At 49.9% G+C, this 410,841-nt stretch overlaps 2 protein-coding genes across 20 annotated transcripts; one reads left to right on the forward strand and one right to left on the reverse strand.

Moving 5' to 3' along the window:
* The first annotated feature begins 119,750 nt into the window (after positions 1 to 119,750).
* On the forward strand, positions 119,751 to 139,370 carry RFLNA (refilin A). The gene is made up of 3 exons (XM_052797574.1): positions 119,751 to 120,383; positions 131,562 to 131,671; positions 133,872 to 139,370. The coding sequence occupies exons 1-3, from the start codon at positions 120,174 to 120,176 to the stop codon at positions 134,203 to 134,205; spliced, it is 654 nt and encodes a 217-aa protein (XP_052653534.1). The 5' UTR covers positions 119,751 to 120,173; the 3' UTR covers positions 134,206 to 139,370.
* Positions 139,371 to 149,691: 10,321 nt separating this feature from the next.
* Positions 149,692 to 410,156, reverse strand: NCOR2 (nuclear receptor corepressor 2). 19 transcript variants are annotated; one of them, XM_052798060.1, is made up of 47 exons: positions 409,810 to 410,156; positions 333,632 to 333,843; positions 318,880 to 319,007; positions 308,997 to 309,177; positions 286,186 to 286,365; positions 279,673 to 279,786; positions 266,677 to 266,733; positions 260,559 to 260,611; positions 248,616 to 248,682; positions 242,997 to 243,184; positions 241,550 to 241,646; positions 238,935 to 239,113; positions 235,148 to 235,202; positions 232,842 to 232,940; positions 217,771 to 217,892; positions 216,703 to 216,875; positions 213,609 to 213,671; positions 203,755 to 203,897; positions 198,034 to 198,181; positions 194,763 to 195,318; positions 189,375 to 189,495; positions 188,162 to 188,399; positions 183,279 to 183,434; positions 182,549 to 182,688; positions 182,364 to 182,469; positions 181,554 to 181,658; positions 180,510 to 180,613; positions 177,892 to 178,042; positions 173,939 to 174,091; positions 173,457 to 173,543; positions 172,720 to 172,997; positions 171,547 to 171,910; positions 169,240 to 169,467; positions 168,882 to 169,127; positions 168,051 to 168,200; positions 167,470 to 167,604; positions 167,197 to 167,359; positions 166,089 to 166,636; positions 163,712 to 163,855; positions 163,387 to 163,535; positions 162,855 to 163,048; positions 160,944 to 161,093; positions 160,489 to 160,634; positions 159,179 to 159,232; positions 156,088 to 156,315; positions 154,253 to 154,432; positions 149,692 to 154,136 (listed from the first exon to the last, which is right to left on the reverse strand). In XM_052798060.1, exons 2-47 carry the CDS (start codon positions 333,734 to 333,736, stop codon positions 153,961 to 153,963), a joined length of 7,602 nt encoding a protein of 2,533 aa, XP_052654020.1. In that variant the 5' UTR covers positions 333,737 to 333,843; positions 409,810 to 410,156; the 3' UTR covers positions 149,692 to 153,960. The 19 variants fall into 19 exon arrangements, with proteins under 19 accessions (XP_052654020.1, XP_052654027.1, XP_052654022.1 ...); XM_052798067.1 differs by having other exon boundaries at positions 156,229 to 156,315; positions 217,771 to 217,895; XM_052798062.1 differs by having other exon boundaries at positions 217,771 to 217,895; positions 241,550 to 241,643; positions 243,012 to 243,184; positions 409,810 to 410,155.
* Between the last annotated feature and the right edge of the window lie 685 nt (positions 410,157 to 410,841).

Consider the following 410,841-nt stretch of genomic DNA (forward strand, 5'->3'; position numbering starts at 1 on the left):
AGTCAAAGCTAAACCCAAAGTCAAAGCTAAACCCAAAGACGACCAGTTTTAAATGGGCAGTTAGAAGTGAAAAGACTGGTACAGGAGGAGATTTAAGTGTTAGTAGTGACGGAGCAGTGGGAAGGAGCAGGTTGCTGTGTCCCACCAGCATGGGGTGGGCGTGAGCAGTGTCCCCAGGGCACGTCCCCAGCCTGGGACACAGCTGGTGGCTCCTGCCCCCCCCCCCGCCCGAATCCCTCCTTCGAGGCATCTCTGTGCAGCAGCTGCGCAAAGCGAGGCTGAACTCCAGTGCCCGTTTGCAATGTCAGGCAGACATAGACCCAGAGAACAAGCCCTCTCCTGTTCATGCTTTTCCTTCCATTTTATCTCAGATCCATCCAGCTTTTTATATAAAATGTAGACTCTTAATTTAGGAACCCGTTAGGTGATGAACTAGTCTGAGAAGCTGATTCAGTTAGGACCTGTGCCAAGAGAGAAACGCATTTGCCATTTGAATCATCCTGGCAGGAAGGACAGAAGGATGTTAAATTCAATATGGATCCCTAATAACCTAACACAGATGAAGGAAAAACCCCTAGCTGTGTTGCTGGAAAGAAAGTGCTTTTTATTAACGGGCCTTAAGATGTGACATTCATAGAACAGAAACATACCCCTGTACCCCACGTAAGGGAAACGTGTTGGAAACCAAGGGATGAAAATACATTCATTGAAATAGTCCCTAAGCATTTTTTCCATGTCCCCCTGGTTTTTCTGAAGTTTTCAGTTCTGTGAAGTTTCAGCCTGGAAACGTCACCCCAATTTGTAATCTTTTAAAAGGCTGCTCTGTTTCAGCAGCAGCATCTGCTGCCCCTTGCCAGGTGAGCGGCCCACTGAGCTGCCCCAGTTTCTTCATGTTCAAAACGGGAATATCGTTGTCTTGCAGGTTGCTGTGAGCATGGTAATTATGTGTCATTAATATCTGCAAAGCTCTTTAAAAATCCTGAAAAGGAGAGTGCTGTGTAATACAGTTAATTATAGCTCGGTGACTCCTCTTTGCAGTTGGGCTGGAGGAAGCTCTGGTCCCGATCACAACTCCTGAGCTTTGGAGATGGCCAAGGGTTTTTCTCCAGAAATTCAAATCCCCAATCCATCAAAGTGCAAATGCAGGGCTCTGAGATATGAGCATCTTACAGTAAAATCTCACATTGTTTATGCTCCACCAAAACCAGAGATCACAAAAAGCTACGATACAATGTGCAGCAGTCCTTAAAGCCCTATGTTCCCTGTGGGTTGTACCTCTACTGTAATTATCAGTGCCTCATGCAGTTACAGCTTTCTGTGAAAACTGCAGGCATCCTTTCAAAGCCTGGCTCTAAGCAAGCAACCACCCCAGGGTCAGACAGAAAATCCATGGGGAAACTGAGTTAAAATACAGACTTCCTGACTCCCATGATTTGACAGGATGGGGCAGAAAATCCAGCAAGCAGACTCCAGATCTGAGGACCTCTGAGTCCTGAACTTCAGTTCAAAGACCTCTGTCTCTTCATAGCTTATTCTTCAGCCATACGGTCAAGCTCTGCAGAGCAGGGAACTCCTTGCATGGGTGGATTTGCCCGGATTTGACGGGATGCAATCATCTGCACGGATTGCCAGGACCTTGTTGCTAAGCAGAGTTGCAGGTTGGCCAGTCTGTCTCAGGACCAGCTGAAAAATTGCTCTGATCCCCTGTCACGTAGCCCTGCATGCCCTCTGCGGGCTGGCTTGGCTGCATTGGAAATATGCCACATCGCTTGCATGAAGCATCTCCGAAGTTTATATATAGAAATAAATCAAGTGGCTGCAAAGCCTGGGCGGACAGTGTAACGCCTGTGGAGGAAGGAGGGCTCCCAGCAGCACCGACAGCAGCAGCAGCAGCAGCAGCATCTGCCTGCCAGTGCCAGCTCTGGGCTCTTCTCCTCCTTTCCGTGCTGTCTGGGAACAGAGAGAGGGACCAGGTAACAGGATGAGTGGAAATTGGTGTGTACTTGGTGGAGGGGCCATGCGTACTTTAAAAGGCCCATGCTAATTAGTTAACGGGAGATGAGTGCAGGAAGATATTAGGGAGAGGTTAGGGCAAGGCTGATCCTGTCCTGTGTCTGTCTCGGATGATCTGCCTCCTACCCTGTGCTTTCTGTGGTCTTGGGTTTGCTCTCCAGGCTGTACTAGGAGCAGGGACAGAGAATTTCCAGGACATCAGAGGCAGGGCATCTTCTTATTCTTGCTGGCTCTTTGCTTTTAAGGTGCCTCTATCTCCTTTTCTTTTGCTTGCCTTGTTTTTTGAAGAGCACAGATTACAGGGACAGGAGAGAGCAGCAGGCTGCAGAGCTGGAAGCAGAAAAGTTTAATCACCTCTCTCGTGTCACTGCACACAGATGTTTTTTCTCTTTGCCCTGCATCTGTAACATCAACATGCACAGCTGGCCACATTTTGTTTCCGGTAATGCAGATCTAAATCCAGACACCCTCCACCCTACAAAGCTAAAAGAGTTACTATTAATTAGATCAGTGTGGCTGAGATAAGAATCTGGGATTAGCTTCACATTCACCCCGTCTGGAAGGAGGCTGTGCTGGAGTGGCCGTCTCTCCTTGCAAGCAGGCAGCCCGCAGGTTGTTGTGCAAGTCCTCTGCTCTCCACAGAGGTGTGCTGGGGGTAGGACAAGGGCAAGTTATTGTGCAGTCTTTCCCAGAGCTTGATGCAGAGTGCGGAACAACAACCAGCATGAAATTCAACCAAAATGTTAATATCTGAAGGGTGATGTGATCCCTCCCCATTCCAAAAGGGAAGATTTTAAAAATCAGAACCAAATGTGCGTAAGTGTGTATGTATACAGGGAGACTTCTATACTAATCCTTATTTAGTACCTTTGCTATCAGACATCCTATTGGAGAAACATCAGTTAAAATACTCGAGGCCTAATTCTGCTCAGTGACACTGGCCAAGCCAGCATTCCTCCCGCAGGGCTGTTCTTGAGTGCTCTCTGTGGTCCCTTCACTGCATCTTACCAACAGCCTCTAAGATAATTAGCAGTCATCAGATGAGATCTAATTTTTAACAAACTTCTCCCTGCATGGGAGAGGGAGGGGAAAGCTTAGTGAATGGCAGGAAAAGTCAGTGTTAGGGAGTGACGACAGGTCCTTTTATCATCCTCTGAAAAACAGCAAAATTACCAAGGATTTATTTACAGAAGCTGGGAGAAATAAGGGAGATGCTGTCAGCTCCTTAAGGCAGAGACTGGTTTCAGTTATTGTTTTTCCTTTGTTTGCACAACACTTACGCCAGTGGGGTTCCTGGTACAAGAGGAAGCCTCCTGCTACAGAACAAGTAACATCTGATGACAAGTGCTGAAACTGAGGCTCAGACATCTATTGAGGAGCAGAACTGGAGAAAGCGGGTCAGGATCCAGGAGACGCCTAATCCAGCCTGATGTCCAGGGTTGGAGGAGCAGAAGGTGGGAGCAGGCTGCTGTGAGCTGCACACGCGTCTCTGCGCGTGGAGGGCGTTACAACACAGAGATCCTTCTTGCAACTCTGCTGCAGCGTGGCTTACCACTAATGAAACAGTGCCGAGCAGAGCATGGTCAGCCATATCCCAAAGGTGGCACATTGGCCTGCATTGCCTTAGCGGTCATTTGCTTTATAGCGGGATGCTCAGGAGCATCAGCGTTTGTTTTTAGTACAAGAGAGCATCATCTGCAAATCGATCTGCCAGGCCTTGCTCTGGAAGCGCATGCAGGCAGCTCCCTGCAGCAGTGGGCAGACAGGATTTTGCATCCCTGGTATCATACATTGCCCAGAAAGCTCATTTAGTGCAAGCTGGCCTTACCTCATCTATTAAATGTGCAAGTGAATTGACCTATTCCGTGAATGTAAAACATTGCTACAATTGCTGGCTGGGAGAAGGCATCAGCCCCTTACTCAGCTCCCTTATCTCCACTTTACCAACCAGACTCTTAGAAAATCCATTATTTTTCAGCATTAATTCATGAGATGGCTGTTAGCCAGAATTCTGTGATTGTACTAACAAGGGCAAAAGCAGTTCCCACCTTTAGGTGACATAATGGGCCTTTCCCAGGAACCCGGGGAGTAAGCGTTCTCATTTCAATCAGAAAGGGTGTGATTAAGGCCCAGAACAGCTTTCAAAAAAACTCTTCAACTAGGCAGCTAAACTTAGACAATCAGTCCACAAAGGAAAAAGGCCAAGTTGTGAATAGCTGAAAAATAAGAGAAGAACAAACATTTTTTTCTGGGGCAAAAGAAGACCTGTGACATCTGCTTTTTGTTTTGTTTTTTTAAGGCTTTTACAAAAAAAAAAAAATCTAGTCTCAAGTATATAAGTAATCACTGACAGGTTTATATATGTATGCCCAGGCTCTGCCTACTGTATTCTATCAAAGATCATCAGGAAAAAGGCCAGTGACCTCTATGTTCAGGGAGCAAAATACACATACAGAACCTTGTCTGTTTTGTCAGACCTGCCAGATGTGCTGTAGCTATTACCATGCATTAGCTCTCGTCACATACATTTACACACAAGCCATGATTGCTTCCTTTCAGGTCAGTGATAAAGCGGCTTTGGAGAAGCAGATTCGCAGTGGGAGATGTACCCTTGGGCCAAAGAATTGTTGAATTATCAGCATCAAGTAAACCTACTCCAATGTGACTTGACAGTTGTACAGTACTAGGTTGAGGCAGTGTTTACTCTGGACTTTTTAAACCTGGCCTACATTGAACTTTTTTTTTCTCTGAGTAATTTCCCATCATTGCTACCTCATGGGTTCATTTCCATGGCAGACAGAGGAAAAGACAAGTCATTGCAGTTATCAATAGCTGAATCAGTACCATCATCTCAGCAAGCTGATGCCTGCCTACCCCAGCAATACAGGCAAACAGGTGGGCAATTCAAAATTCTGGCTGTACCCAAGAGTAAAGTCAAGGGCATAAGAAAGTACGAGGCTAAACGATTGCAGGGGGACCAGAACGTCCTCCACCAACAGTGCTCTGTGCTTTATAATCCTGCTCTATACTCAGGTGAGTCTGATCACCTCGCATGCAGCTAGCCCTCTGCTGCCACAGTCCTCCATTGCCTCCTAATAATAAGCAGTGCCCACGTGAAGAGCTTTAAACTTTGTTGGACAAAGAGTGGAAGAACTACAGGATTCCTTTTGCTGATGGGAGATTCAAGGCATGGAAATATTAAATAATGTGCCAGAGCACACTGGGAAGCTGAGCTACATTGCCTGAGGGCCTGCCTCACATGTTAAGAGAGATTATCTCTATTCCCATGGAACAGAACACGTTTACTGTTAGCTTGGGAAGTACCGATGCCTATAATCTGGTTTGCAAAGAAAAGGGCTTTAAATGACCCGGAAACAGCACAAAGATCTGAGCTTGCTTTATGAACCTAAACCACGTACTTGCCTGTAAGTGTAGCATTCCACCTCTGTACAACTCAGCTGCTCCATGGTCTCTAGGTGAGGAAAAATGAAGGGATTTTATTTCATCTTCCCTGATGGTGACTGGTAATGACCTGTGAATTGGTGTCATGTGTGGCTTTTTTTTTTTGCAGGCTGTAAAACAATTAGGCCTGTTCCCCAGTTATAGGTTTGCTCCTTGCATCTGGGAGGGTTTTTGTGCTTGCTGCCGGGGAGCACTGTGTATCTGGGAGTTGTAAAGATGTCTGTGGTTTTATTGCTAGATTTTTACAAACCTCAGGTTTGTATTTTTATTATGATTGCTGCTGTGAGGACATTTTAAAAAACATTGTGTTTCTCTTTGAGATTACGTTTCACTCTGTTGATCTTTCTCTTGACATTTCAGGGAGTTGGGGGATACTGGCAAAACATGCAGAGTAAGCAAAGGAGATCTCCTTCACCCCAAATCCTACCTTTGCCAAACTGGGGATGCACAGGATGTTTTCATTTATTAAATTAACATAGGCTTGGGCTTGTGTGAAGCAGTGTCTGAACAGAGCAGGGCAGATGCTCAAGACAGTGCCATTTCCTCTCTCCTATCAGAGCTGCTGAATCTTTTCCCAGCCTTCCTTTTTGCTCATCCAAACCTTATATAAATACCCTGTTCTTGGGGTAATGGACAAATTGCACAGGTGTTTAACTGTCACTGTTTCAAACCTGTTTTCAGACTGGCAGGGTTGTGTTTCAGATTGATCAAGGAAATGATATGCAAAGAGGAAATCTCTCCCTTCCCTCCTTTACCTGAGACTAATGGTACAGTTGAAATGTAGAGATGCACTGGCATTTGGCTGCTGTAGAGCTGTACCAATTCTCTGTTGTTACTAGTCAGGGGAACTCTAAAAGCTCATCATCTTGCCTTGAAGATACAGAATTGGTTTCCATTAGCTTGCTGAAAAGACCAAAAAAGGCACGTAGGAACCTGCAGACATAAAACTTGTGGTCAGTCTCGGCTCATATCTTTTTATTGTGTTCACTTTCAAAGGGCTCCAAAGAACCTGGCAACTATTAAGGAGTTGGTGATAGAGCTGTAAATTACATGGCAGTGTCCTGAAAAGAGCCAGTTTCAGTATTTGGAAAGAAGAAAGTTAAAGTCCATTTGCTGTATGAGCTGTTGCAAACACTCAGACCTTCTGATCGATAGGATGAGGATGGGAACAGCTTAGGATAGAATAATTTTAGATGTTGGGAGTTATCCTGTATTATTTATTATCAGAGATGGTTCGGTCCAGGCACTGATAATGACAATGCTGTAGTCGCTGAGTGTCAGCCTTAAATACAGTATTCATGGGTACCATTAAAATGCTGTTGCTCATGTCCTCAATAGATTTTGCAGGTATGAACTCTGAGATAACACTGGGATGAGAGGTTGCTTGACCAATTGACTGGAGCCTTTGGGGGGGTTCAGGATCCTGGTTTTTCTTCTGGCCCTATCTATCTGCTCTGTGATGTTTAGCAAGGCAGTTCCCTTCTCTCTGCCCACCTCCTGCCTGGCCAGGACTATCTCTGGCTGGACAAGTCTGCAGCGCCTGGAACCACAGGACTGAGATGTTGGTAGAGGCTTCTCAGCAGCCGAGGGATGCCAGCAGCAGATAATGACCAACCTGAGCCATGGGGTTTGCATAAACACAAAGCTGCTCCTTCAGGTACAGTCTGTGCCCTGCCCTCCCGTTCTCTGGGCCTTGCTGTGAAAACCCTGCTGACAGCGGATCTGTCCCTCGTGCAGGTTCCTCCCCGGGCCTCCACACATGCCTGGGGCATGAACAGAGCCAGGCTCTGGGGAACGTTTCTGAATAAAACCAGAGGAGATATAAGGCTTTGTATTTTGTTTTGTGTTTTTCCATACGGGGTATAGTGGTTTGGCATCTGTCAAGCGAACAGATTAAGAACAGATGGGGAAAGATGTGAAACCCTGTTGATCTCCGAGGGATTATTTCAGAAACACAGAGAACAAACGCATGCTGGATTCTGGCCCCTGCTCTTACATCCTTTCCGCAGGCACTGCCCAAAATGTGCTTCGTGCTGGTGAAGAGTTCTTCTGCTCTTGTGCCTTGGGCACCTCCGATCTCCTGCCCCTCTTGCACAGCTGCCCCCCTTGTAGCCTCCACCAACTCAGGCCTTACCTGGGCTGTACTGGGGACCCACTTGGGGTTCCCCCGCAGCAATGGGGCTGTGAGGGAGAAGGGCTGCACCCTGCCCTGCACCTGCAGCCCAAAGGCACAGAGACCCCGATCCCCATCCTTTGTCCATGCTGCATGCTGCCAGCAGCCAGCTTGTAGCTCCATTTCACGGTTGGTTTATTGTCCATCTTTAAAAAAAATCCGGTCACAAACTCCACAGAACACATCCCTGCTCCAGTGCTGTCCCTAGCTAGGGTATCACCACATGCATTTTTTGCTTGCAGCCAGCAGAGGACACTTGCTTTCTTTGCAAAGAGTGCCCTGCACTTGGATGCAACAAAGCAAAAGAGGAGAAGATTCAGGGCTTGGCCACACGTGGGCACTGGAACAGCAAGAGATGGGCCTGTCCCAGGCTGCTTTCTAACCCCAGGGCTCTGGTGGTGCCTTTTTCCTTAGCCTTTCATGAGAAGTTTGAGATGTGCCTGCAACACGCTGTAAACTGTGCAGGCTGGCTGCGCCGGGGTCCCTGGGACATGTAAGCGGCTGTCCTCGCTGGGGTTTGTAACCCCCCCGGATGCGGTACTACCAGGCTTCATGGGTGGCAGGAGGACACGTGGTCTGACTTGGCATCGTGGGTGATGGTAGCAGCATAGATCTCAGTGCAAAATGCAAAACCTTGGCAAACATCAAGTTACCAAGCTTGAACTGAGCTCTCTGTTGCAAGGCTGTGCAAGCAAACGAGCTTCAATCTGGATCAGATACATAACTGCAGACACGGCGCATTTGAGATTCAGATAGCGCTCAAGAGAGCATATCGAAGCCAAGGCAGGACTAATCCCTGACCTCCGCAGCCTGTTTGGCTGTTCTGATGGCCTGGAGGAACATTAAAGTTCCCCTAGTATTTGGCCGTGCAGCCCTGGGGGGCTAAGCCATGCAGAACAAGCCAGGGTTGGAGCCCACATCCCCGCTGTTGCTAATACATAGGTTGCGAGCAGTTTTGTCGCAGTGGATCGGTGGGGTGAGAGGCACCCTGGGCTCTTGGGTGCCCAGCGCAGCTTAGCCCTCTGGGAGGGAGCCTCTCTGCCACACACGGCCCACAACCCTGTGCCAATCTTTATACTGCAAGGCTTGAATGCAGGACAGCAAAATAAGGTCCTCATCCTGCAAATGGCTAAGCCTATAAACTACCCCACTTCCTTCAGGGGCTGGACTTGCCTGTGCTGTTAAGCAAGGGCATGGATGTTTGCAGGACGAGATCTGATTGTACTACGTTTTGCACTGACTTGAGCAGCTACCTGTAAATGTGCTGCTCCCACTTTTCTTTTTCAGGCCAGCCCTGTTCATTAGTGTTTGCAGTGCATGCCTCTGGGGAGAAGGGCACTTGAAAAGGCTGGTTTTGTTTACACTAACATTTTTTAATCGTGGGTTACTTTTTATTTAAGGGTTGCTACTGGCTTTCGTCACCTCATGTGGAACATCCACATGTTTTCCTTCTGGTGATTTATGGGAAGGGAACCAACAAAAGGAGAAAGAATAGAAGTTAAACCTCTGTGGAGAGCCCAAGAAGTGTGCAGGTCACCTTTGAAAACACTACACCCACTGCGCAGTTACATCTGAACAGTAAGCACTTACCTCTTTAAATCATCTTCTTTAGGGTCTTGGGGACCCATACAGAGAAAATGAAGTCAGAAGAGTTTAAAGCTATGTACAGCCTGTCTGTGCTTCAAGAAATAAATACATACCTCAGGTCCTGAAGGATGCAGTGAGAGGTGCCCATGGTGCCCAGATGAATCTGGGTTTTGGTCAACTGTGTATTCCTTCCCCTTCTGGCTGTCCTCTGTATTGGAGGGAAATACGGATTTTACTCCTGGCTTACAAAGGAAATCTTGGTCTTAAAAGAGCCATCAAGCACGATACCTGGAGCTGTAAAGACAACACAGACAAGTGTGCAGAAAAACATACAGAAGTCATGGAGAAAGTACTCCTGCCTTTTACCACAAATGGGCCTCAATATAGCTCTCCCAAAGAATACATGAAAAACGTGGAGCCTTCCAGGCATGGAAGCAGCACTTTGTGGGCTGCGTGGTGCTGGAGCTGAGCCTGAACATGGCCTGTGGACTCTGCACCTCACCTGGGGCTCCCACGTCCACCCCAGCTCTTGCTAACATTGCAGGAATAACCAGAGCTACAAGCCACCAGGCTCCTTCACCTCCCATTGATCCCAGGCTGCCTGTAACTGGGACCAGCTGTAGGAGAGGACCCAGGAGGTCCCACCCGGCTCTACAATAAAAACTTTCTCCATCCAGAACCAGCACAAGCCAAATCTCTGGCGCAACAACTTGAAGCATCCATTTCCAGTACAGTGGAGCCAGTGCTTGTGGTAGCTGAAGTGCCCTGCTCATCAGCAGAAGGATGAGGTACAGCAGACATACAGGCAGACCTTGGGTCCATAACATAGGCCAGACCCTGCTCCGGCCATAAAAGTCCCACATTAGGCTTTAAAGATTTGTTAGCTGGAATTAAGCAGCTTTCTGGTCCCTTTCTGGTCACATCAGCTAGATGTAACAATCCCTCCTAGCCCATTAACAAAAAGAGCTGGCAAGCCTTGATTTGATGACTGTCTAAACAATATGAAGAGGTGGTGATTTGCTGGCAATGTGTAAAAACAGGCAACAAATCAGCTGGCAACATGCACTGGACTGAAATTAAATCAAAGCAAAAGGGAGATGACTTTGAATGGGCTCCAAAGGTCACAGAGAAACAAGCAAAAACTGATAAAAGTTCACAGGAAAACAGAGCAAGCAGAAGGAGCACTGCATCTTCTTGGCACTGGGAGCTGTTGGCATCTGACTTGCAATAAATGTATTTCTGTGTTAAAAAAAAAAAATTATCTGGAGGGAGGCTGGAGGCGTAAAAAAGAAAATTAACTGGTGCATATAAGCACATGTTATATCACTGGGGGGAGTGTGCAGAAACCATGGTACTGGGAAAGGCTGAGCTGCAGTGGAGCTTCGATGCCGTGGGGATGGTGACACTGGAGGTAGGCTCCAACGGTGGCTGTCCCCCACGGTGAGTGCAACGGGTTACAGCTGCAGGACTGTAACTGTGCCCCATCAGTGCTTCACGCTGTCCCAACTATTCTTTAGTCACGGGAAAGGACCTACTTCACACCATATAGCCTGCTCAAGAGGATGGCTATTGTGTAAGAGTTTAACACGGAAGAGACAGCTCCGGCATTAGAGCTCAGAGGCCAATGGTCCTTACATGAGGCAAGATATAACCACTAATAAGAAGGAAGCAAAAAAGAGCCTTTGCATTGAGGACACAAAATAGTGGCGCACCAAAGTCAGTGGAAAAAGCACTCTCAGCCCAGTGCAAGGAACTCAGAAGCCACGAACAGCAGGGCAACCTACCCATGGTGGGATGCCTAAGCAGGAGGAGGATATGAGTGTAAGTTGGTACTTTCCTAATTACAGGATCTGCTTAGCTATGTTATGTTCCATGCAATATCATTGAAAAATGCAAGTTTTCATCTTTTGGCAGCTTGGTTGGTACAGCATTTAATTATCTCTGCAGCTTGGGGCTGGTAGCAAATGCTTTTCAGACACCTAACAGGGATAAAATAGGCAGGAAAAGTGCAAGTATCCCCTTCTCGCTTAGCCTGTAGCAAGGGCAGAATCCAACCCCCATAGTACCTCCTACGCATTTTCCTTAGTATTGCATTAGGAAGCAGCTGTAGCAGGCTTGGAGCAACCAAGCCCAGAGAAATGGGAAACAAATAAGAGAATGGTTTACACCAGTTCCTCCCAGGGCTGTGACATGAATAGTTCAAATCAGCGTGTGGGTCACAAGCTCCCATTGGTCCCTTAGGGGTTTGAGCTCTGGTGGGCATCAACTTCCCGCAACCAGCAATCCTCAACCTGGACATCAGAAATACACCAGCCCGCATGGCAAATCAAGAGCTTCTGATTGCCCCCAGCTAATGGCACTGGGTTTTTGGGACACATGGGAGAGACCTTAATGAAGATCCCAGCCTCAGGCCTGTTAGAAATGGCTTGCTTTTGTAATGCCCCCAAAATCCTGCATCCTCCAAGCCCCTGCATGCCCCCTGCCATGGGGTTGTGGGGGATACACAAGCTTCATGTGAGGGAGGGATTGTATCAGTGCTGTCTGGTTTGGGTGGAGGAGTGGGTGGCGGGTGATGCCACTTCCAATTCCTAGCAGGAATCTGGATGCGTCTGTGCTGGGAAATTGCAAAATAGTACTTTTTGCTAATTAATGCCAAACAGGAGGGCTTTGAATATACATCATCAGAATAACCTTTAGCAACCACTAGATGCCTTCCATCCATGAGTATCTCATAAAGAGCATTTATATTTATTACGTGGCAATGGAAATACATCTCAAGAGCAAACTGCCCAGTGCAACCATAATGCCGAGTTAGGATTAAATTGTCTAATGTGCACAGAATGAAACACCACTCCATTCATTCATACTCTGGGAGTGCTATTTTCACCACTGGCAGCTCCTGCTGCACTAACTAAAATACTTCTAATCCAGTCCAACAAATTTTTTTCCAGGTTTGCTTCTCCACAGTGAAACCACAGACTGTGCTATATGGAAAGCTCTGGCCTTGAAAAGTCTAGAGTTACTGTAGGTTGCAGCAGTTGGATTTGATCCTAAAACAATGAAACCAAATGTGAAAAAGACACAGATGGCTGTCGCCTCTGTGCCATTTGGAGTGGTTTTTGGTTTCTAGCCAGTCAGCCCCATGCCACAGTTATGCAAATAAAGGCAGCAAAGTTTGATGCAGTGGTATACACATCTCTAACAGACTGTGGCATGAGGGATAAAATAGCTGAGTGTTTTTGAAGAGGGCAAAAAGATCACCACATCAGCTTGAAGGACAGAGGATTTAAGGGCACAGGGTGAAACCTTGTCTTCACTTAAGGCAAAGGAGGCTTTGCTATGGCTTTTGATGCACCTGGATACCTGTGTGCCCATGGGCATGTAGAAGCCTAAAAGGCTGATAAAGCCTGAAAGTCCTCCTCTGTGCTCCTTGGCCCTGGGGGAGCTGGCTGCTTGTCCTGTCTATGTAACATCAGCTTCTTGGGATGCAGGCACTCACGTGGAGTTCAGCCCTGCTAGGCTAACAACTAACAGCAATGAGAGGCAGAAAAGGGAAAAGCCTGATGAGAAGAAGAATGAGAAGAAGCCATGGGAAAATAGTTCAAATTGCCTTGACTGAGGGTGGACCGCCAAGGTCTAGACCTTGAATTCAGCATGGTGTAAGGGGATGTAAACAAAACTGCATTCTCTTACTCCAGGGCTGGATTTAGCCCTGTGGTGAACTTCAAGAAGAAACAAATGGATAAGACTGGGCTGCAGTCCTATGTTAAAAATGCTGTTCTCCAGTGAGACACCAGTAACAGAGCAGATTTTGATCTCTGATAATTAAACTCCTAATCAACCCCCTTTTAAAAATGCCCGATGGTTCTCTTTTCAGTCTCTTGTGAGGATGGGGAGGCTTAGAGATGTAATACAATTCTGTGGTTGAGTTAAACATCAGGCAGGTTTCAGACTATGCTTTACTAGAACCAGATGAATTTCTAAGCTCAAAATCCAGCATACAGAATGGTGATTAAGTTTGATCTGGTGACCATCTGTCCTTGTGTTTGTAGTAGGAGTAGCTAAATGAAGTTCTGGAAAAAAAGGGTTATCTTAAATAAACACAGGATAAAGCAAATTGAAGAAAGCCCCATTCACTGTTGCTATGTGAATCTTCTCAGCAAGAGGGGAAGATTAGGTTTGTCTCTGAAGTTACATATGCTCAAGTTCACTTTTTTTGACTCTTAGAAGCTGAAACATCAATCTCTAAGTTTTGCTTTAATTGCATCTTGTGAATTTTCCTTTAACTGCACACTAAACCCAAGTGGACAATAGATTGAGTTCTGGTAGTGAGAAATGTTTCAGTGTCAGAGCAAGTCAGTATCTTGGAAGGTGTAAATTGGGGCAGCTTGATGCAATTTCCCACCCCTTCCAACTCAACTTAGACCAGTAATTACCACAAATTGCTCCCCCCCTTCATCCTTATATCTGTCTCTGTATCTATCCATCTTTTTACTTAGATAGAGCAAGTGAAGACAATTAAATTATGACTAATAGCTCGATAACCAACCAAAGTTCATCTAAGAGCAGAGGTGATGGCTGCCAGACTTTCTTCCAATCATAATGGAAATTCACTAGAGAAAAGAACAGTATGAGAAGTGATGGCATAACATAATGCCCTCCTTTGAAGAGAGCCAGCTAAGAGGCTGGGCCCATCAGCAGGCTGAATAGGGAAGAAGAGAAAGTATTGGGAAAGGCAGAAAAATAGCACTGTGGGGATCACTAATACAGCAACAGAGACGGTGCTTGTAAGGCTTGCTAACGGAAATGGTTTCTAACATGCAAAGGCACCGACTTCTGGTCCCCAAGCCCCATCTCATGCCACTAGCTTCTTCGTGTGAAGAACCACAGGGAGTGCAAAGCAAAAACAAATTCAGTCTGTGTCCTTTGCCAGTTTTCCCCAGCTGCCCGAGGGACTTTGCTCTTTGAAACGGAGGGTATCTGTTCTTTAAAAGGAGTTGTTCACATGTCAGCAAGTCAGTCTGTGTACCAAGGGAAAGATGCCGAGGATGGCTGCAGGGCTTGGGCTGGGGTGCAGGACAGCTACACAAGAGGAGGCAGCTCAGCAATAACCACAACAAAACCGACTGGCTGAGATTGGGGAGCGCCTTGGGTGTGGGAAGCTCTCTGCTACTAAGGGAGCTGCCTGCTCCAGGCTTTCCCACTGCTTACCCCGAGCCCAACTGCTTGATCTCCTGGTAAGAGGGAAAAGTCTGCAACTGTGATACTGTTCTGGGAGAAGAGAGAGTCACAAGAAGTCCCTTGGCGGGGCATGAAAGGATTCTGGCATGAAGAGCCAAGCAGATGCGTTTGAAACTCCATGTGTATTGGCTTGTCTGCTCTGGTGACTCCCTGCTTCCACAGGCACATGCTCCTGCCTGCATTACCTGCATTAATACTCACATTAGTTGCTCATTTCCAATGGCTGGGAGGGAAGTCGTATAGACAGTACCTGTGCAAATGCATCTCGTTTTGATAAAATCCTGCCATTAGTGTTCAAAGTCTCCAGCTGACACAAGAAAAACCAATCATTAGACTCCTTTCTACCTCAAACAACCCTAGGAAAAGAACACATCGTTTGGACGTCACTGGGCTACATCTATGCTTTTTACATGGCCTTTTTCTTTGCATTTTCGTTTTCTTTCTGAAGTTTAGAGATGCTTGTTTTTCTTGCTAATTCTTTCCTCCCGGGTGCTGATAGGGATCTCTGTAACATGAGGCCAGCTGGAAGAAATTCAAACTGCTTTCTAAATGTTGTTATGATAGAGTGTGGGGGATGTGTCTTTGAAGCTGCTGGGCTCAAGAGATGTCCCTGATTCAGGAGAAGCAAGAGGCAATTAAGCTCTTTTTCTGGAACAAGATTGGAGCCCCTACCTGTGAAAACACAAGCCACTTGCTCGTGTCACCCCCTACCAACCTCTAGGGAAAAGAAAACTTAGGTAGATGTTATTCAGTTGATGTTTCTGCCTCCTAGGAGGACAAGGGCCTTGGGCAGAGCCACCTCCTGGTACAAGAGAGACTGCAGTCTGACTGTTCAAGCTAAATAGTCCAGTTCAAGTGGAGGTGTGAAGGTGCCCTGATTTGTGCTTCACATCTCAAATTAAGTCCTCTGTTAAACCTGGAGAAGGAACAAGGGAGCCCTCTCTCTCTGCCTTCTCGCTTCAGAAAATGATCAATATTTTAAAGTCACTCATTGAAAGCAGAATCTGCTGCTGGCAAATGTGTGAGGCAAGTCAAGGCTATAACCCTGTGGCAGGACACAGGAATTGGGAAGGTTTTCATGGGGGAGACAATTTTTAGTTCCTTTGCTTCTGTTTGTTCTTTTTCACTGCACTGATCCTGCTGTACCTGCATGGATCCCTGCACCCATGGGAACAGCCTCCATGACACTGCTGTGGTCAGTCGAACAGGGACTGTCCCACGATTAACACAAGTCCTGTGTGGGACAGAAAGGAGGTGATGGGCACCATGGCCCTACCTGGCATCTCTCCTATCCTGTCTGCTCCTGCCCTGGTCCCTCTCTGGTGGGTGCTCCTTGGCTGCCATCATTCAAAGTTGATTCAAAAGAGGCTGTGGAAAGACAGCAGGGGCAAGTCCCACTCACTCCCTGCTCACACAGGTAGCTCTCCTTATATTTGGTGAGCTGATACACTTTACTCTGTCTCCCTGACTGGGTCAAAACCACGCCTGTTTAAGGGGAAGTCGAAATCCTGGCCTCATGCCTGGAAGCTTCAGGTGTTTAGGCACAAAGCAGGGGCTTGCACTGCTAAATACAGTCCTGCCTGCTGGAAGAACTGTTTGATTGCTCCATCTCTTTCTCTGCCAGGGAAGGCTTGTTTCCAACTCTCTTCTTCCCAGCCCTTTCTGCTGCCTAGGTTGAAAATCCCCATGGAACGGGGCTCTGTCTATCCCGCGGGAGATGGTTCCATGAGGCACACATTGGTTATCAGCACCTTGGCAGAGATAAAGAATGCAGACAAAGAGAGAAGTCCTCTAGGGAAGAGATGTTCAGCCTATTCAGCCTAATGTTTATATTACTGATTCAGTCCTAGTTCAACTCCAATGTGTAGGGGAAAAAAAAAAATAAGGGCTTTCCTCAGAGCCAGACTTTCAGAAAAGCCCAGCGGTTTATTGAGTGCTGGCCCCATTTGAAAATCTGGCTTCAGTCATGGCTACTGAGCCCTTACGAGTTTCTTCTTCAGAAGAGAACAGACTTGATGGGACTCTGGCATGGTGGGAGGCTGACAAGCCCTCATGAAAGACATTTGTAATGTGTGGGGCCTGGGAAGCAAAATGAAGAGACAGCCAACAGCCCCGAGGAACTGGAGAGGAAGAAGCTGCACATGGTCTTGAAGAATCCAGGTCTGTTGGGCTTCGCCTCCTTCCCCCATCTTGCCTTTGTAGATGTTTCCTGTGCAGACAGTTTCTATAGGCATTTCCTGGGAAGGTTGCACAGCCAAAGTTGCGTTTTTAATTTTTTTTTTTTTTTAAACCGCACTTTGCAAAGTTAGAGGGTGTGTGTGTGGGGAGCACAGAAGTATAATATGAAGGCAACTTTATCTGCACAGACAAAGTGTAAGCAAGTTACCAGCCAACTCTAACAGACTCTACATCAAATCATACAATCTCTTAAAACATGCAGTGGCAAAAGCATCACACTGCCTGTCTGGAGCCAGCCTCACTCAAGCTTTCCAGGGCTCTGCTCCCTCAGGTCCATCATGCCCTGCTTCCCTCCACGTGTGAAGCAAAACCCAGAGTAAAGAAAAGCAGGTGCCTCTGGCAACCTCCTGGCCCTGGGTGCTGTGACAGTGCCACTGCTCTCATCACCCTGTGCTTCCACATCCCTCCTCTCTCTGCTCACCTGCTTGCTCTTGCCTTTTTCATGATGCTAGGAGCATTTTGGAGCAGGAATGGTCTGTTTTACATGACCTTGTGGCAGTTTTTGTAAAGGGGCCCTGTTTCCTGGCTGAGGGCTCTGAGCACTCCCATTATCTACATCTGTGTTGGACATTACAATTCTCTGCCTTGGGAAGAGATAGCATGTGGCCATTTTCCCTCCTCTTAGGCTACAGGGAGGCTAGGCAATTGCCTCCAATGTGGATGTATTCACGTTGCCACGGCTGCACTGCCTGGGGAGGGCTCCCTTAGTTGGATGATTTTAGGGTGGACATACAGCTCTGAGGAATGAGGAATCCCTGCCCTTGCCTTGCAGGAAGGGGAGGCACTGGGGCACCATGACCAGGGACATCTAATTGCTATAAATAATAGCAACTGCAAGTAGAGAAATCAGACAAACAGCTTTGGCTCAAGTAGAGACATCAGAAAAACAGCTTTGGCTCTTCCCCGTTTCTCTTGGCTCCACAGACGAACAAAACTAGGGTGATTTTTGACAAATCTAGTGCCAAAGCAAGGCAGACAGGTTTGTAAAAGAAAAAGACCCTTCTTGACCATCCAGTCTCCCATATGCATACTGCTTTACAAGGGTCAAGCACAGTGAAAGTGCTTCAGAGGATTTCAAGTCCGTGAGGACCCCACATAAGAACTGGTGCCAGGCTGGCCCAAAGGATGCAGTTGAGATCTGCCAGCTAATTATTTCGTTAGTTATTTTAATCAACTGACTCAGCCAAGGATGATCCCACCCAACTGTGGCACCTGTAACTGTTATGATGCACAGAACAGGATGAATATCTCCAGCTAAGATCCAGGGATGGCACTCACGCTGCTCTCCCTGATTGAGCCTCCTGAGACAAGTAAAAACACAGAGCAGCAGCCCAGGTTGAGATGCCCATGGGTAAATCAAATGGAGGGAGCGTTCTGGCAAGAACATTAGCAGATGAACATGTCCTAAGAACACCCAGGAACCACCGTGGACAGGAACTGCCCTGTCCTGAGCTATCCTTAGCGTCCATCTCCCCTGAAATCACAGTGTGCTGAGTGGTCCTCAGCCCCACGTGGGGTGTAGTCCAGCAGCTGTAACCCTTCCTCCCCATCCCAGAGCAAGTGAGTGCCCAGCGAGTCTCATTCCTCTTAACTCTGGCAAATGTCGGCACCAGGAACACGGAGCAGCCTCCAGAGTTGCCACCCTCAAAACCCAAAGTACAGAATGTGTTTCAGAATAAAAGCAGTTCAAGTGGTGTCAGCTCTGCTTGTGTTTGTTTCTATGGAAAGTTGTTACTTTAATGTGAGTCATGGGAGTAATTAAGGGATAAATAGCAGCACTGCAGTTCGTCAACACGCTGGTGCCATTGCAAAAGCAAAGGGAAGTGTACGCATTCCTATGGAGACACAAATCCAGCCAGGGTGCTGGCAAAATAACTGTTCCCATCTTTTGGGCTTTGGCAGTCTCCTCTGGTCTTAGTCAGGCTGGTGTCGATCTGGAATAGCCCTGCTGACGTGATTTACCAGAGAATCAGTGAGGTTGGTTCAATTTAAGTCAGGACACACAAGACAGAGGGACTAGTGCAGGAACCCAACATCACAAAATGGTGGAAGCTCAGATGGCTGTTGTTTGTTAAACTTGACAGTAAAGAAAAACATACTGCACCTTTGCTGATTTTTGTCTTTTTTTTCCTTTAGGATGTGCTGAACAAAAAGAAGAGCTTGCAGATGTTCCTTGTAAAAGCACTGAGCTGAATGGCAACTGTGACAGTATTGGTTTACCCCTGCATGATCACCAGGGTTGTGCTAGAGCAGGGAGAGACAACACAGGAGCAGGGAGCTGAGCTGTGCTTGAGCAGGAGGTCTGCGGCCTGAGAGAGCTGAATCTGATGCAGAAAGCAAGAGCAAGAGGAGGAAGAGGGACTCGCTGGTTAGGGACCGCTGATACTTTTGAGACAGGCTTTTATGCCTGAACCGCTCTGCCATGCTGTAACACGATGCTTCTTTGAAGGCAAAGAAAACAACGCAGCAAGGCAGGAGCATGGAGATGAGCGGGGAGCTAGACAGTGATGGCAGTACTGTGTTGCTGCAAAACAGGCCAGCGTGGATGGAGTTTGGAGGTGGAATGGCTCCTGGACAGAGCATTGGCACTTGCCAGGTGTAAGAGGGAGCCTCTATCCTGGCCATTTGGCTAGAATAGCAACTTTCCAGCCTCGCCCAAAGGCTGTAGCAAGTGGGTTCCTGTTTTCCAAGTCAGACGTCCTGCCAATTAATCAAGTTTGGAAAACATTTAATAGAACTCCCTTGGTGCTTCTGGACAGACCTCCCTGGCACAAAGGAGCACCATTTGGGCATGGCCATTTAACATGGCTCCAGGGCTCCAGACTGCTGGTGCTCAGCGGCCTGTACTGTCCTGCAAGAGATGCTTGCAGCCTCCATTCCTTCTGCTCAGCAAGATATGGCACCACCAGCCCCTCAGGGTTGCTGGGGGGGGGGGGGGGGGGCACTGGCCCAGCAGCTTTGGAGGGGTATCTGAGGAAAGACTTGAAAAGTAGTTTGTGCCAGGAGTGCTCCATATTTGCACCTGTCCATGTGGAAAGACTGTTTCTCAGCTGAAATCCATACTGTGGCCCCTTCCTTTATATTCCTTTCTCCTTAGTCTTTGCAGATGATTTCAAGCAACGCAGTTTTCCACTTTCTAATAAGCAATTCAAATGCTAAAGGGCAGCTCCTCTGCTGAAGGCAACTGAAGCCAAGGGAGCTGTGACAGTTTATGCCAGCTGAAGTTTTGCCTTTAAGTAAATGTTTTAAACTTTCCACTAAGGAGACTAAAATAAGCCATAGCATGAAACATTAAGAGCAAAGAATGAACTCTGGAGACCAGAGGGATTTGGGAAATGAAATGAGATCCATCTTGCTGGCACATTTTTTCCCCTTGTCTATTTTTGGAATTTAAAAAATTCCCCCGGATTTGTCTTTTACAGACCAGCCTTTTGTTCAGCGACCAGCATTGAGCAGCCTCCCATTTCACACGGAGCAGGTGAGCTTTGGCAAGCCAACACGCAAAATACAGAGCTGGAAACTATTAATATCTTTTACCGCTGGAGTATGGCAGGGCTTGGCACAGGTGCTATTTGTTTTGTTTAACAGGCTTTTCAGCTATGCAACTTGCAACCGAATACTACATGAACAAGAAGATTTCTAGTAGTGAGCAAGTTGTGATCAACTCGACTCTTCTCCAGAATGCTGTGATGCCTGCCATGACCGAATAGGTTTTACTTGGGCAGTAGCATAGGTTTGACCACGTGGCTTGCACTAGGTGTGTTTATATGATGGAGTGGGAGGCAGCCTGGTTCTGCTCATCAGACTCTAGACAGACTCAGGAAACCTGGGCTCTAACGCCTGGCTGTGGTATTTAACTTTCGAGGGGACCTCAGCATGTCACTTAAAGCCCAATTCTCCAGTTGGCTTGCAACCTACATTTTCCACTGACTTTAAATGGAGCAGGGGATCTTTGTTGCCTATGAAAATTCAGCCTCCAAACACTCCAGTCTCCCCATGTTTAAAACAAGGAGGAGAATATTTTGAGATCAATGGATAAGAACACCTGCGAGCGCTAATACCTATGTACCCTGCCAAGATACTGGGAGATTAAGCAAATATTTTGAAGGGCTGTAAGATCTTATAAGGCAGGTATGGGGCTGTTTAGTATGCCCAGGATATGTTTTTCTCCCTCCTTTTATTTTTTTTTCCACAAATGGGAGAACTCAGACTGAGAGAGGGACTAAGACACATGTCCTTTTTTGTTTTGGTTTCAGTCACGCTCATTTGCTTTGTGAAAACTAAACTAAGAGCACCTGCACTACCCCTTACTGAGACTTAGTGCAGGGACTCTTAACTGAAGACAAAGAGCACACCTAATGGTGCCCTAAGATTTGGCCTGAATATCACCAAAGAAGACATAGCTGAAAAAGTAAATAATTTTGGGAATGCTTTGTCTGGCTGCATAGGCTACAATTCCAAACAGGATGTCATGAAGTTGATAAGGCTTTAGAAATGATTTGCCCTGTAGTAGGAGACTCCATCCACTCAGTTTGGGGTAGTACATTTTAAGGAAGATAACAGACTAACTGGAGTGTGTGCAAAGAGAATAAAATGAATGATAAAGAGGTTTTGAAAACATGACCTGTAAGGAAAGGTGGAAGGAAGTGAATTTGTTTAGTTTAGAAGAGAGAAGAATGAGGGGAACACGATAATGATTTTCCAATATTTGCAAAAGGGATAGCAACTGTTCTCCAGAACCTTGGGAAGGGCAAGAAGAAACAAGCTTAATTTATAGCAAGGAAGCTTTAGAGAGGACTATAGGAAAAGCCAAGTAAATAGAAGGCTCTGGGATGGGCTACATAGGGCAATGTCCATCATGGGAAGTTTTTAAGTACAGACTGTAGCAATTCAGATGCAAACTCAGGTACTTTACAAAACAATGATGTTTGCAGAGGCAAAGATACTAGACTGTGTTGAGTGTGGGCAGACAGCTGCTTACACAAAACTGTTTTGAAAGTCACCCAGGTGTGACAGCACTGAATACCAGTTGATTTATTCCAAATTAAATATAACTGGTGTGGGGGTAACAAAACAGCATTTCTGTCTCCAAAATTGCTTTCAGACCCCACCTCTAAAGGGTAACACATTTCTTGAAAACCACTAATGACAAAGGAAATTACAAAGAAAGGTGACTATGGTACTGACCGCAACAATAGAGTGCTACAGCACCTGGAAGGCTTTCAAAACTGGCAGATCACAGTATAAATAATCTAATACATTGTGTGACTTAAGTAATGCAGCCTTAAGAGGATGCACCTTTATCTCTGTCTATTCTTCCTCTCACCTTCTGTGCCTGAAGAGTAAAAATAGCAACTTTATATATATTTTTACACTCCTAATCACTAGCTCAAGTCACTGTTCTCACAGCCCTGTCTCCGTGCAGCATGGGAAACTGATCCTGCTGCACTGCATGATGGAGAAGGTTCAAGTGTGTCACCTCACATTCCCATCCACTCCCCTGTAAAGCACAGCCTCCTCCCAGACTGAATGTGGAAATGCTAGAATGGCAGAAATGCAGCATGGACAGTGAATGTGTCTGCAGACACACGGATGATGCAGGCAATGGAGGCTATTCACTTACCAGCCCATGCAGAAATCTGCAGGCATCTCCTAACAAACACTCCAGTCCCAACTCCTCCTTTTGCAACACCTGATCTCTTAGTAAATGCAAGACACCCTTGCCCAAAGAGCTGAGCCCTGAATCTTGTGAGTGCTGTTGGCGCAGTTGTTTTGAAGTGAGAAGAGGATTTACTGGAAGTGCTGTTCTTCTCTGATTCTGTCCAAAGGGAAGTTCCAGGCTCCCGATAGGAAGAGGCAGCACCATATTGGCTAAGAGAAGACTGCAGGTTGCTGATAATATTTGGGTGAAAACCCACACCCAGTTACGTTATTCCTCCCTCACTAGTCCTCCAAAATCTCCTTCTCCAGGGTTGTTTTTTGAACAGCACCTGGAGAAATTCTGCTAGAGGATGGTAGCACAGGCCAAAGAATGAGTCAAAAACACCTACTCATTTTAAGGAATTAAATAGTCTGAAAGGATTGGATGCTTTTAAGATGAGAGCTGATTGTGTGACACTGCTGTGTAACAAACGTTTTGATACCTCTAGATAAGAACAATGACAATAATTCCAGTCTTGTAGGCACAGCCTTGCTCTCTTCCTGGAGCAAGGGCAAGGTCTGTGCACAGCCAGCTTCTCTGTGGGAACAGGGATCTGTTCTACACTGATGTGAATTAGGATATTCCCAGGATGGGGTTCACAGATGCATGACAGCAACACAGCAGTATGAGGCTGGGGGAACTCGATGCAAGCACTAGCCTGCTTAGCTCACTGGAGATTGCCTGGCTGTTCTTGTCTGCTTGCTAGAAGGGCTCTTGTGTCTGAGTCTCGCTGCAGGGATGCCCTGTGTTAGTTCCTCTTCCATTTTTCACTTCTTTTTTTTTGCCTAGGAAACCTCTTGTTAGACAGGACTGAACGTCCTTGAAAGCACCAGTTATAACAAACAACCAGGGGCAGATCTCAGGCGAACGCTGCACGAGTCAGAGGTCACAGCTGGAAGTGGTTTTAGGGGAAATTCAAAATTACTGTCAAAAGCAGTTCTCTCTCATTTTAATTGTAATTGGTTAATCTCATTTTATTTGCCTTGCGGCTACGGCTGTGAAGCTTAGGAAACTCGCGGGGCCCCTGCTTTGCTCTCAGTTACCCTGGGAGCAATTCTGAAGACTTCAGCAAAGTTGCTTTGGATTTATCCCTTGTGCCACCGGGACCAGAGGCCGTTGCTTGGAGAAGCCCTCAGCAAGGGAGGGAATGAATGTGGCAGATGGCTGTTCCCTTTTCAGAAATGAACACAGACAACCCACATTCACTGATTTAACCTTCCTTACCACCCCTCTGCTGAGAGTTGCCAATGGCCAGTGCAGGGAGCTAAGGGACAGGACAGTTTTGTGCATATCACTCCTTTCATCCTTCCTGCATCTGGAGGAGGGAAGGGATGGGCAGGGCTACGGCTGGTACAACTGTTCTGGGAAGGGGTGAATATGGTGCCAGGATAGCATCAGTTAAGGATATGCCCTGTTCTATTTGGGAAACAGAAAGTCAGTGGGAGCAGTCTGCTTCTATACACATGTAATGCACCATGCACAGAGCTACTGGCAAATTCTCCACTAACAGATTAAACCTATCTCTGCAGTATACCTGCAACATGAGGGCAGCTTTTGTCCAGTGGTATCTCATGAAATTGCAGAGTGCACAGTCAACACTCAGGATTAGCACAGCAAGACACTGCTGCAAAACCGGGCAATGCACTAACAAGCTACGCTGTGCCTGGTCAGAGTTTGGCGAAGACTTGATCGAACACATCAAGCAGCTTGTCTGTGGCCCCTGTCTCTCCACCCTCTCCTCGGCACACATGTGCAGTCACATGGAATTTGCTGCTTTGACTTGCAGGAAAGTCAAAAAGCTGTCGAACAGCGATCACATCTAACACCACTCATCATCACCATCAATTGTTCTCCAAATGAAACAGGCCACATTGCCAAGCAAAATGCTTGGGAAGATATTTTTCCACTGGACATGCATCCAAAACAAATACAGGAAAATCTCTTTCTCCAAGCTCTTCTCCTGATTACCTTTCATTTGAATCATTAGTAAACCCGAGATACACGCACACAATAGCACAAGACTGATGAAAACCCACTTCAACATAGTGCCCCAGTTTTTTTTCAGAGATTAATCCTCTTTGTTACTCTCAGCCTATGAGAAAAACATCCCTCCAGCCTATCCAAAGCCAAAATAATGTGCACATCTTCACATATGCATCCCTTGCTAGATGGATGCTTTTTGCAGCTGGTCATTTCAGCCTTGAAGAATGCTCTGATGGGAGCTTGCCATGGTTTGTATAATCCCGCATTTACTGTTAGGTCTCTGTCTGCCCTGACATGCCAGTTCTGATGAGACCCTGTTGCTGCAGCTCCGGGATTTTGCTTCAAGGTAACGCCATGCTCCACCCTTGTGAATAAATCCTGTCCCATACAGAAACCCAAGTTTGCTGCCTTGGTATACAATGAGTAGAAGGAAATTATTCCCTCTCTAGGGGCTGGGAAGGAGCCCCATGTCTCTGAGGATCAAGAATAACCCCACATCTCTGTGGATGACTACCTGTGCCTGTGAAGAGTTGAGATCTGCAACCAGGGCAGAAGCACAGGGAGAGGAGAACTCTGAACAACAGCGATGGCTTTCCCTCACTGACCAAGCCCAGGAGCTGCTGTTCTTAGCACCCATCCTTTCACTGTATTACTTAGTGTGGCTTCAGGAAGGGTCTTCCAGGCTCATGGAGTAAGACATGCTCTTCAAGGTCGGAGCTTAATTTTGCCAAGATTTGAATCCAAACCACACACAGCCTGTTAGCTTCAGTGGGTCCCACCCAAATGGCCCAGGTTCACTCAAACCTCAACCCAAGACCCAGCCCAGGCTCTACAAACAAGAGCTTCTCTCTTTTTCCCTTTGCCCGAATCCCTGCCTGCAGCAGATGTCCTGGAGGACCTGGCTTGCAGTTTGAGACCATAATGAAACTTATGAAATATTCACTCATCTCCAGTAACCCAGAGATGGCAAAGGCAAATTACAGGCCTCTAGTTCCTGGCTTTTGTGTGCTGGCGTTGCCTTTGAATGTGCTAAATGCTGTGGGCAAGAAATGTTCTGGTTTGCAAGAAAGCAGGCTTCCAGTCAATTGCTTTTACTTGGTGGATTTTCTAATAAATCAGTACCCATTTCTGCACTTATCCCCATTTCAGTGTGACAAGACAAATCACAAGAACTGGATGCACTGAGCTATGGTGCAAGGAGGTGGGACTCCAAAGAATTCACCAGGCTCCCTCCCAGACCTGGCATACCAGATACCAGGCTGGTTACTTATTTCTATGCAAAGTACTGGGCAGCCCAGGGCCCCTTCTGGAGGTGACTGCACTTAAATGGAGGCCATTTCTTTCAGTCTACCCTGACCTGGGCATGCAGTAGAACCCCGCTGCTTTTTGCAGTTCGGGTGGGAGCGTTTAGATGTGAAACATGCCAGAAGCTGAAGCTAGGATTGTGCCACTGCTTAGAGAATCAGTATTTCCAGCATCTCCGGTCTTAATTCTTCATGTAATTCACTTTCCCCTGCCTTAGATTGCTTCCTTTGCAAGAATGCTCAGCTTATTTCTAACAAGCCCTCTGTGTAGCTGTGAAAGCAGCCTATGGCTCCAGGCCCTCCCTCAGCTCGCTACTATGCTCATCCCTGGGACGCTCTCTGCAAGTGGCTTGGAGCTGGTGGCCTGGCAGGCACGTGTGCTGCAGTGTCACAGCCCCGGCAGCACCAGGGAGGTACCAAACCAGAGTCCTGTGCCAAAGGGGCCATGCTGTCCTGAGCTGCTCTGTGTGTGCTGGAAGTGCCCGGAGCAAACAGGGCTCCATCCCCTGTGAAGGCAGAGTGACAATTGCTGCCTGAAAAGAAAAGCCCTTTCTTCTGGCCATCTGGATGCCTGTCCTGATGAGCAGGCCCTCAGCAACGAGAAGCCTGGCAGAGCTCTGCTTTACGCAGCACATCTGGCTCAGGAGTGTGCCAAGCCTGTGCCCCTGCTTACCCTGACCAGCAAAAGCTTTGGAGATCTCTGGCCTCACTTACTCCTCCTACTCCTTTTCTCTTCTGTGGTTATACACTGTAAACTCTCCCCCCAGATGAGCCACCAGTGACATCCATCCCTGATTTTCCTCAACCACACCAGCAAGGTGGTGGTGCTCCCCAGAGCTGCTGGTGACTACAGGCCTTCAGGGAAGACACTATATCTGGCATGGCTCTGCCTGTCCCTCCTGCTCTGCTGGTACCAGCCTGCAGTGTAAGCCAGTGTTCCCAGTCAGGTGATGGTGTAGCAGCCCCTTGCCCAACCTAGCACTGCCTTGGGTGAGCTGTCCCTTGGCGGGAGGCCTCAGGGTCCATGGTGCAAGATGACAGCGACCTGCTAGAGAACTGAGATGCTTTCAGAGAAAGGCCACCCCTCAGCAAACCTCCCAGCCCCAAGACTTTCTTCTGTGCAAATACCTGACATCTACTAGCATAGCCTGAATTTTGGGCGAGGTTCCCCCCCCTGCCCCTCTTCTTGCTCCACAGTTCACTGTTGACATTTTCAGAGCAGTGATCCTGATCTCACATGATAAGCTAAATCCAAACCTCCTGAGGCTGCAGCCCAGAGAGCAAACAGCTCTGTCTTTCACCACTTGGAAACTGGGGCTCTGAAAGCAGCCTTCTGGGTGCACAAGAGCTGTGCTGAACTATGCAACAGCTACAGCACAACCAAGAGTCTTCCCATAACTAGCAGCCACCAGCCGGAATGAACGCATTGTTCAGACTGCTGTCTCACAAGCAGGGCTTACAGTGATGGATTATGTTTCCGTAAAAAGCTGAGGGAGGAGGTAGGAACCGTGACAGTGACTGTGGTTGGTAGGAACTGGTTGTAGCTGCAAAGCAGGAGATGGAGGGAGGAGGGGGCTGGAGCTACATTGTACTGCTTCGTTAGGGCTGACACCCCTACAAACCAGAGCTTTGGAAGAAATTCGACTTTGTGTTTTCCCCCGCTTCCCACCCTCAACCCACCACATTTCTCACAGAACAAAAATTCTGCCTTTTGCCCAGCTCTACCGCTGGAGCACTAACCCTTCGGCTGTGGTGGTGGATTAAGTCTCAGGCCCTGAGAAAGCTCTTCCAAAGCACAGTGAAGATTTTGTTTGTCGGGGTCTAACCCATGTGCAGCTCACAGCTGCCATGGTTGTGAAATTGTGCTTTTTCTTTTTTTCTTTTTTTTTTTAAAGCAGCCCATATGAAGCAAGGAAAGCAGGGCTGTTCCGAGACACTATTCCTAGCAGTCTGAAAATAAACCCAATATTTTTCTTGGCTTGTAGAGGAAAATGGTTACCTTGATTGAAACTTGGTTCTAACACACATTTCAGACAGTAATGAAGACTGCAGATAGGAGACCTGTACAGGCTCTGTTACACAAAGCTTCATAGAGGTTTTTTTTTCCTCCTTCTTTCCCTTCGCAACCCAAAATTCTGCCTGGTATAGCTAAAGACCTCCAATAGCTTGTTGGGAAAAGGAGCTTTATCTCAGGTGCTAATATTGTGAGCTTCCTTTTATTCTTTGCCATACTGACAAAAGGTTCATGAAACACAGCTGGCATTTCATCAAGGCCAGCACTGAAAATTAGGGACAGAGCTGCCATTAAAAATAACCAGATGCATGTGCTTCTATCCCTGACACACCGGTCTTGAAATATCTCCCTCTCGGGCTGTACAGCTTCCAAGGAATAGCAGGAAATTGCAATTGTTACACTGGCCAGAGAATGGATTTAATTTGTACTGTTTTATCCTCCCTGTTGGAAACTATCCTCTCTTTTCTTTCATGCCAGCTAAAAAGAAAAGAAAAAAGAAAGAATCCAAGAAAACCAACACATTTCTCTATAAAGCCTTCCATGCAGTTGGATCACAGCCTACCATAAAGCATGCATGCTTCCTCTATCAAAGGTATGGATTGCTTGCCTTCTGCAGGGTTTCTTGCAACACACCTACATAGGTCATTCTACATGCAAATTTACAGCAGTTTAATTAAAGTTAGTTTGAAAGCCACTGCTTGGTTAGTTCAACTGGTATATAAAGCTGATGCTAGGCCTGTAGGTATATATTGCTACAAAAAGAGCTGTTTCTTGGGATGAGAAAGGACTGGTTAAAGGAGTTGATTGCATGCTCTCTGACCATGCCAGGGCAAAGCCAGGTGATTACAGTTAAACAGTCTGCAAGAGGGGAATTAAACTGACTTTCTGGATACCGAGCAGGAAAGAAGCTGCAGTACAAGTAACACGTCAAACTGCCCAGCAGCAATTGTCCAAGCAGAGGCTCAGGAGCCCTAGCTGGTTTAGATTAGTTCAGCAGGCATCAGTTTCTTACTAAGGCTATCCCATTGCGTAAGTTAAGTGAAGGAGCTGGGCAAGTTACGAGCATGTACACAATGGTGATGTTGCTTCAGCCGAAGGGCAATTACTTGTTGAGCAACCATAATTCAATTGCATTTGATCACATGTCTGTACAAGAGAAAGGTTTGCATTCATCTAAGTCACCTGTTTTCCTTAAGTAGGTACAACTCTGGGCTATGCAGGTGGAACCAGCCTTTGGAAGGACAGGTTGCTGGCCTGGATACGTGACAAAGAGCTGAAGCTTTATCAGGGCTGAGCAACAATAGACAATTTTTTTTTTTAAAGAGGAATTTTGTACTCTTGTGACATCACAGTGGGAATATATTTGGCCCTGTTAAGACTGGAAAGATGATTGCAGTGATTGAGTTACAGAGGCTTAATGAATTACTGCTTGTCAGCTGAGCTGTGGTAACTGACTCTGCCTGTTGGACACACAATGTACAATACGTTAGCTCAAGGCTAATTTCAAGCACAGTGAGGCATAATGTGGTTACCCAGAGCAGAAGCTGGCCTGAACCCACAGGCTAAAACCCCTTTGGTTTTGGAAAAGTACCTCATTGTGTTAATTGGCTCCAGCAGGGTGGCTTTAACAGCTTATCTGGCTCCAGAGCACAGTGATCCCCAAACTCACATGAGGACTGAGGGTGGTTCCTCACTTAGAGATGTGCGGTCCTGTTCCAGCCAAGCTCTGAACCCATATCGACAGCACAGTCCCTAGATCTGCACCAGAAGTGGTTTATTACTGACTCAGGAGGGAAGAATCGTAAGAATGCAGTGAATCGTTAACAGCACAAACCTGGCAGGTCTAAAGGAGGTCAGTGAGGAGGACAGCAGCTCTGCAGCGAGGCCATGGGAAAGCACCGGAGCTGCTCTGCTCCAGTACTCCAACCCCGAGGTGATCTGACTGGAAGCAGATTAAAGGAGGCTGGTGAGGCATGGTGAATCACTCCTGTTGGGAGCCATTCCCTCTTTCAGCAGTGACTGTAGCCAAGGGCTGAAGTGACTCACAATAACAGCATCAGCTGATGGTGGGAGACAGACAGAGGATGGCACAGCCCTAATCAATGCCTGTCATGGGGCTAGGCCACATCAGGTCCGATAGCACCCCCAGGGCAGGAGAACTGCAGGCAGCAGCATTCTTGCTGGGGCTGCCATCGCCAACGTTGTTGGCTCATTACTTAAACAGTCTTTCTGGCTATCTCTTCTGCCTCCTAAAGCTTTATTTTCTCTTCCCTAGAGAGGAACAGGAGTTTCAAGAAAACTTGCCTCTCCAGCTGCCTTCAGCCCTACCCTGCCAATGCAGAGTGTTGGAAGAGGGACGATGTGGAAGGGAGAGGGGAGCAGAGAGCAGGAGTGAGAAAGTGAAGCAAAGGAGGGAGCAGGACTTACAGGGGAGAGAGCAATCTGGCAGTGGGGCAGGCTGCAATGTTGGGGTCTGTGGCACTGTCACTCTGCGCTGAAGTCAGGTGAGGATGCAGAAAGGAGTGAGAGGATGAGTGGGAAGAGAGAGGAGAGCAGAAGTCCAGCAGCAGGGATGAGCAGAGAGATGGCTGTGGCTATGGCGTACTCAAGCCTGATCAGCTCTCCCTCCTCCTAGTGCCACACACAAAGGCTGTGGCTTAGAGCTTAGAGGACGGCCACAAGGGGATGCAAGCACAGATGGGGGCTCTGGCTGCTATTTGTGTGATCTCTCCTGTGGGGCTCCTGGCTTGACACAGCCTGCAAAAATCCTCAGAAATCCTGGGCACCTTTATAATGGTCTGGACAAAATTTCCAGCAAGGAAAAAAGGCCCAGGAAAACCTGGTTGCATGGTAGCTCCACACAAAGAACAGTTAATCCTGGGCTTTGCTAGCTGTCACAATGCATTACACTCCCCTGCAGCTGACCCCCACCATGGAGCAGAGCCACTTTCCCCAGCAGCAGGACTGCAGTCGACAGATCTGTGTTTGTGTTCAAGAGGGCTCTTACCAAGACATCAGACAAATGGGGAGCTCTGGGAGGTAGGGTGGAGAGTAGGCAACTATCAAACCCTTTTATAGCAGGTCCCACAGGAATTTGTTTTCCTCCTATTTTTAAGTTGAAAAGGATCGAGTTTCACTGCAGGAAATAGTTCTTCTCCTCCTCTCTCCCACCCACCTTTTTTCTACAGCACATTGGAAGAGCAGTCTGCTGTCTGCTTCAGGTTTCCAAGAATCAGGCAGTCAAACTGGAACAAGCAACAAAGCACTTGTTATCTGCAGCCAGGGAAGCAAAGGGAGAGAGGCTGGAGAAGAGGTGCTCTGTCTGCAAATGCTCAAAACTTTAGGGTGTATGTATTGGTGAGATACACCCTTCCCCATCCCTTTCGATCAGGTTGAGATTGTAATTGGGGTCTCAGAAAAGGTTTCTGTGAAGGCCCTCGAGACAGGATATTCATATCCATGGAAGCTGCCCTGCCATCCTCCCCAGTAGAGCAATGTCACAGAAAGATCTCAGGGAGGGAGTGCAGTGACTTGCCCTCAAGGAATCTCTTCTGCATTATATCACTTGCAGAGTTAGACATTTGCAGTGGCACTCAAATACAGGCCTAACTTTGCATTCCTGTTGGAAACACACACATTCAGTCAGTGCAATGCTCTTAAAATCTCCACATGCCTGGGCTGTGCTAACATCATGACACAGATTCCTGCACATGGATAAATCTATACCTTATTGCAGATGCAAAATGGACAGTCAGCAATCATGCGCTGGGGCTCTAGGCAAGATGCACTTAAGCCAGATGACTCAAACCTGCAGTTCAATTCCCAGCCTATCACCTAGGATTTAGAACAGAGGTCTGGCTAATGAACAACAGCCTGTTGGACGCTTAGCTACAATACACTACCTTTTGATCCTCAGAACTCACAGCCCAGTGATTTCTCACCCTCTCCTTCCCCATTCTGCTGATCCTGATCAATTTTGTTCACCAGACACAAACCCGTCCTTCCTGCACTGGGCTCGAGACAAGGCACAACTCCTTTCTCCCATTTCCCTTGCAGTGACAGTAGAGACAATGCCTCTTTTGTAGGTGCTTCTACATGCCTGGTGGAAAACCTATCAGAGACTAGCACAGTTATATGAATAATCTCCTGTTTATTATTCCTCCTGGCATGAGATTTGCCATTACCTCTCTAGCACAGGCAATGTTTTCCATTCATCTTTTCTCAGCCAGGTGTTTGCTCATTTGCAGCAGGGGGCTTCAAAAGAGACAAAGCTACAATTGATGGGAAACAGAAGGCCAGGCTGCTGCCAAAATAGGTTTTCCTCAGGGATATTCATAGTCTTAGAAATGGTTATTACAATGTCTTTCAACAGTGGTTCTACACACCTGTTAAAAAAACCTTGCCTTTGCTTTCATTGGACCTGTCTTTCTGATGACCTTTGTTGGGCACCTGTTAGTCAAACACTTTCAGGTTCACATCCTTCCAATGCAACCAGCCTTGGGTAAATAACTCCTTCCCACTCCACCAAAGCCAAAGGCACAGCTCTTCTAGAGCGTGCAGGAGGGCTGTCACTAGAGCAGGACAACCCCCTCAAATATCAGGGCCTGATACTGCATTTCTGGCCTACAGAGTGATACTAGCGTGGTTTCAAGTAGATTCAAGCATGGGGTTAAAGTGCAATAGCTCTTTCTTAGCAGCTCTATGCACAGAGTTCCTTGTCTAGTAAGGGTGCCCAAAGGCATGGAGACCTACTTGGGAATGACTTCGCATAGACTAAAGCACATCTGTGCTCAGATGTGTCCATCTGAAGGTGGTAGCGCTATCGAGTATACAGTCTAAAGCAAGTGCCTATTGATAAACTCACAACACAGAACTGCAGAACAAAGTCCATCAGACTCATGTACAGAGACCTGCTTCAAGAAAATTTAAGTAGATATCCACTCTCATTAGTTCTATTAGAAGAGCACAAAATAACTAAGTACATGCATTTCCTAGGCACGACAGATTTAAGGATTAAGTTAGGTAAATTTATTGTAACTGACTTCAGATAACTTTCTGTACATCTGCGTTGTGTGATTAGAAAGACTGAATAGCTGAGCACATACATGATTCAAAGCATGAATTCACTTTGCCTGTGTCTGTATCCTTTCTACATTGGCTTACCCTAGAAGGGTCCTATATTTCAGTCAGTGTAAGGAATCACATGCCGTTAGTTTCCAGGGGCCTTTATTTTCTTATCTCCAGTCCCACTACCTTCTGGGTTACTAACTCTGTGAGTTAGTGAAGATGAACCCAGAGTTAACATTTAAGCAAAATATGAAAGGGCATATAAAATCTAACCAAGTTCTTAGTTTTTGCTCTGGTGTAGAGCTTCAGAAACACCCTCTCCTTTCATGTTACACACTGTTCTGGCAGACATGGCCAGCTCCTTAGAGCTGGGTATGTTTCACAGACATAAAACTTGAATGGGGCTGAATCTTTCAGTTTTCATTAAGTCAAATCTCACAATGAGAGTTGCAGCAGTAAAGTTGCCGATGTGGCCAGCGTTCTGCAAAATACTTCGGACTAGAAGACTTCTTGGGACTGTCTGCAACTATTAGAGCCACAGTACTTCCTCTTTTCAGTTACAGGAGGGCAAGTAGGATGCTTTGCTGTAAAGTTTAGATGGTGAAAACTTGGGAGTCCTGAAAACTGAGCAGGACACACAGGACAAACTAAGGAGATCAGATCTGAGTTTGCAAAACAAACCTAGCTGGTAGAGGGAAGATGTGGATTAGAGCAGACAGAGTGAGAGTCCAGCTGCGGAACAGACCACAGCTATCTTGGAGGAAGAGAGAACTTTTCCAGCCCTTGCTTCCCAGCACTTTCACTACAAAGCCTCACAGATTTTGAACTGGAACTGCCCTCTTCCTCCTCCTCTCACGCATGGACTGGCTGTCTGGGACATTATCTCAGCTCTGCTCAGGTCCCACTAGGTTCTCTCTGCCCGCAGCTCCCAGGCTCTGGTAACAGATATCTCTGAGGCTGAAGATGAACCCACCACATTGCAGTTGTTTCAGTTTCTTCCCTTTTGTTCAACTTCAGGAGCCAGTAGGGGCTCCAGGAAACAGATCACCCAGCTTGGCTGGGGTCCTCACCAGGGAAAGACCAAAGTCATTGCTGTTTAGACACTACAAGTCGTGGACTCTCATTAGTAGAACAATATTGCTGCCCCAGTCACAGGGAGTCACTCTGGTAATCCCACACACAATCAAGAGCTGCTTGGCAGGATTCACATCCCATGAGCACAGGCACAGTTCCTTCCCCACTCCCTGTAACCTCCAAAAAAGCTAGAAGGGAGCTGCAGTCAAGCCCTTCATATTTCATCTGGATCACTCTTTGCTCTGCCTTCCAAAGGCACAGAGCCCAGGCTGCTGGTACAGCCCAGCAAGCCAGGGGCTACCCTCAGTTCAGTGGGCCAGGAAAGCCATGCACATATGGAAAGAGGCCCTGGGAAGAAAGTGAAAGACTGCAAGTTAGAGAAGAGAAAGGAGGGGAAATGCTGCTGCTGGCTGAGTATCTTCATTCACAAGTTATTACTTTGTAAATACAGTTCCTGCTCCTACTTTATTTTTGCCTCTTGGCATCACAGAGGAGCTATCAATATAGATACCAATTATGCCAAAGTCTGGGGAAGGTGCTACAGCCTGCCTTAAAATGTGGGCTGGCACCCCTGATGTGCAGAATAAGAATATGCTGTTCCTCTACACAGGTTTTAACATTTCAAGCCAGAGAGAGGGAACAAATGCCCACAGACCATTTTATCACCCGGAGAGACTAGCAGGACCTCATCTACATGCCTACAGCCCCAGAATGTCTTTCCATGAACATTTCCAGCATGCAAACCGCAGAAGAACATTTTCATCCTTGGAACACCACTGTGGCAGGAGACTGTCCTGAGGATGGACATCCAGGCTTGGCTCGCAGCACTGTCCAACCCTGAGCACAGTTTGTTTTCCTTCTGGGTGCAGGAGAAGGTAGGTGGCGAGGGGCTAGATCCTCCAGTTAAACCTTCAGATCATCTACACAGTTCAGTGTTCCTTGAATCAAATGCCAGCCCTGCTGGGGAATGGGGACCCCAAGAGATTTGTACAGGCACTTTGGAGCAATTCAGAAGTTTACCACTAGGCAGCTTATGGGTAAGAACGTACCTGTAAATACCATGGGCAGAAAAATGGGCTTTTGTGTGTATATGTATGTGCACTAGGTTCATACTGATAATGCTGTCTGGATTTGCAACTGTCTAGACAATGGGAAAATTAGCATCATGAAACTGGATAGTTTTGCAAGATGCCCAGCCAAATATCTGGGAAATATTTTTGTAATGGCTCTCCTCAGAGGGAGATATGAGCCTGAGCCATCCATTAGAGATGCAGCTCTTTTGTCTTGCATTCTGGTGAGGGATAGAGGGGTTTTACTGAGCCCGCTGGGCCTCATCTGCCATGCTTTTCAGCCAGATGCCGGGTGCTACCGTGGAGGAAAATAAGCCCACAGCACAAGCATGGCAAATGAGCTTTCTGTAAGCTGGAGCTGCTGCAATTCTGGCATGGAAAAAGAATTTCATCCCAAGAACTAGAGGCTAGGACTGCATGAACAGTGGTTTACCTCTGGAGACAAACAACTAGAGGCCAGTGTATCCCCAGCCTGTTTTACAGCCTACAGTAAAGTCCAAAGGATTTCTATGCTGCAGGGTTTAACTGCTGCTCTCTGTGGGGTAAAAGCTCACAGAGAGCAAGCAATACTCATTCTGAGCCTCTTGCCTGGAGCCCTGGGAGCACAAGGCTTAGAGATGCACAGGGATCTTTCCTCCTCTCACACAGGACAAGAAGATGCAGCAACCAGGATTGTGCTTATGGCGGAGGCTGGGGAGTGCTTTGTCTCCATGGCCTCTGAGAAAGTCCCTCCTCAGAGCTGTAAGGCCAAGTTCTACCATGGTGGTACTTACTCCTGTAACAACCCTAGAAGCACTGGTCCAGCTGAGCACAGTTAGTGCCAGTGGGAAGACAGAGGGAGGCAGGACCTACCTTTCCTCAGATGACAGGTAAATAAGGTTCTTGTAGCATCTCCATCCTGCGAGGAAATTAGAACAAGCTCAGACCTCAGTGGGCCTTGGGAGTCCCTGCACAAAGGTAACAAGCCTGCTGCTGCTGAGCCTCTCAGAAGGGCACCAGTGTCCACGAGAGAATACCAGATCCAGACTCAGAGGTATGCTTGCCCTGACTGAGGTTTTGTTTCAGTTTTGCTGGTACCTTTTTTTTTTTTATTCTTAAAAACCAAACAACACACTCAACAACGTCCCCTTCACATGAACCAAAACACCAAAAACTGCTTTGTACTGCTCTTAGAGCTAGTGACCAGCTGCAAAGATCAAGTTGGGTCTAAGTTCTAGTTTTGGCCCCCAAAAAGCTTTCTCTCTAGTTCTGCACCCAAGCAAACACAACGGTTGTAGGATGATGACATCTAAATGCAAGAAGATTGAAAGGAACAATATAAAATTGATAAAAAAAAAAAAAAGCAGCAGCTCCAAAGCACACACTCTATTAATGACTCAGGACAATACATCAACACCTTCCATTACTTCTCTGAAAAACGTCAAAAAAAGGCAGAGGAGACCAGACAATAGGCACCTCATCTTTTTAGAGCAAAGATGTTATCTTCTCTTGGAAGGAAAAAGCTGTCAATTCATCTAAGGACAGCAGAGTTTAAGTAGCAGCTCAATATTATTGATGATTGTCAGCCAGGGAACCTTTGGCTTGGGTTAGCTTGTGGGAAGCCTTGATAAACTGCTCTGAGCTTTCAGTGGATGTGTTAGAGAAATAAATAGAATAATATTTACAAGCCCTGTGTAGATTCCAGGAAAATGTGGTGCTCAGACTGGGGGCTTCTCCCCATCATGAACATTGGGAGTGTGTCAACAATGACAACCAATGGTCTGGATGCAAAACACAGAGGGACTTTTAATGCAGAAGCTGAAGTTGCCAAGGGTCACTTTTACAGAGAACTTGCACTCTCTTCTGTGAGGGACTGTCTGATGTTTCAGGATACTATTCAGCAACAGTTCCAAGAGTCCTCTGGAACAAGACTGTGTTGTGGCATGGGGTTTTCAAAATAACAAACCTGGCTAATCCAAGGAAGGAGATGTCCAGTGAGGGACAATTTGCTGTGGGAGGTGGTTCTGGTAACACAGAGACATTCTGATGCTAACAGGAAAGTGCCAGAAGAACCAGTGCTTGCTTGGTTATGGGCAGCCTGGCTGGCTAGGGCTTGAAGCTGATGCACTTCTGCAGAGCACTCACAAGAGGAAGCTTAAAAGAGAAGCCAGAGCAGAGCAGCACCTTTTCTGTGCAGAGAAGAGACCCGTGCATGGGGCCACTGCTGATCCACAGCTGAAGAGCAAAGCCTTCAAAATACAGTGCAGCATGCACAAAATAACTGACATGCATTTGTTTTCAACCAGGTCTCCATGTGCCTAGTAGGTGTATGGCAAAAACCAGATGAGACACTGGGGATAGAAATAGGTCTCCCTCTCTGGCAGGGCACAGCTAAGGCAGTCAAAAAAGCTGAAAGAGGTTGTGGGATGTACCAAACATCAGAAGCTTCTTTCACTGATCCCACCATGACTTCTGGCAGTCTGGAAGGTAGAAATCAATACCTGCTTAATAGAGTTTATTACAGTTATGCTGGCCGAGCTGAACTTGTTCTGCCTCTGAGACGGCAGAGGCATAGGACAGAGAATATTGGGTCCTTTGAATAGCTGTCATGAAAACTGGATTCCAGATCACTCTTCTGAAGTCAACAGAAAAAGACTGACTATGATGAAACCAGTCATCAAGGGGCTCAAAATGGGTGCACTGAGCTGGTACATTTTAAGGAGATGGTGAGTATTTGGTGTGTGTGCTTAAATGCCTCAAAAATCAATAGCCACTTTGGGGAAAAAGCTCTTAGCTCCTTGACTAGCCCTGATTTTTGATGAGGTACCCCCAATACAGCGACACACATGATGCAGAGCAACACCATAAGAAACACAACCTGGATGCAGAAGCTAGGCCAGAAGCAAAAGATAAATACAATCTAGTGCTGAACTGGTTTGCAATATTTGGGGTTATCTCAATGGTCCAAATTGTTATACTTTGCCAATATTGACCGAAGCGAAACATTTTATTTGTGTTTTCTTGACAGAAAAATAAAAAAGTTACTACAACAACAAAAAGTCCCAGGGAAAGGGGAGACAAAGGTTAGCCCTATATGCTCAGGATTTTAAACAGGAGGGCAATTTTGCTCCAGAGATGAGCGCAGAAGCAGTTCAGAGAAATAAAAGCCTTTGTCCCCCCATTTCATGTCAGATGAAGATAGTCATTAATACCCTTCAGATACTACTGAAAGAATTTCCTACCTATGACAAAATAACAGCACCAGAAAGTTAACTTTTTTGTGCTGCAGGTTCTGTTGTTGTTTGCCTTTCCTGAGCTATTTCCTTGCTCCCATCCATCACAACACTGACTGGATAATTTTTTGCCCCCCTCCAGTTTTTCTAGAACTAATCTTTTGAGTTTTGTGAAGTTGATCTTGGCTCATGGCACACACCCCACATCTGTTTTCCTAGGCTTTACCATTTGACTCAGAAGGACTGCATTTTAACTTCCTCCCCCCACTGCTACCGTCAAGTTTAAAAACAAAACTAAACACTCCCACCACCACCAAGGCGTACCTGATGTCTGGGAAGGCACATGTCCCCTCACCTCCTGGTACTGAATAGTGAAAGGTTACTGTAAGAATGTTGATTGCTTATTTATTATTCTTTAAGATGATATGGTATGAACTGACAGCATAGGTTAAATACAATTATTCTGTATGAATGAATTTTCAAAGCTCTCCTTTTGGTTCTTATCCAAGATCCTTTGAAAGCACATCGTTAAGATAAGCACGCACACAGACCAGTGAAATATGACATATTCTTAAGCCGGTCATGTTGGTTTTGCTACCTTTTGAAATCAAGGCCTGAGAAACTGCCCGTCTTTGTTCTTGGGCAAACTGCCACACACTTCCAGGAGAGCCTGACTTTGGACTGAAGACCTTACTACTGCATGTCCCAAAGTGACCAGTGACTTGGCAGAACCATCCCCAGACACTGCAAGAGACACCAAACTTTCAGGTGGAAGGTACTTGCTGAAAAGTTTGGTCTCTCAAGATTCAGACTTTCCCAAATCGAAACTTTTAAAACTATTAACCCTCTTTGAAAACATAAGCTCATAGTTTCTTAGCACCTTGCTGAATTTCAGGTGGGGCGATTGGAAGGGAAAAATGCTGAGTTCAGTAAGGCAACATCTACATTAGAGATAGGATACGCTCAAGCAAGAGCACGTCTGTTGGGCATGTAGTCAGAAAAGCTCTGTTGGACCTCTGCAGATTCATGACCTTCAGTTAAATTTGGCTAGATATATCTGGGCTGGATATGCTTTCTACCATTCTGCATCTGGTAAGACAGTTAATAAATACTTCTTTCAGCATCATCTTTCCTGTGGTATTTTGCTCAGTCTAATTCTGCTGCTAGGCAGAACTCAGAAATGCAGGAATGTGAAAGTTGGGGGGGAAGGTTTTGTCCCAAGTGCAAAACACTAAATCTGGACTCCCGTACACATTTCCTTGGCTGTGGGAGTCAAAGCCCAGATACCAACAGAAAAGATGAAGGCCAGGGGTTAAAGGCAACTCCATGCCAGGGTAACCCCCTTTCCCTGACCCAACTCTGAGCATGGCAGAGTTCTGACCATCTCTGCTTGGTTAACCCAAGAGCAGGATGGCTACAGAGATGAAATGGTGACATACCTCAAAGAAGAAAAAAAAAAAAAAAAAAAAAGAAAAAAGAGGAAGTGAAGAGAAATTTTAAATGCTGCTAGTTGATAATTATTCTGAAGAATGAACAATGAGGGAAATAGCTTTCACAGGGGCAAACCACTTTGATTTGGAAAAAAGGTAAAGTTTCTAAACTCTTACACAGAGTAAGCTCTCTGGTTGCAATTAGAAAACGTTAGCTCAGTCAGGCATGGAGAGTGCTTCCTTGCCAATGTCCAAGTCTTGTTTTGTCTCTGATAATTCCACATTCTGCTTTTAAGAGACAGCTCATGTTTGATGTTAGTGCATCACTATATAAGGCTAAATGCTGTCCTGGCATATTCTGACCCTTAAAAAAAAAAAAAAAGGAGGGGGGCAATTTTTTTTTTTTATTTTACTGGGAGATTTATTGAAGATGATAATTATTGGGTTTGGGCTGCACACTTGAAGCTGTGTGACTTTTGCCATCATAATTCATAGAGATGCACCCAAAATGCTACTCTGGAAACAAAGTTTGAAAGCTGGACTAGGAGCAAGGGTCCATCTTTCTTGCTTTTGTCCTTGCACTCCTTCTCTGGGCTGCTGGGCTTGCCCTGAGTTCTCCAGCCCATTGCAAGGTGTAATGGTAGTGTAAGGAACTATATTAGTTCCTTATAGCTTCTCTCTGTATAAGAAGGCCTGGGGTAAAGATCAATCCATTCCTTAGAGTTATTCCTGAAAGGGGCTGTGTCAAAACAAGGAAAACTGTCAGGCAGAACAGCTGCATTTGAACATCTCCCTCTAGATACATTCTTGGCCACTGCAAGGAATAATTTGGAGACATGGCTGTTGGACTGACTTTTGGATGTATTTTAGTGAAGCATAACACATCAGGCCTCCTTGGAAGTGAGCCCTCCTCACTTTACCTGGTCTAGAGTTCCTTGTGTCTCCTTGCAGCAGGTGGCCCTTGAAGTCAGGAGAGCTCCAAGCCACACTGCTACTTGTATAGACTGTTGTGCTCTACCTTACTCATTTCCCTTGAACATCTCATATTCACTCTTTCTCCCCACACCCAAAATAAAGACCCTTGAGAAAGTAGGTGCATCTTGGAACAACTAAGAGACTCCAAAGCTCCAGACTTTGGAAAAATCAGGTGCAAAGTGAGAGCAACACATTTACAATGGTCACCTGAGTGTAGCATTACACAAAATACCAAAAGCAAGAGAGTTGAACATTGCTTTTTTAAAACTACAGATGGGCTGCATTAACCACAAAGGAAACTCAAGAAGAGCTCGTGTCTGGAAGTAATAAAATACATTTGCATAACATGCATGGTGTATTCAGTGCTAGCAGTAGGTGCTGGATGAAGAGTCCAACAGGCTGGGGAACTCCTTTGTCAATGGGCGTGCAAACCCAGAAACCCTCTCCCAAAAGTGGCTTGGAAACACCTCCTCAGGGCAGAAGGTAGGTCAGTCTCCCAAGCACAGGTACTGTTTCACCTTTCAAAGAGTCAACCCTGTTTCCAGGCGACCTCTGCAATGCATGACAACCATTTTTGAGACACCAGAAGTAGATACACAGAGGAAATTCATATGATCTAAGCAACTATGAAAAGTTTACCTTCTAAACCTGTGCTGGAATTAGGGCACACAGGTGCCCTAAGTGATGGTACAACAACCTAGTACAGAGCAACATCACGGGCTGAAAGCTGCATAACTGCAATGATAGAAATATGCTCGTGTAGCAAAACCAGTCCTGCTCTCTGCACTAGCATGGAGGTTGCCAGCAGTTTCTCTCCACCACTGTACAGTGTATCCCTCACACTTGCTGAGGTTGCAATAAGTCCCAACTATTCTCCCATGCAGGCATCAGTCAACTGCTGATGGCTATAGTCAAGAGAACTTAAACAAAGTCATCCCATAAGTCATCTTCATTTATCTACTTTCACCCCTTTTTTTCTTCAGAGGATTACAGGACTAAGAATGGATACATCAGTGCAGTAACAGATAGGTTCATCCAAAGCCACGTCCTCACACACTGTTGCCACGTGTAACATCAGAGCACAAACCTTCTCCTTGAACATAAGTAATAAGGGCCTGTGTTTTTTGGAGCAAGGAGAGTGTGGCTGAGGTTCTTCCCTTGCTGACACACCACACTGCTAAGCTGCTGTGGCAGGCACCAGAAGCAACAAATGTAAAGTCAAAAGCATTATAATCTAAGGAAGGGCTGGAGAAACCCAAACTGAGATGTCATAATAACATAAGCCAGAATTCATTACCCTTGTAACCAAAAAGAAACTATTGATATGCCAGTTTCCACCCATAAATAGCTATAGTTGAGGGTCTGAGTTTATAAAATGTTGAATGACTTACCATATGTTGCACTGGATGGTTTTGGTCGGAAGTCCACAAAGGATCAGTTAGACAGCAATTTCTCCTGTTGAGACAAAAACTAAAAGGTAAAAACTGCCTTGCCAAACCCAGAAGATAAGCACAAAGACACATTGTTTTAAATCACAGGGGAGCAGCACGTGCTGGAACACATAAGGAACAAAGCAAATACAGACTCTTGGGGTGTTTAGACTACAGCCTGCCTGCCTTTTTCCAAGTTCAGTTCAATGAAAAAGCAATTTACAGTGAGTTCAGGATTATTGCAGACATGCCAGAGAGTCCCAGCTGCACAGCAAGTTGTTTAACCTGGGAAAGCCAGCTCATTTACAGGTAAAGGTTCCAGGTGTTTACAAGGCAATGAGGAGACATAGCTTGAACAGTGCAGTAGTGAGGAGTTGGCTCACAACAGCTAGCCCTTGTCCCTGTTTCCCCCCCCATCTCATGTGCTGATGCCCAGGCCTCTTGGCAAATGGGTCCCACTGCATTTTCTGCCTTTATCTGGGATAGCTTTATCCCTGAAGACATGGCGGGGAAGGGCATGGTCAGCAGGAGACATCCCAGATTTTCCCTGGCCCTGTTTCTCTGCCAGGGATTTGCTTAGTTCCTGTGCCCTGAGCACCTCATTTACCACCAGAAATAGGTCTAATATCCAGGTTTTAAAGTTGTAATTCCCTGGACTAGAATCAATAAGCAGAGATGTGTAAGGGGCATGGAGAAACAGTTGTGACACTACAGATTCTTCACACTGGTTGCCAAATAGATTAATCCTCTTGCCCTCCATGGGACAGGCAGGTTGTCTTAGTCACAGAGGACTCTGAAGTGGGTCTGATTTGGAGAAGGGGAGAGCCAAGGGTGGACATGAAGCTGGGAAAATGGACTGTGGCACAGGCTTTCTCACTGCACAGCGATGGATGGCAGTGAGCAGAGGCTCTCAGGAAAAAAACGCTGAAGTTCTCCTTTCCCAAGAAGGCACCAGCATTTTGATTTCACTTTAGTTGGGCCATTGCAGACCACCAACCCACAGCCCCGCATACCCTCCACACTGAGAGGGCTGCAGTTGTTGTGATACACTATTTATCTGTATGAAATGCACACATACACATATTGAGTGCTATCCACTTGGTACATATGCAAGTAAGATACAGCCATCAGCCTGGAGGGGAATTATCATTGTGGGTTACCAGCTGAGACAAATTCATTTTACAGGCGAGAGTGGAAAATGCTGCTTAAAGATCACATGAACCAAAGAGAACAAACAGCAGGGCCTGAAGCAGTGGTGCAGAGAGGTCTGTTATGTGCTCCAAATTGCTGCGTAGCTCTGAGCATGGCCATCATCAGTTCTGTCAACAGACCTTCCTTCCAGAGAAGTGAACTAGACTTTAATGCCCCACTCTTACCTCAGGATCTAGGCATCTTCCATACCCACCCATCACCTCCACACACAGTCAGCATCCCTAATTTAGCAGTGGGGCTGCGCTAGGGCAGCACCATACAGGGGGTAGGTAGAGGTGGTCTCTACCGGTGATTGATGCCTGCTGTAGTGGTATCAGAGACTCAAGTACCTTTTACCTTCACTTCTTTACCCCTCTGCCTGCACAGATTGCAGGATCTCTGGGGGATGGCTTATCTTTTATCTTCTGCACTCGCAGACAGCATTGTAACACTTACACTATGGGTGCCAGTATCAGCCAGCAGAGCAATAGGAGGAGACTTTCCCTTACAGTAGTTACTCCCAATTTATCCCAGCAATAGATCACTCTGGGACATACCCTTGGTATATTTGCCAAGCTTGTTAAAATAAACATGAGGAAGCTCCTTGAGGCAGGTCCCCCAGCTTCCCAGCTCTCAGACAGCTCTGCCTCACCAGCTCCTGAAGGTCTCAACCCACTGCTTAAAAGGCAGGAGGGGAGCAAACAGCATTTGCTTTGTGTGACACGGAGGGCTGAGAAAATTTGGAAGACAAATTATTCAGAATAAAAAGCAGTGCAAAAACAGATTAGGAAACTACTGTGCTGTGACTATTAATGAAGCGATAGAAAATATCAATCACTCCCCAGCCTCTGAAGCTTGCTGTGAGAGAAGAATTAGGAGATTTTATGTTCCAAGTACCAGGAAACCACAGGGCCCTGGTGCCTAGTTCTCAAAAGAACACTGTTTGAATCACAGGGAGGAAAGCAGAGTGCTGCAAAAAGAGCCAAAGGCAGAGTTTAAAAATAGCAGCTTTCAGTTTTGTTTCTTTTTTCTTCTGAAGTGCCTGGATATAGGATCATGTCAGAGGGTGGATAAAGAGAGCACACCAGCCCCTCTGGAGACAGACATCTTCCTGAATACAGTACTGCTATTTGGGGGTTGAGGGCTTTTCATTTTGCCCTCCAGCCCCCCAACAAAGGAACTAGTCTCTCCTGATCCTACTGTCCCCCCAGCCCAAGAGAAGGGCACTAGGGAAGTGGGAACTGGGCAGCTTAACTGGCCCATCAGCACATGCAGAAGCCAGCACAAATGAGCAAAGCCAAGGGCTGAATGTGTGATCAAGCCTGAACCATTCCCTTCTGGACACATGCAGGGCATGTTTCCCATAGCATTAAGAACAATTTTGAAATGCAGTGCAAGGAACGAGATTTACTGACGTGTTTGTGCTAACGCTTTGGGTCTGGGTGCAGGGAGAAATCATGTCTGGCTGCTGTACACTGGCAAATGCACTAAACCAAGAGAAAGGGTATCTGAGTTCTGATGCTGTTCAAATTTCTCCAGCCTCTCAGACTCCGCACTATGCACCGTTTGAAAGACCACCAGGCCAGATTCACAGCACCTACCAAAGCAACCAAATGTAGAAGTTGGATGTTGGTATCTTAGACAGGCAAAGGAGACAAAGCAGTATCTCCTGAAATGGACAGTAAAGCTTTAGGTCATGCAGTGGAGTACCAGTGATGGTTTTAAGGCAGAAACAGGGCAGAGTCTGCAGAAAGAAATGAGATTTTTCTCCTCCAAATAGATTGAAAACCAGATATGTCTTTAGGTAGCTGATCTTAGAAGGCAAAGCTCCTTCCTTGCAGAGAGGCAGGATGCCCCCTTGGGCCTTTGCTTAGTCTGTGGAAAGAGAAGAAAGGCACACCTGATGCTCTGGATAAGGCTGTCTGAATCTGACTCCCCAGGGAAGTCTCATGTGTGTTATGACTCATTGCTCAGAGGATGCTCTCAAATCTAGAGAGGAATAATCCATGTAATAAGGACAGCAAGTGCAGGGAGCCACATAAAATACCTTTTCCCAATTAGCAAACATACACACAAACTCTTTTTCGCAGCCAGCTCAGGGACAAAACAGTCAAATTTTTCACTGTTATAAGCTATGATTCAAATGGAGGGCAGGGGGAAGAGAAATACTGGCTCTGTTGCTTGGTTAATAGTAGTACACAAATCACTTAAACTGCTACCAACGTATTGACTTGTTACAAGTTCAGTTTCTCCCATCACTGGCAAGGGCTTCTGGGGTCTAATGTAGAGAATAACCAACTAGCACACAAGTTACACAGCATTCACAAAAATTCAAATATGGTTTAAAAGCAAAAAGCTAGTGCTGATAGTTATGCTGACCAAGTCCTAAAGGAACATTTTAACTTTACAAATACACAGAAAAATCCCAAACATCTGGAATCTGAAGTATTTCCTCGTAAAGAAGTTTCCACTGGAATGTCATCTGTTCTTGCTGTTATTTGAGATAGGTGGCTGACACAACTGGACTCCAGTGACCTGTATGGCACAAAGCTTTTCTTTCATTCTTGTGGCTCATAAGATGGCCTAGGAACCCAGTAGTGCCACGGGCCAATGTAATTGCCTTGTCATATACAGAGACTGTTAAGCGGCAAACTTCAAAAAAGCTGCTTGCATGAAGTTAGAGCCACACATGTCCTAGAGCTGGTCTGAGAGAGACCCTAAGTAACATGCTGTTGCTGTCCTTCAAAAGGACCATGCCAGAATGTACTAGTGGTGCAGCATCCTGCCCTCCAAGTAGGCCTGAAGCTTTTATTATGCGAGAAAGACTTTAAAGCACAACCTCAGTTCCAGTTCATCCAGTGCTTTCCTCCCTCCTGTTTAGCCTTGCAGGTACAAAAAGCTCCTTCAGCCCAGCTAGCCCGGGATTTTCCCTTGCTCAGCTTTTGGTGGAGATTACTATGACTGCTGACAAAAGCAGCATACAAATGCCTTATAATGCAACCCTAATGGTAGAAGAGCTCTCACCAAATTGTCACTCCAGGGACTTTCTTGTAGTTTCTGCACAAATAAAAGACATGAGCTGTTTGGGACACGGCAAAACTGGCATCGCGATACAGGGAGGCAATTCAGAACAGGAGCAGGACTTCATACAGTGTTCCCCTCTCTTAAATGTAGACATAGCAGATTGGAAAAACAGGTGTTTTTTCCTCTGAGAAGAATATATACTAGGGAGCATTAAAAAAAGCCAGGGCCAAGGTGAGTTAACGTGACCAACTACCGTGTAATTACTATGAAGTACAGGCAATATGAAGCAGTGCATTTTCTCATTTGTGGCTGGGAGGACAAATTTACCATCAAGCTTCTTTTGGAGAACAGTAGGGGAGGGCTCAAAGCAACATGCTGCTGTGTGTTCATCTACTATTGCACCCTCCTAGCACAGATCCCAGGACTTTCTTGCACTTTTTAGCCCTCAGCAGTTGTGAAGTACCAACAGATACACACACTCAAGCCTGGGGAGCTTTCTGTTTTTCAGCTGGAAGACTTCAAAAGGTTTCACAAAGGCTGAAATGAAAAGGCATTTGGATGTTTCTTAGACAAAACCTTGTTGTTTCCATTCTGCAGGAAGTGCTGATGCTTTGAAAACAACCAACCGCACTCATTGAGAAATGGCACAAGACATCTTTGAGCTTGTCTCTGCCAATGCTTTGACCTTGCCGCAGCAACCAGCCAGAACTTGCTGGAAAGCTCTCAGTACTTGGGAAAATAGTGGCACCATTCTACCATCTCTCATCCAGAGCAATACACAAACACATTGTACTTCTGGAACAATTCTGTACCTGGCTGCAATTTGGGGCTATAAATGCAGACAGCAGTGGAGAGGGGCACATGAGAAGAGTAGTAGAAAGCTGGCAGTAATGATGGATGCTATTTTTTCCAGAGTTCAATATAGCTTCTGCAAGGAACAAGCCACGCACAAGGAACACTGCATCATGCTCACACTTCCCAGGTATGCCCTGGATTGAAATCCTGATGGATTTCTGTACCGCTTAGTGCTGGCTGCAGAGTAGGTTTTCTTGGAGTTTTAGAGACCAGCAATACAAAGCTACTTCTGAGAGAATGACGCTGTTAAGATATATTGTGATACAGCAGTGGAAAACAGAGTCTCTGGCACAACTAGAAACATAACAGTTTTCCAAGAACTATTTCATTTTATGGAAAGGATGCGTTGTGAACACGTATTTTGTTATGATAGCAAAAAAAAAAGGCACCAACACCATCTCCTAACACATCCAGTGCAAGCATTTGTGTAACCCAATAGTTTGTAAGCCCAGGGCAAGATATTGCACATTTAGAAATCCTGAAGCAGAAAGGAAAAAGGCCTTTCAAGGAAGTGGCACTTAAGTTTTCCTTGCAACTTCTCTGTGTATCTGAATTACAATCAAGGGTTAGTCTGAAGTAGCCTTATGTATTCTGATCAGAGATCCTCCATAAACAATCCTACTGAAGCTACAGATTTTTCTAGGAGTTCAGGTTTGATCAGACTCCTGCTACCAAACTGCCAGCTTTCTAGTATCTTCTGTGACAAATATAAGGCAATATGGAAGAACTACACATCTCAAATTTCCTTTCTCCGCATAAAGAATCTTACTTAGGACATTTAAAATACCCTTATCAAAGAATAAAGCTCCAGCAGAACCATGTTAAGAACAAATTTGCATTGAGAGCAGAGACATGAGTGTCCAGCAGAGAAAAGCAGTTCAGTTATGTTTTGACACACAAGAATTCACACATCACAGCCTGGTCCCAGGATAACTGGTGGCAAAATCCTTTTTGCAATAGGCCCAGTGGTTTGGATCCTACTAATGCCAGCAGACACTTGACTTGGCTGTCTTGCCAGCTCCCAGGTTCACGCTTTCCTTCTTTGTTCATCAGATATTTGAAGAAACAATCTCTCATTCCTCTCCTGTTTAAAAAAAAAAAAAAAAAAAAAAAAAAAATCCCCTTGAGAAGCCTTCTCTGTTCTCTTCCCACTTACACTTCCAGCTGTTTTTTGCCTTTGCATTACCAGTTCTGTGCAAATCCACGTCAACTCTGAAAATAACTTCCAGGCATTTTTAAAAACCTTTCACTCTGATTTTAGATGGAATTTTGAACCTTTCCAATAAAATGCTTGTGATTGGCCAGCAAGATCATACAAATCATCCTGTTTCTAGCCCCGGACTGGATGAGAAGTTTGAGCATAAATTTGCCAGGTGATGTAAACTGTTTTCCACATATACATGCATTCAGATTAGTTGTCTGCTAACAGCAACTCACCAGCAGTAAAATTGGCTATAAAACTCCATCATCAGGTGCTTTGTAAGCCAAATCTCTGAAACCTTACACAAGATGACTGCCCATTGCCCAGGCCTACAGAACAAGACAAAACTACTGCAAAGAGCTCATTTCATTATCACTGCACTGAATGGGTTGTATCAACATTAAGGCCCCAGTGTCAGGCATTGCAAGGCAGCCCCTGTCCTCAGGAGTTAAAGATCTAAACCAGACAAAGCAGGGAAAAATCCTGAATTGCCTTTTCTTATGCTGGAATATTTTAGATGAATAAAGCTGCAGGTTTTGGCACACAGTAGCCAGCTCTGAACAATTTGCTTTGTATCCAGACTGCTTAAAAGATATCAGGGTGAATTCATCCCATTGATTTTCATTTGGGAAGAATCCCAGGTCTCTGATTTAACTCCACTTTTCGATTGCACGTTATAACTGTGCCAGACAAATATCCATCCAAAGCAACAGCATTACCTCTAGCAGATCCTGTGGGAGTTTATGTTAACAGAGTTCAGGCACCTTTTGTCCTTGTTTTTCAAGAAACTCTGGACCATGTGGCCACCATAAACCAAATGAGCCACAAAACTTTACATGCACTCAGGAGCAAGCCTGGGCTACCACAGTTATGACACGACATCAACGTGGTCCACATCTGTAGCCCTAACATGGTCTGGAGTCCCGTGAGCCTCCCCTGGGAAGCCAAAACAGTTGCTCATGTCTAATCTCTGCCACAGTTTTAGTGGGGAATTTCCTCTCTGCACTTCAGGTGGAACAATATTTTACACAAAGCTATTGCCACCTGATGACTGAAGAGGCAAATTAAGGGAAGGCATCCAGTAGCTGGAAATAAAGCTCCATTACATTATATTAAATATTAAATATCAGTGTAGTAAGCCAGACAATTGCATACTGAATTAATAATGTTATTTATTCCATTTAGTGGAGTATGGAGGACACTTAATCATCACAGCATTTTAGATCAGAGCTGGCATCAACAGCTCCGCTCTAAGAGTATTTTACGGAAAACATAGAGGTGGATTGAATAGCTGGAAGTGAAGAGAGTGTGAATGTGTGAAATACAGCAGATTTGGTAATAATAAAGTATATGGCCTTGATTGTTCATTTGGATACTACTGCTCCAGCAACACTTTGTCTAAAGAAAGCACAAGCAAGTCCCCAAAGATAAGCTTGGGTTGGAGCTTGCGTAGGATCTGGAGGCACTTAACTTCTTTTCTTTTTGTAAAACATTTATTATTTTTAAAGCAAAAAAAGTATCTGCTCAACCAACACAAGAAAATGTCATGGAGAATTCTGAAGCTTTTTTTTTTCCCCCAAAATGTAAATAAAATAATAAACAATCTGAAGATGAAAAAAATATGCTGATACAACTGTCTGAAAATGGTTTTTAATTTTTTTAAAATTTTTTTTTTAAACTTAGAGTGGTCAACTATTTTTCCAGACTTCAATACTGAAAATTAAAGACATTTTTGCAGGAAGGTTTGGCAGAAGGAACCCTACCTTTTGAAATACAGGGATTAAAATATTAAAGAGCTACAATAGGACACCCAAGGTATCTCCCCTCTCATTATTCTTTCATTTTTCTACTTCCTAATTTTGGGCTCTCTAATTGCCATCTTTTACAGCCATATGAAGAAATGGCTCCCCAGGCATCATGCAAGAATCAGCACTTTTCTCCATCACTCAGCAGGAACACCCTATCACTACTTAGGTACATTTCTCAACCCTAATCACTACCAATTGCTGTGTGTTCTAAAATTCAATCTACTGGAGAAAGAAATAACTGATCTGCCATTTCCTGCAACTCTGATTTCCATGCCTCTCATGAAGCAATTTCATTGACTTCACAGGAGCCTATCAGGATTTACACCTGTGTAAAAACGAGGCAAGAAAACCTGACCCTTGGTGTGGAATATCAAGTTCATAAATGTGTTTTGTATCTCAAGAATCTCCCCGTCTACAAAGGTGAACAGCTGTTGCTATAAATCAGACAGTCTTAACCAGCCATTAGAACTTTATCCAGATGATCCGTTAAAAATATACAAAAGCAACGTTTTGGAAATAAAAATCTACCCTCATGTCCTCAGGGACACCTTCTGTTGGAGAAAAATCTCATAATTCAAAGCTAAAATTAGCTCACTTTAATGCTTTTTCAGGTGAGCCATGATACTCAAGAGTAACATCGCCTTGAAAAGGCCTGTTAGATGACTTAAGGGATCCTAAACATCTGGCAGTTTGGTACGTACAGCATTGGAGACATCTAGTGTCTTTTTCAACTTCTCTGTGGGCATAACTCTTAGCTAGAATGGCTGTATCTGGTTCAGTTCCCATCAACCATTTTCTCTATTTGAGTAGGAAACACTTGCTAAAGTGTGGAAACAGCTGGCAGAGATGGCTGCAGCTTGTATTAACAAAACATGCTCTTATTTCTGACCACAGACTGGCCTTTAAGTTCCGACTGTGATTGCCAAGGGCTCTTCTTGGCTTTTCAGATGAGACTATGTCACCCAAGATGTACAAGTTGGCTGTGTTAAGGGTTGATTCTTGGACCATAATGCTCGCTGTCAGGAGGGCTAAAGCTTTGTGTAAGTAGAGGGGAGCAGGATGAGCAGCCCAATTTTATTAGCTGGGAAAATGAGACACAGGAAGATTAAATTATTGGCCTCCAGTCATTTCCCAGTGAGAGAGAGACACCCATATATTCCCTTCTGAGGGAAATGCCCTAATTAAGGCAGGCCAACATGCAAGTCTTAGCTACACACCACTCACCAGCAGTGTAAGTCCAGCCAGGGCAGGGCTGCTGGACTGAACCTCCTGCTGTTGGGGATGGTGATCATACAGACACTTGTGCTCTAGGGTCACTTTGGCACCCAGCTTCCCTGGGACACTAGGCAGCCCACATCATCTCCTGCTTATTAGTAACTCCCAGCTCCTTGAGTACATAGCACATGTCTTTTGCTCTCATTCATACCAAGAGCATAAAATGCAGCTCAAAGGGGCAAGATGGTTGGTCAGCCCTGCACTGACCACTGAATGATCACCTATTCCCAAAGTGGCAGTTTCCTCTACCTTCATCAAGGTCACTGCTTAGTCCTGAAAGGTAAGGCCAAGTAATATATCACTGTTCTGTTAGGCTTTGTCATTTGTCTTTCTAAGGGTACTGGAGTGTCAGACATAACATGAACATGGAAAAACCAATGAAACACAGACAGAGCTCTACCTTGAACCTCCAGACAGTCACAGAGAGTAACAAGCTCAGCTCCTTTCACTCAGTTCCTTATGTTCTTCTGAGACCATGAAAAGGAACTTTATAATATGCTGGAAGGGATGAAGTATTAACTATCAAAAACTAGACTGAAGTAACCAAGAGCCTGGATTATTTTCTCTTTGATGTATGCTTATGTAAATTCAAATAAATACATTTAAATGCAACCTTTCTTCAATTCTAGCAGAGCTTATTAAACCTATTTAAGTGAGACAAGCTAGGCTCCACGTAACATCAGGAACTCCCCCGACAGTTTGCCTTCCTACTTAATGTGATACTCTACGATTACACATACCAGAGCCTTTCATTCAAGCATTTTAATTTACAAATACTTTTTACATTTTTTAACACCCCTGTGGGCAAGCATTAAGAGTCCACTTTATTCAAGAGTAATCAATCGAAGTGCAGAGAGGCAGCCTCTTTTGCTCCAGATCACGCACTGAAATACTAGTGGAGTTTGGAAAACTTCCTTGTCCCTCCTTAGTAGTCACCCAGAGACATGATTTCCATTAACAGCAGATACATTCTCTTAATGCTGGGCCACATGCTCCAAGTAGAGATGCAGAGAGCAAACTCGGTAGCAAACAGGCCATAGGAAGCAGACAGAGACTAACCTTCTTCAGGACCAGCCATGATGAGGTCGCTCATCACTCTTTCTTTGCTAAATTCACTTACAAGCAAGCACCGCTCTCTATCATGTAAACCTGTCAGATATTTCCTTCATGCGTCTTCCCAGAGCTAAGTATCTTCTATGGGAGAAAAAGGTATTACTAAATGACATCAACTCAGTCTCATGTTTTCTCAGACACCACACAAACTGCACACTTGCATACAATCCTTCAGAAGGACCAGCAACCCATTGCTCAGGCTCACCTTTTCTTTTTTAAATTGTTAGATCCATTTTAATGCCATTTAATAACACAATTTGCCCCTCTCACAGCACAGAGTCTGGTTAAGTCCAGTCTTTAGGACTGGTGAAGCTGAGAGAAGGCAGGCCAGCCTGATTAGTACCAAGAAACACAGGTTCCAGTAGGACTCTTACCAGAGCCAGCCGCAGGGCACCAGCTCCTCTTCTGCTGCACCTCCTGATAGTCTCTGTCACCCCCTAAACACTCAGAAGCACTTCAGCTATTGAACCTAGGCCTTAAAAGCAACACCTAAGCAGAGACTCCCCTTCAAACCCAAGTTTTTAAACAAACAACACATAACCAAGTACCTTCCACACAGGAACCCAACTCCCACTGACACCTTTGCTTCACACCTGAAGGACATGAGCCCTCGGGGTGGAGCACAGCTGCCTCCAGCACGCAGGTAACACTTTCTTTGCTGGGCTGCTTTCAGGTGACACAAACTTTAAATGAAGTGTAAGCCAAAAGCTATTTGTGGCAGACACTAGAGACATCACTGCATGTCCAAACCAACTTGTGTCTGTATTTCTTCATGTGCTCTTCATAAGTGGAGTGTAATTATATGCAAGGAAGTCCCGTTCCTCTCTGGGTGTGGAGAGCACCTACAGCTTTGCACTACAATTAGCCATGAGAGACTATTAAGAGGCTTCTCTGGAGAGGTCAAATTAGCTAAATGAGGCCCAGCTGTGCTGGTTTCAGGCCACAGAGCACCAACAGCCCCTAGGCATTGGGAAAAAAAAATCCACCTGCCTTGTCTTTGCTTGGGTTTTACAGTGACAGTGACCTGGCTGCAGCAAGGACACAAAATAAAACTGAAGGTGCAGGTTGCATCTGTAGAAAGTGATCCAGGCTGCAGCAGTGAAAGCTGGGAGAGAAACAGCTCTGGGGATGTCTTGGAGCGAACCTTGCACCAGCATTTATGTTTGCTGGCTGTTCCTGAAATGTTTTAGTGGGATAAACCAAGAACTGCTATCCCTCCATGTAAATAAAGGGATTTGTCATAAAGCTAACAGATCCCTCTCTTAAGTAGTTCCCAAGAATATGAAGTGACAATGAGGTGCCTAAGAAAATAACTTTCCCACTGCCTGGGAAAAACCACTTCTAGGACAATAACTTCACAGCTGTGGTCGATACAGGCTTTGAAAGAAAACAGGGGCCTGAAAGACTCTGTATAGTCTGAACAAGGAGAACAAAGACAATAAATACAAATGAGGTATTTTTAAAGGTCTGTGTCTTACCTTCAATTATCAGCTTAAAGATAGGTTGCTGGAATGGTTACAGCCAGCCAGTTGCTCTGTGGGAATCTCATACACACATGTGGCAAACACATAGAGCAGTTAACTGGTGCTTGTAGCCTTTTGCCCACCCAGGGGATCATCCTGGCAGGTCAAATCCATCGTGCATTCCCACAAACTCTTCAGGTGCCACTCTCTGGCTGCCCCATCGCTGCAAAAGGTGATTGGAACTTTTTTTCACATGTCCCCACAGAGAATTTTTACAGTTGTATTGTGCCCAAAAGGTTGGAGCAGAGAAACATGAGCCTGTGACCTTCAAAACCCCAGGGCTCCACAGGAGTTTTGCAGTTCATTTACACTGAGGCAGGATTTGCCGCCAGGTTTGAACCCCAAACACCTCCCACTGCTACCCTTTTGGACACACAGCTTTCTCGTACCATTTCCCCCATCCTTTCTGCTGGGCTTGTGAGAACAGAGAAGCTCATGTTTGACAATTGCTCCACACGGAATCATCAGGTGCGACTGTGGAGTCCAGTGATGGAAATGATTCACCCAATGGGTCAGTCCCATTTTTCTGCAGAGGGCCCAGCCTCCCAGCTTTCTCTGTTCCTGACTGTGGTGAGTCAGGCAGAAAATGGTTGCCGCTTTTTAAGAGCTATGTTCTCACAAAACCAAAGTTACAATGGACAGAGAACAAGCAAGCTCAGTTCATGAAGAAATACACTGACTGCTCTTCCCCCCCCCGTGTCATTCCAGTGACTCCAAGGCAATTGCAACAGCACTGAAGGTGGACTCATCCATTCTAGGGGAAAACAAGGCTTCCTTCAAATCCTCTTTTATTTACTCCAGTCAGCTGTGTTGAGTGTATTGATTCAGTCAGCTATTTCCTTAACCATAAAACCAGATGTGCACCGTCATGGCTCATCTACAGAGACTGAATCCATGCCATTTAGAAAATGCAGAATAAAAATAAAAAATCCCAAGAAAGTTGAGATATGCTGATGTTTGGACCTCTCAGAGTTTCCTAGGTAAATTGCTTTTCTTTTGAGTCCCATTTATTTTTGTTACCTCCAAAGAAATGCTGTTTTAGCCACATTTCTTGGAAACAGTGTTGAGATCTAATGGGTTGTTACTGATGCGAATTCTCAGGGGAGAGGCTGGAGAACAGAGCAAATGTAGTATTATCTTTGCTTCTGGGCATCAGCAACTTCTGCAAGCAATGTGGTGCAGTACATGTCATTCTTTGCTGAGGCAATTAATTACCTTGGTCCCTAATGAGAAGAACTATTCAGCTTAAAAAACCACTGCAGCCCTTTGGACTTAGGTTAGCTTCTGGGCATCTGAGTAGATGTGTGAATTAGGGAGGCTGTATTGCTCAATTTTCCTGTTTCTTCTCAGCCCATGTTCTGTTGTTTTCCACTGTACTTCTTATGGACGCTGCCACCTGAGGCTATTCAGTGCACCAGTTCCTCTTTGCAAAGAGTCACCTAGGAAATGTGGCCTGGCTTCATCTCAGCTTTGAGTACCAGCTACCAGGTCTCCAGGTCACCTATTTCCCAAGTGAGCCTGAGAAACAGAGGAAAGGAAGGATCCCCATGGAGGACTGTGATGAGTTCTCCATCTGCTGGGTTTTTCCTCCACCACAAAGAATGCTGCAGGTGATGCAGGTGGAGTCCACACGTCCACAGTCTGACAACATGCAGATCCTGCTCTTGCTGGGGTGAAGATGCAGGGTGAGCAAGTATCTGCACTATGACCCATCTGAGCCTGCAGCTACAGAGAGGAGTCTTTGTACAGGAATGGTGTGGGATTTGCCGGCTGAAGGGTGCTTTAAGCAACATGGCTGTAATATGCTATATGCCAGATTGTACATATTCCTGGGGCAGCTTTCCAGAATGTGAATAAACTTGGGATGTATGTATAAAACACCATACAACATGGGCCCTGAGTGGCCTGGAGATTGCATGGCATTGCCTTTGTACACAGATAGCCTGAAGGGATTTCTCCAAGCCCAGGTGTCCCCTTCAATTCCAGTATCCACATGTGCTGATCAATTCTTGCTCTATATTGGAGAAATTATCCCATAATGTCATACCTCTCCAATGCACAAAGACTCATTTCTGATTTCATTGTCCCTTGATTGCCACCACAAGATAATATAGCTGTGAAATACCACAAATATCATGAATAGGAAGGCAATGAGAACATGAGACTAAGCTGTGTTACTTAGGAAGGCCTGAGTAGGCTGCAGAGTCTTTGAGTTGGTCCATCCTGAGGTCCCAATTGCAAGGGTAGAGTCACAAGTGATTAACTGCATAGAGAAGTATTCTTTTAGAAAATGAATGATTCAAATTCAGGAATTACTGAATAGCACTCAGGCAAGCCATATCCTAATGCCTACCCAAACGGTATCTGTCCAATGTACGTATCAGCTCTATGTCCAGTCCTGTGCCATTTTAACATTGCCTGGAAAAAAACCATAGAGGGGAAATAAGGCATCACAGACAACAAATACTCAAGAGAGACGAAGTGTAAACCCATCTCTAACAGCTGAGTACTCTCAGTCTCCAGGGAAAGATTGCTGCCATATAGATGTGGTTTCCTCTGCTGCAAGGTGATACTCCAGACCTCACAAGTCAGTGGGGCCCTTTCTGTTGACACAACGATAATGCCTTCATGTAATTGAGCACCACTAATTAAAACCAAAAGTAAGAGAATATTTTCCAAAGATGACTTGCTATTTTCCCCCCCTTAGATGTCAGATGTCTGACAGACAGCAGAGCTCTGTGTGGGTATGGGCACAGACATAACTTAGTCTGGAGGTAGCTTGTGCCCCTGTCATAACTGTCATAGCTGCAGAGAGAAATAAGTCAACAGCAACAACAAACTCTGGAAACACATACAGCCAAAGGTTGGGTTTAAAAGAAGGAAAATGACACATGTACTCTTCTGCTCCTGACCTGTACTGTACACTGTACTATTTTGCGTGTTGTTCTTTCTCTTCCCCAGAGCAGACAGAAACCAGATCTTAAAACATTCGCAATGAATTCTCAAATCAATAACATGTGAGACTTTGTCTAAAAGGTAAAGTTGTTGTAAAAATCAATGTCAGAGAGAACACTTTGCCAATTCAATTATACTTGTTCCTCTCAAAATGAAAAAAAAAAAAAAGAGAAAAGAAAAAAGATGTAGGCTTATTTCAAGCCCAATAAATGTTTCTTGGACTAACATCCCAATTTTGTAAATATTCTCAGGGCTTCTTATGCCAGCTCCCCTCAAGGGGTCATAATTAACTCTAAATACGGTTACCTTGTTTCAGAATCAGTCTTATGTCAAGCAGTGTTTCTGCCTGCATCCACAATTTTAAAATTATGTTGTGTCCATTAGATGGCATGAAAGCTTCCCAGAAATGGGAACCATACATCAAAATTTAAACACAAAAAAGTGTGATTAGACATGGCAGCTGTCTAGAAAATATTCAGCTATTTCACTGAGTTTTGGGCAAAATATGAATGATTGTACCCATTCCAGTAAGTGCAGACCCAGAAAGGCTCCCACATTACCCTCTGCCTCTCAAGGCAAGTTTCATTTTAAGAGTGACCCCAAAGAAAAAGAAAACAGCAAGATAAGAGTATAAACAGCTGTACTCCTGCTGGCTTAGCTGGAGACTTCAAGGAGTTTGCGAATCACTCACTCAAAGACATACAGTATACAGCACCTGGCCAAACTGCTGAATCCAGGACACTGTGAGAAGGGCTGAACGGCACAGCAAAATCCTCGTACAGCTGTGGTACCACAAAGGTGCATGGGCCATAAGATTTCCTCACTGGACATAATGTCTCTCTCTCCCATAATACCTGGTAGGCACCAACCTCTCTCAAGCTGCACAATGGAGTGAAAGTTTTTCTGGGGCAATAATAATCTTTTTGATCTGCATTTGTAGAGGATAGTTCTGAACTGTGAATCACATTGCTGGAAGCTGCTTCAGTGCAATAACACAGACAGAAATCACAAGAGTTCCAGTCTCTGATCTGGACTTGCATTTCTGGCCTTGGCATGGACATGTCACCTCTGTGCCTTATGGACTGGAAACACATGCCTGCCTGGCAGGGCTGATGTGAGAGTCTTTCTGTGGTGCTAAGCTTGGAAATCCTTTAACTGCAAAGGGGCAAGACGCCCAAACATACTAGATAATGCTGTCGTACACTAATGCACACCCTAATGTATGCTACATGCAGTTTAATTCCAGACCCGCCCTCTCTAACAGAACCAAGACATGCGAATGTCCTTGTATCCAGGTATAATGCTTGTCATGTCCCAGTCCTTGTCAGCAGACTGTCAATAATCTTCCCATACCTGAAAGAAAATGACTAGGAAGTAAATACCAACACCAGTAATTCAGGTGCAAAGCCAAACTCTGAATGACCCTGTCTTCTCTCATATGACAGAAATCTCCTGTAAATATACACCAAATACAAAATCAGTTGCAGATACACCCTGGAAATCTGTACTTGGTTATCTTGAAACTAAACCATGCCAGGAATTTGGGTAAGTTTTTGCTTAAAGACTATCATTATTGGCACTCGATCAGATACAGATAAGTTAGGTTTCCAGCTTGTAAAGAGAATAATGCAAAAGGAATTGGAATAGATTAATTTCACATGTTTCATTTCACGACAGGTAGTTTTTTTAAGCACTAAAGAAACATTAATATAAATCTGTGTTATAATAGTGCTGTAATTTATAAGAAAGTTTTAAAGCTTCCAGTCCATGAGTTTTTGCAATATTTAGAAGGTTTTTTTCAATATGGTATCAAGTGAATAAGATTCAGAAGTTGTTGAGCATGCATTTACTACTGTTTCTACCAAATACTTGATTACATTCCTTGGTTTGTCCCTCAGCAGGAGAAGAATGGAGTTCAAAGGTGTATTTTGTGACTTTTTAAGACTCACATTTATAATTATGTTTTCAATAAATGCTAGTGTAATACCAATCCCAAACACAACTGGGGCTTGTCTGTGCCTCTCCATCGAATGCTTATACTGAAGTGTTTACTGTTCCTACAGACAAAAGGACTAAACACAGAAGCACTCCTTGCATTTCACAAGGTGAAGTGTGACAGGGAGGTTCAATGCTTTATCCAAGATCCTGTGGGTACCTTTTGCAGAGTGGAATGTAAGCTTGGAATCCCTTCAGCCTTGATCCACATCCTTAAACATGTCATCTGTTGCACAAGAATGATATAGATGGGTGTATTGGCTTTGTGTGGCAAGGTTTTGGTAGCGGGGGGGGTTACAGGGGTGGCTTCTGTAAGAAGCTGCTGGAAGCTTCCCCTGTGTTCGAGAGAGCCAATACCAGCCGGCTCTAAGACGGACCTGCCGCCGCCCATCAGCGATAGTGGTAACGCCTCTGTGATAACATTTTTAAGAAGGGAAAAAAAGTTGGGACAGAGGGAAATGGCAGCCAGAGAGAGGAGTGAGAACATGTAAGAGAAACCACCCTGCAGACCCCAAGGTCAGTGAAGAAGGAGGGGGAGGAGATGCTCCAGGTGCCGGAGCAGACATTCCCCTGCAGCCCGTGGTGAAGACCATGGTGAGGCAGGCTGTCCCCCTGCAGTCCATGGAGGTCCATGGTGGAGCGGATATCCACCTGCAGCCCGTGGAGGACCCCACGCCGGAGCAGGTGGGTTCCCGAAGGAGGCTGTGACCCCATGGGAAGCCTGCACTGGAGCAAGCTCCTGGCAGGACCTGCGGATCTGTGGAGAGGAGCCCACAGAGCAGGTTTTCTGGCAGGACTTGTGACCCCGTGGGGGACCCACGCTGGAGCAGTGTGCTCCTGAAGGACTGCACGCCGTGGAAAGGACCTATGCTGGAGCAGTTCGTGAAGAACTGCAGCCCATGGGAAGGACCCACGTTGGAGAAGTTCATGCAGGACTGTCTCCCGTGGGAGGGACCCCACGTTGGAGCAGGGGAAGAGTGTGATGAGTCCTCCCCCTGAGGAGGATGAAGCGGCACAAAATAACATGTGATGAACTGACTGTAAACCCCATCCCCGTCCCCGTGTGCCGCTGGGGGGGGTTGGTAGAGAATCTGGGAGTGAAGTTGTGCCTGGGAAGAAGGGAGGTGTGGAGGGAAGGCGTTCTGAGATTTGGTTTTATTTCTCATTACCCTACTCTGGTTGATTTGTAATAAATTGAGTTAATTTTCCCCAAGCCGAGTCTGTTTTGCCCCTGACGGTAATTGGTGAGTGATCTCTCCTGTCCTTATCTCGACCCACAAGCTCTTTGTTATATTTTCTCTCCCCTGTCCAGCTGAGGAGGGGGAGTGATAGAACGGCTTTGGTGGGCACCTGGCGTCCAGCCACGGTCAACCCTCCACAATGGGCCTCCTTGGAGGAAGAGTGCCTGTTCTCTGCAGATGTTCCTGACAGGACAGCAGCTATCCTATCTCTGTACAGTTCCATGGCTGTCTAGCAGGTGATGTATATGAAGTATGAAGCTGCTGGTCATTTTCCTGCTGTGGAAGAGGACAGCAGCTGTGAGCAAGAAGTAGAAATCGGGAAGTGGATAATTGCATATGACCATGAAAAACAGCAGTTGAACACAGTGGTTTCCAGAGGAGGGTATGAACAGCATAGGAGCATGTTTTGAAAGGATGTGGCTATTTGGAGTAATGTAATAGATTCTGAAGGAAAAACAGCTTTGCTTTTTGGAATAGATGTCAAAAACCAGCTCAGGCAGTAACAATTGTTACTGGCACAGCTCATCACATAGGACTTTGAATTTCTCCAGATCTTCAGCTCATCTTAGACACCATAGAAAGAATAACAGGACAAAGTTGGCCTCGAGACTGTGAATGATGCAGTTTGTAAAATGCAAGGAATGGTCAGATCTGTAAAGTGAGGGGCTTGCCAAGATAAGAGATCATGGAGCAGGGGGAGCAGAGGTGTGCTACAGATGTTGGTGTTCTACAGGGGTGCATGCCAAATCTCCTAACTTACAAGTGTATTGTAGAGGAGGGTGGGACCATCACTGCAAGTCTACTGCCTGGGGAAAAAAGGTGGAACATCCTGGAAAACAGAGTGTGCTGCAAAAGAAAAAAACAGCATCTAAGATGCTAGAACCAACCCATTTGTGATTGCTTCTTGCTGGAGGAATCACTTCAGGGAAATCTGTGTTCATTACTGATGCCTTACAGACTGCGTGCTAGACAGCCTCCCTCCAGCACCTCATTTTTCCCATGCTGAAACTGCCATGTTAATACACTTCTCATTGGGATACTGAAGACAACTGATGTTAGTAAAAAACTTTGGAATCTGCAGTACAATATTTCTAGGGAATGGAATTATATCACCAGGATTTTTGACAAAAACCTCAGTAGGCAGAGCACATTGCAGGACATAACCCTCAAAACACCTCCATCAAGCCTCCTTTTCTCCAAAGATCTCTGCTTATGCTGTAGAAGCAATAAAATACTTTAAAAATACTGCATGGACAATAAATGAAGCCACTTGACAAAGTACAGACCAACAGATCAGCTGCAAACACTCCAAAAAATATCACAGTGCTTTTAAGCTATTGTCTTTTCTGTTAAAAAGGTTATCATAACTGGTTCTTTACCTAAAACGTTGCTAGACAAGAGGGAAGAGACATTAAAACTCTTTCAGACATTAAAGTATTAGAACACTCTGTAGTTTTATTAGGGAAGAAATACGCAATGGGGAGAGAATATCCTTGCAGTATCTTTTCACAAATTAACTGGCAGCCCTGAAAGCTGTTTCCTTCCAAAAGCCTGGACTGATGTTACATCTGATCTCATGAAAACAGCCATAAAGTCTGACTTAACAAGATGACTCCACTGGCTTTAAGCCTCAATGAATAACATAACCCTAAAAATAGTGTTAGAGTCTATAAAATCAGAACAAAGTTTGATGTAAATACAGTTTTGCAAGTAAAAATGAAAATATTGAGTTCTCCATTAGGAAAACACATATAGTAGACCAGCTTGGGAAAATCTGTTTGAACACCATGAACTTTGTGGATATCAGTATGAAAGGCAAGCTTTTTTAAGAATATAATCTCATTTTTAATGATTGTCAGAAAACTGAAAAGTTCCTTCCACAAGGTGACAGAAAAATCCTGTTGGGACCTGGCTGTGGATACTGGGATTGATTTGCTTTTGTGACTTAACTGAGCTACTCCTGCATGGTGGTGATATTTCTCTCCTTGGATACCCCTGTGAGCAGAAATGCTGCCATTTCTATTTTACAGATGGGGAACAAAGGCAGACAGGAGCAAAGGGCCAGATTTCTAACTGCACTTGTTTATGGAAATTAAAGGATTTGTGGAAACACAGCTCAAACATGCCTAGACAGGGCTTGATTTCCTTCCAGCCCACTCCAATGGGAGGCTCCCAAATAGTATAAAATACAACACCTGTATGTTATGATGAATCTGCTGGCTACTGTGATCCCAATGGCTTTCCTGTAGTCATCCTCACTATGACCATCTGGAGTCATCAGCAAACCGCATGGAATGGCTGCAATTCATTCTGGCCTTGAGACTGTGAAGGATGCAGCTTGTAAAATGCAACAATAAGGATGCCATCAACACCTGTTCCAGTCCATTCACATGTCAACAACCATACCACATGGGAAGGTGTCTTGAAAGCCTAGCAAATGGTTTCTGTGTAATTTTGGGGAGGAATCTAGCCTTTCAGGTTAGTCCCTGTGAACTCTGAAGATGACTTAATAGATCAGGGTGTTTCTGCCAAAGGAGCTCTGCCTCTGCTCTGTACGAACCTTGCTGAAAATTTTAGACATTTCCCTTGATGACTTTCTGAACTGCCTCTTTTAAAAAAAAACAAACCCACTGCTTAGAGCCCTTAAGAGAGACTGTCCAGAGGTGCAATTACTCTAGGCAAATCTGGACTGCTTCTTAGTTGCACATTTCTGTCTTAGTTTATGCTTGAACACAGACTTGGGATCAGTCCAAGAGCTCCCTCAGTCATCCTGTGCTGTAGTCTTAGACACAAACTTAAGAGGTGCAGAGCATCCACACACTGGTTGTATTCCTACATGGCAGATCCCCGAGTGAGACTGCAAGCTCCCAGCAGATGGGGGTTTGCGGGTATACATGCTGCCAACAAAGTGAGCAGCCTTTAAAAATACAGGCTTTCAAATATGATAAAAGGCCAGGTAGTCTCTAAGTCAGGAGTGAATAATCCCTCTGTCTCTGTGAAATCCCTTCCTTTCCAGCGGCTGTACTGGCTGTTGTGGCCAAGCCAGAATGAAAGATGCTTCGCATGACTTTCAGTATTTACTCTCACAGGAAGCACAGTATCCTGTCTGGCTGTTGGTATGCCCACCACCTGACTCCAGCATGCTGCAAACAGCGAAGTCTTTTTACCCAACTGGAATGTGCTGCAGTTCAAATGCTGGGAATAATATAAGCAAGAAGGGCCACTCTATTAACTGGGAGGTCAACACACTATTTGCTTAAGGGTTAGCATTGAATTGGGCTCTTTCTGTTGTAGCTGGGCAGAGAGGCGTGCCACTGTATGTCTGCGCCCTTAGTGACTAACACAACGGGGACTCCTAGAGACCTTGTAGTACTGCTGATCTTCCATGCTACAGCCTTCAGCCATTCATGAAGGTGGCTAATAAAGAAAGGAGCCAGGTCCAGATTGTCAAAGGGAGTTAAGATCTGCCTTCCTCTGTAAGGCAACAGATGGTGATCTTGTCTCCAAAAATTGTCCTTCCAATTGACATTTCTGTGATTCTGTGGTGTAACATCATCAGTAACAAAAAGCCATTCCACCACCCTTGCATTCGGTACTGATGCATTTGGCAGTATACAGTGCCTGGGCCTGGGCCAACCATCCACAGTATGTTAATAGACTGGAAAAGGTTCAGACAAGAGCCACAAGTTGAATTAAAAGGTTACAAAATAGGTTTCAGGCAGAAGCATCCAATACTGCAATTTATTCTTCTTGTTACAGAGTGATCTTGCATTCTGTTGAAGCAGCAATATGGGCAACAAAACTGACCTTAAACTTTTCATTCTGGCAGGCAAAAGATATAATGAGATTTGGTGGCTGGGGATTGAAGTGAGAATTTAGAGTAGCAGTAAAGTGAAAATTTCTAACAACTGGATCAATTTACTAAGGTAGCAATCAACTCTTCACTACTGGCAACCTCTGAAGCAAGACTGGACTCCTTTCTCAAACACATATTCAGTTCAAAAAACATTGATCTGGAATTGATTTTGATTACTACAGTCTGCATTATATGGAAGATCAGAATTGATGAACTCATGGATTCCCTCTTTATGCTTCTAGAATGCTATGAATCTTACTAGAAATGTGGGAAACCTCTGATTACCCTTTTTACAGATATTCATTGACTTTAAGATACATGTTACTAGCTCTGCCCAACTGACCTGAAACTTACTGCTTGATCACAAGTAATGCCTCCCAAGGAGGTGGCTCATTGCTGACCCCATGCAATTTTTTCCTCTTTAACTCAACTTGCATTTTTGGAGTTGAATAAACTTAGGGAAAGTTCACAGGGAACATGTGATCTGTAATTTCATACAATAGCTAGCTGTAAACCCTCTGTCTGTGTTGATTCAGAAACCAAGAAACCCCCAAGATACATTTCTTACAAACCAATTAAAAACTCGTCCTAACAGCACACAAATGTACAATCTCAGGTTGCACATAACACAAAACCAACCCAGCATTTTACTTCCTAATAAGCATAGCAATGTAAACACAACTACAGACATTGTTTTCTAATTAGGAGAATGTACCACAGGATGTTTACAGACCCCTATGGAAATGTATGGACGTATGGTTGCCTAGCAAATGAAGGAAATGGAAAGCACACTCAGCTAGGACATTCATAATTAGGCTGGCAGAGGTGGAAATAAAAGCTCTAGGAGCAAACATAGGGAACAATCCCACATTGACCCAGGAAAGGCCAAGACAGTGCTAAGGGGAGGTACGTAGAGGTATGCCTTACCAATGCTTTTTATTTGAATATTAGCTTACCACAGCTCTCTGTGTGTGAAGAACTGAACTCGGACTGCCTGTAGGAAGGACTCAGTGGGAGTGCCCACACATGCAAACTGCTGTGTGGCCTTGTCTCCATGGGACGTGTTCTCAGTGTTTGATACTTGGCAGGGCCTAGGAACTTCTCTCCTTCAGGGCAGGATATTGCTGGGCAGACACTGCATTTATGAGAGACTAGAGTCTAGTCTGCTCCAGTGCGAGGCAGCAGCTCCTGTATGTGCAAAAAATCAGCAAGAGAGGCTCATTTGACATGTGGAGGTGAGACCAAAGAGATATGCACGTGCCACAGCACCTACAAAATGTGTTTCCTGATGGCTGAATAGCAAAATGCTTTGGCCAGCTGGATTTACAAGGCTGCACCATTTGAGACTGTGGGCTGGGTCTCCGAGAGGAGAACCTCCTAGGGTCTAAGGCGCAGCTGCGTCTAAGAACCAGTTCATACCAATCCTTCAACCCTGCCTTTGCTGCACCCATGGAAAGCAAGTTCCTACACTTCTGCCTTTTGTGTTTCAATAAACAAAAGAATCTAAATGGACAATTTAATTTTTACTGCCACTGTGGCTAGCTCCAAACTATAAACTTTGTAGTTTTGATTTTGTTGGTGTCACAAAGAAACCATCCTCCTTCGCACACAGTAAGCAGTTCTGCTACCAAATTCTCACACCTTCGTGCTGATGTTGGCCTCATCCTCTTGGAAAGGGGAAATAACAAAGCCTGGTGCAAAGAAACAACATGTTTTCCTTTGGGTTAAATGGTCAAATAGATGTGGGAAAAGGTATCATGCACTTGCTTGTGAAAGAAACAGTTTTCTCCAGCATCATCCCCCAGTGTGGTATTGGTTACCATAGAACAAACTTTTTCCATCCCAAATACTACCTATAGTTACATCAGACAAAGCTACCAGCAGACAAAGTTGTCTTCATACAACATTCCTTCTCCCTGGAAAAGCAGGAGGAAACCTGCCTATACAGCAAGAGTCAATCATACAGCACCACTGCAAGCATTTCCTGGCCTACTAGTTTTTCCTTCCATGCTCCTACAACTCAAGGGTTTCACCTCATAGTGCCTGTGTTTGGAAGGGGAGAGGAGTATAAGGTTGCTTTGATTTGGCTTAACCAAGTACATGAATCCTGGATATAACTTGATGAGAATTTGTTTTTAATCTGAAACCTTGAGTTTTGTTTATGTAAAAAAGCCAAGCATTTTCAGGTTCTTTTTTATGATGGGATGGTAGGTGTAATTAACTCCATAATAATCAGCCAGTTCTACTCTTGGCCAAACAATTTCTACACCTAGTAAATGGTGTTTGCAGCACTTTTAATCCCTGTTTCAGAGATACTTTAGATCAGCAGTTTTCAACCCATCTAAAGTTTATTTTCCAGTGCAAATGCAAGGCTTTAAATTGTGAACTTTAACCTGCTGATACTATCCTTCTTACTCCTCATGGACCCTCAGCAACAGTCCATCACCCTCGATGCTTCTACAGAGCACAGGGATACAGCCACTCATCAGATAACTGGCTATACTTGTGTCACTCAGCACCAGGTTTTCTGCACAACTAGATATTTTGCCTGCCTTTAACACACAGGAATACAAGGTGTGGTGGAGCAGGGGGGAAGGGATGTTTGCAATGGCGCTAATCTGCAAAGATGGTTTCCAGCTGCATTTCACATATGATTTGGGGTTTGGATGAAGTTTTGACAGAATTTCTCCATGAATTATGCAAGAGGCTGCTGGAACGCTGCAAGTACACAGAGGCACAAAAGAGACTTGTTCAGGCAGCCCTCAGACAACACACTACCATCTGACACACGAACCAAATCAAAGCCCACTCCAAAAGGCAGATAGTCTTACACTGCGGAGAGAAAGTGAGCAGTGGACCCCCAGTGCTGTGAGGTGCCGAGCTGGGGACGTGTGGGCTGCGTGCAGTGAGGTGCTGCAATGCAGCACTAGATGGTGCTGTATTTTAGAAATAACTTTGCCTTGTGGGTCCCTTTATATTTCATGCGGGCTCAAAGATGTGGCAAACACACACAGATGCTCCTTTTAAGACACGTTGCTGCTCTCTCCAAGGAAAGTATGGATTTTCCTTTCTGTCTGTTTACAGCATAGGAGTTAATATGGATTATGACTTTGTAACTGGTGAGTTGCCAGTTAAGGTCTCCAAGTGCTGCTGGTTTCCTTTGTGTGTGTGATGGGAACTTCAGGGCACTGTAGAAAGAGTATCAGGAACAATGCCATGTCCATGTTTACCCTTCTCTGACTTACCCTCTTCCTCCTGATTTAGGCTGGTGGCAGCCTCCAAAAGCCCAGCAGCAAAACGGTACTCCCTCAATAAAAGCTCAGAGCCTCAGAGTGTTCAACTCTGCCAGCAAAGCTCTGGTCTGCATAGGAATACTGTCACTCTGGGAAAGTGGGTGGCATTGGGCATGTGACTGGTGCCAGGAAAGTCTTCAGTGGTGCTTTTAGAGCAGTATCCATCCACAGATTGTCACACTGCCACCGGCTGCATGATGTGAGGTGCTGGGACTGCACACCTCCCTGCTGGAAGCAATATCACTTGCTGGGGTAGGGCTGTTCAGAGATGACAGGGATGCGGGAGGTCATGGGCACCCAGGTGAAATGAAGGCAGAAACCTTTGAAATTAGTGGCCTAAAAAGTCACATGTGAAAGGACACGGGCTGTTTCCAGGGTTTACTCCTACTGCTGTTTCTAACTGTGCTTGTGCTGGGTCTGCTTGGTGCATTTCTGAAGATGCTGGGCACAGATTCAAAGCTGGACGACTACCCTCACTCTCAGCCACTCCAGAAGGCATAGCAGGTGTTCAGCAGTTGGACGGATCCAGCCTAGGCTGCAATGGGCAAAGCCTTCTAGGAGCTTTCCCTAGGGTAGGAAGGGCTCAGACACACCTGCTTATTCCAGTCGTCCATCCAAGGAAGGAGACGCCCTCTCTTCCCTCCTAACTCCAGAGCTTGCTTTGATTCCAGGCACAAGCAAGTTTGGTTTCCTGGCCACAAACGGGGCAGTCAGAGCCAGGAAAGGGTAATTAATGTCAGAAAAGATCAGGGATGTAGTGCAGCAGAGCTCACTTGGCAGGAACGCAAAGGAGGGAGGGGGAGATGTCTTTTAGAGAGTGTGCAAGAGGCCAAACCAGCCAAATGAGCTCTACAATGGGCTGGGCCAGGTTGTTTACCTAGCAGCCAGTCTCTTCAAGGGGTCATTCAACTTTCTCTATAGGTCATCAGCAGTCCAGACACAGCTTTTTGGAAGGGAAGCATGGGGCAAACATGGGATTGCCTCTTCTTATAGGGAGAGGGTGTGGATGAAAGGATGAGGTAGGTCTAGAGGGGAAATATGAGCCTGTATGGAAGTCTGTGTAGGATGGAGTTTGGCATAACCAGTGTGTCTGCAGGGATGCTCAACAGCTGAGTGCGAATAGGCCCATCTCTGGCTGTGTGCTGAGCAACCTGTCCCATCATACAGCATGGCAAGGTTTAGCTTGGCAACAGAGGTGGTGTCTGGCCGCCAGAGCCTTGGAGGGGAGTCAGGATCCGAGGAAGCATTGTTCCAATGGGCTAATGCATTCATGCTCAGGAGGTTGGCATTGCTAAGAGTCAGCGGTTGAACAGAGGAGGAAGGTTCATGATCACATCTGCTTCATAGTCTGCACAAATTCACCATTTTCAGTGGGCCTAAAAGGATGGGGTCTCCCACCTCAGGTAAAACCTAGCTATGGGATGTGCTGTGCTCCAATGCTGAAGAAAGTTTGGTAGCTAAATGAAATTAAGGCAGTCCAGGATTTTCCTAGGAGCCCTCCAAGATGCATCCTAGGGCTGTGGGATTTAGGACTCTATAGCAGACTCCAGAGCTTTCAGCAAGAGTTGCCTCCTCCTATCCCCAGGTCACTGTGACATCTCTAATATGACAAAGGATGCCAGTCTGAAGGGCTATGTATAAATTGGAGCAGGGATATGCAGAAAGAAAGAGGAGACTGTCTGCAGCAGACAGCAGGGCAACAGAATATGTCATGTTGTACCTGAGGATGCTATTTTGAGAGCTCAAGTCAGGTTGAAGGAAGTAGAGTTATTCAGCTCACTGGGGAAAGGCATTGGAAGGGGCTGGCACCTCTCCCAGACTAGAGAGAGAGGCACTGCAGACAGCCCAGGAAAACCAAAACATGCCTTCCCTTTTGTAAGGAAGAGTAGCCAAACTGGGACTCAGCCTTGGCTCAGAGTCCACCTGCAAAGTATCTACAGAGCCTACCTGCAAAATCTGCTACAGCCTGTTCTCACTGCCGTGAGTCGTGTGGGCAGAAGGACACTGTCGGTCAGAGCTTATGGCAATAGGACCAAATTCTTAAAACCTCTCCCTACCCTGTTCACAACTAATTCTGACAGGTGATAGGAATCAGAACCCTAAGCTCTCCAGTCTTTGTCCTCCCCTTACTCATCTGTCAAACGGGTAAACTGAGGTACATTGTGCCACAGTCTCTCTCAGTCTCTTCATCCCAGGCTCACGCCATTCTGCCTAGTTCACCCAGCTCTCAGAATTTTGTCAGCTCAAGTTTTGTCTCCTTAGAGTTACTTTGGCTGTATCAGGCATAATATTTTCACATGGGATTCACTGCATTTCAGCACATTCGCTCTAGAAAAGGCCTGACTCTCTTCTATCTCTAATTTTGATTAATTCTGTGGCAAGGAGAGCAGATTCATAGAAATTCTCAACAGAAAATCTGTCGTGAGAAGGCACTAGGAGCCTCTCCCACTGCAGATTACTGTGAGGAAAAAATGTTTGTTTGCTACTGCAAGCTTCAATTCTGGATGAAAAAACTCCTGATGCTATTGATTGAGGCTAGGACTGCCACACTGGGGTACCTGATGTCTTGCTGGATTATCCCCTTAGAAAGTCAAGCTGATACAGCCACTGGCTGTCTGCACAGTGACTTTTAGATCTCATAGCAGGAGAGCCTGATGGCCAGGGGATACTTTTAAGCAGAAGAGAGAGGTAAAAATCCTGCTTTCAATTAATTGCATCACCAGGGAACTGGAGGGCAATTTGGATTAAACTATTAAGGGTCTTTCAATCAGTTCCCAGGGGATGATCCGGCAGGAGTGGAGGATTCAGCTAGAAATGGCAAATAGGGGAGTGAGAGAAACATGGGGAGCGTTATACTTCTGCCCTGCATAAAATTCTGGTTTCACACTCATCCAGACCCCACCACTCCCAGCAGTGGGGGGATGTGGGGAGTTTGAGGCAGCTGACATGAAACCTGTTGTGTACAGACAGGGGGTCATTGTAGGCTGATCTATTGCTTGCTGGGGCAGAGGCGTGTATGGCCCAGGCTGACCTGCCTGGAGATCCCTCAGCAAAAGAAATAGAGCAGTGCCCTGCTAGCCTCACATACCCAGTTTGTGTGTGGCCCAGTTTCTGACTACTCATAAAGTAGCCTCTGTTTTAGAGGATCCAACTTCTCAGTCTCTCCATGGGCAAAGCCAGGATTTTTTTGGGTTTGCGCCTGATGCTGTCTATGGGATCTGCCTTGCTGCTCCTTCTTGAATTAGAAAGTATGCACTACTGGCAGCTAGAAGCACAGTCTCCTCTCCCCACATAATGCCAAAGACTCATTTATTCTCTTCAAGTTCAAATAAAGCTCTACTGTTTTGAAGTGTTAGAAAGGGCTGGCTTTTGTTCTATAACTACTGATTAGATGGGATTGCTTGAGCTGTCTCACAGTTCCAGGCTATCAGGGCACCACTCAGCTCCTCTGCACCACATGGCCAGGCCAGCTCCAGGGAAGCATCTCTCTCTCTCCTACCTGTATGCCTAGATAATCAGACCAAGTTATTCTCTGGAACCTCTGTTGTAAATCAGCCTAGAAATTGGGGGTGAGGTGAGTGCTTTTTCTGTCCCCAGCTCAAGTTCGCCCAGGTACGGCGTACATACCTGGCTCTGGATGTGATACAACAGCTTTTTCTGGCAGAAACGTGGAAGCTGGTGACTCAGGGGATGGCTCTGGAAGTGTCTTCAGGCCTTCAAGCAGCCATCCTGTGCAGAGAAAACAAAGGCAGATGAATAGAGACAAAAAAAAAATTATCTATTTTATGAAGCAAAGCTAGTTTGTTACTGGTATATAATTAAACAAGCTCTGGATATAGTCTGGACTGGGCCACTATGGCTAGAAGCAAGTAGAACAAATCTATCTGAGTTCAATTTACTAAAATAACACCCCCCCCCCCCCAGGTAGCTGGAAATCCTCTGTATCTGCATTTTAGTTGTGTCATTTCTCTGCCTTTAAAAGTCAATGAATGCCAGATGTCCCTGATTTTGCTTTCCAGCAAACAGGTGTCTTGCCCAAACCATCCCTTTTAAATTAAACACAATTCACTCCAACGTTAGTTTTGTAAAAGTGAGAAGGGGCAGGGAGGAAGGGACAAGAAAAACCCAAGAACTGCCAGCATCTATCATGTGCAAAATGAGTCTGAAGGAAATGGGGGACATGCATCTGTCATGGCAAACAGCAACAGATTGAGGCCATGGCATGAAGGAGCATGGAACTCTAATGAGCAGGAAGAGAAAAGCCAGAGCCACAATTTTATCCTGTGTTGATATTCTACAAGAAAAATTATCACAGAGAACATTTATTGCCCCCCTAACAAGATCAAGCTTAATAACAAAGCTACACATGTTATTTACTACAATGTTTGCCTATTGCATAAGCAGAAGCGCCTGTTGGCTGGATCCTCGCTGCCTGCTGAGGTCCTTTCTCTCAGGCTGGCTGTGTACTAGGGAAGTAGGTCTGGAAGACCCCAGATCAGTGTGCATGGATGTGAGAAAGATACAGATGCTGGGGGATGGCACACATACGTGGATTGCACTGGGCACATACTTAATTACAACAATATGGTCAGACATGTTAAACAAACCCAAGTCCATCGTGTTGCTCCCTCCCTTTGCCCACAGCCCCTGCACAGCTCATATACCCTATTAAACACAGGTCTATAATTTGCATAAGGCAGCTTAACCGAAGTGGGCTGCCATGCCCAGCAGGCTCAGTTTCATACTGGAGTGACTGTCTAGTATGTCCTCTTGAAGTCCCCTAAGGATTAATGTCTGTAGGGCCTTTTGCATAGAGGCTGAATCCCATCCCCGTAAATAGTAAGCCTGGATGGAAGAATATGTGCTTATAATGCAGAGAAATAGAGGATACTGAGAAGAATGCCGAAAGATGTGAGAAGCACAAAGAATGGCAGAGAGGACAGGGAGTATTTGGGTTGATAATGAGATTCCAGAACTGCAGGGGAGTAGTAGTCTGAAGTTGTCAGCTCAGACAGAAGAGATGCGCATAAAGGACCAGTCACTGCTCCTATACTTAGAGGTTTCCTGCCCCCAGCACTTGAAGCAGCAGCATGTGCTCTTGTTATATGAGTTTCCCCGAGTGCTCCACTGCAGCACAAGGACACTCATGGGAAGTGGGACCTGTTTAGCAGTCTTGCTGTAGAGAGCACTCTCAAATGGGCTGGTTGTTGTCTGCTTGCTCACACCACCTGTGCCCAGCAACACGTGGCCTGAACCACTTCAGCTTAGGCCCTGCTAGAACAAGTGTGCTATGAGCCATTTCTCTCCCACCCTTCTTCCATGTTTATGAGTTTCTGTTGACTTTGGCTACCGCCTTGCTCCAAAGAGGAACAGCAAGGACAAAGAAGATCCTAATACGTAATTTTTATAAGACGTATAGCATCTGCTTTTATCATATCCACTAGAATATGCCTGGGGGTCCAGGTGGGGAAACTGGCCCTGACACAGCAAAAGCAGGAGTTCCAAAAAATCCCCAAAACAGCACAATAGAAAAGGAGATACATCTTTATCTGTCATGCACTGTTTTACAGTTACACCCTGTGGGTGCACAAGATTAATTGTCTGGGTATGTTTGCCACATGTGAAAGCATCCCAGAACAGTCAAGCAGGAAGATGAAACTATTGTATTTTTATACTGATATAATTTCCTGCCTTTCCTTTTTACCTCTGAAAGACATTAAAAACCTGCAAGGAAACAGGGTGCAGGGTACCTGGGCAAAGTGATAGAGGACACATGGGCCAACTAACAGGAGAGGCCTCAGCAAACAGGAAAGGAGGAGAGTCCAGCAGGTACCAGCAGAAAGCAGGGATAGGAGGGTGCCAGGGGACATGGAAGCCTCCTGAGGTGGCTTGGTGGGGAAAGCAATAGTGGATATTGCATCTGCTCCTGAGGTAATACCAGCTGTCCTCCAGGGATGAGAAAGGAAGCAACACTTGTGAGAAGAAGCAAAAAGAGAAGGAGAACAGGAGACCATGGTTTGGAAGGATGAGGGGCTGAACTGTGCCCTCAGCAAACACAGCTGTGGAGGGGCTGTGGACAAGAGGCTCAGGGTTTTCTAGGAAATGTTGAGCCCTTTCAGTACTGCTGAGATGCACAGAAAAGGGAGACAAAAGCCAAGCAAGTGTCTTACTCTGCTCTATTGGCCCTCGCAGCAATCTGCATAGCTGTCCCTGCTCCTTCACTGGTGCAAAAGCTTTCTGCTCCCTCTTACCTGGCTGGTGGCACTGGCTGGGCTGGGAGACTTGCAGCCTGGGCAGGGTTTGGGTCTAGATGCTGTCAGGTTAGTGTACCAGTATGTTGCAGGGTCCAGCTCCAGCAGATGAGTCCACACCATGAAAAAAAAGCCAAATCTCCCTGAGCTGTTGAAAAGAGAAAAGAGCTGGAAGAAAGAGAATTTCTTCAGCTTGAAAACAAAGCGTCTAGGCAATTTCATCATGCTGTTTCAGGTCATGCTGCTGCCATGCGACATCAGGCAACATGCCTTGCAACACTGCTGATGCAATGCAGGAGGAAGCAGGAGGAAATGGATTTCTGATATGCCAATTACCCACCAAAGACCTGGAGCATCAAACAGGCTGTCAGCAGCCGTTTCACAGGGAGAAATGTTTGCATGGCTCTTGTATTGCTTGAGCTCGTGAAATTCTGTTGAACCACACTGTTAATGTGCTTCCAGTGTTGGAGCCACCAGGAAAAGGTGGATGGGTAATGCCACACAGACGCAGCTAGCACTTACCTGCCCTTGTTATCAGTTGGGTCAGGTTTTGGTGTTAACTCTGTGCCTGAAGAAAGTCATATGCATTACAACAGGGGTTACTTCTGGCTGGGAGGTCTTTGGAACAAATGCATTCATCTCATCCTTCAATAGTGCTGTTGTACCAGCAGGTCTAGCTGCTATTGAGTTCAACAAGATAGATTCCCAGACCTGTTGCAGCCCTGAATTCAGTTCCTTTAATTCCAGGGTTCAAGCATGACTCTGGGATTCTGAGCCTGCTCAGTCAACGTGTAATCCCCATCCAATAAATCCCACAGTATTTCAAGGTACTGGTGCTGCTATGCAGTATGTGTAGTGATGACCTACATTTACAGATAAAACTGTTCTTGTAGTGATGAAGTTAAAGTCTGTAAACCTCATTGTACAGCACAGATCTACTGTTTCCCTTCTCTCAAACAGTGGCTGATAGAAATGCTTCAGCTCTTATCTCCCGTGACAGAGTTTATCAACTCACAGTGCACTTGAACTTCCATAGAAAAAGAGGCATTTTGGTCTCTGCAGCCACATCAGAACCTTCACCCACAGCACCCCTGTCCAGGTAGAAGATCCACAGGAAAAATATTGGTAACATGTGTTGCTGCGTGGCAGAAATGAGGTGGAATCACCCCTGTTCCCAGGCTCAAAATGCAAAATCTCCCCATTTGCAGAGACTAAAGCAGCACAACTGATCTTTCATGTAGAAGGAGTCCTCCCCCTCAACTTTCTCCCAGGTCACCACTATAAGGCAAATGAGAGATGCTGGTTTCCTCCCCAAGGAGTGAAAAACCAGGGAATAGGCACGACAGAAAGAATTTGTTAAATACTACATTAAAGAGCCAGTTCTGTTCCTCACTGACCTATGTGCTCTTACAGCCAGCTGGGACACATACATGAAACTAAGGAAAGAATTTGGCATTTGGGCTTTGAAAAACATCTGAGAAAGCTCCACCCTACTAGCATTATTTTTTTAAACCCATTGTGTTTTCCCTGGGGCAGTAAATTACACTATCTTAATTTAACAGATGGAGGGAAGGGAGAACTCAGAGCCCCAGGGTAACCCCACTTCAGTGGTGGAGCTGGGAAAAGACCTGCATCCCCCCACCATTCAGAAAAGTTTTCATTGCCAAACTATTTTGCTTCAGCCTGATGTCCTGAATGCTTTCTCTACTGTCCCTTAGCTCTTTTTACTTCTTTTTACTTCTCCAGAAGCAGAGCTGTGAGTGTACCAGCCACAGCATCTCCATTTCAAATGGTTTGGCTCTCCTTTCCACAACACTATTTCCTGACTCTTTTTCCAGCCTGGAGCTTGCTGAGCAGAGGATTAGGATAAACTGAATCAGGCAGAAAAAGGTTTTCTCCAGGCTGGCCTGCAAATACTACCTTTTCCCTCTAAGCTCAGGTACCCAACAGCTCCCTGCTTGTACTGGATACACAGAAACCTCCCTAAATTATGTGCATGTGCGCAAAGGGATTGTTTTGAAATCAAACCTTCTGAAGTGTGTCTTGAGCCCAGCTCAACTTTGGACACACTGTTGAAATTTGGATTTAATTAATTCCACTTGAGTTTTGAAATGGTGCGATACATTTTTCAGAGGTTCCCCCCCCCCATTTCCTGGATCAGAGCCTCAACCACATTCATGGAAACACTGAAGGGAAAAAAATCCCTAGCAATAATTCACCAAGTGGGAACTGAAAACATTTGCTGAAGAAGAAGGAACCTCTTGGTCTTTGGATGCTGGGAATAATTCAACCTCTCCTCCCAATTCCCTGAGGCTCAAACAGCCCTTTTTCCGGCAGAGCTGTGGTTATTTGAGCAAGCTGCCCTGGGGACAAGTGCATGTTACTTGTAGGATTTGGGCTGGAAAGATCAAGCACACGGATTTGTAGGCAAGAAGGGTTTTGTGTTTTAATAACTGCCAACAGCCCCACAGAAGAGCCCAAGCTTGCAGGATGAAAAGTCCTCCTTGGCAGAATTCAACTCAAATATCCGGGAAGCATGCAGGGAACTGCAGACATCTCTGTCGGCATCATCTCCTTCAACAGTACAACATCTTGCACGCAACAAATGTAACAATCCAGGACTCGTAGAACCTTCACTTCATTCTCTCCTACACCGCTGTTTTTCTGGAGATCTTTCCCAGTGTACCACATGCCTAATCAACAAAGTTAATATTGCTTAATAAGAGTAAGCTGCCCTGCATGTGCCATTTGCAGCTGTGCAAACAGTACCATGAAACATGGTATACTAGAGTACTGCTGCCTCCAGAGACATTGTAGATTTCCAGGGCAGTGAGGTGCCTGAATCTTTGGGAAGAGGTGCCAAGATAAAATGCAAACAAGGATGCTGCCATGGTGTCCCTGCAGGTGCAGTGACTCTATAAGACCTACCTCAATTGCGATGAAAACCTCATGCTGGGGCACTAGAGGGTTCTAGTGTTACCCTTCAACTTCTCTCCTCTCCTTAAAAGATGGTGTCAATTTTCTGGAAATTACTTTCTTCCTCTGCCTCCCAGAACAGAATCCCAGCCACATCGCAGGGGCCTGGAAGGAGGCTGAAGAAGGCAGGAGGTCTCAACAGGGAAATTGTACAAAATCTATGTCATTCTGCACTTCTCTGCTCTCAGAGAGCTGAATCCTCTCAAAGCATCCAATGACCTACGGCCACTGTGGATGGAGAGGAGTCCCTCTTCATTTATCCTCAGCTGTAATAGCCCGTCTCTGTTGGGGCAATGGAGGTTCTACTCATTCCCAGGCAGAGGCCAGACACATCCTCTAGGGCTACAAGAGTAAGTGGTTCCAGTTCCTGATGTTCAGCTATGCCAGCAACACACAATAACCATTGCTTGAATTCTCCCTGACAAACACCAGACACACTCAGAACCTGAACTTCCTAGACTATTCTCATGTTGTTGACCAAGAATCAAAACCCAACCCTATTTACAAACAGAGCAGGAGAGCTTGTATGTACAAACGTGGCAGAAACTGGGTCTTGGTCAGCAATGAGCATGTTTGCAAATGGTCTGCAGGGTGAAAATAGGTGACCAAAACTAATCTGAACTAGGAGTTAGATTCTGAATACTAGCCTGACTGCTAGGAAAGCAGATTTTGAAGTAATTGCTCCCTTCTCGAAAAGCACTCGGAGCAGCAGAAAGTGTTAATGCCTGGTCATCACTCAGCCTCCATTATTTAAGCTGCTAGCAGGTAAAAACCTGCCAACCTGCATGGAAAAACCCATCCATTTCCCATCTGTCATGTTTTCTCAAATCCATTCCACATAAATCTAGAATACACACGAGACAAACTATATACCATTGGCCTCAATTCCTCTTCAAAAATATACAGCATGACCAAAGACAAACCACAATCCCACAACTAAGCATACATTTCAGGACAGACGCACTATACAACTATACTTTCCTTTACTGCTAAAAAGAAATAATTTCCCCAGTTCTGTACTCCTGTGTTTAGTGATAGCTAACCGGGTCTCACTGCAAGATTCTCATCACCTTTAACGACTGCTGACCCTAAAGCAAACCAGCAAAGACTGGATTGGATCCAAATTTACTGGACTGCAGACCAATAGTGTCCAGTCTACAGACTATGGTGTCTGTAGATTTTAGCACTCTGAGTGCCACTTGGTGATGCAGACAGGAGACAGCAGTGAAGTCTGATACCTCTCTTGAATGGCCACTGTCTCCCTCCAACCACTGCTAACCCAGGCATTAGGTAGTGGAGGGAGGTCTGTCTTACTCAGCAATTGAACTCAGTAGTTTAAGAGTTGCCAGCTTTAATTCCTGTGAATTACTAGGGATGGGTAGAAACTTTAACAAAACATTTTGCCATCAGTAATATTCTTATCCATTGACAGAGAAAATATTTAGGTGAAAATTAGCAGCTTGAAATGTAAGTGGAAGACAAATTACCTTCATTTTGATCACCTGGAAACAGAAATGATCAATAACTCCACAGTTAAAAAACAAAGTAAAAAAAAAAATTAAAATGGAAATGAGTTGAGGCTTTTACTTGAACCAAGATGCCTCTTAAATGTCTTGGCATGAACAATGAATTTCCCAAATCTCTTGACACTGTTTATTTCTAAATACCGGATGTCTGGTTTGCTCAGAGTGTGTGTGTGTGTGAAGTATTTGCCTGGCTTGTCTGCCCCAATGTCACAATCACAGCACAGACTTCAAGAACTCCTGGCACAGGGAGAAAACACGGCAGACAAACAAAGGTCAGGATAGAGCATAGATTATATTTGGAACTGGTTTTCCAGTAATATGGACTAGGGTTCTCCTCCATAGCAATTTTGGGGAGTCTAAGTCACTTGCTATGGTGGTGTCACCTGGCACAGAGCAGCAGAAGGGAATCAGCATGGGGCATACAAGTGAAGACTCAGTTTTGGTCCTTAGAGAAGTCAATCGTTTTGCATACATCCAGCTGGGTTTCTTCAGAAACTGTTCCTGTATTTCCGGGGAGAGGCTTTGTAACTCAGAATAAAAGCTTACTTTCTGTGTATAAGCCCTGTGGGACAAGACACTGACTTCTCACAAAGGGTTTGCCCAGCACACTCCCTAGCAGGGCAAGGCTTGTAATAGCTAACTAACATTGTGTAGCCATGTGTGGCATCACGAGGCATATTATTCCATCTTGGTCCTTCCAGCACCCTGACTGAAGAATCTATGCTAATTACTGGTAATCAATTCCAGACTTCATTTACAAGGATCCAGTCTTCAGCTTCATAGCAAAAACACTGCACCTAAGCTCAACTAGAGAAAGATGCTGGTCATCTGCCATTGAAAAGGCAAGAGTTGGCTGGGCAGGGAACACCAAGCCTTTGTCTCCTTTCACATTTAAGAGAAAAGCGATGTTCTTGCTGTTGGGCTGCTGCCAGGGCTATTTCTATCAAGTGAACCTACCGTGGACAGCAGACCTGTGCAGTCAAGAATTTAACAAGCCAAAACGTCTCCCATGATATTTGGGCTACTAAAGACACACAGCCCAGCACAGTGGGTTTCCTCCAGCAGCTGAGCTGTCAGCCATGGATGCCCGTTGCTGTCTGTGCATACAGGCTGGGAGCACAAAGGGCCAGGCATGCTCTTGGACTTAACAAACCACAGAAAGACCAAGCCAGCATGACAGCAGACACAAACAAGAATGTAATTAGAGGTGGATTATAAATTTCTGGCTAGGTACCTGCAAACACTTGCATTGTGAGAGAAAGCAAGAGCCTTGCTGATGGCATTTGGGCTTAATTTAGGTCACGATTACAGACAGGGTGCTCTGAGCTGGCAGGGGTCAGATGGCAAATCAAAAACAGGCTCCTATTTGTCTTGACTCCTACTGCTAGCCTCACCTTTCCAGCCCCGCAGCCCAGACAGAAGCAAGCACTGTTCTCCCCTGGCCAGCTGGTGAGCAGCAAGTGTGGTGCAATTCATGCTTACTCTGCTTGCACTGTGTCTGTCCACAGAACAGGAAAAAAGACAACATAGTTGGGTTCTTTTACTCTAAAAAGCATTTTAAAATAAAGAAAGCAGAGATCTCCAAACCCAGTAAGGGGAATGTGCACGTCAGTTGCTGTGTGGGGAATCTAAGTTGAAGGCACAGGCCATGCATACCCTGATGTTCAGAGAACCCAGAGACAGACTTTTGGAAAGATCTCAGCGCAGCTCTGCACCTACAGCTCACAGCCCAGGATGTTTCTTGTCAGACAGGGTAACACCCCAGAGCATGGCAGATCCAAGACCTTTACTGGCTCTCGGACATATGCCAGCAAGTAGGAACTAGCAGTGGAGCACTGTGAATTTAGAAACTCTCTGCCAGTCTCAGAACCACACCATGCCAGTTGTATCTACAGCCAACAAGGGGCAGGCATGTGTGTCTGAGCAGTCTCCCAGCCTTGACAGAGAGAAGAAGGAGCCATGACTCACCCAAAACCAGAGAGCACATACCCAGCAGAGGGGGTGAGAGACTCCAGACCTGTGCATCCCACCACTGGATCCTGCTGTCTCTCCTAAAGCATTTCAGTACTGTTTTTCATCCTTGCTTGCATAGGATTGAGAAGCCAAGGTCTGACCAATCCAGGAGGCAATCCTGTGAACAGTGTATGGAAGGGACATTAACAGGAACATTAATAAATGAACTGACTTTTCAAAGGGCTGGACGGTGTTTGAAGTGTTAATGGCTGAAGGCTACCGTATGATTTAAAAGCTAGCTGGTGTGGACACTGGCTAGCTTTGTTTGAGGTCGTTTGCATTTCAGGCCCGCCAGCTCTCATTCATCTCCAGAGAGGCATATTTAGCTGTCACTTGAACTGAACCCTGACTGACACTTCATGCTGATTTTCTCAGGAGTTTGGTGGCTGGTCAGTAAGTCCTGGCAGGAAAGCAATACAAAAGTAGCTGCAAAAGTTGGGATCTGACCTAAAATCCCTCTGAGTCCCTGCAAAACATTCCTCTGGTATCAGTAGGCTTTGGATGGGGGCCATCACAAACAATACACATGCTAGAGTACATCACAGTTATTTCTATCCAGGAGAGCAAAACAGGTTTCTGAGGGAAAACTAGCAGCTGGAGAAGGAAGTGGGGGTCCGGTCCCCTGGGTTTTACCCCTAGCAATAGCTCGTGCCCCAGTAAGTGCTTTCCTGGGGAACCCTGCTCACTCTGCTGACAGGGAGATCCTTAAAACAATTAGTTTTACTAGTAAAGATTCACATCATAGACTTCTCCCAGCCCCTTTCCCTGCTATCAGGCCACAGTGAAGCACTGCTACTCAGACCAAATACACATGATCATCTCTACTAGTCAGAACCACTCTGTCTCTGGCAGACACGACTGCTGCAGAGCCGTGCAGAGGCCATTTGATGCCTGTGAGTTCACAGTTCCCTAAATAAATCACTGGTGCCAGAGGGCACATCTGCTTTATATGCACTCGACCAGCAGACAGGTGAATTTTGGTACTGTCTGAATAATCCAAAGAATTTTTTTTGCTTGCTTTTGGGTTTTTTTTCCTATAGTTCAATTTTCTGTGCTTGCCTGAAAGACATCAGGGCAGTGTCTGGAGCTGCAGAGCCTCTGAACATGGGAGGAAGAAAAAGATGACCTTTGGAGAAGTAAAGAACCAGGGAGAAAATGAGAGGATCAATGCACACTGCATTGTGGGGTGAGCATCTATGTGTGTGGTCATTCATTTGTTGTTCCTTCCCAAATACAGAACAGCCCTGTTATCTTGCAGGTCAGCTGCCCACACAAGCAAGTGTGTCTGTCCCTACCTCAAAGTATCCCTTCCTTCCATGTGGCTATGTACTTTGCTGGAGCCATGTTGGCCAAGGAAGGACAATGGTCCCAGCTCTGCTATCTGAAGTTAACTCCTGGCCTCTTGGGCACATTTGGCATTCTGCCAATATGCCTGGAGATTTTTAAGTGCATAGAGCAATGGGTCTCCAGTTTCTCCTACCAGTTTGCAGATATCCTACCACCTGTAGCATTTTACTCCTTAACACCACAGTATTCTGAATAGGTCTGTAAACTACAACAAGCAGCACATCAGAAAGCAAGCAGGCCAGGTTTTCCTCCAGCAAAGCAAGGCAAAGAAAAGTTAATCAACTCTGCTCTTTGAAGCTCAAGATAACTTCTCAAGAACTGGCAGCTCAAAATACAAGAAACCTCCATCAGAGCCGACACTTGCAACCCTTGAGAGACAGATGACTACTACTACAACTAAAGCTGTCCTGGGGCAGAGTGGGTCAAGCACAGCCATCTCAAAGCTCGTCCCCTGCCAGAGTGCAGTGTCAGATGCTTGAGGAAGAGTAGAAGACCTTGCTAGAGGGATCTGTGTATCCTTTCAGGAATTAACAGTTGGGGATCAAAGCTCTTTGTGCATACAGGCTGCAGGAAAGGATTTGTTTCTTAGTGCTGTTCTTCATAGCTCCGTTCCCCATGGCTTTATACTCAGCCAATTTGAAAAAGATGCTTCCTAAACCCAGTTACATCAGCACTCATGCCCCACAGCCAATTATTTCTCTGTCAAGTGGTGCCTAATTACAGTCAGTCACTTATTTAGTGCACAAGCCTTCCTGCTTGGCAAGGTAGGAGGCATACCTTGCCTCAGTGCTCTCAGTTCTTTCTATGCCCAAGCAATGTGGGGTTGCAGGGAGGGGTCACAGACAAGAGATTACACTGGAATCACAAGGGGATAGTACAAGTTGTTGGGCAGAAGGCCAGCACACAAGCACATAATCCACCAAACATGGTCAATGGTGAGACCAAGAGCATGTGTGAGCATACCCTTCAGTGTACCCTGGATTTCAAAGAAACCTGGTTTAATCTGGATGGGGCCATGACAATGCTGAGGCTGAAATCCAGTGTGCTATGCTGGACTAGATTAAAAATATCCCTCTTTTCTGCCATGTTCTGCTGTCTCAGAAGATGTGGCAGAACAACTCCACAGGTAGGACTTCACCTGGACAGTTCAATTTACACCTGCAGTTAGCTGACTTGAGGCTAACCTGGAACAGATCCCCCCCTAGATCAGACAGGGTTAGAGAGCGACCATACAGGTCATACTGGTCAGTCCAGTAGGTGGGACATAGCTGGGAATCTCCTCATTTCATTTAGCATGGATGATGACAGCCTGACTATAGCCTTGGGTCTTCTTACAGAGAGAACTCTAGATAGTTTGTGAAAAATAGACTCATGACAGTAAATACCAGATGTTTTTTTGGAAGGACGACACATTTGGGAGGATGACCCGCTGATTAGTTATGAACAGAATACGACCATACGCTCTTCCTGTCTGCAGCCACTCAGACCTTGTGGCAGCAGGCATGTTTTCAGCAAATGCAGCTTAAAGTATAATTTTAAGTTATTTAAAAGCTGACAAGCCTCAGTTTTTATCTGCCAAGCAATCTCTGAACAACAAATTCAGGATAATCCTAAATTTTATTCACCCAGTAATGATCAGTCTGCAGATCACTTACAAGCAATTGCATGGGTTTTGGGTATTCAAGTCCCAGGTGTTTTGCTGTGGGCATGTAAAGCACATCAGTTAGGTTTCTGAGAGAATTTTTGTGCTGTGATGACTTACAAACCTACTCTCAAATATACAGAAAAGGTATTATTTTAGCCAATCTAGAAATGCACTAAAAGTACACGAGTAATCCAGTTACAGGAAGGAACAGGGCAGATGCCAAGCCTGTCAGGGGAACAGGAGGAAAACAGAGATAAATGCAACTTATGTGCTTTAAAAATAAATCAATAAATACAATCCTTGTTTTACTGTTTTTTCCCCCAACCTGGTAAAATACGCAATTAGCTCATTTACAAATCAAGCACTGATGGCTTGCAGGCAAATTGCTCCTTGTTTGCTTCCCTTCACTTCTGAAGATTGAAGTTAATGGAAAAATTACTAAGAAGTTTCTAGTTTGGTGTGCCTTCCAAAGTTACGTGAATTTCGGTAAAACCAAAATGTTTTCTGAGAAGTTTTCAATCCCCTCCAGCCCCTGTCAGCTCCCCACACCTCCCAAACAAATCTGTGAAAAAGGATATTCGTGGTAAAATTTCCATTTGGATGAAGAATGTTTCATTAAGGAACAGAACGAGACACTGAATAAAAAGTTCAGACCAATTCTAGTCGAAACAGTGGCTAGATATATTTTCACAAATTGCATTTCTTCGTCTACTTTCATATTATTTTTCTGCATTTTTTTAATGGAAAAAGATATTCTGATAAAAAGGACTTAGAGGGTCCCAGTTTGAACCATACAGAGGTTTTATAACTCCTGGGCGCTTAGCAGATTTGGGCTCTGTTTGTTTTAAATATGCACTACATTTATTCCAAATAAACTCCATAGATCAATCTGTGTAATAGAAACCAGAAACGTTTATGCAAAACAAATATAGAAAGTCATAAATACTGTGTTTAAGATGTCATTTTTGTGGCTGGTATATTTCTACGGTATGTTTTTACTGTTCGTGGGATAAATTTTTCAGAAACATTAAAATCTTTCCTCCCCTCCATTCTCTATAGGTTTATCCCAAAGAAATAATGAGGCTAGCTCTATAAACCAGCATTTATTAAATCCAAATGGGCACTTCATCTTACAGTAGCTTTCAATATAATCTATTTGATCTTTCAAAGTAGTTGGAAAATGATTTCAAGGGGAACTTTCACAGAACAAATTAACTTGAAAGAAGAGAACATTTTATACCCCAAAGAGGGAGGAAAGCAATTTCCTCAGTTTTTCTCTTTCTGGATTCCCCTTAGCCTGACTGCAGATACGCATATTTGAAGTGGCACTCTCTGTGGCTGCTATTGCATGAACTTAGCAGAGATGCCAGAAGCTCATGGAAAGCAGGGTCACAGGCTCATGGGCCCATAAGGTTACAACTGTGACAAGTTCATCTTTGGTGAAACTCCAGATTACAGAGGAGATGGGAAGGAGCAGACTCATGGAAACTAAAAACAGTTTGTTCAAGCTGCAATTAAAAATCTACCTCTTAAAAGTCACCTTTCTGTATTTTTGGAGGGACTTTATTTCCTGCCTGCTACAGCTCTTCAGACTGCTTGCAGACTGCTTGTTAAATAAGTAGATAAAAATAGCACTGGGGCCATAACCTGGTCAGCAGATCCAGGCACCAACCAATTTTAAGAATCGAAAGGTTAAGGCATTAAAGGGACACACTGAGAGGTTGAAGACCCAGTGCAGATGGGGTGCCAGTTGTTGGGGTGTTCCACAAAGTATGAAATCCATCAGCTGGGGAACATGGTGTTCCCATTGTCTCTCCAACAGCCCACTGTTTCTGTTTGTATTCATTCAATTCCTGCATGGATTGAAAAGCCTTTCTGAGCAAGTTTCTCAAATAACCAGCAGGACATTAGGAATCTCCATCCAGTCTGAAAGCTCTGTATGAATCGTCTTCATCAGTCCAATTTATAAATACTCATTTTCTGTCTCCACGCATGTGAAGGCTGCAGGAACCAAGCAGAGAATGAAGTTGAGAAGCACTAGACATTTTGGGACATGGGGGTGAGACAGAGCCAAAGGAAGAAAAGACAGAAGTTTTCACTGAATGCCAGAAGATTCGGAAGCAGCCTGGCTAAAGCATTTCATCCTAGGCCTGGATTCTGCCATTCCCTACAGCACACTGAGCTGAAGGTTTCCATCTCCAATGTCTGCTGTTCTACATTCCCTTGAAGGTTAACAAGTTTACCTGAGGAATGCTGGCTTCACCTTCCCAAGAAGTATAAACTCCCATGAGGAAAACCCTAAGATTTTGAAAGGCTTTAGAAAAAGAAGATTTTGTTAATGTGTTCTTTCAGAGACCAGGTATTTTTGTTTCATCCTTTTGGTGAGGTTATAAATGATACAATCTTAAAGCTTTCCTATAAGTTGGTTTCTTCTATTGGGCTGAATTACTGCTAAAGGCATACAGTACTGGGAGTTACAATGCAAGATCTAAACCAGTATCCACCAGGTTTTCTTCCATAGCTGTATGGTGTGGTAGAGAAGGGCTGAGGAACACTTTGTCCTTATTTTAGAGGTGGGGAACCTGTGGCACAATGTGAGGACACATATGTGATTTGGACAACATCAGAAAATAGCCAAAGTCCCCAAAGCCTCATTTTAGTACCCAAGCAAAAAATATCTATCCCACTTTACTAATGATAGGGTTGCCTTTGAGATCTCTGCCCTTTCAGTGATGGATGAGGCTGTCTCTGCAGGCAAGCCTTTCTCTGCTCCTGATGAAAGCTTTATACGCTGCTTAGCAATACAGAAACCCTTCTGGCAGATGCACATGCTGAAGACATTGCCAGCACCCAGGCACAAATGTAGGATCTGCCAAGAGTGCAAACTTTATCACTTCTCGTTGGGTACCTACTTCCTCCAGCACCCAAAAACCTACCCAGAGCCAGCAACAACCAACCTCCAGACAGGGGCTACCCACTGGCTCAGGGCTGTGTGAAACCTCAGTTTACCTTTAACCACCTATCTCAGCACAAGCAATCTTTGTCCAAGCTAAGAGCCATGGCCTGGCACTTCCCTCTGGGCCAGCTACAAACCTTCCCTGTACTCTCTGTAATCTTCCAAGAGGGACAAAATCATCTGCTGCTCCATGTTTAACCCAGGCAGGTGGTTTTACCACACGCTGCTCAGTGGATGCTGTGTTCCACCCCAGAGGTGGCTGGATTTCACTCATTTAAAATGGGAGTGGGGGACAGAGACTAGGGAAGGAAGCAATCCTTTTATGATGTGTTTCCTGAAGGGGTGTTGTGAAGCCTAACTCACATTAGAGAGTCTCTTGTTCTCCTCTCACAATTAATAATTCCCCCCTTCTTTGGAGATCTTTGACTAGTCTTTCCTAGGGGAAGCATAAGGAGGTTGCAGAACTAACAAGTATACGAGAAGACCCATTCCAGGAGAAGGGACCCTCTGAAGAGGCTGCAGGCCACGTTATGAAGTTATAAAACTAGATAGCTGGAGCAGGCATGGCTCTTCAGAACATCAGACAGCCCTGCCCCAGCCAGGGAGCTGCAGTCATGCTACATCAGGTGCTCTGGGCATTCTCAAAGGGAGCTGTGCAATGACAGGCTCCCAAAGCTTTTGCTACAGCCAACTTTGAGAAAGGCTGTTGACAAGGAAGAGAACTATAATAAATGGGTAACTCCCATGACAAGGCAGAAAACTATTTATAGCAACCTTGAAATCCACCACTGGCTAAACCTACTGTGTTACTCTGCAGATGAAGAGAAACAAACCAAGACACCCCTCCTCTTCAGGTTGCTGGATAAATCAGGCAGAGCAGAAAGCATCCACAGGGTGCTTGACACTCCTGTATGTTGACCCAGGAAAGGGACAGTACAGCATCAAGCCCAGCAGAGCTTGGGGAAAGTCTCCCCTAAGAGCATCTCTAAATATTTGCCCTTTCCCATTCCAATAAGGAAAAACAAGTGGAAGAAAAGCCATTTGGAGAGTCTTAGATGGATCTCTCAAAATGTCTGTATGTGGGCCAAGGTTTTGTAGAAAAGGCTGAATATGTTTGGGGATGGGAATGCAGAGAGGTAGGGGTATATGTGATACACCGGAGATATGGGGCCAGGGTAACTGGCCAGCAGGCTGGGTGTAGATGTGGAGCAGGTCTGCTGTGCTGTTCAGCGAGTTGCCATGGAAGCAGAATTGCCATGTTACAGAGCACAGGCGAGATGTGTAGGAGCAGGGTCTCCCTTGTGTAGCCTTTGGCAAGCTGCTGGAGGGAGGAAGCATGCTCTTGCAGATGCAGAGGAGCTGTCGGGGGACAGAACACTCCTCCCAGCTCTGGCAGAGACTTTGCAGATGCTCTAGCCAAGTCACGTTTTAACAGCCCCATGCCTCAGTTTCCCCAGCTGTAAACTATTATAGGGATGTTTTGTGGCTGAATACAGCCCCATACCCACAAAGCAAGCAGAGCTCTTTGGACAGATGATCCCAAGGAGTATAAAGCATTTACTTGAGATTTTTTTCCTGTGCTTCTCTCTGATCTTTGATGCTGTCACCTAAATAATTTACAATGTGAAGAAGGAAAGAAAAGACCAGAAGCAATCACACCAAAGCATCCAGCCTCCTCCAGGCATGGCCCAGGAGTTTTGGGGAAGGAAGGAATGTGCTCCCACCCCACCCCCTCATCAGACCTTCTGCATGATGACATGCAAGTGCTTGTTGATCAGTTTATGGATCTGGGGACTGACAGACTTTGAAGTCAGAGCTTGGCATTCCCAGTTATATGCTAGGACTTGAAAGGATCAAAGCTGCCAGCATTTTTTGAGGCCTCATGAATGAGCTGGGTTGGTAATGGGAGCTCAGAATTTGGGATTGGCTCCTAATCTCCCCAACAGCGTCATAAGCATGAGCATACATTCTGTGGGCAAACTGGTGGCCTTTCCTTGTCTGCTTAACATGCTGTGAGCTGCAGATGGAGGGCACGCTACAGCACTGTCACACATTGTGTTACTTATTTCTGTTTCCTAGCATGAAGGATATATTCTGCAAGCAATTCTAGTGCAGGATTTCCTATGTGAGATCCAGACCTTCAACAAAGAGGCACTAATGACAACAAAAATGTTAGTTCAGCTTTTAGATCCCAGCTGGAGCTTGCAGATGTGGCAGACAGGGATAAATACCCCCTGCTTTTTTCACGGGAGTGACTCTTAGGTTTAGGGACTGCACTCTCTTTTGTTACAGGGTCAGATCCTGGACAAGGGTTGTTTGGTGTCCTAGTCCTTATTAAGTGAACAGATTTGGGCTGGAGAAGAGGAGGAAGAAGAAGAGGCAGAGCAGCTCTGAGTTCGCAACCACCTCTCAACAGGCTGAGTGACCCTCTTTCATGCGAGGCATCTGGGCCACAGACATGAGCTGCTTCCAGGCTAATATGGCTGGAAGGGGCAGAGGGCAGAATCCATGTAAGAAGTTTTACAACCTGTAGCCTGAGCGTCAATCTACCAGCCTACATGATCTGTGTCTAGCGCACAGGTATAAATCAAACTCCTGAATATGCGTTTTCTTTGATTAACATGTCCAACAACTTCCTTACATTCCTTGCAATGCTCTTTGAAATCTGAACAAGCAAAGCTCTGTCCCAGCACCCCCATTAACTGTTGTACAAGCAAATGCTTGGTGGAGAAAGAAGCAGCAGGAATGCAGGCTGGTCAAATAGCCTTTTGATAGGCCAGACCTGCTCAGCTCAGAAATGCTGTCTGAGTCTGAGTTCCAGCTATGAGCCCAGACTGCTCCAGTCTGCCCTCATCCTGAGGTCCTCTTTGGGAGGACTGCTCAATGCGACAGCAGACCAGACCCTGGCCCTTCACTGACTGAGTGGTTGCCCTTCAAAGTCCAGTCTTGCAGTTTTGTAGCATTTCATGCATACAGAGCCCCCAAGATCACACCATCATCCACCACCAGGAAGATATTTGCCTGTCAAGAGCCCAGTTCTGCACCATGACAGTCTGTGTTACCCTCGTGACCAGAACAGTCATGCGGTTTTTCTGGATTAATACATGTTAACCAACAGCCGTGAATTCCCAGACTCCCTAAGCACTAATACAGCCTGTAAATGAGCCAGGTGGTATTCACTGCATTGCAAGGGACCACTGAGACATTACCAAGAATGCCTTTGGAGTTCACGGTACACCTCATGAGTATAGCTTATCAGTATCTGTCTTAACTAGGAAGCAGTTATAGGCTGTAAAATTCGCATCACATATCCTGTTACTGAGATATTGTTCTTGGCCCAGAGGTTCAGTTCAAAGATATTCAAGTCTCATGCTTGAAATTCAAGACCACCTCTCTGTTTTCCCTCCACCCCATGGTGAGGGGATCAAATTCACCCCTTGCAGTGACTTACTTTTTTTTGACTGGAAAACCATTAAAGACTGACATGCTGTTCACAGACATGTCACAGCTCTGAACTCAGTCTGGTCTTGTTGCAAAGATGCCTAATACTTTACACTGCCCAACACAAGTCCAAAGTAGTCTGCTTGAGAAAACTGATTATAGTAAGTCAGACAATATTAAAACCAGGAAGACTGTATTAGTCCAAATAAAAAGGTCTTCTGAGAGCACTCAAAGATCACATTTAGTATGAAAGCAGAGAAAATACCAGAAGCAGAATTTGCTCAGTCAGCTATAGGGCTTAATACCTGGACACAGCAAATGGGAGAAGGACCTACCCATTTGAGAGGGCCCTCAGTTTGACCCTGATATTATGAGAGCTGTGGATGAGTCTCCATCAGGCTGTTGTTACCCCATCATGCAACGTATCCAAAGAACTCAGATGCGTTCACAATTCCCTAGCTTTAGCCAATAGCAGTCAGACAAAAAACTTATGTTCGCACTGCATTTGCCTCCTTTCTTCCCCATCTCACCCCCCTTCTCTCTTCTCCCCCTTTACACTAAGTACTCTGGCTTTACCGTCAACGTTCACATTTGTTTGGCCTTAAGCCTTCAAGGAAACACAGTCAAATTGCAGCACCATCACCCCAGCCCTTCTTGATAGCTTCTTTTCTCTAAAACATCATTGTCTTGAAAGCCATCTAAAGAACCCTTCAAATGCTCTCTACAACTAGAATGGCATTAATGCTACATTAAGAACTTTAACCTTCTCCATTTCACACTTCAGCTGCTTTGCATACCTCTTCTGCTTCCTCAGATTAAAAAAGAAATGACAAATCCTCTCAGCTAGAGTCCCCTCAGGAGCACAGAGACACACTTGCTGTGGAGCTCATCGTTGTTGCTTCCCCGGATGCCTCAGGCCCATAGAAACTGTGAGAAATCCCCACAGGCTCTAATGTACTCAGATCTAGACCTATCCTAGCTCTCAGTCAGCAAGTCTGCTGGTTTTTGAAATTGCAGCAACTTGCATGGTTTTGCACTGCAGGCCCTCAGTTCAATGCCTTGAGCGCCAATGGAGACACAGGTGCACATGTATATCTCCAGTTCACTCATTCATGGACCTCCAGTGCTTCTGATTGGGGCACTGAGTGATAGTTTTACACCTTTTAAGAGTTCAGTGAGGTACCAATAATCCAATAGTCACATGCCCAACTGGCACATATGTGGACTTGGGGACATAAGCATTTACGCTGATGTGCAACATAGCTCCTCTCCCTTTCATCTGAGAGCTCCTTTAATACACAGTTTGACTGGCAAAACCTTGAAGAATGCCAGATTTTTGAGTCAGAACTGAAATCAGAACTGCTTTCATCAGGCACCATCAAATGAACAAGGTCATTCAGAAGTCTTGTGTGATTTAATAAATATATGTAATTTAACTGCTTGGGTTTCTTATTAGTGAACTTAATTGCTGTATTTTAGTTTACTTGCCATTTCTTAACTAAAAGCATTCTTGTTCTTTATGAGGCAGTCAGCAGGTGTACACATAACTATGTCAACATCTGATTACTACTTATTGCTCATTTAACTCAGCAAAAAATAAAAATTGGACCATGTCTCAAGAAAAATAAATAAAAGGAGAATGCTGTAGAGTTAGAGCAGAGAAGTTTTTTTAAAAATCAAAACAGGAGAGGTTTTCTTGAATATTTTTTCCAAGCGCTGTTGTTATAGGTGTTTCCTGAGGAAGTGACAGACTTTTCCCCTCCACCCCATGACTCGCACCCTCTAGTTTTTATTTTATTTTTCTCTTTCAGCACAGAGTCCAAGAGGTGCAAGCAAGCCAGCACAGTGGACAGTTATTTCACTTTGCTGTTTGAATAAACTGATAGGAAGAGAACCAGACTTCTTTTTACTCCAATTCAGTAAAGCAAAGCAGGGCATAGAGGTAGTAGTGTGCTTAATTTTAGCAGGTGCCTTGCTAAGGTATGGCCTCTACAAGCCACACAAAACCATCAGTGAAATTAAATGCCATCTAGTTTTTTTATGACTATGCTTCAGTGCAGTGCTCTTGCAACTGGAAGCCATCTGGCTGGGGATGATTTTTATGTTCTGCATTTTCACACCTCCCTGCCCAGCAGCATCAGGGCCTACTCCACAGTGAGGACTCCTAGGACCTCTGCTCCTGCTTCACAGGAGCTGCTCCAGCAGCATGATCCTACCAGGGCACTGCTGAGGGCCCGGTTTCAGTCCTTCATTGCCACGAACAGCCAACACACCAGTCCTGTGGTGAGCAGACCTCTGCGCATGAGGTGAAACGTGGGTCCTCAGGCATGTACAACGGCCAGCTAAGGGTAACTCTTTATAAATTGGCCACTGCCTATGGCCAGTAATAGACCTGATCCTTGCTTCCTCCACCCCAAGCTGGAGATCCCAACAACTTCACATCACCCTTAATAGGAGAAGGTGACAAGTTCTGCACCTGACCCACAAATCCCCCAGTTCAGGGTAGAGGGAACTGGGTTCATACTGTTGCTTTAGCTCTTTTACAGAGAGGAGCAGCTTATAAAGGCAGAGCTTCAGGCATATTGAAAGTTTTAGAGAAAGGCAGGTTCAGGTCAGCAGTCAGCTCTAACCCATGCATGCAGATTTGTAGATTATCCTCTAAAATTAATAGCTAGCATGGTGCTGGTAGAAATGTAAAGAAAAAAAGGAGAGAAGCCTTGGGTAGCTGTGCTGATGCAGCTATTGGTATTTAATCACTAAAAAAGAAGTTATTTGACCTCTCCTTTCATACCTGGATTCAACTCCACAGTACAGCACCTTCTCAGTGGAGCATGTGAGCTCAGAGACTCCACTGCATCTTACGTGTTCAGCCAACAATAGCTTCTTTAGGAGCACAGGCTGATCCAGGGGACAAGCAAAATGCTTCCTTTAGGACTTTGTTGCTGTGACATGCTCAGTAGTCATTGTAAATCTTTTGCTGTTTCCTTCCCCTCATCCTCTTGCTCTTCAAAAAAGTGTGGCCAATTATCCCCTGCCTTCACAAACACCTCTCCTAGCCATTTAAAGTGCAATATTTAGCAATGGGACGTTGCTTCTCTGACTGACAAGTTTCCAAGCTGCTAAACGAGAATTGCTTCAGGAAGACAATGTTTTCTGCACTGGGTTAACACCCTTCCACTCAACTGTGCACAGAGGGTCTGAAGCCAAATCTTGATTCTTGGATTCTTGGATACCCTGAGTACTGAGAACACAGAAAAAAGATATTGCAAGGCTCAAACTTTGGTTTTCATGCACAGAAGAGTCCAGTTAAGCTCAATGCAGAGTATGTCCAGGCTGGATCCTGCAGGATACAGGCCTTGGTGCCAGCTTTATGCATCTTTAGAGAGCAGCCACCCATGGAACTGACCAAAGGAAAGTGCCAACAGTGCACAGAAGCACTAAGCTGTAAATCAGGGTAGAAAGCAAAACTCAGATCTTAACTTTTTGTGCAGGCACATAAGTGGTTAGCAAAGTCGTCCTCTGGTTTTACATTGACACACCTGCTTTCAGTTCAGCATAGTGACTCCAGATTTGCACCCACACTGCTGAAAAAAGTCAAGCCAGCAACCCTGCTAGTTAATGAGAACAGGGGCAGCACATTTTGGGCAACAGACTTCCATGGGCTTTTGCCATTGTTCCTTAGCCAGCATTGATCAGAGAACTAAAAAGGGTTGCCAAGTCCTCAAAAGATTTTAGTGTGAGCGATGCAGACCACATGTGCTGAATGGTAAACAGCTCTTGAGGATCAGAATAAAAAGGTCTTTATAGTCCGAGCAAACAAAAGTAAATGCCAGAATCTAAATGAAATAGAGCTTTCCAAGAGCCTGAGGCTACCAAGATTTCAGAGCTGAAAGTGTAGCCTTGTTTGTTTCTTAGAAAGTCCTAAAGAACATCACGTTATCAAGAGAGGTGACCCTGTCCTGTTCCCAGCAAAGCAGCAGTGTCCTTTGATTCTCTTCTCATTTCAACACACCCCATCTGAGAAAAGTCGGTTCCCATCAGATTGCTTGAGCTTCCTATTAAAGCTAAGTGTAGTTGATTACTTTGTAAGTGGGTAGCCAGCAGAGAGAGGAATATTGCCAATGAAGCAAGTACCATTTATTACTGAACAGAGTTATATGGAATACAGCAATCCAGCCTAAGCCACACCACCAGAAAGTCAGTCCTAACACAGAGAACTTTGAAATACTTTGCTTTTCTCTTTTAAAGACATGTATGCAAAAACAGAGCTGAAAGAAGGAGCGTTGTTACATTTGGGGACCACAAATCTGAGGGCCAAGTAAAAGCACATGGGTTGGAAAGGACTCCAATTTAGCTGCTATAAAAGGACTGGTGCTGCTGTGTCCATAGAACTGTTCCACACAGATCCTTGGTCCTGCTTCAAGCAGCCTCTGAAGCAGATACCTTCAGATCAGTGAGGCTTTGTGCAGAAGACTGCCTAGAATTTTAACCCAGTTGGGAACCAAGGGCTCCCGCAGGAATAAATTCTTAGGCAGAGGTCCCAGTTGGCCCCAGGACACATTGCCTCTGTGAAGGCTGATGAATGCCTGCAGCTTTGAGGTTAGACAGATTTGGTTTGTTTAAACTAAAGTTTTGGCTGCTGCAGCATAAACCTACTACTGCTCATGCAGTCTTCATAGACTGTGCAGGGCTGCTTTCCCCACTTCAGCACAACTGGTGTTGTGGCTGCCAGCAGCTGCTGCTCTAATTCCTCCAAGTGCTTTTACTCTCTGCAGCTCTGCCGATGGCTCTACAGCACCACTGGCATGGAGCAGGATGAAATGCAGTCTCCCTGCCTCCTCTCAGCCCAAGTCCCTCCTTCTCTGGCCCACTGCTCTCAGTCTTTCCGCACCTCAGTTGTTTTCCCAATGCATTAACCAGCACTACCTTACTGATTTCAGTGACACTGCTCTCAGTTTACCCCAGTATGAAAGCACGCATCCAATCTGTGCAGCAAACCTCTACAGTCCTGGCAAAACAGGCCTCCACCTGCAGTGTCCATCTTTGCTGCCTTCATCTCTGGAGGAGCAGAGAAGTGACAATAAACTGGTGCAAAGGAGAACCAAAGGCCATCTGAATATCACCCCTTCTAGCTACCACAAGGGTTGGGTCAGTGGCCAACATGTACGCCCTGAGGCACTGGCTTGTGTTTTTCTTTAGGTCATTCAGGAAATTCTCTGAGGAAGCATGTCCAGTCTCTACAAAAAACTTGCTTTATGCAGGCAGGGACAGCCCAAATCAGGTGCAGGACAGGGGCACAGGACATGGAAAAATGCAATGTCACTAGAGAGGCTGGAACAGACAAGATGGTTCTCACAAGGGGAGAGATTTTAGGTCCTCTATCAGGGCTGGGGAGGTGTTTTGAGATTAGAGATGCTTTGACACTTGAAGCTCATCCCACCTCATACAAACCACACTGGTACCATTTTGAGAATGCAGACAGAAGGCCCATGTCACATCCTCTGTCCCTTTCTCCCCAGATTCTTACCCAATACACAAACCAACTATGGCAGAGTCTACAAGCTCAGAAAACTTGTAAAGCAGCACCAACCCTTTAGTTCTTTTATGGCCCTATGGCTGAACAGAAAAAGAAGTATGGTTCACCTTGGGCCTCTTTTTTCCAAAGAAATTCTTTCCAGTGCTGTTTTACAGGTTTGCACAGCCTTGCAATGAACAGAAACCAATAGCAAAACAGGCATTTAAAGAACATGCTAAGCTACCGTGAAGTAAATTACTGACTTAACAGCCAGGCACCTACAGGTATAATTGGGTTTCATTTGAAGAACAAATTAAAGCAATGTGCATATTAGCCTCTAAGTCTGCAAGGGGCAGAAAAAGACAGAGTCTGGAAACTTTCCAAAGTGCACAAGATTAAAGAAGCCCTGCCAAATAGCTCACAGGAGACAGCAGTCACACCAAAGAAGGACCAGCCCCCAGGGAGAGCCAGACCCACACCTAGCTGCATCTGCATGCAGGCTTCCATCAGAGGGGCAGGATGAAGGCTGCATTTGAACCATAAACTGCAAAGCAGGGGAAGAGATGGGTCAACAGGAACATCGATGGAGACACAAAAGGACAGGGCAGGGTGAGCAGTTAGATGGATATTGCAATTATTGGCTCATAATGCTTCATACTCCACTGAACTGTGAAGTTAAGTGCTCTTTTTCTAAAGCCCAGAGGCAGCCATACAGACTTCCCTCTCCTCTCCCAGTATCAAGTCTAACACTTCAGTATGTCTTAGGGCTTTACCAGCACCTATAACTTCTGTCAAATCACAGTTCATGTGCTACCAAAGACTAAGGTGGGATAATACCCCTGAAAAACTGAAAAAAAACCCTCACCAAAAGCTTCTCCCAGCAAGGTACCCCACCACAGTGACAGCATGTCACAGGCCATAGTTTCCTCAGATATAGAGCACTTGCCATTGCAGGAGTGTTTGACTAGAGGAAAAGTCTCTTCAGGATGTCTCCACAAAAGGATGGTACCAGTTTCCTTACTGGCTTAGCCTCCTCCATCCATACCTCTTCTCCTGCTTGGCATCTCCTTCTCTTTGCTCCTGCCAAAAAGGAGAGCAAGGGATGAAAACAATTAACCAGCTGAAAGGGAAAATAAGTAACAGCCACTGAGGGCTTCAAAGTTAAGCAAGGAAGTAATTAGTGGAACAGCTGAAAGAGGAAGGCATCAAGAAAAGGCAAAATGGTAAAAAAGTCAGATGAAAGAAGTAGGGAGAGATAATGAACAGTCTATTAGCACTTCAAGGCTGGTCTTGGATGTTATCCTCCAGTTATTTCTTCCCACCCTGTCCCTGGAGGAGTGGCTTTCCTTCAAACCTGTTTAATTTCAGAACTCTGTGCTGCTACCTGTCCATGGACAGGGCCCAGATCGAACTGTTGCTTTCTCTCTTCTGACTGAGAAGGCCACTGAAAGTCTCAGCACTCGCCTTCCCCAGACAAAGCATCTGGATTTCAGCTGTGCAACCCAGTCCTAGTTAGGCAGGCAGTGACTGCAAGTCTATGTTTTTCTCTTGACAGCACTGTTCACAGTCCTGCCCTGCAAAGTCAAAGGACTCGGATGACTGTGCTGAAGAAGGACCCAGTCAGACCTCTGGAGAGGGGGAATAACTTGACATGAAATCCTGCTAGAGCAGTGCAGAGGGAGGCTTGGCTGGTGTCTATACAGAACATGAGACTGTAATAATATTTGCCCTCAGTTCAACCTCATATACTGCATACAAAAGCCTCTGTTCGAATAAAGGAATGGCCAGGGAGACATGAACTGAGAAGAGCCAAGAAACTCAAAGCAAAGTCCCAATTCTCTTTGTCCGGAAATCTAACTGTTTTGGAAAGAAACAAAAACACACTGAAGGAAGACAAGGGAAGTGCAGGACAGATTTCTTGCTGAATTTTCTCAGTTTTCCTTGACATTTTGTAAGGAGAGAGCAAGCACATGTGTGTTCCACAGAAAGGGTTCAAAATATACATTCTTTTTTTTCCTCATTCAGGGAACCAGTTTGGCTGTCAGAGCAGCCTTGGTTTCCTGGATAAATAAAATCATAGTGTTTTTTCATAGCCTGCAGGGTGGGAAGGAAAGAACCAGCAGTCAGGCAATCTAGGCCTCACCCTGCCCCAATTTTGACCTAGGACAAGCCACTTGCTCACATGGCTTGGGAACAGTCATGAGGGGACACATGCCACTGCTCTTGTAGTCACCCAAACCAGAATACCTTCAACATCTCCCTGACCTACCTCTGCCCCATAAGTTTCGAGGGTTGCTGTGCAGCACATTGAATGACAGGGCCTTTAATGATACCGGATCCTGGCACTCCAGAAAAAAAATAAAAGCTGATTGTCAAGAGAAGGGTAAACCTGGTCCAAGGCCAGAGGGGTGTCAGGATATAGTAAAGTATTTCTCCATCCCTCACCTAGACCATGTTACTTTCAGCACTGCATTCAGACAACTGCCTTGGCAGAAGTTGTTTTTGTAGCTGATGAGACAGACTGGTCCCTTGAGAGACATTTGAGTCTGTACACACCACTAAATATATTAGGCACACAGTTTGGTCATATGAATGCTGGTAACCAAGCTTTCTGGGCAACAAAGACCAGTGCAGAGTGTTGAGGCACCAATAGTTAGGATATTCCAGTTGACTGTGTTTTTCCAAACATGTTTGAGAAGGTCCAGGCAGGCTTACCTGCCCCAGACACTACCTCTTTCTCCTTGAGGTGTGTTTAGCCAGATGGCAGGTGTTTTATATTTAGAAAAACATTCACTGAGTAGGAAAACATTTGTACAGGCAGGTTCACCTCAGAGGACTTATTTTCTTTCTCCCTCTTTTGTGGGAACAGAGCGCCTTGCACCAGACCCTGGAGCTACTCACTAGCTAACACTGTCTACATGTGAGACCACGTGGGGTGAGACCCGGGCTGTACAGCCAAGGTACTGATGGAGGACAGCTGTACAGCCAGCTCCAAGGAGGCAGCATGCTGGTGCACTTGGCACTGGTAGGCTGAGGCAGGAGGGTGAGATTATGGATACCTTGCCTAACAATCCAGATGTGACTTGGATATGCACACAAGAAGCAGCTCCATACTGTTATAGCTGCTTGTATGATTTTTTTTTTTTTTTGAATGCTAAAAGATAGGTCCTCAGCCCTCTGGCCTCCTAATGGGCTGGAGAGGACAGTTAAATCCAGGTCAAATGCAGCAGTCTAACAAACTCAGCAGTGTATCACTAACAGCCCCATGAAGCACTAGCTCTGCCAGACTCTTCCAGACACCTGCTGCTCCATTCAAATAGCAGCAAGAAAGGGCCAGTCTTGAAACAGGCAGAGGCTTAAGCAGATCTGGCCAGGAAAGCAAGTAAAGCCCGAGGGTGCTACAACCTAAAAAGCTAGTTATTCAAGATAGTTCCCTTGCTAATGGGGCATCTTCTGCATAAAGATTTGTCAGGGAGCATCCAAGACCAGCTGCTCCCTCCAGGTCAGGGAGCCAAACATCAAGCATGGTAACAAGGCCAGCAGTGCCAGGCCCTTGCCAGCCAGCACCCAGCCCTACAATACCTGAGTGAAGCAAGCAGGGCAGACATGGAGATGGCAGCCAACTTCAGCTGATCAGCTGAATCCACACCATCAGGCAAGTCCATGCTGATGGGGCAGGTCTGAAGTCAAGCTGGGAAGTCAGGTCAGGGTCAGACACAGTCCAATCATCACCAAGCAAGTCCACAGTGACAAGGCACATCCAAGGTCAAGACAAGAACAGAGTCAACAGGTCAGGGACCACAACAGCAAGGTCCATAGCCAGGCACGGGCATGGCTTGTTGGAGGTACTGGCATGCATTCCTACAACATAGCTCAAGGAGAGAACGAAAGCTTAGGTCTGAACTTAAATGGAGTCACGGGCCCATAGGCAGAGAGTGTGGGTGGAGGTGAGGCTGGTCAGGGCCATTAAGGCGTATTAATGCACTCAGGGCCAACTGACTCCCTGAAGCATGGCTGCATTGGGTAGAAGCAGGGACAGCAGCTATACAAGAGAAAAAACACATGGGGACAGATTTCAGCCCTCATGATTGTAGTTTATGCTATAACCAACTGAAGAGGATTTTCTTATGTGAGAACCTCAGCAGGCTGAAACTCAGTAACTGGTTTTGCCATAATATCTCAATAACAGGTACTGCTAACAGCATCTGCTATTGCTTCTGTCAGATCCTGTGTTGTTCCTGCTCCTAAAACTGTAGATATAGATCCCAAATCTTTCTGAATCCCAGTCCTAGCTCACAGTCACATCACTGTCCTTGGGCACTTAAATTCCAGGCTAATCAACACTTTTATTGACTAGTGAGAGTTCATTTACTTCCATTTAATGCCAGCTCCTTAGCAAAGCCTGATTACTACTGCCTGCAGCCTTTCCTTCCACTAGATGCAGTTCCTCATTTGGCAGTTGCAAGGCGATCTGTTACTGATGATCCAGAGTGTCTTCAATTCAACAGGCGATCTTTTCCATGGTTACCAGCCATTGTGTTAGAAAACTCAACAGAAAAGTGCTTATCTTTCCTTCCAAGTTAGAGACCACCCTGCAGGTGTAGTGTTAACTGACCCCAAAACCCAAGAGACAGCAGTGATAATGATACCATGAACTTTCTCATCAAAGCATCATTTGCAAGTGAACTTGGATTTTGCTGTTCACTACTGACACATACCACTACATATACAGATAACACTGCAATGTACCTCACTGCTGGGCACATGAATTTCTGTGGTGTCAGCAGGGTTTTAGACTGGATGATGATCTAATGGTCTTTTCTGATCTTAAAAATCTATGGATTGTTTAACAGATGCTTCAGAAATTAATGCGTTACGCATTTATGCAAAGAGAAGTGAACCTCTATCCAGATCAGTTTGATCTGGCAGTATGGGAATGTGCCTTTAGGAGTAGTCAGTAGTCAGTAGTCACAGCTACAGAAGTGCATGAAGATTTGCACTGTTTATGCAAGAAAGCCAGGTGTTGTGACTGAGCCAGACAATTACAGAGTGGAACAGACACTGTTTGAATTCACGTGGGCTCAAAACAAGGCTTTCCCTTGCGGAAGGATGTTACTGGCCTATCCTACAGTTTTGCATCTATTTTCTTGGTAAGTCTCATTGGTACCTACCATCCCGGCACATGTGCTTTTCTTCCATTATGCCATGCAACAGCCTATAACTTTCTGTATATGTCCCTGCAAATTACTGGCCAATTATATGCAACAGGTACAAAACCAAACTTCATGTAACTTGCCCTTGCTTTGAAAAAATAAATTATTTTTAAGGTTACTACAGAGTGTCCAGGATTGATTTAATGCTGTTGATGATAATGTTGCAAGTGAGATCTTAATTAATCTGTACTGACCTTACTGTTTGGATCAAAAATTGGATCTACATGGGACTGCTTCAGTGGTCAAAAGTGGTTGGCTCTGGTCTTGCTGTTCTTACATGTGTGTTTATCGACTCACTGGGCACTTCCTCATTCTGCTTTAACACAGAAAGTGTAGAAGTCAAACAGTGTTATCACCTTAATCTCCAGCTTGGCAGAAGTGTCTCGGCACAACCTCTCATATGAAGAGGAGGGACAGGGAAAATTAGGATGCAGGCGCTTTAACTGAATTTAGGTAAGCCACCACAGATCTAAAGACCAGCTTACCTAGTCTCAACTCTGGCAGGCTGCATCCATTCACTAAAGAGAGAAAGTGAATTAATGCTGCTCACTGCTAAAATGTGCTGCAAAAGAGTAGTATGTCCTCTATTATACAACTGGAAAAAATGAGGCACAGAGAAGTTCCAGTGACCCAGCTAGTCCAGCCACCTGAGGGATCCCAGACTAGTGCTCTGCTACATCATGTTGCCTTTAATTTTATTTACACACTGCTCTCCATTCTCATAAGTCAAGATCTGGGACCTAAAATTGTCCCCCATGTTTGCTGGAGTTTGAAAACTGGATGCAAGCCCTGTCACTGCAGCCTATTTCTAAATAGCCTATTAATTTGTCTTGTCTGTAGCTTTTTTCTTTTGATCTCCACAGCTATTCACAGTTCAATTGCTTTCCAGAGATGACTTGTTGCAGTTTGCTTTGGTTTGAACTGGGCTTTGAAACTAGTGACCAGGATGCATCACACTTCTGCACAAGATCTTGAGGAAACAGCAGGGTAATTTATGAGACAAGCTACTAGTCTTCAAAGGATAACATCTTTTCAGCAGAAGTCTCTTTTTTTTCAAAGGAAAATTTGCCTTTGCCTTGTGAACTTGGATTTTTATATATATACATATACATATAACAAATATTTATTTTACCCCCACCATGTCTGTGGCACAATGTGTGTGTGTATAAAGGCCAAATGAAAGCAATTGCCCTCAAAGTGTTGGAAGAGATGTTGTCTGAAGATGACTGCTCCCAACCCCTCTGCAATTTAAAGAGGGACTGTAACGTGCTCTATGGAAGCAACCAACAAGGGCTGGCCTCCCACAGGCCAGCATTCGAGCAGGAGCAGGCAGCATACCAGCATCTGACAGAGGAATGGAACCTGTGGGGATGACTCTGGCAGCAAGGAGTCTCCAGGGAAAACAAGCTCAAGCAGGTAATTAGAAAGGCAGGACTGTAGTGCTGGCCTGGGAAAGTTGTGGCTCTGCCCTGATGGCTGATGCTGGACAACTCATTTCACTGGCCCTCTTTTGCAAATGGAGCTATCTGGAAAATACCAAAATGACCCTAATTTGCCCCCCACAAAACACTTCAATGCTGTCCCCTACTGTTAAACAGAGGGTTGAGGAATGGCCTTGGATACAGTCTCCAGGCTGATCTGTCTGCCTCCTTCCCATAGCAAGGCTTTCCAGGCAGCAAACTGCCTGCCTGAGCAGGCCAGACGGCGTACAGAAGAGCCTGCTAACATTGTGTGGTCTGGGCTTGCTTGGGCATTGCAGTATGCTGAAGAGTAGCCTCCAGCTGTCCCACAGCTGTGCTTCTGGTTCACAGCCTCAATGGGCAAGGAACCTGGTCTTGGAGGCAGCCAAGAGGTGTCTCATAAACAATGGCTGATACTGTCCTGACCCAACGAACTCTAAACCCTGCCCCCACCAAATAACAGGACATAATTCTCAGAGGATGGAGTAAATGGATGTAGTCAATGTGAGGCAAATGGTGCTTTCGCTACACCAGGTGAAGATCAGGAATGCATCTGCCCTGACCTCTACATGCCGAAGGACATGAACAGCCTGAGAATGGCCTGGATGTGCACTGCAATGATCCCAGCCCCATCTTTCCTTCCACATGTTCCCTGGAACAACTCCCTCTTTGCCTAAGGAAAGCAGCATCCCTACACCAAGTGCCTTCTTCTGAGTGCTAGGACAATGAAAATGGATCACAGGTCTTGCTGGAATTAGTCCTAAGGTGGGGACTCAGCCATTCTGGAGCACAGATGGGGTCAGGTCAGGTTTTTCCCTACAAACAGGAGAAGCCATGTGGTTTTCGTATAATTTGGAACGTTTTCTTACAGAATGAAGATTGATTAGATGCCTGGAGTTCCCCAGAAACAATGTTGATAGTGTTAGCAGCCTGCACACCACAAGAACCCATTCATTAAAAAAAAAAAATCCTCATTTTTAAATTTATTTTTTTTAAGTTTATGTTCTTGGAAAAAGAAGCTTATTGGGTAACTATCAGAGTTCCTCTTTCATCACCTTGTCATAAATCCCACAGGCTCTGAATTCCTTTAACAATCTCTCAGTTAAATTGTGACCTGCCTATTCTAATAAATAACCACCCCCTCCTGCCCCGCCAAAAGCTGGAAATAGCCAAGAAGTTGCTCCCCCTTGCCCTTGCTCTGAGTTCTGCTAATTGAGACATCAAAGCAGATGGAAAAACCAAGGTTGTGCCCGTACAATCCCTGGTCATTAACCTCTCTCTCTCTAGACAATTTTCAAACAGGGCAATTAAATTCTGCCAACACAGATCCCCCTCTGAAGTTTCAGCTATACATTATATTCTTACATGACTATTTATGTGAATGATGAAACAGCTCTGTCTTTCACCCTGAGGTGGCTGTACCTTGGGGGCAGGTGATGTGTTCCTGGGTATATCTCGTGCAAACTCTGACAGTCAGGCAACCCAGTTCCCAACCAAAACCATGCTGTTGCTACAAGGAGTGAAGGCTTTTCCATCTTCACAAGAGCACTGACAAGTAAATCTGATACTGCAAGCTGTCAAAGACACTCTAGAACCAGGTTGGAGATGTTACTGCTGTAAAGGTTAAATTAATGAAGAAACTGCCTAAAAGTCATAGACCATGAGGGTGCACTTGAAAAATGACCCCTGGGCAGATAGGAAGCAGTGTCACCTTAACTACATCAGATCAGTGCTTTGCTCCCTTATGGAGACCTGCAACGTTAAACAATTGCAGGACTGCTTTATGCAAAGACACCAAGATACTAGTCCAGGTCACCAGCTCAGCCTTCCAGGCCTTGTTACCTCTTCATGTTAGCTGCTGGGCTGCCAGGCCTCCACAACTAATGTCCCCTGGGCTAGCTAAATCCCCTACAACCAGCATGCTTGTCTTCTACAGCAGCAACATACCCCAACACATCCAGGCAAAAATGGTCACGACAGCAGCCATTGTAGTTGCTTTGACCAAAGTGAGACCACCATGTAGCTGATCCCTGTGGGCTCAGAAAATGGATGGGAAGAGCTGCACTGTAGGTTTAGCTGCCTTCTTCACTTGGATCTGTCCACAGGAGGTTTGGTTTAGGAGGTGAGAGAGGTGTGCAGTTTCAGTAGGGAAAGAATGTTGCGTATTCTTCCCCACACTGCCAAAATTGGCAGGGAAACAATTACACGGGTTTCCCTGCCCCAAAGGCAGAAACAGATCTGCCATGGTGGAGAGAAGGAAGAAGGGAAGGAGTGAATGATCTCCCGTCCTTCGTACTGTCTGTTGTGACAGGCATGCCATGGATTACAATATGACGGATAGCCATGGGGGCACCCCCTCCCCATTACTCCCCCAATATCAGTGATGCAGCTGCTCCCCAGATTTACCCAGGTCATTTAAACACTGCAAAGAACACAGGAACATCTGCATGATGGCTGTTCTGTGCTCTGCATTTGCCCCGTCCTAAACAGAAAGCTCCACCATGGAGCAATGTCTAATTCACACTGAGATCCATGGATACAAACATTTCACTTACATCCCAAGAAAAGATAGTGCCAGGCCTCCCGGGGGCCACAAAGGGTCCGCAGCATTTTTGTAGCTGGTTGGACAGGGTAACATAAGTGTACCCATGTTATACACAGCAAACAGGATGCATAAATTAATGTTGCCCTTGGGCAAGAACAGATCAGGTGGTGCTTGTTTTCTCCCTAATTTGCTGGCATAGTTGTTCTGCTGGTGAATAACCCCAGTGAACCGCCCTGGCACATTTTCACTCATATTTAGCCCAGGTCTCTGAACACTGAACATTCAGGAGAGAGACTGAAATGGGAACAAGCTTCAGTGAAAAGTTGGCCCCTACACACACATTTAACTGCTCTGTGCACTGAACACAGGATTGTGCTTAGGACAATATGCTGCTCCTAAAAAGGGTTTGTAGGTTTCCTTGTAGAGGGGATGGTGGCAAAGCGCCAGTGACAGACACGGCTCATAAGCCCCATTTCTCCACAGCTTCTGCCTCCCCCTGTCAGGTAGGACAGCCCCACTAAGGCAGACACAAAACACAGCCTTAGAATAACTGCATGTAACCTGTCCCTGATTTAGAGTATCTTGGTTGAACACTGTAGGTTCAGCAAATATCAGTGGTAAAAGGCAGAAATCTGCAGCTTTCCCTCTTGAGATATCTGTACGAGTTAGTTACTTCACATCCCTGGACAATGCAGAGTGGAGGTGTGACATGCTGCCAGCTCTGAATGTGTCCCTGCTGCCCTTCAGCAGTGGTAATTCACAGTAAGCCACAGGACTATTGAGCAGAGGTCCCGATTCAGCCAAGCACATTTGATGTGTCCTTTGGTTCTTCAGCAATGGGGTACCAATGTGTAATGTTCCCTGCAACGTATGACAACACGAGCATCTGACACCCTGGCTCCTACTGTTAGAATTAGCCTGTTTGTCCAATGGATGATTAAAAGCAACCCTCACTTCTGGCAGGAGTTGTCCCTCAAAAATACACACTGGCACAACCCCATTTCTTCTCCTTCTCCACCCCAGGTGCTGGGGGGGTTGGCTCACCTTCAACCTACAGTGGCCCTCACCTACTGCTGACACCCAGCAAAGTTTGCTGGGTGTCCAAGTCCTGGAGAAAGAGCCCAGCCATCATACTCAGCTTGGGAGGCACAGACAAGCACCAGAGCTTCTCTCCAAAGCTTCCTGGCAGGCTCTGACTTGGAGGAGAGGGAGGGAAAGAAGAAATTTTAAAACAACCTTTCCCCTTTCAGAGAAGCGTGCTGGAAATAGGTCTGCCTGCCAGCTCTTGCGGTGTAGTTGCCAGGCAGTAGTACTGCTTTGCAGTCCAGGATCAACAAACTACACATTTGTATTCTCACCAGGGCCAGCATTATTACTGCCACAACTTAACACCCTTAAATAGAGACTGCAGCAGCTGTGAGAGCTGCCTTGGGAATCAGGACAATCACAGCAACCAGTTGATGAAGGACCCACAGAAAAGAGTGGCTCCTATAAACCTCATGGATAAGGCAAACTCCTTCCTGTTGCAGGTAGAAAACAAAATATCTGTACCCAGATGCATGGAAAAAGATGTGTAGAAGGAAGTGGACCAACCAGAAGATGGAGCCCATTGGATGGAATGCCTGGTGGCTTGATCACAGCCAACAACATTGCTCCAGCAGGACGCTCTCACTAGCACTGTGGGAATTAGGACTGGCATCCACCACAATCTGTAGGCATGCATAAGCAAGCCCACTGCCACCTGACCAAGAGCCTCTAACTTTCTCCGTCTCTCCTCATCACCTTGTCTCTCTCTCTCTGCCTTCATATCCTGACATGGTACAACCACCTGTTCTTCACTGTATCCTCCCAGATCTCGTATGTCAACCATGCTCCTCCATTGCAATTGCCTTTTTCAGACGAGCAACCCCACAGAGACTTAGTGACCCTGGGAAGGGTCCATAAAGCCAAAATCCCTGTAATTTTCTGCACACCCATTTTCCCAATTGTCAAAGATGCATTAGACTATGAAAATTAGCATAAATTTGACTACATCTACTACATCTAGACTACTAAATATACATTGTGCAAATGAGAATTATTGTTTTGAATCTAAACAATGTTGCAGAGAATGTGGCCTATCATACAACCTCAGCAACAGCAACTGACCAGTTTCTTGTGTTCAGCCAGTGATTCATCAGCCAGCAAGCAGTAACAGACACAATTAAACTCTTGTGACAGTAGAAATAAAATTGAGATGCTGGAAACGCTTTGCTTTTTCCGCGCACAGATCAGACTCAGGTCATTGCAGAGAGTTGGAACAGGTTCCAGGTGAAAGGGTTTAGGCATGGTGATTACAGCATGAGATTGCTGTCAGTATTTGCAGAGCAATCCCTTCACAGTGCACAGCAATGGACAGGGTGAATAAGAGGATAACAATTCATTGTGACCAAGGGCTTTCTTCTCACTCTTGATTCCTGTGAACCTCTCAGAACAGACAGGATACAAATAAGGAAAAGTACAAATTCTGTGCTTTGACCAGTTCTTATTCTCTTCTGGGACAGCACCTTTTGCTGGCCACCAAAACTACTGTTGCAGACAAACTGCATCACAGAGGGACCTCTCAACTTCCTAGGACGGAGGATGAGTGTTACATATTCCAGGAGCTATTACTGCTGCAAAACTTCTTGAAGAGAAAATCAGATCATCTCTTGAGACAATATCTTCCATCTGAAGCTTCTGGGGTTGATGCTTCACAGGGAAATTCTTCATCAAGAACTCTTAACATTGAGCTTGTAGAATGCTCTCCTTCCCCTTGTTTATTTGAACAAACAGCTAAAGATACTCTGGCCACAGAGGTGGCCAAATCACCTCATCACCTTCTCTCTGACAAGCTCATACCTATGTCCCATCATGGTTGCTGAAAAGCTGTGGATGGCTCCAAATCAGGATTTATTTTTAGGTTTCCAGACTGTGTATGCTCCTGCCAAAACAGCCTGGTCCAAAGTTTATTCAAGTCCATGATAAAAATGTCTAATGGCGTGAATGACCTTTGGATCAGCTCCAAAGACTGTGCACTGATATTAGCACTGGGGCTGGCTGGGGATTCCCTTTGGGAAGGCTGCCCAGTAAAGAGGCAGTTTTCAAAAAATTGAAATTTTCAGGGAGAAAAACATCCTGATTTTGAACCCTCTTTCGTTTCAGAATAAAGAAATAAAAATACACTTTTTTTTTTTTTCAGTTAAGAAAAGTCAAGAAGCAGTATTTTCTTCAGGGCCAGTTGGAACAAAATCAGAAAACTATGTTTTGGTTTGAATGTGTTCAATAAACCATTAAAACCTCATTTCCCTATAAGTACACTGCCTCACTGGGGCTGTGGTTTAGATGTCTCATCTTTCCTGCAGGCTGTTTCCTAGAGGACTACATCTGCCATGATGCAGACTCTAAGGGCTGTGAGACATGACAGCAGCCGCACACTGTCCCCTGAAAAACATGGGTATTAAGTTCCTGGATGAGAGCTGCCAGGAGGAAATACAATTCAAGGCTGATGTTCAGGGCTGAACAGAGTTAAAGCAAAGCTTTTTGGGTTAATTGAACAAACTAAAGTGAAGCACGTCAATTTGGAGCACGCCAAAACATTTATTTTTGATCAAAAAATGTCAGAGTAAAACTTATTTCCCTCTGCAAACCAAGATGTTTTGAAATTTTATTCCATGAAAAATTTGGAAACATCGGTGTTTCTTCACAGCCAGAGAGAAAAACAAAGATTTCAAGAGAACAAACCTCCCTTTCACAGCACTGCTATTAGTAAGAAAGCAAGGAAGGTGAGGAAGAAAGGAGATGTGAGAATCTTCCTGCTCTGTAGCTGAAAAGCCCTGCAGAAATGAGCACATCCACCCTCTCCCAGCAGCTGCCTGCCTCGTATTTCCAGGATCCTTTCCCAGGATAACAGGCAATCCCCCAGGCTGGAGAGATTAAAGAATTGCCAGCTGATGAGAGAGAGCTTTGAGTAACCACTTCCCTGGATGCCCAGCTCACCATGGCAAGAACACATCTCTAGGGCTTTGTAGGCTCTCTCAGATCAAATTTGACCTTCATTGAACCATTGTCTTCCCTGGAATTATTCATGGTTCAACTAAGGGAGGTCAGAATTCATTCCTGTCTCACATACTCGCCACCCAGTTGACAAGCAGTGTGAAAGTAAAGTGGCATGTGGAGCAAGCACTGGGAAAAATCACCTTTTGATCTCACTGAAGGTGGTCCTCAAACCAGGTCATGCTTGAGAGAACTGGCAGGCAGAATGAGGAGAGGCTGGGCTGCAGCTGTCTGTGTTGGGGCGGTCTCCAGTTCAGAAGAATATTTGCCTTTCTTTCACTGCCAATTATGGAGCCTTTATAAATACCACACCTAAATAAAATGGAATAAAATAAACGATCCTCTTCAGGCACCCCACGCCCTTCCATCACCCTCCCTAAGAACATCTCAACATCCAAGGGCTGCAGGGATGCATGGGGGGGGGATTATTGTTAAAAATAACGAGTCTAGGGAGGAAAACAATTTATGTTGGGTCTGGAGCAAGGATAAGGTTCCGTTTACTTCTGAGAATCAAGTGAACAGTGTCACCCTAGAGCCTGCTGTGCAGCCATCAGTGACTCCCGCAGCACAGCTTGTAACCTGCAGCAGCATAGATGGTTAGGACATGGTGCAGGGGAGCAGCCAGCCCCTTCCCTGTCACTTATCCAGTGACAATACTTCACAAACATCCTGTCCCATCCTCACCGGTAAGTCTATCCCTTGATGTGCAAGGTTCTGCTTTGCCGTGAAGCAGAAAACTTAATTTGCTAACTATTTGGCAAGATGCCTTTGTCCTGTGAATGCTCCTGGGCCCCAGCACAGATCAAGGGCTATTCCCTGGGGGTCTTATGCTCACAGACAGATATTCGCCAATTGCCAGCAGGTAATAAGAGCTCTAGATATTCAGCCACCTTTTCTGAATAAGGTGCTTGACCAGAGATGAGATGGAAGATAGATGCAGCACTAATCAGCTCTGAATCAAATGTGGTTCAAAACACAGCTCTTAGGAGAGGATAATGCCACTCACCTTTGAACTGGACCATGCGATCTGTAAATGTCAGCTCTGGAATATACACTACAGTGTGGTATTTACAGTGCCCTTTTATTATTGCTATTATTATTGTTATTATTTTCCTTTTTTACCTGGGGACTGAATGTTTGGGGACTGTGGCAGGAGAGGTCTGTACATCTGGAAAGCGTCAGATTTAACGCCCGAAGTCATCAGCCCAGGTCAGCTAAAAGTACATGTTTGCTTCCAGCAGCAGCTGTGCAAACTCCTGTTGCCTCGGTTGTGCAGGGCTTATGTAAAGATTCCTCAAAGACAGTGCCCTCTTTGTGAGCCCGTAGCTCTGCTGATCCCTGGCAATTCCAACCCCAGTTTCAAAAGAAACGGGCCTAAAATGGCACTCCCACCGCAAACAGATGTATTTCAGCCTCTGTCTAAGGCAGCATTCATTTCATCATGAAAAGGAAAACATCATAATTTAGGGTCACACGTCTCCTGCCTGTCAGTCAGGCACTGCCAGCTATTTTTACAGCATCCCAGGGTGTTGTGGCAGTCTAGAGAACAAGTGACACACCTTTCCAAAGGCTGTTCAGAACGATACCACTCAGTGAGAAGCTCTGAGCTCCAGGCTTTGGTTTTGTCCCTGATTGCTTTTTTTCGAGCGGGCTTGAAATAAAATATCTCTGTGTATATTGCACATTTTTTTCTACTGCACATTGATTTTCTTTGCTTCCAATCGCTTCAAGGACTTGCCCTACCCACTGCAAAAACTGTATTGCAGGTTCAGTGCTAAAACTTTTCGCATGGTGCTGTGGCATGTGGGTGGACCAGATGTACCATGAGAACAATCTCTCGCACCAGCAGCCAACAGCTGAACAAAACTATACATATTGTAAGAGAAGCCAAATTTCACTCACTGACTTCAGTAGCTTTCAGTTGCTTCTGTTTTACATTGAGATTGAATCTGGCCAATTTATTTAACCTAATAAACAAAACTATAATTATAAACAATCCAGTAAAACTACTGGACATCTGAAAGAGGCACAGAGACCATACCGAAAACAATCCCAAGCACCTCTGCCTTATAGCCAAATATTATATCTGCATTGCAAACAAAACACCTCCATATTTACAGTTTGGTGGGAGTTTTGATCATGTAATAGCTTTAGGGTTCAAACCACTGCTCATTAAAGTCAACAAGAGCCTTTGCATTGACTTTAATGAGCTCTGAGTCAAGACTGGAACATACAGCATTTTACCAAGAATTCAAAGTGGAAAAAACCCAACTCTGGTAAAGCTTTTACCTTGGTCTTTCTGAAAGTTGAATGCCTGAAGGGACCATGCTCCTCTTGCTGTGCAGTTTCAGCCTCCATGGGTAAAAAGCCCTGCTGAGCCCCTCCTGACAGTGCCAGAGTTCCTCACACTGAAAAGTCCACTAGCAGATTTCATTGCAATAATTGTGTGACAGTTAATAATACATTGTAGAGAAAGTGGGCAAGAAAAGGCAAGGGAGCAAAATCCAGATGATCAATCATCCTTTTCACTGACACTGTCTTTATGTGGGTTGTTTTCACCGGAAATATACACCTAATAATTGCCCAGATTCCTTGTTTTTTCAACATCATTTCTATGGCAAATGCCATTAGTTACTGTGCCATGGTGATTTAAAGCTGAAAACCTACTGTGACCTGAACCAAAAGATAGATTAACTTATCTGCTTTAACAAGGAGTTGCTTAAAGTCTTATAGGAAATACTGTATGAACTTACATTTCATATGGCCAGTAATTGCTTTTCCTGTTATTTTTCTATTAAAGAAATACAAAAGGAAATGGGAGCTGTGTGCATAATGGGGACTGAGTTGTAGCACTTTAAATCTGCAGGTCATCAATTAAAGGTAATTTAGCTGATGACTCTAACTGTCTCAGCCCAGCTGTCAGAGGACAGGTGACCACACTTGGCCATCCACCAATGCTAAAACCTTGATGGCAATTCAGTAAATGCAGAGAGCTTTGACTGACCAGCCTGGCCCAAGCTTGAATACCATGCCTGGGGGTATTGTTTCAGACCCATCTGTTAAGCAGCTGGATACAGCACGGTCAGACATTGACGAGAGGTACCTAGGTCAGTCCCTCTGAGCACCACATATAGAGTGGTCAGTCTCTCTCTGCCTCTGATTATTACAGAAATGAGAAAAGACAGAGTAGATTCCCAGTGATACAGGGTTATTCCTGGATAGCCATGGGGGAGGGCTGTGTGTGAGGGATCTGCTAAGAGCCTGCTGATAAGAATAAACAAGAAGGATACTTTCCAGCAAAATGACCTCTAACAACAAATTTACTGAGTTCCAGCATCTATGGACTGATATCCTTCAAGAAGGTTCAATTCTCAGCTCCCCTTCTTTCATTAGGAATGATGCTGAGATCATGAAGCAACTGGTTTTCAGTGGGATATTAACTTAGACATGGGAACCAAAGACTTTTAACTTGAAAAGGTCCCTAGGACAGTGAGTTCTGACTGTTTTTTTTTTCCACTTGTGGACTCTAAGCAGTGATGCAGCTCCTGTACAGTGAATTTAAGCTGACTAGAATTGCTTTTCTTGGTTTCCTTCCACAACTGACAGGTTGACAGCTACTGCTCTTGGAAGAAGATGGCCTTCCAATCCTCAGGTCACCATATGGTGCACAAATAATTTCTTTCATGTCATACCTGATTTAGAGCTGTAGGAAATAGAGCTAAGAGACCAGTGAAGCCATCTCCCCCATTGTCCATCACGTGTCACCGTGTCATGCTGTGTTTTCAACATGCCACATCTCAACAGGCAATTTGAGAGCTGTGGTTGTCCTTCCAAGCTTTGTAAATGTGCTAAATGGGGTGGATACCTGGAGAAGAAATGTGCCATTGACTGTTAGGCATTACAGGAAGGAATAATGTGTCATAAATCAAAGAGACACAACACTATCACAACAGGCTAGCCAAGAATATGAACTATGAGAGTCCTTATAATCACACCTGTTGAGCCAAGAATTTCATCTGTAAGCTGTTCATTGACGCTCTACAGCTCCTTTCTGGTCCTGCATTCTAAATGATCACTTAAAAAAAAAAGTCTGAAAAAAAGGTGTTGTTTTTTTCTTGGGGAGAGTTATCTTCACTGTTATCCATGCTTCTTCCATTTTTTAAAAAACCCCAGACAATCTTAAGCTGTGAAACATTTGCTTTGTTGAAAGATTTTTTAATTCTTCAGAGCAGTTTTTGGTGTGCTCTTGTTTTTCTTTAACGACGCTTAGAACAGAAGCAGTATTTTCCCTTGCTTGTCACAAAACTAAGCAGTCTAGAAAAACAGAAGTAGGAGACACAGTCTATGTCTAGAAAAACAGAAGGAGGAGACACAGTGTATGACTAGAAATCAGGGGGAGTAAACATACCGGCAGAGAGCCATCTAGTTCCCACTCCCAATGGAAGAGTAACTGAAGGAAAGCACATTAGATGACTTAGCAGATTGTATTCCTCCACATGGCGTTTCTTCTGCTCCCATTGCATCTTCTTCAGGCTTTCATTCCTCCAACTCTGCTCCTTTGCAGGCTTTATGATTTATATTTTCTCATAGTAAGGGGTGATGCTTCCTTTGCAAACAAAAAATCAAATCCTTCCATGAAGGAGGATTTGATTTTGATATTTTTTTCTTCAATTAAAAAAATGGTTCTTTCAGACTCCACAACCTCAGGTAGCTTAACTGAGCTAACTAATCTGCTGGTTTTAATTTAATAAGCCAGTTTTAAATACATGCAGTTACCAGAAAGTGAGAATGCCTCAGGCAAGGTTGGCATTAAATCATCTACAGGTCAGAAGTTACATCCCTCCAGTTTTCAAGCTCTTCATGGTTCAAGTTACCTGTTACCACAGTGGCATCAGTGCTACGCACCTTTGGAAGCCTAACCACTAGACTCATAGTGCTAAGCAAGCCAAAGCTGTCCACCAGTCATTCTGAACATGGTTGGATCTGAGCAAGTGAATTCATCTTTGACCAGTAATGTCATTATTAGCTCTTCTCCTCTGCGCTGTGGATGGAAATGGAGACAGCTACAGTCAGACCTTACTCTGAGTAATTATTCAAATAGAACTTGTTAGCATTAGCAGGAAACCATGCTGTAAACGTTTGTTATCCCAGAGTTGCATTGGACAGGCAGAGTCCATTTCCAGCTGGGCTGTTTGGGAACAACCATGAGCATAAGTCTGGAGCCTGTCTGGGACTTGCTCTTCTCAACCTGAAGACAAATGCTGTGAGTACTACTGGTCGTCATCCACAGCAGGCAGGGCAAGAACTATGCAGAGGCACTCTCCCTCCTTTCTTCCTAGTATAGCACTTAGTCCAAATGAACAAAGTGAGACAAGACTCTGTTTGGATCAGAGAGAGATCGATCACCTACCCTCCAGGTGGGGTGTTAATCCAGCCCTGCATTCACTTTTTGGCAATAGACTTCACAGTACCCTTACAGCGTTAAACACCATGAGGTGCAAGTACGGATAATCTCCGAATGCTTTACTTGCACCATAAAACAAGGCACCGGTCTTATTCCCATTCTGCAGTTGGACCCAGAGGCATGGTGGATTTGAGCCAAGAGGGGTCTGGTTCTCTGGAACGTTCTGCCACTGCCTCCCAAACAGGCAGCCCATTTGGCCTCCGCTAGCACCAGGCAAAGCTTTAGTTCTTTGGTTTTGATGCCTTATTCAAATCCCGCCGCAGTCCCTCCACACGCCAGTTCAGTGCGAGAACAGGCCCATTGGGGTTGCAGAGCATTCCCTGCAAGCAGGCAGAAGGGCCATGTAAAAATCAAATCCACATGACTGTATTTACAGGCAACCAAAGAGAGGGTTGCTCTTCCAAGAAAAACTTTTCCATGTAAAAGAATTCTTAATCTCCCCTTTGACTGTCATTGTTGAAATGATGGCTTCACAGGCTTGAAATTTAAGACCCTATCGGCATCTGTTCTGTTAGCTGTGATTTATGAATGGTTTCGCTGTTGATTATCCTCCAAGATTACAGCACAGGAGCCCTGACAGACAAGCAGAGGAAATTTCACTGGATAACGGGCAGGTCCTTCTCCACGGCAGGGAGGTGTGTTTTGACTCAAGTATGTAACAGTATCAGCAAATGCCAACTGGACTCCACAAGTAATCGAATACTCTGCATGTAGCACCCTACTCAAAGGCAAGCAGAGTCAGCAGAAGTCTTTATGATGACTACTCTGTGCTTCAGATCCTTTCCTCGTTCTGTAATACAGCATTCAGGGTTTTTTTTGCCTTGACTGTGGCACAAACTGTGCAAACTGCAGTCAAATGTGAGAAGGCAACATTTGCGTATAACCCTATGCATGTTCTTCAAAGATCATCCTTTACTGCAGTTGCAAAGTCTACTGTCTTGCCTGGGAGATGCACTGTCTTTATGTCAAGCCCAGGATATTCAAAGGAAATTTGCTTCCTTTGATTTATTGCCAAGAAAAGGCACTCCTGACCCCAGAAAAGGAGATTTTGTGGTTTTCATTCTCATTTCCTGCTAGACAGTTTGTTCCAAGTCACTGCTAGGAGGGACTGTTTATCTGGTGAGGGTAACAGGGCCAGGGCAGGTGCAGCCATGACGTGAGAGAGCTGCATAGCATTCCAGTTGCTCCCATAGTGCAAGACTAACACAGTGCTAACAGGAGACAGGAACAAGCTACAAGGCCTTGTAGTGACTTGGCAAAGCCATACCTGAGGATGCTGCAAGGAGACCAGGTATCTCCTGAGAGAAGCTCTCAGAAGCAACTGCCTATGTTTGTTTCCTTCTGGGCTGTGGCCTTCACTGGACCAGACAGCCAAGACTCAGACTCCCGGTGGAAAAAAATTTCTGATGTGGGGGCTGCCTAAAAATAAATGAGTAGACCTCTCAGGAGGTGATTTATCTCTTGATAAATGACCTCTGCTTTTCAGGCAGAAAGGTTCTGTTGATTTGAACTCTGCCATGTCTGCCCTGCAAAATGAATCATTATTGGCATGTGGTTTCCAGGTCCAGCACTATGGATGTGCTTCCTGCTCTTTGTATCATCATCAGGACCTGTGCAGTGAGCAGTGGTATGCCACCCTCATGCTTTGGATCATACTGGGCTGAGGTGAACAACTCTGTGAGGTGCCAGGCAAGGGTGATCTGGGCCTGACGTACCTGGGTCCTGCTTTGTGGTCATATTCCTCTCAGTGATGCTGCTGCTTCGGTGCCTTTCAACACTATTGTCAGGAACACACTGCAGAGAGGAAAGGCTGCACCTCTTTGGAGGGAACCAAAGAGCATAGTTACATCCAAGTGTGGCCCAAGCCATTCTTACTTGGACTAGTTATGCTGTGGGTGTTCTGAAGGATCAGGTTCAACAGTGAACCAGAATGGACATGCCTAGCATTCTTCCCATTTTGCCACCCAGCCTGCTTCAGAAGAAGTCCTGATGTAGGTGTTTGTATCCTGTCTCTTTCTTCCCTCACTGTATTTGTCTTTCAAGCCTGGCAGCAGTGGAAGGAAACTTAGCACGTGATGCTGACATTCTGCCATGTCTGTGGGACGGCAGATTCCTAAAGTACTCAAATCTAGCTAAGAGAATAGCTAGGAAAACAGGAGGCAGAGGACTCATCAAAGCATGGAGAGGCTTGAATCCCAGTGGATTCAAGGAGGGATACCGGCTTTTATCCAGAAGCAGGGCTGCTCACACCAGGAAGGCTGTCTGGGTTCCTGCCCCCACTGCCCACACAGTCCCTCTCTCATGACTTCCCACCTGTGCTGCATCATTTTGTGCATTTTGATCCAACCATTCATGATATATCTTACTAGTGTGATATTCATTGCCATAAAGGGCTGCTGGATGTTGTAGCACAGTTGTGCTGGATACATGAGCCCAGCTAGAACCTGGACATAGGGAAGGAGGGCAGAGAAAAGGTCAGGGTTGTAGAGAGGCTGCAAGGGGATCCCAGGAGTACCACCAGTGAGAGGAGTGCAGACATGAGTCCCATGGTACTTGACAAGGCAGGCAGTAGCAAAGAGGAACAAACATCCAAGCATGCGGACGAAGTCACAGCACTTAACTGAGGGATCTCTGAAGACCACATAGCCCTCAGCAGATTTTGGTTTGTAAAGGCTCACCTGGAAACCTCAGACACAATGAGCTGAATGGAGCTTGGTGGCCCAGGGTGCAGATCACATTGCATCCCTGATGCTCTGCTCATTACCTGAGAAGAGCTGTCAATGCCACATGCGGTATCACCAGCCTGGCACACAGCGAGTCTCTGGTTCTGAGCAGCACCAAGCCCCTGCAGCTCCCAGCAAAGCACAGGGGTTTCTTCACATGCATTTCTTTACCTGTTTCAGGACTGGGCCTGGGGATTGCATTTTATAACAAAATAGACCAATGAAAAAAAGTTGGAGAAGCTCTGAGAAATGTGTACTTCATAAAGCCCTCTTTAACTGATGTCGTCAGAATTACACCTCTGCCTGAGAGTGAATCTTAACAGGTATAGTGCTGCTGGAATTTTCCGTAGTTTTCTGCTGCTTGACTCCCCACTCATTTATTGTTGTTTTACACTCAAATTCCCAGCTAGGCAGGGTTATTCCTTCAGAGTTAGTGCTGGTAGTGGAGGCTACTGTCCCACAGCCTATGCCTTCACACACTGCTGCCCTTGTACCACTGTGTTTGCACCTGTTTGTCTACACTCAGCTGCTTCAGAAAACTTCCCTCCAGACTTTTCCTTCCTCCTTGTCCCACCATACACACAAGGGCCCAGTTTCCCTGTTCCCAAGCCAAGACACAGGAATGTACCAGCCCCTAGTGATTCCTTCCAGCAAATTAAGAACTGCTGATCTAAGGAGGGTTTCAGTAGAGCAACACGGCCTCAACTGAAAGTCCCGCACTTCTTGTTTTCCTCCTTTGGTAGGGCACTGTGCAATATTTACGTCCTGTTTCAGCAGGTCTAATTCTACTACCTCATATGTACATCTGTGTCTGCACACTGTATCGTTCACTGAGTTTCCATTTAGGCAAATTTTCACTGGCCAAGATCCAGATACTGTGGCTCCAGGAGGACTTCTGACCAAAGAACAAGTCGTTTCCATCACAGCTGTCAGGACAGGAGCATTTCTTACCACCTGCCCACCCTGTGCTTTACACAAGAAAGCTCCATCTTGGGTGAGCAACCCACTACTAACTTTAAACAGAATAATAACAACAACAACAACAATAATAATACCACCATAATATGTGTACATACATGCCCTGCAGAACAAAAACAACAATCACAACAATACCACCATAATATGTGCACATACATGCCCTGCAGAACCCAGCAGCAGTTTTGCCAGTCATAAGTGAAGTCAATACCCCTACAAATTCTTGGGGATACTCAACAGTGCCTAGCGTTTCAACTGTTTAGAACCCAGCAAACCCTAAAGCATGAACACCCACTTCTGTGCTGAACACATGTATTGTACTGAAATTTACCTTTAAAAATATGCGTTATTTAGCTTCAGGAAAAATTGGATTGTAGTTTCTCAAAACAAGAATCAGAAAAAACACAGCCTCCCCCCAACTGCTCCCCAAGCTAAAATATACCTCTCTAGGAGTAAAGGATAGCGCACTCACCCCTGTCCAGTGTCTCTTTGTCCTGCTCTTTTTTTCTCCTTGGAGGAAAGCAGCTCTGAAGACACTCCTTCCCCTTGCACATACGGACTCGCCAGTTCAGGAGAGGGGCAGGGGAACAGGGCTGCAGGGGAACTGCTGGGCTGAATGCTTGAGTTCACAGTTTTAACTGGCTGGAGAATCCTATTTTGTGACAGGTAGCAAGCCAGGGCCTAATTTATGGAAATTTTGACCTTCGGTCCCCTTTGACATTTTCAGATTAGCTGTAGCCTGTGTGAGACATTAGAGCCCTTACAGTAAGGGGCTCTAAATCAGCCTGTGCGGCTGCTGGAGCTGACGAGCGGGTCAGAGGTAAGAATTCACTGAGGTTTGTGTGTGGGCTGCTCGGTGCCTGTTTGACATTTATAAATCAGCGACATTCCTCTGCACAGCTCAGTGCATACAGATCACTTCAGTCACTCTGAAGAGGGCCCCTCCTTTCAGTCAAGGGTGGGTTTGGGCATCCTTGGCCTTTCCTTTTGACTTGAGCAAGAATACGTCTAAACAAATCCAGCTTTACTAGCTGGCGAGTTCACCTACCACCATATGGTGTGACCTGCTCCCTCAGGAGGATTGAGGCCCTTTTAGGATCAACCTATTGCACTGATAGGTGTAATACCAGACCCTTACATTTTCATCAGCCACCACAACAAACATCGTGTTTGTCGGTTTTGTAGCACGAACAGCCACAGTCCCATTCTGCTGGGTGCTGGGCCAACAACTTGGACCAAGAGGAGGCAGCCAGTTGGATTTCAACAGTTTCCCATGGAAACCTATTTGCCACAAATAAAGCTCCACTGAGCTGAGCCGTATGAGTGGGCCTGCCCCAGATTTCTCACAGTCTAGACTCTATGTAGAAAGAAAACATGATGAGAAAAACACAACCAGGGCTGTGGACAAGGTAACGTTAACATCAGCCAGTTATTGTGCAATAAATGTCCGTATCGGCTTCAGCAAGCCTGACGTGTTTAACCGCTGCTTGCTTCTCTGAACCCTGAGGGTCAATATGGACTCTCCGTTTCCCTCAGTGCCGGCACTGCCTCTGGCACACGCTGCTCCTCCCGGCTAGCGGCTGTGCTGGGATTTGGAATACTCTCCCATTGCATTTATGGTGGAACACACAACGGCTGGGATGGGGAGGCCAGCTCCTCGGTGGTTGTGGACCAGCAGCTGTGGAGCCAGTCAAAGAAAGAGACTGTGGTTTGGGCTGCACTAAGCGGGAGGTGTTAAGGACTGCCATGAGGGTATGGCTGGCACAGGGGCTGGCACATGGGCTATGGCAGGCTTGTACACCCCGGTAGCCAACACTGCCACAGTCATCTGCTGCCTTGGTGAAGCCACCCTCAGCCACCTCAAAGTGAAGAGGGATGATGGTTTTTGAGAAGAGTTCTTCCCTCATGCCCACTCGCCTTGACACTGAGGGGAAAAGCTGCGTTGGGAGGTGTGGGGGTGGAAGAGGGATGAAAATCAGAACTGAGGAAAAAATCTGACAGAGCTGAGGGAAAACTCGGACAGAAGGGAGGGAAATCAGCGGAGGGAAACCGCAGCTCTGTGATGGCGGGTGGGTGGGGAGGCCCCTTTCCCGAAGGCCGGGGGTACCGCCGTGTGCGGGGCTTGCCTCGGGTCTCCTCGGGGGGCGACGCCCGGAGGGGCGGGAGAGGGCGGGCGGGCGGCGCCAAATCTGCTCCCCGCCTGCGAAGTGCCTGAAAATGTGCGGCCGGGGCAGAGCTGGGGGGCCGGGGGAAGGGGAGGGCGCTCCCCGGCTCCCCTCCCACCCTCTCCGGATAAATGGGCCGCCGGGAGGCGGCGGACGGGCGGGCGGACGGCGGCAGCCTGTGGACGAGCGCGGCCCGCCCGGCCCCGTCCCCCGCCGCGCCCAGCGCTCCCTGCCGGCGGGGCCGCCCCGGGCTCCGCCGCACGTAAACGGCCGCATCCCCCGCGGGCCTGGGGCGGGGGGATCGGGCCTTTCTTCCCTTCCCCGGGGGCCGCCTGACGGGCGGGGGGCGGCGGGCGGGCAGGGCGCGGGGGCCGGGTGGAGGGAAGGCGGCCGGGGTAGCCCCGGTCCGGTTGGTGCCGGCTCTCCTCCCCGCAGCAGGCTCAGCCCGGCCTCCGGCAGGCTGGTGGCGGCGATCGGGACTCAGGGGGGGGCCCCCGGGCTCCTTTCCCCTTCCCTCCCTCCGCGGCGGGCGGCGCTGGAGCATTTTCTCCCGCTGCGCCCCCCTCGCTGCCCCCCAGACATGGTAGGTCACCTACAGCTGCAAGGGATGGACGAGAGCCTGAAGGAGAAGAGCCGGGAAGGCTTGCTGGACAGCCCGGACTCGGGGCTGCCCCCCAGCCCCAGCCCCCCTTTCTACTCCCTCTCGCCCGGTGAGGGCCGAGCTGGGGGCAGCGGCGGTGCGGACCCCCCGGCCCCGGGGCACCGGCGAGAGGCCAAGGACGGCAAAGTGGTAAGAGCCAAACCCTGGGCGCTGGGCTCTGTCCTCTCCGGGCCCCGGGGGGGAGAAAGTCTGGCTGAGCCCCGGAGTGGGGGGCAGTGAGGAAGGGGCCTGTGCCCACTGACTGGGGCACCCCATGGCACCCCGGCTGCATCCCTCCTCAGTGCCCATCCACCTGTACTGGTGGACGAGGGCTTTCCCAGGCTGCTTGTGCCCCATGGTGGCACTGCCGCTGGTGTGCCCAGGCAGGGGGTTGGCCCAGTGCCGGCCGGGGGTTTTCTGATCCGCTCGCAGAAGTGTTGGCAGTTTGGCTGGGTAAACTCTAATAACGGTGTGGGAGTGGAACCCAGGTCTGAAACAGGCTCCCCTGCCTACCTTAAGAATAGGAAAGTGTAACTGCTTCTCGGTGACACTGTCCTGCCTGGTACATACAGGTTGGAGCTGCGTCCGTCTGGACCGTGGCAGGGGAGTCGCGCTCTCCACCGTCCTTACGTTCTGGCATCCCACGTTTGTTTTGTCAGGAGCGTGGAGCCACGTTTGCTGGAGCCCTGGCTGCAAGAAAGACAAAACTGTCCGTTAACTCGGGGCAGGGTACAGATGTCTGTCCGGGGAGTTGGTATGGAGACACGGTCTGGGGAACGTTGTGTGCTGCTGCCCTTTGCAGGAGTGGGGTTTTGTGGCATGAGTCTGCGTGCAAGGTTTGTGCGCTGCATGGCCGAGTGGTGCAGGGGTAGTGGTTTGTAAGCTCAGACAGCTGGCAGTAGCGCTGTAGATTTCGGTTAGCCTGACGCAGTGCCAGTGAAGCGGTTGACTGTGGAGTAGGATTTGGGTAGATTTATTATGACTGTTATTCTGCTTTATTTTGTTTATTTCTATCCCTTAGCTATAAAAACTGTTTTTAAAACAAAGTTCAGAGCATAAGCTATGGTGGTGGAGGTTTTTAAAGGATGATGAAAGTTATCCCCCAGGGATCTTTAAATTTTTTTTTTCAACATATATAAAAGACATTTGTAGGTGTATTCAACACAGTTAATTGGCTTCTATGCAGAATAAAAACTGCAGCACAAATATTTCCATGGGAAAAATTTATCTACCTATGGATTAGTGACAATTCAAAACTTCTTCCTGGCAGAGACATTTTGCAATGACTTCTTAACACCCTCATTTACTTTTTCAAGTTCTAAGGTTGTTTTAGCATATTATTGAAAACTGCCTTTTACTCCCGAACATGCCAAAGCCTTCCCCATGAACAATGACTCCTTCTTACCAGACTACAGTGGGTAGGGTGTGAGGTGTTAATTATGAAAATCAAATCTCAAACCCGCTAACGCTGCAGTTCCAAATATGGAGCCTTACCTGCAGATGTCTGGGCATGTGTGCCATCTTGATGGGACTGTTTATGTACAAAGAGTTACTTACCCACATGCCTCTGATTTGGCAGGATCAGGCTGCTGCTATGTATTTGAAAAATAAAATGTGGGAGGAAGATGAATGAAGGCTTGCTGGACCAGAAGACAGCTGGGGTGGAGGTGTCTGCAAAGCTCTTTAATGGGGATATGACAGCCTCCGTTCCAGTAATATGACAGTTGGTCACCACTCCTCCCAAGAAAGCCCTTAGATATTGAAGATGAAAGAGCATGAAAAAAACCTGTTTCAGCTCTTGGGCTGTTAGGACTGAGAGTTTTAGTGCTTGACTCCTACAGAAAAGAAGTTATTCCTGTGATCTGTATAAGGCAAAATTAAGTTTTCCAGTTATTTTTTAATTTTGATCATAAATGAACATTTTACACTTTTCAGAGGAACTCACACTATAGATTTCCAAATTTTATATCACATTGCAACAGCATGGGTAGCCCTGAGCTCCTGCTGTTGTTTGGGTATGGGTTTTATACATTGTGCATATTTCCATGCCCTTAGTAGATACAGAAGATTGCAGAGATCCTAACACTGAAAACAATTTGACTGTATTATTTGGAGTGGTGCAGGACTGTGTTCTTTAACTGTGACTGTTTGGTACACTGCAAAATAATGAAGTAAATAGGAACTTTCCCTCTATTTGACTGTACAGAGAGTTTCACTTCTTATTTCCACCCTTGCAAATACTGTACTTGCAGCTGTTACTAAGAAAGCAGGAAAAATATGGAGAGCATTGCTTGCTTCATACTTCTAAATTTCAATGTCTAATTAGCTTTAATCTTGCCATTTAACAAGGACTTGCAGATCTATGAGCAATTATGCAATCCATGAATGTGCTTCTGTTTAACTCTACTACTCTGCTGTTCATCAGAGCATGCAGAATTGGCAAATCAGTAATTGCAGCTATTTGCACACCAAGGCATGCTTTTTTTAATCGCCTGTTATATTAGTGTTTGTTTTGCTTATAAACGTGACAGAGCCAGGAATGCAGCCTGCACTCTTTGTGTTATAATACTATAAAACCATATATAAGCTCAGTCACTAACGGCCAACATTCTAGTATGTACGGTTACAATAAATTGCTGTCAGGTGAAGAAAACAACATTCCAGGTCTGTGGGAAGTATTTCATACTATTCCTTGCTGCAGACCTATCAAAACTACCGGTCTGAACCCAGTTGCGTTCTTTTGCAGTCAGCTATTTTGCTCCAGCTTCACAAATATGTTGAAGAATTTTTCTGCCCTAGGACAGCTCTTCTCATACAGACTAAAATGAGATGCATGCCCTTATCGAAGACTTTCTTGTGTGTAAAATCTGTGCTCTCTCTGCTTTGTGTTATTAACTGTGCCTCTGAAAAAGTAAACTGTCTTCTCTTTAATAAGCATGACTTTGTTTCAAAGACAATGCACCATTTATTCACATTTAACCAGCCAATTTGGCTACAGCTTTGGGATCCAAGAAAATATGAAAGGCAATTTAGGGCCAGAGTCATAAATACCACAAGTTCAACACCATTTAGGGACTTTTTTTTGTTGCATTTTACTTGCAGTGCAGGAGAAATTGGCTTTTATTTCTTCACATAAAGTCCATGTAGGGAGTTTGTCAATTGTTTTGTGCTTAAGTGCAAATATCCTAATGAAAATAGAAGGTGACTTTTACCTAGTTCTGCCTTTTAAATCTGAAATGTGATTAAATTGATTCTCAGGACTTGGGTTACTGAATTCTCTAGGCTTTGCATGTAATGCTGGGCCAAAATGAACATAAATACAGTGAAATAAATCTCTAATAATATGCACAAAGAAGCAGGTAGGGAATGAAATGACATCAAAGTAGCCAGATCTGCTTAGAGTTCTCCCTGTTGTTGTTGTGCTGGGATATAGTTTTAGGCTAGAAGAGCTGCTTTTGGGCTGTACTGAAATAAGTGCTTTGCATTCAATAGCATAACTCCTAATGGTTATCGGGGCAGATCAGGATCACGTTCATCTGCAGAACTATCAGTTGTGCCTTCTTGAAGCAGCAGACTTCTTGTCCCCTCCGAATGCTGTTGCCACTGCAATGAGTTCCTTTTTATTTTAAAGTATTTGTGCATTCAACCTGCTTCACTGAGCACTGACTTCTGTAGGACAGTGGATCAGCTGTCATATGAATGCTCCCATGTAGGGAATTTCTACTTACATTCAGGAGCTGTGTTGGACAACAGTGCAATGCCAGAATCAGTCTCATGTGGTGGGAGGAGATTCCAGCTTCATCTCAAGTACAGAGGAGGAGCATACCTTCCCCCTTGGCACAGCCTTCACAGGCATGGTCCCAACAATGGGGTCCAGGTCAGCATGTGTGCCAACCCTGTTGGATTTGTGGCTGATATTAAAAAAAAAAAAACAAAACCAAAAAAACACCTCTTCCTGACATGCTTCATTTTGAAGAGCCCTTGGGCCAGAGAGCCAGCATCTCATCCTACACTGAAAGCGCTCCAGGAAGGGGGACTGTCTTTTTGGGTCTGAGTGGGGAACATGGCCATCAAAGTGTTTCCAGGCAATATGTAACTTCCAGACCTGCCAACACCTACAGTGAAAGCACATGGGAGAGAAACGCCCAGCACCCCCAACATGAGCCAGCTTGCAGCCCTCACACGAAGCAAGTGACATGACTCTCCAAGCCCACGTGGGTCCCAGCAGCTCTGGGGAAAGCCCCAGGCTTGTGCGGGGAGCGAGGCACCCATCTGGTACAGCGGCAGGGCTTGCCTCAGGGGTTGGCGTTGGTGGCCTGAAGTCCTGACCCACTTCTGAACCGCTCCCACGGGGCGGGATCCTGCAGGAATTCCCCTGGCAGGGGTTGGTGGTGGTTTCAGTTTCATGCCTGCGTCCGCTGCCTGGTAAAGGGTAACCCCACCTGGCTGTGCCTTGGCCCCGTCCAGTTCCGAACACACACCTGCTCCTCTTCCTCCTTGGTCCAACGCCAGCAGTGAAGGAGGGGGAATGGCTCTGGGCCTCACCTAATCTGCAAACCGTGGCAGATGTCCGTTCTGGGCAGATCAGGGAAACAGTTATAGGGGTCTCATCATCTACTCTGAAAAATGTGTCTGTATCTAGGGTGGTGTCTTCTAGCTGTTTAATTTCCATTGCGTCCCTGTGTAACGTTGTGGACAATAAGCAAAGCAGCACACATTTCCCACTTAAAATAGAAGAGGGAGAGGCAGGAAGGATGTAATTCTTTGAAATAATAAAGCCCTGCTTTCTACCTGAGGTCTGCATTTACTGTTATCACCTCCAAATATAATCTCATCCGGCTCTAATATAAATTACTCGTAACGTGCAATACGCGAAGATATTGGGAAAATAAATGGGCTGTTAAACAAATAACTGCTTATCAGCTAGACCGGAGAATGTAGATGTGTGTCAAATAACTCAGCCAGATCTTTCATTATAGCTGTAAATAACAGCTGAGTAAAGTGACATTTTCATGGACCTGACATGTTACCATAGTGGGAAAATGTGGTGACAGATTTGCTTATGCCCTAGCTGAGTTAGGAGCTGGGAATTTGGGAAGCTGTATCCTGTTTGTAGCCCTGATGTTTGGAAAGCCGTTTCCCCTTACAGTCCCTAGAGATCTAATGCTGCATCTTAGTGCCTTCCACGTAATGACCATAGCAAGAGGAGTCGGTCAGTTCTGGTCCTTCGTGGTCTCTGGGGAAAGGTGTTTTGGGGGGTTTATTTATTTCAAGCCACGTTAATTTACTTCCCTTTTTGTTGCTTTGCTGCCTGGGATTTGGAAGCTAAAGAATAGTCAGTATATTTCAGGCCAGTTTCATGGCACTTTTTTTCCTCATCTTTGTTTACTCTTTGATAACTCTGCTTCCATTCTTCTAAGTTACCCCAAATGAAAAGTATCTTAACAGACCCCACTGACTCTACATAATTATTAGGGGTAAAATAGCATTATTCTGCCCACTACACTATTTTTGCTGTTGTTCAGAACTCTGCCATCTAAATACCCCCAGGAACCAGTCACTGAGATGGCACTCGTGGCAGGTACAAAGCAATGACATGGAGCTGAAGATTGTGTGTCTGTCCTAAAGCAAGAGCCCCCCATAATACTTATGCCACCATAAAGGAAGTACTGTTAGTAAGCTGTAGATTGAATTCCGTTCAGCAACCAATTTTATCTGTGTTTATCTATGTGCTACTTGAAAAAAGCAGAGTTTAGCTGCCCAGGCCATTACATGCCTGAAAGGCATCAGAGTTAAGACAGAAGGAAAAATGCAGCCAAACAAGAAAGCACTTCAACTTTTTAATAATACTGTAACTCTTTGCTGGTTGAAACAAATTATGTACTGGAAAGGAAATAAAAATGATAGCACATTTACTGCTTAATTTTAACCTTGGCTCTGTTTTGAGGCCATAACATGTACGCATGGGGCTCACTGTTTGATCTCTCCAGTATCTTCCCGTTCGCCTCCTCAACCTTCCTGGACTACCAGACTCCTCCTCTCCCTGCATAAAGATTACAGGGTTGTGGTGGCTTTTGCAGAGCTGCATCTGATAAGTAGCAGCACAGCTCCAATTACTGGGAACAGATTAATCAAGTCCCAGCTGTAACCTTCCAGCACAACAACCCTAGGGTTTGTTCTTTGGATAGACAGACCTCGACTGTGGATCACTTGTGGACAGCGTCGTCTAAAGACATGTGGGTTTCTCCTCTTCACCATCAGTGACCCCCAGTATGCAACAAGCTCTGCTCTCTGCCAGCCCATCTGTGGTGCAGGGCAATAAAGAAACTCACCTTATTTGTCAAGTGACCGGAGATCGCTGAGTGGTTGCTAGAAATGAGCCAAGGATCATAATTTTCTCAAGGGAGCTCAGCAGTCCAGTGTTCCTCTTCTTTCAACCATTCCTGTGCAGAAGGCAAAAGAATTGAGTCAGTATTTTTCTGACAGGCAGAACATTTTTGGTTTGTTTTTACCTTAAAACAGATTGGAAGGAGCTGGTGTCAAACTCTTGCCAAAAGCCGGCTTTTGACACGTGCCAAGCATATAACATTTCAGCCCCAAAGACAAATCTTTTGGAAAGCTCATATCCTCTGTTCCTTGCTTCCCAACTCCAGGTAAGATGCAGAAGCAGACATTTCAGAACATCTCTGGAGGTGAAACAAAATTTCGTCTGAAGTGCCTTTCAGTTGCTGCTGTGTAAAACCTGTGCTTACTGTTTAGTGACCCTTTCACTCGGTGCAAGCAATTCATTTGCTTGTTTGGTGAGCAGACTGCAGGGTCTTACAGGTGATCTCTATTTTTGGACCCTGCTTTGTAAGTTATTTACATCTTCCATTTGCGGACTTCCAGGTGACTTCAAGGTTTCTGACCTGCAGCAACTCATGGTGGTAGATAAGCGCAAATCTGTAATGGTCTCTGATGGGTGGTGGAAGTTGCTGACTTTGGCTTGCTGATGTTCATAATTGTTCCAGCTTTCTAAATTAATCAAGCCAAGCCTGCAGGTCTGAAGTTGATGCTCATTTACAGCATGTGAAATGCATTACGAAATGCCTTTTGTCACCCTTCCCTGCCCAGAGCAAGGTAAACTATAACCCACAATGGAAATAGTCTTATCACCACTTGGTCCAGAACTAACCTGCAGAAGACTGAATCCTGCTCTCACCAAATTCAGTGGCAACTTTTTGACTCTGATTGATTTCAGTCATGCATGACAGAGCCTCTGTTTCTCCATGCACACTGGTATTGTTTCTGCAGCATGTTCTTGTTTCCTGTTCCCTGCTGTGGGACTTGTGATTTCAACAGACAATGTTTGCCTCTGGGGTCATGCTTTGACTGAGCGGCACCCCCGGCACACAGTGGGCTGTGAAGCCCGTTCCTGTACAAATGCTGGGGACCAGATGCCCCAGCAACATTCCTGCTAAGCCACAGGAAGGACCTTGCCTCCTGCATCTTCGTCTCTGGGGATATTCAGAGCATACTTAGTGTCAGCATATGTTAGCAAGAAGCGTGAAGGTTTGTTTGCCTGGAAGCACTGAAATGGCTTCTTTAAAACTGCACTTTACAGATGCCTGTTAAGAGATCTGGATTTCTCCTGCATTAATCTAGCAAAGAAGCTCATAGTTACCATCCATCCGAATTTGTTATTTGGCATTTTAACAAGCTAGTCTGCATCTGAAAAGCAGCTTAATTCACAACAGTTCCATTTTACCCAATCTTCAGTTGTCCCTGGCCAGATGATACTCCCATAGGCTAAACTCACAGTAAGACAATATTGGGGTGCCTGTGCAGCTCAGATCAGTGCTTCCCAACCTTTTTTCTGGTTATCTAAGTTTGCGGTCAGTTTTGGCAGCATGGCCTGAAAACATCTGTCGTTTAGAAGCTGGGACAGAAGAGCTTTCCCAGTTCTGTTCTGCCTCTCCACTTTTTGGGCAATTGGTACCAGAGTGTGAAACTGTCTTTGGTGGTTGTGACTTATTTTACCTGTTACGGGAAACAGCAAACCACCAACTTGCTGATTACACTCAAAGAGAACTATTGCCCCTCCCCAGCTGAGGTGAGCATTGCAAAGGCCCCCCAAAGGCAGTGCATGAAGAGCGCAGCGTGTGCAGAGCACTCCAGATGCACTTTCTTAGGCTGTAGGATCACACGAAGGAGGGTGGGGCTGGGCATGGACTTGGGTGGATGTCCTCTGAAAACCGTCTGGGTGATGCTGGAAGAGGCAGTGGTAGTTCAAGGGCAGGGGCTTTCCCTTCAGAGCCTGTTGCAAACCTGCACCCTGGTCAGCACTGGTCAGCAGTGTTGTCTTCAGGATGGCATATAAAAGCCCAAACTGCTTATAAGTCAGCATTGTTTTGTGCTGAGAGTCATGGTTCATGGTAAAAATAGGACATTCAATTATTTTTCAGTAAGAGGTATTCATACCTTTAGGTCTGCTCTTCATGATACAGGACAAGGCCCACCTTTCTGCCTTGTGCAGATTCAGTGGGAAGTTGGATACACCTTTTGCTGAGCTGAGCTTTTCAAAGGAAGGATCAGAGATGATAATTTTCTCACCTCATCTGCAAGGTTTGGGATGAGACCAGTTTGGGGCCTTTTGGACAAGACCTCTCCTTAAGTGGGCACAGTGTAAAAAGAGGACAAGTTCTCAGCTGGAGTTTTGCCAATGTCAGGTATGGCCACAGGAGTATAAAGAGAAAGAGAACCGTGTCCTGAAGGAGGGACATGTATCCCCAGCCTTTCTTCCTTCACCAGTTAAAGCAATCTGCATCTCTTTGCAGGTGAACCCCCAAATGGCCAACTTACCTGCTGTTCGCAGAGCCCATGGTGCACATGGTGTTTGACTCCTGCACCCAAATGAACCTCTCCTTGTGTACGAGATGTCTTTAGAAAGAGCTTTGGCCATGTGCAGACTGTTAAAAGCTGGAGATCTGCACCCTTGTGAACTAAGGCTTGTCTGATCTAAACAATTCACATTTCAGAAGCAAAGAGGTTTATTTACGACCAGAGAGGCTGCCCTTGCCCTCCCCTGTCAAGAGTGTTGAAAGCAATCCAGGAATGAACTTTGCCTTTTGGCCAGTGTTTGGTAGTGAGGGTGAACATACCTTTTTTTTTTCTTTTTTTCCTCCCCATACCTATGCAAGTACTGTCCTTTTTTGGCAATGGAACAGAAATACTCAATCAAAAAGAGGGATTGGCCATTTTACTTTACAGTTTAACACAGTAGTAAAGTGCAGGGATATTTCAGTATGGAAAGAGTAAACAGTTTTGTGGCTTTGGGACACAGAATTTTAGGGCTTGGCGAATTCAGATGAAGCAATGACGTTTTTTGCCTTAGCCTAAAGCAGAAAGCCCAAGCCGCTAGAGAAAACCAGACCTCAGGTAGTAGGAGCTGATGCTGTTGAGTGGACTCAGCAGAGCTTTGCCAGTTAACACCAACTTGAGGGATAACCTGGCGAGCATTTAGGGACCTGCATGTTGTACAGGGTAGGGCACAAGCTGCAGTACCTCTTACACAGTGCTGCCAGTAGGAGCTGGGTCACAGCTCTGCTGTTCCCTCCTGTACCACCCAACCAGAAGATGCTGGGGAAGGTGGATCGGAGTGGCATGGGAAGAGCAAGCCAATACAAGAGCTGTATCCTCAGCTACATCAGTGGATTCTGTGAGTCCTGAGATGATCTTACTGACTTACAGTGATAAAATATGGCTGTGATTCTAGCACATATGGCCTATGCATGGTGGAAAGTGGAAAAACTCCATGAGCTTTTCAGCCATCTAGAGACCTTTCAACCCTGCACACAGGCAGCCAGCCATCTCCTTTAAAGAGATGCTGTGTCCCTGTATGTCATAAATTGCTGCCAACAGAAAAGTGGTGGCAGAGACCAAAACCTGCAATGACATTTTTCCAGGAGGTCAGGATTAGGCTTAATTAGCTGCTGGGCTTGGTCCAGACACCAGACACAGGACCCCTATATGTGGGAACTGATGTTTAAGAGCACTCCAGTAAAGAGAAGTGGGATTTCTCATTTTTGTGGTGGGCAGAGTAGCCTAGGCTGGACTGTGACAATTTGTCAGAGTAAGTAACTTCAGGGTGTAATTAGTCTTAAAAATCCAGTTTTTGGTGTCATGAATTGGAGCAGCTCCATTCATTAAAAAGTTCTGGCTTGAAACTGTTTTCCTGCATTGCAGAGGCCACAAGGTGCCCCAGTGTCTCACCCCATACTCAGTTGTGCATGGTTAACTAGAATGTCCCTTGGAGCATGACAGCCGTTTTTGGCACAGAGACTTCAGCGACAGCAAGTCTATCACTTCGCCTGCTGGATTGTTGAAAGGGATACATTATTTGCAGCATAGAGAGAGGTATACATATATATAAAAATACGTATACACATCTCACTTAAGTAGACTTACATCTTTTAAGTCAGCAGACTTAGGCCTTACCTCTGTGTTACATCAGACTAAGAGCACTTCTCCGTGCTGGTGTACTTTGAGTCTTTGTAAGATTTGTTAATTCATAACAGTGAAGGCAACATCAGGGCTAAAGAAACCCCCCAAACAATTGCAATTCCTGTGAGAAACAAGAAAGGAAGAAGGAAAGGAAGGGCTAAATTTCAACAGATACTGCAGCATGGAGTGCCAGAGATCCGGGCAGAGTCGCTTGCCTGGGTGATGTGCTGGGCGGAGGGAGGTGGAGAGGGTGGTATTGGTGGGTGGAGGGCAGCCTGCTGTGTCGCATCAGCCCTGGGAGCTGGAAGTGAGCCTGTAAATTGATAACAGCCACAGGTGGCAGATCAGAAGGTCAAGGCATCTTAAATACAAGGCGTGTACGAGGCTTGTCTGTGCGAGGATGGGGTCCTGTTCTCTGCTGACCACCTTAGGGCTGTTTTTTGGCAACTCGACAATGGTCCTCCCCTTTGAGCAAAGAGTGCCTTCCTCAGTGTGATCAACGCTCCGCTAACCTGGGGCCCTGCTACAAACCTGGAAAAGACGGGGACTGCAAGGGCGAGCTGAATGATGCTGAGAGTGCAAGCAAGGTGAGCTTAGCTTGCATGAAACAAAGTTGGTCCTGATGCTGCCACAGTCACCTGTTCTCATTGCCAAGGAGCCTGTCACCTGCAGTGTCTCCCACGGGACTCTGAGGAGATAGAGTTCATCTCTGAGGAGATGGTGTCTCCTCCTGCCAGTGCTGAACATGCTGCTGCTGGCTGCTCAACTCCCAGCCACAGCACATAATGAACCGTGCCAGCCTCATCTCTTGTGTCCCAACACTTGCTGTGCTTTTCTTTCCTGCAGATGCCTTACCTGCTTCTGAACCCGTCCATGCCGGAGATGAGGCCTCGAATGTACCCTGTGTTTTTTGGAGAAAGCATTGAGGTCAGCCCTGAGCCCATGCAGGAAATCAGGTACAGATGGGATAGGGTGGGTAGGTGGGGATTTCTGTCTTTTTCCTGGTGCTTTTCCCTTTGCAAAAAATTAAAATGTGTTTACAAATGGGAGTCATGGTTATTTTGATGGGAAGGGAGGGACAGGTGGGAGGGTAATGCCTGAATTAAAAAGGCACTGACAGCAGCAGAAGCGGAGGGGAGGAGGCAAGAACTGGAGGGAGGTTGTAAGAGAAGGTGGCTTTCCTTCCAAGGCCAGCTCAAATCCAAGGCTATGAGAGAAAACCATTACCATCTGTAGGCTTGGTGGCCCCCACTAAGTACCCTGATGGTCTTTATCTTGTTCCCTGCTGACGTGTATCCTCAGAAGAAGCAACACCCTATAATTGGCACCTGGTTTTGTTAGCCCTTGCAGCAAAGAACCAACATTAGACTAGCCCAGAGACAGAATGATCTCCTCCTCATGAGGAGATGGTCCCTCAAGCCAGTGATGGAGGTGTTCTGACCTCCTGTGGGGCTGGTGCTGTGGCCTGTGGATAAACGTATGTCTCTGCTCTTCTTTCACTCTTTTGCTGGTCTGGAATGTACTGTGCAAACAGCATGGAGCAGTCACACACAGCTTGGGGCAGGGACAGTGGGAGGACTGTAAACCCAATTCCCACCCCCCTCAACCTATGCAAATGTCTTTCTGGAAATGTACCCCAGTAAATCTCTGCTTGCTGAGGAACTGCTGGCGGGCATGTTTTTATGGTGATTACATCGGAGTCTTGTTTTATGTGTGCAGAATGACTTGCTTACACCCTAGCTGTGCAAAATACATTACAGCAGCTCAGATTACATGCAGAGCACAATCAGTCAACCCCCCTCCGGGTGGAGGTAATGACAAGCACACACCCAGCTTTTAATCTTTTTTACGTGGAGCTGCACATTCCTTGGCTGCTGATTGCCGGAGGAGCATTTGAGGAGCGGGGAAACAAGTGAAAGTCCTGCTGCTCCCCATGGCCAGGGGTTCTAGGAAAAGCCCTTTACGTGGCCTGGCATCCATACATCCCTTCTGGATGCCTGCAGAAAACAGGCAGGGCAGTGACATCCCACGTTTTGTGGATTCTTCATCTGACGGCTGTTAACATGGCCACTTCCTTTGAGACCAATGGCTTGGATATTGGACAGCCATAGCCCACAGCATCTCTTTGTTTTACCTGCTATTTGACCATTGCTTGGATTTTCGGGAGGCCCCAACAAGCAACCTCACCCCTCATCTCCCGGCACTCTGATTTTAGCTAGTTTGGACATCTTTGTGTTCTGATGGCAAGGCAATATAAAGATAAAAAACCAAACATACAGCCTTGACAGCTCAACAAGTGTCCATTACACCATGCTTCTGCTGTCTATGAAAACCTTATTTATGGCATTATTTTTGTGCCAAGCCAGAGCTTGCATGGACGACAGGGCCTGTGAAAGCAGCAGCAGGCATGAGTAGGTTCCTCCTGACCCCAACGTGACATCCCATGCCCATGGCCCACCAGCAGCATCTATTCAGCCTGGTCACTGGGGCAGTGACACCCTCCAAGCCTAGCACTAGCAGCAGGGAGTGTGGTGAGACCTGCCGTGAGTCAATGATCAGGGGACCTTTGTTCCTCAGGGACCTTCAGCATTTCAAGTTGATGCTGCGTGGCTGTGCTTGTTAAAAATGCTCAGGAAAAGGCTGGATCAAGAATTTTTCTGGGATTTCAAGCTTTTCCTGCACAGTCCGTGGATGAATGTCCATTCCTCAGTCTCTGAGCTACCACAGGTGAGGGGTGTCACCACCTCTTGATGGCCTTTGCTAATAGGGTGTTTGCCTCCAGTGTAGCTCTCAGGGCTGAGCTGAGGCCCCAGTGGGGCCCATGGAGGAAACCAGAGGAGGAAGCGGGTTGCTTGGAGCTGGTGCAACAAGGTCTTTTCTCTCCTAGCATGACCAGGCAGGCTTGGTCTTCTGTGCACATGCACAGCAGAAATGCTGAGATGGATTCACAGCAAGGTGGGATTCCACCAAGATTCACCAGCAGGAAGGAGTCCTCTTGGCCCTCCGCTTTGGGTTGTAGGGTTGGCAGCTGCCCTGGTGTCTGTGCAGTAAGAGGTCATAAATGTTGCCAGCTCCAAAGGGTTACAGAAGAGTCCTGCCTATCTTCTCTCCTTTGCTGCCTGGGCTGTGTTACTGATACCTTGCTGTCCTCTGTAGGTGCAATTCTGAGGTGAAGTACGACTCCGAGAAGCATTATCGGGATGACATCTTCTATGGCCCTATCCCCACTGTCACCACCTACAGCGAGACAGTCATTGCTGCTCCCAATTGCACCTGGCGGAACTACAAGTCCCAGCTGATCTTTGAGCCTCGCCAGAAGCCACTGAGGTTTCAGAGCACGACCATCATTTTTCCTAAGCGTGCCAAGAACATTTACCGGACCACCCTCAACTACAGCTTGGGTTGTGCCAAGCGTTGGTTTGCTTCCAGTGTGCAGCTGGAACTCTGCGAGGAAACCAGCCCGTGCGTCATCTACAGCGAGACCCTCTGATCTGCCACTGGCAACCTTGTGACCTCAAGGAGGCTGTGGCCTTTACTGGGTCTCTGGCTGGGCCTTCATTGATGGTGACTGAATATTAATGGCTGGAGAACACGTTGTCTTGGGTGAGGCTGAACTGCCTGGGAGGAGGCTTGCAGGGCATGGGATGGTTTTGATCAGTGAGAGGCTGGCTTGTATTTCGTGACGTTCCTGACATTCATGATCTGGATTTTATTTTTTTTTTTTTCCAAGCATATCTATTTTTGACTTGTGTCTAGATGAAATCAAGATGACTAAGGACCCTATCACCCATAGCAGAATGCTGCCTCCTGAGCTCTGTAGGTCTCGTCTAGCACATATAGGTGAGACTCACTGTAACCTTCAGAGCTATTTTGATCTCTGCAAAGGGAAGACCAACTGCAGAGTCAGTGTCCAGTCTGCCCAGCATACACCAAGCCAGGTCTCTTAGAGTTTAATTGCAGAGGAGGTGCTTATTTGTATCAATACATCACAGCTTGCTCCAATAGCTCATCTGGGAGATAGCTGCAATATTACACCACTGCAGTAACCTCAGGCCTAACTTACTGGGAGGAGTGGGGACTGTCACCGAGAAAAAAACAAAGAAAACAGGCATGCACTGCTCTTGCTAGCAGCTAGATGTTTATATACCATAGCAAGGCACAGCACAACCAGGAGATGGGAGACAGGCCTACCCCAACGTATGGCCACCTCTTCTGTGAGCCCAGCCAAGAGTATGCAGGGGAGATTGAGGAAACTGAATAGCTGAAGGGCTATTTTCTAAAACTGTCCAAGTGATTTAGGAGCCCAGTGCCCTTTTTCACAAGTTCTGTCAGTCCAAGTGTGCTGTTTGTTGCCTCAAACACCCAATTTACAGGGATCTTTACGCACTTGCAGCCCTTCTGAGTTTCAGGGTATGGCTGTATTGCAGAGAGGAGTGTAGTACAGGAAGATTCTATCTAGCTTCAAAGAAGCCCATGCAGGGTTAACTCGTAAGCAAGGTTGCTCACCCTCTCAGTAGTTTCCATACCTGTGGCATGGACAGCTTCGCTGACTGGAGGAACAGCCAAACTTTCTCAGTGTAGAGCTTGAAGTATTGAAGAGCCCAAATCCGTCCAGGTTTTCCTTAATCAGCCAGGCTGTAGCAATTCAACAGGTACTTCACAAACAGCTGAGCTGTCTCTGCAAAAGGATCAAGAAACACTGAGAGAACAGGAGTCACTACAGCCATCGTAAGGTAAACCATTCCCCACTCAGGAATCACATCTCCTGGTATCTCTTCACTTTGGTAGCTCACTGAAAATCTGCAAGAACCTGGATTCCCACAAATAGATAACCTTTGAAAATAGCATGGAATTGTCTCCAAAAATCTTACCAAGAATTTTTGCATGCCGCTTAGGAGAGTCCAGACTTAGAAAATAACCGCACAGCTCCAGAAATTAATTTCCAGCTTTCCCTCTTCTAAACTTTCCATTTTGTTCCTGACTTGCTGCGAGTCTGATTATTTCAGAACACAACTGAGCAGCCAAGTCAGAAAACCTGTTAACAATGTCAACAAGATGTAGCTGATTGCCCAGAAAGAGTTGACGCCCAAACCCACAGAGATTAAAGAAAATATATCTGAAAAACTTAAAAAAAAAAAATTAAAAGACTTACAGAGATACTTTTTCCATCAGTTTCAAAAGGCAATTGGTAAATGTGACCAGAACTGTGACCTTTATGAAACAGAGTTCTCGTATTTAAAATGAAGCACAATTTTCCCACCAGAAGTAAATATAAGGTCTTTATATACAAACTTAAATCCTGACAGCTGAAGCATCATTAGTACTGAAAGATGCGTGCTATGGCAGTGATGAACTCTGCCTCTCTGTTCGGGAGTTAGGACTTGGTAGGGAGAAATCTCTCAAAGGATTTCCAAGGCTTCCACCTACTGTTGAATTCTTTTCAGCAACACAGAAACAAGGATTATATTTGTTATTGGTCAGATTTTGCTGTCACTGACTGTCAGCATCAAAGCCTGGAAAAGCAACATCTGCCTCCAAAGGGATTATTGTACCTGAAGCAACCCTTCTCCCCAGAGCTCCAGCAAACGTGAGTGCTGTGGAGCTAGCTTAGGCAGCAGGGCAGTTGAAGCTAGGATGAATGTGGTCCCAGGCGCAATGCAAGTTAGTGATGCACTTACTTGCTAGCTCATCTTGAGGTCTATCCTGTTTCGCCAAGTGCTGGTGAGCCTTGTGACCAGTGGAAATATTCATCTGCTGTCCTGGGCACATCGTGAAGGCTCTGGAGGGCTCTTTCTGTGCACCTGTGAGAGTCTCTAGCAAAGAGGGCAGGTATCCAAGCTGAGCAACAGTGTAATCCAGGTTCAAAAGCAGGGCCAATACTCATACCCAGGAGATCCCTGCATGATGACAGATTAGGTTGCAGGCACCTCCACTGAGCAAGCATGGAGACAGGCTGACCTCCAAGCTGAAGGGATGCCAGAGACTCCCTAGTCTGACCATACATCAGGTTTTTCTCCTGTTAACAGTTGGATTATCCCCCTGCTGCAAGCACAAAGCTGCAGTTTTTGATCACGCTGGTCTTTGAGCCGGACAGGTTTTCCCCAGAAAATCTCTTTTATCATAGCCACCTGCAGGCTTCTGCCCACTTTGTCCACTGTTAGTTCTGCTTCCTAAACATTGGCCGCAACAGAAAAAGAGAATTCAAAGAAGGCCAAAACACTTGTGTGCAAATACTAATCCAGTGGAGAGACCTGAACCGCAGCCTGGTCTTTCACCATGCAGGGACAGGGGCTGCTAAGGCAAAGTCTCAGAGGTGGATGTGACCCCCAGGAGGGTGCAATGGAGGGCTGCATCCTTGGCACTGCAGGGTCCCCACACATCCAGGCCAGGCCTCTTCAAAGCTTCGTGCTTTGTTTTCTCTGCAAATAGACTAGAAGTGACCTAACATGCTCCTGCCCCTTTGAGCTTAAGCAGCTTTTCTGGTTTTGCCATGTCAGGAAAAAAAAGACAGAGAGCAGCTCAGGTTTCTAGGCTGCAGAGCACACTTTGAGCTGTGTAGCCATGGACAGGCCATGGTGGGCTACCACCCTGGACCACATCCAAACTGTGGCATTGCCAAGTGCCTAAGATCTGTAGAAGTGGTTGAAAAATACCTTTTTATATGGTGTCTCCCATGGGCCCATCACAAGCTGCTTTTCTTCTCAGTGAAAGCTGGCACTGGAAAGAGACTTTGTTTTTCCTGAAAACAAGAAAATCACAGAGGGTCAGATCTTCACCCTTGGCTGGGCACAGATCCCACCCTGTCCACCCACCCTCTGTGCCTATTGCTTCTATCCCTGTGGCTGGGTTAGATGGTGGTAGAAGAGCCGAAGTTCATCTTGCTCATGACTGGGAAAAGTGATGACATTTTTTGTTTTGCTTAAACACCAGAAACTGAATTTTTTGTGTGTGTTGCCAATTAAGAATTGCTCTGAGCAGTCAAGAAGTGCCGTACCTGTAGTATGTTTGTACATCTAAAAGGAACGGTTAGTCCCACTAGAGAGGCATTTTTCTTTTAAATGGAGCATTATTAATCTCAACCAACAGATCTTTGTTCATGTATACTTTCTCAAAGATACAAATGATAAATTTAGACCATGGAAATGCATGCTTCTTAGAAAGGTGAGTTTCCTTGAGCAGCTGGGTCTGTAGCTACACAATTTCTCCCCAAGATCCTAATGTGCATGTTGCCCACAGTCCTGTAAGCCTGATGGGTAAAGTCAGACTCTGCCTTTAGAAATTATTTTCCATCAATAGTTATTTTTGATCAGAAACTTTCCCAGAAGGCATCTGTTTTTTGGGGGGGAAGGTTATTTTTTTCAATGTGGAAAGTCACTATCTCAAAGGTGCAGGGTTTGCCTTTCATCCCCTTCATTCCTGTGATTGTTTTGTCCCTGAATGCAACAGAGCATGCTTGTGTCTGGTCTGCCTGCATTGCTGTCTTTGCATTTGGGGCCAAAAAGAGGGAACCCGAAGTAAACGTTGAACTTCCAGAATCTGCAGAATACTTTGCACAAACCGCAGAGAACAGCTTTGACCAAAACAGTTTACTGCTTCTTTTGTCTTTATTTTTTTCTTTTTCTTTTTTTTTTTTTTTTTTTATCTAAGCCAGCTCTACTTTTCTCAATGTGAAATACAGAGAGATTCGCACCCTGGGTGCCTACTTTCTGGAAATGACGAAATGAGGTTTGGGTGTTGATAGCAGTGTTTGAGTGAGCTGCTGGTCAGAGAAGTGAATGCTATTTACTATTTATGTTGAGTGTGTCTTAAAAAAAATGGGAAAGGTCACTAGAAGGCTAATGAGCAGAAGACTTTGTAGAGCAAACTGAAAACTAAAGGCTGGGTGAATCTGATCTAGAGGCGAATGGTTCTGTGTGTGAACACTGTGAGCTAGGATATTTAGCCATTGTAGTTTTAACCTGCTTTTTTTCCTGTAGGGAGGGGCATCCTTGCCTTCTTTAGAGCTGAAACAAAATCAGATCCATCCTCTGTCACGGTCATTCAGTCCACTGAAGTCTGTCAGCATAAGCGTCCCCAGGCTTGTGGGGGACTGTGTGTATCAAGCACTCATCCACAGAGCTGTGCCTCTCTGGAGATGGGGGAACACTTTATAGGGAATGATGGATCTTGTTGTGGGATATTCATGTTTCTACTGCCAGATAAACTCTGCTCCCTGAGTATCACCCCATCACTCACAAATTGATCTGTTCTGAACATGTCCCCTAAAGCTCTCCTATAATCATTGTATTTTGTAAGTCTTGGGAGGCACTAATTCTTTTTCAGATACTGTGATGGCCATCAAAATGAGCAGAGTGTCCTACCATGTGAATTGTGACCTGAAGATGGGGTTGGAAGGTGTTTGAAGGTTAGAGAAAGAAGAGAACATACAACTGGTGGAAATGCATAAGGATGTGTCATATTTTTATTTTTGTAAGTAAGTCTGATTCTCTAAGTGCTTGTAAAGTACTTTACTGTTGTATATGTGGTGATGCAGTAGTTCGCGATATCCTTTTATTTTTGTATATTCCCTCCACAATAATCCCTTTCTGTTCAACTCATAGAGAGTAATTTAAGAAGACAAAATGTATATATCGTAATAAAATGCTCAAACTGTCATGCTGATGTATCCAGAGTTTCCTTCCTCTTCCTTATCCATTCACTTGATGCCTAATGCCCCTTTCCTATCCAGAGGGAATGTTTTTGGTGTGTCCCTCCCTTGCCCGTGGATTTCAGCCCAGCTCCCCGTGGTTGGGAGGCTGTGGTCTCAGACAGTCAATGCTGTGATGTATAAAACCTGCTCTGTCACGTATGCCTAGGGAAAGTTGAAATATCAGAGGGCACAAAACTCATGCTTCCTGCAGAGGCAGTTTTACCTTTCAAGATTTCACTAGTCGGCAGTTTCACCATTTCTTCACTTGAAATTTTCCTCTTCCTGCTTGATCTTGTTCTACCCAGCTATGAAGCCCTGGTTGTCAATCTAGGTAATTCCTCTCCCAGCTTTTCCATGGCCTTTGAGGGCAGGAAGAACCAACATAGTACTTATTTATTTCATATCCAGGTATCCACATCCTAGTACAGTATCAGGACCCCTGCTACATTCTGGCTTTCCAAATTACGAAGGCAGATGGGTTGCATCAGGGCTAAACCCCTGCCTAGCCATGAAGTGCATTTTAAAGCCATTGCTGTAAATGCCTCAGGCTTGCCAGCCAGCTATTAGCAGAGTGCTCAGCTGTCTTCCAAGACCTAATGTCTGCAGGGAGAATCTGACACTAATCCTTATGGAAAAAATCATATTGGATTTATAGGGATGAAGTCAATAGGCTTGGATGAAAATGGTTGTTAAACTCTAAGGAATGGAAAGGAGGAGGAAAGCTATGTTATGCAAGAGGCTTGCTTCAGGTGCACGGGAAGTGCCCATGTCCTCATTCCAAGTTTTCTGACACAAATCATAGCTGAACTGCTCCTAGGATGAAGGATGGGAGACATGCTCATGCTCAAGCACCTGAGGAAACACAACAACGTGGAGAAGGCAGGGGATGTACAGACTGGGCGAGGTCAATGGTTGAAACCCAAATGCCAGATGAAGGACATGTGTATCCACTCCTGTTATTTAAATAAAACCATAAAACGTGAATGCCTTCCAGTGAAGATTCCTGAGGTGGCAGCTAAATCCTCAGCAGCAAAAGCAGTATTAGATGCAGGATATGTGTTTTGGCAAGTGCGCTTAGATGAGCTAACCCCTAAGCTAGTGGCTTTTACTGTGCCATTTGGATGTTGTAAATTTAAGCAGATGATGCTTGGTATTAGGTTTGCTCCTGGGATATTTCAGAGAGTAATTGCACATATCTCTGAAGGATTACAAGGTGCTGAAGTTATAATGGATGGACTTTGAATTTAGACTAGACGCCTTTATGAACAGAAGGAAAGGTTTAGGCTGGTTTTACAGACAGCAAGAATGCTGAGTGTAAAATGCCAAAAGCCTCGCCTAAAAGAAGTTGCTGATAATGGGCAGCTACAAATTAAATAATAATAAAACCCCACATGCTGGGATCCCCATTCCACTCAACAAAGCAGAGCTGTAAGGGAACAACAGATGCCTTCATTGAATGTCATTCCACAGCTGTGTACAGTCAACAAACAACAGAGAGATTTGCCAGAGAAAGAACCTTACCTGATACTGGAGCTGTAAAAACTTTCCCCTGCTGCCAAGCCATCAGCTTGGAACCACCATGTGCAAGACCTTGGGCTCAGTCTCTGCTCCTTGTGCTCAGCAGATGGCAATGTCACAGCCTGGACCTGCAGAAGTGTCTTTGGAAGATCTAGGCAATGTCAAGCAGCAGGAAAGTTGTCTTGTCCTCAAAAATGTCACAAATCTTTGCCCATGTGAGGGAACCACCAGCAGCACATCATGACCACCTGCACAAACTGCATCTCCTCTGGCACTGGATGCTGAACTGTCACTTAGGCCATCTCTGTGGGGAACAGACATGGGATGGGAGTCTGTCAAAGCAGATATGCCTTGAGGTCCCTCTGTCTCCAGAGCAGCTGACCCTGTGCTCCACAACTACCTCCCAAAGCAGCCATCCCAGGAGGACCAAACCCATCTGAGATGCTCTAGATGCAGCTCTGTGACCTCCTCTTGTCCCATGATGCAGGTTCAGTGCCTCAGGGGGCACCTTAGCTTCAGCAGTTGAGACCCCAGGGTGGCTGCATGGGCCTCTGGATGCTTGGTCTGGTGTTGGGATGGTGGCTTCCCTGGCTGGCACTTCCAACTGCTCTCTGCAGTATCTGCTCAGCCATGGTAAGAAGCGTATCATCTAGTGCTGATTTTCAGCCTGTTGCTTGGGGGAGCGATTCCCACTGCAGATGCAGCATCTGTGGTTACCCTGTGGGCTGGAAGGAATGTGGCTTGGCCACGCAGGTTTGCCACCACATTAACCATTCCCAGTTCTCCTGCCTGTTTCTAAATCCCCATGTCTGGTTCTGCAGGAGAGGAGCAAGGACCTGCCCCAGGGCTGCACAGCTTCTGCTGAAGCACTGAGTCCCCTTCCCCTGGCAACGTGCCCAGCCACAGCGGGGAAATTAATGCAGGAATGGCTTGTTCGCGAGTAGGATAGAGGGTCCTGAAACTGTTTTTTGGGGGCGTAAGGAGGGAGTTTTATGAGCTCTATTTTCTGCTTCTAATAATGATACTGGATCTAAACAGTTCCACGCCTTGGAGTCCAAGACAGATGGGAAGTTCACATCTACAAGGATGAAAATGCTCATCCTGCCAAGCCTTTGATTTTCATCGTATCCTTCCTACCCTGCAAACAGGCGGACAGCACATTTCTAGCATAAAAATATCCTCTTCTCCAGCTAACCACCTCCAGATTCCCTTCCTGAGCCTGTTCTAAGCCCAGTGATTAGACATTTCTATATACATAAACATTCAAGTCATCTCCCCAGGGCTCTTCCTGTCTCACAAGCAAATCCTGAGACCAGTGGCTATTTGCAGCTCCTTGAAACACAAATGGGATCAGGGCTTCTTCCAAGCTGACTGCTGCCATTGGGGCCCTTCGTGCACCTCCCCAGAGCACCTGGCTTGCACCCCGGCCATGCAGCCTCCCATCATGGGCCACCGAGACGCCTGTCACCTCCTGCATTGGAGAGCAACCTGCTCCAAACACCCCGTGCATGGCTGCGGGTGACAATGCCAAGGGGCTGCACGGACCGGGAAACCCACGTTGGCACTGGGATGTGCCGTGGGAGTATGTGGGGATATGCACGCTTGCAGAGGCAGGGTGCAAAAACATGCCAAGTGCAAAGCAATGGAGGAATGAGCAACACACATGCATGAGTGCAAACTGCATTCTCTTTGATGGAGGACTGTAGAAACATTACCTTCCCCTGGGGCTTTACAGTGAAATAACCTGATTATTCATAAACCAGCTAGAACCATCAATCCCTCATTTATCATTTTCAACATAAATAATAAGGGCAGGAGAGGAACACGCCAGCAATAAACTAGTTATAGATGTAGTGTTGAAATCTGCCCATTTCCTTTCAATATGCCCCACTTACTGATAATAAACAGTGATCCAACCGATTCCTTGTCTGAGTCCTCGAGCATTGGATTACAAAGGACACAAGCCCATGCCCTGCTTTATGCTAATGAAAGTCCATTTGGCTTTTGCGTGGGAGGCCAGCTAGGAAAACACAGCAAATTTTGAAAACCCACATTTGTCTCACTGACAAATGCCTCAGGAAATAAAAGCCTTTGTATTCTTCTTTGACCTCTTCCACTCACAGATGGGTTTTTGCTGTGCTTCCGACAAGGTTGGGTTTTTTTTTTAGCGCCTGCGCTTCCAGGACATTCATTTTAGCTGCTGAAGAGCACAGCTCGGCCACTGAACGCAGGGCACGGTTTTAAGCACAGGCGTCCCCAGCGCCTGTGGCTGCTAGGCGATGATGCACATCATGTTATGGACCTACTGACCTGTTGTGGCCAAGTAGGATGGCCTTGGAGGTGCAGAGCTGGGGTTTTAGCTTCAGGTCCAGCTTCTAGTGAGGCATTATGGGATGGCAGCATCTCGGGCCTCTTAGAGCCTCCTTAGCTGGTTGAGCACGGGCTTTACCCTGGAATATAGATCGAACCAGAGGAGATAGCACCCAGAGCCATGCAGATCCCTAACTATACCTGGGAGAGGAGCTGAGCCTCCTTACGGCTCTAGCCTGAGCCTGTTATGAAAGTGAAGTGAGGGTGGAGGGGAGCAGGGAACGGCAGAGCAGCACTTGAGGCTTGGGGTACTTTGCTAAGCACGGCACTGCTCTGCCTCCAGGTCTGCCCTTGAACTTTGCAGCTTGGGCCCTTTCCGAGTCCTCCGGGACTTGTAAACATTTTGGCAGCACCAGCCCTCTGTACGAACCCCAGCCGTAGCTGAAGTGCACTGTTAATGAGCCACGTGTTTCGAAGGCCTCCAGGCTTGGCACTGAATCACGGGGACCTGTTGGAGCCCAGCTCCGTTAGCTGGCCGTGCTACGCTGTGCCGCAGCCCAGTAGAACCGGCTGCAAAGTGCCCAGCTCAGCACTTTCTGGAAAAGCTTCATTTGCAGAGGGAGCAGCTGATTCGGGGGAAGGTCCTGCTGCCCTCCCCCACCCAGCCCCTCCCCTGCCGCTCACCCCTCCAAAAGTCTCTCCTTTATATGCACTCAGAAAGGAGGGGAAAAAAAAAAAAATCACATATATTTTTAAACACTGCCTAATGGTGAAAAATAACATCTGGAGAGCAGCCTTGCCCCTCACACAGAGTCCTCCATCTCCACACCTCAATGTGAAACCCAACAGGGAATTGGTCCAGAAGGGACCCGTCAGCTCAGCGATGGGGCCGACTCTCCCTGCGGGTGCCATCAGCGCGGGGACAGCAGGTACCCAAGAGCCCTGGAGAAGCGGGTGGCTGGCTAAAGCCATACTCACTGTTGGGAGATTTTTGGAGAGCAAAGGGAAGAGGGCTGCTCAGCAGCAGGGCAATCCCTCGCCTGTGCCTGTGCCTCCCATGCTGGCCCATGTCCCCCAGGCCCCCAGGAAACAGGGGCGCAGGAGAAACCCCGCTTCCTTCGAGCCTGTTTCCAAAGACGCTCTTCCAGCCAACATTAACACACTTTGCTTTACTTCCCAGCATGGCCTGGGGCAGAAAGCAACATCTGGACCTAATAAAAAGGCTGCCCTCCCCCACAAAGAGACCCAAGAGCAACCTCTGCTATTTGGTTTCCAACCTCTGCTATTTGGTTTCCAACTTCTGCTGTTTGGTTTCTCCTTCACCAGTGGACAGAGGAGGCAGCTCCAGCTCAGGGCTTGCTGCTGGTCTGAAGGGGAGCAGGATGCTCCAGCAGTCCGGGGGGACTGGTAGCTTAAAAATGGGTCCAGCAGGGTGAAGTTAGGTGGGTTTCACTGCTAAAGAGCCAGCAATGCTTGAACTGGTTGTGACTTCTCATTGGGGTATAGAGTTGGGGTATAAGGATTTGTTCTTCCCCTGAACAGAATGGTACACTTTTTCAGTTCCAAAATCATGAAAACTGGAGATGGCTCTAAGCCAAGGCCCAGGATTAACATCCCCACGGGGAAAAGCTCTGCTTTGGTCCAACTGGAATGCAGATCCAGACCTGGCACCCATCTTTAGGCCTGCACCGACCAGGGTCCCTGCGTCTGACCTCTGGCAGCTGCTTCGCTTTCTGGAAAGGGCTCAGGACGAAACAGCAGCAAAAAATACTCCTGAATCCTGGGCAGAGCTGGATCAGAATTGCATAGCTAAAGTTCGGCCTTTTGCAAACAAACATCCAAGTCAATGGAGTCCAAACCTCTTCAGAGTCCACGTCTCACCAGAGCCGATTCAGGGCCCATCATGCCGCACCTGCTGACAGCTGCTCTGAGCAGAGTTTGAGGAATGTGTTGAATGAGGATGTAGTGTCTTCGAGAGCAACCTTCTGGATGGTGTTGCTCTGCATTTCACTCTTCATGAAACCTTCTCTTCTCCCTCTGCCACCGAAGGCAGGAGAGGAGCTCCCAGCAGCCCACGGAGGTGCCCCTCTCTTGCAGGCACAGCGTTTTCTGCAAATACTGACCTGCAACATGTGGAGCAATTGATTTTGCCTGGCTCAAGTGGGGCTGCATGCCCGTGGGTGAGACCTCAGACCATCCCCCCAGGGATTCTGCTTCTTCCATGGGTTTCCTCAGCCTCTGCTTGGGAGCACTGGGGGCTGCCGTGGCAATTAATAATGACAACTCAATATACACCATCATTAGCACGGCTGGACCTCGCAGCTAGTACAATCAGTGTTCCCTATCCCCTGGCATCGCCTCGGTAAATACCACAACAGAGTTTTCTCCGAGCTGAACACGCATCTAGTCATCAAAGAGATTGCAAATGACTAATAAATATGAAAAGAAGTCAGGGGGGCAGCAAAAATTTCTGGACCAAGATCAATCTTCACTGACAACTGCTGCTTTTTCTAAGCAAAAGTACCCTGCAGAGTTTAAAACGGCATCCAACTTCAAAGCAGAGAGCTCTCCAGATGGAGTTTACCACCATTGCTAACACCCTGTGCTTTGTCAGGTTACATGCATTTACAGAGAGAGGCATTCAGATCATTCCCAAAGAAGGGAAATACACTGAGCTCTTCAGAAATACAGACTCAAAACGATGTGTGACTGCTGCTCTCTCCATGATGTAGGCGGCAAAGTTGATCTCTGGGCCGGCCTCCTGAGCGCCGCAGGCAGTTATTTCTGCCTATTCTCCTTTTACGAGGGTCAACAAGAGGAAAACCTCACCTGTCAGTGGTTACGCTGGGGTTGCCGTGTTTGCAGCTGAGATGAACGTGTTCCCTCCTCGGGTGGGATCTGGAAACCCTCCCGCAACCCCCGGCACGGCATCACTGCCGCACCGGCAGGAGCGAGCCCATGAGGCCAGCAAGGCCAGGAGGGGAGAGCCAGCCGAAGCCCAATTTGCACTGGAGCACCGTGCTGGAAAGCCAGACCCAGAAAGCGGCGTGTTTGCAGCACAAGGATTTTTGCCTTTCAACCCAGCTTCCACAAGTTTTCAGTCCAGGGCACGCAGGCAGACGCCCTCCCCGCTGTGTGTTTCGGAGCGGTGTTTTCGGACACCCGGGTGCCACCCCAGGAAGGGACCTGCAGCCCCCCAGGGTCTGGCAGCATCCCACACGCTGGGGGCTGCCGAGGCTTTCCCTGCCCCGAGCCCCCCCTGCATCCCCGTTAGGTGATTCCTTCTCCCAGTGGCTGAGACAACCATGGCTCCAGGCTGAAAAACTGTCCAGGGGTTTTATTTCAGGAGCATTTCTGCAAAGCTCTTTTTAGGGGTCGGTTTGTTTGTTTGTTTGTTTGTTTGTTTGTGCACCAGCCCACCAGCTCCTCTGAGAGCACTTGCACTCACTACAGCCAGCACTGATCTCGCCTCGCTCAGACACAACTGCTCCAACTTCCCATCGGTGGTGAGTGATTTATTACTGCTCCACTGCCTGGAGTCCTCACAAATACTCATTTTGGTAATTACAGGAGGCGAAAAATGAGAGGATAAGTAAACCTGACAATTAATTCAGCTGTTACCCCCCCCCCCCCAGTGACACTTGTTCCCAAGTTTCTTGTGAACCCGACTCTTCCCAGACAGGCACACAAGGCAGGTAGAGCTCAGCCAGCCAGAACACCCCTGCCCAACGCCCTTCAGTGTCCCAACACTGATAAGAGCCAGGCATCCCATCAAAAGCTGCTCTATTTTCCTTTCAAGTTACTCACCAGCCTAAAACGTCTCATCTCCTGCCAAGATCAGCTCTTTAGCCCTCTGCATCATTATCAGAGAGCATATATAATTTCATGGCAAATCACAAGAACTGATGAATGATTATTTGGATTGCAATTGTCAGAAGAGTATAAAAAGCTTCCTGCCGTAAGGAGCCCAGGAATGGTTACCAGCTTTGCTGGCCAAAGGCACGTCTGACCCATTCAGCCGCTCAGCTGAAGAGCCCCTGCTCTGCACAGGGTTGGGTGCTACCAGCACATGGGTTTTGTATTCTGGTGTGGTTTGTACCCTTTGTTTTTTTAATCCTACCCTGCTCATCGCTGGGTACCACAACTACATCCCTCTCCCCTCCCTGTCACCCACAGGGCACACGCAGCCTGTGGGGAGGGTGCTGAAGCCCAATGCTCGTGCAGCAAGGACAACCTCGGTCTCATGCCCTTTCCTCCCCTGTTCTTGTAACTCAGCCTGGCCTAGCAAAAAAAAAAATCTTCCTCTTGCTTTAATTCTTTACAAAAGAAAAAAAAATAATCCCCATAATCCTAACTAAGCACCAATTCATTACCAGGAGAAGGTCGCAATGCTCCTGCGTCTTCTCACAGCGTCTGTCCAGGGCAAAGATATTGGGGACCATCTTTTATCTTCCCTTTTCCCTTCAAAAACCCTTGTCTGCCACCCAGTCTAAATATGAGCCTGGATTTCTGACTTTTATTGCTGGTTTTTGAAGCCATCTGCTTTTGTCCCATTTCATTTTCATCTCCTTATGTAAGAGCTTTTCAAGTAGACCTAAAGTTTTCCATCATTAAATCGTAAGTGTTGGCCTTGAATTTAGAGTTTTCCCACCTTCTGTTTCTTCAGCATCAGTGTGAATTTTTGACCAGGCCTACTGCTGTCAGCCCTCGTCAGCGTTTAAACCCTGATGCGAGAGGCTGAACAACTTGGCTTCTCTTTGTACTATTTATCAACTTAGTCTAATTGCCTTCAGGGCAGCAAAAGCCTTTCCAAGAAGGATTTCAACAAAATCTCTGGTCTCGGAGATCTTCAGGCTGATCTTTAAGAGGCAGCAGGTATCTACCTAGTGCATCGCCACGGGAGCTGGTCACTGGAGGAGCTTGTGGAGACCGGAGGAGGCAGGTTTGGTCAGTGTGGGTACATACCTGGAGGGATTTCAGATGGTGTCTGGGTGATCCAGAAGACCTAGGGTGATCTTTCACCAGCACAGAGACAGAAGCCTTTTGGCCACCCCCCTGGACAGACAAACCAGTCACGCAGCACTGGGGAGCCTTCCTCCAAGGACCTGCAGCAGCTCAGATCGGAGTGACCACCCAAAACGCTCAGCTGGCAGAAGGTAGGGGTATGCCCTGGCTGAAATGCTCGTTGCTGCTCTCAGGAAAACATCTTTTGTGTAAAATCCATTTCTGAGCCCCAGGAAAGGCAGCAGAAGGCCCCCAAGTGCAAAACCAACTAAGAGCCCTTCAATGGATTAAATTCCATGTAGCCATCCAATTTGTCCTCACGCAGAGCCATACCCCTCGGCTCGCCGTCCCCCCATTCATCACTTGCCCTGTAAAACGCCACTGCACGCACACCCACGGCAGCGGGAAGAGCTCCCGACCCCCGCAGCACCGGCCCCGCAGGTGCAGACGCAGGAGGGGGACTTGGGGACCGACAGCTCCCATCCCCAACCCAAGTCAACTGCACCCCATCGGACAGATGTCAGAGGTAAAGCAATTTAGACCTGCAAATACATACCAAGGCTTCTGTTTCGGTTCTTAATTAGGTAGCAGCTAATTAGCTTCGCCAATACTTTCCTACAAGGCTTGTGAGGGATTATCCATCACCAGAATATATATTTTTTTAAAAATTAAATTCAACTTTTAAATTAAATCACAGTTGAACAATGTTTTCCTTGGCTGCTGGTTAAAGAGCAACGAAGCCAAGGTGTCCTCCAGCATCACCCCTGCTCAATGCCGACGGAGACGCGGGTATCTCTTGTTTGGGGGCATTTAGCTAAGGGGTGCGTGGTCCCACAGCTGTCCTTGGGTGCCACTAGCATCCTTGGTGGTCACCCTTGGTGACCACAGTCAATAAAAACATCGTGCTTAAGCTTTTGGCCATCTGTTGGTTAAAAAGCAGCGCAGGGGTGCGAGCCCTACCTGCAGATGGGGGAACCGAGGCAAGGAGCGAGGCTGCAACGTGGCCAGAGCACCGATCCCCCGAGCTTTAGGGTGCGATGTCCCATCACGCTTCGGCCAGCAAACTCGTCCCTTGCCGAGGTCCTTCCAGCAGCACCGTCCCCATCGCCGGTGGTGCCACAGGAGGGTCACGGCGCAGCCGGTGGGTGCGCAGACCCTCCCACCTAGACCAGCCCGGCAGCGACGCCGGGGACTGTATCGGCCAGCCCCAATGCGAGCGAGCCGCACACCTTCGGGCACTGCTGCCACCGACCCTTCTCCCCCCCAGCCCATTTTGCCACAGACACCCCCACCAGTGCCCTGCCACTGCAGGGGTCCCCAATGCACCCCCCCCCCCCCCCGCCATCCCGCTCCCGATTCGGCTGCCCTGCGAGCAGCTTGCCCTGCCTGGGCTCACGCACACAAACAGGTAGGAGCGCGCTGTATTTTGCTGCCAAATAAGCTTTTTTGTTTGGGTTGGTTTGTTTGCTTTTTTATTATTTAACCAGTAAGGCAGTGTTCGGACACTGCTACCCACACCGCTTGCTGGTGGGCACGCCGAGCAAAATAACAGTGAACAAACCCCTTCACCTTTAGTAGAAGACCCCCACCCCTCTAGAGCAAGCTGCGGAAATATTTACACCTGGTGGTTTCTCTGTACAGCCCCGGCTATCATACAATTCACTTCAAAACAGCTATGCACAGGTTGTTGTACAAAAGATAGATATTTCCCCCGGTACAGTTCAAGCAATAAATTGTCCAATAATTTGTTTGCCTGTTTGTACAAGTTACAAAGTTGGCGAACATTAACCTTAAACTTGGTTTTTTTTTCATAGTTTAACGTGACTTTCTCCTGGATTGCACAACCACAGCCAGCAGCACAGGGAGGTGCCAGTCGGACCCTGCCGCGAGGTTTTGGGGTGCTTGGGGATGCCTCAGTCCCCCAGCTGGGGGGGTGGGCAGGGGGGAGCACGAGGGCCAGAGCAGGGCAGGATGGGGGGGAGCACCATGACCTGCAGGAGCAGCAGCTCCCCCTTTCCCAAAACCACGCTCCCCCCAGCCCACATGTGAGCAATGGGGGGGGCCATCCCACAGCAGACCCCCAGGGCCGGGCACATCCCCACCGAGCGGCTGCGGGCCTCCCGCCTGGCACGCTGGCAACTCGTTGATTTGACCCAACTTAATTAATCTGCAGCGGGAGGATGCTCCCTGCTCCAGCACCCTGGCAAGGGTGCTGCAGAGCTCCCCGACAGGAGCTGCCGCTCCCCCATGTCCCCCCGTGCCCTGTCCCTGTCCCCGCTGCTGCGGGGATGCGCTGCGGGACAGGCGGCTGCAGAAGGGTCTGTGTGGGGACGGAGCATGCACGGGGAGACCGACGATGGAGATGCAGCAAGACAAAGCACCAAAGAAGAGCTGTGCCATGGCCAGCTGTGGGGCTGAGCTCTCTGCAGGGGGGTTCCCCAAGTGTAAGACCCTGCCGGAGCAAAATCCACGTGTGCCCCTGCCTCAGCCGGTCTCATGCACAGTTGGGCTGCTCCCCTCCTGCGGCTCCCAGCCCAGGGCAGGCTGTCCTGGTGTGATGGGGACGCACGGCACAGCCGGGGCCTGAGCTCTTTCACAGAGCTGGGAACATCAGCGACGTGTCCTGCTCCCCGCTCCAGAAACGATCCCGAAGGATCCCACTGAGCAGGGCCGTGAGGCTGCCGGAGCTCCGCAATGGCTGGCGGTCACCGCCGTCTGCCCGACACCTCCACGTCCTCCCAGCCCCGCAGCACTGTCCCCTCCTGCAAACACCGCCCTGCCCAGAAGACAGTGGATAACATCTGCCCAACCACCCATCCACCAGCACTGAGCCGCAAATCCCAAAAGGACTAAAACAACCTTACAAACATCTGAAAACTCTTCTGACACCCTCACAGCACAGGGCTGGGCATCAGCTGTGCTGCGGGGCTCCTGGCCAGACCCGACTCCTCGCCCCACGCACGCGAAAGACATGGTAGAAACGAGACGAAAAGAGAAACACGGCTACGCGGTTAGCACCGAAGGGTGGGACAAGCTCTTCACCCTCCAGCCCGTGGCTTTAGGTGCTGGCTATGGCACGGGCAAATGCTGCCTGGGGATAACGGGGAGGACAACCCAACCCCGCTCTGGCCGGAAAAGCAAGAAAGCAGCTCTGCAGCTCCTGGCTGGAGTCCGTGGCCCTTCCCGATGTCCTGACACCTGGCCGTGCTCAGCCCACGGGGTCGGCACGGGATGCCCACACGGTGAGGAACCCAAATGCTGCCCCAGCGCCTCGATCCCCAGCACGCCGCGGGGCTGCGGCTACCAGCGGCGAGAGCCAGCTGCAGCAAAAGCCAAGGCTCCGTGCGGCCGCCCCGCAGGCAGGAGCTCAGCTCAGGCGTTTCTCTCGCCCCTCTCGCCACGTCTCAACCCACGCTGGGGTCTCTGCTGGCGAGAGCCGCTGGTGGCAGGGTCTGCGATGCCGGTCAGCGGGGCTGCGAGCTCCGCAGCCGCCTTCCCCCAGCAACCAGCACCTTCCTGGACTTGTGGAGACACCAAAGCAGCACACAGTATTGCTACTGTGCCAAGTGGGAACTTTATTCTTTGTTGTGGGTTTTGTTTTGTTTTTTTTTTTTTTCTATTTTTTTCCAAATAGGTTAAGGAGGCGGCTTTGAAGATGGGTTGGATTTGGATTTTTTTTTTTTTCCCCAGCAAAATCTGCAACACTTTAATAGCATTACGCCCAGATATCAGCTCTGTTAGTTTTCACATCTCAGAGCCACGGAGACACCAGCAGCAATAACCTGGGAACGGAAAGACTTCCACATTGCTTGTGCATTGTCTCAGTTTTTTTTTCTTTAAAAAAAAAAAAAAAAGCACAACAGAAAAGACACAAACATTGATGAACATTAAAAACCTGTACATTGTAAAAAAACAAAAAAAACCCAACAAAAAAAAAAACAAACCCCAAACAAACAACAAACACCATCATTCTCTTCCTTTGAAATCAGAATCAACCTAGGAACGTTGCAGGGGGGAAAAGAAAGATCCATTGGGAAGGTGATGGCGCTGGCCTCACCGCTGGACCCGCGCATTGGATGCGAGGGCTGCCGGGAGGCTGCGGGGGCTGGCTGCCCACCCAGCAGACGGAGAGGCAGAAAGTCTGTGCCGTGCTCTGGGTTCCTCTAGCGTATAGAATGCAAAGCATTTAATACATATTTTTTTTTGCCATTTTTTTCCCCCAGAGCGAGAAAGCAGAAGTGAATGAAAAAAAGTCTAATATTTTGTTCTTTAACCATGTAACTGCAGATATGAGCCAACATCATGGAATGAAAAAAATAATGTAAAGTAGAGCATTCGTGTGTATCACAAAAATACAATAAAAACTTTTTTTCCTTTTTTTTCTTGTGTTTTTTTTTTTTTTTTTTTTAAAGTTTCCTGTGAACTCCCTGCCACGCCAGCCTCCTGCCCGCTCTGCCCCTGCACCCGGCCAGCTCGGAGGGCTCTGGAGAATCAACATCTACAACCAGCAAACGATTTCTGCTGAGTCAGCAAAGGTGTGTGTAATGGGGGGCCCTACAACCATGGCAAGATTTTGTTTTTTTTTTTTTTTTAAACTAAGTTCATACATTCTCCTGCCTTACAGATAGCTTTGATGGATCATTGTTACCTTCTGTCTTTTTTTTTAAACCCTTCCACACAATGGACAAACGCATCAAAGCCTGCATGTAAGAACAGAACCTCTTTTACAGCATGTAATACTGTGTTTTGTTTAAGTCCTTCCTTGCGTAAAATATTGACATAATTCACCGAAGGTATCAAAAATATACCCTGTAGACCAATACAATTTACAATTGCCTTTTCTCACCATTCAGAAAACAATGCACTTAAAGCAACCGAGCCCCTCCATGGGCAGCGCGCGAGCCAGCCCGGGGACAACCCTGCCCGCTCCGATTTAAGCCCGGGATCGCTTCCACCGAAGGGACCAGGATTTTTTGTTTTTTTTTTTTGTTTGTTTTTTGTTTTTTTTTTTTTTTAAGAAATAGCTCTTCACTCCCTCCCCTGCCCGCTCATCCCAACCACGTTCGAGACCACTGCGGAGCTGATATGTCTTGCAACGTGGGTATGATGGGCAACCAGCCCTCAGATCAGCTGGGGGGAACCAAACCAGGGCGTTCCATCCTATTTCACTTCTTCAACTTTTTTTTTTCTTTAACCCGCTCAAGGTTTTGCATTTCTGTGGCACAGCCCCGTGGGTGGGATGCGGGGCAGCATCCCACAGCCCCTCACTTGACTCCGCGGGAGCGCGCCAGCAGAGTGTCCGAGCGTGCGCGGCCCTGGGACGTGCGCGCTTCGGGCATGCGGCTGCTCATATAGTCCCTCTTGAGTGCAGGGGTCACCACCCAGCAAGGCTGCCAAGATCGAAGATGGGTTCCTTGGGTTTTGTCTCATTAAGGCTTTTTTCTTTTCTTTTTTTCAGACTGAATAGGATGCAGAAATTTCCAGATGTTGAGAAAGAAAAAAAAACAACAACAAAAATTACCCCCCCCCCCCATCCCCCAAAATTGGCTGGTTGGGAACGGAGGGGAAAAAAAAAAAAAGGGAAAGGAAAAAATAAAATAGCTCTGCTCCTGCATCTTCACTCGTGAGAGCTGGCGGGGCCGGGGCGGTGGGCGCTCGCCCCGGGAGTCCCACTCGCTCCCCACGCCCTGGGTTTGGTCGCCGTCTCCCTGCCCCTGGTTGGCTTCATTCACTGTCCGAAAGGGTTTCGTACTGGGAGCAGAGCAGGGGCTTGGGCTCCTCGTCCCAAGCATGGTGCTGGCTGCCGGGGGTCCCCTGCGGCAGGGGGGCGGCGGGGGCTGCCGTCACCACCCCGCTGGGGAGCCGCATGGTGAGCGGGTTGTAAGGGAACGGCGTCGAACCTGCGAGGGGAGGAGGAAGCAGAGAGTCAGCGCCGGGGCCGGGGTGGCTGCCCCCCTGCAGCCCCCCGGCGAGGGTGGCACGGCCCCTTTGGGGACACGTCCCCGCCGAGCCCTACCTGCGGACGATGGCCTGTCCTCCCAGACGCGGTTGGTGAGGGGCGTCCTCCGGTTGCAGTCCCCCTCCGAGTGCACCGAGGAGACGGAGGGCGGCCGCTCGCCCGAGGACAGACCCGGCGCCGGGGACTTGGCCTTGCGGCTGTTGGGTCTGGCAGCGATCTTTGGCTTCCCCCCTCCTCCTGCAAAGAGAAGAGCCCGCTCGTCACCCGGCTCGTCGTGATGGGGCTCGGGGGGTCGGGGAGGGGGCGCGGGTACCCAGTGCTTCCCTTTTAAGAGCTTGGAAAAATAGCTCGTGGCAGGAGAAAAGCTCACCCCGCGTGCCGCTGGCACCACGGTGGGGAAGGGTGATGGGGTGAGCTCTCCGCAGAGGGGCGGGCGGGCGGGCGGGCAGGCGGCTGCGGTGGCTCGAGGAGGTTTCTGTCCCCTCCTGTGCCGCTCTCCACTTTGTGGGTTGTTGCCACGTGGCTTTGGCTGGGCTGTTTCTGTGCAGGGTCTGCTTCCAAGCCGGCTCACGGCTCAGCCCACAAACACGGGTCGTGGCACAGGAGCTCCACGTGCCGCTGCGCAGCCAGTTGGCAGGGACACCCCAGGAGCTACGTGGGTACTGGAGCCCTGAGCACATTCCCCATTCCCGTGGTCTACATGGCCAGGATGGTCTTTAATCCGTTCTTACAGCAAAATCCCTGGTGATGTTTAGCCAGTTTTTAAAAGGTTTAAAGCCAAAACAGCCTCTGCCATGTAGGTTAACCCGGCTAAACTGGGGGGAGCTCCCAAAGGGGGAGGGATGGATGGGCTCTGCATCCCACCCTGCCAGCCCAGGCAGCCTCTGCCGGGCATGGGGAAGCGTGGCTGGAAGAAGCTGCTGGTTTCATGCAGGAGCCAGAAAAGCTTTTCTGCAACAAGCTGAAGAGCGCCGGGTCCGAGCTGACCCGGAGGAAGGCGCAATGTGTGCCCCCAGGGCCCTGCTCCTCAGCTTAGGGGTTCTGCGCCCAGATCGCCACGGGTGACCCCCGGCACGAGCCGCCGTGCTCTGCGCAGGGTGCTTGCAAGAGGCTATCTGCCCTTTGCAGGCACACGGGGGACAAACGCTCTCCCCCATCCGTCCCTGGTCCCCCTCTTCTCTTCCTTAACTGGAGATCCGCAGAACAACCCTCCTGGCTCTGCTCAGGTCTCCCCCGAAGCTGGGCAGACCCCATCGTGGCACCCAGCCGGCTTTGCAAGCCCTGCCGGGGCCCATGGGGCAGCTCAGCCCCAGCCCTGTTCTCTGAAGTCGTCCCCCATCTACCACTTTAGCTCCCTTAAGCTCTCCCTCTTGCTCCAGGCACCCCCAGGTCCCATCCAACCCTCTGTCCCAGGCCAGAGCCTGACCCAACACCCCTGAGCCCGGGGTGGGGAGGGACAGGCTCCTTCCCTTATTTTGGGAGCAGTGACGCTGCCTGGGGTTTATAGACAGTTTGGGATGGCTATTTAGGTTTATGGCTTCGGTCTTTTGGGTGTGGATTTTTTTTCCCCCCATAAACCTTTCCATTGTGTAAAAAAAAAAAAAAAAAAAGGAAAAGGAGATATTAAAAACCAACAAACGGGGAAAGGCACACAGTCAGTGGTTTAGAGAAAGCAACAGCACCTTCTGAGACTATTAAATTAACATCAAACAAGACCAGGATTAATCAGCGGATTCACAAAGCTTGAAGCTGGGGGAGGGAGGGGAGAAAAGAAAACCAAAATGAACAAAAATGGGGCAGGGTGGGCGGGAATAAATCCACCCACAAAAGGGGAAAAATAAAGGCTGAGAATTAATAACACAGAGAGAGCGAAGGTGGAGAGGGCTGCAGACCTGGCAAGGAGCGCACGTCCTCGTTTCGTCCATCAGCAGGAGTTATGGGCATAGCAGCGGGCAGGCTTGCACTGGCATTCAGAGAGTTAAAAGCATTGGCACTGAGAGGTGAGCGCTCTTCCCACTGCTCGTCATATTTACCCATTAGGGCTTTCCTAATTATTGCCTCCAACCCCATGTTGGTACTGGAATTCTCTTGGACCGACTGGCTCCTACAACTGATTAGCCCTGGGAGATACGGGAGGGGGAGGAGAGAGGGGACGGGAGATGGGGGGGAGCCAAATGAGAAGAAAGATGGGGGGGACGGGAAAGGGGGAGAAAGGAGACAAGGGAGAAGGGAAGAAACAAACAGTCAGCACATTCTCGCAAAGCAACAAACTTTGTCATGTTCTTTAAAGCGCTGCGATGCACCCGTCCTCCTCCTCCCCGCTCCATCCCGCCCCAGGGCTTGGCAGGGGCTGGCGGTGGGATGGGATGGGACTTACTCTGGGATTTGGGTTTCTGGGGTGCTGCAGGCAGGCAGGGTTCCCTGGGGCCAAGGGCTTGGAGGATGGCGGGGATAAGGGGTTGTCACTGAGCCCCAGGGAGCGACTGCAAGAAGTGGGGGGGGAGGGGGACTGTGCTCCCAACACAGCCAGGCTTGGCATGGGAGCAGGAGGAGAGTCACCTGGATGTGGGGTTCATATGGATGCACGCACAGATCAAAAATTGGTGTGCCAGGAATTTGGAGGCCGGGGCAGTTTGCTATGGAGGAAGAATCAGGGAAGGAAGAGGGGGCACCTCACAAAAACACTTGATTGGAAAGAGGTGCCCGGATTTGGCCCCGGCATGAGAGGTGGCAAACGCAGGCAGCCCCCAGACAAGGGCACCGGGCCTGCGGAGCTGCATGTGTGGGGTCGGGCTACGCTGGGGAGAGGGGAGAGTCCTTTTGTCCCTCCTCACGCTCTTTGCAAGCCCCCTGCCCATTGCCCCAGCCCGCTCCCTTCCTCCCCCCCAGGCCGGGTGCCCACTGTGGACCCCTCCCGGGCTGAGCCGCGGCTACGGGACAGGATGCAGAGGCGAAATGGTGTGTCCGCGTGGTTGTGAGTCTCAAGCCATGCAGTTATGGTGCAGCACCGCACAGGGACCAGAGGGCACTAGGCTCAGCCACGCCACCGTCATTCCCAGTGTGGCAGTTACAGGGAACAAGCAAGGGCAAAATACAGACACAAAAACAGCAGGCCGGCGAGGGAAGCCCCACTGGCAGCCCCCTCCCAACCTCCCCAGGTCACCCCATCCTGGGGGTGTTCGCGCTGGGATCGCTGCCCCTCCGCTCGGAAAGGGACAGATCCTGGGTTCGCTTGTCTTCCTGTAAACAGGCGGGGTCTCTCCTGGTCCCCTCCGGCCAGACCCTGGCCCTCAGCTCCCTATGCTCTGCCTTTATGCCTCCCTCCAGCAGGAGTGGCTTTGACCAGGGGATGCTCTCAGGAGGCTGGGACTCACCCCCCCAGATTTTGTCTGCTGTGGACCCTCGGGTCCCAGCTGCCGACATGAGCCGGCTCCTTCTCCCAAGCACGTTCACACCGGCGAGTGGTCTTACACCACTGATGGCTGTGCCTGGCCCTCCTACTGCACAAAGTCCTTGCCCACAGCACCTCCTTCCCTTGGTTGTGGGAAAGCTGCCATTCCTCCTACTTAAAACTAACAACCTGAGGGCATTCCTGCTGTAGGAGAGCATTAATACTTAATCAATTAAGTATCAATTAATACTCCTCAATGGGGATTCGTTTCATTCATTTGCGAGGCCACCTGGACATTGCTGCCGCAGGTGGCAACAGCTCAACAGCCTTCACGCCGTCTTTCTCCCTCGGGCTGGTCTCTGTCCTGTGCCGGGGAAGCCCATACCGGCCACCCGACTCTGTGGGGCTGCTTTCTGCCCCTCTTTGACAAAATCCCTTCCTTAAGCTGTTCCTCTCCTCCTTTCCCAGCTGGGCTGGAAGCTGTGGCCCAGCAGAGCTGCAGAGGGTGCAGTGCCCCTGGGGAAGCTCCTAAATCACCATTTCAGGTCCTGCACGGTGGTCCTCAGGCTCAGCACAGCAAATATATCTCCATGGGTGTCTGGGGGACCATTGTGAGCCCTTCCCAGCAACCTTAGGCCCTGAGAGCAGGGGGGCTCTTTGGGGGCTGGGATACAGTCCCAGGTGTTAGCCAGCAAACCCCCAGTTAGGCAGGCTGGCAGGTTAATGCTGGTTAGGGCTGGGGACTCGCTAAAGCCCACCATGGCTGCCTGAGGCAGCACTTAGATACCACCACCAAAACTGTTCCTCCAGAACCGGGTGATCAGCCTGAAACCCTCGACCCGCCGGGAGCTCCCCCCTCTGCACAGCAGCAGAGCTCCAAGCGGTCCTGCCCACAACGCCCTTCTGCGTGGCACCGGCTGCACCGCCGTGGCCGGATCCGGCCACCAGCTGAACGTTTCCTCCCAGCTCCTGAGAAACCGAAGTCAACCCACGCTTTAAGCACTTGGAGGACTGAGCACGCTGCCAGCACCCCTGTGCCTGAGCACCTCTCCATCTCCCAGATAACACCTCCTCTTGGTCCTCAGCCATCGCCAGTTTGCCCAACACTCACAGTTCAAGGCTACGGGGTGCTCCTCTCACCCCAGTCTGCTTTCACGACCGGCTCCTGCAGCCTGCCCAGCCTGCGGTGGCACAGAACCTGCTTCCCACCCTCACGTTCCCTTTTGCTGTTGCCCTCCTACCCATCCATGGGTGACCACAAGGTCCCACCAAGAGCAGGGTGCTCTCTCCTGAGCGTGAAGTCCACCTTGCTATAGTGTGACCTTCTGTTGGCATCAGATGGCCAACCCTTGCTTGACTTTTAACTTCTCCTCAAACTCTGCCAGGCTTTCCAAGGAATTACACTGCACTGTCTCCAACTCAACAGCAGGGAGTTACGGTGTGTCCCGAGGCTTCAGCCTCGCAGCAGCTGTTACGCTCGGTCTTATGGCAAAAGGAAAAAAGGAGATGCTTAAATCTACTGAGTCTCCTGCTCTCTGTGGCTGTGAGCCCTGTAAGGAATGAGGTATGGTACAGGTATATGGGAGTGTTACCTGCTCCGGTAATCGCCGGCATATTGAAAATCTCTGTCCCAGGCTGCCCAACATCTGGAGAAAAACAAAGAAGCTCTTCAGTATGAGAGCACTATTTGCAGGCTGGCAGTAGGGAGGGACTTGCTGTGCCACCCACAACAAGATCCCGGTGTCCCTGTCACGGCACCCAGCCTGACAGCACCCCACCTTCCCCAGGCACCGGGGTGGGTTTGCAGGTGCTAGCTGGGACCAGGAGTAATTGCCTTTGGGAAATCCACAGCGGGCAATGCCTTGCCAGCTGGGAAAGGGCAGAAAAGCAGAGCCCAGAGAGCCGGGGCGATGTCTTCATGCTCAGAGCCGACCTCCCTCCCTTCAGCCCTTCGGATTACAAGCTCCGTGAAGTCAAACCCTCTCTCCTGCCTACGGGATTTCCGAAGGTTCAAATCCCCACACCCAGGGAGCAGGTCTGGGCAGTGGGGAGGGTGAGGAGGAGGAGAAGAAATGTTAAATCAATATTTTCCCTCTTAGCTGAGCTGTTTGACTTGGATATTGCTTTCCTTAGAATAACAGAAATTCTCATCAAATAAGAGGCGTTTCCTATTTCTATATATTTTCCCTTGATAAGGGAAAGTGTGGAAGGTCATGGAGTTCAGCCACATGTCCCCAGAGGGGCATAACAATACTGTTGGCTCATGGTAACACCATCCAGGAGACGAGACAGCTCGGTCCCTCTTATCCGATGCAGCTGTTGTAAGATGGATTCAAATTGAATTAGTATTGACTGTATAATGCTGGGCTAAATTAAATTATGATCCTATCTACTCTATTAGCGGTTAATGAATGAACGGGCTGAATTTCTAATATAAGCCAGCCTGGTTAGTTTTACAGAGCTACACCAATATTGACGTAGGGCTTAAAGTAACGTTGGGGGGAGATGCATCTCAAGGAGGAAGGATTCAGCTTGGCTGGCCATTCATTAAAATATCAATTGCTCTTAAGCCTCCTCCGTGCTCAGCTCATTATTTCCTTCCTATTGTGGTTATCTGGCGTGGGTGAGATTGACAGCCCCAGAGCAAGGAGACGTGGGGCTGGGAAGCCTCCCGTCGCCTCCCCAGAGGCGCACAGCCACTGCTGGCACCAGCACAGCTCATCCCAGGAAGCATTTTCAGCTTGCACTTCCCAGCAAACCACGGCACGATGCAGAGAGAGCTGGTTGGGAGCTCCCAGCCCTTAACACAGCAGCACCCATTCCCAAATCTCCTTTGCTTCATGTGTCCTCAAGGCTTTTTTTCCCCTCGGTGCCCCACATTTGCCTCCCCACATGTCCTTACTGTACTCCGTCTCATTTTTGTTGGTCGTGCTGAGTTTCTTGATGATCTCCTGTTTCTTGGACTTCACCATGGCAGAGTTGCTCTCAGTCAGCTTGCTGAAGAAAGCTGGAGGCTGAGTGTTGTTTCCTGGGGACTTGGACCCCATCCTGCAAAGCAAAAGACCATCGGAAACCTCTGCAACGTCCAGTTCACAAAGTCCTACCTAGAAAGACTCTTCCCTTTGCGTAACTTCTTAGAATCAGCCTGGGGGCTCCTGAGATATTCGGGATCTCCAACCTTTCTCCCTATCCCTACTGTACATATACCACATGGTGTTGAAAAGCCCCCACAAACGGACAGCAACCTGGGATGCGACATTGCTTTTGGCTGCAAGAAAAGCAGCCTGGGCCAGGGCGAGCGTGGGGATGAGGGGAACATCCCCAGGCCGTCTCCACCGTCCCCTCCCTCGGTGTTACCTCTGGTCTATCTGCTCGCCCTCGCGGTACAGGATCGGGTACGTGGCGCTCTTGGCGTGCTCCGATTCTCCCACGCCGTCTGGTGGAGAGACCGGCTCGATACAGTTGTCCGACCCACTCCCGGCCGAGGCTTTGCTCTGCTCCGGGGACCTGCGGAGAGCGATGGGGAGATGCAATCGTTTTATCGCAACATCCTCTGTCTCTGCACAGCAGCTTGGGGTCGGGAGGGGGAGAAGGACTAAAATAGCTTTTCTACAGCAGGGAAAAAAGCCAAACCTTCCACACCCCTGTGGGCTTACGGCGCCTTTTAACGCAAGCTGGAGGAAGAGTGCAGCTTGGGCATTTTTCTGCACCGCAGGCGTGCAGAGCAGGACTGAGCCGAGACGTGGCCCAGATTTCCAGGCAGCGGGCCAGCCGGCAGCCGCCCCAAATACAGCTGCCCAGGAGGGACGGCGGGACCAGTCCTGGGACTTGCTGGCTCAGCCCAAGTGTCCCTGGCTGGCAGGGACACGATCCCTCCGGAGGGCTGCGACATTAACCCTCTGGGGACGTGGCTTTTGATTCTCCATCATATTTGTGAACACAGTGGAGGGCAGCACCCGCCACCTCCTGTCCACCTTGTCTGGGGCCATGCAGGGGGTCGCTGGCTGCGGGCTATGAGTCCGGCACTGGGGCAGCCCGGAGAGGACCGACAGCCCCCTGATGCCTGCCTGTGGCCAGCGCCTGGGAGACGGCCAGGCTCGAGCCCGTGAGGAATTTCTCACGGCGAGTTCTGGGAATTTACGTCTTTGTTCTTTCTGTGGTTTCTCTTTTTTCCCCCCAGTTTTCTTCATCACTGGGTGGCCAGGGCCGGGCTCTCTCCCCTAATGTTATAAAGCCAACTCTAGGACCAGAGAGAGCTGGGAAGAATAATCACATTTACTGACAGGGGACCACCAGTTTGGAGACACCACTCTTTCCTGGATGCATCTGGATCTCTGTTGGTGTTTGGGTGGCAGGACAGACACCGTTCTCACACTTCCCATTTTTTAATTCCATACAACAGCAATCAGACCTGCCTTGTGCTGATACCAGCACAAGGATTTGAAAGTGACTTTGAAAGAAATACAGGTAGTGCCTGACATGGATAGTTGCAGCTGACAGGGCACATGTGTCTAACAAGCTTCTGATTCACTGAGAAAGATGAAGATAAAATTAACTTTGAACCAATGGAAAATACGTTGCTTTGGGTTTTTTGGAACCATCTGTGGTCTGAAAGGTCACTGTGCCATGACCTGCAAAGGACTGAGGACAGTGACAGGACAAGAGGCAACGGGCACAAACCAAAACACATGAAATTCCATCCCAACACAAGAAAACACTTTTTTACTGTGAGGGTGTTCAAATGCTGGTACAGGTTGGCCAGAGAGGTGTTGAAGTCTCCATCAGTGGACATATTCAAAACCCAACTGGCCATGACCCAGGACAACCTGCTCCCGCTAACCCTGCTTGAGAGCAGGGCGCTGGGCTGGATGATCTCAAGAGGTCCCTTCCCACCTAAACTATTCTGTGACACCAGCCAGATCAGGAAGGGGATCATGCACGTACTCCAAGGGGGTCTAGAGAGCACCTCTAGGACAACAGGGATAGCAAGAGGCACCACTATGGGGGAAAGCGCCCAGATCAGAAAGCAGTTTTACCCTCTGGGCTGTGTAAGCAAGCAATCCACGCAAGCACCAAGCTGGGGAACATAAATTCAGCAACGCCAAATGCCAGCCTGCCCTATGCACCCCCTTACTGGGGTGCCAGGTAGCCAAGGGCACCTGCCCGGCTCCTCACCCTGGGTAGCCCTGGTCTGTCTGAACTCAGACTGGCACAGCGGGTGGGCAGAAACCAACCCGTGCCAGCTTTGGTTGGACTCTCGGACCTCACCTTTTGCCTCCTTCGTTCTGTGGGGAGATCCTGGAGGCCGCTGCGTGCTCCTGCTGCTGCAGATACGCCTCGCTGGGGGTGCGGCGCAGGTCCAGCACGGGGCACGCGGCCCCGGGGAAGGAGTACACTGGGGTCTGGATGTGGGAGTTGAGCTGCTGCGGGTGATGGCGTGTGTAGTCCTGCGTGATGACCTCCTAGAAGGATAAAGCCCTGAGTCAGAAATAGAGTTGGTTTCTACTTCTTGCTTTGCTGGGCTCAACTAAGGCAGGGCAAGCAGGAGGGAATCAGGCTGGTTTGTCCCTGTGGGGATCTAACTTCTGCCTCCTGCCTGCAGCAGCTCTTGTGATGGGCTTAATGGGGACACAAACACCCAGGCTGAACATGCCTGAAGCACTCTTCTCTCTCCAGCCCCCAACCAGAGGTGCTGAGCTCTCTAGCATCACTCCCAGCCCTTCCCCACCAGACATGTTTTGTATCAGCTCTTCCCTCCTCCCAGGAGTCCCAGTGGGAAGGCAAGAACGAGTTTAATTACACTGATGTGCTGGGCCAGCGTGACCACCCGCTGGTTCATGCCCTTGATGCTCTGGCTGGACTGCAGAGGCTGGCACTGGGACTGGGGGCCGTCGGGCTGCCGGAGGTGCTGCAGGTGGGCTGTTTCGGGAGCCGAGGCCTTCAGCGAGCCTGGGGGGGGGGGGGCACAAAGAAGAGAGCAGGTGTGAGATGATGCCTGTGTTCCCTTCCTTGAATGCCATCCCAGCACGGTACTGGGGCATGGCGAGCGAGACCTGGCTGACGAAGCCCCCCATGCCAGCTCGGGTTCTCCTGCACCGGCTGGCACTGCCAGCCCCTGCCCTCACCTTGCTGTTTCTGCCTCAGGTCATGCTCCCCGTGCCCCTTCTCTGCATCCTGCAGCAGCTTGGCCCCTTTCTCATGGGACAGGCTGGGTGAGCTCACGGGACTCACTGCTTCCATCCGCTCAGGGCTGTAGCCTCCGTGAAAGCCTGAGGAAACAGAAGGGAGTTAAAATCAGCTCGCTTGGCTTTTCCCTAGTGCTGTGGCAACCGTTGCTTGCAGGCAGAGTCACACGTTCAGCAAAGGGGGGAAAAAAAAGATGAGGGAAGACCTGGTAGGTCACATTGCAGGGACCCCCTGAGCCACCTCTGATGTCCAGTTGTCGTAATGGCTTCAGTAAAGAGGTGATGTCTCAGTCCTGCAGAGCTGGACACTCAGCACCTCGCGGCGACAGCATGGGAGTCAGGAACCAAATTCAACCCCTGCAGCTTCACAACTTGTTCCCCCCCTTTCCCCCACCTACTGAAACAGAAAAATAAAACCCCCACTATGCCAGGAGGGAAAGCAATGCTCTGCAGGCGTGGAGGTGGCTGCACAAGAGGTCTCCAACAAAGCAAAGAGGTCTTTACAAAGCAAAGCCCCAAGCCCAGCATGGCCAAGAGCAGGGACTTGAAAATTGGGCGCAAGGCCCTGCAGACTCCAGATCCTGCTCCAAAGACAGCAGACTCGCACACTGCAGGAGCAAGAAGGCTTCTTGACCATTCTCTGCCTTTTAAGGCCTCTGCATAGACTCAAACTGTATCAAAACAGGCAGAGCTGGAATGAGGGACCACCATCACCCTTCAACAGAGAGGGGAAACTGAGGCACGGACAGGTTATGCTTCCACAGACCAGTGGTGGAGGACAGAGGAGTCCCGGAGGAGGCACACGCTGCCTCTCGCCAGCTAAGCACGTTTGGTAACGTTCAGGACTTTTGCCTCCACAGACCTTTACCCTCCTAACGCTCAATTCCTAGAAACTGCAGGCAAATCTGGCAGGTGACCCACAGCACTGCTGGAGGGTCCCTGGTGCCCAGGCACGGACACACTGACCTCGCATGTACCCAGGGCACGGGGAGGGCAGGACCCCCATGGAGAACCTCCCTGTGCTGGGGACAGGGATGCAGCATCCCCCATCACCCCATGCATGCCAGCACCGAAGGGAGCACGATTTGGATCCACCCAAGATGAAGTATCCTGCTCTGGAAAGATCCCTAACCAACAGTTAAGTCCTGAGGAACACCAGCTCCTTTCTGTAAGCTCATGGCCATAGAAAAGCTGCCCCTCTCTGCAGCACAACACTCAGCTGGAGGAAACACTGGTGCCAGGGAAAAAGGCGGAGGAAAAGCTCAGCCAGGCAGCGCGCCGTGGCCAGAGGCGCATCCTTGGCCCTGTAGCACGCTGCTAGAAGGGGCTGGGACCAGACATGACCAAGTGGTGGGATGGGTGGGTCAGGATGCACCAGTGAGAGCAGCTCTCCTCTCTGGCCACGCTGCCGTGTCCTTTCACCCTTGGGTTACAGAAGGGGAGCTGGGTAGCAACGTGCAGTGCTGATGGCCAAGGCAGATGCTTCAGCTTGAAGATGGGGTCCCATCAAATCCCCACGGGCTGCCTATTGCTTCTGCATGCTGGTGGGAGCCTGGATGAATGCTCTGGGTGAAGGTTGGCCCCATCAGGAATGACCCACAACTTGAATCCCGCTCCCTCCCTGCACTTTCTTCTGGAGAAACTTATCCCAGCGCTTTTGTATCCTACACAAGGTTGCTGTTAGGTGGTTCCTGTGGTCTGCTCTGGAAATGGCTGCCGAACACAGCTGGGCTGAGTGATCCCTAGACAGCAATGTCCACGTTGCCCTCTTGCGCAGCATCCAGCACCGGGACCCTGAGTGAGGTCACCCCAAGTGAAGGGAGCCTGTCTGAGCAGCATCACGCAGCAGCCCACAAAGCCCCCTGAGATCCTGCATGCTCAGAGGTACAACCATAAGCAGGTAGGTGCGTGTCTGACGGCCAGCAGCCCTGTCCCACTCACACTCCCGGTTCTCCACTTCGCTCCTTTGATTTATTACCCACAACTGTTCCTTACAGACTGCCTGGGAATTTCTAATGATGGGGAAATCAGAATTAGCAAATTGCTATTGTCTGTAAAAAGCAATACCAGGAACTGAACAACGTTTGCAAAACAGGACTTGGCAAAGGGAAAAACTAAAAGAGGGTGGGAGAAGGGAAGATCCTTAAAACACACAAATAAAAGTCTGGAATAACACAACAACCAGGAAGCAGAGGGACAAGCACACTCAGGGACCTGATGAAGCCAATAGCCAAAATGTGCAACTAAAAATAAGAAATAATGAAATAAAATGGGTTTCAGGCCACAGTTCTCTCACCTCTCCCCTCCAATTTCTTACCATCACTAGTGGAGTTGTTACTTAGCGAGCCTCTTTCTCGCTGCCCCTTATTGCAAGACATTTGGCGCATGATAATCACATCTATGAAGTTGGCCGCTGTCGTGGTGGTCTTACCGAGTGCTCGGAGCTCCTGTTCCTGCATTGAAAAGGGTTTACTTTGATTCTTTTCTCTACTGTGCTGCTCGGGGCCCGAGGCTGCGTGCTGCTGGTCCAGAGGGTGATGGTGCTGCTGGCTTTTCCCCTGTCCTCTGCTATAGTGATGAGAAGAACCAGGTCCGGAGGCGGGTAAAGGTCTCGACTCCATGGCTTTAATGGGTGAAGGCGACTGTTCGAGGTTGGCCCCACTGGGCAGCTTTGAGGTGAAGACGTTGTTGTCAGTCTGGGGTCGTTCTGCCTTGGCTTCCCGTGCCCTCGAGGCCTCTTTCTGCAGGACAGCCGGGTCCATTGGGGCCACGTAGCCGTCCACCGTGCTGATGGAGGAGCGCAGGGTGGAGGCCGAGGGGAAGGCAGCGGAGCGGATCGGTGACGTGGTAGTGGTGGAGGAGGATCTGGAAGGCAAATGAAGATGAGGCGAAGATGAGAGAAGCATATGGAGAAAGGGGAGTGCTGTTACCAGAGCCCCAGCGTTCAGCGCTGCCTGGCCGAGGTCCTCCCAGGGCTCCTGAGCATAGGGTTGGCCCGTGCAGGTGAGGAGGGCTCGGATGGAGCCTCCAGACAGTAACTGGCCATGGGTATTGGCTGTGGCTTGGATGCATCAACTGGAGACAATAAAACCCATGGACAGGTCCCAGAGACCTTCATAACTCCACCACCAGGCAACTTTCAGTAAGAGAAGTGATACCTGTATTTGGGCATAGGGACACACCTGCTTTCTTTCCTGGTAGCATTAAAAGCCACCAGGAAAAGCAAAGGAAGTGGGCACCAAAATCTACCTCTCCCCATCACAACTTCCCTGTAAGCCCCAGTCCTGCTCCTGCTGAGACTGAAGGCTGAAACAACCCTTGCTCCATCTCAGAGGTGCCCCATGTGATGCTCATTAATTAACCTTCATGGTCATGCCGGTGCAGGGGTCCAGGCAAGTGGCAAGAACTGTGGCAGGGGGACGTACCGCAGGACGGAAGGGGTGGGGGTCTCCGAGGAGATGATCTTCATGCTCGTGTTGTGGAGCACGCTGGGGCGCTGCTGGATGGTCTCGTGGGTGCGGGGTGAGACAGGAGAGTGCTGGTGGCTGTGAGAGTGCGAGGACGAACGGCTGCTGGACTGCTCTGTACCTGGGGGAAAATACAAAGAAGGGCTTCTTTAGCTCTTTGTTTTATAACCCCAAACCTACCTCCACCCAGCACAGGCCCCAATATTGATGCCAGGCTCCTCCGCAGCCTACCTGGTCTCCAGATGGGTGCATGCTCCACCGTGGTGGATGCTAGGATGGATTTTTCACGCTCCCGTTCCCTCTCCCGCTCCCGTTCCCTCTCGGACACTGATGATCCCGACTGTTTGGTCATGTGCGTGGGGCCTCCTGAAACCCAACCGAAAGGCAGTGAAAGGGCTGCAGACAGAGTGATTTCCCCCGGGGAACACTGCCTGCTCTTCACATTGTTGTGTCTGCAGAGCAGGTAAGGAACGGCTCCATCCAAGGTCACCAGGAGCAGGACAGACAGGGGCAACCAGTGCGACAAAACCCGGGCAAAACACGCAATAGCTCTGCTGGTGCTGTCTCCAGGGTATGTCCTTCCACAAAGCTGCTTGCCAGCTGCCACTTTGGGGAAGAAGGGGGAAAAGCAAGGAAGCCCCAACAAGCAGGATCAGATGAGCTGGTTTAAGGGAGCCAGTGGGCTGGTCCCTGCGTAAGAATGAATTTGGGCTCCCCCCATCTGCCCTAGCATGCTGAGCTCATGGCCCTGAATTGGTTAAGGGAGTCCTGCCCAACCACTTTCTCATGGGAAAAGCAACCTGCAGCATTACCTGGGGAGAGCGGGGAGCTGCTGTGCCTGCTGCCAAAGGTCTGGGGGGGCCCGGGGATGTAGGTGATGCGGTCCATAGTGGTGGCGGAGGTGCCGGGGGTGGGGGGCACAAGGACAGGCAGGTGTGGCACTTGGGACAGGTCGATGATGCCTGGAGAGAGAAGCAAGAGGACTGTCAGGATGATGCCGAGCCGCTGCAGCTTGGCTGTGCTGGAACAGTGAGCGATGCTGGGGAGGGTCAACCTGTCCTGCTGCTCTGGCACAGCGCATGAGGTGCCAGTGCATACATGGCCCCCAGGAGCTGACTGTCAGGGGAGGGGACCCTTTTGCAGGCAAATACAGCATGTCCTGCTCCTGGCAATAACGGGGAGGAAAATGCTGAGATCTATCCTTGCTGAGCGAGGGGGCTGCAGACAGCATCAGCTGCAGCTCCCCGCAGCCGGAGACCAATGCTGCTCTGCCTGTGGAGGGGCAGGAGCACTGCACCCCGCACACTCCCCAGCAGGCTCTGCTTTTTGCAGAAAGACAGATATCCTTCTGGGAGTGTGTTTTAATCTCCAGAGGCCAGCAGGTCCAGGCTGGGAAGTGCTCCCATGACCCAAAACCAGAGCTGGACATAAGGAGCCTCAAGTAACTCAAGATGGCAAAAAGAGCATCAAATTCCCCCTCAGCTGTCCTCCACGCTAACCAGCCAAGTTCCCACACTGCTGGGTTGCACCGTGCTGCTGGCTCAGCCCTTGGCTCCAGAGCTGGAGCTGGTGGTGCTGGCCTGACCCAGCCTCCTTCTCCCAAAATGCCCCCAAACCCCTGGATGGTGCCGTTCCGGGAGGACCTGCTGCATAGTTGAGGGCGAGGGAGGGTTCCCGGGGTGACAAGCCGCGCAGCATGTCTGCCCGCTGTGCCATGGCTGTGGCTGCGGCATTGTGGTGCATCTGCTGGGATGTGATGTAGTCGTTGATGATGGTCTGTCGGTTCTCCATGGCAGCTGTGTCTGGGTAGCCCCGAATGAGGTACGGGGGGTAGAGGTGGGGGTACGTGGGGCTTGGAGCCAGATGCCTTGGCAGGTAGTAAGCAGCAGCTGGGAGAGAAAAGGATGCAGACGTGAAGTGGCTTTCCCCAGAGACCTCAGCCTTTGGAACATAACAAGGGAAAAACCAATCCCAAACAGACCGTGCCCTCGCCGAAGGTACCTGCTTCCAGTTGGATTCCCCTCGGGATGGCGGCAGGGTCAAAAGCCAGCGGGATGTGCCCTCGGTACAGGTCAACCCCGCTCACACCACGGAGTAGGTGCTCGTACGGGGAGATGGGGTGGTGGTGGTCGGCCACGGGAGCGTGCGGAGACTTGGAGTTGGTGAGCTCTCTTGATGTGGGGGTGATCTTTCTGTCCTGGGACACCGGCTTCCCGGCAGTGATGCTCCCTGCAGTGAGCAGAAGGAAATGAGTCAGAGACTGAGTGCTGCGGCCAAGCTGCATCCCCGAGGGATGCCTGCGGCCAAGCATGTCCCCCAGGGATGCTCACAGCTACCCTGAACTCGAGGGACCTTTCCCTCCTCCCTGCACCGCCATGCCCCGTTACGCCACCAAGGCCGAGGCGAGCCAAGCCCTGGTTGCACCCGGGAGGAGAAGCCTGTCCCAAACCATCCCTTCACCCCAGTACATCCACACCAGGCGGTCTGTGAGTTCATCCTGGCCCGCACAAGCAGCCGGCAGTGGAGCCTTGCTACCACTCTCCTCGGCAAGAGGAGGTCACCGCTGCTGGGCAGAGCCGGGGACCCTGGAACTCCCGGCAATGGTGACGAAACACAGTTCAGAGTGTTCAAGCACCCGCCACCCTCTGGAGCCCTAAGCTCTTTCCCAGCACACGGAGGGGAGGTTGGATCATGTCAGGGACTTCTCTCGGTTCTCCCAACCTGAGCTGGGCATTGGTGGCACTTCTTGCCCAACCTAGGATAAGCATCACCAGCTACTGTGTCTGTAACAGCAGGCTGGGGACAGTGGCTGACACAGAGCCACACCAAATGCTGCCCGGGCAGCAAGGAGCATCCCCCTCATGCACACACAGACGGATCCAGCCCCATCGTTGCCGACTTTAAAACAACTGGGGCTGCAACATGGGACACGTGAAGCACCGCTCCTGCTCCTTTCATGAAGCTTGGCGTCTTGGCGTGGCTGCTAATAAATCAAACCTACTGTTGGGGCAGAAGGAAAGCTCAGGCAACTCAGGGAAAGGTGCCTTCCAACTCTGACCCACACCATGGGGACTCCTCCTACAGATCCTCTGCACGCCAAAATCCTGTGAGCTCCGGACACACAGAATCCACCTTCTCACTAGTGTTTTGCGGGAACATTGATTTTTCCCTTGGGATTCCTCCCCACTGCCCAGGTGCTGCCTGCCCTGCGCTGTGCTCACTGTATGTGCCAGTCTCAAAGAGCCACCAACATCTGAAGGCTTCCCCCAAAATGATTGATCCAACCAGGAAGACAGCAGAGGCTGTGGCAACAGGACACACCGACCACAGAGAGCTGGAGCTAGCCCAGCTGGCAGCAAGTCATGGGGGAGGCTTTTTGGAGGAGCTCAGCACTGCACAGCCCCATCTCCCACTCCTCACTGGGGAGGCGCATCCTGGCCTCGGTTTTTGGGAGACGGAGATGTCCTGTGCTGCACGCCCCCAAATCACAAGACTCTTGGGTTAGGACAAGGATTTGCAGGCGGAAGATGCAAAAGGACCCGAAGCAGTTACCCGTAGCTAGCAGGCTTGGTGGGACAAGGTACCTTAGGGACTGGCTTCAGCACCGATCCTGCCCACAAACGTGCCACAAAGCAAGAGGGTTTTTTGACCTCTGGATCTGAGCGTGTCTCACCAGAACACTGAGCCCAGCCCAGCCACACACCTGCTCCCCCGGAGCCCCAGGTCTGGCTCTGGGGGCAGGAGATGACTGATGCCAGCAGGCACATGCAGACACGCTGCCTGGATCTACTGGCTCAGAAGGGATTAGATGTTCCTGGAGGTGAGGCACTTGGGTGCCCAGGTGATGGATGAGGCATAAACACATGAGGTAGGCAAACACGCACCAGATTGCTGAAAAGATCCCCCCACGCGGTGCACCAAGCACTGCTTTCCTGCCAGCCTGTAGAAACAAGGGTGTCCTGGGCCAGCGCTGGGACAGGGAAGACGCTTTCGAAACACCACCAGCTTCACCGGCCACGGTCCAAGTCTCCCTTTGGTTACCCCGGCGCAGACGTGGGGTGCCCTAGCTGCAACTGTGTGAGCACCCCCAGGAAGGGAGCTGAGCCCCAGCCGTCCCTGGCAGCTACCCAGTGCCGTGAGTCAGCTGCGGCCGCAGGCAAGAGTGGGCGCGGGGTGCTGGGGAGAACGGGTTCGACAGGCACCTGCTGGGAATGGCTTGGGCAGGTGGGGTCAGCAGCCACCTCCCGCGTACCTTGCCCGCTCAGCTTGCTAGGAACCTTAGCATCAAAAAAAAGGTTTGCCAAGTACCTTCGTGCTGCCGCGGCGTGGACTCCCGCGTGGAGACCGGAGACCCTCTGTGCAAGTGGCTGCCGAATGCCGTGCTGTGCCCTGCCTGGTGGTCCTCGTAGGTGAGGGCACTTTGGTGGGGCTTGCCCGGCTCAGGTACTATCACAGGAGCCCCTCTGGCAATGGAGCCACCCGAGTTTGTCACTGGGCTTGGCCTGTTTTTCAGGCTTTCTTCATAAGCTCTCTCCAGATTCCTCGGATCTTGGATGACGTCCAGCGAGTGCACAGAGTGAAAAGTCCTGCTGGGACTGCCAATGATGGACCGCACGTCATGCTTTTTGGTACTCGAGGAGGAAGAGCCGCTGTCGTACTTCAGTGGGGTACCCTGGGGACAGAAGACAGAGAAGACATCAAAGGGGTGTAGAGCAGAAGGGGATGCAGCGACCGCATCCCACCAAGTTTCAACGGGACTTGTGCTTCCTTGTTTAGTGGGTCAGTACACCGGTTTACTTGGTCAAACGGCAACAGCCATCGGCAAAGCAGAGATAATAGCTCTGCATGGTGCAGGGCAGGGTGGAGTGCCCATCTTGCATGTCTTGTTGTGCTCCAACAAGATGATGATGAGTCACTGCCGAAGGCTGGCTGTGCCCATCACGCCTCTCTCCTACACACGCTGTGAAATGAGGTAGGACTATGAGGTGTCATGGGAACCCTCTAAATATTTGGAGCCCAACAGGAGACAGCATGCCACGTTTCATCCTAACTACTGGCCTTGCTGGGTCGACACTTGCCCATAAAGGGAGGAGACCAAGATTATGTGCACCCAGAGTCAAAACTGCCGAGGGCACTGAGTTGACTCTGGCCTTGAACAAGAGCCAAATGCGTCCCCTTCCGTGTACACATGTGGATGGAATATCGCTTTCTGAATGTGCCAGGGGGTGCTGAGCTCCCTTCCCTGGGTTTTGTATTTATCCACCGGGAAAGATCATAGAACAGTTTGTGTTGGAAGGGGCCCCATCAAAGGATGGAGAAGGGCAACCTGTACCCAAGCAGAGCCTCAATTCTAACCAGTGATGTGTTTGCAACCTGAAGCCCTCTCTGCTCCCCTTTTACCTTGGGAATGGTTCCCAGGGTCTGTGCAAGGACAGCAGCCTGAGTAGGACTAATCTCATCTGCTATTTGCCCCATGCTCACCTGCGTGATGGAGCCTTCCTTCAGAGGTCTCGTCAGAGAGATGTCTGGTGTCCGCCTCAGCTCCTCCCGGGGAATCTCATGGATTGATCTTCCCGCTTCTTTCACCGTGGCCACTAGGCCTTCATGGGCTGGTTTCATTTTCAGAGGAGTAAGGCCCTCGTGAGACCTGACCTTGTAGGCATCAGATAAGTCCCTCGGTGGAGTGTTTTCCCTCTTGAGCTGTTTGGCTTCTCTTCTGAGGTAGTCCTCATGGGCCTCCACGTAGGACCGAGGTATTCCTGCAGCCCCCAAGCAGATGGATGCAGAGGGTGATTCCCAAGCCAGACACTGGACTCCCAGTCCCCGTGTGGATACTCAGTTCAAGGGGGTCTCTAGTTAATGCATGTAACTGGTACCCAACTGAGCACACAGAGCAGCTGTATCACTAATGCAGCTGGACCACCTCACATCTGCCACCAATTTCTGGACCCATTTTGCACTAGTTTCAACCTGCCTTCATGCGAGTCACTGAAAATTCTACCTGACTTTGGTGAGAGCTTAGGTTGGTAGAAGCTGAGCAAGATTGAAAAATCTCTCTGAGCACATAGCCGAGGCTGCAGAGATCTGCAGCTGGACCTTGATGTGTCCATCCTTGTTTCCTTCTGCCCTAGCCTGACAACAGCAACAAGGGGCCATGCATGTGAGATACTTCCCCACGTTACCTCTGCCCATGGCCATCTTCTGCTTGGAAGCTTTACCTTGTGTAATTGAGCCCCGCATGTGATGCTGCTCCTTTAGGTTATGGGGACTGTGTCGGTCTGGAGGGATCGCTCGACCCATGAGACCTAGAACAGATCCAAGGGGGAAAGTTGGGTTGTGACACAGGAGTTCATTTACAATGAATACACGACAGTGTTACCAGGAACTCCTCAGACAACAAGGAAAAACATCAACAATTTCTAAATTACTTAATTTGTCTTTTTTTAAAATGTGCTTCCTTTTTTTGTAGTCCTGAAGCTGGTCTGGGACTGGACAGAAACCAAAGGCAAATGGGGCAGTTTGTGTCCCTTGTTTTCCCACACTGGTCAGTTGCTGTCCTGTTGGGATGTGCTGCAGGGTACCAGCTAACCACTGCCAAAACACGGGCACGAGAAGGTCCATCATGTAGACAAGAGACAAGATGTGGTCTCTGCGGGTCAATACTAACAAAGCACGGGTGAAAGGTTTCACTCAGACCCACCTTCAATGCTGGCAGATAAGGTATCACGGGCTGATAAGCCTCGGCTGATCCTCCCCTCCATCATATCGTAGGTCCGCTTGGTTCCTGTGGTCTCATGCGAAGCTCCTGTGCTCCTGCTGTCTTCTTTGGGACACTGAGAAGCAGCAACTCCACCTGGGGAAGGGAACACCGAGAACCACCATCAGGAGCACGGAAAGTCAGCACCAGCCAAGGGAGGGTGTTTACTGCTGTTTGCGTGCGTTGCTGAAAGGTCAGATCCCATCCCAGCATCAGCCACCACTCAGCAATGCCAGAAACATCGCATGAGGTTGGCTTCCAAGAAATTCAGCTGGTGTTTTCTCCCCTCCCTGCCTGCCTCAGACTCCAGATCTGTGCCTCCCGCTTGGGTAGAAACATCCGCCCTGTCGTGTCCCGCTCCCTCCCTCCCTCCCCGGTGGGGGCTGTCATGTAGGCAGCGGGACAGCCCGGAGCCAGCACGGCGCTGGTGTGAGCAGCTGTGGTTCCACTGAACTTGGCCCTGTGGGTCTGGGGATTTTTATTTTTCTTCCCGTTTGTTTTGATTTTTGCTAGACACCTACTGTTTGGGATCTTGGCCAGCCTTAACATTTGCTGAGACACTCCCTGGGTGAGAAAATCAAGGCAAAGCGGGGAGAGGCAAAGCTGAGAATGATTCCTTTGAAACAGCGGTGAGCGTGCACAAGAACTGGGAGAGACGGCGAAAAGTCCCACGCAGGACTGATGGAGCGAGGACTAACATGATGGGAGACCACCAACTACGTCCTCATCCGAACCTGGAGCAGACTCTTCTGCAAATGAACAGTGGACAACTGTCCTGAGCTACAGCCCCCACCCCTCTGCAAGCACAGCCCTGCCCGTGCCAGGCAGCATCATGCCCACCCTGGGCGATGGGCATCCATCATGTGCGGCGAGCTGTGAATTTAGCAGGCAGCTTCTGAGCCAGCTGAATGCTTCGTGTTTATGTAACAAGCTCTGAGCAGGGATGTTGGCTTGGAGAGATAAACGCCTCTGCCCATCGTCCGTGGCCTGGCCATCCCTGCCAAGGATTGCCAGTGCCCTGATCCTCCTCTTCACGGGCACAGAAGGTGGTTACACAATTAGAGAAAATGGAGGAGAAGTTAAAAACATTCATTCCATCATGGACAATCGAGAACAAAAGTCCTCCTCAGCAAAACCAGTAATTAATAAAATGGGATTATTACAACTTCACACCCACTACTGGTTTCCACAATCAGCACCCACTCAATCCAGAAAGCGTTTGGGGCTGCGTATGGGGAAACAAGAGGGGGATCTGTCCCCGAGCCTTCACTTCAGATTCATTTGACAGGAGAAATCCGGGGGTGATGTTCAGAATCAGCCGAGCACCTTGCGGCAGATGCGGGGCGATGTGCCTGCACCCTGTCATCAAGGCACATCTGTTGCCAACAGCCCTTCTGCAGAAGGGGACGTGGTCCCGGGCACCCTTTGTACCGCTGGGAAGCAGGGGGAGGGCACGAGGGAGAAGAGAGACTAAACAGAAAGAAAATCACTCCAAACCCACGTCCCTTGCCTTGCAGAAGCCATCAGCAATCATATGCAGAATGAGAATAACCAATCTAGCACAATTCAGCTCGCACATGCTACAGGATCTCGTCTCATTACAGCTCTTTTATTTTAAGCACCCTCATGACACTAAAGAATTTGCAATTTTTTTCCTGCTTGCCAAAATTCATAATCACCAATAATTTCAGTTTTCTTATTTAATTTTTTTTTTTTAACTCTTCTGTTCCAAGCTGCGAAGCCTCGCCGGGCTGTACGGGCGGAAGGAGAGAGGCAGCAGGGCTGGCTAGGCTGCAGAAGCAGACGAGATTACTCAGGATGCGATAAACGCTATCAAGCATGTAAAAGGCTGCTGTGGAGAGGAAGGAATTAATTCCTCATCCACGTCCACGGGGGGTAGGGCGAGAGGCGATGGGCTCAGGCTGGAGCCAGGGAGCTGGGCTGACAGTGATGAGTGTGTGCAATGGGGAAGGGTCTGGTCTGCAGGTCTCCACTGCCCACAGCGGGATCCCAGCTCTGGGCACTGGCAGCCCTTGCTGCCGGGAGCCTTCCCCATCTCTCCCCTGGTGGCACCGTTTTTGAGATCAACCTCATTCGACTCCAAGCCCGGGAAAAGGAGATTAAAATAGCTTCTTGCACAAACAAGTCCTGAAACGCTTCCTGCGTCCTCCCTGGTCTGAGCCCTGCCAACTGTCCCAAAGGGCACCCAGACACAAGTCTCCCATGGTGACACTTATCTGGGCTAGAGTTGACAGTGAACGTGGGCAGGCATGGGACAAGTTGGTTTCCACACGGCAGGCGAGAGGCACGGCACAGAGCCCTGTCCTGAAAGGTCCCTGTGGTCCCAGGGCACACACAGAGGTGGCATCAGCTGAAGCTTGCGAGTTGTCCCCTGTGGCCTGACCTAAACTCTCTGCCTCTGGCCCCAGGTGAAACAACCAGCCTGCGACGAAACCAGCTGCCTACACTTGTGGGCAGGAGGAAAGGGACTTCTGCTGGACACCCTCTGCCTACATGACTAACTACAGGACCCGGGCTGCCAGGCAAACTAAAAGGGATGCTCTGCCCCAGGGATCTGCTCCTTAGTCACCTCCAAACTCAACTGAGAACAGAGGTGACACATGAGGACAGCCGTCCCCGTGCAGGTCAGAGCACACACCAGTATTTTACCTCAAGAGGACGCGGGGCTGCGATGTCTGTAACTCAGCTCTTCCCAACCCCAGCTGTGGGCGAGGAGGAGCCCTGCTCCACGCCAGAGATGCCCGGCCCAGCGCATGGCGAAAGGCGAGCATGGAGGAGTTGTTTCCAGCTTCACTGGAGAGGAACATCTGCTTATCTCTAATGGGAGCCACCGGGACTTACAGAGCAGCTTTGATGGCCAGCGCTGCGATCGGATGAGCAGGCGCAGAGGAGGCAGGAGCAGCTGGTGACTGCCTGCTGATACCGCTAACGCAGCGAGGCACCGTCGGCATTTACTGAGGAAGCGCGTTATCGTGCAGCGGGGGTGCGAGCTCCGACGTGGCTTTCGGGTCTCTCCAGAGCCCCATTGGGAGCAGCCCAGCTGCTCGCCCAGCTTTGCTTTGCTGTACTCTTTTTGCACTGCTCGCCAACCGGGCAGGGTCAGCCCGGTTAACAAGTGACACCGTCTGTGCTGGGGGCAGCTTCTCACCCCAGACGAGGCTCTGGGCATGTCCCTCAGGGTCCCCAGCACCTCCAGGCAACAGCAGCCAGCAACAGGCCAATGCACCCTCTGGACAGGCTCCTTGCGGGACGCAGGAATGGCTTCACCCCCTCCAACACCTACAGATGCTGTAGCAAAGCTCACAAGATACTGAGGCACGGTGCTGCTGGGCCCAGGAGGATTCCTGCAGGGCAGCCCCATGCTGGGAAAGATGCATGGTGCCCAAGATGCTGTAGGTGGGAATCTGATGTCCGAATAAACCTTTATGCCAAACTACCTGACCTGCCGCCATCTTGCAGGTTCTTGAGTCCCACCTTGGCTCAAGAGCTTGGGGAAGCTCTCATAACATTTTCAGACAGTCCCCTCCTGCGCAGGGTGCTAGGGGTGAAGGCAATACCTTCCCATCTGGTCCTCTCCTCCCCCCTGCTCCCCAAATCCAACCAAAACCAGAGATCCTGTCCACGGCCACAGCCTCATCGCGGCCCTGCCCACCAGCAAAGCCGCCTCCAAGGCAAGATAACTACGCGGGACAGAGGGAAACCCAGCCAGGCTGTAGGCAGGCATGGTGGGAAGGGAAAGAAACGACACTGGAAGCAAAGACACGAGGCTGGCCTGTTGCACTTCGTCAGCCTTTCCTCAAATAGCTCCCGACTCCCAGCCACAGCGGCACAAACCCCCGGCGCCTGCCCGAAAAAGGCAGAGGATTACGACTTACCCTCGTAGGACAGCACGTGGCCTTTCTTCCCTTCGTAGATGACATGTCCTTTGGGCATGGCATCCTCTCTCGCCTTCTCTGCTCTGCTGGGGCTGTCTTCTCCGATTATCCTGGTAATGGTTCCTTTGTACAGCACTTCTGCCGGGGTGCCCTTGGAAAGCCACCAAGATCCATATTTAACAGTGTCACAAGCAATTAAGCAAGCGCGCGCACAAGGACAGGCTGTTCCCCGCAGGAGGCTGAGTGGAGGGAGAGCGCGCCCGGCCTCCGCTTCCTGGCGCAGCCAACAGCGAGGGACTTGCAGCTTAATTATTGATGAGGATGATAACGAGGAGCGGTAAAAAGGTACGTGATCTGTGCCAGGCTGCTGGGAAGAGGCAGGGGGTGAGGACAGTGCAGACCTCCAAAATCACAACTCTCTCGCCCTGCGTGTTTCGGAGTAAGCTACCTGGCTCGCTTCTACCCCACGGGTTTGGGGGGACAGGGTGGTGCCTCCCTGTGGACACCTCGGTGATGGCACAGACTGCTTGAGCATTAGCTTTTTCCCTGCAGCCTATTTCCCCAGCCTGGTACAGGAGGCACGGAGATGTCCTGCCCGCTCAGGGCACATCTGCTGGCAGCAAGCATGACCTTCAGAGAGCTGCCTGCGTGCGGGAGCTGGCGGCTGGCAGCACGCCTGGGCGAGACGGCAGGCGTCAAGGAGACCGGTCCTGGAGCAGGTCGGGGACCAAAAGCTGCTGGTTAGCTCTCCAACAGAAACAGCATCAGGCTCCCTACACAAACCGGTGTGAACCGAAACCTCTCTTTCCCCAGAGGCACACACGGACACAGCTCACAGCCACCTGCCCCCCTCCAAATCCTCTTCAAAACACCCAGAGCTGGATGTCCTTGAAGATGCTGCTGGTGCTTAACACCCCTCTGCCATTGCAACCTGTCGGTGCCAACTGGGAACAGCCACCATGGGGTGACAGTCCCCCACCCCATAGCAGGGGAGGCACAGTGATGCTGTCAGAGCAAAGCTCTTGACTGACACCTGCCTACTCTGCTCATTTAACCCCACCAACCCCCAGCACGGATGCTCGTGGAAGCCTCGGGGAAGCGATGCCCCGTCCAGCTTTGCTGGTGCTTCCAGGTTGTGCCAGTGCAGACTATTTCCCCACCCCAGCTTGGAGATGCCTCTGCTCTGTACCAAGCCTTCTGAGCACCAGCAGTCCCCAAAACCCCACCGCAGCTGCCGGGATGTGCTGGCACGTGGGTTCAATGCTCTGATCGTTCGCCCTCACACCCAGTAACGGCTTTCCCAGCCGGCTCTCCCAGCTCCAGGTAAGTCATCTTCCTTCCGCGGACGTGCTCAGAGGGGATTTGAAAGCAAGTGATGACAGATGGCTTCAGAGCAGAGAGCATATATTCAAGATCTGCCTTCTGCAAACTGGATGACTAATCTGAGATCAAATGTCAGCTCTGGTACCTGGAGCTGCTGCCGGAACGGGGGGGTTCCTTCTCCCCAACAGGAGCAGAGGGATGCGGGCTGCTGGGCCAGCAGGAGAGGCAGGTAATGCCCTGGGTCTGGGCTTGGTACCTTATTCCCAAGCCAAACAAAGCAATCTAGATGGATGTAAAATACTGTCTCAGCAAACTGCTCATCTGATCTCTGGCATGTAGTGCTCAAGACCCTTCACGCCCACCTACTGCTGCCCATAGCTGCTGCAGGGGCATGCGAGGGGATGGGGCCTGCATTTGCTCTGATGGGTTATTTACAGCCCCCGAGCATCTGCTCCTGGCAGCTGTGGGATGCAGGGCACCAGGCAAGTTAAGCCTTTGCTCTGGGCCAGGATTCAGGTTCAGGTCCCCACGGTCAAAGGGAATATGGTCACCCTCCTTGAAGGAGGCAGGCAAAAATCTGAGCGCGAGTGGCTTTAAATATCTAAATGATGGCCAGATAAAATCCCTACGGGAAACAGATATTTTTTTTTTAATGCTCTCCGCTCTGTTACCAGATGAGCAATAACTCACACTGCAAAAAACTATTGCCCGCTTGCCAGCTGCTCTTCCGAAGATGGATGGTGGAGATTAAGGCCAAAGTATCTTCCTGCTCAAGAGAGCCTTTGGGCAGGACCCCCCCAGTGCAGCACATTCAGCCCTGGCAGGAGACCTCGCTACCTTACATGCACCTCGCAGCCTCCCCCTCTCCTCCGCCTGGCCAGGGCCCTCCACCCATCTCCTCCTTCTCTCCGCTCCACTTTATTGCACTGGCGAGATTATTTTCCCAGGGCCATTTAAAGCTGCTTTCGCCTCTGTTCCTGACAGCTGTGAGAAGCAAAGGGGAGTTTACACATGCTGTAAGGCTCTGCATCGCTGCTTGTCGAGCTCTGCTCTTCTGCAGGCTCAGCACATGGGACAGGGCTCGTGCCATCCCGAGCAGAGGCTGTTTGCAAAGGCTCTGGCCGCAGACCTCTCCGAGTAGCTCCATGGGATGGGAGCATTGCACAGCCCCGTGCTGCTCAGCCCCGTGCCGCACACTAAGTGCGCCCCGCAAACCCCCAGTCCTCGCGTCCAGCACCGCGAGCTGCAGCCACCAGCACCCAGGAAGCAAAAACCGCTGGAGACGAGGGACCTACGTGTGTGATGGACCCTCGGTAGGTGATGGGCGATTCCGGAGGGGGTCTGGATGTGGGTGTTCCCTTGGTGATGCTTCCTCCCGAGGCAGAGCTGAGGGAAGTACCTGTAGGACACAAAGCCGGTGAGCTGGGGGCTGGATTTGCCGTTCAGCACAAAACCTGTGGGGCTAAGACTACTGACTAAGCACAGGATTCGACTTAATCTCTAGCAAGCCGAGGTACTGGAGGGAAAGCCCTCCAAGAGATGTCAGTGTTAAATCCTGTGGCTTGTAGAGCCCTTCCCAGCCCGCCCTCTGAGGGACCCAGCCCTGCAAGCCTGGGGCTGGGAGGCAGAAAAAATGGGTATTTTGAGGCTATCACCTCCCTGTTGCCTTCATGGAGGGGCTGGGCAGATTTATGGGCCTGAGAGAAGGCACAGCCTGTCTCAGCCTCTCCTGATGTGATCAGAGCAGATCTCTGGCGAGATGCAGCTTGCGGTTGTTTGGGTTCATTTGCTTGTTATCTGTGCTGGGTTGGAGCCAGCCCACTGCACTCGTGCATCCGACTGCCTCAGTTGGGGGGTTTCACGAACCAGAATTTGCACTTAAAAGCAACACCTTTGCATTTATTTTCTTCTGCCTAGCTAATGGGGGAAGAAACATAGGAGGGCTAGAATTAAATGAAACGTGGTCCCTGCACAGCTGCAGCAGCAACAGTGAAAAACCTGAAAACCAATCAATTGCATTTAAACAGGTCTTGCTTTGTCTTAACCAACCGATTTTGGGGTGCCCCTCCAACACAAAACCTCTACCAGGATCAATGCCCAAGGCCCTGATTTGGGGAGATGGCTAGAAACATTCAGACATTGTACAGACCTATCTGCCACCCCACTGGTAATGCCAAACGGAAGGAGAGAAGACACCCCTTCGGCTGGGCACAACCCCAGAAATCAAACCTGAAATCACCGGGCAGCCGCAGCCAGTGCGGCGTTCACCAGGCTGGGCAGTGCCAGCATCCCTCCCCTCCCGCAGCCGGGGCACACGCCTCCCGCCCCCGGCAGCTCACCCCGCAGGATGGAGCCCTCCTGGGACGGCTGCAGAACCAGACTTTCCGGCTGGCTGGCCTGGCTTCTAGGAGAAAGTTGTTCCTGCTTTACTCCAGGAAAAGGCACTGGAAAACATTAATCACGTATCAGCGTAGGTGCAGGGCATAGGGCCGCAGCCCTTGGCTCCTCGAGGCTTTCATCTCTGCCAGCCCCGGGTTGGCACCTCCTCGGCGCCTTCACCATCCCCACCGCTTCACCAAGGCTGCGGCGGTTGACAGAACACACAACCGCTGGCGAGCAAAGCCAGATCATTGTTCTCGCCCTGGCAAAGGCACTGCTGGGTGCTGCCCGCACCAGGAACAGGGCTGGCATTGAAAACCCAGCGCTAATTTATAATGGGACCCACGCACATCGGGAAATAGGGCCTGGCTCCCCCCTTCCCAGACTCGGTCCTGCTCCAACCCCTCCTGCTGTTAAGAAATGCTTCCAAATCTGCAGACTAAACACTTTCTTTGTTCACTTCAGGCCATTTACTCTTTATCCTACCGGCCTGGGGAGCAGCAATATATTTCCTTCCTTCGATCACAGTATTAGCTGGAGGGTATTTATAGGCTGGGATGCATCCCTGACCGAGTTGCTACTTTCCTATACTGCACAAATATAGCTCCCTATGTCTATGCTCTCCTGACAGACTAATCCTTTCATCCTCTTAGCAGGTCTCTCTGCTCCCTTGCTGTGTCCTGTGCTCCTCCTTTCCCTATGCCGCCGGCAAGCTCGCTCCCCGCTGTTCTTGGAGCATGTGAGAAATCACTTGCCTCCCAGTTTCTTACCCAGTTTCTTGGGATCCATGGTCAGCGGCAGGCCCATGGTGATGGAGCCAACGGGGACTTTGGCATGCTCGGAGCTGTAGGGTGTGTGGAGCTGGATGGGCATGCCCTGCGGTGCGAGAGGAGAGGTCAGGGAGAGGCTGCTGATCCCTGAGAGGTGTCTCCACCGCTCACACCCGACACCCTACCTGGGAAATGGATCCGACGGGTCTCTCCAGCACAGAGGGGTGCTTGGTGGAGGAGATGAGGGGAGGAGGGTTGGAGATGCTTGCTAGTCTCTGCAGCCCTGCGCGAGAGCTGTCATGCAGGTTTAGTGGGATGGGGTGTCCTGTGCAGAAGACACGAGCGTTAGCAAGACCGAGGGAAGGCAGAGCAGCTGTAGCTATCGGAGAGAAAAAGGGCAAGGGAGGGAGCAGGGGCTAGATGCAGTGAACTGGCCGGCTGTGAGCCTGCACTAGGATCCAAGTCACACGATCGTTTTGGAAAGGACTGGAATAGTTTAAATGACGGCCTTGTCCCCTCCGCAGCCTGAGGATGTTCTGCGCCCAACTTGTCTGCCCTCCAGCTGGAGAGGGACAGTACAGTGAGGGATAAAACCTGCCTGACTTTGCACCGAGGGCTGTGTAGGGAGCACCCACACTGTTCTGCAGCAAACCATGCGCCTAAACCTGCCCTGGCCACAGCTGTGAGACCTGCCTGGCCACCCTCAGACCGCTGCATTAGCAGTGAGGGAGCTCCGTGCCGGGCCAAAGCGAAGTGCTAGCAGGTTTCTGCTGAACCCTCTCTCTTACCCCCTCCCCAAAAAGCTGCATTGACTTAAGAGCACGACCTGCAACACTGGCTGCAACCACAGCCTCTGTGCTCAGGCTCGGGTCAGGACGGAGGGCACACGCCACGTAGCCGGCAGCTTTTACTTGCCTGGTGGGTTATACTGAAACAAGTGGGGCTCCGCCTGGGGAGAGGTTTTTATCACATCCCGGGAGTAGGACAGGACAGGGGGCCAGCACGAGGCAGCCGTCGGCTCCGCGCTCAGCTTCTGAGCCTCTGCGATGGATGAGAAATGCACAGACTTTTCTGCAAGGAAAACAGAAAGCAACCAGCTTGCTCAGCGGCCCCCATGGGTGAGCGATCCCTGCAGGCACAGGCAGGGAAGCCAGAGCCAGCTCCCTGCATGGGAAGTGGCTTCAGTTCAGTCCAAGCTGGCCATAAGATGAGGGCTGAATTCCCCAACCAAACTAAAAAGAAAAAGTCTCAGTGTCACTGCCTGGATTTGACAGCATTTATTTTACTCAGATGCTTAAAGCGCAGCAGGGAGGACAGATGTCCGTGTCGGTGACTCTGCTGGTGCTCACGGCCAGCCGGGACCTCCATGGACATCCCAGCCCGCCCAGGAGAGATGGCGTTCCGCATGCAGCCGGAGCAGCAGCTAACCCCAGCAGCCGGTCACTGGGACGAGTGCAGGGTCCAGCTCCTCGCCAGAGCTTGGCCATGTGCAAACCGCTCCTGGGCAGCTCCTGCCTGTGCCCACAGCTCCACATCAGCCACCATAGCAGGGCTGGGGGGACTAATGAGGATCCTGCCAAACCCTTCATTGAGGTTAAATCCAAGAGGCACCAATGTTGGCATCCCTCTGGCGCGTGGTGGACATCCAGCAGGCACCGGCTCACTGGTGACAACATGGTCTGTGGTGTGCAGCTGGGCACGGGGTGCCCGGGGAGCCCCAGGCCACTGCCAGGGACCACCGCGTGCCGGCATACCGGGAACAAGCTCATCCCCACATCCCATTGCGACAGCTCAGCCGCTCTTAAAGGATGGCTGCTGGCTAGAAACCATCTGTAGGCTGCGAGAAGCAGCCAGAAATAATGGCATCAGCTTCTTAGGACAGCAAGGGAATAACATGCAGATGTTCTCCAAACACCTGGAACAAACACTGTACGAGATTGTCAAAGGCAAATGAAGATCCAGATGGGCTCTGCAGGATGACCAGATGCCTCTGTGGGGAACGGGGTGGCTTCCTGGTCCTCTGCAAGGCACCGGGGCTGGGGGCAGGAAAGCTTCCTGAAATCATCTGGCTCAGGGTATACTGGATGCCAGGCTGGGTTCACCCTGGCTATAAAAAGGCCGATCGGAGGCCATGAAGTGCTTAATGATGGAGGAGCCGTGTGGGGGATGCCCGAACACTGCCATGCTCTGCAGGGTGCCAGGGAAAAGAGGGGCTTCGTCTGCACCAGCTCTATCCCAACTGCATCCTCATGCTTTGCTGAGCAGACAGATGAGGCAGCCTTTTCTGGATGGATTAGAGGCAGGTTTGGTAGGATTTGCTTGTAATCGATGAACACTTAATTTTGCACTGCCCTTCTTCCCCAGACCCACCTGCGTAACGTCCGCACTGACCAGAAATTAGAAAATGGGCAGTAAACAATAGCAATCACAAATGAACCCAGCCTTTAACCATAAAATTTTGATAAAAATAGATGCCTGAATCCTGCTAAGCCTAATAATAGGGCAAGTAGATTATCAGAGGCCCAATTTCATGAGGCTTTACTGCATTATCGTTATTAATGCTCAGTGTACTCAGAAGCTGGAAGATTATTCTTGTCCCATTCAGTGAGAGAAGAAATCCATCATCGGCACATAGAGATGTCCAGGCACTCACACCTCTGCAGCCTGGTGGGGTTGGACCTTGGCTGCAGCCTCTTCTCTCCCCACACTGGACCTCACAGAGGATCTCTTTGTCCTGCCAGTACGGGGGAATCCAGACACATCCTCCAGACCAGCAGAGAGTCCCTGGCACATCTGTGCTCCCCGATTTTCCTCCCCTTCAGCTCAGTCCCACTCAGCTCTGCTCAGGCGGGGGTGAACGGTGCTGGGATGTCCCAGCCGAAGATGCTCCCTGATGACAAGGCACTGTCAGCCAAGGCTACGTGCACCCTGGATGGCTCTTGGAGAGCCCCATCCTCCTCCCCTCCCTGCGGGAGCCGTCCCCTCCCCTGTGTGCCTCTCCAGCCTGTGAAATGTGGCCAGTTCCTAATTGCCCCCACATTAGAGGGTGGCTATAACTCAGCCAGCTTTTGATAAAATAGCACTTACGCAGGGAAGAGAGAGTTCCTATTACCGTTTATCAAGCCCCTGGAATGGGAGTGAAGGAGTCAGAGTTTATATGATCCGTCATCCAAATTAATGCTCTTGGCTCCCCATTGCCTACAAAGGCCAAATGAAACACAACTAAATCAACGCAAAACATACCGCTGGCTTTCAAACCGCCGAGTGATAACCAAAGATATGCCCGACGGCGACTCGGCAATGGGAAAAGGGATCCGTCTGCCTGTCGGCGAGATCCAGGCAGGGCTGCCTGCCTCTGCCTGGCCCCGTGATTAGCAGCTCGTCTTGGAAGGCAGGGGAGGGGAGGGCAGCGCTCAGGAAGGTACAGCTCGGCTGGCCGCCCTCCAAGCCGATACGGCCCCAGCCAGCAGCTGCAATGCAGCCAACGCCTTGGCCAGGATGTGTGCAAGACTTGGCTTTGAAGCGGATCCAGAGCGGTGTGAAGGATGTTGATCTCTGGAGCGGTTGCAAGAGTTCAAGCTCTCTTATCGAGCAGGGGAGGAACGGGAGTACCTGCTCCGGTGGAGCTGGCTCCTTCCTAGGAGGTGGCACAGAGCTGCTCTCCTGAAGGCTTTGCAGGCTGTGCTAGACTCTCCCGTTTACAGAGAGGCCCATGTAGAGGTGGTGTGGCAGCACAATGTCTCTGCAGTGTGGATGCTTGCCACTTCACCAGGATGCCTCGGAGAGCAGGGGAGGGAAGGGACGTACACCCATTTGCCAGGACTATCTGGCTGTCTCCCCTCTAATCCCTGATCCACAGCACTGAGCTGCCGCCTGAGTCCATACCCATAGTGAAATCAGGGCTTTGGGGGACTTGATTTCTCCCCTCGAGGTGACTCATCACAAACCTGCTAGTTTTCAAATGGGAGATGCATTCCCATCACGAACAGAGAAGACCAGCCTATAATTCCCTAAGGACCATGTGCAACCCAGACCCACGGTGGTAGCCAGCAAGCATGCACAGCTACACGGGGTTTAGAGATCACACAGCTGGAGCCCAAGACCTGCTGAGATGTTTGCAGGTGTACAGGGACACCTAATTAGCTTCATTAACATGGAAGATTCAGAGCACTACAGGTGTGAGAGGAGAGAATAAATTGCTTCCTATCATTAGTGCTCTGCAGAGAACAAAGCCATAAAAAAATCCACCTGGGTATCAGACCTTTGCATTTAATAATGGTGCCAACAGGTTGCAGAATGGCATGGTTAATCTAACCCCTAAACCCTGCCTTCTACCTAACACACAAATCTGCCTCATCTCCTCATCCTTCCATGGCCAGGAGGAAGCTGGAGCTGCAGCACTGGGATGTCGGCGATGCAGAGCTCTGGGTTTGAGCGCTGACCGTGCCACCCAGCTCACCAGGAAGATGAGCTGTGCAAGACCAGATCCACACAGGATTACAGCGCAGGAGGAGATCAAACCTGATTACCTGCCGCTGTCAGGGAAGAGCTGGAGGGGAACTGTTCCGCTCGGGCAGCAAGCATGAGCACAGCAGGACGAGATCAGGTGGAGATGGGACTTCACGGGTGGCAACACCATGACTCAGGGGGAACTCCCTTTCTTTCAAGGTGAGCAGTCACCTTCTTTGCTTATACGCAAAACATTCTGGAGGTGCGATGCACACACAGCACTATTTATTGTTTAAAGAAAATTTGGCCAAGTGCCAGCAACCAACTCTTCTTGCAAGCACATCGTTCTGTCCAGAGGGATGTGACAGCTTGAAGAATAAATATTTGGGCCTGGACACTGCAGAGCAGGCTGCTAAGATCCTGGCTGCCAGAGGGTGAACTAGTGGAGCGATTTTCCAGCAAAGATCACAGCCCGGGTCCAGTGCAGATCTGCCTCATCAGTGTAGTCTTATCCACCTTCCATCTCCAAGCGTAAGCCGGTAATTTTTGCAGCTGCATCCTTCCCTGTGCAGGATCCAGCACTGGGGGACATTGCACCCACCCAGCTCAAATTCCCTGCCCCTCTGATCATGCCACTGGTGACAGCGTCTCATCTTTACAGGCAACTGAACAGCAGGCTGGCTACGAGGGGCAGGGACACAGACTCTGAACTGGAACAGACTCTGACATTCAGATTAAAAACACATTTAGAGGATGGTCTTATCAGGACTTCCCGTCTCTCCTTAATCTTGATCCCCAGGTGCTCAAGCTAATAATGCTTTAGATGCTCTACGGTGGGAAACTCTGAATTGCTCATTAGGCAGCCAAACCACATCAGAGCTATTCCGGGGAGAAAGCACTGGGAATCTTTACAGGAACCTTTGGACTCCGAGTCACAGTATTAGCATTGATTTTAAATGAAATAATGGTCCCCGCTGAGCATTAAAAGCATTCTTTATAGAAAGCCAGCAAGGTAGAAAAGAGCCATTGTACCCGGAGCCCTGGCATGCCTCCAGGCCCCTTTGCTCTCAAGTGAATGGCAGAGACGCTAATAAAGGCAATCTTCACCTCCTCAGTGCTCGACACTGGCCCGGTGTTTGCTGTAGGCTCAATGAGACATGATGTACTGTCTAATGAACATGGGAAATTAGCCATGCCTCTCTTGTCCTGCTTCAAGATGCTATTAAAGAGCTTTCAAGGATTGAAGCAAGCTCTCACCTAAGAGGAGGAAAGCTGCCGGCTGCGTACAGCTGCACACACCAGGCATTTCTGTGCGGATAAACACACACCGGCACGCACACATGCCCTACCTTCCTTGTCACCAACAGCAGGGCTCCTGCTCTTTCCCCTGGGACTGCTGCTTGGCTGCTGCTGCTCCTTCTCAGCCTGCTGCTGCTGGGACTGCGATAGCTTGCTCGGGGGCATGTCCTCGCGGGCAGACTCGTGGGCTTTTGTGATCTGCTGCTGGTAGAGGGCCAAGGCATGGGGAGGCACCTGAGGCTTCACACTTCCACTCTGCAATATCCCCTCTGAGAAACCTTCAGAAATCTGCAAAGCAATAAGAGTTAGTGACACTTGTCATGTGTTGTTGACATCCGCAACAGTCTTGGAGACATCAAGGTGTTACGAGAAGCACCTGCCCCACACTATCACTGCAAGTCTTACCAGTCCAAACAGGGCTCCAAAGCTCACCAGCCACAGGAGATTAAAAAAGCCCACAACAAAGAGTATCAGCTCTGTGCTGGTGATACTATAGGAGAGCCCTCAGACTTCCCTTGTTTAAAACCTCTAATCTACAGTTAAGTGCTTGTAGCTTTTGCCAGAAGTTACATTACAGCAGCCACATCTTAAGCTGTAACATGGGAAACTGGAAGAGCATCAGGAACGGGTCTTCCCTAAGTACTCAAAACCCCAAAGCAGGGATTTCCTCCCTGCCCACCCTGCACTGCTCCTCCTCTGGCGTCGACCCTGGAGTTACCAGGGTGCTTTTTGTCACAGCCCAAGCCACTGCACCAGGAGTGCCTCGGAGCCTCGGAGAATACATGTTCTTTCAGTACATAGCTACTGGATAGCCAAAAAGGGGGACCAAGCAGACCTTCTCAATGAGGAAGAGCATAAATGCTTCAAGCACATGAGACGAAGAGACGCGCAGGGCTGGGAAGGTGCACACTCGCTTTTTAAAGCAACGGGAGGCAGCAGTCATGTGGCAACGAGAAGCTTTTTCTGTCCAGACCTCCCACGACTTTCTGATAAAAGAGCTCAAGGGACATCCAAATGTTGCTGGCAGAGCTGCTCCACCAGCTGAGAGCACGCTCTGCACAGAGAGCACCTTGCCTGCTGGGGGGCTCGCACCGCTCAGGCACAGATCTCTGCAGATCATGAGCTCGGTCATCCGCAGGGATAAGCACATCCTTGCAACCCTGATGCACGCCACGCAGGAGATGCAACCTGATGGAAAAGCATGCACGAGGCGTAAGTGGCCGCCGTGCTCCCAGTCCCGTCCCTTGCTGGTGGGGTACTCACGATGGGAGGGATGGCAGCAGCACGCTGCTTCAGCTGTTTCAGGTCCAGAGGCTTCTGTGGCGAGGAGTTCAGCCTGGCATCGCTGGTGGTGTTGAGCAGGCTGGGCCGGGGGGACAGCAACCTGGACACAAAACACGCATGTCAACTGGGCAACGCCATGGACAAGCTCCATGTCTCATCGCTCCTCCATGCCCCGCAGATCATGTTTTATGCTGCTGAGCCTAGAGGACATCCTCTTCATCAGAGAGGAGCGTGCTGGACCACTGCTCGCTGCTGGGAATCTGGGCTCTTGAATACATTGTGCACTCGGGCTTCCAGCCCTGCAAGCTGCTGCCCCGGCCCCAAACCTGTTTAAATGGCAACTACCACTCCAAAGATCTCAGCATCCACCACAAGGATGCTTGTCCGACAGGAGGTTGCTCAGCAGGAAAATCTGCCACGCTGCCCAAAGCACAGGGGACCCGCAGCCGCTGGGGAGGTGTCTCAACTTCGACCTCGGTGGGCTGCAGGTGCCCCTGGGTCATTCTGGTCTATGAGGGTAGGCTCAGAGGGGAACACAACCCAGCCCAGCAATGCCCAGCTAGCAACTAGGGCAGCTTTGCTACGGGATGATGAGGCCGAGGGGAGGCGGAGAGCAGGATGGGATTCAGCTCCTGCTTTCCAAAGACAACCCCCACAGGGCTCTGTGCTCAAACGAGACCATTACGTCTCGCTCAACAGCCTCTCGAGCCCTCTTTCCCTCATCCCCTATGCTAACTATTTCTAGCAAATCTGCTGTTGTCCAGAATAAACCCAAGGGAGAACTGGAGCCCAGAGCTGGGAGCTACAGAGCAGGGTGACAAGTTCAGATTTCATTTGGGCATCACGCTACTCTCTGGAGCTCACACGTGGTGCTCGCCTGGCGCTTGGGATCAGCCTCATGCCCCTCCGCAAGGAGTGTCTTTTATCAAGGTGCTAAAGCCTGGGCAAGCCACCACGTGCATGTGCCCAGGGTGCTCAGATCACTTGAAAGATGAGAGGCTGGATTTGGATGGGATTTGGTGTTCAGCCCAGCAGCTGTGCAGCTCTGCACCCTTGCCACTCGCTCTTCCCCTTGGCTGTTTTGAGTTGCGTGGTAGACACTCAGATGGCCGTGCTGAGCCCCTGTGCAAACGGTGAGAGGTGGGCATCTCCATGGTGCCACCGAAATAGGGTGGGGATGGAGGCACACGAAGCCCATGGGTCAAGCCCTCGGTGTGTCCAGCTCCTGAGCTCATGCCGAGACCCCGGGGACCACGTCTCTCCAGGCCATCTCCACCTTCTCTCCCTCCCGACTCCAATTTGTTGAAGCCAGTTCATAGTTTCCAAGCTTTACAGCTTGATTTGTTTATTTTAGCTGTTATTTCACTGCTCTCTTCAGCCTATAAATTTCAAGGTCATTCCATGCTCACCCTTGGATGAATAAACAAGCGTGGCGGGGCCATGTGCGGGGAATAAACTCATCACGGTGCTGGGACTGCCCCAGCCCTTGCTCTGTGCAGTGCCCAGCATTGGAGAGGAAGGGGACCCACCTTTGGATTGCGACCGGGGTGCTCTGGTTAGGCACCCAGGGGAGACCAGGCAAGAGGCAGCAAATCTGAGCTGCTCCCCAAATAATTGCAATGCTGTCTGCCTGCGGAGCCACATGGGTGTTGTGAAGCCATGCTGTGGGGGACACGGGGCTCCCGGAAGGGTGCAACACCCCAAAGTCTGCTGAGACATATGGCTGGGGACAAGGGCACCCAGCACTTGCTCCCGAGACCTTGACACCATGCTGAGCTGCAGCACCGCTCTTCTGGGGCTGCCGAGCTGGGGAAGGCCCATGTTCACAGCACGCTCTGCAGCCCTGGCCGAAATCCCCCGGCCCTTTGGGCTCTGATTTTACCCAAAAGAAGCCAATCTCTTATTATTTTTGAAAAACGGCAATTTTTTTCAGGGCAACCCTCATCTGGGAGGCAAGGCAGCCGGTGCAGGCTGCCAGCCAGCTCGGCTCCCGGTGCCAGCAAAGAGTTCCTCTCCTGCCACTTCACCCCCGATGCCAGCGCTGCCAGGCCGGTAACACGTCACCCCTGCACTGAGATGGGTCCTGGTGCTCACCAGGAGGTGACCAACCTGGCAGCGATGGCCCAGCTCCATGTCACTGTCACTGCTAGTGGCGCAGGACAGATCTCAGCAGCTGCGGTTGCGCTCAGCACTGCTCTCCTCCTCACCAGCGGTTCTTGAGGGACATTTAGCTAAACAGCCTGATTTTCCAGAAACTGGCAAGCTTGATCAGCAAGCGGGGTCCTGCCAGCCCTGGCAGGCCCTGGCAGAGCAACCGCCCCGGCGGCCGCCCCATGCACTCGTGGTGCTTGCAAGAGATGCATTTAAGCCTTAAGATCCTCAGGTTTCCTGAAGCCCTCCAGGATCCTGACACTTAGGAAGCCAGAGTCAGTATTAAATTAATCAATATGCAAACTGCATAATTTATTACGTCCCTCCCAGCAGACCCTGCACAGGACACAAGGCCGTTGGGTGCTTTACTCTGGAAGTCATCAGATGAACAACCCTCAGCACCTCGTATCCAGGCGCTGCCAACCCGGGGCCTCCCAAACCCAACCACCAGTTCCTAAACATGGGTGATGGCGTTGGGAGGGATGGGAAAAGGGTTGGAGCAGGAAGGGGTCGGCATGGACACAGCTGAGCCTCGGCGGTGTGGAAATATCCCCTCCCAGGCACGAAGTTTTGGGGGTGACCAGGACGCTGCGTTCCCCAAACTCCTTCACCTTCCACCAGAGACGGGGACCAGTTTCATTGCCAGATGAGCCAACACACTGACACGTGACCCAGCCAAACACAATTCCTTGCACACACAGTGGTTGTGCAAAGGTGACGGCTACCAGATTTCCCCAAAGGGCTCCCCCGAGCCAGGGCTACGGCACCAACACGGTGCTGGCCCGGCACAGCCCTCGCACCTATGGCTGAGCCAGTGATGAGGATGCACAGCGCAGGGGTGGCTCGGTGCAATGCTTACAGGCAGATGTCTCCTCTCTGTGCTGCAGCTCTGCAGCGGGTGACTGTTCATGGCCTCCCTCACGCATCCCCAATCTGGCGTGACCTCCCACTGAGCCACAGTACTGGCAGCACTAGCAGCAGCCCTCTTGCAATGCATGCTGCATGGAACCACAGACAATTAGCTGCCTTCTTCAGCTTTGATGAGTAAAGGCTGCGCCTCCTTATCCCGGACTTGTCTTGGCTAGTGTGAACTGCAGGAGGACCTGAAAAAGGCTGCCCCTACGTCTCACGCCAACCCTGCACCCCTTCCCCCTCACCGCAGGGACATCCCAGCCACCCTCCGTCCCCTTCTGGGAGATGCCGCGGATGGCTTGGTGCTTTTACAAGCGCAGGGAAGAGCACCCACGCCCTGCCGGCGCTGGGTGGGCGGGCGAGCATCGGGTGATGCGGTGATGGGGCGGCTCACGCGGCATCTCGGCAGCCTCGTCCTGCTCATCGCGAGTCACGCTGCAGCAGCGGGGCTGCAGTAACCGCCTGCGAGCGAGCAGCCCTTGGCCGGTGGGAAATGCAAGGGAGCAAAGCTACGCTGGGGAAGCCCGCTGGGAACACGACGGTGCTGAAACCTCCGAGCTGGCTGTGGACCGATCCCGTGGGTGCTCCTGGGGCTCCCAGGCTGGGCAGCGCCAGGCACCGGCGTCGACTGCAGCTTTCCCGTGCCGGCAGGCTCTGCTTATCACCCGTGCTTCACCGCCGCACTGGATAAGAGGAACGGCCCGGGAGCTGCGGGATGCCTGTTTAATGTTTAATATTCCTGGAAGCTGGTAACTGTTTGACAAGCGAGATAGGCGCTGACTCAGCGAGGAGCTGGGGATGCAAAAGTCACTCCCAAGACGACTCGCTCCTTTGCTGCTGGGAAGTCAGTACAAGCCACTGTTGTCCTGTTTTTGGTTGGGTTAACATTAAACTTGAGGAGTGCAGCCCCGCTGGCCTCACTCTCCCTTGCTGGGAGGTTTTCCCCATCTGGGAAGGAGGAGAGGGTGGGGAGGGGTGGTGCTGGACTCCATCCACCGCCGGAGAGGAGCACCGCAGCCAAGACGCCTCAGCCCTGCCACGGGGCCAGGGCCAGCGGCATCCGCACCACCCCTCAGCATCGTCAGCGCTGCTTCCAGCTGCTTGGCAGCAAGAGGGGCTGCTCCCCTGGGGCAGCTGGGCAGCACAGAGGATGCTCCTGCATGAGCAGCACTCACCCACTGGCTCCTGCATCCATCACAGGGAAAGCGTGGAGGCCATTAAGAGTGGTGGAGACACATGATGGCTCCCTACTGCCTTGTCCTGTTGCTTTGCTTGGTTGGTTTTTTTAAATAGCCCCGTCCACAGCGCTGCACGCAGCCCGCCCAGCCTGGTAGCACCCATCTTGCTGCCAAACTGCCCCCTGCAAGCCCACAGGAGGGATGCGGGATGCAGGATGCCAGGCTCCAGTCCCAGCCCAGCTCCGAGGCGGGGAGGGACTGCTGTCTCTGCGTACAATGGCACAGTGGACTCAGGAGTCCCACCTGGCCCAGGAGCCAGCGTGGATGGAAGCAGGAGCCATTAGAAAAATCAGCGCTACAAAGACACATGTATTCATACATATTCTTCAAAAACTAGGAAACCTCCTCCCCATTTGTGAGGCTCTTGGGTGGGGAGGGCTCTGTGGGAAAAGCCAGGAGGGGAGCAGGACATTTCTCCAAGGAGGATGCCAGTGTTTCCCCTCCCTGTTCCAAGAGCCATCCATGAAGGGTCAGAGGTGCCCTCGGCTGCCAGCCCCAGGGGTGAGTGGAGGGCTTGGGACTGCGGCAGCTCAGGTGAAGACCCGGTGGCATGGCCCCGGGAAACCTTGCACAGCCCACACTGTTCTCCTCCCTTTACGGCCAGGAAGGATAATTCACCCCTACAGATCCAAGCAGCATCTCCGCCAAGGGAGCAACTCGCCTCCTCTCTGCATTGGGAACAGGTCCCTGAAGTGACTTCTCTCCTGCTAGCGCCGACTCAGACAGAAACCGTTCCCAACCCTGGATGCTGGCACTGCAGCCTGCGCCTCTGCACAACTCCGCTGTCCCCAAGGGCACGTCCCGCTCCATTGCGTCACCCAGATGGGCTGCCACCAGCAGACACAGTGGCTCTGCACCCAACACCTGCTCACGGCCATTGCCCAGTAGCACCCGTATGTTGGGACATCGCACTGCCCGTTGTGTCATGGCCCCTTGGCAAGTGATGGCCAAAGGGTCACAGCTACGTGGGGACACAGCAGGGCACACGTGGGCACTGCGGCACGCAATGGAGATGCTCGTCTGGCCCTTGGGCCGTGCACTTGCCCACCTCCGTCCCCGCTCCTACCTGCTCTTGTCCACAGCATCCTGCTCGTCCATCTCATCCGCGCTGCAGGTCGCGCTGGAGTCGCTGTCGGGGTTCACCCCAGGGCCTTTACTGCCTTTATGGCTCTCCTTCTTCTCAGCCTTGGGCGTCCCCTCTGTCCCCACTGTCCCTCCGCCGCTGATGCCGCTTTCCGCCTTCTTGTCATTCCCCTTGTCCTTCTCCTGGCTGTCTTCGCTCTCCTCCTTCTTCACCTCGCTCTTGCAGGGCTCTTCGCTCACCTTCTCCTCCGGCTCCTCCGTTTTCACCACGTCCACCACCAGGTCCTCCTGCACCTTCTCCTCACTGCTTGGCGGCTCGGGAGCTGCCTCTGGAGGAGGGCTGGCAGCAGGAGCGGGGTTGGCGGGGGGAGCGGGGGGAGCGTCGGGGGGTGTTGGAGCCTCTTCCAACTTGACTGCTGGTTCTGCGCCGGAGTCACCTCCTGGCCCGGGTGTTGCCTTGGCCCCGTTTTCGCCTCCTTCTTTTGCTTCGGGCCTCGGCGAGGGAATGCTCTCTGTGTCGGAGCTGTTATTTACTGCAGCTGAGAAAAGGGAAGAAATAAAAATAAGGATCAGCCCGAGATTCTCGCTTCCCATATCGCTGCCTCCACCCCCTCCCTTGGGAGGAGAACGCCCTCGTTCCTCCGAGGGGGAGATGATCCCGGGGCTGGGAGAGCTGCACCGGGATCCCCGGATCCAGAGCCTACTAAGCAAAGGGATGCTCTGGGGGCCTCTTTGCTTGCCCAGCACAACAACTGTTGTTAACCCCCACCCAAACGCAAAACCACATGCCCAAAAGCCTAGAGACCAAGCGACTGGGAAGCTGGATTTTTAGGGAAAACCCTGGCTGCTGGCTAGATCTATAGGACTGGACCTGCTCCCTCCTCGCCCTCGCACCCATGGCTCTGGACCAGCTCTGCTCCGCCAGGACCAGGCACCTCGCTGGCACCCTGCTTGCTGACTTACGTCGCCTGTGTCCCTGGCTCTGCCACCCCCAGGGCAGCTGGGGACCATACCAAAACACTGCATGTGTTTGTTGTTATTTAAGCCACCAGTGGCAGAAGAAAGGAGGTCAGGGTCAGCGAAAGGAAAGTGCTGGCAGTGCTGCGGGACAGGTTAATTATTACACGGAAAGGATCACTCTCAAATCTGCCACCAACAGCTTGAGGTGAGCTGGAAGCATGAGCATCCATGCACCGGTGCAGATGAAGGTGCTGTCGAGAGATTGTTTCTATGGCTGGGGAGAGGATCATTCCCTCCAGGCCTTTGCCGGACAAACACAGCCAGGGCCAGGAACACCAGGAGACTTCCACGGTCCCATCTCAGCATGTCCCCGCCAGGCAGGGCTCTTACGCTCATGCCCAAAGGCTTCTTCATGTGCATCCCTAGACTTGTCGCTCTCCATAGCAGCACAGACAGCTTTCAAACGCTTGTGAGATGAGTACGCAGAGGTACTGTGTCCCAAGAGCTGTACGATGGAGCACATCCATCCTTCCTTGGCAGGAAAATGCGCCACACTCATCAGGAATCTCAGCCTTCTCCAACCTTTACACACTTGCAATCAAGCAATTGAGGGGTCACGTCACCCACCCAGGGACAAGGTTTATAGCACGTTTGGCCAAACTCTCCCTGACTGCCACTCGATGCTACTCTGAATGTCGTGCCGAGCCACCCAACTGTGGCTTGTCCCAGGCTCAACCAAGCTCTAGGCTCCTGCGCACTCCCTCCAGATGCTGAATCCATGGTCTACACCATAACCCCCATGCCAAGTCCCTCTCCTTCCTCCCGTCCCTGGCCAGCCACATGGCCCCTCAACACCAAGCTATTGCCTGACCATCCCTAAATGTCACCCCAAAGCCAGGGGCCATCTCATGCGTAACACCACCCTGGCACTTCTCTGGCCCTGACAATTCATCCCGCCTGCTTACACCTTTCTTCAGCTCCATAGCCCACCCCAGCAGCAGAACAAGAGATGAGGCTTGGAGTGTTAAGGCTTGGGAGCATGTCAAGAGATCCATCTCTAATCTCAAAAAGCCATTGTTTCCTCTCAGGCACTCTTACAAAGAGCAATAACTACCTTTTACTTTATGCCTCTGAGTCACGTATCACCTCGCACAAAGATTTACCTGGAATCTGCCTTGTAATGAGTCACTTGCAACGATGATTTGAAAAGATTTCCCATTTCGAGTCCCATTAGCCTGGGTGCTAAGGCCAGGAACCAGCGTGGTGCCAGCAGTGCTGGTTAAGTTATTAAATTACTTTGACAGAAGTCAAATGGGCCTATTGTTGGAAAATTACGCACATTTTCTCCAAACTCGCTGCCGCGCTTTCTAAGCGATAAATAGCTGAAAATTGTCACTTTCAAGTTGTTTCCTTTCTTTGGTATGGCTGGGAGGGAGGAAAACACTGCCTTAAAAGGAAAGGAGGAGGAAAAGACCGGCCAAGGTACACCAGCCTCGCCAGTGGGAGACCGCGGCTTCCCTTGCCTTTGCTGGCAGCGTGGGCTCCACTGCCTGGGGCAGCAGTGGCAGCGATGCCCTGACGGGACAGGAATGGGCACATTCAAACTGTAGTGGGTTATCCCTCCTTGAGCGCATGCTAAGCTCCTCCAGAGCCTGCAGCGGTGGCTATCTAACCCTGCCGAGCACACAGGGACCCCCTGAAGGGGGAAAACACCATGAAATGTGGTTTACAAGAGCATATAAGTGTGCCAGGCCCTAGTAAGCTGGGTGCTCCAGGGAGTGTGTGCTGATGGAAACTGGAAACCAAAGGGCTTGCTCTCCTCCTGGGCGAGGAGAAGCCGCTGGGACCGCTCCAAGTTCCAGGTAAGCCCTTTATGTGCAGCCTCGATGTGGGGGCCGAGGAGCCCCTGGGCCACGGAGGCTCCTGTAACCCTCCCCATGCCCCCCGGGATCCCTGTAGGCGCCTGGCAGCCACGGCGGAGGCTGCTGGTAACAGAGCTCCTGCATTGCACGACCTTCCCAAAATAAACATCCCTCCAGACAGACTCGGGAGGAGGGCGGTGATCCAGGGCACTCCTCTCAAGCATGAAATCCAGAGGCATCCAAAATGCCATGAGAATCTCGTGCTGCAGGATGCCGTCACCTCAGTGTGGCTTTGGGGTGACAGACATGACCCCCTGCAAGCGCTGACATTTGCAGCCCCGGAGAGGCCGTGTGCGGTGCCTCTGCTGCCACCACACAGCAAAGCCAGGAGAGCTGAGTGCATCCCCCCACTGCAGCCCCCCCCCCCCCCACCTTCTGCCTCCTCGGCCATCTCCTCCTCATTGCCACTTGTCCCCGACACCTCCATCTCCTCGTCCTCAGCTGCAGGAGGGAAGGCAGCTTCTTCGTTTTGAACGGCGGTGCCTTTTTTCTTCTTTCTCTTGGCATTCCTTTCTTTCTCCTGCGGAAGAGACAGAGGATGGTGAGAAGGAAAGCCCACGGGGAGCCATATAGGAGCAGAGAGCACCGGTCCTGCCCGAAGGGTCAAGAGGGATCCTAACACCACCATGGCCCCCCGCCCAGGGTAAACCCTCTGAGTATCAGTCCTCGGGACCAGACTTGCCTGCTGAAAGCCCGGCAGTATGGTCTCACCTGCCCAAAATCTTTGACCGCCGTGCAATGGCCAGCCCAGCTCCACGTGGAGCTCCAGCCCAGGCGGTAGCGAGCCCCCGAGTGAGGGATGGCACAAGACGTGTGGACAAGGGACGCGCGTGCAGAAGTCACCAGTGCAGGGCTAGCAAAAGCCCAGTGGTCCCGCGTTCGCTCACTATGGATGTGCAACGTGTTCATCCTGCGCATTTTCAGGCGCTACCTCCAGCTATACAAACGCGCGGCCGTGGCTTGACGCTCATCTGCAGGTAACAAAGCTGACGCCCCAGATATGGCCCAGCCAACATTTTCGTGCACCAGCTTTTGTGTCCCCTACAGCAGGTGCTGCCAAAGGACTTTGATTCCCGTGCCGGGGAGGCTGTCGCCAGTGGGCGGTGGGGACGCTCCGTGCGGCATGGCATCCCAAAGGTGAGCTGCCTGGTGCCCGTCCTGCCCAAGACAGCCCCGTCCCCCCTCGCTGGGGCACGTGCCACAGCCACGAGGGTGCGGACAGCTGCTCCCTCCCGCTGATCTAAAGGAAAAGTCTCGGCTTTGCTATTGTTTCCTGCTCTTGTTGCTTGAGTAAATATTACCAGTAGGAACAGGCCCATCATCTCCGGCTCTCCCTGCAAACCCCACATGAATGACGTGTGTAGGACGTTTATTTACATGGATGAAAAGATAAAGCCGTGGTGGAAACGTTAACTTTGCTGCTGGATCTCTGCGCTGGGAAGAGCTGGTCCCCCCCTTCCCTCCCCCCCAACTTTTCAATCCTTTAAAAAACTTCCAGATAAAACAAACAAATACAACTGCTTTTTGCTTGGAAACGCTGCTTGCTCAAAATCTATTTTTATCAAACTGGGCAGGAGAGAGGGGAAAAAGGCACTTGAGAAAGGGCTCTGTGAAGGCATGGAGAGGCGGCAGGAGGAAGGCAGGGCTCCACAGTGCCTTCACCCCATCCCAGCAGCGGCAGCGATGCCCCGGCACTGCCAGAATTCGCGCCTCTGCCACGGCAGCGATTCAGCAACCGCACGTTTCTGTCTGAAGCAGCAGTTGCCCATCAACGCTAATGCGGTGACAAAGCACCGACGTTACTATGGCAAAGACTTCTCTGCCTCTTACTCACGGGTCTGTGACTCAGCTGCAGGCAGGAGCAAGCTCCTCTCTGGGGAATTAGCCGGGAACCAGCCTCTGCCTCAGCACCCTACTTGGCCAGAGCCGGGGGGCCGGCAGCTGCTGGCAGAGCGGAGCAGTGAGCTGCCCCAGGGGCACTGTGCATCCCTCTCCTGGCAGACCCCACTGCTGGTATTTAGGGAAGATGATGTGAAATCCAGGCAGCAGATCCTGGCTACATGTAGAGATAGGTTTAGGCCACCATCTCACCTCTTACAATGCCAACAGCTCTGGCTGCCTCGTGCAGTCTTGCTCCCGGCACCCTGCCCAGGAAAGAGGTCCCTCTCTCCTCTGCCTCCGTAAGCAGCCACAGGACTACGACGTCTGACACAGGATCCTAACCACAACTGTGGCAGACATGGAAGAGCCTCTGTGAGCCACTCCTGGGACTAGGCGTCTCCCATCTTCATAATGTACTCTTAATCCAAGCGATTACCATCGAGGCCACAGGAAGGTGCCAGGATCATTTGCTATGGGCACTCTGATGCTCATTTTATACTATCCCAGCCCACAGGGTCTCTGCTTTCTAACTGCCACCAGGTATTTTTGCAGGAGCATCCAGGACTTGGTGCCACTTAAGCAGTCTGCCTCGCCAAGACCACTGAGGAGACACGCTGTGCACAGCGAGGACACTGAATCCTACACGAGGGGTCACTCCATGCCTGCTCCTCTACGTTGTCCTCCCGGGCACCTGGTCCCCAGCCAGCCCTACCATGCTGACTCCCAGCCTGGCAGGGATGGGCAGCTCTTCCCCCACCTCCCCTCCTGCCATCCCGGGTGCTGGGCACTGCCTCCCACCGCTCAAGTTCACCTGCACCACCTGTCCTGGAGGAGAAGCTGGAGATGCCACCAGCCCTCAGGCACGACACCTCTCTGGCCTTCTGCCTCGCCGGCAGAGCGGCCGTCCCGACAAATTTGGCCTCCCCTTGCACTCACCACCTGACACAGCGGCAACAGCCAAAACAACTTCCAAACCTTGCTACCGACACGGAGCCATCGTGAGTACCTCCCATCAGCATCAGCCTCAGCCTGACCTAAGAGCAGGACTAGGCAGTCTCAGACTGGTGTGACATCATGATGCCTGTTTGAGACCGCACCAGGACTAGGTCTAACAACAGAGTGACTCCCGTGCTCTGCCACGGAAGCAGCCAGAAGCGATGGGAAGGGGCAGAGTGGTGATCCCGCAGGCAGGACCTCTCTGCCATCGTGGTAAGGAGGGTCTCGGTTCCCCATCCTGAGACCAAGGCTCTGCACCAAGGCAAGGCAGACTTGTTCACCCTCCAGAAGAAGAGGTCACCAGGCTGTCCTCCTGAAGCAGCTTTGCTGGGCGAAGCCAGCACCACCCAAAAAAAGCAAGGAATTGAAGAAATGTTGCTCAGAGAGGTCCAAAGGATTGGTCCTCCAAGCAGGAGCAGCAACCAGGACCGGCCCAGGGGTTAACTCGCCCATCGTTGCTGCACAAGCCAAAACAAGCCCCAGCAGTCACTAGACCAAAGTGACAACCATGCTGCAAACAGGTCCTGGTGAAAACAGTGCTTCATCTCCAACCGCTAAGAAAAAGAGCAGCTCTGAGGACACCATGTATCCCAATGCCCTGCTTTCCTTAAATGCCAAGATTAAAGAGCGCAGCGTGCAGAAGGTCAAGGCTAAGTGACGCTGATGCCTGGGACACATCCGAGCTGCTCGGCAGCAAACCCAAGCCAAAACACACAGCAGGGCAGATAAAGCGAAGCCTCAAGGTGGCCTGACCCTGCCCCAGCAGTAACAGGCTGCCTGTCCCGTGGTGCAGCTGGCTGGCAGGGACACCCCAATCCATCGGGGTGCTTGCAGAGGGAGGAGGGTGAGGATCTGTGGCATGCAGCCCCGTTGAGCCAGGACCACAGTGGGATTCCCCTCCTCAAACAGGCTGGAGAAAGGTCTCCTGAACGCTGAGCAGCTCAGGGGAGAGGGGAAATGGGGCTCTGTGTGCTGACACAGCCCATGCACGGCTCCCCGGCCCCCGTGTGCTCTCTCCCCAGAGGAGAACCTCTCCAGTAATAGGATGCGTCTTCAAATTAAAACCCCAAATGCCGCATGTGGAAGCGTATGGACCATGCGGGCTCTGGAGAGGCGGAAAAGGAGCATCACCATGCCAGACACCTTTGCCTGTTGCAACCCAAGCCCTTCTTCCTAATGCTGGATGCTCCCTGGATGCTCAGAGGGAGGGTCCCCTTGTCCCCAGAGCTCCTCAGGCTCTGGCCAGCCAGGGTTCAGTGTGCAAGGGGACAAGGGGCTGCCAAAAAGCCCTGCCCCATCCCACCCAGCACTGTCCCAGCATGGGGAAGGGGGACATCCCGCTCTGCACTGCACTGTGCCATGTTTTGGGGACGGAGGGACCTTGCCAGGCTCTGCTTCCCGTCCCACACCAGTCACTGCCGCCTGCCCGCAGCTCCTCTGAGTCACCTGCACACTGCTGAAACCCGGTGTCACAGCTACCTGGAAGAGGAGGCTACAATATTAATGAGCCCCATTTGGGAAACGAATGAGATCTGCTAATTAAGTTTACTCTCATTAAGGAAGAGGAAGAAAAGCAGAGCCACTGTGTTTCCCCACACATTATCAGCAATAGCTGTTGGTGGTGAGGTCAGGGAATAATCAGGGGATGTCATGGCAAAACTAGGCGATGCCACGCTGCCTCACCACGTGCTTCCTCCGTAGAGGTCACGGCTGACTACTGAGTATAGGATGAGATTTGGAGGCTCGGTTTGCTTGGGAATATATTTAGGAGTCAGGAAGGAAGGTCTATGGCAATTTAATCTCAGTTGTTCTTTTATTTTATTCAGTTTTCTGGCATCTGCTGTTGCCACAAAACAATAGAGCACAATAAATAACAGCTGAACGTTCATTGTTCTTCTCCACAACCGAATCCCATAGCCTCCAATGCTCAAAAAATAAAATGATGATGCTGATATAAACTGCAAGTGAGAGTGAGCAATTAGACTGGAGAAGTCTAGCGGCTGCCTTGGAGGGACGGATGCAGAGAAAAATGTGGTTCTGCAGAAAAACACTTCCGTGATATAATTTCTGCAACATTAGGAAGCAGAGTAAATTAATATACACCGGCTCCACTGCCAGCTAAGCTGTATGATCTATTTCAGATTCTCCCTAGTAATGAACAATAGTATCTTTCTAACGTAACATTTTATATTCAGAGGGCTTGATGCACATTTCATTCCAGTCTTTATATCGGTTTTGGGGTCTTTTATATAGTTTGTTTGCTTTGTTTCTAAAAACAATTTGGTGAAACATGGGAACACAGGAGTGTCTCTGTGCATAGAGAATTAATAAAAAAGAATCGCCGATGTCTTCTCTTTCTCTCATTCCTATAGACTGACTAGGATATTAAATTCCTGGGTGAGTCATTGAATGTTTTCCTGTCTTTCTTTTTACTCTTGCTGTAATAGCTTGCTTGGAGAGATTCCTGCATTGAACATTGTCCTTTGCATTTTCAAAGCACCCCTTGGGGGTTTAGCCATGTGAATTCTATTAGCCAGAAACTGGGAACCCCAGGATACTCTACAAATGAAATAATTATAATCCTTAGTTGCTCTTAGCAGTTCGTCCTACCTCCAGATCACCAAACAAACCCTGCTTCATTCAGACCCTGCACAGCATGCCAGAAAAGAAGCAGCATTATCCCCTTCTGATGGGGAAACTGAGGCACGGAGATATCTGCGCATCTGCTCGCAGCCCTGAAGACAACCGACATCTGTGTCTGGACCAGCCTTTCCTAAACCCCTGAATTTCTTTGGGGCAAACTGGCAGTTTACCGGGTTAACTGCGGTACCTGCAAGGCGCAGAGCTGCGTGGCCCAGCCGGGCTCTCTGCTCACTGGGGTGGAACGGCACAACCTCGCCGGCGTCAAAGTATTTGCGCAGCTGGGACTGAGCTGGCGTCCTGGCCAACGCACCGCAACCCCGCTCCTCCTTCTGCTCCTTATCTCCCTGCGTACCAGCCACGCTCCAGACGCCCAGGCATCTCCCACACAGCAGCTCTCCCTCCTCCAGACCTCCCAGAGACAAATGGGTGGACAATCCTTTCCTGCACCGCTCCCCAGTCCTCAGAGCTTTCGCTCCGAGATGATAAAGACCCCCCCCTTGGCTGTGGGAAGCATGCAAGGACTTGCTAGGAAATATCTATGGTGCCCGGTGCAGGTTGAGACGGGGCTCTCACCATTTTCAGTTTGTGCTGCTGTAGAATCTCGTCCAGGTTCTGCCTCTTCTTGTAGTTGAAGTAGAAGTTTTTGCACTGTGACACAGTCTTGGAGCCCACCATCCTGGCAATGGCTGACCAGTTCCGCCCATGCTCAAGGAGACCTGTGGTCAGAGGAGGGAAAAAGGAGAAGGGTTTAACACCAGATACGCTTGCACAAGGGCAGCATTATCCATGCAGGATGGGAAACATCCTCTGCACAAGCCAAACTCCACAGGAACAATATGGTCACTAGCACCCGTCTAAACGGCTTCCTAGGCAAGGGGATGACCTATGAGAGCCTGTTTTTCTTTCCAAGGGGAAAAAAGGCACTATGCTGACCGTCTCCGGAACAAAACGTGTCCCACAGCCATGTCTCGGCCAGCCACCGGGTAGTCAGGAGGGCAAGTGGTGCTCCCTTCCCTTTGAGATGGCTGCAGGAGGTGCTGGCAAGCCCAGGAGAACTTGGGACAGCAGCTCTCAGTCCCTACCATGAAGCAAAAGCTTTTCCCACCCTCCTGTGCCCCAGAGATGACTCGGACCGGGGTGACAAGGCAGTTCAGGGAGTTGGAGCAGAGAGTCATGTTACAGACAGGGAGGAAGAGCGTGGGCAGGGAAGTGGCAGCACGCAGGCAGGGAAGCCCAGGTGATGTCCCAGGCGGGGAAGAGGCATGCCGGGCGATTAGTGCTGATTGCAGGCTCATGAGCAAAAGTGGCTTCCGAGGTCAGGCATCACTCCAAGGTCTGGCAATCCTGGCCAGATGGTGCCACCCGAGCATGGGGCTCCTGCCAGCGCTGGGGCAACCCAGCAGGGTGGAGGAGGAAGAGGAGGAGGAAGGAGCGAGTCAGCACCCTGTGTCCTTGCGGTCTCTGCAGGGGTGTCTAGGCACTCCCGGTCCCGCAGCTGGAGGTGGGAGTCACAACCGCAGCCCAGGGACGGGTGCAGCAGCACCCTGGTCCCTCCATCCCAGGCTCCTGGCGGTGACCTGAGTTGAGGACCATCCAGGCTTTCTGGGAAATAAAGCCTCTCTGCCTGCAGTCCTTCCCGGTGAGTGGCTGGTCCTTCCTGTGGTGCGTGGTGGGACCGGAGCTGCCACCAGCCTGCAGGACACTGCCGGTCCAACTGGGTCGTGCCGGTCCGGCTGCCTCCTGGCTGCTCACGTGATGCCACCGCCAGGCCAACAGCTCCCCTGGTCCTCCCCTGCAGCTTGTGTAGGGCACGGGACGGATAAACTATGAGCCCAGGGGCACGGTACTGCCACAAAAGGTGACTTCAAGATGAAAACAACCAGGGAATGAACCTGCTAAGACCATCTTCCTCTTTTGTTAGGGGTTTTTCTGCCCAGAAGCCACCAACCACAGAGCCTGGGAACAGGCACTGCCCAGGCATCTCCATCATCCACCCCCAAACCCCTGCCCAGTTGCTCTGACACCACGGGGCTTGGGACCGCAGCAATTCCCACGTTAGGACTCCCGCGTGTGGCTCTGCTTGCGCCTGGGAGCCACGGCAGCTGCGCCCCAGCCCCGCTGCCAGCCTTCAGCCAAGCTGCTGCCATGTGTCATCTCCGAGCCCCAGCCTAGACCTAAGTGCCAGCCCAACCCCTTCTTCAGCTCAACAACAAACCCCCCCCCGGGAAGGACTGATCTCAGTGCAGCCACAAGCAATCAGGGCCCGAGGGACGCACCTCCGGCCTGGATCCGTGCGCCCGTGCACGGGGAGGGCACGGCACGGGGGCTGTGGGTATGTCTGCGTTGAATAGACAGCACCACGTACCCCAGGAGAGATGAAATCTCCCTCCCTGCTTCCCAGCTCCTGGAGAAAACCAGCAGTACCCAGCACAGCAGGAGTTAACATCCAGCCGGTGCCTGTATCCTGCTCTGTCCCAGCACCAGGGCTTATCAAATTGCACATAAGAGGCAGGCATCACACAGCGCTGAGCACCACAAAAGGCCGTGGCAAGCCAAGAAACAAGTTTGAGCTTTAACTCTGCAACTCCCAGCCTCATTTCAGCCAAACCCACGACCTCCGTCACCCCGCTGGCAGGCTGGGACTTCTTAAAAATAATAATAAATTAAAAAAAAGGACGTCCGGCCACCAACTGCGAGAGATAACGAGCTGGGGCGGGAGTCCTCCCCCCTCAGTCGCTGAAGGCTGCAGGGGAAAACAGGACAGTGCCTGTGTCACAACCCGTCCCGTGTCACAACCCATTGCTGCCGTCCAAAGCAAACAAGCGGCTCGGCCCCCTTTGCTCATCGCCGTGCCGGTGGCCCCGCACCAAGTGTGACAGCCGGGGCTGGAGCCGTTTGCTGCGCCCCGGGCAAAGCCCCAAAACACAAACACTGGCAGCGGCGTGCCGTGGGCTCCGGTGCTTCGGTGGGCGAGATGCCGTACCATCCGGTGGAGAGAAGGAGGACCTGACACGGCGGAGCCCGGGCCGGGGGTGACAGAGGCGACAGAGGCCAGTGCGAGCGGTCCCCAGTGTGGTGTGACCTCTGCCAGCTGCAGGCAATGCCAGCTCCCGGCTGCCCTTTCCCCTGCCCAGGCTCGCTGCTCCCCTGCCCACCGCGGGGCTGGGGGACAGGGATGCTGCCGGAGGAGCTTGCAGCTGGCCGGGCAGGTGGCCGCATCCGTGCTGGGCTCATGAGGAGGAAGCCGCCTGCAGCCCCTGCCTGCGGGACCCAGCAGGCAGCCCAGCCGCTCTTCTCTTTACATTAAAACCAGAGCAAAACAGCAACACCTGCTTCCCCACACTGTAATTATCTGCACGCTCAGGGAGGGACCAGCCGAGACACCCCGGGACAAGCCGATAAGCCCTCAGCTCACCAGGCACCCCGGCTCGATGAGCTCCACCGGCATGGTAACCCCCAGTCCCTGCACCCCGCCAGCCTCCGCCCCGCGCTCCCCAGCACGCCAGCCCGCCTCGGCACCGCGCGGCCCTTCGTTCTGCAGCGCAACTGAAACTATGACTAACTGAGTTATCAGATCTTAACGAAGGCTGCGCTCGCTCGTTGGCTTGGGGCGGGGGCTCTGGACGTGGGGTCTGCCCGAAGGCACGCAGCTACACCCAACCCTGAGGTGAAACCCATCCTTTGGACCCCAACTTGGACTTACATGGTCCGGGTCCGGCTCCAGCGGGCAGGGAGCGCGCCCGGAGCGTGCAGCGGGCGGGCTGGGAAGGACGCGGGCGTCGGGGCACTTCTTCAAAGCCCCCCCGGGCACGGCAACCCGCTGTGAAGCGCTGCGAGTGCTCCGCTCACACCCTCCCCACGCATTTTGCTTTCGCTCCCTCGCAGCAGCCGGAGACAGAGAAGAAAGCAAAGCCGGTTCCTTAAATCCTGGGGGCGAGAGGATTTCAGAGCCATGGGCGGCCGAGAGCGGCGAGCGAGCACCAAGGCTGGAAACCAGGTCACAGGCAGGAGACTCCTGACCCCGATGCCAGAAGTTGGTGGGAACACATGCTCCGGCCCCAGCGCTCTTTCCTCCGGCGGGGCTAGCGAGCGAACGGCGTCCTCCGCGCTCCTCCCGCTCGCTCGCCGGAGCTTTCCAACCGGCTGCAGCCGCGGTTGTTAAGGTGGATGGAAGCGCCTCCAGTATTTTCTCCCCTACCTCACCTCCTCGCTCAGCAGCCTGGGGCTATGGGGAGGCTGTGCAGTTTCAGGAGATGCCCGACGTTGCCAAGAAATAATAATAATAATTTAAAAAAAAAAAAAAAAAGGCAGGAGAAAGGCAAAGGGGAGGGAGCAGCCAACCGCGCGCCGCAGCTCTCCTCCTGCCAGCCCAGGGACGGAGAGCCGGTGCCGTCGGTATGTGGCGGAGCAGCGAGTGAGCTCTAATCTGTTCCTCTGGCTGACCCGGGGCTCGTTGCATCTGAATGTGACCTCTAGACAGAGCATTAATAACGAACGTGGCGCTGACCCAAGCTGACAAGGGGTGCGGCCGCTTGGCACCCGCTCCCGCCCTCCCTCTCTCACTTTCTGTCTCCCTCGCTCTCGTCTGAATGTCAGCGGCAGGGGGAGGGATCCAGGAAAACAAAGCTTGGCTAATAGTTTCCTCCGCTCTCAAGTGAATCAAAGGCGCTTTTCTTTGGGGAGGTGCACGCCGGCGAGCCCAGCACCGCACCGGTGGGATACCGTGGCACCCCGGCACACCTCGGCCCTGCAGCCGCTGCCCCAGCGGAGGAGGGATGGGGAGAGGTTTGGCATCGGTCTCACCATGGGCGGACCAGGGCCTCTGCTCCGGTACCGGCAAGCAGAGACTGGAAGGAAGAGGAGCCCGGAGAGCGCGGTAGAGTGCTCTCGGCGTCTCGGAGCGCAGAGGAGAAACCCGGAGGGGCAGCGTGTCGAGCGAGGGCCGTCAGCTCACACCCCCTCGGCTCTCTGCAGCTGTGGGTTTTTACCGGAGCCGTTCCAAGGCTCTTCGGCACGGCCGCCCTGCTCCACCCAGGGCTCGGCAAGGGCGGGGGGAGCCTGTAAAAGGGTCCCTTAACGGGAGCTCACATGGATTAACAGATCAAGGTTACAGGGGAAAAACTAAGTGATCTCACTCCCCTATGGCCGACAGTACCCGGTGCGATCCTCCAGCCCCTCTCGCACCCATGTACCTTCTTGGGAGCGGGGATGGAGGCGGTTCTGGCTACAGCACCGCCAAACGTGCCGTAACCCCATCCTGGAGAAAGACCGGCACTACGGAGTCAGTGACACCACCCAAGGCATCCCGACAGTGTGGTCGGCATTGCTGAGCTGAATTAGCGCATCGCACCTTTCCCCCACCTATCTTGGGGTTGAAACAAGGGGAGGGTTTGCAGCAGGTGGGAGAACTGAGGCACAAGGAAGGTGAGTAACTTCTCCAGGGCCGCGGAGCCAGTGGGTGGCAGAGCCGGGAGAGTGCCGGGATCCTGACGCTGCGCCAAGGAAAGCAGCGGGGACGGTGTGCGGGGAGCGAGCCCACATCCCTGCAGGCACCGGGGGTGTTGCCGGAGGGACCGTCGCGCAGGCAGCTAACTCGGCGTGCTCGTGCCGTGGCAGCAGGTGCTGCTCTCCCTTCCTTGGGAAGGCGACACCGGAACCAGCCTGCTGTGCTTCCGATGGACCTCTCCTTTGGCAGCCGGATGCAAGCGTGTCTCTGACATGCCCCACGGCTACGAGGGAGCTTGCAGCGAAACTCCCCAGCAGCTTTCACACCCATCGTGCCATCTCTCCGGAGGGAGGCAGTGCCACCAAACGAGGTGTGGGTATGGAGTTGGGATCGCCGGTCAGCTCAGCTCTAGTGCCATCTCCCTGCTCCGCTGGCCCTGGCTGGGGACCCTCAGCTCCCAGGTCTCTCCTTCCGCGGAGCCAGTTGCTGGACCGCTGCATCAACCCGACACAAAAAAGTCGAGCCCCGTGCCCTAACCATGGACCTGCCCAGCTCTCCCGCTCCTACCACAACCCTCCTTTTGTGCTGCATCCCCATCCTTTGACCTGTGAGGGGATGGGAAGCCTCTCCCTGGGAAGTCGGCTCCCCAAGAAGTGCTATCCCCTCTGGCCTCACCAGGGAAACTCAGGTCTCCAGCGCAAGGCAGCGTGTCCACGCACAGGAGCCACTCGTGGTGGGCCCAGCTCTCTCCCTTCACCTGGTTCATATATTATTCCTGCTCCCTTATTGTTGAAAAAATAATGCTCAAAATTAAAACGTAGGCTGTAAATTATAGTAATTACCCAGCAGTTCCCCCTGACAGGCCTTTTGTGTTTCATTCACTGACACTCACTAAGCAAATCCTCGCAGTTTGCTCCTACACGCTCAAGAAACGTTCAGCCAACGGTAGCAGAAAGCGCAGCTCTGGGGGACACGGTGGGCAGCGGCACTATGGGCACTATCCAGGGGGTAACACCTTGGCTGAAGAGCAGCAAAGCCCCAGCCTGGGATGGCGGGGACGGGATCGCAGTCGACCACAGCCTCTTCCAGGGCAAGCATGGCCAATTCACGCCTTGGATGCAGTTTTACCCTCGTGGCACCCAATCCGCCCCATCTCAATAATTTCCACCCTATTGCTTCATACGAACTTCACGGCAAACACGCGGCTTGCTCGGAGCGCGCAGATGCTGGTGCTCTGTCTGCAGTGACGGGTGCTGGGGACGGGCAGGCTGGGCTGTCCTCGCTCTGAGCTCCCCTTGCACCCAGCCTGGATGGGGGGCACCCGGGTGGGGGACCCTGAGGCACATCCCACCCCAGGGCCAATGAGAGGGACAACATGCAGTGACCAGCACAGCCTGCAAACCGGCTTCTCCACCCCACATTTACTACCATCAGCAGGTTTTTACAGCAGTAAGTATCTCTGACTGGAGAGACGAAGGGAGGAAGGTACGGAGCTGCCGGCTTCCCTGCATCGCCTGCACTGCAGCCAACTCCTCGTAAGAACAACAGCTGCCCTGCCAGGAAGAAGCGATGGAAGAAAATGCAAAGACCCACACAGACCTACCTCTCCCCCAACTTCAGCCAGCGGCTCGTCAGAAATAATGCAAACCCAAATTAGGGCTGGAGGAGCACACACTCGTGCGTGTGTTTACACATTCGCTAGGGCTCCAGAAGGATCCTGTGCAGCAAGACAGCACGCTGAAAGGCAGCTGCATTCAAAAGGTGATGGGAGATGGCTGGCTTCTGCCGTGGGCTTTCCTGTCAGTGGGTTCGGCTGTGTGTTAATTTGAAGAAATCAGTATTTTTTTAAAAAATCCACTTTATTTTAGTTTTGTGAACAGAATGGGACTGGGAAAAAAAATGGTTCAGGTCAGTCCAAAACTCATTGTAGTTTCTGAGTTGGTTGTTGGCAGAACTGAAAATCAGTCCTCGAAAGAATACATTCTGTATCCAAGGAAATATTTTACATCTACCCAAAATGAGCTATTCAGGAGTCTTCATGGGTTATTTAACTCTGTCATCAGCTTTTTACATCCATGCCCAACCCTCCTCTGCCTCATCATGCCGACTCCATCCCGTGGCCTCTCCATCTCCTCAGCCTGGGAAAAGGCGTAAAGAGCCCGAGGTTGGCTCTGCCCGAGGGTGAGGAGCAAAGAGCCTTGGCAAGGTGAGGAAGGACCTCAGGTGAGCAACAAACTGCCATTTCCAGGCTGCTTCTTTTCAAAGAACAAAACCACTTGTTAGACACCAGGGGGAAAACCCAGAGCCGGGCAAGAACAGATACCAGACTTTAAAGACTAACAAAGGTCATGCCGAAACCTCCCGGTTCATCAAGTTCAGCTCCAGCGCTATCACGGCTGCTCCGCAACACCGGGTGCTGGTGGCGAAACTCGGAGGAGGGGCCGGGGGGGCAATAAACCCACCCAGCTGCTCCAGGTCGGCGCTCGCCCGCTGCTCGCAAACTCCCTTCCAGCCTACCTTTAACTTCTGCCTGCGTGGGCTCCTGCCAGCGGGTCCCCCAAAGGCAGGAGCTGCCTAAACATTGCCTTTTAAGGAGCAGCCCCGTCCTGCTGCCGAAAGCCTCCGCGCCCTGCCCGGCGGCAAAGCCAGGCAGAGCAGTGGGTGCTGCCCGCTCTCTGGCTTGGGAAGGGAAGGGGGGAAATCCTCGAGCAACTCCGGTTAATCAAAACCTCCTGCTTTTAGGATCACAGCCATGGTGCAAGGAGGCAGTATCAGATAAACACGCTCCCCCATCATTATACCAATCTCTGCACATTTTGACAGACTAGTGAATCAAAGTTTATTGCGTAATAAAAGTGTCATTAAGCAAGAACTTTCCTCTCACTAGGTTTTCGTTCCCCTAGTTAGCTTTAATAACATGGTACTCCCCTTTATTGTCTCTCCCAGCAGACACAGTCCTGCCTCCTCCCGCTTGGAAACTCTCTGTGCAGCTCTGCGACTGTGGAGCAGAGCAGAAGACTTCGGCGTCTCACTGTCCCAGGGCTGTTTTCTCTTACCTCCCTGAGCAGAAATGACACAGGGTTTCATGCCACACACAAAAAAGCCAGGGGTGGGCGGCAAGGCCAGACTGATCTCCCGGCTGGTGGGTGCTGGGAGCAGAGGTCACCATCCCCATCTGTCCAAGCACCCCAGGGTGTTAGGGCTGACTTTCTGTAGGACTCACATCTTGCTTGTTTAACTCCCCGAACCAGCTGGCTGTGGGCTCAGACTGGTACCAGTACCGGGGAAGAGTGCGGCTGGAGCGGCTGAGTCCTTACGGTGAGGAGGACAGTGCCCATGTCTCTGAGCCCACCCCGAGCCAGGTGCCCACTGCCTCCTCCGTCCCTGCCCAGCTGTGCCAGCAGCGGGCTCTGCCACCGCCTCCTCCAGCCTCTGAGGTTACCTCCGGAGTTTCGCAGTTGCTGCGAGTCGGAAACCCCCACCGCGCCGGTCCCTGGAAATGCCAAACAGAGCCAGTTCGAAGCATTAAAGCAGCTGCTTCCTGGCAAAGGGGAATTTGGCTTCTCTGTAGAAGTCTGGTGTTGCAATCTCAGTTTCCCAGGTTGTAAGGGAGGGGAAAACATCAGCAATCGGGCTTTACACCAGCAAATCTCCCCGCCTTGTCCTGGCCCCTGGGCTGGAATAATGCTACGTGCTCCCACTCTTCATCTTTCCTCCACGCAGGCTTTGGCAGCTGGTTTTAAGACTCCTTAAGCGCACCTCCAGCATCCAGCATAAAACAGCAAGAGGCACTTTTTAACAACCAGATGCGATCTCCAAAACAAAGCGGCGCTCGGAAAAGATCCTTCCAACGACCCTCCCCTGCTCAGCACCTGCTTGCCCCATTACCTGGCCCCAGGCCAGTTTGCTTGATTAAAGTCTATCTATTAAGTTTTGCGTCTATAGAGAGCCCTGCTCAGCAATGCACAGGATTGGCACTGGCTTGTAAAGAGGGTTGGAACAGCTTAAAGGCGAGTGAGCCAAACACTTCGGGATATTCACAGGCAAAGTAATCCAAGTCCACAGCTCCCATCGGCACCTGGGCAGCCGGCGCTCCAGAACATGTAATCACCACCCCGGCAGCAGGTGCATTTTCCAAGCAGAGTTGAACCCACTAACATGCCTGTTTGCATTTGCCATCCCCAAACGACACTCATTTCCATTTTAATTTCCCATTTACAATCCTCACCGGGCCAGGAGAGTCGGCAGTGATGCAAGCGGGATGCACAGGCTGGGGATGTGATCTCGACAGCCCATCAACAGGACGTGACTTTGGCAAAAAATTAAAGCAGCGAAAGAGCTGGCACAGGAGCGGCACGAGGAGGGGAAGTGGCAAGAAGGGCTGTGCTACACTCAGCACTTTTTAAAAACGGTCTCAGCAAAGGCTCTGAATCAGCTCCAGGATGTAAAGTCACCCCACACTGCCTGCAGCCCTGGCTCTCGCGAGCTCCCCGACACGTGGCTGCGGAGCGCTGGGGTTCACCGTCCTCTCCCCAAATCCCAGAGCTGTGAACGCAGGCAGACGCTCTCGGCATGTCTGGAACAGATCGTGCCAATAGCACAAACCTCCGTAGAGTGGGGCGAAGCTACGCCTCATGCTACAGGCACCAGAAGCTGCAAAAAGCAACAGGCGAAGCGCCTTCCCCGTGTCCTACAGCTGGCTCCTGCCTCCCGGGACGCACACGGCCACAGCCCAGACATCCCCAGTGTCAGCACAGCTCCCGGGGCCAGAGAGGCCGAGCATGCCCCCTGTGCCACTGCCTGCCTCCCCCAACCCCCCCATAGCTCGCTGGGAACAAACTAGCAGTGGGACAGGCAGAATCCGGCCCCACAGCTCAAGGTCCACCACCCTGCACCGACTCCAGCGGTCAGACACTGTCCATCCCCAATTGCTGGGTTAGCTCCAGCAGAGCCGACAGGAGAAAGAAAATGAGCAGCTCACCTTTTTTAGCCGTCTCCATCTCCTCTTCGGTCCAACGAGAGCTTTCATTCATCTCTAGAGAAGCTGGAAAGGAGGAAGGAAAGGAGACCAGTCAGCTGTGAGTGGGACCCACCAAGCCCAGCGAGCTCGGAGGAGATGCCCGAATGCCCAAACCCTGTCCTGCGCCCTGTTCTCCGGAGGCACAACAAAACGCCGTGCAGTGTAAAAGCACTTCCGCAGGGAAGGCTGTCACGGTGTGGGCTCTCAAGGCTTTTCCATGCCATGGTAACCCATGCACAGCATTCCCCCCAGGATGCATCTCGGTGATGCAAAACCTCTACTTTGGGACTGGAAGTGAAGCCAGATGGCTTGAGGGTGGCAGCAGATTTCCTGCTGATTTGGTGCCACGCACTCTGGCCCGCCAACAATAGGTACCTAAGATGGAGCCGACTTCGGCTGTGTGCTTTGGAGGTGGCAGACACAGGGTGGGACCGTCACCCTCGGCAGAGACGGAGAAACAGCGTCACCTCAGCGGTGACTTTGGCCGACCGCATCTGTCAAGGGAGTTGGCCGTGCTTGACCGCGGGCTCCCTCGGTGCCATCGCTGGGCTCTTGGACATCTCAGAGCCACTTCCAGCAATGTCGGGGGCTCGCCTGAAGCAGCGCCCATCACAAGGACGTGCGCTGCTCCAGGCGGGAGAGGCGGAGAGGGGCGTCAGCACCTGATGCTCCCCCTCTCCTCCAGCCCAGGCACGGTGCTGGGGACACTGAGGTCCTGCATAAAGCCTTCACTATGCAACAGTCCCGCTGGCAGCCTGGCACTAGAGCAAACCCTACAATAACAAACCAGGGTGTGAGTCAGAGGCAAAAAACAACTCGGTAAGGAAACAGATTTCCGGCTCAGGCTGCCAAGGGGTTATTACTCTAAACAACAGGCAAAGCATTATTTCAACAGTGATGAGAGATGTTTTGACAGTGTCCTTTCAAAATGGAAAACAGGCTGATAGGTTCAGGAGAAAGGATACGGGTGAGGAGAGAAAGAAGCACCTTCCAAGAAGCTCTACAAGAAGCCAAGACCCCGTGGGAGGACAACGTGGGCTCCGATGCCCACGGCATCGGGTGGAGGAATCTCCTTTGCAGCCGGCTGAGCACGACTGCAGGTGTCACCTCCTGGAAGTCAGTGTAGGTCACCACCTCCCCCAGAAACACCGTCACCCCCCCGGGACGCTGGCCAAGAAGGAGGAAAATCGATACCTCGCCGCTTCCCCCAGCTGTGGGCAGAGCCAGGGCCACCACGCTCATTTACGTAAAAGCGAGTGTCCCCGACACACTGTGCAAGGCCCTTCGCTCAGCTTGAGGATGACTGTTATTGTATGGTAAAGAAATGTCAAAGAAACGGCCCGTTTGGTTTGATTAATGGTATTTGCTGAGGTTGCGCAGTTATGAAACAGATGCCTACAGGGAGCTCCAGCACGCTGCAGTTAAACCACAATACGGTTTTGTGTTGTTTTTTAATGTTCAATTGGTATTTAAAATGCAATAACTTTCTTAGCCAACCTAAATTAAAGCACTATTGGAGAGACATAAAGTGAAACCAATTGCTCAGATATGTCACTGGAATCGATCCATTCCCTTTTCCCAATTTAACACAGTCTGAAGTCTCTTCTCTGTTCACAGTGAAGTTTATCAAGGACTCTGAGATGCTGGGATAAAAAAAAAAAATCCCATCTAAGTTACTGGCATTATCTGCTGCTTCTTTGCAGCATTGCTTAACAAGTTTGAGAGGGAGAGCAGGGCTTCGTTGTGCCGGGAACTATTTATATCGCCTGTATGAAAACAGACCGCTCGCAATCAAGGCTTCAGCCAGTTGTCAGCAGAGGAACAGGGAGGCGAAACACCTCCGGGTGATTTATAGCACATGGAACAGAACAAGCAAGAAACTGCAGAGCAAGGAAACCAAGAGGAGTCACCCTGCTTTTATTTTTACCTTCCTTAGGTAGCACAGTAATAATTTTGTACTTGATAAAGTAGAAAATATATGAAAATCAGCCAAATTCCTCAATGCATTGGCTTCTTTAAGTCAATACATGAGCAGTTTCCTAGGGTGACCACTACTGATGCTGCAGACGTGAGAGGCAGATGCACCCGATGTGGGGCTGCGGATGCTGCCATGAATTCCTGTCTAGCCCAAGACAGGCGCAGCGGCATCGCACGGCTCCAGCTGACCGCCGCTTGCGGCTGGTGCGGTCCCTGGGTGCCACGTTACGGGCAGCAAGCTTTGCCTCATCCACCTCACTCTGAAGCTGCTCCTGGCCTCTTCCCACTGTGCTCAGCCACCCTGCAGCCTTGCGCAGGCAGGACAGGAAGGAAAATACTGACTACCATGCCTGGCTGGCTACCGATGGGGAAGATGAACAGGGGCACTGGGGACCAGCACGGGAAATGCTGCTTTTTGGGCAAAACAAGCTCAACCTGGGGTGCACAGCATGACTGCAGCTAGGGTAGAGGCTCCTGAGCAGCTGTAACCCACTGCCTCCTCTGCAACTGAAGGACGTGGTGAGATGAGGAAGGGACCAGACTGATTCCAAAGGCCAGGGCGGTCACAGACCCCGCAGGCTGCACTGCTCAGGCTCCAGGCAAATGTGAAAATAGAGAGGGCAGGAGAACTGGCAGAGACCCAGGCAAGCCCAGGAGAGCAGAGCAGGCTCCCATGCAGAGCTTGAGGGTACTCAAAGCCCAAGCTGCTGCAGAGGGAAACACACCTCCGGGTGCAGGAGGTGCACGAGCCCTGCACGAACCCAGCCAATGTGCTGCTAAAAACGATGGCTTCCCTTTTTGTCTTTTGCAATACTTTCCCTCTGAGGCCCTAAAACCCACTAACACTCAACCAGGACAACCCAGGCTTGCAAATGCCTCTGGTTCATCCAGGCAAACCGTGCTGGGTAATTAGCGGGATAGAGAAACCTCGCTCCTGCCCCTCAAAAAGGAGGATTTCACGAAGAAAATCCCTTCTCTGTGAGCCGGTAGCAGAGCAAGGTGATGGCCCATCCCAACAGAGTGGACGCCCCAAAAGCCCTGCCAAGGTCCCCCCGTCTCTGTGCCCGCTGCTACCCACCCAGCTCCGCGCTCTGCTGCGGGGCGGTCGCCTCCTCGTTGTTGGCTTCGTTCGCCATGGAGCGGGTGATGCGGCCTTTGCGCCTGCCCTGACTGTTGGCGGTTTTGCGACCTTTGGAGGTGACGGTTTCTTTCTCATCGTTGTCTTCCCCAGACGTGTCGTCATTCTTGTCCCTACAAAATCAGGGAGGGAAAAAAAAAAAATGTTGTTGGGTTGGTCGGAGTTTTAGGTCGAGCAATTATTTCTCTGCACGTGTTAGGGGATGGGGGGTTTTTTTGTTGGTCTTTTGGGGGGGCAGGTCTGCATTTATTTTGCACACGCAGGCTCTTTTCCTGGCTGGAAGCGAGCTGGATTGGCGGTGGGGTGATTTGTGGTGGGGTTTTCTTTCTGCAGCTGGCTGCAGCTCCACCACCAAGTGCGCGCAGAGACCTGACGGAGACAGGTTTAATACCAGACCATTCAAATTCATCCCTGCCTCCTCCTCATTTATCTTCCTGAAAGGGACCTGCTGGTAAATGTCTTCGCAGCCTAGATATAATGAAGCCAGATGTTCTTTTAAACCAAGTATTAAGCCCATTACAGATAGCTAGCGGTCTGCATGCCAACCTTTCCCCGCCACGGCTCTGATGCTCCCTGTTCGGTGTGAGGGAGGCAGAGCTGGCTGAAGCCCGTCGTCTGGGAGCGCTCACGTTGACATCAATAACGCTAAAGGTGAAGTGCCGCGCTTGGCTGCGCCCGGATTGCTCCTCTGACTCCCAGAGGCTTTCGCAACAACAAAACAAGCTGGAGGATCAGACGGGCTTTGTGGGTCAATTAGGTTTATATAAAAAAAAGCGTATCAGAATTGCTTTCCCAGCTTGGGAGCAGCAGGGAAGGGGAACGAGAAGAGCAGGCTCTGCCCTTCCTTCCCTACGGAGTGGGTGAGGTGGGTGCACATGGTCCTGCACAGGGTCAGGCAGCCCTGGACCACGCCATGTCCCACCACTGCATCCCACCACCACAGCCCCAGCCCGATGCCCAGCTCTCACTGGAGATGGAGGTGAGCCCGGCAAGGAGGGTTGTCCTTACTTTGTCAGTTCTTCTTTGTCGTTTTCTGTTTCCTGCTTGTCTTCCTCCTTCTCTCCCTCCTTCTCCTTTTCTTTCTCTTTTTCATCCTTCTCTTCTTGGCTGCTCCGGGGCATTTGCTGCTGCTGCTGCGAAACAAGGGACATAAAACAAAACAACCCCTCAATGCTGAGGCGGATACGTCGCAGCACCTGGGCCAACCTAAATAAACGCACTCAAACAATGCTGGGGGGCAAGCGGCCAAGAGGAAAAAGCGCTGCAGACAGAGGGTACAGGCAGGGCACTTACAGAGACCATGGGGGCTGAAAGCTTTCTGGGGAGATCAGAGGTAGTTTGGGATTAGGCATGGCAGCCACACTCCGGCTCCTGTTCCAGGCAGCGGAACAGCCCCGGCGGCTCCCCCGGGGTCAGTTGGCGCTGCAGGCAGCGAGCAGGGACCCGACACGGGGGAAGGCAGGGAAGTGAGAACAACCCCCCTGCCTCCTGCAGATGATGGCTTAGCAACATCAGTCGTGATATGCAGTCAGTGGGATGCATTTTGGTGGAGCAAGAAGGAGACGGGGACACCAGAGATGCCCCAAGGCTCAACATTACCAACACTGTGATCTTTTTCCCAAGCATCTAACGTGGCCCACAGGAAAAGTTTATGGCCCCGTATCACCGAGAAGGGAAGATACCCGACTCCCTGCCCGCTCTGTACCGCTTGGTACCCTCAGCGGAGGCCGTGCACCCAACCACCCCAATGGCCCTACTGTCGCTCTGACCAAAGTTGCCGCAGTACCCAGGGGAGGGACACAGGAATTATAATAGTTCTGGATTTTGTTTCAACAGCTGCAGGAAGGAGGATGCTGGGGAGGCCTGGTTCCTCTGACCTCCCTTCCCTCTGGCGACCAGCAAACGAGAGACATTTCATAGAGAAGTAGAAATTAGAGACGGAAATGATTTATTAAACTATCCCGCTCCTGGCTAATACAAGGCTGCTTGCTCCAGGAAACCCACCCGGGCTCGCCCGGCCCCTGCCCAAGCTGCAGGGCTTCCACCACCCCTCAGGAAAGGGTTCAGTGATGTAACAGGGGGGGAAATAGCCTTAAAGTGGATTTATCAGCAGAAAGTATGATCCCAGGTGGCCTGGTCTGGCCGGTACGCAGCCATTCAGCAAGTGCAGATGACGTGTCCCCGCGTCCCTCAAGCCAGCGGCACTGGCCTGTCCCTGATCCGCAGGAACTGGGAGTCTGCCTTGAACATGGCTGTCCCTGCAGCAGCGGTGCTGGGTGCGATCTAAACCCTCTGCCCCCACGGGCTGGTGCTAAAAGGCGAAGTGTGGAGCTGTCAAAACGGGCTTTGGAGCAGTTGAACAAAAAAGCTTCTGATTCCTTCAGGCCCCAGTTGAACACATGTTCTTAAAACACAGCTGCCGCCATCACTGAAACCCCACAGACTTTCAATTCCTCCTCGTGCCGGGAGGGAGGTGGCTGTGCCACCAGGACCCCTGCTCGGCAGCGCACGCATCACAAGCTCGACCAGCCGTGTGGCACCTCCACGCCGGCACACGTGCCGAATACACCCGTACCGCATCCACGCACCCCTCCAGCGCACTACTGGGAACAGCTCGGTGGGATGCAAGGTGGGGGGGATCTAAGGAAGGGGAGTTGGGGAAGGGTTGGGATGAGTACTTGGGGAACAGGCTGTTTCCTGCAGCAACTGGCCAAGGAACAGTGTCGTACCCGGCATGCCAGGCACTGCCCTCGCCAGCCCCCAAACCCATGGAGGAGTGGGGCAGGCAGCAAGTCTGCCGGGGCGGGGAAGCCTGTGCTGGTGGTGGAGGAGCAGGGGCATCTGTCACGTGCATTTCCCCAGCGCTACCCTGAACATTCTGGCTCCCTCCGAGTCATGCCGTGGAGCCGCAGAGAAACCCGAGCACGGGTTCAGCCCAGACAAGTACCCACGAGGTGAGGGCTGCGACCTCCGAGGGCTCAGCGGGGAGCAGGGCAGGCTCTGCCCCAGCCCTGGCCATCACCACCCTCCCACATTCCCTCCACCAAGCGCTTTGGCAAGGGAGGGGAGCCCAGATGAGTTTTGCCATATCTCTACCACCCCGTTGTGAATATTTTCTTTTGAGGGATGGGGAAAACCCTGCATCCTGGAGATCCCAGCTCCCTGGGGTGTAAACCCAGCTCTCTTCCAGCTGTAAACCCAGCCGCGACCGCACGGGTCCTTGCCCCAGCATCAGGCTGGCGCAGGCTCCCAAAAGAAGCTTCAGCATCATCTCATCTTGTCTCCACGCTCATTCAAACCAGAGGGCTGTCACCCTGAGCAGCCATCACAGCTCTTCCCCAGAGGAACAGGCTGGGATGGCGGCAATGCTAACGAGCTCCCTGTGCCAGCCTGCAAAAGCAGGGGTGGAAAGGCAGGGAGAGGCGTGAGCGGCTGCAGAAGCTCATACTGCAACACAGGCGCTTCCCCGGAGAGATGTCTGCCGAGCTCTGGCATGACAAGGATGGGCAAACCCCACCTGGCTTCAGTGGGCCACTGTGCATCCCTCTGGATGGTTTCCTTGAAACCTCCTGGAGGTTTCAAGCCCAGGCTGGTACAACATCAAATTAGGGCTTCTCCCACCGCAGAGGAGCATCTCGATCCAAGGATGCCCTCTAGTGATTGCCCTGCTCCGGCCACGGCACGGTGCCCGATGCCAGGGGTGAGAGCTGGGTGGGCGCAGCACCCTGCGCACAGTGGGACGGCATGGGATGGCTCTCACCTACCAGCCCCTCTCCCACTGGGCTGAAATGCGTAAATCGGGTAACATTGTCAGCATGAGGCCACGGCGGGAAAACTGTCCCCCACTCCACCCATGGCTGCGTTCATGCTTCGTCTGAAGAAGGCTCTGGCCAAATACTGCTTTGAACCCTGGCAAGCATGCAGTGACAGCCTATCTCCTGTGCTAGGGCATGGCTGCACGGTGGGCCACCCCCCAAACACCCTGGGAAGTATCTCCGGGGATGGCCGCATTCACAAATGCCACCTTACATCCCATCCCACCCGCGGGTACGTGCTGGGCTGGAGGCTGCAGGGCTGGTTGAAGCACCCAGAGCCCTGGGGAGGAGCGGGCACCCCAGCGTCCCAAACAAAACCATGGGAGAGCTCAGCTACAAGCAGCAGGTGAAGAAAGGAGATGGGACACCCTCCCGGGGACCAACCACGGCAGCCGCCTTGGCCCATCCACGCTTACATGCTCTACCCCAAACCTCAGACCAGTTGGCGTCGGAGACGGACCACGGCACGGCACAGCGCCGGGAAGTCACAGCCGGGAACCCGCGAGCCGGCCGGTCCCCCCCTCCCGGTGCACGGCTGCCCCCGCGGTGCGCGGGGAGGCTATTCTTAGCGCTGGACACAGACCAGCTCTGGATGATTCAAGGGACGGGACGCCATCCCAAAGCGTGACAGGCCAGGAAATGCTTCCCCAATTACCAGCTGATGTTTCGCTCTGATTCACACTGCCCCGGTTAGAGGTGGACCGGCAGGTGGGTCAGCTCTTAGCGGACACGCCAAAGGCCGGCACCAAAACTGCTGGGCTCCCGGCAAGCTCAAACCTCTCTCCACCTACCTACATCCCTGCACCCCCGGGAATGAGGCACCCCACCTCCCAGAGGCAAAGCAGGTACGTGCTCCCCACCTTGCACAAGAAGGTGAAGGGATGTGCCCAGGGCCAGGGAAGATGCCTGTGGCAGAGGGCAGGGCTGTCCCTCCCTCCCAGGTCGGACACTCTAACCGCTGGACCGCCCTTCCTCCTCAGCATTGCTGCTGCTTGTTTTTGCTGCCGACACATCCTGTTTATTTAAAAAGGCCCCAGGACAACATCGCACGCGGGACGTGTGAGCGAAAGACCGATCCTGCCCCGAGTCCACGGGGACAGGCGGGCCTCCTTCCCCGCACGCTCCTCGTGCTCCAGTGTGAGCTGCTCCGTAATTACAAACATCTGCTCACCTCTACCCCAATTTCCCACCGGCCCCGGAGCAGCTGGAGAGGAGCAGAGCGCTGCCAGCCCTCCCGGGAACAATGCGTGCACCACCAGCCACCCCCTCGCCGGGGCCCACGGACAGGCACACGTGCTCGCCCCAGCACCCAGCTCCCCTCCGGAGTGACACGGTTCGCCCTGCCCAGCCAGCTCCATCGGGCTGGCACGTCACAGGGATTTCAGCCACTCTAAAACTCCGGCTCCAAACGCGCTTTCGGGGGACGCCGGCTTCCAGGTAGGTCCCGAACACTGAAACACTGGCCCTGCTGAGAACCAACCAACTCGCTGCACGTCCCCGGCAGCAAGTCTGGCTGGGAGAAAGCCCCGGCGAAGAAGAGGTGCAGCTCCTCCCACTCTGTTTACTTCCTTTGCCGAGGCACTGCCTGCTTCTGGAAGCAGGACGGGAGGGCAGGAGGAGGTGGGGGAAGCAGCTCCCCACCTTCGCCCTCCCCAGCCCCTCTGGAGACGCCTGCCGCCTTGGCACAGAGGAGGTGAAACCAGCCAGAAACCCCTTCCCCGCCGGCAGCGTGTCCCCCACCTCCGAAGCACCCTGCTCGCACGCTCACCGTGAGCTCCGGACCCTCATCTCCCCCCAAAACACTCACCTCCCCGCTCCCCGGCTCCCGCGAGCGGCCGGTCCCCGAAAGCCCCATCGCCGGCTCCCGGCCCCTGCTCACCGCCCAGCCATCCGGGCGCGCTATGCCTTACATTCTCCGGCTCTGAAGGCTTCCTGACGATTTGCATAGTTAAGCCGTAAACTAACCACAACATTCCTCTTATGATTTTGCAATCTGCTGGAATAACTTGGTCGCTCTAAGTCGAGTCGATGAATCATCATCTATAAACCACAGCTCTCGTCACCGGGGCTCTCAGTGCTGGCTGCAGCCAGCGTGATTAATCCACCAGGATGCCAAGCTTAACCTACGGCGCAGGGCTATTTATTTTCCAAACTTGCAAACCTTCGGAAAACGACTGCTCCTGCCTTCCCCATCCCCTCCGCGGCAAGATGTGCCGGGCTGCGGCAGGGGACTGGGGCCCATGCCAGCGCCCCACGCAGAAACCTCCCTCGCTGCCTGCAGGGCATCCCGGCGTTATCCGCTGGACCATGCACCTTGCAACTGAGGCACCCACACCCTCTCCCTGTCCCCCCTCACTCCCTGCTCTGCAGCACCCTCAAAATATGCACCAAAACACCGCTGTTGCCAGTGTGGCTCAGTTCCCCAGCCCTGGCCCTGCTGGGGACAGGGACAGGTACAGCCACCATTTCACAGCAACCCTCCCGCGATATTTAGCTGAGCTCATCCTCGGGAGTCCCCTTCCTGCCCCAGGACCACCAGCTCTTGCCACCCCCAGCCACGCTGCTTGCTGGTGGACACGCTGGTGGGGAACTGGCTCAGGTCACAGTGACGGTGCTGTGCGAGAGCCCATCCCTGAACCCCGGAGCTGGCTGAGGGAGACGTCTCTCTCTTACGGCAGCTTTCGAGGGTGGATTGGCTACACAGGGATGCCGTTTGGCTGCCAGCAGGTGCATCACCTCCGCTGCTGTCATTACAGTGCCCTGGGCTCTTACAGAAGATGAACACACCACAGAAACCACCAACTCCTGTTTGCTCCTTAAATGAGGAGGGAGCAAACCACGACCGTCTACGCCCTCATGCAGAGGGAGCTGCACATGTCAGGCTGAGCTGCGAGGCAACTGGTTTTGGTGCTGCTCAAGCCCATCCCCAGGCACCACAGGCAACGAGCTCTAGGGTTTTTGCTCGAAGGCGGCTTTACAGCCCTTGCCACAGGCTTGCTGCAGCAGCACGGTGACGTGTGCCAACCTTCTCCCCACTGTCTCACACTGAATTCTGCCTCGACAGGGGCTTTGGAGGGAGCTGTACCCCACTGGTGCGAGCCCCATCCCCTCCAGCAGCCGGGAGCGCCTGCTCGGCTGTGCTGCCTCTCCCGCGTGCAGGGCGCTGGCTCCCCGCTTCTCCCATGGGTGATTTCAGATCAATGGCATTTATTATGTTCTCCGGGGGCACTTGGCTGCGGAGGAGGCTCAGGCCGAGGTCATTGCACGCAATCAGGGAGTTGCAAATTAAAACCAGCTCTAGATAAGCCAAAGACAAAAGGCTGACACTATGCTGGCCAGGAACACCTGGGGTTTGCTTTGCTGCTTCTCCAGGAGCCCCAGCACACCTGCGATGGCGCACGTACGTGCATGGGTGCCTGCTGGCACCACCCTGAATGTCCCATGGGGTTCAGTACCAGCACCTCGAGGCAGGATGCACTGTGCTCTCTGCGGCACGGCTGGCAAAACTCGGCACTTGGCTCCCACCCCTCTCCCCAGCTCTGTGGGACGCTGTGCAGGGCATCTCTGCCAGGAGCAGGGCTGGCACCACACCGCCGCGGCTCAGGAGCATCCTCTCTCTTCCAGCACCCACACCCATCCTTCCACCTGCTTTCAAACTCTCCCTCTGGCGGGTCACACCAACAAGAGCCAGGGCAGAGACTCCCCCATCGAGCACCCACAGCACCAGCCTCCTCTTTAGCCACCACGCTGCCCAGGCACCCGAGGTCTTCCCTGGAGCATCCTTCCCCGTTTGCCAATGTCGTAACAGAGGTAGAGGCGCCTGCCGCCGAGGTCTGATGCCACACGGCCGCTGCAAACAGCGCTTCCCGCATGTCCCTACCTGTCCCTTGGCTGCAGGCTGGATACAAAGCGCAGGGAGAATGGCTTAGAAATACATGTATGTATCATGTAGCTGACTCCCAGGGCCTGGAGCCTCTGATCCGATGGTCTGGAATGCCTCAGCCCTCACTGCCACCCACCACCGTGCAGCCTGGCTTCTCACGACCGCGCACAGCACCCTCCGCTCATGGGAGAAACCACAAAGCAAAACAAGCCGCTGCCAAAACAACAAGGAGAGGAAGAGGAATGTCTGCCGGCAACTTGGCTTTGATCGCTTGCATCCCGGGGCTGGGTTTGATGCTGTTGGCTGCGGAAGCAAGTCGAAAAATCAAAGGGCCAGGCTCAGATTTGATAAGGAGAATGATAGCGAGCATGGGGCTCACTCAGTTCGGCTCCGACCACGACGGCCTGGAGCTGTGCTGCTCCTCCGCCGGTAAACAACAAACTCTGCAAGACAGCAATCGTTACGTGGCAGAGACAGAAAACGCCAGGGCCATGCCCAATGTCCCAGGAGGCACTGAACGGGCCCTGCGCACGCTCGTCAGCGCAGCTCTCCGGCACCGCAGGCCACAAAACACAGCCGGTGCCAGCAGCAAAGAGCCGGCAGCCTCAGCTGGGCTGCCCCGCTGTGCCGCGGGAAAGCCCCATGCCATCTCCCAGGCTGCCAGTCCTGGGGGCGAGCAGCGTGCTGCAGACGAGGAGAGGGGCTGGCCGTGGGACTGCAGAGATGCTGGACCCTGCAGCATCACTCACCAGACCACGGCACGACCGCGTCTGGTGCACGCAACCAAGCGTGGGCTCATCTCGGGCAGCACTGGGAGCCTGTTGGGCACAGGAGCCTTTCGGGCAGGGGCCCCTGTGAGTCTCAGCACAGTCCAGCGGGCACCGACGCCTTCCGACTGCTCGCTCCTTGATCTCAGTGAAGCACAGAAGTGATTTTTACAGAACCCTGCTCACTTGGATCCCTCCTTAAACCACCGAGGGCTTTTCCATAAGAGGAAATGTTTCTTTTCTGGGTCGCTGCTTAGTTTTTTAAAAAGTGATTTGATTGCTCACGAAGGGAAAATGACCCGAGGGGAAGAGTGTGCAATGTTTGGAAGCAGTGGAGATGAGCCCCCACTCTGTCCCAGGCGGGGAACACGTGTTTTCTCTTCCCTGTGGTTTGCTTTACCCTGCTGCCCTCTGCTCACACCCCCCCCGGCCACATGCCGACCCCTCTCCGAGCCCTGCCAACAGAGGAAGGTGCCGGGTTGGCAGCTCGTGGGACACGGAGCAGCATCCATGCACGCCGCAGATGCACCGGGGGCAAAGCAAGCCCTATATCCTCTCGGAAGCAACTTTCACTGGGATTTTCAGCTGTGCCTGCTTTAGAAAGTAACTTAGCAATGATGCAACCTATTTCCTGTCCATTCTCAGTCAAATCCGGATCACAACAACAGACAAAACAACTCATCCCAAAATCCAACCACTTCTATCACTCTCTGTCCCGCTGGGAAGATGCTGCAGGTCCCCCACCAGGATCAGTAATGGTCAGCCTGGATCCCAAACCCCCATCCTGAGGAGTACTCACGTGGGTGCAGGTGTGGTGGAGCACTCGCCAGGAGGATTCATCGATCTGCTGCTGGAGAAACACGAGTCCAAACTCAGGGGCCAACCGGAACGAGGGGGTTCACGTCACTTAAGTGACTGTTTTATTATCGCTAACTGCAAACACAATCAAGCTCCATGGAAGAGCCTGGCTGCGGTAGCCAAAGGGTCCATCAGCAAGAGGTCCATCGGCAGCTCGTGCCGGTGCTACCCTGGAGGGAATCGGCTGCGCGTCCCTGCCTGCCGGTGCCTGTCCCTGCTCCGAGCCCACAGGTCTCCCTGTCGTCCCTGCACTGCCAGCAGCCCACGAGGCCACGTTGGAACCCAGGGACTAAGCAGCCATCCTCCTGCGGTAATGCATCCTTCGATTCTTTTCCCAAATATGGCCTCATCGCTCTCATTTAATCACCCCCAAAACTGCAGCTGGGATTTCAGGAATGCGAGTTTCCATTGTGTTTGCCCAATTACGCTGCCTAGAGGGGTGGCAGTGAGGAAAGCTGCAATGCCCTCGTAATGGGGGAATGGGCATGATGCACCTTATGGGACATACCTGGGGGGGGCAGGGTTTGGGAGCGACCAGAGCCCAGACTGAAAGAGCAGGTGTCAACGGAGGGTTACAGAACCGATATCAGCTCGAACATTGCCGTGTCTCACACCTCGCCCGCCTTCTCTGCACAGGCACCCCAATGCTCAACCTGACCTGTGACAGGGCAGTGACAGCCCCTGGGGTACAACCCTTTACCAGCCCCGACCGCACACTCCGTACTTGGCAATCTTGGCACCCCAGAGAGGGCAGGTGGATGTTCCCGTTTCAAGGCACGGAGGTGAATGTAGACCCTGGCAGAGAGCATTTAGCAAAGTACAGGACGGGCTGCAGACCCTGAGCCCTCGCCCATGATCCCCCCAGCACTGCTGTCAGGCTGCCCTGTGAGCCGGGAAGTGCCCGAGCTACACCGAGCTGTACGAAAAGCATGAGAGATGGGTGTTTTCCCAGAAACAACCATTTTTCCTGATGGAAACCAGTTTCTTTGCAAGTTGTATACCACCAGCCACTGAGCAGGACCTGTTGCCTCCAAACATACTCTAGCATGACCCTCTGTGCCCATGGGAAGCTTTCCATGAGGATGGTTTTGGACCACTTTTGAGGATTCTGGAAGTTAGCTGGTTTTGTCTGGATTTTTTTTTTTGTCTATGAGGAGATGTAGATTTAAAGAGCAAGAGCCTGCACTGAGCAGCACACACACGAGCACCCAAGGGACAAACGCTCTGCGAGACGTTTCTCCTCATAAGGCTGCACCTGAGCAGGACCAGGACCATGGGGTCTGGCCAGGTTTGACTACTTCTCATGGGTCCTGCAGCCTCAGCCTGGCTGGGCAGGTTTCCCCAGCCACCAGCAGTGCTGTCATACTGCAGACCTGTCTAGAAAATGAGCCAAATTCAATCCCTTTTGTGTCCCAGCAGCAAGCTGACCCGGCCCAGCCCACACATGATGGCAGGATGGGGCAGAGCCAAGGGACAGCACTGCAGCCAGGGGACAGGACAGCAAGCGTGGCCACCTCACAGCAACATCCCATCCGCAGAAGATGAACCCGCGCCCCAACACGACATCCCAGGCATCATTTCCAACCACACAAGCTGCTCCATTACAGACCGCCCCTGCCCGCTCCGCAGATAATTTCAGTACTCTTTAAAATACAGCACTCAAGTCAGCACAGGCTTAAATGCTTGTAGAATAATTTATTGGTATTTGTGGCAGCAGAGTTTACTGGCCACATCCAGGGCTGTTCCTGTATGATGTGCTGCATTATTAAACCAGGGTTTTATGACAAGTATCTTCCCGCGTCTGAAAGAGAAGTTGTCAAACCCTTTGTCACTAATGAGGAGCCACTCCCCAGACTGATGAAAATCAAATCCTTCCCAGAAATAAATATCATTCATCTCGTTAGCCGTTGTGGTTAACGGAGCGGGGGCACACGCACAATTTGCGGTGTAAGAGGCACTTTCCTGAGCTCCGGACCCCATCCTCACAGAGGGAGGAGAGGTGACGGCATGGCATGACTGGTCAGCGGCGGGTGCTCTGCCCCCGCACTGGGGATGGGGGGCACGGAGACCCGGAGCCATGGGCAGGAAGCACCCGTCTGGCAGCCCGAGCCCTGCCAGCCCCGCCAGCTGGGACGGCGCTTCCGCGAAAAAAGTAGATGGGTTGTTTATAAAAATCCAGGCTGGGGCTGTTTATCCGTGCCGGCGAGGGGAATGGTTTGCGTTTGGGGAGGGCGGGACAGCCGGCGGGACGGATAATTCGATTTGGGTTTTGGCAGGGGGCAGGGAAGAGGGTGGGCCTGGGAAAGGCCGTCGGCCCTGGCAGGGGACCACACCAGCTGCCCGGCCAGGTCACACCGTGGGCCCCCGCCCCGCCGGCATGGCTCTGGCATGGCTCTCCGGCGGAGGAAGGGGGGGTCTGGGCAGCTCCGGTCCCCCCGGGTGCCATGGAGCGAGTCCTCGAAAGCGTCAGTGCTGACACACGGGGCCCTTTTGCCGGGGAATACGTGAGCACCGCCTGACAGCAGCGCCGAGGGGGACCGGTATGACGGCACGTCCTGTGGGCCGCGTCCGTCCACCGCGGCAGCGCATGACTTCATCCACCTCTGAGTCATCCCCAGGGCGGGCAGGCGGCTCCTCCAGCCGCCCATCGCCGCTGCCGACCGACCCGCCGCCGGCGAGAGCATTGGCAGCTTTGCCTGGCGGGACGGCTGCCCGCCTCCCCATCCCCGCACCGCGTGGGAGCCCCACGGCTTCTCCCCCCGGGAATTCACCGGCACCACCGTAGGAAGCATAACCAGCATGCTGTGGCCGCTCCACTGCCACGTGGGCAACGCTACTCCAAAATCAAAGCAAATTTATTCTGGAATAAAGCCCCTGCACCTCCGCATGGAATAATTATGTTGAAATAGAGTCACTTTTCTTCCAGCACGGTTTCAGCCCAACGCTTGCGCTACCACAGCCCGGCTGAACAGCTTGCCCAAAGAGCGAAGCACACGGCGCTAATGGCCTAGCTTTAATTTTGGGGCCCCCCGCTACAAAATTAGGGGTGTTCGCAGGGAGATGCTCTTTGAAATACTCTTAAGAGTGACTGTGACAGCACCCCAGGCGACACATCCGCGCAAGGTCCTCTCATTACAAGCTCATGCAAATTTATGCTTATTACCATACATTGAATATTGGATCAGATCGGTTTACCATGACTCAAACTTTTTTCTTTTTTTTTTTTTTCTTTTTTTTCAATGAGAAATTACACGCTTGGAAGATATTCCTCTTCCCATTGATTCCCCCCTTTCAGGGTTAAATGGCATTTTCCATACCCGAACACAGAGGATTATTTTAGAAAGGATCTTCATCTCAGGAGCCTGAATATTATGCATAATGATCCATCAGATGCTTGCGCCTTTCATTCATCGGCGCTGGGGAAGGCAGTGTGCCGGGAGCATGCGCCCTGCCTCGGAGCGGGCGGCTGCTCGGTTTTCTGACAAACTGGAAGCAGAATCCTGTGAAGTCCCTGCTCTTGGCAGGAGATTTTTAGCAATAAGTAGCAGCTTTATGAGGAATATCCTTTGCCAGGGGACCATCAGCCAGGGAGCAGTGGGATTCTTATTTTTTAATGGACTTTTAATAAGTAGGCCACAATGATAATCTTGACACCAGAGTAGCTTTATTTCTACGTGTAATTATCTCCACTTTGCTCTCAAGCTCCCCGCAGCCTCCAAGAGCAAATAAGACCACCAACCTCTCCATGAGAAAAGGAGCGAGAAAACAGCATAGGGCCACTTGAAATGCTATTTGTATCAGACCTCATCCGCTCCTCTCATCTGATATAAAAGTCAACCTCTCCTCCCCTCCTCTAAATCAGTTAAATCTCACTTTTGGCATTTAACTGCTTGAACCCTTACCAGCCAGAAAACCTGTGCTCGGAGCACAGGCAGCGCTGGGAACACAGCGCCATGTCTCCCAATGCAGCAGGCAGACTGTTTGCACCCCCGTCTCCTCCCTGCGTGCCGCCCATCCCCACGCTGTCCCACCGTGTCTCCCGTCCCTCATCCCATCACCGTCTCTAGTGGCTGAGACTGGGCAGGTGAAGGCAAAGCCCCCGGTGCCGGGGCAGTCCAATGCCACAACTTCCCCGCCACAGCCCTGACCCTTCACGAGGCCACACGGGCAACAGGATGAGGGACTTGCATGGGGTTAAAAATAATGCGGGAAACAAGCAGGGAGGATGGGCAGCCAAGGTGCCGGCTGAGCCTCTGGGACAGGTTACTCCCCGATGAGCACACCTTCTGCAGGCACAGGCAGAATTTGACCAGTTTCTGAAGGTCCTCACTAAGCAAAAATCCCACCAGGAGCACCCCTCCATCCCAGCCCTCCAGATTTGCCAGCATCTAACCTCTCCCATGCTGGTCTGCGCAGCTGCACGCTGACCCAGCCTGGCCCAGGAAAGCAGGTCCCATCGGCACCATGCTCAGGGGAGACCCCGGCTCCGTGAAGGGGTGCAAGGGAGACGCTTCACCGCTCCCACCCGCTTCTGGCAGGACTTTTAACAACACATTCCTCCCTTTGTTACCTTAAAATCCCACCCTAAACTGACTCTCTCCCCAGCACAGCCTCCCTCTATGGCACAGACCCAACCGTGCTGCCCCGCCAGCCTCCGCTGTCTCCCCTCCGCAGCAGCGTGCCCTTCCCAAGCCCGCATGCAGCCTCGCAGGGAAACGGATGCAAGCGACATACAGAAATACTGAAGGTATCGCAGCACCAAGTGTGCATCTCAAGACCCCCCAAGATCTCTGGGGGAGAGCTGCTCCAGGCTGGATTGTATGTAGGAACTCTTGTTCTGCACCTCTCTCCTACTGCTATCCATGCAGACAGCCCTTGGCTCTTACAGCTTGTCCGAACATCCCACCTTCCACCTGAGCATCCAACAGTAATGGGAAGTATTCACTGCTTCGCTTTCCCCCCAGACTCGGGGATCCGACTCTTCTTTCAAAATCAATACTGTTCTGGTCGAAGTCTGCTCCAGCAGAGGTGCGATCTGCTCCCTTCGGTGCCCAGCAGCCTCCCTCTTCATGATTTACAAATATTGCTGTCCCCTACTTGCAAAAACAGTCCTGCCTTTTACTACAGTCAACGCAGCAAGTCCCTGCTTCCAAAGGCTGGCACTGAACGAGGCTCCAAATGGCAGCACATGAACTCCACTGCCCAGGCTGGACCAGATTTGTAAATGAAGGAAAGTGTCGTGGGAAATTCTGCAGCTAGTGATGCTTTGGATACTTTCGAAAACCAAAATACAAATAGTACCTGCTGGGTGCAGGACGGGCAGGTCTGTGGCCGCAGGGTTAGGCAGGTAGATGCAGAGCAGAGCATTAGATTGCCACTCTTCGTCCACACTTGTTCAACTTAACATTAACTTGCTCAACTTAACATTGAAACCAGAATGAGCTGTGCTAAATGTCTCCACCGCTAACAAGAAACAAATGTGGCCTCATGTTCTAGTTGCTGTGATCTAACAAAACAGACCATGGTAAACACTATAAAAATGTACTGGAGGGAACCACCCTGTGTTTGCTGGGAGAGGGACTGGGTAATCTAATAGGGTTTTATCCATCTCTAATGTCTCTGAAAAAAAGAAGGGAAAATTGGGCCCCGTCCATGACATTCGTCATATGCTAGCTATTCTGATGTCTTAATGCTGCAGAAATCAAATTGGAGCAAGGCTACCTATCTGCCTCCCAATCAGGATCTAGACCCAAGTGCTGCTTTTTATGGCCATGCAGCGTGAGGAGCTGCTGATGTCAGCGGTGGCATGGGCCAGGCCAGTTTTTCCATCCCTATCCCCACGTTATCTGGAGAGATACTCCCTTTGCGGTCACCTCACTCTCCTCATGACGTGGATAATCGTTCACTTCATGTACCTGAGGACCCACCAGCGGGACCTTCCTCTGGCTGAAAGCATTCATGGGGACAAGGTACCTGCCCAAAAGGTCAGCACTTACCTGGGTACCTAAGATTTGTATCTTGGCCATGGTAACGGCAAGGGTTGATTCAGTCACCTACCCCCAGGCACCTCCTGATGCCCTAGGTACCTGCCTGGCCCTTAACCAAAGGGTTAAGGGTCTCCTCTAGCTTCAGCACCAAATCTGCCAGCCCCCATGGGGATGTCAGGCACCCTCTGGCACTTCACAGAGATTTATATGCCTCTGCTCAGGCAGTCAGCAGAAGTCACTCCCACTCAAGTCATTCTCCTCCCATACCTCTGCCCATAGGAAGAGCCTTGGGCAGGCTCTGCAAGGCAGGAGCACCCCCACCCAGCTCCCAGGAGCCCCGTCCCCGTCAGCACACTGGTTGCCGTCTCTGGAGGGGAGAGAGAAACACACCCCGCTCGGTTCTTGCACAGAGCCGCAGGCTGCACGGGCAACCCCGTGCTACTCCTGATGCATGGCCAGGTTTTCTGCATTCACTCCATCAACTTTTTCAAGCATCTTGGGTTTGTTGTTTGCTTTTTTAAAGCTACTGTGACCTTGGCACGGGGACGACAAACATCAACTGCCAGAAAACAGCATGTTCTGAAAAGCTATACAGAGCAAAACCACAGCCCCATCACAGTCTGCAAGCAAGATCTCCATCTGGGGAGGGGAGAAAAGCAGCACTTGGGGTGCTCAGAGAAAGCGCTGCTGAGAAGCTGCAAGTGCAAAGTGCTGCAGCTCCTTGCTCAGCCTGAGGGATGACGTTTCCATGCGCTCCTCCAGCTCTTACCTGGCTCTTCCCGCGCCGCCGGTAATTCCTTCTTACAAGGTTTTTGTAATTCTCATTCTTCTTGGTCAGGTAGTAATACAGGACGCAGTCTGCCACCGTCTGCAATGACATGGGCAAGTCAGGGAACAGAAGGTCCCATCCCCTCGCGCTGTCGGGGCGCAGACTTACAGGAGCAGCATTCAGGCCCTGCCATCGCCAGGTCTCCTGCTGCTTCTGAAGATCTGTAGCCCAAACAGGCTTCCCTGAACCTCCCTCCCAAAGCCTTTCAGTGGAGCTGGAAGAAGAGGGCAATGCATGTTGTCCTAGTAAAAAGGCTCAGCTCTTCCAAGGGACAGACCATGGCCATCCCACAGGCGTGCCAAGATGGAGATGGGGGTGCAGAGCAGAGAGCACCCCACGCTGGAAGCAAAGCAGGGGGAAGGGCTGACCCCAGATGACTGTGGCAAACTAAAGGCAGAAGAAGGAGAGCCGCCTGTCACCCTCTGTTGCGGCTATGCGAGGCACAACCTGCCACGCAACTGCCAGCTAGCGTTATTTCCAGCCGCTAAGCTCGCTGGCTTGAGCGTGCACAACTTTCTCGTGGACAGATTGAGATCTGGGCGCTCCAGAGCTGCCATCCCAACTCCAGCTCCAGCGGTTAGCTCCACAAGCACCATCCAGGATCGGACACATTAGGAAAACGGGGAGCCGTGGCTGGGACATATTCTGCTCCTGAACAGCACAGAGTGTACCATGCTGGGAAAAGTCCTTTGCTGAATTGGGTGGGCACCTGAACAGTGGTCTTGGGCTACACCTTCATATACAGGATCAGCAGTTGCATGAACACAAATAATCCCACAGACCCATCACACCTGCAAGCTCCCGGGAGCAGGGCGCTGCTGCATGCTCGTGGGGGTGCACGGGGGCTGCGCTCTCCCCATCCCTGAGCAAGGAGTGGAACCATTTGCAAAAACAGATTGCAACTTTTAAAGTGTTAATTGGATCTCTTTCTAATCTAGCCCTGATTATACACACACACACGCGAACACAAAAACTTACAGTCATCTGTTCCAAGGGCTAAGATCACTATTTTTTTATAATGCAATTTAAAAATCTATTAATTCATTACATTGAACCATACTTTGCATCTCCCTCCAACAGGATAATGGATGTGTTCTGTATCATAATTACAGCCTGATTTACAAACGAGTACAAATAAAATTAGAAGACATTTTACAGCTTGGAACACAGACTGGATTGTGAGCATCATCCAAGTCCCACCACTTTCGGCTTTAACAAGTGGGAAAGGCTGAAAAGAGCCTGGTATCTTACAGTGACAACAGCAGCACGCGGTTGCTGGTGGCCTTTGCTTGCTTGCTGCTTTGGACAGAAAAGTCAAGGTCTTATAAATTATTTCCCCAGCCTGAGTCATGCAGAATCGGAAAATAATTTAGGCTGGAAGGGACATCTGCAGGCCACCTCCCTGAAAGCAGAGGGGCTCCCCCAGAGTGAGTGGACATTGCACGGATGAAATACTGCATGAGATGTGCAGAGGATGCAACTAACTACAAGGGCCAGAGAAGAAGCAGCTCTCAAGTGTTTCTTGCTCCGGAGAACACCTGCTCTATTGCTGTCTATCTAGGCTGGGTCTGTCCAGGATCTGCCCATATGGCCTGTCCCACAGAACGTACCATATGGCCTCGCCCAGAACGGGACCAGAGACTCGCTCTTCCCTCAGATCTCTTTTTCAAACCTTTCTTCCATCAGCCCAATTAACGGCAAAAAGGGAAAGTCCAAGAAGCACAACACAGAGGCTTGGGAAAGGTCAGGCCCTCCTGTGAGCAAACTATTCCTAAACAGCAAGGGAAGATGTGTGTGTGCTTACGTGACACCAACCCGAACTGCTGGATGAACTGGGACTCAGCCCACCCTCAAGATCCCCTCCCTGAGCAAAGAGGGGACCCCTCTGCTTTGTGCTGGGCAGCCGGGTGCCCACGCCCTCTGTGCGACAGCCTGGCTGGTACAAAATGCCTCCAGGAGATGGTGGAAAGCAGCTCCCCCAGGCAGATCACGGGGTGGGCTGCAACGCCTACGTGCCAGGCTGGATGCGTTCACACATCTCGCAGCGCAGAGCTCCCTGTCTCTCCGCAGCTGAGTCAGTCCCTTGTCTCTGCAGGGAGCTGGGAGGCGTCTGGACCATGCCTGGGGCTCTGAGCCACCACCGCCCACAGGTGCCCAGCATCCCCCGGCTGCTCCAGCACCAAAGGGAGCCACGTGATGGAGAAGAGACAGTGCGAGGCAGGTTAAAGCCAGGCAGGGAGGCTTACCTTCCTGTCCAGAAAGGATGCGATCAGGCCAAAGTTCTTCGGATGCTGCATGAACCTGCGGGAGCGAAAGGGAGAGGGTTAGTAGGGGTGCTGCCTCCGACCCCCCTCGCAGCTGGGCTGCCTTGCCCTGCGCGCCTGGAGCAGCGAGGCCAGCTCCCTGAGGGACTTAGGGGTTTGAGAAAATATTTGTCTGCTGCTCAGCTTCCCAGAAAGACAGGAACTTTAAATTTAGCCCAGTGGAGCTGGGCTGGTCAGGAGCTTCAATGCACAGATGTTCATCATGGGGTGGGACAGGGCAGGGGGGCTGGCAGTACCCAACAGTTGCCCATCACCCTGCTCGAACCCACAGCCACCCAAGCTCGTACCGACAGCAGGACAGGCACAGAGGGCAGCTGCACACCTGGCCGAGGCCTCAGGATTTGGCAAGGAAAGGGCGAGGAATTGCCGTCAATGGCCAAGCGCAAGCACCCCACAGCATGGCTGGGGGTGCCCCTGCCGCTGTGCAGGACCCCAAGCCCGGCTGGGCTGTCAGAGCAGCTGCAAAGGATGGGAAGGGAAACCCAAACCCCGGGAGGAAGCACAGAGCTGCCACGTTGCTGAGTTGCTCAAGAGATCCCCGGTGGCACGGCAGCTCTGAGGAACACCACCTCCTGCCCAGAGAGCGGAGGAGCTGTCAGCAGGCTCGTCCGTGGCTCCAGCAGCTCAGGAGGGTGCATCGCCCGCCGGGGGGGAAGCTGTCCCCAGGTGCAGAGACGTCTCCTCCAGCAAATCCCTTCGCCTAGCTGGTGGGGAAGCTCCAAAGGCCAGCAAGCTCTTGGCACGAGGTGCTCCTGCTGGTAGGAGGACAGTTAACCCATGTGCTGCCAAAGCGTGGGGAGCCTGGCGAGTGGTGACTTTGTGCCAGGGCTGGAGCACAGCGCTGGCCCCGGTGGAGAGGCCACGACCAGCACAGGCTCTGTCGCGGGGAGCCGAGCGGCCAGGGCCAGCCCCGTTCGGCACGTGCGGCTCTGCCAGCTCCCAGGAGCTGACGGCTCCATTCCCCGGGGAAATGGACTGGAGGCAAAAGGCGGGCGAGCTGTGGTGTGGGTGTAACGCAGACAGGACGTGGCGAGCAGCTCGGTGCCTCCAGCCTTGCTGGTGATTCCCCAGGGGCTGCTGACTGAGCTCTCTCCTCCTGCCTTCGCTGCTCAGCCCCACAGCCAAACTCAGGGTCAGGGCACCGAGCTGAGCTCAGTGAGGGCCTGACCAACTCCAGCCATGGCAGCAGGACGCGGGTGCTGTCACCCACGTGCCGATGCCCTTCATGATGCAGGACCCCCAACTGGTTTGGGTGGCACTGCAAGAACCCTGCCACTGTAACTGGTCACCAGAGCAAGGAGACCTCATCTCTGCTGCTACCAGCACGAGGCTTTTGTGGGTGACAATGTGGGATGGGGGGGATATGGGAGCATAGACAGCAATGGGAGCGTGATGCTCGGGCACTTAATGGGATCCCTAGTCTCTATCCCATGGGTAGCTGCAGCCTTTCTACCATCAAGCATCTTGAAGGGTAAAACTTACCCCCCCAAGATATAACACAGACACCAAGGGACATCCCCCAAGACACATGAATAAATAAATAAGAAAAAAGAAAACAGAAATGCTAGGGGAGGGAAAGAAAAAAAAAAAAAAAAAAGCAAAGCAGCTTGGCTGCTCAGACAGACTGGGATCAGAGCACCAAGCTGGAGCTGGCTCATCACACTGTACACAGCACAAACCAAGGGCTGACCGAGGGACAGGGTTTTCAAGGCCATGTTATCAATGATGCTAATGCAGTGTCGGGGGCAATGCAGAGGACAATCCAGTGTTTTTCACGGGCCAGGCCATGTCCCCATGACGAGGGACAGATGCTGTGTTCTCACGGTGCCCAGCACGACAGGGCCTCAATGCCTGAGCAGGATCAAGGGGTACCACAGCCATCCCTGCTCCTTCACCGGCAAACCAAGGCCCCCCTGGGAGCAGGCTAGCGATGGGCTCTCAATAAAGAGATCTGAAATCCTGCCCAGAAGCAAATCAAATCAGACTCTTCCTCGTGATTATGTTTTGACAGCTAAAATAGTTCAGACCCGGAGCCTGTCAGCCTTGCAGTGCCTGGCTGTTTTCTCTGAGAGCCCCTGCCATCAGGGCTGAACAAAAGGTTGCACAAGGCTTTCATGGTCTCGGGAAGAGGCCAGCTCTGGGTCACGATCGCAGATGACATAACTCTGGTTCACCTTTAAAAACCTAGGCTAGAAGCCGCAGCACACCAGGCAGCTCGGCTACCTGTGCACCAGGATTGCGGCGAAAGCCAGGGCAGGACTCCCTTGGCCCCCCTTACAGCTCCTAAGTAGCAATCTCTTAAAATGAGCTTTGTGAGAGCCCTGAAATCCTGCTGTATTTATGCCTCAAGCTCCGCATCACCCACGGTGATGACACAGAAACCACCGTGCCCAGCAGGATGCACGAGCTGGGTGTGGATTCTTCCAGCCCCATTAGCCAGGCACGGCCCCACCATTAAAGACCAAGTAATTAGCCTTTGCGTCATTTGCGGGCAAGCCTTGCTGTTTGGAGTGTCACATTTTAAGGCTAATTAGCAATGAGGATTCTCCTCTACCACAGGCTTGGAGCCGGTTTGCTTGTTTTGTTCTTTTTTGGTCCATCTTGGCAATTAGTTATTTCAGCTGCAAACAGGAGTCATCATGAGCAGGGACAGGAGGAGGGATCCTGGATATGGAGAGGCTTCCAGCATGGCTGGCTGTGGGCCTGCTGGTAATCCACAGAGCCGTCCCATGATTGTCCAGAGGCCAGGCTAAGGTGGTGCTGCTGCAAGGGACGAGGTGGCCCTGGCGCACCCACATACCTCCATGTCCCTCGTGCCCACAGCAGCGAGCCCCAGCAGAGCTCATCCCACTGGAAGTTGAACTCCAGCTCTGTTTTTACAGATGCACATGGCACATCGGGGGCACCAAGGATGCTCCAGTCCTCCATGCAAACACAGCCGGGTCCCTGCTGGGCTATGAGATACGGAGGATTCTGGACGTGAGACTGAGCTGGGACCCACAGCTTGGCTGACAGCACGGTCGTACCCAGGGAAGGGATCAGCAATCCCCCAATTGACCTCAGTTGATAAAGCAAAGCTGTTCTCAAGGACTGCTTGCAAAAAGGAGAAAGCATCGCAGCTAGAGTTTGCACACCTGATGCGGGAATGCATCCATGGAAGCGGCAGCTGGTGGCAAATCCTGCAGAGAGCAGGACGGAGTGCTGAGGGATGCGCACTGGCTGGATGCTGCAGCCCGAGGGGTTCTGCATGGGGGAGCTGGATGTTGACAGCCCCAAGAATCCCTCTGGACACACAGTGCCCAAAGGACAGGTATGTAAATCCAGAAACGTAACAGTGTATGGAGCATTGAGCTTCACTGGCTATCCTTAAACTGGTTGATACAACAGAGGATGTAGAAGCAGAAAAACTTCCAGTTCTCGCCCTGTCATGAGCAGCAGCTTCCCACACCTCTGCATGGGACCGGGCAGAGCAAAAGCACACAGGTGCAAGCACACCAACCATATAAAAAGGCCTGACGTTTCTGTGCAGGTACATCACCCTGTGCCCAGGTCGAAAGCCACACAGCGACCGCGGCTGTGTCCCTGGGGGGCAAGACGAGCCCTTGGGAAATTCATGCCTTAGCATGCGAGGGCCCTGGCTAAAGCATTGCAGGGGTCCTGTCTCGCACTTCCCAAGGGCTGCAGAGAGAGTTGTGTGGGCTACACTCACTTTTCCCGGAAGGTCTCCTTCTCCTGTTCACTCCACATGTTCATCACCTGCCGGTCCTTGTAGACCTTCATGGGGTCATCCATGAGGCCGTTCATGTTGATGAATTTAATGCGCTGCTGGTCAGCATCATAGAGCATGGGCGGGATGACGGCGAGCTGGCGCATCTGCTTCTCCAGGTTCTTTGGGGAAAGCAGAGAGAACAGTTGGTCAGCACCACGGGCCCACGGGGACCACAGGGGACAGATGTTCGAGAGGAAAGGACAGGCGGAGGAACAGGAGAATTCAAAAGCAAGCGCTAGACAGCTTTATTGCTACAGTAATTGTAAATTAAACGCTGAAAGAGGTTATCGCTGTCAGCCAGGAAACAATTAATCTTTCATTTTGAAATAGAAGGCTCCAAGATACCGTGTGGAAATGTCTGACTTAAGCAAAACAACTCCTGACCACAACAAGAGACAAGTCAAAGCAGCGGTGGCACAGGCAGTGCAAAACCCTTCCCAGCCATCAAACGGAGGGCCACGTGGAGGTTCAGCCCCCCACCCCAAATTGTGAGGGAAGTGGGTCAGTTCTGCAAAGCTTTCTGAGAGGATGGGCAGAGGGAGATGTTGCATTTCCCTTCCACGGGAAACCTAATACTGTTCCAGGAGGTTTCAAATGTCACCATAACGGGGCTGTCATTCCTTTCTTTCCTCTTACTGCAACACCCTGGGACATAATCTGATGCCTTTACTCCATCTTATTCAAGCGTAAAGTTCATCCAGAGCCCTGGCTGCACACCAGGACAGGACAGACTGGGCACACTGGTTTCCTTAAGTATTACAACAGAGTAGCCAATGTAATGTCTCATTTGTGCCATCCCCTGCCCCAAGGCCGGGACTTCCTCTTCAGCTGAGCTGCTGGTGGTCCCCCAGCACAGGTCCACCCTGTGGGGATGAAGGGATGCTCTGGCCACCCTGTTCTGGTTGCTAGCAGCACTATTGCTCTGAGTCCTCCCTGTCACCTGGGATGGCACTGGTCAGACACAAATCCCAACCGTGACCAAGGAAGGCCAGGTCTCAAGTGCTGTTATTTTAATTTACAGCCAGACGCCGGTTCCTTGGAGAACAGTAACGTCCAATCATTCCAGCAAGCTGCCAACTCAGGCCTGCCCAGCACTGCGACCGAGCAGATCCAACCTCCTGTTCCTAAAACACAGGCCTCTGCACGGACACCGATGTTTCAACTCATTTCATCACGTTCCTCATCCTCACTAGGATGCCTCCCGTTTAGCAACCGGCTGCTTTGGATGCCCTGGGGGTGTCATCTCATTGTAGGAGGTCAGGGACAGCTCAAAGGCAGAGCATCGATCCTGACAACCGCAGACTGCCCCAGCTGAAAGGAGAAAGCCCCTGTGCAGAGCCACGGCAGGCAGAGAGGCAGCTGGCAGGAGTGCTGCTTGCAGCTGAGAGCGCACGGCCTCTCCCTTCGCCTAGCAGGGTCTTGGGGTGCCGAGCACTGCAGATGCACCCCGCCGGCAGGCAGCCAGACCTCTCTCCTCTCCAGCAATGCACCAGGGTGGAGAGTTGGCCCCTGCTGCCAGCAATTCTCCCTGGCTCTCACCTCCCTGCTCCTTCCAACGCCGTGGAAGGGCTGGAAGCTCTCATGGTCTCCTCCGAGACAAGCAAAGCAGTGCCTTGGGGCTCAGCAGAAGGCTGTCAGGGTGGAGTTTAGCAGCACACTGTGCAGGAGGTCAGAGGCAATCGTCTAACGCTCCCCTTGGCCACAACCTCTGCAGAGCTGTGAAATTTCCCTCTGCTTCTGAGATCCATGTCCTCCGGGCTGTTGCCTTCGCTGGCTAACAGCAAACTGCCTGGGACCCAGTGCAGGGAGCGAACCGTGGCACACAGGCAGCAAACATCTCAGCTATTGCTGGGCAATGGCTGCTCTCCCCTCCCAAACACGATCCATTCACTGCAGCTCGCCTCCGTGCCAAGAGAGTGGAACCCTTGTGAAACCAGATCCAAACGAAGCCAAGGTCACGGGGATGTTTCAAGATGAATGGAGCACTCCCAGAAGATGTGGGCCAACTGGCTCACGTACAAACCATTCATTCCATAGGATTCCCCTGTGTCAAGCCACACAGCCCATTCAAAACAAAACGAAACAGAAAAACCCCTCCACTCAGCAGCCAGGGTGCCGGCTCCCTTCCCTTCCCACCTCCACTTGCAGTTTAAACCAACAGCCAGGAGGTGGTTTTGGGGTGCTACCCAGGATGAGCAGCATGCTGGGGTTTCAGGTCCCTAAGAGGCAGTCAAATGCCAATAAACCCTACCCAGTGGCCACAAGCTCCTGAGGTGCTTTGCTCCACGTTTTGCTCCTGCAGAACCATTGCACCTCTGGGGCAGCTGGAAAGATGTTACTGGGTATTGAATAAACACCTCACTTTGGATCCTGTCCAGAAAGTGTATTAGGCATCATGGCAACCTCCCCAACCTCAGCGCAGCCTGATGTTAGTAGGATTTGGTATTAGATTTCACCGTGGGACCTGGCATAGGACCTGCTAATAGTCTCCTGGCTTCCTCAGAGAACAGTGGAGTGAGGGGTGAAGAGGAGGAGAAAGTACAACCCCGTCTCACCTCTTGTTCTGAGAGCCCGTCGATGATTTCTGACACCTCGTGCTCGCTGCGTGCAGCTGACATGGAGAGCCCGCCGCTGCCCCTCTGTCCTACCCTGCTGGGAAAGGGCAGTGAAACACTCAGACACTGATGCTCCATTTTGTAAACCACATTCATAACAACCCGCTGGCCCTGTTGTCCTCGAATGCCATAATGACCATATCCCAACACCCCACCCAAGCCACGCCATCCCACACCATGGGAACGGCGCCCACTGCAGCCCCGTGGGCTCTGACAGCACTTAGTCCTGCCTGGAGAGCACCGTTCCCCGTGTCCCCTGCGTTTTGGGCTCACAGGTCGAGAGCCTCTAACGACCTTCCTTACCTGTGCCAACAGCCACCTCCTGGATCACTACAACAGAAGGATATTTCATACCCAACCTACTTTCCCATTATTTTCTCCCGTTCATTGCACCACAGCAACGGCATAAAGGCATCAGCACTAGCACCCAGCCATTAGCACTGTGCCACAGCGTCTGGTTTGCAAATGCTGCAGGAACTTTTAAATCAAAATCAGCCATTGACATCTTCCCCCCCCAATATCACCCAACATAACAGCCATGCATCCCAGCGAATTAAAACTTTTCTTATTAAGCACATAAAAGCTTAAACATTTCTCAGTACCATTTCTCCCCTTCTCTTTAAGATAAAATAAAGGCACCGATTAGGAAGTTTGGACCCATTCAGCTGTTTGTGGGGCTCAACGACAGGATGCTGGCACAAGGATTTGGGTTCTGCACACATTAGGTGTCCCTGGGCAAGATCCTGGGGCTGAAATGGGAAGGACGGGGAATTTCCAGCAAGAAGGGTGGAGATCATGAAATTGGTCTCCTCCTGGCAGGAAACAATAGGACCTCAACTGTGCTTCCAGTGAGGAGGAGAAAATGGACAGCGGATGGGACAGACAGAGGACATCCCTTTCAGTGAGACACTTCGCTCCTTTCATGTCGTGTGCGGTCATTCCTATAACCTCTGCAGACCTTTCTTCTACCTGCCCACGCTCCGATCAAAGCATGAGCGTGTATTAGATCATCAACATGACCAAATCCATCTGCAAGTCTCGTACGTCTTCATTTAGGCCCACCAGTAAGGCAGTAATTGGCGTAGTCCTGACCAGGTGGCCAGCACAAGGGAGCTGCCCCTTGCTCTGACGTGGCCAGCTGGGAGATCAGCAGCAGAGGGGAGATGGGCAACCACATTCCTGACATTCTTCCTTCCCTCTTGGCTCTATGCTGAGCCACGCTGGGGAAAAAGCAGCAAAGCTACTTGTCTGCTGGCTTCTGCTTTCAACTAGAAGGGGAGAAAAGGGACCAACAGCCATCCCAGCCCGCTCCTCCCATGAACAAATCCCACACCCATCCCCAAAGAAAAGAGAAAGGCTGTCCGATACCAGCTCAGCCCCTTCCTACCGCTTCTCCTCTAACCTCTGCATGCGCTCTTGCAGTTCCCGCTGCTTCCGGATCTCCGGGAATTGCTTCTCATAGTATTCCCGCACTTTACTCTCTTTGGCACGGCGCCGGGGGTTATTTTCGATGCGCTCCACTTTTTTTTCCCAGGCCTCCATCAGCTGGTCATAGCGCTGGCAAAACTTCTGTTCCTGAAAGGGCAGAGGGAGAGAGGGAGCTCAGGAGACGCACCTGGGAAGGGCAGCTCCTCCAGGCCTGTCCCTCAATGGCTGCTCAGGCTGAGCGTGAGTCATATTGCTTAAAGAAATATGGTTTATTAGGACATGGACATGCTCCGGGGTCTGGGACCAACCCAAGGGTAAATTCTCAAAACAGGCCATCAGGTACCCTCAGGCTTTTCCCTTCCAGACCCAACATCTTTGCAGAAACCAGGACCCTCATCCAGCATGGCTACGTCCACCCACCACACCTCCTGCCTGAGCATCCTCCAGCGCCTTGGGTGCTTGATTCAGCAACCAAAGCCCCAGTGCTGGGGAGGGAGCCCCTGCTCTGACATGGCTGGCCATGCATGGGTCGGGGGCAAGCCGCCTGCCTGAGGCCACCAGGCAAGAAGGCACTGAAACATGGCCTTGGGAAGGGACACTGGAGGGCAGGAGAGCGGGTCCCTGCCGCGCGAGCAGGGCATGCAGAGCTGTAATTTCGGAGCCATCACCTCCCCTCACCAGAGCCAGCAGCTTGTCGTGCCAGGGAGAGGCTTGCCAAGGCACCCGCAGCCGGGCACCCCTTCCCACCCACAGACACCGGCCCCAGCGCTCATGGCTCAGTGCCGGCAACGCCAACGGGACCGGGGCCACAGAGCAGCTCCACACACGGGCCTGGCTCCCCGCAAGCAAGAGCCGGGCACCCGGCCCCTGTCTGAGGCCATATGGCGTGGTGGCCCGGCCATGCCGCAATGCCACAGCTCCTCCACCGTCCTGAAAAGCAAAAGCATTTTGTCGGCTGCTGCTTCTCCTTTTTGGCCCAGGAGCAGGATGAGCACATCCCCGCAGGCAGCAAATCCACGCTCTGCCGAAACGTGGTGCTGCAAGGGCTTTTCCACGCCGTGTCCCCCCGGGTGATGTCCTCATGGAACACCCACCCAGCCGCCCACACAGGTCCAGCACCATGCTCCTCCCTGGTATTGATGGGACCAGCCCGGTAACCATAACATTAAAATATCATTTGCAGCACAAATGAACCCTACCACCACCACCCCCGAATCGCTCCTCCCTCCTTCCACCACCCTCTTGCTGGAGGAAGATGCCCATGGATAGGCAAGGTCCACACCGAGAAGATGCCTGGCCACGGTCCCCGACGGCTGCAGTGGTGACAGGAGTGATGGCGCCCAGCCTCACGTGAAAGCAGCTGGGCGACCAGAGGGGGTTTTAAGGTTTCACTCTGAGTGAAACAAATGCCTTCTAGGCCCCAAATCAGGAAGCGAAAGCAGATGTCGCTCTGCAAAATAATCAATGGCAAACCCCAGGTTGCCTCCCACCCCTGACACCGCTTTCCATAACAGGCGGCTCAGCACCGGCACGCTCAGCAGCACGCTCGGCACTGCAGCAGAGACGGGGGAATCCAGATTTCAAAGAAATAAACTCATCTCTTGCCATCGCCACCCCATGACCGGAGGGAAGTCCAAGGCTGTAGGATTTCCCAGATGTGCTCTGCTCTCATCTCACTCGCTCTCAGCCACCAAAAAAAAAAATGGGGAGAGATAAAATAAAAAAAAACAACCCAAAGTGATGGAAACGCCTGATTCCAGGTCAGGAGGCAGCTGGGTTACCCCAAGCCAAGTGGGTCAGTCATGCTGTGGACCCTGAGCACCGGCAGCTCTGTGGCCCGTCGCTGGTGCCAGGCACCCACAGCAAGCCCCGGCCGGCGTCACACCGATCCTGGCACATCGGTTTGGTCCAGGCGTCCCAGACCTGGCAATAACCCAAGCGCAGCAACACATCCTGTGATCCCCGTGGCCTTTTGGAGGCACCTCAGCAATAATATGGGGCAGACAAAGCACCTCAAACCCTACAGCTGATGCAGACTAATGCTCCCCTCTGCACATAATAATAAATTAATTCCCATTTGCACGCCCGGAGCCAGAGGCTTTCCTGCCCCGCACGGATGCACAGGAGATGCTTGGGTTTCGGCAGGAGCTAAAGGAAACGGCTGTAAGATGAAAGCGAGGAATGAGAACAAAAATAAAAATGCCCTAAAAGCCAAGGGGGATCTCACGCTGCGGGCGAGGAGCTATAGGTAATGGCAACAAACCGCGACAGCTCGGAAAAATCACAGCTGCTGCTTTTTTACCCCTCCTGAAGTGATGCTATCAGTCCCCTGAGAATGAGAGCTCCCACCCTGCCAGCAAATCTGCTACATCCTCCTGCTTTCAGAGCATCGCATTTGGGAAGAGGCTAAAAATACCCCACAAAATTTATCAGCCTCAGCGCCGGGAGGCAGCCGGTGCCCTGTGCTGTGTGCCAGCCCATGGCACGGCTGGGGGACAGCCCAGCACAAGGGCTTGGTCTGGTGAGAAACTTCAAGGCTTTGAAAGGCTTTTCATTTCCCGTGGGAATGAGCTGGCGCTGGGTCCCACATGGCCACCACCCCAGCAGAGCCGCCTGGCACTGCTGCCGGGCTGTTTCGTAGCCGGCGGGGCTCTTTTTCTTCCTTTTCCTCCACTCTTTGGGACAACTGGACGAAAGCTTTATCCAGAATTCCTCTTTTAAGGAACTAGTTTTTGCCTATGGAAAAAGCAACATCAACGTCATACTGCTGATTCCCCCAGCAGCTCACACCCTGGCAGCAGTGCAGGCAGTACCAAAGCTCCCCGCTCACACAACTCAGGCCCTCCAGAGCACAGCTTTGTTATGGACCATCTGAGCACTTTTGACTTGCATCTGCTTTCTTAAAGTCCCTTCCCACCATGGAGCAAAGAGATCTTTCCTGCCATGCAAGCTTCAAACCCCACTACAGCAGGGCTGGTCTGCAGCATCCCTGTCTAGCGCTTTTTGGTCCAGCCACAATACGTGCTCCCTGCAATCTTTTGCCATCCTTCAAAAGCCAAGATTACAGGCACATTATATCATTGTGCTTTCCACAGATCTTCACAGCTCAATCACCAGGAGAAGCTCCTGGTCAGACACTTCAAGAGCAGAAGTATCTATTCCTTCTTCAAGCATCCTCTAAGCAGCCTTAAGCAAGTGTGTCCACTCCTGAGCAACCGTCTGTGCTGGCTTTTAGCATCGGTGCTTCCTCTGCTCCCCTTCCCAGCTGGCCTCACCAGCCCATCAGCCTCTCAATCACACAAGAAAGTGATGGCGAGCCAAATCGGACTTGACGTGCGTATCTAAAAATGGATGAATAGTAACGCCACCGTAGCAGCTCAAGGCAGTTTGTAGGCTGCGCCAAACCCAAGCCCTCCCACAGCCCACGCTCTCGCAGCTCCAGGGAACGGAGCAGCTCTTCAGAGGGGAGGGGAAGAGCGAAGGTGACAGGAGGAACCAGTCCAATTCCTATGCAAGCCCCATGGTTTTCTTTCCCCGGCTGATGGAAATAAACCTCTTACAGCCAGAACAGCTCCCTTTACCCTTCTCTCTCTGCAGCATCACCTCTCTGATGGCAATTAAATGTCTTCTGCTGTGCTGACCTCAGTGGAGGCAGGAGGAAGCCCTGCAGATCCTCTGGTGGGGCTCTCAGGGCTGAACCCTGCAGGGACCGAGCTCTGACCCTGCTCCAGCCAGCCCTGGGCAGTGACAATACCCCAGAAAGTAAAAGAGCTGGGAAGAAATGCTGGCACGTAGATGGGCTTTGCTAAAAATAGGGTCTGCTACAAAATAGGCAGAAAAATAGCTAAGCGTACCCATTTTGCAAACAGAATCAGCAAATGTATTCACTTTGCAAATTCAGCAACCGTATGTTGCCTGTTTTGTAGAATAGGCAAAACGCTTCCCTAAACTGAAAAATCCCCTCTCAAGGACACTGAATAAACCGGCTGGCAGAAATTCACCTATTTTGCATGACAGGCAACTTTACTGCAAGCCGTATTTTAAGAACGATGCTCTTGCAGCCTAGGTAAAACCTTTTCCCCCAGCTCCTCAATATTCACAATAGAGCGACTCACTCTAGATTTAGCGCAGTAACCAGCCGTTTCCACCAGAAAGCAGCTCCTGGGCAGTTCCCTTCTGGTTCCAATAAAACCACATCAAGCTTTGCAATCCCTGTTTTGAGGAAGGGAATATTGATCCGCTTCCCGCAACTGCAGAAGTGCTCAGCTGTGGCAGGCGAGGTGTCCTGAGCAGCACTGGCTGCCACACTGCATTGTGCTGAAGGTGAAAGCCCTGCAGCCCCTTGCTAAAAACCTGGAATAAGTTTTATCATGGAAAAGACTAAACAAACATGTATTCAGACACAAACGGGAGACACAACCATCCCTCTGAAGTACAAGATCTGTGGCTTTTGGAAGATTGCTACAAACCAGGGGGGGAAATGAAGCACAGGAAAGAAAAGGAGCATGCCTTTATTCACCATAAATCAGAAAATAATTTGATCTCTGGCTCAGAAATGTCTGTATTGAAAGCTGCTTTTGAAGGCAGAACCTTCAAACCACTTCCCAGGGCTGATTATTTTGCTTTTTTCCAACAATTCCTCCCAGCCGGAGCACTTCTGTCCAAAACCAGCACCAAAGATGCTCAGAAAACCTGCACCATTTGCAACTTCAGCCGCTAACGCCAGCATCTGAGCCTGCCCCAGAACAGAGACACCAAGTCAGGAACCAGGATTTACTCTTCCACGTAAAATGCGAACCCCTGCATCATGGGCTGAATCATCCTTCACAGAAAGACGCCACAAAATCCACCTTCCAGGTGGGGGCCAGGCTGTTGGTTGCTTCTGGCATTTCCCCTTCTGTGCTGCTTTCGCCTCCCAGCTCCCGCTGGCAACTACTGCAGGCAACTGTCAGTGCCAAAACCGTATAAATTCTGTAAATCCCACTTGAACTTTCTCCTCTATTTACTAGGGACTTGCAACAGATGCCTTCGAAGTCTCACAATAAACCCCACTTTCCACCTTACCTAACCAAGAACCATCTCCTTGAAGGACACTGCAACTATCTCACAGGCAAAGCTGCCTAGAAATGAACTAGCTGGGGCTTGATTTTTGTTTTATACCACAAATTCCTAGAACATCACTCTGTGGTCAGCTGGAAGAAGTCAGATCAGTCTTCAGACCATTTATTGGAAGCAGAGTCAGCTTGTTTCGCACCTCTCTTAGGGTTCAATTAGTCACAAAATAGACATTTATGCTGTGAATAGGCTCTCTAAGATCAATGAAGGGCTCCACTGTGATTAAGCCAACCCCGAGTGTTTGTTCTGTAGGGGGTACTTGCGGAGGGAGGTGCTGCCTGCAGTAGGATCGGGGACCTCTCCTTTACATCCAAGTTTTTTTAAGCATAAGAGATGCCACAGCAATGCAACAGGCAAAGTACTGAGCACCAGCACCTCTCTGCTGGAAAACATCCTTTTCTTTCTCGCATAATAAATTATGCTGCTTTATACATATAAAATAAGGTATAAGGGAATCACTTACCCACTGTTTGCGAGCATGATTTCTCCTCTTAAAGTACAAAATTAACTTTTTCCGCATTGCCTGGTTTCTGTGAAGAAGAAAAAAAAAAAAAAAAAAAAGAGATGAGATCCGATTAACGAGGCGGCTAAAATCCAATGCCTGGCTCTCCCCACTCCCAAAGGAGTTCGCAGCGCAGTTTCCACCTTAACTCGGAATTGCATCAACTTCAGAGCAGCAAATGTGGTTATCTGGGGATCTCGCACCAGCTTAGAGAAAGACCAGCAAACCCTCTGACACAAGGAACTTCACCCACATCTGTTGGTAAAACCAGGACTAAGGTTGAGCACTAAATTCATAAGACCCCAATTCTTCAAACTTTTATCGTGTGCTCAGCACTGAACACGGGCAGACGTTCACCTCTGCATTTACCAGTGGGCCAGGCTGTTTCTTGATTATTTTTACATTTTGATCTGCAAAAATCCAATGGGGTCCCAAGAGTTGGGGGGCTCAGGCCGAGCTCTGCATGGTGGGAGGTGGCTCCCCCCAGCACCCCCCCGAGCAGAGGCCACCCTGAGCCGCCCCAGTCCCCAGGGCCAGCAGCGAGGGAACTGTCAGTGCACACACACGCTTGCAAGGGGTTATTCACCCCCAGGCTCCGAGGCGCTGATAAGGAGGCAGGATTGCAGCAGGGCTTGCAGCACATATCTCCTAACCTCTTGCTTTCTTGGAGCCGTGCCTAACAAAGCTGCAAACAAACCAGCCAGGAAAGTTCAGCCGCTTGCAGAATTGGGACCTCAAGAGAGAAACTAGCCACTGCAACCACAACCAACCCGGCGTCTGCCCAGACACCCCCCTGGTTTTTTCTTCTTCTTTCTACTTTCTAAAGACAGCATGAAATAATTGCTCAAAGAGAAGCAGCGCCAAAGCAGCAAGGAGCTGGAAGGGCTGCACGAGCTCCCAGAGTCTGCACGAACCCAAGAGCAACTCCTGCAGTTGTTCCTGTTACTAATACTCACAGCAATAAAATCTCTAGGTAAAAGGTAGAGACCAGGGGCAAAGGAGTTTCCTTAAGTCTTTTATCCCGATTAAAGGCAGAGCTGCAGTGCGTAATTACTGATCAGGAGCTTAACAGTCTTATGTAGGCATGTTCTGCAGGATTTAGCAGAATGAAAAGACACCGTCGCGGCTTCCTCATTCCCCTCCCTGCCTCGTCCCCTGACTAGTGGGGACGGAAAAAAAAAAGAAAAAAGCCAACCATAAATCCCTAAAGCTAATCAGCAACAAAAGACACCATTTGGGAAGGGGCAGAGGATCCCGCTCGCTTAGTGGGAGGATTGGGGGCAGTCCTGGCTTAATTTGGGGATGGAGAGCATCCCAGAAAGCATCCACATTTTTCACTACTCAAACTCCCTTTTCGCTACATCACTAAAACCATGCGTGGGCACATATGGGGAGTGGCAGCGACCCCGCAGCATGCGCTGTCCTGTGGACCCCAGGTCCCTCCAGCCCACCGCCAAGGCTGCACCTCTGCTCCGGCGGTGTGCCGGGGGACCCCAGCCCACCTGCACGAGGGGACATGGAGCAGGGCCTGAGGGCACCACTGCAACACTGGCACCCAATCATTAGTGGATTTATTTAGGACAGCAGTTCCTTGGGTGTGGGGTCTCTAACCACCACTACCTCCAAGATCAAGCATAGCTGCTAGAGGAAAGGTAGCAGGATTTGGGACAGGGATCATTTCTTCTCCAGCACCCCACAGCCACCCTCAGCTTTGTGGCCTCTTTAGTTTCCCAAGGAAGAAACACATCAGGCTTGACTCTTGGTCCTAATAGTACCATTCACATTTTGTAACCTTCTGTTCTCCCCTTGTAATTAGTTACCAGAGGTATGGGATACACGCAGAGCCCCCGAACACTGCCTGAGCTGCACTACATCTTCATTCCCTTTGACTTTGCCTTGAACACTTTGGTGCAAAAATAGACCTTGATTTCCAAGGCAGCGCTAGCAAGTGGCACTTGTAACTCCTCCTACAAACGGAAAACACCAGCTACCAGCTGGGAACAGACTCCAGTATCCCCAGCTCAAGCCACTGGCAGGTAGAGGCACACAGCCCCAAATGCCCATGCACTCCCACTTCCAGGCAGCACCAGCATCGGCAGAAAGCACAGCCAAGAGACAGGGCTGAAGGTTCCTGCAGAGCAGACGCTTGGATTCAGAAAGGTTTTCTGAGCAAGAGCTTGAATATCAAGCCACGTCCTTTGATTCTGTTTCAGAAATCAAAGTGGCATTGATCACTGGGGGGGGGGGGGGGGAACGGGGGAGAAATCTAATAAATCCATGCACGGGGCACCTTCTGCCTTTGCTCTTTTTTGATGGCATGTTTACAAAGGACCCGCTGTTTTTCTGGGCTGCACTGCGAAGACCAGAGGCCACCTCATTAGATATATTAAGAAACATTACTGCCAAAGGCTTCTCCCTGTTGGATCACACAACGCCACTGTCTTTTGTTTGTGTCTCTGGTGCATCCACTGAAGAGCCTCCAAGAGGGTTGCAGGCTACTGGCTGAGCTAAACCTCACCGCTCACCTCAGTGCAAACAACATTCACTTGCCTTTAAAAATCAGGGAAACTGAGGCACGGGGCTGCAGTGATGCCTGCCTGCTTGTGCAGGGAGGGAGGCATGAGAAATGAGTGGGGCTGCGCTGTGCCGAATGCTCCGGAGCATCCACCTCCGGACGCACAGGTGAGGTCGGTCCAGCAGCATCCAGCACCCATTTGCCAGCCCTGCACACCAGGCGCTCCTCTGCCCACCCGCAGGCTCTCCTCCCGACGGAGCCCCGGATCCTCACATGCTCTCGCGTCCCTTTGCATCGCACACGGTGAGCTTTCGTCACCGGCTCCAGCGCCATGTGGTACTGCAGCGGGCAGCATTCCTCCTGCAGAGACCCCGTCGGATGGATTTCCTTCCAAGGCTTCAGCTCTGCACAAACAAGCTCCGACGGGAGACTGTGCCCAAAAGACACATTCTCCTTGTTTGTTTGTTTGTTTATTCCAATTCTGATGGAAACTCTAACACTGGGAAACCGCTGGGGTGATGCTAATGACAATCACTTGTGGGATGGCCCCCAGCAAAGGGTCATGGATTGTCCCTGGGGGTCAGCACAGCTAAATCAACCCCTGCCCTCCCCCACACCAGCCTGGGTGACATCCAGCAACAACGTGGGGCTTTGACATGCTGCTGCTGGATCTGCTGCACAAGTTATCAGGACACAGGAGAGTAAATGAAGAAAATTAGCAGCTCTTACGCAGCTGATGGGTTGCCTTGAGTTTTGCATCACGGCTGACCTTGAAAGTGCTAATACAGGCAAAGACTTAATGGCTCTGCAGCTGCAAAAATCAGGAATGCCTTGAAAGCCAGCATATGTTTACCACCACAAAGGCTGAAGTAATCAAAGAGTGGAAGGATTAAAAACAACAACAAAACCCCTCATGCCCTCAATGTTTTTGCCACTTTTTTTTTTTTTTTTTTTGCATAAGGTCAACCTTTCAAAGGTTAATACAATCTTGGTAAATATAAATAGGCTTCACAGTTTATCTTGCTACATGTACTGCTGTTACTTAGAAACCATTTGCAGAGAGGTTAATTCAGGCCACATGTCTCCAAAGCACACGCTGTGCTCCCTGGGCAAATCAAAGAGCCAAACTCAACTGCTGCAGCACAGGCGGCGAAGGTAAGGGCCGTCTGCTGGGACTCCTGCACAGAAATAACCAGCGTGGAGCAGCACGTGGGAAAGGTCGCTCTTGCAACACGCCAACCCTCCTTCATCATCCTTGTCGGCAGCCTGAATCCTTGCAGCTCCCTGCCTGCAGTTTGCTGGGGCAAAAGAAAAGCGTCACAGATGGAGACCTGAACCACACAGCCTCCTCCTCCACGGGGTGAAGAAATCAGGCAGTTCACAGGCAGAAGGAATGGAGGCTCCTTAGATAAAGCAACAGTGACTCTTGTGGACAGTTTTAAGTATTGCTGGGCTGGCACATCCCACACCACGCTGGGTCGGCAGGATATGCAAGTTCCCTGCCCTGTCCTTGGCCGTGCCCCACGCAGCTGCTAAGGCAGGGCAGGGGCAGGCTGGGATGGACCCAGCGAGACACGGAGCCTGGCCAGCTTCTGGCGAGCTGGTGTTCGGGGCCTGCCAGATGGCACATCCTCATCCTTGTGGTCAACAATTCATCTAATCTCTGCTGGAGCCCATCCGCATTTCTGCCCTCCCCGCGGCCGTGAGCTCCACAGCTCCCTGGTATGCTTATGGGGAAAGACCTTCCTTCTGGTGGGCTCTCAGCTTCACGTACCCTCCCCCAGCACCGGCTGCAATGACATGGTCAATACGCATTTCCCACTCGCCTACTTCAGCGCAGCCCCAGTCTAACGCTTCCCTCTGAAGGCAGCTCTTCTCCAAGGTGAGGACACCATGTCCGGTTACCTTCTCCATGCCAAAAGCTATTCCAGCCCTTTGGTCACCAGAGGAGCTTTCCCTGCACCTTCTTTGCTCCTCTGCAGGGATGGGGGAGACCAGCCAGGGCAGGTCATGCAGCCACCACAGCCTTCTCCAGAGAGACGCTGACCTTGTGAGCTTCTGCAGACCCCAGGCACAGAGTCACCTCCAGACAGTCCCCAAAATGGGGGGTCTTGGCCACACTCGGGGAGATGCAGCCTTGCGCTGGGAACTCAGAGCTTCTGCTCTTCTCAACTGCTCTGCAAATGCCTTGAAGATTTCTGTCCTTGCTGCTGGTGAACTAACCCAGTGATGATCTCCTTCCATCATCCCTGCGGGGCAAAGGTAAGCCGAACCTGCCACCGAGGCTGTGGGCGATTCGGGGTTTTTCCCACATCAGAGGCCCATTTGTTTGCAGTCCGGGGTGGCAGAGTCTCTCAGGAGCAACAGATCCCCCGCTTTAGGGGCTAGGTATCAACTGGACGAGTGCAGCAAGAGCCCCAGTACCAGGTACCAGCCTGAAATGGGGCACGACCCAGGTGGGGAGCCTGGGGCAGCCCCACCAGTCCCCAGCACTTTCCCCACAAGCACCAGCAGGCAGGAGGAGGAAACAGAGATCAAACAAGGTAAACCAGACTCAAAACTCGATGTTTGATTGTCATCTGCCACCAGCACAGGAAGTAGGATTCAAATACTACCAATAATTTTGGGTGTGATTCTGCAAGAGCTTTTTGTCCTTGCATAACTCATCCTCATCCCACAGTCCCACTGACCTACCTGGTGAGCCCCACACCTGAGTGTGGTTCTCAGAGCCAGCCTCCAAACCACTGAGTGAAATACATCTCCCACTCTGAGCAAAGCAAAGGGAGCCCTGTGGGAGCAGTCGCTTCCACCTCAACTGGTTTGGCGCAAGGTTGCTTTTGTATTTTGGCGTTCACAATGGAGCCAGTGAAGGAGAGCACCCGTAACTCTGACTTTTGAGTTACTTGGCTTAGGTCCACATGAATGACTTGGCTACAATCCTTCCGGAGGCTGCGATCTTAAAAGGATGTGCACGCACACATGCGTGTCGGTGCTGGTGTGTACACACATGTGGACACTGCCAAAGCCCTGGGATAAGGCTCTCAAGGATACAAAGAGCCAATGCACTGCAGCACACCTGGCCGAGCCTGCCCACAGAGACCTTCAGCCGGTGCAAGATGAGATGAAAGGAAGTTTGCTATTTGATCAAAACTAATCAGGGGTATTTAATTACACAGGAACGTCTTTCATCAAACAGCCAGTGCAAACAAAGTAGGGATCAAGCCTGCAAAGAGCGATGGGAAGGAGGCAGCGAGCAGCTGGCAAAGCCATTGTACAACGAGATTGATCATGCAGGCAAGGGTCGGAAACGGAGGAGCCTCCTGGCAACTCCAGCCAAACAAAGCGCTGCCAGCGAGACTGGAGATCTGCAAACCACGGGACCCGAGGAGCACAGCAAGAACGCTCCAAGGTGAAACCAGCCAAGAGACAACAGAGAGCGTACAGAAACAGCTGTGTCCCCCCAGGTACACTGGCTCCTGTGTATCGCTGGTGCCAGGATCCCAAGCCGTAGCTCAGGGTAGTCACCAATTCCCTACCCCTCTAGCTGCAAGACGCCCTGCAGAGAGGACAGGGAGCAGGTCATCCTGTTCACGGGTCATTGCACTCATTCATTTCCTTGCTCTGAAACGGCCAGAGCACTCAGCTCCAGCTGGTAATACACTGTAACCTATTAACCTCAAGGCAGGGCACGTTCCTGGAAAGCCAGCTGTTCAGAGCAGTTTCGTTGCAATATCCAGAAACACTTTCTGGGGAAGAAAAGCAAAGCAGATCTTCAATTAATTTACCCCAGAGCCCTTGAGCATTGGGATGGACTAAACCCCCAGCACCTTTAGTGCCTCTGAGAACAGAGTGGCAGAGGTCCATAACTCTGGATGTACATTCAGGCAGGCTGTGTTTGTGCCCAGAAACACTCAAGAGAAAGAAGCCATCCGGAGGTCTCCCAGCTTCTCGAATCATGTCCTCGGCAAGTCCAAAACGCATTCAGCTCTGGAGGTCCAAAGTCGTCACTATAATTCACGAAAAAGTTTGCGCTGCTAATTCACCTGGTGGTTCACACACTGAGGCCAGTGAGATGCTTGTGCTCCAAGGAGGTAATGCCTTGGCAAACACGGGTGCCTTGTTATCAGAGCCTGCCCTGGCCAGACCCCCAGCACAGCCTGTCCAGGTCCCTGTGGTGCCATCTCCTTGTGAAGACGTTCCCACTGAAATGCTCAAGTGACTCCCTTGGGCAGCAATAACATCCACAACCACAGTTCTTAACATCAGATGGGAAATTCATGTCCACCTCCTTTAGCACCTATGAGCTTAGGACCAAAATAAGACAAGTGCAAGTGCAGAAGCACTTCTGGCCATCAGTCAGGCACCTATCCTACACCTCTGCCTTCCCTTGAAGCCCAAGATGACATTGCAAGCTGAAGCGTTGCAAGATAGTCCACCCCAAACCAGTATTTGGCTTTTCACTGGCAAGAGAAAGAAGCAGAAGGTTGCAGCGTGTGTCTCCATTATTTAGTAATTCATCACAAGGTAATACTTCTGCCCTAGTGCATGCCAACAGAGAATAAAAGAGATGAGAAACCTTGAATGGGATGAGCAGGGAGCTGCTAGGTGAATTTCTAATGAGGAAAACAATCTACAAGCACTAATAAAAAGACCTGAAAGAGAATGCATTAGTAATGACAGGGTTTGGAAGAGCATTTGTGTTACATGTCAGGCTTCGATTATGAATTTAGAGGCAATCCAGTGCTACTAAAACGCTTAAACAGCCAGTAATGAAAAGATGACTTAAATTTTCAAAAGTGACAAGTGATTTGGAAAGCTGTAGTTGTTAAGATTTTCAGAAGAAAGCGGTTCTGCTCCTTGCTCTTTTAGGAGAAGGTGGAGGGGTGGGAGGCATTTCAAAAAGAAAAAGATATTCAGAAACCCCTAAACCTCTCTGAAAATCCTGACTTCAGATTTTGATTCTGCAGAGGCAAAGCATCCCCCCCCCCCAAAAAGCTATCAGCTGCAGACAGCAACCCAGATGTGCAAATATTAACAGTACACACAGCTTTATTGCTGCTGGATTTGGACGTGCAAGAAACCCAGAATCACACAAAGCTCTTGATCTGTTTTAACTGTACACTCAGACCCTGGTTCTCCGACACCTCTCCAAGCATCTCAGGGGGATGCAACCTAGTTTCAACCCCAACATTGCTGAATTTCAGTGTAAAAGCAAGGAGAAGCTCTTGAAGGGAAGGTTTAAAGCAAACCCTGTGAACAACACCTTGCACGTACTTACCCTGGGCTTTTCAGTTTTCCTTTTGTGTGCTTTTTCAAGGCTCAGAAGCTCATATTTTGCTTTCAAACACAAATCCCACAGACTATGACTTCAAGATGACTGCTTCGGGAAAGGAGGGAGGAGAGTCCTACCAGGCTGTTTTTCATGGCTCACCGAGCAGGAATCTCCTGCCATAGAGATGAAGGCTCCCTCAGAGAATATCTCTCCAGGTAGACAGCAGGTAATTGATCCTGCTCATGTGAACAACATCTTGTCATTTTTCAAACACTTGGAGGAAAGAAGGTTAATATCTTTGGTGCCAGGGGTCTGGAAAATATGCAAAATCACTATCACGGCAGGGTAGGAAGAGCAGCTCTCATCCTTGTACATCCAGCTGGCAAAACGCTGAAGTAAGAGACCTAGACCAAATGCACTGGTGCTTAACTGGTGCACAAGTAAGTGTCCTCTGCGTTTGTTGCTGTATTTCAGCAAAATCTAAATAAAGGGGTCTTTGCAACCTCCTCAACTGATGCAGAATCATTCAAGTGGCCTCCAGTTGTGTTCAGAGCTGCAACACATCTTGAAGGAAACTGTCAGTCCATTGCAAAGCCAAAAAATTCACACCTTGAAAAACAACAAGGACCAAGCTAGCTATGGGGGAAAAGCTCAGATAAGGGCGCTAAATGCCATCTTGCTCTCTCCTTCCTTGATGAGAGAGTGGCAGAGCCTTTCCCTCCAACAAAGCAGGTATTTCAAACAGAAAGGACACAGTCCCATCAAAGGTAGGTCAAGTCTTTGGCACAAACCACTCAGCGGTGCCTTGGATCACGCGGCAGATGTAGCATACAAAATTAACCATGTTTGCTCAAAGCCTGCACTTGCAGGTGAACCAAAGGGACCCAAGCAGACGGGTAACAGCACAGCGAGGCAGCTAAATAGGACTTAAAAGCTTTTGAAGCTGCAAACACTGGAATGAACTGGGGCATGAAATTAATTTTAACTGTACTGAATAGGAGACAGGCCATAAAACTCCACGAAAATAAGAGACCGGTAACATTTTAGTAAGAGTAGAAATTCTCCCCGTAACTCCCCAGTCAGCTCTATTAGCATAAGTGACTCATCCCAACTGAAAAGCAAAGCAAACAAGCAGGAAGAATTGAACTAGTGTTGCAAGGCGGAGAGTATCGCTGTAGAGAAATCGAGGAATCCTGGCTTTCTGATATTCAAATGCCTTCCCACTGACACTTGCAAACATTCAACTGAGAAAAAAAATCCACCCTAGGAAATGTTTAAAAAGAAGAAAAAAGGTATTTGTGAATAGTAACAGCCTGGCCATCCTCCTGTGCCCAGGTATGACGCTCCAAACCAGCTTCATGCGGGAGCAGTTTCTATTTAACACAACAGAGCCAGCATGCAATGAGGTTTTGTGGACAGAATCACAACCTAGATGATTTTCCAGCAACGTGCCAAAAGACTTTTTCAGCATGGCTAAATCTGTGTAGGGGGAAGTTGTTCAGAAGAATCTGCATCCAATTACACCTTGGCAAAAATATAACCTGTGGTGTCCTGGCAGTTGTCCTTCTGGTGCTCTAACGCATCTGGCTGACGTCTCCCAGCACCCTGATGATTTACTTGATCTCTTACCGAAAAAGCCACCTCCAGGCTACGGAGCGGAAGCTGCTCTTCTAGAGCAGAAGGCACAAACATATTAAGAACGAGAAAGAACAAAAAATATCTTCAAATGCAGCCTGCAGAGAACTTGTAGGTGGGATTTGAACATCCAAGCATGATTTGGTCAAAACGGAGAAGTTTAATACCTTTTCCTTTTGTTCAAATGACCCCGAATTATCTCCTTGGAAGAATCACTGAAATCTTGATTTTTTTTATCTGCCTCCCAACCATCCGAATGTCCTTTCATGTGCAGCAGGGACCCAAGAGATGGGAGAACAGGACACACCAATTTCTCTGCATGTCCATCAACAAGTAGCAAAGTGCAGTTCAGACCCCAGGACCTCTGAGACAGACCAACGGTCAAAAGCAGCAAACATCTGGAGCCCAGATCGCTCAAGGGCCTTTCGCTGACCTAGATCCGTAAATGCATTTGGCTGGCATCAATAACCAGCTGAAGGCAGCTAATTGCGAGGTTTCTGGAAGGAGGAGACCGAGGCTTTTCATTAAAATGTGTGGTTTCCTTCCCATATTTTTGCAGCATTAATCACAGTGAACATTAACCCCAAGCCTGCCCGCTCCAACCTCTCCTTGGGCTATCACCACCACCACTACAACTGCACGGGAGGACTGCCTGCTGCCCGGTATTGGGATAACCCTATGGATGCCTACAAGGGAAAGGATGGAGAGGAGCGCCTGCTCTGATGGCATGCGAAGTTGGTTTGACGGGGCTTCACATCTCATTACCAGTTTCGCTCCTGACCTGCGCAGTCAGCTCCCTCTCATTTGCGCCCGTCTTTCAGGCGGCAACCAAGGACAGGAAATCATTTAAATCACAGGAAAAATGTGATCACAAACCCACAAATATTGGCAGGGGAATGGAGAGTGGGTGAAGCACCTGGATCTACTTTCAACTCATTCTTTCAAGGACAAAACTACTGATCAGCTCAAAATTGCCACCTTCAACGCAGGCAGCGTGTCCGCCAAAGACAACAGCCAGAGGGCTGAAATGACAGGAGACCCAGGCCAAAGCACATGCGTGTCAAAACCCTGGGCAGTCTTTGCCCAAGACTTGCCGCAATGTCTGCCAAGCTCGAATGATGGGGGGTAAATGCCTTGCCAACACAAGGCACAAAGGAAACGTCTGGAAGCAGAAAGCTATCAGGATATCTCAGCTGCAGGAAAAGCCATCATTTCCCACTGACTTCTCCATCTGCTTGCCCTCCCCACCCACACCCAGGAGATGATGCTCCCCTGCCCCAGAGGTGCACGGCACAGCAGCACCTTGGGTTTATGCACAGCACCCAGGCCAACGTCAAGTACCCGAACGCAACCCTCGCGTTTATGGTGCTAGCGCCCAGCGCTGGCAGTGAGGTCGCTTGGGGACCTGCTGAGCCCTCTGGGAACCAAAGGGCTCGGGGTGACTCTGGGGTTTGAATGTTTTACAGTGAGTTTGTTGCCTGGATGACACAGGAAGCCTTGGGTGGAGCAGGAACCGAGTGAGGCCGGGCAGTGAGCGGCTGGGTCACGCCACCAAACCCTCCTCCTCCCTGCAGCCCGTGGGGACGGAGAGCACCTAAACATCGCCAGCACCTACCATGCTCCCCTGCAGCAGAGCAGAACAGCAGAGGTACGTTAACGCTTTCCCTATAATTCCCCTACCATCAATTAACATACTGCTGAAAAGCAAAAGATTATTAACTTTTGTTAATAGATTATTAAAGATGATTATCGCCAGCTGACCGAGCCCATACCAAAATAGACGCGCTGCAGGCAGCTCAGAGCAATCATCAGTTCATTCAAGGCAGATGAAAGTTTCAGATCTGGTTTGACTATTTAAGTTTCCAACAATAATCACAATTATCGCTATTCTCATTATCTGTTATATTTCTTCTGTGTTCAGGAAGTCACTGTGGTTATTAAGTGCAGGTTGATGATTAAATCGTGTATTGAGGTGATAAGTCAAATTAGATGATTGCTAAGTCTCGGTAAGTATCTTTGAAATAACCAGTTGTTATTAGACATTCAAGAGGTGTTTCATGAAAATCTAATTGTAATTGCAACTTTTCATTTTACCTCATCTTTCCCGCATGCAAACACACATGGGCTGGCAGCTGATTTCATACTTCAGTATGCGTGAAACACAGAAGAAAGCACCCAAGGTGAGTGCTCTCTGGGAAAACGCCAAGAGACCGGACAGGACTCGCATCCACCCTCCCAAGAAAACCAAAACAGCACCTTCAGCATCCCTCTGAATCTATGGCTCCCAACTGCTGGGCTCCTGGAGCTGCTCCTAGAGCTGGTTTGTGCTTCAGCACCCAGAGCAGCGAAACACCAGCTCTAAAAGGATGCTCGCAATTCCTTGGCAGCTTTAATCAGGGTCTGGGAGCGAGCTAGCATTCCTCCCGCTCCAGCCTAATGCCCAACCTGACATTTAAAATAGCCTTTATTGCCACATACTTACATTTTAATGTTTTCATGGTATTGCCTGGTGTCTGAAGGCTGGTTGTATAATGGCTGAAATAAATAAGAAAAATGAAGGCATAAATGGTACGGTCTGACATTTAGAAACTTAAGCCCGTCAGAAGCGCTGCCGCCTCGGTGCAGGTTCCCATCTCCCTGAGCTGTGCCAGCCCAGGCGCCCGTCCCCGCACGCCCCAGTCCGCCCATCTCCCCCAGCCCCACTCCCCAGCCATACTGGAGACTGCTGGCTCCCGGCGGCGCCGCTCGAGTCACGGTGCATCCCGGCTCAGCCCGTGGGAGGGCAGGCAGCGCTCGAGCGAGCTGGCTCAGAACAAGCAATTTGCGACGTAATCCACATAAACACGGCACGGCGGAGTACGTGGTTGTTATTCACTGATTGAAAAACGCAGTGCGCTTTGGAACATATGACACGGGGGAGGCGAGGGGGAAAGGGGGCTTGGGGAGCGGGAAGAGACAGTCTGTGTGCTGCAAATTGTTATGTCTACGCGGCAAAAGCCTGCCTGAGCTCTCCCAGGGAGCCAAGCGCAGGCAACTGCAGGCAGGACAAGTCTTCGCCCCCATGGTTTCCAGCAACACCAGGGGCAGGTTGGCCCCCGGGCACGTCGCTGCAGTCCCCCAGCACCCATGTGTAGGGCGATGCTCTTGTCCATCCCTCAGGAGGGGCACTGGGCTCCGGCAGGACAAGTGTTTTGCCCAGGGTTGCCCTCTGGAGAGCGCAGTGACCATGGCTGTCTTCAGCACCAGATGGGAGCACCCACCATGGAGCTGCTCTGCTCCCTGCACCCTCAGTGGAGACGTGTCAGGGCCCTCCACGGCGAGTCAGGAGAGCTGGATCCATCCCTGGCCACCTTCAGCCAGTCACTGCCCTCGTTACCTCTCCCTTCCCATCCGCAGGGTGATATACCCTCGGGGAACCTGCCACAATACAGGGTCCCACCTCTGGCAGGGAGAGGTGCCACAGAGACCACGCTTGATCCCACCCATTGTGATTAACAGCTCAGGCCGTGCTCCAGGAGCTGCCACCAGTTATGTCCGTGTAAGAAGGCTGACAGGGTGCTCAGGATTAAGCCCTTCAATGCTCTTCTAGTCATTGGCAAAGTTGGTGTGAACATGTCCAAGACTGTGCTAATCAAAAGCTTGCCATGGCCCAACCATCATCTGCAACTGGGCGCCTAACGAGCACAGCTCCTGTCCAACCACAGAAACATCACCCAAGTTTTCAAGCAGTTCATCCACAAACTTTCACCGAATCAGCTGTGAGCAATCTAAAATCTATGGCCAAACACAGGGAGGGGGATGCATGATGGCCAGGTGCTGGTTGAAGGCAGCATCCTGGCCATGGCTACGTACAAACCAGCTCACCTTCCTACTGTGGTCATATGGCTGAGGCTACACTCTGGGTCCTCTCAGTCTCATCTCAGATTAAACATAGGAAAAGGGCAAAACATCTGCTGAACATCTGCTCAACCAGGTAAGCAGCACTGGAGAGGACAGGACCTGCAAACACAGGTGGGTCCCTTTCTCCTCCAGTTTAAAGGTGTTATTCTCACCTCCTCCACAGTATCTCCCCACCACAGGTGCTTGGCAAAGCAGCTTGTTTTTTCCACACAGCCAGCCTGTCTCTACTGCTCTGTAAAAAACAGATACTGCCTCACCTCTCCCCCTGCCACACACCGGGACAGCCACATTGATCTGCACAGAAAGGAGACTGGGTGTAGCTCTCCCTACTCTCTGCAGCCCATCACCACTACATCTTGGCATCAGTAGGTCATCAGCTTCTTTTTCTGGCTGCCCTTGGACATGTACCTCTTTGCTGGGAAAGCACACATAACCCCCATGTGGAAGAGGCATGCAGAGGAGCCCAGGCAGACAGACGTGGCAAGATGAACCGCCACGTCCCAGGAGGACTGCGGGGCTGCCAGCAGTGTTTGGGCATCTCTTACCCTGCAAGGGGATGGCAGGCTGCAAGTCTGCCAGGAGACACCTGCAAGGAGACACCCAGCCACCTTGTGCTGACAGCGCCAGGGCAGATGAGAGGGACAAGCAGGTCCCCCAGAAGATGACATGTTCTCAGTGGTGTCCCTTCCCCAGGGGTATTTCTATTATGAATCCTCTTAGATCTGCTGGTCTGACTCCAGGCTCAGAGCTGGCTGTGCACTTCACGCTTGGAAAGCTCAGAGGAACACAGACATCTGTCTCATCACGTAGCTCGAGAGAGGCAGGTCTGCGCCATGGAGGGAAAAAAATCAAGCCGTGGCTCTGGAGCATCACGTCCACAGTCACCCTGGAAAGGCTCAACTGGAGGAACTGCTGGAACTGCTGGGCGGCCTTGACCAGCGACTGCCTCTTGGAAGAGGACTGCAAGACCTGGAAATACTGATAAATAAAAGTGCCTCTCTTCCCTCTGTGCTCATGAAAATCAAAGCAAAGAAGCTGGCCTGTGGTGAGCCAGAGAGACCTTCTTCCTGGGAGAAGGCGGTGGAGTAAACATTTTGGTTTGCACCTGGGTTAGGAGATGCTCATGTGCACATGGACATCACGGATGCCCTGATGCCACTCAGCTCACCGAAGGCTGCTGATGCTTTTCTGCTACTACTTATATATGATATAAACAGCCATTTAAATTCTTAGTTAGCAAACCTAAGTGTTAACAGACAAGCACTGGACCACATCACTTTAAAAGAAACACCCAAACATTCAGAAATAAGAAACTCTGGGACCCAAAACCAAGATCCACATGACACCAGCATCTCAAACAGATTTCTGTCTGCACAACAGCCTCAGCATTGTAACTCATTCATGCAGTAGAGCAAGCCCAGGAGACAAGTTCTGCCTATCCCATAGAGACCATAACCTCACAGACTAAAGTTACAGAAACTTTATTTTCAACAGGGCAGGGACCGAGAAACAGCACCTTCCGTCAGAGCCCTCCGCAACCTGCACAGCATTACAACTTTCTCAATGAGTAAGCAAAAGTAAAGCTGACAGGTCAGATGGATAAGGTGACATGTTCAAAACATTCACAGTGTTTCTCCAGGGTAAGGGACATGTAATGCATTTCTCTGGGGGATGACATTTAAGAAAAACATAATTGCAATGCAAAGCTATTACTGGAAAAACCTTGGATTTACTGAAAGCTTTTTAAAAATAAAACAGAATGAAAGGTCTCAATTGCTTTCTGGCCACTGCAGCATTCAGACTACACATCTCAATGACATTTCTCCCTGGGGAAAACATGGGGTCATTTTTAAAATGGTACCGCTATGTTGCGGGGATTAAATGAGCAGAGTCCTGGTTTACTGAGTCACAACCTCCTCCTGACCTAGAAGGGAGCACTGGCTTCCTGGGATCTCAACTGGATTCCTGCTTCCTGGGGATCCCTTGGCAGGGCGTGATTTCCACTGCAGGTACAGTGAGATGAGCCCCAGCCAAGCAGAGGGCAGCAGCCGTGGCTGCGTGGCATGCCGGTGTGTTCTGCATCAGCTGCGGCTGACATGAGGGCCAGGGAAGAGGCGCAGGGCCACCCAAAACCCCAGCAGATAGGATGGAGAAGCACCAGCAAGGAGTAATGGGCAAAGGGATTCGGGGACAATTCTGCATGTTTAAAACCCCAGGAGCACAAAAACGATGATCCTCCAAAGAGGATGAGACATGAATGACACCTCTAAGACAAAATATGCAGGGCCAGACCTTGTAAGGTCAAAGCAGTGAGAAGCCAGGAACCAGCAACAAACACTTGCTGCTTCCTTGAGATGTACAACCAAGGATACCAGTTTCAGTGAAGAGCTTGTAAGCCCCAAAGCTCTGAGGGAGCTGTTTAAAAGACTGAAGTCAGGAATTAAAGAGTTTCCTACCAGTGCTGGGCCATCTCCCAGCAGCTTCCAACTCGATGGGAAACACGACACAGACCCAAAACTTCTGGGTAAATCGCTATTTATGCTATACTGCATCACTCTCAAAACCCCTCCTTCCAGCTAATGCTACAGGCAGCCTCAACCAGCCCATTGACGTGCTCAGGCGGTAAGATTTCTTTCTTCGCTCACACACAAACCCCTCGGAGCAACCTGCCGCCAGCAGGACAGAAGGCAGAGCCCCACCGTGGCCCCTCCGCCTGTTAACGCCAGCACAAGCTGGGGACGCAGCCTCCAGCTCTGTTCTACCAGCAGCACCCAAGACCTCGTACCGCCTCACCCTGCTCGTGGCCGCCGTCTGCCAACGCTGCGGTAACCTCCGGCCTCTCTGCCATGACTAACCCATTTCCACCGTGACCTCTTGCCTCGCACCATCAGCCCCTGGCAAGCTGCCCCGCTACTGAGCCGATGCGCATCCGTCACCATCGCTGTTGCAAATGCAATAACCAGAGCTCTCTGAACGACCAAAAGCAAGACATCAGCAGCCTGAGTGGAGCCGACAGCAATCCAAGACCCTGCATTTGGGTCACAGCCACCACTGCTCCTTGCAGGGGTTTTGCACAGGATTAGCACCAGGCTGCCCCAACCTCCCTGCAAGAGACCTCTGGCTTGCGGCAGCTCCAGGGCTGGTGCACGTCGTGTGCGACACGGTGGAGCAGGCATGCACGTCGGGCAGAGCATGCAAAGCTGCTCTCCTTCCTGGAGCTGCTTCCTTTCCAACTCAGAAGAAGATCTGACTATTCATCTCATCTCTCAGAGGCCGTTTGCAGGTCCCGGGTGCTGGTTTGTCCGACACGGCATGGGGGCTGGGCCATAGGAAGCGTCTGTCTCTGGGCAGACAGATGAGACAGTGTGCAAGACGCACACAGAGCCCAACCGGGGTTTTGCAGGGTTTTCTCAGCAGAGGCTTCCCCTGCCCTCCAAGGAGTAAGGCAGGGTGACAGAGGTAAGTTTTGCACTGAGTTCTGCTACAGCTCCCCCCTGTGCAGTGTTAGCACCCAGGGACAAAGCATCAACAAACTAAAAAAAAAAAAAAAAAAAAAAAGAAAAAAAGGAGGAAAAAAAAAGCGGGGGGGGGGGAGCAGAAGGAAGGAAAGGAAATGCAACATCGTTGGGATGAGGAAGCACCAACCCCAGGCACTGCCTATCTTCAGAGCAGAAAGAGAGCAAAAGGTTTGACCCTGGTGACTCAAAGGAAAAATAATGAGTGCTACCTCCCCAAACACGGAAGCAGGCTTTGACACGTAGCAGTGAGCACTAATTCCCTTGTGACCTCTCTCTTACGCATCCGGGGAAGACAGCGATTAGTACCACCTCCGCAAGGCAAGTCCAAATTACAGCTGTCGAGGACTGTCAGCTGCCTGCTCCCACCTTGCAGGAATGGCTCGCTCCGTTGCACCCCACAGGCAGTGCAAAGCAAGAGATGCTCTGTCAGACCACGTCTGTCCCCCTCTGCTCCCTCCAACAGCATCGCTGCAGACGCACCCTTTCCCAGCACCCTTCTCCAGGACTCAGCCCCTCAGGAGTTGTTTTCAGCCACCCCTCCAGCAATCAATCACTTCACTTACAGCTGGATTTTGCTGGATAAGAGGGCAGCCCAAAATTGATAATTTATTGTAAGTTGTTTTTCTCAGCTTCTCTGTGCACGAGGAAGACAGAAATAGGATGTGTGCGAGTCCCGATACCTGCAGGTCGTTGCAGCTGCAACCGGGCTGTGCTTACAGAGCACCCTCCAACACCCTCCTCTGTTTGCAGTGGGGTGGGACAGAGAAGAGCTGTCCCAGCACCCATCCCTCCCACACAGCACCACGAGGCTGGCTGGCCAGGCAGCAGCCCCACAGCCCCGGCGCTGTGGCTGCCATCAGCAGATGAAGCCATCAGCATCCTGAGCAGGGGCAGACCGTGCCGGAGCCCCTTCCACCACCCAGCTCCGCTGCAGCATGTGAGGCAGGAGCCTAAGGGTTAAGGCTCTCCAAAGAGGGCTCTGTGTGAGTGTCTGCCTGCGTTTTAGTACTCATCTCAGTCACTTCGCTTCCTGCCTTGGTGCTGTGCCAGCGAGAGGTCCGGGCCAGCAGCACACTTCCTTCTGACAGCTTAGACACACACACAGGGTGCCGTGCTCGCCGCCCAGGGACCTCTCCGAACCTGGCCCAGCTCCCGCTCCCCACAGTGAGAGGTAACACTCACCAGCTCCACCTGGGGACCCAGTCCTTCCAGGATCCGGTGGGCAGCCTCTGCCTTCTTCTGCAGGGAGGAAAGGGAAGAGGGAGAAGAAAAGTTATTTCTGCCCCTGGTTACAGTCACAGCCCTCTGCTCCAGCTCTCCCCCTGTGGTAAAACCCCTTCCCAAACCTCTGCAGGGCTGCCACAAATCCCTCCCCTGCCTGAAAGCAGGTGGAAAAGTTCACCTCAGCCTCTGGACCTGCAGGAAAGCCCCACAGGCAAAGGGCTCCGGCACTCGAGCTATCACGACTTTAATGCATCCAAGCTCTGCCCGGGAAGCAATCCAAATCCCTGACCCCTCTCTGGGTGCCAGGCGGGGGGATCGCACCCGTTACCTCCGCACAGCCGCTGTGTGAGGAGGAGGAGGGCGGGCGAGCCCGCAGGCACGCAGAGATGTCCTCTCTGGGATTCATCGCTTCACGAGCATGTGATTGTTAGATTTGAGCTGCCCTTGGCTCCTCAACTTGGTCTCGCTTCCCTCCCCTCCCTGCCGCAGAGGAGCCCTTCTCTGCCCCTCCCGCCCCCGGCCAAGCTACCTAGTGCTTATTAGAGGAAAAAAAACCACCCAGGAACATGTGTCAGGGGCTGTGTGGTGGTTACTAATTAAAGAGGCCTGAAAAAAAGACATGGGTTGGCTGCGGCAGGAGTCTAAATAAAAGATGACATTTTCAGTAAACAGCACTTCCTCGCAAAGCCAGGCTTTTCAGCAGGAGTTACTGACAGTCCGATAAATCCAGATCACTGCACGCTGCCGATGAGCCACAGGGCTGAACTGACAAAGCCAAATACCTGGCAGCGAGGGGGGCAAGGAGATGGACTTTCAGAGGTGTTTGTCCAGTAAAATAGGTAGTTTTAGCTATTTTGGGGTAGGGGGGAGAGAAAATCCACAGCTGCCTAAAATAAGGCTGAAGAAGCAGTGGGCAGAGCTGAGCTTCTCCACGAGGGGAGCGGTGGGGCAGGGAGGACAGGAAAACCCTTTTTTGAAGCACATTCAACGTTTTAACCCAGTAAGCACTAGAGCCCCGCCAGAGCTGCAGGGTGGGGGCTGAGCCCCAGGGTTGGGGAGCTGGGGAAGGCTGGGCTCTGGGTGCGTTCCCCGGCAGAGCCAGCGGGGCCTTGGCAAACCCTGGGTGAAGACCCCCCAGGGCAGGGAAGGGATTTCAGCTCCCGGGGTCTGGCTCACACTGCTAGTGGTGCTAGAGGTGCTCACCTCCCTCTCTAGCAGCGGGCACCTCTCACCTTCACGCCGGCTCACGGCAGGATGAGCTTCCCAGGGTCTCAGCGCAGGGGATGTCTCGCCAAAAGCTGGCACACCGCCCTGCCAGCTTGCCCCTGCGTCCACCCCCCTCGATGGGTTTCCAAAAACTTCACCGGTCCTCAGAAGCGCCGATGCAGCTGTTAGGGGTGCAAGTTCCTCGCTGGGGCTTTGCACACCCACACACAGCCTGATCTGCCAGCGTGCACTTTTGCAGAGCTGGCCCCGAGAGCAGCTGCATGAGTCACCCTGCCTGCAGCCAAACTCAGGGCCCCGGCAAAACAGCCTCAGCCCGGCTGCAAAACCTGCGCCAGGTGCCTCACCGCAACAGGGCAACCAGGACTCGTTTCCAGCTCCTCTATTTACTGCACGCTCTGGAGGATAAGAAGCTTTTTTCGCAATTTAGAAGCGACTTCAAGGATGCTAGGAGAGACGTAACCACGAAGCGTGCCTGCTCTGGCACCCTCCCCACACGTACGCACGATGCGCGCAGCAGCCCCCCTATTAATGCATCCCTGCCTGTTCATCCGCAGCGCTCCTGCACAGCAGACCTTGGGGTTCACAGATGTCACGATCGCTGCGTGTACCTCACAGGCAAGAACACACACAGAGAGAAGCGGAGCAGCTAGCGATGCTGTGGCAGAGCCCAAAACACAGCTGGAGTCCATACCAGCGAGCCACTCTGCCCCTCTGGCCTCTCCTGAGTCCCTGCTCCATCCCAGAAGGACCACGGAAGGTACCCCAATGCCCAGCTCGCTCTGCAGCCCTCAGGGATGCGCAGACGGGGCAGCCACCCAGCGGCTTGCTCCCGCATTACCAGCATGCCGCTCGCTCGGTGCACGCCATGCTTCTGTCCCGTGCCAGACTGGCAGCGAGATGCTTGCAGGGATCACAGGGAAAGCACGGCCATCCCAGTGATGGAGATGGGTCTTTGGAGAGCAAGTGCATCCTGGAACGAAGTCTGGGAGATGCTGGGAAACAGCTGCAACAGAAAGAAGCGCCTGCCCTCGCTTGGGGCTCAGGCTCCAGGGAAAGAAGCCACATGTTTACACATGGCAATTACATTTTCTGCACTGCAAAAAACTGCTCCCAACTATTCTCCCACGCAGACTGCTGCTGATGTGGGGGTGCCACATGCTCCCTAGCGAGGACAGGGATTGTCACCGTGAATCCTCATGTTCTCATATGTATGCAGCAAGCTGTCCCGCTACCAGCTCAGAAGGCAACAGCTGTAGGGGAATATACGGCCAGCAAACCTTCATGGAAAACCAACTTTATGTCAAGGTACCACGTTAAGTGTCCTCTGTGGTTACTTGACACATAAGGGAAAGAAAGACGGGACCGTCCCCACCTGACCCACGGAGGAAGCAAAGTGATCCCCAGCACCAGGGACCTATCTACAAACCACAGCACTTACAAAGCTTTAGATCAACGGGGTGTAACATGTGGCCTGAACGATAACTGACAGTTATCTACCCTGCTCATAAAATACCACATCTGCTACAGAGTGCGTGCCTCTTCCACGCGAGATCCCTTCCCTGAAAAGGGATTTCCCACCAGGTTCATGAAGATGGAGAGCCCCAGCTAATGCAGCACGCAGCTCTGCCATCATCAAGGATGCTCCAGCTGATGACGAGGAAATCAAACCCCAGCAAATGCAGCCCGGGTGAGAAACGCAAGAGCTGCACAGCCCAGCCCTGCTCCCCCCAAAGCATTTCCCCCGCTGTGCACCTGACTCCATTAACAGGAACAAGCCAAGTCTGCCCGGGGACTTGCCCCTTGAAATATTCATCACACGATGGAGAACTCCCAGCCAGAGCTTAGTACTTTGGTCTCCACAAGCTATAAAATCTGCTGACCTTGGAGAACATTAGCACCGTGGCGTTCGGAAGCCTTAAACAATTAAAACCAGGGGTAAGATTTTCAGGGGGGTCATTAAAGCTGCTACAAAATACTCTGCATCTGCTGCCAAGAGGGTGATTTGGCCAACTGCCCTCCTGCCCGCCACTTCTTGCTGGTGAGCAGGAAGCATCAGCTTACCTGAATTTTTTGTGATGCATACCTGGGACAAAAATCAGCAAACCAATTAATTGCAGACAGCGTAACTGTGGGTAAAAGACTGCAGCCCCAGCTTGAGGCAGCCAGTCCCACCGAAGGCCCGTTCTCCTGGGCACCAGTGCTGGTGAAAGATGCCCTGGCAGTGGCTGATGGCACAGCTAGGAATCGATGATGCTGGAGGCCCATGTGTACAATGCGATTAACTTCGAGAAAAAGCTGAGTATGTTCAGCTGCTGCATTTGCCATGTTTAGACAACTTAATGAGACAACCCAGAGGCAAATCACCGTAGGCAGAACATGTGGCGAATCAAGAAGAATGACATAATTTGTCTTGCATTAACCAACTATAATACACACGTCTCCAGAACGAAAGATCAGGAGGGGAAGCTATTCTGAGCACGTCATATCTTTATACGTACACAAAGAAATGCCTCTATCTTGAAAGCCACCCAATTAACACTTGACATCCACTGTAATTGCTGATGCTCCTTGCTGCATTTATCAGATCATAGCAGAACCGTAATGAGCTGTCTGAAAGGCCACGCAGACCGAGGTGAGAGCTAGCAGCAGAATTGGGAAGGACATATTACACGCAGCAGAAAGTTCCCACCATGCTGGGGCTCATCCTGAAAGACAGCCAGACACAGGGAGACATGCTCCTGCCTGGGGACCTAGCTAGCCAGAAGCCTGGCTGGGGAATTTAGGCAAAAACCTCAAACCATTCACATGCACGTGCAGCCCCCAGCTCCCCCCCGCAGCCACAGGACCTTTGCTGAAGACCACCAGCAGCCCTGTTAAATCCTTTCCTTTCCAAAGGCACAGCCACCTAGGACTCGGTTCTAATATTGATTTCGTTAGGAGTACGTCTAGTGATTGACCCTGCAGAAGGAAACCAGAGGGTTCATCCTACATCTGCTGAATAACCCCACCCACGCCTGCAATCCCTGTTATTTAACAGAAAGAAATGTATTAGGAAGCAAATCTAGCTATTACTTCTGGTGAGATGCATGAAGATCCCCACACAGTTTTATAGTCCCTCTGCAGCTCCACAGCAAGCAGCTAATGACCCCTTTTCCCGATTTGGTAGAGTGCTGAAATATTGCTACAGCACTGGGAGCAGCAGCGTTCACGGAGGGACTGAAGCCCCGAGGCTGAATTTTGCTCCCATTTACCATCAGAGTCACTTTGCTCCGGTAGAGTGGCTCTGGGTTTGGCACCGGCAGGGACACAAGCAAACCGCGGGCACTTCCGAGGGCAGAGGCAGCGTGTTTAAACACAACTCAGATGAAGAGATGAAGCCCATCACATACTAGTTCTCCACATGCATTTTTGGGGGCATCAAGGTGTGTCAAGAAGTGCAGCTGAACCACAAACACTGATCTGTGTCACTGCAGGGCCCAAAGATGCAAAAGGGGACCTGCAGACGTGGCAGGCAGTAGCACCTGCCCCCAAAAAAACCTCCCTCCCCACGGGCAGGGGCACAGGCAGGCAGACCACGGCTGGGGAGGGTGCACTCTTACCCCATCTCACGCTCTTTTAACAGGCCTGGAGCTAAAAACATCTTCGCCAACAACAAAAACCTCCCTGCAGACTATGAAAATCTCCATTCTCACCTAAAAAGCATTTGGCTTCCAAAGCAAACTCCAGCCCCTTGTTCTTCCTTTGAAGAAACTTAAAATAGGCTTGGGAGGGGGAAGCGGGCAGGAGAGCAACTTCCCAGCCATGTGAGCTCCCGCGGGGATGATGAGCCGACCCCACGACGCAGCGGAGCATCCGAAACCAGAGGAGGGAGAGTCTGGGATTTCGCGTGGGCTCTTCTTAAAGCAAAGTTTAAAAATGGAAGAGAAGGAAACACAAGAGTTATTTTGAGAAAGCGGATCTGAAATTAGGAGGCGGCATTTTCTTGGACTGACTCCAGCCATGGCTCCATGCAGCACAAAGCTGCTCCAGCTGAACCGTGCTCCTGGGGTTATTTATAGCAGCCCGTAGGCAGCAGTGCTGGGGAATGGAAGGGTTTCTATTTGGGACCAGGCGTGTCCTGCGTGGAGATAAGCAAAGCAAAGCCCTCCGAGAGGCAGGAGCGCTGCGCACAGGGTGGCGCTGGGAAAAAATCCTGTCCCGGCAGCATGACGTCCCAGGGACAGGCGGAGCTGCCGGAGTGGCATGGCAAAGAGGCAGGCTGGAGTTGGATTTTGTTTAAAACAAAATTCAGGAAAAGTGTGGCTGAAGTCAGCAAAAATCATGGAAACCCTCAGGCGAGACACCTTTCTACGCGAAGCAGAAAGCAAACAGTCTGGGGGGATGTAAAGGCACTACCTCTGTGCCAAGATCTGCTGGGACCAAACCACGACCTGGCAGTACTGGTTTCATGGGGAAAGGTTTTCACTCCTACAACCACGGCTACAGATTTTTTCCCCTTTAAACCTCAGCATCCTCTCTCCGAGAGCCAAACCACCCCAGCAATTTGCTGCCCTCCTCACAAAGCAGGTGGGACGAGCCCTAGCACCGTAAGAAGGGAAAGCAACGCTCTTCCCTCCCCAGCTCCTGCAGCCAGCAGGAATGGCCACCACACCAGTGCTCCCAAGCCAACTGTCAAAGCCCAAGGATGCACGCCCTCCCCCAGGCTCTCCTTGAACCCAAATGTCCCTGAGCAGCAGGGGACGTCGATCAGCCTTGGTGGTATGTGCCAGGCTCCTCTCACCTGGCCCAGGGGCTGATGCTCTCCAAGGGACCCCGTGGGATGCGGGTGCCCTGCATGCTCCCCACTTCCCCACCTCCCTGCGCTTGGCTGGAGCCATCTCCCCACCGCACCAGCAGTGATGGAGCACCATCCCTGAGGCTCAGGCCAGAGGATGTATACAGCGGTGGTTATGAATGACAAATCACAAATAGTAAGAAAATTGAGGTCACGGGTCACATTGGAGCCGTGTGTTAACACCAGTCCCTGCCTATCCTGTGCACAGCGTGACAGGCCAACTCATTTCGGTTGCTCACCGATCTCCGGCTTTGGCTAGTCATTGCCAGCCAGTTTCTGTGGTCGGCTTGCTTGTACTCCATACACGGCCGAGGGGTGAACCCCCCATAGTAGCTGGGTTTCCACTCGCACACAGACCTAGCATCACGCTCTGTCGTCTGCAAGGTTACGGTGCTGTTCAAAGGCATACGAAACTTAAAGCAAGGTGCTAACGAGGCTTTGACATTGCAAACTGTTGTTGAACATTTCACCATTGCAAAACTGCTGAAAATGTTGCCATTGCACAGAAGGCTTTTAGAAATCAAAGTCTCAGCACTGGAGCAGTTACAGAAAAGCTCTGGTCACTCAACCCAAGGAGCCGGAGCCATGCCGCTGGGACTACGCTCCTCCCTCTGACAGATTTGGATTCTCTGCACTTCTCATCCTTATTTCCAGGACCTGAAAACGCAGGACACGGCACTATCTGGTCTGGGTTAGTCATGGACAAAGCTTCTAAGTCAATGCACTTACTGGGAACTCCAGATCCTGAAGCAGACATTAAAAATCAGACATCAGGATCATCAAAAAACCCCACCACCATCAAAAAAAATTTCCTTAAAATCTGTGAAAAAAATGAAAGGATTCTCAATGACTCCATGCTAAATGTTTCAATTTTGTCATTTTGGAAATCTTGCTAGCATGCACAAGCGTTAACAGCATCTAACCTCTGACCATCCCATTTGTCCTCCAGGCTACCTGAAAGTCCATCATGCATCACCGAGCCAAGATGAGGCAACCCCAGAATAAAAGTTATCACAAACAAAAGCAAAACGAATGCAGCCCTTTCAGCAGCCAAATACAAAATGCCCCCAACCCAACTACCACATAAACTAGAGTTTGGAAAAAAAACCTTGCAGATTTAATGCTCGAAAGCAGTTTCACTGCTAAGGTTTTATTTACTGCACTAGCTCCGTGCTGACGATGCAGGCCTGATTCTTCCCTTTCTAATGTAAATCAGGAGTTCATAGAAAATCAGAGTTACACAGACATAAAATCCCCGTGGGATCTGAGTCACACTCAGTGCCTTTGAGTAGTTAACGGCTAGATTATACTTTGCAATGCTAAAAGTGTTCATTTATTTATTCTCTTATTTATGGATGGGGCATTAATGCTTTATGAAGGTATTTGAGGAGGGTAAACGGATAGCTGGCAACACGCTCCGCACAGACACAACAGCAGCAGGGGGTGGAAAAAGTTCAAAACAATCCTTTGAATTCCAATTTTACAGCATAATGCTGAATTTATAGATAGATAGCTGCGCCCTTTGGAAGGAACAAGCACCGAGACAGAAAACGAATTAAAATTTAATCTTATTGATTTCCACCAACTCAATCCCAAGAGCGAGACAGACGCTGCTGCCTGCTTCCACTGCCTGCACTGCATCAAACCCAGTTTTTTGGAGGGCTGACAGCAAAGCAGGGATGGGCTCACGCGGCCACAAGCCATCAGCACCCAGAGCACGCAGGGGTGACACGGGGGGACTCATCCCAGCCTCTGCCACGCCGCGGTGGGTCGCAGCACACGGCATCCCCTCCCTGGCACAGCGGTGGAAGGTGAAGTCATGCCGTGTCCTGACGCGACCTCTCCCTCTCCAATAAACGAGCTCAATGTTTTAGAGGAAAGCGGATGTGCGCTCATTTGCAGGGACAGGTCTGACACAAGGATGGAGGCTGCTTTTTATCTGCTGGTCTCCGAGTAGGAAACCTGCCTGGCTCTGACGCACGGCAGGTCTGCAGAGAGCCTTCAACCACCCCGATATGGCTTGCAGAGAGCTGGAGATGGGTACATGCAGGCTCCATGTCGTCACACTGGTTGGAGAGAAGTCATGAGCACGTCTGCAGGCACACGTGCACGGTAGCTGATGGGGACTTCGGAGGAGAATTCACTCAGCCAAGTCAAGGTGGGCTGCTGGCATGGCCAGGGCTGCTGCAGCGCAGCTTCCTCCAGGACATGCTGACAAGGAGAGCTCAGCCAGCCAAGCATCCCAGGAAAGGCACGGAGAGCAATTTAAGAGCAACAGCAACGCTGCCCTCCTCCCCATGCTTAGCAAGGGACCTGGAAATTTCCATTTAAAGCACAAAAACATCTTCAAGCTCAGGTATGCTCAATCAATTTCAAGGGAAGACAGATGCAAGGAATCCCGCGAAGGGCCCAGCAGAATAAAGCCATGGCTAAAAATATACACAGATGATCTGCCCTGGTTATGGGGACTTGAGGTGGAAGAAAGCTAAGTTCTCTCAATACAGTAATGCATCCAAGAGGGGCAAATTAAAGCCTGCAAAGAGGCTGTGCCACAAAGCTACCACCTTAGAGGTGCCAGACCCAGCAGGGATCAGCTTCCCCCCACAGCGGAGACGCTAAAGGTCACTCACACAGTTTAATTTAGGAGATCCCCAATGCCTAGATTGCTGTCAGTCTCTAGCAGCAACCGAGATGCCTGTCACAACCCAATTTCCCCAGGTAGCTCTGCACCACTCTGCCAGCACCCAGCTCCCAGAGACAGGGGTGACAGGGACTGGCAAATGCATCCCATCCTGCACCCATGCATCCTGCAGCCGCAATGGTCCTCTGAGCTCCCCACTGCACCTTCTCAATGATCTCGGCGATTTTAGCACCCATCGCTGTTTGCAAACATCCTTCTGTCTCCTCAAGGACTAAAAGCACTTTTGAAAATAGGACTCAGATGCTTCTGAAAATGCTACCCACTGTTTATTCTCAGTTTAGTCTACAGATAGTACCAAAAATGTTAACTTCCATTCTCATACACCCTTTCAGAAGTGGTACAGTTTGCACTCACAGTTGAAATTTTGGCTTGGATACACACATGTGTGTTTTTCTGTGTTACACTGCAAACATTTCCCAAAAGGTACTTTTTTGTGTGCAACTTCACAGCTCATCTTTGGAGACAAGATAAAGTGGCTCCAGTCAGCACATACCCAGGGCAGGAGGCACCTGGATGTTGAATATCAACTGGCTCTCTATAATCCAAGTCTCCTAAAACCTTCCCAAATGCAACCACAGCCTCACAGTACAGGATTTCACCGCAGTCAAGAGCAGCTTCTCTCCACTCTTCCCCAACAGAACCTGTACAGTCAACTTTTTTTTCTGGAAATCAATTACTTGTCCAGCAGAGTGTAGCAAGAGGGGATTACAGGTCACATTTTCCACAATTATCCTCTCCGATGCCGAGGAACTTTTCAAATCGTACTGTTAAGTAGGTCACAAGAGGGAAAAGCAGCATGATGGGTGTTTAGCATCAGCAAACCTGAATTTTGAGAAAATCAGATACAGGCCAGCACTGACCTGCATCCCAACCCCTCATCCATACCCAGCTCGGCAGTGAGAAAAATATATAGACTTCCCTGATGAACCTTAAGCTAAAATTAGAAACCATTCACCCCTGCAAAGCCACAGCTATCGCCAAAAAGAAAGTAGGTCACAGAATGGCTGGCTAACTTGATTTTCTGGCATTTCTAGCTGCTCTGTCCTCATGTAACCTCTTCTCTCCCATGGACCATTTTTGGTGTCTCCTTTGTTCGGGGTATAACTGCACGCAGTGTGCAACTCCGGCACAGCCTGGCAGGAGCGGTGGGAACAGGCATGGTGGCACCCGTGTGCTCAGTGAAGCACAGACCCACGGTTCATGAAAAATTAAACCGGAGCCAGGCGACAGCCCCTCCACGAAGCGCGCTGCCTCCCACCTGCTCTGGGATCGGCACAAAGGCTGGCTTTCTGCCCCTTCCACAGTATTGCTCCTTAAAGATCATTTCAGAGTTTGCCAGCTCTTCTGGGGTGCTTTGCTCTCTCACCTCTTCCCAAGGCCTGAACATACTCTTTTTATTTGCATTTCTTACCACGCACTGCCTCCCTTAAGCAAGTTGCAAGCTGAGCGATGCGAGTACACAAGGCTTTTCCTCCTTTTGTGCACAGGCTGGAGCCCTGGCTCAGCTGTTAGAGCCGCTTTTCCTGCAAGCAGACCTCGAGGCATCCAACTTCACTGCTTTTCTGCAGCACAGAAGAGCCAGAAAGGCTTAAAATTTGGCTCAGTGACCTTCCCCACTCTAAATCAATATGTCTCTATCTGACTTGTGGCCCTTTGCTCCTACCAACTCACCTTGCAATGAAACGTTATGCTGCAGCAAAGCCACAGGTCAGCACAAGCATGCCAGGAGCTCTCCTCACGTCCAACAGACAGCTGGGTACACGCGGAGGGTCTGCTGCCACAAAACCCACCCAAAGCAACCCGATGTCCGATCACCAGCCACTCTTTTCCACCCACGATCCTAACTGACACTGCTCCCACGTCCTTTCCTCGTCCAGCTTTCCTCCACCTGGCCCCACAGGGAAGAGCGGTCATCACCAAAAGGCATCCCAAACGTGTCCAACAGAGGTGAGAGGCTGAAAGCTGAGCCCAGGGATGCCCTTTAGAAGAACAATTGCATCCTGAATCCCACCTTTGTTACTGGAGCCATGGCCAAGGGCAATGCTGTTGGCAAGGCTCAGCACACCCTTCCCCTTGCAGCCCGCAGCTCAGCATCTCCCTGCTATGGTACTTAAAAGGGTCCTTCCATCGCCTGGCCTCAGCCATTACAATGGGCCAGCAAGGCTCTCTTGACTCTCCATTGCCTGTGAATAGATCATGTCCTTCTTCAAAGGAGGAACTTCCCTCCAGCCTGCTATGGTTTCTCTCAAGCAGAAGGGAAGGGTTGTTTGGTTTGAGTCTCCCACCCACAGACAGGCTTGCTTACATGCTACTCACAAGGGGACTTTACAAGAACAGGGGAAGAATCATCATTTACCCATCCCAGGGATCACGCAGACACGAACACGGAGCCAGATTTGAAATTATGCAGACATTTGGTGTCAGACATGACCTTCACTTGCTAAGCACCCACCCGGAACGAGAGTACCCTATCGCCAAGGTTAATAGCAAAACACTCCTGGTAGCGGCCTGGCTTCGAGGATCAGCATAAGTCAGAATAAAGTTGGGCACGCTGACAAATGGGTGCCACCAACTTTGAGCACTGTATGTGACAGTGTCCCAGGTGTTACGGCTGCGCACTTTCAAGAAGAAATGTAGAACTTCATGCTTGACCTCTGCACTCTTTGTCACCACCCATGGAATCAGACAGCAACCCCGAGGGACTGCCCTGAGCCACAGCAGAGGCTTTGAGAGCGTATCGTGTCTGCTGTGGAGGAGGTGATGGGAGACTCAGGGAGATGGGGGGAAAAGGGTGACCCTGCTGCTGGCATGGGCAGAGACAAAAGGTGACAAAGCAGGACAAGGGTCTGGCAGGACACTCAGTCCCGAGCCAGGTCCAGCTAACAGGGGCTGCTACAGTGCAGGCCGTGTGGGACGCAATGGCTGAAGATCACCTTTCCTTCCTGCCTCAGCACCATCACCCATTTCTTCCCCTTGTAATGTGGTCCAGGTACATGAGAGCATCCAAGGAGGATGGGGCTCAAGGGAATAGGAATAAAAATGTTTGAGAACCCTTTTTTTTTTTTAACCTAACCACTTGTACAGGAGGCACAGCCATCTAGCCCAAGACCCCTGGAGAGGGCACTTGGTGATGCCACGGGGAGAACAGCTTTGAGGAACACTCAGCACCTGCCCCTAAAGCCCAGTGTCTGTAAAACTATCACCAGCTGGCACTTGCTAATGCATCAAACACATCGACCTCAGTCTTCACCCACTCGCACAACAGAACGTGCCAGCGTTGGGTTTCCTATTGCTCAGGGAGAGAAGCAGATGGAAAAAAGGAAAACCAGGAAAATTGCACTGCCTGCGAGCGCAGGGTATGTGATTTTTTTTTTTTTCTTTTTAGGAGTCGGGCACCTGGATTTCTGCAGCTCCCAGTGAAATCGCAGGCCTCGCAATTCAAAATAATTAGCGACTGGTAGTTTTCCCTTTATGCAAAATCATCCTTTTTATCCAACACCTAAATGAAAATGAATATGCTTGATTATCTACCAAAGGGCCCAATTTCCTAGCATCGCTCCGAAGCACACAGCAAAATTCGTGTCTCCTCAGGCTGCTATTACAGGCAATGGCTGAGTGCAACAAATGACCGGTCAAGGCAGAGATCCAGAGCCAGGGATGCCAGCCTGACCTTTGCTAATGCTATTTACAGCGTCAAATATCCACAAATCCAGCCATGGCTGCATCTACTTCCTTTCTCCTCCAGCCTGGGGGGCTCAGGGGAAGGCAGGACAGCTCGTAGCTGGCCTGCCAGTTTTGGAGCATCATGAATGTCCCCCTCCATCCATGCAGCCCACCCCACCACGCCAAAGCCTATCCTTTGAGGCAGTTTGCAACCAGGTTCACTCCCCGGGGGAGAAGATGAAACAAGCTATTTAACAGACAGGGCTCTAAAGCATCTCCTGAACGCTTCAAATCTAAGGCTGATCGCAGGAAACCCCCCAGGCAGTTCTTCAGAAGACATTTGTGCTCAATCCACACAGCAGAGCGAGCTCCTCGCAGCTCAGCCCTCTGTCATCACCGTCCCCAACGGCCTCCACCCCAGGGGTCTCGCCCAGGGGAATCCCTCACCTACCCCTTACCAACCTCCCGTCCCTGGCCACGGTGACACAGCACGATCGCACGTTTGTACTTCCATCGTTTCCAGACTCACCCTGTTCTCGTCGTAGATGATCTGCACCAAGCTGCGATGTTTGGACTCGATAGGAGGGGGGGAGATGGGTTTTTCAGGCTCTGGTGGTTTGGCTGCTTCTTCCTCCAACTGTTGCTGTGGAAGGAGAGGGGGGAGGAGGAGGGTGAGTCACAGCGAGAAACGCAGCCGTCCCCATCCACACGAGACTCTCTACGGTGCCGCAACCGAGGCAGAAACCGCCATGGCAGAAGGCTTCCTGCGAGACACGGGCAGGCTCAGGCTGCGGAGGGACGGGGCGAGGGAGGAGAGCTGCGTAACATCCCCTGCCACGCAAGCGCAGCACTGTCCTGCCCCAGGCACCCGGCCCCGTGCGGGTGGGTTGGTGCTTTTTAGGCATGGAGGATGAGGACCTGCCTTGAACGAGCCTCCTGGAGAGGGCTTGAAGCTAGAAATAAGGATTTTACTGGAAACCCTTAAAGGGAACCACAGCTCCAGCCCAGCTCCCTGCCGCTACCTGCCTCCGGAGCTGCCGCCGTGCTGCAGGGAGCGGTGGAGGAGCGCGGGGTGAGCAGCAAGACTGCTCTCCACCTTCGGCGTTATCTTGCGAGGCTGTGGTTGGAGGAGACGCCTCAGGATGACTGTTCTCGATTAAATGACTTGTGCACCCGCTGCCCCTGCATCGTGCAGCCAGATGAGCCAGTGAGTACGGCAGAGAAGGCAACACCACTGTGAAAGCTGATGTCTCTGGTCAGAGTCAGCCTGATGGGACACGTGGCAGGCCTCCCAGCCAAGGTGAGAGATGCAAAGTGCTCAAGAGGGCAAGTAAGAGCTACAGGACTCCCTGCAGAAGACAGCACAGTGCTCTGACACGGGCCACCAAGGTACCCTTTGGTGAACTTTCACAGAGAGCCCAAGTACCCAGGCTGCAAATGCCTGCAGCGTGAACACGCCACGTGGCTCCGGCTGTCCTGGCAGGCACATGAAGAGCTGCTCAGGGCACTGACACAGCATTAGCTGCCTTCCAGCAGTCAGCCATTACACTCTCCTGGGAAGGTGGCTTTAAGACCCATTTCTCTCCTCCATTCATGCAGGACAAGCTGTCCTGAGCAGAAACCACCAATTAAGTCCAGGCTCCAACTAGAGAAAGCCCAGTAGGGGTGGATGGCCATCATCTGGGCGTCCTGCCCTCAGAGACAGCAGTGCCAAAATGCTCACTTTGTTGGCTCTTCTGCCTTCTTACAGTCTTTACTGCATTGCCACAGCTCCACATTTCATGGTATCTAGGCTCTGAGGTGCAGCAGCTGTGTGCAAAACTACAATGCACCGTCCCCTCCAGCTCCGTGTGTCTGCCTGTGCTGGGACACGCACAATCCGAGGTGTGCGTCTCATCCCAAGCTTCACTCCCACTCACATGCAGGAGCTCAAGAGCTGCTCCCTCAACGTGTCCACCACGTCCCCACCACACATGCAGTAAAATGCACCCAGCCCCAAAGCTGAGTTGAATGCTGACTACCCCCTTGGGAGATGGAAAGCAGAAGGGAGCACATCCACATAGACACCTTTAGAGATCACTAATCTTTTGATGCATTCCTACCCATCTGTGAGCCACTCACGTCACAGCAAACTTTAATTATAAAGCAGCGGATCTAAGAAAGCACTTTCGAATATCACCGCGATCAGCGGATATATCTGACATATGACCTGCGCCTCCGGCTCTCCCAACAGGTGCGAGTCAGGAGGATACATCTGAGCCCTTCCAGTAAGTTTGAGGAACTGCTCAGCCAAAAGAGGAAATAACAGATTCCTCCGGGCTCCTCCTGGGGCCACCGGCTCCCTGCGAGGAGGGAGAGCGCACGCCACGCACGGCAGCTGCGGGGCAGCACAGGCACGGGAGAGGGAGCGGTTGTTGAAAAACGCCTATGATTTTTTCACTGCTCAGCTCTGAATTTCCAAATCTTTGTATTTTTTTCCTGCAGCTGAAGCATCCCTTGTTGAAACAAGGGGAAAATTGAGCAAATCTCGTCCTAGGAAGAAAATGCACCTGGGATTGACAGCAATCGGCTTGCACCAGAGGCGAGCACACGACCGTCCTCCCAGAGACAGCAGTATCTAGTGGTCCGAGAAGGCGGCAGACACCTATTCCTCCTTCAGATCATCTCTGCTCCTGTTGACAACACCTTTAACAACACTAGGGCTGTAGGATGCAGTCCAAGAAAACACTTAAGCACCCAGATAGGTCTACTGGCTTGGCTGAGAAAACTCACACCCCTTAAATTAAATGTGTTTCAATGGATGAAGCAACCCCATGCTGTGGGCTCCACCTCCCCACAAATGGACATCTTTTCCCATACAGGGGAAAGCAGCAGCATAGGGAACACTGAGATATAGCCAAAAAATAGCCGCTCTTCCCAGCCAGACAGCTGAGCATCGTCCTGGCTGGGGAGCAGGCTCTGGCAGAGACAGGACAGCCCAGGCTCCGCACATAGGCATCGGCATGCCCACCTTGGGGTTTTAGCCTAGGGGTTACTCCAGCCACATGTGAGGACAGCCAGGGATCAGCCAGCTCAGACCACCTGCACCCTGGAAGGGGACACACTTTCCCCAGCACTGCAGGAATCCATCCCTTCCTGCCTACAAAGAGCCACACCACTGTGGCATGCTGAAGGCTCCAACCACACATGAAAACAGCCCCAAAGCTCCCTTCTCTTCTCAAGCATGGCTGTTTCTCAGGTGGCCCAAATGACAGCGCCATGCAAAGGCGACAAGAGCTCTTCAGGAAGCCATGGCTGAAACCACAGGCTGCAAAGCACAGTTCTCAGCATCAGCCCCAGCACAGAAGCAGCGCTTCCAGGCACCTGCCCGCTCTTGCTTGGTGTCCTAAGGTACCCCATCACACATCCTCACTCCCACGTGATAAACTCCAAAAGCTCCAAAGAGCGAGCCACCAAAAGGGATCAGTCAAATCTTCTACTTCTCTTGGGGAAAATATTTGGGTTAAAAAAAAAAATGTCAGTAACTTGGCTACATTGTTCTGGAAACCCACAAAAATTCTGCAAAGCGGTCGGGTGTGTTGTAAGTGATTTCAGACAAGAGGATTTGATGGCGTATCAGGAAATGAAAGTTTGCCAGTAAGTGGAGGCTCATTAAAAGCAGCTCGTTAAAAGAAAAAATACAAATCTAATTATAGCTGAAATACAGTAGAGAATTAAACTCTACTCTCTGTGGCGTAACACTGTACGGTTATTAAAGGGCCAGATGCTAGAGGTAAGGATGCGGGCAGGGTCTGCAGGCAGCACACCTGACTGCAGCAGGTTCAGCCCATGACAGCTACCCCTGGGAGCTGTGGGAAATGGCAAAGCAAAATAGGTCAGGGTTCCCAGACACGGACAAAATGGATTTCTTAAAGGTCTGCCACAAAAGCTAGGCTGGGACTGTGACCTTTACAGCAAGAGAAGCGGGATGAGAGATGAGTCTTGACGGCTCCACACTCTCTCCCTCCCCACTCCCAGCAGCAGCTGCCCAAAAGCCCCCTCCTCTCCCTAGATGAAAGACAGTGCAGCGATGTTGAAGGTACGCAAGATGCTATCGTTAGCCATAGCCCTGGCTCCTACAGCATCCACAGGCCAATCCATTTCCAAGCGGAGGTGGTGCCCTCTCCAGGTCAGAGTCCCTTTGGCTGGCCCACACGCTGCAGAGGGGCCACTGGAGCCTGCAGCGCTGGCAGGAAGGTGGGTGACATTTTGGGAAGACCCCATCCCCACACGTACCAGCTCCCATGCTGAAGGGACCTGCCTGACAAAGCCAAGGTCCTTACACATGCACCCAGCTGCCACGCTGCCTTGCATTAGGCAGCCATCACCTGGGTACTGGGATGCTTCACCTGCCCAGGGCAGAGGAGAGGTCTTCCAGCCACAGGGCATCTCTGAGAACCACTTTCAAAGAGCCAGGAGAAGAACAGAGGAAACTTAGCCAGGAGATAGATGGAAGGGGAAACCCTGGAGCTCTTCCACCCGGCCGGCTCCACCTCCATCACCAGGTGGGAGTGTTGTACTCCCGCAGAGCCCGTCGCCAAGCTCGGCGCCCAGGGAGGCTCAGGCACCACTGCGGAGAACAGCCCAGTAGTTTATTTCTCCTTCAGATCCCCGGTACCGCTGCCAGGAATAAATGCATAAGGATTATCCTTCCCTGTCAGGAAGAGGGGGAGAGAGGACTCAGCAAGAGATTTAAGCGCATATGGTACATGAATGAGCGGGGGATGGCTGATGGAGGTGGCCTTCTGCCAGGGGTGCGCAGGGTTTGGGGAAGGTTTCTTAGCTTGCTGAAGACGTTTGCTTCTTGCAAAGTCCAGGCAGAGCCTTCCTTGCCATTTCTGGAACAACCAAAAAGGGAGAGATGGTGGATTGGGGTTGGTTGGGATTTTTTTTTGCACAGCCTTTCCATACAAATGTATTTAATTACCCTGAGAAGGCCTCCCAAAGACAGAGGGGAAAAGCATTAGGATATTCCAGCTGCATACAATTTCTCCCCTGCTCCGCTGCCTGTTCCTGCAGGAGCGGTATCTGTTTCAGGCTGATTGCTTTCCCTCGCTCGTCTTTCTCCTGTGCTGACAGCTCAGATGTACAGATGGACAATACGTTCCCGGAGCATCTCAGGCAGGACCCACCCCCTGTGAAAATGCTTCCTCACAGATGTGCCAGCTCTGCCAGAGGACCAGGCTGGGGAAGGATCCTGCTGGAGGGGAAAGGAGGCCGTGTTGGGGGAGCGGGATTTGCTACCAAATGACTTTGCCACCATGTGCCAAAACAAAACAAAAGAAGAGGTGGGGGATGCTTTTACTGCCAACAGACGCTTTCACCTTCTTCCCCACTCAGCAGAGCATTTTTGTGGGGAGGAAGAATCATAAAATTCGTTCAGAGGGAAGAAATAAAGCAACCAAGCAGCCAACAATAAAAAAACCCATTTCCTTATGGAAGGACAGCTTGATTTTAATGGCAAGGAGCATATGCTGCTCCCGTCAGCTTGAATAGCAGCTCCTCAGCATCTCTGAAAAAAGTCAGGCAGTGGATCAGCAGAATTGTCAGTCCCCCCGGCTGCCATGAGAGGGACCTTCACTGCTGCGCTGGGCACGCATCCCACTCTGGAAGCCCTTCTCCAGAGTTGGAAATGATCATGGTTTGCACCTCCTTCCTCAAATATGAGTTAAAAGCATGGACCAGCAGCCAGACTGCCAGGTGAGAGAGGACACCAACATTTTGTCTGAGCTTCCTAGGATGGAGAGGGGAAGGGCTGGCTTCACCCAGCTCCCACCAAACCCAACAAGAGGAACCTCTGTTGTTTCCATCGCTCCAGGTGTTCCTTTGGCCCCTGCAAGCCAACACACAGGGCTGCTCCCTCACACCCCCAGCACAACTGCTTCTGCCCACTCTTGGCTCCTTCTTCCTAAGCACTCTGATACCTCAGCAGATAAAAAGCAACACAAAAAAAAAGGTCCTTGTCATTAACTACACCATATTGTTTGAAAACAAAACCAAAACATCCTGCTTTGTCTTGCAGGAAAGAAAGGGATAGTATCTGGTATGGGAAAACATAGATCTGATGGGGAGAAAGGTCAAGGGCATACTCATCCTTGAGGAGCACTTGCCCCATGCGACAGCCCAAGTAGAGGTTTTGCTCCATTCCTGAATTCCTGCTGCACACCCCTTGGGAGAGGCCGTCAGGGAGTTTAGAAACTGGCCCCAAGCAAAGGAAATAAAGCAACCAGTAAGAGGCGCAGAGGGAAGTGATTTGCTTTAGGGAGTGAAAGCCTTTAAGTCTGTGGGTTTTTTCACAGACGTCCCCCAAGGTTTTGTCATATTAATCTCTTAATGGGTTTATGGTAATTGTATACATGGCAACATCGAGCAGGCAATCCTTCTGCTGGGGAGTGCTCTTGTGCAGGGGTAAAGCACTATCTGAGAAGATCACATTCAAATCCCTGGCTCAGGCACAGCCCTGACTGGAGTTGGACCAGATGCTGCTCACGGCTGCAGATCTGCAAAGCTCTGGAGAAGGGGACTGGATGCTCAGGAATGGGCATTAAGACATCGCAGCAATGTTTTAAACAGCCCAATACTACAATAGTGGCAGCAACAGCACTGGGGAGAGACAATTGCTGGAACGGAAAAAGAAAAGACCTTGTGCTAATGCTGCGCTGTATGGACGACTCAGGCAACCCAGGCTGCGTTTCCAGCTCTGCCACTGACTGCTTGCATGACCATGGGCAAGTCACCGAGGACAGATTTTTCTCCCTTTGAAGCACTCTGACATGCAAAAGAGCCCACAAGCTGGGTTTCCAAAGCTCCCTTGTCTTGCAAATACCAGCCCCAGACTGCTGGCACAGCAGCAACCACCCCATGCCACAACAATGAGCACAGACACAGAACATCCTAGTAGCACTGACACTTTCCCTCTGTAGATATGCATGGGCAAGGACGGGGCGTAAGGCAGCATGCAGAAGCGAGGACGCATGCTCCCCTCCAGACTACAGCCTCTTACCTGCTTCTTCTTCAGCTTGGAGATCTGCTGCTCCACCATGGTGATCTCGCGGTCCACGCGGTCCATGTTCTGAATGAGCTCCTCCTTCGACAGCCGGGCCGGCAGCAGGTCCAGCTCAGCATCGGGGTGAGCAGGGCTCACGGGTGACACGGGCTCCAGTTTGCCAGGCAGGCCACGATCCTGGGGAGCATAAAACAACCGGGTCAGCTCTTTCCCAAGAGACTTTGAATCCTCCTCTCATCCTCCCACGCCAGCTGCCACAGCTCCCTGGCCCGTTCCCAGCCCTCTGAGACACACACACCCCTCAAAAAACCTGCTAGACTAAGCAGTACCAGTTGCCAGATCACATCACCGCAGTGCTCCGCAACCTCTAGTATCTCCAGAGAGCACCAGGTTAGTCTCCCAGGGACAACAGCAGCTCTTCCTCCTGCCAAAGCCTCGGAGGCTCCCACCACCTTCAGTGCTACCTGCATTCCTACAGGATCAATAAACCCATTCATATTCAGGAGCTCCCAGCAGCACCATCCCTTCACATCTCAGCAGCCAGCTCAAGGCTACATCTTCTCCGCAAAAATGAGGTAGCCACAGACATGTCCTCCTTCGACACAACCATGGCCATGCTGGACAGAAGAATGGCATTAACCATGCTGAACGAGACGGGGCTATGAGGGCAGCCCCCAGGAGGAAGGACTCCCCCCATCTCTTTCATGGAGGTCCTCCTCCATGTCTTATTAAATTCTGGGGGAGCTCCGAGTGTTGGATGTCAAATGCATCCATCCAGAAATGGAGAGAAAGGGGATAGGCAAGGTTAGCCGAGATAAAGATAGACTGAACTGATGAAAACCAGCTTTTTGCAAATTCCAGGTAAAAAGGCTCTCAGCTCAACAAGATCCTTCAAGTCAGAGACCGGATGGATCAGCATAACCTCCGTGGCCGTCACAGGGAGCAGCTCTAATGACCATGAGCTGGAGGCAGAGGAAAAACACATCAAAACATTCAGCTTCACCTTCAGCAACGCAACAGCTTTGCTGAGCCCAACGAGCTGGTATCGCATGAGCATCCCAGAGCGACACCACCCTTCACCTCTCCAGCTCCAAACGAAGGAGCCCGTCTCCTGCAAACACAAGTTGCATGCCTGGATGAGTTTGCCCACCACTGATGAACGCACCTGGGATGAAGCAGCTGTTTAATAGCCACCAGCCACACAGACGGGGATCGCAGCATACCAGCAGCCTACCCTGACCCAGGACACTCCTCTCTGGCAGCTACCCAACACCTTAATTAAAAGTTTATCTATTAATTTGCTCAGTGAGTGGATGGATTTCTTTTCCTGGAGGGGATAAGAAGAGGAGCTGTGGCTTGATTTGTAACCATAAACCACTGCCAGGCTGGGCAGCCAACACACTGCAGCTGCTGGGGCGGGGGAGAAAGGGGGAGGCGAACAAGTGAAGAAGTTCACACAACTTTGCTACCTTCATTACAGCAGCCCTGCAACCGCGGACAAAACTGACGTTGTTCTGCACCAACAGGCACTGAGCATCCTCCCCTCCGCGCTGACTCATGGCCACCAGCAAGTGGCCAGGGCTACCCAGGGACCCTCTCCCCAAGCTGCTCCTCCTGTGGGGGCAAGGGTGACGTGATGGAGCTTGGTGGCACTGGGACAGCGGGGACCCCTCTGTGCTCCTCCATCTAGCAAGGCACATGGATGGTGACCCTGGGTTGTTCGCCAGCTGTGTTGCAGCTCACCCCAGACGTGGTGAGCGTGCAGATGCCACCTTGGCACTGTTCGGCATCTCAATAGCATCTGCTTACCGTGAAGCAGAACCATGCAGGGTGGCCTCTTCCCTGCTGGTGGTGGGGATGAAGCACGGTGAGCTCCCTCCTGGCGAGGCTGCACCCACAGCCTGGCAAAGCCACAGGGGACCTGGCTTCGAAGGCAGTCCCTGCCCGGTGGGGCTGTGCTGAGATGAGCTCTGTCCTATTCCCCTCCGTAAGGGATGGGCAGCATCATCCACAGCAAAGCTGGAACAAGGGGAAGCAAAAGAATATGTTTCCCAACAAAGTGGCCATGTCCCGGCACACCAGCATCCTTCACTGGCACCTTCCCCCTCCTCTCCCCTGCTAGATCCTATTGTAACTGAAGGAGACATCAAGCCAGACAGGGGGGATACACTGCTGGATGCAGCCTGGAGTCATCAATGCCCTTCCCACTGCTGCCATCAAAGGACAGAAAGCAAAGGAGCAACCTAAAACCCCTTCCTCACTGTCCTGCGTGGGGCTCATCCAGCCTTAAGAGCATAAAAGCACCAGAAAGCTAAGCTGGTTGTTTCCAGCATCCATTCAGAAGAGAAACTAGAAGAACATCAGAGGTTTCTGGAGAATCCCAAGAAGCAGATCCTGTCTTGTTTTACTTCCCCAGCATTAGACACCCAAATCAGTCAGCCTGCTGCAGCGGGAAGGCTTTGTGCTCTCTACAACTGGGTTGGTTTCTTTTGGTTTTTTGGTGGGTTTGGGTTTTTTTCAAGCCAAGAGGAGCAGGACAACCACAAGAAGCAAAAGATAAATCAGGTGTTCATAAAATCTCGTTCAGATTAAGGCATGGGAAGCAGAAGTGGCAGTGGCTTGTAGGTGGGTAGGTTTTTCTAAAGGTAAGCAAGCTGCCTGCCAAAAATGCAGGAAAGACCTCTCTGTGCACGTGAAACAAAAGATACTATCTCATGTCTGCCAATATGCAAGACAGGGCATCTTTAAACTCCTACTTGGCACAAAACCCTTTGGAAACCTGGTTTCTGATACATTTTTATCTTTTTGCCTTGCAGAATCTGAAGTAAAATAGCAGCAAAGCTGAGTAAGGGAAACAGCTACAAGTCACAGCACAAAAACCATCATCATCTGATATTAGATGATTATAGCAATAGAAAGAGGCAATGTCCCTGGACCTCAAATAACTGGTCACTGTCATTTTACAAGCACCTCTCTAAATAAAGGAAATGACAAGCAGCAAGAGGAAGAAAAAACCAAAACTAAAGGAAGAAAAAAAAAAAATCTTGCCTGTGGAATCGTGAAGTCCAAAAAGCAGAGCTCCTGTATTTACACAAGGCATGAAGAAGCCCTTCTTCTAAATCACAAAAATGGGTTGAAAAGAGGTTTGCAAAGGCCAGAGTCCACCCAGAGCCTAGGGTGGACTCTAATGGATAGAGATATTTCAACTAGTGCTCTGTTTCCTAGCACTCTCAAGAAGCTGCTTAAAATATGTTCCTCTGCTTCAGCTAGTATCATACCCAGACTCTGAACAAGTGCAGTGTGAAACGTGAAATTCTTCTTATTAACGTGAAGTCAGACTTCGAAACCAACATGAGCTGGGAGAGCTGGAATAAATCTGCTGGAGGGAAGAAAACAATTACTGCATTACTCAAGTCGATATTTTCTCAGTAATTATACTGTTTCCATGTGATTTGTTTTTATACACAGCTAACAGCTACTGTAGTTCCTGTTTATCCCTGGCCTTATTATTACGTGATTTATATGATAACAAGGGTGGGCGAGCAGGGGGCAGAGGCTGCATAAACCTTCCTGCAGCAAGAGGAGATGCTGGCACTGAAGAAAACAATTATCACTAGAGGAGTCTATCAAAGAGCAAGTCCAGGCTTTGGGGGTGGATTTCTTCTACACGCTTTTATTCCTAACATAGATAACATTAACGGAGCAAGCCTGCTACACGCTGCTAGGCAGTGGCTTTAAAAACACGGGAGAAAGAGGGGAAAGGAAAAGCATAAGCCAACTGCCCATCTATGCCATGAAGAGCAAGTAAACCTCCAGGTAAATTCGATGTCCCTGCTTTCAGACACACTAGCAACCAGGTCCACAAGAGAAAAGATGGTGGGAACCCCAACCTTGGTCCCAGGACATGCTGGAATCTGCACCAGACCATCGCCGCCTCCTTATTTTGTATTACTGACCGACCTCGCAATGCTCCCAGGGCACTCGCGGGAGTTGGTGGGATGGAGAAGGGCGTCCGTGCCGTGCGTCAGCTCAGCACCTACGGCTGGATGCAGCCCAACCTCCTTGAAGGGTAATTTTTCTTGGCTGTTTCCCACCCTCAGGAGACAGCAGAGCAGTAGCTCCGCTCCACCTGCGCCTAACTCTTGCTGCAAAATGCGTTTTGACCTTTCTGATCCCCTGACCGCACTGGCTGCCGCTTCAAAACTACACTGGTGGAGCTTCAAAGCCTCCACACCCCCAGTCGGTGCCTGTGCGGCACTGGTGTGTACCGAGCGAACAGAGCTGCTTGCTTGGGACGACCCTCGGGATCTCTAGCACAGCACCACGGTGTTTGCCCTACATATCATCTTCAGTAAGTCCTGGTGTCTCTCTGCCTTTCTAAACCAGATCATTAACGATGTTCCCCCAAGCCCAGGACAGAGATTCGGGGATGCCGATGTCACCTCTTCCACAGTCTGTTCGCTTTCTAATTATCAGCTGGCAGCATCATTTTCTGCTGGAGCACCGGGAGGGATTAAGAGGTGTTACCTCCAACTCCTGCCCACTCGCAAATCTCGCGTCCTTGCAGGCTGGAGAAGATTGCCAAAGCATGCAGGATGGGCTGGGGCTGCTCGGATTGTGCTCATATTAATTCCCCCCCCCCAAAAAATCAGGAACAAAGGGTGGGCTTGTGATCAGGGTGGCCTGCCTGCGAGGATGCCTCCATCACCCGAGCCTCTCATGGCAGCACAGAGCTACTGAACATCGCTGAACTCTACCAACTAACACCAGCCCCAAACCCCTGTCCGTGTGAGGCTGTGCTACACGGCAGAGACGGCAGCTTGCTTTCCCCGTCCAGGAACCCGCGGCTGAGCAGCATCGCACACCCCAGCAGACGCAGAGCCCCGGGGCTTTCCCACACACCCTGAGACGAAAACCACGCAGGAGAGCCAACACCCCACACCTCCGTCCATCAGGTTTTAAGGTAAAAACACGCATATAAAACTCTTAAATGGGCCAAATACAGACCAAAGGATTTTTTTTTTTTTTTTAATTGGAAAAGTGTCCAACACATTCTGGCATATCAGCAGCCCCAAGATGACAGCACTGACGGGGCAAAAAAGTCAAAGGGGCTGAAAACTAACATCTCGTTTCCCTAGGGAGACGTGCAAGTACGAAGTCAGAGAGCCTGAGCAGTGAAAAGTACATCGCGTTATTGCAATTCTTTTGTTCGTGACCATCTGCTGCACTAATGGCTCTTTCAGCAGCCCAACCTTTCAAACGGGGTTTTAATTCTTAAATACTGCTGGCTCTCGGCTGGGCTGCATCCCCACAGCCATTCAAAGAGCTGCCGAAGCGGGACGTAGATGTGCATGTTGGTGTATGCAGCATGACTCCAGGGAGCACCTATGGTGTTGTTCACCAGCCGTGAGCACACGGGCATTCCCGTGCAAGGCTAACCAGTGCTGATGCCACGTGTGGGACCCAAGGCATCACCCTCATCCTTCCTCCATCCCCACGCTCCATGGCACGTGCAGCAGGGGAGACGAGAAGAACAGGGATTGCTTTCACTGGATGCCGCCCAGTACGTGCTCTCATGGGAATTCATGAAACTGGAGACTAAGGAGCCGTCTGAAGACAAAGCTGATTTTTTAATTTAATTTTTTTTTAAATAAATCTGTGACTTTATGAGAAGGCCTATGAAATTCCTTTCCCCTGTAATCCAGCTGAATTCCACACAGCCAGGGCAGAAAATATCCCAACAATTTCTAAGCTTGCACGAAAGTAGGTCAAAAAACTTCCCCAATGTTTCAACAGCTTGAAGCAATTTAATTGCAAAACCAGTACCAAATGCTGACCCTCCCTCCCCACCCCCACCAGCAGATTTACGAGGGTGGTAAAACCTCGCCAGTGAGTGTTACAGTTAAATGCACTAACCAAAGCCTAGTATCTGGTCTTGCAAAACTTGCTTGTGCTCAAAAAAGCCATTCCACAGTGCTTATCCTTAACAGATGCTGTCTCTGGACCTCAGGATCGCAGGATATTACAGAAGCGGCAGCAAACACGGCTTATGGACTCAGAGGTAGCCTAGAATAACGGGTCAAATCTGGAAAACCTTACTCAGGCAAACTCCCACCGAAGCCTAAGGCATTATACCGACAAATGGATGTTGTGCCTTTCATTACCTTTTTGCGTTTCCCCATTAGTGGATAATAATTGCATTGAATGCGTACGTTCCCTACTGACTTCAAAGGAGTGATGAATTCTCACCTACCCATCTACTCATTACAAAGAGGAGCTAATTGCTCCACCTCTCATTAAGAATTGCCCAACATTGCCTATTCTGCATTGCTGGATTTTCAGTTGACCCTAAGTTTGTTAAAACATTAACTGTCTGGACTGAAATTTTCCATGCTGAATATTTGTTTCAGGCATTTTTAGGCTTTCTTTTTTCCCCTAAAGAGTAAATTTCAGCCAAAACAACTCTGCCGCTTCCAAGAACAAGTTTACAGGAAAATATGCCTTTCTGCAACGTTCAGAAAGATTCTGGGAACCTTTTCTTTGGGCATCATCGGCGCAGTTGATACATCTGGCAAGACTGCTCTCTGCCAGTGATTTGTCTTTTGTTAACTCTGAACAAGTGTCCAAGTAAAAAAAAAAAAAAAATTAATAAAAATCTCATTTTGGTGCTTGCCTAGGCAAATGACTTTGAACCAAGCAAGCAAGTGGAGTGGGGTCCTGGGTAGCTCCAGGTCAGGTACCGCACTCTGCCTATACTCCTGCAAAGGGAAGGAAAGGGCTGAGCTGGAAGGACCTTACTGGCATGTGCGGAGCGCTCCAGGCCAACAGCAACAAGTGCCCTAAAAGAGCTGTGAATAACTGCAGGAGTCGTGGTTTGGACAGCAGGTAAAGCCTGAGACCACCCACCAGAAGATAAGGATGAAGTAAAGCAGCCAGCGACCTGCTCGGCACAAGATGGAGGCCATCCTGGGCACTGAATGGAGGGTCACGTAAAGCAAAGACAGTGTCCCGATGCTTTCGGCAAATAAGGGGGAGGACAAGTTAAGGTTGTCAGGGTAGCCCGTAGAGCAGCAAGCTCTTCCACTCCTCCATTTGCAACTTTAATGTTCTTTCAAGAATTTGTCCACCCACAGCATCACTTCACCTGTGCTGTCGTTGCCCCAAATGATGTGCTGCTGAGAACATCATCATCCCTGTAACACACCACCTCAGCCCTAAATCCCCATATCCCCTTCGCAAACTCAAACCCGTTTGTTTAAATGAGCAGGGCTTCCACTAACCTGGAAGACAAGCAGGCACAGGAGCCCCTCGCGGCCTCCCCTCCGCCAGCCCTGGCAGAGCCCGGGCACAGGAGGACGGTGGCAGTGCCTGCCAGGCGCGTCCTGCTCGCAAGCCACCTCCCGCGCTGTGGCAGGGACCCGGCTCACCCTACGGCTGGAGCCAGGAGGAAAGCATCGGTGTCTCGGCTTGAAGAGCAAAACTGCTTCTTCGGGGAACGGCACTGGCTTACGGCGACGGAAAACAACCACGAAATTACAGCACTGGGGAAGCAAAGGTTTGCATGAAAAAGGCACCAGGCGCTTAACCCATCGGTTTAAGAGCATGTCACAATCCTGCATCAGGATATTCAAAACCGCGACTCGAGCGACTAAGACATCCCTTGGGTTTACAGAGGCCAAAAGGAGGGGGCCGCCCCGAGCCCACTGAAACGCTCAGGAGGTGCACGAACAAAATACGAGGGAGACAAGCACTTATGTGATGTCTCTTAAAAAGGAGCGAACTAGTGAAAAATGCCTCTGATTACATTAAGCGCAAAGGCAGGGAGGCAAATTTTTAATTGCCCAATTTGGCGCTCAGCCAGGGCAGTGGGGTTAGCACCTCCTGGCTTTGCAGAACCAGATTTTAAAGGTAACAGGGGAGCTCATTGCAGAGCCAGCCACTGCTCCTCCCAGCAAAGGAGTTGGTTTGCTGGGGCTCAAACCACACTTGCCTTCCCTGGAACCAGCTGACTTCAGGCAGCTTTCACAGGTACCTCTGAATAATTGCCACAGACTTCCACAGAAACGTGGGACACGGTGACATGGCCTCATGCAACCATCACCCTCTCCCATTTTTGCATTTCCCCCTGTGCCTGCTGCTCAGGGAGTTTCTTTAGGGAGACCCCCAGGGAGGCAAGAGGGGTCCCCTACCTGGGAGCGCAGGCAGTCAGTGCACAGCTCCCAAACCTCCTCCAGCAGCCTGGGAAGCACCCTGTCACCAAACCCAACAAACTGCAGCGGAACCTAACACTTACGCCGTGCCTTTGAAAGTTTTAGCCTCGCACCTTTTTTTTTATGATTTTTTGCACCACCACCCATCCTCTTTCAACTGCCACATGCAGTACAGCAAGGTCCCAGTCTTTCCAGCACACCAACCACACAGAGACGTAGCATTAAGGTCCATGTGAATCCCAGCAGGTGTATTCCCCCTGATTTGAGGATGCTGGAATAGTCCTTACCAAATCCCAGCTAGTCCTCAAGAAGGTAGAAAGCCCTCAAGCCCTAGATGCCACTCTAAAAGCATGATGGAGTTTGCCTTTTGTAAAAAAAGGCCTCTGCAGAAAAAAATCCCTACTTTTATACTAGTACAATACTCAAACGACCAGCACGAATGCCATCACACAAGTGTGACAGTGCCTGCATCCGCACACGTTAGTCCCGCAGAAGCGGGAGGCAGGCAACCACATCTGCTTTTATCTGCCCTCCGCTAAGCATTGCATTAAAAAACAAAAGCAATTTCACCCCAACTGGCACAGCTACATCAGTCAAAAAGCAGGCGGGCAACAAGTCAGCATGATTAAAGATACTGCAGCGTCCTGTGTTACAAACACAGGGCCAGATCCTGAGCCAGGCTCAGCACCGCCCAACACCCACCGCTGTCCACGGGCACTGGGACACGCAAGCCCCTGCTCAGGATGGCTGGGAAAAGCAGCGCATTGCTCCGCAGCTCGGATGTGCCCAGCGAACCTCCTCCTCTGCTTGCAGGAGCCTCAGCTTGGCGATTGGAAGGGTGCGCCCAGGTTGGTGCCGGCGTGGGGAGGGCAGGGCAGCAGGACCCCCCTGCCCAGCCCAGCCCAGCCCAGCCCAGCCCAGCCCAGCCGGGGAGCGGGTCCTGCCCTGCACCCCAGGAAGCTCCAGCTCATTCACTGGGTGACACCAGGTGCGTCCTCCAGCCCATGGACAAACATGGGGGAGGGAAAATCCACCACGGCAGCTTCTAAAAAACCTCACTTATTTAAAAATAAAAAAATTGAGGGGAAATGAAAAGACAAAAGCCCTTCTCAGCCTGGTGTTATCAAGCAGAGGAAATGAGACTTCTAAAGCTCCCATTCAGAGAGGAGTGGGGGGGAGAGAAATCCCACTCCAGACGCACTTGAGCGAACAGCTTTTGAAATGGAAATGTCGCTCTTCCGAAACATTTAAATTTCCTCCTACTGCCAGGGAGGAGGAAGGAGGCAGAAGAACTAGCAGAGACTCCTCAGCCATGCAAATCCAAACGGGGGGTCCATTCAGGGCAGCACCCGGGCGGCCCTGTCGAGAGGGGATTTGTCAGGGAGTTAATCAGGACCGGCACACGGTATTAATATCAGGAAGTCAACTTGAAGGGTCATCAGGTTTAGAGGGGAGGGAAGGGAATGAATGAAGACAGCTCTATTTAACCACGGCCACAAGTAAGATCTACCTAGAGGCTGCTCGCGCTCCCTCCCTCCGTTCTCCCTGCACAACCATCACCCAAATTACTTTTCTCCGAATCCCAGAGGTTGAGCTGCCTACTGAGAAGGCGCTTGACTGATGGAAAAAGGAAATGCAAGCAAGACCTGAGACAGTTTGAGCAGTGGCCAAGGTGCGTTGTGGGACCAACCCAAACCTCCCCTTACATGCAAGAGGCATTGCACCAAGCCAGGATCACCAACAACTGCCCTGGGGACTCCCAGCACATCGGGCATAGGTTGACGGGTCCCAGCACCGAACTCCTGCTCACTCCCAGCAGCTCCTCTTCCAACTGTGTCAGCTGGAAAAACAGAAGTTACTGCTCCTACAGCAATCCACCAAGCTGCCCTCGCCAACTGCATGCCACCACTTCACCATGGCACCACACTGCCAGCTCTAATTTCTTTAGGGTTGCTTAATGTATAGGTTCATTCTAGCTGTGGTCTCAGGTATCTAAAGCAGCACATCAAATACCTCTCATCTGTAAAAACCAGAAATTCTAAGACTGCAAGAAAACTGGACTTAATGGCAATACTCCAAAGACCTCCCCCGCCCCCAAAATCTAGTAAGTTCCCAAAAGTTCAATTTTTATCAGTAAAGTCTCTTTACTTCTACCAGAACATCTCAGTACACATACACATGTGTCTTGTGAGACTCAAACATGCACATGAGATCTCAACTGAGCTGTCTGGAAGCAGATAGGGGTCACTGGTGAATCTGACCTATGAACTTCACTGGCTGAGACAAAAAAACCCAAGCAACTATTTCATCAGGAATCTAAGCCGATCCGACTTCCATTTTGAGATGGCTGCACTAGAAAACTTGTTTAAGCGTGAAACAAGGCTGCTTAGACGCTTTTGAAAAATTTTTAACGAACGTAAAGGACGGGGAGGGGAAGCCCTTCCCTTGAAACAGCTTATCTTGGCTTTTAATGAAGCTTTTAGTAGCCTCATCTGTCCCCAACACACCACTGAAGCCTGTTTAATTCCCCCTTCGTTTTGGCATCTTCCCTTCAAGCGGGTGCTGGCCCTGCACGCTGCAAAGCTCCATCCCCAACACGTGCATGGGACACGGCGAGGACAACACCTCCGCCTGCACCTCCACTGCCCGAGGCACCCACCAGCAGCCTGGCAGCCCCCCCGGACACACAAAACGTGTACACCAGCCACGGTCCCAAGCACCCCACAAGCAGCAGTGCTACGACAGCCCGCCAGGACACACACGGGGATATGGGGCACGGCCCCGGCTGCTTGCAGGCATCTCTGTGCATTGCGAGAGGCAGGTGTAGCACCAAGCAAGGCAGGCCGCCGCGCGCAGGATACGTGCTGACAGGGGAGCACGGGTGGTGCAAAGCAACCGTCAGCTGCACCATCAATCAGAGCCAGCCGCCGGCTGCGTTCAATGGTTTATTGTTCTAATAATTGTGCAGACACGTGGAAGGGGGTGCCTCGACATTCGCCGCTTGTTTGAGTAGCCATTTCCTTTGCTGCTCCGCCTGCTTTTCCGTCGGGAGGCCGCATCCTGAGCCCCGGGGGTGGCAGGCGGGGGGGCAGCAGTGCTGGCCATCCCCACGGCCGGCGAGGCAGGAAGGTGGGAGGAAATAACATCCCCCAGCAGCAGGAAACGCAGGCGGGTGCTGGTCCAGGCGTGAGCCATCGGTCCAGCCCTCTGCCTCGACAAGCCCAGAAAAACATGCAAACCAAACCTTTCACGAGAGTTTTGGATTTATTTGGAGAGGTTTTTTGCGCCCAATCAGCAGGTAGAGACAGTCTCAGGGTGCAGAAACCATTAGTGTCTCAAGCGTGACACTCCTCGAGCATCACTCAGCTCTGCGATCAGAGCAAGACTGAGCAAGGAAAGACCAAATACCAACAAGAGTGCAGGATAAAGCAGCTCCCAAAGGCTCAGGGCAGAAGCACCATTTCTAATTGCGAACGGCTGTGGGAGTCACTCAAACTGCAAACCTCTGCCCAGGCTGTTCCTGCAGAAAAGCATGAAGCACCCCTGTCTCTCCAGGCCAGGATGTTACAGAAAAAAACCCTGAACATCTCAGCTCCCATAGCAAGAATAAGCCCACAGTGAATTTGTTATTATCTGTTAGCAAAGCAGCAGCTTCCCACCAAGGCTGGAATTTCCATCTTGGTTTGGCAGGCACGGGGCTGTGAAATGATTACTGTGTTTACTTTTCCTTTGCTAACTATAAAATCCCATTCCACTGCCCTGCCAAGAATGACTGAAGCTAATAAAATTCAGGCATTTGGAAGAAAGCAATAATAAACCTCCCTTTTGGGGCCTTTATGATGAAATTTCCCCACTCCAATCAGCGATTATGCTGTATTCATGAACACTAGTGATGTCTCCAAGTGCACCCAGATTGACTCAAATCAATATTTAGCTTTGCTCGAGACTGTAAGCCTTTCTCCATGTGGCTGCTGATGGCAGGATCACTGAACTGCACAGCTAGAAGAAGCCTTTGAAAAAACAGCTTACAAGTATATGAGGCAGTGTACATATATATATATGTGTGTGTATATATATATATATAAAAGTAGGCTTTTCAATTACTTAAAAACCTGTGAAAAAGTATATACACATGAAACATTCATGGATGCATGAATTTACAAATCCCTCTCCAAATATATTGAAAGCCATTAATATAATGCACACTATATATTTATATACACATACCTGCCTATTCTTTAGTAGCTTTTAGTGTTTGAAAGACCGTAACGTTCCTGTGTTTACATCTGCCGCTCTGCCTGCTGCTGAGGCAGAAACACATGAGGTGCTGGGGGCAATCTGCTCTACGTCATACCTGTGATGGCTGGCACGAGATAAAATAACGCAGACCTGAAAAACAACCTGAAATAAAAGCCTGCGCTTGGTTTGGTCGCGTAATCACGTGCGATGGCTTGATTTGCGCTAGGCAATGGTTCTTTCTTAACCAGCCATGGGAACGACAGCATCCAAAGCGGAGATCAGAAGGCAGAAACAATCACGGGGAGGAGAGAAATCAGCCACGTCCCTTGTCAGGGCAGCGATCAGTTCCAAGGCAAGCCTAGGAAGCGTTACCGTGCAGGCAGAGGAGGTGATAAAGTGCCAAGAGAGCAGAGAAACCCGCTGCCGATGTACGCTGGAGCAGGGTGCTGCGAGCTCCGCAGCCCCGGGGGGAACCCCTCGGGACGCAGCAGAGGCACCACGCGCTGAGCAACCCCACGTCTGCTGCCCATCTCCTCTGCTGCTTGGCACTGCCAGAGGACAGGGCTGCGCTCTTTCCCTGCATCTCACAGGGAAAGGTACTGGGTGCAGGATTAAAGGGGCTGCCAGTCCTTGGCCGGGATGAAGGCAAGCAGAAGCTGGGCTGAACATTGGCGCATGCAGAAGATGCTTGGTCAGAGCACTAAGATGACCAAAGAGTAACTAGATCTAGGCCAGGACTGCGACGAGGTGGTTCAGGTCATTTCGTCCCACGCTGCTTCTCCCCCACTAATTTCTGCTTCTGATTCACCAAACTGGGGGTAGGACAGAGCACATCGCTCCCACCCCGAGCCAGCTCTGCTGCTGGGTAAAAGCCCATTTCCAAGGGCAGAGGGAACAGGCTCCACCACACTCTTGCTCCTTAGCCTCCTGGAAAAAGGTGCCAAGAATTAGAATTACATTTTTCGAGAGCAGCAGAACAAGCCAAGGGCCTGTCAGCTTGTCCTAAAACAACCCCTCTCCACTCGCTGAGTACGCAGCCAGCATTCCTGACGCACACCAGTGTCCATTGCCCCTCGGCCCCCCCATGCAGCACGAAGCTGCAGAGCATTTCGTGGTGGAACAAGCCAGAAAAACCTCTGAATGTTCTCTGCCTAAAACACAGCCAAAGAGTTTTCACGTTTAAAAAGCAGGTTTGGGTCCAAAAAGAAAGGAGGTTTTCAGCAAGCGATTATAACTAGGCCCTTTGGCACTCAACAGCTCCTCTCTTGTTATCGACGCTAAGGGTGTTGTTAAGAGATGAGGCTCCACGAACCACGGATGTGAAGTCACGGAGCTTTAGCAAGGGCTGTTGCCATGTTCAATATGTTATTACAGCTCCATCACCACAGGCACAAAGAGCAGCAACTCGTCTCTGCCAAATCCATCTCTGAAATCACTCCTCCACTCCATCCCCTCCAGCAGCAGCAGCAAGCAAACACCATCGATTGCTGTTGCATCTCCTCCACGGCTTTCCACCCAGTGCTGGGAAGGAAGGCTTTAGCATGAAATACCCTCCTCCTCAAAACACAGCACGCAAAATTAATCTGATCGGTGTCACAACTCACTGGCTTTTGTTGCGTGAGTCAGAACTGTGGATGGGCTGCATTTCATAATCATGAAAAAGTACAGCACCAAAAATGTGCTTGGTGCTGTACGTTCACGGAGAAGACAGCCAAGCTGCTCCCACCAAACCCCTCGCCCTCCCCAGGCAGACCCTGGGCAAGGAGGGGCGTGCAGGGATGCCTAAGAAGGAGGGAGGCTGAGTTCATCTGCGAGAAGACATACGTGCTTGCGAATCAGTAACAGCCTCCTGCTGCTTTGTCGCCTGCACTGACCAGCTGGATGACGTGGAAGTGGGAAGAACCACATACCCCATCCCAGAGCACGCCTGGATCCGGCAGAAGCCGGAGCAATGCTCCATGCCTGGCAGCACCTACACCCCCTCCCAGAAGATATGGGGAAGAGAAGAAACCCAGATCAGGTTGAAACTGCAGGGAGAGAAGAATATAGATAGCCAGGACTCTTGGTACCAGGACTGAATTCTTCCCTGGAAATTTATTCCAGGTGGGCATTTCTTTTTTACCACAAATGTGCAAAAACGCATTGACCGCAGGTGGACAGCAGCGGTGACTGGCACAGCCCTCCTCGCCCTGCACCATCCCTGTGCTTTGAAGCAATACATGGGAGTCTGGTGCCGGTTCCTGCCACACCAACCCCATTTCCTAAGTCCCACCTGAGGACTGACAAAGTTAAGTAGCAAACTAGCTTTGCTCTCCTGTATTTCCAGGACATAACAGGGCACATAAGAATCACTGCTATTAAAGAAAAAATAGATACCATGTAAAAACACTGCAAAGATGGAGAAGAAAAATCTCCATGAATCCACGCAGCACACCCAACTCTCAACGCCGCCTTGTTGCAAGCAGAAAAAAATGGCAATATTTCTTCCAATTACAGAGGTGAGGCACACAAAGTCAAGGGACTTTCTTTCCCTCAAGCAGATCAGGTGAGATGTCGCACTGCGCGAGCCTTGTAATATTGACTGAATAGAACAGAAAAGTCCAATTATGTAAATGATGAAGCAGGCTCCCGAGAAGCAGCCGGCCTTATCATGACACCCTTCTCCACTGCTACGGCTTGAAAGGCAATTTAAAAGGTTGTTTTGGACATCGATCACCACAAACGAGCCGAAGAAGTGCGAAACAACAACCTGCGCTTGAGGCACCATCAGTTCACCTGTTGGTTTTCCAGCCATGCTGAGCCTCGGCCATGCTCTCCACTGCTCAGGGAACACTGCGGACTTGGAGCAGCTGGGGCAGGGGAGAGCTGGGCTGCAGGCGGCTCGGGGAAGGTCAAGCTCAGTTTTTACATCCTGCCTCCAGAGTGTTTCCGCAGCCCGTGAGGGCTTTCCCTGCCGTGCCCAGGTCTCTCAGACCATAGTTCAGTTCTTTGGCCATAGGAACTTCAGCTGAAAAATGGAATAAAATCAGTTGTCTTGTCAATCATGGTGCTCCTTCCCTTTACCCCGCCACCCCAGGGCCAGCTGGAGGAGCTGAACATTTCACAAGGACTACACAATGCCTAACAGCGTATGGTTTTCAAATGAAACCAGCACAAGCCCATGCATGGGGCAGAGCATCCCATTCCAGATACAACACTCCTCCAGCTGTTTGTTCCTTTGGCTCCCTGTCCCCAGCTGGTGCACGGCACAGGCTGCTGACAAGCCCTCGCAGCCATCCTGGCATGGCCACTGCGCAGCAGGCGATGCAATGAATTCCTGGGCATGCCGCGAGAGCCAGACTGCTTGCACAAGGCAGACAAGCACTCCCAAAGGTGTATGTTCACATGCAGGTGAGCAGGGGTCAACACACTCACACTCATCCTCCTGTGATTTGGAAATGATCTTCAGTGCAGGGAGGAAAGCAGGGGAAGGGAGAAATCCAGCCAGAAGTGTTTGCACTGTGACAATGTGAACAATGCAAATATTTCAGCTTTTAAATATGTTTGGAATGACAGAGAATGCCAACATCTCCCTCATCTTCCCAGAAATAGCCTTGAATCATTGCCGCCCTAACGCAAAGTCGTCCCCCCCCCCCCCCCCCAATCATTTTTGCAGTCAGATTTTTATCAGGCACAAGTCGACAGCGTGAGCAACCGCACAGCAGATGGGTGGATGTTGAACACGTTGCAGGAGGATCCTCCTACAGCTGCTGAACTCAACAACCCCACACCACTCGCTCCTGATGGGCGCCCAACTGCACCACCAGCCTCGGGACCAAGGGGAAAACCCAGCTTGCCTCCCGGCCAAGAAGGCTGCAAGGAGAGTTAATAAGAAATGCTGTTCTCTGCAGGGGAAGGAGGATGAAAGCAGGGAAGACATAGGTACGTTTGTACCCTCTAAAATTGTTTTATTTCATTGCTCAGACCTGAGGTTAGAGCCACTTCCACAGAAGTCTGCTCCTCCAAGAAGCGGTTGGGAAGCCATGCAGCATGTGCAGGCTTTGCATCAAGCACCCTGCAGTCCTTCGGGTGAGAACTATTCTTCTTGTGGCAAGATGTTTGAGGCATTTCACCTTCCACAGTGTAAGAATTATTATTCTTCTCGTGGCAAGTCGTTTGAGGCATTTCACACTGCTGATCAAGCCATGGACTGGCACAGAACTCTGCATCTCACTTGGGTTTTGGATAACCTGGAGTGAGTGGCAGGGTGCTGGCAGCATCGGTGTGTCTCCTCTCTATCGGTGCTACCGCAGCTCCACAGGATCCCTCTGCCTGGGCAATCCCGCGGGGCTCACTGGCAGCCATCCCCTCCCCACCAGATGTGGGCACAGCCACAGCTGGCCAAGGAAACAGCTCACTCTCCTGCGACAGAGGTGCACGGCCAAGGAGGACAGCCCTGCGCTGTCACTGGGTCCCTGCTTGCAGACATTCATCAAAAGCCCCAGTAATGACCCCAGAGCTCTTTTTCCCAAGTGAAAAACAACCTCTGGTGGGGAAAGGAGAGCCCAGCGTGATCCACACCGCAGACTCCAAGGCTATGGGAGGACACGCGCCCAGGGACGGCCGACGCTCACAGCTTCATTTCGTTCTCCAGCCCCTCTGCGCTATTGTTCCACGGCAATAAATCACAGGGAGGCGCTGGAATTCAGGGCTGGTTTCTACAAGAGGAAGCCTGGGGTGCAGGAACCGAGATGCCGCCTCGCTTTCGCTTGCTAATTCCCTCGGCAGCCACCGTGCTCAGCGCCTTTCTGAGTGCTCCACTCCCACGCATCCCGTCGGAGCGCTGTGGCTCTCCCAGTTCAAAGCACTGCTGCGTTTCCACCCCCTCCGCTCCCTTCCCCCAGCACTGGATTACTCAATTAGAGATTATGCTTTTGCCAGTTACCTCCAAGCCAACTGGGGCTTCTGCCAAGGTCAACACAAGTTCCAGCCAGTTTCATTAATAACTGTGAGACCAACCCACTGGAAACTCTGAGAGGTTAATCCCAGCAACAGATCAATGTTCCCATAACAAAGCCCCAGAGCAAAAACACGACTGGTGATGTACCAGCCGGCCAGCCCAGCTATTTGCACTGGGAGCTGTGGCGCTGCCCCTCCGAGCATCCCTCCCCGTACCGGGGCAAACTCTGCTGCCGGAGTCCCCAGCCTCCCCCGGCACATTCGGCAAGGGATGGAGCAGGTACCAGCGAAAAGTGCTGCCAAGGCACCAGCCCGTGCGGCGAGGAGGAAGCAGAGCTCCCGAAAGGCCTTTCGGTTGTCCTCGGTGCTCTGCCAGCCTGCGGCCAGGGCAGGGGTTAGCAGGCTAGCCAAGAGCCTTTCCATCCCACAGCCTGTTTTCCAGGAGTTTATTGTAAATTGGGCTCTGGAACGGGCAGCCAGTATGAAATTTGGCATGTACGCTGCTGGCTTCAATGCATCATTAAAAAGGCATTTTAAACGTGTTAATTCCTTCTTTTTCAATTAATTGCTTTTAAAGCTACATTAACGTGCATCAAAGCAAAATACCCTTTGCCCTAATTTCTGCTTTGCCATACATATTTCCCGGCCTTGGTGCTGCCTTTTCTAAGATTCCCCCCTTCCCTTTTCTATTCCATTTTTTAGTCCAGAGCACAACAAAACCACTCATGCAGAAAGGGAAGAAATTAAAACCCTTCAACAATGTAAAGCGGAGTCCAAGTCCTAACAACACATGGCTTCTTAATAGCCTTCTTCCATCAATAGTTGTTAATTATTTTACAAAAGAGGGAAGTGGCATTGTCCCTTGTACAGATGGGGAAATCTGAGATACAGAAAGGGGAAGAGACTTACCCGGTGACCAGCGGCCTGCCAGGGCAGATGGCAGCAAAGTTCAGGTTTCCTAAGCCTCCACCCAGCCCCGTACCCGTGGGACTACATGGCTCCCCATAAGCGTATTCCTGCTGGAGCAATAGGCTACGCGTAAGTGCAGCCAGCCAGCCCTTGCAAGGGGACTAAATGCAGAGCACGACTGACTCACATCCTATAGGAAGGAGCAGCAAACCACATACGTGGTGGAAAAGCAGTCTCAGAAATGGGAAGAAGAACAAGTGGAAGCACAACGGGAATAAGAAGAGATGGAAGGGGAGAGACAGGACTAACCTCCAGCTCTGGAGAGGGGAGAGCAGGCGCTGCTGGACCAGACGCACCACACTCGCCGTCCCTACGGGGCAGGATCGCACGCAGCACCAGCTGCGCACATATGCGCAGAGACAGGGGATCGTGCAGATACATTACTGGCCTGCTCTGGAGCCGTCTGTTTTACTCCTATCTGCTGTTACGTGATGGAGGTCCGTGACTTTCTCTATCGGAAAGAAAGCAGAAGCCACCGAGGGTCCTGGGAACCAGCTCCTGCATCTCTGCCAAGAGCACACCCAGCAAATCTGCATCACGGCAGCTCTTCCAGAGAATCTCACATCTAGGCTTGCAGTGATTGAAAAAACAGTCCTGCTTTAGTTTTGCCTGGTTATTCTCAGCCAGCTCAAGGGAGCACCTTCTTGGAGGCAGCGTCAGCCCACGCTGGCACAGAGGGCACGCGGAGATTTCATTTCTCCCCCAGGAGACTGAGGTCACCTCCTGGCCACGTCCAGTGGCAGGAGCCCAGGACTACGGCACTGCAGCAACATGACGGCAATCCCTCTTGCAGGGAAAAAGATGCTGAAGTGGGGGAAAGCAGGCATGAAAACAACCTTCTGCTCCCCGGCTTGAAAAGAAACACCAGTGTTCGAGGATATGAGCAATACAAGGTTCATAAGGAAAGGTAATATCTTTTACTAGACCAACTGAGATTTAGCTGTAAAGCTGCTGCTTTTGAAAGGCGCGCTGCCCAAAAGCATGTCTGTTTTCACCAGATATAACATGCTGATCTAATAGAAGACATCACCTTCTCCTTACAAACTAAGCCTCGCTTGGAGTGAAGCTGCAGTGATCCTGAATGGGGTAAAGGGGCCCAGCTCACCCCACATTTGGGAGAGGTAGGAGAGGAATAAAACACTTAAGAGATCCACTTCTCTTCGGGGAAAAAACTCTGGAACCTGTAACCAGCATTTGCCACACCAATTACTTCATCTGTGTTCAGAGCACAGATCATGGCCCAAAACAAAGTCCTTGGAAATGTGCAGGAATGGTGTTAACTTCTCTCCCCTGGGCTGAAGGTTGGCAAATCCTATGTAACCAGTAGTTATCAGGGACATGCTAAACTCACACCCCATCACAGACCCGATTCCGCGTCTCAGCTCCACCTCTGCTCTGAAACCAGCAGAGACCAACAGGTATCCACTGCCTGAGAGCACCATCCATTGCTGCTGCATTCATTATGACCCTTGGGACAGTCAGGCTGGCACCCAAGAGTGTATAACCAAACTCCTACTCTTTTTATCGAGGGTATTGTGGAGCTCTTTACTGTGAAAAATTAGCTGAATCTGCAAAATCACCACGAAAAGCAGTCCTAGTGCTGTTACTCTGATGAGTAAATTGAGCTTCTTGCCATGCAGTGACTGCAACAACATGGAATGGGGTAAGGGGTAAGCGAACAACTCCTAGGATACCCTGTCTAAACAACTGCCAGTGTGTTTAGTAATACCGGGCTCACGTGGTGCATCTCACCCGAAGAGCTCACCCAGCCTGCAAAGCTGCCCTAGATAAAAGTATCGAACGACTTCGTCAGGCACTGAGTCAGCAGCACAGATGGAACAGCAAATTTCTCTCTGGCTGTGGTCACTGGGACACATGTCCTGCCACCACGTGTGTGCCACCGCTCCGGTCCATGCGCAGCTTGCAGATGTGCGGAGACCTCTGGCTCTGCACCCACCTTGCAGAGTGCTTGCAGGAAGGGAGGAAAGCTTGCAGAATAACCCCTGAGAACAGAGGATATGCTGAGCAAGCAAGAAAAACACGGTGCTGCTAGAAGTGAAGCATGGGCCAGTCTCCACAGGGATGGAGCAGAGTGGGAATTAGCCACCAGGACGGGCTGCATCGTGACATGTTGGTTTAGGAGGTCACATCAGCCAGGCAGAGGAGCTGACAGCAGTCATGGAGCTCAGCACAGAGCCTCTCAGGAAGGTCTTTATCAGCTGTTCTAGATGGTGATTTACACCATCAGAGCCCAGTGCCGAATTCAACTGCCTTAGCATGGACGCAAGAAGCAGTTTTACATGTGTAAATAGCCCAGATGTGTAAGTGTCTAGAGTTTGTGGCCAAAGACCAGTCTCAACTCTTTGCACTTCCTCTGGACCAGCACACGCAGAACACACTGAGGCTCAGGGCGATGCACAGATCAGCTGCGGGAGCTTTACCATGACTTTAATATCCATAAGCAGTTTATAGACTAGTCTGAGGATGACTGCTCAAGAATAAAGCCAAAAGACTGCTATTAATCCAATTTCCCAAGCTGCAAAAGGCAGATATACCTTCAGAATGGTGATCGTACACCCCAGACTTGCCTTCTGCTCCCAACCACTTGAACTGCACTGAGATCATCCCAGCCTTGCAGTAAGCTCCATCAAACACATTCTGGTAACAGCCCCTGCTATTTTTGAGCAACTAATCCCAGCTCCACTTCGGCTCTCACCAGTCAGGGATACCACATTTTTTTCTTCCTTCCAGACTCTGAAATTACAAATGGCTCCACTAAAAGCATAATCTTGTCTTGCTGGATTGTATCTCACAGCTTTCTCTCTCTCTCTCCCTTTCATTAACAAATGTTTTAAGCCCCATAAAATGCATGTAATTCTTGGAAATGTGTCACAGATCAAGAAGCAAATGCAGCCCCTGAACTCACCAACTAATGCCTCAAGAGCAGCTTTGCCTATTAGAAACAAATAGCTGAGACAATACGTGGTTTTCTGGTGAGAGGCAGAACAGAACTGCTGATGGAAATAATGTGCAGACAGAAAAGCCATCCTCGTTTCCTCTTTGGAGAGGGATGTTTTTTGTTTCGTGGCCAACAGTTTATTTTCCCCATCAGCCACCCAACCCAGCATCCCCCAAATATACTCTACGGTTCAGAGCCACCACATCTCGGTGACATGGAGAGCAGAATCCTGGCTGGTCACAGCATAACCTCGTTAAGACACATCTCAGAGGGAACAGCAAAGACAGGACATAGAAGGGCCACAGCACCTCGGAAGCATCTTTTCCAAGGCAACACACTATCAGGAGCTAAAGGACAGCAAGCTGATGTGGCTGGTGCCTTTCTCATGGTCTCAGACTTCAAATGTGGCTCTTAAAAAAGAGCTGCTCCATCCCTTCCAGCATCAGCTCACCATTCCTAATCGGCAGTCGCTGCAGCCCCCTCCTCCAGGAGATCCAGCCAGGCCTCCCTTGGCGTCAGCACTACCCCAAAGTTAAATGTCCTTCTCACTTGAGACAGGCCAGAGGGATCTCACGTAAGGCCCACCAGTACTGTATGGATAGGAGATGTATGAATATCCCAGCATTCCCAAGCAAGAGCTTTCTCGCCTGCATATTATTTCAATCAGCTCCTATAGCGATAGAGCAAACCATCCCCATCACCCTGGGTAAGGACGTGACTTCTCATTTCACTGAGGGCTGAGACATCTCTGAAGCCCAGCCTGCAGCTGCATTAACCCTCGGCGCTCACAGCACTGGAGCTCGCATTAGCAGCGCAAGTCAGCTGCCCCCAGCATGCTGACCCAGCAAGACTTTCCTGCCAGCCAGGAACATGTCCAAGCTTGAGGTAAAAATCAAATACAATTTACCCCAACAGAGCATGAAAAGTAAATCCAAATAGGCACACAAGCAAGGGATTTCTCTTTGCAACCTTTATTACATGCACAGAGGGGACAATTGCAAGTAAACAATTTGCTTTGTTAAATGAGACTAAGACAAGGGAGGCTTTCCTGGGGAAGATTATATTAAAGAACCACCAGCAACTGATTCAAACCCTTCAAACACCAATATTAAATAAAGAGATGTGATAAAGGAGAAAGGTCAAGCAAAAATCAAATCAGGGCACAGTATCCAGAAAAGCCAGACATGACCATACCTAATTAAGCCTACGGGAGCTTCCAAATTGTTCTGGTGCATCTAATAGCCCAATAAATGCAAGCTCATGACTATAACAGTTATGGGGAAAGCCAGTATGCTTCTGTCTCCCCAAAGAGGTCACCCCATCTCAGTGAATATCATCCAACACCACCAAGCACTGCTTGATGCATCAGGAGCCACCACCTACACTGATTTCAGTAGCGGCTCAGACCCTCAAAGGTAGCTCTACACAAGCCAAAGGGATCCCAAAACACAGACCCCACACCCAGCTAGCATCCCGGCCCATTGCCCCCTTACCTTTGAGAGGTCCTCTGTCCCTCCCTGCTGGCTCTGGTTCAGGAGAGGCGAGTGCCGCATCAGGGGGTCCTGCAGCAGATCCAGGCGCGGCCTCTTGGTTTCAATGAACTCCAAGTCCGACGGCTTGGTCAGGTCAGAGAGATAGGAATGCGCCTCGGTTCTCAGGTGCAACTCCTGAGATCTGGGGACAAAGAGAAAGGAGCCTTTAGAAAGCAAGCCACCTGTGCTTTCCCCTGCTCTACAACTGCAAGCCACTTGAGGAGGACAGAGGGCTCAACTTCTGCCCATTTCCCAGAAGGATGCATGAAGGGAGGCCAGGCGGCCCTGGACTCAAACACCTCAGGTCTTTGCAGACCCAGGATGCACAGCTCCATAGCTCAGTCGCTGGGCACGGTGCACCTCCTGGAGTGCTCGCTGCACGCAGGCAGAACCAGGCACCACCTGGGGGAGCGGGACGTGGGGCGCACCATCGCTGCCACCCTCCACGGCCAACAGGGCCACCCTGCCATCCCTCTCCTCGCTGCCGTGTCACCTGGAGGGCCCCGCTGTCATCTCCTGTCCCACCACACAAGGTGGGTGGCTGTCCCTGCACCAGGGCAAAGTGAACAAGGCCGTAGGTTTGAGCCTTCCCTGTCATGCCACGTGGGTCGGGCTGGCCAGAAAAAGCCAAAGCTCGGAAAATCCTCAAAACTGGCCCATAAATCCCCCTGTGGCCCCTCAGAGCAGGCGGAGCTCCCTTCTGCCGCGTTTGGCTTATTTAGTCAAAGGTACCCGCACCACTGTTTATACTTAGCATCTTCTATAGGAATACCAAAGATCATATGCTGGGGAAAAAATGCATACTCCTCCATGGCTAGACAGTAGGGATTTATTTTTCCAGGATGAGGGAAGAAAGAAACCAGCCACATGTAGTTGCACGTCTCTGACACAGACCTGGCAAGCTGTAAAGGCGCATTATCCAGTGATAGCAACTGCACCAATGAGTCACATCAGGCTCAAATATCTTTCACCTGTTAAACATGATGCAGTTGGTAATACCTGGAAATTGGGTTTGGTTTTGCTTTTTTAAACACATGTAAAACTTCTTCTGTAGCTTTATTTTTCCTAGCAGGATTCTCTTGTGAGAATTGTAAAGGGATCCTACAAAAATACATTAAACATTTTACTATGCCCAAGGATCAGCTTTGCTGCAGCAGCTCCAAGGGTGTGTTTTTAACACTTCAGGCAGAAGTCTCTTAAAAAAATAAAAATAAAATGAAGCACAGGAGATTCACGGCTTGGAAAAAAACATGACTTTTTTTCTTTTCCCCTTAAACAAGATTGTTCAAGTTCTCCTCAGTTGCGTGATAAAGCATCCTCCCCAGTTACCAAACACTGACAAACTAAACAGCCTTTGAAGCTACTCGAAAGGGAGGAAGGGAGGGGATGCGTTTTGCCAAGAGCAAGCATAAAAGACAGGGGGTCTTGTGCATCATTTGGCCCCCACCCCACAAACTGCAACTGCTGACATTAATTTTTACCTAGCTAATTAAATATCTCAGAGAGGATGACAAAAAGGGAAGGACCCAGAGCGCTCTGAAGCCAGCAGGAGTCTTCCAGCAGCTGTAACGGCTCTGGACCGCATCCAGAGAGAGGAGGAACCCCAGTGAAAGCCACCTTCTCAGGGGGCACCACCTCAGGCAAAGCCCTCTGCCCTCCCCTGCAGCAGCATGGCAAACTCAACCCTGCTTCAAGGAAGCAAGACAAAGGTTTTTTTTGTTGGTTTCTTGGTTTTTGGTTTTTTTTTTATTTAAACATCAACAGCAGGCACAAAACATGTGCACGCCAAACTCTGCTGCTGTGGGTTTGGCACAGGTGGCTGGTGCTGGGATTCAGGCAGCAGCTTTGCTGCTGACACACAGAAACAGAATCTGGCTCGTCCTTTTCCTCCTCCCCAGCAAAAAGGGGATGGGAGAGCGGGGAGGCTCTGGCACTGCCTTTGCCACTCCAATCTCCAACCTACATAAGAGCAAATGCACAGCTCGCGCAGCAAACTTTTCAGAGCAGAACAGCTCTTAAATTTGGCATTGAAGCACAGCTCGCTTCACCTGCAAACACTTTCACACTGAATGATCCTCAACTTTTCTCAGCAAGCCCAGAAATATCTCCTGGCACCTCTCAAGTTTCCTGCTGGCTTGTCCCAATCCCTCATGCAAACCCTGCCTGCCCACAGCTGCATGCCGACATCTTGGGCTCTGCTGTAAAACCCAGGAACAATAAGCAACTGTTGAGCTGGGCAGGTGCTAAAATATTCCAACACCCAAGGCTCTGCTGTACCGAGGCAATTAAAAATCAGATGTTTTTTTTTTTTTTACTTTTTTTTTTTTTTTAAGACCATATTACCAAGAAGCTGCTAATTGACACAGGACGGCTCTGAGACCTCTGCAGTTGTCAGGAACCCAACACAATCTGACACAACTGCTACGCTCAGAAAAAACCAAGTATTTTTAAGATAAGAGCAACACTCAGCTTTACAAAGGCAGTTACTTACAGCGAGGCAGGGGCCATGCCAGGGAAAGCAGCTGCAGTGTTATAGGGTGCTATTTTATTTCCATTTCCACATCCATTGGAACTGCTATTAACTTTATCCACTGGAATTTCCAGCCACTCCCGAGATCACTTTGCCCAACACAACCCGCTCAGCCTGTCCTGGCTGCAAATACAAATGCTCCTGCTTGAAGCCTTCACACCTTTCACTCTTTACATCCACACCTGCAGCGAGCTCTTTACAACAGATTTTTATACAGTCATGACATTGCTGTCAGCATAAAAATAGCCCTGCCTGAAAAACCCTCCCGTTACACTGAGTTTGGGGTTTTGCTGCATTTTCTAAATAGTTCCCACCTGGCTGGTTTATTCCAGAGATTCCTGCTTTGCTGAAAGGAAAGAGTGTTTTTAATTGCATGTGAGTTATGCATGATTATATGAAATAAACCAAATGCCAGCGTTAATTATGAAGTGGGGCTGGTTAGTCTTCACCTGGAATCCTTCACCACAAACACTAAACTACTTAAAAGAAGTGGAGCAGTGTGAGATCTGCTGACGCACTGAGGCTGGGTGCCCAGGGTTTGCCCTGACCTCCAGCCATCCACACACAGCTCTGCTTTGGGCAGGTCTGAGTCCAGAAGACCAAGATAACCCAAGATTAGACCTTCGGTTTATTACTAATCTGACAAACTAATCACACCCTACCAGCTGCGGAGCCACGTTACTCATTCACCAGGGATGTTTCCTCAGCAGACTCACACGGGGCATTAGGAAGGTATGAGCAGATAAAAACCTACAGCAAGTGTGGGGCACCTGCAGCTCGCTCCAATGCATGCAGGTCCCTGGGACCTACGAAAACATCTTCTGCTACATTAAACCTATACCAGAACCAGCTGAGCACGAGATGGACTGAAAAAAGGGGTTGACTGCCAGCTGGGTGCAGAGGAAGCTGAGAGTATCTCTCTCCTGGGAGAGAGGATCAAACGAGACATCCTGAGCTGCCTTTGGGGCTTGTAAGAGCAGCCCTGATGAGATCTAAATGGATCTTGCCTTTATCTCCTTTACTTTGCTGAAGGCAAATCCCAGGGAAATGGGCAAGTACAACCTTTAAGAGGTCAGAGGACTCTCCCACCCCACTAACCCACCTCAGAAGCACACTGCCTGGCTCTTCAGAGCAGCACAACCCTCCCCTGCTCTTCAAACCTTCCCATTTCTCCATCAGCTGAGCAGCAGAAGGTGGCAGCAGGAGGAACGACTACTATTCTGCAACATCCAGCAAACCCAGCTTGACTTCCTGAAGATGTGCCTCCTGCACTAAGGGCTCAAAACACCAGCAGTGACTCTGAGCCGGCTCCCACCAACTTCCCAGCAAGGGCACATTTTAAGTTTTGCTCCCATCTGCAAATATTGTTCCCTACATCATGGGGCCAAACAACATAACCAGGCTACAAAACTGGCTCTCGCTGTCTCTTGGAACCAGAACCAAGACAAACAATTGCCTTGCTGCAGCTGTTTATTTCCGCCAGCTGAGATGGTTTGGTGGGAAATTGTCTCCAAAAATAAGTTTTTTAGAAAAAAAGTGTCCAGCCGCCACAGGTACAGACAGACAATAAAATGCTTTTGAAAGCGAGTAATACAGAAAACCACTACTGTTGAAGTGAATTATTTATAGCCAACGCTAAGATTTGTCAGAGGTTTCAGCAACCCCTTTACAGCGAACCATAGCCAGAGTGGGAGACTGGGCAAATTGAGACCTGTTAAAGAGAGAAACTGGAGGATTTGTAGGTGGCAAAGCTGCCACGAGGCAGCTAGAAAAACATGTACAGGGCCAGCTGATATATTCCCTCTGTCATATAGGTGGAGAGGGAGAAAAAACCATCATGACTTAACAACAGAGGCCATGGGAAGAGCAGACTGTCTGGGTGGGGAAGGTGGAGCTCCCACTCCCTCAGCAATGTCTGCCAGCAGCAGGACTGAGTCTTCACAAGCCAAACACGTGGGACAGCCGCGAGCAGGATGCTTAGCTCACCGTGTGGTCCAGCTCAAGGACTCCCAGGTCCTCATGAGGCCTGACTGAGCACCTGTGACCAGACGGCCCCACGTGCATCCTCTTGGTGCTCTGGCTGTGCATTCCCACGCAAGAGCAGGTAGCTGTGCCTCAGCTGCCCCACGCAACCCCCTTAGCCAACTTCTTCCAAGCCAACTGTAATTTAGATGAGAGCAGATGCTTTATTTAAAACTTGCATATCGAAGATCCCCATACACAGAGCCTGAATTATTCATGGACAGGACCAGCAGAAGCTTTAACACTGTGCCACACAATGGCATTGCCTCACTCAAGAGGAGGAGGAGGAGTATTTGTGTCTCTCCACAAGCTCCCCCACATGCTTTCTTCAGGCATCCAAAACCTGGAGCCTCACAGGAAAGCCCTCTTGGCAGTCCTGGGTGGCTGGAACACTCCATGAACTAACGGCTTCAGGGACATCCCATGTTTCACCAGGCCTGCTGCATACATTGCAAGATCACCTTTCCTCCCCCCGAATAAATCTGATTCAAGGTTATGCATGGGGAAGTTGCATCATGAACTTTTACCCCTTCATCCCAGCCAAGGCAAAGCCCAGGTTTCCCCTCACGCCTCCCTGGCAGGGCACACTGGCCCATTCCACAAAGCCTAGTGTCCCCACATCTCTGGGGAGCCTCAGTCACCCTCCATGCCCACCCGTGGACATGCCCGCAGCCCACACCGGAGCAGAGGGTACTTGCGAGATAAGGCTCGTCACCAAGTGTCTACACACCAGCATCTGCCCTTTCCAGCCGTTATTTTCCCACGTTCATTTGTGGGGAGGAAAAAAAATGCAGCTCCCAGAACATCGTTTCAAGCGTGAAAAGACACAAAGATGTATGGTTGCAGGGATTTCAGCCGCACCGCCGCTCACGCCTGAGAAAAGGGTCACCTTTAAAAATGGAAACTTAATTAAAGACCATAAATAAAATCAGATCGGTTGCGCTGTTAACTTGGGAGCAGTTGGTGCCATTTGGCCCAGCACAGATGAAGACCAAGAACTGCACATGATTTCCAGCGGCCACGCACACCGCCCCGGCTTCCCACCGCTCCCTGGGCTCCTCAGCCAGCAGGATTAATCACATTCAATAAGCACAGTAATTAGGCCTGCTCTCATGCTATATTGCACATGGCTATCTCGGATGGCTGCAGAAACACAGCAGCTGCTTAACATACCCTAAATGTCTTATTTCAGATCAGCACCAGGCAAACGTCTTCAAACTCCTCAGGACTGCTAAGCAGAAAGGCTCCAAAAAAGGTCTCCTGAACTGGGAAAATAATCTCCTATGAAAATAGTGACTCATCTTATTCTGGATAAAGGCAGAATATAAGCAGTATGCATGTTAACACAGTATTTACAGCCACATTTTCTGCCAGAGAAGCCATTATCCACCCCAGCATTCCTGCATTAATACGGAACCTTGCTCTAAAATCCTAACGCATGTGAAAAGTCAGAAAAAAACCCAGTTCCTTGATTTTTCAGACCCCTCACCCTGCTGGCACCTGCCATTTAACACTCAACCCAGTTTTTCTCACCTCTTTTGTGGACCAAAATATATATAGGAGAGAAAAAAAAAACCTAGTCCTTGTCACCTTGCCAGGACATTCCTCTGCAAGTATTCATGGTACGACTTGTACCAACAGCAGATCCTGAAATACCTCTCTTCGCTCCTGCAGTCCAGTTGGCACAGCCAACCGAACAAGCTAAGGGGAAGTCTGCGGATCCTTCCAAGAAAAAGCCTGCTACCAAAAAAACCATCAAGGAAAGCAGCACATCCCTGCAAAGACAGGCAGAGCCAACTTTCCCTATAGCAACAGATTCAGAGTGGTTCAAGTTTTCCTTCCTTCTTCCAAGCCAGAATTGCTGCACAGGGAGTTCAAGTCTCCACCCATACACCAAGGGTGATGGTGACTCTCAAGGCTGATGTACTTGGAGAATGGCAGTCTGCAACTCCCCAGCATCTCCTGTAGAACTGGGCTAGCGTCTAGGGTGGGACGCAGGAGAAGCAGAAGGCACATCACCCCCCAAGGAGGAGAGCCCACAATGGTGTGACACTTCAGGAACTGGTTCTCCCCAACCTGCCTGACCCACCAGGCTCGGCTGTGGGGACATCCAGCTCCCTGAGCCTGACATTCAATGAGCTTCTTGCTCAGGGAGCCCCAAAATGTGGGACCATCTCAGCACCCCATTCCTTCCAGCAAGTTACCACTCAACAGCTTTTTGCCACCAACGCCTGATTCATACTTAAAACACTGTGCCCATGGTGAAATGGTTCACCACTTGTTCCCTTTTCACCAGACTGCAACTAACCACCACCCTGGTAGCTACAGCAAAACTGCAGCCAGGAGAGACAGAAGACCTGCAAAGCTGTAGGAAGACCACCTAAGCAAGCTCAAATAATTTCTGCAGAATTTAAAGCATCTATGGAATGAAGCCTCAAATACCATGTGCAAAGACAGCCTGCAGAGGCTTTAGAGATCTGCCCAAGTTGAAGGCAAAGACAAACTGGGGGACAATCCCCCAAAACCAGCACAAAGTGAATCCCTGTGGTTTCCAGGAGAGGAGGGCAAACAGCAGCTGCCCACTGGGCAGGTGGGCTCAGAGGAACCGGTACTGAGCAGCCCAAGGGCTGAATCACACTCTCCAGCTGCAGGCACCACTTGGATCTCCAGCCCTGTCAGTCTGCCACATTCCACTTGCACCAGACTCACAAATTGATTTCTTTAAGGAGGGGAGCGATCCTGGAAGAGCGTCAGCCACCACAACCAACAGCAGACAGGCTGCTTCCTCTGAATACCCAAAGCAATGGTGGACTGGAAGGATTCCCTTCCACCAACACTTGCTTCAAGAGGAAGATTGTCTCACTCACACCACTGCTGCATGCCAGGTGGGGCATCAGGCAGGGAACCAAGGTGACTGTCTTCCTTTCAGACACAGCACACCCCTGTGCTTCCCTCTATTTACCCCCTGTGCCTGCGCTGCAGACATGACTTGTTTGCCTTTGGTCACTCCCTCCTCCCCAGCCCCTCATGCTGAGAGCCAGCTGCCTCTGCTCAAAACCATCAATCCCAGCACAGGAACAAAGCCAAAGTGCTTACAGATGTGCCCGGCGTGAACCTGCCAAGGGGACTCAGCTGCAGTGATGGCTGCTTTTGCCACCCTCCCTTGTCCAGGCTTTGCTCTGCACCAGGCAGAGCCAGAGCTATTTTTTGGGGTGGGCATCAACGACCAGCCCAACCTGCTCCAGAAGCTCCAGGGTCTTGGCCCTTGAGCACCCGAGGAACCCTCAGGTGAGCAACCAAACATCCAAAGGGCTCCATTTACAACACATCAGGCACTATTTTAGAGCAGATCCTCACACCACACACCTGTCCCCATAGGACAGATTTTTAAGCGTAGTGCTTAAAGATGCAGAGAAACAGTAGCTGGCTTTGCAAAACGGACTAACACCTCCCCAACCCCAACACCACCCAGTTTGAATAACTGCAATATTTAACTATACTGGATTGAAAACTTCTGCAGATCCCCCATCCTGCATCCCCAGATGCCCCCCCAAATTTTTTTGATGAGTCTATATCCCAGCATTCTGGCACAAGATGCCAACTGAGCTGAACTTAAATGGTATTTTTAGCTTTATTACCCAGTATAATTTTTGTAAAAGTTCAATTTTTCAGATGTTACAGGGAAAAGGGATGAAATGTAAGTTGGGTCTGTTACAAAAAAAAGTTTCTTTTTATAGCACGCCAAAACTTCCACCATTCACGTTGAAAGTGAAGTAACCACAATAAGCATTTGGATGTGTATCTAGACCTGACAACCTCGATTAACATTTACCCATATTCATGTGATGGTCAACAGAAAAATAAGTTTGGAGCGTCTGAAACATTTTTAAGGCAAAGCAAGATGCTTGGATGACCACACCAGATTAGGCATGTGGTACAGCAGACACCAAGACTTGCACTTGGGTTTTTCTTCAGTTATATGGAAGAACCAAGGTAACAGGCAGGAGCATGTTGCTGGGTCCTCCTTACCCATCACCCCCAAATTTAGCTGAATCTGACCCACTTCCAACCTAACCGTGTTAGTCTGCGCTAAGAAATCAAAGCACTGAGAAATCAAAGCAAGCCAAGGCAATGTAACATGTTGCAATAAATTACTAGTCATCAGAAGTAACATTACCCTCTGTACATGCAGGTGCCACAGGCACAATCCAGAAGAGCACACCCAGGAGGGCTGATGCAAAACTAACTTCGGAGGCTGCTTTTTGCCTCCAAATTCTCATGGGTTTGTTTCCGCTGAGCACCAAGCCAAACCCATCCCACCAGGAGAAGAGGGTCCTGTCTGCATCTATGCCCTTATGCATCCAGCACACCAAGGTCTTTCTCCTCTCCCCTAACAATTAAGATTTTAGAGAAACAGATTCACCTCTGTGACTCTGCACTGGTTTTATTCTTAGCCTAAGGCATAAGCATAAAAAAAAAAAAATGCTTTGCATAAATCTACTGTAGCAAGGCTCTTATTTCACTTCCAGGCCAGTTTTTTCCAAAACCACTAAGCATTAAATGCAGAAGAGAAACTGTGAGAGATGAGCGTTTTGAGATGAAACAGAAAGTGAGAGTGATGGTCTTCAGAACAGATCAGCTCCTGTGGTTAAAGCACCTACAGCATTTCCAGCCACACAGCGCTTGCCTGAGTAGCACCCAAAAACACTGCCAGCCTCCCATGGGAGGCTACGAAAGAAAACAGGGACATCAGGAGAGCCGTGAGGGGAGCAGACAGGAAAAAAGCAGCTCAGAGAGAGTTGCAAGGGGAATGCAGAAAGAGAAACAAAAACAATGAAAGTGGCGAGGAAAAGCAGCAGAAGAGGAAGCGGAGAAGCACATTGGAAATGAGCTCTTCTCACTCCTCCCTTCAGCCTCGGGAGCCACAGACCAAACCCGACCACACAGCTTTATTTTCTACATTGAAGAAAGCCGATGCAACCAGTTACAGCGACATGTAGCTTCACAGAAGTGAGGGAGGTGGCGGTTTTTGTTGTTTAGTGTTTTTAAGATGGACTGTCCTGCATTTTAAAGACAAAGGAAGAAACCAGAAGGCAAAGGTGCCACTTACATTAGCATAACGAAGCTAAACCAGCACAGTACCAGCACAGGTACTGAGCAGTCAGTGCCAAGATACAACATAACATTGCCCAGGTCTCACACAGCCCTCCTCCACACCACAACGCTGTGCAAAATACTCGCTTAATGCAGTCGGGATGCCCATGGCTCGGGGGGAAGGCAGAGAGCCAGTACCTTTCATTGCCTGGCTGGAACTCGGAGAGCAGGGACGGCCTCCGCCGCTGCGGTTGCATGATAGACCCCGGCGGGAGGTGGGAAGCAAAATCCCTGGAATGATGCTGGTACTCCAACAGTGCGACGTCCTGCAGAAACAAACACAGAAGAGCTTGTTAGGCTGGTGGCAATTTTCAAGCAAGCATTGAACCCTGACAACTCAGAAGAAACCATACAGATACTCGCCCTTTGAAGCACTGGGTGCTGGACCACAAAGCTCAGTGCTTTCCCCCCCCCCAAAAGGGTTCCCGGTAACCCCCAGTCCCACACCATATTGGGATGGTAGCTCAGCCCCCGGTCCAGCCTGCCTCTGGCCTTTTACTGGGGCTGCTCACAGGCTGGCTCCTGCAATGGGACCCCAGCTAGCTCAACCCAGCCGCTGAACACGCACACAGGGATTTTCAGCATCCAAGCAGTCCTGATGACAACTTCAAATCCAAGAGGAAGAATAGGTAAGAAGAAAATTAAGAGTCACAGGATACTTTCAGCTTCAATAATCCACACAGCAGTATGGAGAAAGAAAAAAAAAAAAAAAAAGAAAAGAAATCACAAATGTTATCTTGAGAGTGTCCCTTTAAACACAGCTCTCCTGGGCTGAGCTCAAGGGGTTTGAAAGGACAGTTTGCTACTTATTATGTGTACGTCCCTTTTGTTCCTTGACCCTTGGAGAGTACAGTACAGTATGTTCCTGATTTTAATTAAATAAGAAGCCCTCCTGTTCTGTGCCACAGACTGATTCCAGCAACAGTATTTTAGCAGCTACATTCAACTGCTATTTTTTATTTGCAGATAGATACTTGACCGGAAGACTAATCATCTAATTAACTAAGACCTTCAGCAATGGCATAGAAAGCCCTGTCACAGAATATCCCTGGTAACACTGACACACATTTACATTAGAACCAATCCCATCTGGAAGTCTATTTTGAACAGTTCTCAACTGGAACAAAAAAGCTCCAACTCCATCAAAAAGAAAAAAGAAATTTCAGAGTCAAAAAAAAAACCCCCAAAACCTCAACAGATAAAATACCACATGCATGCAGTTGGGGGTGTGGGCAGGGGACTCTCAGCCCTAACAGCTGCAACAGAAATTATTTGATCAGATGTAGTGAAGATTGACATGCTCCAGCACAAGGAAAGCTGGAGAAGTGCCCCAGCAAGGTGCATGGCAGGCAAAGAAAGGATTTGGGAGCTTAAATAGCAACAACCTGCACCGAGAGAACCCCCTCTCCCAAGCTGTAAGTGAACAGAGCAGCCCAGCACCGGATGCCATGCTCTCCTCCAGCCAGCTGCAGAGTAGAAGGGAATATCAAAGCCCAGCATCTTTGGCCACCAGAGGGTAAAACAAGATGTTTGCACAGCAGCTTTCTGGAAAGCCAGGAAGAAACACAGAAATTGTAAGCACTCAGTCTGGGGGAGCCAAGAAAAGCAGATCCCCTACCCCACATTCAGGCGCTCTCTCACAAAAGCTAGAAAGGCCAAATATCAAACAGAGGAAGGGGAATGGTGGTGGTATCTGATGGCCACCACTTCTCCTTATGCCTAGAAAGGTGCATCAGTTTTTGGAATCAGGTTCATTTCTCCCCAGCATCAGGCAATAGTGTGGTGCTGCTCCTTTTCTGTTCTGACCAATCTTGGGACACACCAGGAACCAGGGCCCTCTGCCAAGCCCCAAACTCCTGGTTTCCACCTCCAGCCTGGCCATTTCAGACCTCAGCCTCTGGGGCAAGGGGTGTCTTCAGACAGGTTCTTGTGACGTAAGGAGGGCATTACTGGTACAATGTCTACTCATCCTCATGGGCATGTTCCATTTTCTGCTATAAATCCAGGCGTTAAGGGAGGATGCTACGCCATGACACTGCTCTTCCTTCAGCTCTAGAGTCCATCCTAGACTCCATTCGTGCAGGACACCATGGCGGGCTGCAGAACAGAATATGCCATCGGTCCAACCACAGATGGGACAAACTCAGACATTTGGAGTGAAGGAGCTCATTAGCTCTTACAGTCCCAGCCAAAGCAGAATTGCTGCCTACGAGTTTCCCCACGTTCACACTCGACCTGGTTTTTGTGTTGTTTTTGAAAAAAAAAAAAAAGCGCAACGCAGTGCCTGACATCCACCTACAAAACAAACACACCATGTCTGGGAAGACACACCAATAGGCCCACAACCAAGACCGTCACCCTCTGTGGGCGTATAAACAAGAATTACCCGTCTGGGAGGTTCAAAGGCTGTGCCTTTGAGAAAAAAAAGAAGGCTCTTGCATGTCCCAAGAACCATCTGTTCTTCCTTTTCCCCCTGCCCACACTCAGCTGAGCTTTACCTTTTCCTCCTCTAACCCCCATCAGAAAACTGCTGGTGGAGCTCAGAGCCTGCAGGCATGGCCCGAAGTGACAGGGAAGCTCGTTACGCCAAGCCTTTAGCTCAGGGCTCGGATGGCAGACGTACCTCTATGGCTTCCCCACCAAGGGCAAAGCTTGTGAGCACCAGCTCCTGCTTTTCCAGACGTCACCCAATTCACTCTGACCTGCTCCGCTTTGCTCACATCAGCATTTGGTTTTACCAGAAGAAAGTATAACCTAAAAATTAGCGAGGAGGATTAAAATTGACAAATTTCTGTGCCCTGTGATGAACTGTCAAAGGAACCACGGGAGACCTGGCAAAGACATACGTGGATTAATTGCTCAGAAAGTTACTACAGTAAATTGCACTGTGAGCTATGACACTGTTTTTCAAACGCAAATGCCGGAAAGGTTTACGAGCTGCCTTCAGAAGAGGCTTTAATTTTGTTTAGCAGTGTTTTAAAGATATATGCTGGGAGGCACCTTGCTGCCAGCGCCGCTGCACCTTCCACACACAGGCAGAGACAAGGGAGCAGCGTCCAGTGGGTGCCATGTGAATTCCCCACTGCTGAGGCACACAGCACAAATGTGATTTAGTCCCCGTCCTGACCTAAGATTTCTAGTGCAGCCTTGGCACCTGCTCAAGGGCAGCTGTAAGACACCTGACACAAAACAACTAAAAAGCTCTACAGCCCCAAGCTACATGTCGCTCCTTTTCCTCTCCATTGCTTTGCTGGTTTTTGCTCAATTCTATTTTTTCACTCATCCTCTCCCTCCTCCTCTCTTTGCATCTCTTCCTGCCCTCTGCAAACACTCCTTCCACCCCCCCAAATCTGTTGATGTGTCCGAGTACCTTCTCCAGGGCCCTCAGTTCTCCCATTGCCTCCAGTTGGGACTTTGTTCCTTTTACGCCAACCCTCCTGTTGTTCCTCGTGGTTCAGGTACTCCCACACAGATGTACTTTGTGGAAATTTTGCAGAATTTCATAAATTCAGTAAATGTGAAGAAATAGAAATTAAGGAAGCAAAAAGACCATGGGTAGTCTGGGGCTCTGGCACATCAGCAGATTTGGGGGAGTGGGAGGAGGGTTTGCAGAGGGCAGGAAGAGATGCAAAGAGAAGATGAGCACCTTTTCCACTTCTGTTGATAGAAATTAAGTTTCTTTACTCAGGCGAAGGAGGAGGAATGTTTCCAAAACAAAACCAAAGCAAAGCAACCAAAATTACTCTGGAAGTCTCAATGTCAAGACCTTATCATTCTTCTGATAAAACAGCAGCTTCTCAAAATATAATCCTGGGTGAAAGGCACTGCATCCCCCTCTAACCGTGTAGGCAGACTATAAACAAACAGGCCTCTAGACTGCACGGTTTGAGAACCAGCCCAGTGATGCCGAGGCTGAGCTGCCATGGTCAGGGTTACATCCTCCTGTCCCGCACACCCCTCTCTGGCAGCAGCTCTCCACCGGCCACGAGAGGCCCGCTTTATTTGGGGTAGTCCCTTGGGCATCCATCCTCTCCGATGGAAGCAAATCCACACGATGCCACGGGAGCAGCCTTGTAAGCAGTCGGAAAGCTTGTCTGAGCAGGGGAGATACAGCCCAGACACAGCCAGCACAGAGGTTCCCCAAAATCACCTCTACTGCAGAGCACTGGCGGGAGGGCATTTGTCCCCCAGCATCTCCCCAGCACAACTCTGCTACGCACATCCTTGCTCTGGTGCCTCCTGCTCCTACAACAATCCACCCACTGATGCCCGGCCAACCCACACTTGCCCAGGGGCAGCAGTAGCAGGCCTGGGTTAGGAGCAGACCTGGAAAACCATGAAAGTCACCCAGCCAGGAGAGGAAAGCCAGATCCCTGTCGCTGGGAGCAGCTTGACATCCAAGTGCAGTGAAGAGGCTGGGTCATCTCCATCTTCCAGTCCCAGAAATGCATTGCTGTCTTTGTCCTTCACAAGCCACCTGGTGTTACACCATGCTGGACAGCTGCCCTGGCCCAGACCATCAGCCTTGCATGCAAGAAACAGACACTTCAAAACCAGCAAGCCACATCTCCAAAGCTTAGGGTGAAGCCAGCTAACTAAAATTAGAAAAACAAGGAAAATCTACATTATTCAGTTTCAAACTATGTACCTGCACTAGCTCCCGAGCACATCACCCGAATGAAATCAAACCAGGGAACAAGCTCTTCAGGGCTGAGGGAGCTCAGCCTCACATTGCACTGCCCCAGCTCCAAGCGACCCACTGAGACAGGGCTGCACGCTGCCGTAAGCAGAAGGGACACGTAGCAGCGATGTGGGGCTGTGCGGCTGCCGCTTAGGAGGCAGGTGATGGGGAGCACAGACAAACAGCTGCTGGTACCATCACCAAAACTGCAGCTCCTCATAACAGAACATTTCGGGTGCCCACAGCATAGCATACACTGCAATTCAGCAGTCAGCTGGAGCCACAAGTACCCAGCGGCAGACTTCAGCATCCCACGTGAACGCTGCAAACCCCTGGCCTTTACACAGGGGTCGGATTCCCTCTCCCTTTCATCAAACCTGCTTCAGTCAAAGCCTGACATGGGTGATGCCGAAGACAACAGACCTCACGACCGCTGCCTGCTGCGGCGACTGGTGAGGAAGGGTCTTGCAGGAAAAACAACTGAAATGCAGCCGCTTTCTGCCTAAATACAGCCAGAGACCTGCCCTGATGAGAGCTGGCTCCAGCGGGTCTTTCTGAGCAGCTCCTGGCCCCACACCACAAAGAGCCACTGGCTGGGCTGAGCCAGCACCAGCAACATCGCCAAAGACAGACAGACACTGAGAGTGCCTACAGTGCCATAAATCACCCCAGCAGAGCAATGCAGCATAAGGCCAACGTTTAGATAAATGAAATGCTAAAGAGCCAAAAGCAGCCTCATTAAAATACGCTTCTTCATGTGGCAGACTGAAGAGGTACTCGGGCCCAGCCACAGGTGCCGCAAGTGTCCTTTGCTGCCAGCAAGGAAGGCTGGACGTGTCCACGCTGCCCCTGCCTGGGGGTGCTGGGAGCTGGTGAAAAAGCACTCCCAGTCTCAAGGTCTTTTTGTGTTATTACTTGATTTGGGAGCACCGAGAGCGCCGTCTCCCTCCCCCTCCTGGTAAATCCTTTGACCCTAAATAACCTGAGTCTATCAGGCTCATTTAGATACGCTAATCAAACTGTCTAAAGCCAGGAGACTGAATGCAGTATTACAGAAAAGCCCTTGGCAACACAAAACCAGAGACAGCCCCACAGAAAGGAAAAAAAAGCTTCCCTCCCCCTCTTTTTTTTTTTTTTTTTTTAATTTTTTTAAACTTTCAGCCTGCTGCCTTACCTACCATAATAACTCCAGCAAAATCTTCTGTGCTGTCCCCTGACCTCAGGATAACCCCCACACTAAACTAATAACTGCACACAGCCACACAGCCTTTCTGCCTCTCTCACTTTCTGTTTTGAACGCGTGCACTCGCTGGTGCGCTTCATTTCTCCTTCCCCTGCTTGCAGTTGTCTGGATCCAGGTTGCCTGACCTCCAACAAGGAGAAAGAAAGGGAGGTTTGAAAGCGATGCTGGAAGCACCCCTGGGTGCTGACCCGCAGCGCACAGAGCCAGACAACACTACGCCATGGCCAACAGCAGCTCTGACCCTGCTCTCCTAGCTCCAGCACAGAGCACATCCATACAGACAAAGCATCTACCGACTGCTGCATGCAGATGACATTCCCACAGCTGCAAGAATTAGCCACCGAGAAGACGACCCCAGAGACACGACGCCTGCAGAAAGGAAGCCTGGAGCTGGTCTTGCAAGAGAAAGGCAAACTGCTCCTCCTCTCTTCCTCTCACCAGCAGAAAAACAAGTGCAAACACCCAGTGCTTCTGGCTTCCTTGGAAAACAGCTCTAGAGCAAACCCATGGAGACCTATAGTGCAGCCAGATGAGCACCTGCAGCACAGCTCGAGCAGCCTGAAGCATTAGATCCATCCCCCATCGCTTACCACGTCTTCAGCCGAGAAAGCAACCAGGAGCTCCCCACTGAGTTTCAGTGCAAAGACAGCTTCACTTAAAAACCACCGGCTCTCGTTTTGCAGTGACGCCGAGGAGAAGCGGTCCCAGGGTCAGTCACCACATCCGCCAGCTGAGCAGGCTCCCCAGCGGAGGGTGGCACTCGTAGCAGCAGCCACCTCTAATCACGGCATCGCGCACAAGCAGCGCCTCACCTGCGGAGCTCCCCGGGCACAGGAGCCCTCATCCAGCTACAAGCCACTGCCCCACACCGTCCTTGTCACCTTTTACAGGCAGGCAAACAGGCCAGGGCACGGCACACGCTCATCAAGGAGCAAATCCCAGCTCCTTGCCACCTCCACCAAGGATTAGGCTGTGGGCTGTTCATTATGAGCTCGCCCAGTGTTGTATTGCAAATAATTTTTATTTCTTCACAACGTGCTATTTCTGCTGAAGCACTCCCAAGCGTTTAGCCTAAACGAGGCCGATTAATAATGGCATGGTCCAAATAGCGAGCAAAAAACAATGCCAGAGCAACCCTATTTATTTCACTATTTATAAGATGTCCCTTACCTAATTTCAGAAGTGGATGCCTGGCCCAATCCTGCTGTTCGTGAGCAGCACGCGTGCCATTCTGGGCACTCCTTTTAACCACAGGGGAATTGATGGGTGAGGGCAGTGGGGCTGGTGACCCCACAAATCGTGACACTGGTGGCATGCAGAGCCAGAGCTGGGCACTTTACAGCTGCTGCCCAGCATGTCCCACACTCCTCTCATCCCCCCCCAGCAACATCCCACTGGCTCTGGGGGATCTGGGGAGCTTGCTCCACCCCACACCTCACCTTCATCCTGGGTGTCCTGGTTTCCACTGTTTTTTCCCGACAGGAGAGGAGAGAGCTGCTGCAACAGCACTGCCCAGAGCAGCACCCGCACCAGCCACGTGCTCCATCCCTCTCCTCCTCCTGCTTTTGTGCTGGTGTTTCCCCAAATCAGAGAATGCCCCTGCGCCTCTTATGCCCAGAGCTATTCCCTATACAACGAAGATGGCCAGAGGGGACACACAAGTCAGAAGGGCCCAACATGGTGGCCAAGACTTGACTGCACAGCCTCGGACTGCAGACCCATCCCGTTCCCCCCGGGAAGCCTATGGCAGATCAAGCTTCCCACACCCCAGGGAACATGAAGACAGCATGGAGCAGCATATCCCAACTTGAAACCTGCAAGGGCATCTGACCATCCAGCAATTAATTTTCGCAATAAGCTGCTGCTTGAGCCCCTTGACACAACCCTGACTGCAGCAGGAGGCTGGGCCAGCAATCGGTGCCACCTGCAAGCCAAGCAGACCAACTCTCCAGTCCAAGATGGGGCGGCCAAAGCGGCACAGCCACCACTCTGGTGGCTTTGCCAGAGACAGAGATGCCCCCCACCCCTGCTCTGCACACTCTGAACTTTGAAAAAAGAAGTTGCTTTAAACGTCTTTCTGCCAGGAGCAAGCATGACCTATTTTAGCAATAAAAAGAAAAGCTCTCTGGTGCCTGGATACCCCTTGGCACTGGCAGCACAGCAGTTGCTCATCAGACCGAAAAATGCACTTTTTCGCCTTTGCCTGGAGAAAATAATTTTTCCCAAAGCTGATTCAGGTAAGAGGAGGGGGGAAGGTTTGGGAGGAACCAGGGTGGTAACAGAGCCATCGCTGCATGAGGTCCAGAGACAGCACGGACTGCGGGGGGACCAGCTCGGCATACAGCCCATCACCCTCAGGCTCCCCAGCAAAGAGGAGCCATCCTCTGCTACAGAAAACCTCCACTGAAGTGCAAAGGAGGTAGTTATTGATCAAAACAGGTTGTCCACAAGTACACTGCTGTCTGCCTCACTTCCTCCCCAAAACCCCAAGAGGAGCTCACTGCAGATTTAAAAAACAAAAACAAAACAAAACAAAAACAACAAAAAAACCCCCACACACCAAAAACCCAACAAACAAACAACAACTCTTTTACAATCAGCTCTACTGTTGAAGATAACGTCAGTAATAAAAACCTGGCTGAATATATGCATTTTTGTCTTGCCTACGGGGATGCAACATGTGCTGAAAAGACAAATGCCCTTATTGTTCTGACAGTCTCATTGCCAGCCATCTCTCAGAAGCTGCTGACTTGGCCTTTTGTTTTAGGAGGTGACCACACTGCGCGTGGCCCCTTCTTGGAAGGCATTGATTTCTGCTGCCATGCCTGCACTGAGGCCACATCTGCTGCCAGCACCATTAGCGTCTGTACCAGCTGCACAGTAATGCATCCTTCCTGACGCCCTCTCCCCCGCCTCTCCAGCAAACCGGGGCTGTCAGCAGCGTTTAGCTGTCCTGTCTGAATATGCCATTCATGGAGAAGAAGTCACGTCTCGGTGGGGGCAGCTCTCAGCTGTTGTGGCTTCCCAGTCATCTGACCGGTGCCGGGTGCTGGAGCCAGCCGCCAGCCCTCTCCCCAGCAGCCAGAGGTGCCCGCAGAGCAGCAGCACATCCATTACAGTGCTGCTTTTGAGTCTCTCTCCATCACAAGACTTTTGTCCCAGTCTCATCCAGGCGCCTTTGAGCCAAGAATGACCCGTCTGCCCTTCCTCCACTCCCCACGCCTGGCGCTCTGCTTCCTGAAGCCACTTGTGGTCACGAACACCCATGCAGGATGAGCAGCTCTCTTCACACAACAAACCCCAAACTTCCACCTTAAAAGCACGTTTTGCTCATCATCGCATCTCTTCTGCAGTGTAGTCCCCCACCTTCTCCTACCACACACGCTCCCACACAACACCCATAACCTATCTCTGCAGGTCCATGTAGGACCCTTTCGCCTTTCCCCCACTAGCTCTCCTACACTTCCTCACACCTCCACAGCAAATCCTTCAGTTCAAAGAACCCAACTTGCGCAGTATCTTGAATAAATGTGGTGACAGTGACAATCAGCAAAAGCCCCCAGTCTTGCAGAAAGTGTCTCCAGAGGCTGGTGGGGCAACGCAGGCAGAGTCAGACTAGGAGTGCAGGCAAAGGCTTTACGTCTCCAAAAGTGGCTTCAGTGGGTGTCTACCTTTGCCAAACCACATATGCAGCAAAAGTTCTTTCTTCCCCTGTGGATTTACAATCTTGAGATCAACCAAAAGCAAAGCATCACCCTCTGCATCAAAGCATGTCCAAAAAGCAAATTAGGGAGCAACCACAGAAGTTTACAGTAGCTTGCAGAAAAAGAACTGTTTTGGATAAAGGCTGTATCCTAGGGAAAATGAGCTTTAAATCAAACTGCTGTAAGCCAACTCCTCCTTCCTGGCAATGGGAGAGACACTCCAGGGCAGGGAATTAGGTGTCCTGTTCTTTCACCTTCATGCTCTCCCAGTCCCACAGCAGAAAGCCAATTCTCCCAAATCCACCGCTGAGCTGCTCAGAGCTCACGCAGTCCTTCACTGGAAAGGTACTCAAGAGAGATCATGCCGAGTTCTCATGACAGACCTGATCAGAGTCAGTATTTCCAAGGTACGTTTTTGATTTTCAAGGCATTCCTTAAAACATAAGCTGGAGCCCGGCAGGCAGAATTCAGGATGCTAATCTCTGGCACCAACCGCCCCCCACTCAGCTGCGCAGTTGGTAGCAGGAGGCTTTTCTTTGCGCTCGGAGGTGGTTGGAAAAGGCTCTTCACAGCCTAGGGGATTTCAGCATTTGGCACCATAAACTCTTCCGTTCTGCAAGTTCCTGGAGCACCGACACAGACTGGCATTTTGCTTCCAGCAGATAAAAGTGTGAATAACTACTCCAAGGAAAACCAACACAGCAGCAAAGGCACCATGTGCTGTAATGCAAAATACACTGCCTCTCTGCAGGCTTACCTGGTGTCGCCTTGCCACGCTGATCATGTCACTGCGGAAAGGAGCTAGCTCCTGCCATCTCGGGAGCCTGCATCTCCTTACAGCACCTTCCACGGCAGGATGCTGGGTTTAACTTGCCCTGCTCAAACTCTTGGGAGGAGGAGTCTGGGCAAGGAAGGCACTCAATTCCCTCCAGGCCACCACTTGGCTAGGACACCAAATCAACACACAAGCTTGCACCAACCTCTTGTCTCTGGTTCAGACAGACAAGGAATTTATTTATCACGGGCCAAAAAAAATGAGCAATCGGGCTGGGACGCTCCTGCGCAAGTGCCGTTTTGCAGGCGGGGAGTTTAATGAAGGAACTACAGAGCTGCTTCCAGACAGGAGAGGTGGCACGGGAGAAAGCATGAAGGTCTCAAAGCTGGAGCAGAGGGGTTAAGGAGGGGGTTAAGCTCACCTTTCCATCTCAGCTGAAGCAGTGCGCAGGGAACGCAGGCAAACAGCGTGCAGGAGGCATGCCGAGCACTTCTTGTTTTGCAGAGAGGGGATTCAAGTGACGATGGAGCACCAATTTCACATGCATGTGCACGCACCCCAATCCTACCAATCCCCAAACCTATTTAGTTTCTCTGGTAGGTAAGACACTAAAAGCACCCCAAAAGCAGAAGCTGTTTTGGCACAGAGGCTACTGACACCCAGCATCTCCTGCAGCTGATACCACCCTCCCAGAAACCCCAGCCTGCATCCAAAGCTGCATCATTCCTGCAGCTCTGAAATGTCAGGGCACTAATAGGAGAACTATGACTGGTAAGGAGGGCACAGCAAGAAACTGGATCCACACGGGAGAAAGAGAGGGGAGCCCTTCTGTCCCCAGGGAATATTATTGATCACAAAGAGGCTTTAAAAGGAAAGGGGGACATGCACTATGCAGGGAAATTGATCTGTTTACAGAAAATATCTGCAGGTTGCCTGAAAAGGAATATCCTTCATGCGAAAGCTTCCTTTGAGAGAGCATGAACTTCGGACACATTAGAAGGTTAAGAGCTTAAGTAAAGTGTTTTTTCACCTTTAGCTAAAGGTCACAGAGCATTCAAACAATTCCTCTGTTCCCAAGCCGAACATGACAGAAGTCAACTAAGCACCCCAACATTACAGCTAATGAATATGGAAAACAAAAACATTTCCCCTGCAGTTTGGCCAACAACCACTCAGTGCTCTTCAGAAGAAACTGCTGATTATTGGTGATTTTAGTTTTACCTAAAGAAAGTCAAACAAACCAGAACCTTTTCATCAAGCTTCCTTCTCCCCTTTAAAACCATGCACACTTGTCAAAGTTTTTTTACAAGTTATTTTTTTAGTAAGATGGAATTTAACCTAGGGTCATTATAAAATACCACACCATTTTCACATCCAGCCTCCCTGAAAGCTGTTGGGACCTGAGGTCCCACTGAGGAGAAGGACACCCTGATACAGTTGGGCACAAACCTACCCTGCTGAAGAGCCTGTTTGCTGCATCACCCATCAGAGCTCAGTCTGGATCAGACCCATGGGTTCACAGCCCTGCCCAAAGCTGGCACCTAAGAGTGAAACCAGCCAACAAACATCCTCACTCAACCGGTACTGGATCTTCTCTGCCAGCTCCAAACTCAGCAGTAACTCCTGGAACGTGCTGCTGGGAGATGGTGCCCATACGTACAAAACATATTTCTGTCCATTCACTTGAAATGCATCTTTTTCCCCATTTTGTTGGATATTCCCTTGGGTTTTATACAATGGGAGAAGAAAAGTGCCCAAGAGTGCTTCCACTGCCTTCTGCCCCTTCACAACATCCCCTCTTACTTGCCTCATCTGTGAAATCAAACAGCTGCAATCCTTTAAATCACTTTTCATAAAGTGTCTCCAAGCCTAAAACAATGTCACGGCTCATTTCTGAGCTCAGTATTCCTGCAGCGCCGCATTTCCCTGGTGCAACTGTCACAGTTGGACTGTGATTATTTATTTATATTATAATAGCATTTGCAGCCCTGCTGTGCTCAGCCCTGCGCACACACCCAGGAGGTGACCCAGGGTGTTTCCACCACCAGGATAAGGATCCCTAGGCTGACGAATTCCCAGTTCTCAGGAAAGGATGTCGTAGAACGCAGCAAACCAGAATCAAAATCTAATTAGATGCAAGACATGCTAGTGTCGGGTTGGTTTTGGCCTCTCTTGCTTTCTTCCAAACAAGCTCTCACTGTGCAAACACACCCCATGGCAAAACTGACCTGGCCAAGACATGCAAGCAAATACCACTTTTAATATTAAACAGCGCAGCAACTTCAAAGCAAACAGGCTCTCCTCTCCCAAGCAATCCCACCAGAGATCCGCTCTAGCCCCAGAGCCATGGCCAGGTTCCAGCTCACGGCGCCGCCGAGCAAGAGACACGTGTTTGCAAACAGCTGAGGGTGGCAGGGCAGATCATGCAGGGACACGCTTGAAGAAACGCTCTGCCTACCCTCACGAGGAGAGGCAAGGTGCATTCCATTTGTGTGGGGCTGGCACACTTCTACCGACAGGACCCTTTTGGCTTTCCATCCAAAAAAATCTCAGCCTGGACCTCTCCTGCATCCAGACACCTAAAAGGTATCACATAACTTTGGAAGATTACATGCGGCTGTAAAAATAGCTTCTAGAAGCAAACGCCAGCAACTTCTTCCAACATTAATACGATAGAATAGAAACACTATTCACACTAGCCAGAGAGCAGGGCAAGTTGGAGAAACCCTGAGCTCCGTCCGACTTGCAAACAACTGCCCCGCTTGGTTCATTCTGCTGTTGCAACACTAAGGGGAAGCAACTGGGGTTTGCAGGAGACAAGGACTCAACACCCCAAGGCTAGGAGCCTTTCGCACTCCTCCAAAAAATCTATCTCCACATTGGGTATTGAGGTTTCTTTGGTTTGTTTTTAAATCATGGCTTTGCAACAAATGCAGGTCTTGCTCACCTGGTCACATCCTCCTTCTGCTCGAGTTTCTGATAAAGACAGAACTGGGATTTTCTTCTTGAGACAAATGCTCTTGTTCCATCCCACCTCCCAAATAAACACGCTCACACCGATGGAAGCAAGACTCCCATAAATCGAACCAGGTCAGCGTGTCTCATACCCTGGATGAAAAGCTTCTTTGTACAGAAGCACGCAGGCCCCAAGCGATCTAGATGAGCCAGCTAACGCAGCCAAAAGCTCGTCCTGTGCCCTGCTTAATGTTTCTATTTCAAAGCCTTTCCAAACTCTGGCTCTGCTCACCATGCCACTCTGCTGAAGCCCAGGAAAGAGGGCAGATGAGGGAATTTCACCCCTTCATTGACACTTCACGGGTTTCCAGGCTTTCAAGTCAAACCCTAAAATCATCACAGCACAAATTTTACCATTCAATAGCCATCACTGTCAGAAACATAACCCCGAGACAAGGTCTCCTCACAGACTTGTGTTACAAGCACCTTCCTGTCTGTGGCCACCTCACTGTAACCCACGAAGAAGCAGCTCTAAAGAGCAGCCTTGCAAGCATGTGCCACACTCCAGCACCAAATAAGATTCATTTAAGCAGCTTCAGCTGACTATAGCTGTTCCACTGAGGAGAGTTTTTTCCATTAAGGTCTTAACCCTAAAACATTCAACCACCCAGGATGAGCAGAGACATACATGAGTGACGTAGCACAGAAAGGAGAGACTGGATTCAGGTGAATTAACCTGTGCAAGCTCCGGTGCATTCAACAAAACACAGCCAACAAAAAAATCACCACCAGTTTATGTCTTGATCCAAGAGAAGACAAGACTACAGGTCAAAGGTAAGAGGGGGGAAAAAAGTGGGGAAGGACAAAGTGGGGAAAAAAAAATCAGCAACTCAGTTTTCTTTTTGCTCCCCAGGAGTGCCACCACCAGCCAGGAACTCCAGGTAGAGAGGGACAGGTCTCGTGACCGAAGGACAGGCAGCAGGTTCGCCCCAGCAGTCTGCCTGGAAATCAGGAGAGCTCTCCCGTGGGTGTGAGGAGCAAGGACTGGGCTCACTGGGAAGCGGTGAGCCCACGCGCAGGAGGGGATGCTCGTTCCCTTGTGATTCAGCGCTAAGGAAAGGCCATGCAGAAGAGGGCTGGAGGCCACATGCTCCTGCTCCACATGGATGGCCAACCTTCCCCTCTCCCCCCAGGCTGGTTGCTGCATCCAACCAAGGTTGCTGTTGCCAGGAAGACAAACAGACTTGGGTGCTCAGAAGTGATGAGCCAGAGCCCACAAGCACTACTGCAGCAAGCGCCAGGAAGAGGTTGGAAAGGGAGAGAAAAGCTGAAAGCACCATATGGAGAAACAAAAGAGGATCCCACGAGAGAGGAACGATGAAATCCCATACCACAGGCACGGAAACAGTCTGATTTCTCTGTAACAGCCACATCCGAGACCAGCACAGCTGAACCACTGCCCCCAGCGAAGGGGACGCACCATGCAGCTCCTACCCTGCGAGCGGGTAGGGAAGGAAAGTCTCTTGCCTTACCGCATGTGGTCGAGCAATCTGAACCGGATAGGACATGGCGTGCGGGGGGTAGCGCGGCTCGGCAGCACGCCAGCTCTGCGTCACGGGCTGCGTAGATCCAGACATGTCGGAAGAGCAGGTGCGGCGGTCGCTGCTTCCAAATCACCAACAAAGGATTAGGAGAGCCAAGAGCTCCTCTTCATCATGAGTGTGCTTTCCAGGTCACACAACAACTAGAAGCAAACGGGAAAGCAGCGGGTTAAAATTAAGCCAACCATGGTTCCACAAGACAACTGAGCATCAAGCCTTGGGTGATCACCAAAAGCTGACTGTCCTCGCAACTCTCCAGCAGCCCCGTTTTTCACTTCGCAAACACCACTGCCAAGTTTTTGCTGTGGATTACTCCTATCACAGGGAAGTCCAAATACAAGATTATCCCAAATTCATCCCATCCGATTGCCAGGCCTGCAAACTGCCAGCAATTTATTTGGGCCCTGTTGACCTATGTCTCCAAGTCTCTTAGAGATGAGTATTTTTGGGGGGGGTGACTTAGTTCCCAAAAACACAAGCTAGAGTTTTGGTACTTCAATGCAAGGTCCAAAGGCACAAGGTCCCTCCCTCAGCCCATCCCTTTCCCCATTCACGCTCTCACACACCCGCACACATTTCTTTCAGTGCCCTCCTTTCCAAGCTGTGGCCATTTTTGCAGCCACCTGCAGGTAAACACTGATCTATGCCAGGAGGGACAACAGGCACCAACCTCCCCAGCAGCCACGGGGCTACACTAAAACCCGATCCTAAAGCACACCACACGCCTCCAGTGCCACCTAAATCAGCCTTTCTGATTAGGACCAAGAGCCAGAGAAGACACCATGGCCCTGAGGGTATTTTCACAAACACCCCTGTCACCCACACATTCGCTTCTTTAGTATGTGTTGCAATTCCTTTCACAGCTGTAACAAAATCAGGAAAACCAACAAAGCAGGAGGACTCCCCTCGGCCCCAAGAGGAGATTTACAAGTTACTAATTTTTATAGATACTTCACATAGTTTGTTTGGTGAGGATTTTAAGCCTCCTGGTTTTTGTCTGGATTTCAAGGAAAAAAGTAACAAATGTCTAAGTGCTGCCCTTCATCACTGCCAGTTTAAGGTGCATTAACTATTATTCTTGTATTAATGGTCAGTTATACAAAGCATAAATTCCCACTGCTGCCTGGGCTTGGGGGATGCTGCCAGGGCTGACCCCAAGCAGGGAGAGCCCCAGCTCCCCGGCTCTCCCTCCCCAGGACCTGTTCTCCACCCCACGCAATGCTGAGCACACTCACACACCTCCTCCCCAGCACAGGTAGACATTAACATATAGATTTGTGCAAGGTTTTTGGCAGTATCAAAATCTTTCATCAACACACTGGGAGCAGCAGAGAAAGCTTCCAGCGCTGTGAGCTCCCCAGCGGCATCTCCCTATGCTCTCATGGTCTCTGCTGCATGAGGAACACAGCCAGCCCAAGCCAACGCAATTTCAACCGAAACAGCAGTTGGCATGTACAAAAACCAAAAGGGGGTGGGAAAGGAGGAGGGGAAAAAAAAAAAAAAAAAGAGGAAGTTTTTCTTTGTCTTTTTCTTTTTTTTCCCCGCCTGTGAGACCACAGATCAGCCCGTGCTGATAAACTACTTGCTATCTGCTGCAGGCAGGCACAAGACCACCTTGCTGGTTTGCCGGCATCCATGCACAACTCACCAACCAGAAATAAAATCAAACCAAGGCAACGGTCCCCGTCAGGCTGGGCACAAGAAGCAGGGCAACAACAGCAGGAGGAAAGCAGCCTAAGGAAGCCACCTTACAAAGAGAAAGTTTTACAAAAATAGTATTTTTCACCAAATTCCCATTAAGGCCTAAGGGTGACAGCCATGCAGAGACACCTCCATGCTCCTGCCGAGGGTCAGCCAAGCCTCTTTGGCAAGAGGTATTTTGCCAAGTTACATACGGGAAAACACACAGCAAGGTTTGGCTCTCAGGGCAGGGAGAGAAGAGACAACCAGGTCCCCTCCTGCTTTCAAGCTGACTCCCTGCACAGGAGCCAGGATTCCCCCCGGTCCTGCACCCACACATCCCTGCCGAGCCCCAGGGCACCTTACCTGCCACCCCGGTCCCGGGAAGCACCGGTGGCCCAGGAACAGCCCGGCTCTCACGCAATGGGGACAGCCTCCCCACACAGGAGCTTGGTGTGCTCGGTGCAATCCACCCCCGGGGCAGGAAAGCCCCTGCACACGCAGGGGAATTCAGAGGCACCCAGAACGCAACCAGTGCGTATTTACACTTCCAGTATGACTACCCCACTTCCCCTCGTGCTTCCGACAGGATGGGATTTTAATCACCGATTCCCACCCAAAGCTGGGGGCCGTGCAGGGAGCATGCGGTTCAACATCCACTCTGCTCACCCTCCGGGGACACACCACCACCCTCCCAGCTCTCCTGCAGCCCACGTATGCTTCTATAGGGGTAAACCCTCCCTGCAGCTGCCAAGGACGCCGTGCACAATGCTCTCAAGGGCTCCAAAAGCTCGCTGGGATCTGCAGAAGTTTAAGGTACTTTCCTAATAACGGATTCAAGCTTGGACATCTTGGCTTGCAGCCACCTACAAGTTAATTAGCACATGTAAATATATATATATACACACACGCATGTATATACACACACTCCAAGATGGGGGGGCCCACAGCCCTTAGCAGCTTTCAGCAAGCCAACTACTTCCATGGAAGCTCAGCAGGTAGACCAGACCATGCCGTGGCAGCTGCCTACAGTAAAAGAAATGGGAAGATTTTTCTTTTTTTAAACTCTTCAGATCAGAAGTTCAGCTTTAAAACTCGGCATCAAGTGCAAAGCCTCACAGTGTCAACCTCTAAAACAGTTTAAAAGCTTTTTTGCACCTGTCTGTGCAACCAGAAAAAAAGTTAACTCTCTACTAGAGGGATACACAAACACACGGTGAAATTACAGGGGCCAACAAAACTATCCTACACCAAGGCACAAGGCACACTGCCTGCAAGCTCTGCTGCACTGGTGATGTGCACTAACTACACGCTAGCAGGACCACAAGAGATTTTTTCCTTACCAAGGGCAGCAAACTACCTCTGGCTCAACAAGAAGCCCTGGAAAGCCAAGAGTAAAAATCACGTGCTTGCAAACAGGCAAAGCACACTGCCCATGCATTTCCACACTTGCAAACCATGGAGCAGCAGGTCATCAGCAAGATCTCAGCGCAAGTCTAAGGTCCTGGATGCTCTCCACTGCAGCTGGACTGTGGGCCGGAGCCAAATGAGGTCACCAAAGCACTGGGGCAGCTCCACAGATGCCATGGCCTTAAATCCCATTTTTATGTTCCATGTGTGAAGAAAGGGGCTGCTGCAGCATGCCCAGTCCAGCACCGCTCCAGGAAGGAGGACAGTCCACGGCCAGCCAGCAGCAGGGCTGTGGGTGCTCCCACTGGGGAGCAAAGTGGGAGCATAACATCTTGCTGGAGATGTACAGGTGCTGCTTCAGAGCTGGGCACAGCTAGGACACTGCTTGGTTACCTATCCCCAGCAAAAGATACCGGGGTGCCTCCTCATCCACAACCCTTTATTAATTATTTTTGAGAGAGGAACACAAACAATAGGAGCAGATTAATAGAAGTAAAAGAGAAATAGCGCAGCCAAGCTCTTTAAAGATTTAAGATCAAACTGTTTGGTTCCTACTTTTCTCAACTGATTTTGATGAGGAACAGACATTGTCTCACAGGAAAAGTATTTCCCCCCCAGTTGGAGTCTCCATCAGAGACTGTTTTATCCGCAGACCTGCGTTAGCCATTACAGCACTAGGTATGAGGAGATTTACAGTCTCTGATTAGGAACAGGAGAAAGCTGGAGGTTACCAGCAAACCCAGCACCAGGGCTACAACATGAACCTGGGGAAGAGACAAGAGCCCACAGAGGCTCTGGCACCCATTTATTTCCACCTGTTTGGGAGACTCCCAGGATCCTGACCCACTGCTGATGCCTTCAAAAACTCCACCCTCCTTCCCCCTGCCAAATCCACACAGCAAAGCACAGCTACCCTGCTCCTCTGTTTCTCCTCTTCGTGTGCCATTTACTGAAGTCATTTCCCCATCACCTGTTCTCCCTAGTTTACATCATGAAAGCACTCTAAAAGCCACTGCAAGTTGCTGCAGGGTTACCGGCACACAGAGGAGCTCTGCCCGCATGCCCAGCTGCCCGAGCGCCTGCCACCTCCCAGCAGCATACGCCAGCTCAGGCACAGCCCATGCTAATGGCGTGTACAGCACCGGGCCAAGCAGACTCGTGTCCAGCCCAAAAGATGGGCACAGACAAGCTCACGACGCCCCACAGTCATCTACAGGTTCACAGTCAACACCACCCAGACACAGGGCTGAATACCTCTGTGCTGGTCCTTCAGCCCAGCTCCTGACCACGGCAAAAGCATACACTGATACAGTCAGGACCATGCAAAAACCCTACAGGTCTAAATTTGCAGTCAAATTGCGTTGCAAAAAATTTAATTAACATCACTCAACACGCTTGTTGCTCTTCAAAGTTAGAGCCAACCCTCCTGATCAGCTCTGTACTCCTCAGGGAGAGCAGGATTCCCAGGTGAGGTCCCTGGCTTGCCACTGACACAACATAAATCTGGGCGAGTTGCCGTAATTACACCATGCCTTAGTTCATCTGTCTGAAAAGTGAGAACAACAAGACACTCCCAGCTCACAGAAAATACCAGTTCACCCATCCTCATAAGAGTTTTAAAGATCCCAATGAAAACACACTGCTTAAGTTCAAAATAAATTTTTTTTTTTTTTTTTAAGCAAGCACATGCTGAAATAAGATTAGCAGAATATGTTGTTTCTTAAATCCAGAGTAATGTTACTCAATTTGTGGTCTACGGACCATGGATGGTCTACAGAAGACGTTAGGAGGTAGCCCACAAAAAGACTGCATAAGACCTTACTAAAAGGCAACAACTAGTACCACCATACTGCGCAGACAAGGCAAATAAACGAAATGCTGGTAGCACTCACCAGGGCACATTTAAAGTGAACAGTATTGACAACAAAGGTAATGTTTATTTACATTAAACAATGCAAGTTTTTTGAAAAAACAACCAAGTCATCTTGACTCAAATGCTAAATACATGATAATTTTCCTCCTCAGACAAGAAAGAAAAGGTATATATTCTCCGGTCAACTCGTGTATTTTGAAATAAAAGGAGACATTTGTTTATAATGCTTAATTAATACCAAACTACAACGTTCACCTCCAAGAGACCAACCAACCCATGATGCTTAAAAAACCCCAGCGCACACTTGTGTGCAGCACAGCAGAAAAGCATATTGCCTGTTGGCAGCCGTCCCACGGCCAGTAACAGCATTGACACACCGTACAGCTCTAGATCAAAACCAGACCTGAAAAGCAGTTAAGAGATTTACCCACACCCGTTTTAAAGCACTAGTGGAAGCAAAAATAATTGAAGTGTGATGAAAATGGGTAGAGAGACTATCCTAAGAAATGCACCACGACGTAATGGTAATGGATTTGTCTAATCAATACGTGCATGAAATCTTCTTGGAAGATAGTTGACATTCTACACAAATATTTGTATGTACTGTATCTATTAAGTACTTTCAATAGGAAAGCAGGCTCTCTGCCATAAATTTAGGGCTCTATTCAGAATAACATAGATGACTATGTCAGTGTCTGCAGCCTGGGAATCCACAGTAGCATTCAATCACAGCAGGGTACAGAGGTTTTAAATTAAAATAGCAGCACAGGGTCAACAGGAAAGATCAGGCACATCCTGAGCTCAGTGGCATGGAGGGAGGTTATTTCAACCCCAGGGGTCATGGCTTGTACCTGCATGTGATCTTAAAACATTTTTCTTGCTTTGGAATAGTACAAAAGCAAAGGCGGGCTGGTAGCACCCTGCACATCATGGCCAGACCCTGCGGTTCCTCAGGTGCACCTCAAACAGCGGTACCCAAAGCAGCTCTTGCCCTGTTCCCCGGCTCACCCATTGACAGAAGCCCTCCTCCCTCTTCTCTTTTGGCCAGATGACTTTTGAACTAGATTAATTTCCTAGCCTGACTGATGGTACAGATGCACAAGCAATTACAGCAGCAGATCTGGAGGAAGAAGGAGCCTTGCAGCACCATGACGGAACTGCCCAGGGAAGGATGCTACCCTTTTAAGAAGGTACAACCGGTCCCTAAGGCCACAGAGGGGATGGCAGAAGCTCAGGAGCTGAAGTCTCTCATCCTGTTTTGCTGCCTCCTTGCTGGAAACCTCTAGGCTGCATCAGCTCTCCCACCACAGCATGGCTCCACACAGAACCGGTTCTGATCCCCAATGAGAGGTAAATTCTCTGCCCTGCTCCTATCACTGCCCAAAGAGGCAAAGCAGGATTTGCAACTTGTATTTCTCCTTTTCAATCTTTCCAAGCTATTTTGGGCACGGGACCCATGTTTAGCTCTGCCCCGAGATAACCTTTGCCAGCACTTGTGTACAGATCTTGACACCACAGCTGCACAGAGCAAGGTCAGAGGGTTAGATTTTGCCAGCCCCACTCCCAGTTGTGTTTTGAAAGGCAGGTTTGTCAGACAGACTGCTCTGAGCAGTGACACCACCCTGGCCTGATGCTTCTGCCAGAGGAAAGTACATGCTAACTGTATGTACTTAGGAGCTGCAACTCCTGCCGCTAACAGCCCTCGTGCAGACCCCAACTCTCCGTAGCATAATTGGGTTGCTTGGGAGCAGATGAGACATCTGCACCACCTGCCCCACCACGAACACCCCTTGTCAGATGAGCACTTGCAATGGATCTCACACAGTTTAAGTACCTCCCAGCCCTCGGCAAAGAGGCTGCAAGTGACCTTGTGACGGCTCCCAGAGGGGCACGTATGTGCTTAAATGAACAAGACTGACCCATTTCTCTTTGCAGGAGCACTCGGCTGTCATTCCCCAGCTGCAGGGACACCGTCTTATTAAAATGCACAAGTCACATACCAAGTGCCAGCCTGGCCACGGCTCCAGCCTCACGGTCAACACCAGCACGGCTGGCCTGAACCCTTGCTTTTCAAATCCTGCCATAACGTGCCTCTTTCCCTTTAGTTTCCCTACTCCCGTTGTTAGATTTTCCCCTCCTAATCAATTAAAAAAAACCTTAAGCATCCCTGGTTTTTGCAAGTTGAGACTGCAAAAGCACGCAGACAACCCGTGGATCATCTGGATGGTGAGCTCGTCAGCAGGGATGCGATGGCAGAGCCGCTCCTGTTACACAACGGCATCGCTGCGCCCGTGCCAGGGCGCCCACGGCCCTGCAAACCCATTCCCATGCTGCTCCACTGGGAAGCGGAGAGCAGGCACACACACAGCCACACACAACCCACAGCTACTGACTGGCAGCTGCACTCTAAATGCCCAAAAGGGACACTTCAAGTAATTAAAGATACTGACAAGGAACAGTGAAAAAGAAACCCACACTAAAAAAAGGGGGGAGGTGGGATTTGGATCCATGCACAGGCAATTCATGGAACAAAGGAGTTATTTTAAGTCTAGGCTGGAAATAGAAAACAAATTAGACCACGCAAGGCCTTTGTTGAAGATGATCTGCAAAGACAAATGGAAAAGCCTGGAGAGGAAATAAAAAACACCCAAACACGAAACCACCCGGGCACTGGGACTGCAAAGGGAAACAGGGCAGGGAACTAGAGGAGGAAAGGAAAGGAAAGGAGTGACAGTCAAATGCCAGAGCACAGATTAGGCAGCCAAAAAGGAGACAGATAAGAAAACCAGTGCAGGACAGCAAAAGCAAACCAGCAGAATTGACTAGTAAAACCCCAGGGATGGAAAAAAAATGCTGAAAATGCCCCATTTTCTGATGGAAGCCCAGCCCAAAGCTCCAGATACAGAAATGCACAAGCTGAAACTAAAAAGCATGTCTGCTGGGGCAAGATGGACTGTGCAAAGGCACAAACCAAACCCTCCTCCTCTTCTACCCAAACCCCTGTCTGGCAGCCTGAAATGCTGCAACACTCACTCCATGCCGCCACATCCATCCGGGACCCAAGGCAATTTTAACCGTGGGGAAAGTGCAGACAGCCTGTTGCAGGGCGAAGCTCCTTCTCTTCCTACTCCCGGACCTGGTCCCCTCCCTGCACACACTATACGACACCTTTTCCACTTTAACTGCCCTCCCCCCTTACATTAAACACGGGTTTAAATATTGTAATTGTTACACAGTACTAATCTCAGTTTAATAAACACACACAAGCAACTTTAAATTAAGGGAAAAAAATGCAATTCCATGCCAACGTGCAATAATGATATAGTAACCGTACGACTATTTCAGCCACGCTCCAGAGTACATTAAACAGCACATTAACAACCATCGCTGTAAAAACACATCATCACTACACCCAGTCGCAGCTCCCAGGAGCTAACCTAAACCCCAGACTATCCAGATAAACAAGGCTTTTAAAATGCAAGGGAGATTACAAAGCACCTGTGAGATTTATTTATATATTTTGCACAGAACACGCTGCTCATTTGATTTTCAAACCCTTCAGTTCATATTGCTAAAGAGACAGGTCCTCTGATGTCTTGGGCACGTTCATGAAAGCTAGGGGAGTCATCTCCTCGAGATTCTTTTGTTGAACAAATTACTCAGCTCAGGAGTGACATTTTCAATTATTTACATCCTGAATAAAGAAGGGAAACTCATTTTCTGGAGTTCCTAAGATAAGTTCTTTGAGGCAGATTGTACTGCTAAACATTTTCTCCTTTCGCACGTTCCCAATTTCAAAGACGACAAAACATCTTTGCCTTCTAAATTATTCCTTTTCTTTCATGATCCTCTAATGATTCAGGAGTCTAAACTTCACACAAGGATCTTTGAAGAGCACTGACTGCCAGCATAAAAGCTGAACTATTGTGACAAACTGCACAATTTAATGCCTCCATAGGAAGACGTGCAAAGGAACAAAATTACCCTAGGGAACTGAAACAAAACCTGCAAATAAATTAAATGACCTGTAAACTAAGGTACTCAAAAATATATGAGATGCTATGCAGCTGTGCCATAAAATATCACTAAAGAAGGGAGTCATTTGGGAGTGGAGCTGTTTTAAACCCATTTTACTCCAGGTTTGCATTGCAGTTGCTATTCTTACCCAGCACATCGCTGCACCTCAGATGCAGAATGGGAACTTAAGTAATACTAACTCAATTGCTTGTGATCGTCTGTCAAATACCAGCTCTGAACCCTCCACTAGGCCTTCTCCTAACATCCCCTGGGTAATTACTAGCAGATAGAGTCAATTTTCAGCCCAGGTTAATAACCAAATTCCAGCCATTTGTTCCTGCACATTGCTACTGCTTTCATTTCTCCCCAGGAAAACTGATGAGAAGTTCAAAGCTTGCTGGTGGCCCAGCAAAAGGAGCTGCTCATTAGTTCATAGCAGATCAGCTGGAGAGACAGGTCTAAGTGGTAGAAGCCATTAATTGGGTATGTTCTGCTTTCCTTGTCTAGGTAATTAATAGCTTCTAGACAGAAAGTCAAAGTCTCTCTAGAGGCACCAAAAAAATTTCAACATTCGCATACAATGTGTAGTGCCTTGCAGAACACCGGACAACTTGCAGCGAGGGAAGGTGGACAGGAGAACATCACCTCCACCTCCTCCTCCATCCCCTTCTCAGATACCCCTGTACACAAACCAACAGCCCATTTCAGCAAGAGCCCTGGCACGCAGCAAGCGCAATGCAAGGGTTTCAACCCTTCTGCATCCACAGGGGAGTCTTACCCTGAAACGAAGGAGGCTTGCACAGCTCCAGCTCCCTCCAACTTCACTCAAAGGCAAAGGGCACTTTGCAGGAGTCGAGCTTTGGGTTATGTTTCTAGACAGGCTTACAAAGCAGATGGGGATTCCTGATGTGTTTAATAACTGAACCTGCGCAAGTGGGCAAACGGGATTTCAGTGCTTCCCTGCCAAGCTCAGTCCTGCTGACAACAAGCTGTCCAAAGCCGTCAGTCAGTCCCCAGCAAATCAGGAGTCCTGGCTTTCTGATCAGGACACTTCTCAAACCACAACCTGGTCAAACTCTTTGTAATTTGCCTTTCCTGGGCTTGGAGCAATGGTTTTCAGCCTATCGTTTTACAGGCTTCTGGGAGCCTGTGGACTAGTCTGAAGGAGTCCTTGAAAGGTGACTGGAATTCATCCGAGACGAGACATCTCAAAGGGTCCGCTCTTCCACAGCGAAGCAATGAGTGCCAGCAAGATGAGGTCAGAAGCTTCTGGCCTCCCTACCCCATCGTACCAGAGTGAGGGGAGAGTTTTGCCTTATTTCCCAGCAAAATGATCAGTTGCTGGGCTCCCAGTCCACCTTGTTTTGCAATTGCTGAACTCAAAGCTATTTATTAATTATAATTATTACTACTTAAAAAAACCCTCAGCTGCCAACGTCAAGTTATTCCTAAGATGACTCACTGGCCCGATTCACTGCTGCTGCTGTGCAGGCACAAGCGGGTATCACCCGTCACCCTGCACCTACCTGCCCTGGGGCTGAGGTTTCAGATGGTTCCTCGCCCTCCAACCCTTCAGCCAACATAGCAGAAACAAAGAAAAACCACGAGGGAAACGTCTGACGCAAAGCAACCCTCATCAGCTGAGAAGCACCTCTCATGGGCAAACAGAAGTTCTAACACCGAGTCATTTAATTTGGACACAACTGGTCTGGACAAAAGCACCGGGGATGCTAGCAGAGGGAATAGCAGAGTCATAGTGCCAAGGTCAAATACTGCTTTTGTGGAGCTACAGAAACAAATTACAGCACAATAGTCTTTCCAGAGTCCATCTGAGGGGTACTTAAGGATGTTTCCCAGCACCTTCATGCATTGAGCTTATAACCTTGATGAAGGCCTCAGATTTAAATTAAGATGAACTCCGGTTACCCACAGCAAGAAACAACATGGCATCTGAAATTGTCTCTGCTAAGGCAATGAGTTTCCCTTGGTATCAAGTTGACGCAGGACAGCTTACACAGGGATAACTAAGAGGATTACCATCCCTAAATCTCCATCACTTCTGCTGGGGCAGCTGAGCTGCTCATGAAACAACTGCAGTTAACAGCCCTGGTATTTTAATGGGAGTAGCCAATGATGGTGGATTTCACTTAAAATAGCTGTAGGGCCCGTGAGGACTCTGTACCGAGACACAGACACACACAGCCCTTCCCACTGCCTCGTGGGAGCCCTACAAACCCCCCAGAGCCCACACAGGGAACACTGATCCGACCAAGCCACCTTCCCCTGCTCTTCACAGCCAACCCAACCTGTGCCACCAGGCACAGGTTGTCAGTAGTGGTCCCATGCCGCAGGTAAGGTCTCCCAAACAGTGGTACAAACATGACTCCACTCAGATGCTGTGACTTTGCAGACACTCCTCTTGGAGGGAGCAAAAGCCTCCTGCCAAGCACAGCCCCTGCCCTCACAGAAGAACTTGCTGTGGGAAATGTACAGGAAAACACACTTCTCCCAGGGAGAAGACAGCACAGAATTGAAGAGTTCAGGGGAAAAAGAAGAAAAAAAAAAAAAAAAAAAGCAGCTCAGTGCTTTTTTTAAATAGCCAAGAGGCAATAACAGCACTCCAGGTGTAAAGCAGTCACAGCAGGGATTATTCCTCTGCACAGCTGGTTAGCGTGTGTGTGTTCCTGGGCTTTGGTTGGGATGGGGGACTCCTTATTTGTTCAGCTTTTGAGCCACAATTCCAGAAGGATTCACACCAGTGGGTACTGATTACAGCTCAGTAGACACAAACATGCCACTTCAAACTGGAAACACAGCAAGTTTCTGCACTTCCCTTGAAAATTCTATAGTAGATTAAGAGCTGAAGGTGCTTTTGGACACATTAATGTGTCCATTTGTATTAATGTCCATTGTGGAGATTAATACAGAAGTACGATGTACTTCACAAACTTACAAGGAATGGTTAAGCAAGGAAACCCTGAGAAAAGGGATAATTCCCATTTTTAAATTGTACAGGAATTTTTACGGATGAACATAACCGCCCCCACTTTCCCGCCTGCAAAGTTGCATGCTTTCCCCAGGAAATTCAGTCTGCTTTAATACAAAACACTCAACCACAATTTCAACCGATGCAAGAACTGCCTGCCCTGCAAAAGGAGCAATGTCATCCTCCCAACAGTTGGGAAATAGCGGGTTTCCTATGCAATCACTGCCAGACTCTCCCAGTACTTCCAGAACCTCCCAGCAAGCAGCTCCACACAGCTCATGGGTGCTGCCTTGCAGGATGGAGATGACCCCAGTGGAAGGTTGCTGACTGACTTAGGCAGGCAGGATAGGGAGCTCCTTAGTCCTCCTCCTCCACAACTCTGGTTTAAGGGGTGTGGAATAGCTTAATTATGCCCCTCAAGGCAGGAAGAAGTCACTTGTCTTTAAATACTCAGACTTTTATTGAGTTAACATGTTTTAACAAGGTCAAGGTTTGAATGGTAAACTCCTACCCAAAAGAGAATTCGCTGCTTCCCACCTCACAATTCATCACCACCCCCCACAGTTTATTTCTGAGCCCTGGGTTAAAGTTATGAACTTTCCAGACCAAAAAAAAAAAAAAAAAAAAAAAAAAAATCAAGAAAAGAAGTCAGAAAGGGTAAATAAATCTTCACTTTCTTTGCCCTATCGTGGTGTCCCGGAGAAGCACCTGGCACTCAAACACAGCACCCACACACACCCCCTTGGAAGGGTGTTGCAGGCAGGGTGGCAGGACAGTGGGGTGTCTTCATCTCCTGCTACCTCCTGCCCAGCCTAGGGGTAAGCTCTGGGAAACCCCCTCAGTTTAAATCACTGTGGTCTCTGCAGTGAAAACAGCTGCAGAACAGCTGGCTGGGAACCAAACAACAGGGTACAGGCCACCAGAGCCAACCCCTTCTCCCCACATCTCCTACAGCACGGCTAGTTCCCAATTAGTAGGAAATCTCCAGAAACAAACAAATAAATATTGCAGACAGATGCTAGAGGTAAGCAAACAAATGCTGAATTGTTTGACAACATGGAAAGAGAAATATAAATTGCAGTCTTCCCTAAAATCACCTCCCCACTCCCCCAGCCCAAAAAAGGCTTCCCAGTTTTGTTTTTACATCAGCCACAAACAGGGCAAGACCATTCCCACATCCCATGAATCCCAATGTGCTCATTTACACCGTCAGCCTTGCCACAATATTACCAAGTCTTAGAAGCTCAGACTCCTAAGGAAAAGCACAGCATTATTTTTCAAACATACACCATTCATCAAGATCATTTAACCATGTACAGCAGAAAGCCGCTTGATAGACAGGAGCGGGGACAGATGAAAAGTTAACACATTAAACCAACAGCCCTTCCTTGCCAAATTTTACCTACTTCCTATGGCCCAGTGAGAAAGGCAGAGCATCAGGGACATGCATCACTCAGCCTGCACTTGAGAGGTTTTACTTGTCCACTTGAGCATCCCTCAGCAGTAGTTACTGACCTGAGCAAAAGCGGTATCAATCAGACATAAAGCAGTTTTAATTTCTCCATGCAGGAGTTTGTACTGGTTTGACTGAATTTGCTTTTAAATCAGGTCTTCTTAAACTGGAGCAGGTTTCCTGCTGCAATTCAGATATCCCATTACACAGCTCATCCCAGCAGCCAGCTCTGCAGAGCTCAAGCAAATGGAAAGTTGAGCAGTTCATGGAAAAAATGCTTCTATAGACGGACAAAGAAGGCAAATTTAAATAAAATTTTAGAAAAAGTCCCCTTTAATCTTGTGTGCAGAATTTACCTTTAGATTCTGGTACTCGGTTAAATAAAGGTAAAGCCAGGTTGGATGAGGCTTTGAGCAACCCGATCTAGTGGAAGGTAAGGGGGCCAGGGGGGTTGGAACTAGATGATCTTTAAGGTCATTTCCAACCCAAACCATTCTATGATTCTACGAAAACCCAGGAAGACAACACTTAGACACAAAGCAGGATGCAGGGTTTACCCTGCACCTCTTCTCTTTTGGGGCAACCTTCCCCCTCTCCCCGTCTCCACCCCAGCCTCTTCATGTAAATTCAAATTTGGCATCACATGCCTCCAAGCAAACCATCCTCCTCCCTTTACGATTTTTAGCTCCCTCAGCACAGACCAGACAGGGCCGTAGAAGAAAGTGCAGGACCCCACCTGCTCTAGCAAGAAGCCAAGTCAGCTGGTCTCTGTGTTAATAGTCACCGGCATTACTGGGGCTCTGCTCTGTATCAGCAAAAACCTCTGCCAAAGCTGCTCGCAAGGACAGCATCCACAGGCACTGGGCAGAAGCAAGAGCATCGTTTGCTGCTTCCCAGATCTGGGCTCCATTCACAGGCAAGCACCAGCAGGCAGGGAGAGAGGCATATGATGGACTCGTTCGTCATCAGGAGCAGGGAGAGATCATTTTATTGGGGTGCTCAGTGCCAGTACCAGGTGACGACAGATTGCGTAGACCAGCAATGCCAAAGCAAACAGTGTCCGTCCCACCAGACAGGAGACCCGCAAGGTAAACACACCACTGCCAGATCAGCCCCATAGCTCACTTTAAGGGAGCAGATTGTATTTCTGTGCCTTGAAACACACCTAGAATAATCTGTAACAAGGTACTTAAAACTTCAACACGTGTAAAGCCTAAAATATAATTTCTGTCAACCTAATAGGCATTACAGGTCCACAGTGTATTTTATTAGCTAGATACTAATGGAGCTACAATACATCAGGTTGCATTTTAAAAGTTCCAAATAGTTTATAAAGGCTTAATCAATCATTAAATAGGTGTTTTAAAAAATGGCTAAATCAATCGTCATAAGCCAGAGCTCTAAGTGAGCTATTGGACTTTATAATAATCTGCAATATCTCCAGCTGAGGTTCTCATATTTACCTATAAGACATCATCATTTTACAGACCTGAAGAACAGAACACACTATCTATCATTTCTTAACTATTTGTACATAGACTTTTATGTAAATATAGGCCATACATGGTCTCACTTCATGTAGGTGATGTTAAAAATACAGATAAAACATTGCGGAGCACTAAAAAGTGGTCCTTTGGGATGGCACTGGAGAATATTTAATAAAGTCAAGAGCTGCAGGCTAATTTCCCCCGACAGTTCCCATTTAGAGCCTGTCGCGGTGAGAATCCATCACAGATAGCACTGATTCACCCACACCAGAGAAAAAAACCACCTCTTCTTCCCTCCCCACTGCCAGCCACCAGGATATCACCTTCGGTAAACGAAGGAAGCATCTCTGGAAGAGTGCTGCCTACAGCATAACACTTCCCAGATGCTGCAAGCGCAGCTGGTGAACTTCGCTCACTCACTCACTCCGCAGGCTGCAAACTTGAACATTAGCAGCAACTTCCAGGGGCTGCAAACATCCCACTGCAGGTGTGCATTTGGAGAGGAGAGAAGGCATCTGTCTGCTCGGATGCTTGCTCAGCTCGGAGGAAGCTCCTGAGCAGCCTGAGGCTGTACCCAGCGCCAGTCGCCCCTGGCTTGGAGTGACTGGGACTTCAGGAACTGCACGCTCCAGGCCTGACCCGCAATGGGAAGCCGAGAGTTTGCTCCGCTGACCTAAAGAGGAGTCGATGCTTAGGAGCAGCAATTCCCATCCTTGCTCTTTGGTTACAGGCACAAGCAGTCTGTGCTCTCTCCTCCAACAGCAGACTTCTGAAAGCAGACAGGCGAGGTCACAGAATGAGCCTCGCATCTTCAGATGGAGCTCATAACACTAAGATATTTAATGTGGCATTTCTCAGGGGATGGGGAGGGAAGGCAGCTATCAGGTGCATTCCCATCATCCTCCCCACCAAGGAGAGACCCGATGTCTCACCTGAGCTCAACCTGGGGCTGCTACGTGTCTGGGAGGGACGGGAGGAGAAAGGGCCAACTGAGCAAAAAGGGAAGTATCTCTTCTAGTCCAGCAAGACAAGGTGCCTGCCAAGAAATCCACTGCCAATTCCTTGTTTGCTTTACTGAGAGAAGTTAAAAACAATAAGCAGAGGCACACAGCTGGAGCAGATGTTTTTAATTCTTCACTGCTCACAAGCAGCAGCTCTTCCCCTCCTGCTCACCCACCTACCCTCTCTGCTGGCATCCAGTGGTGGGAGTGTGATGCTGAGGACAGAGCAGAGCCCTTCCCCAATGCCAGAGCCATCCCTCGAAGCTCCCATCCCAGCCCCTCTCAAAAACCTCCCTGGGATGGGTTGTGATCAAGCACTTCCGCTTGCTCTTTGTCATTCATGCCAGGTAACCTCTGTAAATACTTCTTAGCAATCCCGAAAAGCAAGCCAGGCTGCAAGAGATGCAGGAAAGTCTGTTTAACACGTAGACTGATGCATTAAAATAACCCACCTCCTGTGGCACCACTGTTCCCTTTAGTTATCAGGGGGTATTCAAATTTCTCAGTAAAACTGCTAAACTTTAAACCATTTTAAAAGTCTGCATCACACCCATGTGTGTGAAGTGGAAAAGGGAAAGGCATCCTGTCCGCTAGTTTAAAAAGATGATTTCAGGTCACTGTCCCCAATGAGAGCTACTCAGCTAAGATAAGATCAGCCACTAAGCAGGATTACAAATTTATCTTCCCTCAGTAGTGCAATCTTCCACTAATAATCATATCACAGAAAATAATATAGAAAATATTTTAAGAATTGCACTTTGAGTCACTAGCAAGGCATGAAATGCTTGCAAGAGGCAAAAAGCAAAATCTTTTAACTGCAAGGGTGACACGAACCACCGATGGGGAGCACAGATGCAGAAAACAAGACACCACAACCCTGGTGTCAACAACAGCACAGGAAAACCCAGGCAGTGCTGTGACACTGCATATCAAACTAGCAGGGCTCAGTTGGGAGGGAAGATGCGAAGCATCACTAGCTGACTCACCCCGAGAAGCTGGGATTTGATGTGCTCTGCTTCCGACAGTACTTCTCTGTACCTGTAACTTACATCTGGGCAGTGCCTTCCTGCCCCAGGACTATAAAAAAAAAATCGGTACAGACACAGTCTAAGACATCCAACCCCTTCAAAGGATTAAGGGCAATTTTTATACTCTCACTCCCAGCCCCAGTCACACACTCCCTTGGGCCAGCCCTGCCTTCACCTGGTATAGAGCAGAGGCAGTTCCAGGAGCTAAGCTGGCAGACAACTACCGTGCAGGTACAAAACTTTAAACCAACATTAAACCTGCCAATAAACTTTTAGAGACCACAACCGAAATGCATAAGCCGCTACACCTAGACCCAAATCTAGTGATTTTGAGTGTGGATCAGAAGTATTTTCCAAAATTGTGCTGGAAATTAAAACCTATATATGCAAGTAACACAATTTAGGGATGCGGACTTCCTAGTTTCCCATCATCATTTGCACAAAGACTTCAACCTCATCGCACTAATCACTGCACCGGGCAACAGTGGACTGCTCCATCAATGATATCATTGGCAGATTTAATTACAGTGCTGATTACATCATCACCCACAAGAGATTATGCAGCTTTCCAAATGGCACCAGCAGCTTCTAAATAGCTTAGGTAGGGAAAGCCATGAAGGACATACATATTTAAGAAGTCTCACGCTGTTAATTTAATGGAATGACTTTCAACACTATCTTTTGGAAATATCAGTACATGGACAAAGTATTTTCATATGCCATTGCCAATGTTAGTGAGCCAGCACATGCTTATGAGAATATTTTGGTTCCTGGAAAAGTCACACACGCACACTCACAGTGAGTGAAGGACTCTGCAACAAGGCAGCCAAGACTGAGACTTTGCGTGAGTGTAACCAAGAAGAATGTCATTGCTAGTCGCAAGGGAATGGGCAACCCAAGATTTGCCAAGTGCACGATAAGGAATGTGTGCACTGAACCATCTCTCTCCAGGATGGGAAAAATACTTAGAAAAGCCTATTTAAATGACTCTCAGCAGAAGATAACAAAGTTTAATAACAGGAACTCAAATGAGAACCAAGCACTCGTTACAGAATCTGGCACTATGTGTCTGGGAATGTGAGAAGGACAGCGTTTTGCTGTCCCCATGCCACACACCAGCGTTAGATCTGTCATGGGTAGCTGCTTCTTGCTCAGCCTTCCCTCCTCTGTGTGGATTATTTGCAGCAACAGCATTAGAGCAACCATCAAGCAGATGCTTAAGAAATGCAGAATGACGTTCAAATGACATCTATCCATAAATCAGCCCAAACCACAAACATCTGAAGAAGATTTTCACTTAATCCAATTTACTGTAATCTCTCTCTTTAGTTAAAATGACAGAAATGTCAAAATGGGACTTTATTCCTCTGTCAAAGCATCTCATGGTGAAAAGGAAAATAAGCAGGCTCTTACATGCAGCACCACTTATTAGGTTAGAAATGTCAAAACTGTACTTTGATTCTCACTATTAGCAGTCACATCCACATGCTGTGCCCTTCTGTTTCACTTCATTTCCCCTAAAAGCGAACACAAAGCATATGCTTGATGCCAAGCATCATCTAGGCAAAAACGCAAGTTACCCATTTTTTGTTTGATGACCCTGCGCTCATCTCCATTCGAGGGCATGCTACCACTCCTAGGGTCTCTCTTATATCACATATAAGCAGTCTTATTTACCGTCAAAGGTCTCAGGAAGACTGCATTCTGCTGTTTCCACAAAAATAAAGCAACAATCCAAGCCTTCTCAACAGACCAAACTTAAATTGCTTTCCCCCATCTCTCCACGTTAATTAGCAAATGGGGTAATTGACTCTCTGCCTCGGAGTTAAGCACATGTGTGTCTGCATATATATTTCCGCATGTGAGTGTGTGTATCTTTTTTCCCAATGGTCACAAAAATTAAGCCATTATCCAAGAGTCCAGGAAAGTGAAAGAAAAATACGTACTGTCAGGAGCAGGGTCTTCATGCATTATTTAACGAGAACTCAGTTGGCAAAACTGGTGTTGTTTTTATATAAAAGCTAATAGAAATTGTACCTCCAGGTGTCAAAACACTGATGGTAATTCCTGCTGCCTCAGACATCTTGATGTTTCAATTTTAGCAGTATGAGGAGCCTGCAGGGAATCCAAGAGGGTAAAGTGCTTGTACTCAAAGAGAAGCAGAGAGAAGGAGAGCCTTTTTATTTCTTTATAAAGGGCTCAGGGGAACAGTTCTACTCACTGGAATTATCAGATCTGGTTCCCCTGCTCCTTCCCTTCCTTGAAAGAGGAAAGAGCAAGATAGGCTAACAAGGAGTGATTGTATCCTGTCGATAGAAAAAAAAAAAAAAAAAAGAAAAAATCAACAAGGCTGCTAAGAAGTAGCATAAAGACAAAGAAGTGAACAGAAGATATCATTGGGGTGCAGCAGCACAAGAGCAGCTGCAATTAATGGGATGCTTAAACAATTACTACAGAACAGACAAGCTGCGATAGAACAGCAATTTTAAAGCTTTTGGGTTTTGTTTTAGTTTTGGGTTTTTTTGGTTTTGGGGTTGGTTTTTTTTTAAGTTTGTGCCTAAAAGCACAGCAGCATGTTGGACCCCTTCATTACTAACTTCCAACTGCACTTTTTCATTTCCACCCTTGGTACCAGAGAAGATCAGAGCTATAACTACCTGCACAAGACCAAAGCCAACACAGGGAAGCTTTAGGCTGCTGACACTGGTGCACCTAGGGTCCTCTGGTACGCATTTATATATAGAATAGCTACCTGCTAGCTTTCATTTAATAAAAAGGATGTTAGTTCCCCACATCAGCAAATGGAAGCATCTCCCAGACCTTCCTCCCAGATCTTTACTGTCCTTGCAAGGCACTGCAGATGCTGGCTGATCTGCCAGTCTTGGTCTTTATTCTCTGCTCAGAAACCTCCAAGGTCACAGATGACATCTCAACTGCCTCCTCCCACTTCTTAACCTTTTCACAGCTTCCTCCTAGATTCACTTTGTGTAAGCCATGGTGGAAGCAGCTGCCCACCTTTGAAACCCACTGCTGACAGCTGAAGGATAGCTGTGTACAGCACCCTATAGCACAAGTACACTTCAGGAATGAACCTGTAAAAGCAAATGCACGCTTCCACCCAGTGCAGTGCTTGCTGCCAAGGGCTTTTCAAAGGCATTAAAAAAAAAAAAAAAAATTGACTGTCCATCTCTCTTGCTTTCTCTCCCCACTATCTGCACACGTTCTGCCACCCCACAACTCCTCTTTTTCTGATGCAGCAAAGATTTGACTTCTGGACTACAGCACAAATTCACTGACAACTTACACCCCTTTGGGTCAACTCTGAGGACAGGATCACACAGAACAGACTCAGCCCATTGCACCTACCCAGAGCAATGACGGGATGACGGGACAGTAAGAGCTAGAGATGCATAAAGTGTCCTCTTCCTGACCACCCCTAACAGGTACAGCAAACTCTAGCCAAAATCAGAGCCACAGCAAAGGCACGAGACAATAATAAACACTGACAAAATTTCAATAATTAATTTATTATGGCACCTATGAAATAGTTGTTTCAGGCCAGTGTCCCACCTTAAAACCACGGACAGTCCAGGCCACCATCCCCAAGCACCCCAGCAGAGGCTGCGAGGAGGAGGGTAGATCTGCACAGCCCTCAACATCCGCACTCCCGGGCTGCAGCTTCTAGGAAAGCCCCGAGAAACACTTCATGGTCCGGGCGCTCCCGTTTCCGTATTGATTCCACCAAGGGATGGCAGGGGGGACAGACAAGAAGAAAACAATAGCTCGGGAATCCACAAGCAGCTCGCCATGGTGTTCAAGGGAAAAAAACCCAGCTTCTCCAGGCAGCCACTCAGCCAGGGACATAAAGGTCTTGGAGAGATCCTTTATTGGGTCATGAACTTTCACAACCCCATTGCAAAAACAGCACTGAGGAAATTCCCAAGGAAAAGTAAGTGGATGCAAGAGCAAGCTCAGCCAAGGAGTGCCAGAACTGCTGCCGATCACATTTCACCTAAGCACATGCCCAGCCCTTCACACGCACGCTTCTTCCACCTGGCAGCCCACCGAGCAGCACAACCACCCCCTGGACCTGCATCGAAAGCATCCCAGGTCCTGCCTTGCCTTAAACCTGGAGCATCGCAGGGACCGGGCAGGGAGCAGGGCACCTCCCTCCCACCTGGATCTGCATCCTGCAAGGTTTTCCCAGGCAGCTGTACCAGGCCCCCTCCCCACTCACAAGTCCTGCTCAGGCATCACTTACAGCTCGCCAATATTTCAGGGACTGGCGGTCATCACTCCCAACTGCCCCAAGAGAGCCATTTGTTGCCTTCTTGCTCCTCCAGCCATGTCTCACAGTGCACGGTATAAACTTTAAGAGGCAATGACCTCATCGAAGCTGGGAAGAGGGAGGCGGGGGAACTGGCTACTTGCCACCTTCTCATTTTTCACATAAAAAAATAATTATGAGAGAAAGCCCACTTTATTCTTATAAAAAAGAAAAAAATAAAATCCCATTAGAAGCAGCAGGCCTGCCTTGGAGCGCATCACTTGTACAGCAGCTTCCAGAGCAGCACCTACCTGGGGTGGTGCAGAGTGGGACCCCCAGCACCCCCTGTACCCCTGCTCCAAGACATAGCCCCCCAAGCACCCCCAGACACCCCACTGCTCCACCAACTACTTCAGGAAACATTAGGCTACAGTGCATCTGGCTCTCGTGTCCGTTAAGGCTGACTTCCCCTGTAAGTGCAGAGAGGGACTTCCAACTCTCTCTAATTTGTAACTCCTCCAAAAGGGCAATTAAATAGGCAAACCATAGCTGGTGACTGGGACTTCAGTTCAGCTCTCTGGGATCAGGCCATGAGACAGGGCTCTGCAGTGAGCAGTAACTGCAAGGCACATCATTAATTTTGCCCAGACATGTATTGCACCCTATTTCTGAATGCACATATAGCATGTGTGCGGCACTCTGTAGACACAGGATACACGAATCCTGCATACTCACACATTTTATATGCTCGTATTACTTATGTTATAGATTCACACATACATTACTCATAGCTTTTAAGAACAGAACATACAGTTCATCTTGGCATGAATCCCAGAGGAAGAAAAAAAAAAAAAAAAAGCCTTGCAGTAACAAATCTAACTCGCATTGAGTCCAACAGCATCTGTGGTAGGAGTCAGAGCAGTATTATGGATCATTAAATTACTGAATTATTTCGTATAGCACACCCATGTGTCTCTGATAATGCCAGTCAAGCCTGATGTTTCAAGGGACATTTCCTGACTTGAAGAGTGCCACCACTTCCCTAGTTTTTGCCTGTAACTGTGGGAAACTGTAGAAAAAGCAGTTTATTTCTGCAGTGTGCATTCAACAACCCCTCATGTACATCAGTTCTACTGAGGCACCCCTATATTTCAAGTTAGGGCCCAAACATGTTCATATGGGACTGTAAGTGTCCCTAAAAAGTGCAGTATCTCTGAAGTTAAGCATGCTAGCCAACACTGGGCTCCACTCTCTAGAGCGGACTGGCACAGCAGTAGGGGTATTTAATCTGTGCACACCATACAACAATGGCGAAAAGTCAGATGAGCACAGACTGAGAATGTAACTCCCTAGTAGGACACTGCAATGAAGGAAAACATTTAAAAAAAAAAAAATCACAGCATGCTGCAGCTTCTATATGCCTTTGTAACCTCCACAACATGTTTGCAGCATATCAAAGCATTCTTCTTCATATCCCCCCCAAAAATGGGCTTCGTCCACTCTTAGGAGCTTTACACCCAATGTCAGAGAGATTTAAAGTCACAGTCATAACATTCTCATTTACTAAAGGAGAAATGAGGACGATGAAGCGAGGCACAGCTCACCCCAGCTCAGGTGGCACCGACGCTGCCCTGCTCCAGCCCTCGTGTCCCACCCGCAGCATCCCCCTCCACAGCTGCAGCTTTGCAGCAGCAAAAGCACGATCCCGCAATCTCTCCCAGGCAAGGGACTCCCACCACACCAGAAGCGTCCTCCCCAGGACTATAGGACCACGACCCTTAGAACTGGCAAAACCACCCGACCTCAAAGTTTTGCGAGTAGAGTTTACCAGCAATAACTCTATGCGACAGCCAGCACAAAAACAGCAGCTGCGAACTCCCACTGGCCTGACCGAAGTCAAAACACACCACGCGCTGCTTTTCAGGCAAACCCAAATTACAGCATCATCTGCTGACTGTTCCCGGGATGAACAAACCCACATTAATTATAGGCTAAACTTCGCAATTCACCTCTCAAAAGCACGAAACATCAGCAAAACTGCTTTGATCACACTGACAAATCCCTCTCCAGCCGACGGAGCAACGCGTGAGACCAAGGCATTCAGGAAAAAAGAAAGAAAAAAAAAAAACAAAACTTTTTCTCTCCTTTTTCCTTATTGCTACCCTCCCCCCAAAAATACACGCTCCAAGCCAAGGAGGGCTAGAGGGATAAAATCACCTCAGAAAGCAGCAGGGGCTCGCAAAACCTCGCACTTCGCCTCCGTTGGCAAACGGCTGGCCACCTCCGGGCAACCGCAAAAGTGTATTTGCAGCCTCCAGCACTAAACACTGTTTCTGTGTCGCCGGGCCAAGTCCCAGTTTTTCAAAGCAACTTCTTTCTGCTGTGGCCTAGTTTAGCTCTCCAGACAAAACGCTACCAAAACAAAAGCAGCCCAGCCAGCCTGGGGAGGCGAGGAGGGGGGTACTTACCTAGCAGCATCCCTGCATCACCTCCGTGACCTCCTGCATCTTTAGCAGCCACCCTCTCAACTTCAAAATAAATAAATAAAGAGAGGCCACACAGCCTTAAAACCAAGCTGGAAATGAAATGGAAAGCCTGTAATTATTTCTCAATGCTCCTGCCAGTCTCAGCCTATAAACACAGTGGATTACATAAGTCCACCCCTCCTGTTTTGAAGCCAAAAGTATGAGCTTTTCCTCCAGCTCTGGCAGCAAGTAATAATTCCTCGTCGGCATGGCAACGCTGGCTGGCTTCCAGCAGACAATGGGCGAGTTGAAATACTGCTACGGCCTTTTTATAGCTTAGCTCTGAAAAACCTCTAAAATATTAGCTATCTGATGGCTAACCCAACTCGACAACCTCTCCTCCTTTAACCATTTCCTTCCTGCGCCGCTGCCCGGCGTCGCCCAGATGTATGGTCCAGGGTCACCGGGTGGTGGTGCAGGGGATGCTCTTCTTCCTGGGGACAGCACACGGGGACCATTTCCCATTTAATGGATTTGTTGACTTCTCACCGGCACAGCATCTGCAGTAACTGCCACAGACTCAGCACGATGTCTGGGTTTTTCTGGTTTTATTTCAGTCTGTTACTCAGCAGGTACATTTGCTCTGCTGCGTTCGCTCCAGCAAGCTGCGCACAAGGTTCTCCTCTCAGCTAGCCTAGCTTGTGAGAAAACAGACAGCAAAACAACACTTGTGCATGCAATTTTGTCATTGCCCTCCCGTGCGACCAGTGATGAGGCTTGTGGGGCTCCGTGTGCAATTTGTGGAGCTGCAGGTAAGCAAGACGCTTTACAAATCCTCTCTCAGCAAGTCCTGGGAGAACTCATCTGTCCTTTCAGGATAGCATTGCAGGGATGTCCTGGAAAACCAACTGCACTTGAGACACCCTGTATTCATGTGGCAGTGTAGGGCACTCTGCCCATGCACAGTTTGGGCTTATTCTGCAGCTGAATGAGTTCAAAGCACTAACGCAGCCCAGTGAGACTGAGGACCAGCAGCAAAACTCAGAGTAGGAGAAGACACTCAAGACATCATTCAAGTCAATGATGTAGTGAAGAATGCTGAAGTTAAGGAGCCTCGTGATTGAATTTCAACCAAATCCTGCCAAAATGAGCAGCTAACACAAACACACAGCAGCTCCCAAGATCGCGTGAAGTTAATATTTACCCTTAGCACACACACACAAAGCCGCCCAGGATGACCCCACTATGTCCACACCCTGCACAGACCCTGACCACCTGAAAGCCAGCAGGTCCATCACACCAGCCTCATTTAGTCCTCCGAGCAGGAGCTCAGCGAGTGCCACCGCCATGTGCTGGCTCACTGCAGCTCTGAGTAAAACTCACCCCAAGGGCTGGGAGATCCTCTGCAATTTGCTGAATTTTGCAAGTTAGCAAAGCAGCAAAGAAAACAATAGAAATTAAAGAGAAAATTAAAATAGCAGAGCCAAGGCCACCACAAAAATACAGTTAGCTCTCTTCTCAACGCTCGAAATAGTGTTGCCAGCGCTCATGATCTGGCTCCAAGCCTGGCAACGGCTCTGGGAAACCCAAAGGCTCCTGCTCTGCATTGGTGGCTGGTGACTCTCCACCACCAGCCCTCATCACACAGGTGGCCTGCTGCCCCTGTGATCTCAAGAAAAGGCTTGAATGCACCACCCATGGGAGTCTTAAACACTCCAAAATCAGAAGGCAAACAAAAAAAGAACATTTCTTTCTCAATCTCATTAAGTCAGAGAGCATGATTATGATTTTGATGTGCAAAGGTGGTAACATTGCTTGGAGCTCTAGTTAAATTTATTATTTTATGGAGATAAACATACTAGGAGACACTAAATGCAAACCATAAAGGTTCCTTGGAACCTTTCAGGCTCACAGCTGCTCAGCCTTTGCTATGAGGCTGCACTTCCTAACGCCATGGAAGAGCCTAATTCTCACAGTAATTATCCGAAAAAGAGTCAAGCAATCGTCTTAGCACAAACCAGGATGAAGCAAACCCTGGCAGATGCTGGTTCTTATAGCAAAGCATCTGAGATGGCCAGAAGTAGCAGTTGTTGCCACCAATAATTAAGTGCACAGTGTGCTACTGCAGAGCCAGGCAGAGCCACACATGGGGGACAAAACTAGAACTGACACGGAGCATCTACCTGAGTCCCATGAACCGAGAACAGGCTGAAGAGAAGACACCTTACTCTCTTAATGCTGTTTTTTCAGATGAGAACTCAGGGACACATGCCTGGAACACATGCATTTTCTAGGGGAGAATAATTTATTTTTTTATTTTTAAGGGCAGATTTTCTGGGTTCCACCCCAGTAAATAACAGGCGAACAAGCCACGGAGAACTGAAACCTAGGAACTTGTGTAGGGATGGGATCTAGCCCTGCTCTGCTGAATGCTGCAGGCACATGGCTACATTTCATACTCCACTACTCCACTGAAACCTCAGTGGGTCTCGGGGATACCTTCCTGAGCAGACTGCATTCCATCCCAGTCTCCTGTCCCATGCCCCACAACCTCCTTCACAACTTGCTATTACCAAGATGACATCTAAGAACAGGGCTACAAAATACCCTATCCCCAACCTGAAAAGAAAAAAAACAAACAAAACTATTTGGGAAAAACAAAGCCGATGTTTTCTCCTGGGTGTAATGCACCATACACACGTGCCTGCAAAGACACGGCACCTTCAAAGCAGGCATCAGGAGCCACAGGAAACAGAAAATAATAAAGTCAGAGCTAAAAACTCTGCAGAAACCTTGCTACCCTTACACAGACCAACCTCCCTTCTCCAGGCAAGGAACATCCCCACCACGACCCCAGACACACAGATGTGTGATCCAAGACGGGGAACAAGTTGCAACTACAAAGCCCTGCTGAAACTTTACAATGGCATCACACTACACATGCTCTTCCAGCTTAAACCCTTAATTAAAGGGACTATTCTTTACAGCACTGGAGCCACTCCAACTCCCATTGTTAAATTTAAAATAAAACCCTGCAACCCCACAGCATCTGTAAGACATTAAAATAGTCAATACTGACTTCTTTATTCAGCTTTAAGACATAATCTAATAATTTTTCCTCTCAAACCCCAAATCTAAGGCTGTAAAGAAAATAACCAACAGCACCTCTTACAGGATGCTTTTTTTTTAAATGAACCTTCTGTAATAATATCCTTGACCTTTAACAATTCAAAACCGATTAAAACCACCCGAACACGTACAGCCTCCGGACAGACTGCAAGACCAGGATGCGTTCAATGCTGGGTGTCAGGATGAACCAGACTCTGTAGCACAGAAACCAGCTCCAAATACAATCCATTCATGCACAAGGACAAAACAAGAAAGAACGCAGATTTGACCAGAGAAAATCACCATGAACACAGGAAAAATACATCACAAAGCCAATTTTGGTCATTGCTAATAAAGCTGGAACCACAAGCCAGAACCTTGTTTTTATGACCTCCGTTATTCCAAGGTGGGTCTTCACTTCTCCTCTGAGAAGGAACCACTTGCAGCCACTTACAGCTCCTCTACCACCACTCAGGTAGTCCCCATGGTCTGGAAACCACCCATTCAGCCATGGCAAGGGATCCAGACATGATGACTTCCCTGATGGGACTGGGAGAAGAATTTGGGCTGAACACCAGCCTCTACAAAGTCAAGGGGAGCAGGATTACAAGCCCAGTCTCCAGGAATATCACCCATCAGCAGCCTCTGAACACGTGCTAGCAGACCATGACAAACCTCCACATTTCCATAAAGCTCATATAAGTTTAATAACACTACTGGTATTCCTCCTGCAAGCAGTTTCACAGCCACAGATACATTCTGGGGTGGTAGGTAGAAGAGGAGAAGACCCAAAGATTACCAAATTAGCGTGCAGTTCATGAAGCAATGGATGAGTAAAATCTTCCCTGCAACAGAGGCATGCAAGGTGACCTGGATGAACGAGGCAGGTCCACAAGGTGTGTGAACATTCCCAATGAGCACAATCTCAAGTATGTGGCTGAATTCTGCTCTGCTCTGCCCAAGGTGCACCTTGTCCCCACCAGGAGCCTGCCCGGGGAGGGGTACCAGATCACGGACCGGTTCTCACCAGCAAGCAGCCAGCCTACACAGCAGCCAACTGCACAGGCACTTTCATCTCTGTTCGGGTGGTAACATCTTATCTGCGCTATGTTCACAGGCACTCCTGTCTGCTTGCTCACAGCAACTCTGCTGCACCAAAAACATGAAAAGGGCAGCGAGGTTTGCACAAAATCCCAGTAAGTTATCTCCAACAGTTCCCACAGCCAATTAAACTGTTCAGTCATGCATGCTTTAAAGTTCATAAAATTAAAAAAAAAATTAAAAAAATCACAAAAACAAATACAAAAGCCTGACAATTAGCGGAAGCAGGTTTGTTTGATCAGCTCTCCCCCACCTGCCAAGTAATTCTGTGGCCACAGTAGCAAATCTTTCAGGCAACTCAGTCCTGTGCACTGATCCTACCACACAGCTCCCAGCCTCCCACCCCCACAGCTGCATGGCCAGGGCTAAACCACCCTCTTGCTCTACAAGCCAGAGCCTTCAAAAACACACCCAGCCCCAGGTAAAATTACACACTGGGCATACCTGCCTCTACTAGTGGAGCCTGCACCAGACAAAGAGCTTTGCGTGGGCCAAGCCACGTCTTTAGGAACAGGCTCCGACGTCAGAAAACGCTGCTAACACAGGCAAAGCAAGGAAGCACATGGCACGTACATCAGAACAAAAAGGATGCTGGATGAGGAACACAAAGAAGGGAGAATGCAGAAAAAGACGACTCATTCAAGGATCTGTACAAAAGCTGGCATTACCAGGCAGCACCCCTCCAACTGGATCAACAAGTCCAGCAGCAGAGTGTATCCCATGGCCTTAACAAGCCCACATCAGCAAAGCAGAACCAAGGTTACACGCACACAAACCCAGCACGTGGTAAGTAGCCATGAAAGGAGAAAATCTGCACTAGTAAGAAGATAGCTTAAAGGGGGGGGGGGGGGGGGGGGAACAAAAAAAAAAAACAAAAACCACACAATAAAGGGGAGTGGGGGAAGTATTTAACCATGTCTTTCAGAGAAACAAATTAGAAGGAAATAAAAACAAAATCAAGAATCTGATCCCAAGCTGTGCTACAGCAGTAAGTATTCTCTAACTGTTTCAGTGAGTTCTGGACCATGTCCTTGTCAAAGGCACTGCCTAGGCTATTTTAAAAAAATTTTAAAAGCATCAAAACTTAGTTCTCCAAAAGGCATACCACTACAGCGTGCAGGACCCTAAGTATCTTCCTAAGACTTGGGAGAGAGTTGCAGAAAATGGAAGAGGCCACATGGACAACCAGACCCTGCAAGCAAAGCAAGAACATGGTTAAGATATTCAAGAGCTAAGTGACAAACCAGAGAAAACCCCAGAAAGACCAAAAAAAACCAGCTAGCTCAGACTGGATGTGGAAACAGGAGGCAACCAAGATCAGCGGAAGTACAAATCACTCTTGTGCAAGCCAAAAAGCTAGGTACAGATTTGAGGACAAGTGTCCAGCCACCAACCAGCAGAAGTGGTAGTCACAGGGATTTTGAAACAAGGCTGAAACCCATCAAAAGGAAAGGGTCAGTCCATAGCCAACCAACCACCACACCAGTCCTCTTTCAGAGGATTTGACATTCCCTCATTTGCAGCCTGAAACAGAAATAGCCTGTCAAGAAAAAAAAAAAAAAACAAAAAAAAAACCAAAAAAGCAAAACAAGAAGAGGGCTGTACCCTGGTCATGCAATTCAGATGCTTCCCAAACACATACACTGTTTTCTGTTTATTTTCAGCTGGAGCTTCCCCTTCACATCCACCTCCTCCCTCCTTCCACTTACAAACTGATATGCCATTTAAGATCTCCTATCTGCTGGCTCTGCCCACTGCATCCTCAGCATTTAAAATAAGCAAGCTATGACAAACGCTGGGTAAACCCAGTCACTATGAATATTGCAAAAGCAGAGTGGCTGAGGGGTATTGCAGACTAGTCATATGCTTCAATATTTTGTCCCCAAGAGCTCAGCCAATCCATTTAGCAATGGAGCAGGACTAATAATAGACGCAAGGATACAGAGGAGATAAATGTACACAAGACAAAAATAAACCCCAGCCTTGTATAATTTTAATACAGGAGCTAAACTGGGAAATGATAAATGAAGACTGTTTCCACAGTTGAGTCAAGAGGAAAATTTAACTCCCAACAGCCCAAGAGCAAACACACATTCAAAACTGGATGGGGGACTTTCTGAAAGCTAAAGGATTGGATGAGCATCACTTGTTAAATAAGTTTTTCATTATTTCAAATTACACCAAAAAACCAATGCTTTACTGTTTTCCAGGGCAACCAGAAGCAGATTTTATACAACTGTGCAAGTTCTCAGACATCAAGTGCCTGCAGTCGTGGGGCCAACATCCGTCTCAAAAAGTTGCTTTCAGCTCCCTGAAAGCGGTGTAGCTTCACGGCAGCTCATTTTGATCTCAGTCAGTGATCCCAAATTAAAGCTTTAATACACTCATACACAGCTATAAACTCCTACATACATTTTTCCTTTATGAGTTTTAGCCTGCCTCCAGTCTACATGGTTAACCGCGCTCCCCCCACAGCCCTGCCTTTGCTTTAGAAAACAACCTCTGGTGTTTAATGAGATTAACTATTTCCCCACAGAAGTTATCTGAGGGATAACTCTTCCCTTCCCACAGGAATACCCAGAGGAGCCTCAAAGATTTCACAACCTTAAGCCCTGTGTCATCACGAGTTACTTCTGCGTACACAAACACCTTCTGCGTGATCAAACGAGGATGCAGACACAGGGGCTGTGGGCCAAAGGAGAGCTACTATCCTCTGATCTGACCTCTGACCAAATGTCTCCAGCCCAGGGTTTCACCCAGCAGCTCTCAGACGCTCCCCAAGCCTCCAGGCATGGGAACCACCACGTTCCTCACCGATCTGCCGCAGCGTTCATCACCCTACCTGTCCACCCAGCCTCTCCTACGCGTGACCCTGTACACAACCAGGTGCTCCTCAAAAGGAGCTCCAACTTTGCACAGAAGTGGCTTTGCAACTGGCCATGGAGGTGCCTCTCAAAGGGCAGCAGCTACCAGCAGCCAGGGTCCTGCCATGTACAGCACGAAACGTAAGTTGCCATGCCGGGTATCTGCAGGTACCTTGACAAATTCTCTGCTCTTCAGCCATGGCTCCCGTTCCCAGGATGATACCAGACCAGCTCCCTCACACCCTTGGACACCTGAAGCAGGACTCCAAGCAGCCCTGGTATTTCTCCCATCTGATTATCTCAAGCTCTGGCTTTCCAACTCAACAGGCACAGGATCATTATTCAAGAGTGATGCGAGATTGGCCAGAGCAGATCTTTTAACCACATTGAAGCCCCTCCTCTGCTGAATGACTGCTTGACCCTCTCCTGGCCAGAGCAGATCTTTTAACCACATTGAAGCCCCTCCTCTGCTGAATGACTGCTTGACCCTCTCCTCTTCCCTCACAAGCCAGCCCTGTCCGTTGCTTCAAAGCTCATTAAAAGGTCTACCTGGGGCCTAATGACCACAGGAGCATCCTTCTTCAGGAAACTCTTGGATTGGAAGGAAGTTCATGCTGGCAGATCATTACCAAAAGGATAAAGGCATAAGAAACTGCTCAGAAGCCCTGTCCCTATCACTAACTTGAGGACAGGTAGGATGCTTCTAGGCAGTACCTAGACTCAGACTTCTTTCAGTGAAGTAAGACTGGACCAGGCTAAATTTCATTCCATGTTTATTTCTGCTCAAACCGTCCTACTAAAGAGGAGAAAACAGTCATGTTCCAGATGGGAGAGACTTTTTACAGCAAGCCATGGATATCTGCCACACTTCGCTGAAGGTCCTTCATCATGCATACAAGGTATAATGCTGTCTAGTAATCTGAGGAAACATCCATGGGTTTTTCAACCTCCTCTAGAAATTGAGATTCAACAGGAAACCACAAATACACCAGGCAATTAATTTTTCTTTACCAAATGTTTCCAGTCATGTCGCAATTTTAACAGTAAGCAAACTATTTGGGTTCTTTCCAGTTCTTGTGCAACAAAGTTCCTCATTTTTCATTTTATTTTTTAAATAATCTTGCTGAGATTTTTAAAAAAGAGTTTAAAACAAGTTAGGAAGTCAGTGTGAACAGAGCATACTCTCCCCACTAAATATTTACCCCCCCAGAGGTTTCCATATCACATAGCAGAGGTTTTGTACAAACAACCAAGTAAAGACTTTTCCCAGCTAAAAATACAGCTAACAGCCTAAGAAATAAGAGCAGAACAACATATCTACTGACACAGGCAATGCCAAGCTATCTGAACCACATAAATAAAAGTCTCATTCAAACACTTCCCCACTCCCCTCCCAGCACCATTCCAGGAGAACAAAGAAACATTAAGTCTTACTTTCCTGGTGTATATTTGATCAGACCTTCTGTTAACACAATATGACAACAGCAATGAAGAGAAGAATATCACAGCTAAACAACCGTCTACCATTCCCCTTCCTTCTGCTGAGTCCTTGCTGACGCAAGGATGGAGCAGCTGCTGTCTGTTTTTAAACAGCTCCATATTTCATAAGAAGCTGCTGATTTCTGAAAGGACAGAAAACCCAGCCAATGGCTTACAAAATAAGAACCAAATGAAAGCAATTCAGGACACACTATTTAAACATCGTGTCCATTTGCTCAGCTTCCTTGCAACATACCACCGCAGCTGAAATTCCTAAGACAAGTTCGTCCTCTGTCTCAGCCTACTCCATTATCACCACGAGCACAACTTTTAAGTATTCATCTAAAACACAGCAGAGGATGCTGGAAAATCTCTCCCATGGCTCTAGATAAGAAAAATCTTGAAATATGGGAGAAAACAAACCCATGTGTCCAGCTTGATGCAGTCACAGAAACTACTTCTGCACCAAATTAACATTACTCTCCCCAGTTGTGTTTCCTGCTGTTGAGGGACACTGTATCAACATTACATGGCCATTTGGGATGGAAAGACTCTCCTTGAAGGACCTAGCCACACGTCTTGAACTTTTGAAAACTTACCAGCAAAACATATATAGCTACTGATATTCATTTATTTTTAATTAGGGATGTATCAGATACCTGGGAAGCCCCTCATCACTACTGAAATTCTGCAGTTAGGTCTTCTTAAAAATCTACATCATAGGATACAAGTCACTGTGTATTAGGACCTTAAAGAAAGGAGCTTAAATCTTTTCTGTTCCGACTCTGCAGCTCTCGCTTTGGCTGTTAAAAGCAATGGGTTATACCAGGCGAGTCCCTCCTGAGGGGCTCCAGACGCCTGCTGTCTCCTTTCTAGTTAATAGCTGCTGTAAGAATACTGCTTTTTCGGCCGTTTGTGTCATGTTGATTAGCTTAGATAAGGACTTGGGGAAGGAGCAGGGAGAAGAAGAGAATGTGCAGGGGGAGGAGGATTTAAAAAGAAAAAGAAAAAAAAAGTCTTTCATCTGCTCTAATAATTAGCAGGTCATGCTGAAAACTATCAGCATCCCTTTAAAGCAACTGTGCATGAAATGTGCAGAGCCCTGCTCAGGTCACTGCATCCGTGCAAGTTGCTTAGTTACATCAGTCACTAAGACCCTGTGGTTTTCTAAACTCCCCTGGCTTCATAAGGGCTCTGGCCAAGATCCTTCTACTTCCACATTTCCACTCCACGAGATGGGGGGGGGTAACAAGGCTCACCTATCTTGCCGCTCAGTCACAAGGGCGGCGGGCATGAAGATGCCAAGGCCAATCAAGGACTAATTAAAAGGTTTGCGAAGGACCTTCAGATTCTCTCATAAAGAAGCACAGGTAAACTTACTGCAAAGCATTTGCCTTTCCTGGAGAAAACTAACTGGGTGCAGGAGCCTGCTGTTCATTGCTGGGATGTTTTCCCAGGGAGACTGTCAACAAGGAAGAATCCGACTCTGCCCCAAATGTGACAAAGATCTTCCGTAATTCATCACCATGCTGCTGTCCCAGGCAACTTTGCAACGCACATGTTGATTCATGCAGAACAGCCTCCCCACCCAACAGGCACTGTCACCCGTGGGTCCCCAAGAGCCTCACCCCTGTATCAGACAAGCCTGAATACTACATTGAAGACACTGTCTGGGACTTAATACATAAGCCCTGGTAGAAAATGAACAGCAGGGGTGGGGGGTTGACAATTGAAAAACCAGCAAGAGAGCTCTAGTCATTTGGGCTCCCTCTCCTCCCCACATCTACTCTCACCTTCAGAAAAGCCAGCATTCATCTCCTGGAAGGGCAGGACCAGTTTTGCTGGAGCACAGGTCCCTTAATAGACCTGTCCTCCTCAAAAGAGGTGAAAAGATGGTTATGACAATGATAATTCTTCCTCTGATGTACTCGCATCCTTCTATTAAGGACACATTACCTCAAAGGTCAGCAATTGCCAGCCAGAGCCAGCTCTGCCTTGACAGCCCATCTTCAAAATGCATTAAGTGCCTGACCGTGCCCAGGACAGCAAGAGACTGCCCTCAACATGCTGTCTGGAGAGAGGAGAATTTCCTTTGGTGGCTGTGATGGCTGTGTCTTCTCAAGTGTCTCTAATTTCAGCAGCCTTCCCTCACTTCAAAATCATTCTTCCACCTCAGCTTAATGCTCATCCCCAAGCTGACACACACCTTCAAAGTGCCACTGTTTGAAAGAAGCCTGCAAAGATGGAAATTAAGAGATTACTTTCAAATAAAGCAATGGCTTAAGTCATTGTCTACAGAGTTACCAGACATGCCGTTGGGCCCCAATGCTTTACGAAGGTAGGAGCGACTCCCCAGGCACGCAAGGGGATAGGAAGGACAGAGGAGAGTCCCTGTGAGACCACTGTGGCACAGGGACCAAGGAAAAAGCACCAGGGCTGGTCTAGGAGGGCAGAAGCAAAGCAGAAACCCTTTGTAGGAAAGGAAAAAAACCAGAACAAAACACAACTATCTTATAAGCAGCAGAGACTGAAATCACCCAAACTCCCTCCATACATCTCAGTAAAACAGAGAACAGCAACACTGCAGTGGTCAGAAGAGCATCAGGGAGGAGCCAAAGCAAACTGAAGTGTAAAATCCATCTCTCTGTGGTACCAACGTATTCATCTGAGAAATGGGGAACTTCCTCCAAGAGGGCACTGTGGAGTACCTCAATGACAAACCTACAGCAATTATCAGAAAGGCATCATCCATACATAATTTTGAATTTAATTTAATTAGGCACCCTGCTAACTTCATTACTTATTTAACCGGACTGCTCATTCAATTTACGTTACTACTGTTTCAGATAACCACTCTGGGTCCCACCTTAGTGGGAAACACACTAGAGGACACATTTAGGAATGCTGTAGCCCCAAGCCCACGCTCCCCTGACACTCAGCACCTCTTCCGGGATGGAGGCATTTACAGTGTCTTAGGTTTATGCCTCCATTTTTCTACCTACATGCAGAGAAGTCCAGAGGAGCTCAAGGAGGAAAAAAGGACCAAAAAAAAAAAAACAAAAACCCCCAAACAAAAGAACAGATTTATCACTGTTAATGCTTGTGCACGCCAGTTAAAGCAGCAGCCTCCTACATGGTTGCCAGATACTTCTTTTCCACCCGAGAAACACCCAAAAATAATACTCTGTGGGGTTTGGGGGATATATATCAGAGCACTTCACACATCACCCAAGAGCGTCCTTATAAAACCATCATCTCCAGTGCATGACACATCAGGTCAGGACAGAAATCAAAAAAAGTCTCACGCAAGCAACTGCTCTTGCAACACTTTCAGGGCCAAGGAGGTCAGCAGCCTGAAGCTGAACCTTTCACACCAAATCATGCCCAGAAACAAAGGATCCAGCTCCCCAAAGCCTCACCAGCCAGCACATGCATCCTCCTTCCTACCGCTTCAGACAGCCGCATCCCTGCCAGTCTGCCAGCTCTGCCTGCCCTCTCCAGCTGCTCAGACATGGCAGCATTTACCCAGTCAACTTCAGGAGTCTCCTCGGAGGACTGAGTCAGAAGTCTCAATGCCCCACCTGATCAGAAGGGATGCAGCACCATGGCTAAAAAAATGGAAAAGATGATCAAGCAGATCCCTGAAATAGCCTGCAGTAGGTAGGAAGATACCTCAGCTTTAGACAGCAAGGTCTGTCTCAGAAAATACATATAGATATATAAAAAGAGCCCTGACTGACAGGAGTAAGAGAGTGTGAAACGGTATAGACACTAGCCTGAAATTAGGTAATCCTCTGTTGTGGTTTTTTTAATTCCTTCAGTTGAACATTTCTTCTTTAAGTCAAACTGCTCCAAGTATTCTGAGCATCCATTTAAAAAAATAAGAATAAAAAGCTGGACAGCAGCACAAAACCAGCAACAGCCCAGGGTGCCCTTCCATCCCTTGTGCAACAGATCTGCTAGTGCAGAGGTGCCGCTCACCGCTGTGCACACGAGCTGCTCGCACACCTGGAATGAACGTCATCACCTTGTGCAGTGTCTTGGAGACAGCATTGTGACATCCATTTTACATGCTCCAAATTAAATTAATTTGGGGTCTGGAGTTAAGAGCTCAGGAGTTCAATGTAATTTGCTCCAATCAATGCACAGGGCTTGTCTGAAGCATCAGAAGTTTAGAGGAGCACCCTTATGAACAGACTGTTCCCCACTTGGCACTTGAGAATCTGTTACATGAATAGAAAAGATACAAATCCACTGGTAGCATCTTTTACTTTGAGGTTACCTAGTAAACAAAAGGACTGAAATCACTGCCACAAAGATTAACAATTCTGTCATGATACCAACACATAGTCAACAGCAGTCATGGCCACAGTCACTACAAAGCCTTCAAGGAGAACCAGCATCAGCAGAAGTGATGAGTTTTCCATCTAGCTCTTGTAAAAACCAAACTTTGTCTATCTCACAACCCCACGCTGATCTTGTGTTCAAGATGCTCAAAATTAAACCTCACACAAAGGAAAAGAAAATCTAGTTTATGGTTTCATTAGCATGCAACTTCCCCCAAATGCAATATGAACCATTTGCCTGTTCCTTGTGAGCAAAAATCGCAAAATGATTTGCACAGTGTTAGGGGAAATTTAAGTGCTAGAGTTCCCGTCAACAGGGAAGGAGACTCAGCCTCACCTGTCTTCATAGACAACAGTGGCAGAGGCTAATCATTGCATTAGAAGAAGGACCAGGCTTTGCTATCAGGTCAGGGATGGGGCTAAAGTGGCAATGCCAGGATTATTCCATCCTTCACAAGGTGCAGGGATCATGCAGACTCCATAGAAATAGAGGATCTTGGCAATTCTCATTTCCTTCAGCAAACAGTTCTCAGGGGCCTCTTCTAACCTCCTCCGGCAGGAAGAGGGGAACGTCTAACACCTAATCGCTGACATTTAAGAATGCAAAGCTCCAGCCATCAAGTTGACACCACAGCAGGGAATGCAGCTAACAGGTATACAGTTGCATGCTCCCCAGAGCACGGATTTCAAGTTACAGTTTAAAAAGAAGAGAGGAAACTAACCTACAAAAACAATCAACTTTATCGGGGATGTATATATCCACACATACCATGTGGCCACACCATAATGTAAACACCTGTGTGGATTATGCATTTCTCCTCCACTAGCAGTGTCTGAGGCATGCTCACATCTGGAATCCTTTATGTTTTAAATGCTACTTCTGCCTTCTCCTTGGTGCCAAAATGCCTTGAGGAAGCAGCACGTGCATGGGGGAAGAAAGGAGCAGAACAGCCAGTAAGGTACGAAGACACTTCAGATATCAACATTATGAACACAGTAGACAACCTAAGGAGCAGACATCCACCGGTGTGCTCTGTAGGCAGCAAATGAGGGAGATGCTGTGGTTTGTAAGGTCACACTAGGTGAAAGTTACTCTTTTCCTGTAGCTTACAATAAAAAGCAAGTTCACATTACTCTTAAGTAAAGCCTATGTTTTTTATTTCTGTTTCTTTGTTTGCTATGTAGAGCTATATAGTCAAGCAGCAACGTTTCCTGGCCAGCTAATGTTACTCGCTTACAACTTACAAATCTAGGCTTGCATCTGGATTTTTCTACGTCACAAGAGTTGCAATGAATTTCACAGGCAGCCCCTGAAGCATGCAGCACTCCACAACACAAAGCACCAAAAAGTGGCATACGAGTCCTCTCCAATGCTGCCCTAGCTAGGCTGCCGATCAAGGTCCTTTTAAAGCAAGAACTTCATAATGCATGTCTCTAGCGGCTCAGGGAGACAGCATTAAAACACAAAGGCACACAGCTCTCATGCTAATGTTTCCATCTACTCAGGAGCTGCTTTTATTTAAGGACAAAATAAATCAAAGTGTGCTGCACTGACCCTGTGCACAGACGCTTGGGTGCCTCAATCCTTTTAGGCACCCCCAGAGATTTTCAAAGCACCCTGGGGACACACAGATAAACAAACATTTAAAGGGAGATGCATGTCAAGAGGCCCATCAGCAGCTCTGTAAGAGATGCTTGGCATAAGAAGCTCAAGACAGAGGGCCATGCAAAACCCCTCTGCCTTCAATCACATCCAGGCTGACCTTCCCGACACGCTCAGCTCACACAATCTGCCCCTTGTCTTTGCTCGAGTTACCCCAGCAAAGACTGGAGTGACCCTGGCTAGCCTTTCAGCTCTTTGCTTTCAATGCCTAGCCTTCAAAGAAACCTGACCCAAAGTCCAACAAGGTTAATGGATAGGCACACGTTGACGTCAGCGAGGTCCCTGGACCAGGCCAACACAGTGTTTGCCTTATTCTTGGCACCAGCACTGCCTGGAAGCCAAGGAACAAAGCTAAGACTGACCAGATGTTTGCTGTCTTGGTCTTCCCGAGGACCAGCCTGTCTTCTGCACACACCCCTGGCAGGGGTCAGGCAAGAGAGGACTGATATTAGGCGGCTTTTTCCATACCATCCATACTGGGTTTCTCCACACCAAGCAACCAACAAGGCCAGACTTAGAGGTCAAACCCTGGAGGTAAGATACCAAGTTGTAGGGAGACCTGCATACAAAACGTTGACACGTGTTGACATGTATTTCATCTTGTGTGCCAAAGTGCCAAAATTCCCAGTCTCAAACTTTTCAGACTTGGGCTCCTCAGAGGTTCAAGGGTTACTCCCAGCATCTGTCCACCGGTAACAGCAGACGTGACCTCATTTGAACACAGCACATAACGCTGGGACTGACAAGAGTCTCAAATATTTGCCTGGTAAGGCCAGAGGTTCACAGAGCAGCTGCATTATCTACTTTCAGAGCTTAATTCTATCCAAGGCAATTTTTGGGCCACACTCCAGAGACATTTACCTCTTGCACCAGTCTACCCTGCCACAGACACTAGAAACTCGGTTATTCACCAATAGCCTAGCAGAAAAAATAGATAAATTATACCATTACTAAACCTGGCTCTTTGATAGAAACTACCTGAAGATCCTGAAGTGACATAAGAGACAGGAGCTCTGAGAAACAAGTAATTCTCTGCTCCCATGCCAGAACACCTGTTTATTTGGATGCCAAATACCAGTGGCTCAAAAAAAAAAAAAAAAAAAAAAAAATAGTATGAGCCATCCTTCTCCCCCACTTCTTTTGAAGATGATGGATGCATCTGGTTGGGAAGCTGAGCAGCAGCACACAAAAGGGTCTTTTTAACACCCCCATAGCCCACAAGCAAGACACGCAAATCAGTCACTAACAAAGATCAAGTCCTCATTAGACCTGAAATATGAATGGATCATACAGAAGAGCATTTTTGAGTATTTTTGTATTAAAGCTACTTTTCTACAGCAGCAAAAAAACCCGAAGAGCCTAAGGCAGTCCCAGGCAGGACGTGCAAGCTCAGTAAGTGTTCATGCTTAAAGGGAAAGAAATAGTGAACCGCCTTCCTCCCTTGTAAATAAAACATGCCTTTCAGCGTGCAACTCAGCATAGAGACTCTGCAGAGGCTGGAGACCCTCAGCACTGTATAACGTGCCCGAGGCTGTTGGTATGAAAAGAGATGATGGTTTACTGGGTGTTAGCACAGCTTAACAGACTCGCTTCCAGGTGTATTGTTTCTCTGCACCCATGTTTGCAGAGACTTTGCGCAAAGCAAGCAGCAATAGTCAGAAGCTTCTCAGAAAGAAGTACCTTGCTAAGAGCAGCAATACTGGCCACTCCAGGAGTCTTAATCAGAATTTCAAACAAATCACTGCATCGGCAGGTCCACCACTGCCACAAGACCAGGAAGAACACGAGGAGGCAATCACTATGGCACCAATTCAAACACCAATAAAGAAAGAAGGTGGTTTGCACGGTCTTCAACCAGCCCTCAGTCCACCGGTAACTGCCCTGAAAGAACAAAGCGTGGTTGTTTTAGGACCAACTTCCCCCACTTAAGGCCAACAGCTCCTAGTACAGAGCCTGAGGAACAAAAGCATGCTACCAAGCCACAAGACTCAACTTTATGGTGTTCACAGCATCAAACCAACTGAGCAAGCTTTTACCTACAGACGCTGCCAAGCTCTGCCCCACGCGGGTGCTGTACGTGCTTCACAGCGGTGATGGTGTCCAGCAGCAAAGCCCATCACAGCCAAACCAGGAGAAGGTCACCAAGGGGAGGGAGGGAGCTCTAGAGAAAATGTACAGCATTGTTGGGAAAGCAGCAGGAATGTGGCACAAAGGTAACTGCTACAGCCTGGGGCTGCCAGATGAAAGCAGGATCAATACTCCACTATGTTGTTTAACCCGTTTATTAGGGGGGAGGTGGAGATAAATGAGTTTTTCAGTTGCCAGAGGGTACACTTTCACCCCAATCTGAGTCAGCCAGAGCTGAGTTCCTGCCCAGCAACACCATCCCAGCCAAATGATTTCAGCCTTACAGTTCACTTAACCACAGAATACAAAGAGCCAGTAACCCAGCAGTCGATAATGGAATAAACTATAGGTCAGTGACCAGGGGAAAACACACCATTTAAAATTATTCCAATATTGACACGCACAGGAAACAGGCCTGTATTTTTATTTATTTATTTTAACCAGCCTATCTGCTCAGAAGCAGTGCTGAGCCAGCTGCTAAAATTACAAGGTTAGATTCTCAAAGTCTGTGGGTAAACTGCATAATGCCAGCACACACTTATATCCATAAAAGCACGCCACTTGCAAGCAGGGTAGAGCACGCATGTGATCAGCCACAACACGGCCTGCACACACTTGCTTATCAGTACATCAGCAGGAGAGGGTTAGGGGGTACCTGAGCAGGCAGCATGGCTCTGCCAAGCTGCCTTTGAAAGCCTGGCCCGTAGCCAAAAGGGAGAGCACAAACTCACTCAGAACACTCAGCCAAAAGCCCAGCCAGACTCATTTATAGCTCCATTTCCTCTCAAGGCTGCTTTTCCCCCGGAAAATGCTGCAATGACAATTTGCACCTTAAGATTAAAGATCACTATGGCTCTCTAGCAACTGAAAACACTCAGAAAAGCCCCTTTCCCCTCCCAAGTCCAAGGAGCATTTCTTCCATCACAGATGAGCAAAGCGAGGATGAGGTGACACCAGCTGTCACACAGGCACCAAGCAGAGAATGTTTCAGCTGAAGTTCACACGGTACCACAAAGCAACCCTACTTCTTCAAAATAAAACAAGACAACATGAACTCGGCAGGGCAATTCAGACAAGCAGTAGGCACTAATTCTGGCCAACCTCTCAACTCCATCAAGTAAAGCAAAACAAGCTGCACCATGTGCACCAGAGTTTCCAGCCTTTAAGATCAACAGGAGTATTCGGTACAGTCCGATGCTTACACCCCACCACACAATTAAAGTTAAAATTTAACACATTCTGACAGCAGGGTCTCAATGCCAATTCAACCTATTTGCAGAGCTGGCTGCTGCAGTCCTCTGGCCAACCTCCCCGCACTGAACACGATCCAGAGCGCTCTTCATCCGTGCTGGCACCCAGTGCAGCCATTGCTCCGTGCGCGTTAACCAACCTGCCCGGGCTGATGCAGGCAGTGCCAGGAGCGTGGCACTGAAGCACCATTCCACAACGGCAGCAAAGGGAATGCAAAGCTGAGGTTGACGACTTTTCCAGGAGAGCACCAAGGAAATAAATTACGTTGTTCCCAAAATTCGTTTTTCCTCAAAAATACCTGCTTGCCAGAGGGAAAAGCCTTCAAGGCTGAATTTAGTGCTCAGTAAAAAGACCAGATTAAGAGCCCCAGAGACCACTTGCTCTGTTTCTCATCCAGCAGAAGTGAAACAGAGCAGTGAAGATCGGCTGGGCAGATCTCCTGAGGGGCAAGCGACCAACATGAAGGGCTGCAGTGAAGTTCAGCTTCCCACCCCAGCCGCTCCTTGGCATCTTTCTCACCGCTGCTAACAAGCCCACTGCAATTCCCACCAGCAGGAGAGGCACCTGCCTGTTAACAACTGGACTCCTGCCACCGACTCGCTGAACATGTGCCACCCTGCGCAATGAGACAGCTCTGGCTGCCCGCCGCGGGCTCGGCAGCCCTGACCCGAGCCTGGCAGCTCCCAGGGCTGCGCCGCTTTCCTCTTGAGTGGGATGAGAAAGCACAGCCTTTATTCAGCGTCTGTCCCTGCCTCTCATTTGCTTGGGAAATAACCAGCAGGTAAACAACACCCAGCTAGCAATTTGCTTACCAACATGGAAAAAACCCTCTACTTTTTTTTTTTCTTTACTTTTTTTTTTTTTTTTAATTTCAGTGAGTAACAAAGCCTTAATCCAGGCTCAATAAAGCATTGCAGAGCCTGGCTCAGCTCACTTTGGCTACAAGCAAATCAATAGCTTTCTTATATCTCTCTGCTCTGCTTGGGAGGGAAAAGGGGCCACTTCTTTCCCAGCCAAGACATCTGCACAAGGCATCTATGTGCTGTGAGCCAGGACCCCTCACGGGGAGAGCTGAAAAGAGATGAAAGAGCGCTTTGGCACAGGAGACCCGTCTCCTCTCGCCCTCATCTCTGCTGGCACTGCCAGCACGTTTCATGTGGGAAAGTTTTCAACCCCAGTTTGGCCTCCCAACCACCACTGGCTCTGCACTGGTTAGTTATTCACAGTGGGGTGGAGTGGAAGGAGGGGGGTAAAAGCCACTCAGAGCAGAGGTTCAGATCCTGTAGGTAGGACTGCCCAGGCCTCTTGTTCTGCCCAGGCAGCTGCTGACAGAGCTGCTTATTCTGCACAACCTTAAGCTTAAAAAGTGAGGCTCAGAGGCACTGAGGAGGAAGCATACAGGAAAGCCAGCCCTGGATTCAGGAACGCCTCAGTGCAAATCAATCAGTCCCTCTCTGCCTCCCTACCAGAAAAGGGTCTAGAAGTCAGTACAGAGACAAGACAATATGGCCAAACCGATGCACCCAAATATTACGGTCTCAGAAACACCTCAAGCAGATCAGCGGGCACAATCCTTCCTCCCCCCGCAGCACACAACAGGGGCATCGCAGCACCTCAGCCTCCAAGGTGAGCCATGCCAGAAGCCAGTGCAAATCTGTCCCAGGTCACAGGAGGGCTGCTGCAGGGCAGGCACACATTTGCTGCAGGCAGAGCCTTCCCCGCAGTGTGGAGGGTAACCGCCGAGCCCCTGGTCCAGAGCAAACTGCTGCAGGCATCTCGCACACCTCCCTGGTGTCACGGGTGCCATGTGGCACAGCTCTGAAGAGAGACAGCTAGATATAAGCCACAGCCCTAACTGCTAACCACCTTGCCAAAGCAAAGCCTCCAAGAGGTGGCCAGTGGACAGGCACAGGTTAGCACTGGTTCACTTCCAGCCCCTGTGAACTGAAGCCTCCCTGAAGGTCATGGGTGGCTGCAGTTCTTCGGGAACAGCGAGACATCCAAAAAAAGCACTTGTGCAAACATCCCTGGGCTGGGAAGCTTTGACTTTTCCAAGGGTGAGCCTGGACCAGCCTTTCACGTCCACCCATGCGCCATCCCTGGGCTGCCTCCCTGCTGGCCCAGGGAAAACCCAGCTCCACGCAGCATGCTCAATCCTGCAGAACAAGGGAGCTGACTCCAGAAGACCAGTCACCAGCAACCCCAGCAGTAAATCATAAAAACCACAACTTTAAAATAAGAGCTCACACAAACCCATATTACAAACATCAACAGAGCTGTGTCAATTAGATTAGGCTCTGCCTTGTTATCCATCATGTTTACAGTACATGTGAATGCTTTCTAAAGAGCAGATGCTTTTCAAGTTTAATAACTCAACCGTTCAGAATTGAGCAGTGAAAGACCCTGCACACAAAAAAAAAATGCATGCACAACAGAAGCCTTTTTGTTGATTTTCAACTTTTTTTCTCCTATAAACTACCAAGAATGCCAGAAATTTTTGCTTCTGAAGAAATGACAGACAAAGAGGATGTCTAATAGATGGAAAGCATTTGGAGAAGGAAAAACAAAAGCAAAACGACCCTCGAACATATTCTTGCGGGATAACTTCTGAAAACCACATGAATAAGTTATACAGGCTTCCCTTAAAACAGCAACAGCAAAAGCCTCAATGGACAACGTCATCAGGACTTGATCTCTGCTGCAGATCAAATGCCATACAAGCAGGAAACAGCTGACACACAGCTCAGTCCAATTACATACAGTGCCCTTTCCATAAAGGGCCTCCTCTTTACTGCAAGCAAACTCTCATCTTCAGCTCTGCTCTCTTCGCTGGCAACAAGCCTCTTCTGCCCCTTGAAGGAAAAAGGCAAAGCTGGCATTTGTGAACTCTGCCATCCAGCCCAAAGGAACATAGAGCTGGCTGGCATGTCTCAGGGTATCTAACCTACTCTCCCTCTGCAAGGATGTTCAGCAGCACAAGCACAAGATGGAAAGCCACAAAACACCCGATAGCTAATCTTGGCTCTGATAACATCTTCCTGGAACATGTCACTTAAGGTCTCCAAACCTCAATTTCTCCATCTGTAAAAAAAAAAAAAAAAAAAAAGAAACAGTGAACAAAACTTTGCCACTGCAAGGGCTAAATGGAAAACACCTGTAAAAAAGATTTCCCAAGTGTGACATGCACTCTTTGTACTCACTATTATCAGGGCTCAGACTATAAATTGTTCAGAGCATGAACTATTTGCATTATATGTTGAAAACAGTACAGGCTGTTGTTAGCACTCAATGCACAATATTTTTTACGCACCCATCTCATCATCTCAGTCATTTACACCATGACTAGTTCTTTTACATTTACACATAACCACGTAAGTTTAGCATTTACGGCATTATCACTACAGAGAAATTACTGTAGGGGACAAATTACCTATGCAAAGCAGGCTAAGAATAGTCAGCAACATACTGTACCACTGAAATGCTAGACAAAGCCTCAAACAGAACTTCCCTCATGTGGAGGATTACAGGCTCTACCCACAAAGGACTCGAGTGTCTTGCCTTATCTTTATTCCATTTAAAAGGAAACAGACCTTCCTGAAAACCTGATAGAAACATGCCTTTACAGAACAAATGCAAACAGATTAATGCACTTATCAGCAGTAGGCTTGAGGGGAGGCAAAGACATATTCCTCCTGCTGCCTACATACCCTAAGATACTTTTAATTAAATTATAGAACATCATTAGCTAACGAAATATTCGGGTCCGTCGTTACACAACCCTCCTCCTCCTGCTGCCTTGCAAACCCCCATGGTCTACGAATCCACACAAGCATTTCAAAGGCCAGACATGGGAACTACAAAGGGAGTTGCAAAAGGAGAACCTCACCACTCCTCCTTCCTCTAAGGCCACCCATGCCCACTTACACTTGGTTCTGGGAAACAGAGCTATCCTTAGGTAGGGGAACATTCAAAAGGAAACTCAACCGTGTTAGCAGCCTTGTTAGATTCCTTTTATGCACAAACCTAAGCAGCACAACTGTCTGAACCCAAAGGGCAAGAGCTCAGCCACACTGCTTTCCCGCTCTTGAGGATGCATGCAAGCACGCGCACCCCCGGCCCACCCCTCGCAGGCAGCATCTGACCCCCAAGGGAAGGAGAGACCCCCGCGTCGCACTAGTCCATTAGAGTGTCTGTGTAGGCAGAAGGTATCATAAATTGTTTGGTTTTAAATGCCTTGCACTGGCTGAGGGGTTTAACAAGTATGTACCAAAACGCTGCCTTGTCAAGTTCCAGATCATCAGCGTTAAATCCTGGGAGCAGCCAAGTAAGAAATGGACCTGCAGACAGACAAACGTGTCTCAGCGTTTTTCCCCTGCCTCACCCTCTCCGTTTGCGTGTTTGCTTTTGCTTCTAAACTTCGCTTCTCTGTGCAAACAGTCTGCTATGAGAGGTATTTGCTCAGTCCACAAGTTTCCTGCATTTTTTGTCCAGCTCGAGGGCCTGATAGTCAGGCATTTCCAGCTCAGACACCCAGGCTATGAAAAACGACTTCAGCCCAGCAGGAGAAGTGATGCATTACCGGGCATCAGAAGCAGAGATGCTTCTGCACACCGTTATCTGAGGATCGGCGCGGATGTCGGGGATGCTGTGGAGGACTCTGGGGTGTCAGAGCCAAGGCGAAGCCCAGCCTCTTCACCCAAGAACAAAGATGCCCAAAGCACCGCACCTTTGAAGCCATGCTTTAAAAACATCAAGCAGCTGCAAAGCCACGGCACAGCCTTCTCAAAGCTCTCCTGTCCGCCTACCTACCGCCAAAAAGACTCTGCCCCTGGTCATGCTTTGTAGGCAGGCCAGCTCTGAAACTCGGCCCATTTCAAGTCTGCTTTTATATAATCATCTTTATTCTACGTGAGAGCTTTACACCACACCCATCACCACGTTCCCTGGATTTACATGCTCAGCCTATGGAAACGTAGTCATTTTCCCTTTTCCCAAGGCCTGACACCCATGTCTTCCAAGTATTTGCTGCAGCTCTGCACCACACCGATCCTCAAAGAGCCTGTAACATGTCTAACACGCTGACCAGCTTTGACTTGGAGCAGCACCAAGCACAAGCGGTCCTCAGCAGGCTCTGGATGCAACAATAGTACAACAAGGAACGCTCCAGTTCAACAGAAACCCAAGGGACACGGTTGAGCAGGATTTGGTGGATGGAGGTTATTAGCGCATTACAAATAGAACAGAAAATTCAGGAAGCAGTTATCTCCAGAAAAGAAAGATTCATTTCCTTATGATGCTTGCAAATCACACTGCTAACTTCAGATCGGAAGAGCTGGTGCTCAGTAGAATGAAATTAAGCATGTTGGATCACACAGGACACCTGAGTGGATAATAGCAGAAAATTAATGGAAGCATATGTGCCTCAGGCAGAGGACTGGAAGGCCAGCAAGAGAGCTGCGCTCAACTAAACTTCATCATGATAAATGAAACCCGCTGAACATACTGCAAATGGAGAAATACAGTGATTACACCGGAGGCTCAATGTCTTAAACATTAATTTGTTTTCTCCAAGAGCATCTCTCTCAGCCAACATAAGCACATGTACAACCTCCTTCAGAGACAAAAGTGTACGGGGGGGGGAATCACAAACTTTTGGAAATCACTGGCCTCACACAAGGATTTTATCCCTGGATCACCTCCAAAGAGAGCCTTCCAAAATAGCAAATGAAATGAGACTGCAGAGATGAAGCAACCTGCCACTTAACTCCTGTGCTGATGATCAACAGTCTGGTACTTGGGCAGGCTGCTGACCCTCAGGCATTGCCAAGCTCACCTTTCTTCATCAAGCAGAAACCCCGAGAGAGGTCTTCCCACCTCAGCACCATCAGAGTGGGGTTCATAACGGAAAGTAAAAGGCACTAACACAGGACACTGACTCTAGCCACCATTCAATCAATGTTGAAGGAAGCCCATGCCCTTGTACCACGTACCTGACTGTTCCCACCACCCCTGCCACGCCGCCTTCTCTCCTCCACCAGAGCATCAAGTACTTTGCTTGCACACTTCCAGCAATCTGTTGTTTTCACCGATGCCAACTCCCTCCTTGCAAACCTAAGTCTTGGAGTCTCCCTATGACTTGCCTTCACAAGAATGCTAATTAGGTCTTTACTACCCCCAGGCTTTCTGAAAGAAAACAGGCATCTGCCATGTGCACTCCCACTCCAAATCAACAAAACAAGTGTGTTACTCGGTCAGTGACACACAGAGGACACAGCCAGCTTTGCAAGAAACCTGGGAAAGGCGCTGCATCACCCACCACATTTCACACTCCCAAATGCCACGAGGAACATCCATCCTCCCAGAGGAGACCATGCACCTTGTGAGAGGCTGCAACACCTGGCTCACTGTGTGCTGGGTCCTTGCTCCAATGGTGCTGGGTTTCCTCAGCATTTCCCCGAGGAACAGGCTGCTACCATACCTCTCTGCCCACACTCAAGCTTTCCAACCTACATCATACCTTTCCCAAGACACCCCGGTATTTTTAGCACGAGGTGCACAGAGCGAAAGGCAATCTGTTTCCATCAGTTGGTCACAATGATTACAGATCCATCCTTCTCCAGCATGGCCCACGCCGAGGGACACCCAGGTTTTCTGGCTGGAGAGCCTGCGTAAGAATGGCTGCCAAACCCCGCTGTGACACCAGCTTGTTTCTCCAGTTCATGTTGGCTCTTCACTCCTTCCTAAAAAGGATATGGGGGCCACCAGGCTGCCCCCAGCTCTCACATACACATGAACAGCCACAGAATAACACAAGGAGGGGAGTGCTGCAAGAGATCCATCTTCTGCACAGCTCTAAGACAACAGAAACGCCCTGCAAATGCCAAGCCCTGCAGGTCCCACTTTCTGGCTCAATTACAAGAGAATACAGCACTCCTAGCCAGACTTAGGGAAGGTGTCATCATACTTGTACAGAGGACCAAAACTACTCTTAGACTGAAGGGCCTATTGCAAACAACCTTTGATGCAGGAACAGGCACCTGAACATACTGACAAAGATAACCAGGCAAGTCAGTGTGAATTATGAGAACACCACAAGTCTCCCAGCTTCCAAACAGGTAAACCACCTTGATGCTTCTTCTCAGCTTTCCAATTCAAGAAGAGGTGGCTCACAGTCATCACTGCCCACCTCCAAAAGGACTGGAAGTTCTCCATAGCTAATCTGTATTGTACTTGGAAAGCAGAGAGCTGAAAGATAAGGGAATATACTCAGATAATAAGAATGTGGCACAAGTGGCTTTGGGGGAAGCATTTCAGGGCTTGAGAGATTCTTTAAATGCAGCTTTTTACAAGCAGGATAAATCCTAGACCATGTGGCGACACAACTGAGCTGCATGAAGCTGCTGAGCTAGCTGTCTCTTTCTAGGGGCATGACTACTTCCCTGCATAAATAGTCCTTTAAATTTTTTAATGCCAACTGCATGAATAGGACTTTTATGGATTCCTACAGTGATGCACAAAGACATCCTCAAGATCTCAGAGCTGCTCAGTAAGCCCACATGCTAGCTGCCTTCACTAGATAGTTCAGACCCCATACTAAGAGCAAAACTCTTTCTTCCAGGAAGCTTGTCTCACCGGGGGATGTTCTGCTGTCTCCAAGAAGTCAGGATTTCTGGTAAAGTTTGGTTAAGCCCAAACAGACCAGACTTTGCAGCTTCAGTTCCCAGAGGCTGCACTAGACCCTGCCCCACCACCGTCCTCCTCAGACCACTGCATAGGGTTTCTTTGTCCACACAGTGTGCCTCCAAACAGAAGCACAAAAGAAACCGAGATAAGCATGTAATCAATAGGCCTCACCCTCGCTGCTCTCCTGCTGTCGCTGCTATTTTTCAAAGGGAACTTTTCCTTCCTCCCTCCCCTCCTGCACCGTCTCCTCTGGCAGCCGAACCGACAGCTGCGACCACGCTAAGCCGGACCTGGCAGACTGCTCTGCGGAGCCAACCATGTTGTGCTTTGGGACAGCAACTTGCCAGAGCTAGGCTATCTCCAAGAGCTGCTTTTGCTTGTGTGACCAGGGCTTTTCTGCTGCAGCTGTGAAGCTGCCTCAAAGGCACTCTCCCACCCCAATGGACCCAATCCAGAAGCATGGCCACAAAATACTATCCTTGGCCTCCACACGCAGCAGCTCAAGCCCCCGCGGGAGAGGCTGTGACCCCAGAAACACCACCACGTATACTCCCTGCTGCTGAGTGCTGAGAATAGATACACAGCTTCAAGGCATGAAGAGAATGAGTCCTGCTCCTCTTACAGTGGCCAGGGCACCAAAACCACCTTGCAATGGATTTCCACTGTCATCTCTAAGGAATACCTCCCCCTCATGTTGCGATACCAGAGGTTTACAGCCCGATTCTCTTAGAGCTGCTTGATGCAGCCCAATCCCACAGTGTCAGCGAGCAGCCAGCACTTACTCTGGCGTGTACTTCTGTTTCCAGCTGTGCTGCTTCTAGAGAGCAAGACAGGGGAGCCCGTGGTCTTTCCAGGACACGTGGGAGGTATGATACTCAAAGAGCGCCTGAGACATGACCACTACAGGGAAGCATGGAAAAGCTAGATCTATGTGAAGGCTGAACAATCCCAATCGCCCTGCTGAAATTCCTCAAGGGACGGACACAAAGACTACAATGATGGAGATAAAAGATACATTCTCAAACGCGCCAGTGTAGCTGAGACACAGAGAACAATCTGTACTGTGCTTTCAGGAAATCCTCTCTCTTTTCCATATTCATACTGTTCCAAAAACTCCTACATGACATCCCCTCTAGGTCAGTGCAAGCTATTACAGAACTTGGGAAAACTGACAAAACCTTGAAGACACTCTCACAGCACATTCAACAAGGTTGATGGTTTATCCACCTGACTTTAATCTCCCCCACTTGTCTTCAGCAGCTCCCAATAACACACACAGACCTCCTGGGACTCTTTCCATATGCAGTACCCAGCAGCTTTCACTGCAAGACCAGGCTCTCAGGATTGAAACAAGTATTAGGGCATGGAAATACATAAGATAGCAAAAGAAGCAGCCAACATTAGGCTCAACCTTTCCATTTCTGTACCCGACAACTGCATCTGAAGGAATTGTGCAATGACAACCAACTGAGCCTGACCACATATATGGGGAAACCCCACGGCTGCAGCAAGGCAGCCCCCCAACTCACCCCACAGACACACCGCGAGCTTGCTCCAGTGCTGCCAGCAATGAGCACAACCCACAGCTGCCAGGCTAGTGCACAGAAACCTGGCGGGGCACACGACAAAGGAAGAAAAGCAATACTAGTCAGGTTGTTTGCAAATCTGTTTGCCCCCTCACCTTCCCAGTCTCACCGAGGACAGCTCATTAGGCGCCTGGCGAGCTGCCAAAAACAGATGGGCCTGAGCAAGCGACACTGTAGTCCTGCTGGAGAGATGCCTCGCTGCTGCGACCCACAAACCGGATAACCGGCCCTGCCGCAGCCTGCTCTAACCCCTTCACCAACCCCCTTCCTGAGACGGCAGGTGAAAGTGGTGCACGCAAGAGATAAAAAGGGTAAATATAATTCAGCCCAACATGCACCTGTCCTCCAGACAAAGCCTGCTCGCGGAAGCCGGGCTGTGCCTCTCAGCGCACAAAGACTGGTCTAAATCTGTCTGTAATAGAGCTTTTCAGGCTGACTGAACAGTAATGTTCACAAGCTGCTCCCCTCGAGGGAATACTGTATCTTCCTCACTGCATTACCCCAATCAGAAAGATCAGTGAGCAGCTCAAAGGCAGTGGTGGAAGAGGCACCGCTGATGCGATTCCATTTAGAATCTATCAGAATATTTTATTCCTCCCTTTGAAAGCGACAGATTAGGTATTTCCACGTCTCTTTGAAGTCTGGCAGAACAATTCACACCAGTGGACCAAACACCCCTTGCTCCTCATTCCTCTTGCCGTGCCAGGTACTGCAGATGGGAGAAAAGCCTCTTTGAAAGCCCCCCAGAGTCACCCGAGGCAAAGCTACCTCTGCAATCAAAGGCTAAACTCCCAGCCAACGGGTAGCGATTTCTCTTCATCACAGCAAGCTTTATTTCCATTCCAGCTTCTTTATTTTCAGAAAGTCTCCTGGAAAATTAAGTGTGGTGCACCTCTATTCCAAAAACCTTTCCTTGGCAAGTGTTGGGTTCCCCCTTTCTGGCAGACGCTGAAATTAAATGCAGCCTCCCTGTTTATTTCCTTCTTGCTGTGGATATGCACATCCTTGCTGAGCTCTGGAAGCAATTTGTTAGTGGGGAAAAATAAAGAAGGACTTCTAGCTCCTATACAAACAATGGCTGGTGACAAGAGGGGAAAGACAAGGGTTGGAGAATTTCTCACATTTTATTAAAGTGTCTCTCAGTGCAGCAGATCAGACAAAAAGAAAAAAACCCAAACAAAGAGATTGAAACAGCTAAATATCAAAAGGGTACTGGAGAGATTGGCTGAGGCATCTTTCCATGGCCAGGACCAGAACCCCTGCCAGACAACTTCACTGACCAGACACAAACAAGCATGGACTTTGCTGTTCCATGGTACAGATGCCTCCCAGCAAGAAGGTGCTCAGCACAGACAGATACTGGAAAAGCAGAGCCCAGGCTGTTGTACTTGCCAAACACACCTCTGCTAGTCTCAAGTCCGAGTGCTGGGGGGGGACACGGGACCAAACCAAAACCAAAAAACCTTCCCTCACTTCGTACACAAAAGGGAAAAATAAGCAACTAAGTCAGTGCTTCCTCCAGCCCAAAGAACAAATTGATAGGATCACACTGATCTAATCCAGAGGGCATTCCCCTGCAGATTATAACAGTCTCAAAGTAGGTCACACTTGGGCTTGAGTTTCTCAGCAAGCCCAACTCTGACATATTTCTAGAGCATGTGTAGGTGCATGTGTGTTTCTCCCTTTCCCTGTAGTAGCTTGCTGTGTGACATTCATAACCAGAAACACAAATTAGTTCACACACGGGAGTGAAGTCTAAGGACTGGATGTCTGTTCAAAACAGCAAGAAAGAGTTATTCCAGCCCTGTGACCCTCCTTCTCAGTGCACTGGCAGGAGCTGGCAGCTGTTAATGGCCAAGGGCATTCCTCCCACCCAGGATTTCCAGGGGATTAGGGATGGAATACCAACCCACCAACACACCGTCTGCACAGGGGGAAGCAAGCGCAGAAGCTAACAGGGCCAGCACCGCACTGGCCGGGAGCTCAGCTCACCGTGAGAGCAGGCGTGTTCAAACCACGTCTGAAACAACATGCACTGAGATTTTGGTGTCCACACAGGGTCCCATTCCTCCCTCACACCCTCCATTTCCACACTGGCTTCAGCATAGGGAGCTCATGTGGCCACGGCTGTTACTCATCCCTCCTTTGGGGACAACATTGGGCAAGGCTGCCTCTCCAAGCTGTAGCTGCCTCCAGGCTCACCCTCTACCCAGCCAACCTGCTGTACATTTCAGGCTGCAACAAACAAACAAACAAAAAAAAAAATCCAAGAGACCTTTGTGAACCTGCGTTTTGCACAACTACAATCAGGACTCCAGGTCCCTCCATTTCTCCACTTCAGCACCTCTTTACCTCTCCCCTTATCACCTGAACACAAGAGCCACATACAAGGCATCATGATCAATGTTTGCAACCAGATCCCTACAAAACAAAGGCTAAGCACAGCCATAGTTTTGATTTGTCAGGACACAAGAGGAGCACATCCCTATTCTCCCTTCATCATCCTGGGACAGCTACAAAACAAAACAAAACACCCACCCATACAGAATTACTTTTACACCCATGCACTCAGAGCCCTTCCCGTAACTTTAATTTCAGATCCTCCCAGCTGTCACAGCACTTGCCTCATCCTCCGAGGACTACAAATGCAGGCTTTCTTCATGGTCCTGGACTGTTTATGTGCAGAGCGAGGAAAAGAATTGCATTTGCTGAGGCTATGAATGATTTATCATCACGCTGAATGCAAGAGGAGTGGGGTCCCAGGGCTCACTGCACGACCGGAATCTCACAGGCGGGCTGCATCTGCAGAGATGTTTGTATGCGCTCTTCAAATCATCATTAACCATCAGGACCCTCAAGAGGAGCATTTATTTCCTTGGAATTGTAAGGGAGATGGCTGCTGAGAAAACAGCTGGGCAGGATTTAGCCCCATTATATCTGTCTGTCTTGTTCTGCTCTCCCACCCCTCCACCTCCCAGTTTAATTGGGCACAAAAATAGAGATAATAATGAAAATGAAAAAAAAAAAAAAAAAGAGAGGGGGAAGTGCAGTACATAGCACAGGCCAAGTGCGGGTCACAGCTCTGGTCAGTGGAAGCACATGCAGCTGCACAGGGCAGGTTTTATATTTCCAAATACTTCCCCCCCTACCCCTGGGTCTTAGGTACTCATCCCATTCTACAGATGACATGCGCAGCTCTAAGTGCAGGTGTTATAAACAAACAAAAATATGCCCACAACAGCACACAGCTTTCAGCTAGGAAAATGGGCATCAAGTATTCTTAATGAAATGGTTTTGCATTTCCCAGCAGTTCTGCATTCTCTGGAGACAGGGCGATTAAACAAATACACAGAGCAAGAGCCTGGCCTTGACTCCATCTACAGGAGTTTTGCCACAGACTGAAATGAGGCAGGAATGCCATCCCATGGACCTCCCCCAGCCAGCTACACAGACTGTAACCTAATATGCCTCCCGTTAAGGGTGTGATACCAAGAGACAACCATATTTAATACAGCACTCTCTGTCTAGGGATAAAGCAGGATGGAGCCAGCCATCAATCATTCTGCTTCTCTTTCCTTGTAGGATTACAGAGGCCAACCCCACTGCTAGGAAGTATTTATAAAGTATTATTTTAGTTCTAGATACTGCAGACTTTTTATAGTTACTATATTCCTGTATTTTCCGAGTACTATATTTCCATGCACATAATCCTCACCTCAAACCCACTCATTAAAAAAAGTAATACTGCTCCCTTGAAAAATAGTCCTCAGATTACCCGCAACTCACCATCTCTCCTTCCCAACAGCTATGCCTCCCACCAGTTATCCAAGCAAAGGCTCCCCACAACTAGGGAGAAGGAAACGGAGCAAAGAAGAGGGAGGACCAGGCAGGGGACAAGCAGTCCTGGAGTAAGCCTCCCCCTTTTACTATACCCCCTGCACTGCACTTGAATCATTTCCTACTTCCTCCCCAGGCAACCCATGGATTAGATGCATGAAAGTACAGCAATTACCCCCTTCAATTACCCCAAAGACTCAGGAAGAATAAATTGTTTGCAATGGAGAGCCCTCTTGCCTGCAACCCATGCAAAGCTGAACCCTTCCTTCATCTACAGCTAACCTACCGAAATCTGTATGCTTTGCAGACCAAGACCATCACTAAGCAGTCAGCTTTAATTTCCTTGGAGTCCTCCAAATGCAGCATCGTGGCTCATACGCAGTTATCCGCCGCTGCCTTTGGAGGCTTCATTTCTTCTCTCCCCTTCCCCAACTCACAGCCCACATCACAAAAATGCAAGCAGGAAGAGAAGGGAGCAGGGAAACTTCTCTCCGAAACCATCTCTTCATTTCAGGCTTGTGGATGTGGTGCAGCACCAGCCTGGAAAAGAAATCCTCGCTCCCTGCCGCCCATCGCGCTTCCCAGGGCTGTTTGGAGAAATATCACCAGACATCAGCTGACACTAGCAATTACATCCAAATAGCAGATACAAGGTCTGTTATCGATCTGTTCCTAGAGGGAAGGACAAGCTATCCAGTAAAAAGGGGTGTCACGTTATTAAATTCTGAAAGGATAATAACCCAACACAGAGGGCACAGCTGTTACTGGTACACTTCAGGCTTCGTTTCTGAGCCTGACAGGGAGCAAAGATCATCAGAGCGCTTCAGCATTCAGAGACAGGCCTAGAAATTGCAGGAATAAATTAACATATCCATATCCAAATTACTGGGCTAAGGGGGCTGCAGTTCTGCTGGCAGGAACTGGCCTCACGCTGCTGCCAGTCGCTCCCAGCAGTTGTTTTAACCTCTTGTTAGCTAGTACCACAGTGCTCAAGCAGAAGAGAAAAACACTTCGACTTGTCCAAGCTCTGCAGCTTTGCCCCAGAGCAGGAGTTTTAACAGCCCAACGTCTTCCAACAGCACGTGGAAAAGGCATAAGGGAGGACGAATCTCTCCTGCGGTAACCTGAGCCCGACACCCTGGTGAAGAACAGCGACAGACAGCTCTGTGCAAAAGCCTGGATCAATTCTGCTGCAAAAGGAAAACATGGCTCAGGTAAGTGAACAAGCCATGGCCTTTCAACATCAGCAGCTCAAAAGAATGGGAGAGTTTAACAAAGCTGCTGCTGAAAAAAAAAGAACCAAGGAGAGTTATCGATTTTTATGAGCTTGGAGTCAAGAGACCATAAATTATTCACAAGGCAACAGAGATGGCAGATTTCTTGGACATTTCAGCACCGCACCACACAGAATTATGAGCTCAGATCGTTTGGCCAGACTGTCCCACAATTGAGCCTTTATAAACAGCAATAGTGATCTCTGAAACGGGTGCCTGAATGTGTTACAGGCCACCACCCTGTTAACAGCTTTGCAGGGCATGCCAGGGGTTACGGGCAGAGCCGGACAGACAGAACCACAACAGACAAATGGTTTCATAGCATACTTTGGGGATTTTCCACCCCACTGCAGACAGCAGGTCTCCCTGTCTGCATTAACAAAATTACAAACATAACACCACGAATTAGAAATGAAATGCACCCGCATCCCTGCCCAAACAGACTTGGCTGAGGAATCCAAATCCCTCCAATCATCCTGACAGGCGTTTGGAAGTCAAGGTAAGAAGAGCCCTATAGATACCAGTTTTCATCTCTGGGCAGAAAACTCGGAACTTACGAGCTCTGCAAGGTACTCCCAGCTTCATCACAAGCTTCAGGTGCAGCCTCTGGCAACTCATCTCTCCACGTTCCTTTGTAAAATGGAAAGCGACAGTTTTCCTCCCCTTGTGAGGGAAATGCATTGATGCACCCAGATGCAAGAGCAGCAGAGGCCAGGCAGCGCCTCAGATCACAAGCTCACCTGCACAAATCCACACACTGCAGCCAACCTCCAACGCCAAAAGAAAGCGGCCCCTTAGATCTGTAGCACTCAAAGCGCCGGGGGACACCTGGGATTATCCCATCACGCAGACAGAAAAGCACGGACCAAGGAAGTGCTGCTGAGCACGCCTGGCTGGGCTGAGCCAGCCACTGCCTTCCGCTGGCTCCAGTAACACCAGCCCCTGGTCCTGGCTGAGAACTGGGGAGTCTCTGGTTGAACCCCTGAGCCAGGTGTGACTCCAGAGCACGTCTGAGACCTCAGGACTGGAAAGACTCTTGTTTAAAAAGCAGCAGATTAGAAACTTCATACCAAGATAAGTTTTTATGAAATCTAGTGGAGGAAGATCAATATTTTCTTTTGTTAAGTAAATCTGGCCACTGTGAAAACACTGGAGCAGCAGCTTAGAAGACAAATTTTCTGTTTATCCACACCACCAGAAGCAGAAGTGAGAACAAAGACAGCTGCCCTCACCCACTACCCTGACACAAACCTCATCCAGTATCCTGAGCCTTCAACTCACAGAAAGGGAAGCATAAATCTCCCTATGCTTGTGCAGAAAGAGCTGGAGGTTTTAACAAGTGGTGGAGGGGAAACGAGCCATTTCTCTTTACCCTTTCCAAATCCCAGGGACTTGGACGCCTGGCCAGTTGCCCCTAACAGCACCTAACCCCAACACAGTGCTGCAGCCCTAAAAACACCCAAACCCCTGCAGGTCTCTGCAGAGCCAAGCGTGGGTTTCCAGCACAAACCCCACATAATCTGCAGCAAACACGGCAAGTGCCTGTTATCGGAGGCATGCTGGGAGGAAGGCTTTCATGCTGAGCCATCTCACACTAATGGCCCCACAGCAGGATCTGGCAGGCAAAGGCAGCCCCCAGATTTAGCCAGCACCGCTTGAGTTTCAGATGGTGCAGAACAGCACATTGATCCATTTATCGTCTGTAGGTTGCCATGGAGACCACAAGTTATTCCCCACCATCACCACCCCCCCGCGGACCCCCCTACTGCTTTTCAATTGATAGCTGGGCACTGGGGAAGCATTTGCAGCACCGTGGAAATTAAATCTACACTAGAGGAGCAGGGGATTCAGAGCAGACAAGGCCAAGGGACCTCAGCTTGAGGCAGCCTGTCCTGCTCTTCCCCACTGAGCAAGTCCAAGCAAGGAGTCGCTCCAAGCCTCCCACGGAATAAGTATTACTGGAAATTAGCAATATAAAGTGGGATTTCAATGTCCCTCCGTGGGCTCCCCTCTGACAGTAAGTGCTCACAAGGTAGCAAGGAGGGAAGGCTTCCCACTCTGCAAATGCATGTGCCAAAATAGGCTTTGGAGCATCCCACAGCATAACCCCACCAGGGAGCTCCTGCTGTCCCCAAGCAGGGTCACACCAAGGAGGACAGCAGTTTTCTGCTCTTCATATGGCAGATCCACTAGGGAAGGATCACAGCTGATCCTTCACTGAAGGGAGCACAGCATCAAGCAAACACACGACTTCTGCGCACTACAAGCGGCAGGATGAGAGTGGGTGGATCAAGCAGCTGAACCAACTCAGGCAACTGAACCCGAGCTCAACCTACAGCCAGCTGCTGCTGGAAAAGTCACTCCTCAGTTTGTAGAAGACACATGAGCCACCGACTCTGGGGGCAGCAGATCAAGGCCAGACCCGAGCAAATCCCGTAATCCTGCCCTGCAGATATACGTGCCCCAATCTCTCTCCCAGGAAGCAGAGAAAATACCTGACCTTTGAGGCAAATGTCCCAGTGTGGTGCACAGCACTGTCTCCTCACACCTATGCAGTCCAGGCTCTATCACCACAAAGTATTTCAGGGGCTGCTGTTTAGCACTATTGTTTACCAGAACAAGATATTATCACATTTCCTTTCTCCCACCTCATGTTGGATGGAGAAACACCATCAAGACAACCTGAGGAAAATTCTCAAATCTTAAGGCTTAGGTTTTGGCTTTTAACTCCACACACAGCCACCTGAACAAGTCATCTGCTTAGATGGAAGACCTGATCCCATGTAATTCCCTTGCATTTCAAGCAGCAGCTGCTGTGCAGGTGCTGCACTTCTTAATGGGTCATTTCTTGCACATACAAGCGTGAAAACTTGGTGCTGGCTTTACCCAAGGCTCCAAAAGCACATTACCACAAGCACTGCTTTTCGGGGGCCAAAGGAGATGACCTTTGTGCCACGCACAGAGGAAGAGCTGGTCTCCACAGCTCCCTCCAGCGCAGCGGGTTACTGCCGGGGGAGCCCAGCAGCCAGTATCAACCCCAGGCACTGGAGCATGAGGACACGGGGCAGGTGGCAGAGCACAGAAAGGCAGCTGCAGGCTGAGAGCCTTCAGGGAAACTCAAGAAGCGTGGTGTAAATACTGTATGTGCCCGGAGCCAGAAAGCTCAGCGAGGGCTGTGTGGCATTTCCTGAAGGTTACCTCTAATACGTGCTGTCAGCCTGCCAGCCTTCGACTGTCTGCTGAGTCCTTCTGCGGGAAGCACGGTGCTGCCTGGACCTCTGTGGCATTGTCACAGTCTGTGACAGTGAGAGCTTAAAAAATAAAATTCCTCCCCTCCAGCACAGACAAGGCAGGTGTAGGACACCAGGGCAAGCAAACCCACCGAAATCCGGCAGGATGGAAGGGCTCCTCTCTTCTTCCTAACACCTGGTCGCATAGCTACTTGCCGAGCATTGTGTATCTCCCCCTCCAAAGCACAGGACAGGGGCGGTGAGGGCCAGCCCCTGTACACCAGCGGGGAGACGAGCAGGCAGCTACAGCCTGTCCGGCTCGGCAGCCCTGCTGCGCACACAGCTGCTCAGCCCATCCGCCACGCAGGCGTATTCTGCACGGGGCAGCGGGCGAGACCACGGCTGTGCCACGATGCTCAGGCCGGTCTTCTCCGGCAGCAGCAGTCAGGGTGCTTCACTGCCTCCCTTGCCTGTGCAGAGGCATGAACGCTGTGTCCCATCCCGTATCAGAGCAATCGGTCAGCAGAGCCAGAGTACAGCAGCAGACATTTGTCTGCATTTATTTACTAGCTGCTGCCAAAGAGATTATCCCAGCCCTCCCCACTCATCTGCTTTTTCTGATTCACTAGGAACAGACTGGGCATTTTTACCTATTCCCAGGCCTTTTCTGCTTCTCAGGGTCAAGTTTACTACAACTTTAGAGACTTTCCAGCCCCCTGCTCACAGCCCACTAGTGAAGTGGGTCTGCTCTCTGCTGTTCTTCAAATGACCTGCCAAGCTCAGTATAATGCAGAAGCTTGCAACCAAGCCATGATCGGCACCAGTCTCTCCAGCCCAGACACCAAGCTTTCCAGCTAAAGCAGCAAATGCCCAGCCTCTCTTGCTAAGGCTCTGCAGCCCTCCCCTTCCACCCCTTTCTTTTTCTTTTCTTGCAGAACTGCTCCAAATACAGCACTGGAAATAAATGATTGCCAGCAGTACCCATGCAGCACGCGCCAGATAACAGAAACACTGCAATTGTGAACAGAGAACAACTCCGGAGACCTGTCATTCCAGCAGAGGGGAAGCCATGTTCAAGACCTCTTTGGTTACATAAACTTCATTTCCATGTCTTTTATCACTGATAAGATAAGCCATTGCTCAAGTTCAAGTTCTGTATCAAGTAAACCATGATAATCCTCTTAGGAATTCCCCATGCCCCAGCTTGAACAGACCTGCAGAAAAGAGCTTAAGGGGTTGCCTTCAGCTTAAAAAAAGAAACACACACAAGCACGCAGCCACATACTTGTTTATAACGCAGGCAAATTTGGGGCCTAATATAGAGTGCTGAAGGCTTATATGGGTCTGCCTGAATAAAGGGATCTACTTCTGCCCTAGTTCATAAATGCTACAAACTACTACTTGGTCATGCATCACACAGCTGAACACCAGCCCAAAGACAACCACCCTTCTGAGGAGGTTTTCTTGCAGCGATAAGGATCTGGAGGATCAGACCCCCAAAAGTAATTAAACTGATTCACGACCAGTCCCACACACTTTGTGCTGGATTACAGTAACAAGAATTTTCCAGGCAGCTGTATTTTTTTTTTTTGTTTTATTACAGCACAGGATAATTCTACATCCTTTAATGCTGGTGGCAGAATTACAGTGATTTCAAGCAATTATTACCCTGCTTCGGGTATAAGATTTAAAACTCACTAAGACCACCTCCTCCTGTACTGTACTGTCAGGACATCCAGATGTGAACCATCACTGTCTATATTTGTTAAGATGGTGATGTGATCCAATCTAGCAACTGGATATATTCGCTAACCACTTAAACATGCACTCACACACGCTGCGCTGTAACACAAAAGGCCATTTCATATATTTCTGATTGCAAGACGGATGACAGCAATAAGCAGACACACAAACTCTCGCCCTCCTCTCTGCCGCTTGTCATCAAGACGCAAATTACCTGGGCCAGCAATTTTATCACAGCATCTTCCAGGGAACTGAGTTAGCCTAAAGGCAATGAAGGCCAACGTTTGAAGCTTAATACTTTACTTCACAGGGCTGCATCTGGCCACCCCCATGCAGTTCAGCGACATGCAACCACACGCTGGAAGGGCACAGCCTCAAGCCCTTCTAAGCCTGCAGCTGCCAGAAGATCAAGGCACAAGGCGGTAGGTATCATCTGAAATTGGTGCTTAAAATGTAAACTTTCTTCAGGTCTATCTACTTCCTCAGCCAGCCCAACAGGCTCAAGCACCCACAACTGTTTCTTATTCATTTCCAGCTACAAAGACTTGCATCCCTCTGATAGCCTCTCTCCATTAGGATCTTTTTCACACGTCTCCGAGTATTTTATGACATTCAAACTAAAAGATGCAGTGTATCAAACAAAACACATCTCTCCTCCTCACCAGCAACTTCAAGATCCTTTAGCATTGACTGACAACTCACAATATTGTGGGAAAGGTTATTTTCAGATCAGCTGCTGGAAAAGCTCTTCCAAGGGAGCAGCTGAATTCAAATCACACACCAATTAGCTCAGGGGAATTTTTATGTTTTTCTTTCAGGAAACCTATTTGAAAACAAAACAAACAGGAAAAAAAAAATGGTTTAAATATTATTAAAAGATCTCAAACTGTGTCACAAGCATGCCACATTTTCCACTGAGGAAAACAGGAGCAAATCTAACCAGTTTCACCCCATCAGAATGGGTTTTGTCCTTCAAACCCTCTTGCTGGGTCCCCCCACATCCCAAGGAAGAGCAAGGTAACACAGAGGTCCAGGGCAGCTACAGACCTGTTCAGCATCACACTGTGCCAAACCGCCTGGGTCCATCCTGTATCTTTCCCACAAGATGAGGTTTTCCACACTGCTCTCCTTAGGTTCTCACCTCTCGCCTCAAGGCCACATGCAGATGACCGTGCTTTTTCTGAAGCCAGTGCCAATGAGGCCACTGCATTCGTTATCCAGCAGGATAATGACAGAGTGCAATTCAGTCAACAGCAAATCCTCCCCAGGGAGATGCCCTCTGACCTTCCCTGAGCTGGGGGATGAACATAGACAGCCAGATCTCAGACAGGCGGCAGAGCTGAGTGAATAATTCCTAATGAATCCTTTCATCTCTTCTTTTGTTTTGGGGAAGGGGGGTGGTGGTGGAGGGAAATAGTTTGGAACTATCCACCAGCAGAAAATTATTTTCTAGAGCTACCCCAAATCACTGTCATCCAAATGACATCTTTCATGGCTTCTGCTCAGTACACAGTGAGCATGAATGACATGCTGCTCTCTGCAGAGATGCCCCTCGTGCAGACAGCCAGCCTGGGAGGGGAGAGCAGACCAGGCAAAGCCACAGCAAGAGCAGGGATGATCCTGGAAACCTAGCTTAAAATCACCCTTAGGCAAGCAATTGAGAGTGAATCTAAGATAACCGTTCAAACCACATTTTTGCCAATAAAATTCAGTTCCACTGACACATCAGCAAACACATGAAGGACAAGAAAGTTCATGAAATAAGGCCCACAGAAAGCCAGGACCTTACCTCTCTCCACCTGCTGGTCAGCCCTCGCTATCAATCTTCTCCCATTTTCCAAGCCACAAGCTGGAAGGATCACAAGCATTTGATATAAGCAGATTTTTTTTCCCCTCCAACAAAAAGCAGCAATTCTCATTTCTCCCGTGTGAATTCAGCTGCAGAATTCAGTTCTGCAGTATCTCCAGTTCTGCAGTTCAGTATTACCCAGAGGTGGAAAACCAACTCGCAACCATGAGATCTCAGAGCTGCTTCACAAACTTTCAGTTACCTATGTGGCACCCAGGCCCATGGGCACTAGTCTCCATCAGTGTGACCATACCAGTTTTAGACACATGGTTTTTATCCCCATCTCTCAATTAGGCCTGCAATCAGCCATGTCTGAAGCAGTCACTTCCATCTAGCTGCACCAGCATTTACAGGGATTGACCCTCAGCAAGCCCCACCTCATCAGCATCTATGTTTTATACTGGGAATAGAAATTACACGGAAGGACCACAGTCTTGGGATGCTCCCTACCCTGTTCCCAGGCAAATGAACTGATGTGAACCTACACACTTAAATAGAGCTTGGCTCGTGTATTTATATAGATGCCAAATCCCAGGGATATCAATGACAATCTCTTCCCCAGTAAAACCTGATTACAGCACTGGACTCTCTAAAGCCCCCCTGCCATCTCCCACGTCACCCGGGACGTCACAGGGAGAGGCCAGAAAACCTCTCCAGGTGCCCAGCACAGTGGGGATTGCAATGCCAATGATTAAGCAGATCTTCAAAGGAAGAAAAACAAGAGTCCTCGTCAATGACTGACCAGCATAATGGCTCAGGCTACTCTCATGTGCTCCTCTCACAGCACATTTGTTTGCCAGGCTGCCCAAGAGGTTTCAAAGGGTCAAACACGGGGTCATCAACTGCACAGTGATTTCAGCTTCGCTGAAAAATATAAAAAGCTGAAACTGCAAACAAGGAAGGTCCCAGTACTTACAATTAAGGCTAAAAAGACATGAAAATGCAAATCCTTTAAGTTCAAACACACCAGAGGCAGCATCAAAAAAAAAAAAAAAAAAAAAGGATCCCGTGATTTTTGAAGATCAGAGCTCAGCAATATTTAGTAATCCACCTAAAATTCTGACCAGCCTCAAGGACCAAGAGCAGCTGCGAAAAGCAAAACCTTGCTTTCAGGCTATTTTGAGAAGCACTCACAAGGTTTATCCCAGAAACTGTTTTCTGCCTACTCAGATTTCTCAACTCAACCGATCACATGGTATTTAGATGGACTGCTGGAGACACTTGAGAATAGCAGTGCTGCCTGCCGCTATCTGCCTGGCACAGGATGGTTTTTAATTGAGGCTGAACTCTTAAGTCCCTGCTGCAGTCTGCAGCTCCAATCAGTGAACTAATAATTAAACCCAGGAGAAACAGTGCAAAGTAGCAATGCCTTTAACTAGTACATTAAGATGAGGAAACCCAAAGACATGCACAGACATCTCCAGGATGTGTTGTTTTGTTTAAAGCCTGAGGATTTGACCAGATTTTAAACAGCAAAAGTCAGGGCGGCAGAGATCCTGCAGTGCAGTACAGAAACACAAGAGATGCAGAAAAGTATTCACTTTCACCTCACCCAGTCCAAGGAGGAAATCAGAGCAAGTTTTTCCCCACCCGAGTGTGGGACCTTCCTCCCATGGGAATCTGAGAGATTATACAGCAAGAGGGGAATGCAGAGCAAGAGAAGCGCCCAAGACATCAGTCCAGTTCAGAGCCATACCCTCCAGCTCATATGGACCTGGGAAAGAAACCTGCTGGGGAAACCACCCTGAGAAAGTCAGTGCTGGCTGTGAAGGCTGCTGGTGGATCAGACAACACAAGTTCTGCTCTGAAATCCGAGGGGAGACACTCAGCCTGGAAATGACTCTCCATTAGGTTAATTAGTCAAGTTTGATGTATCCAAGGTGGTTACCATGGTCACAGGAACTGAAGAGTAATGCTTTATACAGATTTCCCTATGTGAGACCGGGGATGGGGGAGCTGCGTCCAGCTCCTCCAGGCCCCCCGGCAGGGCAGGGAGGAGGACCCCACCGCCCCGGGACACCACGGGCTCTGTGCAAACACCCCCCCCCCGGGCTGCTAACAAATGCTTACTGGAAGAGCTCCTTGTCCGTAGATCATAAGGCTGCTAAAAATAGCACCAGAGAGCAACCAGGTTAATGACACATCAAGATGATGCATTTGCACACGGAAATAAACAGAAAGCATGTGAGATTTGCCCTCCACCTGGCTTTTCTTTGTTTTTGAGTTGGGGAAGAAACAAAAAGATGCTCTGTGTTCTCGTAAAAATTCAAAACCCATCTGTCAAAGAAGTGACAGAAAGCTGTCCAGTTCTCCAAACACCACGCCAAATACAGCCGAACCTTGTTTATCTATTCCAGTGCCTGGGAAGAGACCACGGTGTGTTACAGCATTTCCCCAAACAAGCAAATATTTTTAAGTGTCATTAGCTACATTATGATCAACATCATGTCAGTTACTTACAACTCTACACTGCAATACAAATTCATTCATCCGTGCACTAGAGCAAACGAGTAAAAACTACTGCCACTTCTAGAACAGCAGCAGATTTAGAAAAGAAGTGGGAGAGAAACAGCAACTTGCAACTCAGCAAAGCTCCTGTAGAAGAGTGGTTTTAAACTCTCTTGCCAAAAGGACCCTCCCCTCTCTCACTTTCTGTTCATCAAGTGCCTAACTGAGCCAAGACCGGTGCTTGCAGAAGCTGCCACAGGGCACAGAGGATGGCATCTGACCAACTTTCCTCTTCATCAGCTCTCCCCTGGATATGCAGGGCTGAAGGCACAAAACCACAGACTACTTGAGTCTCCCAGGGAGCACAAGCAAAGCTCAAGGAACAAAGGTAACGCAGCCAGCACCTAACACAAAGCAGTAACGGGCACATGGAGGGCGATGTGAAAAGCCCAAACCCTGCCACGTTTGTGAACCAGGCAGTCAATTTCCAGCCTATGGAAAAGGAGAAAATGCCACAGACCTTCCCAGCTGCCCAGATCATGGCAGGAAAGGACCCAACTTCTACCAATATCGCCTGACTGTGACTCCAGGCTGAAATCACTGCTGTTGCGGGAATGCAAGTACAACACTGCGTGAGGGACTGTATCATCTGTTGCAGAACTGGGTTATCCCCTGCTAAAGGGAGACACACCAGAGATAAGCACAGGTCTGTGCAGAAGTTTGAGAGAAAAATCTGCTATTTAGAGGAGAATTTTAGGACTGTGGTTTTACTCCCGCAAAAGATATCAGCTTGAAATGTAACCAAGCTGTGCAAATTACAGCCACCTATCCCCTGATTTCAGGCTGTCTGTACCTTGGCCCTCCCTGCAGTACCCATACTACCCCCACAGCAGTGCCAACTCAACCAAAAGCACCATTGCTTGGTGAAGACATTCATTCAACTACCCAGGTGAAAAATAACAGGAGAGAGAAGCCCTGGGATAGGAACATGGTGAGGGGCAGTGATGTGTCAAACTCCTTTAGCCAGCACTATAGCCAGAGCCCTCATATCCCAAAAATACAGCCTAAAAGAAGTCAGCTAGATGCTGCGAAAAAGGCAGAAGTCACCCGTTTGACAGACCCAAACCCATTAAGAGATACAATTCAGCTCCACCTTTCTTTGCAGGTTAATGTTAAGCTGCTACTTCCCCCCCCCCCCCCTTCTTCTGCAGAGGCCTTAATTGGTTGCTTAATACAGATTTCACTGTTATGCTTATCACAACACTCGGAGCTGGCCGTGTGACGGGAGCGCAGAACACAGAGAAGACCCATTTGTCTCCATAACTAATTGTTCTGCTTCCTCAACATACACACTAAATTGACTTGGCAAAACTGCAAGGCAAAGCTGCTGTATTTATTTAGACATTTCTTCTGCCAGTTGAGAGGCTTTGTACAGCAGACTACAAAGGGCCAAGACAGCACAGGCACCTTTATCAAATTTATGCAAAACTGAAAGGAGTGAAAAAAGGATCAGGCCCCAGGTTAGCAGCATTCCTGGCCGTGTCCTTTACAGTAGGTATTTTAGCCTCAGTTACCCAAGAATTAATTGACAAAATACTCAAGAAGTTCATAAAGGCAAGTGTGAACACTCACTTATTTCTGGCTACGGCCTTCTTTACCCTAAGGATCAGCCTCCATAAAAAAAAATAAGTACGTGTAGACTGCCTGATCAAAACGCAGGGGAGTGCCTGCGTTAGCCAAACACATTTAATGCCTCAAGCAGCAACCAGGTAACTCAAGGCTGAAGAGTCATGCAGAGACATGTTCTTCCTGGAACAGCCCCATGCCTGCAGCCGGGGTCTGACTCTGCACCCATCTTCCAACTCAGCCAAAGGTTCAAGGTGTTTCCGCATAAAACAAGGAACTAGAGCAAGACAAACACAATACTACATTGTGTGGGGAATAAAACCTCCTGCCGAGAAGAAATCCATGGACATTTAAAAAGCACAACTGAACAAAATGAAAAAAAAAAAGCTACAGATGGAGCTTAAAGTTCTTGTCTCATTGAAACAGATAGCAAAACTCACACCGTCTTTGGCAGGGGAAGTAGGAACAACCAGGGTGCTTGCGTCTGCCTCTGCAGCACGACTCCTCCACCTCTGGGCAAACCAAACTCCCCATTTCTCAGCTTTCACCTGCTGTTGGCAGAGTTTAAGGACATTCACAGAAGTGCTCTAAATTCCATGAGCACCAATCTCAGTGGAAAAGATGCAAACCTTAGCTTTCCACAGCGACAGAGTTAGAACAAAACCACAACCCTTAAGGTACACACAGACATCTCTACTTTTGTTTCATAATGCTGGAGAAAACCCAAAATCCTGCAGTGTTTCTCAGTCCATCACCGCACAGCCCTCAGGAACGCTGCTGGCAGCTGGCTGGGTTCTGGACCAAAACCGCAGCAGCTCTTTACGTGCATCTCTAATCATGGCATCTTAAGACACGTAGACATCAAAAATCAAAAAGCACAACAAAATTTTTTAGCAGCTACCCTGTCAAAAGAGCAAAGCCAAGCCAAGACTAAAACCTACAAATGAAGAAAAAAAAAAAAAATAGAGAGGAAGAAGAAAAAAGAGCTGGCTGACACCTCCTATACATGCTGTCAGCAGGATCATTTGCTCCAAAAATAAAGATGCTCAACGCATCTAACTGATGACATGACAACTACTTCATGGTCCCAACACTGGAGTTGCATAAAAACCTCTAAACATCCATTGCCTTGCAGCTCAGTAAAAAACAACCCCTTGTACTCACTCAGAGCAAGCAGCAGACACTGTGTGCCACTCCCAAGGAGGATTTTCAGCTCTTCATGTCCACTCAAGCATCCATGCGGGCTGCAGAGAAGCCTTTCACCCCTCTACCCTTTGCCAGTCACGCTACACAGCTCCAGCCACAAACCCGCAGCTGAGCTAGCTGCCCAGGTGCCTGTGCCACATCATGCAAAAACATCTCAACAGCAGCTCAGGATCCCAAACAACTCTGCAGAGCAAGCGCAGAAAGGCAGTGCTACTGGCCCCAGGCCCCTGCACACAGCCAGCGGCAGCCAAGCCTCCTGCATAGCCTGGATACACTCAGGCTGCCTCACCAGCACCTCCCAAAGAAGTGACATTTATTTAAGACTAGAAAGCCTTAAATAAGAATACTGATGGCTTTTTCCACTGCCAGTTCAGAGAGTTTTCCCAAAACACTGGATACACAGATTTCTGTAACACAGACTTTGCTGCATTTTATTTCTTTGACAGTTTTTAATCACCTCTGGTCTAGCATTTGGAAATTATTATTCACACACACACAACAGGAACAAGGCTGCAGGGAAACATGAATTTCACTGGCCTGCCCGGTTTTGTCTGTGGACACCACCTCACATATTACCAAATCAAAACAAGCCGGCCAACTTCAGCATGAGGGGGGAAATGAAAGGGCAGACCGGTGACCTAGAAATGAAGCTGAGACTTTGGCATGAGCTTGAAACTCTGCAGCAAAGGGGGAAAAAAAAAAAGCTGTAACTGCTTTCAAGACAAAGCTTGAAAAGTTTATTAATGGAATTATATGACGTGGTACCTGCAGAAAAACAAGGGCTTGATCAAGGAAATCTTTCCAACAGGAAAGAGTCATCCCCTTCGCCAAACAGAAGAAACTCTTGTGCCAGAGAAGAGGGAACACAGTTATTTAACGTCCCAATGCAGGACAAACACCCCCAGGCAAACAACTGGAGAAACTTCCCAAGCACACAGCTCTGATACCAACCACCACCACTCTGTTACACACCTAAGATTTACACACCGCATGATATCATGAATCGCATGACAGTAACAGTGAGGGCTTGACGAGTCAGTAGACAAAGCTTTAGGGCTTCAAGCAATGGATCAAGAATGCTGCAGTCACACGTCTCAGCGCTGATCCAATGCAAACTCACCCTGCCAGGTGTAATTGGTTCAAGGAGGGTGTTAACAAGTTACCCCTGTTCCAGCAAGTTTCAGGCTTGATCAGGTAACATCCACATCACCAGCATAAAACTGACAGAGAACGTGCATCGCCCTCCAGCAAGGCTGACAGGAGAGGCCATCACATGCCAACGTCCAGCCTGGACTGTGCATGTACCACTGGGTAATCCAGTGTAAATCACTGGGGACTCGCAGCCTTCGCAAAACCAGCTCCTTGCAACATCAGGCCAAAGAGATCACACGGCCTCGGCAGTAAACACTTATGCAGAGCTGCAAAGTGCCTTCTGCTATATGAGCCAGGTGCTGCCACCAATAAACCATGTGCTAACCAGTGTTTCTGCAGTGCTGGGAGGTACGTGTTCAAGAAGTTTGCAGAGGCCAAAAACTGAGCTATTTACAAAGCGATCAAGTATCACACAGCTGAGACCTGGTCCTATAAAAACGTAGCTGTTGGAGTAATTTTACAAGGTTTTAAAATATTTTCAGAAGAAAGCCAACTTTCCATTGTTTGCCACAGCTTATTAGAAGCCCACACTCCTCTACGCTGCGGAACGAGACACCCTACCCTCCACCCTCTCCAGCCAGCACTGCACAGCAGGAGGTACAGGTAGATTTTCAGAAAGCTTGACTTTGCCTGCCATCCTACTCACCGATTCAACTCTCCCACCACATCCCACTGAAACCCAAGCCCAGGGCTCAGTCCTTCACCGTAGTGTGCCGCAATAATCAGGCCCCAGCTCTTTACACGACCATCTAAGCCTCCAGACCTTGCAATTACACACTCCCCGAGGAGGACGAAACCTGCCTGCCTGGGAGACAGAGAGTCCTCAGGGACTGATTACAGACGATGGGATGATCTGCACCAGGAAGCTTCCCAAATCCTGTCATCCTCCACCCACGGGCTGACACATTTCTTTCCTTCTGCCTTCTTTAACATAAAGACACAGAAGAGCGCAATACAAACCACTCTCTTGCCCTAACATGCACAGGACAAACCTTAACTGTGTTGCTTAGGAAGCTGGTGAGAAGGATTCGGGTACCAGCACAGAGCACCATCCCGGAGCCAGCAGAAAACAGGGTTTAGAAGACTTAAAGGTCCCAAAAACTACATGACAGATGGCCACGCCACTGGAGTATTTCTTCAGTTTACAGCCAGTTCATTGCACAGGCAGGGTGAAGCACGCCCAGACAGTAAGGGTTAACTTCCCACGTATTTGGGCCGAAACTGCATTTCTGGGCACCGCCACTCTGTCCAGAGTTAGGCCAGGGAAACAATGCTAAATAAAGATTACGCGGAGCGGTATTATGTAAATAATTCTCTTCCACAATGAAAGGATAAACCTAGACTGCTTGGTTAGTTATTAACCCGGGAGCCAGCACCGCAGAGAGGAAATCCTGCTGGCTCTCCCTCCCTCGACACATGCACCGCCGGGAGAGCCGCAGCCCCGGCTGCGGCTACCAGAGACAATACCCACACCGTCCCCTGCCTCCCCGAGCGCTGGCACTCTCCCTCGGACCACTTCCCACAGGAGGAAACCATTTGGGCCCCACCACACTGTCTCCTCCCAGGGCAGCCCCGCTCCTCCTGGCTTCACTGCCGCTGCCGAGGCTGGACTTGGCCCCCTCCCTCCTCCCACCACTGGTGCAGGACACGGAGGGCTCCCTGCCCTTTGATGGGAACATGCTCCTCACCACATCCCTCCCCTTGAAGACCTTCCCTTCCCCTTGTAGGCTGAACCCACTGGAGTCTGCCTTTGATTGCACATCTCCTCCTGCCCAGAACAACTTACTCGACCTTTCTGCCTCCACCTCCCCCCTGCAACCTTCCTCCTGCCTTGGCCTCACGTCTGAATCCTTTATGTTTGTCATACGATTTTAAATCTGTCAGCAATTCATCCATCTGCTGCCTCCTGGGTTTTTAATGCCGTGAACTGTTCTGGGATACAGCCTTGCATAAAGCTCTCGGTGGAAAATGAAGCTGTACCTTTCAGAAAGCAAACTGGCTTTGAGATCATTTCTTTCCAAGGTGCTGGGCTGTTTCAAAGACTGGCTTCTTCCCTACAGCTAGCAGAAAAGCCATGATGCTATCTGGTCTAAAATAAACATTATGGGAGCGGCGATAAGGGGAAATATTTCAGCTGACTAAGAGTAATGTGGGTTCAAATCCAAGCGTAAGCTGATATTGCCTGTAATTTGTTCCCGAGCCAAAAACACAGACTGGGAGTGAAAAAATGGAAGGCATTAAACAACAAGCAGCATACTCAGCGACTCTGGAAAACTTCAGCATTTCCATTTATGTTATTATTTTTTTAAATAACCTTCAGTTTCACGGATCATAAAGTTAATTTGGAGTTAACTTCCCCTCTCTGTAACTAGACGAAGCTGCTATCCTTTACATTCGTTAATGTTTGTTCAGTGCTCTGCAGCTATAAAGCGCTTGAGAGCACTAACCATTATCAGCATCCTCCTTGCCACCCAGCAGGCACATAACCGTGCCGATTGCTTTGCTCTCCGTGTCGTCCCCCCCTGTGCCCCAACTCTCCTCCAGCCCTAGCACTGTGGTAGCAATCACAGCCACGGCCATCAAGCTCCATCTTTATTGCTTTTCCTCCAGCGCCAGCACTGGTGACCTCTCCCCTGCAGGCAGGGCTCCTCTCTGAACATCTCCAAACCAAATTCGGACCAGCAGCCAAGCACACACTGTTAGCAGCAGGGTCTGCAGCAATCAGCATCTCTTCTTGCCTGCCCAACGACAACCACGTCCCATCTCTCTGAGCTTCCCACCATGAAGATGGCAGGGGTAGCAGCACCACATGAGCACTGTCTGCTCACCAGAAACGCCTGTCCTCAGGCGCTCTCCTTGCCTTTTGTAAGGGACAGTCCACACCCCAGAGAGCCTCCAGTTGCCAGAGGCAGGTTGACAGGAAGGGAGAACTGGTGGCCTCCAGAAGGGAAATGACAAGTGGGATGGGGGCAGCAGGACTGGGGGTGCAACCCAGATTTCTCAATTCCCAGTACAGTCCCGCTGCTGCCTCGTGCGCGGGTCAGGGTTCACTTCCCAAAACTGCCAAATCACTCATTTCCTTCTGCTCTTCTGTCCTCCTCCCCTTCCTACGAGCCCCCTCCCTCACTCTGACCAGGCTATTACGGGCATTTTCGTGCCCTTTGTTCTGGAACTCCAGCTCCCCTCTTCAACCATTTTTTAGGAAGCATCTCTGCTCTAGCCATGCTCATTAAGTGATACGCATTTCCATTTTCTGCTGTGATGCAAAGATCTATCCCTTCGACATTACAGGGCAAATCACAGACCCTGACACCTGTGTGCCAGCACAAGTCCAGCCATAAACAGCAATTCTCCACCACTTTCCTATGTCAATACACAGCAAGGGCCCTTCAAAGCCACGCAAGAGCCTATGCCACAGCATCCTAGATGAGAATCCATGACCTCATGATGCCCAAATCCTTAAGCGGCTGCAAAAGCCTCAGTCACTAATCACAGAGGCGACTGCGTGCCGCTATACCTCATTTCCAGCTCCATTAGAGCTGACCCTGTTCTCCGTTGAAATCTCTCAGTGAAGACTAAAGCAAGCCACAGTTCGCACAAATGCAGCTGCAAAAAGGTAAGTCCTTTGAAGAACACATTGCCCTGGATTTCCACCCTCGAGTACACCCACAACTAGCCCCCAGTCTGCATTTGGGGGATCCCTGCTTGCAGGCACAAAACCCAGGAGGGAACCAGTACTTTGCCATTGGGAGAAACGAGCCCTCGCGCTGAACTGGCAGAGCGCTCATGGGGAAAGAGACTCCTCTTCACCAGCTTTCCAGCAGACTCGCTCTGACACATTGAACTTCACATAACCCCCCTGACCTCAATTTTCAGGCATGTCTAGTGATCTGGTCAGAATGAGACATCAGGTGAGGGATGGGTAGTACTGCACCCCAAACACAGGCCCTCTCAAACCCACACTCCTCCACAACTGCTCAAATCAGTCGCCCAAAACCCACTACCTGAAAATTTACCAATTTAATCCTCCTTTTCTACCTACTCATCTAGAAACTGGGGAGATGGTAACTTTCCTCCTCCCCAAAGAGCTGTGAAGATGATGGTATCTCAAACATGTAAATTACGGTTGACTTCAAGTTTCTCTCTGGATGACCTGACCACAAACAGGACTGTATTTCAGCAGAGGCCACTAACAACCAGAACCAGCAGCAGGGTGAACACCAGGAACCATCGAGGGGACAAATAATTTACAGCCATGTCACGAAAGATGAAGATAGCTCCTATGACCAATTCCAGCCAGTGCAGTCCAGAGCTGCCGTGGAGATGAGATGGGTAGTGCTCTTAACATGCATAGCTATCAGCACAGCTGCATGCACGCCTTCATCGCCGATCATAACAAAACTGCCTTAACCAGACTGGATCTCCTGATTACAAGATGCAAACACAGCCTGAACCAAACCCTCTTTGGATTTAGCACAGGATGGCTCCAGGGACTGGCACAACCTCCACTCAAGGCGACTTGGTTCAAATCCAACCACACAGCCATTAGCAAGTGAAAGGTATTGCCAAGCAGCAGCTGTTCGGTGGCTTGCATGAAACAAGTTTATGGTTTCAGTCCAGATCTCGTCGTGAAAAATGCCAGTCACCTCCCTGGCGCTCAAAGGTGTCGAGCCAGAAGCATCCACCCACTTCTCCAGCGCTGGAGATGCCAACGTGGGAGGCGTTCCCATACAGGCCCAGTACCAGCTCCGCAGAGACGCCCCTGACCTCCGCAGGGTTTTCAGAACCAGGTATGTTTTGCAGCTTGGCAGAAACACACAGCTAAATAACAGAAACCACCACCCACATGAAGCCAGAAGAACAAAGTACCAGTGTTTTCCTGCCCCAGACATGTGCGTGCCCCATCTCCTCTCTTGCACCAAAAATAGCTTCTACTTTTTCCCTTTTGGCAACAACAAACTGAGGTTTGAGTGCATTTGCTTTCAATAAACTAAACGCATTTTGCAAGAGTCTCTCTCATATTGAAACTTACTCAACTGAAGTTATAAAATATTGTCACACACAGAACTTCCCTTCCCTCCCATGGCATCTTGGGACTCAGCCTCAAAACACTTTGCAAGCCTTGCTTACCATATTCCCCACCCAAGGCATGGCTTCTGCACAGAGCCGGCAGACCCAGGCACATGAGAGGCTGAGCTAGGTCCCAAAGTCACCCAACAAGTCAGCAGTGAAATTCAGAGAATTAAGTACGACTTCACTAAAGCCATCTAGGAAAGCACGGCTTCACTAAAGCCCTCCAGGAGTTTTGTCACCACTTTCAGAAGAGATGGAAATACTCACCCAGTTGTCCCAACTCATATCCCTTCCCTTTATGAATTAGCAGCAGTACCAAACCTTTATCTGTAAAGCACATGGCAAACTAAAACTTAACCTTGCTGATAAAAGTCCTACGCTGAATTGAAAAACTCTCACCCCACGTGGCCAAGGAATACCAGTGGAACAACAGCACATCCACCAAAGCCAGATTAAAAATACCGGGTTCAGCAAAACCCTAACGTTTTCAGGCATTCAGGGCGCCAACCTTTGCTTCACGCAAATACGGAGGGAGAGGCTGCAGAAAGAGTCCAAATCATAAACGCCTGTGAATCAAAAGGGCGGCATTAGGAAATACCCATTGCACAGATCACCTCCAGCAGCACTGTCCTCTCAGGCAAATTCTTGAGCTGACCCAAACCACAAAGTTCAGGGAGCAGACCCAGCCTCCAGCGCAGGCAGATGCGCCTGCAGCCATGCCGGGCTGCACCGGCAGGGACATCCAGAGGGTTCAAAGCGGTGGAAGGAGCGATGGGTTTATTGGGTCAACACAGCCCCTCGCCCCAGGAGGGCCAGAGCCCTGTAGGTTTTGCTGCTTCAGTGGCTTTGGCAGCAGCCCACATGGCAGGCAGCTGCCTGCACCCACTGCAGCCTGCTCTTTGTGCATTGTCAGAGCAAGGGAGCAGGAGGAAGGGCCGAGGGAGAAGAAGGAACAGGAAATTATAAGAATCGACAGAAAAAAGCAATCACTCCAGAGACCGGAGCTGGGGTTTAGAGAAACGTACACTTGTTGCCTGCAGACACCGGCCCTGTTTACCCACCATAAATATTTACACACCAGCCACTAAACGCCACATCCTCAGATAAGTGAGCCCCGCAGTTCTTACCGCCGCTGGCCGTGCCCAGGACCCCAGCCCTCTCCCCAACACACAAATGACACATTTCTGGGGCACCGGGGCAAGCCTCGGCCAAGGCTGCATTTCCCACCCGGCGCCAAACAACGCCTTGGATGCACATTAATTTCTCCCGGCTGTCGTGTCAGCGTGAAACCACCGGCTTCAAATATATATGTGGGGCAAGAGCCGAAAAATAAAGCAGAATTGAACGAAGGGGGGGAAAGAAAGGGGGGGAAAGAAAGGGGGGGGTGTTAAAAAAAGGCCTTTGGGGTGCCCCCACCCCGCAGACCGGGTGTCCCCGCTAGTTTGCAAAGTGCGGGGCTCCTCCCGAGCACCCCCAGACCCTACAGCTCCCCGAGCAGCGCCTTCCCTTGAGGATAAAAAAAGAAAAAACAACAACAACAAAAAGTTTCTCCCCCAGCGAGCAGCTCCCGCGGCACATTTTCATTTTTACGTAACGGCGACCGCCCGCACCCCTACCTGGCGGGGAGCGGCCCCCCCCGGCCCGGCCCGGCCCCAGCCCCAGCCCCGAGCGGGCCGGTCGCAGCCTGACAGCGGGCGGGCGGGCGGGCGGGCGGGGGGTTCCCCCCGGCCCCCGGCCCCGCTCCGGGCAGCGCCACGCCCGGGGCAGCCCCCCCTCTCCTCCCCTCTCCGCCTTACCTAATCCCGCCGGCAGCTGCCGCCCCCCATCGCCGCCGCCGCCGCCGCTCCCTCCTCGCCTCGCCTCCCGCCTCAGCGGCCGGCGGGGCAGCGCTCGGCGCCGGGACCCGGCCCCGCCATCTGCGCCGTGTTTATAAATCCAGAGCCATGGGGTTTGCTCCCCCGCAAGCCTCGCCGTCGGTCGGTCGGTTTGTCGGTGAGTCCGCCCGCTCGCTCGCTCGCTCGTTCGTTCGTTCGTTCGCCCGCCCGCGGGGCCGGGCCGGGCCGCCCCTCCGCCGCAGCGCTGGCCCAGCAGCGCCCTGCCCTGCCCTGCCTCGGCGCGGCGGGAGGCGGCGGGAGGCGGCGGTCCCTCAGGCCGCCCCACAGCCGCACCGGCGGCCGGGCGGGGCGGGGCGGGGCGGGGCCGCGCCGCCCGCGCGCCTTAAAGGGGCCGCGCCCGCCCTCCTGCCGCATGCAGCGCCGAGCACCCGGCGGCGGGGGGGGAGGAGGGGTGCCGGTGCCGGGCGGCGGGGCCACCGGCTGTATCCTTGTCGCCAGCTGCACCGGTGCCACCGGTTATATCGGTGCCACTGGCTACGCCGGTGCCACCAGCTATGTCGGTGTGCCCAGCTTTACTGGTGCCACAGGCTGCGTTAATGCCACTGGGTGTCATTAATGATTTTGTTGGTGAAAACAGGGATTCTCGCCCACGCCACGAGCGGGCCCGCCAATCCCCCCGCCGGTGCCTTTTCAGACACCAGCGCTTCAGAGGAGGGGGTCGGAGGGCGTCCGTTGCCGCTTGGTTTCTTGAACGCTACCACGGGGCAAAGTTTGAGCCCCGGGAAGTTCGTTCCGCGGGGCTGTCCCACAGCGCCAGAGTGAGGAAACCTCGGTTTTCCCCTGAAGGAAGGCGGGGGTCTCCAGGAGAAGACTCCACGCTGCACATTCCCAGCCCTAGCTTAGGGTCTGCACTGCAATCCCAGCCGCATCAAAAACCTTCCCTGGGGGGTGATTTTTGCAGGGAAATCTGAAGTTTAACAAGCGAATGCCAGC

The sequence above is a fragment of the Harpia harpyja genome, chromosome 9, assembly GCF_026419915.1.
Source record: "Harpia harpyja isolate bHarHar1 chromosome 9, bHarHar1 primary haplotype, whole genome shotgun sequence".
Lineage (NCBI taxonomy): Eukaryota > Metazoa > Chordata > Aves > Accipitriformes > Accipitridae > Harpia > Harpia harpyja.

What these genes read in the sequence shown, in the direction of transcription:
- NCOR2 (XM_052798056.1), bottom strand. Translation starts at nt 333,736, where the DNA reads ATGTCTGGATCTACGCAGCCCGTGACGCAGAGCTGGCGTGCTGCCGAG. An exon ending in TTCCAGCCAGGCAATGAAAG is followed by an intron (nt 309,178 to 318,879) that starts GTACTGGCTCTC and finishes CTTTGTCCCCAG; the next exon opens with ATCTCAGGAGTTGCACCTGA. An exon ending in GGCGAGCAGATAGACCAGAG is followed by an intron (nt 160,635 to 160,943) that starts GTAACACCGAGG and finishes TTTGCTTTGCAG; the next exon opens with GATGGGGTCCAAGTCCCCAG.
- RFLNA (XM_052797574.1), top strand. Translation starts at nt 120,174, where the DNA reads ATGGTAGGTCACCTACAGCTGCAAGGGATGGACGAGAGCCTGAAGGAG. An exon ending in AGGCCAAGGACGGCAAAGTG is followed by an intron (nt 120,384 to 131,561) that starts GTAAGAGCCAAA and finishes TCTTTCCTGCAG; the next exon opens with ATGCCTTACCTGCTTCTGAA. An exon ending in GAGCCCATGCAGGAAATCAG is followed by an intron (nt 131,672 to 133,871) that starts GTACAGATGGGA and finishes TGTCCTCTGTAG; the next exon opens with GTGCAATTCTGAGGTGAAGT.